Genomic DNA, 477,186 nt, shown 5'->3' with positions numbered 1-477,186 from the left:
CCGTTTCCCCCCGTGGGCCGTGAGACTTGTTTGTGCAGTTTGCAGAGTGACAAGGCGGAGCTACCTTCGAGTTCGAGAAGGAGGACAGTGACTTATGCGACTGACTGATAGCCAAGGCCGCCTTATCGCACGTCCTTGACGCGTGCGCTTCTCGATTCAGCGTCTGGATAGTGGACTTCGTTGTCGATGATGGCCCTTGGCGCTGCACATGGCCGTCCACCTCCATCGCCGGGATGCCGAGTCCCGTATCTGGACACGCCTATCCGTGGGGCCGGTTTGGGTCTCTCTTTGCAACTGTGTCTCTCGGTCGTTTTCGACAGTTATTCTCAAAGTTGTGTATGTCAAATTCTCGAATTGATAAATGCCGTCCTTAACGAGATATCACGGATGGGATACCTAAACCGGCGCATGCAAAGCTGAACTGAATCCGGCCGGCTCTTGAGTCTGGCGCGCGGACGACCGCGCCGCAAATTACCGCCCCCATGTCAAGCACCTTCGACCTTCCTTGTGAAGTTCTGCCTATGAGAGGTTCGCATGTGAAGGGCAATGTGTTCTGTTACGCTAAAGTCTGTTGTCACCGCATCCCGGCCCTTGGCCTGGGTCGAGTTCATCTTGAGAGAGAGAGGGACCCATTCTTTCTGCAGCGTTCCCTTCATGCGCAGGAGGCAAAAAGAAAATAGGTCTAGGCTTGCAGCTTTCCGGCATGAGACGCCGGGGTCGTTCCGCTAATCTCCAGAGTAAATGACATGAGGGCTGCTCCCGCGCCGTTTCACTGCCTTCTTGACTCGCAGTGTAGTGATGTGGTGAGTAACCAAAACTCTATCCCTGCGGTTAGTCAGTGTAATTCAAGGCATCGCAACACTTGTTTTTGAAGACAGGCAAAGTAGAGGATCGGAAGGAGACAACACAAGCTTCAGCCAGCGCGAGCCAAGAATAATAGAAGCACACACAAGCACACAATACCGCCCTCCTTCGGCGATTATCCAAGAGACCATCAGAGAGCCAAGCCTGGTCATTCCGCGATTCCCGCGTTGGCACTGCAAGCCACCCGGCGCCGCCAAGAACACCAAGTTGTGCCGAATATCTCGACTTTCTTCCTCGGCCATCTTCTGCCTACTGATGCCGGCTTGCTTTTGACTTGGGCTTGAGATTTTACATATGCCAACGGCAAGCTGCTACTAGTTGAATCCCAAGGGCCTGGGACCCAAGAAACGTAGCGAGTAATGCAAGGCCAAGACCGCCTGCGAGCAGTGAGCACCCATGACCTCTCTGCCTCTCTCGATCGTTGGGAAAACCTCTATCCCGCCGGCACAGATTCGAACCTCTGAAGAAAATCAACCCATCCCCATCTTGGCACTAGCATCAACTGCCATCGTGACTCCAGGTCCTCTCCGCTTCATCTCCCCCGGACCCCAGAAAACGCCGTGCCGCAATCCGGAGTCAAGAGGACAAACAGGAGGAGGGAAAAAAAGTCGAACCACTGGAAAATCCGGAGTCCCCAAACCACACTATGGGGTATTCAGCTAAGAAGTGAGCCATGATCTATCCAACCCGTCAAACGAAGCCCAAGGGACGGGGGACCCGCTCTCCCCGCGAACATGATTGATGGAAGAAATAAACATTCCCCAGACGGCCCCAGATAGGATGGGAAGGGGAAGGGGGGGGGCGCCAACGCCGCCGCAGTCGCGCCGCCTCTTCCACCACAAGGATCCCGAACTCCAAGACAGCCCTTGAAAGTTGAAAGGATCCTTGGATGTGCGCACGCCCACGCTAAACACCGAAGGCGTTGCCGCAGGCGGCCGTTCTCGCCAGTGTTCTGCGGGTATCACCTGAAGGACTGCTGGGGGGTTGTCTAGGCTGGACTGGACTGGGAGATGTGCAAATACTGTCGAGAAGGATGTTGAGGTGAAGCTCCTTTTGTCGACGAGTCCGAGTCTTGTCTATATTCCTACACATCCTCACAGGAGACTAGTGAGCTGACGCATGCTGCGCGTCTGTGGCATGGTGCCGTTCGTACCAGACGGATGAGGAGATGGAGAATTTGATAGGATGCTGAGACAGGAAGTGATGTCCAGGAGTAGCTGGAATGACTCTCGATCGTCGTGTTATGTGATTCCATTAGCTTACCGAGAGGACGGGACGGCGGTCTAAACACAAGGCTACCCTACGTGCCTACGTGCCTCCCGGAAACCTACCTCGTAGGCCGGACCCCAGCATCGTTCTCGGGTTTCGGCACCGGTTGCACACCAACTTGGTCGCATGACGGGAGAGAGGGTGTGGTTAGTTTGGCCTGGGCTACTTCTCCTTAGTTTGATCATTTGGGAAGAAGCTGAGCAGCCTCTGGTCTGCTATGGCCTGCAGATGTTCGCGTGATCAACCTTCAGAGAGCTGGACTCGCGTCACGCTTCTTCACGTGGCTGGAGTTCCTTCTAGGCCGCGGCTGGTACTGGCTTACTTGGAACAATCAATCTACCCTCTTTCGAATAGTCAGACTAATCTTGAACAGCTCGGCGTTTCTAGGACTCTACGAAAAGCTCCCTCGACGCAAGCCCGACGATGAACAGAAGCCCTTTATGCCAACGTGCTCGCAGGCAACCCCATACCCCAACGATACTCCTCCTTCGAAGGCAACACGATTCGACAACTCACGACGGTCCAAGAACCTGCAAGACGGTGTACACAACGTGGCCAAACCCAAAAGCCTGCCCATACATAGACCCTCAGCGAATGATACTGGATACCCTTGATAACGCTTCCGAGATACCTGGATCTCATGGCATCTGGATCTCATCGTTATCTCATGCTCGCGACAAGCCATAGTCTGTGACCGAGGAGCCTTGAGGCGAAACACATAGTCTAAACAAGTCTACATAAGGTAGCGAGCTGTCGTCTCGACAGCCACGCTCGAAGCTCAGCATCTTTTCCATCCACCGAAGGGCTTTCTTCAGATGTGCCTCAGCTTTGGAATCGTATCCACGAGTTGACATTCGCGCAGATGCCTAGAGCTCGTGCCGCCCTATCACCATGTCCTCCTGAGAACACACTTCCATGTTTACCCCCTCGATCCCCGAGACTTGAATCATGTCCAGAAGCAGAACCGATGGTATTGGCCCAGAAACTTGCCATGAAGAAATACATGAAAGTAAAGTGACAATAGTGAAATCATCAGTGCGAGGACGAGAAAATGGTATCCTCGTCTACTACTGAGCTTCTGACGGCTGTACTTGCCGGAGATCGCCTCTTTAAGTCACGGTGGGCATTTCTCGTAGTCTTGGTCCTCGCTACTTCGAATGGATAGATGTACAGCCTAGGAGGATTGTGTAGAAAAGACTAAAGAGAGCCACAAATGGACACGGTTGGTCATTTGATGTGAAGGAGCCATGGTAGTTGATGGAACTTTGACCCTCATTGTCACTGTGGACAACTCGCTGTGTGTATTGGATACGCTGAATCTATACTAGGTCGCTTCAACCAATGAGATCCAAGTTGTCCATCATGCAAGAAGCCCGATCTTAAGCGGCAGCATCAACCGTCCGACTGGTCTCGTTGATCGCTAGGTTGGCCAAGCCATTGACACCAGCTTCTTCGTTGGCAACCTCCTTGCCCTTCTTTGAGGTGGTCTTCTTCTTGCGCTTCGCAGTCCCGAGGCTTACGGGCGGCGCCTCGAGAATCCACTTGGCGATGGCGGCTGCGCGCTCAGTGAGTATGGGGTACTCCCTTCCATCGTCAACGCTCCATCGGCGCAGCGCAGGGGAAGTTTCTGCAGTCTCAGACTTCCCGTTCGAGCTATTCTTCAAACTCATAAAATACTCGTGATCCTCCTCAGAGCGTTTCTGACGAGCAGTGATGGCCGCACGAAGTGTAACCTCGTCGACAACTCGATCATCATCAAGCGCGTCCATAATAGCCTGCTGCCTAATTCTCTCCTTTCGCTGTTCCTCAGTCTCGCCAATGTCTGGTAACGTGCTGGCATCCCTTGTAATCGCAGCGGCTGCAAGGGCGGCGGCGTTATGAGACGAATGGGATGTGTCCTGCTGCACGCCAAGCGATCCATCAAGAATCGGGAGCGGTGCTGGGGCACACAAATGTTCCCAGGAAGCACTCATTTGGATCCAGTTTTCCGCCCGGCGCAGCACCTCAATCCAGTCTGCCCTCGCTGGAGACCTACTCGCTTGGAACAGCGGGTAACCGTCCGCGAGCCGAGCGAGACGGGCAACCATGTGTGCGTGGCGTAGAAGCTCTTTTGTAGAAGTCTGTACCAAGCAGTGGCAGAGTAGTAAAGAATGAAGGGCCTCTGTGAGTAGGGGATGGTAGGTGATAGTTTCGTAGTTGTTCGGCTGTACAGGTCCTGACGAGCGGACCAACTCCTGAGAAGGGTATGGCGGAATGTCTGCAGGTGGAACAGCGGCAAAGAGTTCAGACAAGGCGAACGCCTTATAGGGAGGTATGCTTCCCGAGTCCGGAACACGAGGATTCCGATAGCCTTGCGCCGCAAGGTTCACTTTTTCAGTAAAATCTCGGGCGATCTTGAGCGGTTGATCTGGCGTATAGTGGAAGTTTGACAGATAGGCCATGTAGTCCCGAAGGGCCTTTTTGGCGTACGTCTTCACCACTTTCCGTTTCTCCAACCGTATGTGCGCTGCCTCCTTGTCCGCCGTCATCAATTCCGGGCTCTGCCCATCGATCTTGTCTAAGGTGGTAGCTCCGTTCGCGCCATTGGCCCGACCAGTGTCTCCGTTCGCAGGAGTATCCGGAAGACCAGCGGCTACGTGTTGGCAGGCAATAGTCAAGTACGCTCCTGCTCTTTGAAATAACAGCTGTGTTTCCAAGCTGCTAGGCTGCTGTTCCTCGGTAAGGATGACGTCTGGGATTCTTCTGGATGCTGTTACTAACTCAACTTCCTGGGAAGCTAGTGCCGCATGAGGTGGCTGATGATAGCGGTGCACTTGCAGAGCGAGACTCAAGTCCGAAGCGGCCCCTATGTAGTCGTCCTTAAATATTCTGACAGTCGCTCTGGTCCGCAGCACCTCAGCTTCGGTCGGGTGCACCGATATAATGTTATCCAAGGGCGCTAGGCTGGTACACTCGGCCAGCTGTCGCGAGGGTATCTTCTCGTGGAAGAAGTGAACGTATCTCGCATCGGGATCATCTCTGCTGCGCTGTAACACTAGGGAACCGATCTCCTCAAGAGTTGAAGCACCTTGCATAGTAGCGACACTGCAAGCGATTTCATCCAAACGATATGCGCGGGCTAGCTTCTGGCTCGCCTGCTCTCTCATTCGAAATTTCCGCTCTTTGCTCAGTTTTGTCCCGTGACCATTCCCGACGCCAAAACCTAACGACGACATGTGTCCGTTAAGTCCGCCATGTACGTTCGTCAAGGTTGGTGTCGCGATGTCGCTAGCAGCGCGGACAGCCAGGTTAGTCGCCTCGTCTACTAATCGGCGAATCTTGAGGAGGTCGAAGAAGACGGCGGGGTCGATCGGACGGGGTGCCGGGGTGTTGTAGTTGATGTTCGCAATGGTTTCGAGGATCTCAATAGGCATCTGGAGCCACGGGCCGTGGAACGAAGAGATGAAGCGCCAATGCCTGTTGCGCAGTGTGTCAGCGAGCTGCAGTCGGGGGTAGAGTATCGCTATTCATAGTTGCGCATTATTCGCTAGCCACCCATATTCTCTGCAGCAAAGGGAGACCAAGGAGTATCGCGATAGGGAAGACGGACTTGTTGCGACATATTATGAGCGCAGGAGCAGTATCAGCCGCTGCGTTTGCCGATCGCCTGGAGACTGAGTTCTTGGATGAGCCATTGGAAGAGGACTGCGATGCGCTCTCACTAGACACGCCATCGCCGACATCTTCAACCGTAGTTTGCTTGCTCTTCTTCTTTGCCATAGTCGCCCGCGCACAACAAAAACCCCCTTGCTGCGAAATAGAAAGAGTTTTACGACGCTGTCAAGTCGCAAAGCACAAAGAATGGTCGACCAGTTTCCCTTGGGTCGCAAGGTTGACTGGCTTCGAGCGATGATGAAGGTGGGGAATTATCGTCCAATTGATATTGAGCTCATGGTAGCAAATTTGTTTATTCCGATGCAAGTATTCTCGTGTGTCTCGTGTGATGTTGTCGTCGACAAAGTTCGTATGGCTACCGTTCCTGCGCGAGGTGCGCGACTGCTTGGCCGCCGCTTTCCATCCATCATTTGTCCCTGAACAAGTTCGTTACTTCCTTCCCTCGACACATCGAGGGGCACCCGAGGAGAGCTCGACTCACGTGATGAGTCATGTGGCTATATCGTAGATAAGATAAGATAAACATTATCTCGATAAGTCAGGTGCGTTCTTCTCGCCCTTCACTACCTCAACCTGCGCACATGTTAACACACCAGAAACTCCACGGCGAGCGCCACAATGTTATCAAGGAATATTTGTGGCGTTTCTATGACATCCAAATCAACATATGAGCTAGTAAACTCGAATTGCCCCGGCTGCCTCCTCATCTCCAAACGCTACCCGTAGCATGCACCCACCCAGCTCAAGGCATATTCAGTCTGAAGATGTTTCATCTCAATGCGGAATTCTGGCATGGCAGCTGTCGAAGCTGATGAGGGGTAAAGCTTTGGCGTTCGGACTCAAAGCCTGCCCGAGCTCCGATGACATACTTCAAATGAGATACAGTTGCACTGGACTGGACGCCAGACACAGGAGACCGAATGCGTCGGCCGTGCTTGAGGGAACGGGCTGACCACACATACGTCTCGCATCTGCGTTGCTAAAGTTTGGAGGATCTGGCCGTCACTGTCACACTTGCAGATGGAACAAGTTGTTTCTCATTGGACTATGAAACTAACGAGGAACTTTTGCTATCGCTTAGTGCATTAAGCCACCCCCAAATCCTCGGATCCTCGGGCTCAGCTGCTGGTCTAAGTCCCATTCGCAGGCTGGAGCCACTCCTTGCCGTCGATCGTGGTCGTCAGGGTACCGTTGGCTTGGAATATGTTTGTCAGGATATCAATACTCAACCGGAAGCCATCAGGGCTGCTCTTCTTGGTCCCATTGTTCGGCCCCGTCTGAACAAGGTCCGAGTACCAGTCAATCTCCTCCACTGTCGGACTCGGATTAACTGAAGTGACCTTCTCGGATCCTACCAGCACGTTTGTGCCGTCATCAGAGAAATCGTGGTACTCGACGGCCACTGTTCCCGGCAGGCCACCTCCACTATTCGGAGTGATGATTATATTTGCCCAGCCACTGGCCATGCCCTTGAGGGTGAAGTTTCCGTTCGTCGGGAATGGTCTCTCTGGGACGTGGGACCCAGGCACGTATGGTGTCGCCCAGGGAATGGTATCGCTCAGAGGCTCGACAGGCTGCGGTGCGAGAGGCTGCCGGCTAGTCAGATGCGCCAGCATCATGCGCTCGGTGCGACCTCCGGGTGCCGTGGACGGATAGCAAGGCAAAGGATTCTCCCCTCCGCATTCCGGAGACACAGTGAGCGCCTGATAGTACACAATATGGGTACCATCGTTGGACCACTTCGGGTCAGCGCGGCCGTTCCACTCGGGATCATTGATGGCGCCGCTCCCGGGGACACCGCTTCCCTCAGCGTTGAGTTGCTGTCCAAAGTACGATTCTCGGTCACCATGTCCATCGATGAGCCATGGCTGGAAGAAACGACGACCCCGGTTGTTCCTCGTCGATGAAGCAGCGCTCGTGGCGACCAAGTCCGTCAGTGGCGGGATACCGCGCAGCCCTGCCATGAACATTTGGCGTCCGCTGCCACGGGTGTCCATGGCCACAGTCCATTGATCATCTGGGGATATATCCACCGGATCCGTATACTCCGGGTGGGCGGTCAAGCGCCGGACCTTTCCAGTGGCGAGATCCGCAGCAAAGACGTCAATATTGGACGACTCGACCGGGTAGCCAATGTAGGTGACTTCTTTACCGGTCCCGCTGAACCCGCGAAGCTCTCCAACAGTGATGGCATCATAGTTGATGCGGAGTAGAGTGCTATCCTCCGAGTCAACCTCAACAGGCTGCGTATCGTTCAAGCTGAACAACAGGTTGACATTGGCCAAGTCATAACGAGGAACGAGTGGCTCGCCAGTTGTTGGTGCTTTATTAAGGACTAGCCTTCCGATATACGCGAATTGGCTGACTTTGCCGGACGTGACAGTGAAGGAGTTGAAGCCAAGATGCTCATTATCGGGATGGATGCGCAACTCGCGAATAGTACCGCCGATGCCTGACCCGTTCACGGCCGTGTTCCATCGAATTGGGTAGATGTGGACTTGGTCAGGGGTGCAAGCTTCGCTGACAAGTTTTACTGAACACTCGATGATTTGCGGCCCAGCAAGTAAGCGTTTGCCGTCGTTGAAGATTTGAGGATAGTCGTGGTTCGCGACACGCCCAGCCTGATTCTCCGCAGGCACGCCGCAAGTGATACACTTCCACGCATCTCCATTTGGGAACGTGCTATTGTCGATCTTGACAACGATCAGCTGTTGCCCGCTGTATATGCTCGCCGGGTCCGGTGACGCAGGGGCGCCGGTGAAGTTCACCGTCGCGACAACGTGGAGATCGTCCGGCAGGAAATCCCCGTTCTGGAGAGCGGGGGATTTCCCGATGCACCCGGTGCCGTGGGGGTTGATCTCCAGAGTACATCCTCCGACACCCTCGTCCGCGGTGACTGGGGGAAGCGGGAGCTCTGTGATGGTGATTGGTTCCGGCGCGGGGGGAGGCGGGACGACAGCTTGCCGGTCTACGATCTTGGAGTTTCCGGTATCGAAGGCGTTGCCGTGGGTATGTCTGCTGAAAGGAGCCTGGTCTTCGCGTTCGTCTGCGGGCGCAGCATGCGCAACGCACACGGCGCAAAGAATGCTGGTAAAAGTAGACGTGAGGCGCATGTTGGGCGACTACTTGCCGATACCTGTGATAGACGGCTGGCATCTAAAGCTGATCTAGCCGAGGAATGTAAGACGAAACGGGTCTTTTATGAGCGTCTACAAACCCCGGGTTTCTCATCTTGCCGAGAGATCATCCTGCAACCTGATGACTTTCTAATGTCCCGGCGAAAAGATCCATCCCGTAGTAACCACGGGAAAATCTCGCCTAGCAAGACCACAGATGCACATAGGCCAGGAACCCAAGGTTGACGAGGACGTAATACCAAGACAAACGGCGTCTCCCGTGATGTTTAGCGCCGATCTCAATGCTTGAAAAATTGTATGGCTTCCGAAACGTCGAATTGGGGCGGGTCTTTGGTATACGCGGAACGAAAGTCTTGAATACGGCGCATATGGAGTCCATACGCGTATGCACTCTCGGCTGTGTTGTCTGTAAGTACGTGGTGATGGGTTGTCCCACCATTGGTGATCACTGATCAGAACCTTAGAATAACAATATGCAAAGTCGTACTCAAGTGGTCAATACGACTACGACTGAGAACAATGCTGCCACCAAATAGTATTCATGACAGTTCCTTGCCGCAGGGCATGGCTCAATACTTGTAGCGCCGAGGTATAGTATACCTGTTGGAACCATCTAACCCCACCATGATAGATACTCCAAGTTGAGGCTAACTTGTTATTGGTAGTTCATAGGACGGCTTTGGCTGGTTCGGGATACGTGGTCCTACGTCTTGGTTGACCGGCCCGGGAACTTGTCTCATGAAAGGCCCGATTGCTTTATAAACATCAAAATACGAGTGAAGACTAGACCATGTGTTTTCGTAAGATTTTGTTCAAGGGTAATATGAAATATGTACGTGAGATGCTGTATTACTTGGTTCACGATAACCCAGCAATAAAGACCGATGTCTGCAGGCCAAGCAGTCCTTTCGTGGCAACCAAGCCCCCATCGCCCATCTTCCAAGCAACATCGCCCCAAAGCACCTCGATTACCTTGCCAACTTCCACATCATCCGGCAACACAACTCTGATCTCGCCTTGAATCTCGTCATAACTCAGATTCACCACACTAACAAGCACCTGGTTCTTCGCCTCATCAACCCACACCGCCGCATCAACCCGCTTCGCGCCTTCAACAGCAAGATCCTGCGTCCTCTCCGTGCCAAGTAAGAAACCCACAGCGGCCTCATTCGTAAAGACACCAGCCAACTTGCTCGTCAGGCCCTCCAGCTCCGGCGTGGCGGGGTAGTTCCACATCACGATGCCCTTTGCGCCGTGGTTGACCGACAACACCGTCATGACGACCTCCTCTTCGGCGGTCGGGTACCTCGCCCAAAAGGTCTCGTTGCCAAAGGCCTGCGGCGCAAACCACTGCGTCTTCTGCCATCCCAGGATCTCGTCGCGGCGGTAAAACTCGTCCAGCCGCACGGAAATGTCTTCAAAGTTGCCCTCGCAGTCGTCGCAGCCGCAGCATCCATACGTCGCGTTACACTCCGTGCCATACACTGTCGAAAATGTCGCATTGATGGCAACGGGGTAAACATCGCTCATGATGATGTCCGCGCCGGCGCCGTACTCGGCGTAGTGGAAGTCCCAGCAGTTGAGGGCGAGGGAGACTGGGTGATATGGGTCAATCGCCTTGATCTGCTCGTACGCCATGCCGGTAGAGTTGGCCGGGTTCGCCTTGCCGTCGGCCTCGTCGCTCTGGTACCACAGCAGGATTGACGGGTGGGTGCGCAGACGGGTGACTTGGTCGACCATATTTGTGAGGTTCGGCCAGGTCCAGAGGACGTCGTAGCGCAGGTAGAGGCCCAACTCATCGGCACGCTGGAGGTATGGCTCGAATTCGTCCCAGGGGAAGGGCATCTCGCCGAGACTGCCTGTGGGCACGATGTGGATTACGTTGTAGCCCATGGCGGCGAACTCGTTGAGGGTGTCGACGCTGTCGTTCCAGTACAAGGTCCATTGTGCTGTTTCAAAGTCAGTCAGAAGCACGGATTTGGCTATGAGGGGAAGTGCTTACTGTAGTAGGTGTAGGCGAAGATGAGGTCCCAAGTGGCATCCTTGCCTCGTTGCGCTAGAAGTCCACCGTAGAGATTGTCGATGCGCGACACACTTCCGTAGTCCTCTGGGTACGGAAGATACGGGAACTCGGTCCAGCCTTCATACACATGCGAAGAGTCCAACGTTGTGCGAATCGTGATGTTGTATGCCTCCATGCGCGGAGTAAGCGAGTCTAACGGAAGAGCAACCTCGTTGTCGCGAGATCCTAGAACAACTTCTTCGGTTGCTAGGACATCTTCGCCGAAGAGGATTTCAACTGTCAGCGGCTTGGATGTCGAGTTGGTGTAGTTCGATCCATAGCCGACAGGCAACGGAGAGCCGACTTGGTTCGATACGGCGGCGTCGATGAGCAAGTTGGCTGTCGCGTCGGTCTCAAGGTAGATGCTCAGTCGCGGTCGTACTTTCAGTCGCAGAAGGGGGACGCTGGAGACGGCTGGCTCGGGGAACCATCCACCGGGGTCAAAAGACGAGTTTCTGCATTTAAACTGTGAGCACTTGACCGGCTGGAATTGGTGCGATCGGGCAGATGCGACTTACGTTGCGCGATACGCCTTTCCGCACCAGATGTCAACTCCTTCCGGGTTGTTGAAACGGACGGCCTGGCCGTTGACCCGCGGGAGCGCCGCGATCAAAGCGGCGGTAGCTGGAATGAGCTTGCCGAACATCATCTTGCGGTGAACTCTCTCACAGAGGTGTTGCGAATAGCATCATGCTCGTCGGACTCATGTTTAGAAGCCATTGGGCTTATATGAGCGAGGGAGCCAGCCACTGACCCTAGTTTACGCAATTGGATTGTTGCTTTGGAGATGCAATCAGGTGGATCACCACCGGATGCGCTATCAATGGTCCGACGTGCCATCGCCGCTGAGTGATTAGCGTTGTCATGACCCTGATCAGGAAGCTATCATGGACGGCAATGAGGGGAACGCGCAGGGTGAGGGGCTCTCCGACTTGGGAATTTGTGAACAGCGACGTTACATCTCTCCAAATCTCCAACCTTGCGCATGTTTAACCGGCTCGTGGGCGGGGAAAGACTTCGGCACTGAGGATAAAGAGTGCCGAAATCATGGAAGAGCCGGAGCGGTCACCGGCGAACGGCCGGTCTTCCGTGCTGTGTTGCAAGAATGGCTTCCCGCGTGGGCAACGAAAGCTCGAGGCCTACTGCGACTTGGTACGTTGTGTTTGTTTACACTAGCAAGTTCGGCTATATTCTGCCATTGTCTTCCGCATGACTACTCTGGCAAACCCGGTTCTTTCCTCAGCCTTGATCAATTGATTGTGGTGCTGAAATGCAGGTTGAAGCTGTCCTAACGTTTGTTGACCAGGGGCGATCGCTGAGGTGGTATCCTGGTGACTGTGGTCATTGTGGGGATGCAGAGATAAGCAAGGGTCGCGACAGAAGCTCATATCATGATCGTCCGTCACATCAACGCACTCCGATCTTCGGGGCTCTTTGACATGGTTTGCGCTAACCCTTTAGCAGCTCTTCTGTTCGCAACGTTCAGATGCTCCATCGCTGGTGTTTGTAACCATAGATCCGGTTACATGAGCCGCTATCCTTTGCTTCGTACGGCACCAACATAGCCGATTTTAGAACAGGGCGTGAAGATCCAGCGTTGCACCACCTTCTAGGAAAGAAACCGTGGCCATGGAACCGGGACGCACTTTTGGTAAAGGCTCCGTTCCATCTAAGATAGGTACACTTCTTCAATGGTGTTTTTGATATCGGAAACGCTCTTCCATGCTCACACGAACCCTTGATTCATCAGAGTTGCCAGGGGCATATGCTCGTCTCTACAACAAAGATGTCGAGACATTACCTTCTTTGCCAGAGCCGGAAGCGAAGCTGTCTCATATTCCTTGTCCCAGAGATCACTCTCTCGGACGGCGTTGATCGACTCCAATATACTGGCAATCTCGCGGCTATCCCACATGCCTTCTCTCCGCTTCATAGAGTAGAGCAATGAAATAGCCCTCGACTGTAACTCAGGCTCTCCTGAGAAAACCGCAACCACAACTAGCGGTGGAATCGTATCTGCAGCAACGGCAAAATGCGGTAGCTGCTGTGAAGTTTCTTTCCCGGACGGGCAAAAGGCTTCAGCTCTGTCAAGCATATTTCTCCAGACAGCTGGAGCTACGGTTTCAATAGCGGAAGTTTCGCAGTGCTTAATGATCATCTCCCAATCATTTTGGATAAATGTCAATATTTGCGCCTCTCTCAAAGCCTCTGCAGAAGACAATGGATCAGACTGCCATATCTTGATGCTCAAATCAACTCTGGCGCTCCACTTGTCCAATTGATTCCGTGCCTTTGTCCAAGCCGCGAACGACTCATCTTCGAACGGAGACATGTCGCCGGGCAGATCCAGAACAGACGTCCAAGAAAGTGGCGAACTCTGGCGAAAATTGAAGCCCATGATAGAACCCAATGACTTCTCAACACGATGAAGCTCGAGTCGTGCTTCATCCAAGGTTTTGAAAGGATCATGTTCAGATGCCTCTGGTTTATCTGGAGGCCGTAAGAAGAAGTCCAGATTAGGGGTGACCTCTGTCTCGAGCAGATAGGCCGTGTCAATCCCAATACATGAGAACATGGTGGCAATATCGGAGAGTTGATCAAAGTACTCGTTGGCTGTCTCCGCGAGACATAACTGTGAAGGGGACAAGCCTTCAACTCCGTTCATTTCAAGACTCTCTGCTGCCTCTCGAAGAGAGCCAAGAATCTTACAACCACCCCGCAAATGCTGTATTGCTTTGTCATACCGCCCCTCTATTACTTCGAAACAAACGAAGACAAGGCAAGAGACAAGGGAAGTCCTAACGGACGTAGTAGAAAGAGACTCTCTGTCCGCTATGGTTGACTTTAGAGCCTTGCCATAGTAGCACAAGGCCAGACTGGCGAAATCTTGATGTTCCGTCACTTTGCTAGCATGCGAGTACCCATCAAGGAAAGCTCTATGCGACAAACCAAGGGCCACCAAAGCATGTTTGACGGAATCTGAATAGTAACCCAGAGGTATGATGTAGTTGTTCCAAAGCTTGGTCATCAGTGCCAAGTTTTGGAATCCAGGTATGGTAACCCGGCGAACATGATGGAACATGCATTTCTCGATTGGAGTTCCGTCAATGTCCCAATCTAGCGACGGTGGCATTTTCCCGGGGCGTTGCGTAGGCTGGTCTAGGTGTCGTTGACGTGCCACATCGTGACTGCCAGCCATTCGATGTCTTTGGCGCGTTCGGCGGGCCCGACGCGCTGCTTGATTGGCATCCTGTCTATGATTGTGAGCGAAACTCAAAGACCTAAGCAGTCACGCAGTGTCGTCAACGCTTACTTCATGTTGCTATAGAAAGTTAGGCCCGAATGTTCAAAGAAGGACATTGTTGCTCATGTGGCACCACATACCCCGTGCTGTGTCCGACCAGCGGCTCAAGTGCCGTTGACGCTGCCGGCGCAAAACTGTTCGAATGACTGGTGAAACAGTGGGACTTGCTAGTGTCTGCCATTTTCGAATTCTCGTAAACTGGGACGAAAAGTCTTTGCCCCGATGTGCTCCAGAGAGGCTTTCGGAAACTTAGTCTGGTTCGACTGACAGGTGTCAAGAACTCAAGGCCGGCCTTTTAGGGAGATGAGGCACCAGCTGAGAGTTGAACGCGTGTTTCAGGGAAGTCATCAAATTTCCTCTTTTGTGCAGCTCTCGGCACCCCTGCACAGCCACCTATCGCCCCACTGGGCTAAGCCTCAAGTGGAAATCAAGTACAGTCTGAATCATTGGTTGAAGCCGATATTATGCTCACTTGACATCAAGAATGTCAGCTTATTGAGTGGGCGAATCGTTCTTAACGCGTGCTCTGTGGCCCATTTGAGTAAGCCTTGGGTAACTTACTCAGAGGGTGTCGCGCCTTACGATCAGAGGCTGTTCTCTCACGACACTATGCTGGAGGAAGTCCCAATAGGATAGCGCTTTTTTACCTAGCAGCCGTTGGAAAAAAAGGAAAAAAAAAGCCGATGACTGGCGGTAAAGTCTCTGTTGGTGAGGAAATCGTCTAGACAACTACTTTCGGAGTTCTCTGAAAGGGTGGTTGTTAACACTGAAAAGTTAATTACAACATGAAAGACTTGGACGAGTAGATGGACTAGATTGGTATTAATATCAGCCGGCATTTATAGCAGCACTTACAAGTGATAAAACCCAATAGGCATTAGTCAAGGCCCATCGAAGGAAACGTTGCTAAAAAGGAAGCCATTTGATCAATCCATACTAGGTGTCCCAGTCTGCCGATGAGCAACACTGAAGGACCAAGGTTTTCAGAAAGGTTCGGCTGTCAAGCATCGCGATCTATCCCAATATCTCCAATGATCTCTCTAGAGACTTAATGTTAAAGGTATGGCATTGCAATCTGGGAAGGTTGGAAAAAGTCTGTGAGAACTGTTGTATCAAGATTCATGAACTACCTATAGTGAAAGTGGTAACTTCAACCAACCTTTTCCCGTCTTAAATGTTTTCAGTGACTTCATGGTGTTGAAATGAGTAGGAAAGGTGATTCACGGAATGAGGGAAGTTTCTGCTGCCAAGACCACTAACTATCTGACAACAATGGCGCATAGGTCTAAGTTTACCAGTGACATCAAGCTATAGCTTGTACACAGCTTACTTTACAACCTGTGAATATCATAAGCTGTAGAAAGATGTGTTGGTTCTTATCGTGCGTAATCTTTGTTCGATTATCTTCAATGCTGTGTTCCAGGCGTTATTATTGCTCGAAATGAAGAGCGTCATTGATGCTGTCCCTTTTGGAAGGCGTTCTAATGAGGAAGGAGAGACAACTACAGGGTGGGATGTTGAACACTTAGCTGTCCAAGCATGATGGGACTAAGCCATCCATCGGACATCGGGAAGTTCGCTTAGTGCTGTGACTATATGCGGCATTCCAACATCTTTTCTAGGATTCTGTAGTATGGAAAGGAAGCCCATAAGGCTGTCGCAGATGATGACATCGAGTACCTGATTGAAGCAAAGATTTGGCCATGAATACTGATTCAGGCATCAACATGTCGCTAGGTAATTAGATAAGATATCACAGCAACAAAAAACGCTCCATATAGTATTAGAATTGGAATTTATCGCAATTGACCCCAAGAGGCATTGTAGCAGACAAGTTTTGAAAAGCGACGCTTCTCATCCAATACTTGACCTCATAGTGATGCACTCTTGGCCGGCGGGTGTGAATGCGGCTCACTGGTATCTCGGGTATCGAAGTCCTTGTCTGAAATTGCAGATCCCTCCAAGCAAGTACAACTTGCAGCAGGTCTCACAGAAGTTACATTGTGATGTTCCAGCAAGCTCAGATCAATGCTGATCCGGGGGATTAGACTATCCATGTCTTACTGGATACTCAATAAGACCGCAAACACATAATCCGACTTGGAGGCCCCATCGCTTAGACTCATAGGCACCCTGAGATCTTTGAGATATGCTTCATGGGCCGTGGATGATCATCGAAACGGAAGAGGACGTGATCGCCGTTAGAGGTTTCTACTTTATCCGGGAGCCGAAGGATCCACAAGTTTACGGATACAACATCACAGTCGACGAGATGACATTGCGGCTTCGTGACTCCAACATCTCGTCTGACGGAGAACATCCCGTAAAGATGTCAGCTCCACGCACGTAGAGACATGCCAAGATAACCTGGGCATTCATCCAATGGCGCCCCCCAAGAAGACTCTCGTCGGTCCGGTTCGCGAACTGACGAATTTCATCGTTAACTGTCAGAACAGCATCATGCGTTCGTTTGCTCCCTGTCTCAGGCGCCGATGTGGCCAATCGCCTTACACCCTTACGCAGTGGAACACGAGACAGGGACAGGGTTGACCGTTTCGGCTCGACAGGGGGTGTTGAATGCCGCCGATCGGCAGCGGAGAAATTACTAAGATCGGGGTTCGAAGGGAAAGATCCGACTCAACCGACCTAGCCCCTCGGGGATTGATGTTTGATAGAGTCTGGTGTTTGCTGCCCGCCGTGATCATGGTATCGTAGCACCAGGTTGTTACATCGCGGATAGAGGGACTCGAACGACAGTCAGGAGATGGGAGCACAGAGGTCGGACCAGGTACGCGAGTGAAAGCGAGACCGGGACAGTCTGACCATTTGCTTTCTCAAATGGATTTCTATCTGGTCTCAACCTTGGTCCCTTCATGTTAAGACCACATTTCTCACGTGGTCGAATACGAAAGCTTGATAATGACAGTTCTCAAGCGCACTGGGCCTCTTTAGAACGTAAAAGAGTAGAAGCCGCAGGAGTGTCTTTAAGAGGAATCAGAGCTGGGCGCAGCACCGCAGCACTACAGCATCTACCATTATCTCTCCGCGATTTCGCGCTGTAGAACGTGGGAAGCACAGACAGTAGACTTCAGCCCTTTGAGGCTCACTCGACCCTCGCGTATGAATGATGCTGTATTGAACATGGTTCCCATACCCTCGTCCCGAAACTGTAGAAGGCGACCCCAGTCTAGACGAGGGAGCCAATCGCAACTTCCGGAGCACGACGTGGGGGATGATCTGCAAATGGGGACTGGCGGATTCGGCCGAGCGATCCAAGCGGCTCAACTGCGCGACATCCTACATGCAGGACCCCTGGATCCCAAGGGGCACAATCTGACGTTTCGTTTCACGATATTTTAAACATTCCAAGGATGGGGCCAGCTTGAGGACCAGTTTCGAGCACAGAGTCTGTAAGATTGTCCAATTATTTACAAGGGTATGATTCGTTCCATACTACAATTGACAGGGTTTGTACAACGACGTGATTAAGAAGAAAGATTCCATGCTCTAGTGCTTTGTAAGAAGAACGGGATGATATGTTACAGAGAACAGATTTTTTGACCAACGTTTTAGGCAGGCCTTCAAACTAATACCAAAAAGCACCAAGCACCGAGGGACCCTTTTCCCTGCTTTCCCACCCACACCACAAAATGCAGACCCCCCGTGATAAACACATGACTAACACAGCAGAGAAGAAGAAGCAGACAGAGAGACACACACACAACCACTTACACCCAGCCCTGTAGGGCCCACCACACGTGTCGCCTCAAGCTTTCCGCCACAACATCAGACTTCGGTCGCAGAGGGCGGGATTCGTACTAGTGCCCCCCTCGGCCAAGTCCGCCAGCGAGAAGTGGGCGCTTATCGTATCGGGTCTCGAACTTTGCGCGCAGCCACCTTTGGGGAATTGGGGGAGGGTAGGTGACCCCTCGTGGCAAAGGTGATGGCGTCTAGTTGCCAGCGGGGCTTGGCGAACCCAACGTTGCGGGCTTGAGGGTCGAACCGCCTTGGCTTTGCGCCTGCTGTGATTGTTGCTGAGGCTTCCCTTGGCCTTGGTTGTTATTGCCGTTATTCGCGTTGGTGTTGCCAGAGCCAAGAGTAGCAGGCTGAAGACCAGTGCTGGCGTTATTCTGGTTGCTATTGGGAGCTCCATTATTGCCTTGGTTGTTGCCCTGGTTGTTGCCCTGCTGGTTGGTGTTCGTGTTGGTATTGGTGTTGGTGTTCGCATTTCCATTACCATTGCGGTTGCCCTGATTCTGGTTCTGGGGACGACCGTTGTTGTTGCCCTGGTTCTGGTTGGTATTGGTGTTCGTGTTCGTGTTGGCGTTGCCATTGCCATTGCCATTATTGCCAACTCCCTTGCCAATATCCTGACCACCGTTCCGGCCGCCATTGTTGCCCTGATTCTGGTTCTGGTTGCCGTTTGCTTGATTTTGGTTATCATTGCCCTGGTTCTGGTTGTCGTTGCCCTGGTTCTGATTGCCGTTTCCTTGGTTCTGGTTGCCGTTTCCTTGATTCTGGTTCTGGTTGCCATTTCCTTGATTCTGATTCTGGCCGTTGTTGCCCTGGTTCTGGTTGTTGTTCTGACCATTGCCATTCGCATTTCCGTTGGTATTTCCATTTCCATTGCCAGCCTTCGGCGGCGTAGTCGCAGCAGGTGCAGCGGGAGCACCGCCCGCTGGCGGCGGAACAGCGGGAGTGACGTTGGCACCCTCAACCTCCAAACATCCCGTGGGACGAACGGACTGAATGTTGGCGGCGCCAGCGGCAGCAAAGTACATGTCGATGTTGGGAAGGACATTGACACAACGGTTCTGGTTGATGGAGTTGACGTCCCTTTGCGCGGTGTCGGGACCGTTGGTGACCATGCTCTGCAGGGTATCGACGACCTGCTGGAAGTTACCCTGGGTGTCGAGCACGTTGTTGGCTTGCGTGACCATGTCCGTTCCCTGGAAGGCGGCGTCGAGAACCATCTTGTGGTTAAGCTCGTCGATCTCGGCGTTGAGCGCAATAGTGGCTTGCTTAGTGAACTCGGCGCCGGTGAAGGATGTGGCGGTGTTGAGGAACTTGGTGACCTTTGCGGTATCCTGCATCCAGGACATGACGGCGTTCATGACCTGAGCATCGCTGACGCCATTGCGTCCGGCGCCGCCAGCGTTGGCGGTGTTGTTTGCGCCTTGGCTGGCACCGGCTTGTTGATCCTGCTGAGGAGCCCGAGTATCCAGACGTCTGACACCTCGCGCGAGGAACCGGTGGCTGCCCAACGAGTTGCCTTGCGCCGGGCTAGCAGCTGGCAGGGCGAGGCCGAGAGCAGTCAGGTAAGAAAGGACAAAGAGTTGAACGAAGGAGTACTGCATTATGGCGGTGTTGTTTGGATGTCGTAGAAACTAAAGACTAGCTTGAGTGGACAAAACAAGAAACAACACACACGTAAGGTAAACAAAAGAGATAGGCGATGCGAAAAGAAGAGGTGGTGAGTGTGTATGATTAGGCGAGATGGTCCTAAAGGAGAGTGATTGAGTGGTGGGCCTTCCAAAGGCGTCCGACCACTTCGATGACAAAAAGAGAAAGTTGATTAGGTGAGATGGAGTAAAGAAAACACGACTGAGATCGGAAAGAGTTCACCGGCCCGGAAACGTGTGCAGATGAACAGGACGGTGGAAGGGCTTATATCAAATGTCCACAAGAGGTAGGTTGGTGGTTGAAGACGGAAGAAGACGGAACAAAGTGACTGCTTCTTGGATGAAAAAGATATTGGTCTGAAAGACGTCAAGGGTGAGGGGTAGAAGAGAGATCAGGCGCATCAGCGCTTGGGGAGTCGTGATGGTTGCGTTCGAAGCACTCCAGATGTCGCGGCCAAGAACAATGTGTTGCAACGCCAAGACGAGAATGGCAGGGAAGAGTGTTAAAGCAACGAGCAACCATTAGCTAAGGATAGTTCTAAGAAAAGATAGAAGAGGGGCCAATGGGAAGAAATGGGAACAGACGATATCGAGCAGACGAAAGGGGTCAAAGTGGTTTGAGGAAGTTGGGGTGAGCTGGGGCGACCTGGGGTTTGAGTGAAGTCTGGCGTTGGGCAGGTGAGCAGGGATTCGTCTTCATGAGACTCTACTCGACTCAGCAGGGGACTTCGTGGTAACGCTGCTTGGTGCCTGCATACAAACGCCAAGTCGGAGATTTAGTCCGCCTTGGTGGAGGTGGTGCGTGCTGGCTAGTCGAGTCGAGAGGGCAACTCGTCTCGGGTTATTGGGTGAAGAATCAGGTTAGACTGACCGAGTCAACACCATCTGGCATCTCCGTTGCTCGTGGGAGATTGTGAGAAATGAACAAGTCTTCTGTCATCTGTCTCGTAGAGTACAGATGGTTGTGGCGTCAACTAGCAAGATCCCTCTCTCATGGCCAATGAAGCACACTTGATGGCGAGTCGGGTGATTCTTCAACCCGTCATTCTATCTCAGCATTGTAGTGTCTGCCCATCGGCTGTATCATTCTGAGGCGACGACTAGTTTCTTGATAAAATTTTGACAATGGAGGCTGTCTAGCCCAAGGCCACTCCGAGGGAATGGTCCTCCATGAACATGATCGCCTCTCTGATGCGACCGTGTAAATGAGCACAGACAGCCCGCTAGCGTGCAACCGCTCAATCATACGCCCAGTCAAACTTGCACGAGGGGACCAGCCGCCAATATTCTTATGCTATGAACACGACAGTGATGACGACAGGCAATCTTCCAGAAGCAACGAAGCAGACCGCATGGGTCATGTCACGTAGTAAGAGACGGTGAATGAGCAAGCTGAAGGGTTTTGTCAAGGACTCACTCAAGAAGGATGTGGAGGGGGGAGGAATGTGGGAGGAAAAGCACAGAGTCAAAGAGGAGGGCTATAGCTGAGTCGTAGTAAGCGGGATAAGAGCACATAGGCGCAGAAAAGGCCAGAACATGCAGAGTAGTACAGCTGCAGAGCCGCGCGAGGTCAAGCATTCGCCAAGCATTTTCCCAAGTTGCACATCAGCCGCGACGAAACGAAAATCATCCCCACTTGGACTTGGCAAAGAAGATCCAAACGGGAGAAGCGGGATCCAGGGATCCGTCATAATTATGATCTTCGCCCCCTCTGGCAATGCCACCTTGTTTCTTCAGAGAGACTGGAGGCACTCAACTTACAAGTTACACGGCAAGATGGGTGAGGTAAGCGAAAATTACTGCATAGTCACACGTTTGCCTCTCTGTCCGCCCGGCCTCATCTGATGAAACCCAACACGGCCGGGCTCGAAACGACGAAACTCGTCTCACACTAACCGAAACCGACGAAGCCCTGCCTTGAGCCTCTTTGCCCCTCTCTTCCTCCCACTCGTGACCGGACGAAGAATGCTCCCATCCCCCATCCTCGGCGCGGATCTGTGTCCCTCCTTGTGTGCTCCTTGTGTTTCTTCCTGAGAAGAGAACTGGCAAAGACTGGCACAGTCTGGCACAATCAGGCCAGGCACCCAGACAGGCCATCTCAGTCGGAAGCGTGCTGGTCCGATGATTAAGCCCGATGCCCCCTTACACCTACTTTCCTCCCAGGGGCGCATTCACAACAATAGGATGTGCGGCCGGAAGAGGATGGGAGCGGCGTCTGCAGCGATCTCTCTTGCACAGCCGACGCCAGACAACTCATGCGATTGGAGGATTGAGCTCCTCTTCGGCTGGGCGCTGCTTCTAGGCGTCCGACCACCCGATCAAATTCCATGCCGGTCGTCCACCATGTGGCATGGCAGGTCATCATTGCCATGGGTCTCTACCTTGCCATATATCCAAGACCCAGCCGCGCTTCTCCTCCCGAGGAGATTAAGCTTACTTGACCCTCGTCTGAATGCTGATGATCCCTCGAGTTGGTCGTGCTGCTATACAAACATCTTCCCCCTAGGACCCGTGGGTTTAGTAACGGTGTCTCTCCTTCCCTTGTCATCCTCCTTTTTCCTTTTCGTGCGCTTAACAACCCCGGTGGTTGACCCTCGTTAATCATAATGACGCTCATGAAGTTTTCACATCTTTCTTTTCTGTTTGCTGGCTTAGTCGCGGCTCAGAGTCAATCTGCTCAATTCAATCAGGTCATTAACCTGAATGGAGATGTAAGTCACTTAGTTCCTTGGCATAGAAGTCTTCGGTCTTCATCATGGCCTTGCCTCATAAGAGAGAGATGGTCAAGGTCTCTTCACTTTACTGTCATGTACTAACATGCTATCTTAGATGCAACTGAACAGCCTAGTGTTCCCTGACAACTCCAAGATTGAGACATTCTCGCAGACGCAACGCCAAGTCATCGTCAACCAGAACCCCAACCCTCTCCCGGCAAGCCATGTCGTCGGTTCAACAGGACAGCCTTTCGTTCAACTCTCGCGCAACTCCTTCACTATTCAAACCAATGGAGCCACCGACCTTGTGGGCGCCCAGATCGAGTTGCCCATTGACCAGAACATGCTGTCGCAGGCAGGCGTCACAGCCGATAACACCTTCGTCGCGATGCTGTCGAGGGACCGCCAAGCGTGGATCATTATGGAGGGAGCCAAGAGTGTCAACATCACCGACGCTACCGTCCGCATGGTCAAGTTGAACCAGATTGATGGAGAGTACGTCGCGGTCGGCCGCCAAACGAGTGAACTCGGTGTCTCCTTGACTCCCTTCGGCACGCCTGTCAACATCGCTGGATCTGGCATCCAAGAGGCTGAATTCAACGACGGTTTCCGCATGTCCATCAGAGCTAGCCAGCCGATGAGCATCCGCACGGATGTTGTCAATGGCATCAGCACTGACATGGTCACCAACGGCATCATGTCTATTAGTGAGTGGCCTTGCTGCTTTGAAGCCCACGCTTATTGGGGTGAAAATACGCTAACATAATGACAGACAACTACCGCTACCTCGTCACCAGCAATTTGGCAGGTGTCGTTCCCAGCCTCAACAGCATGACTGCCGTTGTCCAGATGCCGCGTAAGTGTTCTTTCTGCAAATAAGCTTTGTCTCATTGTTGGACTCGGCACTGACCGGAACATGAAACATCAGTCAACGTTGATCGACTCATGGCGATGGCCATGCGCGCAGGTGCCCAGCCCCAGTCCTCCATCACGCTCGGAATTGCCCAACGCCCGGTTCTCCAGAACCCCGGCGGTGCGACCGGCGGACTGCAGGCTCCTCGTTTCAAGCGTCAGGAACCTAACAACGGTACTGCAACTGAGCAACCTCCTGCGAATGGCAATGGTAACGGTAACGGCAATGGCAACACTTCTGGCAATGGTGCTGGAGCCGCGGCCGGTGCTGCTCCCGCTGTTGGCCCGAACAATGGTAACAACGGCAATAATGGAAACAACAACGGAGGAAATTCGCAGAACCAGCCTCAGAACGGCCAGCAGCCGCAAAATGGTCAGCAGCCGCAGCCCGCTGGTCCCGCAATCCCGGCCGCAACCCAGCTTCTCCTCGCTCAAACCTTCAGCCCGATCAACGCCCAGGTTCTCCTTGATAGAGAAAATGCTCGTATTGCCGTTCCTGTCAACCAAATCGACGGCGAGTTTATCCTTACCATGATGGTTGCCGGCACTCCCGTTGGCACCCAGCCTCAGCCTGCTCCTCAACAAGGCGCTCAGCCCGGCCAGCAGCCTCAACAGGGCCAGCCTCGACCCCAGCAGGGTGGAGGAGGTCTGGTCCAGCCTGCCCCCCAGCAGGGAGGCGGCGGCATCACCGGCGCCCAGCCTGGACAAGCTCAGCCTGGAATTGCACCCGCAGCCGTTCCCAAGCCCGCCAACGCGCCGAAGCCCGCTGGAGCACCTGGCCGCCCTGCCCGCAGGCAAGAGCCGGCGGCGCCTCCGGCCGCTGCTCCCTTCCCCATGGGACAAGGTTTCGAGATGAAGATGGCTGACCTCATGGCCATGGCCGAGTCGAAGAAGAACGGTGGCGTCATGGCCACGTGGGAGATGATGACCAACTTTGCCGCGCAGCAGAAGCCGGTGGAGCAGAAGAGGTCTGAGATCATGAGACGGAGGTCGTTCCCGGTGAGACGACGTCTGGGACAGCATTTCTAGGCTTTTTTTTTTGTTCTAGGGTGGTCTTCTAGGTAGCATGGCGAATAATATTCGATGTGTATTCTTTTCATCATAGTACCCTCGGTCGGGCGACTGCAGGGCAAGCTCAGACGGCTTTGAGGGGTTCAAAATACTCAATAGAAGAAACATTATTGGTGAACTATCTCTAGTATCTACATCTTGTGATGATGAAGTACGCGGCACGGGATCGAAGACAGGGCTATTCCTGTTCACATCTTCGTTTCAATGACGGAGGGTCTTCTTGCCAGGCCGTGAACTTTGCCAACATCTTCAATCAGTACTCCAATTAAAGTTGTCGGTTCTCGGCTCGTCAAGAGAAACAAAAAGTGGCTTCCGTAAAACATGATCGCCGTCTCCAGTTTTCGACCCAAAGGAAGGGTTCATGTTCTTTGGCGCTAAATCCTTAGAAACACGACCTGTGGCTTTCGCGCAGAAGAAGAAACAACCAACCTCGGTTCGCCTGTCAAATGCTGGAAAGTTGATTTCCAAATACCCATTCGTAGCCGTCCCTCATCCCTTCTTCCAGTTTCCGGCTCAGCGCGCCAAGCCGAACATCAGCCAACACGATCAATGCCAAACAAGCGCGAGACCGAGACTCGCAGAACCTGTGGGTGACGGCTGTCAAATGCCAACCGCTCTTTTGGCCATGCAAAGCCGAGGGCTATGTGCGGATTGGTCACGAAACATGCATCGGGTTCTTCAGCTTTGGTACAGGCAAGCTAAATATCTCGACCAAGTAATCTCAAATAGAGGCCATTTACGATTAGTAGAAGTGTGTTAAAGCCTCTCATTGTGATGACGTGAACCTTCCTACCTCACGAAATGTCAGTTTTGCCCCTGCGTCACGTCACGCAATCCAGACACCATGCACTCAAAGCCATGAGCGTCTGTGAACATGAGTATTTAACTTTGAGAAGATGACATATCTATGAAGTCGTGGATGTGTCCAGGCGGAGGGCCACTGCTTTCATTGACTTTGGCTCATGCCTGTCTGAAGTCGCTCACTCAACGGGTGTCTTCGCTTAGAGTGAGTGCACTGGCTTTGGTGTGATGGGGCTTGGCAAGTCTGATAAAATTGGTCAAAAGGCAGTGCCTAAAGAAGCCGGGAAGTAAAGTCTTGATAAGCTGATTCAATTGAAGTGAGTCTAGTCCTCATGCTACGTCTCTTCTTGATTGATGCCTACTTACATATGAGTTGAGAAGAAGGTGATGTTTTTGGCCATAAGCACAGATGACAAGAAAAGGCAGTGAATGAAACCATTCAGCGCACGGGATTAGCGGTCGATTGGAGACGTTGACAGCAAGATTGTTGTTTACTTCATTCATAATCGACAAGAGAAAGTAGAGACATGCCGGCATCGGCATCATGGCTAATCAGCCGCGATAGCGTTCCTTGCAGAAGAGACCCATTGATACGAAGCTCAACGTGGAAATCCCTGTCTCGATGACGTCCGGGGAAGTGGTGCTATCTCCATTCTCCAATGTTTGTTAGTCTTATCAGCGGCGCCCCTCACTACCCGGCAACCCCAACTGTGCCAGCCTCTCCCGAATGTTGATGGTGACATGAATAGTGGACTTTCATTTTGGAGAATGTAACCGTTCCATTCGGAGTCGAACTGCAGCGACCTGCTGGATGAACTGAATTGAGGGGGGAAATCGTCCCACTGGGGGATGGATCGCCAGAGTTCCCCGCTACTGAACGGGTGGCAGCCGTTAAGAATGGGTGAGCTTCCTCAGCTGCGAGTTGCGATGTGCTGCTGCGATCCAGTCTAGGCAGAGCAATTGAGCTTCACGAAGTTGCGCTTGTCAAGATGAAGGGATTCAGGAGCTTCAATGCCCTCACGGCGCTGTCTCTGAGCGGAACTGCGCTCGCAGCGGTGACCAATTCGACATCCTCTAGTGTAAGTATCTCTGAATTGTTCTCTAGCTCACTCAAGTGAGGTGGCTGCGCAATTGACGACGGTCTCTGAATTGGTTCGCAGAAATCCGTTGCCCTCGACCTCACCTCCCTCTTCAACAACAAAGGATTTGGTACCCAACCCGGAGAGGCCGCATTCGATGCCCTCAACCAATCCTTCCCCGAGCCGACCGTCGGCCCGGACTTTGTCTCAACCGATACTGGCATCCAGTACAGCTTCCCGGGCTACACCGGCCCCACGAACCCCGACAATCTCATCTGCACCGGCCAAAAGATCTCGGTGCCTCAAAACGGCTCTTACTTCTCCGCCTCGTTCCTCGTCGCGGGAGATGTAGAGGGCGCCACCGTCAGCGGAAACGTCTCCTTCACCTATGCCGATAACACCACTTCCGAGTACGAGCTTCGCACGCTCAACTGGTTCAGCTTCCTGACCATCAACCGCGGCGAGATCATCTTTCCCAACCGGTACACGGCTAATGGCTCTGATTTCAACACCTCGCACATCTTCGAGCGGACGACTGCGCTGCCGCCTGGCAAGAAGCTCACTGCCATCACCCTGCCGGACAAGAATAATGCGACCGAGGGCCGGCTTCACGTCTTCTCAATCACCTTGTGGCAGCAAGCCGCAGATGTAGCTGTCCAGTCGGTTAGACCGACGCAGAAATGGATTGGTAACGGAACGCAGGTTGTCGAGGTCACTGTCAATAATGCCGGGTCAAAGTGCGTCTCTGGCGAAGGCCTCAAGATTACAGTCTCTGGAGATGGATTCATCACTACAAGCCCTGGGCACTTGAAGCGACTGTGCCCAGGAGACCAAAAGGTTGTCGTTGTTGGCGTCAATGGCGCATCAGCCGGCCCCACCAACGTTGCTGTCCACGTTGACGACGGTATTGTCCGGAAGAAGACTCCTTTTGCCGACGTTGAAGTTGGCTTGACTGAATGGACTGCGGACAGCGACAGCCTCTCGAAGCACGAGAGCCCAGAGTGGTTCGACGATGCGAAGTACGGCATCTTTATTCACTGGGGCCCTTACTCCGTCACAGGTTGGGGCAACTCTACTCCATATGAGAGCTATGCCGAGTGGTTTTGGTGGTATTCTACCCACCACCCCGAAGGCGATCGCTCCAACTTCTATCAATACCGTCTTGACACGTACGGTCCTGATTGGGCTTATGACGATACCTTCCCAGAATTCAACGCCTCCAAGTTTGACGCCAAGGAGTGGGTTGACCTCTTTGCGGATGCTGGCGCTAAATACTTCGTCCTCACGACCAAGCATCACGATGGCTTCGCCCTCTTTGATGCAGGAGAGACATCCAACCGCTCCTCAATCCACTACGGCCCCAAGCGCGATTTGCTGAAGGAGCTCTTTGATGCTGCGAAGACTTACCAGCCGGATCTGAAGCGAGGTACCTACTTCTCACTCCCCGAGTGGTTCAACCCAGACTTTGGTCCCTATGGTTTTGTTCAGTTCCCAACGCCTTCAGCCGTCTCCTGGCCCGGCGTGTTAGCGTCAAATCCGTACACCGGCGAGCTCGAGCCCTACACCGGCCGCGTCCCCGTTAATGACTTCATCACCGACCTGATGGTGCCCCAAATGGAGACACTGGCCTACGACTACGGCACGGACATTATGTGGTGCGACTGCGGCGCTGCAAACGGCACGCAAGATTTTGCGGCGACTTGGTGGAACAAGGCCCGCGCCGAGGGCCGACAGGTCGCCATCAATTCCCGCTGCGGCATCCCGGAGGCGGCTGACTTTGACACGCCCGAGTACCAGACTTTTGCATCCGCGCAGCGTCGCAAGTGGGAGAGCAACCGCGGTATGGACCCGTACAGCTATGGATACAACCGCGCCACGAAGGCCGAGGAATACATGAACGCTACTACGATTGTGTACTCCCTCGTCGACATGGTTTCCAAGAACGGCAACTTTTTGCTGGACATTGGCCCCAAGGCCGACGGCACCATCGTCCAAGCTGAGATGGATAATCTGCGTGAGGCGGGCAAGTGGATTAAGGCCCATGAGGAGGCCATCTTCAACACCACGTACTGGTTCGTGCAGAGTGAGATCGTTGGCGGCCCGGATGTTAGGTTCACCCAGACGGATGAGGCTTTCTACACCATCTTCTTGGAGCAGCCGACCGTGGTCAACGGCTGGGTCTTCATCAAGGCACCGGTCCCTGTCGTTGAAGGGGATAATATCAGTCTACTGAGCATTGAGGGTGCTGAGGATCTTGAGTGGGAGGTCATCGGGTCAGGATCTGACACTGAGCTGAAGGTCAAGCTTGATGAGACCCTTATCGAAGCAGATCAGTTCGGTTGGGTGTTCAAGGTTCTCTACGCGGCATGATTCAGGGTGCCAACAACTGGAAAGCCCGTATGTTAGTTAGTAATTGAGTCGACTGGAAGCAAATCGTACTCAGAGGATCAAAAACTGGGTAGCCTGTGCTGGGAGCAAAAGTGAATGCGTCGAGGGGGAATCGAACCCCCGGCTCCCCGACGCTGCTGGATGGCAACGGAGAATTTTACCACTAAACCATCGACGCTTGATTACCTCGGAGGTAAGCCTATCCAAGTTCCAACCTACTGCCCGCAACTCCCCCGGTCTAGTAGTGGAGGATGAGCCGGACGTACACCACCTAAGGGGGGGAGAGTTTGGGCGCAGCCGGGGCACACTAACAAGAACCCCCCGTACCGAAGGGCACTCGTTTTTCGCAGGAAGTGGTATCCAGTGACCACGATCGCGCATAAGACTAGCCCCTTGACTTTGAGTGTGGCCATCTCGCGGCAAAGAGAAACTCAGGCGACCTGGTAGTAACACCAGTGCTATCACAACTAAGAACAAGATCGGAACCGGAAGTTTTCAAAGAGTGACTTCTTTAGTGTTGAGTTTTATTACTTACGTACCTAGTATTAGACAGTGAGAGGGTAGGTCTGTTGATTCCTAGTATATATCAAGATCCCAAATCCGTCTAATATCATACCCCAACTAGGACTCAATGAAGTTATACAAACGTTTGACGTCGTTTCTCGAAGTTCAAGTACAATTGCAATCAAACTCTTCGATCAAGCTAGAAGTATTAGGTCGTCTTGATCTTGCCGCCACGAATGGCAATGATGGAAAAAAAATCGCCCTCGTCAGTTGGCGCGACGATGAACTCGCCGGAGGTGCTATCCCACGTAGCAGTGTGCGAAGTATTGTCATCAATCTTGTTGAAGTCGGCGTCAACTTGGATTGGAATTCCAAAGACGCGAACGTAACCTTCAGCTTCCGTGGTGTCAAAAACCTTTTTCTCGAAAGTGGACTTTATGGTGTTGCTAAAGTTGATTCTATAACCGAGATTCTTAACTATAACAAGCTGGGTGGGTGTGACAAGGACCTTAACGGTGTCTGGGGCGTTGGGCTTCAGCTGAGGATAGCTGGTTTTTGGATCTTGAAAATTCCTGTCCACGGCGTTCAGTTTCGCGGAGGTTCTTTGGAAAAATATTCCCTCGCTCCTCGAGCAACTTACCAGCTTCCAGGATTGACAGCTACAGTCCTAATCTCATCGTATGTCACCGTGATCTGGATATAATTCTCGTCGGAGCTGTTTTGATCAAGCTTTTCCTCGTAACCAGAGGATCCGCTAGTACCGAAAGACACCCAGGGAGCGTAGGAGAAACTGAGGCTAACTCTCAACGTTTCCTGACCAAGTTGAGTCTCACTGGTGTTCTTTCCATCGCTCATCTTGATTTCGATAGAGCTCTTGCTGGGTCGGCCGCGACTGGGATCTCGGATCTAATCAGTCACAGCCTCGACGTACTCATCAGAGCTGTACTCAGGCACGTATCTGATGCCTTTCGGCGCCGGAAGCTTCTGACCCGAGTTGATAGCGTCGAGAGTGTCTTAGGCATTAGATGGAGTGACACTAGTGGCAGTCATTGAGATACTGAATAGATTTGTTTGAATTGGCCGGCAGATTTCCCATCAACAATGTGGCATGTCCTGGAGTTGCTACAAAACTGGTCATGACTTGAGTAAGCCTGTCGCTATCCAGGTTGTATTGAGCCGCCAGTGGACCTCTCAAGTCATCCAGTGCAGACTTGCTCGCGGCCGCGGAAGCAGCAGCGACTTGAAGGGCGTTAACATATCCCGGGGTGCATTGGTGGGATACCACTGCATGAAGGTCTGGTCTCCAGTGATTTCGAAGCCTTGTTCTTGCTCGAAAGATGCATGAGCTTTGCTGACTTCCGCGTTGCACCTGATGAGGGCGGCATCCAGAGATTTCTGCACAAAACATTTCGAGTCATCACAGCGGAGTTTCCGGAGCCTCTCTATTCACAGTTTAGCAGAGATCTCGGGGGTGCAGGCCGGGAGACCTTACAAGGTCAATAGAACCGAGATAACTAGAATACCATTTGTGTCAATTATTGCAGGAGAATGAGTTTAGCCGACATCCGCTCGAGGCTTACTTCTTCAGCGATCTGATGTACGAGTTCTGAGTGGAGGGTACATAGAACAGATAGTCGACAGATAAAAGATTATCCGCGAGGTTGTAAATCTCAAAGTTGGTGTATTTGGGAGGAATGAGAGGAGATACGGCCGGGCCTTTCTGCGCCTTGCTAGCAAAGAAAATGGCGCTGTCAGAACCGGGGTTGGATTCGATGGTAGACGCTTTGCAATTACTACATGGCTCTGAATTCTTCCTTGATCAGGGAGACTACTTCGCTAGGTTGTACATGTGAGTCAAGGGCGTTGTGTTCTCCATTAGCACATATATCTATCACTTCTGGCTTCCTAGATTTGTGCGGAATTTGGTGCCCGTAAGTCAGCCACTCTTCTATGAAATCCTTCATCTACCAAGTGAGGACCTCGTTCGAAAGGCGTATTTTGATGACATTGCAAAGATTAAGGTTGACCCGTCCACCATATTCTATCATCCCATCCATATGTTGGCTAATTAGGAGACTACCCGCCACGATTGGGCATGAAAACGTCGCCTTCTCCTCCATGGCTCAATCGACTTTGACGGCCTGACAGACGTCACTTGGGAAGAGCTTGGACATGGGGAGCTCGATGGGGCAGGGTCCCCTAGGTTGAGGAGGTCTCAGCAAGCGCTCGTCGAACAGCTTGAAGGTAAGATTGGCTTTTATAGGAGGCTCAATGTTCTCGATATCTAAAGAGGCATGTGGAATGTGAAGCAGCTTCGACAGACAGGTAAACTGGGCCCCTACGCCCCAGAGACGGCGAAACATCAAATGAGTTTTGCAAGACCACCAAGTCATTGCTGAGCTGGGGATATTACATTCAGCTAACGTTGCCGGAAAGCATCGGTACGAAGTCCGCCAAACAAGCCAATTTGTCGTTTTGAGGTGTCCCATCACCGAAGTATCGGATAATGCGAGGGTTCTCGATTTTTCTATGGAGCAAACGAACTACTCGTGGCTAGTTGCCGTTCTGGCAACGGTCATCTAGGTACGGGGATGCTGCATGTCCGCAATCTTTTCTGAGGCTCCTCTGGTTTGCGCTAAAACCAATGTTTGGGTATTGATGGTTCGGTAGATAGCAGACAGATTTATTGAATAGGATATGCCTTGAAATATGATGCTCTTCATTTGATAAATACTGAAAGGCGAATAACAGTTTAACATGCAGATGAACTGCCTTAGTTACGCGTCGTTGTCTTGAAATTGCTACAAGACATCATAGGCTACGTCGCTGGGATGCATAAGACGAGGCACTGACTTGTTGCCGACAGATGACGGAGAGCTGTATCTCGTTCGTCTTGAGCCCCTTGACAAAGAAACCATGACGACGGAAACCTGGATCTTGTAAAGCTCTCGGTCCGACAACAATTGAACGGACCGAGGGAAGAATGGAGTTCATCTTGGGGGTGGGGTTTGGACGTTGTAGATGCCGGTGGGATAGGAGACTTTTGGAACGTGAGATGGTCATTTCAGATCGTCAATTTCATTATTGAATGATTACGCAGCCGGCAATCGCCGCAACAAGTACTAGTATTCCGTCCAACAGGCCTTCCAGTGGATACAAGCTTCGCTTTTTACAAGATGAACGCCGCAAGCATGGACAGACCAGCCAGGGAAATCAGCAGGCCCGGGGCAGAGTCAGCAGCTCCGGATCCCGGAACCGTAGAGGGAGTGGCAGTCGGTGACGAACCGTTGGTTGACTTGGATGCGTTGTACTGCGCCGAGATAAACTCAACTGCATCGTCGGTGTAGTTGCCAAAGTATGAACCGTGGACGAGAGTGTTATTGCCGAGATCGCAATAAACATCTCCCGTGTCGCAGTAGGACTCGATCTTGGATGCGTATGCCTCGCACTTGGTCACATTCTCACGGGGGAAAAGCTAGAAAGAAGAACGAGTCAGCGAGTCCGACGTTGCACTACCCTAGTATTTTGATCCCGCCACCACGTTTCGCCCAGGTGGAACTTACTCCGTTGCGCTTGCTCGTGCCTTTGTTCCAGCTTGCGCTGACGTTGTGGGTTGGGTCTCCGAAGAGAATCACAGCAATGACTGAGCATATGTAAGCTTCATAATCATGTCGACTGATAGTGACTGGGCAGGCGGCTACTAACCACTTTGGTCGACGACGGATGCGGGAACGGGAGCCGTCTGATTGAACTCAATGTTGAGAGCTTCACCCTCGTCCTCGTCGACACTGCCGCACAGAGTATCGCCTGTCACTTGCGCACCCTAAAGTTTCATGCAAGTCAGCGGAAGCAAACAAAAGAAAATTTTCACGCAGCCGTCCAATTTTCCCGCCCAATTGCCACCCTCCTTCCCGGCACTCTGGTAAAATGGATAATCATGTCATCCAATGAAGCTGAATTGGCGTTGATGCAGAAGGGGTGCGTCATATCGAAATCTTCACTGCGACGTGAACTTACCTGAGAGTATCCCAACAGCGCCACCTTGGAGTTCGGGCATCGCGCGTTGTACGATGTCAACGCGGCATTCAAGGCCACGGCACCGGCAGCGACGGAGGTCGAGTAGTTGTCAAACGTCGCCGGGTAGTCGAGCGGCGCGATCTGGGACCCGGGTATGGCTGCAAAAGTGCCATTGGCGACGCTGCCAATTCTGCCGGATCCGGGAGCTTCGTTGCTACCGCGGGCGACGATGATGTACACGCCGGTCGCGCAGGTGCTGGTCGCGTTTTGCGCCGTGGCGGCGGTGGCGGCGAGAATGCTGGCGAGGGCGATGCTAGTCTTGACTCTCATTTTGGGGGCGTAAGCTCTATCTATGATCTACTGTATAGGAGAGATCAAGAGGGTTGTAGGGGGACGGGGGACTCGAAGAAGAGGCTTAAAAGGGTAGAGCAAGAGACGGATGCGGAACGACCGGGGAGAACAAAGGCTCGTTGTCCAGCGTCAGCGCCAAAGGAAAGCTCGGGGGAAACGAAGAGGTATATATCAAGACCTGCATGACGTCGCATACTCACCGAGACCCCTTCGGCCAAGCAAACTAGAACGATATCCGCACTGAGACCTTTCCCGCAGCTGCGGAAAGCTGTCGATGGGTCGATGGGAAACCCACTTGGACAAAACAGTTCCCCATTACCGTGCTTGCCTAGTCGCAACGGGCCCAGAGACTCGTCGGTGGGCTGGGAACATCAACAAGCTAGCCTCTAAGAAGCTAATGCATATCGAGGTGTTCGGATCGTCAGGGGTTATCCCAGACCGCTCTGTGATGACGAATCAGCTGAGTGCCATCGCCAACAAACAGCCATCGATAACCCTCTCTACTTCACACACATGATCGGGCCGTAGTGAGATAGTACACGTGAAGACCGGGACACTGGCTTTGAAGACTTGCCGCGCGGGGTTAGAATTGATAGGATGTAGCCTGTTGCACGAGAAGGTGACTGTAAATGGCATATCTGCGTGCGCGAGCTAAGCAATATGTCGATGAGGGGTTCTCAGAAGGACCCAACAAACCTCGGCATTGGATCCAAATGAAGCATCGCGTTCCAATACCCCAGGTCTCCCTCCGGGTCTCTGGTCCCCTTTGGCGCGTATCAACCTCCACTATTGGTTCCGCTCAGGTCCGGGTAACCCGGCGAGGTTGGGACTCGCCAACTCAGGGTTGGAATTGGGGCCTGCGGACTTTTGAGTGCGGGGAAGAGATGCGCTTTGCCCGGTTTGTTGGCTCTTTCCGATTCCTTGCATTGTGACTTTAAATTGTGGACGAACCGAGGGGCATCAGCTGCTGCAAGTTGCTGATGTTATTAGGTCTAGAGTAAATACAATGGTGAACAGATTCTTCTTTCTCCCACATTACGTGTTTCTTGCGTTTGGCTATTTACATTCTCACGGATAGTCTTTTTCTTCTTATTCAAGTGGAGTCTACACAAGAGCTTCCAGACTCGCAACAACAACTAGGCATTGGTGAAAGACGAAACTCGTGCAGAGCCACCTAATGCTTTTGTCGCGTAGTTGAAAATGCCGTATCGGTAACCCAAAAAGAACTCCCAATTATTGTACAGCGTGAAAGACGCGCCGACAGTCTCGAAATCCTGTCCATCGACGCTGTAGCTGAAAACAACATTGCAAGGTCCACCGGGCCGAATATCAGCTACCATTCTCAGGTAGACGTCTCTCGCATCATCCAATGGTCTGCGCTCTACAACTGCTCCTGTCGAATTCGTAGTCCAGTCGGTGTTCATGGTCAAGCCCCCGACAGTGACGATGGAATACACGTCTCCTTCGCGTTCGATGCCGATCCAAGAGGACTTGTCGCGCAACGCTGCGAGTCCAACGTGGTCACCGTCGGCCATGCTCGCAACATTGAGGTGGACGGTGCCGGTTCCAATCGGACCCCGAATGCGATGCGTCAGAGTGTTGCGAGCTGAGTACAGATCGGATGTCACAGTGACGGTACGGAGCGTGAGTCCGTTATCGACCTCGAAACCACTGACATCAGGGTTGTGATTCCATTCCCACTCAGGCCCGAGAGACGCACCGGAAAACTCATCGGTGCGAAGCACGCTCGGCACATCTACCCGAGGAAGCGGGTACTCGTAATCTCCCCAGGCGCCGTTGACGGTCACCAGCGACGGGAAACCATCGTCCCTCCAAGTGATGGGAGCGAGTACGGGAGAGCGGCCGCCGGGATAGATGTCTGTGAAGCCCATGTAATACCAGTCTCCGTTCTGGGTGTCTACGAGACTGCCCTGGTGCGGCGAGCCGGCGTTAGGAATCGAGCTCAGTGCAATTCGGTCGGCGAGGACCTTGATCTCGTACGGACCCCATGGGCTAGATGACTTTAGTACGTATTGTCCATCAGGCGGCCTCGTAAGGAAGATGTAGTAGTTTCCGTCTCGCTTGTACATGCGTGCACCCTCGAGGGCACCAATGTCGCTGGGCGTCTGGAACACAGTCTCTCGCCGTGTCTCTGAAAGTCCGTCGGCCGAAAGCTGCGCTACCGATATCATAGTATTTCCATATGCCACGTACGGGGTATCGTCGTCGTCAAACAATAAGCCAACATCGTAGTAGCATGTGTCAATGGTGCCGGCTTTGGTCCATGGCCCAGCTGGGTCAGGTGATATGTAGACGTAGGTCTTTAAGAACTCTACGCAGGCTACAAAGTACCAGAGGCCGTTGCTTGCCCGGTGCCGAAGAGAGGATGCCCAGATGCCCTTGACATAAGCATTCTTCCCATCCGCGAGGTCATATTGCGAGTTCCAGTCGAGAATCGGGACCGAGTGGCTGACGTACTCCCAGTTGACCAAGTCTTTAGAGCGTAGGATGGGAGCACCGGGGGAGTAGTGCATAGTGGATGCGGTCAAGTAGTAGATGTCTCCGACGCGGTGAACCTCATTGTCGGCGAGGTCTTCCCATATGACCGGGTTGGTGAAGGTCTCTGCCACAATAGGGGCTGCTAAAGCAGCTATTGTGACAAGTGAGAGAAGCCAGGATCTCATCGTGCTGATTTGACAAAGAGCTCACTGGGTTGTTGTGTAGAGTCTATGGGAGAGCTATTGAGTGAGATGATTGTGTTGTCTAAGAGGCATCACCTTGGTTTTATCTCTTTCCATCCCAGGCGCAAGATCTGTCTCCGGCCGACTCGGATCGTATTCACTCGGTACGAGGCCATCGTGAAATCCAGTTTCGAATGCCTCATTGGCTCGTAAAATCTCGATTGTCGATCTACAGTCTAAGGAAATTGCGCCCCAGCTACGGTGCTTCACTACAGTTCTTCCGGCAGTTGCATGACTGCGGATGATGCGAAATGGTGGCATCATTTCAGCCGATGACCCCAGGTTTTCATCTTGCATTCGGCCGACTACATGGCCAGCTAAACCCCAAGGATTCGGCCGGTGGGATGGAAGAAACGCTCCAACCGTCTCTCCTCGGTTCCCAAGGCAAGGTCACATCTCAGCTCGGAACCGGTAGCATTCATCTTACAGCGTCAGTTGAAGCTACAGTGATGCTCCCACCAGTGACTACCGCAACCGCGCCTATTAAAAGTCATGACAGGGAGGCATTCCCCGCATTTCGGGAAGTTTTTGCGTGCTAGGGAGATCACAGAAATCTGCCATTTGTGTAATCAGTTTAATTGACGCTTTTGGTCAGTTGGTTCACCCATCCGATAAACTCTAGATGAATAAAGAAGACGTGCTATTGAGACTCATACTCTTCTCCATTCACCTTGTAGAAGATTTGAGGGAAAGGTGCTGAGAAATTGTCTGGGAGTGGGGTTATCTTCAGACCAGCATCGCGTTTCTTATCACGCACCTAGCTTACAAGTGATAGCAACTCCCTTCAAGGTCAATTGAAGAGCTCACGACATGAGATTCTACGGAAACAGTCAGCGGAAGGGACAGTCTGGTATTTCCAGCCACATTTCCGAGCTTTGAGTTGACGAGGTTCTCTTTGAGTGCAGGAGGAGCACTTGTTGTGAGCGAGAAACCCACATTTATCGGGGGTGGAGCTCCTCCTCGTGCCGATAATCAACGACAGCATGCAGGCTGTATCATGTAGGAAACAAGATATCCCGCCTAGTCAAGTACATCTATAATTTCAATAAGAACAATGGAATCGGGCAGCTAGAAATATCCACACGGCAAAGTTCCACCCACTTTCATCCATCCTCCATTCGAACACGCTACTATTATAGGCAGCACGATGTCTTTCGGCAAGCTTTACACGTATCCCAAGGCGCCCCGGTCCACGATGGCGCTCTTCGTAGCCAAGTACAATAAACTTGACGTCGAAATTTGCAATGCTTTTCCGATCAAAGTGTACCCGGAAAAGGGCGGTGTCGGTGAGGAATACCTCTCCAAGTTCCATACTGGAAAGGTTCCCGCCCTGGAGACCGCTGACGGCTTTGCTGTCTACGAAAGCAACGCACTTGCATGGTTCCGTAAGTGCTGAGTTTATTCAAAGATACAAGCTCGGTGAAGCTTACGGCATAAAAGTGGCAAAGCAGGATCCAAATACCAAGCTCTGTGGATCCGGGTTGAAGGAGGAGACCACGGTCCTTCGGTGGGCCTCTTTCACCAATTATGAGCTCCTACCGCCCATCATGGCGTGGATAGGACCCATCATTGGGCGGGCACCCAATAGTCCTGAGATTCTCAAAACTTGCGAGAAGGGCTGTGAGTTGACCATTTGCGCCATCGAGAAGGAGATCGCGGGAAAGAGTTATCTCGTTGGCGACACACTGACCCTTGCCGATCTTTTTGTTGTTTCTGGTCTCGCAAGAGGTTATCAATATGTAAGAATCTCATATAACCATGATTGCCGTCAAAGCCCAAGCACTTCTAACATTTCCCAAGGTCTTCACTAAAAGCTGGGCAGAGAAGCACCCGGTGGTGCATGAATACTACATGCGCATTAGGAATGACAAAGATGGAATCTTCGACAGCATCCTTGGACCTAATGTTATTCGCGACGAGGCCGGCGGCACGTATCCTGACTATGATGGCTTGTAAGCTTGAGTAACCTAGCGGGCTTAGTGGATATATTGTGAAATTTAGTCTTCAAAATTGTAGATATGAGTGCACTGTGTATTCCGTGAACTGCTAGATGGCGTCATAACGTCTCTCTTCACTATTTCTTTAATTTACTAGATTTCCCTTCATCGCTTGTAAATCATCTCAAATTAGACCAAATTTAGCAAAAGATTAGAGACGGATAAAGTGACGCTGTCTACTAGTTAATAGAATATAAGTCTACACGACGGAACAGTTCGAGTCTTTTTACCTAGTCTCCTGTCTACTCTCATGAAATACCGCAACAATCCATTTACTAGGTGGCCATATATCTCTAGCCGAGAACGTTGCCTCCATCCACGCCAAGTATCTAGATTCAGCGTCATCAACCGTCGCTGCCTGCTCCCAGAGACCTCTTTGATCACCATATATAATATCTGGGCGGATGGCGGCTAGTATTCCAGTGAGAATGACACGAGCAGACATGGCGTAGATGCTAGATGCTTGAATGCCGAAAGACGCCGAGCTGGTCTGCAGGCTTACGGCCATCAAACGTACTATACGCCAGCCCAGCAGACAAGCCTTATAACCTATCATGGTGATGAATGGATCTTCGATTATCATGGCAGAACGTCCAGAATTCAACTGGAAGTTGAGACCGATGGGTCTATTATCGCGAGAAAGAAGCATCAGAATGCTCTCCAAACTACTCGCGACTCGCGTGACTGAGACAATGTGAGCTGATGTCCTCCATCACCGCGAAGCTGAATGCTTCACATGGAGGGATGGCAATCTGAAGGAGAATTCACATACGTACCATCTCTATCTTCATACACATCTCGATGCTGCTTGACACGAGGCTTGCCAAGCTCCCAACACGTTGACACAGCAGATGGCAGGCTATACTCGACGATGCCACTCGTGAGTAACGACTCTTGGTGAGTAAGGTTCATGGCAGCATAATGCCATACGATCCAGACATTACTCCATAGGCTGGACTCTACAGAGTCAGATTCATCCGGAGGGTTGGTAACAGGGCATAGCCCGGGAAGAGATGGCTTGCGCATGATGTCTGACAAGGCATTCAGAGCTTGCATAATTGACGTTCGACTAGCTTCTGAAATGATTGACAGATTGTTCTTGGACTCGCCACATCGCACGTTGTTGTACAAGAACGAACTTGCTAAAGTAAGGTCACGAATCATCATCAAAATTTGCGTGATGAGCATGAGACACGCAAAGGACGAATGCCATAGCAGTCGCATAGGCCGGTCTGGCGGGTTAGGATTCATCAAGAACATGAGACTTGCGTACAGATCGCCGTGTGCAGGACGCGGGTCGCCATTGGCGTCATAGTCGTCTTCTTCGTTGAACGATCCCTCTTGCGAGAGTATGAGTGCTTGCCAGGTTTCGGCAGTGGATGCTTGCCATATGTCATCTTGACACGGAAGTTCGTATTTCAATTCTAGAGCTGCGAGCAGCGGACGTATGTTACAACAGACTGAAAGTTGAGCGTCGAAGTAATATAGACAATACACAATGCTAAGTCTCCGTTGTCAGCTACAAACTTTGACTGAAATTATATCGGTTTTCGGCACGCAGAGAATCATACCGCTTTCTTGACTCGTTGTACATAGCAACTCGCCAGGCGTGCTCGGTGACAGTCGAAGAGGAAGACACTGTAGGCTCATTCGGGCTAGAGACTTCGTCCACGCCAAGAGCTACTCTGTCTTGAAGCATTTGATACTGCCGTACAGCATCAACAAGCTTCCTGTGGATTTTGAGAGCTGTTGCGAAGCGGCCATCGTCGCAGCTGTAGAATGCGTAGTATTCAAAGAGTAGATAGGCCTGCATGACCCACAACTCTCTGAATCTGACCCGCCGACTCTCGCGAACCTATTACTCCTCACATCGCTCAACATCCACACAAGAGTCCTGTTGAATGTTCACTTACGTATATGTCTAGAGACTTGAGGCCCGAAGAGAACAACGTGGAGCTTATCTCTTGGCTCGAGCCCTGGGCTTGGTAAATGGCGCCCAGGCAAACGATTGCCTGTATCAACGGCTCTTGAGCCGTGTCCACGTCGAAAGTTGGCTGATGTAAAAGTGGGAACGTGGTCTGAAATCGATCGAAGTAGGCTGAGACAAACTGAGGAAGTTTGAAAAGCCAGGAAATGCCTTGCGATGCAAACACTTGTGAGATAGGAGTTGACTACGACATCCACAATATTACTTAGTCTGTGAATAGAAGGGACCGGTGGAGGAAGCACTTACACCGTCACCGTTTGAAGCGACATTCAAGCGGTTGGCCTCGTGTGCGTTGCTAGCTTCCCTTTGTGACCCATCGGCCGGTGTGGCATGACTGGCGACATGGATGGTCTCACTGGCGCGGTCAGTATTCGCATGATAATTTCTCAAGTGACGTTTTCTCAAATCGCTACAAACCAACTCAGTACTTATTTACCAGAATTTTGCATAGAGGTGACTAGTACCGACCTTCTAGAAAAGCTGACTTCACACTGTGGGCATGGGAATGGCCTCAAATTTGACCGCTGATGTACTGCATCTGTCAGTCCTACTTGTCGCTGACCAGTTGCCATGGTTCTGTCTGGTAATCACCTGATGATGTATGGCGGTTCAGGTTCTCCTGCTGATTGTCAGCCCTTTGCATTGGAACTTCTTGGTGGAAAGGAACTCACCTGTCGGGTAAAACGACTAGAGCATGCGGGGCAGTGGAATGGTTTGTCGTTTGATTTTGCAGACATTTCTACACTACCTTATTCAGGATGAAGTCGGTGAGACTTAACGTTCCTGCCTCAATTCGGCCAAGTGTTGTGGTTCTCTTTCGGGTTCAATCGTGTTCCACAAGATCTCACTAATCGGTTCCGGCAATATCTCACAGAAGTCGTGAGAACATGGAGGGAGGATCAATGGGCATGTTGATTGTGATAATAGAGACGACCTAACAGGACAATCGTCTTCTCCGCAAAATGTGGGTTCACCACTCTTATCATTCACAGCTGTACGCTTGTTTATTGCCCAATGCGGCCGCACCGGCCTCCCAAGTCTTGAACTCAAAACACCTACCGTAGATATTTTTGCAAGCCGGATTCCTCATTGTGAAGGACTCGATGCAGCATGACGAAGCTTGAAATACCTTGAATACAACCCAGGCAAATGAAAACCGAGAGAGGGCTTGGCTGGAGCTCACCGAGGAGGAGCCCCAAGAAAGGTCGCAGAGACGGCTTGATAAGACTTAATGCGAGACTTCAATATCTGGGGGAAGAGGTGCCCCACTTGGGAGGAGCTCCTCTCAACCATCCACCACCTTCTTTACCCCGCAAAGATACGACGCATCCTCGGAGTATGTGGCAAGTTCGAGCTGGCTTGGTTTGCGCTCCTATAGGATTAGTTGGGAGGAGTTCTAAGACGGTCAAGTCAATGAACCGCTTGGGTCCGCTGGAAGACTTGTTGAGAGGCAGGATGCTCTAGGAGTAGCTGTAGCCACACTGCGTGGATGCATGTGGGTCGAGGAATGGTCTACGATTCGGCTCTCGCGTTTTAGACACGGATGTGGGGTGAGAGTGACAGTAAGCTACCTTACAATGTAGGAAGAGTGCACTCATGCGGGAGTCGTGATCCTTGGAAATGCACTTTACGATATAACAGGCAGAAGAGATCGCGTTGCTCGAGTCGAAGTCATCGACTCTTCAACAAAGTACTCACAGAATCTCATTCGCATCTTCGTCTGCATCCATCCATATCTCCAAAGGATCCTCATTATATCAGCGATAGAAGCCATGTCTCTTCCTCCATTCACGCCCGCTCCACCAACCAAGGAGAAGCGTAAGTCTTATCCCCCCCCCCCCCCCCCCCCCCCCCAGTCAACCCATCGGTCTCAGCCAGCTGAATCTGACCTCAAAAGTGGACTACGTCAAACTCGTGAACCTCGACATGTCCAAGTTCGACGACCCCACAGGCCGAGAAGAATTGGCGAAAGATCTTTATGAAGCTGCGACTGGTTATGGCTTTCTCACACTGAGCAATCATGGCATTTCCGATGAAGTTTACGCTCGTCAAATGCAGATCGCAAACGCAATGATGACCCTCCCGGCAGAGGAAAAGGCGCCTTATGAAGGTATCTAGAGTCATTTTGTTTACTTTGATAGCCCAGGGTATGAAGACTGTAAGCGTTGACACAGTGATAGTGACCCCTGAAGAAGATGCACGTGGACTCTATGTTGGATACAAGCCCGCTGGGCCTCTCGGACACAAAGGTGGCTTCCCCAAACAGCTGGATCATTACAATATTCTGGTTCATGATCCTCGTGATCGCCCTCATCCCGAGATTATGCGACCGCATCTGGAGGAGACACAAGAGGTGATGCAGTTCATCCGCACCAACATCCTCAAGAAACTCCTGACTCTGGCGAGTTTCCCCCTTAAATCTTGTATGGGGCTTAATCTAATCGTCATGTTACTTGTTCAGGTTGCTATGATCTTGGAGGTCTCTGATGAGGTTATTCAATCCACGCATGCCCCTGGTGGATCCAAGACCGAGTATATCAGATACATGATGTGCGAGCCGCGATCCAACGCAGAAAGCGAAAAGTACCGCGATATCTTCCTCTCTGGGCACACTGATCTGGGCACGTGGACGTTTCTCTTCTCGCAACCCATTGCGGCACTCCAGGTTCTCGATCATAACGATGCGACATATCGCTGGGTTGAGCACCAGCCTCATGGTTTGGTCGTCAACTTTGGGGATGCCCTCGCACGCTTGACTGGGGGTCTTTTCAAGGCCACCATTCATCGTGTTGTCCGTAAGTAGCTTTTTCCCAGTGAAGGTCAATCATGATCAAGTACCTAGGATACAAATAACGTGCTACATTATAGAACCTCCCGAGGATCAACGCCACCTTCGTCGCATCGGAGTCATTTACTTCTCGCGTCCGGCTGATGAGCGAGAGCTCGTTCCTATTGAGGGCTCTCCTCTTCTTCAAAGGCTCGGTCGCGATAAGCCAATTGACGAGCAAGTATTCTGTATGGCGGACTTCCTGGACGCTCGAAAACATGGGTTTAAGCGTTACGAGTATGACCTTGATCGTCCGCGAGATGTTCAAAAACATGCCGACTTCTTTGCTGGTGAGTATCCCGATCCGGAAGGCCATCAGAGCCTCGGCAAATTTGACAACGTTCCACGAGAGGTTTATGTGCCTTCTCTGAAGGCGAATTAAGTTCTGGATCATGCACATTGCAGCTTGAAGTGCTTACGGGGTTCATCTCTTATTATTACTAAGAAGCGATGCATTTCATAGTGTTCAACATGAGTAATCTTGTATATGTGTGCAATGTGGATAAGTAGGATTCGACTGATTTTAATGCACAAAGCAATTAGACCGCATCTAGATTTGCTCCAAGCCTGACATCAAATTTGAGATAAATGGCTGCAAATACCCCTCACACTCTCAGCCTTCGACTTTGTGTTTAACTCTTGTTGCAGCTTCGTGAGATCTCAGATGGGGAACTTCGTGTCTCATCAACTGCTAGGTGGCGTCCATACATCTGCACGTACTTTTGTTAGGCATAGATGTTGATCCGATCCTAATTTCCTTTTTTTCGTCCGTCAATGATTTTCACATAAAGCATAAGAGGAAAAAGACTAGACACGGAAGTACTGACGGCATCTACCAAATGATGCGATAGCACAATAACATCATATCTGCAATGCTTTAAGCTTAGTGCTGAATACCTTAAATGTACTTCGAGCCACGATCTAAAAGAATTGGTATTGTTTTGTCAGCCTTTGGTCTGGAGTTGGCCCAGACATGTTGGCCTCGGCTTGCATCGAGATCGACAGGAGGAGCTCCTCCAAGAAGTTGACCCACCCATCCAACTCAACACATGTACTTACTTCTACAATCTCGCACATGCAAGAAATGGTCGGACATTGGAAGGTCCGGCTTATCGCAGAGAACCTAAGGAACAACAGCGTGGTAACTCGGCATTAGCGCAGGTTCGAAATGAAAGGCGAATCTGCTCTACTACTTTGTCTATGGGCAAGATACCTCAAGACTTCCAAGCTTCTTGGCCCTGCTCACCTAGATGGTCAGTATATGTCAAGTAGTATCAACCCCCCGCAATTTGCTTAGCCTTGATAATGGAAGTTTCCTGAGGAGGGCGGGGCACCGTCCCTTATCCCCAAACCTGGAATGCCTTCTCTGTCCAGGGGGAAGATATCCTGAAGTAACAGCAGATAAGACACCAACGTCGAATGCATCTAAAAAATAAACCACTGCACCAAAGGCAGATCATACATAAGAAGAGCTCTCCAACCATCTCTTCATATGCGACCATAAACTTTTGGGTGCACGTAGCTTCCAAGCCCTCAATTACCGACTCAGCCCTTTTTATTCCACTTCTCGCATTGCCAACTTAAGCAAGGTGCTCCAGGAGATATCATGGGCTTTTTCTCATCATTGAAGGAGCACTTCAAGGGTGCCTCCACTCCAATGGAGAGGAAGCTTGTTCTCAAGTTGGACTTTTTCATTCTCACATTCTGCTGTTTAGCGTATTTCATGTGAGTGACGGGCTCAGCTACGGAAACTTAATCACGATGACGAAGATGCTGATAAGTATGGCTTTGAAAAGGAATTATCTCGACAGGGCCAGTATCACTCAAGCATATGTATCCGGAATGAGAGAGGACTTGGGCTTCAAAGGGGCTCAACTGACAGTTGTAACGACTCTTTACGCGACGGCCTATCTTATGTGAGTTCTCACAGCCACACGCAGCATCGGCCTTCGGGCTCTAAGTGCCCGAAATCTGACCGTGTTCTTCTTTGCCTCCCAGAGGCATTGTTCCCAATAACTTGCTTTTGACTTATTTCAAGCCTCGAAACTTCTTCCCCTTTATGATTACAACCTGGGCGGGAATCACCATGCTGAATGCAGTGGCGAAGACTCCGCAGCATCTTATGGCTATCCGATTCTTCCAAGGATACTTTGAATCATGCATTTTTGCTGGGACTCAGTACATCCTGGGGTCATGGTACACTAAGAAAGAGCTTGGCCAGCGCACGGGATTCTTTACCGCTAGCGGTCTCGCTGGTGGCATGTTTGGCGGCTTCCTACAGAGCGGCATCCATTCCTCAATGAATGGCCTACATGGGTTGCCAGGTTGGAAGTGGCTTTTCATTGTAAGTCTACTACTTCCGATCCTTCTTTTCTCAAAGCTCCTACTCACTAACTCTGCTCAGATCTCCGGCATTATCACGCTGCCTGTCGCGGTCTATGGGTACTTTTTCTTCCCCGATACACCTCACACGACCACGGCCTTTTATCTTAGCCAGGAAGAAATTGCTCTTGCAAGAGAACGAGTGCCAATACACGAGGTCGACGAGATGGAGAGCATCCTGTCCAAGTCTTTCCTCTCCAGGGTGATGCACTCCTGGTACTTCTACGCCTTCTGCTTCCTCTGGATTCTAGGCAACTGCTCCGAATCGCAGTCCAACCAGTCGCTTCTGAACCTCTACATGCAAGCTCATCCTACAGAGAAGTACAACCTTTATCAACGCAACAACTACCCCACCGGTGTACAAGCCATGGGCGTGACGAGCACCCTATTGTGGGCGACTTCAACAGATATCTGGGGCAGGCGATGGCTGTCGGGTTACTACGTCTCCTTCACGGCTATTTCCAATGCTGCAATTATTCTCGCCCCGACTTCAACGGCAGCCAAGTTCGGGGCCTACTACTGGGCTGGTTCGATCTACTGCATCCAAGCCACTTTCTTTGCGTGGGCCAACGACTCAATGCGAAACGAATCACCGAGACTTCGATCTTGCGTTATTGCATGCATGAATGCAGCTGGCAATTGCTTCCAAGCTTGGTGGCCACTCATTTTCTATAGAGCGGATGACGCTCCGGATTTTAAGGTGAGCATACGAGCTTTCTCTACTAGAATCGAAGACCTGATACTCATGTAACTTTCGAGAGCTCGCTGACATTTTGATAGAAAGGAATGATTGCCATGATAGCTGTGGGGGCAACGATGGCGATTTGGGTCACCGTCCTTGTCTCGGTCGAAAAGCGACGCGCTAATAGGAAGCTTGAAGTAATCGAAGCCGTTGTGGAAGAGCGAAGCTTGGAGTCAGAGGCGCCTGCGAAGTTGGACGCTTCTAAGCTGGATAGCCAGGTTTCTGATGTCAAGCCGTCTTCACACTGAATGTGATGATGCCCGATATTATGTACGTCTTGAGTTGTAGGCTGCAGCACAGCACACAAAGTTCGGCCGAGAGCGCAAGGAGGAAATGAAGTTGTGCCAAGAGTGAGTGGCCAATTTGTTACATTAATAATACCTGCACTTGTACTTGCAAAGTGCCCTTCATTGCGGCTTCTTCCCGTGCTCAAGCCTCAACAGTGTTCTTGCTCACAACGCCCCTGGCAAATTCTCCGAATGTGATATGCTGCTCCGAGTCAACCTCCTCGCCCAGGTTTGGCTGCGTAAACACTGCCAGAGTGTTCCTTGCCACCCGGCCATTACTCATGGAAGGCCTAACTCCTCTTACGAAGTGTGGCACGGCCTTGAACTTGCCCTTTGTGATCCGTTCGAGTGCCTCGCCTGTCTGGAAAGCAATGCAATCCCTCGGAATCTTCACCTGAACGGTGTCACCTGTCCGAGACTTGATGTAAAGCCCAGCTAGAGGATCAGGGCTCCCTGCCATCTCCTCTAGCGGGGAGACTTTTGTAGCATCTTTTCCGAGTGAGACTGCATCCGATGGCGTCTTATGCTCATCGACGAACATCGCAGATGTCAAAGCTGTCAAGACCGAATGGTCGAGGTGCACGCCGCACCAGTCATCCTCGTTTTCACTTGATCCCTCCTGAGATTGCGGGTAGTAGTGCAGCAGCCTGGCCTTGGTGGTGTTGCTCGTGCTGACAACGTGCTCGACGTATCCCTTGGTGTAACCCTCGATTTCCCGCTCCGCATATTGATCGCATGCTCGTGCAACGAGTACGGCTGTGTCGATCAAAAGCCTGCAGAGGTCTTCCAGACTGCTTTTGAAGCCGGGGAGAACCTCGCTTTCGGGCCAGATGTTTGGTGACAGGTATTCTGGAAAGTTCTCCACTGAGAAATCGGGCGTTGGCTTTGCGGCATCTAGCTCTGGATCGGTGTAGAATGCACAGTTGGCGTAAAAAGAGCCTTTGAACGTGTCTACTTGTCCGTCCTTGAGTTGTTCTTTGCCCAATGACCAGCCTGTTAAATACTTGGCGGCGGGGTTCTCGACCTTGTCTGCGTCACAGGTATCAGTAGCCACATTCTGATAACTCGAACGGGGGTCATTTACCAAGCTCAGCTTTTGGCAAGTTTCCAAGGTACGAGGCATAAGAAAGCGCTTGGCGTCTCAACTCGGGAAACTCAGGTGGAACGTTCTTGACAACCAAGATTCCTAGAGAATCTGGCCCAAAAGCCTCAACGAGTCTCTCAAAAGGCACAATTCCTAGAAAGCACAATCAGCTACAGTGAATGGGTCAGTTTAAGGCTGTTGTTAACATACCGTTTTGCAAGTCGGCCAGCGATACTACAACTGGCTGAGCAATGATTGGCGCGCTCATGATGAGAGTTGTGTGACTATGAAGAATTAGAGAGGTGAGAATGTTTTGCAGCCGAGGGATTCGGGAAGGAAAAAGAAGGGCGGATCTCTCTCGAGTACCTTCCTGGACCGTATCCGGTCTTAAATGTGTGGCTTTCTGACCCTTATTGCGTTACACAATGGAATAGGTTGGACCAACCTTTATGGTGTATCTACGGTCTTGATCGTCTCATTGGGTAATTCTTACGAATCTCAGAAGGTTGGACCGGACTAAGTGGAGTGGAGGTGCCGGGACGTCTCTAGAACCACTTGCCACATTTGGCCTGTCAACGCTCATAGGCTCTGCCCGATTGGCTAATATTTACGAGGCTACCCTATCAAATGAGAGCGTCCGACTTCATTTCAGGAGGAATCGAGCCCATTGGTCGTGACTGGCTGGTATTTACGAATGTCAAATCCTCTCTACTTATACGGACCGAGGTTCTGTTGTTGGGAATACCACTTTTCTTTACGTTGACATGAGATATCAGGTTTGGCACGTTTTTCCTTTCTCATTACGTGATATACAGAAGCCAGGACGCTGTCATATTTCATGAGTCTTCCACAACTACCGGTCCTAGCAAGTGGTCTTTGTCACATCCACTCGCCTTACAGATCTTCGATCGTACATTCGACGTCGGTCGCAACTTCGTCAGAACAGGCTTGCCATCTTGCCCTGGCGCTAGCCTTTGATAGACTTTATGGATCCTCCCTGTTTCTGGCACAGTCACGTCTTTCAACCAAAACCATCTGGATTCCGGAGGAACGAATCCTGCCGCATCGCGACAAGTCTCCTCAAGCAGTAAGGCTCCCAAGATCCCGTCCATATTTGACACCACATCCCAGGCGACCATTGACGGGGGTATCTCATGCAGTGCTTGCAATGCCGTCATGCGGATGTCGTGATTTCTGCAGGCACGCACAACAGTGCACAGCGGTAAAATGAGGCCTTGCCCCAGCAAGACTGACGTTGGGCGGGGTTGTGACACACAGTCGCGATACAATTCAACGCAAAGCATCGTCAGATCTCTGAACTCGTTCTCGAATGCATCGTAAGCCACCTCGGTTGGGTCTAGGCAGCACGTAAGTGTGATGTGGAGAAGAAGCCAGTGGATTTGAGCGATCCGGAGGCCCTTTTTAGTTGCGATGTCCACCCTCGGATTTTCGGCATAATATTGAATGACTGATCTCCATTGTTGTAGTTGCGAAAGAAAGTTTTGCTGGTGAATGGTGAGGTGACGGAGCATGTCCAGAGACACACCCTCTGCAGTGACATCGGTAGAGTTGCCGATAAAGCTTACGGCAAAAGTGAAGAACCTGCCCCATGAAATGAAGAACTTTGAGATCGGCTCGTGTTGAGGATTATGAACTTCAGAACCAGGATCGATTTTGAAAGGGTGAGTGTGATGGCGGCGAGGTTGAAGTGATTGTGACAGCTGGCTCATTGCTGCTATACAAGGGAGCACATGCTCCATATCGTCGAACTCGGAGTCACGGTACTTTGCCTCACCATCAGGATCGCTTTCGAACATTGTGATTGAGTCCCTTAGTGCTCCGAGGCATGAGTTGAGGAGCATTTCGGCCGTCCTTGGTTCACCCTGGAGCAGCTCGTACACAACAAGTAATAAGGTTGTGACAACTACCGTGGTTGGTGATGAGGCTGTGATCAACTCCATACGTTCTCTGAGAGACTTGACTGCTTTGACGTGATGTCGCAGCGCAACCTCACGATGTTCGGTTACAGCGTATCCATCCGAGGCAGGTGGTAACGCTTTCCTCCTAGGCGAGCTTGGTCTCGCATCCTGAGGGGTGGAGCGAATAAGCGCCCCAACAGCTAGGATCGAGTGGTGAATACAGTCATCTTGTAGACCTTCGCCGACGACTAGATAGGACCAGTTGGGACTAGTGTAGTAACCTGCCAGGTTGGTGGAAACCTGATGTCGAAAGTAATCGTAGTATACGCCGTCCTTGTGATAGATCTTTGGTAAGCTTGAAAGAGATCTAGGAATTTGAGGTGACAAGATGATCTCGGATTTGCTGGTACTGCAGACGTCGGCGGCCTCGGCTGAAGCGGACCGAGGAGCGATGAGCTGCGGCGTATTCCGGCGGACCACGTTTTGGTTTGTCCGTTTCCTCCGGCGGTCGATGCGGTCCACGTAGCCCTCGCAGACGACTCCGACCTTCTCACAACGGAAACATGTGGGCTTGCGCTCGTCGCATTTTACATGGCGAGTCTTGCAGGTGGCACAGCCGGTACGCGCCTTCGGTCCACCCGCCCTGCGCCGTTTGGTCTCCTCCGTCGGCGAGGCCCGGTCGCTGGTGTAGACGGACTCGGGCGACGGCGGTGCCTCGAGGGGCTTGGGGAGGATCCAGGGACCGATTTTGGAGGCCAGGTCTGGCCCGAGGAGATTCTCCATTGTTTCTTTTCCTCTTTGCGCTGCTTTGGTTCAGGATTGGCTGACCGGAGGAGAAAGTGGTGCGATTCTTTGGCGCCCATATGAGTAAAAGAAAAGGAGTTCAAGGAGTTTAGAGATGGGCTGCTCAAGCCTTGAGCCGCTTGGGAAGATTGGCCCTGGCCTGGGGGATAAATGCAACGGTGAGTTGGGAAAACCACCGTCTCCACCATGCCCCCCGGATTGCGGGGTTCTCGCATTACAACAAATGCAACATTATTCGCGCGTTTTCTTATCAGAGTCTCGTGTGAATGGTCAGTTGACTGCTCGTAACTTGTTGACCAATCACAAAGTCCTGGTTTGTTCGGGGTCCTCTAGCTTAAACACGAACTGATAAGTCGGGGAATGAGCCGAAAGAACCCCGGCTTGGCTTGGCTTTGTTGGGTGCGCACATGTTTGTTGCTGAAGAAGGTTCTTGGAAGTTAGTTCAACTTGAGGCTCAGATCAGACGTCGGCATTGCGAATTAGCGATGAGGTTCTGAGATCGAGTTGAGATATCCGCAGCCAAGCTTTGTGGACAGATGTGTCATAAAGTAGCGTTAAGAATCCCTACATTAAGGTCCAAAAGTCTCTAATGATTTTGAGTCACTATGGTAATGGCAGTATGAGCTCCATTCACCTCACAGACCCCGGAGCCCACGGACCATGGCTCAAGACCAGGCAATAATCGGCTTGACAACATCGCCGCGCTTCATCGCTTCTACGGCTGATGCAAAATCGCCGTGTTCAAAGACTTTGATCAGTTTCTCAACCGGGAACTTCCCCTCTCTCCACCATTGAACCATCTGAGGGACGTACTCGGCAGTATTCACATGCCCCTGAACAGCTCCAAAATACTGCTTTCCGCTGACCATGAAACTCTGCATGTGAAGTGACAGATGTGACTCTGGCATTCCGGTGCCAACTTGAATGATCTTCCCCATGTACCTCGTTCCTTGAACTTGGGCATCAAGCAGTGGCGGGAACGCGCTGGTGTCGATGCATATGGTTGCACCAAGCCCTTCAGCAGCTTCTTTGATTTTTTCCGTCACCTGGGCCATTTCTAACCCGGTCGTGTTGATGATGTGCGTAGCTCCGAGTGTCTTAGCCAGCTCGAGGCGAGACTCGACTCGATCGATTCCGATGATGGCCTTGCACCCTTGATTCTTTGCTGCAATGACTGCTGCCAAGCCTACGCCTCCCATACCCGCGATAGCGATGCAGTCGTCCGGACCGGCCTTGGCGACGTTGATGACAGTTCCGCTGCCTGTCTGGAGACCGCAGCCAAGCGGTGCGAGTATTCTCAGGTCGTCCCGAGTCAATCCGAGGCCGGCAGCGTTCACAACCGACTTGTCGCTGACAACTGTATGGTGGGCCAAGCTGGACTGGCCAAAGAAGCGTCCGCCTATTCCGTCTGAGAAAACTGATTCTCCCATGAAATTGATCTGAAAGAAGTTGGTGCAGTGGGATGGTGGCCCTGTCTTGCAAACGTGGCACTCTCCGCAGTATGAGAATGACAGGAAGACGGCATCGCCGGGCTTGACCTTTGTCACGCCGTCTCCAACCTTGACCACATATCCAGAACCTTTGATGTAGACATAGTTAGCAAAATGAAACAGAGCAACAATCCACTCGGTCCGCTCAATATTGCTCACCTTCATGTCCTAGAACTCGAGGGTAGTAGACTCCGGGAACCCCCTTGTCGTCAGGCGTGTTACCACAGTGTAAGTCTGTATGGCAGATGCCCGAAGCAACAATCTCAACAAGAACCTCATCTGAGCGAAGATCCCGAAGAGTAACTGGTTCGATGGCCCATTTCCCCTCAGAGAAAGGGCCTCTGGCGACGATAGCTTCTGACTTGAACGACATTGATAGAACCAGATGTCGAAATGGGTTGTTGCAGGGGTCTGGTGGCAAGCCGAATTTACAAAGGCTTATCGGTAGGAGCTTGAAAGCGTCAGAGTGTGTATCGAACTTTCGAAAAACAAGGGTTGCATGAATAGTATTTGTCTCGGAGTGATGGACAGTAGAAGACCGGGGAAGATGGAGGTGCGGGGTTGCATCGTGATGATAAGCGCCTTGCATCAACATCTGCACCCCGACTTCTTAATCAGGCAGTTCCCGCCGCCACCAGATTCGATAACCCTATTAAACCAAACTATTCCCTGAAGGGGGCTTCCATGTTGTATCACGCGCAAAAAGACTGCCAGACTGATGTGTTGAGAGACGCAAGTTGGTCAGAAAACCTTGAAGTGGAAGAACCCGACTGTGATGCAAAATGCAACATGGTGTACACGCCAAGCAAGGCTGTGCGCTTTTCAGATCAACGAAATTCGTGCTCGAATGTGGCGGGTTTCCAGTACACTACAGAACAGGGCGAGGTCAAGCTGAGGAACAACCATGCCTTGCGATGGTCTGAAATTCCTGGTCTGGGTTTCAACTACCCATAGCTAACCTAGTTTATGCTGCCCTCCAGAAGTTGTCCTCTTTGAGCAGTTAGGTTGCAAACCAGTTGGTTCATCATCAAATTCCCAAAACTTCTAATCAATCAGATAGTAACCTCGCTCGAGTACACTATGATGGCAATTAGGCTTCAGTTTGAAGATCCAGAAGCTCGTAGAGTCGCGAGCATAGATCTGGATCAGGGCATAGAAACACACGTCGTCTTGACTTGCTGCTACAACTTTTGCACAGTGGTACGAGTTCCTCCGGGTGCGTTGTTGCCAATTCTGACTTAATGTTTTGTTGATGTTCTCTACAGAACACCGCGCGGGATATCGGCTTAGAGTGCTTACTTGAGCTTCGCTACATGTGATAGTTACAGTTGGTCACTTCGGCCTTGCTCTAAAGAGTGCGCGACGACTTGGCTGACTTATTCGATATCATATTTTGTTAGGATTGGCCAAGAGTTAATGTTCTGGAAGGCATCTCTGACATACTGAGCTAGATGATCGAGGCTCAAGTCCGCATAATCAGCAGCCTCCGGGATATAACTTGTAACAAGACGGCCAAGCATGAGTTTTGGAAAGTCTAAGATAAGTCTTGAGGGCTGCGGACGAAAGAAGAGTATTGTCACTTTTCCTCAGAAACTGGGCCCGCGTAGTTGAATAGTTACGCTAACAAGATTTTGGGAAGCAAAACTTGGAGTCAGGCCTTGTCATAAATGAAAATTCTTAACCCACAAGATATTGATTGATCATCGAACCATCATTGAGTTTCACGCCCACTCATCATCGACTCATCTTCGTAAGACGGAGATTAATGGCGACCTTATTGATGCCGTTGCTTCAGCGATATCGACGCCGACGATGTATTAACGCATGACGAGTAAAACAATTGCTTCCAAAAACATCATATCTTTGCCCGTCCGCGTAATCTTGAACCAAGCCTATCGATACATCCTGCTTGGTTGTGCATCTTTAGGCGTTGCAAGTCTTGTGACACGTAAGTGGAACAAGGGAAACAGAAACTCGTTGTCGTCTGAGCCCATTTGCGGTGATCACGAATTTTGTTCTCGCTGAATACTTGCCTTGATTGATCAATTGCTTCGGCTGGATGCTCCAACAGACGCGTACGCGGGCCGTCGAAGTCAGGCTCCTCGGTCAATATTAGTTTCCGCAAGGACTCTCATTATGATTCATTATGGTAGCGAATGATAAGTCGAGAGAAACTTATGGCTATGTCTTGCCTGCACGTCGTATGGATTGCCCTGTAAAATGCAAGGAAACTGCGCATGGGGATCATCCCATAGGGTCAGACACGCTCCCTGACACTCTGAGCGTCACTTAAGTTTATTGCCCCCGAAAATGGCAGTCCATTCGCCGTCTGAAAGTTTCAAGGTGAACCTCGTTTGTCTGACATGCAGTTGCGTCCTTAATGCTCAGTAAGCTTGTTCAATAGTCATCAATTATCGATGCAGTCAGGATCCCTCCTTGTGCAACTCGGATTTTAGGTGTCTTCCCTTCCGGCATGCTCAAGCACCACAGGACCAACAGGATCCCGAAGTTCCTGATCGACAGTATGCAGAATGACGACAGAGGCGAAGTGGCTGCCTGTCTTTGAGTGTGGCTCATGCGAGAAGGGAAAGGTGGCTCATCAGATCAGCAACGCTAATTAAGGGGCTGATGTCTTTGCTTTTCTCTCTGTTTGGAGTCAAATATCACGTTGGTCCCAGCATAGCTATTGGCGCGACATCTTGCCGGCATTACCTCGTGCTCCAGGACGGCCAGGCAGCATGGTCACATCGTTCGGCATTCAGCATTTCGTCGTCATAGTTTTGTCTTGACAACGTTTTGTTTTGCATGCGATGATTCAAATCAAAATCGCACTGGCTGGCGTGGCGGGTAACGGCATTTAGCGCCATCCGCTTGCGCGGGGGCAACGCTTCAATCTTGCTTTAGCGGCATCAACCCCTTCCCTCAGCCTAGGAGTTCCATCCCCTCCCGAATTTTCCCGTCCTTTCATAGGCTATGTAGCAAGGCAGGAACGCGCCGTTGCATCTTTAGCTCCGGCTTTGGAACACCGAAGTTCCTTCGCTTGTGAGAATGGATCTTCTCAAGAGAATGGCATCCGGAATGAGGCCGTTCGATGCCTAGAATCTTTCCAGGGGCAGTTTGCTATATAGCCTTGGTAATTCTGTCGATGTAGGGGTCAGCAACTACACCTCATCGGTCGCCTATTGATCGCCTAGTGTCAAGTTATTGTATATAATCTCTTGGAGATGTCGTCACTCGCTAAATTCATCGCGGCGGCCGCCGTTGGCATCGCCATGGCTCCAATTGTCTCAGCCGCCGGGAACGTCACAGTCAAGGAGCTCACCGGTGGCTGCTCCGTGTATCCGGATTACGACGTCTCCGCCGGCCAAGCGGGGCCGTGGTCGATGCAAGTAAAGGATACCGACGGCGTTATCGACGACCACGGCCTGACCGCCATTTACTCTCGCGGCTCGACTGGCATCCGATGGGGATACGTAAGTTTACATCCGGGCGCCACCACCCGATTGGCCAGGGGTTTGAATTCACGTCACTAACCATCTTCATCCAGATGGCTGCGCTTGACAAGGCCGCCGTGGCTCAGATTCCGCTCCAGTGTGTCGACGGCCAAGGCATTCAGGCCCGGGTACCCACTGGTGTCTCGGGCTACACCTGGGAGAACCTCGTGGCCGCAGAAATTCCGTACGACGCTCTACTCATGTACTTCGTCAACGGTACCGAAATCAAGCCGTACTCGCATTACACACTCAACGGCACGCAGATCGACGGAGTCTTCCTGGGCTCCGAGGGCTACACGACATGGGGTTTCAAGAAGGAGACGACTTCCGACCAGGGAACTGTCTGGGAGGCCAGGTTGTTGGGCGCCAATAGTGAGGATCCTTCGACTGGCAAACCGCTGTTCGATGGGGAGATTACTGGCTTCCTCAAAGTTTATGGCTCTTGAACTCTCCGCCTAGCTCACCCGGTGGGAGATGTCACCACATCGAGATAAGCAGTTCGGTGAGGGAGGTCATCCGACTTGTTGATATTCCTGCGAAAGGGCCGAACACACCAACTATTCCCTCTTGGCTGTACTAGGTCTCAAGAGTTGTTGTTTCTTCTTTTTCTTCTACCACGTTGTCACGTTCATTCTTCCATCCAATGATATGCCGCTTGGACCGCGATTGAGAGTCAAGATGCCACAAATAGAAGGTTTCGAAACATTACAGATTGGCCGGACTTGGACCGCATGACAATTGAGGGCGTCTTCAATTCTCCAGTGAAAGAGAAACCTAGAAAGACTGGAAATTTATCTGTACAATGTGCCAAATCATGCCGAGAGCAGTCTTGCTTTTTGACGTAGGTTCCCGATATGGAACCATCTTATTCTGCCCGATAGAACGAGTCGACGAAGTGTAACTTGAGTAGCCCTTCCTAAACCTCTAGAGACGCATCGATGCGACCAGACTAATAAGCGACGTCGCGTCCCACTACGTCGCACAGATCGTTTGGTATCCTCCTGATGATCAGACTCGCGAATACGAAACCGGTAACGTCGTTTTGCTCTCGTTTACACGGGAACCTCACTCGATGAACCTTGGTTCGGACTTTTTCGTCAGTCCGCTTGGCCCAAGCCCTTCACACTGTCTCGCCCCTCACCCCGCGTTTTTGTTACCTCTGACCCTTTGTCCCGCGGCAGCGCTAATGCATGCCCATCAGATCGAATCCTTCTTCGTCCCGTTGATCGGCGCAGGGGGTGGTGGTTGGCGGAGAAGACAAGATGCGAGCCATGCTCACAGCCCACCATCTTTCCCTCTTTCCCCCGGCCGGTAGTTGGGCGGTTCCACCCGGTTTCGCAATCCGCGGGCGAGTTTCACGCCGGCCACTTACTAGTTTATGCTCGTAGTTCGTCTCCCGTCGGCTGTGTTGGTGGCATTCGTCACGGTGGTGGCGGGGTCCCCAGGACGTACTCGATGGTTGCTGTCAAGCTTGCAGCTAAGCGGACGTGGTGGAGGGTACAGAGGAATTATATTACACCCTTATGTCCCATCTCTTTCCTGAGTCTAAACTTCTTGTCCGAGCACATCATCATCGCAACCTGTCAACCACCCAAGATGTCGATGTCGATGCTTCCCAACATGAACGCCACAGCCGGTGCTGCCGTAGACGGCGCACTGTTTATCGAAGTGGCTCAAAGATGGCCTGTCGCTGCCACCGCTGTATTTGCATGTGCTGTCGGACTTTTGCTCCAGACAATCCTGAAGAGCGACCCATGGGCAGATATCCCCATGGTGGGAACAGAGTTTGGAGGATCCGAGGCCCGACGAAAGCAGTTCATGAATGGCGAGGCTAGGAATCTATACCTTAATGGATACAGGAAGGTAGGGCCGATACCAATACGTTGTGACAGGCAAAATAGATGGTTAACAAGACATACCCACAGTTCAAAGAGAGAGCTTTCCGCATCACAACGGCAAGGAGTAAGCTACAGGTTATTGAGGAGAAAGATCGTCAGTGCTAAGTCACCCACAGAATCGCCAAACATTGTTGTCGCCCCGAAATTTATGAACGAGCTGAAGAAGCTTCCCGATGACGTCTTAAGCTTCAACCGGGCTATCGAAGAGGTCAGTTTGGAGCCATCATCGTGAGAGGAAAAGCCTGGGCTAATGGATCGTTACTAGTCAATGCACGCCAAGTACACAGGTGTAGACACCGATATCGATTTGCTTCCCCATACCGTCAAGACTGCGTTGACACCAGCTTTGGGTACGTCATACCTGTGTGACGCATTTTTTCCAGCCCCCCTAGTAACCGTGGAGACTGTCCAGTCCGATTGAACCCGATTATCGCCGACGAAGTTGTCGAAGCTCTGCGAACAGAGCTCCCCCAATCATGCGACTGGACCGAGGTCAAGATCATGGACAAGATGATGCGCGTCATCGCCATGGCATCCGGGCGCGTCTTCATCGGACCAGAGCTCTGTCGAAACGAGGAATACCTCGACGCTGCGATCAACTACACCCTCGATCTGATGAAGGCCGTTCGAAAGGTTGCTGATATTGCTCCATGGCTGCGCCCCTTCTTGGCGGCGAGGACCCCCGAGGTCAAGAAGGTCCACTACCGAATCGAGGAGGCCGACAAGTTCCTGAGACCCGTAGTAACAGCAAGGAAGGAGGCCGAGAAGAGCCCTGACTACCAGAAGCCAGATGATATGCTCCAATGGATCATGGAGTCGCAGAAGAAGTTTGGCGAGAAGAACGACAGAGAGCTTGCAAGGTATCAATTGGGAATCAGCTTCGCTGCTATCCACACTACGACTGTTACCACGACCAACGCGTAAGTATCTGGACACTGCGAGTAGTAATGGTACTGAGATGATGCTGACTCAATGGGTCAAGTCTCTACACACTAGCTGCTATGCCTGAATTGCTTCCCATGCTTCGGGATGACATTCAGCAAGCGTTGGCCGGGAGCAACGGGGTCTTCACGAGCGGCGCCATGCAGAACATGAAGAAGCTAGACAGCTTTCTCAAAGAGACCATGAGATACTACGCGCTTGGTCCCAGTAAGTGTACAGCCGAACCCCGTCAGCCTGTTTAACTCACTCATCACCGTACAGCATCATTCCAGCGCAAGGTCCTCAAGACATTCACCCTATCAAACGGTCAGGTTATTCCCGCCGGATCCGTAGTCGAATTGCCCGTGATCGGCATCAACAACGACGACGAGATCTTCCCCGACTCCGAGAAGTTCGACGCCCTGAGATTCTACAAGCTGCGTCAAGCCAAGACGGAACAGGACACCGGCTCAAAACAGGCCGAGGTTGTGGCAAACGCCCAGTTCGTCAGTGTGGGACAGACCAGCTTGACCTTTGGATACGGTCGTCATGCATGCCCGGGTCGCTTCTTCGCTGTAAATGAGATCAAGATGATCATGGCGACAACGCTGGCCAACTACGATATCAAGAACATTGGAGACAGCACGGAACGATACAAAAACTTGGAATTTGGCGCAATCGTAAGTGAATCCAGTTTGATCGTGAGAAGGTCCGGGTTGCTAACAATTGTCAGACTCAACCGGATCCCGACAGGAAGGTCTTGCTGAGGAAGCTTTAGTGGCCACCAGGGAAGGTCATCATAGTCAATGACATACTTTAGCAGTGTAGGGTAGTATATGTGCATCGTACCACATGATAATTGAAGTATTTGGATGCTACCTGGAAGCTAAATCGATACATGCACAGACGGACTACTCGACTGACTGCGTAAGATAAACGAAGGCATGAAAGACTTATGAACTTGTCTTATAGCTTCTTAGTACACGATGCAAGGCCAAAATTTATCTTTATCCATTTACGCCAAGGCATGAAGTATTCCTTCTTTACCAAGTCCCAAACTTGAGTAGATCTAATCCTACATGCTTCGTAAGTCTATCAAGGCTTCATCGCCAAAGAACAAAGAGAAAAGAAACCCATCAAGGGCAAATCGCAAACATAAAAAATTGACTGCAATCAATTGACAGGATCGTAAGCCCACTCCCTCCAATTCTCTTCGCTCGGTTTTCTTGCCCCCGCTGGTGCAACTGGAAGCTCTACTCTTGCCTCTCGGGTCTCCTCAACGCCGCCGTGTTGACTTCCTTCACCTACGAAACCCCTGCTGACCAGCTGCTCCTTGGTAAGGCTCGTAGCGTGGGTCCTGGTATTGCTGTTGTTGCGGTTTCGGGTATTGTCCGCTCTCCATCAGGTATCCTTCGTTGAGCACCTCTGAGCTAGAGACTTGCTTCAAGCCGGTAGCCTGGGCGTTGATAACACGACTTGGGTGGAACCAATTGAAGGCCATAGACGTGATGCCCATCAGTGTCGCATCAAAGATGTAGATGTACATCTCCTTGGCCTGGAGCTCGCTGTCCTTGCCTCCTATGTATTCGGCAACACGGAAAAGCGATCGGACCATGATGAAGAAACTGGTGGCGTAAAGAACGTAGAGAAGACCCTTCCACGGTGTCTGAACCGTATGAGACTTGGATGTAGGGTTGCGAGAGAGACGAATATGGAAGACGAGTGTGACGACGATGAAGAAACCAAAAAAGAGGATCTGGATCCCGAGACCACCGACAATGATGTTCTCGCCCAGCTTGACATTATCGCTGTTCTTGGCTGTTGCCAACATGCCACCACCCCCACTCTGTGCGAAGAAAGACAGCACATCTCCTAGCACAAAGACCTTGGTCAACCACTTGGGTCTAATCAAGGAGTATTCCCCGGCATCGAGAAGGTTAATTAGACGACCGAGAACCATGTAAATCGACGCGGCGAATAGTGCAGGGCCGAGGAGGAGGAGAATCGACTGGATGATGTAGGGGTTCTTGGTATAATCGGGTGCTTCTGATGCGGACATGGCTCGGCCAACGTAACCAACTGCTTCGACTAGGGAAATGTTAGTCGAGTCATGCTTGGAGACGGGAAACGGGTTGGACTTGGAGTCTTGGACAACTTACATATGCACCCAATCACGAAGGGAATGAAATACCACGTCTTGCGTCGACATAATTGCCAGATGTGCAGCATACCGGAAACTCCAAACACAATAATAAAGACAGTTGCCGCTACTATAGACGGCTCATAGTGGTAGAAAACGAAGCCGGTGGAAGCAGTTTCGGTGGTGGTGCTGTTGTCCGCCATCGTGACGAACTGAATGCCCCCTTGGCGCAATTAGGTAGCAACTTTGGCTTTGAATTGAGTTTGGGCGGGCCGAACAGTTTAGCTTCAGTTATTCGAATGCTTAAATCTCTAGGCGATAAAGACCGTGTTCCGTATGTTCGTGTAAAGATTGTGGGCGGGTGGTGTGATAGCTTGTTGATTGACTTCTACCATCATTCCCAATCGGTCCAAAGACCTCGATATAAGTAAGTCCTTACGTTCATCTCTAAAGTCTCCCCCTTTACCCCTTTGCGTTTGCATACGAGTGTTGTTGTGATGCAAATCAGCCTTGACACGAAGAGGCCCCTGGCGCTAGGCAAACTGAGCCTCTGAGGGATGGCATTTGCAGATTTTCAGATTGTACGCGGAGCATTAGTAGGGCTGAGCCACGTTGGTCAAGCAGTTTGCGGCACTCTCCGTACGCGTATGATCTGAGTCTAGCCATTGGTCAGAGGGCGAAGCCATCAGGCCCGGGAAACGGTGCCTAATCCGGCGAAATGCGCAAAGTCTTTGCAGCAGTGGGGAGAGACCCAAGTTTAGAGCTCCGAACTAAGGTGACTAGCGACAAACGATCTATCCGCGCATTCTGTGTTGGTCGTATACGCGTATTCGTCACTTTTGATGCAGAGAATGCGACAACCCGCGGGTTGAGAATGAACCAATTAAAAGTTTGAAGCAGTATCCACTTGTTTGATAATTAAGCATTGACGGGCGCCCCATCACGGATCGAGACAACAAGCCCACACCCCTCAGTTATTTATGGCCTTGATGCAACGGGAACATGCCGAACCCGCGGCTCTTCGCAACTAGATATGCCCGAAGGAGCTTAAAGATCTTTAGAAACACAATCTTTTACGTGGATTCGCACTTTCACGCGTTGTGGCGCGGCTCAAACTAGGTACCGGGCTCACAAAGTCTAGTCTCTTTAGCGCTCCCGTTCGAGGCTTCGCCCTACGGAATACCCGAGTCAGGTACGAGATATGCGACTGAGTCTACAGACCCACGGAAGGGTGATGTGGCGGCGTATGATGTAAGTAGTGAGCGGTAGGTGAATATTTGATAAAATGTTTGATTGCCTGGCTGAAATGCCCCGAGACCCCTCCCTGATATGTGATTTCACCTTCTTCTTGTGACTGTCCTCGAATCATACTGTGCTATTGCCCCTTCTCTTCTTGATTGATTCAGCGATTCACCGATATTTTCTCTTTCGATACCGATTGTCAATTCTCTACTCCAGCTACGTTTACAAGACGGTGGTAACTTCACCCTTTACAACTGCAAAGTCGAACTTCGTCCCACTCCGAGAGTGCAAGATGTCGAAGCGAAACACAATCAGGATGATGGAGGACGATCCTGTTCCTCAAGACTACCTTCCATCCTACGAGTCGGCGATCAGCGAAGGACTCCAGCAACATAGCGAAAGTGTCGGAAGTAGGAAACCCACCAACCCATCAAGCAAACCTTTTGATTGCATCCTAACCAACAAAAATCACATCAGCGGACGGCAGAATCAACGTAAACCTTGACTCGCGACTGGCAACAACCCTCGCCCGCTTCGTCCCCGACTTCAAAGACCCAGCCCACCTTGCACAAGCAGCAGCCGCTGAGGGGCCCCCACCAGAATACTTCGAAGCAGCGGAGCGTTTCGCCGAAAAGAAGACGTTTCCCGTCAAACTCAACATCGTGATCCAAGTCGTGGGAAGTCGTGGCGATGTCCAGCCCTTCATCGCGCTCGGAAACGAACTTCAAACTTACGGCCATAGAGTACGCCTAGCAACACACGACGTCTTTGACGATTTCGTCCGTAAATCCGGCCTCGAGTTCTACCCCATCGGCGGTGACCCCTCAGAACTGATGGCTTACATGGTCAAGAACCCCGGTTTGATCCCGAGCCTGAAGAGCTTGAAAGGCGGCGACATCCAGAAGAAGCGCAAGATGGTCAAGGAAATGCTGGAAGGGTGCTGGAGGTCGTGTATTGAGCCCGATGACCAGACTGGAACACCGTTTGTGGCGGATGCAATCATTGCTAACCCGCCGAGCTTCGCACACGTCCACTGCGCCCAAGCTCTGGGTGTGCCGCTACATCTCATGTTTACCATGCCTTGGAGCAGCACGAGAGCGTTCCCGCATCCCCTGGCAAATCTCAAGTTTGGAGACAAGGGAGTTGTTGACCAGATGACGGCGAACTTTGTGTCCTACAGTGTTGTCGAGTGGTTGACATGGCAAGGGTAAGCAATTGTACCAGCCGTCGTTGATGTCTTGTGCTAACGATTTTCCAGACTCGGAGATGTTATCAACGATTGGAGGCGGACGATCGATCTCGAAGAGGTGCCGTTCTCCGAGGGCCCGGTCCTCGCAGAGTCGCAAAAGATCCCATTCACCTACTGCTGGTCCCCATCACTTGTCCCGAAGCCAATTGACTGGCCTGCTTACATCGGTAAGATTAGTCTGATTCACCCATTGCGCAAGATGACTTTGTGGCAGGGACTGATCTGTGACACAGATGTTTGCGGCTTCTTCTTCCGCGAACCGCCCCAGTACGAGCCGCCCACAGAGCTTGCGAACTTCCTCAAGAATGGTCCGACTCCCATCTATATCGGCTTCGGGAGTATCGTCATCGACAACCCCGACGAAATGACAAAGATCCTCGTCGAAGCTGTACGCGCAACGGGCGTTCGGGCCATCATATCAAAAGGATGGAGTAACCTTGGAGGCATCGACGCAGATGACATCCTGTTCCTGGGAGACTGTCCACACGAGTGGCTGTTTGCCAATGTTGCGGCGGTCTTCCACCATGGTGGTGCGGGAACCACCGCCTGTGGCCTGTCGAACGGAAGGCCAACCACAATCGTCCCTTTCTTTGGAGAGTAAGTGCTATAGAGTGGTACGAGAGGCTCTACACAGGTCGAAGCTAATAACTACCAGTCAACCATTCTGGGGAGACATGGTTGCTATCGCAGGTGCCGGGCCAAAGCCCATTCCACACAAGCAGCTCAATGCGCAGAACTTGGCAGATGCGATCCGATTTTGCTTGACGCCGGAAGCCGCAGCTGCAGCTGGCGAGCTTGCAGCGAAGATGAAGACGGAGAGTGGTGTGGCCACGGCGGCCAAGTCGTTCCACGCCAACTTACCCCTGAATATGCTTCAGTGCGATATTTTCCCCAACCAGCCCGCAGTGTGGGAGTTCAAGAGAGGCAAGAAGCACGTGAAGCTGTCAAAGCAAGCTGCGGGCATTCTTCTTGACCACCTCAAGATTGGCCAGAAGAACATGTCACTGTGAGTATCTGCAAATTCTGCTCCTCTGAGTTGAATGTATACTAACGACACTTTCGCTTTCAAGACACGAAACAAAAACGTACATCATCGAGAACCGCCGGTGGGATCCCTTCACAGGCACAGCCTCATCCTTGATGGGAGTGGGATACGGGATGGTCAAGGGCGCCACTGACATCGTTGTCAAGCCCGTCCAAGTCTACAACCAGCGATCCAAATTAAAGGCTGCAGAGATGGAAGATATTGAGAGGAGAAGTGCCAGAAGTATGTCAAGCCTAGACGTCCAGACGCCACCCCGATCACCGAGTCTTGCGCCTCCACAATCCGACGCTCTCGACCGGCCCCGAAGCGCCGGCCGAGGCTGCGGAAGCACAACGGGCGCGGTATTCAAGGCATCAGCCTCCGGCGTTGGTACCTTCTTCAAGTCATACGGCAAATTCTATCTCGAAGTACCATTGGCCGTCACGGAAGGTCTTCGCGAGGCACCTAAACTCTACGGCGCGAAGGTGGAGAACCGCGCTGCCATCACTGATTGGAAGTCTGGCGCAATGGTCGGCGGCAAGAACTTTGTTACTGGACTCGGGGGAGGTTTCGCCGATTTGTTTTATCAACCGTACAAGGGCGGGCGTGATGGAGGTGCTGCGGGCGCAGCGTTGGGCGTCGGCAAGGGAGTCATGAACATGGCGACAAAGACAGCATCCGGTAAGTCTGGTGATTTGCGATATTTGTTCCTGCCAGTGGACCCATGGTGCTAACACTTTTCGACACAGCTACTCTCGGAATCGTCACGTACCCCACCCAGGGCATCTACCAAAGCATTCGAACAGCAGTCAAGTCCAAGACTCGACAGAGTATTGCTGCTGCGAGACAAGTCGAGGGCGAATACCTCGCCCGCAACATTGAGGTCGATATCCACCAGACACTACAGAGATTTGATGAGATTTGCGTCGCCAGTGAGAAGGAGAAGAAGGGCAAGGAACGTGAAGGAGGAAACTTTTTCGATTTTGGACGGAAGGGAAAGGACAAAGATACCCATGCGACTTTTTAGATAGAGAATAGAGACTGATCGACGATTTCAAAGGCATAGATATGGAGTGAGAGGTATTAAGTGGTCTATTCAAGGCCGGCTGACCGGGTATCAAACTTCGCCAGCACCATAGCTACCATCTAGTATTTAGATTACATGTAAGAAAGTTATACGCACACATTATTCTAGATTCCTTCTTTCCCAGGACCCGCATCCACAATTTTCATTGCCCTTCATCTTTCATTCTTCGCTAGCGACTTCGATTATCTCCTAGCCATGAACCTCATCTTCATGGGGTGTGCAGGTTCTGCCGCGGGCTCAGCTGGGGGGTTGATTGGTGTGAATCCGATGGAAGGGATCTGATGAGCAGGGGGCGCGGCCTCAGCGGGAGGCGCTACGTGAGCTGGGGGAGCAATTGCCGGGGCCTCGTGAATGGGAGGGGCTGCAGCAGGTGTGTGGACTGGGGCAGCCTCTACGGGAGGTGTGTGTACCGGCATGACCTCAGTTGGAGGCGTATGAACAGGCATAGCTTCGGCGGGCGGCGCTTGATGAGCTGGGGGCGCTACTGGTGCAGGGTGCTCGACCGGCGGAGGAGTATGGACTGGAGGGGCCATGGTGTGGGCCGGAGGGGGAGCTTCGTGAACTGGTGGTGCGACCGGTGCCGCTGAGGGATGAACTGCCGGAGGTGGAGACGGCTGATGGCCCAAGACTGGCGCTGCGATTGTTGTTGCGCAGTGGCTGACCGTCTGGGTGACGTGAACCGTTTGGTGGATGACTTGGGGAGGTTGCGTTACGTGTACGGTCTGCGCAGGCTGAGGAACATGAATCGTCTCTTTGATGGTGTGAGGAGGCTGCGTAACGTGGACTGTTTCCTTGATAACGTGGGGAGGTAAGGTGACATGAACTGTTTCCTTGACCACCTGAGGAGGAAGGGTAACGTGTATTGTTTCCTTGACGACTTGAGGCGGCGCTGTTTGATGGATTACCTGGGGAGGCAAGGTTACATGAACCATCTCCTTGACTGGAGGTAAAGTGACGTGAATAGTCTCCTTGACTATTTGAGGCGGCAGAGGCGGAAGAGTCTCCCTGATTACCTGAGGAGGCTGCGTGATATGAACAGTCTCCTTGACAACTTGGGGAGGCAGGGTCTCTTTAATGATTTGAGGAGGCAAGGTGACGTGTACTGTCTCCCTGACTGGAGGCAGGGTGACATGAATGGTTTCCTTGACAATCTGAGGAGGCAGAGTCTCCTTGATGATTTGAGGCGGTTGAGTGACGTGTATCGTCTCCTTGATAACTTGCGGAGGCTGAGTGACGTGGATCGTTTGAGGAGGCAATGGAGGCAAGGTAACGTGTACAGTCTCCTTGATGACTTGAGGAGGCTGCGTGACATGGACAGTCTCTTTAATCACCTGGGGAGGCTGGGTGACGTGAATTGTCTGAGGAGGCAGAGGGGGTAAGGTAACGTGTACGGTCTCCTTGACGATTTGAGGAGGCTGGGTGAGATGTATCGTCTCTCTAATGACTTGAAGCGGTTGAGTGACATGGATTGTCTCTTTAATCACTTGAGGAGGTTGAGTGACGTGGACCGTCTGGGGAGGTAGAGTGACGTGTATCGTCTCCTTGACCACCTGAGGAGGGAGAGTCTGGACCTCCTTCTTCGTTTCGGTGATATGAATCGTTTCTTTGACCACATGCGGGGGCAGAGTGACGTGTATCGTCTCCTTGATAACTTGAGGAGGCTGAGTGATGTGTACAGTCTCTTTGATTGTCGTCGGAACATGAACGGTGACGTGTACTGGAATCTTCTCGTGGACTGTCTCGACCTGGTGTATCGTCGTCGGAACGGGAACGTGGACTGTTTTTACTTCCCCCGGCAGCGTGACGTGTACCGTCTTGTGAATTGTCGTAGGAACATGAACAGTCTCGTGGACAGTGTGTACAATCGTCTCGGTCTTGGGCTCGCATTGCTGCTGGGCTGGAGGGGCTGCCGGAGGATTGGCGGCTGCCAGAGTCGACAGGGCGAGCCATGAGATGACTCCGTATCGTGTGAGCATCGTGTCTTTGTCGAGTAGTAAGGACTGGTTGAATAGGACTTTGGGTGATTGTCGGTATGATGTAAAGAAAGAAAGTCACAAGAAGGAATAAAGGAACGTAAGAGGTCTGAACGGAGTCGAGATACCGGTCTCTGAATGAAATGAATTGAAGTAAACAAATTGTAGCCAAGTGATGGCCACTGAGAAACGAATGAAGACGGGCGCGCGGGTGAATGGAAGAGGTGGTGACAGTCCTGCTGATCACTGCAGACCAAGACAAGAAGGGGGGAAAGTCATTATATCAGGAGGGGTCTGGTTCATCGTCGCCTTGGCTGATGAACATGGCCCGCCGCCCGCAGTATCCGGTGCACGGAATCTCGGATGCACGGGTTGTTGTGATGGCACGTCTTTCCGGATCTAGGTCAGGTCTAGGCATGGGCGTGTTGGAGCTTGGTGTGAAGGAGGCTCGCGAGGTATCGTCATTCGTGGAGTGCTTTGACGAGGGTCCCAGGCGAGTGTGTTAGAGACGTCGTGATTTTCGATGTTGTCCCTGGTGATGCTGAAGTCGGACAGGTTGCGGTGAGCGTGTAAGTCGAGTTGGTACAAGTCAAACTAACAAGTCAGCTGCAGATGTCTTACCAGCCAAGATGGGATCAAATGTCGCACTGCCATCTGAAGAGTGATGGGACGGATCCGTAAGAAGGGATGAAAACTAGGGACGCTCTGTTTTAGGTTTGCGGCTCTCGCAGGGGAGTATAGCCAGGGCTGAATCTGACGAACAAGTGAGGTTCAAGAACATCCGGGCACAGGCACTCGCGAGGCTTGGCCCGGATGCACGGGAGGCTTGGTATGCTTGGGAGTACCGGGGGTAGCTTTCGTAGCCATTGTCAACCCCTTAAGATCAGAAGTTCTTGCTCGGAATCATATCCTGCCGTTAGTGGACACGAAATCTCCTAGTTCTCATCATGGCTGAGCTGAAAAGATGAAACCCAGTATCGTCGGATGATTGTGGCTCTGCAGAAGGCGTCCAAGGCAGTAGCTGTTGTGATGGCAAGGCGATCACGACAACCATTCTTTCCAAGAATGTCACGGCAGTAAAGTGATGTTGGCCAAGGTCGTTGGCGCTTATGCCATGAAGGAGACATTGACTATCGGGCAGCGAAAGTTGATAAACCCCGTGGTTCACCGCACAACTTTCTTCTTTCTTTGCACTTCTGAAGAGTGAAGTTTGGTATTGCATGAAGCCATACGGGAATGTTTTCTTCTCCACAGACATCCACCCCCACGAACGGAACCTGACACACGTCAGCAGCCACTGCTGTTACCCTCAGGCTTTCCGAGGACGAGACGAACGTGGGTGGTGGCGTTCAGGGATGATCGGGAGCATGGCCCATTGCATTGTAACGCTGGGAAAACTCAACAAGCTTGCGAGTTCCAAGCTCCTAGTGCGTGTGAGGGCCTAGTTGGATTCTCCAGGTTAGGTCATCCGAAACCCCCGCCAAGATTAAGCCCCTGTAAGAGCCACAGTGGGAGATCGCGGGCAGACGTAAAAATTGGGCTGTGCGAAACAAAATCAGGTGAGATTCCACTTGGATGCCTGCTTGATGGACCAAGCCAGGGCAACATAATGATGCTCTGGGATGGTTCCGAAGTTTCGAAAGACTGGCAAGGGGAGGCCGTCGTGGTGGTTAGCAGTTAAGAGAGGTTAGGTTGGAGAAATTGGAGGTGGCAGAGGCAGAGTTTGAGTTAAGCATTAAGGTTATTTTGTTAGTGACCTCATCTGGGGCCCGTCCGCCCCCCTAGAACGGAACCCCAGCTGCTGGTCGGCTTCGTGGTGACCCGGGCCCCTTGCGAAGGCCAGACAGGGGCCGAGTCTACGGGAAACGGGCCTCTTTGCGCGGCCATACGCTATCGTTGACATACCGAAATCAGTGAGTACGACGGTGCTCCTGTTTTCCCAATGCGAATACCATTATATCATAAAAACCTGGTGAGCCCCTCGCCGCCTTTCGAAACTGGCTTACTCCTGCGCTTCAGATGTACGAGTCAGACGCCCGCAACCGTGGGGAAAGCTGCCATAACTGTCAAGTTGATCTGGACAATGGAGGTTGTATTTCAGCGACGCTACTTCCGAAATCTGTTGCCTTGTTTGCCGGCGAGAATCTGGAAGTTGACCTAAGCTTATTATGACGCAGCTTTTGTGCTTGACGACTATCAAGTGCCGCACCACATAGAGACGCGGCTCAAGATTTTGGTGGATCATGCCCCGTTTACATTGGTTCAGAGAATTGCATCTCAGTGCCTGTTTCCATCAACGCCAGCTTCGATAATCTTGACTCTTTACCTGATACCTACCTGGAGTAAGTAACTAAGTTAAACTTGGTAGATGAAAGCTTGGGTAAGAGATGCATGGAGTACGTGTTGCGTTTCTCGAGTTGAGGAATCTGGTCTTGCATGTACGGATAGAGCCCACGGCAGTGGACCTCAGCCAGGTCGTCAATCTTGTGCCTGTCCTGAGAGAGCATTGGCCTTCAGTAATCTTGCAGACATATTGCAGCAACATCTTGTACGCGGGGGAAATGCCCGAGTTGCTCATGCTTTGCTTCAAGATGTCAATGTAAAAATCTAAAAAGCTCAGAGATCATCAATAACAAGCCTAGCAATGATCACACGTAACTTCGTGTTGTCTTTGGTGGTTGCGTCTAGCCCGGCCGCTGTGCCTCGCTTACTTCACTCTTCACTGGAGCAGTGATACTTGGCGGCGTCTACTCTCCCGGAATCCGTTTCCCATTACGGTAAAACGGGCTTCGGAATTCTCAACAATCATCCACTACCACAAATACGAATTCCTTTGCGCGCAAGTGCTGATTTGCCTATCATCCTTCCATTGGAGAACGGTGTCAGTGCGGGTTGTCAAGATGGCAGCTTGCCGTGCTCCAGCGCTGTAATTCCTCACATGATCAACCCCGCTTTGACTAGTGGTCGCCAGGAAAAGCTGATGGCTCATCCAAAGTAACTTCATTGCACCATCCATCTGATCGTCGCTGTTGCACTCAGCTTGGATCACGACTAATCAATCCGTAGTATGCCTCGATCCTCGGTTGGCGTAATGGTTCGCTCGTCCAGGCCTGTCTGCCTTGATGCTGGCAGCCCTCATCTCAATAAAAGCACAGCACCGAGCCACTGTGATCTTTCCAACCGTTGCACATAAGTGACTGATCTTGTAGGAAGTTCAACTACTTACTCTAGTCCAACTAATCGAAAATTGGCAATATGGCCGATCTGAGATCAGCCGTGTACGTCGCGCCGCCGATTCCCTCCAAAGTCCCGGGCTCGAACGCGACGGCGACCTGGTCCCCAATCTCTTGCACCCTGATCTACTCGGCAAACGAAGCTGTCTTAGTAGACACGCCCATCACCATCAAGCAGACAGAAGAACTCATCACCTGGATTGAAAACATTGCACCAAGGCGGAAGCTCTCATACATTTACATCACACATGGCCACGGAGATCATTGGTTCGGCATACCTCTTCTGTTGAAGCGGTTCCCGGAAGCCGTCCCCGTCGCCACAGTCGGAACTATCAAACATATGGAGCAGCAGATTGAGAATGGAGTGTTTGACCAAATGTGGGAAGCCCGTTTCCCAGGCCAGATCTACCGACCCTTCACCCTTGCGCAACCTTTATCCCCAAAGAGCGGTGGAAGCTTCAAGCTCGAGAACCGCTGGGAGTTCAAGGCCATCGAGTGCGGACACACCGACACCCATGACTCGACTGTTCTCTGGGTCCCAGACCTCAAACTCGCCGTCTGCGGCGACGTAGTGTACGGGCAGTGTCATCAGATGTTGATGGAAGCGAACACGAAAGCCAAGCGCGAGGAATGGATCAGGGCGGTTGAAATCGTCGAGGCACTCAACCCTGCTTATGTGGTGGCTGGACATAAGATGGCTGGGGAGACTGATGGAATCTGGCACCTTGCTGCGACCAAGAAGTACATCCAAGACTTTGGCAAGATCCTCGAAAAGAACCCAAAGAATGAGAAGGAGCTGTTCTTAGAGATTTTGAACTTGTATCCGGAGAGGTTTAACCCGGGAGCTGCGCGTTTAAGTGCCATGGGTGCCTTCCAGGTTCCAAAGGAGTCACGTATCTAGGACCGTATTGAGGATGAGGAGTGCAAAGCATCCAATAAGACCGACTACATTGATCCCTTGCCCCAGTGACAGCCTTCAATACACGAATGATTCTCAAGTGGACATTCGATATCATGAATATTGGATTCGACGTATCTCGTGTAAGAGCATGCGTGTCATCATGCGAGCAAGATTCTGCAAACATGATCATGAATAGTGCACGTTGAAAGATTTCCCACTCATGTGCTGATATGTATTAATGTACCTTTCATCGTTTGTTTCCAGAGCAATGAGTAATCCCTCAGTGCATCGACGGTTCCCATCGAGATTTTGCTATGCCCTCAAAGCTGTCTCCTATTACGAATTTGTGATCCAGTTAAGACATGCTCACGAACCTCGGTGCTATAGAACCTGCTTGACTTGATGATCGGCGACAAGCAGAATATTGACACTTGAATGCGGGGTATGCATTGCGTGAACACATCGGTGTGACGTTTCAAAACAGCTTCTCCTGATCGACACTCGTTCGGAAGTCGTGATTACTGATATCTCGGTCCAGCAGCGGTGGCATTGCACGGACCCCGCTCCGGCGCGGTGTCCCACATCGGCCGGTAATGGCGAAAGCCGGTCGGCGACTCTTGAGCCTGCCCTTGAAGTAGACTATATCTAGTGCCCAAAGACTTGAGGTTCAATTCCAAACGAATCAGACATAAGTCAATAACATCAATTAAACTACTTCGTACCCAAGTTAAGTCACTAAGCAAGTCTTCAAAATGCCTAAATGGGTCTTCAACTGCAACGCCGGCGTCTTCACCCCCGCCGAAAAGAAACAAATCGCCGAGGGCATGACCAAGATCTACACCAGTGTCGGCCTGCCCGCGTTTTACTGCCACACGCACTTCATCGAGCTCGCCCCAGAAAATATTTACGCCGGCGGCGAGACGCCCAAAGCGTTGACGACCGTCTCCATCTATCATATTGCACGAGGCTTCGATACCCCACAGGTCGAGGCCTTCTTCTTCAAGGCTCTTGATGATGTGTTGAGGCCTATCTTGAAGCCAAAGGGGATTGAATGGGAGTCTGGGATTTATGAGGCGAGGAGGGAGTTGTGGAGGATCAATGGGCTCGTTCCGCCTGATACGGGGTCGGAGATGGAGAAGAAGTGGGCAAAGGATAATCGGGTTACGGACGAGGAGGACTTATTGAAAGTTCAAAGGCTTTCTAGGCTGTGATTTGCACAGTCAATAGTCGGTGATCTCGGTCTAGAAGATGAGCACCACTGATATCTACCTACGTTATCTTGGAATCTTGAAAAGCCTTTTAGTACTGCTTCACTTGTACGTCTATCGATGCTCTGAGCAAATACGAAGGCTTCATACACATTATCATTACTAATATTTACACAAAATCCATGAAAAGGCTGCTGACACTGGGGTACCTAAGCAGTAGTTGTCGGGTTAGGTTCAGGTGGGGGCGCAGCTCCAGCACCCCCTCCAAGCACAATTGAGAAGACTACCGGAGTGTTTGGCAGAATCTCGGTTGTGGCTATGGAGACAAGGTTCGAGCTCGTGATAGTGGGTGTTAAGGTTGTAGTACTAATGACTCTTGTAGTACTAGGGGTCCGAGGGTCTGAGGAACCCGCTGGCGAGACTGACAAACTTGGCGCAGAGATGACAGGCGTAGAAGAGCGTGAAAGCGAGCTCGAAATCGAGATTATCGAGGAGGTAGTTGGGATACCCGAGAAGGAGTCCGACGATGAGCTTCGTGTGGATGGGGATGACGAGGAAGGCGGCGAAGAGACCGGAGTCAATGAGTTTGGCAAGGCTGTAGACAAAGATGCTGGTACTGAAGTGGATGATAATGCAGGCGAGGAAGGTGAAGAGAAACTAGATGTTGTTGTCGATCGTGAGCTTGAAGGGGTAGTCGCGGGGGAGCTTGATGATGAAGCAGGCAGGGAGACTGGCGAGGGGCTCGATGCACTCGAGCTAGGAATGACGGGAGTCACCAATGATGGCAGTGATCCGGACAGAATGCTAGTCAAAGTGGCTGAAGGCAAGATGATGATCGTGGTTGAAGTAGACGGCAGCAAAGAGGGCAATGTCACAGGCGTACTTGTTGTGCTTGTACTTGGGGTGAAGGTGGTCGAAGCGATCCTGGATGTGTTGGCGAGGGGGAATGGGGCCGTAAGAGAAGTTGAGGTCGATGAAGAGGTGGATGATCTTGTCGAACTACTCGATGAGATTGTAGAAATCGAAGAGCTTGTTGTACTGCTGAACGAGGACGAAGTTGAGGTCATCGAGGTTGACGTGCTTGATGGGCTGATGCTGCTGGAACTACTGCTGCTCGTTGTAGACAATGTGGGAGAGAAAGTACTAGACGAGCTTGACGAGCTCGAGGTGCTCGAAGAACTGGAAGATGTCATGGAACTGCTTGAGCTTGAAGTCGATGAAGTTGAAGAGGCCGTCGAGTTCGAAGATGCGCTTATCAAAGAAGTAGAAGTTGAGCTTGTGCTAGTGAAAGTCGTCGAGGAACGGGTTAACGATGACGAGGAGGAGGAGGAGGAGGACGAAGAGCTACTGGATGAAGTCGAAGAAGACGAGGTGCTTGTAGACGATGTACTAGACGAAGTGAAAGAGCTTGTGGAAGCGCTAGTCGATGACGATGTTGTGCTGGTGGTAGTAGATGGCATGCTAGAAGATGCAGACGAGCTAGAAGAGGAGATGAAAGAGGTGGTACTAGTTATTGTGCTCGAGCTTGAAGAGGAACTAGACGCAGTGGTGGTCGACGTCGAAGTCCGTGTAGAAGACGTCGAGGTTGGAGAAGTGATCGTGGTGGACCTTATGGAACTGCTACTAGTAGATGTGCTACTAGTAGACGTCGTGGTCGTCGTGGTACTAGTCGAAGACGTCGACGTCGACGTCCTGGAAGTGCTAGTAGAGGTTGACGATGTAGACGTAGACTGGTACCCAAATTGGCGAACTCCATAGACATTATATATGACATCGCTGCCATAGTTTCCCCCACAGGCGTAAGGATTGTTGGCTATACAAGCGACGTTGCAAAGAGCAGCGTTGGGCGCTGGCACTGATGCAAGAACTACAGTCGGTGTACTGTTCGGGTTGTTGAAGGTCGAACACCAGCATTGCTGAGCGGCATCGTTTCCTATAGCGGCAAACGCAGAGCCGAGAAGATCACATACGTCTTGACACAGGACGACATCGCCATTCGTAAAGGAGAAGGAGTTGGCAAAAACCGTATTGAAGTTCGTGATCTTGCCACAGGCGCTGTACGTAAAGCCATACAGCGGGGGTGCCTGTGCTACTGCGTGAACGAAGGGTAAGAGTAGTCCCAGGCCCGTGGCCAGGATCTTGAACTGGGTCATCTGCATCCCGAAAGGTTGGTCAAAGGATCACGGCAGTGCCCCACAGCTGGTAATCAAGATGATCTCGCCTGGTAGCTAGAAGAGTTCGACTTTGAGGGCCATGGACAGTAATGTAGACGGGGAAGACCTGTGGAGCTAAGAAAGTTACGAGGATGAACGAGGCAGGAAGCCGGAGGGTCAATGGAGGTGTTTGATCGGGCCGTGGCATCCTAAATATCATTACATGGACTTCGGATCTGGCTCAGCTCTTCGAATCATGATCAAATTGAACTGAGTCTGTTGAATTCGGTCCAGCTCTTGGCATGAGACTACATTACAAAACGCGTTCAGCACATCGTCCGATATCAACACCTCTCGTGCCCGACTGTAGTGCCCTAGAGGGCTTGAAGGGAAGGGATGGGGAGAAAGCACGAGGAGAAGGCGCGAAGAGAAGACCAAAAGAGAAATGATTGCCTTGTCAAATTAGATTGCGGGAAAGGCCCGGATCACGAACGGTTGAGACCATAATTCTAATTCAGGTTCCAGTTCGTGTCTCAATCAACCCTGGACCCTGGATCCTGGGTGACTCGGTCGAGGATAAACTCTCAGTTAAACCTATTTGGCAAGGAGACAAGCAAACTTGCGTTCCAATTCGTTCAGCCCTGAAAAAGTCCCTCGTGCACCACGATGCGTGCCCCGAGGCATCTCCAAGGTTAGTAGATCCAGTAGCTAGGTACCTCGAACTCTTTGCCCCCCCTCCTCCCCCCCGCTCTGTGCTTTGAGCTAGTCATTGGACCGCAGCTCGTACTCTTGGGTAGCCTCTCCTCACATATTGATACTTGGCAAAGCTGATTGTGAATGAACCCGGGTAGCAGGTTCGGGTGTAACGTGAACCGTGTAGCCTGCGCACATTCCAGAGGATTAAATCCACGTGAGCCACGCATAGCAATCCCCACGCCACCATTCCCGTTGCTTCCCTCCCTTGGAACGGCGCGGTCCGGACTTGGTCACGCCTGGACGACTCTAGGGATCCTGGGAAGGTAGGTAATCCGCACTACAGAGCTCTAGGCTCAGCTGGCCACTGGTGCAACGGTGAGAGGTCGATTGATGCGGGAGGCGGACGCCGCTAAAACTCAATGTCACTACCCAGATGAGAAGCAGTCATTCGATCGTCAAGAGGATGCGGTAACTTTATTGATGCAACTATTCCATATCCTCAAGTAGACAGGGCCAAGCAGGCATCGACAGCCTGCCCAACTCTTCCCTGTTTCTGGTGTACCACGTCCGAAATGATCTCCCTGTCAAGATCGGGGAACATTCCTTGCAGAGTCTCGACGACGTTATTGTGCTCTACCCTGCTCAGACGCTGGGCCTCAGCAACTTCAGCACTCGCCTGCCGCGCTGCAGCTTCTTCCGCTGACAAGTGGTGACGAGCAGATGGCGGCCGTCCATCAGGTGATATTTCGGTGCTTGGCCTGGGCGACAGCCGCTCAGAGGAGTCTCGCGGCCTCGACGTCGGCCTCGATGCGTTGCTAGGTACAGGTGGTGCAGGAGAGGGCTCATCCGAAAACATGCGACCGATTGTGCTGAGTGGCTTCTGAATGGAACGAAGAAGTCCCGTGATGGGGGCCTGATCGTCTGAATCTTTTCCACCCTCATTCGATGATGTTGATCGACGTGGCGTGGACGACTCCCCCATGATGTCTAGAGAAGGCCTCGTCGAAGATTCCCCTGTCTGGTATCCAGTCGATGACTTCTCCGAGAATACAGGTTCTTGAGCGACTGCAGGTGAGTCAAGGCGGTGTTTTTCGGCAATTGCAGATACCGCTGCTTCGACATTCTTCTCGAACTCTTCATCGGTAATGGTGAGAGTCGTCCTATCCATATTCTCAATAAACTGGATCGCGCCCATCTATGCCATGTCAGTTGTGTGCAGCGTTATCAGAGCGCCAATGGGACCTACTAGCGATGAAAGGTAGTATCCGGCTTCACCACCCAGCTTCTCCTGGTTTCGGAACCGCAATATATACTGAACGTTTGACACCAAGTGTTCTGGGTTGGCTTGGAGAACAACGTAGATGAGGAGGGGCATGAAGGAGTCGGCTGAAGAGTCCGACTTTGAGTGCTTGAGCAGGCCTGTCACGGGTTAGCCTTCAAAATCGCGTCATCGGCACAAATGATGGCTGACCAAAGATGACTTTGCAACAGTTCAGGACGCAAATGATCTTGTCCCGCGGCGCTCGGTATGACTTGATCTTGAGGATTTCTATGCACAGTCAACGACCAAAACTCTACTGGGAAGTTTTGAGAAAATACCTTGCTGGGCGAGCTTTAGGAATCGCTTGCCACTATCACCAGCTGGCGGTATATCAAGGTGCTCCTCCCGAAGCCAGGCATAAATGTTGATCTTTTGTGTCAGGATATCATCTCGTTCCACGTCCTCTTGGTGCTGGCCACGCCTGCCAGGCCCCATCGGTCGCTCCCCTCCACGTCTTTTCGGCTTCGCACCGGGAATGGGCTGCGGGGGAGGGATCGCCGGCGAAAATGTTTGCGTGTAGAGCCTGTTCATGACCAACTTCTCCATACCTTCGCGAGCATTGTCAAACTCTGCGTCGGAGACGTCGCGCCACACTTCGCACTGGGCCATCTTGTTGGCAATGAAGGCAAGGAAATCGCTGATGATCTTGACTTGCTCGTGTACCATCCACTGCCGCTTACCAAACTCTGATAAAAACGACTTTAGGTATCTCGCGACTGGGTCCGCTTTTTTGTTTCGTAGTTGTTCTAAGAATCGGTGGAAGTCGAATGGCAACGCTGGCTCCGGTTCGGGTTCAGGAGGTGGCGGCCGATGAACGGGCATGCCAGGAGACATCTGGGAGTCGATGCTCATCTGGCGATCATCGTGAGATCGCGCTGGTGTCGCCGGTGGGCCGTCTTTTGGGGGTACTGGCGGCCCATGTTCGTCGGGTGCTTTTTCTTTGGAGAACATACTAGCTGGGGAGGCCGATTGTATTCTGAGGCCTTGGAGCTCCTGGACCTGCTGAGACAGTGAGGGTACCAGTGGCTCAAGGCTGGACTTCCGGGGTGGATGCTGTATGCCTGGGCTACCAAGCATGGGCGAAGCAATCTCCAGCCTTGGGCTCATGACTTCTTCAGCTCCAGGGCCCCCACCGTCGCCGGTGAACTGCTCCATGATACTCTGAATTTCGGACCGCGACCCATTCTCTTGCTCATCTTCGCTTGCATATCTGCGCTCGTCATAGCCAGCATCAGATCGTGTAGGTGATGCAGAGGTAGGCCGGCGTTTGGCATTTGAGGGGGTTCGTGAGGGAGGCTGGGATGTCCTCGGAGTCGGAGGTGTCGGGTCGACGTATGTCGTGGACTCGATGGTGAGAAACTGTGTAGCAGTCTCGGCAGGAAGAGGGCTCGTGGGCTTCAAAGTCGCTATCGACGAAGTCATCGGTTCCGGGATGGTCACGGGAGCAGGTTTGGACGCTGTCTTGGGCGGGTGCTGGGAACGCTTATCCTCTACCTTTGCGTCATCTTTCGTATTGACAGTTGAGACGGAGGTCTCTTCGCCAAAATCGATCAGGTCGTCGGTCGCTTGTTGTTTGCCTGCTGCTTTCGCTGACAGCACGGGCTGTTCGTTTTCGACATGGTTGTCAAGCTTGGGCAGCTCCGTTTCAGCCTTCGACCCCGCGGTCTCGGCGTTCGTCACCGAGGCGGCGGTAGTATCATTCTGGGGGGCACCAGAGAGGCCGAAAGAGTGATCTGTGGGATCTGTAGAAGACATACACCACAGATCTTGCAGAGTGATTTTGTTCGTTTTTGGTGAGCTCTTGTCAAGCCGAGCAGCGGGGGTTGGCGTCGGGTTGTGATAGGCGAGGCTCGAGCTCAGCAAAAGGCGGAGGAGAAACAGTCGCTGACATGCAAATGCGGCAGTCGGATTAGTTGAGCTGTGAGGGCTGTGGCTCGTTTCGAGAATCAGCAGATCAAAGACCCTAGCTGCAGGTGGGTGGTGTACGGAGGGTTATCGGTTGGAGTTGTGTTGCGTGAGCTATCACGGGAATGGGATCAGCAGTCCAAGGTAGCAGTGGGTTGGCCGTGTAACGGCGGAGAGAAGGCTGAGAATGTTGGTGTGCAACGGTAGAGATCCCCACAATTCGTGGGGTGTGGCGGGCATGGGAAATGCACGTTCTCACGCTGCAGTGAGTGACTGACTGGCGGCAGGGCGAATTTTGGCCAGAGTTTTGCCGGAGATCCAGGGTCCCCAGGTGTGGAAGGTCCGACCGACGTCACTCTGGTCCCTCCCTGCCTTCCCTTTCATCCCAAGGGACCTCGGAGACTATATTCTACCGCTCCGATGAATCCACGTGACCGGTCAAGATTGATTATGCCGGACCGGAGCCCAAAGTCGCCCCGTATTTGACTTTACCGTCCGGATCCGAGTGGGCCCATTTCATGCCGTGCCCCCGCCGCTGTCGTCCCTGCATCGTTCTTCCGTCCCGGCGCACGGAGCCCCTCTAAGGATTGTTCTGTCTCATCTTTCCCTGACGTTGACAGGGTATCAACCTTTTCCGCTAAACCTCAACCTCGGCTCATAAAGACTGCATCGCCGCTGTCGACTCATTGATGCATCAGAAAAGCTGAAGCGCCCATGGATCCAGGAGAATTTCTGCTCTTTCCTCCCATTTATGACAAGAATCACTCAACCATACTGTCGGATCGGCGCAAGGGAGAATGTCTCAAAACCTCTCGCAGGTCTTTCTTATTCGGGGTGCTTTGACGGGTGGATTTTACATCTTTTTCATTTTGTTTAATCTCCATCCCTCTGCGACTGCGCCGTTGACTGACCCACGGCGGAGCAGACACGCTTTTGACATCTTCTTGCTTTTGCCCACCGTCCGGTCGGAATCCCTTCAATGAACCAGCACAGCACAGCCCATCTCCATCTTCTTTACTTCTTCTTCTGTCCTCTCGGGGTCTAGAACTCTGCGTTTCCCGCGTCCGAATCCCGTTGTCTGACATTACGCTCGGTCCTCTGACAAGTGTCAAGCAGCGAGACCTTCTTTTTCTCAATCCCAATGAGGACTTGACTTGACCTCCCCGAGCCGGCCGATGCCCACCACACCAGACGTCAGACCCGGGATGAGAGCGTAAAGTCTTACCTGTCAGAACATAGAGCTGGTAGTAGCCAGCGCGGGCTCTGAGTCGCCAAAAACTCTCAAGCCCATCCTTGTTCAGGAGTCTGCTTTGTGATCAGTTTTCCGTTTCGATCCGGTCATCTCAAGTTTCAGGTTGGAACTTCTAGAACGTATCCTGTTCCTCCCAACTCAGGCGGTCCACAACGGACGCCGTCAAGTTCGCAAGCTACACTTTTATCGACAAGCGCCATTCCTGTGGCAGGGGCCCTCATGGTTGATGGGCCACCCTTCCCACCTCTGGACTTTGCTCAGTGGCAGAGATGTTGTGTGGGAGGGTCACTGACAGTTGGCTAGTCTGAAGCCCGTGAAGCCTGATGTTAGTCTGAATCTAGCGTTTGCTGTGACGAGGGCAGTTTCTTTTACCTTTGTAGCTTCCTCTGGGCATCCGGAGTTGAGAAGCTTTGCGCTTAGCTACACGAACGTTCTGGTGACAGCAACCACAACGGCACGTCACATTTCATTGAGGTTTTTTTCTTTGTCGGAGCCGATGAACTTGGACCTATATGTCGTTCGTCAGGTTAGATGATACGAAGCAATCCGAGGCCATCGGCTGCATGAGGCCCGAATGATAGACTTCTATACCTAATTCCCCTGGTCCCCGAGCCTTGTCGATCCTGGGTTGTTCTCTAAACAATATCTGCGAAACGACGGTCCTCCTCCCCGAATGAACAAGGCATGAGGGGCTCTCGACCTTATCGGATTTAGGCTACCGAAGAGAAATCAAACGGCCATGCCTCGGTCCACTCGATCCTTCCCTCCCACCATTTGGATCTCCGATAAACGACATCGACCAGGCTACATGCTGGATACGCCACTAGCCAGGGGAAATCCAACGGGATGGCGCTGTGGAGTGGTCTTCCCGATGGCTTGGCTGCCGCATCCTGGAGTCCTGCGACCGTGCTTCTCCGGGAAGGGAGTCGTGTTTCCCAAAGCGGACAGACTTGCGATCTGGACAGTCCACCTTGACCTGCGCCTCAGGAGATCCCATCGACCCCAGATGCATCTTACACGCCAAGGGACACCTTTTGGGGATGTCTCTTGCTTACTCGAGCTGATTCGAGAGATGCGACTGGCCCGGACGCTTGGAGCTATGGGACGAAGATGACTTGATGTGGAAACGCCAACAACGGCCGAGGCGGAGGTTTGCACTAATCGTCATCTCAACACCAGCCCAACGGCGTGGGTTGACGTGCAGAAACTCTCTGTATAAAGGTTGCCGCCAGACCCTTTGACTTTATTCATCTCATCACCAACACATCTCATCTTCAACACGCAGCAATCAGCTCGCTAACATTCCAAGCCCCGGTGGCAGTCATTCTCTTTCGCGACGCTGTATTTCAGTCTGCTCTGTGAGCCCATTTCTCTTCGACCTTTTCCCAAATCATCACGATGAAGTTCTCCGCTGTTATTGCCCTCGCGTCTATCGCGGCTGCGTTCCCTACGCTCTCCGAGCCCGCCCTCGATGAGCGTGATCTTCTTGAAATCGAGGCCCGCGATATCGAAGCTCGCCAGCGCGGCCGCGTTGGTTCTACCGCCAAAGAGTTCTCGACTGGTGGTTGCAAAGACGTTATCATGGTCTTCGCCCGTGGTTCTACCGAAGTCGGCAACATGGGTACCATTTGCGGTCCTCAAACCGCCAACAACGTCAAGGGCAACTTCCAGAGCGTGGCTGTTGAGGGAGTCGACTACGCCGCTGGTCTCTCCACCAACTTCCTGCCTGGCGGCGCCGATCCCGCAGGTGTTGCGGAGATGAAGAAGATCATTGGCGAAGTCAACAGCCAGTGCCCCAACTCCATGATGGTCGTCGGTGGCTACAGCCAAGGCGCCGCCGTCACTCATCGTGCCGTCGAGGACTTGCCCCAGGCCCAGAAGGACCAGATCGTCGCGGCCTTCATGTTCGGCGACACCCAGAACACCCAGGACAAGGCCCAGATTCCCAACTTCCCCAAGTCCAAGACCAAGATCATCTGCGCCCAGGGAGATGCCGTCTGCAAGGGAACTCTCACCATCCTGCCGGCCCATCTGTCCTACGGCAACCAGGCTGGCAACATGGCCGACTTCATCTCGCAGAAGCTCACCGCAGCTGGCGCGCAGAGGCGCAAGTAGACGCATTTCACGACTGTCATGTTTACGAGGCGGAACGAAGGGGAACATCTGATGAGCATCCATGTAGACACTGTGGCTTTGCATGCACTGAGCGGCGGCCTTTTTTTTTTCTTGTTTCTACTTCTCTCTACAGGCATAAAGAGACATCCATTTCTACAGTTCACATTTGGGGAAGGCATTTTGTGTATGTTTGAAACAGTGCAATGTTAGTTACTACGCCTCCTGGGCTTATTATTCTGGCGACAGAGTACCCGGTGAGAGCTTAATCCTGTCAAGGTACTTTACCTGAGGCTGGGTGCAGATTCATGGGAGATGGGCAGCCAAGACATGCCCCAGACGCTCGTTGATCGATGTGCAATAAGAAGAAAATTCTCCGAACCTTACGGTCCCATTGTGACATATGTGTGGTGCTCTGTGACAGTTGATGAATGAAGGCCCCGGCATTTCGGGGTTCAGGGGGACGGGGTTATGCTGGCGATGGGGAGGCAACGGAGAGGCGTACGGGGCCGTTGACGTACAGTGCTTACATAAGTTGAGATCGCGGTGACACTGTACGTACCACTCCGTTTTTTAGCCTTGTCGCTCCACATGCCTCAGGCGCAAGCACGGCCTTTCGCACTGTACTGCGGCATCTTACATCCCGCTGTCTCTTCTTTCACGACGTCAAAACTTGAATCTTCCCGTCTTCCCGATGTCTTGTTCGTTTCTCTCTCCCCGGTTCGCACTTCGAAGCACATCAGATGGGATGAAGGTATCAACAGTCATCCCGTCGGCAATGCATAGAAAACGCCCAGTTGGAAATGATTAACACATGCCGACGGCGGCGGCGGCGATTAACCCTCATCAAAGGCCACCATTCCTCTTCAAGGCGCCCATGAGAATTGTGTGCGAGAGACTCCACCAATGTGCGACGTCGCGACAAAGGGTCTTGCCTGTTCAGCTTTCGCCCGAACTTTCTGCCCTCGTATGACGCTCGTCGGGGAGAGAGAAAGGCTGAAGCACACCTTCCAGTTCCAGGGCTGGGCGGCTGAAAGTCTGGAGACACCAGATGGCATCCGTGCTCTGCCTTACCATTCGCACCTCGGACGCCTTATTTTCTCCGGACGCACAGGATCTTGATGCCGCTTGTTGTGGGATCCGCGGATCAACGTGGACGAGGGAAACATGATTGTCGCCAATACGCGGAGCCACCTGGAAGAATTTATTCCAGGAGCCAGCCGTTGCGCCGATCTACCCAAACAAGACTTTGAGATGGAACAAGGCCAGACACTTCGGATCCGGTTGACCGGTTCGCGGCTAGCGACGCTTCGAGCAGTGTGTCCGAGGCCAAGCAATTCGTTGGACGGAGTTCATCCCTGGCGTCAGCTCGTTGCTTTCTTGGCGGCGTTCAGTTGGAGGTCAGCGTCGAAGCACAAACGTTAAGATTTCGCCCATCACCACATGCACCGCACGTGGGAACAAACTTCACTGGCAGCTGGCGGATGACGGCGTCGGGCTTCTTCTCGAACTCTGGAAGAACCTTCGATCGACCTCAATCAATTGAGAACGGCCTGGCCACCCGATCTAATCAATCGAGTCTGAGGACACACATCCGCACTAGCACCATGTCCAATTGTCCATAACCAGCGAGAGCTCCGGCCAGTGTGCCCACCACGTGGGGAGATCAACACGGAATAATGGTACCAACGGGGAATCCCCCCCTTGATTTCTGCCCTGGAGAATCGTCGTTGATTCATATCTTTAGCAACAGATTACGCCCGCTGCCTCTAATTTCGCCAGTTTTCCTTGGCAACCCACCTTTCGCGCGGGACGCAGGCCGTTGATGACGAACTTGGTGCCCGCTGTTTCTTGTCCATTGCCGCTCCCCATGGGATTTTCTCTTCTGTCATCGAACTTGGCCGGGGAAACACCAGAATGGCAGTGCGCATCGTCGAACCCTCTCCTCTGCACGTTCAGTTTCCTTGAAGAAATCGGATGATCTCCAGTGCTGCGCTCGAATCTGCTGCAGCCTTACGATCCCCGTTGGGATCCGAACCGATGCGACCGCTCGTTTTTCGCACGGAAATGATCCATCACGCAAGACGCGACTCTTGCAATTGTCACTCGCTCAATTAATGCCGTCGCTACGATGAACGAGAAACCCACGACCGAACCACTATCCGCGAGCGATACGCCGCCGCACTGCCACGAAGAAGCTCCCGGCAAAGCGCAGTGGCTGGACGCTACTTCGAGGCGCGATGCTCTATTGTGGTGCAAAAGCGTATTTCACGAGGTTGTCTTGGGTCGAAAAACATTGCCGCCTTCGAAGAATGGTCGCATAATCCCACTCAAATTGAACCAAGATGCGCCCCTGACCGACGAACGGCGAGGCGGTCATCCCTTTGTTTCCAACACCATCCGAACTTCCCGATACACTGTTTATGACTTTATCCCGAAACAACTTTTCTTCCAGTTTTCCCGAATCGGCAATTTTTACTTCCTCTGCGTCGGCGTTCCCCAGACCATCCCTGGCATCTCGACTACGGGAAACTTCACGACGATTTTGCCCCTGCTATTCTTCGTTTTGGTCACTGTGGCAAAAGAGGGATATGACGATTTCAAGCGCCACCGACTCGACAAGGTAGAGAATGCGGAAACGGCGCGTGTGCTCAAGCACTCGAAACATCGCAAGGCTAGCCCGCAGACCTGGCAGTCCAAGCTCAGAAGCGCTCTTCCGGGAAGCCGTCAAGTACTGAGCGCCGGTCAAGCAGCAAACGATGGACCCTGGCTGACAACAAGATGGTGTGATATCGAGGTTGGCGACTTAATCAACTTACGAAGAGACGAACCAGTTCCTGCGGATATCGTCCTGCTCCATGCCGACGGCGAGAATGGTCTCGCTTACATCGAGACAATGGCCCTTGACGGCGAGACGAACCTCAAGAGCAAGCAAGTCTCAGCTGCACTAGAAGGATGCGATACTGTCGAGAAGATCCTGGCCTGCGATGCTGAGTTCGTGGTCGAGGATCCAAACCCCGATCTTTACAAATTCGACGGTCGAGTGACTGTCAACGGAAAGTCACTGCCACTGACTTCAGCTGAGATTATCTACAGAGGGAGTATCCTGAGGAATACGGTGTCCGCGATTGGCATAGTCGTCAACACTGGCGAGGAGTGCAAGATTCGCATGAATGCCAATCAACACCCCAAGGCAAAGAAACCCGCGTTAGAGACCGTGGCCAACAAGATTGTTGTTTCCCTCGCGCTCTATGTCATCATTCTTTCCGTCGGCTGCTCTATGGGATACGTCATGTGGCAGCGGTCGCAAGAACGGAGAACATGGTATCTGAAGGATGCTGAAGTCAAGTTCTACGAAATCATCATTGGATTCATCATCCAGTTCAACAACGTCATTCCGTTGGCCCTGTACGTCAGTCTCGAGATCGTCAAAGTTGGACAGCTTCTCATGCTCAATTCCGATGTCGAGATGTATCATGCCGAAACGGATACGCCAGCCCGATGCAATACCAACACCATCCTGGAAAATTTGGGCCAAGTCGGCTATATCTTCACCGACAAAACGGGCACGCTAACGGAGAACGTGATGAAGTTTCGCAAATTGAGTATTGCTGGCACAGCTTGGCTGCATCAACCGGACGTCGAAGTTGCAGATGGCGACAGCGAAAACAACAGCTCTGTAGACACTCTGTCTGAGGCAAAGGGGATCCCGCGCATATCGACCCAGCACATTCGAACCGATGCCATCAATGACGACTATGCTCAATCTCCGACGACCCTCGGCAGACCATCGATGGCTCGCTCACGAGCACCATCTACGCGAAGATCATCTTCTCAGTGGAGGTCCACAGGGCGTCCGGACCACGCGCAGCCCGATGTCACCACGAGCGATCTTTTAGAGTTCATTGCTTTGAGGCCTCACTCTCTTTTCTCCAGAAGAGCCAAAGACTACATCCTCGCAATGGCCCTCTGTCATACCTGCCTCCCGGAAATTCGCAACGGCGAGGTGGAATATCAGTCTTCTTCTCCAGACGAGCTAGCCATGGTTCGAGCGGCACAGGAACTCGGCTACACTGTTGTTTCGCGAACATCCTCGAATATCACCTTGCGACACAGCTCCGACGCCGCTGACGCAGCGAAGGACATGACATTCCAGATCTTGGATGTTATTGAGTTCAGCAGCCACCGGAAGAGGATGTCCATTGTCGTGCGATACTCCGATGGTCGTATCTGTATCATCTGTAAAGGCGCAGATTCAGTCATACTTCCAAGGCTCAAGATGGCTAGTATGGCGTTGCAAAAAGCTCAGGATGTGAGGCAAAGTGCGGATCTTGAACGCGAGCTTTTGCGAAAAAGTGAACAGTACGAACCGAGAATCAGCATTGGGGGTCGCGCTAGCATGTCTTTGCGAAGGAGCATAGGCATCGCACGCGGCGCACCGGGCCCAAGTGTTCGGCCTCCCATGGATCGCAGCCAATCTTTCGAGACAAGCAAGTTGCGCAAATCGGGCGATCTCTTGCGGCCTTCTATCAACATCCGCACGACATCATTCGAGGCCTCGTCCGGGTCTCCTACCCTTCCATACAACACTCCCGAAAAATTTGCTTTCCTTGACGACCCTGCCATCGCCGATGACTCAACTATCTTCACTAGATGTTTTAAGCATCTTGATGACTTTGCTACTGAAGGCCTCCGCACGCTGCTTTTCGCTCAAAAGTTTATTTCAGAACAGGACTACCTCACTTGGAAGAAGGCTTTCGACGCTGCATCTACCAGCTTGACCGATCGTCAAGACAAGATCGAGGCTGCAGCAGAAATTATCGAGCAGTCCTTCAACCTCGTTGGTGCTTCGGCGATTGAAGATAAGCTCCAACAGGGCGTTCCGGAAACCATCGACAAGTTGCGGAGGGCGAACATCAAAATCTGGATGTTGACAGGCGACAAGCGCGAAACGGCCATCAACATTGCTCATTCAACCCGCATCTGCCAGCCAGTGTCCGATCTCTACACCCTAGACGTTACTAAGGGAGACCTCCAGGGCCAGCTCGTGGCACTATCCGAAGACTTGCACTCTGGCTGTGTGCACAGTGTTGTCGTTATCGATGGCCAGACCCTCGCGACGATCGAGAGGTCGGACGACTTGACAGCTCAGTTCTACTCAGTGGTCCCCTTTGTGGACTCCGTCATTTGTTGTCGAGCCTCCCCCGCGCAAAAGGCACTCATGGTCAAGACCGTTCGTTCCCAGCTCCGAAAGCTGAGAGGCCGCATGGGCCATGGTCTTACACTTGCCATCGGTGACGGCGCCAACGACTTAGCAATGATCTCTGCTAGTCACGTTGGCGTTGGTATCTCTGGAAAGGAGGGACTACAGGCTGCTCGAGTGGCCGACTACGCTATCGCCCAATTCAAATATCTCCAACGACTGCTTCTCGTGCATGGACGATGGAATTACGTGCGCACAGCCAAGTTTATCCTGTGTACTTTCTGGAAGGAGATGTTCTTCTACCTCCCCACGGCCCTATACCAGCGCTACAACGGCTACACAGGTACTTCGTTGTACGAATCGGCCAGTTTGACCGTCTTCAACACGCTCTTCACCAGCCTGTGCGTCATCTGTCTGGGTATCTGGGAACAAGATCTCAGTGCCGACACCTTACTTGCCGTTCCCGAGCTGTATGTGTACGGTCAGCGAAATATGGGTCTGAACCTAGCGAAGTATGCCGGTTGGATGCTGTCAGCAGCGATCCAAGGCGTGTTAGCATATTGGGGCGTCTGGGCGGGCTATGTCTGGTTCGCACACTCGAGTGATCAAGGTCTTTACGCCGTCGGGAACCTAGCGTTTACCCTTGGCGTTGTCTGGATCAACTATAAGTGCTTGTAAGTGAAAGATGAATACCTCTCTGAAGACCACGTCTAACTGTGTTGCAGCATTCTCGAGACGCACCACAAGTCTGGTGTCGTAATGGGGTGCTTCCTCCTCACCTTCTCAGGATGGTGGGCTTGGCAAGGATTCCTGTCGTCCATCTATGCCCGCACCCCGTCGATCTACGCCGTACGTGACGGCTTCTCGAAGACCTTTGGTCGGGACTGGACGTGGTGGCTAACCCTGATTGTGATGGTCACCCTCTTCATCCTCATGGAGACCATATTCCGCACCCTGCAGCGCTCTCTCATTCTCGCAGGGTTGTGGAGGTGGCCCTGGGTTCGCAAGGAGGATGACGTTTGTGCGGACGAGTGGCGCTTGGAGCTTTGGCAAGAGCTTGAGAAGGACCACGCTGTGAGGGAGAGGCTGAGGAGGTTAGCGAGTGACGAGGATGAACATGAGGAGGTGGAGGATTGCGAGGAGGATGTTGTTCGTGGTGAGTCTGAGAGGGCGGGTTGAGTCATTCCTTTACGAGAGATACCCCTTCTGTTCTATACACTGCCTTAATGGCTTAAATATTCATATCGTTCCGAGGCTTCATCACCCCAAATCTTGTAACAGGCGCATATTGCTTCCCCTTCTACTTCACGCAGTATCTGCGCAGGGCTGAGCCCGTGTATGCAGGCAACAGCGACGCACAAATTGGATCATCCCTCTAACATGTGGCCCTTGACGCACGTGAAAGGTGCGTATCGGGCTCACGGGCATCGTCACCACGCTTCTGCTACACGGAAATCGCCCTCTCCCGGAACGGCCTTTTGGGATCAAAATCAACACCCTGTATCGACGCTATCTACAATCTCAAGGTCGGCGCTGGTGGTAGGCGTTAGCGCTGCAGTCAGTCAACGTCAGTGGATTAGATTGAGACGAGGTATTCATCCGCTAGCCGGCCTGGAGATGCATGATAGTGCTAGTAGAGGCCCTTGGGGGTCTATGTCTCTCTTATCTCGGGCTGGAGGTAAGTCCAGTTTTGGTTCCGCAATGCGTGGAGATTAGGGCTGCTGTTTCTCAAACTCCAGCGATACTGTGTCTCTCGGGGTCATGGTCACCGTTCTAAGTCTCGCAATGAATCCCTTTGTTCAGTAGATTGCCACTTTCGAATCCGCCCCTGCGCCATTTGGCAATTTTAGCATTGCATCGCGAGAAGTCATTTTTGAAGCAGGTATGAACAGCACAGACAACAGCGTGTTCTACCAAGGCTTTGTTCAGGCTCCACAGAGCTTCAGCCCTCATATCTACTTTGATGGCGACCTTAACGACACTTTTTTGCGCAATGCTTAGCAGCTACATCCACGCTCCTCTGGGGGAAACGTCTCATACGGTGTCAGCGAGTCGCTCGCGGTCTGTTCCGCATACGCTAACCTCACGGACAAGTTACGCGCCCCGGAGAGGTCAGCAAAGAACTCGGACCAGTGGTCAACAGACGAGGGGTGTTGGAAATGGGACCTCCCTAATGGCGCGAGCAGCGGATGTACCAGGTTCGGGGACTGGAGCACCAATGCCATGAGCCTTGCTTGATGCTGCGACGGATCCCGTGGTCTTGAATACTACCGGTCAATTGAAGATTCTCTACGTAAATGCTATACTGCCCGGGTGGGAGATAACATCCCGCGACGATGATGATCAACCTATCGACGGTGTTGGCGTTAGGGGCTTGGCGCAAGAGTGTGCACTCTACTGGTGTGTGAACAAATACGAAAGCAGGTTGAGCGCCGGCATTTTCAACGAGACGATCATATCTTCCTTCTCAACTGGCGATTTTGAGCCAGAGCCCTTCCATTGAGTCTTCGCTATCAGACCGCTGGGATCTAACTTTTCTTTTTATCGAGGAAACAGGCTTGATGATGATGACTATTCGACGAGCTGGATCAACGGCACGTTCCTGGTGAATGTTGACGCTAGCGGGCTCATCCAGAGGCCTTTGGAAGAGCTCTTCTCTGGCTACGCCACCACGCTGAATTCTTACCAGGAATGGGCTCCCATATCGAGCAATCCGACGGTATTGCATCTGTATATGACGGCGCGAAAACACGATCCGTCTCAGGTCCCGCGATTCGACATGTGTAACATCATGGAGGCCGTCGCGTTGGGCATGTCAACAGCTTTGCGTACGACGGACCCCACTCACGAAGGGAATGATGCACTCAAGAGCGTTGTGGGTATAGAAACAGCTATGCAGATTATTGTAAGGGTCCGCTGGGCTTGGATTGTGTTGCCCGTTATCCTTCAGCTGGTCGCGCATCTATTTTTCTGGCAGACAGTGATAACGTCTCGGAGAAGAAGACTGAATAGCTGGAAGTCTTCGGCGCTTGCTGTGTTCTTCTCCGGAGCTGGAAAGGAGAGAGAGAGGTCGCGCACTCTGAGGTGGAGAGGCTGATTGGCATGGAAGTCATTACGAAGGAGACAGTACTTGTGGTTGAAGGAAGAGAATCCAAGGGCATTTGAAGACACACAGTCCGTTTTCACAGCCTACATTCCAACGTGGAGGTCACTTCATCGGTAAAGTCATGGACTCTGATGCAAGTGCTATCGCCGAACCCGGCACTGCCGGAACCTAAATATCCACATCGGATCCGAGTATCGCACTTGGCGGAGCAACGGCCCGGGTGGGAGCTCAAAATCCCGTCACGATTGCCACAGCCAATCATTTACGCCAAATTACGACAAACCAGGACTGGACTAGGCCACTAAGTCCCATTCCCATAAGCACTAAAACTTGCCATCTTCCCCCTGTAAGAGACTAAGGTATTCGACTTGATGCGGAGTTGTAAGCGCCAAGAGGGATGAATACATAAGAAGCATCCTCCGCCGGCAAACCCGTCTCAATCGCTGGGCAGTCTTTGTGCTGCTATCGATTTGGTTGTCAGACATTATGCTCGGCATTCTGGGACTCGAATATGGTTTCGTGCCTTCATTGGCGCTGTTCGCCGCCATACCTGTGATGCTGTACCTCGCCTACCTCATCAGATCCCCCGTGACAATGGACGCTAAAGAGCCGCCTCTATTGCGCCCGACAATCCCCTTCATCGGGCACATCATCGGCATCTTCCAACACTCGTGGGAGTATCTCGACGTGGCCTTGTAAGTTTCTCGCCCGTTCTGATGCCCATCGCAAGTCTTGCTCAGCAATCGCACCAGTGCAAAGTCAAAGGCTCCCATGTTCACCCTGCCCATGCTAGGAGGCAAGATGTACGTCGTTACCGAACCAGAGCTCGCTCAGGCGGCACTTCGCAACCGCTCACTGAGCTTCGACCCGTTTCTGAGGGACCTTATTAAGGGGATGGCTGGCGCTAGTGCGCAGACAATGAAGGCGTGGGATGATCCCGCGTTCTACGGCCCTTGGGTGAAGAGTCTCTATGGTGGGATGGCGGGCCAATCGCTACTTGCACTCAATATCTCGGCCGTGGGAGGGATTGCGACGGCGCTGAACGAGATTGGCGACGATGTAGAGGTTGCGGACTTGTACATGTGGAATCGGGAGTTGTTCACATTGGCCAGCACAGATTCGCTGTATGGGAGCAAGAACCCTTTGAGGGCGGATAAGACGCTCATCGAGGCGTACTGGTAAGTTCCTCTCAACGATGCTCTGATTTGAGATGGACTAGTCTAATCTCCCGTAGGGACTACGAAGCAGACGTCAACAAGCTCATGCTCGGCATCTTCCCCTCTATCATCGCACGAAAAGGCTACCGCGGCCAAGCCCTCTTCCAAGAAGCTTTCAAATCCTTCTTCGACTCCCAGTTCCACGAGAACGACGATGTCCCATCCCTCGTCAAAGACCGCCGGAGATTAAGCATAAGCTTCGACATGACATCGGCGGAAGCCGCCAAGATTGAGCTGATCTTCCTCCACGGCGCCGTCTCGAATACCTTTCCTGCATTTTACTGGTTCTTTACCCAAATTTTCAGCCAGCCTGAGCTTCTTTCACGCCTTCGTGAGGAGGTGCATGGCGTCATTGAGGAGAAGGGGCGTAATGTTGTCGATGGAAAAGAGAAGCGAGTATATTTGTTGCATATGGAGAAGTTGGAGGAGAAGTGCCCGCTACTCATGTCCTGTTTCCGGGAGGCCCATCGATTGTACGCTGCGGGTACTCTCGCGAGGAAGGTCATGGCTGATACGACTATTTCCGATGGGAAGATGAGCTACATTGTGAAGAAGGATTGGCAGATATCTGTGCCGCAAAAGATTCTGCAGACTGATTCCGGGATCTGGGGAGATGATGCGTTGGAGTTTATTGGAGATAGGTTCTTGAAGATTGCGAAAGAGAAGGGAGAGGCGGTTGTTAATGCTGCTATCCGAGGGTTCCTTGGCTTTGGGGGTGGAAAGCATATTTGGTAAGTTACTCATTCTCATGATCTTTCGGTCTATAAGACTGTGGAAGCTAACGCTAGCAAACAGTCCCGGTCGGTATTTTGCGAGCGGTGAGCTGTTGGGCTCCCTAGCGCTGCTGGTTGCTGGGTTCGACGTCACTAGTTCGGACGGGGATGCGCTCGCAGTTCCGAAGGCCACTCCTGTGCCTCTTACTGGATCTTTTGGCAAGCCGGTACCTGGCAGCGGCCTGCGCGGGCGGATGCGCAGGAGAGCGGGGTGGGAAGATGTCCGGTGGGAGGTTGTTGCATAATTGATGAGATCAGAATAGCTGAATGGGCATGACCTACCTTTCTTACGCCTTTGTACTTGAGCTTTTTGGGTGTTAGTTGACATTCTTAGTTGCAGTGGGGATAAATCTCTAAATGCCAACATAGGTCAAGGACATGGTCCTGTCTGTCACATATGCCAACTCTTGGGTTGCGGAAAAGGTCCTAAGACATGGTATAGGCACTTTCATCGTCTTTCCGTTTGACGTCCCAAAGTCTCCTTGACGTCTTTCCTACTTCGGGTAGTAAAAAGGGCTTCTTCCTCACCGCATCGCAAAAATCATTCTGATCCATAATGAATTCCACCAGCTTTCTTCAACACACCTGACGGAAGATGTTCCTCGATGGCATTCATGGAGGCAGTTCCGGCGGTCTTTTGATTCACATGATCTCCCGTGAAGATATTCATACCTTTCAAAAGGGCAGTGAAAATCAGTGAACGCCTTATTTTGGTAGATTCTCCAGAAGGCGAATGACACTTGGCGTAGCATATATAGGTCAACAGTATCCAGTACTTTCATGATACGTAGTAGTCACACGTCGGGTAGTCTTATAAGTCGACAGCGGCGCAGGTTCCGATCGAATTTGACCTCCCAGCTCGATGGCTGATGGCAGGGTTGCAACAGGGGTTATGCCAGTCTTTTCGATCTGAGGGTTTCCGACTTGTAAAAAGAGTCGCTGTGAATGTTCTGCTTCGGATGATATACTAGGATGACAGCTGTTCCTTTCCACCGGCGGGGGCAGGACCAGGTTGGCAACTTCAGAGGCTTCCTGTGGCTCATTTGAAACGAATTGACTTGGGTATTTCGCTTCAGGTGACATAGTATGAGATTTGGTTCATCTGGCTGATTTATTTGCCGGCTTTCTACTCTTTCGCTTCTCGACGCTTTCTTTAACTAATCCACGGAGTCCGACCAGCATGAGACGGATGAGACCAATCTTGGCGGCGAAGACTTTCTAGCTATACTTTGGTGATCGATGAGTATTTTAAAAATGTAGAAAGTGAAGGATGAAAAGCAAATTCGGAGGTGAGTTGTGGGATAGTTTAGTACATCGAGGAATGGTGTGGCCTTTGACGGACGGATGGGAGGATTGATATCTTGTATGGTACTCATACCGTCACTATCAAGGCGCCATTCTTCCCGAACTTTCAACTCATGTGAGAACCTCGACACTGCCCAACCTTGAATTTCTGCAGGTGTGATCATCCGGGTTATTCATGCTACACCGAGCTCTCAAGGTTTTGACTTTGGCCTACATATGGCTTGATACGTCGCCGGTGTTAGTCCGGCCAATGAGTGACTGGGTCTGTTTTCTTTCCTTATCGGTATTGGCCTTTTGATTCAAGTTTCCTTAACTTGATAAAATTAAAGCGTATGACACAACCAGAGCGTGTGGCAAGAGTGTGTCTAATAACTCGAGGTTTATCATGATGAGAGCATGAACTTCAGTGACTTCAAGCGGACCAGTTGCAGCACTTGCGGCTGCCTGTCTTTGACATTGAGACTGCTGCTTAATTTGACAAGACCCTGGCAATAAACCTCGGAAACGTCAAACGACAGTACCTGTGTTGATTGTACCTCATGAAAGCTTCACTATGCGGTATTACTGTTCCATCCAGACTCATGTGCCAAAAGACAAGATTTCAACCCTTGTGCCGGTCGTAGGTGCCCGTAATTCATAACGGACGTAAGTCCCCTGCTGCAAGCATTGTCGAGCTCGTCACCGCAGCTTCTGCGACGCAAACATGCAGTTATTTAACCTGCGGTGAAGAAACGTTGTGCAAGTTCTCGTTGGAACCGGGGTTATTCGTCGACCGCAGGTCCGAGGCAAACAATCAACTTGCGGCGCAGAGCCAAGCGGCCAGGGTAAAACATCGGAGCTTCCCTCAATTGGGGTTGAAGACGAGCAACCGATCGCAAAATGACATGATGTTGAAGCGGATTCAATTTCTCAGTACTCTGACCGTACGGCCGAGATTTAATGTGCAGCGGAAAGATGTGTCCGGGGCAGGTAGCGAGAAAGGTTAGGTCCTTGGTGTTGTCTCTGTGTGGAATGCATCAAGTGCTTCTCGAAGGAATTTGATCGTCTCTCGATGCGTTCAGCTGCGTGTCCGCCGCCATGAGGGCGCACCTGAAGTCGCGGCCACGGTCTCGTTTCGTCACGTCTTGGATTCGTACAAGGAGAATGAGACAATTAAAGTCGAAAAGGTTTTTTTTTTACGAATAAAACAGAACTTTTACTTTGGTGGTGAGACCTGTGAAATCTAAACTTAGACATACGACATCTTGAACACCTATCTCTTCTCAATGTCCGCATCATCCCCATTCACGACGGCACCCTCGGCCTCTGATCGTTTGGCACCAGACGGCTCGGCCCTGCCGACGATCTCTGAGCTACGGAAAAATACCACCACAATCGTAAGAGAAGTGATCCCGAGCGCAAAGTTCATCCAGTTGGCGGCCCGCAGTCCGTCCAAGGACGGCTGGTCCCACTCCAACACTGGACCCGCTCCCTCGACCGATACACCCCTGGCCTTGGCCATGATGGCTGTCTGGACGGCTGTGGAGATGGCCAGGCCGATGGACCGGCCAACTTGCCCCACAGAGTTGACGAGCGCGCCGCCAAGAGCCTGGTCTTCCTGGGGCAGGGCCTTGGAGACAAACAGGATGAGGGTGGGCCATGCCATATCCGCGCCGATGACTGACAGGATCATAGCAGGTAGTCCGTAGGCGAAGTATGATGTGCTCGTGGGTATCGGTGTCGCGAAGAGCAAACACGCGATGGAGACGGAGACGTTGCCGCACACGAGGAGTATGTACGTTGGCACACGCGAAATGAGAAGCGCAGCTGCCCAGGCCACCATTATTCCGCCAATACCTGTGGGAAGGAAGTAAAGCGTGGTCGTGAGAATGGACTTGGCCTGGTAGTCCTGGTAGAAGTAGGTCGCGAAGATGAGGAAATTGTTGAATGAGGCGAAGAACATGGCCATGATGGCGAGCGCGGCACAGAACTTTCCGCTGTGAAAGATGGAGGTCTTCATGAGGGGAAGACGATTTGTCTTGACCTCAAGATGACGCTGCCAGAACCAGAAAATTCCCATAATGATGAACGAGACGACGATGAGAATCGAGATCCAAGGAGTCTTCCAGCCGACGACGTTGCCCTCAGTGAGTGCCAACATGAGGGCCAGCAGGCCGACTGTAATCAAAGCTCCACCGAGCCAATCAACCGACTTTCTAGCACTGGCACCCTTCTTGTGCAGCGTTGGCGCAGCAGGAGGGATAAAAAAGATACCCGCGACAGCAACTAGACCTGCGAGAATAGCCATGACGCCGAATACCCACTTCCAATTGGCATACTCGGCGATGAAGCCAGACAAAATGGTGCCGAAGGTGCTTCCCAGGGGCACACCAGCTCCATATGCCACAAACGCATACGTCTTTGCCTTTCCGGGAGGGAATGTTGTTCCCAGGATTCCGATAGCTGTTGGTACGTTGGCGGCGGCGCCTAGACCTTGTAAGCCGCGGAAGACATTGAAGGCGATCTCATTGGGGATAAAGGGGTTGGCGATGGTCATGACAGCGAGCCAAGCTGTACCAGCGATGAAGATGATGCGCTTGTCATAGAGGTCGGCGATACGGCCCCAGAGGAGGAGGAAGCATCCGAATGTGAGAGAGTAGGCTGACACGATCCATTGGAGACGTGATTCTGGGATGCCGATGTCTCGACCGATGGTGGGGAGGATGATGACCACGGCTTGGACTGAGAGAGTCTAAATATCATCGTTAGATAGGTCGGTAAGTAGTGCATTCCGAAGTACATACGTTCATGAAGCTTGCGCCGCTGACAGTTGTGACTAGGGCGATGCTACGGGCCTTGGACATGCCCTGCTTCTCTGGTCCGCTGCTTACGCTGCTGGACTCATCATCGGTCTGGAATCCCTGAATAGACATGACTGCTGATGTTTGAACATCTTTCTCCGTATCTGTCACATCACCAATGTTGTGGGTGATGATGATCTCGATGTCTTTCTCCTCGCAGATCGGGACTGTCGCGTGAGGGGCGTCCCTCCCGTCTTGTGAGCCGTTCATCTTGCTGTTGGTCCCTTTTGAATGAGATAAGAAGAGAAAGGAGAGAGCAGACGAATGCTACGAAGGCTCAAAGAATGTTGTTCTGCTGGATAGAGCTTGAACTGTTCAATTTCGCGCGAGGGACTTCACCTTTTGTATCCAAGAGTCATGATGTAGATGCATACCCCGGCCCTGGCTATGTTTGCTAGAAGCCCCTCCCAAAAGAGAGAGCTTCCCTCGTCTACCGCCGCACCGACCCCAGTCAGGATTCAGTTGCTGTGGGTAGCAAATGAAGTTGGCGGTGGAGATCACCAAGAAAGATGTTGGATCCTTTTTCTTCTGCGATGCGCTCGACTAAGCTCGCCCTGGCCTAGACGGATGGAGTCCAGCGAGCCAGTGGGATGGGACTCGTGCACATCTCAAGACATGCGGAACCTCGACCCGGAAGGTGAACTAGACACAGGTCGGTCGATGATTGCGAGCATCGCCCTTGTCGCCGTCCCTCTCTGCTGACACCCCATGTCAGTCTCCCGGGAGGGGCTTCCGCGTAATGTTCCGCCACGGCGGGTGAGACCACATCCTTGCACGGGGAGGGGCCCGTGAGGAATGAGCATCACTTCTCCTTTGCCGTCCGCAAGAAAAACAACAGAATGATGTTTGACACTGAGGAGCGATGACCCGCGGCCAAGGCCTCGTCTCTGGTCTCGCCGTTGCTTGCTTTCGCAAATCAAAAGTCTTCGACTCACCAGAGGATGCACGGGGCTTGTGTCGGCAGTCGTGCTGGCCACGTCTCGCTGCTCAGGAGGAGAGCTGCAACGCTGGTCTGACCACCGAACAACGCACTTGTTGATCTTTCGAGTCTTACCGCCGCCTATGTGGTCGAAGAAAGAAGCACAGCAGATACGGCGTTCTGTTCAAATTTCTTTGCGGTTGGAAAAGTTTTTTCTGCGTCGAAGGAAAAAACAACAATAATAATAATCATAGCTGAGGCGCTGTGGTGTCTGAGATGTTCCCACTTGGTAGATCGTACGTAGGGAGAAGTGAGTACACAGAACTGACAGAGTTTTTTTCTTGGGATTCGGGAGGGGGCATCAGCTTGACATTTGCACATTTCGCACACTAAGTCGAGACATTGACGCATCGGGGCTTCCTGAAAGTGACTCGAAGAAGAGCGAGGCGTGAGGTGAGTCTCCCACCCCTCGTGTTGGTGAAGAAGGGAAGGGAGACGGCCTCATGCGGTTGGTCGTCATTTTGGCGCTGCTGCGGCCTCGCAATGTTTCCCCCCCTTGTTGAGAAAAGAACCTACTTAAGCGAAACTCGATGCAGCAGTCCAATCCCAGAAGAGTTACATAACAATAACCGGTGCATTCCCAGAGGTTTGGCTGCCCCCGGCCAGAAGGATTCTCACATAACATGCAGAAGAAAAAGCAATTCTCGAGGAGATCCGAGTGTCCTCCCAGAGGTAACAAGGGCCCCAACAAGCAACGAGAACTGCGAAGCTCAGACAATGATGCCAGGTTTCGCATATAACGAGGCGTTCACGGACGCGTGCGACGGAAGATTCGTGAGAGCAGAGCTCGTGGTAAGGCGCACGCCTCAAGTTCTCCGTCATTCGCCTTTTCCCCCGTTTCTTATTCCTCTCATAGATCTACTTGCCAGATATCCCTGCTCTTTGGATGTAGCTTCCAAGATCCGGCAGGGTCCCTTTTTCGATCTGCGTTCAGGTGCCGAGGGATGGCCCCTCACCCCTTGCCATGCATATGCGGTTGATGTGTGTAACGGAAAACGCGGGACGAAAACGACATCGGTCGATGGGAACATATCAAAAGCAAGAAATCGGAGACTCGTGATGCATCTTGCCTTGGTTTGAGATCATGTAAGTGCCCGCAAGTCTTTTTGCGAGTGCGAGCGTGATGGACCAACTGGCGTTGGTGTATTGCCGCTCAGACCATCATCGGTATCTAAGACGAGTGTGACTGAGTGGTCATCAGCGACTGCGAATAATTTCTATCAGATGTGATTCAATGTTGCTTTCTTTTCCAAGATGCCCCCGCATGTTCTTGTGGGACTCTGGAATAACTTGTCATCCCTGGCACAGAGATCGAGAATCTCTCGCTTCGACTTTGCGCAATCGCTTCCCCATTCCGTGGTAGTGGTTCCTCGCGTGAGACACATGATTGATCGCTGAACAAGATTTTTTTCATCCTCCGATGAGAGAACTATAAGTCCGTGAGCCCCAAGGGAGGGCCGCGTCAAGGGTCCTGGTTGTGCCAGGCGACGGGGAACAGCATTCCGTCTGAGACTCTACTTCCCAACTCGTCACCAATAGCTCGAATCAGGCATGAGGAAATCGTCTGAAAAATGATGCCCGATCTCGGTTGCCCTTTGCTGATCTCGTATTTTGACACACAGCTTCCAAATTCTTGGAAAGGGATGACGCCTGTATTGTTTGATGACATACTGACAAGGTTCCGATTCCATGGTTTATGGGTATTTTCCTCAAAAGTTGGGCGGCTGCAGATTACTCGATCCGAATTTTCCGGGAGCATATCGTCGGGGATTGATGCAAGGGGCCGGAGGATGACGGGGAGCCGCAGCCGCCCTCCCGTCGTCCGGTAGGGACTCGCCCACGGGACGGTAGAACCCGAGTGGATCAGTACTCTGGGCCGGAATACCTAATATGATTGAGGTCTCGGTATGCGCATCTTGGTCATATGAGAGGGAGATATGACTGTGCTTCTTTTGACTGCGTGTAACCGTCGCCGCGTTGCTAAACCGCATCATTGTGAGACAATAAGAGGCTGCTAACCCTACCTGGTGTAAAACGCACAATCTGACTTCGTCAAAATTTTCAGTGCTGTCAATTATAACTAACCTCACTGCTTTTCGGTACTCAATGATACCAAGGACAGTCATTATGAACATAAGAGAAGCCCACTCAGACGACCTTACAGGCATGTCAACGCAAAGTTTCAACATCGAAAGTAATCATACGTAGCACGGTAGATAAATTGATGTAGTCGTCTAAACCGCTTGGTGCGCGTTCCATGGAGGACTCTAGGGAAGAATCAACTATGACGAAATTATGACATTCAGTCTCTTGCCGAGCTTCAAAGCTGCATAGGTAGATCTAGAATGAGATTTTGAGGTCACTTTTAAGTCAAGTTGAGGTTTCTTCAATTGTCTATGCTTAATTCTATTCATGACCAAACAAATAATTACTCTAGATCAAGTCCTGACAGTATCTTTGTTATGAGAATCAACGAGCATCCCCCCCACAACTTCGAGTAAGGTAGGGAAGACGTCAATTTTCTTTATGACCCGAAGGACCTGGAAGATTGGGGGAGCTTAAAGATTGAATGTTGTAGTCATTATTTGAACTCAGCACCGATAGCCCAAATTCATCTAAGCTTTTCCGCGCACTCTATTAAGCTGAAGTTGTCCCTTTCTCGATGAAATTGGAGCTCTTTCGGAGTGAAGGTTGAAGGCATATGAGTTCGTTTTCGCTCAAGTTTCCAGGTCACCTTGACTTTGCAAGACAACTATGTCAATCAAGTAAGTACCAACAGAAAGCTGATACATGCGAGGGCGATCAAGGAGCCCCATTGTTGAATTGACTGTGGAGTTTTAACGGGTCAAGACTCTTTGTCTTTTCTTCCAAGGCTCAGCGTCAACCTGCTGCAGATTCACACAAGATCTTGACCAATCGAGCCAGGTTTCTGAAGGACCCGAAGCGCTTTGCGAGTAGCACCATTGTAATGCTCCTGAGGTAATAGCTTTTGGTAAGACGTGATAGTCTTCCCAAATGAGGGCTCTGCACATTATCCCGACAAAGTCACTAGTAAACCTACTCACATTTGTTGCTAGGTTATTTAGACCTGCCCTCTGACTAAGATGAACAAGATTTCCACGCCTTGCGGTTCCTAAGGACTTCTTTTGTTGTCTGTCGAGCAGTTGACGGATGTTCGATCTTGGGGTCCTTTCACCTCACTAAGAGCAACTACCTGGTGATACTAATCATTTCCATCGCAGAACGCTCTCAGTATCTAGCCTGTTCTATGAGGCTGGCACTCAGGCAAAGGGAAAGTCGGTATACGACAGAATTCAGTGTATTATTCCACTGGCCACCCGATATCTTCCTTTCTGGTCCCCTCGACGGAAGGATGAACAAGCGACCGATGGATTCCATCTCCATTTCTCACACTTTTCATCTTACCCTGCTTCTCATCGCCGTAACCCCATCTACTTCCCAAGGCATGGCACTCACTTTAGTCGACTCTTGGATATGAATGTGCAAAAGGTTCATGTGTCTTTATCAATTTTGACGAGAATTGAGAATCAGGTCCTCTTCGGACTTCACGACCGCTGCCTTCAGTCCTCGATTGCCCGTCTGACCTGCGTAATTCAAGCGATTCATCAACTAAGGTACATTTGAGAAGGCAAATTTTGGAACAACCTTACACCTTCCATTTCAAATGGGGCAATCATCTTTCCCATCACATTTTCCAGCCAAGGTCGATTCTCTAATATAGCCATTCGGAGTACTCTACCCCTTTCCACCTTCACCTTTCATCTTTACCTTTCACCTTCACCTTTGCCACAACCTCATGACTCTCACACCACACCTTCACTAGCCTCACCTTTCAAAGACTTAAAGAAAGTCGAATCCTTCACTAAGTACCTAAGGTAGCCCTCTATTTGGACTCCCAGATTCCAGGCTCTCAGTCTTTCTTATATTCCTCACAATCTCAGCTTCACCTTTCTTTTCCAGACAGTTCACCCAGCCTGTGACCATCGTCACGTGCCTAACGACCTCTCAACCGCCCAACGACCGGCACCTTTCTTTCCTCCTCTGTACCCGCCTCCTTCGACCCGCCTGCCGCCTTGAACCGTCCTCCAACCGCCCATCTTCCCATCCTACCAACTACGAGCTTAAAACTCCTTCTCCCATCCCACAACCAAGCCGATTCTTTTTCTCCCTCCTTCATCCAAACCCAAGGACAACCAGTATTCCGCCTGAAACAATTATCTTGCTTCTTTCTCTGCTCATCCAGTCTTTCAACTCTGTCACCAATCACCAAACAGATCAAAGACTGACTGTCAATTTGCGAGTACATCATCGTCCACAAAACTTCAAGTATCACTTGTTCTATTCAAGACAGATACTTTCGCTACTTCAGTCTCTAGTAAGTATCTCCATCGGAAAGCAAACCTTTTCCCTATGCAATTACTCGCTAACCTCCATCATAGCAAACCACCTAACATCAAGACAAGCCGCTGTCCAAGCTGCCAACTTCACAATGGCTGGTTTCGATCTTCTCACTGGATCCCCTGAGCACATTGCTGCCCTCCAAGGTCTGCTCAATGCCCCCTACGATGGTCGCATGCATGCCAACACTACTGGGGGCAACGACTGTCAAGCCATTCTTCCCAGCTCTGTCTATGGTGCCGGTATCGGCCAGGACGCTCAGCAGCACACCAACACTCATCAGTATGGCACCAACAACTTCAACCACACTTTGGCCATGAACCATGCGATTGAAGCAAGTTTGCTCCAAGGCATGGCCGGAGTTAATCTCGCTCCTACCAATGCCACTGAACCAGAGAGCCGTCACACCACCATTGACAACGCCCATACTCAACGCCGAGTTGGCTCATCTTCCAGCCATGGGTCTTCAAGCACCGACCGGCTCTCCATCTCGTCCCGCGCCCGTCATACCCCAGCCTACCAAAACGTCACCGGCTGTAAAGCTTCTGGGAGTGCCGGAAAGGGTAAAGGCAAGGGTAGCGAGAACACCAACTCTTCTCCACCCACCACTATCTCTCCCGATTCCACCTCTGCAAATCACGGCAGCTCCAATACCAACACTCAAGGCCAGAAGCTCAATGCGCAGGATCAAACTCCCGAGAGAGGTCCTGGTTCCAATCACTGGGTTCTGCCTCAATTTCGCGGCCAAGGATTGCCTGTTCGGGAGCCCGTGAATGCTGGTTCTCAAAACAACTGCCTTGGCGGCCCTCGTGCGATTTTTGCTGGCCAAATGCATCCACGGCCGCAGCAGTCTGGCTCTGCATCGAACTACAACCGAGTTTTCAACACTCAGCCAGGTGTTGTGATGCCTTCGACCCACCGCGATAATGCGAAGCCTCTCAACAGCCAAGCTCCAATCGGCACAGGTCGATGGGAAAATCATCCCTTGAGGGAGCTGCTCACTCCTCAGGCCACATCTGTCTGGGGTCAGCAGACCCCTCGGCCTGCGGTTGCTCAGAAGGGTTTCCAATCTTACGCTCCGGTTGGCGATTTTCGACCAATGAATGCCGTCACTCGAACATTCTTCCGCCCCGAGTGCGATCCCCAGAAGGATCTCAAGATGGCCCAGGGTGTCTCGGCTAACTACAAGGGCGACGCTTTGAACCCGCGCAACCTTTCGGATGACATTCCAGAGTGCAAGAACGTTTCTTTCTTCTTGACCAACCTCCCAGCTGATGTCACCTACAGCCAGCTCCTGGGTCAAATTCGTGGCATGGGACGGGTCTGGGCCACTGTGATAAACCCTCCTGATGGTCACGACCACTTCACTTCGGCTGCCAAGTTGGTGTTCTTCGAGCTTGCTGCTGCGCAGCGCTTCTACGCCCACTGCAGAAACCCGGCCCGCCGTCTTATTATCAGCGGCTACGCGGTCAAGATTGTCCGCAATCGAGTTCGAAAGGCCGAGGAAGACGTCGGTGGCTACCACTCTCGTGTTCTGGTCGTCACAGGCGAGCTGTCCTTTGTCAATAAGGATACTCTGCTACGTTACTTCCGCACCAAGCTCGATTTTGACACCGAGGAGGTCATCACCCTGGTTCAAGACCCTCAGACTGGAATGGGCGAGTTGGAAATGCGATTCGCCTGCTATCGCAACCAGGCCGAGTCCGCTCGTCAAGCGTTGAGCAAGGAGTACCCTCCTGGCGCCACCCTTCCAGACGGCCGGATGTCTCCAATCTGGGAGCTCAGATACGGCGTCGACCCTTGCTCAATCTGAGAGCTTGAACCAGTCACCTCCTTGGTTCAATGATGAGAGATTTGTGACGGGATTTGATAGGTAGTCACTCCAGCCAAGCATACCACGACGGATAGGTTGGAACTTGGAAGTGGAGATGGATTCACTTCCGCTTGTTTTGGAAGCAAGAGGTTGTGAATATTGGGTCTAGTTTGTACCGAGATACCCAGGCGTTTGTTCTCATTTTATTTCTGGGCACATTCTACCATCATAGACTTCGGTCAAAATTGGTATTGGAACAATGGTCGACAAATAGTGCTTGCTTTCGGACCTCTTTGGACAGTGAGGGGGCTTTCGGAATAGACACAGAAACACGGGCAGTCTTGGAAGCCGTCCTACAAATTTTTATTTTTTTTGGTCTTTGACTTGCATAGCATTTTGATTTTACTAGTTGTCGGTGGTTTTTAGTTGACAATCGACTTCCTCAAAGTATCATGAAGCCTCAACAAGACCAACTTCAACGCGCCTTCCAGAAGTAAGGATGTTTTAGGATGACATAAGCACAGGTTAGATTCTACAGGTACCTAGTCTGGGGAAGGGACGAGATCCCCAGCTCTTTCCTCTTGGAGATGTGCAGGTGTGGTCTGTGCGCAGGGTTCTTCGCCCATGCAATTGGGCAAGCTCGGCGTGACGCAACCCCCACACCTTCCTTCATACTCGGTGGTGGCGGAATCGAATATTCAACTTCTCACCCTCAACTTACCCCCATTACCTTACTTGGCAAGAGAAAGACACCAAGGCTCGAGGCTCGAGGCTCATGAGCACGTCAGCAAGGATGAAGGAAGCCGGCGAGACCTCAGACACCCCATCGAAGGGAATGAAAACTTCCCACCAGCGGAAGGATACGTCCTCCACGAAAGTCAATCCTGTCAACGCAACTCCGGTCGCTAAAAGCTCACAATCAACGATGGCAACAAGTACGACAGAAGGGCCAATTATTGACAACTCAATCTTCACAGTCATCAACAGTGATGGCACAACTTCCTACTACACAGGCACTGGAGAGCTAATAGACGGCGGGATTTCAATGCCCACCGAAGCCACAAAGGAAGTCACCGACAGCGACCGCGTCACTGCAAAGGGTTCACTCAATCTACGCTCAAAGAAGACTGAGAGAATGAAGCGGAAACTCGAGAAGAAGACCGCCAAGTCCTCGGCTCGCCGGCCAACTCAACTCCTCGATCTTCCAAATGAGACTCTTGTCGATATCATCAGCCACATGCTCCCCAGCGAGGTTTTAAAGACTGCCCAGACCTGCAAGACCCTCCGCAAGCTCATTCAACACAACGAGAAGCTCCTCTCGCGTAAAATCATCTCTCAACGATACGGCGTTCTCTCAAAGTGCTTCCGGCTCCCAGTCACACTCGATGAGATCGACCCTGAGCTTCACCCAGTCCTCCAGAATGACGCCAGGATCGACATGCTCGGCATCCACCGGCGATACGTCCATATCCCTCAACCCCAGCCCTACGTCTTATGTACCTGCCTCACTTGTGTCTTACGATGGCAGGCCTGCTGCGTCATTGTCGACTTCAACAAGTGGCGCCCCAACCTTGACTCTGGAGTTCCCATCACTATCATGCGTCGGGGACAAGACGATGCTTGGAATATAGTATGGAAAGATAGAATACTAGATATCGTTCTCCAAGCCATCCGCTCTCCGCTCGCCTACGCTCATCTCCTCGAGGTTCATCTCAACAGCACCTGTGCCGCGATCAAGAGACAGAGAGCGAACAAGGGCAACCGGCGCCGTCACTTTGAGATGTCCGAGGCCGATGCGGAGTCCCTCACGGACGACTTCTTGGAGGGTAACGGCCCGCCTACCATCGATCTTCCATACTCACGGGATAACTATTACATGCTCGAGGCGTACATGCCTGCAAGAACCTGGCTCAAAGACGAAGAGAAATGGGTCTACATCCCGGCAGATTTCCACGACAGAGACCTCGACTGGGTGGCGAAGCGATGGGGCCCGGAATGGGGCGTCGCACAAGAACGGGGCAGTGGCTTTCGGGTGGTTGAGAAGGGACCGGCTTGAATGCTATCGAGGATCCTTCACTGTACTTGGAAATCAAGAAGTGCTACCAAGCCGTCAAGCGTACAAGCATGATGGCCCGTTGGATTTGGTTCCGTTCATCTTCAGAGTGGTCGATTCAGAAGTCGCACAGCAGTGGAAAGCATCTTGGCTGCCGTTTTTGAAACCGTCCTGGAGGCCATTGGCGAACATGGCAGTCCACTCGGATACGAGAGATTTGGCGGGCATGGCATTGGCCATTAAGCTGTTGGCGTAGCCGGAAGTGATTGAGTTCTCTAACAAGGGAGGCCTCGTTTATCACACGACTGCACATGAGGTGACGAGTGACGAAGATCATAACTGATATGGAAACAATGGCCTTTGCTGAGAAAATAAAATTGGGGTTTGAAACAAATCACTGTTTTTGCCTCCTTCGGCCTTCCTTCGGACTCTCCTCGTTGTCTCCTGTGTCTCCTTCTTGTTAATGGTCCAAGACTGATCCAGACACAGCCATAGTTCACCTCGCCCACGACCTTACACCTGAGTCTCGGGCCTCTTCGTAAAGACACAGTCTAACTTTGCAGGCTTAATGATCAGCTGGAACTTAGCCTCTTCTCTGAAAGTCTTGCCGTCTTCCCCAGGGGCGAATTCGAAGTCATAGTTCCAGAGAGTGTAGGCGATAGTGAGGCGGAGGACATTCCAAGCCAGACGCCTTCCCACACAGTCATATCGACCTAGGCACACGATGATCAGCTAAGCCTTCTATATTGTGAGATGAAAGAGACTTTATTCACCGAAGCTGAAGGGCAAGAAAGCCCTGCGGTCAACGATCAATTCCGGACGAGTCGTCCAGCGCTCGGGGATGAACTCGTTGGGATACCTCCAATATTTGTGGCCTATCATGATCATCAGTCATGAAAAATCATACATCTCACCCAGGTTTGTGGGCTTACTTCGATGATAGCAGTGTATCGGGGTACACAAAGTCACGTTTCCGGGGATGTACGTCCCATCAATCGTCACCCCCTCCGGCGGAGCCATCCTGGGCCCGTTGATTGGCGCAGGCGCATACATTCGCAGGGTCTCACTGATGACGGCCTCGAGCAGCACAAGCTTATTGAGGTCCGCCACAGCGAACTCTCCCTCTAGAGTCTTGGAGTGCGTGGGCGCAATTTCCTCGTAAAGACGCTGGCGGAGTCTGGCGTCGCGGGCGATGTAGTAGAAGGCGTACCCAAGGGTACAGGAGATTGTATCTCTGATTCTGTTTAGCATGCGAGTTTTTCTCGCAAAGAGTGGCATTGTAAACACGTACGTCGCTCCGATAAGGATAGCTTGAGAGTCGCTGTACATGATATTGACGTTGTAGAATGACTTGGGCTTCTCAGACTTGTAGTCGTCGAGAAAGTACTTCAACATGTCATGCGATTCATCGGAGTCAACCTATTCAAGTCATCAGCAATACTTTCCCATCGTACCTCCCAGCCACTCTTAACTTACAGCAATCCTCTCATCAACAAGCCGAACCCCCAAATCCTCAAACTCCCTCTGCATTCCCATTCGCGGCAACTTCGCCAAGAACACAAGCGGCCAAGGCGTCTGCCCCAGTCGAGAGCCCAACTTGAAGGTTGTCTCAATGAGGTCAAGCATCCTGTCTTCCCGGCCATCTCTGACGGTGCCGAAATCGCGGCCGTAGCCTACGCGGCCCATATTGTCAAAGGGAATGAGTTTTGCGTAGTGCGAGGCATTGATAGGCTTTCTTTGGACTTCATCGAGGCGGGAAAGCCAGGTTCGGAGGACGATGCGGGTTTCTTCTTCGTATTTTTCAAGAGCTCGAGGGGTGTTAGCGGATTCGAATGATGGATCGACAACTCTGTGATAATTACGACGCCTGGAAGGGAGAGCGGGTATGTGGTGTCACCTTTACTTCCTAGAGCCTGGTCCCAGACTTTACGTCTGTCGCGGTGTACCTCATTGTGCGAAAGGGAATCCAAATTCAACTCGCCCTTTGTCCTTAAGGCGTCGTAAAATCCGGTGTTGCGCTTAGTGCACTTTGTCTGTGGTCCGTGGATCTTGTTGATGGCGTCTAAGTTGACGATTGAAATGTCATTCGGGCCTGCGGTCGTATTAACGAGTGCTCAAAACCCCATGCTTATTAATTGTGTTTGTCGGTGAACTGGGGGCCCTTACCAACACGCACAAATTCTCCGTGCTTCTCGTGCATCTCGAGGTATTTGTCGTGTAATTTCCAATCTCTGTTGATCCACATGATGTAGGGCTTCATCATCTTGGCCGGGACAGGACCGGGGAATCGGCGTAGGGGGTGGAAGAGTAGGCGATACACCCCAATACTAGTGAAGAGGGACGCGAAATAAGAGCTAGATATCGCGATATGCGCCGTAATACCCTTTGCGAATCCCAAAGTTGTGACGCACTTGAGGCACAGCAGTAGCAGTGTAACGCCATGGACGACTAAGATGTTGAAAACTTCCATGCTCCTGTGCCCGCGGATGAAATAGCCCCAGTGAGATAGGAGACCAGCTCCCGCCGCCAGGGCGCAGGCTGAGCCCACCCCGGTTCCAAGGTTAGCGCTCAGTGTCCATAGTAATTCTTGCATCGTGGTTCAGTTGCGAAGTCGCTGTTGCTTGGGTATAGTATTAGGTATTGAGGTCCGCATCTACCAAGTTAAGGGATGTTCAGGACCCTGAGCTCAATTATATCTCCCGACTGAGCTTCCCCTCAGGTGCCGAGGCCAGGTTACTTCGGTCGTGCAGTGTCCAGCACATCTGATACACCAGAAAGATTTCCACCTTTGGAGACATTGGGGTATCTCCCGAAGAATGCTCTCATGGGATAGCCCTGTAATTTGTGCAAGAATTCGGCCGGCGGCCCGTCGGTCGTCAGTAGTCTGACCAGCAGACATAGAGCCCTAGGTATTCGAGAATTCCGATGCTGCTGTTTGCAGACGTTCTTTCTCTCTGGCACGATCTGAAGAGTTGAGTGGGAGCTTCTCCGCAGGATCCAATACAAGTTGCGACGACTGAGCGGGATCTGGTTCCCAAAGAAGGATCCAGGCTCTCGTAGTTCCCAGGTGGTAGATTTCGTGGAAAACGAGAAGAACAAGTCACGATGAACCATTGTTTGGTGTTCTCAATAACACACATCCTTCTACCTTACCTAGGACCGGCACTCTCGTAGAAAAAACCAATAGTTGTAGAGCGAGCATGTGAAAATGATATGGACGTGGTTCGGTGTGTCACTGGAATCAAGGCCAGTGCCAAACGGAAATTTTTTGGGGTTCTCACACATGGTCAGAGTAAATTACGCGTGCCCCAGCTTCATTACACAAGACAACAACTCATAGGATTGAAGTAAATGTGTTATAGATTTGCATGCCGGGGCCAGATACCAACCTCAAGACGCCCTGAGCCACTCAGGACCTAGGTATGACAATATTGCTTGACTACGCAGCTTACCAACGGCCCGTCGGAAGGATCTGACAGAAGTGTTGGATTTACAAAAACGACATTCAGTCACTTCATGCGAATGCGAACGTGCGTAGGTTTTGCTGCAATGACGTATGCATGTTTGGTAAATGTCGATTATTAATCATAAACTATGAAACTTCGAAACGCCTATGCCCTCAAAATCATGTGCCCACCGTGGTATTCAATTCTAATGCATCCCAATCTTTGCGTGAAAATCGTCATAGTTCGTACCCAGGTCTAGCAACGACCCCTGCGGCCGCCCCATCCTCCTCCCATGCCACCGCCGTATCCGGGTCTGCCATATCCACCATAACCGCCGCCGAAGCCGGGTCGGGGACCGGGGCCGCATGGCCTAGGCCCACCCATCATGCCGCCGTGATGGCCATGGTGGTGAGTCTGTACGATCACCGGGCGGGGGCCGTAGGCAGGTCCGCCGTAGCCACCTCCGTATCCTCTGCGTCTTGATAGGCCGAAGCACATGATGTGTTGGTCGTGTAAGTGGGTTGAGATAGCTTATAGGGTGTGCAGAAGTTGCTGAATTTTAGATCAGTCGTATGTGATTTCAGTGGTTTTGCGACTTTGCGTTGATTGTTTGGGTGTGATGTTGGTTGAGAGTTTGTAAACTTGAATTTGGTTCTCAATGAGAAGTTGAGTTTTCTTGTAGTTATAGTTGGTTGTAACGATGAGTAGCATAATCACCATCGATAGAGGGGGAAAATCGTTCCACTTTATAGATAGTCTGCTTGATGCTTCCAGCTGCCCAACATAGTGCTGCCGACCCTTCGTGCGTCATTTCGTCCCGTCCGGAGAGCGCTAAAGTGCCAATGCCCCGAGTCGACACTAGGATAAAGGAAACAACTTGGCTCATGTCACCAAGTCAAGAGGGGCCACGCAATCGGTCTCCGCACAAAAGACAGCGAAAAACCTAGTCCCACGTCACTGAGAACGCCGCAAGCAGCACTCCCAAGTCGCTAAACGGCTCGAGCGGCCGAAGGCGAAGCCTTCAAGGAGTCAAGGTTCATCCCAGACAACGTGATTGTGGCTTTTGGGTGCTGAGCCACAATGCGTTCCGCTGTCGCTGCTAGACCTCGGTCAATGCCGAGCCACACCGATGCCCCGTTGAAGAATCCCGAGGTGTCGCCACATTCCGAGACACTGGGCGGACCCGAGCGTTCTCGTGAAGTGACCAATTGGGGGGCCGTTGGTCTTCGGCCCCGGATGGCCGGCATGGTTTGGTGCCGCATTTGGTGTGCCAAGTTCACCGAATCGGCTTGGTGTCTTGGCCATCGTCTGTTCTTGGGTTTTCTTCAGCTGCTCTGCATCGAATTGGCCGATTTTTGGAGTTTTGCTGAGTAAAGCCTGTTGAGAAGTCAGTTGAGTCGAGTCGTCCAATGTCTCGAATACCTTTCGAACGTCATTCTGTGGCTTGAGCTGCTTGACTCAGAAGTCCTAGGGCCCGTTCTCGAAGCTTTGCGTGACGACGGGGTAGTTAGTAATTGGACGCACGCGAGACTTGGTAGCACCTGCTTGCCTTGCTCAGCCAGTGATCCCCCAGGACCGCGCTGTGAATCGCTGCAACTCATCCTAAGAGCCAAGTTGGATGTTCCAGGACGCAGGCATAATCTAACTGTTTCTTAGTGAGGCCTTGGATGTGATGAGGACTCGATCGCCAATATCGAACTTTGAGTTTGAAAAAACATCCGGAAGAGAAGGAACGCCATGGACCGGAACCCGTAGACCTGTATACGTGACATTGATCAACTGTTGTTTCTTGCTACATCTCCTCTTGATCCTTCATTTTCATATCTTTGCCGTCTGAGTCGTTCACGATTTTGAAACTTGTAAGCCGCCTTGAACACACTGAACCACGCCAACCAACGCTCCGAGCACTAAAACCGAAATGGCCAACCAGAAAGTGCACCAAACAACCCTGTTTCGACGATCATGCCACCATTGAGACAAAGTACGAGGAGTAACATCATCATATGCTTGCTTGAGGACAATCAGACGGTTCCTCCAGAAATTAAACCTTTCGATTCTCCGGGCTTCTGCCGATAGCGTTCCACTGGCCCCAAGGCCCCAGTCAATGGGAAGACATGGCTGTTTGGATAGAAGCTTCTGATACCAAGACCATCGTCGCCGCTTAGATATACCAGAACCACCGAACTCTGACTCGGGAAAGAGCAGTTGCAATGTCTCCAGAGTCTCTTCAAGAATCCCAGCTGGAAAGATTGAGCTGAATGAGAATCGTATCAGTGTCGTATCATTGTATTAACGCTTCAGACACCCGATGAGTCTACTTGCCTTCGGTGGCATCGAAGAAAAGCAACGTGATGAAAAACCACTACTTTCATGCCATTCTCTTCTTCGATAAGTAGAAGATGATCTGCCAAGTTGTCCGTGAATTCAATTTGAATACCACCAATTGCGACCAAACTCCAAGCATGAAACGTCTTAGGCAAGCGGACTCCTTTCACGTCAAGGCGGGGCCCCTCATCAAGATATTCCACGATGCAGTCTTTCAAACAACCTGAGGTCCATACAAGATGGTGGTGCGGGAAAGCCTCGCCCTGAACCGGTCCAAATTTGAGCATGAGCAAAAGGCGCAGCGCTAGATTAATGGTTGTCTCTTGCGCTTTGTAGTTTGGTCGTTTTCCATCGTTATCTCCGAAATAGATGGACAGATCGTCCTTCGTGATTGTATCTGCACTCGACAAATAGAGGATCAAAGCCTTGAGTTCCCCTGGTTCCTTGAAAGCTATATAGAGGCCATCGTTGTATCCGGCTATTACACCCCATTGGCGATAGCAGTACCCTAGGTAGGCAGATTGGCTACAAGGCGTGTTGGTTGGTAATCGTCCATAGCGAGCAACGACACTAGCTTCCGGTAGACTGCACAAAGTTGCAGCAAGGTCTCGAAAGTCTGCTTCCCTCAACTCAATCATTTAGTTCAGTTGTGAGGTCGAGAAAGAATTCAGAACGAGGTATGTCGAAACGGGAAGAAACAAGAACATCGTTTGTATACCTTTTCGAAGATATCGGGATCAGGCTGTCGCCTCACTCTGCAAAAGCTGGACGGCAGTCCTCAGATTGATGGATCCACACTTCCCTAGCGTTTTTACACTTCGCGGCCACCTATTGTTAACAGATTACCCACCCTTCACCTGCCTCAAGAAACATGCACATTTGTGCACCCAGTACAAAATAGCTTGGGGTTTCATGCTTGAGATGCCTCATTCGAAAGATTATTGGGCAAACTCAAATGACACCGAATTGTGGCTGACATGCACCGACAGTTGAACTTGATGATAGGGTGATAACGTGCAGGTGTCATGGAATTTCATTTGGCACATTCGTGGAGCGCTGACCGCTGGACGCCACGCCGCCTCATCGTGCAAGGAATTTTCCTCGGCTAGGTACGTTGCCTTGCATCGTTCGCCATGTCCGCAAAGTCGAGAATGGGGAGGAAATCATCCCGTGCCTCATCCTTTAGATCTCGCTCTGACAGCGTCGTTTTCCTTGGAAATCCTCTCCAACGGAGAAATTTCCGCGCGACTTTGTACAATGCCTCAATCCAGGCGTCCACGATGGCCAAATCCCCAAGACTCCTGCGGTCAGGAGATACTCAACATGATTCTCACGAGAAAAAGGGCATGGTTTGCCAGTGGACTAGCCCTTGAAAAATATTCCACAGACCTGGAGCCGAATCTTCTCGCCGTCTTGAACAGCATTGGTCTTGAACGTGGCGAGATTTATGTTCAACTCTACATGATCGGCAGGGTTGAAACAACATCTGAGCCTACAATAATGGTCTGTTGCATGAACGAAGGCATCAGATCTCGCGTGAAGAACGAATTGCGAGCGAACCCTACACTACGATCTTGTCGCGAGTTCCTCATCCACGGGATTCCGCATCCACTGGAGCAAATGCGTCCGGCACGACCTCTCGCAGGAACCAGCGATTCCTGGGATCGATACCAAGCAGAGTGTGAATCGACCTCACCTCTTGACGATGTCTTCTCTCAAACGACATCGCTTAGTCTAGGACGTCGTCTCTCCAAGCCCCAAAACGACAAAGAGGCAACATTTTGGGCCACGGGTGGTGTCTTTCTCCAGATTGACGGCGCGTATTTCCAATTGACAGCTGAACATAGCTCAAATGATATTTACGAGGACCAAGATGATCTCCATAGGCCAGAAACGGACATGGACCCAGACAATTATTCAATCAACGGTAGCGACGATGACGAAATAATAGAGGAATCCCCGATCACCTTCGATGTTTTGAGCAAAGGAAGTTTAACTCCGAGGAGGAGCTCCATTTCTCAACGATCCTTCTCGATCAATCAATCGGAGAACTCAATTTGGGACAATGAGAGCTCCCATGCGGATGACTGGACGGGTCAAGAAGTTACAAGATCAGATCTTGGAACGTCACCTAACCGCAATAGTCAGATCCGTGGCAACTTTGCTGATATGCCGCACCTCAAAGCTACAAAGAAAGTCGGGGTGATCAGCATCCGCAGCAGCCGAGGGTCATCCCCAGGGCTCGATTATGCACTCGTGCTCACACCACCCCCAAAGGTCTCCGATTCTATTAACAACCTCGAAATTCCGATTGGAGATACGACGAGATTGCTCAAAATACGCAATTGTGATTCAATGCCTCCGGGAAGGAAGAGCATAGTCGTAGCTGGGGAGGCTGGGTCTATTCGAACGGGTGCTCACCTACCCGGGAGAACTTTATTCAAAAGGGCCGATCAAAACTCCTTTCAAAGTCTTCAAATTGTGCGGCTGAACGACAGCGAGTTCAACTTCGGGGATTCGGGAGGAGCTGTACTGGACCAAGAGTCAGGCGCCTTCTACGGCCATATAGTCAGTGGCTGTCCGGGTACAGGAATAGCTTACTTGGTTCCGGCCGTCGAAGTCTTTGACGACCTTGCCTCTATGGGCTTCCACGTCATTATGGCTTCATGCGACTCCGAGATCAATTTGGCCGCTATAGTTAGGCCTCACAGTTGGTGGACTGGTAATTACCTCGTTCCTAAGTCGCCCAGCAGAGACGCCTCAACTCAAACCGATAATGCCCTACTTCCTACGCCACCCCTTTCACAAATAGGGAGCGACATTGATCTGCCTCAAAGAGGAATCACACAGTATCTTAGCCCATTGGAGCTGGAATACGAATCCTTCGCACCTAGCTGGCCATATTTCATTGGCCCTGAGAGATCAACTCTGATTGCTTTATTCAATGACAGAATGCTAGACAATATTCGAAACAAGCATGCTAATGATATGTGGGCTATGTTCTACGATTACGATGCAACTTCATCTTCTCACAAAATCCATAAAGTTCAAGACTTTTGTCGAATGGCAACACTAGACTCTTTGGAAACCAATGCAACTGAAAGGTCGACTATATGGCTGGATCAGCGAGAAAGCCGAAGCCATCAACCCCGCTCATTCCTAGGCATTCTCACAGCAAGGGAGCTTTTCGAACAAATGAGTCTCAAGGTTCGAAAACCGTGTGTTATCTGATCAATTAAGTTGCTGACTTCTCAATAGCGGTTTGGAGAGAGTGGACACCTTGATGCCGACAGACGAATTCTGTAAGTTCAAGTTGATCCGTAAATCATCTGATTCCTCTGACGCCAGGAATAGATTCGTTCAAAATCCTGACCCGTATTGAATACTTTGCCTTGCCATGACTAGCTCTAGAGCAGAGCGAGAGGGATTAGCAGAGGCTATTTACAAACATGTGACCTTTCGGCCCTATTTTGGGGTCGCAATACGCGTGAGTAGCTAAGTCAAATATGCAATATGGAATTTCCCAATAACTAGTTAGCAGTCACCGGGTCTGAGAACATTCAACCTGCATTTTCAGATTCCGACCTTCGTCTTGCGGTATCGCAAGGGAAATTCTAACGGCGACAGTGGAACAGACGAGATTCGCCAGTCGATAGATCTTTCTTTTCTCTTTCCATCCACGCGTCGAACTCATGATGCGAGCACCCCGCAGTCTCTAGATGAGCGTCACATCTCACTGCTAGTGACAGGATTTGACGAAGCAAGGTGGACGGCCTACTGTTTTGCCGATTCACACTTGGATGGCGAAGAAAGCCTCCGGGCTCTCGCCGACTACACGGACAGAGAGTTACTAACAGACCCTGTCTCCTGTGGAAAGTTACCTCTTGGTGCACTGTGGGATCCAAGAGAATACTTTCTTGCTATCTTGCGTATTCGTCTTAGGCAATTCGATAACGAGTGGGCCCGGACGGTACAGTTTCTCGATCAGGCCATTGCGAATCAGGCAAGTCTCATCTTCCAATAGACAGTTGACCAGTTCTAACGCACTCAAAGCTTTCGCAAGAGAGTGACAGAAGAATGCGAGGGTCTCCATTCCAGGACAACAAGCTTGAGTCACAGATTCGACTGGCCCATACTGAAGCCTTGATCACTCAGCTACTTCATACTATCTCAGGAACTATTGAGTCATGGGAAAGATTCCAGGAAGATCAATTAGACTCTTATTTCGACGGGTTGCAGACCCGGCCATCATTCCCTTTTGATGCCTGTCGCCAAGACATGTTAAAGGCAATCGGAAATGTCAGGAACTACGAAGATTCCTTGCACTCGATGAAAAGCTTGTGTCAAGTCAAGTACTCTCCCGTATGGCGATATCAAAAGGTCTCAAAAACACCTAAAGGTTTGTGGCTGACACTGCTACACAGACCCCTCAATATTCAGTACTACAGACCACCAAGCATCAAACAGAGCGAAGGATTCGAATTCTCACGAGCACATTCATGGTGAGTGTTAAGTGAATCAGATAGAATGCTTCCGTGACTTGAATTAACCTGGATTATTGCAGTTATTCATGCCACTTTCCCTAAGCGCGTCTATCATGAGTACCAATATCATGCCTCTCAGTCGCTCATGGCCAGTGTTTTTGCTCACGGCGGTGGTCTTTGCCGTGCTAATGATGGTTCACGTATTCATTGCTACAATTGGGGTCCGAGTTACTGCACAAAGTATGAGTACTACTGTCTCGATCCTCTTCATGAATATGGAGAGACTATTCTATGCGATAATTATCTTCTTCAAACGCTTTGCCGGCAAGTTTCGACAGTTCAAGGCAGGGCAGCCTAAGATAGATCAGGATCTTGAAATCGAAGCCGGCTCTCCGCATCCATCGAGGCTCCTTGAGAGACTGGCATCCCGGAAGAGCGAATCATTGGGAGCAGGAATCATGCACTTGATTCGATCCAAGTTTCATCGGCAGGAACGCGACGCAGCTATGGATCTCAATCTCCCTCACAGAGGCGAAGCAAGGTCTCATGGCCCCCATGACATCGAACTCAACAACATTAAATGTCCTCCAGTACCATAGAGAAGACTGGACCCGTTCTCTATTTCAGCTGGTCGCGGCAAACCCACAGAAAATTCAAGCGATATTCTCAATCTTGTACCTATATTACATCAGCTGCGAACCCTTGCCTAACTTTAGTGACTTGGATGAGACCGCTGATTTGGAACATCGCGTAGTGGTGGAGTCAGGCTGAATGGGAAATATAAAAGCATAGGTTTGTACATCACAATTCTGTTACGACGCCTCAAGATGGCAATTTTCAACATTGTTTGGCTTTCTGCAATACTTTCTAATGTTTTAAACCTCTTCTTCTGCTCCCTTCAAGTTCCCTTGCCGCACTGTAAGATGTCGATGACTCTTTTATATCGGACACCTGAAGTAGAATTGGGATAGGTTGACATTCAGAGATTGGTTCTTGGTGACTGGATCACGCTTCTAAGCAATCGCAGTCTTTTTCCCGGTTGACAAGTCATCCTTATGCTAGATATGTTATGATACTTCTAAGATCAGACAGGAGTCAGGTTCGTCGCTTCTATAGTGTAAAGGGCTTCACATGGAGTCCTATTGACTAATTGTCTCATGTCTGTCTGTAACTCACCAGATGAGCGATGAAAATGAGATAAACTCAACTTCCCTCCCAGGCAAGGTATGGGCCTCGCGTTTCCACGATTTCCTCATTAGTTATCCCAATGTAGTCCTGCTGTTGTGCCAAGAATTCCTTGATTCTTCTGACATTCGTCGGCTTGTCTCCTTCATTGTCTTCGACCAGAGTCTTTAGAAATGTCTGAAGCCGTTCCTGCACCACCTCAACCCTGTACTTGGCCCATTGGTAGTATAGCTCCGAGTGCTCAGAAATTGGTCTGATAGAAGTCAGGACTGAATCGTCCTTAACACAAGGATTTCGGGGACGGAAAGATGTGATCATAGTGATACGCTCCGCGCCGCCGATGGCTGCAAGGGCTTGATGTTCGACATATCTTCCTTGGAGGATGACTGCGGATCCCTAGCAAAGATCAGCACCTCAGTCGCAGTTGAGAAAAAGACAAAAGACTTGTACGTACCATCTGCGGGCCCCTGACCTTGAGGATTTCTCCCGTTCCCGTCTTGATTGCCGTCTCCCCACCTACCATGTTTGTCGCATCACTCATCATGACAACACACACGAAAGGAAAAGCATCGTAATGCCACTTGGTCACGGAGGTGTTGTCTCCAGCCTTCGCCTGGGTCTTGTCCTGGTCACTACTTTTGTTCTGAACGGATATGTTGATGTTGCCGACTTCGTATTGAATGTTGGGAATGAGGTCCACTCCAGCGACTTGGGAGATGATAGCCAACGTCTTCGGGTTGTTCCAAGCTTGGTTCATGAAAGGTGCGTACCTGTCTCTAATGTAAGCTTAACTAGAATAATATGTCCCTGAAAACGATGGAGAATGGTAGGAGCATACTTTGGGCAGTGGCCACGCAGCTGGCACGGCGCAAATTTGGTACTGTGCAAGCAGTTCTCCCAGACCTCGGTGGTAAAGATCTCTTGTCTCATGTTCTGTATGGCCTCTTCTGTGAAAAGAGGGAACGGCTCTGAACATGCGACCGGAGAAATCCCGATGTCTTCGGGCAGTGACACATCTTTGAGAGACAGCTTCTTCGGATCCTGGACGAATGCAAGATGCTTGTCTGGGTTAAAGACCTCGGGCTTGGTTGGGGGTGCTGGCTTTAGGTCGTTCTTGATGATGGGCGTGAAGCTAAGCTTTGCCAAGGGGGATGGAGTTACGAACGTGATATAAGCCATGGCTGTGTTCCCAAACGATGATTGATGATCCTGAGTTTGTGATGTGCAAGTGAAGTACTAAGAGTTGTGGCAACAGCACAATTTTCTGGTAGCTACGACAATCTCTTATCCCCAAGACGAAGGCTCTATGATATAATTAAGATCCAAAAAGTTCGATACACAGCGTACGTTTCACAGGCAAAACATCAACCCAGCCATCGCCAACAGTGTGCGCTAGGTACCTCTAGTTGGTTGGGCTTCGGTGTGCCTGGCACTGCCTACGAGCCCGAAAGTTTGTCGACATCTCATCTAGAGCCAAGAAATGCATGTGTTCACGTGTGTATCGTTTCATCGCCATGATTCTAATCTTTCCAAGTAAGAAAACCCGCGATATCTAACGTGCAACCACTTCGGCTTCTCATCATTGTAGTGCTCACAAACAAGCCGATCCGAGATCGCACCCGATCCCTGTCTCCCGCCCCTCCGCTTGCGGCTATCAGACCCGAGACCTGCTTGCCCCTCCGAACCCCGCACCGAAGACGCGCTCGAGTGTCCGGCTCCCATTTCAGTTTCCCTATCAAGCTCGTGTGTGGGATGTCGCATCGATGAACCGCTATCGGTCCCGCGAGACGATAAATGTGAATCTGCTCAACTATTACCTGAGCAAAATGCCACGAATAGGGGGCTCTTCACCTTACACAGGCCTTCAAGCATTGATCGCCAGCACCTCTCCCCCTGAATTCTAATCAATCTCTTTTGCGCGATGTCTTCCCTTGCATCTTCATTGAAAGACCCCAGTCTCTTTGTCCAGAAGTTGTACATCAACGGGCAATGGGCGCTGTCAGACTCTGGCTACACCTTTCCGGTCACCAACCCGGCAACAGAGGAACTCATCGGAACATGTCCTGAGTCAACCATTGGCGACTTGAACAGCGCCATCGACGCTGCAGCCAAAGCATTCCCGGAATGGAAAGCATTGTCCGGCCGCCAAAGAAGCCGCATCATCGGGCGCATCTTTGATCTCTTGGCCGACAACAAGGAAGACCTTGGCAGGATCATCACCGCCGAAAATGGCAAAGCCAAGGGAGACGCTGAGGGCGAGGTGATGTTTGGGGCAAGCTTCTTCGAGTGGTATGGCGAAGAGGCTGCTCGTATCTACGGAGACATCATCCCCCACAGCAACCCAACTTACAGGACCCGCGTCGTCAAAGAGCCCGTCGGCGTCTGTGGCTTGATCGTACCTTGGAACTTCCCTCTCGCGATGGGTGCCCGCAAGGTCTCGGCAGCTCTAGCAGCCGGGTGTACTGTGGTCATGAAGTCTGATGGACTTACTCCATTCTCTTCAAACGCGCTAGCTGTGCTTTGCGAGAGGGCCGGCGTACCTCCCGGAGTCTTCAACGTTGTCACGGCATTGGAAAACACACCTCAGCTTGGACTTGCATTGTGCGAGTCAGACATCGTGAAGAAGATCTCTTTCACGGGTTCAACCCGAGTTGGCAAATTGTTGATGCAACAGTCAAGCAGCACTCTCAAGAAATTGAGTCTCGAGCTAGGAGGCAATGCACCCTTCATCGTGTTCGATGATGCAGACATGGAAATTGCAATCTCAAGCGTGCTCGTCTCCAAATTTAAAGTCACTGGTCAGACATGCGTGTGCGCCAACCGAATCTTTGTGCAGGAAGGCATCTATGATAGGTTCAGCCAGAGGCTAGTGGAGGAAGTCAGAAAGTTCCGTGTTGGCAACGGCGCCGACGCGTCGGTTACTCATGGACCCTTGACCAATGGTGTTGGCAAGGTAGAGGAGCATATCAAAGACGCCATCTCCAAGAACGCAAAGGTCTTGCTGGGCGGCAACCGGCTACCATCAGCCGGCAAGAACTTCCACGAGCTCACCATTCTCGGAGACGTCGACGACTCTATGAAAGTGACACAGGAAGAGACATTTGGCCCCCTTGCGGCACTGACGAAGTTCTCCACTGAAAAGGAGGTCATTGACAGGGCCAATAAGTCTGAAGTCGGACTAGCCTCCTATGTCATCACGAACAACCTAGCTAGATCAACTCGGGTATCGGAACTTCTGGAGTTTGGAATGGTTGCCATCAACACCGGTGTCATCTCAGACGCGTCTGCGCCGTAAGTACTTCATGATTCGCGTCGTCTTGTTGATCAAAACTAACACCCATCAGATTCGGAGGCGTCAAGCATTCCGGCTTTGGCCGTGAAGGCAGCAAATATGGTCTTGAAGACTACTTGACGATCAAGATGATTGTGACCGGCGGCATCAGCACGCGTCTGTAGATAGTCAGTTGGTGAATAAGCTGAAAAAGCAAAATCAAATTACTTAGGCTGCATGATGCCGACTTATCACATGGAACATTCAAATCAAAGAACCAAGTGAAGTACTACTGTCAATGCAAGTTCTTAACCGTTTGGTCAGTCTCAATTTAGAGTGTCGCTAGAGTTAATTTCAATCCGCTTTTATGCTCATCTCCTTGCAACCTTCTAAACGAGGTGCAAGGTTCCGTTGTTGTTTCCTATTCTCTCATCCAAATTGATAGAGCTACGCACCCACTGGCCGTTGCGGGACAGCTCAGCCTCGAGAACCTGGCCACCCTGAACCAGACGGGCGTCCCGTGCAGAGGCGCCGAAGTTGCCGCCGGAGTTGCCACCCCGGCCGGGAACCTGAAGGACCTGGCCGGGCCAGATCTGGTCCGGGTTGGGAATGTTGTTGTGTCTCGCAATCTCCTCGAACCCGACATTGAATCTCGCGGCGATGTTGCGGAGGGTATCACCCTGCTGGACGGTCACGGAAGAGTCGCCGCCACCGCCGCCACCAGAAGACCAGCGGAAGCTACCGTGGTCATTCTCGAGAATTCTGTTCAGGCTGATGGTGCTGCCCTGCCACTCGCCATCGCGACGCTTGCATGACGCGTGGAGGTTGTACTCTCCATGGGCGTCAAGACGGATGTCTCTAGCTGAACCGGTGAAGCCACCGCCGTAGTTTCCACTGCGAGGCTTGTCATCGCCGTGGCGGTCGTCGTGGTGTCCACCGTGGTGGTGGTCCTTAGGAGGGGAGTGAGGGCGGTCGTGCTCATGCTTCTGGTCGTGGTCGTGCTTCTTCTCCTCGTCACGCTTGTCCTTCCAGTCAGACACACCATCCTGTAATTTGTGGCCGGCAAAAGCTCCTGCGACGGCACCGATAAAAGTGCTGGCCTTGCTGTGGCCGTAGTTACCGCCAACCTTGTGACCGCCGAAGGCGCCGGCAGCGCCGCCAGCAAGAGCACCCGTCAGACCACGCTCTCCATCCTCACCCTCCGGGCCGTTGGATCCAGGCGGGCCGTCGTTGCGGTATCCCTGGTTGCCGTAGTTGCCTTGGTTCTGGTAAGGAGGGGGTCCCGACTGGTGCTGAGATTGGCCGTAGCCCCCTTGTTGTTGTCCGTATCCTTCTTGGCCGTGTCCATGCTGCGTGCCAAACTGCTGCTGGCCTGGCTGGTTTTGACCATAGTATGATCCAGCCTCGCCAACAGGAGGGCGGCCTTGTTGGTAGCCGCCCTGATGATGGCCTCCCTGTTGCTGGAAGCCTCCTCCTTGTTGGTAGCCACCTTGCGGGTATCCACCCTCACCGTTGTTGCCATAGTAACTCATGATGATGGGGTTTGATACAAAAATTACGATTCCAACTTGGATCTTATTATGTTGATGATCAAAGATGTCTCAGATTCAGATGCTACAGGATCGAGAGCTAAGATGCGGGGAAACGAAGGTTATATAAACTTCCTTGAGCCTCCAACAATGGGGTCAACGAAGCTTGTGATACATGTACGGATCTCCGTACCTAAGAATATTTACACCGCCGCCATGGTGGGGTGAGGCTTATGAAAGTCTCGACTCAGAATGTCCGCGCGTATCCTCTCTTTCGATCCAATCGGGAACACCGCGTCAAGGTTCACGGCCCACCGCGCAGACACAGCCCCGGGAGTCGGCACGGCTCTTGGTATGCAAACGAACACGTTAAAGTCTGGGCACTCTCGGGCCCCTGCCACGTAGCTTGTTCTGATGTTTCTAAAAGCTTCTGAACCGGGCCAAACAGACCCAGAGAGATGCACAATGGGACCATCAGGAGCCAAACGAGGCCCGCCACAAAGCCCCTGATTGTCTGTCAGGGCCCCCTTAACAGCGCCACGATGAGCTCTTTGCCCTGCACCCAAAGATGATAGGACCCTGTTGCCGCTCTGAGATCCCTTCCCCGCACAGTGGCTGGAGAGGAATGGCGTCAGAGGCCTTGAAAGGTAATATCCGATGTTGTTTACGTAGGGACCAGCCGAAGCAGTGGCAACTCAAAGCCACCGCAGTCATCGGCATGCAGTGCTCGGTACACACGTCCCTGTAAGGTAGGTATTCGTATTCAACAGTATTCAGAAGGGCAGTGTAGCTATGAACGCATCAATCGTGCGAGTCCGAGTCCGATTTCCGGACCTCAACACCTCGGAATTGTGTCAAGAACAGCGTGCAGCCCGATATGTACTGTAATCACGAACAAAAGGTGGTGGACTAAACCCGAGGGCTCCGGGGTGCCCGGCCAAGTTTCAAATTGACCCTCACCATTTGAGCTAAACGTCTGCGGAGCCTTACCTCATTCTCGTTACCCGCCATCACCGCTTCGTGTTCGTCGACTGCCGGCCGGATCCAAACCAAATCGGCGTGCTCGGGCCTGACGAATTTAGTGCGCTTGAGGATCTTCCAACCGCAGAACAGACAGATCGCGAGGAATCCCATGGTGTAGTTGCTGAAGAAGATTCCCATATCCCACCGGCCCCGTAAGAAGATGGCATACCCGTAGAAGATCTCCACCGCCATGAGCCAAATCAAAGCAACCCAAGTGCCATAGGGCTGGAGATATCCGCGGTAGGGGAGATCAGATCTGTTGAAGTCCTGAGCTTTCAAGGCTCGGTAGAAGAAGAGATAGTTGATGCAAATAACGATGTAAGTCACCAGAGTTCCGCCAGTGATGAGATTTGTGAGCCTTTCAGGTTAGCTCATGTTGGTCCACGTGGCCATCGGAACAGGCTTCGAAAAGTACCAAGGCTCAACTTACCAAGTCAGAACCTTCACAGAGCCACTGCCTACCTTGAGGAATGAAAGACAGGCAAAGGCGAGCGCCACAAACAGACAGTAGATGGGAACACCTTGCTCGGTGCACTTTGTGAGAAACTTCGGAGCATGGCCGTTCAACGCCAAGCCGTAAAGACTGCGAGAGGAGCAGTAGACATAGGCATTTCCGGCCGAATAGATACTCGTCAACAGTAGAGCGTTGACCAAGTGCGGCAGAACCCCGACGTTCATGTTCTTCATGGCAATGACGAAGGGTGAGGCTGCTCCGGTGCCCGTCTCGCCTGAGCTCAACACGCTCAAAAGCGTCGGGTCATTGGCCGGCAGGACGATGCCAACACACAGTGCACCACCAATGAAGAATATTCCAAATCGCCAGTACACAGACTTGAAGGCTGCCTTCATGGTTGTGCGAGGCCGCTGCGCTTCGCCAGCAACGGTGGCCAGGTATTCGGGGCCGACAATAGTGAAAGCAGCTTGCCATAGTGCGGCAAGGAACCCATGGAAGCGGCCCAAGTCGCCCTTGTCAATGTACTCGACAAAAGGGCCCTAGTCTCAAGGTAAGTCACTTGCAAAACAAGGTTGATAAGCGTACATGAAGAAAGTAAAGGTGTCCTACTGGCTTAGACCAATTCCGGAATCCGTATGCATCATGCTGCGGATTGCCTCCAACCATGGTAATGAAGGTGAAGAAGAACAATATTCCAATGAGTAGAAGTTTCCCTCCTGCAAGCCAAAATTCTGTTTCACCAAAGTATTTGACCATGAGTGCATTGCAAAGGCTGAGGGGAGGGTATTTTAGCATGCTTGTCCTTCGGTCTCAACTGACAAGGCGGGACCTACGCGTAGAGCACAATGCAAACGGTAATCACCGCAGCCGAAGGAATGTCGTCCCTCCAGAAGGTCAAGACCATGTCTAAAGCCGTAATCTCAAATGGAATGAGAAGAGCTTCGAAGAGGAAGAAGTTCCAGCCGATCATGAAACCCCACGCGTCGTCAACCCAGGCGCTGGCGTGATGGATGAACGCAGCGCTTACGGGCATGAAGACAGTCATTTCGGCAAGCGAGTTGTTTACTTGAGCAATAGCCAATGCATGGAGCACGAATGCAATAAGCAAACTTGCTGCTCCCCGCATGAGTCCGTATCCAATGCTCACAAACAGTGCAGTCCCAATGGAGCCACCGATGGCTACGAACTGAACCTGGCGTGGAGTAAGATGTCGTTGCAAATGGTCGGGAACGTGTAGAATTTCCCCGTTGACCACTTCAGTCTTGTCACTGGTTTTAGAATTCATCTTCGTAACCGAAGCCTTCGGCTCTGAGGCGATCGACGGAGAGCTCATATTGCCAGCAAAAAAGCTGACAGAGGATTGGTGGTTTGGTATCTTCAGAGATGTTGCGGATTTTTGAAGTCTGAGCAGCTTTTGTAGAGAAGAGAAAGGGCAAGTATGAATGATAGACGCATTAGTCTAGGGGTTTCTTGAGCTTAAAAATACCAGCAAATTCCAGTGTGGAACATTGGAAATCTCGAACAAGGCAGAGATCAAGCAGGACCTATCAATAGTTCTCAATTACCATTTACCTCGGATCAGCTCCATCGGTTCAAAATGCTTGGACACTAGGCATGGTGTCGGTCATAGGTCCAAGGTATGTCTGATTCACCGAAAACGTCATGTAACTAGGATGCTTGTCCCGCTAATCGTCCCTGCCAAAACGACGGAAGGTACATATGTTGTTAAAAATAACAACTTCTTTCTTGCAAGACTCCAGACTCACGCTTCTGCTGGGCTCAATTCTCATTTCAAAACCGAGCAGTTGACGGCTTACTTGCGTAACAAATTGCCTAATTGAAGGGGAGAACCCCGTCGCATCGAGCTAGTAGAACAGATTTGCGCACACAGAAGGTTTAGGGGCTGGCTGTACTTCGTCCGGGGTATGAAAACTGAAGAAGAATAAAGCAGCAACGCGTACATCATCAGCTTGAGCTTGCATCTATGATCTACATGCCGAGAGACCCCATTCGTAATATCTAGCCGATTGATGTGGGAGGTGGCGGCTAGAGCTGGCCGGATGGCATGGGTCGGGTATGCCGTTGCTGGCTAGATACCGGCGGTCGACAGGCTTGAAGCATTGATCCCGGGTGTAGAAGATAAGTCATCGGCATATCCGACACGGATGGTAATTCTCTGTCGGAAAGGATTGACTGAAAACAGATTCAGGACACATACTTTCAGAGCCCACGCCGGAAGCATATTCGAAATCAGACAAGTCACACCTGGGTCTACAATTCGTGCTAATACATAATAATGGATTGTATCATGCAGCACAAATACACGCATACTTCACCATCGTTGCCTTAGAGAGACAATCAAACGACTTCGCAGACTGAACAAATCTTTCGACGGCAAGATTCTAGAGACATAATGCAGGACTCTGAGCTCCAGGAGATCTCGTCGGCTCTTCGCACCGCCCGTATCAGCAAAGAGCCTATTGACCCACCAAGCAAGAAATGGACAAGTCTTGATCCCGATGGAGCATTCAAAGTCCAAAAGATCACTGTCAAGAATGCCGTTAGCCAAGATGGCGACAGAGTCGTAGGATACAAACTCGGCAATATCGCAAAGGTCATGCAAGACGCCTTTGGCCTGGACCAACCTGATTACGGCTTCCTCCTCGCGAGCACTTTCATATTCGAAGGAACGACTCTTAGCCTCAAGGACTTCATCAGACCTTACGTCGAGCTTGAGCCAGCTTTTGTGCTGAAAGGCCCTCTCAAAGGACCCAACGTCACTGTGGCGGACGTCATCAATGCCATAGACTACGCCATCCCTGCGATAGAGATTATCGACTCCAGAGTGCGAGATTGGGCCATCGACCTCCAGGACACACTGGCTGACAATGGGTCCACCGGCGCCGTCATCCTCGGGGGTACGCCTCGCCGGCTTACTGATCTCACCTTGAGCAACACTAGAGGCGCCCTACGTTTCAATGAAAAGGAGGTTATGTCGGGCAACACCAGAAATGTACTTGGCAACCCACTGTCCGCCGTGGCATGGCTAGCAAATAAGCTTGCAAGTTACGACGTTGGATTCGATGCAGGGCAGGTGATCTTGCCTGGTAGCTGCCTGCAGGCGGCGCCGATGCAGGAAGCCGGTCGTTGGTCTTGCACGTTTGAGGGATGGGGAACTGTCGAGTTTGATGTCGCCGAATAGCTGTTAATCTCTCATATCGCGATATTCAGGCTTCAAGTCTGGAAAGTCTGCTGGGTAGATTTTCTAAAACATTGCAGCCATTCTAATCCAAGATTTACGAACTCGTGCATGATGGCGTACTTAGTCCACGTCTACCACTTGCACCAGAACGCCTGCGGATTTTGTCCTGGCGCGACCTTTTGGAGGGCTCACCGCGAACTTACCTGGAGCATGATTTGTCATTGAACCTCCGAATTCGATAGTTGCCGCTCTGCAAGGATTTGAATATGGCCTTGGAAAGGTGGCGATCCTCAGATATCACAGGAGCATGGAGGCACGCAGTTGAACTCAGACGTCTCACGGCGTACCCGGAAGTGGTTAGGTAGTAGAAAGAGAGGCGAACCTGAGATAAGCCGTCCCGAATCCTACCAAGTCTGCCGACGCCCTGGAAGCCGAGCCGATCCCTGCTCCCGATCCCTGTAAACTAGTTAGCTGAACGCTGGAGAACCAGGTTCGATCCATGGCTGTTTTCGTTATCCCATCAAGACAGCACGGGTTGACAATTAGGCTTCAAGTCTACTTCCACGTGTACTGTTTCCGCGGGAAAATAAATGGCAGAGATTTCAGCGTCGAAGATACCTCGTGAGGAAACGATGATTCCATGAGAAGAACGGTGCCAAACTTGGCTCCATATAGCGCCCATGCTGGTCTTCGAGGCTTCTATCTACATGTAAGACTTATCTCATCACAGGTTTAAATATATTTATTTGTCCAGACGGTAGGCATCAGCATCGTCTTGACAACTCTCTAAGCGCCTCCACCCCTTCATGACTGTGCGAGATTGGTTTTTTATCTTGTCTTGGGTCAATCCCGCCGTATTCCTAGAATTGCCAGCGCCACGATTGTTAGCCTGTAATTCTGCCTCCTCCTGAGCTTGTTCACTGCCGTGAACATGGTTTTGCGGGGTAGAATACCTGTAACCCCGCTTCCCGGCAAGCCCTGCCTGTCCAGTCCTAGCCTTTAGTCACACGACACCACCAGACATTATCTAATATGTGGATGGCCGGCACTGCCGTTATCTCCGATGTCGTGATACGTTCGATACGTTGTTATTGCGTTCAATCCATGCCTGTAATTGCAACGTATCTTACCAGTCTTTACCTTTAAGTTGTATCAAGACTCACGCAGATTTCGTGTCCTGGAATATGTCGCCCGCAAGCAGAGCAAATAGAGAGTCCGACAGGAGGAAACTTAGACGGACAACAAACGCGTAAGATTCTGCTCTTAGACTAGAATGCCTCGTGGAGGGAGCCACTGATCGTATGCTAGGTGTATCAGTTGTCGACAAAGTAAAATCAAATGCTCTGGCGAGGAGCCGTGCGCGAACTGCCAACGGCGTTTAATGAAATGCGAGTACTCGGACGGGACCAACCCCATGGTGGATTCTCAGAGGTGTGTTACGGATTTCGACATCTTCCACCTCAAGATCTGAACAAGTCACTAGAAGAGACTCGGGAGTACGGAGGTATGGCGCGGAACATCAATTGACGCCAGGGAGCAAGCGGTCTTGTGGTGCTGCGTTCGGATCCGATGACGAAGATAGCAGTAAGTATGCTAAAGCCCCTTTCCCATGCCGTAGTATTGAGCTAATTCAAGAAATCCAGACTCTCAGTCGCTTGATCACAGGTCATCTCAAATGCAAGACTCTTCTGAGTGTGTGTACACAAGCCCTTTCACGCTGCCCTCTACGACTATTAAAAACACCCACAAAAACAAGCGTAATTGGAGTAAGTGAGTAGCTAAAGTATACCAGACGGTCACACTAATAGGTTCGACAGTCTGGCTAGCTCCATCTTCAACATGGTCTTTCACAGCCCGTCTCACCCTTATGATGGCCGAGAGACTTCAGGTGGAAACTCCGTTTAGTGCACCCAGCTTTCTAAACGATGAGATATATCCCTTGAGGTGGAAGGCCTCGACAGTAGATGGGCAACCAGATATCAGCGGGCTTCCTTCCATCGATCATGCCATCTATCTTTTCAATACCGTGAAGTTCCATCTTGGCCAGAATTATCAACTGATTGACGAACTGAACTTCGTGAAGAATCTGGAAGAGTTCTACTACGGTCTGGCATCCAAAAAGGCAGCAGAGTCGCCTCTGTGGTTTGTTCAGTTCTTACTCGTCTTGTCCTTTGGACAAGCTTTCCTTTCACGATCAAAAGACTCAAAGGAACCGCCTGGCGCTAAGTTCTTCGTTCGCGCCATGGCCCTGCTCCCAGAGACCAACTCATTATGGAAAGACAGTCTGCTAGCAATCGAGGTCTTAGCCCTGGCAGGTCTCTATTTGTATTCGATCTATCAGAGAGAATCTGCTCAACTATACGTGAGTTACTTTCATTCTGATCTAGCTATCCAACAAAAATTCATCTGATATGATCTGGCAGATTGCTCAAGCAATTCGGATAGCTCAACTGGAAGGCTTGCATACCCAACTTCCCGAGGATGCACTCGGGACTCAAGCGGTTTCTCGATGCCGCAATCTCTGGTGGACTTTGTACATCATGGACCGACACTTTTCCTGCTCTGTTGGAGTCCCCATGAATACTCAGGACGCCGACATAACGACTGTGCTTGACCCACCGAGTATATGTTCGCCGCGTGACGCAACGCTCGGCCTCCAGGTCAAACTCTCGCGCTTGCTATCGTCGATCATCACCAGTCAGTCGTAACTGCATCCCGCAAAGACTTTTACTAACCTTTCGGTTTTGAAGCTATTTACAGGTCCGAGAAAACCCCGCTTGGTGAATTTCTGACTTCAACAAAGTCCATACTTCACACGTTGGCTGGTCATGCACAGGAAATTGAGAGAATAACTCGATTCAAGTTCCAGAGCTCGGTAGTTACCATGCCAAAAGGAACAAGAAGCATTACCTTGCTCTATCATCAGGTCCGTTCACTCAATTCACTCAGTCATTATGCGACTGACAAAATGGTTCTCCAAGTGTGTTATCATGGCTACGCGGCCCCTGTTTCTGTCCGCTTTGAAACAAGAGTTGGAGAACTTCGGCTGGGGTGGAGGAGATCCACAGACGTTCTCGTCTCCCTTGAAGACACTGGTCTCGACGGGCATTAAGTCAGCTGTGAAGACTCTACAAATTTTGTCCGGGGATGATAGTTTTCTAGGTATGGGCACTGTCCAACCGTTACCCTGATTCTTCGAACGATTCTCCCTAACTACTAAATCACAAATAGAAGTCTTCCTACCGTTTGAGCTTGAATATGCCTACGGAGCTGCCATACACTTGACAATGGCCACCGCACTCTTCCCAGCAGCAGTAGGCGCCGACGAACCGGCGCGAATGCAGCAGACGCACACCATATTGGACGATATGGTTAGCAAAGGAAACTTAGTGGCCGAAGTTCGAAAGGCAGAGTTGGCCCATCTAGAGACTCTTTTTCGCGAATTCACTCGGCGGGTACGCGAACAAGACTTCGAAGGCAATGTACCAACTGGGTTGAATGAAGACATAACGGATCCGATCACAACCCAAGCTTTGGTCAATGAGCCTGACTTGGTATCTACGACGACATTGAGTGAGATGCAACCGCTCACGAGCGTGTTTTCTGATAACACACCAGATAACACTGAGTTTCTCGAAACCATCGGTATCTCTTCGGACGATTTTCTTTCAATTGTAGAACAGATGGGGAACGAAGATGATCTGCCATTTTCAATACTGGATTTAGGACATTTTTGGAAGTGAATAAGAGCACACAGGAGGCAGGAGCTTCTAGGTCTGCCGGTCGCTATCACAATGGATCAAATTCCATTGGACTACATTCTCGGCCTCATTTTATCATACATTGTTGATTATTCAAGCCGTCCTCCTCATTGAAAGGTCATCGCTCGCTAATTATAGGCTAAAGTCATCCACCGTCCTTATCCACATGCTATAGGCGACTACCACCCCGTGTGATAGTATCCGTCCCAGCTCTGATGATGCTGAACGTGAGGTTGTTGCATGTTTACTGGCTGATACAGAGGACTGTGTTGGTACCCAGAGTTCTGCTGCCACATGGGTGTTTGTACCTGTCCAGGGGTCGCCGGTGAAGATAATGTCGTCGATACAGACATTGCTGACATGGTCGAGGCGTGCTTCATATCGTATATGGAGCTTCTGTCAAGGAGGGGAACTCCCATATTCTGGTCAGGCTGCGTGACATGCGTCGCGTGGTAGTCGGCAGGCATATGGCCTGACAGTCCCTCCTCAAGACCGACTAGACCACCAATTAGTAATGTACAAACAAGGACGTACGTTGTTCTAATGGAACTTACAGATCAGTATGTACAGCAACTCAGCGATGATAGGTACCCAAGCTGCCAGGGCAAGAACTTGTCCAAAAGTCCACTTGTCGTTCTTGTCAATGCCATCAGCCGCGTTGATGATTTTCTGGCGGAAGTGGGTGAAGTAGCCCAGTATCCCCCACATGACCAACAAGTTGATCCACGCGACCAGCATTCGCCAGCAAGACCTCCATCTCTTGATCCACGGCTTATCAATCATGCCAGGAATCTTGAAACCGGTAGTGACAAAGAGTGTGAGAAGGAGCCATATCATCGGCAGCGCAATGACCAGGAACTGCGTAGCTTTGACGACGGGCCAGTACTGTGAGCCACGCTGATCGCAGTCAAAGTTTCTGTGTCCACTCTTTCGTTCTTTGTAGTCTATCTCCGCCCTTGGCGCCAGGTAAACAACCGTCACGCTCAGGCCCCAGAGGAGGGCAAGCACAGATCGATGGAGCCACTTGCGATGGCCGTCATGCTTGGCTAGTGCGTAGAGCAGCATGACCGGGAAGACAGAGTAGTTAGACGCAATTAGTGCCAAAGCTTGTTCGTAACGGGCATCGGCTGATGGGAGGTCAGGGTTGGTCTCTGAATTCTCCTTGAAGTTTGTTGCAGCCGAGTAGACGGAAGCTCCGAGCATGGCTACTGCGATCAGCATTGAGCCGCTGAGGAACATGTCAAGCGATCCGCGGAACGAGTCGAGAATGCGACCGCTCAGTCTCTGCTTCTGCTTCGGTCGCGTCTTCTCCCAGAGGTTCTTGTTGAAGTGGCGGCGCACTTGGTGAATCGTGAATGCGACGAGGTACATCGTTGCTAAGATGGCTTCGAGATAATAAGATACCACGACCTTCACATCGTCAGTTACCAGGTTCTTTCCCAGCACAACGACTCCCAGTATCGTGTCCTTACCCCAATGCCGCAAAGATCTTGACTTCCTGTGTATCCGACAGCCTTACAGAATTCGGCTTCACAATACTCCTTTGGACCCAACAGAAGAGTTTCATTGAATCGTGTACTCCAAAGGTAGTATATTGGATCGCTCGAGTTTTCTGGGTATGGTGTATGATACATATTGTACGCGAACCATAATGACACCTCGGAGTAGGTTGTTTCGTATCCTGTCGGCATAGCTGTTGCGTACAGGGCCATAGACAACTGAAGACTCATTCCTCGAAGTGACTTCGGATCCCAGGGGTCGGGTTGGAGCATCGCGGCCAGCCATTGGCCCCAATTCGTGCAGTTGCGGTTGAAGTCCAGTTGCTCCCAGGTCAGGTTTGCGGAGCCTTTGACCTCCGTGCCCGGAACCCAAAGGTCCATGTACTCGGGATCGAAAGAAGCCATTGTCGAGTGGGCGAGCGGCGGCTCTCACACCTGTTCAAAGTATCTATTCGTGACAGGAACAAACCGTATTTTGCAAGAAACCGTGGATTCGAACGGGGTACAAGCAGCCTTCCATGGCGCGGGGCACAGAGACATTCTTAAGGCTGACATGATCAGGTTATTCAATCTACTACCCATCCCGGCTATTTAATCTCCGTTTAACAGCCGCACCCTTTCTTTATCGTGGACGCATGGGATGGCTTTAAAAATTGGCCGCTCGACACAGCTGAACGTGAGGGCTGACGGCTAAGACAGATAAGGAACGAATCATCGCTACCTAAATCCCACGCGGAATGCCTAGTGTAAGCCACCATCCCCAAAGCGACCTACAAGCTGCCGCACCTAGGATGTCTCCAATAAGGATGGCCATTCACAGCATTCTCAGACTGCCACCTCGCTTGCAAAATCTCGCTAACGGGGGTTGGACAGGGAGCTGTGGAAGCTAGATGTTGGGGGCCGGGGGAAGTTTCTTGTTGCCTACGGCTAGAGCTTGGCCTCTGATTCAGAGTTGCTTTTCCCGGTCGCCATGCGTGAAGGTGTGTCTAGATTGCACGGCATGACAGCTCCATGGTATTGGGCAGATATGATATCTCTATCTGTCGACATGGCTGCCAGTCTTCTTGCTGCTGACCGCGATGCTGTGTCTGTACGTGTCTTTGCCAGTTGGATTTCCTCTTGATACCGACACCTTTCTCTTGCGAGTACTTGCATCCAGCAAAAAGGCAAAAGTTGTGCCCGCCCTCAGAATGCCGCTCTTTGCAGTGTTGGTCAAGGTCTTTGCCATATCGGAAAGCCCAGGGACAGTCTTCCACTTAACACTTGAACGGCTTCTTATGTTCTACCTTGCACCGACTGCATACAGGTCAGCAAATATGTCCTTCCCTGTCGGCTGTCTGAAAGATGGCGTACTTCACCCCCCAAGCCTTTGCATAGACACTTGCACACTCCACACATCGCAGCGGGATTGGCTGTATGTCTCCAGCGCTCTGAACAGAGCTTGAGGCGATTTGTTCCGAGCCTGATTGGCTGCCATACTCGTGATCTTCTTGGTTTTGTTGCAGTAAAGACGAGCCTCAGGCAGGTGCCCCATATTCTTGAGAAGAATTTGGCTTATTGTTACTCTGCTCCCCACTTTGTTCAACAGGCTGAGGTAAACTTGACAATGTACCCCAGTCATAGTCACCTAGCGGCCCGCCACTTCCGGTCTTTACCCACGACAGATCTACGGTCTCGAAGCGATGATGATGATGTTCTTTATGTTGACCGGTCGAGCCTTGCGAGTTCGAACTAGATATGCAGACGGACTACCAAACGAGTTGAAGGAGTGTTGAGCCTGTTGAGAAGATCTGATGGCAAGAGCAGAGTTATTATGGCCAAAAGGGTGGTTAGAAAAGAGGGAAGGAACGATCGGCAAAAAGCTGTAAAGAACGAGTGGCTTAGCACCGCCGTGCCGGCCGTGAAGAAGGAAGTAAAAGAAAATAAGTGCCTGAGGGAAGAGGCCTATTTTATGTTCAAAGGTGCGTTCGGAATGCGGAGAGTGCCCAAGCAGATGGCAATTGAGCGATGCCAGGTCATCCATGCAATCGGTTCCAGATAGCTGTAAGCCTCAACTCTAGATGAAGCGCTCAAGTGGGTGACACGATAGTGTGCCGCCCAGTACCTTAGTTCTCTCCATTCTTCCTATTCCTGCTTGTAGGGTACGTTGAGCGCGGACATCACGAAGCCGGATCCCAGATTTCCCAGCTGGTCGGGGGCGGGGTGGGATGGGCCCGTGGAATACAGGCTCTTCGATTGGGTGTTGGACATGGCAGAGCGGCCCGTCCTACTAGTAAACGAAGTCATAGTAGATAACTTAGAAATATTACTAGATAGATTTTCTAAGACAAGCTCTTTATTGAAAGTGTCCGCCTTAGAGAGCAAGAGCAAGCAAGCAGTAGTTAAAAAAGATACTATATAGCTATATAATCCCCAAGACCCATTTAACGGTCCTTCGACTTTCTATTTCGATAGGGGTTAAGAATCAGAAGTAAAATTCGGGGCATAACAGACATCTAAGAATAGGATATAGAAAGGTAAAGAAGTAGAGTCACAAGAAACACGGATAGAAGGTAGAGTTTAGCAAGATCCCGACACCAACAAAGCCTGGGCCTAGGTAACGCCGCCGAGCTTGAAAAAAGACGGAATAAGAGAACTATCTTCTACGGTCAATATTATATAGATAAGAGCGCTAGCCGTTCTCTTATCTACATTCAGACTCGCCGCTCATAAGGAATACCTAAGCGTCAAGATCTATCTATATATGTAGTGGTCGTAGAGCCTCCGGCGTACCTACGACGGCGAGAGGAATTACTATGGCCTCTAGTAAGGTTAGGGCGAACATAAGTAAATAGGAAATAATATCTACGTAAAGACCGAGAAGGCATTAATTTTAGTAGGCGTCTCAGCCTATAGAGTATACTATCGCCCTCGTAAAGGGCTGTTCCGTATCGAATAACGAATAAGCATGTTTGATCATAATATCTACCCTTTAGTAAGAGAAAACAGCGGGTTAGTTAATATCCTCGTCGTTGATAATGTAGGGTACGAGGATAGCACAGGAGAGAGGTGCACGATAGAGGTCATATATAGCAAGGCGTGGGGGCAGGCCAGGCCTATGGAACGGCAAGTACGGCTAGCATAGAAAGCGGAGAATTGAGAGGAAACCAGATGAACGACATCCATGGATCTCACTCCTCAATCTTGAGTCACCTTTGATACATGTTTTACGACAACGTCCGCGCTGAATAAGCTCAAGGGGGCACCACACTCTCTAGAGCGCATTTTACCTATAGTCCGCCGGATAGAGGGTGCGGAGTGGTTCTGTTCCTAGGCTTAGGGGGGGTCAGTTTACCAATTCCAACAGGGGGCCGATGGCTTACTATCACTAGGACTAGGGGGTTAGAGTAGATCAGTGTTCTTAAGAGTAGGAGGGAGACAACTTACCGATCCCGGGATTCAGGAGATGGGCAGCTCACTATTCCCAGGATTGGGGGATTGTTAGAGCATTCGTACCTCATTGTTTTGTCCTAGGGGGGGCAATCTTACTTAACGTAGGTCGTAGGGGAACTAGTACCCTTGCTATACTAGTAATTATGCTGTAAGAATTAACGAACAAAGAACAGTAACAGTCCTTCTTCACGAAACTCTCTGTCTTTTCCTAGACACGCCCTTCTGAAAGACCGTGATTAGACAGCTTTGTCTTAAATCAATTTGACATAAAGCAGTTGGATCTTCAAATTCTAGCTCTTACCTTGGTGCTAGTGACACTCAGTCAACCTTTTTCGGACACATGAGACTAAAGTCGACGATGTATTTATATCTGGCAGGTTTCGGTATCAAATCTCCGCTTGAACACCAACTTCCACTTTCACCATCGTGACGCTCACTAAGAACCCGCACACTCCCAACTTTTCCGGACATTCGCAAGATGGCTCCCCATGCTGAAGACTCTCCAGCTGCCGCTAATTACGCCGAGCGCGTCTTCCAACACCTAGAAGACAACCGGCCCTCCGACGCGCCTGCCGACCTCTCGAACCCCCCACCAGAGAGGCCCGAAGCCATCCAAAGATCGAAGACCGAGAAGCTCAAAGCCCAGCTGACGCAGCGTAATAACAGCACCTCTGATAATGTCGAATCACGTTTCAAATCTGGTAAGTTCCGCTTCCAACACACCGAATCCTTCGGCGACGGTCGTGTGAAGGAGCTTGTTGCTGCCTACGATGCTCGATCTCACTGTTCCGAGGAGCCAGGTAAAAAAGCCACTTGGCGTACGCGTGTACTTGCAAGAAATTCTGATGCCATAGCTGGCAGTGAAAGTGAGGAGGATGAGAAGGGCTGGGTCAAGGTCATTGATGCGGACTTAGATTGAGCAGGGGGCTTTTCAAAAACTTTTGGATAGCGATGCAGGTTTTGGGGCTCCTGGCATTCAATTTATTTAACTCTCACTCATTGTTCAAGTTGGACGTTTGATGATTTAAATTCAATGGATGATTTCTTAGTCACCGGGGAAATAGCACATGAAGTCAAGTCACGACTGCAAGAATCTGAAAAGTCCATGTTAGTTGTTTTATCTGTCATCTTGTCTGGGAAAGCCTTGCCTTCTTGTTCCAAGTTGCCTAGGACTATAAGCCAATGTGCACTCCTACAGTGTGCCTCACCGTCGTCCCTGCAGAAATGTGGCTCTTGGGTCTCGATACACCGGGCATTGCATCCCTGGAGATCAGGAATAAAAGTAGAAAGGCATATAGACATATTCATCATCTTCTCTGATTGACACGATTCTAGGAGCGCGTTGTCAGCGCCACTGAGAGATCTGAAAGGGCAGAGCAACTAAGATATCTTCAGAAAGTGAGAGAAATGGAAGCAAGTAGAGTCTGTAAGATATCTAAACATGAAGAATGAAGTGGCGACTCTGTTCTCGAGACCCTAGGCTGCTCTTGGTTCGAGACGATAAGTCACAAAGGACTTGCACTTGGTGTCGCTAGACATCCAGGCTGCTCAAAGAACTGCAGGACGTTGTACAATGCTGTACGCCTTTCTCTAGAATAGCTGCCTGTCCCATCTCGCTGTCCTGAAGCTTCCCATGGCTTCTTGGAAACTCTTCAACTTATCTTGATCATGTATATAGGGCGCCCGAGAACTATTTGGGGACATCAAATTGACTTGAAATTTCTGCAAGACGTGTTCTCCAACTTTGAGAACTATGCCACCCACAATGGCGCAGCCTGACAATGATGAAGATGACTACGTCTTCCCCGACTTCACCGAAGTTCCCAACGACGAACGCGACCATTCTCTCATGACCATCAATAATCCAGCTTCTCCAGTGTCCACAGACTGGGCGATGCTTGGGAACTCTGATAGCTCCTCCGATGCTACATCAGAACCCAACGATGTTGAAGCCTCCCCCGACCGGTCTCTCCCAGTTGCTTCCAATAACACCACGTCCGGTTCTATGGAAAAGCTGCCAAAGCCCGCATTGACTGCCACGATCCCCAGACTACCCCCTGTCATGACGATGTCAGACGCACTCAGTCAATTGTTAGTCCCCAGTCACTCAACGCCTCAACCTTCGGTTCCAATGGCTCGGAAGCTGAATTTCTTGGAGCACTTCCTAGCTCAAGACTTCGGCGGCGGGAACACGGAGTCTCCGGAAGCCGGTCCCTCGCGAGGAACCGCTACGCAAGGTGGCTTGAATACCACTGGACGTCTTCGCGAAGAGGTTTTGCGCCCCAACCGTATGTCCCAGAAGGCTACAGCTTTAGCTAACGAGCAATACTATCGCCAGCTTCTCCGATCCCGGTCCGTTCAATCCAACTACCGCGTGCGCGACCTCAGAGAATATGCCGGCAAGGTCCCGGATTCCGAATGGCGCTGGTGTGGCTTCCCGGGGTGCCAAAAATATGCCTGCCGGTACACTTTTCTTCAATCATGGGGGGGTGCATTCGTCATCGCCCCTATTGATTCAGGAAGAGACTGTGACATCCTGAAGGATCTTCTTGACGCCTTCGAGTCTCAGAGATGGACATATGGCTCAGAAATCCACTGTAGGGTCTCTTTTGCATCATCTCCTCCTGTCAGGAGCGTTGTTGGCCAGTTTCTAACTCGCTTCACTGGCCGGCCGGGTGCCGTTGCAGGATGGGACAGTGGAGACCACGACGCCGCAGTGAAGTTTTTCGCAAACATGCGCACCACGCACTTCTCCGTCTTGCACTCGCACAACATTCAGAAGATTCACGATGAGATGGACAAGGAGATCTCGAATCTGGACCATATCGTCCCTCCTTGGCGTCTCATTCTTCAGTTCATCATGCGGCTCGAAGCGTGGAGACAGCACCAGATCGGGCAAGGGTATCCATGGGACTGGCCTATAAACGACGCCATGAATATGTATCAGGTCATCCTCGAAACCTATCGACGATCCAACGATAAGGGCTACTCAACTTTGAAGGCCATGGTACAGGCAGAGCAGGACAAGGCTTGGACGCTTTGGTGGGATCGCCACCGCCCCTGGACCAGCTGTAAGGTTGCCTTCCTTTGTGGACTTGAAGAGACTGACAGGACGAATAGGAACTGGAGCCAGGATGGGAACTATGATGGGCATGGCGTTTCTGCAGCTAGGATTTATGAAGGCGTGGGACAGTACAAGCCACATTGGTGGCCGAACCGGCCAAGAGCGCCTGGATTCAACGCATCTCTAGAGCATTGAGACACTTTCACTCGGAATGGTAGACATTTGTTGGTTTCTTTCATGTTTGCCTCTGGAATTTGACAAGATTTCTGCACCTTCCCGAGTGAAATGCATCATAGGACTTTCGCCTCAATGAACAAACGAGCTTGTCAATACCAAACTTGTACCGTCATCATCCACAAGTTGTGTAGATTTAGGAATTGCTTGTGTTTGCCTTTGTTCATGCATGATTCCTACTGTCGCTTTCTATCGTCAGATCAAGCTGCTCCTGATCGCTTCTTTGTCAGTTGCCCTTCATCCTAATGGAACATAGATAGAGGACGACGGGAATCTTCTAGACTTGAGCGATGGTAGCAGCAAGCAAAGAAGCTCCTACTTCTTCGGCTTTTGCTCTAGTGACCTCTTGCAAGCACCTTCCTTCACATAGATGGACCGGGAGTGACCCGCATCACAGGTATCAAGCCGCACTTCCTCTCAGCCGCGGGTCTTGAGGCATGCGACTTCTTCAAGATGACGGCCCTGAAGGGGCTGGCAAGCGCTTAGAAACAAAGTAGATATCTCCTGCTGTTGAAGAATCCAAAAGAGCCTTTCCTCGACAACATCCTCTTTTTTCTCGACGCTGCTGGAAACTCCAAAGGTTGCAACTCAAACATCACCACAACCACCCAGAGGGGATTATCATCTGAAGCAGAAGCAATAAAGGCATCCCAAGATGGCGTCTTCCTGTCTCCAGAAAATCTCTCGCGCCTCAGGCTCAGGCGGCGGCGGCGGCCTAAGAGAGAAGGAACCCGAGTCTTTCTGCTGCCAGCTCGCTACTTCCACTCCCATCACTCACCCGGAAGAATTCGCCAATCTTCTCGATATCATCGTCAATCAGTCCAAGGAAAACCATCCTGCCGCTGGCATTGTCTTCGCATTTCTCAACTTTTCGAAGAGCAACTGCCTATTTCCCCTCGCCTGCCTCGTCCACTTCTTCGGGGCATTCGTTCCTCAACCGATCATCACCTACCTTACGAGCGATTCTTGCCTCAGTGTCGCAAACAGCATTGATACCATCCTCATGGAAGCCAAGAAGTCGGATCAGGGCCTCTACAAGGGCACAAAGCCCAGCTGCTTTCCATCGACCGGCCGAAACCACTTCCTGCGTCTGATGAACGCGTCTGGCCCTGCGGTGTGTCATCTTTCCCTTTTCCCTCCATCTCAACGCTTCATTTCTGTCCGCCAGACTAATTTTCGTCACAGCCCAAGGGCGACAAGGACAAGAGCGCAGATGGCGCAATCCGCAGAGGCCTCCCCGAACTCGACTATATCCTCTTTCAGGAAGACCTTCCCTCCTACTTCGCACGCGCTAAGCGCTACGACAGCTTGCCTGGCGACCCGGTCAACTACCTGTTCGCGGCTATGCCGCAAATCGAAGAAGACGACGCAGGCTTCAAGGGAAGTAACAAGTCTGCAGCTTACAACCGCCGGTTCGTCCTTGCCCTCTGGCCCTATGCCAACTCCAGTGTCGAGGACATCGTCGCCAAGTCTGAGGATAAGGCTGCATCTGACTATTGGTGGGCCGCGCGCTTCGCATTTTCCCTCTGGGATCGATCTGACTTGTCGATCCGATGCTCATTCACCCAGCTTCTTAGCGAGATCGCTTTATACCATAACTCTGAGATTGTCGAGAATCCTGCCCCTGTCGAGCCGAACCACCGTTGCGAAGCTGCTGATGGTGATCCCTGTCCCGGAGAGGCGTTCGTTCAGAAGCACAAGTGGTTGAAATACACGCGCTGGATTCATCGTGGACGAAAGGACGAGGATGCCGATATTCAGGTTCGTCTGAACCAGAAGTGTGATCTGAACAAGCTCTTGAGCGTTGAGAAGTGCGTCACATGTGGTCACGAACGCCAGGTCTCTCGCTGTGGTGCGAAGAAGCCCATGGTCCACTGCAGTGGCTGCTACGTCGAGTGGTTCCCGCACCTACGCCGAACTTACTGTGGCCCGAAGTGCCAGAAGAAGGACTGGAAGACGCACATTGAGGAATGCCAGCGTCACAAGCACTTCATTCGAGCCGTCTGGATTTTGAAGGGCATCGCGGAGAAGTTCATGGCCGCGACCTTCTCTGGTCAGGCCGTTGATATTTCCCCCATCGAGGTCCGTGACAACAAGACCAAGGCGCTCGACCGCCAGGGCGTTCCGCGCTTCGCCGTCGCCCCGGCTGCCTGTGCCGTTGGACCCTGGGTGGGTGAACAGATGTTCCCCCTCGGCAAGTCGTATTTGGCGGATAAAAGCCATGAGGATCGCGCGAGAGCGCTGGCTTGGGATGCCGGTGACAACCTCTACTACCATCTTCAGATCATCATTCGCCAAATTATCACCCGTGAGTGCCGCTCCCCTTCTTCCTGTCCTTACATACGTTGTCTCCCTCTCCCGTTCATCTCATTCACGTGACGGTCAGCGAGATGAGCTGATCAAATAACCATAGCGCTCTGTGATGATGTGGTTGAGATGCAGATGTTCTTGCGGAATGCCAATAGCATTACCTCTCTTGCCGCTGATCGATGCCGCGAAGGCCCCGCCGTCCACACTGCCAAAGGCAAGGACCCGATGTTCTGGCCTCATCCCATTCTCAATTGCAAACTGAAAGGAAGCGAAGACCTGTTTATCATCGACCTGCTTGGAGCCAAGTTCGGCTTCAACGAGATCCTTCTCCCGGGCGAAGTATGGGTCAAGTCTAGGTACTTCCAGAAAAGACACGATTCCATTGGCGAAGATGAGGCTAACTAAGATATGTCACAGACTTGCGTACTGCGTTGGCTCGACGGTTCTAACGAACATGACGCCTCACTGGTTTCCCCGCGAGCAGCAGGGTCTCGTATCTTGCCGTGACGAGGTAGCATACACTTGGCAATCATGTATCAAGACATATATCGCCACCAAGTGGCCCAATATCCGCGGGCCCTTTGCCTTGTCACATCTGAAGGAGCCGCTGTTCAGGGAGAAGACCTACATGTTTATGCTCCACTCGGACGAAATCTTCAGGGCGACCACTGACCGTCTGCGCGGAGAGGGGCTTTACCGGCAGTACCTGGTCCACGACCCGAATCCGTACTCTCACGAGTTTACCATTGGCGTCACCAACTGCCAGATGGAGTGCGATGTCTACGAGAAGATCTGGATGAACCGACGTATATTCGACGTCATCGTCAAGGGTGAGCTCAGCGAGCGAAACCAGCTGCTGCCCGCCGGTTCCGAGACCATCCGCCTCGTCGCGCTTTGGGTGGACCGCTTGATCAAACACGGTCAGAAGGTCAAGTTTGACTCGGTCGGACTCCTTGGTCCTCGCATGGCCAAGCACTACAACATTTGCACCACGCACTCGTTGGACGAGCTTCGCGAGATTTCCATGCCCTGGCTCCTGTGGCACGGCATCTCCAAGGATTCGTCCCAGAAGTTCTTCGAGCAGTGCAAGGGTATCGTCACCGACTACATGAAGTCGAGTGCGGCGGCGCCCGATCAGCTGCTCAGTAGCATGGCGTCATCCGACGGCCTCACCAATTACCTGCAGACCTTGTCGGTGGAGGATGCGTAAGAGTTCTTGGAGATTAGTGCGATGATCAAGTCTCCCCATAACGCTGCGTCAATCAAGCAGCTGCAGAAGGAGCTTGCGGAGGGGGCTGGTGGCAAGAAGTGAGGCAGTTTATGAAGTGAATTACTTTGGTTTCGAAAGTGGTACCCGACACAAATTCCCCCTATGGTGGGGGGAGAAGTAACAGGGAATGGTACTTGGGAAGGATTCTTTCATTTGGAATGGAAATGGGTTTTTATGAGTTTGCAGAATACCCTTAAGTTTGGTAAATGGAAATTGAACAGTTGACTCTGAGTCTTATTGAGAAAGTGATGTGATGTGAACTTGGACATTGAGCGTCGTCAAATGGATAACTGTGATTGGCCAATTTTCATTGACCGTCGATGTCGTGCACAGACCACATGAAATTTGTCCGACTGGCGATTGAAGCTCGGAAGCTCCAGCAACTTTTTTCCCCATCACCAGGTGTACCCCATCACGCCGGCAGGACAGACATCTCCTGCTTTCCAGACATGTACGGTAATCCCCAGAAGGGCATTGAGGAATTGATATCCAGCTCGATACTGACGACATCTCCAGAATGCCACCGAGGTTACCACAACAGGCCGCGCGCGCCCTCCGCAGGCTGGCGACGCCTTCAATCCCCATCACACGATCCTTCACCAGCACGACCGCCTTCCTCGCCGCCCCAGCCGCCGCAAGCCTCCGCCTGCCCGCCGACTACGTCCCCGCAACGAAGCCTCAGTCCGCCCGTCCCCCCGAAACCCGCAAGTCCCAGCTCATCAGGACCTACACCTCCCTCCTCCGCACAACGCCCCTGATCCTCTTCTTCCAGCACAGCAACCTGACGGCAGACGAGTGGTCCGCCATCCGCCGCGAACTCAACAGCGCCCTCGTCGCCGCCACGCCCGCGGGTACCAATAGCCCTCTCGATGGCCGCGAAGTCCACCTCCAGGTCCTGCGCACGCGCATGTTCAACGTCGCGCTGAAGCTGGCCGAGTTCTACGACCCCGAGGTCGCCAAGGCCAAGGCCACCACGCGGACGGGGCCCCGCGGCCCGCTGGTGCACGATCTGAGTATGGCGGCCTACGAGGCGATGAAAGATTTCGAGGTCCCCGAGGACTCTGCCTACGCGCAGATCTCACCCTTGCTCTGCGGTCCCACGGCGGCGCTGGTCTTCCCCGCCGTCTCGCCCGCGCACCTCGCGGCCGCGTTGAAGATCCTGGCGCCGAGCCCCGGCAAGTTTGCGGCGCCGACGAGGAAGAAGAACCCGGGATACTACGAGCCGCTGTGTCAGAGCGCGCTGCAGAAGCTGCTGCTCGTCGGTGGAAGGGTCGAGGGTGACGTGTTTGATGTCGATGGCGTCAAGTGGGTCGGCGGTATCGAGGGTGGTCTCGACGGACTGCGGGCGCAGCTTGTGTACATGCTCCAGAGCGCTGGATTGGGTCTTACTACTGCTCTTGAGGGCGGAAGCAAGAGCCTTTGGTTGGCGTTGGAGGGACGGAGGACGCAGTTGGAGGACGAGGGAAAGCCTAAGGTGAGCGAGGGCGCGGAGGAGACGAAGAGCGAGTAGAGGGGGTTGCTTGTGAGGGTGGTGTATGATAGTGCTGTAAAAGTCTGTATTATCACGGGATACGGATCTCTACTATAGAGCTAAACTATTTGTTCATGGCATTAAAAGTTGGACATGTCTTGATCCAGTGTGTGATTGTAGAGTCCTCTTTCTTGTCTTGAAATTGAAGAAGGCTACTTCGACTCAAGGTAGATACTTAGGTACGATATCGCGTTGAACCCGTCAGCGATTAGCATCCTACCTTACCGTTTATCTAACGAATGCCTCAATGGACGGCCATATAACACTGCCGTTCAAAAGGGGGACAGGTTATTCACAACGTTTGACCAGCTTCTTCAAGGTCATTGAGGCAAGACAGGCCTGATTAAGCGATGGAATTTATCATAGTACTTTGTGAACTAGACAGTCTCCAAGGCTGACAGACTCTTACAGTTCGTCTCAGCCGCCTCGAATAAGAGTGAGTTTGACAAGAGACGAATGAATGAGGTGGACGGTTCAAACTGACCAGGCCGGCAAAATGCGGGGCGGGAGCCACTAACAACGACCGCTGCAGGTGACCTGCATGAACGCGCCGTCGAACCGGAAAACGACCCCTAATTAAGCCTGGAGCGCGAGTTCCAGGTGTGCTCCAGCTACCTCCACGCAGTACCTGACGCCATGGCATTGCGCGTTTCTGAGCTTCCAAAGTACCCAAGCTGACGTACCTCGAACCTCCGAACCTCGACAGCTTCACAACCTCTGACAAACAACACCACGACGACACCGACCTAAAACTAACTTGAGAACCCCGCAATCACCAGGCACAGCAACGAACCTTTTCCTCCGACCTCTACCTTGCCGTGCGAACCCCCGCGATCCTTCCAGCCCCCATACCAACAACACAGCGGAACAAAAGCATCATGGATTTTGCTCCCTACCAGTCCTCCCCGCCAGAGCGCGAACGAGCCCTCTCCCCTCCCCTCGCGTCGCCGCGCGCCTCGGCCGATATTCGAAGACCCTTTTCCCCGTACGGCCAGCCATCACCCCCGCCCCTGCAGCACCCGCAACCGCAGCGCGGCTGGCAGCCTAACCTGCCAGGGTCCTACCCCACGGCGGACGCGCACCGGGAGGGCGTGAGCGAGTTCGATACGAGCCTGGGGATCAGGCTGGACTACGAGGCTGCGCTGGCGTATTTGGCGTTTCCGCCGCTGGGTGCGATATTGTTGTTGATTGGGGAGCGGAATAGTGATTATGTGAGGTACGTGGGATGTTTCTTCTGGGGAGGCTTCAGAGCTTTGGCAATGATGCGACGGTCTTGCTACGATTGAACTTGAGGTTCTGCTCTATAAAACCGGCCGCTGACATCAAGCAGATTTCACGCATGGCAGTCGGCACTGCTATTTACAGCCGTCATGATCTTCCACCTGGTGTTCCTCTCGTGGTCCAAGTTCCTCAGCTGGTTCTTCTTCATCGGCGACGTGTTTGTCATGGTGTGGCTGGCATTGAAGGCGTACCAAGACGCGGATACGCTAGATAGGTATGTTTGTTCGTGGAGCGGAGAATGACCCCGTTGCTAGGGGACATGCGCTGACCACATTCTAGATTCGAGGTTCCCGTACTTGGCGCGCTGGCCAGCCGGATTCTTGATGACGAATGAAATGTGACGAGACGACGATGCAACGAGAAGCCTGGAGGGATTACTGTGTTGTAAGATGGCGAGGGGCGTGTCTTGATGACTATTGTTGTGCATATTATATACCCTTTTAATCAGTCGGAGAGAGGACCATCTCGACCTAGGCCAGGCTGGCCTTTCTGCTCATAGATGTACCAAATTGTCTGTATGAATGACAAGAGACCTTGACATGAAAAGTGCCATGCATTTATACAGGATAATGACTCAGTAAGTAATTACGGTAATATCTCTTCGATGAAGTGAGGTGAGCTCATCAACACCCCACAGTGTGTAGACATGTGTCTAAAAGTATGCAACACTGTAGCCGGATCCGGTCGGACTTTCCTCCTAGCGCTTTCCGGCCTAGCCACTGGACGCACAGGGCAACCACCAGGCTGATTACGCGACTGTTGCTTGCCTTGAGGTCCAGCTCGAGCCTCACTGCCAGTACCTCACCCACGCAGCTCCGAAGCTGTCCCTTTCTGCTCCATCACCAACCCACGACGACGCACCGGTATCGACCCGACCCGGCCCCATCACCAATCCCCCTCACGCTTTGACGATAGAAACGGCGAATTGTATCTTTGACGAACACCTACCATTAATATCCTCCCCCATCCCACACACACCCCGCCACCATGTCGACCCTCGAAGAGCTCGACGACCTCGATCGTCAGGACAAGAACGACAAGAGAGATGAGGGCGACAAGGATAAGAAGGACAAGAAGCCCACTAACGATGGCGATGCCGAAATGGAGGATGCCGAGAAGGAGGAGGATATCCTTGACGACGAGATCCTGAACCTCAGCACGCAGGACATCCAGACACGCAAACGGCTCCTCGAAAACGACTCCAGAATCATGCGCAGCGAGCTGCAACGGCTGACGCACGAGAAGGCGACTATGGGGGAGAAGATCAAGGAGAATCACGACAAGATTGCTAATAACCGGTATGCCCCTCCCTATCTCCCTCCGACTAACGATGACGAAATAGACAACTGACATAATCCACCTTACAGGCAATTACCCTACCTTGTGGGCAATGTTGTTGAACTCCTCGATCTCGACCCTACTGCCGAGTCATTGGAGGAGGGTGCCAACATCGACCTGGATGCCACCCGCGTGGGCAAGTCCGCAGTCATCAAGACCTCCACAAGACAAACCATCTTCCTCCCGTTGATCGGTCTGGTCGACCCCACCACCCTGAAGCCTGGCGATCTTATCGGTGTCAACAAGGACTCCTACCTCATTCTCGACACACTCCCGGCCGAGTATGACAGCAGAGTCAAGGCCATGGAGGTTGATGAGAAGCCAACAGAGAAGTACACGGACGTTGGTGGTCTCGACAAGCAGATCGAGGAGCTGGTCGAGGCCATCGTCTGGCCCATGAAGGAGGCGGAGCGGTTCAAGAAGATTGGCATCAAGGCGCCAAAGGGTATGTTCCGATACTGGAGCGTCACTGTCATTTTGGCGAAATACTGACCACCTGCAGGTGCCCTGATGTACGGACCCCCCGGTACCGGAAAGACACTGCTGGCCCGAGCCTGTGCAGCACAAACCGACGCTACATTCCTCAAGCTTGCAGGCCCTCAGTTAGTCCAGATGTTCATCGGAGATGGTGCTAAGCTTGTGCGCGACTGCTTCGCCCTGGCCAAGGAGAAGGCGCCGGCGATTATCTTCATTGACGAGCTGGATGCCGTCGGTACGAAGCGTTTCGACAGCGAGAAGAGCGGTGACAGAGAGGTGCAGCGAACTATGCTGGAGCTTCTGAACCAGCTTGACGGTTTTGCATCAGACGATCGCATCAAGGTGCTGGCCGCAACCAACCGTGTGGATGTTCTGGATCCTGCGCTGCTTCGTTCAGGTCGTCTCGACCGAAAGATCGAGTTCCCCTTGCCGAACGAGGAAGCACGTGCGCAGATTCTTAAGATTCACTCTAGAAAGATGAGGGTCGACCCCGCCGTCAACTGGGGTGAGCTGGCTCGCAGCACGGATGAGTTTGGTGGTGCCATGCTCAAGGCCGTCTGTGTGGAGGCCGGTATGATTGCTCTGCGTATGGGCAAGAACAAGATCAGTCACGAGCATTACGTGGATGCCATTGCTGAGGTGCAGGCCAAGAAGAAGGACGTGAGTGTTGATGTGTGCTCCTCCCGGGCTGTGTGTGTACTGACTCTTTCCAGACGGTCAACTTCTACGCTTAATCCATTCACGTATTGGGTGATGCCGCTGGGTATCTGGGGTTATTGCTTCTGGCGGGAACGGGAATGCATAGAGGAGTCGAATGCGATAGACAACAACTTTGTACGATTACCACGGACACTCAAGCGGCCCTATAGGAATGGAAAGCATGGTGATTGTGATCCCAGCAAGCGGTTTCAGTGTGTGATGTTGATACTTGCCATATTGGACGTGCTGTCTGTGAATCCGATGTTTGAACATGGGAAAGTGAGGCCTCTTGCCAAGTGGCAAATTCACCGCGGGGAAGCTATCCACCTTCAAAACACGGATGGTGAAGGGGACGCCGAGAGATCCTGACCTGAAGTCTACGATAGTTATCAGCGATCGGCACCTGAGAGGCGTGAAGGAAGTACGCGTTCAGCTTCATGTTATCCCAAGGGATCGGCAAGCTGTCAGGAACACCTCGCGAGATATGGAAACTGAGGCTACTGCAGGTTGTCGAGACCTTGTCGAGCTGAAGCCGATCTCTTGTGCAAGGCCAGCACAGGGTTGAGGTGGGCAGGCATCCGAATGATGGCTGCAGGTATGCACCGCATCCCCAGGCTGCGATTCTCTACAGGCAAGGTACTCAGCAGGGCTATGATGTGTTACGTAGTTGCCATCCGTTCGTCGGTTCTGGGATCCATGTTCTTTGGAGTTACTTGGGACGAACGGCCAATGACGAGGGTCAATTGCATTGAAGAAGGGGAATTGAAAGGCACCAAGGGTGTATCAAGTACGGCCATGGTAGCCGAGCGTTTTGAGCATCGCGTAGGTAGTTGCTATATCGCGTGGCGTTGTATACCTACTTTACCTCTAGCTAACACCCAAGCCTCTTCCGCGCGCCGTCTTTGAAGCATCATTGGCGGCGCAAAGTCTGGGGCTTTCATTGCTCTCTACTGTAGAGACGAAGTGACGGGAGATTTGAACCGTTGCTTTGGTGGTGCCAGACCTTGGTTTCTCTCCGAGAAGAGGGCTGATCCCTACCTGGTTTGGGGTCGCTTCGAGGTTCGGGGAGGGGTGGTTCACTGGTGGACAGGGGATCTCAAGATGGAAGTCAAGTCCTAGCGCCCTCCCCTTTTTGTGGCTTTTTTGATTTCCCTCTTCCTCTCATTTTCGTCAGGTTCTTGTAAGGCATTGGTGACGACGATACGTAAGTTTTGCTGTGAAAAGGGGGATGAGAGGTTGATAGCGAGGGTTTTGGGTGACATCGTGGGAGGCGAGTTTTGGCGATGCCCAGTGTTTTTTAATTCATTTTCCTTGGTGATGTCGAAGTGGGCACAAGCTGCTTTGGCTGTGTTTGTACCGTTTTGGTATTGGTCATGCAGGTTCAGAGTTCCAGCCTGCAGCTTTCTCGGAACGTTTTCGTTATTTTCCTCAAGCCTTGCCCTCCGTTCACTGAATCGGTGCTGCTGTTCTGGGTGTCATGGTCTCATGTTAATGACACCGTACCGTTGCGGCGGGCGTGGAGATGGCAGAAGAGGTGTCATGGTGTCCAGGTGTTACCGAGAGTTCGGACCATGGCCGGGGTGGAGGGGGCGAGACCGATGACGCCACCGCGGCTGAAGGGGGCGGAAGCTGGACGGAAAGGAAGTGCAAGGTGGAAGATGGGAGTAAGAAGCTTATCCTCGTTCCCCCCGATTCCCCTTGCGCCGTTTCTTACTACGGTAACTATTCTAAAGTCGGGTGCTTGATGTAGGTATTGCGTGATGGTCAAAGTTGGCGGTACATTAAGCCCTACGGGGTGAGACATGAATTTCGGCCCCCGATCTGGGGGAGAAGCCGCCAGCGGGAGGTTAGGGGAAAGTATCGCACCCGGCCCCATCTGCCGCCCGGGCTCCACGTCCGATTTGACTACGTACCTTACCTACTTCATCATACGTCTGGCGGTTAAATTTCTGGTTGATCGTCATAATCATGCATTTTCCTCTCTGGTCGAGCTGATTTGCGTTGCCGTTCTTCTCTTGTTTTTCTCACGTCCGGTGCTCATTTCCAGTTGTTTCCATTCTCCGACTTGTAAGAGGCTCAATCTGTCTATTGTTAGAACGCTTGACACGTTTCTGGGAGTTCTCTAAACGGTCAAGATTTACCGTTTGTCCAGCTGTTCAGGGGAAGACGAAATGCAAGATGCAGCCTGTTCCCAAAATGAAGCACCTAGTCGTGGCGTGGATGCTGATCTCTCTGTTATTTCAACGGGGTCCCGCTCAGCCACGCTCGTCCTGCCGTTAGACACGAGGGGATCGTCGGCCGTTGGAAGAGAAGTAGAGAGCACACAGACAGTTGAGGCGAGAGTAGTCTTTTCACTGCCCAACTCCCAACGGTCAAGGCCGAAGTGGCATAGGGGACTAAGTTGCTAGTCGCCAATTGGCAGCAAGCATACGCCGAAATGACGCTCTTTTCCCCCTTCCAGAGAACCAATCAATGGACGGTAGACTTTCATCCAGGGGGTGGGTGTGTATTGTTGTGTGGTGTGAATACCGGCAGTTAAGATGCAGGGGAGCGGCGCATATAGGTCCTACCTCCTCCTCCTCCCCGTCCCCGCTTTCCTCCAAGTGATGGGCTCCCCCGGTAGCCCGTAGGCGCGGACCAACGACGTCTCAATGCTTCGATGGTTCTCGGCTTGGCTGTTTGTTAGTGCTTCTCTTATTGGAGGTAACCCAAGCTATTATCCATTGCCCGCGTTACTGTTCCTTTGCTATGATTTGGCCAAGCTCCTCCCTTATTTGCCTGCCGGTGCCGTGCCGAGTTCTCCATGCGGCTGTATTGCAATGAGGTCAGAACCGGTTGGAATCGAGCGCATGGAGGACGAATACTACCTTGCCCGAGCCTCTTCCTCTCTCTTGAGTCTTGTCTTCTCGCCACCGCGACCCAGGGAAACAGCCGCCGCGGCGACGATCTCTATTGTGCTGAGGCAAGGCAATAGGTACTGCAATGCAGTGCAGTGTGGTTTAGCGCAAGGCGAGGCGAGGCAGCGGCTGGGTATTATCCCATCTATACCACCATCCTCGTCTCCGATCGCCACAACTCCAGAACGGATTCCTCCTTTATCTCCACCATCACCACCTTTCATCCCTACATCCAGCTCTAGCTCTTAGCCATAGTTTATCTCGAAATCCTGTTCTGGCAGAATCCCCGAATGCACATGTGCGCTTCAAGGAAGACAAGAAGTATGGAGGCAGCCACGGCAAACTCCCCCGGACAGTGATGCGAAAAGAATTCATCGACTTGGCCCGATCTGGCAACCTGAGAGCGTAGTACCTGACGTATTGCACACCCATCTGAGCTGTAAAGCTACAGACAGACGAGGCAAAGCACGGCAAGCAAGGAACAGGGACTCTGTTTCTGGAGCGTATAGGAAGAAAGCAGCTAGTGCTCCTTACTGGCCGGGCCCGGCGGCCGTTTTCTGCCATGCGAGATTGGGGCTCATGCGATGGTGTTTGCTAAATGGCCGGGTTCTGTTTCTGGAAGAAGACTGCGACTTTGTGGCTTGTAAGCCCCATGTCTTTCATGTTCGAGATGATAGATCACGCTCACACGCCCCTTTTGTCTCCGTGTCTCTGCCATGTTCTGGAACAAGAGGTCATCGTTGAGGTTTAGGCCCAGCGGGTGGTCCTGCCACTGTCATCAGTGCTCATCTCCTAATTCTCCATGCCTTGGCGGCTAGCCCAAGTAGTCACGGGTCTTGGTAGCGATACCTTTTCACGTCGTCATTCTCGGTTTGAGGCTTGAACACCATGTCACGCTGGCAGAACAGAAGACCAAATGTACCAGGCAACGGTTCAATTGATGCTTTCGTTTCTACCGAACCAAGTATTCTCCATATTCCTTTTCGTTCCTATCTGTCTTCTCTATTCGGACGTGTACACGGACTATTCTGGAAGGTAAAAAAAACAAGGAAACCCGTTCGAGGACCGTTGTCACCATGTGGAGTTCAGGTCGGATGGGCACACAGCACACCCACACCTCTTGCAGCAGAACCCTGCGTCAGAGCAGGCCGGGGTCGCGGGCAATTCACGGCCGCATCTGCAGATTCAGATGATGCGGTGGCAGTCTCCCATTGTCGTGGTCTTGGGATGGGATGTTCTGCCCGATGCTGATTTGTGCCTGCGTCCCCTCGGTGACCCCGACATGTCCAACCTACCCCCGTCATCCCAAGACTGAAGATAGACAGGCAACCGCACTCATCCCCGCTACTAGTCAATAGATTCTTGCCGTCGACTTACGGTGTTGTCCATACGTTTCCACACGTCGGCCGAATACTTGTTTAGTCAGAGTATCTCAAGGATCCAATGCCTTTTCTTCTCGCTCACTTACACCTGAAAGACTAGTCTCATTTCCTTTCTCCGTGTGTGGGCAACGATGGCCTATGACATGAAGAATAGAGCAGTTTGCTCGCCAAGGTCACGGCTAAACGGCCGCAGCCGACTCGCAAGTGTGTGTACTATACCTGCTCAAAGTACATGTGGCAACCTTCGAGAGTCCCATTGGAGATTTCAGGTACCGATCCAAGCAGCCCCTTTCACGCCTCCATCACCCCCAGTTCCTAATAGGGGGGCTCAGAACCCCGTCTCGAACCACAGAATTACCTTGCCCCTACACCCGGCTACCTCCCCTGGGCTCCATGATCCCTTCTCCTTGTCAAGCCCCAGGACGAACATGAGATCGACACAAGCCGTCTTCGTCACTCGGCAAGGAAAGAGGGGCCAAGAGGGGAGAGCTTTAGCTGTCTCCCATCTAAGACGTTAAGGGGCCATCACGATGTCACGCTGTCCAAGGATTGGGCCAAACCTGATGGTTGAGGCGGCGCGATCGCGTCGTTTGCTTGGTGAACTTGGTCTGAGAGACATCGTCATCGAGCCGGAGGCCTGTGACGAAGGTCAAGACTACGTTCATGTCTTGTATCTTGCAGTCGTCACGTCTTGTCTAGATTCTCTATATAAGAGAGCACGTCAGTCCCCATCGATACCTATTTTCTTTCTCTCCACTCATCAGCCCATCTCACCAACAAGCCTCATCTACAGCCTCAACAATCACTTTTCTCTCCCATCTATTACTACTCATTTACACCAAAACAAACAAACCACCACCATCATGAGATTCACCATCGCCCTCACCGCCCTCTTCGCCGGCGTCGCCCTCTCCGCGCCCCTCGAGGAGCGCCAGGCCGTCTACGTCCCTTGCTCCGGCCTCTACGGCACTTCGCAGTGCTGCGCGACGGACGTCCTCGGCGTCGCTGACCTCGACTGCGGCAACCCGCCTGAGGCGCCCACCTCGGCCGACGAGTTCAGCTCCATCTGCTCCGCCATCGGACAGCGTGCCCGCTGCTGCGTCCTGCCCCTTGTGAGTAACTTCTCTGATTCCCTTCGAATTCGATGAGTATGTCACTAATGAATGACAACAGCTTGACCAGGGCATCCTCTGCAACACCCCCACCGGTGTCACCGACTAAATCACCTTTTATCGGACGTGATTGAAGCCAGTAATGCTTCACTGTTCGACGCGAGAGCTCTTTGAGTAAAGAGACTCGGAGCCACGAGATTTTGTACGAGTTAAGAAGGATGTAACGGTACTCTGAATTCGATATACATGGGCAACAATTGTTATATACACTGGGACGGGAAGACGGTTGGGGTTTCAGGGGCGGAAAAGGCTTGGAGTCTACGAGGGCTATATAGGCTGTTTCTGGCAGCTTGTACAACACCTATGTCTAAAGAAATGAATGTTTTGTTGAAGTCAGTCGACCTTGTTGTTGAAAGGCCGCTTGAATTATAAAGAGCAAATCATTGATTTGCAGCTGTCGAAATGGAAGTATCCGGAAGTATTCAAGTTTCACGACAGACAGCACCCTTGGATCATGTGGCTGATATCCTCTGGTCAGAAATCTGCAGTATTGACCATGGTATTTGGCTATGGTACGTAAGATACAGTGTCGCATTCTTCTCTGCTTCTAGACCAGGGTTTTACCTTACTTCACAGAGTGTTACATGTATACCATGGGCTCTCATCGCCCTTTGAGCGCTTCACTCACATCTTCACCAGTGAGCCGCTCGGAATCGCTCACAATGCATCCGTATTCAGGTTCAAGGTCCTGCCAAGGACAGGCTAGATAAGGGCGCCGCCATGAGGAATACTGGCCGACGTCCAAAAGATGGATAGCTTAGAATATTGGCCTCAGGAGTCAGGATGGTAAGAGTCTATACATCAACTGACATTACTAGCACCCGTATCTCGCATCCACAATTCCATTCGCCTCCAGCCTTACTTGGATTCAACATCCTCCGAGACACAAGCTGGTAAGGTACTCACTGCCACAGAACACTGGCCAACATTGATAGGATGGATAGCTCAAGACACAAGCTTCAGGACAGGCGGCGTCTACACATCAACTAACATCACAACACCAATACTTATCATGAAGTAATTATCATGCACAATTGCTGGAAAGACAGCCCGAAAGTCAACGAGAGAAAAAAGACTAACCTACATCCCGACAGTGGTGAGAAGCGACGGAGATGGAGTAGCTGTCAAAAAAGGGCCAGCCCGCAAACGTGCCAGCAGGGAAAGGGGGGCCGAAGCAATGACGATGATGGACCGGTCCAGGCCTTTTGTCGGTCTGGCAGTCTCGGTGAAGCATGTGAGTGTCTGGTCTGGGTGAGCACTGACCGCCAGCTGGCTGCGAGTTCCCCACACCCCGGCCCCGTCCGTCCCATCATCGAAAGCGAAGCACCACGGGCAAGCACGACCACCTTGCTACCTTCCGGTACCTGAGGTCATTGCCAAGGATCACGATGAGGAAAGAGCTGGTTAGTGACGGCTGGTGGCGGTGCGGAGAAGTGGCTGAATTTTTCCCTCTTCACAATCTCCATCTTTGACTGTGGTGACTGTGGGGTTAGCTCAGAGTGACATCACCGGAGCAATTGGTCCTGTGGCAGAGCCATTGGGCAGGCAGGGAGTAAGACAGAGCTCGCAGCTTCCCGCTGGAGCTAAGAATGACGCAGGAAGGTGCACCTCGCCTTCCTTTCCTCCAAAACTCGGTCAACATGGAAAACTGTTGAGCATTCGGTCTACGACAATGGAACATGAAGATGAAAATGAAGGCCATCCTGAGTTCTTTAATCCAAAACGACAATTCAAATATCTCAGTCTGACGGCATGAATGGCATAAACATATCCCCCATATTTCCCATCAAAGTAATGGTTTCACCGTCCTGGCTCCAAACTGACCTGCAACCTTAATGTTCAGCGCTATGCACGTTGCATAGGGTACGTACCGCCAGCCAAGCACCACCAAACAGCCCGGACACCGCAGCGAACCCGCACCGCGCCGCGTAGAAAATCCACTAGACAAGGGGGTAGCTACGTCATGCTGAACAGAGATGAGCTTCATCGAGCTCTCTGAATGGCTGAGGAGGGGAGAGCTTTTGTGTTGCTCTTTCCCGCATCGTCTCTGAAGCACATCATCGTGGCATGTGGTCCGTTCCGGCCGGTGCTTTTGCATTGAATTGACGTGACTGCCCTGGTTGTCTGGTTGCCTCCTGCCAACCTACCTTAGGTACTGTGTATTGGTCTCTAATGATGCTCAGTTGCCTGGGGGGGCTTGGGCGCGCCATGTAGGTATAGATATAATCTGTCTCTTCTTTCTTTGTTTTGTTTGTGTCTCAATATCTGACCTGTTGTCTCCAAACAAATTGACTAGCAAGTCAGGGGAAGTAATTGAAAGGTGCACTAAAGGCACAAAAGGCAGGAGCTCATCGTCGCTCCTGACATAGACAGCGGCAGGTATCGCGCAAGCCAAGCGTACAACTTATATGTATGGCGATGCACCTTGCCCAGGAAAGCACATCAGGCAAGACGTAGAATGTACGTATGTACGTACAACCACCCGTACGGTCCTTCCTCTATCCTCAAGGCCTCGAATGTTATGGCCACCTCAGCAACGACATGAGAGATGAGATGCACCCGACCCAAGGCACCCAAGGTCCCAAATGCAGCCACAATTTCCCCCAAACGCATCGCAGTGACGTGATGGATTCCTGCCGTGAATTAGATCATCCGTGGACCATTGGGCGACGATTGACGCTTGACGCTTGACGCTTGCCTTCCTTTGGTTGAACCCAAGGTCCCTTCTCCTTCTCTGTGCTCCGTAGTCTGTACCTCGTACCTTCGTGCGCCTCCATCTCCTCCCTGTCGTCAACCTGCCCGCCTATTGCCTGCACCTCCACATTCATCTTCCCCGTTCACATTGCGTCTACCTACGTCTGTCCCCCCCCCCTGTACAAGCACGTAGCTTGCCATCCCGCCTCCCGTCGACACAACAAAAACCACCTACACCCTTGGCAACCTCTTCCCCAAGCTCAAACTTTTCTGTTTCTTCCTCTCTACATCAACAGTTCCGTGATTTCTTCATCTACTCAGTTCTTTCCGGGCCACTTTTTTTTCGTGATACCCCCATCTCTGGCTCTTCATTGGAAGACTGATCGCAAACCACCATCATGCGTTTCCTCCCCGCCGTTCTGACGGCTCTGGCTGCCCAGGGCGCCATCGCGAGCTCTTGGTTCTCCAAGGCCGGTACGTCATACCTTGCACTCATCGCACTCTTGCTTTGTTTTCCATGAAACTAACAAATATCACTCGCAGCCTACAACAAGTGGCACGAGACGGAGCTTGAGCGTTGGTTGTCCGACCACGACATTCCCTACCCTACCCCCGCCGACCGCAAGGATCTCGAGAAGTTGATTGAGAACAACTGGGACGACTACGTTGTCTCCCCTTACAACTCGTGGGACACCGACCGTCTTCAGAACTATTTGAAGGCCAAGGGTCTCGAGACTGAGGGCGCCGCCAAGGCCAACAAGGAGTCTCTCATCTCCCAGGTTCAGAGCTCTTGGTACGAGACGGGCGACCAGGCTCAGAACGCCTACCTCAACGTCAAGGACTGGATCTTGGACAGCTGGACCGACAGCCAGCTCAAGGCCTTTGCCGACAAGCACAGCATTCCCGGTATGTTCACAGCTATTTTTGTGCCACAAGTATCTGAGACTGACATTATTCTAGTCCCCCAGCCCCGTAACCGTGACAGCGTGCTCCAGAAGGCCCGCGCCAACTACGAGACCATTGCCCAGAAGGCTGGCGAAACCGCTTCCTATCCTGGTAACTGGCTGTATGAGACCTGGTCCGGTATGTTTATTTCCCTGTTTTGATGCAGCCCCAATACTAACTACATCTTTAGAGTCTGACTTCAAGGAGTGGCTTGATACCCATGGATTCCCCGCTCCTCAGGTCACAAACGTGAGTTCAGTCCAAACATTATTGCAATGCCCACAATCTAACCCCCGCACAGCGTGACAAGCTGATTGCCTCTGTCCGCCGCAACTCCCGTCTTGCCTCTCTCAAGGCTCAGGAGCAGGCTGCCAGCGCTTCCGCTTCCGCCCAGCAGGCCTACGCCACTCTCACCGACATGGTCATTGATGCCTGGAGCGAGTCTCAGCTCAAGGAGTTTGCCGACAAGAACGGCATTCCTGGTAAGAAGAGCCTATTGCCGAATGATGTGTCCACGTCACTAACAACGTCCAGTTCCCCAGGGCACTAAGGTCAACGAGCTGAGAGCTCTTATTCGCAAGAACCGCGCCGACTTCCTCAACTCCAACATTGCTGGCAAGGCCTCCAGTGCTTTCGGCGCTGCTACTTCCAACGTCAACCAGGCTGCAGCCAAGGCCACTGATGCTGCCTCCAACGCTGCCACTGAGGCCTTCAATGAGGCTGTTGGTACTTGGTCCGAAAGCCGTCTCAAGGGTTACCTCGACTCCCGTGGCGTTCCCGTTCCTCAGGGATCCAAGACTGATGAGCTTCGTGCCCTTGTTCGCAAGAACCAGCACAAGGCTGCCACCGGCTGGAGCGCCTGGACCTACGATGACCTCTCCACTGAGAACCTCCGCAAGTATCTTGCTTCCAGCAGTGATGCTGCCGTCAAGAATGTTGCCGAGAAGAAGGATGCTACTCGCGATGAGCTTGTGAACGCTGCTCAGTCTGCCTACAGCTCCGCTTCCTCTGCCGGTGGTACCTCTTACGCCTCCGTCACCAGCTACCTGTCTACGGCCACCGACGCGGTCAAGTCCAACTTCTTTGACACGTGGAGCGAGAGCGAGCTCAAGAACTACCTTGACAGCTACGGTGTCAACGTTCCCCAGGGCTCTACTGTCAACGAGCTCCGCGCCTACGCCCGCAAGCAGTACACGTACTTCAAGTACGGTACCTCGACTCCTTCCGAGACTCTCTTCGCTAAGATCGCAGAGAACGCCAAGGACACCTGGAACTGGGTTTCCAACCAGATTGGCCTGGGCGCCGACGCTGCTCAGAAGAAGGCTGCCGAGTCCAAGGATAAGGTCAAGCAGGAGTTGTAAACGCTCTTCAAACCTTCTAATTCATACCATCTCATATGAGGATGGTATTGGTGGCTCGTATGAGTCACACTGATGACGGATGACAAAATTTGGGTTTTCGGCTTGCTTTATTGACGACTTTGCTTTGGGAATTGCCATGGTTCGGAGGGGATACCTCCAGGTCCTTGAGGCACAGTGATAATGGACGTCGGACGTTTCGATCGTACCTGGACCAGGACTGTACACTATTCATTAGGGATGAGCCATGAAATTAAGCATTCAAAGTACCATGACTTGTAATCACCGCGTGTTTGACTTCGTCATCTACTCATCACGTCGAAGCCATCGAGCTGCCCACCTCAGTACTTACTGGTTGTGCCGATTCAACTGTGGTTTCTGTAAATCCTATAACTTCATTTACAATGTGATTTTTCAGCAAATGATATAGGTCTAACAATTGAATCGTATATAGAAACATCAGAATTGTAAATGATCTTGATGTCAGGAGCAATCACATTGTAAATCACAACTTGCTTAAGAAGCTCACCAAAGCTACCCTTAAGAGTAGATGAGCTTTGACAAGGACGAACTACCATGTACCTTTCGACTAATGCTTAAAGATGGAAAACTTTTGGTATTTGAAAGCACTACACATGAATCCTCTCCAATTGCCCCTTTTGGTATGCACGCCTTTTCTCAATATGATCATCCACAAAGTCACCAAACCGCACCTTTTTATGACGTTACCTTGAGAGAACGCCCCGGACGGTTCCCTCCAGGTTGGGCTTGTTGTCAAAGACGACCTCCTGGATCCCCGTCTCGCCGCCGGTGCCCTTGTCCAACCAGCGGGCGAGGAGGTCGTTGCTCTCCTTGGGTTTGACGGCGTCGTCGCGGGTGCCGACGGTGATGTGGGCGACGTTGTTTGTGCACTTCCACTGGCCTGTTGAGTCGACCAGGCGAACGACTATGGCCATGACTCGGTCATCAAAGACCACCTGTACGAGAGTTAGTTCGGACTGTAAATAAAGAATCAAAAAGGTTTCTTGCTTACCCGCTCGAGCTCGACGGAGCACTCGCCCAAGGCGCGGATGTTGGCCTGGTCCTGGGTCCCATTCTCCTTTTCCGCCTCGGCATGAAGGGCGAGGTACTTTGACCACAGCTCCGGGCTGTCCTTTTGACTGGCGCGGTGCATGAGCGTGACGTGGAACTTGGGCTGGACGCGGCGGGTCTGGTAGAGCTGCTTGTAGAAGCGGGAGGTGGAGGCGTCGACCTTGTTGAAGGCGCCGTCGAGGACGCCGCGGACTTCCTGAGACTGCACTTCGACGGACATGTACTCGAGAGGCTTCTTCTTCTTTGTCTTGGGACCACCCTGCTGCTGGCCCTGACCTTGACCCTGGCCCTGCCTGTCCTTGCGGGGGCCGCGGTCGGGGATGTTGTGCTTGAACTCGGGCTTATACTCGATAAAGGCGGACTCGATGGCCTTGTCGAGGCGGTCGGCAGAGGGGACCTCGGAAACGAGGTTAGGGTACATGCGGTGCAGCTCGTTGATGACCTTTTCGAGGTTCTCGCGGCTGCCAGCGGTGGGGTCGAGGTTTATGACGTTGTCGAAGCCGTCGTCGGGCGGGGAGAAGGCGGTCAGGGGCTCGAAGCGGCTGATGAAGCCCTCCATGATGCCGAGGAACTTTGACGCGTCGGTGGCGGCGTGGATGGTCTGGTGGTTGTCGCCGCGGGCGATGACGCGCTCCTGGGTGATACGGCGGACCTCGTCGACGTTGGAGTTGTCGTGGGCGAAGTAGAGAGCCACAAGGCGGGCCTTCTGGTGCTGAACTTTCACGTCGGTGATTATCTGTTTGCGCTCGTGCTTCTGGGCGTTATTGCGGTCGCCGATGACGACGGGGTGGTCCTTCAGGAGATCGAGGATGGCCTTTGTGAAGCGAGGTGGCCGACCCTTGCCTGCGATGTTGTCGTTCTGGACGTGGCCCCAGTTGAAGAGGCGCTGGAGGGCGACGGCGATGGTGGTCTTGCCGCAGCCGATGGTAGCAATGGGGCACAGGATCACGTCTCCCGTGACGTCTACGTTGACGTTTTCGGGACCATCCTCCAGCTCGAGGTTAGCGGCGTCGGAGCCCTTCATGTTCTTGTAGGCAAGGAAATCGTTGCGCAGGGCAATGATGCCGTGGTTCTGCTGGTAGAGCTGGGCGAGCTTGGGGTCGGCGGCGAGGCGCCGGCGGGCGTAGAGGAGATACTCCTCCGTGATCTTGACGTGCTTCTTGTAGCGGGGCGGCTTTCCGGAGATCATGGCTTTTGTGCACTCACGCCACTGGCGGTACATTAGGTAGGGCTCCTCAAACTTGTACTTGAAGAACCAGTCGCGGTAGGGGACGGACTCCGGGTTGTAACTCTCCTTGCAACGGATAACGAAGCCCTCGACGTCGCGGTCGCCGTAAGCGCCCGTCTCAGCCACCTCCTCAAGGAAGGTCTTGACCTCGTTGACGTCGTCCATGACAATCAAGCCGACGTTCTTGAAGCCCCAGTCGTTGCCGAAGCTCTGGACAAGAGCACTGGGGTAGGTTGCAAACTCAGGGAGGTTCAGGTTGATGCCGTGGATGTAGAGGCCGGCCTTGTCCGGGCCGTACTCGAGGATATGCTCCTCGAAGGAGTCGTCGCAGAGTTCGGCCACAGCGGTGGCATTCCGGTCCCGAAGCTCCCTGGCCAAGTCTTCTTTCGTCTTTCCCAGGGCAGCAAGCTGCTTCTCTAGAAGACGTTCTCCAGCAGTAGCATGGCTAAGCTCGGCATCAGCCCTGTCGCCCGTTGAGTGTTTGCTGCATACCAGCAGCGTACCATCCTCCAAGCCGGAAATGAAGATGATGCACCCGTTCTCCTTGAGGGTGAGCTCGTAGGGTCCCTTTGTCCTCGGGATGATGTTTTCCCACTTTGTCTCATGGACCTCGCCAACGTTGAAGAACTTGTCGTAGCCTCGCGTCACAATCTCATGCTCGTTGCGGCGATTCCTCGCTGTGAAGAGACCTCTGGCGTATGTGGGCAGGCCTCTCTTCTTGTAGTCCCATTCTTGCATCTTCCAGGAGTCCACAGTGACACCATCCTGGGAGTTCTTGACGTCAAAGGATGTCTTCTTGCAGGAGAAGGCACCGCCCTTTGACTTTGCAAACTTGTTGTAGGCCTTTGCGTCGTTCAGGGCGTGAACCATCTCTGAGACCTTTCCAGCGTCCTGGGGGACATAGGGGACCTTGGGCATGACTGCCCCGGCATTCATGGCGTTTGCTGACGCCATAGTTGTGGTAAAGGTTTTGTTGAAAGTGAGGGGGGATTGTCTAGAAGCGATGAAAAGTGCCCTTCGGGCTATGAACATGGAGAAAGACAAGCAACGGCGGTAGTAATGTCCTTTTCTCGTGTGAGTTGAGAAGAGACAAGCTGTGTGGAGGTAATCTCACTTGGCCGTCCGTCCTGGGAGGGTGAGACGTTTGTTTGTTTTGTAGTACTTGTGAACAGGATGTAAGCCTAATCCCTGACAACCTTGAGGTCGGAGAAAAGGTGAACAACGGGTCAAGTGCAGACCGCAGCAAACGCAGTACAGGAGGTGAGTCACTGTTACTGCCTTGTTTGGATAACGGACGAGAGAAAGTTCCAACTTGTGGTCTTGATTAAGCGGCCTCAGCTCAGAGTATTGGCGTGTGGCTACACCTTGGCTGACTAGGCGTCACGTCAAGAGAGAAGAAAGTAGAGAAAGTGAGTCGTCAAAAGCAGTGCAAGTTGAGCTCCTAGACGTTGGTAGTCACGCCGGGGGAGGAGGAGGAGGCCAATCAACTGGAAATGGCGTGGTGGGTTGTGCCTTCCTTAGGTTCCATTCCCTGGTGTGCCTTGCGTTTTCCACATTGGGGGTTGGTAGTGGTCCATTGGGCAGGCACGATGGAGAAGCGCCACTGCCACCGACGGTCGTGGGATCCTTCGGGGGCTTGGGGGCTTGGAGGGGCACAGCACAGCTCCCAAAGGGCCAAAGTCCCAGGGCCTCCAACCCCCCACTACTGCAGCTTACCTCATCTGGTTTAGGAAAGCGGTAAGGCTGAGCTTGGAGGGCAGTGGAGGGGTTAATGAACTTTGTGCGTCACGCCGGGAGCTCCCCTCATCCGGCAGAAATTTTCCAACAACCAAACACAGCAACATTGTTGGACCAAAAACAACTTGGCCTCAAAATTCCCGACCCAGAGAGTCTCGCTCCTAATCTCGTCTACAAGCTAATTCCTTCGACCAAGCCAAACCAACCATGGCGCCTAATCCCTACCTCCTAGCCGCCGACAACCCGGATGCCCTGCTCACCCTCCTCCGCGAGAACCCCGCCATTGCCTCGGGCCAGGATGAGCACGGCTACTCCCTCGTCCACGCCGCCGCGAGCTACAACCACCTCGAGCTCCTCCGCGCGCTGATTCGCGAGTTCAACGTCAACGTCAACATCAAGGACGAAGATGAGGAGACTGCGCTCTTCGTCGTCGAGACCGTCGCTGCTGCGAAGTGTCTAGTTGAGGAGCTTGGCGCCGATATCAACGCCAAGGGCGCCGACGGCATCACTGCCAGCCAAAAGATTGAAGGCGAGGGAGACTATCCCGAGGTTTCCGAGTACCTGCAGAGCATCGAGACACAGAGAACTGCCTCCGCCGCCGCCCCTGCAGAAACTGCCGCCCCTGCTTCTTCCACCGCTACCGATACCGCCGCCCCGCCCATCGACATGCCGCCCCTCCCCGAAGGTCTCGCCGTGACCCTCGGCACAATGGACCAAGCTGAAGAAGTCCCCGCCGAAGTCGACCCCGAGTTCAAGCGCCGCATAGAGCAGCTGGCGGAGAGGGAGGACTTCCACACCGCTACAGGCCAAGCCGAGCTGCGCCGCCTCATCGAGGATGCCGTCCTCGGCCAGGACCTGGGCGACGAGCGTAGTGTGCGTCAGAAGCAGGGCTAAGAAGAGAAGAAGGAGACGATAACAGCACTCTTGTTTTGTTACTATTCATCACCTTTGATTTCCCAAAAGAGATAATGGCCAGGCGACGAGGGCGGCCGAAAGAAGGCGACCTCGGTGCTGTCGCCCGTCATACCCTTTGAAAAGGACGTGGCGCTGAGCGAGAACCAAGTCCGCGAGGGTATGGCGACGAGGGCGTTGATGAGGACGCTGCGCACCCAATGCGAGGTGAAGAAACCCTGCCATGAGATCTTGCACACGTTTGTGTGCGACGGTGTGTCCGAGTCCGAGTCCCCGGGGACTTGGTAGCGCGATAGGTACGGGTCGATGACGTCTCCTGCCTTGACGCGGGGGCTCTGTAGACGGATGAGGGATAGCCACTCGTACGTCTCTGTCGCAAAGTCTTCGAGGCCCGGTCTGTCGCCGTTTTGGATGATGTCCAGGGGCAGTGAAAGCGGGGGTGTCTGGACTTGCAACTCGGGCGCGAGGGAGGGCTCGCAGGTGTATCTTGTCGGAAAATATTGGTCCAGGGGATCTGGTGATGGTGCTGAGGTAGAGGTCGCGTCAGAGTAGCTCGAAAGATGAGATTGGCACGGGCGGATGACTTACTGCTAGTCGCCGCGTTGCAAAATAACCACGTCACGGGCGTGTTGAGAACATTTTTGCACGCGTACACCAATCTATCGAACCCCTTTTTACCCGGAAACATTGCCGGGTCTCGCAACTGGTAGCTCACAACTTGGAGGGTGTTAGTTTTGTGAAGTGACAGACAAAGAAAATGACACGTTGATCTTGCTCACCCCATCTCGGCTTCAAGCCCCTCTTCCCCTTGACACCGTGAGGTTTTCCAACCAAACCGGCGCGCTCGTACGTCTCCTTGTCAAGGTACATTGTCAAGAGGCCCTCACGAAGTGAAAAGATGTTCTCGACATTTGTCCTGCCCTCGGAGAGCATGAGAACATTGCCTGTGCAGAATTAGTACCTTCGCAACATCATGACGCGCTGAGGTGAGATTGTAGATACCTCTTTTGATGTACTCATTAAAGAAGCCACCGTCCAGAACCTGGCCGAGGGTCATGATGACGCGGTGGAACGTCGGTACCGGGAGCTCTTCGACGAGCTTTTGACGGACTAGCTCGAAGCACTCTTGCGGGAGGACGAGGTCGACCTTGAAGAAGGTTAGTTAAAGGGCTTGAGATGGGTATTTCATGTCATGTGGGAGTTCTTTTTCTGCAATTCTTCGGAAAAGGCAAACCTTGTAGTTGAATCCCTGGCCCAGAATAGGCGCCCACGGCTTCCCCTTTGTCGGCAGCTGCTTGGGCTCAATGTGAGGCATGGTGCCGTATGTGACGAAGCATTTTGGCGACTGGTAGACGCTGGGCGTCGGGAAGGAGAGCATTGTGACTCAGCTTCAAGGAAATCAAGGGTACGTGCAGAAGAGATATCGAGAAAGCAGAGTCAACGACCTTTTTTTTTTTTTGAGGCGTGTAAGTTGCGATATTGACCGAGTGAAGGGGGGCTTTACCGCGGATTCGAGAATTGCATATTGGAGCGTTTCTCCCGCGCTCACGGTAGGCGTTGATGCAACAATGCTGAGTCCCACCTATATCACTTTCAATCGCCTATCATTGGTTCAAGAGGGCGTGTGCGCAGCCGAGTGACTCTGCGCCCAGAAAATACCATCTTTTCGAGTCAGCGGCATGAGAGGCACTGCGCAAACGTTTCTTCCAAAGCACCAAAAAGGGAACTTTTCGACATATCGACAGGATATCCCGAGGCTTTTCAGATAGGTGAGTTATGAGATTCCTTGCATCTACTTTCCTCCGAGCGAGACCAGTGTTAACACCAAACACAGTCGCAGGCCAGCCCATCTAAGCGCAAAACCAAAGGGCAAGCAAAAAACGAGGGGCATTTTTCACCCCGCGCTTGCGCTTGGATTTTTTGACGGCTGCCCTCCCTCACTCACTTACCCAGTCGACCCAAGTGAGTCTCATGAGAGAGGAACGGCGAACAACCCTCAACTAGACCACGACGGAGAACCCCAGAGACATCTTCAATATGGAGTTCCTCGTCCGCTTCTCCCAGGCTCACGAGTCCTTTCGGCTCCCCGAGCTGCAGGCTCTCGCTGATTTGGAGGGTATCGACATGAAGGTTGTCGAGTATAGCCTAGACGTGAGTGTTGAACTTTGCTATTTTCCTCATACATGAGAACCTCACTTCCTTTTTTTGCTTTTTTTTTTTTTTTTTTTACAAAGTTTCGACATACTTCCTAGCTCATACACACGAGACTTGCCACGTTCACTTTCATTTCCCGTCTAGGCTCCTTATTCATTGTTTTGCTAAACTTGATCCTCTGTTCTCAACCCAACTCATCCGGCTCATCTCACACTCCTTTACCCCTGATGAGAGCCTCACCACCAACACCTCAAGATATCACAACCAAAGCTAACATCAACTCCAGTCCCCCTTCTGCATCATCACCCTCCCCTCCCTCTCTCACGCCCCCCGCCTCGTCGCCCGCTCCCTCCTAACCCAATCCATCCACCTCCTCCTCGCCTCAGCCCCGACCCACGACGAAATCCACCCCATCCTCAAATCCCAACTCGCCTCAGAATCCCCATCCTTCGACTGGTCCGCCGTCAGCACCTCAACCTTCAAATTCTCCCTAGACACATACCAATCCTCCCGCCCCCACGCCTCCTTCGTCTCCCTCATAAACGCCTACAAATACCTCCCCCTCCACGGCGCAATCGACCTCAAAACCCCCGCCCTCCACCTCACAATCTTTGAAGACTGGGATCTCCGCGGCACAGACGGTCCGAAACGCGTCCACCTGGCCCGCTTCCTCGCCACCGGCGCCCGCTCGCTGTCGCTGAAATATGACCTCAAGAAGAGGGGGTACATCAGCACGACATCAATGGACTCTGAACTCGCCCTCGTGACAGCGAACCTCGCACACGCGGCGCCCGGAAAATTATTCTATGATCCCTTTGTCGGGACGGGGTCCTTCCCCGTTGCGTGTGCGCATTTTGGAGCGCTTGGGTTCGGGAGCGATATCGATGGGAGGGCGATTCGCGGGAGTGGAGGGGAGAAGAGCGTGAAGGGTAACTTTGCGCAGTATGGGCTCTCGGAGCGGATGGGAGAGTTCTGGACGGCCGATCTGACGAATTCGCCGGTGCGGAGGGTGAGGTGGCTCGATGGTATTGTGTGCGATCCGCCGTATGGTGTAAGGGAGGGGTTGAGGGTCTTGGGATGTCGGGATCCGGAGAAGACGCCGTGGGTTGTTGAGGCTGGGAAGCAGCGGTATAAGTTGGTGACCCCCTTTTCCATTTATGTTTTGTTCCCCCTCCCTCTGCCTTTCTCGGTCGTACATGATGCACCAGAAACAATGAATGCTGACAACACTAGGTCGGGAGACTTCATCGCCCCCAAGAAGCCGTACAGCTTCCTCGCCATGCTTGACGACATCCTCGAGTTCGCCTCCGAGACCCTCGTCGACGGCGGCCGCCTCTCCTTCTGGATGCCGACTGCCAACGACGAGGACCAGGAGATCCCTACACCGCAACATCCTCGCCTCGATATTGTTGCCACATGCGTACAACCGTTCAACAAATGTGAGGATTTCCCATGTGATTGCCTACCTACCTGAAACCCCTTTCTCTCCTTCCTACAGCCCAGATTCCTGGTCCACCTCGATTGCAGTAGGCTGCCCATCGTGGTTACAGTAGCATGCTCACACCCAAATAGGGTCCCGTAGACTCATTACATACCGGCGCATCCCCGATAGCCAGGTAGACCCGGAAAGACTGACGGCCTACAAACGCACTTTCGTAGCGGGAACAACAGCAGATGAGTTGAACCCCTTCCGACGGGGCTACTTCACAAAGTTTGAAAAAGAAGAAGCCTGATAGAAGAAGAGACCAAGAAAGAAAAAGACATGTACAGCAAAAAACCCAGCCCCTTCTTTGATGATGCCATGACCGTTTGCCTGATAAAAGATAACAATGAAAATACTGTGCGTTTCTCTTTCTTCTGTACGTGTTTTGACCCCCTCCCCCTAAGTTCGCTAGCCTTGGAATATATCCATACTTATACCCAAGGCATACCATGGCATCGTCATTTGATATCATTTGCAAAAAAAAACAAGAATAAAACGCGTGCGTCCAGCCAGACATACTCCCGCAGTCTGCAGGCGCGCGCGCGCACGCACACACCGGATAGAGTTGGGCGTCACGCTCGTGCCTCCTGCACCCCTTTCCGATCTCCTTTCCCTTTGTTCCCTGATCTGGTGTCTGATCTCATCTGAATTCCATGGCGCCGAAGCAGCCCCTATCCTCCACGTGCTTGAGCTCAAGCTGCTGAAACCTGGCAAAAACTGTTAGCCAAACAACGAAATAAGAAGGTTATGAGAAGATATCGTCGGCACGTACTTTTCGCTTTTGGAGTGGAAATAAATTCCACTCACTTCACCCTTGACCTGGTTGAAGCAGATATAGTAGAAGCCTTCAAAACTGGCCCCGGAAATCGTGCGAACGCGGTGGTCAGGGACGAGGAAATGCTCCTTCCAACGCATGAAAATGTTCTCCCTCTGCGCAACGTCACGGATCACCACCGGGCCCTTGCGCGCTTGCTTCTGGAGAGGGCGGAAGGCGTTGAACTTGCCCCAATGGCTGAGATCGATCTTGTCGGTGGCGCCCCAGCTCTCGTGGCCGGTGATGAAGCTATACTTGGTGCCAATAATTTCGCCCTCAAAGTATGTCGTCAATGTGGGGTGGTCCTCGGTCAGGCCTGCAGACACAGAGTTTAGCAACGGGTTACACGATGGGCGGGGAAGCTAAGCCGTTTCGTACCTTGGATTCGCAGGTAACCGCATAAAAACGACTCCCGAAGATCGACATGCTTGATTTCTACCTGCACATCATATACCTGTCGCTCGGATTGTTGCGTCCCGTGGAACTTGCTTCCTGGGCGAAGATATGAAGATGCTGTTGATGGAATAATCTGCCGGGGTGTTTTGTTAGTCACTGGCGCGCTAGTCTTCATCATTTGGGCACGTACCCGCATGTTGGAAAAGTCAGAACCCATGGACGGCGCCATGAGTTCCTCTTCCCACACGTCGTCGATATCAAGTTCCATGCCCTTGCTGTCTTCGTGATGTACCGAAGTAGGCGATAGCCTGGGATCGTGCCGCCTCGCGCCATCTGTCCGGGATGTCCTCAGCCTGTCACCGACCGAGTGCGCCTCTTCGTCAGACTCGCCATGCTTGAAAGACTCCATATCGGCCGCCGGTGACGATTGGGTGGTGTCGCCCGACTGCGGCCTCGGCGACATGGTAGTGGATCTTGAGGACGAGACGGCGGATGTGGGCTCGTCATCGAGTATGACCTCCGTGCTCATGCCCTCAGCTTGTGACATTGGAGCGCTGACGGGAGCGGGTAACGAGTCGTCGTCCATGGGGTCGTCGTGATGGGGATCCATCTCGGGAGGGGCCTGATTTGCATCGGTGGGTGGCCGCCAGCTGCGTTGTGGAGATCTTGAGCTGCTATCTTCAGGACATGTCGAGAAGCTGTGTGATCGGGGGGAATGAGGATCGGGAGGAGGGTTGGAGGATGGAGTCGGCATGTTGGGCGTCGAAGTCGAGGTCGTGTGTCGTCGTCGAGGACGGCGGTGGATGTCGAAATCGGGCGATGGGGTCGGTCGCGCCGACGGGGAACGGGTGCGGGTTTACCGCTGGCAGGGGGGCTCCGCAATGAGGACAGCAGGGGAGCGACGCCGCTGCTGGAGGTTTGGCGATGTCGGTAACGGGCTGGTGACGGTGCGATGTCGGTGATAGTTGGTGGCTCGCCGCGAAACTGTGCGGTCGCGGGCTCGAAAGTCGAGACAAACTCAACTCGGTCGACGGGATGCGAGGAGGAGTAGAGTTGGGCCAAGCCAGTTGGAGTAATCGGTGACTCTGGGGCCGAATAAGTCACAAGCCTGCCAAGCGGAAGAAAGCGGTCGGGGGAAGCGAGGATGGTATTGGTCGAGAGAGAACACCACCCCGGAATCCAACGAGGTACAACTTTGTAGGTAGTCGCAGAGTCTGACAACGACGACAGGTGAGTGGGTGAGGATGATTGGAGTTATGGTTCGCAGAGGATAAGCCGAGTGGTCGCAAAGCACGTCGCGGATGACGAAGCTTTTCTTGCTTTGAGGGGGATATCAAATGCAAAGTAGAAGCAACGGACGGATGACTGATGATGTGACGAGGAAGACAAGGCGAGTATGGGTCGAAGTAGTTACAGACTTGAGGTGGTCAAGAGATATGGGAGGGTTGTCCACAGCAATGCGGTGGCTGTATTGGATCCGTACAGATTGAAGAGCAGGGCCAACAAGAATTGCCAGCACGGAATGGCACAAGCAATGGAGACAGCGACTGCGACGGGTAGAACTAAGGTAAGGTAAAGTAAGGTGGTGACTGGATGCAGCCAGCAGACGGGAGGACGGTGAAGTGACCAAGGCACGGGAAATGGGACGGGGGGTGACGATTAAGATGCGGGATTGGAGGGGAAGGTGTGAGGTGCACGGCGTGGTTAGGTTACCGTGGGTACAACGGGCATGTACTGCAAGTGTAAGGCGTCTGTATGTAGGAGTACTAGGTACGTATCTGTAGCTTGAAGTCCTTGCCATTGACAGTGAGAGTGAAGTGAGAGTGAGTGTGACAGGGCGTGGCATGAGAAAGAATTGGGGGTGAGTCGTGACCAGGGTGGCACTGGGACGGACGGGGGACCCGCGGAGAGGATGGGGGGATAGGACGGGATGACCTGTATTGATGCGCTGGGATGTTGCTGTTCTGTCGCGATGATACTTGTTGGTTCTTGCTGAGTTCATCAGAGAGTTATCTACAGTTAGACTGTTTGAGTTGAGAGTTATGAAATGAGTGAATTGTCATGACTGAATCCATCTTACTCTCATTCAATTGCATACATTTACCTAGAAAATCTGCGAACACATGAATTGCGGGTGAGTGACCAAAGGGGGTGAGATGAAATGCGGGAGAATGAGGGCGGGCAGGTGCAGTCAATGCATTGCAGCCGATGACGCCTGTGTCCCCGCCTTCTGTTCGCGGCCTGAATGCTCATCGCTCACTCGTCCAGCTGAGAAAGAGTGCCTCAATTACCTCAGCTAGGGAAGAAAAAGAGGAAAAGGGACGTGAGAGACGAGACGCGGGGACACCTCAATCTGCGTCGTTTACCGCTAGCCACGTTGGAAGGGTCTTCCCGGCCTGTGCCATTTCTGCGCTGTCAAGCCCTGCGCCGCCCTCATTTTCCTTCTATCCGCTGTAAAGTGAAGCTCTCTCGCACTAGGTACTGACTTGTCACTGCCACGCCACTGAGCTACGATAATCGTGGGCATCTTAGCGTGAGCTATGATCTAGGTAGGTATTCTCAACTGTCATGACTGTGACTCCCCACGAACCGACTTCCCGTCGCTTCTGGCGTCCCACGCGTTGGGTGATGGCTTGCGCTAACGTAAAACTTTGGTCTTTTAGCGAGCAACTGGCTAGCAGCTTGGTCGCCCTTCCTTTTCACTTGGTGGCTTGTGTTAGATGGACTGCTGGGCCGCAAGCGTCGCAAAACAGAGACACTTGACCACTTTACTCACGTTGACAGCGACCACAGGCGCGGTTGGCGGATAGACAGCGTCTGTTTGATCCCTTTTCTGGTAGATTGCATTGTCCAAGGTAATTCGTCAACCGCCTTACATGCTCACTCACTGGCACCTGCACATGTCTCCCGTCAGGTCCCGAACACGACAGCAGCTCACTCAACACCTATTAGACTGCTCTGTAGCCTTGTCCTGCATACCCTGAAAGATCTCATAAGCTGCTGCTGCCGCTGCTTCGTCTTCCTCACTTCAGGTCTCACACATGGGTGCTCATGAGTTGAACTCATAGGGGTCAAGGCTCGCTCATCGGGCTTGCGGACTTTTATCTGCGCCCGCCCTCAAGCCTGCACTTTTTCTAGAGCCTCAGACGGCGGGGAACGGAGGCTTCGGCAGGGCGCTGAAAGCCTGAATCCAATCTGAATCTCACACGGAAGAGTTGGAGAAAAAGGGCACAGACTGGGGCCAAACTCTGTGCTCTTGCAGCCTGTCCTGCACTCCCAAGCCCTCAGACACCGTCAAAGCACTTTCACTCCCCTCTATGTCACTGATCTCACCTAGTGTGTGTGCCTATCTCCCCAACAAAAACAGCTCCTACAAAGTGCGAGGTATTCATCAACTAACTACCTAGCCTCTCAATAAGCTACATACTCGGCCTTGGTTACAGACATTTGTCTTGCCTCATTAGCTTTCTGCCCCTCAATCCCACCGGTCTTATACCCCGGTAAACTCGATGATAGGTCGTGATTTGGCATTCAGGCTTTCCAGAGAAGCTTACCTTACCCGCCCCATCTTACAAGTCTAAGCCTCAGCCTCATGTTGGAAAAAAGGGCTGTGCCAACTGACATTCACTCTATTCATCCATCCCTTGAGCTGAAGTTCCCTGCTGCTTCTCTCAAAATGCAATTGGGCTTTATTGTCCGTACTCGGCCACATTACCCGACCAAGCAGGTCCCTGTCACCAGCCGTAATTCTCTTTTGGGGCTCGCGTTTTTAATTGCGCTGTTGATACTGTCTGTGGGTACAACGTGTCTAGGGAATTGGTATTTCATGTTGAGAAAGCAGTGAAGATAAATATACTTCCGTGCCTAAGTCCTTGACCCCTTTCCAAGCAAGAAGCTCAGGTCAACCTCAACGTTTGGTATGCTCAATGGCATGTGTCTCTAGTCGCACAAAGTAATCATCATACACAATCATCGCATGAACGACGATCTGGGATCGGCGCTGCCGTTCAACGCTGCGTGCTCAAAAATCTACACCCTTCTTCCATGCTTGCATCCCCCCCTTCTGGTGCGATCCGAACCCCAGGTACCGGCTTCTTCCCGTCACGCCTCAACTGTCTCTTACACTGCCAACCTCTGCCATGGTCATTGAGGGACGCTCTGGCTTACTCCCATCAGCAACCTGAGAAAGGTGTCGCTGGTGGACCCAGCTCAGGTGCTCTGTAACACGCCTTTGCCTGGCGTGTATGCGCCGTCGCAGAAAGCCTGACTCGAATTGTTGGCATCGTTTGCGAACCGCACCACCTTTGTCCCCGAACCAAGTGCGACGGGCCCATGATACCAAAAACTGACCGAACAATAAGTGTGCCATTCTGCTGACAGCGGGCCGCCTGCCACCTCAAAAATAAATTCCTCTTCATCTCTCAATCGTGTAAACATCATCGTCAACACCCAACCTCAAAAAACCTCACTATCAAAGCAGGGGGCGCGTGCGTGCATCAATAGTGTAAACCGTATCTCGTTATTTTTCTTCGACACACATGTCCAGGAGCCATGCAGTCTGGTCTCCTCGAGTCTAACCTCGTATAAGGGACGACCAGCAGGGCTGTCTAATTTCCCGCCTGCCCGTCTGTCCGTTCGCCAGCTCATCGTCTGAGCTGAAGGGCCCAAGACCCTCCTCCATGCATCCGACTTGCAGCATGATGCATTTTTTCTAGAAAAGAACAGTCGTTCCGCAGGTCACATGCGGGTTCATTCGTCATGGTACGTTCTCGTAGCCGGCTCGTAATGTTCTCGCGGGAAAAGAACAGGTTGCGGGCCCAGTCCTCAAGGGGTATATCCAGAATTTTCGTCGTTTGCCGCCCCCAGTGCCTTCTTCGATTTTGTCCCCTTTTAGATGGGCTTGATCTTGAAGTGCAGGGCAATCAAGCTGAATACCAAGGCCTTCAGATCCTGCACCAGGTAGTAGAAGACGCGCAGGCCTTCAGGGTCGGCGGACTCTGTCACGTCAACCAATGAGCCGATCTTGGCCGTCTGTTCGAAACACGTCAGTCAGCCCGAGGCTCCGAGTCCAACAGTATTGTCTTCAGCCCACCTCAAAGGAGATGTGGTCGTTGCCCAACCGAATCTCCAGCTCCTGACGTCCGTCCTTGTTCTTTTGTGGCCACTTTGAGTCATCTTCTCTTCACCGTGTGTCAGCGTATATCCGGGTATAGTTGCTGTCGGGTATCGTACTTCAGAATCTCGCTTGTCTTGATAATGCGCTTGATCTCATCGACAATAAGAGCGCTGACGCACACTAGATATCCCCATTAGCGCTGCTCGATGCGATTTGCGGGCATGGCGCTGTACTCTCTTTGCGAATCAGACTATCATTTCGGTAGTTGGAGTTGTTCGCATAACGCGCGACTGCGCTCCGTCCATCGCCGACGACGCGGAAGTCGAACTCTGGTGGCATTAACATCAGAAGGCTGCTCGAAGAACCGAATGGTGGGGTTGGGGCTCAGTGTTACCCAAGAACTCATGTCCGAATCGTCCAGAATGACCGGAGCTACATTTCGATTAGCATGAATCCCTCATATGGTGCAAAGGTCTGGTTGCATACTAGTAGCGGAGGTAGAATTGGTCGGTAGGGGCCGCCATTGTGACAGCAGTGTGGACGACAAATTGTAGTGTCGGTGAAATGTCACAGCTAATGTCCTCGAGCTGCAAGGCTGGAGATGGGAATGCAAGAAAAAGTGGGATGGTCCCCATCCAGCCCAGTCTGGCCCGCGGTGCCTCGCCGGCACGGTAGCGGGGTTTGATCCGATATGGTCCAAGCTTCCTGAGCCGCCAATCAAGAGCTCTTGCCCGGCCTAGGGAGGTTCTGGCCAGTTAATCCGTTCCGTCCTATCTGGGCGGTACGTACCTGGCTTGTAGGGGTCGAGTCCCATTAAAACCCGAATCACGTGCGATTACCTAAGTAGTGACACCTGTCCGGCGCAAGTGCCCAGGGACAGATATTCACGAAAGCCAGAGTGTGAGAGGCCAGCTACCGAGCCGTTGATCGGAAATCATTGCTTCCAACATAGCACAACACGGCGACGAATGTTTACATAGGATTCGCGTGGAAGAGGATAGTCTCGCTGGATGGTCTAGAGTTCGTTCCATTCCTCATCTCCAGAGCTTTTGATCACTTTGGGCAGTAAACTTGTAGCGACAGACAGCTTCCCTTAGCTAACACGTATTCCACCCCCGTCCCTAGACCGTCCAATCCCCACCGCCCAGCTTCGATACATCCCACTCGAACTCCCGAATCCCCCCTTGAACACGTCCTCAACCTCCAGCGCCGGCACCGAGCCAGCAACATCACACCGCACCCGCCACGATGGCCTCCTTTCTGGAAAATGCGTACAGCTTGGTGCACCAGGACAATGCCGCCGATGTCCCCTCCCTCTCGGACCTGCGCACGCAGCTGGAGAAGGGCACCGACGAGAGCAAGGTCGAGACCATGAAGCGCATTCTCACGATCATGCTCAATGGCGATCCCATGCCCAACTTGCTCATGCACATCATCCGATTCGTCATGCCCTCGAAGCACAAGGCCCTGAAGAAGCTTTTGTACTTTTACTACGAGATTTGCCCCAAGCTCGACTCCAATGGCAAGCTGAAGCAGGAAATGATCTTGGTCTGGTTCGTTGCTGGCTTGTTCGTTCCCTTCGCAGCTGCACCCTTGCTGACACTCTGGCCTTAGCAATGGTATCAGAAACGATTTGCAGCACCCCAACGAGTACATCCGGGGAAACACTCTTCGCTTCTTGTGCAAGCTTAGAGAAGCCGAGCTCATTGAGCCTCTCCTCTCCTCCGCCAGACAATGTCTCGAGCACCGCCACGCCTACGTGCGCAAAAACGCCGTCTTCGCGGTTTCCTCAATCTACACACACTCTGCCAGCTTGATTCCCGATGCCTCAGATCTCATTGCCACATTCCTCGAGTCCGAGAACGATCCTACATGCAAGCGCAACGCTTTCGCTGCGCTCGCCTCTATCGACCACGAGAAGGCATTGCTCTACCTCAGCACGGTGTTTGAGGGTATCCCGAACGCAGAAGAGCTGTTGCAGCTCGTTGAGCTTGAGTTCATCCGCAAGGATGCCGTCCAGAACTCACAGAACAAGGTAGGGGAAACCAATAAAGGAAGTTTCCTTGGCGCACATCTGACATTGATTAGGCACGGTACCTCAGACTCATTTTCGACCTTCTCGAAGCCAACACCTCGACCGTCGTATACGAAGCCGCCTCCTCATTAACCGCTCTCACAAACAACCCCGTCGCTGTCAAGGCCGCGGCCGCCAAGTTTATCGAACTCAGCATCAAGGAAGCCGATAACAATGTCAAGCTCATTGTGCTTGACCGGGTTGATCAACTACGGAAGAAGAACGAGGGTATCTTGGACGACTTGGTTATGGAAATCCTCCGCGTTCTTTCCAGCCCCGATATCGATGTCAGACGCAAGGCTCTGGATATTGCTCTCGAGATGGTGTCCAGCAAGAATGTTGAGGAGGTTGTCCTGCTGCTTAAGAAGGAACTCTCCAAGACTGTCGACCAAGAGTACGAGAAGAACACCGAGTACCGCCAGCTCCTTATCCACACCATCCACCAATGCGCCATTAAGTTCTCAGAGGTTGCCGCTAGCGTCGTTGACCTACTCATGGACTTCATTGCCGACTTTAATAACACTTCAGCCGTCGATGTCATCAACTTCGTCAAGGAGGTTGTGGAGAAGTTCCCCAAGCTGCGCAAGCCGATCGTTCAGAGGCTGGTTGCTACTCTCAGCGAGGTGCGTGCCGGAAAGGTGTACAGAGGCATCATGTGGATTATAGGAGAATACTCCCTGGAGGAGCGCGACATCCGGGATGCGTGGAAGAGCATTCGCGCCAGTCTCGGCGAGATCCCGATTCTCGCATCGGAACAACGACTCCTGGACGGCGACAGCGAGGAGGAGAACAAGGAGCAGGTCAACGGTCACTCGAAGCCTACAGCGCCGACCGGCTCGCGCAAGGTTCTTGCCGACGGAACCTACGCCACCGAAACCGCCCTTACCAGCCAGTCTGCTGTCGCCGCCAAGCTGGAGGCTGTCAAGGCTGCTCAGAAGCCCCCTCTGCGCCAGCTCATTCTCGATGGCGACTACTACCTCGCAACCGTTCTCTCAGCCACTCTCGTCAAGCTGGTCATGCGCCACGCCGAGATCTCTGCCGAGTCAGCGCGCACCAACGCGCTTCGCGGCGAGGCTATGCTTATCATGATCTCCATCATCCGCGTCGGCCAGTCGCAATTCGTCAAGGCTCCCATTGACGAGGACTCGGTAGACCGTATCATGTCTTGCGTGCGCTCGCTCGCCGAGTTTGCCCAGAACAAGGAGCTCGAGACCGTGTACCTCGACGACACCCGCAAGGCGTTCAGAGCGATGGTCCAGGCTGAGGAGAAGAAGAAGGCCGCCAAGGAGGCCGTGGAGAAGGCTAAGACAGCCATCCAAGTTGACGACGTTGTTCAGATTCGCCAACTCTCCAAGAAGAACGCCAGCGATGGCCTTGACGAGATCGAGGTTGATCTGGAGCGAGCAACAGGTGGAGAGGCCACCGCTGAGGACCTCTCATCTAAGCTCAGCCGTGTGGTGCAGCTCACTGGTTTCTCCGACCCCGTCTACGCTGAGGCCTACGTCAAGGTGCACCAGTTCGATATCGTCCTTGACGTTCTTCTGGTCAACCAGACCATGGAGACGCTGCAGAACCTTTCCGTCGAGTTTGCCACTCTTGGTGACCTGAAGGTCGTCGAGCGGCCGACAACACAGAACTTGGGTCCACACGATTTTCACAACGTCCAGTGCACGATTAAGGTGTCCTCCACAGACACTGGCGTCATCTTTGGCAACGTCGTCTACGATGGCGCCCACTCGACGGATACGAATGTCGTCATCCTCAACGACCTCCACGTGGACATTATGGACTACATCCAGCCGGCAACATGTACCGAAACACAGTTCCGCACGATGTGGACCGAGTTTGAGTGGGAGAATAAGGTCAACATCAACTCCAAGGCCAAGTCCCTGCGCGATTTCCTCGAGCAGCTGATGGCGGCGACCAACATGAACTGTCTGACCCCCGAGGCCAGCATGAAGGGCGATTGCCAGTTCTTGAGCGCCAACCTGTACGCTCGCAGTGTATTCGGTGTGTTTTACCCCAAGTGTATTGATGAATCCAGGATCGAAAGCTAACACGTTTTATAGGCGAGGATGCTTTGGCCAACTTGAGTATCGAGAAGGAAGGCGAAGACGGACCCATTACCGGTTTCGTCAGAATAAGAAGCAGATCGCAAGGTCTGGCCCTGAGCTTGGGATCCCTCAAGGGCCTCAACAAAATTGGCTCAGCGGCATAGACTTGCGAAAAGGAGATGTAGGTGGCTATATACGGAGACTGCGGTGTATCCCCCCTGGCTATCTGGAGGCCTACCAAGCCTACAGGTGTAATGAAGAGCCAGGAAGAAGATGAGAGAAGTGTGTATGTGTGGTGGTTGGCTTGCCGACAGCGTCAAGTTGAAATGGGAGTGAACAAGGGGTGTAGGGAGGTTGAAAAGGAGAGAGGAAAGAGAGCAGTCCTGGCTTATCTCCCTCTCCTTTTCTTCTCTTTTGAGGTTAGAGTAAAAAGTGCAGCCCGGTCAGGCGTCATGAGTAGGTAGAAATGAGATGTTCTTGTTGTTAAATAAGAGACCTTCTTCTGGAGGGTCTCTAGAGCGTTGGCTGGTTCTGCGTGAGTGTGTGTGTGGGTGAAATGTTGAAAGCCAGGTCAAATTCACCTCTGCCTTGGGGTTCTCAATCACAAGAAAGACAAGTCATCGATTAAATAGGCAGTAATTGACACACATCCAAGTTGTACTCAATAAAAATTATTGGCATTAAAGCTCTCCATGGTGACAGCCATTGATTGCTGCCCTACCCCAGAGAAAAGCTCGCTCGTTGGATGATCGTAATGACCGCTATTAGCAACTAAAAAAGAAAGAGACACCACACCCGTGAGTGAAGTGCTAATGATAAAACGAACGCCTGCAATGAATGGCTAACCAACTTCTTTTGTGTGGCAGTGGGTTTCCATCCTCTAGAACGCCAGATCAACTATCAATGAAGATGAAAACAGAGTCCCGCACAGTAATGAAAGGGGGTATTTATCCAGACTGAGGAAAGCCAGACGAAAGGAAATTCATGCTGAGGTGTGTTGTGTCCCCAACCACATCGAATCGAATTAATCGGAATGTCGAAATGTTTGCGGCCGTTTTGTTTCCACCACATTCGGTGTGCCCTGGGTTGGTTGTTGTTCTTCACTGAGGAGGAGAAGGGAATGGATCGCGCCGCATGTCCTAAGACGCCAACCTTTGGAGAGACCATGCCTTCTCAAGCAAAAAGGGCGCATATCGGTCCATCGGCGATTGTCTTCTATGATGCTATCTGTCGAAGACGAGGGCGTTGACTACATGGCCCTCTGCCCAACCCTGCTCGGTGAGGGAGAGATTGTCCTTAAGGATCTTGCCCATGTAGGCAATGCGGATCTTTTTGGTGGAGGCAAGCTAGGGAACCTGTTAGATGGGATCTTCTCTAGGCTGGGTGGACTGAGATGAAGCTTAAGATGCTGTACTTACTCCTGACTGCTCCTGAATCTTACGAGCAATAATTCTGACGCTATCGCTCTTGGCGAAGGTGACAGTAACATCGCGCGCAGTCTCGCTCAGGCGGGCTAGGACGGAGAGCTGGTCGCGGACGTCGACGACGGCCTTACCCTTCTCTTCTCTCCGGCGGACGTTGTCGTCCTCGTCCAGCTCCTCCGTAGTCTCCTCTCCTCCCGCAAGGTCGTCCTTGAGATCTCTAGTCGAAAGCGCCTCATCGGCGCCATCAATCGTAGCATCGTCTTCGACGAGATTGGTTGGATCGGCGACAAGCCACTCAGACAAGGGATAGTAGTTGCCCAGTTGGTCGTAGGCACCCTGAGCAAGGTCACCTGTGGGGAGAGTGATCTCTGCTGCATCAAGGATGCCTTGCGCGGTTGCAAGGCCATCGGTCCCGTCGTCAGCAGCACCCTGGCCAACGGGGTCCCAGATAACCTCGAGCGCTGCGCGTAGCGACTGCCAGACCTCTGGGCGTCCGGTGACGCGGGTGTCAAAGAAGTCTCTTCGCTCACGGTCTATGGCGATGCGGGTCCAGGCGCGGCCCTTGGAAGCCCAAACGTGACGGCGCAGAGGCTTATTGATGTGTTTGTCGAGGGGCATACTGGAGTGGCGGCCCCGACGGCGGCTGGAGGAGGTCTGTGTCGTCTCGGCGGGGGAATCATCGCGAACAGCAGAGGCGGGCGCAGAGTTGATAGCTCTCGCGGAGCCAGTGTTGATCGGACCTAGATAGGGGGCGTTAGAGCCCTGAGGACGGGAAAAACAGCAGCCCTATGCCAGAAGGATCGTCAGTCTGAGAGCATGCGCGAGGTGGTCGGACGAGATATGCAGTTTGACAGAGCGCTTGGGCGGCCGGAGTAGCGTCCGGCGGCGGTATGATACAGAAAAAGGAGGGGAAGGGGGAGTCAATATTTACCATAATGTCGAACCCTTCACGTGGAGGATGGGGTGTTCGGTACTGTATGAGCGGGGGAGATTGATTCTAGCAAGTTGGTGCGTCTCGTGCCATTGCCCAGGTTGTGATTTGCGTCGTTTTGGTGATGATCAAGTCGCAGTAGACGTCGAGATGAAAGACGAGTGGGAGCAGTTCAGCTAGCTCTACCGAACAAAGATGTCAAAGGTCGGCGGGGATTAATCAGTGGTTTCGCTGTAGAGAAGTCGAGTGGTGGTAATGGGGGCGATGTTGAAAGAGGAGAAGAATCGGGCTTGGGCTGTTGGAAGGTCTAGACCCTTGTGTCGTTGACGTGACGATCTGACGCTGGTTGGTCGATGAGCTGCGGCTGCCGTGTATTAAAAGGTGTGTGGTGTTGGTCCCGGACGGAGCGTGGGGAGAGCGACGGGAAGTGGTGTAGCTGAAGTAAAGGTACGGTAGGTACGTATTCGAGGGGGAGGCGTCGCGAAGGGAAGGGTAGAAGAGAAGGTGGGTGGTGTGGTGAGTGAGGTGTGTGGTGTTGGTGAGAGGGGAGCTCCTCCAAGATGAGTGACAGACACGCAAAGGGCGTTGCAGAAGGCAGAAGGAGGGCAGAAGAGAAAAAGTGAAAAGTGACGAAAGAAGGTGATGAGCCGGGACGGCGTTCGGGAGGGTGGGTAAGGCGCCTTGAGTGGTGACGAAAAGAAGGATTAGAGGCAAGGTAGGTAGGTGGGTGAGAGGTGAAGTGGTGAAGGCAAGGTGAGGGTGAGGTGAGAGCCTGCCGTCAGCAATCCCGTATCGGTGCCGGTGCCGATGGTCCTCACCTCCCGTCTGCGAATAGCTAGTATTAAAAAGAAAATAAATAAATGGACATAATGCAGCAGATGATCAGTGGTTGCAGTTCCCCGGAAGAGGATCTCGGCAGCAGGGGTGCCTCTAGGCAGTCCAGCTCCAGGCTTGTCCAGTGGGTTGCTGCTGTGAGACGCCTAAATTTTGCTTGTTTTTCGCTTCCCGTCCGCCTCGCTTGCGAAGATAAGGTAAGAAAGCGATGGACCTCGTATTTTCGTCCCTTCTCTGCCGATTCTTCTTTTATCCTCGCTATCCCAGGGCCGTCAGATGAGATCTGTAATGTATGCACCCGTGTTTTTACCTTGTTTTCTTCTCTCTCCCGGGTGCAGTATTTCCAAATCCAGACATGTTTCGCTCCTTCGAGTCTCCGTTTGCACGTGGATTGTCCTCTTTCAGCACATACTCAACAGGCGCTTAGAGACAATGGATCGAGACATTGCATCGGCCCAGCCACATGGGTTCTCTCTCCTCGAGTCTCGCACACATTGACTCCTTTGAGTGTCCACAGCTATCTTTTTCTGTACAAGTATGCTCTTGGTCACAAGTGCCTTGGCGAGATCCATCCGAAAAAGTCGGCCCAACACAGGGTCCTCCCCGGCATTCCTCAGCCCAGCCCACTCGCTTCATGCTGCGAGACTCCCACCCCTCCATTAGCCTTCCTCTTCTCTCTTTTGCCCTACTATTGGCCGTTGCTATGCCCGTGTTGGCTGTGAGGGGATCAGTCCAAGGTTCTGCTGAGCCACCATGCACTCAACGCCTGATCATCAATGACACGGACAGCGGCCAACGGGAGACCGATGGATGGCATTGGCAGGCGCCTCTGCCGGCACATCTCGATTACTCACACACATCAAAGAGAACTAAGAGAAATTCACTAATTGCTTCATCTTTTCCTAATACTATTCGTAGAGGTCATAGCGGTGCTCGAATTGGCGCCTCTAGAATGGATATCGACCAGGGCCCGTCTCGTATTACACCAATTGAGACGCCGTTGCCGAGATCCCGTTACCTCGCTCCAGACCAATTTGGAAGTTTGCCTAAGTAACACATCAGATCTGCGTCTACATCGCGACACCAGATCTGACACCTCAATTTGATTACCTAGGCTCAGATGCATTGATCGCGTCATGCTTGGTTCGACATCAAAATTGACATGTGCGCCGTGCACGACTTGGACGTCAATGAGGCCATGCTTCATGTCCAAACCCAGGTCATCCCCTCTCGGCGTCCCGAGTCCTCCGCCTTTTCAGACGAACCGGGCGCACCGGCCATCCCTGAAGATCCAGATTGTAAGCTCCTTTCAGGCTTGAGGCTTCAAAAAACCCCACCGAGTCTCCGTGTCATGCCGTTTCTGCACCTGACCCAGTCTTCTTCGCCCGTTGTCTTCCGGTGTATTCCAATCCAGGCTCATGAGCAAGGTTGAAGGGAGGTCTGTAAATGCCCGATGCCGATGACGTCGGCATCCTTCATCATTGGGTTCTCCTTGGCCTCCACAGATCCCGCTATCGCTAACGGGATGATGTTCATCGCAGCTAGCATCGAATTGTATCCAGCTGTTCCACGATCCAAAAGCCAGACCTGTCATCGAGTCCAAATACATCTCAGTACAACTCTACGACTACCACAGAAACTGTCGACAATTCTTGCTGCCGCAAAGACACGGGACCATGTCACCTTGCTTGCTCTTGTCTTTGGCATCGGCAGCGTCCTCGCTCACGCCGTCCACGTAGTCGAACGTGAGTTGCTCTCCGCGAGGAATGTCGCGAAGCGCAAAGAAGGCGAGATCGTGGATATGTTTGTCGGCATGATCGCCCACGCGGGCAAAGATTCGCAAATTCGGCTCGCAAGAGTGATTAATAAACCGTGTCGGTCCGGACATGAACTCGCCGTCGATTTCGAGCGGGGGACCTTGGAGGCGCATGTCTGGGGAGTTCTCGTCCGTAAACTTGTCAAGCGCGAAAAGATAAACGTCCTTCTGTTGCGCAAAGTTGGAGGTATTCCGTCGGCGCTGCGCTTCCTGTGGTGTAATGATCTCGCCAATGTAGTTATCAACAAACTGGCCTCTTCTAATGTCGAGCAACGATCGGACACCTGTTGTCAAACTGTAAGCTTCTCTCCAGTATAACAGCAGCCTTCAAGCTCAACCCACCCCAGCCCGTCTTCTCTGTCCGGAATATCTGAAGAGGAATCTGTCGACCTCTCTCGACCACCCTGTTAGGACAGCTCACGTCGCATGCACAGCCTCCGTGGCATTCGTAGATGGGTCGCGTCGAGCTCAGGAACTTTGACCGCAGCAAGCCGGCCTTGGCGCCGTGCATATGGTACATGTATACCTTTTTCCTCGCTTCGCCCTCGTCGTCCGAGTTGTCCTCCTGCTCTTGTAGGCAGAGACAGCCCTTGTACTGACATTCTTCCTCGTCTTCACATTCGCATCCGCTTCGGAAACTATCCTCCGCGGCCTGAACGCCGTGGCCGAGCTTCGAATGTTGGAGGAATCGAAAATTAGGCGGGATAACCTCATCGTCGAATTCATTGACGATCGTGATCGGGTACTGTTTGTGGTTCGGGAAAGCTCGTACCTGGCACCACTGGCAGTCTAGCTTTTCTCTCTCTCGAGCCTGCGGTACATCGATCAGATTAAACTCCAATCATCTAGCCGTTTGAAAGGAACAATCGTAAACGCATTGCAGCATCATTGGACTATGAGATTCCCTACCCTGAGAGCTGTTTTGGTTGTGGCAGGTTTAGACGCGCCATGGTGAAAGAAATGGCGCTCAGTCACCGCCTCCATGGTATCAGCTGCTGTATGATAAGTTGAAGATGTTGAGCGGCATCCCGAGAGCGACGGAGTGGGAGTGTGTAGAGAGGTGTATCCGCAGGTGTTCGCAGCTTGCTCATTGCCGGAGCTGGAACCGCGGGGCAACTTGACCATCGGCGGCAGGAACCACCAACCACTTTACGCGACGCGTCCAAGCTCCCTGGTGTGCTGACTCAGCCGTCAATTCGGTGGGGCCGCGTTCGGGACCCGGCCGAGAACGTTCTTCTACCTTCTCTCTCTGTTACGAATATATCGACTTCCAGGTTGTAGAAATATACCTTTTCTAGGGTGCAATACATTAATCACTATATCATATCTGATGGAAATATCGACGGAACCGGATAATAAAAGACGGACGAGACTCGACACACGAATGCAGGCTGATGTTCTCTAGGCAAGCTACACGTTCCTGGGCTTGTTCTTACACTGAGGCTTGAACGTAGACCCAAGCTCGCCCCATTTGATATTGCTAAACGTCACAACCGGATTCGGCTCAACCTTGACGACGTTCTCTGGGAATCCTTCCGTCTCATCGCACAGCCCGGCCTCCGGCGCACCGTCCAACCACCTCATTCCGCCGCCGGCATCCCACCAGATGCTAAACGCAAGCACCACCCCGCGGTCAAACGACTCGCCCATCTCCTGATGCGCGCCGAGATCCATGAACCGTCGAGAGCCCGTCGCCTCGCAGAACTCATCGTTGAGGTAGTTGACCTGCGGCAGATCCGTGTTGTTGACGACTTCGCTGCGGATCAAGTGTCCGTCCTGGATGTAGAGGCGGTGGATCTCGGTGAGGACGCCGGCTTCGTTGGCGGGGAATTGTGTGATGACTGTAAAGGGGCGCGTCGTGTCGACGTCGAACTCTGGACCACGGCCGTAGTAGTCATCTTGGTTGACTCTGTCTCGTGTTAGGTTCCGAGCTGTACTTCGGGATTGAAGCGATGAGTACTTACCGGTACGGGTTCCAGGCGCAACCGTTCTTATCGCAGACACCTTCAAAGGCACAGTCTTCTCCCTCACAGAGGTAGACACCTGTCTGGTTACATGGGTGCGGTGCCAGGTGGGCAGACCGCGAGTTGGCCTCCCAGATGTCCTGTGACAGCACTGTTAGTTGCTTCTGGGGGGCTATACGAGATTCCAAGGACAGACAACTCACCATCTCATTGCAGCATGCACCGTATCCTTCAATATTGGCTTCCCCGTTGATAAACGGCGTAGTGTAGCACTGGGCATCGCAGTACCCCGTGCCATGGCGGGCGCCACCGGTATTGAGCGCGCTCTTGCCACCGTCGGCCTCCATCTCCGAGGTATACAGGGCGCTATTCATACCACAGGGCAACTTCGATACATCGACGTCGAATGTGAACTCCTTGCCCGTCAGGTGCATCATCTCATACTGCTCCTTGGAAGGATCAAGAAGATATACACGCGGAGACACCTGCACGCCATCCTTAAGCTGATACATGGTCATAGCACCGCCATCCGTCGTGACTCCGACACGGCTGTAGTCGTCAAGGCCTTCCTGGACACAATTCTCGGCGCAGGCTTCCTTGGTAGGGCACGCCGTTTCGTTAGGCGGGTTCCCCCAGGAGCCGCAGCTTCCGCCGCCGTTGGCCTGGTAGACGTTGTGCGCGAGGGAGTCGAGGACGATGAAGTTGTTGACTTCGGTGCAGCCGCCGGCCTTTGTGCAGCGCCATGTTGTGAGAGGCGGGTGGTTCTCGGCTGGTCCGATCTGACGCTGGGCTGCTGCCAGGCCCATGAAGAGGGCGGCGAGACCCAGGCGGGAGAGGGAAGAGGCCATCATGAATGGTTTAGCCGTGGTGAAGGTCCTCGAGAACTTGATTACAGGCACCAGAAGGAAGAAGAAAAAGCGACAGAGGCACCGGGAGCCAGCATAGCGCGCGTCTCGACAAAAGATTGTGAGAGAACCAACTCTTCATATATATTCAGGGACAGATGCCCTCCTCCAACTTGACCATCGGTTGTCGGGTCTCTTCCCGTATACCCATTCTGAACTCATTCAGGGGCACATTGGCAACGAAGCGCGTTCTCCAGAGAGTAAAACTAGCCCCTAACAAGCCCTACTTCTTCTTCCCGGCGCTGTCTTGTTCCCCTTGAGACGATGGAAGATCACCCTCCGAAGTCTTTCTCGGGCTGTCTAGGCGCAGTGCCATTGATTGCCGACAAGGGTTGGCAGCTTTAAATCAAAGGCAATCCGCCACGAGGTAAGTTGAAAACGGGCCTAGTGCCATGCTAAATGTGCTTGGATGTGGAAAACAGTTATTCATTGTCTATCCCCCTCGTTGCTTCGCGTGGCTTCACGGTAGAACGGGCCAGGAACCGTGCATGGGGGAAGATCTGGCCGCTCGCTTGGATGCAACTCTACCCTCCTCTTCCATCTTGGTGCAGATGAACCTGCATTGGTAAATTACTCGACTTGACAACGATCCAGTCACGTCGCTCTTCAGAAGTCCGCTGATTAGCCGACTGTTCCTGACAGGGGTAATTTTTATACTGCCTTGGTCTTTCCGTCAGTTTGCTCATGGCGTTTGTTGGAATCTGAAGATGGGCAGAAAGCGGAGAGAACCAGAATTGAGGACAGCTTGCGCTCGAGTACTCCATTTCTCCGCGCGAAGCAATTGCAGGGGTATCTGACCAGGGGTGGTGATTCGATCCATCTTGCACAGTCGCAGAGGGGAACCAGCTCTTCCGGCTCGGATTCTAGCATTGACGCCAAGCTGGTATGCACCCGTAGCAGAGGCTCATCAGGCAATCAATTTCTCGTCGCGAGTCTTCAGTTTCGACATACCTTGTGACAATAGGCTCAATTTGAAATCGGGAATATTGGACAGCATCTATGGCCTCATTGTGGAGATACCGAGTGTCGCTATCGCCAGCGCTAGGCAGCAAGATATCTTCAGAAGATGATTCGTGAGTCGCGTCTTACTTGCATATGCCAACCCATAATATTGACGGAAGGGATTGCAGAAGGACCAGATCCCTGGAAACACAAGGCTCAATACCGTTGTGTCGACTTGTCAAGCAATACTAAAACAATGAATGAGTGCGGCTTTGTTGAGTTGGTGCGAACTTCCACCAATATCTTGAATATATGAGGGCTTGAAATCCCGCATTCAAACAACCGCGATTAAACACAATTTGACTTACGAGAAGCTCAACAGACTCCAATCGAGGTAGGCATGAACAGATATATACTGGTTCTCCATGAACTTTTTCTGACTGAGGATAAACAGCAGCAATGTGTCCATCAGACAGCAGCATCACAGCCGAACTCACTCAATGGCATGAGGAAAAGAACAGCGAAAAGACCGACAACGATATTAGAATTACTTACATCTTCTCCCCCGAGTGGGAGGCCCTACTTCACCCTCGATGGGCCGCGTACGATGAGCTGGAAAAGAGACGCCTAGCCGAAGGAGGCCCGCGGCTAGAATGGCAGGATGCAGTCGACCAAGACCGAAAGACATACTCAGCCATGAAGGAATTTCACTTCAAGCCTCTCGAATCTAAGCTTTGGCCGATAAGCCCGTTATGGGTTCATCTAGCCAGATATAAGGGTGGACCAGAGTTCGATGCTCACAAGAGATTGCACGGCTGGGCTTCTCTGCTGGACGATTGGGATGAAATCCAGCAGCTGGTTCGGGATGAGGCCGAGTTCTGCGACTCAATATCGCCCGCTCAAAGACGATCGTTTGATCTTCTCCAGTCTTGGTGGAAGGCGGCCTACTGCGACGAAGAGCTTTTGAGAGCTACCGTCGCGCGCCTAGAAAGCAACCGGCCTTTCTGGACGATATCGAATCCCTCTGATGGCTACGGTCTTCGTCGCATCGCCGGTGAAGTCAAAACGGACACCTCCCTCTACCACTCGCACCTATTCAGGCTCTTCCTCTTCGAATTCCACCCGCACTTCTGGGAGCCTTTTCTCTGCCATCTAAAGCTGTCTACACTTCAGCATGCTCGTTATCGATCTGCTTGTGTTGCAACCATCCAGAAGCTTTCCTACCCAGTGCTCCATCCAGGCCATCCTCCTGCTAAGGAGCAAGCTCCATATCCTATCGTTGTTCAGAACGATGCGGAACACCAGATCATTACTTCTGTCCAGGCGAGTATCAATCCGTACTACCTGTGGGACAACGAGGGTCAACAGACAGTGACCGTGGAAGGCCTGCCCGAATGCCCCCCATATGTATGCATTAGCCACACTTGGGGTCGCTGGCGAACACGAACCGACACAACTGTCCCCGGGGTGCCCTGGCTGGTTCCAGAAAACACTCTATACGACGTCCGCGATCTTCCGGGTCAGCTCAAGGAATTGGGTTACCGCTACATCTGGTTTGATCTATTTTGTATTCCGCAGGACAAGAGCGATCCCAGGGCCGCCCAGGAGATTGCAAACCAGACATCCATCTTCAAGGGATCGAGTCACTGCATCGCCTGGATCAACGATGTCGAGTCCTGGAATGGAGTGCTGGCCGCATTAGACTGGATGAGTCTCAAGTCGCAGTCTCTCTTGTCGAACCGCGACACTGACGCGATCAAGGATAGAATAAGTGAAACGACACAGGCAGCCACAGTGGCGATGGAGCTGCTCAAGAGAAAGCGCCGTGAGGGAATGGAAGGCCTAGTCGATCTTGCTGACGATCTTACGGCAGGCGAGCCAACTTTCTGGATGTCCTCACTATGGACGTTACAAGAGTGTATTCTTTGCCCCGAGATCCAGCTCTATACTCGCACCTGGACCAGGCTGGAAGATAGGAGCGGGACAGCAATCTCATTGAGAACCCTCATGGTATTTCTCAGAGACACCCGAGATTACAACTTGCTACCAGAGCCCATCGCAACCCCCTTCAGCGAGCCCTTGCAGTACGATGGAAAAGTCATGAACAGCCTAGAAAGGAAACTTCTCCATAACAGCGCCAGCGACCGGACATTCCCAAACGCAGTCAGGGACCTCTATCAGCTCTGCAAGATGACCCGCCTCGACAACGCCTTAACTTCTGGCTCTCCCACGACGGTCCTCACAAACGCGAACCTCCGACACTGCTCATCCAGCCGCGCCCCAGCCATCATGTCGGCCGTTGGCGTGACGGACTGGTATGTCGAGCATCTAAAGGCATCGGAGTCCACCGTCAAGCCCGCGCCGCCAGCGGAGCCCCTGGTCTACGGAACCTACCCTCTCGCCTTCCTCCGCGAGTGCTCACGAAAGTTCGGCGCCATCTTCTATGAGAGCATGGCAAGGGACCTAGTTCGCTCCACGGGCACTGCCAACGAGATGCGGCGAGTCCTGAAGCGCAACGAGTCTGGTGGGACCATGCTACCCGTTTCCAAGACCACAGGCTGGTATGCCAGTATCTCGGGATCCTCTGATCACACCTACATTGACCGTCAAGACCACGAGACCGTCGCAGGTTGGCTTGTAAACGAGGATGCAAGCGTCTCCATGCGCGGCGTGGGCATCGCCTTGACGTCGGATGACAAGCCGGGGTCGCGCCAATTGTCGGGAAGTATTGACTGCTTTCTTCCTCGGGATGATGAAAAGGTCAAGCCGGAGAGATATACGGCGAACGTCAAGGACGTACTAGCGACACTCAAGGATTTAAGTCATGGATCTCGGCGGATTTATGCGGTTGCACTCTACCAGGACTTGGGTGTTCTCCATGGCGTGCTGCTAGAGAAGTTGCCCTTGTCTATGTTTGGGAAACACTATCTCAACAAGATTGGCCAGTTTTTGTTAAAGGAAGCGTCTCTTCCGCCACCTTCCAAGGTTGATTGGAAGGTGTTGTAGAGTCTGCTCAGTCTTTGCGTTTTCCACGAGTCAACGGCCGGTTGAGATGGTCGGATGTATGTTCGAAAATCGTATGTCTGAAGGAACTGAACTAATATATTCTTTCTCTTATGCGAATGGCTTCTCAAGACACTAAAGAATTTACATAACTGCGTGTTCGTCTGGACCTAACCCTCCTCTGTTCATTGAAATCGACACCATGATCCTAAATCCCTCCCAAGATTTCTTGCACCCTCTTCCTCCCCTCCTTCACAGACGTAACCTCCTCCATCCGCAGCGTAGCCTCAACACAAGCATTATCTCCAACCAGAACGATTTTGAAATCTCTCACCAGCGCAGCAGCCACCGCCTCCTCTGTTCGCGCGGTGCCCTCCCATCCGAAAAGGCGCACAAGATGCATGACCAAGACACTCCAAAGCTGCTGGCCCAACCAGAGGTACTGCATAGGCTGATTCATCCATGACAGCAGCAGCAAACCTGCGGGGAAGTAGAGGACAAAGGCGTACACGGTCACTATGCTGGCCACCTCCCTAGCGCGGTCGAGGGTGCTGTCGCGGATCGGGTGGCCGTAGTGGCGGAAGAACTGGAAGCTTGCTGGAGAGGCTGGGGAGGGGGTTGAGATGAGAAGGAAGCCGATGGAGGGCACCTCGACCTCGAATATTTCGATTTCCTGGTGACGGGTTGGGGAGGCGGGGGTTAGGTCGTTCTTGGTGATTAGAGCTTCGCCTGCTGGTGAAGATGGCGCCGTTACGTCGAGGGTCGACGATTCGGGGGAGGCTTCGTTATGTATCAAGCTCTCCCGTCGCACCCTTGCTGTAGCGGCGAATAGCTTCAGGAAGAGAGGAATGCACAGGAAGCCAATGAACCACTTTGCTGGGGCGTCCTCTCCACCTTTGCTCTGGCTCAACCAAATTCCTGCAGCGACTGCAAGCAGAATTGAAGATAGTTCAGAGACAACAATGCCTAACAATGTTCTGAACCCGAAGTTTTCGTTGAAGATCTTGAGTTGTGGAGACATTTCGATTCTTTGAGGTGATTGGAACACCAGATCAAGACGATATATCCGTCTCGTAGTCCTGACGGTGTCTGCTGGTCCCTCACCCCTCTCCTTCAAGTGCGCAGCATCCGGTACCGGCGCCGGGCCGGCGCCAACCCAGGACCCCCCCAGACCGATACGCTCGTCGACATGTTTCAAAACCTCAATCCAGAAGCCGTTCCGTACGGCCCGTGGCAGTTTTCGGTCATCGGGGGTGGCTGCCGTCTTGTGGAGGTACTGAACGCTGGCCTTGTCGGAAAAGAAAGTGGTCCCGAGCATGTCACCCCGCCGGCGACCCTTGTACAGGCCGCGGTCGCGGAACTTATCCAAGGTTTCCAGGGCTGCGCGATGCAAGGGTCCGCCCATAGGCATAAAGAGGGCCAGGCGGATGAGCGCGATGGCGTCGACGGCGTTGTAGAAGCGTTCTGGCCATAGCAGACGTTCGAATAGGCTTATGCCCGCGACTTCGGCACCTAAGTAACCTAGGACTGCGCCGAGGGCTGAAGATGTTGCTGACATTTCTTCGTTGTTGTTGGCACTGGTCACGATGAGGTATGTTTGGTGGGTTATGAGAAAAAGAGAGCTGCAGGTGCTGTCGAGTGGACTTGAGCTCGTCTTTTAATATTTCAGAATTTCGGTGTACTCGACTTGATCCTTTTCTCATCCAAAGCAAAGGTTGAAGCTCAAAGAGGTTGGTTTGCCTTACTGACTTTGGGGGTGCTGGTGTGATATCGGGCCCTGCACCAGACCCTGGTCTGCATGTCAAATTTGTCTGCCCATTCGCCCCAGGGGTGAGTCGTGCGGTCTGACGTACTCCGTACATCGAAGTGTAATTAGTACTGCAGAACCCTGTTGCTTACATCCTCTGCTCTTTGTGATGCGATTATGCCTCATTTGGGGCTTTGGTCTGCCTCTTGGGTCAGGGAGATTCTTCTACGAAAATTTCGCCTCGTCGAAAGCCTTACAGACTAACGGTACAAAACCCATCTGGCACTATTGATAAAATCATATTCTGACATCGGGATCACTGGCTTTCGAGTCAATCATACTTCAGAAGCATGGTAAGTATAACATTGCAGGTCAACGACGATTTCATAGACCATGAACACGATTAGTCATTGACATACGCGACGTACAGGAAATGTTAACTGCTTGGGGCTAAGACGAGGACACGTGGCCCCGGTTAACTATCCATGAAAATATCGAAGACTACTGGCCCCGGCGGCTATTACACATACCAACATTGACATCAGTCGAGAGACACGAGCACAACGCTTATGGAACAACGGAAACGCCAAGATATAGCATCCTCACTTACACTTGGAGCCGCTGGAAAATCAAAGATGACGACCACGCCGTCCCTGGGTTGCCGATGAAGGGCGCTCTGTGGAAGATTCCCTCGACACGAGAGTCTCACTTCACATTGGACTCGTTCCGAACCGTCATTGATTTCATAGCGTTTGAGGACGTTGGTTGGGCTTGGGTCGATGTTGCTTGCATAGATCAAGAAGACGAGATCATGAATGCGGAGGAAGTTGGTCACCAGATCGCCATTTTCGACAAGGCAGTCAAAGTGCATGTTTGGCTATGTGAAGTAACACACGAGAGTCTTACGAAGGCATTCCGTGACATGAAAAACAGCGGATTGGCAGGCCTTACTTTCAACACCTTCAGCGAAGTGAAGAGCCCGGTCACGCCTTTGTTCACAACTTGGGAAGACGTTCACCATGATGAGATTAGGATGGCCGTCGTACGCAAAACTATTGACCGTGTCAATTCTGGGCTCCAACATGTACTTAAAGATCCCTGGTTCTCATCTTTGTGGACCTTGCAGGAAGCAGTGTTGCGCAAAGATGCTCTGATTCTAAGTGCAGAAGGGCTTCCCTGCGCTTGGAACACATCCGATGACGGCTTGAAGTACCAAGGCTATCTCGCAATGCTCGTCAACTTTTGCAACAGCATCTACGCGGACGTCGCCAACATACTATGAGGCCTCAAACGCCACGAAGAAATGGGTTACACTTTACAGGACTGGGAGGTGGACATTAAGACAAACGTCGAGGAAATACAATCACTCTTTATCGGTTCCGGCATGCATAATTTGCCCACATCGAATCTCAACATCCCTTACAGTATGGCGTGGTCTAGGCAGACCTCGAGACCGGTAGACCGTATCTATGGCATCATACAAGCCGATAATCTGCGTGTGGGCAAGGTTATTCGGCCGCATGATAACACTTCTCTGACAGATCTCACCCAAGATTCCATCGTAGCACTAGCCAACAAAAATTCTGTTCTATGCCAGCTATTTGTCCATACGGCAAAACCTGGAGAGTTCTCAAGTTGGCGCAACACAGAACATTCGTTCGTACCAGCTAACTTCAGATCTGCAACAGGATACGTGTTAAAAGCTCGATTCCATCCCGAGAGTAAACAAGCCATGAGAGCAAGCGGTAGAGTATGCCGCTTGACTGATGCACTTGAGGTGCAGGATACCCTAGTTCGGCTCCTTAAGGAAATAGACAAGTCCACGTCGGCAGCATTTTGTAACTGGGATTCACATCCCGCTCGTCTCATAATCATGACAGATGCCGGATTCACGCAGGAACATCTGAACCCCAACTGTCCCAAGTGGGAGCTCGATGTACCGGATTTCCTTTGGCTGCAACCTCAGGTAGCTAAATTGCCACTGGTTCTCCATGGTTATTTCACGTTGGAGGTTTTGACACATCTCGAGGGAAACCCAGTTCCATCCTTCGGAGCGTTGCTGTGCTGCTTTGCCCATAAATCAGCCGGTGAATTTGACTGCTGACATTGTCAATGGGCAGACGTTCCTTACATGCGGGTTGTACTTTGCACCTGGGAGCCTGAAAGTGAGGAAGGGAGGCGGATGATGAATGAGGACATTGACTGGAAGCCTGTGGATTTTGAATTTCATCAAAGAATGACTTCTACTCGTTTGTTACCCTCGTAGCTAGATACAGAAGTAAGCAAATGGAACTTCTTCAAACATACTTATGCAAAACTTAACTTCTTCAAACATACTTATGCAAAAACTTCTTCAAACATACTTATGCAAAACTTACAATGGATGTCGCATCATATAAATTACTTCAATTTCTCATGTTATAATTATCCCATCAATTGTTAAATGGCGTCAGTACATCCTTTTCCAGTCTTTTCCTATTTTCACTCTACTTTGAAAGCATCTACCAAAGATTGAAAAACACATAAGGTCGGATCAATTTGTAGGCCATTATTGCTCCTCATAATGTACGTGCAAATGTATTGACGCCATCTAGCAGTTGATGGGATAAGCTGTGATTACCTAGCTCACGCGACTGGATATCATAGACGAGTCTCAGTCGTCTCTGTAGGACCTGTTGAACCTAGGTATCAACACCTTTAGAATGCTCCTCATAATCGCTGCTTGTCTTCGCGATCATTGGTAGTGAGTCTTGATAACATCAACAATCACACCATGATCCTCATCCTGCTTCAACCCACTAACAACGACAACAGCAACCACGCCCTCAACTCCCTGCACACGGATAGGCACACCGCCGCCATGAATGGCATATTTTCCCGCCTGCTCCGTGCTCATGCCAAACTTTGACGCAAAAAGCTGCTCATTGCCATCCATCTTGTTGTGGAGTAGCCAAGTGCTGCAGCCCCATCGGAGCACGGCGTTGCGCTTGCGCTGTACCCACGTCTCGTTGTCGGGAAGCGAGCCGGATCCGACGGCCGTCTGAAAGAGGACTTGCTGGCTGTTTGCCAGTGCGATTGAGATGACTGTGGGCTTCCTGTTGACGAGGGCGAAGGGAAGAAGGCGGGCGTGCAGGAGGTGGCCTAGTTCAAACGCATCCTCGTACGTAAAGGACTGAAAAGTGATGGAATCACACTCTTGCTGAATCACTTCGACCTATAAAGTAGTTAGAGTTTTGCTACTGCACCATTGTGGTTGTGTTGGCTCATGTTGGCAACCGGGCCTAGGGTAAAACTCACATCGCGGGGCGGCGAAGGGATCGGAGTCGGAGCGGCGGCAGGGTCGCGGATAGCGGCGAGGGACTTCTCCAAGCCGAAGCCTGCGGGGTGTTGGCGGGTCCAGACTTTTTGAGACATGTTTAGTTGTGGCACGGAACTCTGCGGTAGCGGTCTCAATCTTTCGAGATATGTGTTGAAGAGTAAAGAGTTGTTTCGCGGTGCCTTTGGTGATGAAGCTGATGACAGAATACTTTCTGAAGAGTCGTCGTCGTCTTCGTCCGGCAACTGGAGAAGAAGTCAAGTTATTAGATAGTTATCATTCCCCTTCCGCGTTCCGAGCGAGCGAAAGCGGCGCGCATCTGCTCTTAATAATTCCCTGATGAGAACGAAAACCCCCCCAATGCCATCCCACATCCGCTGGGTCCCAACCGTCATGCAGCCCACTTGGTGCCTCTCAACTGTTACAGTTACCCCATTGGGAAAGGAGAGTCCAAGAACTTACGGAGCCGGGCCTCTCTTCATGTTGCGTGATAGGCTGCAAGGCGGGGGGTTGTGTGACGGATGCCGTCGCGCTTGGTGCTGGGGTTTGCGCTGCGCTGCTGCTCTGCACCGTGCTCGCTGCCGCTGCCGGTGCGCTCGCTCGCGCGCTGAAGCTCGACTGACCTGCTGCTGCTGCTTCTGCTCCGGCTGTGCTATTTCGTCCATTATTCTTGTTGGGCGTCTTGGAATACCGGTAAAGCCCCCATTCTCGGAGCCGGCGCTGGAACGTCTTGCCGTTGACTTCGTATCCCTTTGCGGCGAGGCCCTTTAACATGCTCTCGACCGTTTCGCGCCGGTTGAACGCCGCAATGATTTCATCCTTGAAGGGCTCCAGGTCGAGACGGGGCCGCCCGGGAGGCATTGTCATTGTCCGAAGTGCTTTCGCACCGAGTACATGTATACTTTCCGCGGCACGGCCCTCTCAGTCATGAGTACATATGTAATTGGAGGCGCGATTCAATGGGTGTAAAGTAGCCGATGAGATGTCTGCGAGGAGATTGCGGGTATTGATCCCAGGCACACGGGCGCCGCTTTCGCCGGATTGACGATTTGTCTTTCTGCTCAACATCGTGGCTGACCGCCACAGTGGCTGAGACTCGGCCATCAGCTCTTCTTACTCACTAGCAACTCTGTCAAAGCTCAGAATTATCACGAGCAAATGAAGTTGATAAAAGGAAAGTGTCATGCTCGCGCGTTATAAACTCTGGAGATATTGAGACTGGACTTGGAGCGACCAATTTACTCACTCATTCAACTCCATCATTACCGATAAATTCTGACCAGTGGTCTTATCCTTGGCAGTTGACAGGCATGGATGGTTTTTAGTTACCGCGGGTATTGAGTTCAACTTTACCATATAGCCGTCTTGAAACTCCGCAAGTTGACAAATGCAACATCTCGGATTCTCTTTGATTGAGGAATCACCACCATTGAGGTCGAATATGCCGTAGTTCGTATTCGTACCCAAAGTCCGCGGCCGTGGCTGACTGTACTTCAACCCGTGCGGATTACACAATTACTCTTCACTTGAACAGCCATCCTCGAAGCTTCTTCTACCAAGTTCTGTGGATAAAAAGTATATGTAGTCTTTGATTGACTACATCATCCTAAATTATCAATTCTAGGCTTAGAAACACCAGCAACAGCGGCACTGATTTCACACCTCCGCACTCACTTCTCGTTCAGCCAGTATCTTTTTTGAAAACTTGGACAGCTGAAGCAAGAACGATGGCAAAATTCTCAACCAGGCCGCCCTGCCTCGCGCGATCCAGTCCATCATAGATAAAGATGAGATACGAACCGTCATCCATCGATTCGCTCGTGGCGCAGACCGCTTGATTCGCGACGTCGTGCAGTCAATGTATCACGAAGATGCCACAGACAACCACGGAACCTACAACGGCCCAGCCAAATACTTTTTCGATTCAATGGGCTCTGATTCAATCAAGGCCGCTCACCATCAGATCGGCCAATCTCTCGTTGAAATTGAAGAGGACGGTCGCAAGGCGCATACCGAAACGTACTGCACTGCGACGACAATCGCTGTGGTCGGAGGAGAGGAGAAGTGGACGACATTCTTGGTGCGTTATGTTGACAATTCGGAAAAGAGAGACGCTGAATGGAGGATAACTCACCGTTTCTGCACGTTTGATGATGCGTCTGACGCTGCTATTCTGGGATATCTGCCGAAGGAAAACCTAGGTACCCGCGACGGAAGTGATTACTCTCGAAGCGTCTTCAAGGATTAGCCGAGCCCAAGAAAGTACCTAGGTCTTATTCCATAATTATGAAAGCACTACTGGAACAAGTTTGGAATAAAAAAATGGAGGGAAGGATTCTCAGATGTCCGATATTTAGCCACCGCTCTGTGCCTCAAGGCTGAAGTTGAGGCGTTGTATGTGAATGTGGTAAACATTGTTGCCAAAGGGTCGAGAAATGAAGACGTAAATAGTAAAAATTCCAACTGTCTACTTTGTCTAAAGTCACTTGCGCGAGACCAAGCGTTCGAAACTTTTTCGCCGGTTGGCTTTCCATAATTATTGCCGGCATGCGGAAAGTGGTAAACCTGTTGTATTGATGATCAACTATTAGATATTGAGAAAGAAAATTGTGAACTCAATGATCAACTATAGTGGTACATCATTTTTATTAACCTTACTACGATGAAACATCATAGCTTGCCTTGAGTGTACGTTTACTGATACTCTACAATTACTGAATATATCCTAGCCGAATAACATAAGTTCCTTCAGCCTCAAGTATCATCGACGTTACGGGAGTTTGCCTCGTCTCGACCGAAATAGAGGTTGTAGAATCTACCTTGCAGCTTCTGGCAACGTGAGATTGCCAACATCTGAACGCATTTCTCCAGGACGCTATTTCTTCTCCAGTCATGGAAGTTTCAGCCCCTGGAGCCTTTCCACGACGATATAGAGTCTTTCGTCTTGATCACAATATCAAACCAAGAAGATCCTCAAAATTTAGTAGGCCAGCTAGCCGTCACGCCACGCAGCCCCCTACCTCCATCTGCTTTTGTCATCGATATAACATGACCAAAGGTTTCGAACCGTGAAAGCCGCTGCATTTGGAGTATCATCGCTCTGTGTTAGTCCTTTCAGGGCTGAGGTCTTCCGAAACAGATCATAAGCCGCTTGCTGGAATGAGAGTTGCTGTCAGAACCCTTTTGCATCTCAAAGGAGTCAGAAAAGGTTGTGGAAAGCGCACCTACCGTGACTTGTATGGGCCTGTAAATGCCTCTTCTAACGCTGTCGAACGTGTCACAGATCTTGGAGCAGTTATTATCGGCATGACCAAGACTGTCGATTTTGGAGGGAGGCAAGAGATGATCGGCGACTGGCGCGACTGCGCTGACCCTGTGGATGTCCGTGGTGAGGGTACCTCGCCAGACCTGGGAGCAGTATAGGATCTGCTTCAAGCCTAGCAACATCTCCATGGCTTAGTATCACTTTGGGTACGGATAGAAGCAAGTTGAAATGGTCATTGCACGCTCTTGATGCTTGTGACATAAATGCTCGGCTAGGTGGACTTCTCAGACTTTTATCGCCATAATATGTCGCGAGTTATGGATCTACCTTGAGAATTTTAAGTCAAAGCATCAGACAAGATTTGAGGCGGACCCTTACGTGTGCAAAGTTCTAACGGTACCTTTGGTAACATCAAGATACAACGCCTTGTCCACTAAGTATGCGCTGACAGTCTGGTCTTAGGGATAAGGGCAATGATAAACAATGAGCCTCGGCAAGAAGCCATGGATGAATTTTCGCTTCCTAGCGCCTGGTTTCTTGAGCATCTGCTCAATGACTAAGAGACCATAATATTTGTCCCTCGACACAGGTTGGATTATCGGGACGAATACTTTCCGTAAGAGATGTGACTGACTAGCTATGTTTCCAGGTAGTAAGACTGACTGATTAAATATTTCTTAGCGTTCCCGAGGATCGAGGCTTTGAGGGCTTCGACTGCAACCTTTACGCTTCATTATCCGGTGTGCCACACCTGATCGTGCCTGGTAAGAGCCAACCGTACGATGATTTAAAATAATTGGAAGCACTCTGATAGAACAACACAGGGAGTCAATATCTATATCAGTTCAAACTTCCGGACCTGAAGAGTATTTCCCTGTCTCTCTCTCTCGGTTGCAGGGCCTAAAGGTCAATAGCACATCTTCCTAACCCGCCAAGGCATCGAAGAAGTGCTCATAGCTAGCCTGAAGGAATGGACATGGGATTATTGAACTTCATACATGACTATTTGACCGAGGACGAGCTCTCCGCTTCTTTCATGGCCGGCCGCATGACCTTCAACCTTCCCCGATAAAGATAATTGGAGATTTGCCTCGGTGAGACCATTTTTCTGGCAACTCATCCCAATTGACGCTCCATCTGGGATGACCAGTCCTGTCATAATGGTGCGGTGAAGTATGCGAGTTGATGCAGTTGAGAAAGCGGATGATTCAGACCCAAAGTCTTATCAGTGCTTGCAGGCCTGCTCTGCGGTTCTGTTTGAGTACGGCACTAACACTGAGGAGGCTTGTCAAGTCGGCGGACAATTGTAAGCGAGATGCGAGGGCACTGCCACTGTCTTCAGAGTTTCAAAGTGAGCTCTATCAGTCATCATGGGCCATTGACTTCAGTAGTATGAAACCATGGGTGAGTAAGAGAAGGCGAAGTTGTGGAAGCAAATTTTCCGTCCGAGACTTTAGATGGACCATCCTAGTTGAGATCGGAGAGAAAGACCGGACGAAGAGATAAACTTTTAGTGGTCTGTGTTGTGTTCAACTCACGGATCAACTCTTGAAAATCCTCAGGTGACAGCCAAACGAAAACACGAATCTGTGCCTCAACTGAAGCGTAACTTGAGCATCACTCTACGGTCGGAACCTCAACTCACTCTGAAGTCCTTTCGGACAATGGCCGGTTGGCCCAATGGCAAGGCGTCTGACTACGATTCAACGTGTAATCAGGAGATTCTGGGTTCGACCCCCAGGCTGGTCAAGATTCATTTTTGATAATGGTAGAAAATGGCGCCAAAGTGCAGCCAGAATGCCGCTTATTAGGGCATGTCTTTTGAAGGCTTCAGGGGACACCCCACATGACCATTGGTAATGCAGTGGGCCAAAGCACGGTTCGTCGGTTGTTTTCTGGGCGAAAAGCTTGCGTTCACCGCATCGTCACCGGCTAGCCGGTGGGAGTTGCCGCTTGCGTGGACGAGGTAGTAATACCATGGTAGCGACTATCCGACGCGTGAGCAGCTTGACGCGGTGCGGCGGTTCAGAGCCGGTCATACGCGTTCGACAACTCGGATGGTACCTGAATGACGGTGGTGATGAGCCATTGAGTGCATGCCAATTGTGAATGAGCGATCGAGAGCGAGAACGAGCGGATGCCATCATGTTAAAGATCTGGGGAATGACGGCTCAGAATCAGGGGATGCTCGTATCTTGTCGGCACCACCGCTCCGTCGGCGACCCGTGGGCGCCGGCAACGCCGTGGGACCCCGGTCGGCACTCTCGGCTTGTGGGAGGGCTCTTGGCTTGGAGGCTCAGTTGTTCAGGGCTTGCTGTTCTCCTGTCAACTCTTTAGGGCGGGCTTGACGTCCCGGGATAACGCCAAGGGGCCTCTCGCGGCTTCGGCAAGTTCAATCACTCCAGGTTTGATGCATCATACGGATATAAGGCAGGGCAAAGCCAACAGCTTTGATAACTGCGAGCCGTTCACAATGTGATTGTGAAGTAGGCACAACGGCGCACTTCAGGCGCACTACAATCTAAGCAAGACGATCAGCAACCAACGCATAAAGTAAAATCAAACTCTAATAACCGGCAAGTGGAACCACTCACAGCTCTGCCCCTGGCCATCTACCAATCTCCCCTTGGTGCCTGACTCGTATCTCGACCAGGGTGAAGGTTTCAACCGGGACTCGGGTCTCATGCTGCCCCCACACAATATCGAGTTCCCCTGGCTAAAAGACAGCGGACGAGTGATCACGACAGACGTCAACGGTGCTGCGGATGAGCTAGGTTGGTCCCTCTGGCCACTGGGTCAAAAGTGCCCCTAATCCCGCAGTGGCCGAGCCTCCGGGTCCTGTCTCCTTTGGGCCCCGAGATGCTTGGAGAGGAACTGGAGTTCAGGGATCTTTATCAATACCAAGGTCCAAGTGAACCGTGCCATCTCCAGCGGCACGCTGTCGTTCGAACTTGTCCCCTTTCAAGTAGTGTTGTCCCCCATCCCCTCCTCCACAGTTACCTAAAACTCTTCCTCATCCCAAAATCGACCGCTTCTGAATCTGATAATCCGCTCCGGTGAACGCATTGAAAGTGTTGGACATATCGAAAAGGAGACCAATGTTGAGAATAAGTTTGGCCAAGGCGTTGCCCTGCTAGAGAAAACAAACGAAAAAAGACAAACACGATTCCCGACGCGATCGTGCGTCGACCGAAGGCGCAGCGAAGATGTCTCTGAGACATCGGAATCGAACCGTCCCGACCTCTTCAGCGATCCTCATCTCATACCTCGCGTCGATAACTCATGCCACATTCACCAATGACTTTTCAGCGTACCCAGAAGCAGCGAGATCATGTCTCGACTCCGCCGCTGCAGCGTCCGGGTGTACCGGTAACACGGTGACGGAGATGAACTCATGTCTGTGCGGGAATGGCGGAAACTTTGTGCTGGCGACGTCAAAGTGCGTGGAAAAAGAGGCAAAAGACAAGCTTGACGACGTTTACGAGATGCTTCTGACCTCCTGCACGGACTCGAAAACGCCATTGGGCATTTCACAGGCACAATTCCTAGACCCCGACGACGACGACGAAACCAAATCAACAGCCTCTTCCTCATCTACTACTCAAAGCAGCACAACACTATATACCTCCACGACTGCACCGCCAACCGAAATACCAGCATCCTCAACAACATCGACATCGACATCTCTCACGACGTACAAAAGCGTTGCACCAGGAGGAGTCACAGTTACGGTGACTAGGGGAGTTGAGACAGTGCCGACTGGAACGGCAAGTGGGAAGCAAGGAAGCAGTGCCGAAGGGGACCAAACTACCACCGGCGATGAAGGGCCTGGCCATACAGCTCTTGCGGCAGGACTTGCAGGAGGATTGGCGATCCTACTGGGTGTTTTGGCGTTCTTTTGCTACAGACGCCGAAAGCAGCGCAAGGAGAGAAAGGGACAAGTCGGTGCTGGTGGAAAATTCGCAGCCTTATCCAGCGCGACTAGCCTCACCACGATGTCGGCTTCACCGCCGCAGGGGCAGGCGACAACAGCATATCACGGCGTGAACGACCGACGACCCGATACGGCAAACACAATGAATATGGCGGTGGGCACTCCGGGATGGAATCGTCAGCAACAAGGGCCACAAAGTCCTCAACATTGGCAGAACAACAACAACAACAACAACAACTCTCCTGGGCACTACGGCCAGCAAGCAGGAACCTGGCCGTCACCAGTTGCCAATGGGGACGGGACTACCGGAACATGGGGGGTTTCGCCCGTCTCTCAGTATCGTCCAAACTCATCCAGGGGTCCCGAACCGTCACCACATACCAGAACCTGGAATGCGCATGCTGCTGAGATGGCAGCCGCTCCAGTTCCCGCGCCTCATCCTTCACATCCCTCAAATAACACATACTCTCCCGTCTTTGAACTGCCGGGAGATCAAATACAAGCCGTAGAGGCAGACTCGACACCAGTCGGCCATGCTCAGCCTGTGGTGCAACCGCCTTCGCGTTCAATACAATCGACGCCGGCTCAGATGCAAGCACAACCGGCGCAGCCAGCACCAGCACATCACGGAATGCCAAGACAGATCGACGACGCACTTCAAATATCGCGAGTAGAATTACCGCCGCCTCGGTACTCAGGCCCATCATCACCAGATTGGGTCAGCGAGGATAAGAAGTTTGGCTAGATCAAACGGGGGGGCCTTTTGGCCCAGATAGCTCTTCAGCATAATGATATTTTATAAATGTTGTAATATTACCCATATGTAGACTTCAGGGCACCACTGCCGACATGATGCATAAGCCTTCAAAATTCACACAAGATCAGCAACCGACCTCTAAGGGCTTGTGATGTCATGACTATGCTTCCGTAAACCAGGGCACTAGTGAGAAGAATCATAACAGAGAAGCTGCGTAAGGCGACCCTACCAATCGACTCCGTTGCAACCAAATTGTAAAAAAAAAAAAAAAAAAATTAGAGTAAGCAAACGCAACTGCCCCTGGCAAAGCTCGAACTTGCGATCTTTGGATGTCCCAGGCTTCAAGCCGAGTCATAATAATGAATTAGGTACTAATACGAGACCAACGCTCTTCCAACCGAGCCACAGAGACGATGATTGGTGATTTTATGGGCAGCTCGATCTGGAGACAGAAGATTTGCCAACCGGAGGTATGTCGCGGTCCGCGGATTCATCAATTGGGTCGAGATGCTGTTAGTTTACCGAAGTCGAGCGACAAACTCTGGTTCTGTGGTTCTCTAGCTGTGTCTCACGGAAACGTCTAGTCTTAAGCTAGCATGACCAAGGTAGCCAGCCAGCCCTACGGATACAAGAGTCGTTAGCTTTGTCACTCACGTCACACGTGCTTCCCATACCCTTCTCTGCTCCTCCACCCTTCCATGTTCCTCGCGTTGCCCAATGAAAATCACTAAAACACTGAAGCCACGCTGGACCGAAAGGCAGAATGAGCCGATTAACGAACTTGAATGAAGAGGCCTCTTGTCAACCTTACCAAGCCACAGCATGCGGGTGTCGTGTTCCGAACGCGCGTCTCAACACCGCTAGCCTGTTCTGTGAAATTGATTGGGTCGGCCGAATCCTGCGGCTGAGTTACCAAACCTGCGAGAATGCGGCGCAGGACTCCTGCCTAGCCTGATGGCTGTGTATCCAATCAAGACTTGGCATCTGACTGTTCATAGCATCATCCCACCGTTCGACTGATTATCGGCGGGGTCAGGCAGCCCCCTGCCTCTAGATTTAACCATAAATCACCCCTCGACGACCAGGACCAGCGCCAAGAGCGATAGTAGAGCGTAGACGTGATTAACACAAAACCGAAACTCCGCCTTCGATTGAAGATACTATCTCGAGCTTGATAATGCCGGGCTTCTCTTCAGCTGCGGTGACATCGAGCTGTGATGACATCACTCACCGAATTGTCTCGACGTCAGCTGAGCTTGACAGTCTGTTGAAGGCCATTGACCCGGGGAGTACAGCAGCGCAGCACTTAATTTCGGTTTCGGCAAAACTCGAACAACTTAAAGATACCACGCAGCAGCTTCGGCTGTCCCTCGATGAGTCCTCTGCCATATCTCCCGGTCTTCGAAATGCCTTGGCTATCGCTATTCAGCCTTGCGCAGATGCTGCGGCTGTCGTGGACAAGCAGATACATAGACTCGATCCAGGAAACGTGATGGGCCTCAATTCCAATGTGATTCTGCAGTACGAGAACTATTATTCGACGAACACTCGCTTATTCGCACAATTTGTCTCCGTGGCGCATATGTGAGTCTCACAAAATAGTTCGATCTCCTTGATGTCGCTGATCCAATCACTTAGGTCAACTGTCACCCAGCAGGATGCAATGCTGTCTTCCTCCGACGGGCATGGAATGTTAGAATCAGCAGTAGAGGCGTCTCAAATCGTTCTGACGCGCAGCGACATACTGCAACCCTTAGACGAAGCTGGTCAATCCGCCTTTGATGTCTCAGCTATTGCCGGAGAATTTGGGGACGACCAAGCAGATGAGCCGCCACCGGACTACACGTCTGGAAAAGCCAATAAGGGGAAAAGTAAGGCATCTGGCCAGTTCTTCTCCTCGATTTCGAGCTCTTTCAAAGCGATGACGGCTGGCTTAAGAGCCAAACCGGAGCCCATGGTCATCGCCATGTGCCAGGCCGCCAAGAGCGGCGATGTGGGACATCTGAAAGGATTTCTTTCGCAAGGGGTCAACATTAACGGCCAGAACCAAGAAGGATTCACGCCGCTCATTTGCGCTATCAGAGCCAACCAGATGAAAGCCGTCGAGTTCCTCGTCAAGTCTCAAGCCGATCGATCAATCAAGGACTCCTGCAGCGGCAAAAAGAAGCCCCCCCTTTTCCACGCCGCCGAATGTGGCTTTGTGCCAATCGCAGAGTTTCTCATCAATCATGGTTTCGAGATGAAAGAGCGTTCATGGTCTGGACAACCGTACTTCATCGAGGTCGCAAACAGCGACCAGCTTGACATCATCAAGCTTTTCTTACGACGAGGCTGCGATGCCAACACAGCTGCAATCAGTGGCCGCACCATCTTTATCCACGCTATACTCAGCGGTAGTCTTCCACACATAAAGCTCCTGCAGGAATATGGAGCCGACGTCAATGCTCGCGATATCAGTGGTCAGCCTGCGCTACATATGGCTTTAGGACAGAACCGCATGGACATCGTTACGTTCCTGCTGGAGCACAGCGCTGATCCAAACACTATGGACCTTACCGGCAGCACGATGATTATTTCCGCACTGCACAAGAAGAAGTACGATCTTGTCAAGACCTTGCTATCCCGTGGCGCCGATCCGAATGCCACTGGGTTAATGGGTAAAGGCATACTGTGGACCTTGCTGCAAAACAAAGACATGGAGGAGGGCATCAAGATCGAACTCATCAAATCACTTCTGGCACGAGGAGCCAACCCGAATCAAGTCGACAATTGGGGAGAATCCATCATGAGCATGGTCGTGACCCTGGGCAACACCGATCTTCTACGCATGTTTCTTGCTCACGGCGGTAATCCAAATAAGAAGGTCAAGGATATGACATTCTTGCTCTACGCCATTGACCAAAATAGACACGAGGATGTCAAAGTGCTCCTCCAACACGGGGCGGACCCGAACGAGGCAGACACTAAGGGCAGAACCCCCTTGGTCGAAGCGCTTCAGACAGAAAATTACGCCATACTACAAGCAGTCCTCGCTCACGGCGCAGATGTTAACAAGATGGGCCAGATCAAGCCGTTGGCATTGGCGCGGTTGCTTCAGAACCAGGAAAATATCAAGTCGCTGACAGACCGAGGTGCCCAAGCCCCAGAGCGGCCGGCGGCGGCGGCGACGAGAGCACCGTCCACGCCCGTCAGCCCGAGGCGGCCAATTCCGTCAGCTACCCAGAACCAACCAAGTGAAAGTACGGCTGATATGCCACCGCCTTACGCGGAAACTAGTGCTTTGGAGGAAGCTGGGGCCGCGAGCCCACCAAGCAGCGCGAGAAGACTTGTTCAAGTCGGCTCCTTCAGCCTGCAAAAATCGACGTGAACGCCAGGACCTGTGCCCGATATCACTAGAAAGATTGGAGTTTCGGGAGATGCTCAAGGTGCGAATTATATTGTGGTGGAAGGGAGGGCTATGGGACTAATGAATATGGGCGGGCCAACTCCTTACACTGTAATAATACTAGACCCCGTGCTTCGTAATTATTGAACCCTATTAAGAACCAATCTAGGCATTGAGAAAGATTGCTGGAGAAGAGGGCATGCATGAAGCATAATAATTTGGAGACTTTGGTGTGGGATCTTGCTTCGAACAATTACTGCCAAGTCATATTCTGATTTTGGCTGGATCTCAACTATTTTACATCATCATCGTGGATCTCAACCCTTGATGGCAGTCTTGATGATCTGCTCTAACCCCTCTCTGCCTATCGGTTCGATTCCAAGCAACTTGTTGTCAGTCACAGGGAAATGACCAGCCTCTGTGCCGATGAAAGCACGATTAATAAACATCTCAACCACCTCCTCGCTGTGGTCCCCCTTGTTCCATCTTTCGTGGGCGATCTTCTCTAAGTCCTCAGTCCTCGAATGCTTGATTTCCCAGTCTCCAACTGGGTCGATGCCCTTGGAAATCTCAACAATCTCATTTTGTGTTGTTTCAACACTGCTGATCTTTACTGGACGGTTCGCTGTCTCCTCGAGATGGGTGAGAATGCCGATTACAGCTTGTCCGATGTGAGGCATGGTTGTTGCGCAGAATTTGACGTCGCCACCATCCTTGATGTGGGCTTTCTTGCCCTTAACATCCACGAGAAAGTCAAGTGCGTACCCAGGCGCCAAGAAAGAGACATTCATGATGATGGTGTACGAGAATGACGGCCTTGCAGCTACCTTTTCATCAAGGTATTCGCGAATGGCAATCTTGGGCTGGTAAATGGGTATGACAGCCAGCTTGGGGTTCATGGTATCATTACCATACTCGGAAGGAATCATCCTTCGTACGCCAGCATTGAAAGCGGCATCGACAACGTTTCTCTGGATATGGATTGCGTCGAATGCCAAGGCTGAAACAAGAGCGTCTTGTCCTTTGAGGGCAGCTTCGAGACTAGGGACTGACTCGTAGTCGACTTTCTTCACTGCAACGCCAGCAGGGAATTCGTGGCGAGACCCCTCACGAGTGAGAACAGTGAGCTCAAATAGATTCGACTTCAGTAGGACATCAAGGAGAACACGTCCTAAGAAGCCGTTTGCCTGCAACGATTGTCAGTTTCGGGATATTTCGATCATTTGATTGAAGTGGAACTTGGGTGACTTACACCTGCGAGGGCGACAGTTTTGATTGGAGGTGACATATCGACAGACAGTCTGCGCGAAAGACACCCAAGCGGTTGTCAAAAAGAATCCTTGGAAATGCTGTGTCAAGCTACTCGTGGGATGAACCTACAAAGATCAGAGACAAATAGGGCTGTGAAGAGTTGGAGACCAGATTAACGAAGCATGTCAGCCATATTTAACCACAAACGGCTATGACGGCTTTGCTTCCTCGACTTTATTTTCGATTGATACACATTTACAGACCCGACGTCTCGGCCTGCATCACGCCGGGATCATCACACAGCCCGTGTAAGCCCACACATTAAAGTTCACCGGGACCGCCTGTCGGACAGACGGGTCACCGGCGCCGGGCTCCTGCCCGTTTGGAAATACCGCATTTAGCGGAGCTCTAGAAAAAAGGCCAAGGAAACGACGATCTGAAGTCTCAGGGGCAGGATTGCCCCGGTGAAAAACGCGCGCTGCGCAGGCGGATTAGAGACCTATCGTATGACCGAACCAGGCAACGAAGCATCGTACCAAACAAGTAACAACTGACGACCCTGGTAGGCTGGTATCATCCCAGCCTGATCCAGCTTGGCTGCCACGCAACTAGGACGAGATCAGAATGGAAAGTCATACCCAAGACTTCAAAGGCCACCCTGTTAGAACTGGGTTCTTGACACGTCAGGCGAGCACAGAGCACCGAGACCAAAGGCCTCGGCTTTCTTAATGATCAAAGAATTGAGAGGACGGAAGTGCCTGCCGTAGAAGTGGAGGATATGCGACCTCGATATTGTCTTACTTCACATGGCGGGGTTATTGTGCCTTGGTATAATGATGGGGGCAAGACAACGAAAGAGGTTTGGGTATAAAAGTCCTCATACCCTTCACCCGGCCGCCTAGTGAGAGAGAGGTGCTGGTTGAACCGAACGTATATCAAAAGTCTTGACAGGCACAAGCACATATCATCTTACCTTAATAGAGTCGACTCTCATAATCATGTTGATCCCAGTTTTGACGCTCGTTGCGTCCCTTGCAGCTGTTCTCTACTCCTTTTACATCATCGTTTCTACACATATTCTCCGTCACCGTATGAAGAGAGAATATGGCACTCTACCACCCAAGAAGCTACCCCAAAAGGATCCCATCTTTGGAACTGATGTGGTCCTCCAGAATCTGGCTGCTGCAAAGAAGTTTGGGTTCCTTGCTCTCTTGAAGAAGCGCCATGCCGAGCAAGGTCAGACTTTCACCACGAACACATACCTCCGGACCACCATCAACACTTGTGACCCAAAGTTGATCCAGACTGTGCTCAGCAATCAGTTTGAAGACTTCGGGATGGGTCCTCTGAGAAGAAAGAGTGCATCTCCTCTTCTTGGCCGAGGCATATTCACCACCGACAACGAGATTTGGGCCCATCAGAGAGCGCTCATCAGACCCAGCTTCATCCGAGCTCAGGTGACAGACTTCAGCATTTTCGAAACACATGTTGATCAGCTTATACAGTTGATTGCCCGGGAGAACTATACTGTCGACCTGCAACAGTTATTTTTCCGCATGGTACGTCAATTTTACCGCGACGGTCACTCCTATCAGGCTGTGTTGAGTTTGGGGTAGCTAACGTTCAAACTTGTAGGTTCTCGACTCAAACAGCGAATATCTTTTTGGTGAATCGGTTGGTTTGATGTCAGATCACGCTTCCGACTCTGCCCATACTTTCCATCACGCTCTGGATTACGCCCAACAAGGCACTATTCTCCGACTTCGCCTCGGCAATTTGATGTTCGCGCACAGAGACGCCAAGTTCAGGGATTCATGTGGCATTGTTCATGCATATGCCGATAAGTTTGTCAAGCAAGCCCTTGAGTTCCGCGAGCGCGAAAAGATTTACCCTACGGAGAAAAAGGACGGGTACGCTCGCACGAAATATGTTTTCCTTAACGAGCTGGCCAAGGACACCGACAACCCCATCATGCTGCGTGACCAGATTGTCAACATGCTGCTCGCGGCTAGAGACACGACAGCAGGACTTCTAGCATTTGCCTTCTTCTTGCTAGCACGGGACCTCAAAGTCTGGAATAAGCTCAGAGCGGACGTTCTTGAGCATTACACCGAACCTTTGACCTATGATGCTGTTATGCAGATGACATATCTGCGCTACGTGCTGCAAGAAAGTAAGTTTGCGAGCCGCCGACTGGTCTTCCTTATTACCTGACTTCATCTGGCTGACCTCAATCTCAGCTCTTCGTCTCTTCCCTCCAATTGCCACTAATAGCCGCATGGCTAATAAAGACTGCGTAATCCCGGTGGGTGGTGGTCCTGACGGACGCTCGCCAATGTTCGTTGCCAAGAACAACGTGGTTACTTACAGCACATTCGTTATGCACCGCCGCCCAGAACTCTTTGGCCCTAATGCTGAGGAATTCATCCCGGAGCGCTGGGAGACCCTCCGCCCAGGCTGGGAATATCTGCCCTTCAACGGTGGCCCTCGAGTATGCCCTGGTCAGAAGTTCGCCCTCACCGAGTCGTCATACACCATTGCAAGGTTGTTGCATGCCTTCTCTGGCATTGAAAATCTGGATCCGACTGACTGGCGCGAGCAACTCACCTTATCCCTGACATTGAACAACGGGGTAAAGGTGCGACTCCACCCAGAAGCTTAGGGATCCTGAAGTTGTCTCTTCCATAGCCACGAGCAATACCGGGTTATTTCCATGGAACTTCGCTTCGCTTAGCACGTTATGTTACGTAGACTCTCCAAGAATTCAGGCCAGCGGACTAATCCAAAAATGACAAAATTCTTCTCGAGCCTTTGACGCTTTGAGTTAGTGACATCTGATCTGATCTTCTCGGACCGTCGATAAGCCCCGTAAGATAACACGGCGCCTCCGCTGACAGTGCAGTTTACTTAGCATGCCACGCAATGCAGGTCTCAGTTCTTGCAGATTAGCTGGAAGACGAGTCTTATAAGAACTGTGTCTTAAGTGGATCAAGGTGGTAATGGTCCCTGGGCCTGACCATCGCTATAGACCCTGGCAATTGATGCAATCGAATGTTGGAACAGACAGGCAGCTGTTGCTCGATGAGTCGACTGAGTACATGCAGGTAGAAATAAGGTAGCATTCCAAAAGAGACGTTTAATATCAATTCAGAGATTCTAAGAGGTGACTAGGATACCGCAGCAGAATCAAATAGCCTAAGAAGGCGGGTAAGGAGACCGCCAAGGCGGGACCCCAATATGCTAGAGTTACGGATGCAGCAAGGAACCAGTCCGATGAGCATCAATTACATATCCCCGAGGGCTTCAAAATCTTCACCGCCATGGTCTAATTGACATGCCACCTGAATGGTAACGTCTTGTCCCAAATTTAGATGACACGACAGGGCTTGATGTTCTCGAACAACCAAGCACTGGGTAGCTCCCGCTTTCTCGCCCCGACTTCCCCCGTTCACATAATCTTCAAGAGGTGGCCCGCCAATCAGAATGAACGCTTCCCCTCTGCTATTATTCAGAAAGCCATAGCTAAACGAGTAATGTCTACCACCATCGGTTACACTTCACCTTTTGAGCCAAGACTTGTCGCGGGAAAATGGGCCAACAAAACATCTTTGAAGACACCCTTGGAAAGTTTAAATTTCTCCCCGCTTCAGAGCAGACTTTCACTTCTGCCCACCTCCACCGGGTTTGAGTCAGTTGAAATAAGCGAAGGCCTGCTACAGGACTCATTAAGTCCCCGAGACGTTGAGATGTTCCGGTCAGCCAAAGACTGGACCCTCAGACAAGTTAGAGTTTATGATGTGGTCTTTCCTTCGACTGCCCAGACTACTGCGCTTCGAACAATACTCCGCAGCGTGTTTCGACCGAGCTCAAAGACTTGCTCGTACGTAAGCGGAACGTTAATCCGGTCTCACCTCAAGTCTTTCCACCGCTCTTGCTGCGTCATTTGTGGTCTTGGCCAAGAAAGTGTAGCATCGCAGCAATGTCTGCGCAATGTAGAAGGTTGTATTTGGGTCTGGGCAGCGGTGGAACTCAGACGGGCCAAGAGAACTGAAATTGATTCCATAATGTCGTGTAGGCCGATTAATTAAGCGGACACGCTTCTTATGATGGCTGAAGTTTGCGTGCGGTTGTATACAGTTCACTAATGTGAACTCTAAGGCAATTGACCACACCGAATTATTCGCCCTTGGTTCCGACGCTCGCAACTCATGATTCCGAGAAGCAGCTTTAGTTGGACTAGTCACTGATCTCTCTGCGCCACTCTTCCCAGTTTGTTGCTCCGCCCTCTACTGGCTCCTCCGCAAAGTAGCATCATGTGCGGCATCACAGCAACTGTTAGGCTACGTCGAAGCAATGCTATCTCCCGAACGAACGGGGGCGTAAGTCTCAATGGTCATGGCGAAAATGGTTTGCCAAACTGCCAGGCTTTACACAAACAGTTGGCGCAGAGTCTTGCAAGCATTGCTCATCGAGGTCCGGATGCCGAGGGCATCTGGATCAGTGACGACGGAACCATCGGTAAGAATGCATTGCTCAAGCTGAATTCTCTTGACTGACTCCTTGAACTGTAGGCCTCGGCCATCGTCGTCTTGCCATCAATGACTTGACGCCTGACGGTGTGCAGCCTCTACACAGTGATAACGGAACAATACATGCCGTCGTCAATGGAGAGATCTATGATCATGACGCTATTCGAGAACGGTGCATTCGAGATCATGGGTATCGGTTCAAGGGCCATTGTGATAGCGAAGTCCTGATCGCTCTGTATAAGATTTATGGAGCTCCTGGGTTCTTTGAGCATTTGAGAGGAGAATTCTCCTTCGTCATTTTTGACGAAAGAGACGGACGCGTGATCACTGCGCGCGATCGTTTTGGCATCAAGCCAATGTACTGGACTATTGTGGGCCGAGGCTCAGAGCGACAACTACTGTTGACGTCTGAAGTGAAAGGCTTTTTACCTCTTGGCTGGGAGCCTGAGTGGAATGTGTCTGGCCTCATCAGCGGACTCTCTCTACAAGCCGAACATACGGTTTATAAGGATGTCTGGAAATTGAACCCAGGTTCTTGGATGGAGATCACTCGAAGTGGCGAGATCAAGCACTATCAGTATTGGGATCCTGAGTACAAGGATAAGGTACGTTACAACATGAAGCACCACCAGCCCAGAGTTCAAACTAAGAATGAAAAGCGTGAGGTAGAAACGCGTAACTTGGATGATATCATCTTGGAAGTCAGAGAGAGAATCATCGAAGCTGTAAGACTTCGGCTGCGCGCTGATGTGCCTGTAGGCATATACCTGTCAGGGGGCATTGATTCCTCCATTGTTGCTGGAATCGTGACAAAGCTAGTTCGAGAAGAGGGCGTTATGCTTGGCAACCAAGACGCCAAAAAGCGAATTTCCTGCTTTAGCATCCAATTCCCTGAGGAGTCTGGCTTCAACGAGGCTGGTTTGTTATCCCATCAAGTCTACTGTGACATGTTGCTCGGTCGTGCGTAAGGGAGCTAACCGGATTTACAGACATCGCACAGCGTACCGCAGACTGGCTTGGTGTGAAAATCCTCAAAAAAGACATGAACGAGGAGGAGCTTGCCAAGAACTTCGTGGAATGTGTCTACCACACCGAACACCACCATTTCGACTTCAACTTCGTCGGCAAATTCTGTCTCTCTACGCTGCCCCGGCAATATGGCGTGCCGGTTGTTCTCACGGGTGAAGGGGCCGATGAACACTTCGCTGGGTACCCATTCTTGATGCCAGACTTCCTTCTGGAGCCGGATTACGCGTGGCCAGACTCAGCTTTGGCAAAGAATAATCAGGCAAGAGAGGTCATGCAGAAGGAAATGGAAGACGATCTCAAAAATATGTTCACAAGAGTGGGCATGTTTGACCACAAATGGGAAGTCACGGCTCCGAAGTCCCGACACCTTGGCATTGGAAACAACGCTCTCAAGTGGCAGCCTCACTCGGACATGTTTGCCCCCTGGGTTCAAGACTCCTATGGGCGAAATGATATGAGGGTCAGTGTAGCTGAGACTATGTCGGCTGAAGTGCGCAAGAACATGGACGAAAAGTGGCATACGCTACACTCCTCACTCTATTACTACACTCGTGGTGCACTTCCCAATATGATCCTCACCTGTTTGGGTGATCGTACCGAAATGGCACACAGCATCGAAGCACGGCCGCCATTCCTTGACCATCACTTGGTCGAATACGTCAATGGTCTTCCCCCAAGCTTGAAAATTGCTTATAACCAGCCAGAGGGCGACACGGACGGAACCGGATCAAGTTTATGGTGGAAGAATCTCAGTGCTGCCCGCCAAGCCTTGAGTGAAAAGTGGATTTTAAAGGAGGCTGGCAAGCCCTTCATCACTCAGGAGCTGTACGACCGTCGGAAACACCCGTATTCGGCACCTGTGAAGTGGCCTCGGGAAGGGCCTATACACCAGCTCTTCAAAAAACTGATCACGGAAGCCTCAGTGAACAACTTGGGGTTCTTGGAGTGGGAGGATGTCAAGCACTGGCTGAAGCACGGATTTGGGGATGATTCCGACCCTAATGCTTTCAGAAAATTGGTTATCACTGGATCGTGGGTTGTCCTGAGCCAGAAGTTCGGGGTCAAAAAGGCGGACCGAATTACCAAGCCCAGCTGCCAATGACCGCTTCATCCAGTGACGTACCTGCAGGCAGTAAATGACATCTCATTAAATAACCATACACTTCAGCCCCTTTCAATAAAAAAGCCAGGCATGGAGCACATACTACGTATACCATCAACTGCTAGATGGTGTCACTGCTCCATACGTCCGTCTCTAATCTTTATCGAATTTTGCTCTCTTTTCCTTAGATAAGCCCAAGAATCTCTCGGAATGGGGCAAACTTGGAGAAAGACTGGAGGCGGAAGAAGAGACGCCATTTAGCAATTGATGGGATACCTTATGAGCGGTGGTTATCTTGGAAATTGTAAAAATAAGCGAGAGGATAAATATGTATGAAATATGTATGTACGTAGTGTATCTACATTTGGTGATGTGATTTTACAAAGTGAAGGAAACTCTCTCTTATCCAGATCTGTCAGTGATATGTTGAGAGAGAATAGATCTAAGCGAAACCGGTTGGGACCCTTAGACAATACAGCAAGTAATTGCCCGGTGTAGGAGTTGAGCAGTCAGCAACCCGTATATTAGCCCATCCTCATCTACAACTCGGCAGGAAGCTTAGTAGTAGCCACCCTTGTTGTCCTTGCCGTTCTTGTTGTCATCATTTTTCTTGTCGTCATTCTTCTTGTCATCGTTCTTGTCATCGTTCTTCTTGTCGTCATTCTTCTTGTCGTCGTACTTGTTGTCGCTTTTCTTGTCATCCTTCTGGTTGCCCTTCTTCTTCTCGTCCTCATCGTCGGAGCAGTCACCCTTCTTGTTGCGCTTGCACTGCTTCTTCTTCTTCTTATCCTTCTTGTCATCGTCAGAGTCGGAGCAGTCGCCCTTCTTGTTGCGCTTGCACTGCTTCTTCTTCTTGTCCTTCTTGTCGTCATCGGAATCGGTGCAGTAGCCCTTGTTGTTGGTACGCTTGCACTTCTTCTTGCTGTTACGCTGCTCGAGGGCGCTGACAGCGGTGAAGGCAAGTCCCTCGCCACGGGCCTGGTTAGTCAAGAAGTCAGTCAAAGTGTCTAGCAAATCAATCGACACGTCTTGGGAAGTGAGCACTGGTGTTGTCAATGCGTCAGAACTTACAGCAAGCTCGTTGGATCGCTGGGAAATGTTAGCTTATTTGTTTCGTGACCAGGAATGGAAGAGGTATTCTTACCTCGACGATGTCGGTATCGAGGGGCTCAGCGATGGGAGCAGCCAATGCAGCGGCGGCGAAGAAAGCCATGCCAATGGTGGCAACCTGTCCGAAAGTAGGGATATGCATTTTGAGATCGGGTTGAATTGGAGTTGTTGGAAAGACGGAAGTAATTGGAATGAGGAAGCTGTGTGAGTGAGCTGTATAGAAGCGACTGTGATCTTGAGAGTGAGTGTGATGAAGAGGAGGAGTATCTTTCTTTCGAGGTGAGAATATGGATGGTTTATAAGTATTCATCTTCCTCATTGAGGAGATAGATTTGTGTACATTTTCAACATTGAAAGCTTCACGTTGTGAGACAGGGCCTCACTTGCGACCGGAATTGGATGGAGCGAGAATGGGATTTGCTTGTGTGGCTTGATGATCCGTCCCTGGTTCTCGGTTCACGGTCCAGCACGTTCTTCGAAGTTCAAGCCAAGACCGTTGGTCCCTTCTTGGCGATGAACTTCAATTGCGAAAATACACCGGACCGAGACGCGCCAACGAGGTGGATTTCGAGATCTTGGGTTCGAGGCGCGCGATGCCAAGCTTGGTGGCTTCAACGCTATCGCAACGCTCGCCCTATATGTTCTTGCTAGAAAGTCTAGCCCGAAGGTCGATTTTATTTTCGAGGTAGGCTGTACGCCACAGGCTAGAACTAGAAATCGAGCTTGAGGCGGTTCACGAGAAGCTGGCCGAAGCCAGCTGAAAGTCTGGATTTGTCACTGTGTTTAAGGCTGGAGCAAGTAAATGAGAGATCCCAACAACTCTTTCGATCCATGGCGGCTTCTCTTGAGCCGATATTGTGTCTCATGACGAAACCAACATTGTGAATCCCAACTAGGAATAGAGGCCGGCCAGCATTATTCCGACAAATGAATCAACACCCTCTTTTCCTATGAAAGCCTTGAGTGTGCGGTAAGAGGTGCATGGGGCAATGTAAGTCGAGCCTAGAGGTCTCATGGATGTATGAGATTGCTGGGGTGAAGCAGAAGTGAGCGTCGACTTAACAGCCCACAGACTATAGGCTCACATCCGAGGACTGCATCGCGTGAAAGCTTATGCTGAAGCTGAGAAGAAATGTGGAAATGTGGAAATGTAGCAAGGGGCACGCACAAGCGTTGCGGGGTGGCGTCAGTGGTTGAGATTCAAGTCGCTAAGTTAGGCCCGGCGCGACGCCGCTGGCGGGATCTCCGTCCGGCTGGTTTCACCAGCTAGAACGCGGGGTCTAGTTCGTCAAGAATGGGCAACGAACTCAAGCTTAAGATAAACATTGTTTTTAACCTTAAAGTTGATGGGTTCGTTGTGTTCACGGTGACCAGACTTGGCACACGTCAATGACTTCTTTTGAGAGGTTCGTGTCAGGTATGAAAACGCTAGGTCAGGCGAGTCTAAACGGTGACTTGGCATTCACGCAGCAGACTCTCAACAAAATGTTTGATACAATGTTGCTAGGCAGGATGACAGTGGCCACTCATACCCAGCTGCCGAGAAGATATTGAGTTCTCGTGTGGTCTAACGTACATGTACCTTAACCAAATGATCAATGCAACGGGATCATCGCGGCTCTGGCCAACCAGTGAGCTCATAGGGCACAACACAGGTTGCCATGGGAGGAAGGTATGATCATAGTGATAGTTGAGCTCATCTGTTGCTTTGTCTATGGAGCAAAGACTTTTCTGCTACGCCTCCCGGCCCTTCTTCTATGTGTATGCCTGTCATAAATGCGTTTACGAAGATATGTCTCCGGATGTTGCCACTATTTGGCGATGGAAGTTAAGGCAGTTTCCGACAACTGTTGAGTCGGCGTTGGTTTACTCCTCAACCATGTTGTTGCGGTCACTTGAAAGCTGTAAGTAAAGGTATGCTGCACGTCAATAGCCGATGCAAGATCATGTGTGGACTTACGGTAGGACAAAGTCTGGCAGGAACCAAGCCAGAATAACCCCGGGAGCCGAGGCTCCAACAGCGGTGTATACCATGAATTTCATTACATCAGTGAACTATTTGATTGGGGGCGATGGTCAGCTTCTCAATAAAAACCGGCAAACATGCGTCATGGCAGAAAGACTTACGGCATGGTTGATCGCATTTCTCTCCGGAGTACCCCATGCAGGCGCGGTGCCGACAATGGAATCGAATAGAGAGTCGACAAGCTCCGGCGAAGCGCTGGCGCCAAGATACTTGTACAGCATAGGCTTGAATGTGTTGGTATAGATGCCACCGGCTATGCAGCCCCCGATACTTCCACCGATGACCGAACAACAAATAACCAAGGCAGTAATCTGCGGCATTTCACGGTGCGGCACAACGACCTGCGCAGGTACGAGAATCGACAACTGCATGATACCAGAACCTAGCCCCTGGATCATCTGCACGATGAAGAGCTCGGCCACGGAGTTATCGGCGCCGCGGAGGCGAAGCATGACCCCGTACCCGATGAGACGAATGATTGCGCCGCCGATGAGCAGCCACTTATATCGACGGGTGTATGCCATTGCCAAGCCGGCGATGATTCCCATCACGCACTGCATCACACCGTTGGTGTATTGGAAGAACGTGGCATCTCGGGCAGCGAAGCCGCGGGCAACGGTAGACCAGGAGTAGAGATACGTGTGTGTGCAGGCAAACCCAACCGAGTCACTTGCGATGAGCAAGAGGCAAAGAACAATTGTCTTGTTACGAAAGTACCGCGTAGGCATGATTGGGTTCCGAGCCAGACGCTGCTCGTAGAACGGCAATGCCCCGAGGAGAATAGCACCAATCACGATCAAGACGATGATGTATGCCGTTCCCCACCTGCTTGGTGTTGACGCTGCCAACGTCAGCGGTATCAAGACCAATGAGAAGCCTGCGCAGAGAAGGGCTGAACCGCCCAAGTCAATCTGAGAGCAGAAGCTGTAGAGCGTCGTCTTCTGTCTTGGGGTGAGGCCCATGTCCTTGGCCTTCTTTTGATAGTAAAGGAGAGTGGTGATGATGAATGCGGCGCCGATGGGCATGAGAATGGCGAACATGCCAATACCCCATCGCCAGCCGATACCACCAGGCTTGACGACATCGTCAACGATGAACGCGGCGGCCCAAGGCGTGATGAGAAATGGGAAGAAGGAGAAGCTGAGAGCGAAACCACGCCAGCGAGCTGTTGTGATATCGGCAATGACGATGTCGTTCATGATATTTGTGCCTGATTGGCCAACGACGTAGAATACAACGCCTGCAGCATAGGCATTAAAAGTTGTTGATGTCGCCATAAGGATGTAGCCCAAGACGTAAAAGGATATGCTCATGATGTAGGTTTCCCCTCGTCCAATGACATTGGATAGCTTGGCGACTGGCGGCTTGATAACGGCGAAGACGATGCCGCTGGCGGTGCTTAGGGTCGCTAGCTTGGAAAGAGCTGAAAAGGAGGACGTTGCATAGTTGTTGTAGATGTAGACAGTAGTGTTATCGATTTCGCTGAGTGATAATTAGCCAGGTGGGTTGAAGGGGATGGACCGTTGAACTCATGAGACAGTATGAATGGTGTACTGTACTTACTACACAATCATTACCAAGGCCAAACTAAGTAGCATAGAAGTTAGCAAGAGCGCTGTGCATACACAGCAATTGGTAATGTGGGCTTACCCGATAATAACAAGCCATCTTCCCTTCTTTCCCCACAATGTCTGAGCAGCTTGGATAGTACCGACACCGGACTCAAAAGGCCCGGAGGTGTCAAACTTTTTGACATGATCCTGATCTTCAACAGTGTCGTCCGCCTTCCCGGCCATCTCAACGTCCCGAGGTGCTTCCGATGCGGCTATATCCGCGTTGGCAGGGTCTGTCGACGAGGACCCCTCCGCATGGAGGTGCCCTCTCAACGACGTGACAAAGCCCATGGTCTGTCTCTGTTCTTCAGACAGTAGACTCGTGCGCTCGTTACTGTCGTACGAAGACGTACGGCCGGTTCGTCGGCACATGCTGGGCGAACTGAGAGCAGATGCGAGGAGCTTTAACTATTTTTGAGTCATGCCCGCACTGCAGAAACTACCGCAAACTTCTTGGCTAAGGTTCAGTACTATCAGTTGAGACGGCTTCCTGAACCTTGTTTGAAGACAACTCAAGAAACAAAAGAGCACAGATGACTGGTCGACAATTGGAAGCATCGGCTTAGAATGAACCGACAAACATCCCAACAACAGAAGGATTCTAAAGGCTGTGCTGACTTAACCTTTGCGGGAAGGCTGTTACTGTTCTTTGCAGTCGTTATCTTGCGCCCACCGGCCAATTGCTCGCGCGGGGTCGGCGCAGAGAGGGGAGGGACCTATCAAATCGGGGACATTGTCATCCCTCGTGCATCCTCCGAGGTGTCGTGTGATAGCACTCGGTGATAGCGTCTAAACGATTCGGTATCCGAAGCTATCTGTACATCGTCCGATGTATGGGGTAGGATCAGGCACCATGTCATCTTTCCATACAGAAACGATGTGCGATGAGGGAACACGGGCGCTTCTAAACGTTTACCATGTGGAGGATGGGGATGTTCGACCCTATGAGAATCACAAACCGGTAGGATTCTTGGTGTTGAACTACTGTTGGCTTTAAGATAAGGTGCCCGGCAAGAATGGACCGACCGGCCGGGTTAGACCCTGAAGACAAATCCCAAAATCGCTCCACTGGTCCCCCCGAAGCCGCTCGTAATTCAAAGTGGGAATCCCCCCGATCTCATCGGCGACCGAGGCTTCGACTCAACTCAGATGGGGCCGCCCGCTCCGTCATTCTGGATCCGCCCGGCCGGTCAACCTTTCCTGGGTTTAAGGTCAACTGTCAGAGGAGGAGGATGTTACCTTAAGATCTCGCGGGGCCGTAGGATTGGTTCTGGAATCCGTGTCACTTGATCTCAAAAGCGCGAGAGACGGCTTGGGGATTAGCGTCAACGTGGCCAAATGAGATGCCCAGAAACTGACACAAGGGTGCCGCGGCCCTGCAAACTCTCTTCGCCCGACAGCCCTGATAATCAGATGAAAAAGATAATGCACAAACGTTTGGGGGATCAGCATAGCACAGCTGCCGCTGCACCGCTACTTTTCCCCTTATCTACCCTTGATTCGGTTGATTCGTACGAGCCAAGACGCGAGAAACCACCACGCACAGGACAGCGCTAATCCTAAACAAGCCAGCAAGATGCCGGCTTTCACAGAGTCGTGTTTGGCTGCTGAGTCGGTATTCCGGGAACCATGGGGCCCCCACAGAAAGATCAGCTGGGCTCACTGTGAAATACAGTCCGTCCGGGTAGCTCAACGCTTTCTTATCCCCTTTCCCTCGCTGTCTGACAGGAAACCCTCCGAAGCTATCACCAAGCATGCCATCGTGCTGAACTGACATGGACAGCAAGATTCCGCCAGGATTTCCGCGGGCCAAGGAGGCTCTCAGGCCAGGAAGCAAGTCTAGAACAGCGGTCACCGCTGCTCTATCAGTGCTTGCGGTGACGGCGCTTATCAGAGGGAACTTCTTCCCAGCTCCGTGGTCTCTGGCCGGGCGCGGAAGCACATCCGAACATACCTCTGATTCAGAATGGACCTGGTCAAGCGTACGTTAAGACGTCTATCGCAACATTGATCTGTGTAAAGAAAGAACTGACAGGCTTCACAGATCAAGCCAAGTCGGACCCTGGAGTGGCACAGCTGCTTCGAGAACGGAGATTATGACTGCGCCAGACTAGACGTTAGTGCCCGAGAGTCCGTCTCCACAAAATCCTTAGCATGTCTAACAAGACATCAATCAGGTTCCCATGGACTGGCAAGAACCGTCAGATGACCGCCGAGTTGTTCTTGCAATCACGAGAATCCGTGCAACGGATAAGTCAGACTATAGGGGACCAGTCATCTTTAATCCCGGTGTAAGCAAACATGTCAAGATCTCTTCCCGACACATCGATGCGCTAAACCCCGTATCTAGGGTCCTGGTGGCTCAGGGGTTTGGTCCCTGAAAAACCATGGCAGAATGCTACAGGAGATTGTGGGTGTAAACCACGTAAGTCTGAACACGTACCTTTCTCTTCATTACTCTCGATTTGAAGAGACTAATATTATATAGGACCTCATTAGCTTTGATCCCAGAGGTGGTAAGTCTGGTGTACAATCCCACAGAATTCGGACAACTGTTGACAGGTTACTTGGGCAGTTGGCGCGTCCATCCCCAGAATCCAGTGCTGGTCAACACCACAACAGCGCCAAAACTGGGGTCTTCAAGACCCTGGAGTTCTCGACTCCCACGAAGGCATTGTCGGAGAGCTCTTCGCCCGAGCGACGGCGTACTCACAAGCATGCGAGAGCGCGATGAAAGCGTCCGGCATCCTGGAGCACTCCAGCACCACCCCAACCGCTAGGGACATGCTCGAGATCGTCTACCAGACCGGGCACAGCAAGCTCAAGTACTGGGGCTTCAGCTACGGCACCATTCTTGGCGGAGTTTTCGCGGCCATGTACCCGGACAAGGTAGAGCGCCTGGTCAGCGATGGCAACGTCGACTACAGGGAGTGGTTCAACTCGGAGCACGTCAACTTCATCCGTGACACGGACAAGGTCCTCTTTGCCTTTTACGAGTTTTGCTACCAAGCTGGGCCTGAGAAATGCGCCTTCCACGGTCCCACTTCGGAAGCCATCATGGGGAGGTTTGTTGACCTGCTCAATGCGCTCAAGAGGCACCCAGTCATCGTCCCAGCAGATCCAGAGGAAGGCCCTGAAGTACCCATGTTGGTCACCTACTCCAAGGTCATGCGTCTTCTTTCGACAACGCTTTATCAGCCGCTAGAACAGTTTGAGAATTTCGCCAACATCATTGCCGCGCTGGAGAAGAAGGACGGACGCCCTTACTACAGGCGCTATAACCCGAGCAAACCGGCCCCGGCCCCGGCCTGCACACCACAGCCGGTCTCTCCGTTCGAGCCACCACCCGGCATTGTTGAAGGTACCGGAGACGCCTTTGCGGTCGTTATGTGTGCCGATCACCCCGCCGTCAATAATATGACTCTCGAAGAGATTCAACGAGAGACGGATGGAATCTTGGAGCTTAGTCCAGGAACTGGGGCCACCGAGGTGCCGTACCAGATGACATGCAACCAGCGAACTACGCGTCCCCGCTGGCGTTTCAGTGGTAAGCTACATCAATAGCCGTGAGAGTACATATGGGCACGCCCATACTGACACAGTTCAGGACCCTTCGAGGGCGAGACAAGCCACCCCATCTTGTTCATCGCTAACCAAGCCGACAACATCACTCCGCTAGTCAGTGCTCGCAACAACTCTGCTGGGTTTCCCGGGTCGAGAATTCTAGTTCAGAACTCGTTTGGCGTGAGTAGCCCTTAAGCAAGAGCCCTATTCACAGAAAAGATACGCCAAGGATCGAGAACTGACACCCTTCATTCATAGCATACAACTCTTGCAGCCCCTTCTGAATGCACTAGAGGACACATAAGGGCATACTTCCAAAATGGAACGATGCCGGAGCTTGATGCCAAGTGTGAAGGCGACTCGCATCCATTTGGCCCGTTTGCTGAAGCCGGAGTCCACTTTTACCAACCACCACTATTCATGTAACTCGGATCATAAGCACCGTTTGATTCGGATCTAGAGACTAGACGCATGAAGTATAGTCTGCGTTGATATAGACTGCTCTTTTCTTTTCCCCAGCGTTGAGTCTTCCTTCCAGTCCTGTTGCCAAGCTTCTGCCTTCGTCCTTTGGCTTTCTGTTGTATTCTTTTGATAGTCATTCTTTTTAAGAAGAGAAATTGACATTTTGTATTTATGTGATGACACAAACGATCTTAGGAACTGTTTATTATCACTGGCCATCTCCATTTGGCCTCCACCATTATTGTGTCTTGTTCGCTCTCTCGGAGCTGGCGGGCAGCTCAAACACCATGTGGTCGTCCGGTGCCTCGTGCCTGACCGGATGATGATCCGTAGAGCCAATCTCATGCGGCAACGGCGTCCCCATCTCAGTGAGAGGCGACCGCGAATCCAACTCGTTGACGTGGCTCCCTTCCCTCAGAACCTTTGGCTCCGCCTGATAAGCCATATGTATCCCCCCGTTTCCCCCGTTCTCGGCCATCGAGCTCGTCTGGCTCGCCACCTGCGTCCTCTGACTCTTGCCCCTCTTCTCGCTGAACCATAAAAAAGCCTTGTCAACGGCATCCGGCGGGGAGTCTGGTCCCTTCTTCTGCTTTCTGCGACGGCGCAAGAACCATAGCGCCACGAGGACCGCACCTACTACCCCGACTGCGATGCCAACCTTTTCTCCGGCCGTTAAACTCTTGTCATCGGCGTGGAAGCTCTGAAAAACCTGTCCTTTGTCCCAGGCGTCTCCCCACGTCGTGACGAATGACTCGGCCGGGTTGGTGTTGATGGCCGCTCCGTCAAACTTCTTCACGATGCTCTGCTCCATACGCGGGCCTGGGGCTTGCGCCATGTAGGTAACATTGGATTCGTAGTCGACGGCGAGGAACGCGGCTTGTAGAAAGGCGCGGCCAAGCTGCCAGAAGCCGTAGCTAGAGTCGATGGATTTGCAGGGGAAGTAGTTGGCCGTTTGCTCGACCAGGGGCGGTTCCAATGTCAGGTTAAGGAGTTGGAAGGGGACTTTGATGGTCATGTTGGTTGCGCTCGAGTCAGCCAAGACGAAACCGAGGTAGGCTGACTGATTGACGAAGAGTTGAGCCCCTAGATCAGTACCCCAAAGATAGAGTCCTGATTTGTTGTGATACGTCATGTGAAGATTCTCTGCTATAGCCTCGCAGATTCCCGGCGGTAGATAGATGTACGGTGAAGCTGGATTCGGGATCACGACCGCTGACCCAGCAGCGCCGCCGACGTACTTGGTATATTGCATGCCGAGGTCTGTAGGATTCGTCCAGAAGCTCACATTCGACTTGAGGGGGTAGAAAGACTGGTTTCGTATCTGAAAGTTGAAGATGACATCCCTAAGAAACATCATCGGTGTCGAATCTTGGAGTGCAAATGTGCCAACTTGACCGAGCGCCCTGTTCTGCTCGTATCCACCGAGTACCAACGAGCCGGGAATATCGAGAGCGGCACTCCCCATCTGGACGCTGAAAGCGGTCCTATCGATATCGCCCGAGGTCTTGAGCTGTTCGAGTATCCCTTGGACAGTTGTGTCGTCGCTTCTCTCGCTCCTGGGTCCGAGGCCTAGTGTACCGACCGTCGGTGTGTAGGCAGTCGTGTTGGAGAGGGTAGAGCTGTTCCATGCCGTCGCGGCGACCAAAGTCGCGTTAACCTTGATCTCGTGACTGGTTCCCATCCTTGAATCGATCACCATGCCGTCCCAGTACTCCATGCCCGACCAGCCCGCCTCCATGAAGACACTGCTGAACCAGCCATCGGAGTTGGCCCTCATCCTCCCCGTCTTGACGGTGTCAGCGCGCGGCGTGTAGTCCCCACCGACGGATGTTGTTAGGATCTCAGAAACACCAGAGCCGCCTGGCCAGAGAGGCATCTCGGTGGCATTGAGTTTGAAAAGTGGCGCCTGCCATGGCCCGTCAGGGCCATAGGTTCTGTTCTCGTTGCCTCCAAGATCGGTCGACCAACGAAGTTGAATCTGCGCATTTGCGCTGGCGACGGCGGCCGCGGCGAGCGAGATACGACGCAGCAGCATGGCCCGACCTTTGGCACACGTCTAGGATGATACTTTAACTGGTTGACTTTAACTGGTTGTCTAGGTAGACATTCGGTTTGACTCTGGGGCTCCCCGCGTAAAAGGTAAGAAATGGCGGGCTGGGAAGGGGAAAGGACACCAGGAACCGGAGAATCGGGATGAAATTTCAAGTCCCGGGCAAAGAGGATGCGCGTGTGAGGGTCGGGCAACGCTGCGCCGCATCGCAAGTCTGACATGAATATCAACAATTCGATAAAACACACGTTGATCCCCTTGGCAATGACTCCACCGCAGGCAGCAGGGTCATTAAGGTACCGGGATCCAGATCCAGATCCAGATCCAGACTGGTGCTACCATTCTCTGCCAGCTTCAAAGTCCCAAAACACAAGGGAATTTCAGATTCAGCCAACAGGATTCGAGGAGTTCATCAAGGACTCAGGGGTTGTCCTAGACTGGCTCGGCTCCCTTTGGACGAGCGCCATAGGGCGGAAGACGACGAGTGAACAAATAGTTGAACATTGAGAAGCCGTCTGATCGGACGTCAATTTGGGCGCGTTTTCGTTCTCGTAAACCTTAAAATTCTTGTGAACAAGTCCCACTTGGGAACATTACCTCCCTAACAGGTGCTAGGATATTACGGCAGCGAAAATTGGCGCGAGGCTCTATGGCGGCGCCAGGGATGGCATTCCTTCAGGATCCAGCGCGACACTGAATTTCATATCTGGATGTCAGGGACCTGGTTTGATGATCCAAAAGGAATATGAAGTGAAAGAAAAAACTGATCCTACTTAAGCCCATACGCGACCAATGCTTCCAATGTAGCCTGGGCCATTTCCCACACACTCGATAGCTGACCCGGCCCCACCATCGGGACCAGTCCCCACTTCTCCCCCGTTTGGTCCGGCGTGAGGCCGACGCTCTGTGGAAGTCGACAGCCCATTAACTTGCGTTTGATCCGATCCCTCCAAGGGGCTATTCTTACTTAAAAACAACTTGAAGTCGCAGAGTTGAAGATCCGATTCTCCGGTCCGCTCATTAGGCTTTGCGCCATCACTCCTACCTCGAAGTTCCTCGGAATTTCAGTCCCCCTTCATTTTCCCCATCTCAATCCTTTCTGCCCTGATGGCGGAAGAGCCACGCCAACCCCACGGCTTCCCGCCGCCGTTTTCGGGGCTCTTTATGTACAGCAGCTGCTGATCCGCCATCTGCACATGCCATGCCTGCCTACCAGGCCGCGTCTTCTTGATGCCTTTGAGTAGGTGTCTCGTTCTCGATCGCCACCACGGCTTGTCCTGGTTTGCGATGCACTGCCGCAGAGACATCAACAGAAAGCAGGTTTGGTCCAACCTTCCATCGCAGAGCAACATCTCACATATTGTCAACAAGCGACTCATTCGAATGCTCCTCTCAAAGTCAAGCTTTGTGTCAGACTCGCGTGAGATTCCGCCGGCGGCTATTGCTTGTGAGATCTTGTCTTCCAAGTAGAACAGGATCCAGTGAATGTTGATCTGACACGCAGGTAAGTGGAGAACATACAAGTGCCTGGGTCAGTATTACCTCGGTTTCCGAAAGGGGTTCTTTACGAAGATCTAGGTCCTTAATAGTGCCGTACTTTTCTGCCATTTTCAACAGTTGAGCCAAAGCCTCCTCGATGGACCCTTCGAGAACAGCAATATCACAGTAACATAACAAGACCAAGAGATCCTTCTCACACTCATCTATCAGACACGTATCAGACGGCCGAAAAGGAATAGGTAGGTTGCCATCTTCTCCAGAGGTAGAGTCTGCCTCCAATCTCCCCACATCATTCGCTTGAGACCCGATGAATGGGTTTACAGCACGAGCAACTTCAAGCAGTTTTTGTGAAATAGGCCCATGGTCGGTCAATAAGCGCACAATAGTCTCTTCAGTACAGAGCGTAACATAGTCCCGAATGTTGGCTGCGTGTCGAGCATCTTCAACCAAGACATTAAGTCTCCCAAGGAGCAGCGCCACCTCCTCGGGACCTAGGCTCGAGATGCCTCCAGTCAAGTATCGGCTGCGGATCTGCCTGATAGAGAGAATGACTTCACGGGTTGTGTCAGAGACGATTGGAGGCAAATGCTGGATCCAGACAGTGGTAGACCACAGCGTCTTTGCGACGCGAGGAGGCGGCGACGGACTACCTCACGTCAGTTTCTTGGGCCCATCACAGGCATAATACCAAACTCACCGGGACGAGCCTCCCCCCATATTGCGAAGCAGCTGTGGTGCTGATTTTGTTACCGACGGGAAATCGGGTGCTCCCAAGGATGCGAAGATAATCACCTCCATGTTGACATCTCACAACACCACCACGCCCTATATGAACTTGATTTGAAGAGGAAGAGCAGAGAACGAGGCTCATCGTCAACAGGCTGGCCTTACATATCCCGCATACCTCGCATCGTATTTCGTGTCTGCATCAACTAGCCACGCTGAAAGCCTGGGCAACACACGTTAGCAGACGTGGCTTGCGCTGGCGAATCAAGAGGAATGGACGGTGTGGCGGCAAATGTCCCCGGACTGCGGCCGTTCTGAATGTTGCGAGCGCCACCGAGGATCCCGTCCATCATGGGACGCGTGCGGGGTACTGGGGTATGACCCTCTGTGTTCTGTGGTCAGGTGCATTTGGGAATAGTACCGAGCTTGAAGCAGTATTGGAGTATTTTGGGTGAATGGATAGTTATTGCAACAACCGTAGTTGTTGGTTTGAGTATTCAATATGTACTCATGTTGCTAGTATTTACAACAGTTCATGACGAACCAGTCCATGGTGATGCATCCCATGGAAAGTCGCCTGCTTAAACGCCATGCCTCCGTCCCATCCCTGAAAATGCAAGCTGTCAATTTGTGCAGCTTCAGCGCCCGTAACGTTTAGAAGCCTTTCCTTGTGATCCCGCCTAATGATATCCATAATCGCTGTGAAACGCCGTTGCCGATGCTGAGGATGATCCATTCTCCGATGGTGATGTTGTGGTGATAAAAGAAAGGTTTTGAAGTGATTGTGCTGAGACATCGAGGTCGGCGCATCTTTAGTTTTGGGATTCGTAGACCGCCATCGCCTTCTCGAGCTCCTCCAAACTCGACCGGTCGCCGTAGGCATCCATGAGTTTTGCCGCTCGCTTGCGGTCTTCAATTGCCTGCTTCTCCGCCGCGGCGTTCTTGGCTTGACGACGTTCGACCATGCCTTCTCGGTAGGCGTTCAGACCGTAGCCAACGGCGACGACTGCTACTGTGGGCGGGACCCTATCATGCCGGATTCGTCAGTTCCAAACTCTCGTGGTTGCGGTTGGTTGCGATTGTGCGGTTTACCACAGGATTCGGGGGAGCTGAGAAGAGGGGGGGGTAGACCTGGTGCTAGGTTGGGGATATGATCGTATCGGAGATAAAGACGTACCATCTCATGGCGAGTCGACGGGGAGTTTGCAAAAAGTAGCTCGGCGGCATGCGAGCGTTGGTTGTGAAGTTTCTCGAAGCTTGTCTGAACATTGTATGTGTAGGATAAGGTAGTTCGGTACAAGGTGGTGTGGGATGGGGTGGAATCGGTATTTGTATCTTGGTTACGTGTGGGTTAAAATCGCAAGGGATGAGTAGATAGATCTCTCGGGCTAAAAGCAAGCGCTGGTGAGGAGGTGGCAGCGGCAAGCAATGTATTCATATAACGTCCCGTCTCGACCCTTCACGCCGCGCCAATCCTGTGTCTGAGAACCCCGTCACCCCCAGCCGTTCCCTCCCCCATGGCCAAGGGGGGCTAAGCATGGCATGACACCCACACAGTACTTGCGTAGTGCGTAAGGAGTATTACCTATCTCTAGCTAGGCACATAGGTTGAGATGAGCATTGAGCGGTACAAGGCATCTCCGCAGGGGAAGGGAGGCAAAACGGGATTCGCGGCCACAATGAGAATCAGTGTGACACCAGCATCGCACCACGCTCAGCAGCGGCCCCAAATGGGCATGGCGCCGCCATCGTTCCAGAGTGTCGATTGTGGGGTGATGTCGACCGATATGCGGGGTGGAATCGGCACAGCCCGGGTGCAGTAACGTGATGCCGCTGGGGACAAGACTGGACCTTTGCTTCTCTCTCTCGTCATTGCTGTAGCGCTACGGATACAGTGCTGTACATTGTCCCCAAGGACAAGAACTCTCATCATTATTGATTTGGCAGGGGAGTTCCTGGAAAGTATCTGGGGAACTTGGAGATGAGAGACACCGCTGGTTCGCTGGAGCTTTGCGAAACGCTCGAGGTGGTTGAGGAAGCCCCTTGTTTGTGCATCTTTCGTGCATCTCCGTCCATCTAATGATCCTGAGCCATCTAAACACAGCCCCCGCAGACTTGTTTTGCCTTTGGCTGGTGTGGTAGCTACTCCTCACGTGTCCGATGCTACCAAAGCCCATGCTGTCTCCGAATCCACTCGCTGTGTGGTTTGCTGCTTGCTCCCAACGGCACTTGGAGTCGGCGTCTCGCCACACACACGACCGATTTCTCACTACTGGAAGCATTGACCAGACGGAGGACGGCCAGCGGAGTCGTCCGTTGCCGTCTCTCTATGGTGGCAGCTGTTGAGAACCGTGAGATTATGGCATGTGCGGATACAACAATCGGCAAGTAACTTCGGGTGTGTGGCTTACCGGGATCATTCTGTTGGTGATCGAAGCATTTCGATTTTTTTCAGTCCCCAACTTTTCATTCCGTATTTCTACTCAACATTGGAACCCGAAATTATTATCGTGCCCCCATTCGCAAAGCCTATCTGTAGCCCGTATCTCTAGAACTTCTCCATCGTGGACATTGGAAATGCCGATTCCACCCGCGAAAACCAGCAGACTCCACCCAAGTTTATCCCGAAAGCTCGTCACATAGCCGAAAACCCTCGTTGATGTCATCTCTGGTCCCTGGATTTCCATGTCTATTTCCAATTTCCCTATTTCCTACTCTGTCAAACAACCCTGTTGACAACCTGACGCTTAGCCTGATCTTGACATCGTCTCCATCCGAGCTACCGCTCTTTGGGGGAGCTCGAGTCCGACGCGTCCTTCAGGGTGGGAAGACGAGAATCTGGTTGCCAAGGTAAAGGGAGAGAGAGACCCTTGTACACCGATGTCATCCACTCAAAATTCCATCAATGAACTCAACGCATTTTCCAAGCTGAGTCTCCACCAACCAACGCCAACACTGGCTTCAGCGCCAAGTGAACCCCGGCGGCTGTGTTTCACGACGTCACAACACACGATCGAATGATGATGCAGCGGATAGCGGCGGGTTGTTGTCGTTGTCCGCGTTTCCAAGCCATGACGACGACCTCAAGCTCAGCCCTTTTGACAGGATCACTCGATTTAAGCTTGATCAACTATCATTTTTTATTTGCACTTGACTACACTGCCGTAATGAAGGGCACATGTATGCGTGCATCGTGACAAGCCACCCACCCTCGCAAGGCCTTAGTTGGGGCGCTCCATAACCCCTTGCTAAAGTTTCTGCTTCGCCTGAGTACAGCACATCGCCAGCACAATACAGTTGTGAGCACAACAAAGACTTCAATTGGTAGGAAAATATGATGCCTAAGATGGATCAAATATTATTATTGCTACATTCATCCAGAGTTGAGGACGAAACATCCTCTTGCTCATCTTTTGATTCTTTTGAACCTAGTAACCTTAGATCCATCGCTGAGCTCTTGCTGGATTTCTTGATGTCTATAACCGAAGAGTCTCGGGGCGATCACAAATCGCAATGCATAGTAGATGATGCCGAGTGACAGGATGCTCAACGCAACAACTGAAGAAAGCCAATAGGGCAGCGAAGTACTGCCTTTGCCATTCGGTGGTCGTACAAATGGCATCACGATCAAGAACTATTACTATGTGTCAGCACTCAACTCTTGCAGTAGTTCAGGACTAAGGAAGACCCACAATGTTTGCTGCAAGATAAATCACAATCAAGATCCAGGGAGCCCGGAGCGGCGAATGGAAATTGTCCCGGTCGGTAAAGCGCAGCTTGACCAAGCCGCAGGTGATCGCCGTCAACAAGACCGTTGTCGGGTAGCTAGACAAGCTCACAACAAAGTTGAAGGCATCCCCAGCCGGAGGTGCGCAAATAAAGAGGATTGTTACTCCAAGATGCAATATCAAGGCGTAGATAGGAGTGCGGAACGGCCTGTTCTCCATGAAGAGGTTAGAAAAGGGGAGCACGCCATCCTTGGCTAGCTCTTGTAGCAGGCGAGCTGATCGGTAAAGTTAGTGGGTTAAGCCTCGGGTGCTGACTGAAGTCGGGAGGTGACTTATCAACTCACGAATAGTAAATGCAACACCTAGAAGATGTCCCAGTGCCGACAAAGCCACCAAGGCTGGAAGGGCTTTAGCTCCAGCCGATGGTCCAAAGACGTTCTCGAACAAAGTCGCGGCTACGGTCACTTTTGCCGCAATGAAGGCCTCTTTGGGCACGGCGGCAAACTGATTGCCCATGTCAGCTAGAGGCTATTGTCATAATAGGCACCCGCGAACTCACATATGCGACGTTTGCTAGTAAGTAGAGCACTGCAATGACGCTCATCGAGAGGGGGAGGGCAATTCGCAGAGTCTTCTGTGGGTTGCGGACTTCGGACAAGACCTAGGCACATAAGGTTATTTTAAAGCACAACAACCGGTCCGGGTTAGATTTAACACTCACAGCGTTGACATTATCATAGCCTTGGAAGGAGAAAATGACGTTGAGGATAGCAGATCCGATGTTGTACCCGCTATTGGAAGTGCCCTCGAAAGCATTGGTGAAATTATGCGGGCTCTCTACCCTTAGATGGCCGGACAAAGCCGCGAAGCCGCAGCAAACGATGAAGAGGAGTGTAAACAGCTTCACCGCGGATAGCAAGTCCTGAATCGCTCTTCCGGTTCGAGGTGCAACCGTGTGGATTCCAACAGAGAACACGGCGCCAGCGATGGCGACTCCACGTAGTTTCCACGTCGTCGAGTCGGCACCTGATGCAACAAGGATATACGACGAAAATGTTATGGCGTTACTTGCGGAAACCTCTGTGGTGTGTGTCAATTAAGTCCAGGACTTGTGCGTAGTATGGTCGTAAAGAAGCATTGGGGAGACTCACGCAAGAATACGCAGTAGAAGACGTAGATGCATGTCTGCATAATCCGTGGGCTGAAGGATCGCTCAAGGTAGTTCTTGATACCCCCCGATCTGGGTATCGCGCTTCCGAATTCGAGCATGACGAAGATTCCGCATGTTGAGATGATTGCGCCAATGACCCAACACATCATCGCCATGCCTACACTACCAGATAGCTTGAATATTGTGCTGGGAGTTGAGAAAATGCTGCGCTTGTCAGAAATGGGAATAATGCCAAGCTGCGGAATTTGGGAAACATACCCTGCACCAATGATCTTATTGACAATCAAGGAGACAGCTCCGAATAGTCCAATAGTCCTCTCTTGCAGGACGTTGACTTCTATAACGCCAAGCTTGACATCCTTGTCTGAATCGTCGCCGCCATCGCTAAGAGAGCGAGTAGCAGGCGCAGCTAGATACAACTTGTTAGAGCATAATCATTCCGAGTTCAAATTTTGCTGACCTTGAATGCTATCCTGTTTAGTTGCCATGATCTCAATTCCGCCAAGATGTGCCGTTTAGCAACTTAAAGATCAAGAATTCCCCGCAACATCAAGACGTGAATGAAGCAAGTGAATGCAAAACTTTCACTCTTAAGACTTTAAGGCTCAGTCAAGAATCATGATTGGTATCCAATGTTCTGGAAAACGTTAGCTAAGAGCGTGCGTCTGCGTCCGCGCCGTTGCAGGAAGCGAAGCACGCCATTATGGAGCCAAGATGTCGTGTGAACATTCCCAGCCGCGAAGACATGGCACAACGAAGGCAACTACTGGGTCGCTCGGTGCTGGACGCCAATGTTCCAGGGGACTTCTCCAGTAACTCTGGTGCTCGGGAGGTAATACCGAACATTTTTCCGCTTTGGGCAACATTTTCTCACCCAACACATGGGGTGTGGTTGAAATCGGGGATATCCCGATTATGTCGTGCTTTGCTCCTGTAATTCGCCATTTAATTGGGAGAGACCATTGGACAGCCACGACATGTAACGTTGTCTAGGCTGAACAAAGATCCGGAGCACATCCGACTACGGACCGACCTGCTCGTAATGCATCCGGAATCTGATATTGAAGTGGCATAAGTGTAGAGCCTCATCACATCAGGCATTCCAACGTGCAACGTTGATGTGCATACACAAACTAGTACGAATGGTCGATAGAAATACCAACATGACTGTCGAACTTGAGACCTTTCAAGTTCCTGGCGCCAGGACCTACTTCGGCCATGCTCTGCCCTATGGATTGCAGGTTAAGTCGAGCGGCGCACCCAGTCACACACCTGCTGTCGCCGAGTCTGCGGCAGCACTGAGAGCCTTGGGAGAGTCAGGAAAACTCCAAGACCTTTTGGAAAAACATGGTGCCGTCTTGATCCGCGGTGCTGGTAATGCTTCGGCCGAGACTTTCTCGCAGCTCGTGGGTGCAGCTGAGAAAGGCAGAGGCTCTTATCCTCATGTTCAAATTGGACTAGCTGGCAAGAGAACTCCACTTGCGGACAACGTTTGGACAGCCAACGAAGGCTCACCAAGCACTCGATTCTACCAACACAATGAGGTAACAGCATCCAGGCTCAGCCTTAGTTAATTCGTCCAAGTCAACTCACTTGCCATTATCAGTATTCTAGGTACACTCGTTTTCCTTCAAACATCCACTTCTACTGTGTGAAGAAAGCCCCCAAAGGTGAGTTCACTTCGGGATTACGAGGCGGCCCGAACTCACTTCAGTGCCCGCCATAATGCTGATCGATCTTGTGTGCAGGGGGCGCAACGCCAATCGCAAGCAGCGCCAATGTATTCGAAAAGGTCCAGGCCGAGATACCGGAGCTCGTGAAGGAAATCAGTAAGCGTGGCTTAGGCATGAAGATGATCTTCCGTGCCCCCGGGAATGAAGCCAAGGTCAATCAGTTCAACTGGGCTGGCGAGCACAGTTTCGGACGGGAACTTACGCCCGAAGACGACGACGTAACGACGAAACAAAAGGTCGAAAAACAAGTGCGCAAGTTGACATCAGATTTCAAGTGGAATGATGATGGAAGTCTCGAGCTGACGCAGCACATTCCCGGTAAGCCTTCCATATGAAAGTGTCTAAAGTAGCATGAAAGACACCCAGTTTAAGTCTGACATGGATTACAACGACAGGCATTCGCAGGCTGCCATCGAGCGGAAGGCCCGTCTGGTTCAACGGACTGGTTGGACGTCATGGTATTACGCGAGATATTGGTGCTCTTGACCCTCCCCATATCGGCCGCGACGGAATGACCTGTCAGTATTTGCTGAATGTCTGCATTCTGGGGTAAACTCGCTGATCTTCTTCCAGATCTTTCTAGTGTCTATGGAGACGATACAGAGATCCCGCGAAGGCTTCTCGACAAGCTTGTTGATGTGATTGACAAGGAGGAGATCAGCTTGGTTCTCGAAGAAGGAGACATGTTGCTCGTTGATAACTTCCAAGTTTCTCACGGAAGAGAGCCGTGGGAGGGCGACAGGCAGATATTGGTCTCAATGTGGGACACATTAATCCCAATTGGAGCGTACTGACGAACGTCCTGATACTCTCAGAGAATGGCCGAAAGTTCAATGTCGTCGAGAGGTATTCTATCATCTTTCAGAGAAGGATGGTCAATAATGGGTTTCAAATTAGCACACAGCCCCTTAGTTAAGTGCCGTAGACTAAGATAGGTAAGGACTTAGTTACAGATTAATTTTCTTCCCTTTTTCAGCATCGCCTAAGCTCTACATTATTCTCCCCAAATCTTTTAGCCTCGCTCCATGCCCGAGTTGACGTGAAAGTTCATGTTCCCAACTGACATTTGGCTTACCATCCAGCCATAAACCCCTGAATTATGAGCCACTACTACAAGGTATATTGATAGGCAGGGTGGCACTGCCATTTCTCACCCAGCATTGTGGATCGTGGTCCCAAGCGTGTACCTCCATTTTGATGATCCTCGTCTCCGGCAAGGTGGAGCTTACGGTTTCGCCAGCGAAGGTAGAAGTGTAATGAAGTAGCCAGAAGAATGTACATTCCAGAAAAAGCTACGTTGATGATATTTGCCTGCCAGTACTGTGGTCCATGCGACTTTGGGTAGAAATAGCTTGCATAGATTGAAGCCAGATTCGATCCGGCGTTGACAACAGCGTATGATACAGCTCGTTTAGTTGCAGGCCGAGGTAGTGTTGTCGAGACCCATGACAAGATACATCCAAATGAACCGTATACGCTCATCATCATGAATGTCGCCGTGTATCGGGCTGCGACGTTAAGAGTAGTTGCCGAGATGATGAAGCCAACACTGCAGAAGACCTGGGGCCACACGATATGGAGCCATCGCTCACGATGCTTGTCGCTGTGCCAAGAGTTTGTGATGCCCAAAATTGCAGCGAAGACGTAGGGCGGAGCAGAAAGAAGCAGTGTGTTTCGTTGATTGTATCCGAGTGTTGCCACAATGGTGGGAAAGAAATTAGTAAACGCGGCAGCGGTGTTCAGTCCAAGCTGCATGAGCCATATTATGTAGAGTGCTGGATCCGTGAATGTCAGTTTCAGCCCCTGCAACGCTGATGCTTCTTCTCTGTTATCCTCTTCCACTGCTTCTTCAGTTATTCGAAGGATAGCAAGCTTTCTCTCCTCGTCCGTGAGCCATTTAGTGGTCGCTGGGTAGTCCGGAAGTGTGAGATATGTTACGATGGCAACCGGGATTGGGATTGTTCCCTCAATGATAACTATTTAGGTGATGTTAGAGTACTGCTATGCATCTACTTTGAAGGAACTACTCACAAAGCCACCGCCAATCGGCGAGGCCTAGCTTTCCATCCATGCCTCCCATGATCGCGCTACCTAGAAGGCCACCGAAGGCCCCTGCCATCTGTCCCGCGGCATACAGAACTGAGATCCGGACTGCCAGCTCCTTCTTCGTGTACCAAGAACTGAAGAGGTACAAGGCGCCAGCTGATGAGTTATTAGCCAGATAGACAGTCTTGATACCCCACAGTCGAAACTCACGGAAGAATGGTGCCTCGACAAATCCCAGCAAGAATCGGAGAACAACAGCCCCCTTGTAGTTCTGCACTACACCAGTGGAAGCACTAACAACTGCCCAGCAGCACATGACCACCGGAAGAAAGACACTGGGTCTCATCTTGTTGAGGATCATGTTTGTGGGAACCTGTGTGAGGATGTATCCGACGAAGAAGACGCTGATGATGGCATTGTACTGGGTTCCAACTAAACCGATATCCTTTTCGAAGTTTCCCAGGCGGGCCGTCGCAATCTGATAACAGTCAGTGTAGTTTCCTTTAGCGAATGTGGCGTTGCTTTACGTTGTTGCGGTCCAAGTAATTCAGCACATGTACGCCTCAATAACCAAGTCAGTGAGAGTTCTGCAGAGAAGAGTTGGGATGGACTTATAGAGCAGCATCATGAGAGGCATCCTAGGACGTTGGTCAGAAATAGCAGACTATTGGCGTGTGCAAGTTTGTCGAGATACTCACATCCGAATGTCAATCCTGCGCACGAGCCGTCGCTCTTTCAAGCCTCTTTCTTCAATGACTACATCCTGGGCTTTGTCTGGTTTGACTGGGCGATCCAGCATTTCGACGTGGAGGTCTAGAATGTTGTCTTTACGAAGGTCACTAGAGGCCATTTTGGTATTTGATCAAGAAGTTTTGATGCGATCGAACTGGAGACCGAGATATTGACGAATGAGGCTCGACCATGATCACATATTTAAAGCCGGCCACGGAGACATTATCGGACTGCTCGCCGATATCCGCGTCCTACTCACATGGTGGATACAACACTTTTATTGCCCAGATCTACCTCCTTTCCCCGCAAGAAATCGCGGATAGCTTTTCCATATGGTGGAACTTATGCAAGGAGAATGATAATAGTAGTCAAATGTTTGCTGAGATTAAGCCAGCCGAGTTGAATGGTTGGTCGGAACAGGCTTACGAGCCGGTCGGTTCTCGAATAACCTTAGCTTAGCTTACCATGAACACATAGATCGACAGGGCTTTATCGGAAAGTAATCTTGTTGGCTATCTTGAGACATGGGTGCTGATGCTGGAAGGTTGGTAGCATTAGGTGTCCTATAAGGTATGACACTTACCTTATTTACATTGAATGAAGGAGGCTGATATTGCGATCATCCGGCCTCGGACCATCGAGATTATGTACTTGTAAGATAAGTACCTTACACTCTATAAAAAACTTCGAGCCTTTGGATTCTTTATTCGAGCCATTGAAAGCTCACGGCTGGGTCCGAAATCTGGTATTCGTCTGCATTCGTCTCGAGTGTATTGAGGCACTTGCGCGTACATCCAGATTCCACTTCCCCCGCAACCCCGGATATCCATACCCGCTAGCTTCGACCCCGGGTCGTAGGGTCGTCTTACGTGCTTATAACACAATCAGTTGGTGCCACTCACACTAGGCTTACTGTACTGGTTGGTGCAACGCCTCGGGAATCGGATATTCTGAGCCTCTAAGCTCGCATACCAGGCTCTAGTGGTCGGCTCTAACTACAATACGTCAGACTTCCCAACATGACCCGCTCCGTCGTCGGGACTCAGTCAGTCGAGTTGCAAGTGCAAGGGAGGAGCCCCAAGGTAATTACCCAATCGAGACTTAGAATGATTTGCTCGGAGAAGTCCCCGATATTGCTGAGTTCTGCGGGAACTGGGGCCGAATACCCAGTGCCCTGTTCATATGCAAGAGGGGATGGGCATGTAGGAAGATTGCATGAAATATTTAGTGATTTAAGAGCTCTGAGATCCCACTTCGGTGTCATCTAGACCGTATCAGATCACCCTGCATTTTCACTGAACTAGTTTTGTGACAAACAGAGGTTCTTGCTGGCCCGCCAAGCTTATTTTAAGTATTAATCAGAACGTCATCAGGATGCTGAGCGCTGTCGAACCCATCGTACTCCACATAGGAGATCCGATTCAATACAATCCGAAGCGGTACAAAGAGTTAGAGCAGATCGCTACAATCCTTAGACCGACCACAGAGGAGAGACAGAGGGAACCCTTCTTGGAGGCTCTGAGAGAACAGCGATGGGGGAACTTCTCAGCAATCCTGCGACCTTTTTGGAACTCGGGTGGCGAAATGGGCCGCTGGGACAAAGAACTTATTTCACTCCTGCCTTCCTCTGTCAAAGTCTTTGCTTCCGCAGGTGCCGGATATGATTGGGCAGACGTTGATATCATGGCTGAGAAAGGTACGCTATCACTATCGATACAATATGTCACCGTATCCGACACTCCCTGATGACTTTGATGACAGGCATCCTCTACTGCAATGGCGCATCGGCGTCATCCGAGGCTGTGGCAGATATGGCGCTTTACCACATCATATCAGTGTTCCGCAATATGCAATGGACCAATACAGCAGCACGGAGTGGAAACGCAGATCAGTTCCTCGATGCACACCGACACAACAGTGAGACAGCACATAACCCCAGAGGCCACACACTCGGCATTATCGGCCTCGGAAACATCGGCTATCGAATTGCACAAAAAGCTTACGCCGCTTTCAATATGAAAATAGCATACGTCGATCCTATCCCCAAGTCAGCTGAGCAGGAAACCACTGTCAAAGCTGTGAGATATCCGAACCTGGACACTTTGCTAGCCGTGGCGGATTGTGTGGTAATCTCGGCGCCTGGAGGGGCAGAAGGCGGTAAGGCGCTCATCGATGCCTCACGCTTAGCAAAGATGAAAGCGGGATCTCGACTGGTCAATGTCGGACGTGGGAACTTGGTGGATGAAGATGCATTGGCTGATGCACTGGAATCTGGGCACCTGTTCGCTGCTGGACTCGATGTACACTCCAACGAGCCACATATTAACACACGCCTGGTCTCAATGAGGGATGTGACTCTTACATGCCACACTGGTGGTGGAGCAGTTGAAACCAGAATCGGCTTCGAGGATTTGGCTATCCAAAACGTCATTGAGGTACTACTCGGGAAGGGACCTTTGACAGCGGTAAACAAACATTTGCTTGGGTAGAAGAGAAGTCGTTATCATAGGGTAGAGACAATCCAAAGTACCAGCGAGTTTTTGCAATGACTTTCTATATCTCGGTGCAAATGCTCACAGTTTCACTGGACTAACTCATTTGCTCTAATAAACATCACATTCGCATCAAGAGCGTTGGGTCTTGTCCAGCTTGAATACCATACATTGTCACAGGTCAAATAACGTCAAGGCGATACCTTGACGCCTTGGTAAGTGTGGCCAAGTTACGAGTCGGGGGCTTTGTTCTCCGAATCTTCCGCCACCCAGCATCATTCTGTATGTCCTAGTTGATTGGACACGCTCATCGCCTTTGCAGGGCGTTTCCGCCCACAACGATGACTCCGGCTATTGACAGCTGCAGTAAGTATTTAGTTATGCATGTGTGTGCATTGGCTGATAAATTAGCTCGACGGCCTCCCGCAGCTGCCCTCAATTTGTGTCAATCAAACTGGAAGGGTACCGCAAATAGAAATCGACCATACGGCACAGTCCCCTTTAGCACGAGGTAATTGTTGAAAATGACCCCTCTTCCTCTGACCAATGATTTCCTCAGCACCCCAACGCCAGATTTCCTTATAAGAACTGACCGTTGACCGCCAGAGACTCTGTGACTCTCTGTGAATTCCTTGTATCAACCTTTTAGTTGGGACGATCAACTTGACGGGTTTTCAAGCCATAAGAAGCTCTGTAAGTGGAATCGACGTTGAAGGACTTATCCTTATCCTGATGGAATGAATTCGCAACTGATAATACTTCCAAGACATCGAGACTCCTGGGTAATATCCCGTAGTAACGAAAATGGTCGGCAGAATACAACAACGCATCGAGGAGAATTGCAAGACCATTTGGGGAGATCACGTTTATGAAATCGACTATGAGACGGATGACAATGAGGTCTTCCAATACTTTGTTCTGCGAGATTATGGAAGCTCATTCGGCCCAGCATTGACAATGACCTTGCTCTGTCACTCTGAAGAGGCTGCTTATAGGGAATTGGACCGAATGTTAGGGATATGGGCAGCACAGGTCAGACGAGGGACGCCCATGACAAAAGAGGAGAGCCTGGAGATATTTGGTGGTCCAAGAGGGGAGTGTAAGCGAGTCTTGGAGGAATTTTGGAGTGCATCAGCAGCAAGTCAGGCTGCTGTTCAATCTACCGAGTCTCGGGGGGAGCAGGTTGACGGGGAACAGGCACATGTTACAAAGTAAATTCTTGATGCATAGGTTGGTCGTGGCATTATCATTGGTCGAAGAACCCATTCCCCGAATGACCGGTCTTCTGCCAAGGCCAGCAGCACAAACGCTATCTAGAATAAACCCATTCGCTTATCCCTAATCAAAGAGGTCTTCGGTGTCGGAGATCTATGTCAAACTTCTTAGAAACCAGTATAAACTCATCGTTCTTAATGTGATCTACTAGCATCTAAAATTAGTATACTCTTTCAACCCACTCATAGACGTTCGTTTCTCAGGCGCTCAGCCTCGATCAAAGCAAGTGTGCGAATAAGAAGAAGATGGCGGCTACAGTCTTCGCAAACACCCCGGGCAACGCTTCCTCCATCAAGCTCAATAATCTTTTTGCAAGGTTCGGGATTTTGGCAGCGCTCAAACTTGCCGGGAAGGAAGATTGAGATGTATGGCTTGCTGCAGCTCGTGCAATAAAATGCAACAGAGGGCTGGTCGCACATATCGAACAGTGGGCGCAAGGTCTTCCGCAAAGGGTCTTCGAGTAGGATTGTTGCTGGGGTTGGAAAAGCTGCGGTGGATCGGCTGTATGATAAGTGCTGCAGCTGTACGGTGTCTAAATTCTGAGTGATTTTCTGTATGCTGTTGGCGTGCAAGTAATGTTTTGTAGAATGTTGCACATCTCACTGTGGAAGATTCTACCGTCTTTTGAAGAGTTTGATAAAGGTTATTTTTACAATAGTTACCCCAACAATGAATCCCATTACAGGGACATTGTACGAATCACCATCATTCAAAGCCTTTGTCTAGCTGTTGGTACAGCGAACCTGAGCTGGGTTTTGTGAAGCTTTGTGCCTGAAGGAGATTCGTTGAGCATATGTACCTAGACTCTAAAAGACCTGGAACTATCTCAAATTCTTCGAGCTCAATATCAATAGGCTGTTGTCAAACGAAGGGATTAGGAGATGACAGTAGCTCCAGGAGATAGCCATAGATCATTGCCCATGCATGGACCTGTGGCTCAGGTCAAATGTTAGCTGTGTTATGTTATCTACCAAGATCAAGTCGAGAATGATTAGAAGAACACGTATGTAGAGGAACCAAAAAACTGGATCATTCAACTTTAAAACATCGGATCGTTTACCACAGTCTTTCAAGTCCCAAAATTCTCACAGATGCATCTTCAGATGTATATTTGCAGCGGAAATTGGAAGCTTAGAACTGTGTAGCTAGCACGTTGGCTGATCCTAAGTTAGGTGCGCCATTCGAGGCTCGGGAAAGTCAATGTGAAATTTGACAAGATGTAGTATAACTCAGGCATTGACACCTTGAAGTATGATGCTGCCTATCCACGAGAAGCTGGCGAACAGAAACCCTGAAAGGGTTGAACAGAGTGGTCCCGCCGCAACCTCGGCAAGCATCACCGCGAAGCCCGAATGGAGCCGTTTTAGCCAAGTTCATCCACTTTTAGCTGAGATGCAATGCAACCTACCACCCATCCGGCATCCCGCCCAGGGTCAATTGAGCCAGGCATTTACCCGTGAGGGGTGCAGAACCAACGTCATTTACCCCGGATTCTGAGCAATATAAAGCGTCCATAAAATTGCGAGATTAGTCCGTGATATCTGGTAGAAGGTCAGGTAGTACCATATTTGTGTTGCATTTGGGTCGAATAAGACCGAGGCACCGGATATGAAGTCCACTATTTTCATGCGACTGGCGTCAGTGGCTGCACTGCTTCCGAGTAAGTTGACCAGGCAAGTTACAGTGACTGACTAGAGGCTTATTTCTCGGACAGCATTCGTACGAGGACTCGTAAACCCCATTATTCCGGGGTTCAATCCGGACCCGACGATCATCAGAGTTGGTCAGGACTTCTTCCTGGCAACCAGCACGTTTGAGTTCTTTCCCGGCGTCCCCATTTACCATTCAACTGACCTGTAAGTCTAATTTGTTGGAGATATGGCATTCCCCCAAGGTTTTCTGGTTCTTATTCATCGGTGCAGCGTAAAATGGGAAAACATTGGCCATGCATTGTCTCGGCCGTCGCAGTTGAACATGCGAGGTACCGCTCCCAGCGGAGGTATTTTTGCGCCGACATTGAGACACCACGACGGCCTCTTTTACCTAATCGATACAGTTTTTGATGTGATAAGCCCTCCCGACAACGTAAGAATATTTCGGTATAACGAGACTTTTTTTGTCTACTTAAAGTATTAATTATCTCCATAGGTGACACGGGTTCCCCGTTCATTCTACGTCACAACCCCGAACATCTTCGATCAGGCTAGCTGGAGTGAACCTACGTATGTCGACCAGTGGGGATTCGACCCAGATCTCTTTTTCGATGATGATGGCAAGGTTTATTTGACTTCCACGTTCTCAGAATTCGTCGAGAATGGCAACTTTGCAAACTGGATCACGGAGATTGACATCAAGACTGGCGACTCTCTAAGCAATTCCCGAGTTCTCCATACCACGACAGTACCTCCAGAACTTGGCTACCCGCTTGTGAGTGTCATCCCTTATTTACACTATTATCACAAGAAGGTGTCTTGGCTAATATGTAACCAAACTGGCCGTAGACCGAAGGAAGCCACTTGTATAAACTCAATGGGACATATTACATGGTCACCGCCGACTCCGGAACGGAGGCTAACCACAAAGCAAACGTGTACCGCTCCCAATCCTTGGATGGGCCTTGGGAAGGCAATCCACACAACCCTGTACTGTGGAATGGTGAAGATATGTCTTTGCCTGTGCTTGCTACGGGACATGCAGACATTGTTGACGACGTCGATGGGAATTGGTGGGCGGTGTTTCTCGCTATTCGGCCACAAAACCCCAGAAACAGCACTGGGCTTCCTCAGCTTGGTCGTGAGACTTTCCTGTGCCCCGTAACATGGGACGCAGATGGATGGCCTATGTTCAACAATAACGAGCCGATTACTGAGTATATGCCTGACGTTTTGTACGACTTGGACCGGCCGCAGGTGTGGCGGGACGACTTTGAGGGAGGACTAACGGATGAGGCTTACTACTACACACGGACACCATACAAAAGCTTCACAGACTTCGACTCCAGCCCTGGGAAGCTTCGGATCAGAGGCAACGTTTACACTCTCAACGATCGCGAAACTCCAGCAGCATTGCTCCGCAAGCAGGTCGACATCAATACCACCTTCAGCACCGAAGTCAGCTCATTCAGCCCGGCATCGTGGCGACAGGAGGCCGGTGCAAGTGTCTATCTTAGCATCCACTATCACAACGAAGTTGCCATTACTTACTCGAACGACACCGGTAAGCGATGCATAGTCACGCATACAAGGACGGGCTCAGATGCAACGCTCAACACCACCTACATTGAGGATGAGGATGTTGCCAATGGTGACTCAGTAAAGCTTTTCATCGAGGCGAAGGATGCCGGATATCGTCTGGGATATTCTACAGGCGACAAAGCACCAAAATGGCTTGCGACTGTTGAGAATCGCTGGCTACAGTCATTCGTTGAGGGCTGGCAGAACTTTGTCGGAACTCATTTCGCGATCTACAGTACTGGAACCAGACTTCCGACTCTGAACCCTGCGGCATGTCTTCTCTCTCCCAAACCTCTATAATGCAAAGTCGCTGACACAACTGCTTTTCAGGATTTTGAGTACATCCAAACGGAATTAAACTAGCATGGATGGTGTGAAGTTAGGGGGTATTGCAAGGACAGGCCGCCAGGCTACGCTATGTACTCAGCACCTGAGGTGGTAGATGAAGCTATCATCTTCAGGAGACCTTTTCTAAGCTGAAATAAACTCTCTTAGGTACTCCATACCTTAACATTCAGAATGATGATTTTGCGTCAACATGAAGTCGGGCTCTTCAATCTTTGGTCTCGCATTGGTCGCTTCTTCAAATTCACAACGTACCTTAAGGTAAAGTACATTTAGCTTAGTGATGGGAAGTACGATTTAAACTTATTTGAGTAAAGAAACCGATAGCTCCGACTATGTCTGTGATAAAATGCACATGACTTAAGACGGATTGATAAGTATTTCCCGCTATCCTATCAGTTGTCTAGATGGGTCAATCTCAAGCTACCTCCTTCGCATTTGCTACACGTGACTACTTTGTTTTTGTACATTGAACGGCAACTAGGCTAGCTCCTTGAGAGCCTCAGGCCTTTTTAAAGATACCATATTATCATTTGACAGGCCCGAGAATCAAGACCACCACAGTAGCGCAGACAGAACGACTCATGTAAGTTGGTATTCCGTATTGGCCCGTAACGGAAGACCGATTTGATTGGCTCGCACGGAACGACCCCTCTCGTTTTCTTCATGCACACTTCAAAATTCCGTTTCGACCTAGTGATGGAGCAATCCGATAGGCCCAGACGGAACGGTCGAGCTGAATGAAGCCGTCTGTTGTGTGTTTCCGGAATCTCGGCCGCCCACGCTTGAACATGAAGTGACTTGCGAGTGAACGCACTGCCGAAGTCAGGCGTATATTAGTTCTAGGTTTTCTTCCAACGGTGACGGTTCGCTTTAATGGTTCCATATCATCAGGAACCACAGAGATGGAAGCTAACATGGATGTCAAACATCTATTACCACTCGTAACTGTGCACCCTTTTGCGTCGATTACAGCTTTCTTGACTGTTCTTATCGGCCTCTACACCTTCTACTATCGCAATATTCATCCATTGTCGAGATTCCCTGGCCCTTTTCTTGCGTCACTGACAAACTTCTGGAGACTTCGGGAACTATGGAGCTTGCACCTACCCGACACTCTCGTCGCGTTGCACGAGAAGTACGGTGATGTAGTCCGCGTTGGCCCTAATATGCTTTCGTTCAGACAAGGGAGTGCCGTTCCCAGGATCTACAAGGCCGGCCGAACCTTGGAAGACCAAGTTCTATGACGGGTTCACTTCATTCAATCCCAACTTGTTTGGAACTCAAGATGAAGAGGTGAGTCGCTAAAATTTTGGCGGTGAATTGAAGATCGCAGACTTACTTTCCTAGGTTCACTCGACGCGGCGGCGGCAAATGGCCCACGCATTTTCTTTACAGTCGATCAAGGAAATGGAGCAGTATATTGACGGCCACATGCTTCAATTCCGCAAAAACCTCGACGAATACTCCAAGACGCGGCAAGTCTTCGATCTCAAGGAATTAATAGCCTTCTTTGTCCTCGATGTCCTAGGAGATCTTGCCTTTCGATGTCAATTTGACTCGCAGATTGAAAAGGATATTTCGAAGCTGCCTCCCATCAACGATCACATCTTTCTGGCTTGCTTAATGGGCATGGTTCCCGACTTTATGCCGTTCATCAAAACTATCTTTCCCTGGATCCCGATCCCGTGGCTGCAAGGACTTCTTGCGGCAAGACAAAACCTCAAGAACCTTACTGCCGAGTGCGTCAGAAGCCGGATAACCGACACTAGCGCTGCTCGAAAAGATCTCATCACTAGTCTGATCAACTCTGTGGACCCAGAGACGGGCTCTAAGCTCACAGAGCTAGACATACAAACTGAGGCATTCGCGTTCATGTAAGTCGTTAGATTCTGCTTTGGTCGGATGGCTCTTTGACTCCCTGGCTGACTTCTTCTCAGTGTTGCTGGTTCTCATACGACGTCTGGAACCCTTACTCTCCTCTTTTCTCATATTCTCCAAAACCCGGCTGTGCATGAAAAAGTAGTTGAAGAAGTAGACGCAGTTGTTGAGAACGTTGGCTCAGCCATCGTACCGATCAAGGACCTGGAAACAAGGCTCCCCTATGTCATGGCATGTTTAGATGAGAATTTCCGGATGAACTCTGTTTTCACCATGCCATTGGAGCGAAAGGTGACTGCCACAGGAGGGTTCGAAATCGAGGGTCATGTAGTTCCTAAAGGCGTAAGTTTCTTCTCTCCTATGATGCTATGACTACTTGCTGACAACGAATGAAAAGACCGGCGTTTTCAGTTTGAACCACGTCGTCCATCATAACCCCGCTATTTGGGGAAAGGATCACAATGTGTTTGACCCTTCTAGATTTTATGATCAAGAGGGCGAGAAGCTCCAGCGCTTCCTGAGCCCTTTTAGCATGGGTCATCGCATGTGTATTGGACGAAATATGGCCATGACCAACATGCTGAAGCTTGTTGCAACTACGTTTAAATGTTATGAACTTGAGATGATGATGGAACCGGAGCATGCTATTTCTACTATTAGCGTTGGAATTTCGGAGAAAGAAGGTCCATTGATGTGTCGTGTTCGTAGAAGATAGATACCAAAAGGTGCAGGAAACCAAGCAACATGACTTACACCGGCGCCTTTTCTATGAATCATCTAAAAAGCAAGAGAGCACAGCGTGAAAGTGACTGGCCACGCAAGAACTTATAACTCAAGTTCGACTCCCTTCAGCTGTGCTAGCGAGTGTTCACTGGGCAATCCCTTAGGCTGCTCAAATGATTTGCACTTACACGCGATAGGGGATTTGATTTGGAGACAGGGCAGTCTAGACTGGTCTGGTGCTAAAAGGTGGCCCGGAAAAAAGGGAGTCACTGCAGCAGTACCTGGAGTCGGCGCTTGACCAGAGCGTAGGGATGCACGGATCCCTAGATCAACCCCTGTAGGACCCCCTGAAGCAGCTCCTGAGGACAATTTTGTTACAATGTGTAAAATCTCACATGATGTCTGTACAATCACATGATGTTAATCGTCAACACGCAGAAAACCCTACAGGCACCATATGTTAGTGGCTAAAATGGTAAGACGAACCTTGGTCGTAAAGATAATACCTATTCCAACTACTGAGATTGACCGGTTCAAGTTACCTTGTCATGACATCGTCATCAACGTTCACTCACTCAACCGTAGGTACCTTAGGTAGGTACGGATACCTAGCTTTAAAACAGCTTGACAACTTGACACTACCTTTAGTGGTAAGTTGTATCCACCCACCAATTTCACACTCCGACTCTGACGAGGAAAAGTCAAGATTGGCATGGTTTATCTTCAGGCTTCTATTGAGAGGCTGATTACTTCGTAGAGCTAGTGGCTGCATTTTGTTCGAGGAAACCAATCGCCTTCCTCAGAGACTCTACAGCTGTCACCGCATCCCCAGCTGAAGTCTCGACGTTAACATCGCCTGACCTTCCATCAAACCCGTGCTCCGCGTCAGACGGGAACTCGGCTAAAACGCGCACTCCAGATGCCTTTAGCCTCTCTGCGGCCCTAGTGCTACAGTCAAGCGGTACGGCCGAGTCATTCGCACCGTGAAGCAACATGACAGGCGGGAGGCCACTCAGCTTGCCAAAGTCAAGTGGGAACAGCTGCTGATGTTCTTTGGGGATGGCCGTGACTCCTTGAGCAGCAATTTGTTGAGCAAGGCCGGAGACGCCAGTCATATAATCGGGAAATAGGGCGCCAATGTGCAGTGCTGAAGCAAGAGCAAATCTGGGGTCAGCAGCGGGGTCGCCTAATATCGGATGTGCTGACACAGGCTTCCTCTCTTCACCCGAAGCCTTGCTCATGGGCCATGTTTCTAAAATAGGCCCGGTCTCGATTGGTGGCCGGTCGAATATGTTCTTCCCGGGAGTTGTGTATCTAGTCCCAGAAGGATCGAGCATTCCGTAGATGAGCAGCAGTGCGCTGGGCTTCTGAACGGCCGAGACTGCTGTGTTGAGAGCCAAATACCCGCCGGCGCTTGACCCAGCGACTAGGAGCGAGCCGACGGGGCGGCCCAAGATCTCCGGGAGCGATGACCAGGCCCATTTGTAGGCATCTGCAGCGTCTTCCACGGAGGCCTGTGCGGTTGACTCGGGCATCAAGCGGTATTCAGGAGTCACGAAGACCCATCCACGGGCGGCGCAGGCATGTACAAGCCAGTATGGCAAGAACGAATACCGATCTCCGACGATCTAGGAAATCTCTCATGTTAGCAAAACCTCGAGCCACATAGTGTGAAACATCATGAAATACGGGAGACTCACGAGGAAACCACCGTGGTAATGTAGCAAGACGGTAGCGGGAGACCCGTCTGACTTCTCGGGGTACACGACGTCGGCATTAATGGTTATATCTGAAGTGATTTTGAAGGGTACTGTTCGCGACGTGTACCCCGTTAATGCCTCTAACGGAAAAGGGGAGCCCATCTTCTAAAAATGCGGTCGCAGCGAGACGTTTGCTAAAGACCAGACACAGGGCCCAAAAATCCGAGCAAGGAATAAGAAGACGATGGTCCGAATCGGTGTCACTTCAACTTTGACATACAAGACAGATGAGGCAGCGGGGTTGACTGCACTGAGGTAATACTTTGATGTTTCGTTCAGTTATTAATAAGTGGTGACCCCGCCGGGATCATCGGAGGTAGTTTAACCCCGCCATTAGTTCCGCTTCGGAAGCGGCCGGAATTTGCTCAATCACCAATCGGAAATGTCCAATTGGTCGTTGCACAGTTCGTGGACATTGGTGTAAGGTCAAAGAAACCGTTGAGCTGGTCGAAAACCATCATGTCTCCCATGTTTCCGAACAGCAAGGCATCAGACGGACTGTCAACGCTCTCCCTTAGTTCACCTGGCTCGCTGGTACTGGATGCTGTGACGGAGGAGCCGGACAGCTGTGCCCTAAGCTTTCGTAGGCCTTGAAGACGCTCCCAGAGAGCCAGGAGCAGCGGCGACCGTTTACTCAGAGCTCTGATCATTTCGAGCGCAATGTCAAACTCAATGGTAACCTTGTCACAAAACATGGAGCTGGCATTCACAACCGCCAACAAGAGGTTCCCAAAGGCAGTCAGCAAAAGGTGCTTGAAGAAGAGCGGGTTCCGCTTGATGATGGTAGTGTTTTCGTTGAGGCTCGAGAGCATCTGCAGCGACTCTCTGGCGACAGCGACGGCTTTGTGAGCATGTCTCTCGTACTGCACGATCCGTTTCGCGGATTGAAGCACTGGGCGACAGATCAAGTTGTGTAGGTGACTCTTGCGGAGGAAAAGCACGGCCTGAACGTGCCGAACCTCTTGTCCCGGCTGGATAGGTTCAAGCTTTAGGTCATCAGCTAGAAGTTGGTACCACTGCTCTATTCGATAATCGAGATAGTCGATTTCGTCGATGTTGAGTTCACTTTCCTTCTCGACTTGGGTATTGAGGGCGTACCACGTCTTGCCAGCTAGTTTCGTCCAGTCGAGAAGCGCAGTCATCACCGTGTCGTGGCTGTTCTGCCGGGCTATCAGCGGGCTGCGACGAGATACCCAGTGAAACATTCCGGAATTAGTGAAATCTTACCATCGCGAGTAGTGTAGGGTCAACGTGGCAGTCCTGTATATAGAACGGTATGCCCTGCCCTAGGCTCGTCCTCCTTTCCAGCATATACACACACCGAAATGTCTGTAGCCCCGCAGCTTGCTCTTCCGAGTTGGCATAGCGGTCCATGGATGTTCGGCGATGCAAGCCCATTTCGAGGCAGAGACGGGCTGCAAAACCAATGATACGACCGGTCCGCACTTCTTCGTCGAGGTGGTAGTAGTAAAGGGCCTATGAGTACACCGGTTAATGACATCGCTCGAGCCTACTCTCTCCCTGGCACTAGGTCAAAATATCACGTACCATCAGCACCAGCAATTGTATGTTGCTGATCGAGTTTGTGCCCCAAAGCAGCCCCTCGCCAGCTTCGGTGGCGCTCTGAAAGAGCCTCTGGGCCAACTCGTTGCCACCTCCGCTCTCCAAGTTCAGACATATGGCCAGGATTAGTTTCAATTTGTTAGTATCGCTGTGGAATAGGCATTCTGCGAGAGCTCCTCGACTTCGCGTCTCGTGGACATTGACACACTGCAGAGTGTTCAAAACATTACTGGCAACCGCTAGCATCTGCTCTTCACTGACAACAGCGTAGAGGAAGCCAGTGCCCGAAAACCACTGCTTGATGTGGTCAGTCGCATCTTCAAGATTTACCTCCCATAGTGGATCTTGGGCCAGAAGCTTCATGAATGGCCCGTATTGTGCTAGATGAGATGGCATATTCGAAACGGAGTTGGTCCTCGGTGTTGACTTGTCCAGAATGGCTGGGGGAATTCCCATGGCTTCCAGATTCCCTTTGACAACTCCGAAGGTGAACTCGGAGCTTGAGGGACCACAGAACTCCGGGGAATTACTGCTTGCGTCACATGGTATGTGATTTGATCTGGATCTCAGCATGGGGCTCATCTGTTGGCAAGTCGCCTGCGGCGATGGACTCTGTGGAGGGGTAGATTTTGATGCGTCGAGTGAGCTTTCATTTTGAGGAGAACAATGAGAAGGCCTGGATGAATCCGCGGTTCTTAGTTCTAGTCAGCAATTCAGTGTCACTTGCAGAAAAGGAAGAAGACAAAGGGGTCCCAATAATTGATGTAGAATGGGATATCTAGTATAGTAGCGGCTTCACTTACCGTAAATTTGGTTTCTGAGCGGCTAAGACTCGACGATGCGGGTGGTATCCACACGCGACTGAATTGCGTGTACATGCCGCACAGGGGTTGACACCATCGCATTTGATCTTCTTTCTCTTGCACTCGATACTGGAAAGAACTTAGCAAACTTCTCATGATTGGGCAAGTGCAGGGTAGACATACCATGCCTGGTTGACGTAAGGAACCCTTCTGTTCCGTCGATGACGCAGTGCAGTATATCGATCGCTGCTCTCGTCGGAGGGGACCATCGCGCGATAGAACTCCAATATCTTCAAGCCTGTTGGACACAGATAACTCGGCTATCAGCAATTCAGAGTTGGCGCAATGCCGCCTGTTTCTTGGTCGGTATTCGCGTGTGGGCATCCGTAGTCCAAGTGGACGAAGAGGTGGAAAATGACTGCCCTTCTTATTTGCATAAACAAGGATCCCAAAACATGGCTCGGGTGTGCCGGTCTTTCATACGAATTACTTCACTGCGTAGTTCTATGCTAGTCCTATTTGCCCCGTTAGCGAGATTTCACCGAGTGGGGGATTCTCCAGATTTACCCCGCAATTGAGACGATCACCCGTGAGTTCAAACTTCGGTAATGGGGAGAGGCAGTAATTAGTGTCCGTTCACGTGGGTTCAAGACACGTCGCTGATAATTGAATAAAGCAATACGAAACTAATTCCGAGTCACGACTGATACTTCCGGGCCCTGCATTCAGCACCATCTCGATACTCTTTGGGTTGTAGGAACATCTTAGTCCTCGTCAATAAACACACACGACCCGGCCTTCCTCTCAATCATACCTGATTCGATAACGCCAAGAGCCAATTTATGCTACCAACTTTATATGTTGTTTCAATCCAAGGAGTAGGCATCGTGGCCCGCATCCTAAATCGCAAAAACATACCTATAAGCTCACCCGATGGACTGTCGCACGTGTGGGAAAAAATTCAAACGCAAAGGTCATTTGAATCGTCACTCGGCGCGGCACTCCAAGTACAAGCCATTTCACTGCGACTTTAACGGAAGAAAGTTTGCTCAAAGGTAAGATTTTCGGCAACCCCGGTGCTTACTGTCTGCGCACAATTGTCTCTTTTTCTAAATCTTTGTCAGGGACTCTCTATATCGCCATGCAGCCCTCCATAATCGGGATACGCCATCACGGCAAGAGACCCGGGTCGAGATGACTAAGAGGTGCGAACAAGCTTGTGTCGCGTATGCAAGTTCAAAGCAACGGTGCCAGGGCGGGATCCCTTGTTGGCGATGTTTAAAGAAAGGCCTTTCCTGCTGCCGGAAAGGACAGACATCTACGGTGGAAACTAGGCCAGATGAACTATTTGGAGGGGAAGAAGAAAGTAACGTGGAGTTGAGTGACGACCGAAGAACTCGAGAAACTATGATGGATCGGATCTCTGAATCGCGTGGAATACGAGCACCAGCACCGACTGAGAAGGCAGCTGAGACGTTTCTCGGAGTTGAAGACGTTGCAACGTTAGCTCCTGATTTATCTCCATGGCTGCCACCACGAGAGATAATCAGTATACAAACGCCCAGTCGGGATCCTCCGCTCGAGCCCTGTCAATTTGATCTGGGACTCGATGTAGGCTTACATCAGCAACAATCTGCTGCAACAGAGCTAGGCCTGCAATTACATGATCCTCTGGGCCTATCTAGTTATGCAGACTGTACCATGGCGGAGGGCTCCAACGGAATCTTTCGATGGCCAGATGTTGATGGTGGCTTCCATGAGGCCTTTCATTTTTCGGAAGACGGGCTCCTCAATATCTGGCAGAACATGTTTACACAGCAAGCCCCAAAGCCACGCATTGGCTCGACATCAGATTTTCGTGTGCCTCATGCCACAGAGGCTTGGATCTCACGAGCGGGCTCTGTTGAAAATGGACTAGAATCCTCTATTCTCAAGCTGACATTCCCTTCCCCCAAAGCAGCCGACGATGCAATAATCCAGTCTGAGGACTTTGGGTTGGTGAGAGAAATTGACGAGCAAGAGTACCAGGCCATCCTGAACTTCTGGAAGTCTCAAAAGGGCACCTTATCACTCCAGGATGGTGTCTTTCCACACCGTGAGGTCTTGAACACATTCGTTCAGCTCTATTTTGAGCACTTTGACTGTCAATTTCCTTGTATCCACCACTGTCAGATGGAAGCAGGAAACCGCCCGTGGGTACTCTTATTAGCGCTTGCGGCAACTGGCAGCCAGTACTCCGAGATATCGAGATCCTTTGATCATGCTTTGGCATTACAAGAACTACTCAGAATTGCTCTGAAATTAAATATTTTATCATCCCCGTCCTACTCTTATCGCCGTCAGAAGCTAATTGTGTCAACGTAGGCCCCGAATTCTCCAACTTCTACTATAGTCTCTTATGTTCAGAGTCTCCTGCTTCGGGACATCTTTTGCGTTTTTGCAGGCTCTGGGCAAAACATATTCCTTTGTCAATGCGAAAGAATCCATCTTGTGTTCTCATGCCAGATGCTGTTGAGTACCACCAAACTTCAGGACACCTATGACGAGGCTTCGATAGAGGCTCCTATGCATACAACATGGGAAAAATGGGTAGCCCAGGAGACTCGCCGGCGAGCCATCCAGTGTGCGTTTTGTATCTTTCTCCTGAACCTTGGGTCCAAAGTCGAGAATAACAGCTAACGCCCTACGCAAGTACTGGACTCCCTGGCGCTCATCTTTTGTAACCTTCAGCCCGTCTTCCAAGCAAATCAACTACCAATGATCGAGCCCTGTGCCGACAATCTCTGGAGGTCCCACACTGCGGAAGCCTGGAGCACAGAAATGGCCGAGGCAACGGGTCAGTTTCCAACCCCGTCTTTTTGGAGGTCTGATATGCTGACATCGTAATAAAAAGCCAAACCTCGGGGGTGTAGTGTTCAAAGCAGAGCCCCTCAGAATTTCGACGGTTTTTCTAGCAGTTTCGCACTGGTTGTAGCTTGCATGCAGGAGAGACAGCTTCTTATCTCCCTTGTTGGCCCCAACAACCATCTCGAAGCTTTTGCGATTGAAAGCTCTCTGGGTGGGGCTCACTTACGTTCTTTTGGATCGTCCTTAGCCCAGTCTTTCGCCGACACCAAGCTTCGTCGTCTCAACGATGAAATCGAAAGCTTGACAGAACGGTTCATTTCCTTTGATGCAGGAGGTCGTGGGGAAGTAGAAGGTCGCAATAAGGTTGCCTCTCTCCTCTTTCACACAGCGTCAATCTTCAGGCATGTCTCTTTCCAAGCTTTACTTCGCCTATCAGGTTGGCATTCATCCACCGCTGAGATGGAGAATGCGACAGGCGAATTAGAAGGCTGGGTTCTTCGTAATCCTGGAAGCTCTAGGAAGTGCCTTTCTCATGCTGCAGCTATCTTTGCTCAGTTAAGATCCACTCGTCATCTCGCATGCATTGATCGATTGGCTCTCATCTCGGCCGTAATCTATGTACGCCTTTATGACCTCTCCAGGACGCGGGCACCCATCAACTTGGCCGGGCTATCTAGCCTGTTGTCTCATACCTGGGAGTAGACGTCCCATTCATAGACCGAGGACAAAGTGGGATCCCGACTCCGTCCCAACATAAGGTTACCGTTGCATGCGATCCACATCATTCCGATAACTCCACCAGCCCGAACTGAGTGCTTCACTAGGTCTATGCTATTCCAAAATTCTGCGGCGCGATTACTAACTAAGTTCCTATGCGGGTCAGTCTCGTGGAATTTCTGTCTCCAACGGAATTTGTTCAGTCACCATTTTAGACAGCTTCCAGATCCCTCCGTGGACCCTGGGCTTTCACTCGAAAGTCCAATTGAGCCTACATAATACTACATAGTACTCCTGCTAGCTGATCTTGAGGCTAGATTTATCAAGCCTTCGCCTACAGCAATTTAACCTAGAAGAGAACAAATCCAACGACAACCTGCACTGTGAAATTGGGCTATGTCGATGTTCACTGCCATTTAATTCCTCCAGACTACCGGAAGACAAGAAATGGGCGGTACCGACGACGGCCTGTACGGGGGCCTTACATTGGGGTGATAGAGATTTGACGTTGCAACTCAATACTTCGTCCAGGTGTCAAATATTCGCCGCCAGATTAAGGGACTCGTGTGGGCGTTTGAATCGGACACATGATGTGCCCGGGATGTCGGCCGATACTAGTAGACATATTGGGATCCCACAACCCACGGACTGAATCCGGCTTGGCACGGCGGAAATCCCGAACAGGCGTAGGCCCCTGGATCAATTGTAGTCAATGCCCAGGGTAGTAGCCCGCCAATACGTCGGGATCCCACACCTGAGTCTTGACAACTTGCATTCCTTCTGCCGGATGGTGCCCACCAGTAGAAACTCTACTGTTGTCATCACTATCACTACTTTTGCCCTGGCTATGATACATGTAGCTACTCCTACCCCTAGTTGGCTGGAAACCTTTCTCTCTTGTTTCTTGTATTGCGCACAAGTACTTTAGGTATTCCAACGGAGTTGAGATGTATCAGTGCCGTCCATTGTTTTATCGCCCACACGCTATGTCGTCGGGATCCCACTGCTGACCGCGGGGTGGATGATACGGCTCGGCACTTGGGGGGAAAGTGTGGGGTCCAAATGCTCCCGTCCTCACTTGCACATGGCAGATTTAGGGTATGAACCATTGTTGAGTGTATCGTATTTATACTCTTTACTTAAGATCATAAACTATTCAACTGGCGTCGCACCTGGCAATAAGAACTAAGTTGAAGTCTGAAGAAAATGTAAGGTAGTGGGAAGTATTAGTCATCGGGGCCAAGTGGTCAATCATTACGCTCATGTAACTCGGAGACAAACTCTCTAAAGCATCTCACTATGTCCGTTTCATCATCAACCCGGGGTTGTGACCTTTCATAGCGAGCTTTAGAGATGCAATGGACAAGACATCAAGCACCGCTGCAAGCTCTAGGGAGACCAAGTCCGTTCAAAGCAAGCGCAATTTGCGATCTCGTTGCACTGCTAATACTGTAGGCCAGAAAACTGCGCAATCGTCTGTCACAGCAGGCATTTCGACGCCGCAGGGGCGACCTGATCCGTGATCTCCGCGAACGAGCGGATGATAACCACACAAATGAGAGCGAACCGTTGGCCAAGACGCGACGGAAGATTGCTGCCCTTCGAGAATAGCTCGCAGAAGCTCATGCCAAGCTCAATGGCTTGCTCACCGGCGTGCAAGCGCTGGTGCTAAACACTGCTCCAAGACTTGAAGACGCAAACGACGCAAAGTCCTCCAATGACGACGCCTCTGCTTCGAAAACCATTCTGTGTGATCAGACTGTATCGGCAGAGCTTCCATCGACTCCCCAATCTTTTGCACCAGCATTATGGCCTACAACCCTGGCTATCTAGTATGAGACTTGGTATAACTAAACGGCAACAAGCAGACGATGCAACCAGCCGACGCAAACCTGAGCCATGAGGCCGAACCTCAACCAATCTCCGACCCTGGAGGAGGAATGACCTCGTGGGGAATGACTCAACAAAAACCCAACATTTGGTCATTCGATTACCAAATGGGACCGAATGTCTACCATAACGCTCTAGTCTCTGCCCAAGACCTGAGCTCCTCGCGGCACCAGATCTGGGTCAACTCGAACTCCTCATTCTCTGACCACATCAACTTTATACAATAAGAAATCAAGCGCACAACGGAACCACCCAGAGCGCAATTATCTACGCCATTGTTAGCGATGCCATTTCTCCACCGTAAAGCATCGTTTCCAGCTAACGGATTTCAGGCTCTATCTAGCCACGACTTCAGCCCTATCCATGTTCCACACTATTTCCCGGGAGGATGTGATGGCATGGAATACTAAAACGAGGTTTTATCACACCCGCGACATTACTGTGTGGAAAATCCGCCCTTCCGAGGAAACCTTCAACAGGCTCCATGCGCAGTACCGGCCAACTCTGCTCCAGTTGCAATGTAGCTACCCTGCGGTCATTTATTGGCTTCCTTTCCCCTCCATTCGTGACTGCCTTGATCGATTTCATGCCAGTGATCCTTGTCTTGATGAGGTTATCAGCGACATCGTCGGCATGTACGTTATCGAAGCTCTACTTAGCGAGTTGGTCATTGACTCGCCTCCTCAGCGGGTGTACATCAAAGGGGGACATCGTTCAAGCGATGGGAACAATTGACGAGGACTCCAGCGAGGGGCCGGCACCTTTGCCAACGTCTTGGGCCACAGACGCAGTTCTCATTCCCAGTGTTGCCCTGGCCGTCGCGAATCATCTACAGATCGAGAGCCGGTTGGACAGATATAAACCCGATCCAAGGCTTTTCATTAAACATCCCGAGTTCCTTGACGGCGCTAGGGAACTCATGGCACAAGGTGCGCCGCTTCAGTCAGACTTTTCATCGTACCTTTCTTTCCCCTCCTCAATGAACAACAAGACGGCCTCTTCATATCGTAACTTCATAGCTTTCACTTGTTTTGACGTATATGAATGCCAAGAGTGACGCCACTTCAGAATTGTTTCGTCGACTACTAAGAAAATTGCCCCTTTCCTGTTGCACCGTGAAAGTGATACGAAAGTGATACAAAAGATCGTTATATCGCCTTTGGCCGTCGTTCAATGGTGATCCACATCTCCTCGAAGAAACTGACGCCTCCCTTCACTACGTACTTCCCAGGCTGGCTCCTGTTAAGTATCTCTGGCTTGAACGTCCTAAAGAATTGAAGGGGCCCTTTCAACAATTCCATCATTGCAAGATCTCTGCCCAAGCAAACTCTGGCTCCGTAACCAAAAGCCATATTATACTTGAGCATCTCCTTCGTCTTCTCCTCACTCTCTAACCACCGCTCCGGTCGGAACTCACTGGCATTGGGGCCGTAGATATTCTCGTCACGATGGACAAGCCAGGGGTTGCAGGTGACTTCGGCACCTTCAGGTACATGCATTCCGTACAGCTCCATGCCACCTTTCCCGGCAAGACGAGGGAATATGTTGGGTGCTGAGGGGTTGAGGCGCATGGCTTCGCGGATGCACGCGACGTAGAAGGGGCAGTGATGTTGAACTTCTGCATACTGAGGCATCTCCGAAAGATTACCAGCTCGGGTCTGCTCGTCAATCTCGAGCATGAGACGATCGTAAATTTCAGGGTGTGTCATGATGTGCATCATGAAAGCTTGGAATGCAGTGCCAGTGGTATCAGCTCCAGCAAGCAAAACGAGAAGAATTTCGGCTTTGATGTAGTCCAGGTCTAGAGGGTTTCCGTCTTCGTCGCGGGCTTCGATGAAACTAGATGGATGTCAGCAGTCGAGCTGATGTTGAGAAGGCCATAGGTGATCCTCTATCTGCACTGTATACTGACGTTTGGAGCAAGTCGATTCGGCCGTCTGTTGTCCCTTTTTCGATGTCTTTGAATCTCTGGGCGATTAAACCATCCCGAAATCTCATTAGAGTACCGATTCCAGAGTCCTGTTCCGGGGATGCAACTAAATATTTCCCCAAAAAAGTGCTCTTGACCCAATTCGTGAACGGATAGCAACGCGCTAAAATGCCGAACGGCACGAGGCCATCGTGGAATCCTTGAATAAGTCCCTCGACGTCTTTCCCTTGTTCTATGAAACCGAAAGGCTGGCCAAAGCCGACTTCGGAAACAATATCATAAGCAAGGTATACCGCCCATGGAGCAAAGTCCATCTTGTTGCCGGAACTGGCGAAGGCGTCCAGTCTAGAAATCCAGCGCTCAATGTGCTTATCCAGCAGAGGCTCCATCTTCCGGATATTTGAGAAGGAATAAGGAGCCGCGGCGATCTTTCGGAAGCGGGCATGAACCACATGGTCTTGCATGTTGAAAAGCGATTCACTCTTACCGAAACTGCCCGTGATGTAGTGTTGTGACTTGTTGGCGTTTCGGTGGTAAATCTCCGGCAACTTGGTTGCGTCGCTTACGAGCAACATGGTGGGCGTGATGCGAATGACGGGCCCTGAGACTTAACGTCAACCTCCAGATTTTTTGAAACACTTTATAGCCTCGACTTCTTTGACCAAGAAGACATTGCCTTCCTCACTTTCCTGGCGTCTCGGTGCTCACTTACCATACTTCTTGTGAAGCGCCTGATTCACCCGACACTCATCCTCCTTCACATTGTGGTAGGTAATCCAAAGACGAGTGATGGAACCCCAGAATGGGCCGGGAAATTTGGCCAGTGGATGGAAGAACCGATAATACACGAATTGGTAGAGTACCTTCCACAAGACATACGCTACAGAGAGCAGCAAGATATTGCCGAAACTCAGCAAAGCCATCGCGAAAGAAATGACTGATAAGTTGCAAACGTAGTTGAAAGAAGCTCATTTATCTGGAAGTTTTCTGGTTCATATTGACTTCACGTTACAGATCCGACCAAAGTCCCCAAATCGCTGATCTGCCTCCGCTTTCAGTGCTGGGCCTGTTCAAGTGGAGGCCTGAAAGTCGGTCTTACTGGGCCCCTTCAACGGCGCCATCGTCTCGTGGGCCAAGAGTGACGGGCATAGTCCGCTTGATGTTGCATCCACTTGGACTTGCTCGGCACCATTCCCCGCCGCTAAGAAACGGCCGGCTAACCACAGCGCAGCTATTTCTACGGACACAACGTAATTATGGAAACGTATCGTGGCGAGCAACAGGGACCATGACCGACATTTATTGAAGGATTCCCATGGTTGTCAGAATGCTGGGGAGTGGTATGGGTGCGCACCTATCAGAGGAATTGATGATTCATCCTGGCAGGGCCACTGGAGACAGAAGTGGGAGAGAAAAGCGTGAACAACGGTTACATGCGCTTGGCCTTTACGCCCGGAATTAGTATGGCGGCCGCCCACAAGTGGCACATGCTCCAGCTTAGAAGTCAAAGGTACGAGTAATTCCCTATCACTCGCTGGGCAGGCATGCAAGCCAGGCATGCAGGCCAAATACCCTCTCGCCTCAAGCATACACCTGTAGCTTAAGTACCCACGCTGAATGCCCACGTAGATACCGCCTCAAATTCTTGGAATCCGCTTTCTTCTATTACTATGTATCAGTGTATTGTATGCGATGATTGGTGTACAGCCTGCGAGAGCTTTCGTCTTGAGAATTCTATCTGTGGCCATACATGTAGTCATACCCACATATTCGGCCAATAGAGCTACTCATCCCGCAGTTACTGGAGCACTGCCATGAAACAAGCCATCTTCTGTATCTCTTAACATTCATCAAAGCCCCTTCTGTCAGATATATCGCGCCAATGAGGGAACTCAGTCGAGAACCCAGTCGAGTGTGCGACGTGAGGTGGTCCCCGTCACCATGCAATCACCTGACCTGTCTCCGTTACCAATTTTCCGGACGTGGAGTCACGGCTCGCTCCATCGATGACCTGTAGAACTCCAGTGACAGAGCTTTCGATCGTATCAAGTCGATTTACATCGAAGTTCCACCTCTTCGCCGCATCTTCACCCATGGAAGTTCGCACAAACCCGGGGTGAACAGCCACACTAACCAAGTCAGGATGTTGTATATGCAACGATTTGACCAACCAATTTAGCGCGGCCTTGCTCGGACCATAAGCACCTGATGGAAGAGGCTCTTGTTCTTCGATGGATCCAATTGATGATGTGATTCCGATAAACTTAGCAGTGGGGCCGTCCACCCCTCTCGGTCTATCCATCAGCGGCCAGAGACCTTGGAATACCATCAAGGGTGCAATGGTGTTGATTTCAAATAGGCTCCTTAGATCCTCGGCAGTTGTTGAAACTGACGGCGATGCTGAGGTGCTTACGGCGGCGTTGCTGATGAGAACATCAACCCAAGTGACTGCACCGCCAGTCGCTGAATCAAAGGCTTTGCGGACGGCGGTGGGATCAGGGGCGACATTGAAGTCAAGCAATAGGACAAAAAGCTCGCTACTTTCGCCAATATTTACATCTTGAACGCTGGACTTCAGTGAAGCAGCAGCTTGATCGTTTCTGACGGAAGCAACAACTGTTGTGGATGATCTCGCCAACAAGGTCTTGACTAGGCCAAGACCGATGCCTTTATTGGTTCCAGTAACGACATATACGGTGTTCGGCATTGTCGGATATGGATGAGTTTGTACGTAAAGACTGCAAAGCCCGCGCACTGAATATGTTAATCGGGAAATTGACGATCTAAGTTGTTTGGCAAACAGGTAGTTGGTGCGACGTGAGAGTATGTGGTAATAGGGAAAGTGGACGACAAAAAAGCAAGCTGAATCGCAGGACGCGGCATCCACTATTAAATAGATAACAGTTTGGGAAGGATCGGGGCAGAGGGTCATAAAGAACACGTGAACCCTTTAGGGCCAATCCTTCGACGATATCGCGTCAGCAAAGAACACAGATTGCGTGCTGTCTTATTTCATATGTATGTTCCACATCACACACTGTATTTACATCCACGATGACTCTAATTCGTCTATATTACTAAGACGTTGGCATTCCATGAAACTTCTTCGTCACTGATTAAACCAATAAATGGGCTTTCTCATGAGCCGCATCCAAACCTCCTGCGAATCCATCAGCAATTAGTAATGCTTCTAGACGCTCTTCCTCAACCTTGTCCCAAGTCCACCCTCCGACCTCATCTGCTTCTGGTGTGATGTATGCAATGGTGCCTTCAGGTTGATCCTCAGACGGAAGAACTCCTGCCGCCCTGAAAAAGTTCTGTGGAGGCACAGTGAGACGACCGGCTTTGACAACGCATTTCGAGATTGCTGTCGCATAGACAACAGGTGAACCCTGGATAGCTCTTCTGTCACCTGCCTCCTCCCACGGCTGGTAAATAGGCAACTCGGCCCCCTTCCGCTTTTCCACAAAATGGGTCACAACGTAAAGCCACTTCTTATCCCAGGTGAGTATTCGGCTTTGCATGTCGAAAGTAGCACCTGGCTTGATTTCCTTCTTGAAGGTGCAGGAGGTGCCTGCGAGCAGAATTTGGACGCCTTTCTTGTACTCCTTGTACAGTCCACCGTCAATTGCCTGAGCTCTCAGAGCGGCGAGCAGGTCCGTCCTAGCCACATCCAGGTCGGAGAAATAGGTGCTATTGGACTTGTGCAAGTTGTAGTCGGTCTCAAGCAGAGCAACGCGAGAAGGTGTAACCACCGGTTGGAAAATAGCTCCGGGTTGGTGCTCGAAGAGGCCATTCTTCGGCCACCAGATGTGGCTGAAAACGCGAAGCTAGCTTTCAACATTAGGGCTGGCCTCTTCACATCATGGGCAAATTCTTTCTCTACTCACATGCCAACAAACGGGAACCTCTTCAGGTTCAGGTAGAGCAGTGCAGCTGTAACGACTCCCCATGCTGCCTGGGCTTTGTTTGGGGCGACAGATTGTAAGAGCTGCTCGAGGATGCGACGAAGGCCTGGCTTAGTAGCCCCCAGCATATCTGTCATTGTTCCACGTAGCGTCGATTGTATCATGTTGATTACGTCTGTAGATTGCCGTGTAGTAGAGAGTCGAACTAGTGAAGGCTGGACTCCAGGTTAAGCCAGATGGCCTCGGAGTTGGTCTTGAGCTTCAACGTGGCCACACGAGTCAGTTGCTTAGCAGTTTCGTTGCAGCGAGTCAGTCATCTTGGCTTGATGCTCTCGGACACTGCCAAAGGTAACAATACAACGGGTCCTCACATATCAATTCACAGCGCCTATCTCAAGTGCGTCTGTACGATGAATGCAATGTGTGAGTTTCACCGTAGCATTTGCAACTGTTGCTTCGATGGGCTTGAGATCTTGGGTATTAATGAATCGATGCACTTACGCGTTTCCCGTGCCCTTGCGTGTATGGTGCACTGTCTTTGTCTCTGGAAGGATGAGCTTGTCGGTACCTCGAAGTTTGGGCCGGTGTTCGCCTTAAGGTAGTACGGAGTACGGAGTGTGTATCGGAGCTGCTCGAAGTATGTGGGGGCGACCGGTGCCGGAATTCCTGTTCGGGTCCGATCGCGAGGTGAAGACTGGACATTTCGGCCGAGGTTTTAGGAACCCCATCCAACGCGTTGATTTGCCTCAAGTCAAATAAACCAACCACTCAAACCATCGAAGTTTCTACGCTCTGATAACTATTGATTAAAACATAATTGAATTGTTTTCCTTCTACAGACAGGGTAAGTGGTAACGTGTGGTGTCCATGTGGTAGTTTGCGGTGATGCAAAGGAATTCTCCCGGCCGTTTTCAAAATCGAAGCACGAGCAGATACCGAGTTGGGACACAGGAGCAGTTCGCAACCCCGTCTTTGGTATCCTAGACTTGGCTGTTCCCCGTCACGAAGATTCGCTGTCATGAAGGTTCGAAGAGTGTTTGGAGCCTCAATATTCGACCCTGGGCAATGGTTCTTATTCGAGGAGCAACGAGCAAGGCGAGTCTAAGTTTCCCGCATGTTCAGTCAGCGGCACTTATTTGCCGGTTCTGAGGCTGCATATCCGGTGATGGTTTGGCTGCGATCGGAGAGTGGTAGAGAATCGAGTGTGGAAAGATTTGCTTGTGCATTCGTCCAATTTCAGGGCAAGTAGCGAGCACAGACTCCATGTGTACTGGTTGAGCAGATCGATTTGTCGGAGGTCCATAGATGAACGAGCGTTCGTCCATGTACATGTAAGTAAACAATGCACTAATAATCCGAGGAGAGACAATGTGCTGCAGATCGAGCTGTGCGTGCTCTGCATAACCCTCGGGAATTTACGAAAAATGGCACATCAGACACACCAACGATCTGCGCTGCCAGAGCTAGCCTAGCACACACACACCGCGCCTAAAAACCTACTAGTACATCAAGGCAGGCGAAGTCTGGACTTGGCCAGTTGTCTAGCACACGGACTGATAGAATACCTAGCCAGGATGACAGCAGACTACACGCGTCAATGAACTTGAGCGTGTTGGTTCCACGAGCCTTTTGTCAAAGCACAAGGTAAAGGGCTCATCGCCATGGCCCATCGGTTGTCCGTCTACACCTCGCCCAGTCTTCTCCACGTTACTTCCGGTCCGCTGAGCTGACGCTCCACGCGGCCAACGGACGCCCCTGACAAGTGCCGTCATTTTTAGCGGCACAACGCATCGGCCGAGGATCCAAGTGCCAATCATCAACACAGGCTCATTTCGGTAGAATTCGGTGTGGTTGCCAACGGAAGAGCCGCAGCGCTTCGGCAGAGGCGATCTTCCCACCCTCCATGACGCAAAATTGGCCAGGCACAGGCCCAGCAAGTTCTCCCGTCTTGGCCTTGAGCCGACTTGCCGATTGTTCGTGGGGAACTTAAGAGCCCCATCCCATCCACATTGCCCATTCGGTCCAGCCAGTCGCCTAGTTCGAGACAAGACATTTGCTCTTGACGTCAACAGAACAGGGAAGTTAGCGGGAAAGGAGGCCTACCACTTTTTCCGGCCCCTCAATGATCTCACTTATGGCTGGACGCAGCTAGAAGCTACCCAAACTGGACCAAAACGTCAAAACAGCGGAAGCTATATGAGCTCTGTGCAGCTGCCCAGAATGTTGGGATGATTCTAGGTTTTGCTCCACTCTGATTTTCATCCCCTAAAGTGCGGAATCTATCTCATAACAATCGTTTGCGCGACACGATGGCTCGCCAACAGAGTCTGAGCTCCAAACTCATCCAATTGCTGCCCTTTGTTGCCTACTCTTCAGCATCAGCATTGTACTCCACCTACAGCTTTAACCCATTGACGCATCTTGGTGGCATTGCACCGTATTTCGAATCACAAGACCCTCAATCATCGCCCGACGCGCCACAGGGATGCAAAGCGGATCGCGCAGCCTATCTCGTGCGCCATGCAGCCATCTACGCAAACGACTTTGACTTCGAAGAGTACATCGAGCCCTTCCTCGAAAAGCTAGGCAACAAGACGAGCATCGAATGGAGCAAGATTCCCTACCTGAACTTCTTGGCGGGCTGGGAGGCACCGATATCTGAGGCCGAAGCCGAGATCTTGACTCGGGTCGGGAGACTTGAAGCGACTCAGCTCGGCGTCGACCTCGAGTTTAGATACCCCAAGCTCAGACTCCCAAAGAGGGTATGGACCTCTTCCGCAGAGAGGACAGAAAAGTCTGCGCAGTCCCTCGTGCGCGGGCTCGAGACTGATGATAACACCATGAACGTCGTCAGCATCTACGAGTCGGAGGAGTCCGGCGCAGACAGCTTGACGCCGTACAAGGCCTGCCCTGCCTACTCCTCCTCCGCAGGTAGCAAACAGTCCGCCGTCTACCAGGAAAAGTTCACGAAACCCATTATCGCCCGCTTCAATGACCTGGCTCCCGAGTTCAACTTTACTACCAATGACGTCTTTGGCATGCAGCAGCTCTGCGGATACGAGACTGTCATCCGCGGCAAGTCTCCTTTCTGCAACCTTGAACTCTTCACTCCCGACGATTGGCTCGCATGGGAGTACACGGAAGACGTACGCTACCATTACAACGTCGGTTACGGAGCCGAGGCCTCTGGATATGTCGGCTTGCCCTGGCTGAACGCGACCGCGAACCTGCTCATGGGTGACTCGAGCGAGGAGGATATCTACGTTAGCTTCACTCACCGTGAGCTGCCTCCCATGGTCATCGTCGCGATGGGTCTGTTCAACAACTCCGAGTTCGGTGGCAGCGAGGCCTCCATCAACGATACCATGCCACTTGACCGCATCAACTACCGCCGTGCATGGAAAGCCTCTAGCATCCTGCCATTCCTTGGTAACATTGCCATTGAGCGTCTGAACTGCACTGGGGCCTACGGGTACGACAACGGCGATTACTACCGTGTTCTGGTGAACAGCGCACCTCAACCACTTCCCGACTGCGCCGATGGCCCCGGCACTTCTTGTTCAAGGAAGGGATTCGACACGTACTTGCAAGACAGAGTTGCCCAGTTCTCTGGCTTCTCTGAAAAGTGCGGTGTCGAGTACAAAAACAGCACCGATGTCCTGTCGATTTACACCGATGCCAGTGTTGGCAACGGAACCGTTGTGGACAAGCGTTATACGCCATTCGCGTAATCACATGTTCCACTACCTGTAATCCTAGTATTAAATAATTAATGTCTCAAATTTGGTTCAAAGTTCTGTCTGTGAAAGTCCAACGTATTTTCTTCCCTTATGTTTCCATAAGCCAGTGGAAAGTAAGGTGTCAAGTCTGGTTTCTAACGCCGGATACCATGCGGGTAACCCACGACCGCAACCAATGCCATACCCTCCGCGCTGTTACTGCCCAGGACAGAATGTAAAGAACAGTCCGGTCGGTGAATCTGGAAGTGTCGATTATCTAAAGGTGCTCGAATGTTACCAACTGCAAACTCCCTCTATCTTCCGGGTTCTTCCCATTGTCGCAAGACGCTTACCATTGGATTCTTGCCTCCGCTCCTCTTCACCCACTCAAAGGCTCGAGGAATGATAGTCTCTTCATACGCCTCGCAAGCTTTGGATATGTCATCTTCGTTCAATCCTTCCGCCGTTCGTGCCGTCTCTGCCAAGCGAACTAGTAACGGCAAGGCATCGGCTGTATCTCGCATGGCTTGGTTGCCGCCCATTCCCCTGTTCATGTTACCTAGCTGAGTTGACAGTTTGTCTGAACTTGTCGACTTACTTACCTCGAAGGGAACATGGAATGCATGGAATCTCCTATGAGCCAGATATGAGGGTTTCCAAGCCGTTTATCACTTGCTGAGGCAAATGATTTACGCCAGTTCATCGACGGACGAGAAGACACTCTTGGAACTCCAGAGTACATCTCCTGACCCCGGAAGACCCCGATGATATCTCGACTGTGGAGCATATCATGTCAGTCATAAAAGCCCAGTCCGAAGCTTGCGAAGGCTTCGTGAAATCCTTACTGTTTTGGAGACCAATCTTCAAACAGCTGGTCAACAACATCCCACTTTTCTGCTTGATTCAAAGCCTCAAAGCTACATGTAGCTGCCATACGGTCGACGAAGAATCCAACACCGAGCATGCATGACGCGAGTTCTTCTTCATTTTCTGCGTCCGAGTTTTGAGGGCGAGCTGTCATACCACCGGGCAAATAGACTGAGAAGACAGCAATCAATTTTGGTCTCAGTTTAGAAGCCTCTAGTCATTATGAAGCATTACCTTGGAAATAGAGTGTCTTGCCATCGTGCAAGGTGACGATGGGTGAACTGAGATCTGGTGACAGTCGGCGGCAGACTGACAAACGAAGATCACATCTAGTCAAGAACGACCTGAAAAAAGTCAACTCTTCGATATTGTTCAGTCCCAAGAGACTGTTGATCTAGGAAGAGTGAGCAACTATTACCAATTTGACGAATGTAGGAGCTTTGGGTAAGTTACACGTGAGTTATTGCCATCAGCAGCAATCAAAATGTCGCAAATATCAGTGGTGCCGTCATCGAAGATCAACTCAACAACATCGCGCCCGGCTTTGTGACGGATCTTGTAGTCCACGAATTTCTTTTGATAATGGATCTTGCCCATTCTATCGAGCGGCTCGCGAAGAGCATCCTGTAAGATAACGCGGCTGATAGGCGAGGACTCCGTGTAATTCGGATCTCTCCCTGGTTCAAGAATTTTCCGAAAGTGCTTGTCGTACAAAATTGGTGCCTGTGATGATGCCGACCGGCCAAAGTTCTTGAAGATCGAGTTCATAAGGTCCTGATCGAGACATGCCCGCATTCCTATGAACGTAGCTTCGCCCAAACGGATCTGATAACCTTCTCTTTTCGACTTCTTCACCTGTCGTTCATAAACCTCGAAGTTGACATTGTGTCGGGCTAGCCCGTTCGCCAGAAGGCTGCCAGCGAGACCCCCGCCAACAACGATCACTTTGAAAGGAGGCTGTGCGGCGAAGTTGCTCATTGTTGCGATTGTGAAATTCCGAAATGCAATTGTTAGGAGTGGGACGAAGTAAGCATGAACAACTACCGTATCCTACTTCACATCAACCAAGAAGGTTGTCACAGATAAGCATCCGAGTATATAGCCGGATAGTCTACTCTTCAAGCATTTGAATACCGAAGAAGTCCAATGACGATCTCTTAACCATAGTGCCTGATTCCAGCGACTCGGCAGTCCAGATTCCCGAGACCACCGCTTCGGTCAAGAGTGTTCGCCGAGTACCGACGCCGATTGCCTGACATCCTAAGGTTTTCAAGGATAAAGATCATCTGAAGTTCGACTTTGCAACCTTCCCCGCTACTCTCGACTGGCAGATCCTGAGGTCTCATCATCGGATGATTGTATAGCTCGCATGATTGGCCGTAGCGATAGCTAAAAGGCGAGATAGGCCGGGAATTGATTGCCTAGAGGCGGCATTGACAGCCGAGTTTCAGAACAAATGGCACTTTGTACGGAATGACTTGGCTGCGAGATCAGTGGCCAAACAACAACTGGCGACACAATGATGGCAGGATGGATTCCACTCCCGACTACTGAACAGGGTTCATAAAGGAACCTTGTGCAGTTAAAGTAGGTACCTTACCTTGAGATCTCAACAATATTCACTGACCGCTACACAAAATGCATTCCCAAGTTGTCAATCCATGAGTCCTCCGCTGAATCAGCACCCTGATACACTTTCGTAGCTCGTAAAATGAAGGAGGTATCTAACTTCTAGTCACTGCAGGTAAGATCTGGGCAATAAAATATAAACCGTCATGCATGGCTTATACCAATACTTGAGTGGTGCGGTCTTCCTAGTCTCTTCATTTGAGAGAATTTCTGGCTCACGTGTTTCGGGGCAACTGGAGAACAAGTCATCATCCTCTATCATGTCTACACGGACCAACGGAGCCGTAGAAACTTGGGCTTTGGCGGTTTTGTTTTCCTCTGACGGGCCGTATATTATAGCCACAGCCTAGGTCCGGGTACGAAACCCGAATTTCCCATGTTGGAAGACTTATCTACTTTCTACGATTGATGGAATCTCGATTCCAGGTTCAATTCGCCTATTCTTAGTGTTGCGCGGCCCTGTTGGCTCAACGACCGCTCAATTCTGGAGAATCCTCATCGGACTCACGACCAGCGTGCTCCAAGAAATGGAACCAGTAGGATCTAGACTTTTCTTTTGTATTGAAGTACGTAACAGGAGTGGATCGTTATCAGAAATTGAGAAATCTGTTCCTTGACATTACTATCTCGGCGATCTTGCTCTTAGTTTCGCTGATGATACTCAAATACATTGACCACCGGCGTCGGCCGCAGCCCGCTGTAACCCCCATGCCATAAGATTCTTTACTAATACATCTACATCCATGGAGAAGCTCGGCTTGATAGTGGATATTCCACCATTCACCTGCATGCAGATTCTTGTTGTGCCGGCGTTTATCCCCTTCTTGGCGACAGCTGAGAAGGGAGGCACTGCAGCACGCAACTTCGACCCCTACGCGGGATTCCCGCAATGGAGCCCGACGTTGAATTGCGCCATCACCACTAACGTATTGTTACGTACCATTTTTCTATTTTCCAGCTAAAAGCGAAATGATGTTGGTTCGAGGTGCCGACCATCGGCATACAGTCTACCGTACCCAATTACCGACTGCAATCTGGGCAGCGACTACATTGAAGATTAACTGAATATGATTCAGTAAGCGAGTATCCGCAGCTGAGGATTAGACTGTTAAAGAGCTAAATTTGATAACACTTCCGTGCTATGGTGACACGGGAACATATGTCAAATTGAGCTGAAAGCTATATCCGAATGAACTGAACGCTAAAGCTTTTGGTAGTTCGTCGCACTCAATTTTTCCTTGTTCTCAATGTTGACATTCTTATTTCTACAAGTCGACTGGTTGGGAATATTCGCCATGCTGGTGACAGTTGTTGTCATTGCTAGACCCTGTTTATTCCATGGTCCCCCACCTCGGAGCATGGTTGTGTCATCCGCCCCTTGGATGTTGAAATCGGGACCGGCCCGTTAGCGAACGCCTACCGGGCAGGTTACAACTTGAGCTTGTCGGCATCTAAAGCGGATGAATACCGCGCAGAGTCTAAACCTCTTCGGATAGAACCTCTTAGGATACTAAAAGTGAGAATGCAACGGAGAAAAATGAAAGCCATTGGTTTAAATAGGTAGGTGGAAGCCAACACGATTTCTTTGGAGAGCACACCATGCAGCACCCTTGATCGAGACCTGTCCGTCTGACACCGCCGGCTCAATTTCACCGGAAGATTACTTTCTCGAGGCACTATACTCAGCCCTACCCGTTTCTTCGTGTCTTGGTACTCGTTTCAATGGCTTGGCGACGTCCGTTTGGCGAACGCGCTAGCGCGCAAGGGATGGCTGTTATAGGTCAACGAGAGCAGATCTCGAATGGCAGCACCCAGTACATAGGCGAGAAAGGAGGCAACGATGCGCCGCCTACCTATCAAGATGCCTCTGGAGCGCCTGTCGAGAATAATTCGCCCCTGGGATACGATGTTGGCCCCGTTACGATCACACTACTGAACATCACGATGATGATTGGCGCGGGTATCTATTCTACTCGTAAGTTCAAATAATTCAATGTCTCACGAATTCGATACTAAATCTCAATAGCCGCTTCTATCTTGAATGGTACTGGCTCCGTCGGTGTCAGCTTCATTTATTGGACCCTTGGCTACCTGGTACGTTTATACGATCGATGTCACAGAGACTAGCATGGCACTGAGGGAAGAAAGACTGACCATGTTCACCTCTAGCTGTGCCTTGCATCCGGAGCGGTATATCTCGAATTCACGGCGTACTTCCCCAGTCGATCAGGATCTGAGGTTGTCTTCCTTGAACAAGCCTATCCCCGCCCCATGTGGTTGTTTCCAACTACATTTGCTGTCCAGAGCGTCATTCTCTCTTTCGGAAGTGCCAACGCTACCGTCATGGCAAACTATCTTATTGCCATCTCAGGATATGAGGGCACCAACTGGCAAATCAAGGGCACCGCCCTGGCCTGCTACAGTCTGGCCACATTGAGTATTGATTCCCACACGCGACCTTATCCAATACGAGTTCGTCACTGACCACTTACAGCTCTGGTTTTCAACACAAAGTATGCATACTGGTTCTCCAACGGTGTTGGTATCGTGAAGATCTGCACCTTGCTTTTTGTCATCATCACCGGTTTCGTCGTACTCGGTGGTGGCACCCGAGTTGAGAATCCGACCGCCAATTTCCAGGATGCCTGGTCCGGGAGCAAGACAGCTAGCGCGTATGGCATGACAACAGCTCTTTACCGCATTATTTTCTCCTACGGCGGCTATAACAATGCTTTCAATGTCGCTAACGAAGTTAAGGTATGTTCCACTACTCAAGAGTCAGGCCAGACCAGACTAACGCTGATCTTCTTCAGAACCCTGTGAGATCACTCAAGATCTACGCAACGGCGGCCTTGACAACGGTGTATATCCTGTACATGTTTGCCAATGTTGCGTTCTTTGCCGCTGGTAAGTTAGCACCAGTCTTGGAACACTTTCACGTCAGGTCTGACTATGAGATACTGCAGTACCTAGGGAACTACTGGAGAAATCCGGCCTTACTGTGGCCAGCTTGTTCTTTACACAAGTCTTCGGCAATAGTGGCGCTGTCCGTGGACTCAACTTCTTGATCGCCCTAGCTTCCTTTGGAAACATGATTGCAGTCATAATCGGTTTGTCTCGACGCATCAGAGAGTGTGGTCGACAGGGTGTCTTGCCATACACGAGGTTCTGGGTTTCTACCAAGCCCTTCGGTACCCCTCTTGGACCTTATCTTGTCATTTGGTCTCTCACGGCTCTGATGATTCTGGCGGTCCCTGCCGGAGATGCATTTACCTTTGGTAGGTTTGACGGCTTACCTCATTGAGCGCTTGACATATATGACTGACGCTCAAAAGTGAATGATCTCGGAGTTTTCCCTTCAGCCGCCTTCAACTTGGCCATGGCTGTAGGTATCTATGTTGTCCGCTGGCGCCGTAGAAATGCCAACCTCCCGGAGCCTGAGTTCAGAGCTTGGCATGTGGTCATCATCTTCAATATCTGCATTCAACTCTACCTTCTCATCATGCCCTGGTACCCCCCGGCAGGTGGGCAATATGCCGGCGATGTCAGCTTCTGGTACGCGACGTACGCAGTCACTGGTGTCGGAATGTGAGTGGAAACCTTCCCCCAAGATCTCTTTCATCAGAGATCGCTGACCCTGGAATTCAAAGTCTCCTTGTCTGCGCGGCCTACTACTGGCTCTGGGCTTCCCTCCTTCCCAAGTGGAGAGGTTACAAGCTTAGGCAAGAGCTTGTCAGCTTTGATGACGGGGCTCAAAGCAATCAACTCCGGAAGATTCCCAACGCTGAGGTCTCGGAATGGGACAGCACTCACGATGCGAGTGGTCGCTTTATTGGACCATCTGCCGATGAGGCTCATGTGCATGAAAAGGGGATACGAGTCTCTTCCGAGGGAAGTCACTCTGATACCGGCAAACAAGTCCCAACCGCAGTGAGAGAAAGTCACGATGTCTGAATAGGCACGAGGATTGTACAAGAACAACTAGTACGCGGATGTACACAAGCTACCTAGTTTGGTAGGTGAAGCTATAACGCTTGGCTTTTCCCCGATGGCAATTATCAACGTTGGAAAGCGATTCATTCAATCATTACATGAAAGTATCACGATCTACTGAAGGCTACATCAGCGCAGATTTAAAAGGGGCTAGCAACAATTAGCAATTGACTCGATTATTTTGTATCAGCGAAACTGAAAAATCCCTAATGGAGGCCGGTAATTGCCACACCTTTGTGTATTCGCGACTCCCACCCTTTCTAACTTCGGGCTCCTTCAATTCCCTGCGCATCCGGGCATGTGTGTCCGATATGAACATTCCTCATGCGTCTTGGCGTCAGCTCAAGAGCAGCACACGCGAATCGCAATCTACCCATGTTTTTCCCCTGCTATCAACTATCGACTAGGTAAAATGACAAGGGATCACAATCGACGCGTTAGGCTGCTATGTCATCATGATCCTGTGTGCCGCTAGGCCAATCACACAAGCGGCGATCGCTACTGTATGCGCCCGGCCTCGGCCAGTGTGGCTGAATGACATCATGCAGCTCCCTCCCTTTATCAGAAGCTCGAGACGACGTTCCAGCTTTCTCTTGAGAGCCAATTTGCTTAGGAATTCTGCAGACACCAACTTGGAAACAACATACGAAATTTATTCTCCAGATTTACAAATCTCAGCAACCAATACCAACATCTTATATCTTCACAATGTTGAGCAACGCGATCCGAGGACGGGCCCTGCCCTTCATGGTGGCTGCCTCACGGCCAATGCCTCTTACCGCACGTACAACAGCCGCTTCCGGCGCCAGGTTTCTCAGCGACAAGCCTGGCCTCGAATCCACAGACATCAGGGACATTGCAGACGCCAAGAAGACAAACCCACCCCAGCCAAAGATTTCCAACGCCAGCGTTAATGGAGAGAAGCTTACAGAAGAGCAACAACGAGAGGTGGATGAGCACAACCGGGACTTTGAGAAGAAGCATGACACAGCACCAAGTGCCGAGGATGACAAAGTTGACAAGAATTTCTGGTCAAACAGAGATGGCGGCAAATGAAGGAGCTAGGCCGAGTCTGTGGAAGAGCCATCTTCTTGCTGGAAGAATGCCTTCCCCGGATTAATTACAGCAGTCGTTTCCTCTGTTGAATACTCTCAACGTGTACAAGTCATATAGTTTAGGCACATGGGTCGATGTGGGTCATTCCTTAAATGCAATTGCCAATGGGGAAAGCCACGACGTGCATGCAAGTATAGATATTTTCTTTCGTGCATATATACTCAAAGTACGGCACGAAAGATACCTAATTATGGCCTTGATCCTCCACCTCCACCAAGTAACTGGGAAATAATGACTGGGTACTCATAGGAGGGGGCCTATGTGCCAATGCCTCAGAGTCTCAGCTATCAGGCACCATCACTTGACCTATTGTTCAAGTGCCCCCGGGGGACCTTTTCCTCTCTCTTCCTATCAAACCAATTCTTTCATGCATACAAATTTGGGATTAATGAGCAACATCGCAGTGTGATGTTGGACTTTGGATGTCGCATTCTGACCGAGTGCTTTACTGCCGAGGTATTCCTCTCAGACATGGCCCCGGGTATCATAGGTCAAATAAAAGCATATCCGGGACTTCATATTCAAGTATAAACGCGAAGCAGGCATCTGTGCTGTACGATATTATGATATCCCGAGTCGGCCTAAAGTTAAACTCGGAGCATTTCGGCAGTTTGTTTCTGTAGACTAATTAATACTTCAGGTACTAGTAGACGGGCAAGCCCGCGTGCCAAGACTCAAGACGTATCCTAGAGACAGCCAAGTGTTTGATATTAAAGGGAATGAGCAACTGACGAGAACATAGCGGGGGTTTAATCATCTGTCTTCCGTGATCATAACAACATAATTTGCAAAGTTCCTGTGGTACGATTCTTCTCTCAACTGCGCATTGCGGCATCTAGAAAGGAGTAAAAAAGAACCTCATTCTAAAAAGGGACCGGCGAGTTGTTGAAGCATTTTGGAGTTCCCTCTGCGTTGATTCCTTTCTGGACTTGTATGCTCACATCGACACATCGACTCTTGTTCCACAGATGCGTACCCTAGTGCACTTCAATTGAAGTAGATGTTAGCGGCATGCAAGTTAATGCTTGCCCGGAGGGTTTTCAGATTGATCTATCGTCATAGAGACCGGTCACAGACATGATGCCATAGCATCCAGTTTACGTGATGAAACGGATGCCAATGCTCACTCTATTAAGCTTGAATGAAGTAAGGTTGCAAAATAAACAAATGGTCCGATGTTGATCAAACCGCATCACGCCGAGAAAAATTGCCGGCCTTGGCGTACGGGCTGTCAAGTGCCAACTGAAGTTGTTCAGTTTGATAGTTCAGCTTCGCAAGCTTATTTATAGTCACGGAGCCGATTAGAGTTCAAACAACGCCAAGAGGTAGCCCGAAGAGCCCAAGCCAGCAAGATTAACATCACGACTTCGAAGGTTTGAGCGGCGATCACGGGAGTTCCCCTCTCCTTAGAGTCTTGGCGGCCCTCAGCAGTGGCCACGTCCATTGAGCCCCACGTCTCAATGAGCGTCGTGGTTAAGTGGTTACGACAGCACTGCTAAGCCACTCCCAGTCTACACTGAGCTTCTCTATGGTATCAATTTGCTGTCGTGGTAAAGATGCCTGACCATCGTCATAACTTGATGTGGCAGACTCCAGAATCGTGGATACCTAATGAACTCAAGGGTCTTGGCGGGGGTTGCATTGAAGGAGTGCCGGAGATGTTGCGTTACAATAGGATAGAAACGCGCCGCACGCTGCCTCAGGTGCCTCACTGAGCACTCCCAGGTTCCTCAATCTCAGGTTTCTTCAGCGGAGAAATCTGAGTTACTCATTTTCTTTGTTGAGAAGAAACGCCACACGCCTAGCTCGAAGATTTTTGCAAAAAAGATCAAGCAACGTGCATTATGTTAGGGCCGCGATCTCTTAGAGTTGTAGGTAGCCACAGTGCGTTAGGCGTTAGCTGCGGTAAGGTAGTTAGAACATCTTTTTCGAGCATCGCGGCAACTTCAGCGTCTTCCGCTTCGTTTTTTTTTTTCGCCAAGAGAGGCAGATCAGCAGCTTCAAGTCGGTTTTGTGTAGACTCGCTAACCCTCGCAGCACAGTCTTGGCTGGGGCTCACAACTTCTGGCAGAGCATCATTGCGTGACTCGTGCGGCGGTGTCGCCCAACGCCAGAAAATCTGAGCGACGGAGCGCACCCAAAACCCAGCCGAAGGAAGCTTGGCCGCGTAGCCTCGGTCGCCAGAGAGGTATACCGAGTGCTACCATACCAATGAACCTCGGAGAATCTTCTTCAGGGAATGAAGGAATATTGCAAAAGAGGGAAAAGCTCGCGTGCTCTCCTGCCCAGTAGATTACCACCGTGCTCTCAGAGAAGCAAGAGGGCACGCGACAGCGGGCTTATGTCGCGCTGCTAGCGTCAGATCGCAGGCTTGGCGACACCACGACGAAGAACGAGAACTTGAGCAGAGACTTAACAGAGACACTAGAGAACAGACAACGCTCGATCATCGAGAGCGTATTGAGACGACAACGTGCTCTCACAAACGGTCATGACTGGCTGGATTTTCCTGACGGATCTGTTTTTGGTACCTTGAAAGCCAAGAGGGCCAAGTCCCCCAGTGGCACCCGCTTCACCAATCTCAGCTCGCGGTGTGGATGAGCGCAGAGCTCGGCGCAGACTGGGCATCCGTCAAGAACATCCACCGCAATGGGTCGAGAACTTGCGACACTGGCACTCCGGGGCGAAATGCCATCTTGTAGCTGACAGAACAGTATTGAAACCGACATGTACTGTTGAGAAGTTTTCTCCCTCCCCCTGCCCTCTCTTGTAACGAAGTATCAAGCTGAGGCGAATATAGCCAAGAACTCCAGAAACGTGAACCCTGAAGGGCTTGCCATCGAGATTGTGGGGAGAGGGGAAAGCAGAATAATGGCAAGCTGTGGTATAAAGATCGTGGCGTTCCATGGCTTTTGACAACCTTGAGAGAAAGGTTGACAAGCCTTTCCACTTCGAGTTCGCCTGCCTTCGAGCTCTCTCACCTTTGCTGGTGAAATCTCTCTGTTTCTGTTATTCTTTGACCCCCTCGAAAGACAAGACGACTTCTCAAGTCAGCCGTCATCATGGCTGTCCCTGTCCTTACGCAGTATGACTGGATCATCGCCGTAATCACCCTCGCCTTCTGCGGCAGCTCCATTGGTAATGGTGCAAACGATGTCGCCAACTCCTATGCCACCTCTGTGGCGGCCAGAACCTTGACCATGCCCCAGGTCGGCTTCCTCTCCATGTGTACAGAGTTCTTCGGTGCAGTCGTTCTCGGCTCCAAAGTCACAGGCACGATCAAGAACAACATCATCGAGCTCGACCGGTTTCGCACGACTCCTTCTACCCTGATCCTCGCCATGGGCTGCGCCGAGTTCGCGAGTGCCTTCTGGCTGCTGGCTGCTACAAAAGTTGGATACCCGGTCTCCACAACGCAGACCATCGTGGGAGCGCTCGTTGGTGTTGGTATCGCCGCCCAAGCCCAGGTTTCCTGGGCCTGGAGTGACGGCAGCGTCTCCCAGATCGCCGCATCCTGGGGAATTGCTCCCTGTATCTCAGCTGCGTTTGCTGCCATCTTGTTCGGCAGTCTCAAATTCACCGTCCTGGAACGCGAGAACTCTTTCGAGAAGGCTATGAAGGCTATTCCTTTCTACTTGGCGTTCACGGCTGCCATCCTCGCCCTCTTCATCACTGTTGAGGCCCCTGGCGCACCGTCGCTTGAGGAGCTCGGCGCCGGTACAGTATGCGGCATCATTCTCGGTGTCTTCTTCGGCATCCTCCTCCTCTCTTACATCTTCTTTGTACCCTACGTTCACCGAAGGCTCGTCAAGGAAGACACTCGAATCCGTCTCCGCCACATCTTCCTCGGCCCTCTGTTGTACATGGAGAATCCGCCAATCTATCTGCCCGCGAAAGGAAACGAAGTCGTCATCGACTACTACGCAAGCGCGCACGATGACTCCAACGTCACCAACGAAGCCGATATCGAGAAGCAAGCTGACAAGACCGAGGGCGGCAACGATAGAGGCGAGAAGCTAGTCGGAAACGACAATAACTCTGATACCCCTTCTCCCGTTCCCATGTCTCTCGAAGATGTCGAGCGCGGCAAGAAAGGACCAGAAAATCCAGCAGTTTTGCAGCCTTACCAGCGCATGCCCGAGCCTGAAGAACGCTTCCTTGCTCCTACCGCCCACCTTCCCATCCACAATCCTAGACGTATCTGGAGCTTCATCAAGTACTTCTTCCTGCAGGGAGTCACCCGCGATTGTGTCACCCACGCCTCATCTCAGCTCGCCGCCATCCACGGCAAGGCTAAGAAGTACGATAACCGCGTTGAGCACCTATGGACCTACGCCCAAGTCGCCAGTGCTATGATGATGTCCATTGCGCACGGTTCCAACGATGTCGCCAACGCTGTCGGCCCCTGGGTTGCCGCTTACCAGGTTTATATGACTGGTGAAGTAAGCGAGGAGGGGGAAACTCCCATCTGGATCTTGGTTGTTGCCGGCTTTTTGCTCGGTGCGGGTTTCTGGTTCATGGGTCACCACATTATCAAGGCTATGGGCAACAAACTCACTCAGCTTTCACCCACGAGAGGTAAGCCAGCTTCTTGTCAAGGATCTTATCTTGTTACTAATACCGCTCTTAGGTTTTGCTATGGAACTCGGCGCTGCCATTACCGTACTTTTGGCCAGTCGTCTCGGTCTCCCAGTCAGTACCACCCAGTGCTTGACTGGAGCCGTTATTGGTGTAGCTCTGATGAACTTTGACGTCGGCGCTGTAAATTGGCGCCAAGTCGCTTTCATCTTCTCCGGCTGGATCGTCACATTACCCTGCGCGGGTCTCATCGGTGGCTTGCTGATGGCGATGTCGCTCAACACTCCTCAGTTCGGTCAGGGATAAGACTGTTTGACGAAGGCATGGAATGGACACGAATCATGGTGGCGGCGTTAGGGATTGAAATTTGTTTCCGAACAGGGCTAGACACTCATAAAAGGCATGCCGAGATCATGTATGTCCTGGACAGCAACTGAATTACGACAAAAGTTCTCATCTTACTTGCTGCTCTTTCCCCAATGGGCCCAATGGGTACGAGATCACATGCATGGAGCAACTTTGAAGTCCAGTTGAGATCAAAGGTAAAGGTGTTGGTGGCTCTCCACTAACGGATTGACATAAAACCACCTGACGCTTGCCGTGACGGAAGTGCTCAATTTCTGCGACAGCACAGTTGCTAGACAGACAGGACTGCCCTCCGCAAAGACCACTTCTTCTTGATGTTGATTTGAACAGAGGATCAGAGTTGTATGGTTATGCATACGTATGATTGAGAGCAGGAGCCTGTCTCGCTTCTATTTTATGACTTACTTCAGTGCATCGAGCCGCTGATGCAGGTGACTGAATGACAGTATTTCCATTTTCTGCCCAAAATCGTACCTGTATAACCGCCCGACAGTCTACCGAATGATCGAGCTTTGTGGCAAGTGTCATACCCTACATACAATTTATCTACCATGGTACAAGTTGGCTTCGCATACAGACTTCCGGTATCCATACCTTAGGCAAGTGGCCGGGGAATTGTCGAAATCTAGGTAGCTCACTCTTCAATCTGGGAATGGACCACTACAAGAATCCCAGGACCGATCAACAGGAAGTTTTGTTCTCTCTCCGGGAGAGAGCGCCTCTACAGAAGCTAGGAAAGGCCACTTCAAATACTGAAGACCTTGCAAATAAATACCTAGACGAGCATCTCGTTACCATAGCATGTGCTCCAGAACACCAGTACCGCCTCGTTGTAGTCATCATGACCAGCGGGTAGGGGTGTTTCGTGTCGGATACTCAACCACATAACAAGCTAAGTCACAGCGACAACTCCTAGGCAAGTCTTCGGAACTTCCTAAACGTTGTTGCAAACTACGGTACCCCCTCGTCTGACATGTTGCCCAGAACAGTGTCTGTCACGCACGCTGGTTGGTCAAAGTCACAATGCAATGCGAGCGTCGCATTGTTAGGCATTCCCCGACCATGTCATTGGTCGTAGAATCTGGGGGCGAGCCGTAGGCAAGACAATCCCGAAGGACTCGCTTTTTGGCGGCTTTGCGTGGTCGGATGACCAAAAAGCCGTGCGATGAACGACCAACAAGTCAAGCAAATGCGTTAGATTGTCATAATGGCACTGTTCGGATGTACTGTGATGCGGAAGGACGGAAACAGACAGCGCAAAAAGATTGCGGTAATTGCACCAAGAGGTGGGCGGGCCGCGCACTTCTGTAGATAGGATCTCGGATGCTAGCCGAGACCCGGCCCGCTGGGACGAGGTGATAACCAGCTAATTCGTTATTGGCCGACTAACATGGAACATCCATTGAGAGCGGCCAATTCGGGAATCTTCAATAGGTTATCGAGGGATGCTGTGGGTGGCGGTTATTGCACCTGTCCCCGTAGCCGCAATGCAGACTACCTCAGAGGGTCTCAGAGGTAGGGTGGCTGTTATCGACGACACCGCGGAAAGCCGCACGTACGCACGGGGCGGAATGGGGGCAGAGATGGGATGGGAGGGTGTAGTGATGCTTCATCTGACAGGTACCGCCCCGATCGTGATGGCGGTCCATGAGTATACATATGGCGGCTATCTCATCGTTGTCTACTTCTTTTGTTTCGTCACTCACATGCCATTGAACTGACCACTCTTCTACTTCTTCGATCTAACAAGTTCACGATACCCCCTTTTACAAGCTCATTCATCACCATACAGAAAACATGGGATCTATTCCAGTTGGGTGGAGGCAACTCGATGTCGGTGTCGTCGGCGGAGGCATCGGCGGCATGAGCGTCGCTATCGCGCTGCGCCGGGCCGGACACAAGGTTACCATCTACGAGCGCAACGACTTCGCCGGTGAGGTCGGCGCTTCCGTCTCATGCGCCGCAAACGGCACCCGCTGGCTGCACGAGTGGGGTGTGGACGTTGAGAAAGGCGACCCCGTCGTCCTGAAGAGCCTAATCAACAGAGACTGGAAGACGGGCGAACCTGTCAGCGTGTACAGCCTCGACGATTACGAGAAGCGTTGGGGATACGTCTACAACATGTTCCACCGTCAGTACATGCACGCCATGCTCAAGGACACGGCGATGCAGGAGGAGGGCGAAGGAATTCCGGTCAAGCTGTTGGTCAACCAAAAGGTAAGACACCGTCATGTAACATCTGCATTCCAGTCCTCAGCAGCTAATGTTCCCCCGCAGTGCAAGAACATCGACCTGGCCAGCGGAAAGGTGGAGTTTGACACCGGCCTGACCGTAACTCACGACCTTATCGTCGGCGCCGACGGAATCGGCAGCGTAGTGCGGGGCCTGATCGGCGTCAAGCCGGAGAAGCGCCCTGCCGATTCAAGCTGTCTGCACGCCAACGTCCTCACCGAGGACGCCGTCAAGGCGGGCCTCGTCGACTACTCGCAAGACGCCGCGCTCGAGTACTGGGGCGGTCAGGAGGGCAAGTGGGACAAGATCGTCCTCTCACCCTGCAACGGCGGAAAGCTGCTATCGTACTACTGCTTCTTCCCCAGAGAAAAGGGCGACTATGTGAATCAGGCTTGGGGCGTCGAGGACCGCCCCGTCGAGGAGTTGCTGGCGCCGTACCCCGAGCTCGACAAGCAGGTCCTTGCGCATCTCGCTATTGGCAAGGATATCCAGCCCTGGCGTCTGTGGATGCAGTAAGTTGTCCAATCATTTTCTCTCAGTCTCTTGTTCTGACTTGAATACAGTGACCCTTACCCTTACGTCAACAAGGACATGGTTTGCCTCTTGGGTGATGCGGGACATCCTGTAAGTCAACGTGTTATCCATTCGGTGTGAAAGCGGTTCTGACTGAAGCCCCTCAGATGATGCCTCACCAAAGTCAGGGTGCATGCATGGCTATCGAAGATGCCGCTGCTATTGGAATTCTTTTCCACCCCAAATACTTCAACGGAGATGTCGCCGACACCTTGGAAATCTACAACACCGTCCGTCTGCCCCGCGCCACGCGTGTGCAGTCTGCGGCTGCCAAGGCTGCTTACAACATCAACGAGCGTATTGGTAAGCTCAATAAACCAAAACAACCCTCTTTGAAAGAAGACCTGAAGCTAATTGTTATATAGGTTTCTCAAACAACACCAGTACCAGCACATACAAGGTTGCCGATGAGAGGGCCAAGCTCACCATTGAGGAGATGAACGGGCGAGTTTCACCGCTTCCAACTACCTTTTTGGACTTTGCTAACGATGTGACAGATATGACATGTACAAGGATATCGAGGAGGTCATTGCCAAGCGGTCAGGGGCTCCCTTTACCCAGAAGTTTATCAAGGGTCTGCCCATAGGATTGGAGCTGTCTCCTGGCGTCATCGTCGGGCAGTAAACGGCATGGGGGGTTGCAAAAGCTTGAAGCTGTGTTTTTTTTTTTTTTTTTTGATTAAACAAACCTTTGGGCATTAATTGGAGTTTTGGGTCGGGAGGAGTACGAAATGTTCATAACAAATTATTCCCAATATTCAAGTTGTATAAAAGCAGATGGGCCGTGCTTTGGTTATGAAGCACTTATGCCTAACGTGAACTAAAAACTGCAGGGTCATGAGAAGAAGCCGAGAAATCGTCTGACGATGCAACGCGCATCCTGCATCTACCACCGAATCTAGATTCACACTCCGATCTATCCAATCATTCTCTTAGTAAGTGACTGCAGGAGGCTGGGTTCATTCTTTTCCTTGACCCTCTCTTGCAGAGCCTCCATGCCCAAGCTTTCAACGAGAGATATCAGAAAACGTTTTTCCCCCAATGACCAGCCAAAGGTGCACAACTCTCAAGCAAGCATAATTCAGAGTTCATCACATCTTGAGGCTCCGTCTGTCCTCGCCCGCCTACATGTTTGTCAGTGGTCCTTGAGTCGCCTTCCTCGCCTCAAGACCTCGGCAGCCTCACCCGACGTTGAGGAATCTCCTCCGTCTTCCCAGATTTTCGAGATTATCCTCACAGGCAAAGAGCGGTAGAAACAGCCGCCGTCAATGTTTCATGCAGCCAAGGGTGCTTCATGCAAAGGGCGGTGGAGGCGATCGCCAAATGTGACTGCACCCCCCCTGCTGATGGATGAGATATCCAAGGATGTCCAAGGATATCCAACGCGAACTGCGCTAAAATGTCACTACGGGTGGATCTCGAAAAGAATTCTGCAGGTGTCCCGAGCTCCCGGGGGGAGAAGAATGCCATATCCAGCAAGGGTTCTTGAGAAAATCTTCCAATCTTTCCCAGGAGCCCTGGACGCGGTCGCCGGCGAGGCGACGACGCGATGCCAGCGGTGAAGGAAGCAGGCGGACGAGGGTGGTGATTGTTTATGCGACTCGCGAGGTTTTCTTTGGTGCCCAATGTTTTTTCGACCTTCCATTTCGTTTAATCTTGGTTCAGGTTTAGTTGGCCAGCCACTTCGGTGGGCCGCACCACACCTCGGCGACTCCAGAGCGTTGGCCATCGAGAGGTTCACGGACGGTGGATGGGCAGTATTGATTGCTTTGATTTGCCATACCGGCTCTTTTGGTGGAGACCATACGAACACTGAGCTTGAGAACTGTGAACATGGTATCTCGGGCTGCTGAACTGACGAGCACATATATATGAGCCTCAAGTCCAGCTTTCATATTTGCCCATTCTTCTCTCTTGTTTCCTCATCTCTGTTTGGTCACGACTCACGACATCTGAGACCTTTGCATAACTGCTTCTCCGTCTAGCAGTTGCTTTTCATTTGGCGTGACGAATTTCGCTTTTGGTTTTCCCGTCTTCTTTTTCTGTTTCCTGTTTTCCGAAATTACGGCCGTTGATACCCCCTCAAAATGTCTCCCGCACTTTTTGAGTCTCACCGGAGAACCCCCTCTGGCCAAGACCCCGAACGTCGCAAGTCTGGAAGTGGTTTTCTCTTCCTCAACAACCGCTTCAAGAGGTACGCTTTGTTTTGTTTTGTTTACTTCAAAGTTGTTTTCTCTCTTCTTTCAGTTGTCCCGGCCACGATATCCTGCTTCACCGCTCTTCCTTCTTTCTATTCTCTGCCCATACCCCTGCAAGCATCGCTCGCCTCAACCCCTGCTTTTATGCTGGACCCTGAAAGGGTCCCGCTTCGACCGGACCGGCTGCAACAGCGGGCGCCGCGGCTTTGAAGATCTCCACCAAAGATGCATGCCCCTCCAGTTGTCCAACGGTCCATCGACTCAAGCTCGACGAGTTCGTCTTCTTGCATGTTTGACGTGTCTGTCGCGGCTGCAAACAACAACGTCGACACCCAACCGAACCCAATCCGCCTCCAATCAGTTTCCCTCTCTTACACGGGTGTTCGTAGTCCGCCAACACCACCCGAGGGTGACGCGCCTGATGACTCCTTTGCCCAGCATCGTCACTGGCCGGATCAAGATGCAATGACTGAGGACCCTCAAGGAGGGCACCGCTCTGCCAGCGCAATCTTGAGGCATCCTAAAAGAGTGTTGCCGCCGCGGCCGCCGTCTGTGCCTTTGCGAATATCCTCCCTTCGGTAGCGTTCCTTTGTCTTTTTTTTTTCTGCTATGCCCTCGCTTCCCATGCCACTCCAGTACTGCATCAGCTCCTTCTCGAGGAATCTGTACCGCCACAAGTTATTGGCTTACACCGAGTATGAAAGACACCAATGCTAACACGCAATCAGAGCCCCTACTACCAAGACCACCAACGAAAATGCTACCTCCAGCCCTCCTACTCCGACTTTCGGCCCCGTCAAAGATGGCTACTTCATGAAGCGATCTGATTCCTCTCAGAGTATCCCCTCTCTGGTTCAATCAAACAAAGGCGATGAGGTGCAAAGGCCCATGACCGCCATGCCCGGTCGTGAAAAGTCCTTCCTCGGTACCAAGGAGCCCGCTGTCCCCGCCGTCCCCTCTATCCCTGACGAGAAGGTCAAGCCCACGACCGTCCCCGAGGAGAAGGAGGAGAACACCCCCTCGGCCCCTGCCACCACCGAGACCGAGTCCGCGAAGCCCAAGGCCGTGTCGGTAGCGGAGACTGCTAAGACGGCCGAGGACGACGCCGACGAGTCCTCTTCCGAGGATGAGGAAGAAGACGAGGAGAAGAACGAGACCGAGGCACAGGAGCCGCAGGGTGCCCAGCTGGCCACTCGCGTCGCCATCCTCCCTCCCCGCCCTGCTACCCCCGAAGCCGACAAGCGAATCTCCTACCACGAGGATGCCGACCTTCACGTCAAGGTCCGCGAGTCAAACGGCTCCCTTGTCGTGTATTCCGTCCGCTCCGCCGCTCTCGCATCCGCCTCCCGCGTCTGGAAGGAGTTGCTCGCCAACAACACCTCCGGCGTGATCGAGCTGCAGTCCCCCGCTGACACAGCCAGCGGTCTCGACGTGCTTTTCTCCATCGCCCACTTCAAGTTCCACGAGCTCCCCACCATGCCCAACGTCGGTGACCTGTACGACCTGGCCCTTGCTTCCGACAAGTATGCTGCCACCCACCTGCTCGTCCCCTTCATGAACGACTGGGTCATCGCCCTGAACCGCCACGTCCTTATGGCAGGCGCCCGCAACGACGAGGATAAGACCCTCGTCCTTAGCTGGGTCTTTGGTGAGGCCCGGTGGTTCAGTCGCGTGTTGGCCAAGGCGGCTTACAAGTCCCGTATCGGCCCCGATGGAGCCCTCCAGGACTCTAAGGGCCGCCCCTGGAAGGACCAGCCCATCTCGGACGAGGTCATCCGCATGCTCACTACTACCCGCGCCGAGGCCATTGACAGAATCATCAAGGCTGTCAGCAACCCTGTCCACCGCCTCCTGAACCCCTCCTGCTACCCCGGAGAGGAGATCAGCTACTGCCACGCCGGTACCGAGGACGGCACCGCGGAAGACTGCGAGCAGCTCCTTCTCGGATCCGCCATTATGGGTCTGACAAAGTCCAAGCTGTGGCCCCCTCCCGAGCCCGCGAAGATCAAGGTCAGCGCCGTCGACCTCGCCAGGGCCTACGGTGAAGTCCGCATCCGCCGCTACCAGACCCCCGGTCTGCGCTTCAGGGACAGCTCCGCCGAGGGGGCGCCCGTCGATGACCCTCACGCCGAGTGCGGTTTTGGTCACCGTGAGGTTATTGAGAAGATCCTCAACACGCCTGCCAAGATGGCGTCCAGCGTTGTTGGCCAGCTGATTACGAGGGCCAAGAAGTCTGGTGCGTTTGGCGAAGAGCTTTTCGCCGACTTGAAGGAATACGTGCAGGATGGCGGTGCTGCTGTTGAGGGTGAGGATCTTAAGAGTGATCCCCTTCACTACAAGCAGGTTCGCGTTAGGACCAATGGTGTTGCCGAGAACAAGACCCCGGCTGATGGTAAGTACATCTCAAGATCCCTCAACACAGCGTCACAGTTGCTAATATCCCACAGATGATGACGATGAGGACGACGATGATTCCAGCTCCGAGAGTGACGAGGAGTAAAGGTCTTCTGACGTGAAATGAAGCCTGTCGGTGGGAATCTGTGATAAAAGTTTTACGTATTATGGTTTTGTCTTTCTATGATGTCTCCAAGCATGATTCATTACGAACAATACCCTTAGAATGTGTCTAGATTTAATTAAATGTCTCCTTTGTTCAATCAATTATAACGATCACTTTCAGACCTGCCTCAACGCACGTCTTGCTATCTCATCATTTCCATTGCTAGGTTCGCATCACTCTTTACCAAGACTAAGGTACTCCTGGCCATGGGGAGAAAGAGCTGCTCCTCCAACCGATCATCGAATATGTCTCATCGACATTAGGGCTACTCATTGAGACCGGAAGTGTGATGCAATTTTTGACGTAGAGAGTGAGACTGTATGTATTTGACACATTCTCGTAGGACTTTGAGTGAGAAGTGAAGTGAGGAGTGAGTGAGACTCAGTCGATCAGGGGCTGATGGATGTCTTGGGGTACGTACCGCCCTTATGTAATGGTGTAAGTAAGGGACAGGAAGGTGCATGTCATCGGAGGGGTTCCTTCCTGGTCCAAACATCAGCTCGATTGAAGTTGTTCGCCATCTTGTCATCTAAATCTTACACAAAAATTCCATGTCTACACGTTCACCTTTTTACCGGCTGACGAAGTCTAAGGGTTTCAATCCAAAAACGAGATGCCGCGCCCAAGCTTTGCCGAGGAGGCACCAGAGGTAGATACGCCCCATGTTGCCACGCCCACCAACCAACCAATCTACTCGGATGCATCAAGTTCCTACTGGCCACCAGGCTGGAACTACGATCGCTACCGCCATGCTACGCCAGATGACGTTGCCTCTCTCGACGTGGATGAACTACTGAAGATGCAGGCTGGACTGCGGGACGTGCTTGGAGAAGAGGGAGTGGGACAATTGGCGATGCACGTCTTCGAGGAGCAACAACGCGATGCTGAAAAATCTACCGCCGATTCAACCACGGAGACGGCCAAGAAGACGGAGGCCGATTACATGCCCCCGAACTGGTTGAAGCACTGGAATAAGTGCCACGAAGGTCAGACGTGGGGAATGGTGGCCTTTCGAACGGCCTGCTACGACGATCAGGAACGATGGGAGACTTTCGCCAAGCAGGTTCACAGAATCGTTAAGCTTACTTTCCAGAGGGATGCCGACGGCATCGATGCTCCAGAGTATTTCAAGGATGCCGAAGCAAAGTTTGAGATACGATGGGTCGAAGATCCTGCCTTGGCCAGCGCTCCTGCCGAAGATCTGCGCGACAGGTTCGACGTCATGAAATCTGACCTTCCAGCCGGTCTGTCAGAGAAGGTGTTCCTTGTCGCTTCTTCGGCTGTAGTAGCGTCTGTGCTGGATTTGGGCGAGGGCGACCGGCCGACGACCAAATCCAAGTGGTGGCGGAGAGCGGCACCGTTCTTCATTGCGGTCGCTGCAGATACGGACCCCGGGTTGGAGGAGGGTCACGAAGAGAGGGAGTGGTTTAAGCCAATCTTCAAAGTTGCCGCAGAAACGATTGTTGAAGAGTTTTTGTGGCTCCTTGACTCGGATATCATGCCATTGAGAAGGATCACGAGAAGTGTTAGGGGCTTGAATAGTCTTGCCGACACAGATGGAGGTGCATCTAGGAGCGAGGACTTGGAAGACATCTGGTGGTCTACGGCACTGTCTCCGGAGAGAATGCGAAAGCGTCGCAGAGTCTAGGCAGAGTACGATTCTTGGGAAGCGCACGGCGAAGAGGTACGAGATGTAAGGGATGGCCTCTGTACTAGCAAAGAACAATGCCTTTACAACTCCGTCTTCTCTGACAATCCCATTGCCCTTCTCAGTCTTGGGGAGTTCACACCGGGCCACCCGATAGCAACACCTCCGCTCTCTGTCTTGGGCACCCCCGTCTCAACAGGTCCGACTCCATTCCTTCGATAGTGAGCTACCTTGTTGAAGTCAGACTGGCTGCCTACATCATCCGTCGCCCGTGCTGCGAGGGAAGCAGCGCCGTGAACACAATATGCCACCCCCAGCTGGAGATTGGAGCAGTCACTTGAGATTGCCTAACAACTTCTTTTTAGCCACTATCGCAATCAATGATTTCAAGTGCAGTCTCTACTTACAGGGTTCCATCCACGAAACTGCTCAAAGGAAATTCCGAACTTATCCTGCACTTTGGCACAGTAATCTCCGGACTGAATCACGTACCACCTGGGGTTATATGTGAGTCTTGGATATCTCCGTTGCAGCAAAAGACCAAAAGGCTTACTCATAGCACTTGTCTGTTGTTCCTGGAGGTGTAGACGTTGGGGCCGGCACGGTAGTTGAGGTCGCGGTGGTGTTCCAGTCTTGGGTAGGCAGCACGCAATAGAACACATTGGCCTGTAAGTTAGTGCAGCCACTGTTGATCTGGATGGCGTTGTTGGTTGAGTTCTGGCCTTTTGGGCATGTGAATTATTGATCAACTCACCTGGGGATTCATCCCGCGGAACAGATCCAACGAAACTGTCTGATTCAAGGCCACAAGCTCACAATAGTCGCCCTACATCAATGCACAATTAGTTACTTCGTGTCAAACGATACTCCAGCCTCAAGGACCAGACTGATTGAGTCGCTTGGCAATTGCACAGCCTAGAAAGACATACCAGCTGGACCTTGTAGTACTTGCCACACTTGGTGGTGGTTCCACTCGCGACAGGCGCTGGTCTATCAGCCGTAGCGGTCGCATATATGGCAGTCTTAGTTACAGTTGCACCTGGGATCGTGGTGAAATTGAGAACACCACCCGGAGGTCCAACGCAGATATTCTGGCCTGCGATCAAGTTGGTGCAGTAACTATCAACAGCTGGTTTGGCGGTCCGGTTAGAAAGGAACGATTGAGCCGGCATCGTTTCCAGCAGATTGAGGACTTACTTGGATTCCATGCGATGACTTGCTGGTAGGTCGTATTGAACTGCGCGGCGACCTTCAAACAATTGTCGCCGCTTTGAACCACGTAACTAGCGCAAGTAGGCGGGAGGCAGAGGTTCTAAAGCTCGCCGATATCAGCCAAACGGGGTCCTGGCAACAATCACCAGCACGGGAAAACTCGACAACTTACCTGACCGGCGAAGATGTTCGTGCAGTCCATCCGCAGACTGTTCAGTGTGATCAATGAGCCTGTAGAAACGCCGTTCTTCTTCGAGATATCAATGCAGTTGTCACCGGCAGCCACCGTGTACGTACGGCCTGCAACACAAACTGCAGTCGCATAACCGGGCGGTGCATAATTCCCCAGCGAAGTCACATTCGTCTTCAGTGTCTGAGTTGCTGTTGGAAGACTAAGACTGCATTTTGACTGAATAGCGGCCCAAGCTTGAGCCATCTCAGGGTCGTAGTTAGAGTAGGGGGTGGACTGTTGGTGGCGGAATAGGTTCACCAGACACTCGGAGCAGAGCTGGGCAGTTGAGTATCCGCCGAGCAGATCAGCTGGGCTTGTGGCATCACCGAGAACTCGTTCGAGGTACTCTATCAGATGTCAGATTACGACATCGAAAGCCAGGACAGGAAATCATACTTACGAGAACAATATTCCCCAGTTTTGGAGTCTTTCAGACACATTTGCGTTCGGACAGCAGTAACTGAGTCAACCCAGTAGGTTGATGGATAGCCACTTCTAGGCTGAGGGTCCTTGGCGCACTGAGAAACGACATTGCTCCTGTAAGTTGCCAATGCAGGAGAGCATTCAGATCTACAAAGAACGCCCATGACAGTCTCGTTGAGTACCGTGTGATAGCGACCACCTCCGAGAAGGCTCAAGAGCTCTCGGGGGCATTCCGGGACGGGGGCTGATAGCGCCAAGTTGCATCCTGACGAAATTCCATCGAAGACAGTGCCAGATTGATTTGCGAAAAAGAAGAACTAACGAAATCGGTCAAAACTTTGCATTGAACAAGCTGTTCTCTGTTATTCTCAGAGTAGTCCGGGAGTAACTCACACTTGGGTCAGCCAATATGACCAAAGGCCACAAGGAGACAGTCAGGCTCACGGGCAAAATCGACTTCATCTTGTGGTCAACCAAATTTTGGTGAGTAATGTGCTTTGTCCGAACTGCAATTCCTATCTAAACACCCGAAAACGACCGGAATCAAGAGAGCTCGTTCTAAGTAAGTATGGCCTGGAGTCGGGTTTTTCGGGCATCTGACTTTGCATATTTACAACTATAGAGTCTGGGTTCTGAGTCTGACTCTGTCATATTACAAGCTTCTCTTGAGTAAGACATGGCATGATATATTTCCAAGCAGCTGTAAGAAGAGTCAACTGCTGATCTGTGTCTCAACTCTGTCTCTGCTTCCCGAAGCACAATCATTTGAGTCAATCTGACATGCATGAGCTCATCACCGCACCTAAGTCAACATGCCATGCATAGAACACCAGCCCACGCAGTTTGATCGACAGCCAAGAAGTGTCTCACTCTTGGTGAATGGCGCACGCGACGTCTAAATATGTCGTGAGCGGACACGCAGGGTGATAGAAACACCACACTACTTATGAAGCACCTTAGTTCAAGTGTCCCCTTACTCCATCACACTTGTGGCGCCAAATCAGCGTTGTCAACTTGCACATCAGATGATTTATATCGATGGCAAAGTCATTTGAAATTGCAACCTGCATACTAGCGCAGGTTACAGGTAAGACACAGTCAGCAACTCAAAGACTTACAGAGCATCATGAGAATCGTTCACGCTTGCCACGATACTCACAACAACCTCTGTCTTGATCGACCACACTGAATCAGTTCAAACAAGGGAGGCTGCAGGTTTATTGAGGTCTAGAGCGATCGTAACTTCCACAAATTCCCACGCAGTTCAGATGTGACACAGTTCATCTCTAGTCACCATGTGGTCTATTTTGCGCTCCCCTTGGAGTACGGGAAAGGCTTTGCGGAGGTCTCTTCTTGAGGTTTCCACGAAGAAACAAAAGAATGGGTTCATCTCGAGAACAGGACGCATTTCAAGTCTATGTTGCTAGCATCGAATTTTACCTATCAATTGTAAGAATGAAACTCTTCAAGTCAGCTGTGCTGGTGTTCTGTCTCCTGCTCGTTGCGTCCGGAGTGATAGCCCAGCAGGACTATAGCTGTTCCCCCACCAGGCCATGTAAACTTGGATGCTGTGGTAAGAACAATGTGAGTGGTGTAGACATCCCCCGATTCAGCAAGAATATTAGCAATTGACGGGAGAACCAGGTTTGTGGTCTTGGTCCCAGCTATTGCGCACCCGCGAACTGCACTTCTACTTGCGGTGCCAAAAGCGAGTGTGACCCGGGCTGGGGATCCACCTGGAGCCAGAGAGACAAGTGCCCCCTAAACGTATGCGGCTCCAAGTTTGGCTTTTGCGGGACTACCAAGGAGTTTTGCGGCGACAAGAAGGTCAAGGCACCAAGTTGCCCTGGTGGCTCTTCCGCAGGCAAGCGAGTGATCGGCTACTATGAAGGGTGGTCAACAACGAAGGCCTGCAATGGATGTAGGTTCAAATTACCTTTAAGAGTAATTAGGAAACGAGTTGCTGACGTTTAAGAAGTGAACCCGGAGGACTTGCTCTACATGGCCTACACTCATCTCAACTATGCATTTGCTTTCATTGATCCGACCACGTACAAGATTGCAAACATGCAGGATTCCGACTCGAAGTTCATGCCTCGTCTTACAGCGCTGAAGAACTACAACCCTGGGATGGAAGTCTGGGTAAGATTTCGACTTGTATCCTTGAACACGAACGATCTTCGCTTATGTTAGATGAGTAGATTGCCATCGGGGGCTGGAGCATGAACGACCCTGACCAACCTACCAAGCGCACATTTTCTGAACTGGCAGCATCAAAGGCAAAACAAGATGTCTTCTTCTCATCTCTTCTGTCTTTCATGAAGTAAGTCCTCCAAGAACATTGAACGTGTAATGAGTTCCAACTAATGGCCGACCTCTGCTAGTAAATATGGCTTCGATGGAGTCGACATTGACTGGGAATACCCCGTCGCAGAGGAACGCTCTGGCAAACCTGCGGACTACAAGAACTTGGTCACCTTCCTCAAGAATCTCCGAGCTGCACTCGGAAACAAAGGACTCACAATTACACTCCCCGCATCATACTGGTATCTCCAGCACTTCGATCTCAAGAATATCCAGCCGTACCTGGACTGGTTTAACATGATGAGCTACGACTTACACGGCACCTGGGATGGCACGAATCCTTACCTGGGACCATACGTCAACAGCCACACAAACTTGACGGAAATCGACCGTGCACTTGAGCTCTTGTGGCGAAATGATGTTGATCCCAAGAAGGTCGTCATGGGTATGGGTTTCTATGGACGCAGCTTCACTCTCTCGAATCCAAGCTGCAAATCTGCTGGATGTGGCTTCAGCGCCGGCGGTACTCCAGGCAGATGCTCCGCTTCAGCTGGAACATTGATGTTCTCTGAGATTCAAGAGATCATCGACAAAGGCGGTGCTCAAGTAACAACGGACAAGACAGCCGCTGTTAAGATCGTCACTTGGGGCGGTAACCAATGGGTCTCGTACGATGATGAGGAGACCCTCAAGTTGAAGATGGACTACGCAAACGGCAAGTGTCTCGGGGGTGTCATGGTCTGGGCTGCATCAACAGATGACGCCAAGGGAACTGCCATCAAAGCTCTGGCAAAGGCTTCAGGCCGAACCGACTTGTCAAAATCTCTCTTTGCCAAAGCAGTCAACAGCGACCCAAGCCAGTGTGTCTGGGGCGAGTGCGGCGTATCGTGTCCATCTGGTCTCGTACCTGTCGAGAGTTCGGGTAGCAACGCCAATCCACTCGGCATCGAGCTAGGATGCAATCAAGGGAAGCGCAACTTTTGCTGTCCGTCGAAGAATCCACCGACCTGTAAGTGGAAGGGGAGTCCCAAGTTCTGTGGCGCGCTCGCGAAGAACCGATGCAGCGGCAAAGAGATTGAGATTGCCGCCAGCACAGACGGATGCTGGACTGGACACAAGTCTTTGTGTTGCACCAAAACTGATTCCACGAGCACTCTTGACTCTTGCGAGTGGCTTGGTGCTGCCCCGTTCTGCTCGGCTGGCGCGACTTTCGGATCTATCCTTGGACTCGGCACAACACCTGTTGCTGGAGCATTTTCTTTCCTTTCCTACGGCTGTCCCAACAAGGACAAGCCCAAGGAGCTTACTACTGGGAAGCAAGGAGAGGGCGGGCAGCAGACGTGTGCCTACAACGGAGGTTTCAAGAGCTATTGCTGCAAAGATCCCGTGCCCTGGAAAGAATGCAAATGGCAAGTATTCTTCGGCGAACTTCTACCCAGGGCCTTGACTGACTGTCTTCTAGGAGATCTGGAAACACTGCCTGGGTTCAGTGGAAGCAGATTTTGTCTGGTCCACTCGCCAATCTCTTTTTCGACTTTTCGACAGACTGCAAGACCGGCTGCGAGAATGGAGAGGTGACCGTTGCAACTGATGGCTTTGGCTGCCGCTCCGGTACATACTCGTACTTCTGCTGTGGCAACCCCAATACGCCGGTCGAGCCTAAGTTACCGGAAATTAGTCTCTGTCCTAGTCCTGCAAACTTGCCGGACCTGTCTACGACGCCAGAGGGTGGCTCGAGTCCCAAGAACGTGTTCAAAGAAGGCGATGTCTTTGATAATAGCTGCATATTACCACCGACTAACAAGAGGCGACACATGATCCGGGCAGCTCGCCCGCATCAAAGAGGATTTGACAGCAATGATACAGGCTCAGAGGAGGCAGAGCATCCAGCTCTCGCTGGCATGGATACATCTGACCTCTTCGGTAGATCGCTGGAGAAGCGCGGTGCCAGAGATGTGGCTATGAAATTGTGTGCACCCGGCAAGCAGAGCAGCAGCATCTACACTCAGAACTACCCGGGTGCGACCAGCATCATTCGTACTACTGGGAAGGCGTTCACTGTAGCCAAGCAAGGGGTTTGCGCCGCTGTTGGTATCACAGCTTTGACTAATCTTGATCCAAATACCAACTGGGTTACGGAGCATGTTTTCGAAAAGCAGGAGTTCCGCGATGCGGTAGAGTGGATGATGGATGGCAACACTCCGAAAGGCGTCGCTCTCACGGCCGGGAAAGCCCCTTTTACTGGAGTTTTCGATATCAATGGCGTAAGTTATTCTCTCCGTAATTTTTGAATCAGTTTCGACTAACGCGTTAACGATGCAGTTATTCCAGGATGTCTGGCCTTCGAAAACATACACCACCCTTACTGTTGTACGCGATTGGGCAGGCAACATAAACGACGCATTCACAGGTCTTCTTGGTCGAACGACAGATCAAGGCCTCAATAATGCGAACATCGTCAACCTTCAGGTATGCGACGCAGATTTTAACCGCTATAAAGAGTTCATTGTCGCCGGAAGTGACTTCATGAGCCAGGCGACGTGGAAGAACTACAGTCCTACAGGCCGCATTGCCATCTTGTCTGATGTGATTGACACCTTCGCGTATCGGAGTGAAGCAAGCGTCATCACCTCGTACCAAAAGACATACGCTTCACTCGCCACCCTTTGGGGCGACTTTGGTCGATATGCTCTCAGCAAGGGCGTCAGCTACGACTTTGCTTCTGCCTGGAAGCAGATTGTTCCGGCCAATCTCGAGAGCCAGGTTTCATCTGCTCGGACACTGTTTGAGAGTTATGTCAAGAGCGAGCTTGCATTTTGGAAATCGACTGCTGCCGCGACCACGTACTCACCAGTCATCGTGAAAGAAATGACAGACAAACTGACGGACTGGCAGGGGAAGGTGACGACACTGATTGCGCTCCCTATAAGCAAGATGACAGCTTGATTTGGTGGAGAAAATTGTATGCTTTTTATAATTTCTCGTAATAATAGTTTGTAGATGAATAGAACGCCATTCCATTAGAAGGGTCGATCTAACCTGCCAAGTCTTGGTATCTCGCAACGTAAAACTCGCTCCTGCCTACTTCACTACCAGGTAGGCACCTCATCCTGGTGTGCACCAAGTAATATCCTAATGATCTAAGTACGCTGCTGATGCCGCAGAACATAGGCCTTAGCCCAGTTCTGTTATTGTTTCCATGAAGCCCACGGAACCTTTCCGGGCCCAATCCGGAGATCCAGGTTCCGAGAAAGGCGACGCGGTGACTTTTGTATACCACTCATCCGACCAAATACCTCTTTCCACGTCTCCTTGTCTGGCCAAGGTTACTCGGCTCATTCTTTCGATAGGAAATATGGAATCTCTATGTTTAGGTGCCATGCCCTCTGTACTAGTGCTTACAAACACAGGCCCAGTCGTCCCGGTGGTATTGATTGCCGTTAAATTTTGCGTTTGCAGCTTGCTGCCCATGAGAAATTTGAGCTCAAAGTACTTTTTGCTACTTTGGCCGGTGTTGCGAGTCGATTCTGCCGAACCACTAAATCCGCGCATGAATAAAACGTTGAGTGCTGGAAGACAGGCGCAGATCATGCCTATGCTCACTTCCGCAGTCCTACATGTAGGGAAATTTCGGAGTTAGTGACTAGTCCAGCTTCAAAGCGAAGTAGATGTTAGGCCTCACCCAAGTAGATTGAAACGAATGAAGTCAACGGGTTCATCATCGGACCTTTGCAGTTGAATCACGAGAATCATCCGAACAATGCTAGCTGCGGTAGCGATGCCCCCTGCGCTGAGCATGAGGATAACCTTCAGTCTCTTTGTCCATGACATTCGCAGACTCAAAGCCACTGGTATCGGAATACATAAAACCGCAGTATCCGTGATGGCGCTTACGGCAGTATCTGCAACAAAGATTGCCCGCTGGTTCAAGCAGGTAGCGTTGAGCGTGGAGTCCCAGTAACCTGCAATCGGATGGCAGATGAACGTTTTGAGAAAAAGGACCGGCACATAGTATCCAGTCATGAACACTATGACGGCGTATGTGCCGATTATTGTCTTCTTGTTCAGCCTGAAGACTCTGATCACGATGAGCAGTAACGCGAGTTTCGTGAAATAGGAATTTGGGCCGTAGACAAGCGTGTCCGCGTATAACCCCTGTGACGGTATTAGCGCGCGATCTCGGAACCAGTCTACCGCGGCCACTAATGTTGAAAATAAGTACTTACCTTCAAGAACCCAACGAAATTGTCCTTTGAGATCTCATAGATGTGGAAACCACCTCCATAACGATGCACTGGAAAATGATTAGCCGCCATGTGAAGACCTTAATTGCCCATCATTACTTACTCACGAGCCCCGTCGAACTGTAGCCGATCGACAGTATCTACCGAGTTGTCAGTACACGCGTTGACTTCAACGAGGTGACCGATCTAGCCACTCATTTACTTACCCAGGCGACAACCGCCATCCCTAGAACTGTCAGCTTCCAAATTCGATAGCAGAGGGCCCCAGAGAGTCCTGGCCAAGAATGCTTACAATCATCCAAGTAGAATGGCGGCGCGATGAGCGTTTTCGCATAAATGCGCAGCATCATGAAGATACTGACGGACACAATCGAAAGAATTTGCGACACCAAATTGATCGTATGCAATACATCTCGCGGGTGCTGAAAATCTGGCAGTACGCCTTCCGGCGGGGGGGCCGCCCCCTCCTTGTCAGACATCTCGCATCGGCGACCGGGAAATGTGGGTAAACCGGCGGGGTAGGTCGGCGGAGTCGGCTCGGTGCGGGGCAAGTCATAGTCTTCCCCGTAGATGATCAGTCTGTTGTTCGGGCGGACGCTGCCAAACTTGTCTCCGACTCAACGTATGAGAGCCAGCAGTATATCCAAGTCAGTGTGATTAGTAGGAACCATTCTTCGCGGAGATGTCACTGGAGGGGGAGTTTCTCGTATATACTTGCCGCAGAAAGTCATACTTGTGATGGTGTGCCCCTGGAGAAACTATAGTCGAGCCCAGAACTCTGGGGAGAATCAGCCTTGACCATGTTCGAACCGCCAAACTCTGATAGCTAAGCTCAACGTGGATTCATGATTGGTTGATGGAAAAATCGGCAGCTATGACGCCCGTACTTTGGAGAGGTTTATGCATAGAAGAAAGTGTGTTTTCGATGGACGGGGGAAGCTTCGTCTCAGCCGATCATCAAGCTTCCTCGGCAGATGAAATGTTCAGGGGCTGCTAACCAGGAAGATAACTATTCCAGCCTCATTAGCGGTACAAAGATTGAGGGAAAAGGTTACTTTGAGCGGTGCCCTCTGCGAAGTGGCGCGTTTTTGAGGCATATGCGACACACCTGCCTATCACAGATAGATGTTCAACTTCGATTGATCATCGAAGTATGAAGTCCGCCCCTCCAGCCAATCCGTTTTGTGGATTGGCCCGTCTGTAATTGACTCGCTAACACAGATGTTGCGCTACATTTTCCTGCAGAGAGAATCAGTGCATACCCAAGTCATGCGACGAAATCGCTACAACTAGCCTTTTCAGGCACTGTGATTGATTACCACCCAACCTGATAGGGTGTGATGTCTCGAGACTGACTCAAAGACTATTGAGAGCTATGCTATCGAGCTGATAGGATACGCCAGGGCCAGGGCTCGCGGGGTAGCTGAGCACGGAAGCAGGTGCTCGTAACTTACCACGCAATCCCAGCTTCGCTTTGCGACACGTGGATGAACTGGGCAGTTGGACGTAACGGTCTCTCGATACGCAACATTTGTCTCGAATCATAAATTGGCACTTTGATCCCGTAGTCTCGATGCGACATGACCTTCAGTCAAGGTCAACCATGCCAGGTGCGACACCGAAACGAAGCGAACGTTTCTCGAGGTGGGCACTCACTTCTAGAAGCATTAGAACATTTCTGTACTCCTAATACCCTCGAATTTTGGGCTCATTTACTGATAGGTAGAACATGGATGCACATTGAAAGCAGTCAACTGTTAGTACCGATTTACCTGAAGGGGAAAGACCCGGCGACTTGCAGTCACATCCGACGGCTCTGCGAAGCTTGAAAGCTGAAGGACCTGAAAGCTTGACACATGCTCAAAAATTCATTAGATTCTTATCGAAGTTCATATGAAAACGTGGCCATCCATGGATTCTTGATACCATTCTGACTTCCGAGTACACGGAGCCGCCCGGAGAGGGGTGTGAGAGACTCGGTTGCCATGCCCAGTTCGTGCGCATAACCTGAAGATAGAGTTTCGTCCCTGGCCTGACTTACGTGACATGACAACTTGAATGGGCGAAAATTGCCCCGAACAGACGTTGAGTCAGGACGATTTCGCACCTGCCCACTGCCGGTCTCTAAAGTCTTCCGATATCGACTCTTCCTCCCATAGCTAGGACAGATGTAGCAGTTCGGCTTGAGCACGTTTCCTCTCACTCCTGTGCGTGCGACGCAGATGACGAGAGATGGCACGGACGGTAGTACGGTAGCTTGGCAGCTCCAGATATCCGTCCAAAGAATTAACCTGACCCCGCAAGCAGCGGGGAAAGAGATGTGCTGTATTAAGTGGGTTGTTGTCAAGCAGCTATGGAGTATTTCCATCTATTGGATGTCTATTTGGCCACTTGTCAGTTGCTGTGAGTGATCTTTGGCTTTGTCCCCCTCGGGTCACGATGATTCCGCCTAGCCCATGCTGCAGTCATACCTCGTAAGTGTCGACATGCTTTTGACGCCATAAGCCTCGATGCACAAATTGACTATGCCTAGTCAGCAAATTCATAATACTAGCCTTGATGCAACTGTCACAGAAGGTCATCTCTTGTAGTCTTAATGATGTGCAGATCGATTTGATTTCCCAGGCATCTAGACTATTGCTACCTTAAAAGAGAGCGCTTCTAAATGACAGGAACACTTCCCCTGACTCCCGTGATGTACCACTTGTAGTCGCATAGATTTCGCGTCGAGTAACGATTTACGGGCTGAACGACTAAATTACTAGACCTATGGGAGTTGCTATGCTTTGTGTGTAGTCTGAAGAACGTAAGGGGTAAGTAACATTGAAGTCTTTGTGGGTACGTCACCGAGCATATGCATGCGGCCTACGGGTTGTCACACCAGCAACCATCGCAAAACAGCCTCACTTGAGGAACGGTGACCAAGGGACCAGGGACGTTGCAGACCCCTCGACCGCCTCGCCACGCCAGCCGCAGTAATAAAGCTCCCTTTGCAGTCTCAGGTGAGGGGGTATCTGCAATGGGTTGCTTTTGGCAGTTGCAGTTGATTGCTGTGAAGCTCAACACCACGGCAACTGCAATGGTCATATCTTCATTTCCCAACTGCAGTAGCGCCTTTCCGATTCCAGCCCGTGTTGGAAGAAACTGTCACCTCGTCGGTCTGGCAACATACTGAAGGTTGAGGAAAGCGGATTTTGCACCAGGTCCAAACAAAGCCCTCGAATTCGTGAAGCGCAGGTAGTTAGTTGGCTATGGCTAGCATCATTGCGTGGTTATCCCACGAGAAGAAGGAATCGCCGTTCGACCCAGGGGAATGGGAAATGGATTCCCCGTTATTGTTCAGGGTATATGGAGTATGCGCGAACAGCGACGGACGCGTCTCCACCCAGAATCCGGAGGTTCCATCTGTACTCCCTACTCCCCAAGGGTTCCAGGATCCAGATTTCGCGACGTTCTAAGTTCTCATGAGTACTCCGTGTCGCCTGACGAGGTCCACGTTACTTGTTGCACGAGACACGTCGCCACTTGAATAAACAATCGACCAATGGAGACTGGGGAGGGGTTCGTGGACATTCCAGCCCCCCGAATGTCGAGAGCGGGACAAGTTTATCGCCGCCCACTTTTGAGTGCCCCTCCATCTGATAAGCCAGACATCAGGAGACGATCATGTTGTTCGTCTTTTTGCCATCATGTAAGCCACGCACCCGGGCGAAGACACTGAGACTAATGGGCATCGTTTCAATTCAATTTCCCGGCCTCCAAGATTCTTCATCTTCATGGCGGCTGAACGAGAGAGCAGAACTCCGTTGAGCCTTCATACAATGAGGTGAAAGGCCGGCAACATGCCGGCCAGGGTCCGGACTCGACGACATGGCTCGGCCCGCAAAGCGGACGAATCAAACAACACCACGTCCAAGTCATGGTCCCCTGTCGGCTCCGGGAACGTGCAGTCTTCTAGTGGCTCATCCCACGTTTGTTGCGTCCCAACTGTCTCGGCCTAGCCCAAGTAAAGCAAAGTGAACGATGCCCAACCCACAACACCATGCGCACAAACGGGAAGAGAAGAGGAAAATAGACGGCCGCCAGTCGAATTCATTTCCGCCTGTTTGCCCTGCCCAAATCGACTGGTTGTGAAGCCCATGTCTTTTCCCCGAAATTCCTGACTCATCCTAGCCTACAGTAGACTCTCTAATTCGTTTTGTTTTCCCTTTGGTGGCCCGTTCGTCCCCTGCGAAGTAGGGCTTCAAGCCTGTTTGGCCCTCGACAGAGCGAGCTAAGGCATGAGGATGGACATGAGAATGAACAACCGCCGTCAACTCGTTGGCGGGACTTTTCCAATAGTGAGGGGGTGCGAGTACGAAAATGTCGCCAAATATAGCAGAGATCCAACGGAAGCAGTTGGCCTCAAGGCTGTACCGCAGCGTCTAGAGATTCAAATCCGTCCAGCAACGGGAGACTTACACATGTTCATCGCCACTTGGAGATATTGCAAAGTTGTATTCTTAGGTTCAGTCTTCTTCTGAACCCGAACCCATTCGCCCAAGCTGATGGATGGTGGCACCCCCCAGTCTCCCGCTTTTTAGTCCCCGGCAGACGGGAAGCGTTGATGGAGCCTAGACAGGGGGTTCAGGAAACCATGGGGGCGTACGCCGTGGACCGTGGAAACGGCCGATAGACCAGGAAAGCAGGGTTTGCTCCTCCTGACCGCGGCATGGCCCAATCAGCCAAGCCCTCTCAGCCCGAAGGGCGACGGAGTGACGACGTTGCGTTTGCAATATTCGACGCTACTTTGTGTCCCGGATGTAAGCTGGGCATCCCGCCAAACGGTTCCGTGGAGGGCCAATTGGGAGTCCCGCTCTGGTGCCACGCCTCATCCCTGACGCTGGCTCGTCTGGCTCGACCATCCCGTCGAGCCCGTGTCCCGCCGCTCGAGAACGAGAAGTCGAAGGGCCCCCGAACTTGTTTTTGACGTATGTGCCCTATTGGACGGGGGTGAGCGCGCTGGTGGGAGGCCACGGATGAAGGCGGGCAGCGTCGAATATCATTTTCTGCCGGTTGGGCTCCTGTACGTAGATCGCCCTCCGCCTCCCTTTTTCCCCCTTCTTCCCTCCCACAACACTACACTCTGGATATTCTGAACAAAACCAACCTGCCTCCACATCCAGACTTCCTCTTCCGATCTCATCATTCTTTGATTGTAGATCCGAGCAGACCCGATATGCAACTTTACCCCTCATCAACTTACCAATACACTTTCAATGTCACTCGCAGAGTCCACCAGCCCCAGATCAGACGTCCAGCTTGGCACATAACTTGAGAAATCCCAAAAAAAGAAAGAACATTACTATTTACCAGAGCTACTCGGCTCTTGAGCGAACCTCCATTCCAGATATTTTCATCACCGTCCTCATGGCTCCTACCCGTGACCCGGTGCCCTCAAAGGGTCGCAGTCGCTTCGCCAGACTTAGGCGGCCCTCAGTCTCCATCCCAGACACCACTCCTCTTGAGAGGCTCGATCTTTCCAATGCCAACGTCTCCGAGATCTCACTTACCCCTATGGATCGTTCGGTAAACGACAGCGGATCCGACTTGAGCGTCAGCTCACCCGGAAACTGGAGGAACAAGAGCGGCGCCGCAAAGCCTCCCTTGAAGTTCAAACCCCCCATGCTTCGCACCCGCCCTTCTCGCCCAGAACTCCGCCCGGAGATCAGCCGTCCATGGAGACGGTCTACCGAGAACTTTTACACCACAGCCGATGAGACCAATGATTCAGATGTAGAGTCAAAGTTCAGCTTCGACTCCAGCTCGTGCCTCACTATCGCGACGAGCGTGGACGATTCTGACTCTCACTCTTCCAAGTCAGACTCATATACCCAAGCCATTCGGACTCGGCCATTCACCACCGAAAAGCAGGTCATCAGGACCAGCACCGTTCCTCCTGCACCGGCCAAGCCCGCCAACCTCAAGGGCACTCGTGTTGACGTCGTCGCTCCCAGGAGACAAACTATCCACATCGAGGTGGCCCCCGTAGCCCCTGCCCCTCCTGTGGTCCAACACATTACCTCACACGATCTCATTGAACGTGAGAAGGTCCAAGATGAGCTCAACAAGCAGATTGAGCTCATGAGAGAGGAGGCTATGGGCCTTGTCACTAAGCAGTCCGACACAGATAGAAGACTCGGAGATGCCTTGGACCGACTGTCACTAGTCTCTGCCGACAAGGAGAAGATCGAGAAGCGACGCCGTGAAGAGAAGACGCTCAAGGACAAGATCACCCGCGACTATGATGAGCAAAGCCGTCTACTTGATGACGTGAGGAGTGCTCTTGGTGAGCATGAGAAGAGACTTGATGATGTTGAGCGTGAACGAGACCAGCTCAAGGGCATCAAGGAACAACTCGAAGTCAACGCCGTCAAGCTTGAGAAGGAGATCGAGCAAGAGAGGGATGCCAAAACAGAAGTCACGACTAAGAACGCGGTGCTTGAGAAGGATCTTATTGAGCAGGAGAAGCTCCTTGCCGAGCAGGCGAAGCTCACCAAGAAATTCGAGGCGCAATGCCATGACCTAGAGAGGAGCGTTGGTGATGCTCACTTCGTCACCAAGGAGACCGAGCGCTCCCTCATTAAGAGGATTGCCGCCCTCGAGTTGATCAAGAACACCATGGAGCTCCGTGTCACCGGACTTGAGACGGACCTCATTCGCAAAGGCACTGAGATCGGTGACATCACCGCTGAGCGTGACCTCCTTCGCATGGAAGTCGACAAGTACAAGCCCCAAGTCGACGAGCTTAACAGGGAGAACGGCGCCTTGACAGAGGCCAAGAAGGGCCTGGAGGCACGCATCGACGACCTCGACCAACAGAAGAAGGGTCTCGAGGCCAACATTGAGAAGCTCGAGACAGAGAAGAAGGACGCCCAGGCCAGCTTTGATGCCCTCGACACCGAAAAGAAGGGCCTCGAAGCCGACATGGAGAAGCTAAGCACCGAAAAGGCCGATATTCAGACCCGCTTCGGCGCGCTTGAAGTCGAGAAGCAAGAGGTCGAGGTCCGCCTCACACAGCTCGAGACTACCAACACCGATATCCAGACTCGCTTCGAGAGCCTCGAGGCCACCAAGGGCGAGCTTGAACTCAGCAAAGGTGAGCTCGAGACGCAGGTGAAGGACCTCGAGGGCTTCAAGACCAAGTACGATAAGCTCAGAAGCCGCATCGAAGGGCTCAAGGGCAAGAACACGACACTCAAAGGGCAGGTCGGCGAGCTTCTCAAGGACCAAGACGACAAGATGTCTCAGATCTCAAGTCTCGCAGAGGAACGCGACATCCTCCGCTCGGAGAACGAGTCACTCAAGGATGAGAACGAGTCCGTCACCAGCGAGCTCCGACGTGCCGAGTCACTCATGGGATCTATCGCCGGCTCTCTCCCCGGCTCACTTGCGCCATCAGTTACCGGCTCCGCCGCCCCTTCCGTCATCGGCTCCGCGGACGACAGCGATACAGACACTGTCAAGGGCGACGATGATGAGGCCCCGCTTGCTCCCGAAGAGGCTCCTCCGGCTCCTCCGGCGCCCGAACAAGCACCCCCCGCGCCGCCAGTGGAAGAGCCTCCTGAGGTTCCCGTTATCGAAGTCATCGAGGAGGCTGAGGTCGTCGAAGAGGCACCAGCACCGGCACCAGAAGAAGTCAAAGACGACGCCGCCGGTGTCATATCCGCCGCGCCCTCTGAGCTCTCCAAGGCCGTCCCTGAGCCCGAGCCAGAGGTGGTCGAACCTGAGCCCGCCTCCGAGCCCGAGCCCGAGGTAGTCGAGCCTGAGCCAGCCCAAGCTCCCGAGCCGGAGGCAGCGGCCGTCGAAGCTGATGCCGTCTCCAAGAAGGCCGAGTCCGTATCCGCCAAGTCCATCACGCCCTCCGAGCCCGCGGTCATGGAGGAGCTCCGCAACCGCATCGCCGAGCTCACGGACCGCAACGACCAGCTCCAGTCCGAGACAGTCAAGCTCGGCTCCCTCACCGCCGAGCGCGACGATCTCGTTACCCGCGTCGCGAGGCTAGAGACGGAGGCCGTCATGGCACCTGCGCTGCGTCAGGAGAACGCAACCTTGACATCGCAGCTGTCTCTCGTCAATGCCCAGCTTGACGGCATACGCGCTTCCTACGACGCTTCGATCGCCGAGGTAAACAGCCTCAAGGACCAGATCGGTCAGCTGCGGGGACGTTTGGCTACGCCATCGGTGCAGTCGTCGCGCTCCCGGGAGTCGTCTCATGCGAGGGCGCCGACGAAGACGAAGAAGAACGACGATAAGAAGAAGGAGCAGTTGGTGGTCGTACGGAACCCTAACGAACGAGGCGGAATGTAAGTCCAACCCATCACCTCCTCATGTTGCTGAGCACTAGACTGACTATCATGTTTAGTCAAATCGTTCGACGATGCGATCTTCGGGGTATGAAGAGGTCGCCATCTCAGCACTCTCACTCCGAGGGCGACAAGAGCGACTAAATCCTCACGACTTATTTGATATTGTGGACATGGGAATAGCGAGGGAATGGGGTGTTCAGCGTGGCGAAGGACGGACTGACGGACGGATAGCACGAGTATAGCGTTTTCTTTGTGTTTTCTTTCTTCTTTCTTCTATGTTAGGGCAACATAGCATGCGATGGATCGGTTCGTCGCTTGGGTCTTTCATTGATACTTTTACTCTTCTCCTTTGTCACTGTGGAATTTGGAATGGGCATGGATATGGAACGGACTAGACATGTAACGGATCGCATGGGCGGATTCTGGAAGACGGTGTGCCCTCAAGGGCGCGAAACAGCATGCATCTTGTAGACTTCTTGTGTCGTATAGCTAGTTACTTGGTCTTGTATTTAGATAGCGCCAGCGTAGGCTGTCAGGTAATCATTATTGCCATCTATTGGATCCCCTTCACGCCGTGCTCGTGTAGTAGCTTGCAGCTCCTGACCTGTCAGACTGCCACGGCCCATCGCGTCCTCGGGCGCGCCAACAACTAGCTCAACAACGTGGCCCGCCGGAGATATTAGTCTATTAGAGCAACACTTACTTAGTCAATATGAACCGACTTGTTGGTGCTGACAGCACAAGCTTATGTCTCCGTCAGCGCACCTAGTTGACCCGGGCCACGTCCGCCAAGCAAGGCGCCAACCGATTGGCCGAAGCCATGCCTCGTGAAGATTCGGCTTCAATAGTTCACGATAGGCGGACTTTGGTGTTCTGACAAGTCTACCGCATTCCTCGGCTCAGCAAAAAGATCTTGCTTATTCTCAATACTACTGCCCATCAGACTTATCAGATGTACTGCAAAATTTTCAACCTCCCGTGTGTTTTCCTCTTTTCCCCGCGGGATCCAGAATGTTAAGCTTTCTTATTGTCTCACATATTCAGTCCATCACCTTGTGGGTAACTTTGATGGGAGCACCCTACCTTAGGTAATGAGATGAACGCCATGAAGTTACCTCCGCCAATTTTCGTGTTGATGCTTTTCGAGCTTTAGTGAGGTCATAGTCTCCTCACACTCTCGTCCAGCTTCAGGGCTCTCAAGGTCGGTCGATGACGCCGCACCCATGACAATTCTCCCTGGTAACTGTATTCAGTACCTCCTCCCACCCCAACCGAGACGCAAGAGGCCAAGGAATCCCAAGAAAGCCATGAATTCCCGCGGTGCCTCTCAACATCAAAACATGCGGACGCTCTCGGCGCCACCATTCGCTGCTGAATCCGGCTTGAGCCCGGTCAGGCACACCTCTCAACAAGCTGCGGTCTAGTCTAGACGCCACAGGAACCTAGGAGCTCATGAAGAGGAATTGGCAGCTCCGATTGGCCTCATGTGTCTCAAGGACGGAAGTGGGAACATGTGTGGCTGCAAACGCTGAACCACAACATTCCAATGCTCATTCTCGCAGCCCGGAAACTGGATACTTACGAGAACAGCTCAGTCTCACTTCAAACTTAAACAAAGCTGTCATGGCCCAAGCTAGGAATAGGTCGGGTGTAAATCCCCGCATATGTTTATTTTGGTGACCTAAAGGTAGGCAGTCCGGGGTGTATATGAGAAGCAAGTGTTTCCACCTTTTCAATTCCCGGTTGCTCCCCTCTCTCATCAGCTCACTCAACTCTCGCTTCACCCGGCATAACCAACACTTTCGTTGTCGTCCAAGTTCCAGATCTTGATCATTCAACTTCTAGTCAAGTCACTCGACATATCATAACCGTCAACATGAAGTTCTCTGCTGCCATCATTGCCTTCGCTGGCCTCGTCGCCGCCCAGTCCCTCGCCGACGTTCCCACTTGCGCCCAGAAGTGCTTGGCCGACGCCGTCACTTCCACCGGCAAGTGCACTGCAGGCGATATTTCCTGCCTGTGCAGCCCTGCCAACTACCAGGCCATCGTCACCGCCGGTACTCCTTGCGTCCTCGCTAGCTGCGGTGCCGACGTTGCCGTCAGTAAGTTCATCACCAAGTCCTCGCCTGTTTCATCAAGGTCCTAACTCTGCCCTTCAAGACCAGGTCCTCCCCGCCGCTGGCAAGATCTGCGCTGCCGTCGCCGGTGGTGGTGGCCCCGCCTCCGCCGCTTCCTCGGTCGTCGCTTCGGCCTCTGCCGCCGCTTCTTCCGTTGTTGCCTCGGCCTCCGCCGCTGTCTCCTCCATTGCCTCTGCTGCCACCAGCAACGCTGCTTCCGTCGCCTCTTCCGTCTCCTCGGCTGCTTCTGTCGCTGTCACCAGCGCTGTTTCATCAGCGGCCGCCGGCACCACTCGCACCGCTGTTGTCACGAGCGCCACCACCACCACCAGCGGCAGCTCTACTGCAACTGCTACCGTCACCCCCGTCACCGTCAACGGTGCCGCTACTCAGGGTCCCGTTGGCCTCCTGGCCGCCCTTGCCCTTGGTGCTCTTGCCTACTTGTAATCGAATCCGCAAAGCTGGCCCGGCTCTATACATAGCAAGGTTTATGTCCTGGGTCACGATTTAGACCGACTTTACTGTATCTTGGGCGTGTCAGACCACAAGAACGGGGCGCACAAAATATAGATGTAATAGTAATACTCTTATTCAGTTTTACGCTACATCGCCTTATCTACGATTTGTGTGAAATGTCTCTTCGCCACTGTGATGAATATTCACAATGGTTCAGTCTCATCCTGTCCTCATATTATTCATCTTGATGTACTGTGATTCATCGGCAATTTGGATTTATCAGATATCACGTCTTCAGTTCAATGTCAACACGGGTTCTTGCGATTGGCAGGTATGCCCGAAGGCTAACACTGCTGAATGTGCTCTCATCCGAACGGTTCAATAGCCATGTAAGGTAAACCCCACACCTAGTCATGCTTCTTATGCCAAGGTCATCAATCTATACCCATAATTCCATGCATATCATCTCATGTTTGCTCATGCACTCCAACGGGAAAGTGGTGCTCTAGTAGGCAATGCCAGATGACTTTGGGTTGCAAGAGTAGCCACACCAGCCAGCGTTAAGCAACTAGTAGTGCGGTATGTATTCATCCATATACTCTCCCAAGTGAACCTCTTCGGTAGCCCACTGAATAAGCTCGCCCATTCCCAGGTGATGATAGTCCAGGTAGTGAACATTGATCAGGTGGTTTCGAAGAGCATCTCCGTAGGGGAATCTAAGCTCACATCAAGTACAACCAAACTTCGCGAGCCAAGCCGTGGGAAGATCATGAGCTCCCATGTCGACGGATATATCGATACCAGGGTACAAGGGAACGTATGATGTGCTGGGGCGGAAGATTCCGAAGCGCTCTCTGTGAGGTCCACGGAGCGGGCCAGGCTCAGGCGGCTGTCCGTTCTAGAGATCACCAGCTGATCCGGGTGCTCCTGTCCCTGGGATTGAGGCTGGTTACCGTGCTGCTGAGCCTGAGAGTCGTCGTTGAATGGGTTAAGATGCTGCGGCTGCTGCCCAGCAATGACATAGTCGTGGAGGGCCGCCATATCGCGTTCATGCTCGCAGATATCCTACTCCTGAAGGTTGTTGGGGTGCCAAGGAGCCATGGGGGCCATGGCGACATGCTGCTGGTATTCGAGGCCATTGGGCACGGAAGCTTCTTCGTTCTCAGCGTAGCCATTGAGATCGGGCAGAACTGGATCGTGAGGCATAGGTAGAGAGACGCCGTGAGGATTGATACGATAAAAAGTGCTGACCAACGTTTAATCTGTGGCCAGCCTGTCCGACCCATCCCTCATCCTCCTGCACAAGACCTGGACCCAGCGGCTTGTAGAGATTTATTCTGTCGTATAGCTTGTCGAACCCTCTGTCGACATGGGCGCCAGGGTTCTTCTTGAGGGTGATGGGCACCCTAATACGAGGTCTCAAGTTGGCCAAGACTGCTCGGCCTTCCGACTGAGGCTTTGGGTCACCAGCTGCGGGTTTGACGACCGTATCGCCAAAGTTGGTCAGGTGGAGGTCCTTCGAGACATAATATCTTCCATTGATGACGATATAGTGCCTGGGTCTTTCCGACTGTTAGATCTTGGAAATTAGTCGAAGCCATTGGATATGACACATACACACCAGGCTTTAGATACTTTTCCATCCTTCTCCGATGAAGTCCTTTGCTAGGCAGTTCGAAGCTTTGCTAAATTGGCGACTGCCTTTGAAGTGCTTTGAACAAGAGGAAGAAAGCCTTGATAGTTTGTTTTGATTTTGAAAACAGGCCAGTGACGGCATCATGGAGTATGTGTGTGAATTCATCAATGCGGGGCATTTGTCAAAGCCCTTATCTGCCATTCCTATGGTCTACGTGCCTGGGACTGATCCCGTTTGAGGCTGCAGAGTTCTGATACTCCAAGATTGAAAAAGACTTTCTTTCAGGCACCTTTCCTTGAATGATTCTACCTAGTTGGTTCTTGTTAACATGAGATTGGTCGAATACCTTCTAGACAGAAATGAGCTCCAACATCAAACATAACAGGAAGCCAGATATGTTTGCTTGATGTTGACTCTACAAATCAAGACCTTTACTTTTGCTCAGCGGAGATCATGTAGCTCTACGAGACCATTTCTCGTTAAATTTAGATAGAGAGGAAAAACGTGTGAAGTAACTGTTAAGGGTTCCCTATCTCCTTAGGGTCAGGACATGCCATTTTATTCGTTTCGCAAGTTGAAATATTACGCTTCCATGAAACCACTTCAGGCTTCAGAAATCGTGGAACAGTTTATGTCGGATAGAACGGGTTTTAGTTATCACTCTGTATACTTAATCTTTTCATCTATTGCTCTCCGTAACAGGTGAACCGTTCATACTCCCATGCAGTTTCCGCCGCTCGGGGACAGCACTTTGTGTTTTCTCGTATACTTTTCTTACGCCATCATTACTTACTCTAACTCTGGAGCATTGAGGTACTATTCATACGAATCCAAGCTAAAAACTGGTCATGACCGAGATCTTATCATTAGGCAAGTAGCCAGTCCGTGTGCAGACCTGAAAACTCCAAGAGCGGTCGCCATAAAGTTCCTTCAAGTCATTCACCGGCATTACATCATAGAATAACAGAAACAACGGGAATTACTCCAAGCACATCAGCTAGGCAGTGGTACCCGAATCTTGATGATGTGAATATTCTTTCCACCACGTCATAAGCCAGACGGAACCCCATCACAGATTACTACGGTAATGATCTCCTTCTTCTTGATGCCAAGACTCCGACTCCTTAATCTAAATGCACACTCGAATAACTACAGGCTATGTACATCCAGGCCAAGAAAAGAGGCGGGTGACATTTTTCAAGATGAAGTCACAGGCAAGCGAGGTAACGTGACCCAAGCCAAGGAAGGTGATGTAGGCAGGAACGCAGACAGGCAGGCAGGTAGGTACTTCATCCAAAGTGGTCTTGCCGCTTGGGGAAGTTTTATTTTATGCGCAAATCCAGTAGTGTGCACAAAGCGGAACATCTTTTGTACAACGCGTCATCGTTTTGATGCAATAATCGTCTACACAGCACTTGTTGACTCGTCTTCTGCATCTTCCACTTGTCTTGTCTTCTTCACCCCCTTCAGAATTGTTGCAGAACCAGCCAAGCTTTACCACTCTTGCCTGGTGCCGTCCAACATGCCAAAAGACCAGCCCAGGTCGCCAATGATACGCAGTGGCCTCCAATCATTTACCGCCTACAGGGGTCGGAGCTTGGGGTAAAGGGGGCCTGGGCAGCGCCGATTACAGCGGTACCCCGCAGCATCGACAGCTCGCCGCGCTCGGTTGAGCTCCTCCTCCTCACCTCACCTCACATCATTGATAGCTCCATGTTCTCAGGTCCTTGACCCATGGGATGCGGAGATGCGTCGGCATTCACTCGGAGGCAGGCTCTCTATGGTCGACTACACTACCGAACCTCAGTATGGCCTCCGATAGCAGTGTAACTGGTCGAGACAGCTTACCAGGGGTTCGAAACCGTATGGCCATTGGTCAATCAGGAACTTCTCCGAGCCTCGAGCTCCGAAATCTTCCCAGCTCAGGACCGAGGATCTTCGCGTCTTGGCTCCAAAGTATGGGATATAAAAGCCAGCGCGACCAATTTACCTTTCTCGTTACGAAATACAGATCACCTGCAGCTCCTTCTTCCTGACATCCTCTTCTTATACGCTTCTCACCACCATCATGCATCTCCCGTTGCTCCTCTCGGGAGCTGTCTTGAGCTTCATCGCTCCGACCCTCGCCATCCCCGTCCAGGACAGTCCTCGCCAGCGCCTCCTCGACGGCAAAGGTCTTCCTACAAAGTACCGCAGTGGCTCGCCGCCCTACACCCCCGGCCACAAGGACAAGTACGATGGTCCCATCGATTCCATTGGTGACGAGCTCGATCCCTTGCCATACCGCAATGGTCTCGGTGCTTCTGTTCTCGGGCCTTGGAACGAAGCTCGATCCAGACAGAACCCGGATCTCGTTCGACCTCCGGGCACTGATCACGGCAATCTAGCCAACATGCGTTGGAGTTTTGCTGACTCCCATATCCGCATTGAGGTTTGTTTGTCCGCGTAGCATTCGTTGGAGCTTAATGGTTGCTGATCCGTTGTTTGTAGGAGGGTGGCTGGACTAGACAAACCACCATTCGCGAGCTTCCTACCAGCATCGAGCTGGCCGGTGTCAACATGCGCCTAGACGAGGGAGTCGTCCGCGAACTCCACTGGCACAAGGAAGCTGAATGGGCCTACGTCCTCGACGGAAGCTGCCGTATCACTGCCATTGACTACGAGGGAGGAAACTTCATTGACGATGTCCAAAAGGGTGACCTCTGGTCTGTTATCACTCGCTTTCTGCTTATACTACTCATGCTAAATAATTCTACACAGGTACTTCCCCTCTGGTGTGCCTCACTCCCTCCAAGGCCTCGGCGAGAACGGAACCGAGTTCCTCTTAATTTTCGACGCCGGACACTTTTCTGAGGAGTCTACCTTTATCCTTACTGACTGGCTTGGTATGGTGCCACCTACGAGAGACAGAAGGCAATCCCATTGACTGACAATACAACAGCCCACACCCCCAAGTCTGTCATCTCAAAGAACTTCAAGCTGGCCCCCGAGGTCTTCGCCAACATCCCCGAGGGGGAGAAGTATATCTTCCAAGGAACCACGCCCGGCTCCATCAGCCACGAAGCCCCCGACGGAAAGGGAGTCAAGAAGTCAAAGCACCAATTCACGCACAAGATGCTCGCACAGGAACCCAAGAAGACCTCTGGCGGCGAAGTCAGAGTAACCGACTCCAAAAACTTCCCCATCTCAAAGACTATCGCTGCTGCCCACGCCATCATCGAGCCCGGCGCCATCCGCGAGATGCACTGGCATCCTAATGCCGATGAGTGGTCCTTCTTCATCAAGGGCCGCGCCAGAGTCACGATCTTCGCCTCGGAAGGAAATGCCAGGACATTCGACTACGTACCTGGCGACGTCGGCATTGTCCCGAAGAACATGGGTCACTTTGTAGAGAACATTGGCGACGAACCCCTCGAGATGCTCGAAATCTTCCGCGCCGACGAGTTTAGAGACTTTTCTCTGTTCCAGTGGATGGGCGAGACGCCCAAAAAGCTGGTTGTCGATCACCTCTTCGCCAACGACCCCGACGCTGGAGAGAAGTTCTGGGACAAGGTCAAGAGCGCCGAGAAGGACGAGATCACCAAGGATACTACCGTCGATGCCGAGGCTGTTCAGACCGAAACGGAGGAACTCTGATGGGCAAACACTACACGGAAACATCATGCATGGAAACATTGGAAACGGGAACGAGGTGGCTGAGTCTTTTGCCCTCGGTCCATCGTCTGTGCTCTGGCGGCGTTTTGTTTCGTTGGGCGATGAAACGTCTACAAGGCAGGGGACAAAAACATCATCTCATTTGTCGACAGAAATTGTTGATCAGTCAATAATACCATTTCATTATTCTTGGCAACAAAGTCTATGATGTCTAGAATCAAAGCACATTCTCGCGCCTTCGCTCTTTCTCTCTTTGATACTGTGTTCTCCCACTGCCATCAGACAAAGATCTTTTGGCTCAGAGTCTATGAAGTCAAGGTAACCTACTCAAAGTTTACTGACAGAACTGGGCTTGGGAAGGGTATCCATGCCGGCCACTCTGGAAAGCTTTCGTCCAAACACGATCGGATTACTCAGTTCTCGCTACCAAGTCCAGCCCCATGTATCACCATCAAGTCAGCCGCGCATACCGGTAGATCGCCTCCTTCGCTTCTCAAACTAGAACTAGAGCCAGCGAAGATGCCCACGTATACCTACTATTGCTCTCGTCCCATCACGGACAGATCATTATACAACTACCTCTTTCTCTTACCGACAGGTCTCCGAACGACGTCCGTTGCTAGGAACCTGGTCTAACCAGATACCGCTGCCTCAAATAGATCTAATGGAACGAGGGGTGGGCGCCATATTATTGATTGCAGCTTTTCTCCCTCGGTGTGGGAGGAACATGACTGCAATAGGCTGTAGCAATCAGGTTCGCAACGCCCATCCGTGACCCGCGGCCAGGCTCTCGTAGTCTCGTTGCATGCGAGAGGGAGAAAGAACCCCTCTGGACACGCCCCCCTCGTGCCCAATTCAGGCTTATCGCAGGGTGGGAGCCGGCGGTAAGAAACGCAGAAGACAAAAAAGAATGACGGGAAAGGAGATCCCAGGGGGCGAAGGGGGGGGGCGCCTTGAGGCTAGGGGTGCGTAGAGCCGTAAGATGGATCAAGAAGGTGGTGACCGGTGACCGAAGCGTCGAGAGCGACGAGCAGAAAGAATCGCAATCCTCATGGAACGAACCCCGCACGGCGACGACACCATCAATCCGGGCCAATAGTTCCGTTTCAGCAGAGTAGAAAGGCAGGCATTCGATGTGTGTGGTGGTGGTGGTGGTGACTGGGTGGTGGTTATGGTGCGGTGGGAAAGCTGACAAGGCCGTTTCCGCTGTCTGCATCGTCCAATGTTTTGTGCCTTCTCTCTTTTCGGTCCATTTCCCGGTGCGGGCAGCAGACCTCTAAGCCTGTAGGGTTAGGAACTTCTGTATGGGTGTGAACGTTGCGGTTGACGACACCCATTCCTATTCTTGGAAAGTTGGAGACTGAGAGAAAGAGAGAGGGCAAAGAGGGGTAAATGCGAGCACCAAGGGGCAATGAGGATGAGGGATGAGGGGGCATTGGAACTGGGCACATCACCGACTGACTGACTGACTGAATGACTGACTGACTAGGTAAACTTGGAGGCAGGGCGCGAAAGCGACAATCCCCCTGGTGTTGTCGATGGAAAGCTATTCCCATCCCAACGGCAACGTGAGCTGATTCGCCGGGGTTGCAGGAAAAGGACACTGGCACATACTGGGCAAACATGCCGTGGTAGACATCACCCGGGTTTCGACCAGTGAGCATGGATCTAATACAACCCTCGTCAGTGTGACTGCAGCATCTTAATCGAAGAAACATGTACGTCCAGCTAGGGATGCTACATATAGCAATTAGCAAGGTCTCAAACCCCCGTTCACCCTCGGCTCTTGTCGCCCTTGTCAAGTCGTTCTGTGGCCCACAATCCATTTGCCGCTCGCCGCCCGCCGAACTGCCTTCACATCTCCATGGATTCTCGCAGCAAGCTGCCTGTTGATGGTCTCCTCTTTCCTAGGCTCCTTGGCTCCGTGGCTCCTCCTCCCTCTCTGCTTGCGAGTCACTCCAGTTAGGCTAGCACCGAGTCGCAGAGGCCGAACCCCCGGTCAAACCCGGACTTCACCCCGGTCTGCATGGCCGGAATACGGCACCTGATTCGCGGGCTTGGCATACCACCTCAACCGGGGAAATCAAAAGCTTGTCCCGTCGTATCGAACGCTACTTGCAGGGGTCACTTGGGGGGAGCACAGAGAGCGGAGACTGGTGGAGTCCTGGGAGCACGCCCACCACCCGGCACACGACATCTCGCCTCGTCATTGCGTTCGTCTATCCAAGATGGCCCTGCTAGAGCCGATGGGCGCGACGGGAGCGCTATTGGACGGGTATGTACCCCGCGTCTTGGTCTTTAGTTGACGGGAAGGGAAGTGGACAACGGAAGGGGGAGGGGGCAACTGGGGGGGGCTCTCACGCGGGAATTCCGGTCTTGCGTCAAAACTAACGTACCTCTGATACTTACAGGCAGGTCGAGACAGTGAGAGAGGCGAAGAAAGATAGAGACCTGACGGAACGATAGGGCCGCGAGAGAGAGAATCAAACACACTTCCCGCTTTCGGGTTGCACGACTAAGTCCGCGGTATCTTGCATACCAAAGAAATGGGGCTCTGTATTGCGTCGTCGTCACCTTCGATATGGAATATGGATACCACATACATCATTACAGCCCTTCAAGTTTCGGTCAACTTCAGTCCTGCAGAAGAAACCTGAGACGAAAAGGTCCCACGCATGCGCTGCGTGCGCCAGAGAGAGGACCAGAGGAAGCCAAGTGTTCTGTGTCTTGGATGGGAGAGCCTGTTATCTCTAGTCACCAATCCGGATGAGGAAATTCGATATGTCTTGCCGCCAAGCTTCCCGTGTAGACTGCCAATGCATGCAACCCCAAGAACGTGCTTTAGGGACAAAGTGTCGGTGTTCGCTAAGAGCGACTGGGACTTACCTATTTCTGGGCTTGACGCTTTTTTGACTACCGCAGTGCTAGCCGTGGCATCACCCAGTCATCATACATACACACACTGTCACTCATCCTCTCACTCACTCACTCGCTCACTAATCACTCATACACATACAGTACGCACGTACACACCCTGAAATTCTGCTCTGACTGCCCATGAGGTCGGCCCGTTTTGTCTGCCGGTGGCGATCGTCCGTCCTTTTCCAATGCTCTCGCTGTCTCACAAGATTCGATGTGCAACCGCCAAGACTGGATCGTGCTTTGGTAACTCGTCGGTAGCCACGAGGAGGCCAAGAAGCACCGGCACTTGGCAGTCGACTTAGCATTGCGGCTCTCGGGTGCCAAGTGATGAGATATCAAGTCCAAGACAAAGTCTAACAGGGCGTAAACTCAGAATCATTTGAATCAAGTGAATGAGAGCGTAAACTAAAAGATGCGATGCTCATGGTTTCCTGGTCTTGTGAAATGACGAATGAGAGGGCGCGGACCTCCATCTCAGCTGACATGGCTCCAATTCTAGCCTCCGTGCCCAGCTGCGTTCGTACTTTACTTAGTAACTTCACACATACCGGTACTGCAGTGATACTGTGTGCTTTGTGGTTGTCTCTTACTCCAATGTTCAACTGATCCTATTCTCGTCCCGTCCAGTAGCCATTGACTTTGGTCCTCCAACCCTGGTGCACATGTGATCAACGTACCGCTTTATTGCCACGCTACGCTAAGGTACTGTTCACAAGTCCTTTTCCTCTCATCCCGCGTGGGATGGGTACTAGACAGTTTCACTTTGAGTTGGATGGACATCTGCGCCAGACCAGTATTCAGGGACCAGACCTGAAAGTCTGCTCGTACATGTAGCTATTCATGTTCCTTTAATTGGGGAAAAGTTGGAGTTCACCTCATAGAACTGCTCGTTGTTCTTCCTTGTCCCAAGCTATTTGGCGTTCATCGCGGTGCGACTCCGCGTGAGGGGGCTGGCTGGCCTCGCTCGACGTAACGCAGGCCTACCCAAACTCCCACCAATCTGAGGCTCTCGACACCTTCTATGGCTGAACAGTGATCAAACTGCATTAGATCCGGTGTCATCGGCATGTGAGGGGATACCGAATGTCGTCCGAAGGAGGGTACGGCAGTTCCATGCCCAGATTGGGCCAAGTGGTGTATACGCGCAGCAGACCATGATGTTGCTGCGGTGGTGTTTTCTTGGCTCACGCCTCCCCCTCTTTCTCCTCTTGCCCTTTCTGCCTTTTCTCTACACGTATTGGATGGTATAGTTATCCGCCTACAAGGTTCGGGTCGCTATCCCATGTGGCTGCTGTGTTGTACTGGGGGACGGGCGACTTGCGCAAGCGGGCAAGCTGCAATGCGCGGATCAGATGCGATGCAGCAAGCATAAAGAACGCCTCCATCAGCGCCGCGGGAGGAGTTCTGACTGAATTAGGTTGTTATCTCTGGGAATAAGTCAAATATCGACATATTTGAGACCGGATGAAGTGATGACTGGAGTCTCTCTTGAACAGATATAATCATCCCAACTGCTCTGAAACCATTTTGTCTGTTCCCTTCTCATCAGCCACCGAAGGACCCGGACACTCATCTTCCTACCTTTCCCTTTTTTATCTTTCCTAAACAACGGCACTTTGGTCCCTTCTGCTGTCAATATGGAGAAGATCACCAGAAAGGTCGAAAAGGTGAAAGACGAGTTCGCTACAGATGCCAGCATCGCACGAGCTCGTGACTTCGTCGTTCAGGGGGCACCAAAGCTTCCATCAGCCGCGGGAGTCTACCTCCTCGAAAAGGTCCCCATCGTCCAGTGGCTACCGAAATACAACCCGAAATGGCTCATCACCGACTTCATTGCCGGTCTGACCGTGGGCGTTATGCTCATCCCGCAATCCCTGGCTTACGCAAAGATTGCAACTATTCCCATTGCTAACGGCCTATACTCAAGTTGGCTGCCAGCTGCGTTTGCAGTCTTCATGGGAACCTCAAAAGGTAAGATATTTCATAGAATTGCTTTAGTAATCTGTTCTTTGATGTCTCTAATCTGTTCGTGTGGTGTGTAGATCTTTCAACCGGACCGACTTCCATCTTGGGCCTCCTGACAGCCGAAATTGTTCGTGACCTCAGCGAAGAAGGATTCGATATCTCAGCCATTGCCTCGTCCGTGGCCCTCATGGTCGGAGTCTACTCACTCGTCATTGGTCTCTTCGGCCTCGGCTTCCTTCTGGATTACGTCTCCTTCCCAGTTCTCACGGGATTTATCTCAGCCGCAGCCCTCGTCATCGCCTTTGGCCAAGTCGGATCCCTCGTCGGTTTGACAAACGTGCCATCTGGTGTCTTCAACGTCATCGGTGATGTCCTTCGTCGTCTGCCAAAGTGGGACGGGGCGACCTGCGGAATCGGATTCGGAACGCTGCTCATCCTCATCATCCTCGAGAAGGTGGGCAAGAAGTACGGCAAGAGACACTTCGCCATCAAGCTCCTCGCCAACTCCAGAGCTGTCATCGTTTTGGTCGTCTTCACTCTCATCAGTTACCTCGTCAACCGCAACCGCGAAAAGTCAGACTACGCTTGGAAAGTCAGCCAAGTCAGCACCCATGGCATTACTCACCCCATTGTACCCGCCTCGAACTTGGTCCAGAAGGTCGCTACCAGAGCCGTTGCCCCCCTTGTTGCTAGTACCCTCGAGCACTTGGCTGTCGGTAAGGCCTTTGGCAGAAAGAACAACTACCAGATCGATCAGAGTCAGGAGTTCAACTACTTGGGTGTCGTCAATATCGTCAACTCTTTCTTCAGCACGATGCCCGTCGGTGGTGCCATGTCTCGAACTGCTGTTGCCTCCGAGTGTGGTGTCAAGAGTCCTCTGACTGGTGCAGTCACTGCTGCCTTCATCCTTCTGACGCTTTACGTCCTGTCTCCAGCTCTCTACTGGCTTCCCTCTGCAACTTTGTCTGCGATCATCGTAAGTTGCCCTTGCGGCTTTCAGGCAAACATAATGCTAATAAAAGGAACAGATCATGGCGGTTGTCCATCTCTTCGGTCCTTTGTCCCTGTTCTACAAGTTCTGGCGCATCTCCTTTCCCGACTTTGTTGCCTCAATGGTCTCTTTTTGGGTCACCATCTTTGTCTCAGCCGAAATCGGCATTGGTGTTGCTGTGAGTTCCCTCGTCTCAGATCAACCCCGTCCTTGGCCGTAACTGACTTCGAGATCAAGGTCGCATGGAGTATCGTCTGGACTCTCCTCCGTTCCACCTTCGTCAAACCCGAAATCCACTCCAGCAGCGCAGAAACAGCTACCTCTATCCCGCAACCCATCACCCGCATCACCAGCGGCGGTGGTCGCCAAGTTACAGACGAACGCATGGAGAACGCACGCATTTCAATCCCAGGCGATGCCATCGTAGTAGACTTCAACGACGCCATATTCTTCCCCAACGCCGAGCGCGCAAAGACATCGACGCTCACGGCGATTAAGCTGGTGTACCCACGCGTCGAGAGCAGTCTGAGCCAAGACGACAGAGAACGACACTGGAGTGTAGCAGCAGAGAAGCGCTTGGAAAGATTAAGAGCGCAGAGGCAGATCCGTCTCAAGGAGACGCCGCTTGCTGTTGTTGTATGGGACTTCACCATGGTGCCTTTTATCGATACATCCGGCATCATGACGTTGAAGGAGCTCAAGGATGAGATCAAGCTACACTCTGGCAAGGGCGTGCAGATTCGAATGGTTGGCATGTCAGACAAGGTTCGAAGCCGGTTCGTGAGGGCCAACTGGCATTTGGTTGATCTGGAGGAGTGGCGAGAAGAGGATGCGGACCTGGTGTACCCGACCATGGAGACTGCAATCTGGGATCGTGACGATGGTTCCGGAGCAGATATTTCGAGTGAGAAGAAGGGTTGAGCCTTGGGCGGGTTGTAGCTTCGAAGTACTGGCTCCTTGGAACCAGAGACGGCAAGAGTATGATTGACGAGTGACATAAATATTTCAGCTTACCAGATACCTATTTCTTCAATTTACCTCGGCATTACATCACATAGATCTCGGTCCCATCACGCAATTCTTGATGGTTACTAATACCATGCAGATCTCTGCCAGTACTTGGGAGTGATTGATTCATGGCTCTTGCTGCCTCTTGAGAAGAAACACTTCTCAGTCACAAAACAAAAGGCACGAACATGGAATCATAAAAGCTGCGGGAAGTAGGCAATTCTATTACTGGTTTAATCCGCCAATGCTTTTATTGTTCTTCTCAACAGAGAAAGTGATATGCCACGCCCTCTCCATTCAACCTTGCCCAAATCAGTCTCATAGTTGCTATACAATTCCTCATTTCATTCCAAAGACCGGAAAACAGCGTAGCCCACAACGGCAATGAAAACAATGATGAGAGAAGCATGACTAGCCAGAGTCTGTCCTAGGGCATACATTCTCTGCTGGTGGCGGCTTGTGTCAGAGGCGAGTTGCATGAGTTGCATGAGTTGCATCGTATGCTTGTCGCATCTGTCCTGGAGCTCCTTGAGTCGCTGGTCGCGTTCGTCCTCAGAGGCAATACTTTCGTGCTTCGAGGCGTCGCGGGCGTCCTCTACGGAAATGAGGTGCTGTATGTACTTAGCTTGAGCGGCCTGAGTGGCCATAATCTCCTGCTGAGTGGCCTGGATTTCTTGTCGAGTGGCCTGCATCTGTTCTTCGAATCGTCCAACTTTTATCTCCGTTGCCATGGTGCGTCCTTCAACAACATTCAGTCGGTTCATCGCCATCCGGTGATAGAGTACAGCATCTTTCTTGTGCTGGAATCGGGTGACATGTTTCTTAAGCTGATTATAGGTTTCTTCTAGCTGCGTGATGCGCAGCTCTGGCCTCCGCAGCACCTCAACGTCATCGATCCGTATACCAGACTCGCCCTCGTAGCTGATATCATTGACTGCGAAGCTCTTGAACTAAAACTTCAGAAGCCTGGAATGTAAACGTTTTCCAGCAAGCGCAAACTATACCTGAGCAGTCCCAGCTTCACTCTTCCATCATGCTGACTCTGGGAAACAGGGTCTTCGACCTTGACCCGGAAAGCATTGTCCTACATCTTCGCCCAGTTAGCTGGAAAATAGAAATTATGCTAGTACGCCACACTCGAAGTTCTCAATGCTACGTCTTTCTGCCTTCCTGAACCCTGATCATGGACGCCATATCAGGCAGGACCCCGTTAAGCGCACGAAGCTCCTGACCTTCCTGAGGGTTCGGCACTAACCATCTGAGTGGTTCCCCCGTTCCCTATCGGGTACACGGCACAGGCGCGGCCAGGTATGGTTCCGAGGCTTCTTCCAAGCTATCCCCAGGGACACCCGAAGGTGTCATCAGGGCCGTCCCACAAGACTCACCCCCAAAACGGGAGAGTAGGGAATGATCTCGAGCTGCTGTAATAGGGTATGACGACGACGAGACCGAACCCTCACGAGTTATCCCGAGTCCCACGGACCGAGGTAGACGCCACGTCCCGCACTCGATATCCGTCACTCGAAGGGCGATGCCCCGGCTCAAAGTAGAGTCGGTGACCGGTCCAAATGGTCCTGGCATACACACATGCCTCGAGCTTTAGATATTGTGCCGGACTCCCGATACGTCTTTGGCTTAGAACTCGGAAGGCAGGGCGACCACGGGAAGCGCAAGACGCAAAGAAAAACGAGGCTGGGACACAATGTGAACTGTGGACGTACCTGATTGTCATTGACAGAGTCAACCTGTTGAATAACTGTTATTAGTACAAGAGGTGAAATGAACTGGCAATCGTTTCGAGGTTCAACCTACCGAATTGTTCGCAATAGCGTCCTGATGCTCCATGTCGGATTTATAGAATGAGTTTCCCTATGTCTTCACCCAGTCAGCAAGGAAAACCTTACTGGTAAGCCCGACTCGTCATTCTCTGTTGTGCCCTCGCCATTAAGATCCTGCATCTTTGTGGCTGCCACCAAGACACCTCGCCAAGATTGGTACTTCTTAACATCCATGGAGAAACACTTTTGGCTTGCGACACCTAGCTACCACGCGGTCCAACTTTTGACGGAAGGGCGTTGCGGTTAGCTCAGGAACACGACTGTGAGGAAGTGTTCCCGAGAACCCAGACATCGATGGGGACCCAGAATGTCACCTGGAAAAAGATCCAGATGTCGCGAGACTAGTCCTGAAAGATGGCTGGGACTGGCTCCATGAACCCGCCACGAGGGCAGTAGTTGAAAGGCGGCACCGCTCACAGCCACACCCGGAAACGAGAGAGTAGGGTGTGTCTCCAAGGCTCGCTACCCTGCTTGCCCAGCTAGGACGAATCGAAGGCAACCAGTAACCGATTGGACCATCCCAGGCTTTCCACGAAGGAAATCCGAGGTGGTTGAAACCATACCGCCCGAAGGCAGAACCGGTCTGAAGAGGTAATTTGCCCCGACTGCCCACAGAAGGGTGACTGGCCTGTCCAAATGGCTCTGCCACCCTGGCATTCCACCTCCTCAGTTCCGGGCTCCCGACGTCTCACCGAGAAAGAATTCTCGGCCCGCTTAGGGTCCAATCGGCAAGATGGGCAGGTGGGAGAGAACACGAGAGAACGAGTCCGGGACATAAATGAAAAGATTGTGGGCTTACCTTGGTGTTGCTGCTGTACCAGCGCTTCATGCCGGGCACGTCAATTTCGGACGAGGAGAGGAGTCCATGGCGAGAAAGATCTGGTGAAAATATTTGTCAGTGATGAAGAAAATAAACCGCGGCAGAAATGAGAATTTGCAGTTGGATCGCAAACAATCCGCGCGACGGAGGCGAGAATGAAACAATGATGAGGAAGTTGAGATGAGCTGAGCTGGAGAGAAAGAGGGAGTGTGAGGAAGAGTGAGCGAAGAAGAAAAGGAAGAAGGGAAGAGAAGCAAGACCTAAGAGGATAGACCTCGCAAACTTAGCGGCAAGAAAGGCCGCGGTGTTGAAGATGAGAAGAAAAGGCAAGGGAAAAGCAGGAGGAAGAAATTGAGGAGGAAGAAGTGAGGTGGGCTTTGCTAGACCGGAAAACCCTCCCAAGTGCGTCTGCCCGGTCATCGACCCTTACGTGAGGGCGGCCTGAATATCCTGATTTTAGCGATCAGGGGAAAAAAAGCAGACGCGTAGGCAATGAAAATTGGGAAGGAGGGATGAGACGCGTGAGCTGAGGAGGAAGGCCGCGTAGAATCGGTTTCAAGTGCTCATATTGATGAGATCCTGAGAAAGGGGAGGAAGGGGTGATATTTGCGACGAGGACGACGAAAATAAGGAGATGGATATCTTACCTTTCGATCAAAACTTTGGGCAGATCGTATCGCGGGATGGAGCCGCTGCCTCTCGCTGAGCGAAACTGTTGTCGATGAGAAATTGTGGTGGTGATAGAGAAAACGAAAAAGTAAAGAGACCCTCAGGGAGGGGAGAAAGAAAAGTTGGGGGGCAGAGGATGTGGGTGGAAAAAAGATAGTCTAGGGTAGACCAAGGCGAGAGGGTGAAGAATGGGTGAAGGGCTGAGACTTGCTGCCTCACGGATGAGAATGAGGCATCTTGTGCTCCGAGATTTGGCATGCTCGACGCGTAGGAGAAGGTGAAATAAACAAACGAGGCTTTTGACTTCAGCCGAGGAAGGAGCAGGCCCAGGGGAAGGTGAACGGGACAGTATATGAACAACGGCTTGTATGCCTATAAAGAACACTGGACGATGGAGAAAAGCGCGACTGGGGATACGACAAGAGTCATGAGATACCTTGAAAACAATGTAATTACTGACCTCGTGAGTAGGGATTGCGCTCGTAGTCAAGACGTTTGAAGTAGAGATTCGTCGTTGCTCCGTGGCAACAGGTCGAGGTACAATATTGAGGCGTGATACAGTTGTCGAAGACGGAACCCCCCAGACCGGAAGCGATGGCCAGCCCTAACAATTGTATTCTGTTCGTATTCATCGTTCGTCCAGCACACTTCAAGAATAGGTGGGGTGGCGAACGCCAGAGACCGCGAGGCATAAGAAGCAGATATTGAACCTGCGTATGCTGTGCCATGGAGCAACAGATATCCCCCAAGATGAACTTTCTCTTTCGTCCATATGTCTGCTCCAAAATGATAACTTGGCTAGGACTCTATTGATTCAGCCCAGTCTCTCTGTTTTCCGGGCGAACAACAATAGGTATCTTCCCAAGGTTGGATGCTCGCAGTTCTGGCGGCGGTAGAAACTCCCATGAATCAAAGCGGCCATCATCTTCTCTGTAGTTATTTTGTTCCTCGTGTTTACTATCTTCTGATTTTGTTAAACTGCGTAGACGGGAGACATACATGTTAGCTTTCGACCACGCGAACCTCTTAAAGGGATGCCCAACATTGCTTTCGAGAAGTCGTGTCAGGGCGGGTCACTGGTTTTTGATTCAGCCAGCAGAAGCTTCAACCACCCAGCAATCCACATAGACTCATCCAAAGAGAACTTCGGGCGTACTTGGGCTCGAGGGGAGCCAGGTCGAGCCAACTTGTTTCTCGTGCCGGGTGCGGCCCATGAGCACGCGGCGCCCCGGCGAATGAACCCGACGGATAATGGCTGTTAATTAGGAGTTTAATTCAGCTTTATTATCATTCTAATTTCTCAGTACATCATGCAGCCTCGCAGCAAAACGCGTTGCTGTGATAAGGTAAACCGAGGGAATTCGAGTCGCGTTAGATTTGATTACCTACTCAGAAAGAAGGGGCCATTGTGTTGGATCGTCGCCCCTTCCTTGTACGTCAATTACAATTCCGATACTAAATGCTCAAATAGGGGTCCTCACCTCATATCTTTGCCTGACTTTAAGTGTTATCTGCTTCATGGCCGCATTGCAAGCCTAGCTGTAAAACGAATAATTTGATTTGAGCAAAAGTTTGCGCAAGCTTACAAGAAAGCACAAAGGCCTTTGTTGGCCTCGAATAGAACTCTCTCTAACGCTCGCACCAACATCGACCAATTCTAATTAGGCTCAGAAATACCAAGTAATTACTTCATGCGCAATCAAACACTGATTTCTACCACACGCAATAGAGCATACCGCAAAGCAGCCTTGGTGACAGTCATGTTGATCTTCCCTCTCGATGGATACTGATTGCGTAGGGCTTGTTTGGTCATTGTCCCAAGCCTGGCCATGGCATCGAGTCGGATGCTCCGTAGAGTAGGCAGGCCAATCGACAAGATTAGCTAGCACTCATGTCTACATAACATGATCACTCCCAGAGGCTCTTGCCTATCGGCTTTACTTGTGCATACTAACAATAATATTGGATAGCTCTACTAATGTTTCAATTACCATGATCATACCTCTTAAAGGATTCTTTGAACCTAGATCGAGCCGACGTTGTGTTGGTTATTCAGCAAGTCTCCCACAACAAGGGCATTCGGTCACTCAAAGAACATATACATACCCCTGAACAATCCCCGGGAAACGTGATTCACGTTCGTTCCTGCCTGGAAGACGTGATATTTTTTTTCACTGCTAACTCCTAATTGCGAGACTGAATGCTCTTTCCCTTTCACTGTTGTGTCCTATCTGGGACGGCGTTGGAGGTGGGTCCTTATTTTGGAGTGTCCCCATCACCAACTTCACCTTTCAACCGGTATAAAGTATCCTTCCGCCGGACTCTTTTCTTCCAACTTACTCTCTCTTTACCACCCTCAGACTTTCGCGACTTTCCATATACGCCTCTTAACTTTACATCCTCGCTTTTGCAACATCATTCCGCACTCCTACTGTCGCCTCCGGTCCTCCGCTGTCCCAATAATATTCCTTTTACAGGTATGTTCAAGTGTGACTTGATCCCACTTTATTTAACGTAGGCAGTCTGACAATCACTAGAGCGCGAGGCATTTGTGAGAAGCCTAATCAACAATCTACATCAAGTCTCAATGTCTCAGAACAGCAACATGGCTGTGGTAAGGCCGACTCCCATTGACACCGATCTTTGCAGTTCAGTGCTAACATAGCCCGCAGAAGTCTGATTCCGAAGACGACTTCCTTGTCATCGAAGACACCCATAGCCTTACCCTGAACAAGCTCAAGAAGGAGCATCAGCAAGTCATTAGGGACTTGAATGACAAGCACATTGGCGAGCTAGCTATGCTTAGAGATAGCTGCTACAAGCGCTCGCAGAATGCCATCTCGACAGCCAGTGCCTCTATTGACCGCCGCAAGGCTTCGTTCGAACGCCGCAAGGAGGAATATGAGATGGAGATCGATGATCTCAAGGATGAGCTCGCTGCTGAGAAAGCCAAGGTGGCGCAACTTCTGCTTTTGGTCCCTCCTCACCTTCGGGGCAGAGCCCCTGGCCAATCCAGATGGACGGAGCAATAGATATTCACAAAATACCAACATGATCTGGACTTTCGGCGTATTCGGTAGTGGGATCTTATGGTTTAAGGTAGAGGAGTATCAACAAACAAGTAATCCATCAACATGGTCAGAAAGCCAAGTGAACACAGGTAATGAATGTGCATAGATCCGTTACCTTTTGATTGTGATGCGTCCATCCATTAAATCGTCCTCCCTTGCTTTAATTTTGGACTGGCCCCAAGATATCAGTTATTGTGTTAATGTCTGTCCCTTCCAATCTTCTGTAGTGCCAAATCACATCCAGACTTGGCTGGAATCCCTGAAGCTTTCCGTCCGCTCATCATTCGATTGCCTCTTGTGTAGCAGCCAGCAGATCATCTTTCCTGGATGATGAGACCTAGGTACTGGGCATATTCCGGATGTGAATACGGTCCAGATCCAGGGCATCTCACCTTTTTGCACTGATTTCCCTTCTTGATTCCAGGGCCGCACTTTCCTTCATACACACCACCAAATTTGCCAAACATCAACAGCCTCACTTCACCACTACTCACCCTAGCCCTCCATCTTTAGCACTGCTCTTTTTGTACGACCAGCAACAAGAACGTTCGCAAGACTCTGGATTCATAGCTCTTTCTGGTGAGAACAATCACATCAAGGCCAAGTGCGTCTGTGATCCTTTGTCGGCGAGATGAATGCTAATATTAGACCTTGTTCAGACCGGTCTGCACCGGGACCCGCTCTTATGGATTCTTCCAACACCACAATGGTCAATAACAATAATCTGACCTACCAAGGTCTCAAGGTCAGTGTTGCTCTCTCTTCTCCCAGGATTCCTTGCCGAAATTTGCCCATCGAGACAATCGCCTTACTCATCAAAGCCCTCCATCAATCCAACGTAAGTACTGACAACGCGCAAACACAAAGTTCGTCCAATACTCCGAGGAAGAGCACGAAAAACTCTTCAATCAACTCAAAGCCGATGACAAAAAGAAGGCCAAGGAGCGCAGACTCGAAGGAAAAGACTTCATCGACATCTTCACCACCTCCCGCGAGGAAGCCCTTTCCGAGCTCGCCCACTACCAGATCCGCGCCAACAAAATCGCCTTCGCCGGCAAGTACGAGGCCGCCGAGTTCCGCACCAAGGTCTCCGAGGCCTACGACGAGGCGCACAAAAGTTACGTCCAGGCGCAGGAGTACTACAAACACATTGACTACTTCCGAAAGGAGAGCGAGCACAAGGACGGCGTCATTCAGCAGTTGCAGTATGAGGTGGTCGGTCTGCAGGCGCAGCTCCACCAGAAGACGCAGGAGGCGGCGGATCAGCATGGTCAGTTGGATGTCCTGCAGGCGCAGCTTCATCAGAAGACGCAGCAGGTGGAGGATCAGCAAGGTCAGTTAAATGATGCTGTGGCCAAGAATAAGGAGCTTCTTGCTCAGCTTGACGATGTTCGCAAGAAGGTCAACAGAATTATGAGCACCACCGGCGTTCTCTCTCCTGCTGCTTCTACCGAGTACGATCGAGAGGGTACCATGGACTAATAGACCCCCTGTCATTGTCATACGAGAAGGACGGCTTTCTGTAGAAGGGTAAGAAACATGTTTTGGCTTGGAGGACCTGGCTTGGAGGACCTGGCTTGGACTGATGTTTCTGGGATGAGGGCTGCCCCCTTTGGCAAGGAACTACGATACCGGCTGGCTATGAAATGACTAAAGGGCTTCCAAAGAAGAAGCTCTGATTTCCCGTGATACCTAATCTAGTGACCTTTTGAATTTCTAGATGTTCCCTGGTGTTAACAGGCATTACGTTCTCTGCGGCCAGCGCCTCCAACGTAGTCAAAAACACAGCCACACCGAACAATCCAGACCTGCAACGCCACACGCCACAACCTTCCCCTGCATACCACTGGCCCCACCTCCTTAAAGGCGGTCACCCGATCGAGTTACCCCGGGACCCTTCCCACACCGAGGATCGGCGGGGCAGTTTTCTCGGTGAACAACAATTTTATTCTCTGGGACCATCCCACCCTGCCTTGCAAGTCCCATCGCCGACGGTGCACATCCGTCGCAACTCCCAGAACCCGCGACACCTTCAATTGAGCTTCCTCCAACTGCTCAACCACCACGCAAACTCGTCCAAGATGGCATCTCAAGAACAGAACATGCCGTTCATCAGGAACCTGGCCTCCAGCGGTTCGTCCCCCCCCCATCGCTTCGCGACACTCCTACCCAAGAGCTTCCTTGTCTGCTGTCGCAAACCTTCCCAAACCAAACCTCCAGACCAACTCCAGCTAACTCCTCTTCGTCCCTTCCTCTAGACCGCAAACTCCGAACCCAAGCCCTAACCTCCCTCCAAACCTTCCTCGGCTCCCACCGCGCCCTCTCTCACCTCGAAGCCCTCAAGCTCTGGAAGGGCCTCTTCTACGCAATGTGGATGTGCGACCGCCCCATCCCGCAACAAAACCTCGCCTCCGAGCTCGCAGGGCTAACAGCCTGCCTTCGCAACGACGACGTACCCACCTGGCTCGCCGCGTTCTGGGAGATCCTCTCCAAGCAGTGGACCGATATCGACGTCCTCCGCATGGAGAAGTTCCTGCTCCTCGTGAGACGCACGTTTACGTCCGGCTTGCAGTGGGTTAAAGAGGGCGAGTATCAAGAGGAGAGGGTGGAGGCGCTGTTGAAGGTGTACGGGGAGTGGCCTTTCGAGGTGGAGGGCGATTTGAGAAAGGTGCCTATTGGGATTCGGCTCCACGGGCTTGATATCTGGGTTGATGAGCTTGATCGGTTGGAGATTCTCGAGGAGAAGAATGCCAAGGCGGTGGCGTTTGCGAAGAAGGTCAGCCAGCTTGTTGAGCCGTTGAAGAAGTCGCCTGTCAAAACTGTGCGGGCCAAGGCTGCGGTCGTGGTGGAGGACGAGAGGCTGCCGTGGACGGAGAGCAAGGCTGCTGAGGAGGGGGCTGCGAATGGGGATGATGATGATGAATGGGGCGGCATTGACGATCAATAGAGGGGGGCCAAAGTACTCTCTTAGATGTGTGTCTTTGCATGGGATGGTGAACACGGCGTTTGGTGGCTTTTAAAAATGAAGGGTGGCATGTCATTTTTGATTCAAGGACTCTCCATGGGTTTCTACCCCTATGCAAAACGGTATTGGAAACCAAAAAGAAATCAGGTATTATGTGCAACGCTGTACTCTATAGTATACAGAGAGTGATATCCAATGGCTGTCCTTTCGCCAACCCAGCCTGCCCTTCAGCCTGGCCTGACGACGGCTGTGCTCTTCCCGTCTTGGTCTATCTGGGTATCTCGACTTTTGAAGAAAAAAATCACTGCTCCCGCTCCCGCTCCCGCTACCGCTTCTTTCGCTATACAGACATGAGACTGCCAAGGCATATTCTGCCTGTCTGTCTCGGGCCTCACTCCTGGTTGGTGTTGTCCCGATCTAATGACACTCTCACCATACCCCATTTCGATTCTCTCCTCTGTACGCTACTAGAATCTCTTACGGAAGAGACATCTTCTCCCAGCCCAAAGGACCGGGCGCCTCGTACTTGCCGCGCTTCGAAATGACCCTGCCAAGACCGTGGTGGATCTCGGCCTGGAAAGGCTCAAACGGCACCTTTTCACCATCGATGCTGATGTAACCGTCTTTTTGGTTCTTTGGAATGATCCTGTAGGCGGAGATCTTGCGGTACGACACCAACGAGTTGTCAAAAAAGTTTCCATTCTCCACGGACATGAGCATGCTCAGGTTCGCGCCGACGGAGACATCTCCGTCGACACAGACAAGGTCCATGAGACCGTCATTGGCGAGAGCAGCGGCGAAGAAGTTGGCGTCTGGGGCCATGTATGCCATCTGGGGTTGTTAGTACCTATTCTAGATCGCATCATCAAGAGATGGATATTTCCCATGTGATGCAGAGAAAGGTGACATATTATACTTACATTTCCGCAGTAAAAGTTGCCCATCTTGTCATGGGGTATCATCTCCCACCCATTCGGCAGATCGTCGTTGATGGTGCCGAATCTCAAAGGCGGCAGTCCCTCCTGGTCACCGAAAGGGCTCGAGACAGCATCGGCATTCTCCGCTCTCGGAGGCTCGCTGGCACCAGTGTGCGTTACCGACGCGCTCCGCGTATACTCCTTGTAGTGTTTCTTGACGCCCGCCTTGTCCTCGATCTCGACCTTTACAGCCAGGTCGCACGGGTAGCACTTCTTCTCGAATATCCTGACCAGGAAGCCCCAGGTGAAGCGCGCCCCGCCCATCCACCGCAAGTGCTCGGTAGCCAGGTCGCTTTCGGCCACAACCCCAAGAGCCTGGCTCAAGAAACTGAGGGTACGTCGGTCGCCCTGTGTGATGCTGACTAGGTCCATTGGGGTCTCGACCCCCTTGATGATGGCGAGGGCGCAGATCGAGGGTCGATACGAGTCGTAGAGATTGCAGCTCATCGCATTGCCCGAGCCGCAGGGGATATGTGAGACAGCAATTTTGTGTAGTGCTTGCGACGCATCAGGCCGCTGACCTAGGCCATTGAATACCTCGTGGGCCAGACCATCGCCTGAGCACGTGACGATTGTGTCGAATGCGTCCACATCGACTTCCCGCGATATCTCGAGAGCCTGGCCTGAGTAGGTGGTGAGCTCCACGTCCATGGGCATGCGCGCCGCTTTGAACAGAGGCTCGACGTCAACGCGCCACTTCTTTTCCGCGCCTCCCGGGCCGGCGTGCGGGTTAACCAAGACCTTGGCTCTCTTACATAGCTTCGCCAGCCCGTATGCCTTTCTCATGAGGGTGTCGATCCAGGACTTGACATCCGGGCCGTCCGCGTCGTTGACGGTAAAAGTCCATTTCGCGGCCTGTACTCGTTGCTTGCCGGCTTGTTTCGCGTACTCGATCGTCAGGGTCTCTTCCGTCTGTTCGGCCCAGAGGACATTGTATAATGGAACGGTTTGCGTCGCGGGTGCTGCATATCGTGGACTAATGTTAGCAAGCTGGGAATGGGGGAGCAACGTAGGTCAATGACAACGGACCTGATGCGCCAAACCCAGCAAAACCGCAAGTCCGGTTGGCTTTGTTCGCTGTTGGGTCTTTGAAAGGGGGTTAGCTACCCGAGCGCATCGCCACGAGGTAGGTATATTGCAGGTTCCAACACACCATTCAGAAGGAGATTCTCCGAGGTCAGAGTCAGAGTCTTATTGCCGTCGACCTTGATCGTCTCTGGGGGGCCGTTTCTCGAGGCGGGCTTGCCGTAGGATTGGGAGGACTCGGATATGGACTCGGTCCCGTTTAGGGCCGTGTTGTGATCCCCTGCGAGGCTGGCCATCGTGAAATGTGCAAGAGTGGAAGAAGCGACAGACGAGCAGAAGGCGGCGGAACAGGCCGGTCACGTTGGGCGAGAGAGAGAGAGAGTTATAGGCGAGCGAAGGTGGTGAAGATGTAAAAGGAGACCGGTCAGTGCTAGCAGAGGTCGCGACGAGACATTGTAGTCCGTTGTCGACTAGTTGGTTGTTGACGCAACGCCGGTTGGTGTTGATGGGGTGGTCACAAGCTCCCAGGGATGCAGGAGGGAAGAGGAGAGAAGAAGAGAGGAAGTGTTACTGCGCCGTTGCACCAAGCCGTAGGAGGAACTTGGGAAGAAGGGTGTAGGCGCAAGCGGAATAGGAATAGTTGAAGGGAGTTGGGTTAGTAGGAGGCTAAGCGCACGTCCCGAGGCCCGTTGTCGACGAGGGAGTATTGAATTCCAGGAATGGAAAACGAACTTTGGTACGGAGTACGGAGTACTAGTGACTGTACTGTGTATGCGTACTGCGTACTGCGTACTGCGTAGGCCCAAGCAGAGAATCAAATGGATGTAAGGAGAGCAGGGGAGCAACACCAAAGAAAGTTACCAAAGTACAAAACATCCAGGACGACGCTGTTCTTCTTTTGCAGGAAGGTCCGGGGATGGCACGGTCACCCAGCGGCAGCGACAGCACGGATGAATCGGAAATTGAACCTCTGTCACGCTTGATTCGGATAGGGAGATACTTTGACGGGCAATACGTAACAGCGTGGAGATACATGTACACCGTTAATGGGGGAGGGCATTGATAGCAGAGCTGCGATAAGGTAAGCACCCGCAACACCAAGGAACCTGGCACCATAAGAAAGGCACGGATGTGCGCGCTGCAATGGCTGGCCAACTGCTGAGGTAGGTACTGAACGGTGAACCCCTCCCCCCGCCGAAGACCTGAAGGTAATGCGAGGGGCCCGCGGCGCCCGTAGCGGCCGCCTGACCACGGCGGAGGTGCTCTCCCGAACGCACCTCACACTCGTGATGCAACCGAACGGGGAGATGCAACCATTCAAGGAGAGAGAGTCGATGGGAACCGAGATGTTCGGGTTTGAGAGGTTGGCATGTGCCTTTTGTGGTGTAACTCTCTGTAAGGCCAGGCTGGACAGGTGACGAGAGGTGAGGTAGACGTCCCAATCGAAGTAGGTACAGCAGGGCAGGGCCGGACAAATACCTTATCTAGGAGTGGCTTGAGGGGAAATGGACGCCAACAATGCGACACGTCTGGTTCATGGCTACTTCAGAGACAGAAATGATTTGCTGGCCGTCGATCCGTTTTGCTGGTGTGAGTAAGCCAGGTCAGGTACCGGGCGACTCAAGGACACCGGCGACACAGCTTGCACGAAGCCCGACTTTCCCGCCTTGGCTGCGCTGGCGTCTTCCAATCGTGGAGGACCTCTAGTCATGTGTCGGTATAAAGCTGTTGATGTCATGGTTCCTCGATCCTCAACACAGGACGGAAACAAGTGGTCGTGCGTGCAAGAGAAAGTCGTATGCCTCGTATGCCTTGGTGAATCACTCATCAGACGATGGGCGAGCGGCGCTGCAGATTCCTTATGCCGCGAGTCCAACCGCCGCTTCGCATTGTGTTGGCCGAAAGTAACTTGATAAAAGGGAGAGGGAAGACGCAAGCCTGGGCTGAGCAGACAATAGAAAGGGGGGGGAAAGGCACAATGCCTTTATCGCCTTTTAGTCAGGTAAGTACCTAAGCTATGAGTGAATACGTACCGTAATCCGCGGCTTGTTTTTGAGATGGTACAGTCAACGTTCCACGCGGGGCAGGCATCGAAAACCTACGCACAAAGAGAACGGCATTCAGCATCTGGCATCACCAAGTAAGTCACTACGAATAGCAATGGAATCAATTAAGATGCGGATAACACAACTTTCCCCTGCCTTACCTAAGCTTTCACTTTACCCATACTTTGCTTGTACGTGCTTGTGTTCCCCTCCAACGCAGCGGGAGCGGAGATTCCCTTATTGGCGTGAACGGCAAGTATCCCACACCTTCAGAGCCAATGAGATTCCCCCGTGCCGTCTAAATCAGGCAATAATTGACCAATCAGCTGTGGGCCGCAACCTCTTTCGCTCATTTGGCCAGTACGTACCGCCGTACCGCCGTACCGCTTCAGATACCTAGCGGATTGCTCACATTGACTTCTCACATTGAACAATCTCTCACTGTTCAAGGGCCTCTTGACTCACATCTCATTGCTCTCAGTGACTCAATTGATAAGTAAAACACCCCTATGCCGGTCAATTGATTTTTTATCTGACTTCATCATAGCAATCTCCATCATCCCACCTCGCCAAACTTCAAAAGGCTAGAAACAGAAACCACACAAAAAACAACCCCGCCATGGCCTCACAACCTCCGGTCGCGGGGTCCGACGCCGCCCTCCCGCTCATCGACATCAAACCGCTGCTCAAGAAACTCTGGCCCGTCCCGGACGCCGGCCTCGCCGTGAGCGCCGACGAGATCGCCGAGGCCATCTCCCACTTCTTCACCCACCAGGTCTCCGACACCCAGGCCGCCTCCCTCCTCATCGCCCTGCACTTCACCAACCTCGACCGCCGCGCCGACGTAATGGCCCGCTCCGCACACTACATGCGCCGCGCCGCCGCCAAAGTCGACTTTGATGACCTGACCAAGGTCGTCCAGCAAAAGGCCCTCGGCGCGGGGACCTACGCCGGCGGACTCTGCGACATTGTCGGCACGGGAGGCGACGCCCACAACACCTTCAACATCAGCACCACCGCCTCCATCCTCGCCTCTTCCCTCCTGCTGGTCGCCAAGCACGGCAACCGTGCCAGCACCTCCAAATCCGGCTCCGCGGATCTGGTCAACAACATGCAACCCCGCCCGCCCATCCTCATGGCCGTCTCCCCGGCCACAATCTCAAAAGTCTACGCCGCCACAAACTACGGCTTCCTCTTCGCCCCCGTCTTCCACCCGGGCATGCGCTACGTAGCACCCATCCGGAAAGAGCTCCCCTGGAGGACAATATTCAACCTCCTCGGACCCCTAGCGAATCCCGTCGAGGATATCCTCGAGGCCCGCGTCATCGGCGTAGCGAGAAAAGAGCTCGGCCCCGTCTTCCTCGAGGCCCTCAAGATTAGCGGCTCTAAAAAGGCAATGATTATCTGCGGCGAGGAGGAGCTGGACGAAGTCAGCTGCGCCGGGCCGACGCTGGTCTGGAGGCTGAGCGAGGCGGCGGACGGGGAGGTCGTGGCGGATCACTTCAAGGTACAGCCGAGTGATTTCGGTCTAGGCACGCACCCTCTCAACACCGTGTCCCCCGGTAAAGAGCCGGCTGAGAATGCCGAGATTCTGAGGAGGATACTGGAGGGCGAGATGGCGGATGACGATCCCATTCTCGAGTTCGTTCTGATGAACGCCGCGACGCTGTTTGTGACGTCGGGTATCTGCGAGGCCGAGACGAGCAACATGGGCCCCGGTGACGACGGCCAGGTGATTACCGAAAGGGGACCTGGTGGAGGACGCTGGAAGGAGGGTGTGCGGAGGGCGCGCTGGGCTGTTAAGAGCGGCGAGGCCTGGAAGCAGTGGAGTGCATTTGTCGACGTTACAAATAGCTTCAGTCAGTAGATTGTGTGTAACTTGAGGGTACCGTACTATGAAAACTCCGGCAAGGGGAATAGGGGCCAACAGACACCAAACAGAAGCAAGGTATGGAATATCACGGCCTCAACACAGAACGCATCACGAAATAAAAGCTGCTCCTCAGAGGGAATCTAGAGTCTCGGTACGCTTTTTTGTAGCCTTCTCTTCTATCACAACTTTTGATGATGCAACTATGTCCTTGATTCGACACATGCCGCAACGATGCACGCGTTCATTGCCCGGACCTTTACCCAGCCTTGGCTTCCCGCTCACCGAGGAAACACATCCACCCATGACCGTTTGGAAACGCTTCCCACTGCTCGGGTATCTGATTGCATAAATCGCAATACTGAAACCGACAACCTGCCTTCATTTTCGCCTGAGCTGGTTCCATATCCTCCGAATTGGCGACAAAGATGAGGGCTTGCACTCCTAGGCGAAGAGGCTTACTTCCGGCCACCTCGCGTGCGCCTCCTTCTTGAGCGTCTCGGCCTCGCTACTCCTCCACGCCTTCAAGAGGTTATACACCTCGGTGGCAAGCTCAAAAGTGGCATCAGGTGCCTTGACGACATTCGCAAGGTCGGCCTCGGCCTTGGTGCTGTCCTCACCAAGCACTCTTCGTGTCTTGAGGGCGGCGACGATATGGGTGGGTTTGGTCTTGTTATTCGAGAGGAACTCCTCGTTATACTTCTTGAGGTCGCCAGCAGGAGGAGTAAACTCGGACTTAATAAGTTCTTGCACCTTCGCGGGCAAGCTCTCAAGTGCCGGGCGCACGACATGAGCGAACTCGACAACACGCTCATGAACTCCAGCGTGCGATGCATCGAGTTCGCGGGCAGCGTTGAGGGAACGCAGGGCGAGAACGTACTTCTCTGTAAATGTGTCAGTACTGTTCAAGAGGTAGAGATACCATAGTTAAACTTACTTCGGCGCAGGTATACATCAAAGCCGGCGAATTGAGCGTTGATGTTTTGCGGGCTGAATTGCAGAAGGGGGGCGACGAATCGCATCGCCGCGCTCAGGGGCTCGGCTTCCAAAAGCTTCAGGCCGAGAGGGTCTTCGTCCTTCTTCTTGGGCTCTTCGCTGGCGGGCTTGCCCTTGTTGGGATCTTGCTTTGCCGCGCGATCAGCTGCCTCCCTCTCCAGGCGCTGCTGCTCCTTCTTGGCCTTCTTCGCAGCCTTCTTTCTCTCAGAGGCATCGTCGCCGTTTGCGTCACCGTTGACGCCGTTCGTCGCGGGACGGTCGGCTCTCTTGAGGTAGATCGCGACGGCGTCCAAAGCGGCTCTTGAGTAGAAGGGGTGGTCCCGAAGGTGGTCTTCCCACCGGACCATATCAACGTAGGCGCGAATCTGGCCCTTTCTCAGGGAAAAGCTGTGGAAATCGAACTGGTCTTCTTGCCAGACGTCGAAGATGTTGTGAACCGTGTGGAGGCGCTTAAGGGCCAAGGCATCGTCGCCCTGACGGGCATAGGCCTCGCCATCTTCGGTCAGGAACCAGACACATTGCATGTCCAAGAGATCCGCGAGGGGGCCGCCAACAGTGTCCGCCCTGGTGAAGAGGCCTACAGTCTTCAACGCCTGCTCCGTCTCGTTGTTGCGCAGCTGATACTTGGCAGCCTTGGTGTTGATGTAACGATCGCGGGTATCCAGAGCTCGGGCCTTGTCCATGGTCTCAGAGGCCTTTTGCAGGTTGCCCTGGTGCTTCCATATCCTGGCCTTGGTCATGGTGAAGTCGACACTGTCGGGAACCTTCTCGATAGCCTTGTCGACGTACTCGTGAGCCTTGGCGAGGTCACGGCTGAGATGGTAGTTGTAGTGTTGGGCAAGGAAGTAGAGAGCAGCGGCCTCTCCCTTGGAGCGATCGCCGTTGGTAGCTTCCGAGTTCGAGCTCGACTTAAGGTAGTCCTGGGCGAGAGCTTCGAGGGCCTCCTTCTTGGCAGAGTCGGAATACAAGTGCTTCAGGTTGGCGAAAGTCGACGGAACGCCCTTGTTGAACATGAGTGTCAAGTACTCCTTTGCTGCAGCACTGAAGTCGTCACCTGCTCGTGTTAGCCCCTGTGAGTACAAAGACGTATGCTCACACTTACCAGACAAGAAGTTCAGGGGTAGGCGGCGAGGAGCATCCGAACGTGGGAACTTCTTGGCGTATTTTTCGTAAACCTCCTTTCTGGCAGCAGCGTCGCTGTCGGAAAAGGCGTGAGCGCTTTCCAGGCCTTCAAAGTAAGCAGGGCGGTCGGCGTTGCGCTCAACGAGAGCCTCCCATGCGGCAATAGCCTCCTCCTTCTTGCCCAGCTTGACCAAGTACTTGGCGCGCAGCTCCAAGTACTCAAGCCTGTCAAGATTATGCTTCGCGGCACTCTCGAGATGCTCGAGAGCTCTCTGGTACTCGCCCTGCTCGGCAATGATGGTGTTCTTGTACATGACGGCTTCGGAGTTCTCGTAGTCGCTACGGGATGGCGTGGACTTCAGCGTTCCCTCGTAGGTGGTGAGGACGTTCTCGGCGGCGGACAGGTCACCTGACAAGTGGTGAGCGATAGCCAGCGCAGTCCAGCTCTGGCGCAGCTGGGGACGGGCCTGCAGCATGGCAGTGCGGCTTGAGATGTATCCGGCATAATCGCGCATCTGCACCTGAAGAATGGCAAGATCACGCTGGATCTGCGTTGACTCGGGCTCGAGCTTCAGAGCGAACTTGTATGCCTTGATAGCCTCCTCGAAATTCTTGTTGGCGCGGTACAGCAGGCCGTAGACGTGCCAGCAGATGTGCGACTTCATGTCCACCGTCAAAGCCTCCTTACCCAGAGCAAAGGCCTCCTCTGTCTTACCCTGCGCATTCATGATCAAAGCCTTCATGGCCATTGTGTCGCCATGTTTGGGGTTCTTCTTGAGAATGAGGTCGGCGGACTTGAGACCGCGCTTGTACTGCTTGTCCTCATAGGCGCGGATAACGGCGCGAAAGAGAGAAGCCTCTTTCGAATTGAGAGGTTGCGGCATCGGATCGGTAATGGGCCGGAGATCGAATCGCCGGTGCTGTAGGGGAAAGAATATCGAGTCGTCGAGGAGAACCCGAGTTTCGCAACGCTGAGAAGATCCCAAAAGTCGCTAGAGATGCAAACTCTTCGGAAGGCTGGTCCGCAGCAGTTTGTCTGGAGGGGTCCTCGGAGGTCAAGGAGGGGTAGCTGCTGCAGTCGTGTGACGGAAGTGAGCCACTGACTTGGTGGAAAAAGCAGAGGACGGATAAGATGCAAAGAGTAGAGATCGGTTGTGTCGGGGACCGAGGACTCGTACCTTTTCGAGAGCGTGGGGTGGAAAGTCAAAGGTTGGTCGTGTGCGAGTCCACGAACGGAGCTGCAAGTGTTCACAAAGGTTCGACGTAAACGGGTGGGATTCTGGATGGAAGACTCTGGCCACACAGTTGTTCCAAGGCTGAGCTGGCTGCCCTCGATGGGGGCTCAGTGCGCCGTCTTCGCCCTGCAGCGACCGCCACCACTGTATCCATCCGTACGATACTGGGCCTGACCGTTTGGCGGGACGGCGGGCTTTTGGCGGGGCAGACCTGAGCCCGGTCCCATCACGTCCGTTTTCACCGCATCTAAATCGAACCACCAGTGGCTGCATTTTTTGCGCACGTCCCGCTCAGGAACGGCCTATCCACCGTTTTAGTGGGGGATGGTCTGTCAGTCTCGAATCCTCGACACCAAGTACCGTTTACAGCTCCGTGTTCCTTTGCGCTGCTGAGATTTCTGAGATGTGTACTATCATTCATGACGGATTGAGCGGTTCCAGAAGACAAAAGCATTCGACAGCCTTGATCGGGCCCGAAAAAAATCTACGGTGGATTCATTGTCGAGCTGTCCTTGCCAGTACTGGTGATCTCATAATGCCCATCATGGTTGAGTGAATGAAGATGGAAAACACAGACAAGACATTCTCCCCATGCCATGAACTACGGTGAGTTGATGAGGTAGTTAGATACCTTGAGATCAAGGCCAGATTTTGTATCATCTCTAGGACCTTGAGGCGCAAGATTTCACATTCCTTACGGTTCCTGTCCCTATCACTACGCCTCTTCTCAGATGAGTACAAAGGCTCGGAATTACTTTGGTGTTATGTTGTATGTATCTATCGTCAATCATCTGGTATTGTGGTACATGGTTGGTACAGGTACATGGTGTACATATATACAATAATGGTCCAGCCGCTGAGAACAATGTGTTCGCCGACCTATTGACCATCGCCTTTCACGGCCGCTCTTGAGCGCCAGCCCACGAGAGCCTCCTCCCACGTGTTTGCCGACTCGCCGCATCGTTGTTTGACCATATCCCACGTTCTCGTCCGCACAATATTCTCCACGCCCTTTTCCTGCCGAATAAGCATCGCGAGCTGCTCTGTCCGAGGCTCCCGAGGGAAGAATCGCCCAGAGTATGGATCCAGACGTTCGTCAACAATTCGCTCCTTGTCTTTGGCGGCCTCGATCTGTTGGACTAGAGCCTCTGGATCGTCGGGGTCTGGGCTTGTGGCGACCACTCCGCAGTAGTGCAGAACTTCAGCTCGCGCATGCCATGTCGGGAAGAGCACCTGGTCTTTGAAGTTCTGACACGCCTGCGGATCTATCTGTCGAGGAAAGGAACGCGGTGTTCGTTGTGAGGTCGACGTCGGGTCGAAGCCGGCTCGCGCGGGTGTTACTAGGGCATTGAGGTTTTGGGTGATCGAGTCGTCAATGGTGGCGCGAGACAGCCGTAAAAAGTCTTGAAGAGTGTATTAGTGCCAAGAGGACATAAATTCACTGGCGTTGGTGAACTCACCCCTCAAAGATCCTGTCGAGAAGCAGAACTGGGGTGTAAGATGCGGTTGAGCTGGCGGTTGGGTCATGATGTCGCCAGACGGAGGGTTGGAGGGGATTGCGCCGGTCGCCGCGGATGACGACTCTTTCTTCCAAAGTATGTTCGCCAGCGTGGATGTTACTATGTAGAAATTCTTGTTTCAGAAAATAGCAAATTTGTGTGCTCTTGTTCGACATGCATCAACATGTCAGGTCGGAAGACTGAGAGCTATTGATGTGGTGGTCACCGTACACTCGATTACGTCGACGGGGAGCCGTAGGTAAGTAAGCTCGAAAGCTCGGGGACACCCAGCGATAAGGTACGTATCCTTGAGGGCGGGAGCATTGGAAGAGCTCCGACTGGTGCTGATTATTTGACCAATCACTCACCCGTCAAGTGACCCACACGAAATTATCGATTCCAGTCACGTGCTATCAATGTCCTGGTGGAGCCACGGCGGAAGATCCTCGGTACGGAACAGATGGCCTGTGCTTTACGGATGTGGACCCACGATCCGTCGTGGTCCAAGCTTCGACGTGGGAATTCAGGGATCAACTTTCTTCGTGGTTGGTTTGTCTCTCTCTCCCGCAGACTCTCGACAATCCACCCACGTGTGCCCGCTCAGACCCAACACCAAAAGTCAAGACATCCTGCTCCAGAGCCACGCAGACATTGCTTTCTAGCGCCCTGTCAGATTTCGATAGTTCCAGAAGCCACGCAATAAATAGCAATCTTCAACCCCGCGAGATCGGTCTTTATTTCGCCACGGTGTTTATGACAAGCGTCAACCGCGTCTTCTGCCCTCAAGTTGAATCAACCCACGGATGCCATCCAGACCCCTGGGAAGCACACGGACGACGATGCATTCATCCCTACCCACGTCTAGCGTATGTCAAGGTTTGTCCTTTGCAACCCTACCAATATGGAGACGTGGGATTCGAGCGATGTTTCCACCTTCATGACGAGCCGGCCATCATCTCCCGGTTGATCTCAATATAGCCGCCTGAAGCATCGAGCCTGGCGTGTTTCGACTTTCGTTCTTTCGTGGTTGCAACCAACTGATATTCTATCCGTCGTGTCATCCTCGAAGATGCGATTTCCAAGCAATCCTCTCGAGGGTCTCTGTCCTAGCGTGACCACCATGCCCTGACAAGCTCCCGGATTTCTGGGCTCGCCTGTTCTTCATCTCGCCAAATTGCACTCAATAGTCTCCCCTGGCTAGCATCGCCCCAAATACCGTATCGGGTGCGAACCGTTTGGTACTGGTTCGTCGTAGGAATGGGCCATTGCCAGATTTGGCTCCTTGGCCCCGCGACATGTTTCCCCATTATCCCTCTTCTGTTCCAACCTAAAAGAGGGTGTTTCCTCCCAACTTTGAAGGTTGACGGGTCTGTTCTCCGATCCTGATGGAATTCCGCATAGAAATGTCCACCTGCTAAGGTGACCGGTCATGGACTCCCCGGGACGCCAGCCCGGCATCAGCCTGGCCGACCTGATACGCACATCACAGCTTCTAACCGACCGATACAGCACCGTGGCTAATAGTCTCAATACGGCACCGGTGACGCTGGCTGATCTTGCCAAGGAGTGTCGTGCTGTCACGGATACTCTACGGCGATTCAAGTATCTGCGCGAAACGATACCGGAAACCCTCGTTTTTGACCCGGTCCTCCTCGATCAATCCTGCCAGGATGCCTTGGACTCAATTTCTACAGAATTGTCATCTCTCGACTTCTACAGTATGCGAATACGCCCGGCGACGAGCGACAGTGCCGTCGACATGTCCTCGGGTCAGATTACCATCATTTGGAACGAAGACTCTCTCAGGCAGATTCAACGCCAACTCAAGACCAACCGTCAATCTCTTACATTTCTCCTTAATTGTGTTCCAAGGTATGTCAAACTCGGACCAGTAACGCGAACGTTGCTCACCGAAATAGCGAACATGTGACATCCAAGAATCACTCTACTTTCATGCACTCATCCCGCCTAGTCTCATGGGATTGTGCGATCAGCCCGGCAGTACTCAACAAAGGCAGTAGACTGCGCCTGTCAACCATTGGCCCACGACCAAGGCCAGAGGCAGACATTACACCCGTCAACGATTCCTTCGAAGTTCGTTCGGCTCTAAAGAGACTCAGACCGCCGCCAGGCATACTATACAAGCAAAGCATGCGAACAACAAAGGACTTACATGATGCCATCGATCGGGGGGACGAAGCCGCCGTGGTGAAGCTCCTCTTGCAGCGCATTGACCCGAATGCACCTCGCTTCGGCTCAAAACTTTGTCCTCTTCGCCGAGCCCTCAGTCGCCAGATTCCATCTCTCGTAACTTTCCTAGCTATCGCTGGAGCTGATCTTGAGAGTCGGGGAGACGAGGGCGACACAATCCTAATCACGACGATTAAGTACGGATACTCCGATAAGGTCGTCTCGCTACTATGCGAACTTGGTGCAGATGTCAATGCCGTTGATACACTGGGGTGTTCGGCAGTACACTACGCCGCGATGTCGGCCAAAGATGACGACACCTTGGAAGTGCTCATACGTGCCGGGGGTGAGGTTGACCGCAGAGATTTGGGAACGCGCACGCCTCTGATAGCAGCCGTACAGAATTACCGCTTCAATGCTATCGAAAAGTTACTCGAATACGGTGCGGATTTGGAAACCCGATTGCAAAACGGCAGAACGGCACTCCATGTCGCCATATCCATGAGAAGCAGCCCCATGACGGAGTTCCTCTCAGATCAGGGCGCCTACCTCGACCGACGAGTCAACGAGCATACCGCCCTCACGTACGCAATAGCCACAGCTTGTCCGGATATCGCCGAGGTGCTGATTGGGGCCGGGGCCGACGTCAACTTGCCGAGCTCGAAGGGCAACTTTCCCTTGCTCGCGGCTGCCTCAGCCGGAGACTTGCGTACCATGAAGCTTCTCCTCGCTCGGGGTGCCAACTTTGATGCTGCTGGCAGCGAGGGGTACCTGCCCATTCACATGGCAGCCCATAAGAACCGAGTTGAGGTGCTGCAACTTCTTTTCAAGGCCGGATCGCAGATTGATCCGACGACAGAACATGGAGAGACTCCTCTCACAATTGCAATGCACTTGGGGTGCTTTGAGGCAGCCCAATATCTCATTGAGGTCGGTGCTGACGTAGATCACTCCGCCCCCGGGGCAGAGAGAATCATATGCCAGGCGCTCAAAGCCGGCAATACGCGGATTGCGATGGCCCTCATCCGAGGTGGTGCAGACCTTACGACTCCCTTGTTGCGAAACTCTAGCATAACGCCGCTACATCTTGCAGCCCACTACGGACAGAACGATGTGCTCGCGACAATGATCAACACGGGCGTCGACCTTGACACTAGAACCTGGCCAGGGTTCACCCCCCTCTTCTCTGCCGTGAAGGCAGGGCACCTCGCCACTGTGCGACTTCTCATCAGCGCCGGAGCGTATCTCAGAGCTCGGTCAATGTCAGGGGCAAACCTGATGTTCTACGGCACGGCGCATCCCGCTATGATGAAGCTTCTGATGGACCTTGGACTAGATGTTCGCGAACGCGATCACCATGGCGCAACGCCGCTGCATTATGCGGCCGTCAAGGGTCAGTATGCGACAGTGAAGCTGTTGCTACACCATGGTGCGAGGTTAGTTCATGCCAGCGCCGTCTTCGAGTCTCTCCAAGACTATAAAACGAAAGCGAAGTATCGCCAGGGCACTGCTGCCGGTCTCGCCAGGCAGAAAGGTCACCTGAAAATTGCCCGACTCATTGAGGGATGGAAATTCAAGACTTGACGCGGAGAAATCCTACCTCACTTTCACTTTTGCTTCACACTAGTAGTAGTACCTTTCCTATGTTGATCGAAGATCTACCTCGATATCAGAAGATCCCCAACGAATGCACGTAGGCGTTTTATCAACGCGACGAGGTCATCACCACAGGCTTATACGCCGTTTTCCTATTCAAATACAATAGTTCTACTTGTCAATACCTCCCAAATCTTGCCATCTGCTCTCGGATCGGTGGGCGATGCCAAAATTACAGCGTGCAGCTCTTAGGTATTCACAATTTCTATTCTTAAAAGTGCGGAAAGAAATCTGTCCACTCCGGAGTCTCATACAATGACGCAGGAGCCTCGCGGAGGTTGATAAACGCCTCAACAACCAAGAACACCCTCGCGGCAACACACACCAGCAGCACAAAACAAAGAATAAATGACTTTACTCTCTTCATCCACGGTTTCTGGTACGTCGTCCCCGCCAGTTGCGCCCCCGGTGCCGCACCAGAAATGAACACGTCAAACCGCGGCCAAAGCTGTCGAGCAAGGAAGAAGACCCACAGCGCCACGCCCGAGGATGTGATCACCAGCGATGCAGCCAGCCAGAGTGTCCGTTCTATCGTCGTTGGAAAGTGGTCAAGCCAGCCCGCGAGGTGGAGGCCACCGTACGCTGCTGCCGTCAGGGCGAGAACAGACCGTAGGACGTCGCGGTGGATGTTGACTTGACCTAGCCCGAGGTTCGACATGGATGGGAAGTTGACGATGTGCGGAACGAGGTAATCCGTCTCGCCGAGGAATACGCCAACGGTTGGCACGGAAGTGAAGTAGAATTGAGCATACGTCGGGCGGGAAATACATTCTACCCAGAGAGAATCCGTGGCCGTTGCAGCTTGCGCCAATCGTCTTGGATTGACAGGCATGTGAGGTTTCTCATGTCGTTGAACATCGGCAAAGAGCCTTCGACAATAGATCGTACCGTGCCGAAGACTGAGCTCGGTGTAGGGTGAGACGAAGTATGTCTGTTGGCATTCCGAGGACACCGTCGGTTTCGCCTGGTCGATGTGGTACATGTACGCGCTCCGAGATACTCTTTTTCGCTGAATGTCGACGTCCACTGGCGACGAGTAGGGACGAAGGTCACTTACGTCGAAGCCGAGAAATCTAGAGGGCTCCCTGGTACCAGGTGAGCCGATGGATAGATGAGTCGTGATGAGGATCTTGTCCTTGTTCTCCTTTCGGACCCCTTCCGTGCCCGCGTCTTCAGGTGGTATGTACATGAAGCACCGGATCTCAGTGACACCGTCGACGGCGCTCATTGACGAGCAAAACATCATCAATGCCATCGTATCTTCGTTCCCCTCGTCCAGGATGGTGGGGTCGAGCACGTCCAGGGGCTTGCTCCACCAGAGCAGATACAGCAGCGCAGCGCAAGCAACGTGTCCGCAGGTGTTGATCTCGAGCAACGAGACTGGTAGTCTCTTGATGAGACGGCCGACGACTTGGGCGACCATCCACCCAGCCTGTATACAGACAAGTGACTTGGCCATCCAATCCGCCTTGCTCTTATCCTGGATCTGCGATTCGTGAATACGCGGCAGCTTGCCGATGAATGATAGTAGCCTGATACCCTCCGGCGTGACCGTAACTCCTCTCAGCGCCGTCTCGTCCTCGGCAGACGGCACATTGACGACGAATCCACCCATCACGGCATAGAAACACTGCGTCATGTCCCAAGTATGCCTCGAAAACGTCTCCATCCCCTCTCTATAGGTAGATGCCCCATCTACATCGCCCTTCCGATTCACAGCATCCTTCTCAATCTCTCTCTTGAGCCACCTCGCGACGATATACTGCGCCGCCGCCGTAGCGACCACCAGCTCCGGCGCGAAGATCCCGTAAAGGACCCACTTTGTCCGTTCTGATGATCGGCTCCGGAGGGTGGAGCGCGCGGCGGGAACGTTGAGGTGGAGGGCCGTCCAGACGCATATTGTGAGGGTGAGGACACAGGAGCAGATTAGGCCAAAGGTGCCGCGGCCGTTTGGTTCGGGAGCCCAGTTGGTCGTTGATGAGGGAGGGGTCGCTGCTGCGGAGAGAGGTGAGAGGAGGAGATAGGTTACGACGGAGATGGTCATGGGCGTGGCTGGACGTGACTATACTGCATGATTGCGGGCTTTGCTAATGGTTCTTTTGCTTACTGAAAAGGAGTTTCGGATTGTTTCGACAAAGCTCTCCCTAAAACAACGGGAACTCGCGAACCCTTTATAAAAGTTGCACTGCCATCATGAGGGAACATCCGAACACACCATCACACGAAAGCGTGGCCGTGGGGAGCTGAACCCCCGCGTTGACGGCACGCGCCGGGTGCGCCTTACCGGCGGTGCATAGAGCTAGAAGCTGAAGCAGGGCATCACCACCACCAACCAGGGTGCAGAGAGTACGGGGCCAATGAGGACGAGTGCCGCTGCATCGCGATAAGGCGGCGACGGGAGTCATTGGATATTGAAATGGACATATGCACTATGTGGCGTTCTGCGCCAGATGTGATTGGCAACCTTTACCGAATACTTCACCAGAAACTCAATCATTCCATGGGTTGCCTCTTCAGTCAGGATTCAAAGACAACAGCAAGAGAGATGTTGTGATGGCCGAAGCTACAGCAGCCTGCACAGCTTAGCGGTTCGGTTCATGACTGGATGTTTCGCATAGCTGAATGTGCCTGCCTGTCAAACGTGGAGGTAGCGCAACTGCGGTGAGTCGGAAGGGTGTAACAGATGTGGAAGTAGAACAAGAAAATGGTATTAAAAATAAGTCATTCTCAAAAACCTCCCTATGTAAGTGTATGTATTTCGGTGCAGCTTCAAGCTCGCGGAACCAGCCATCACTGGCCAGGTTCCCCAAAGAGCCCACTTGCATCAAGCAACACTCTCTTTCTCCTTACGATCACCTCACTTCGTGCAACAAGTGAACTAGACCAGAAATCAGCAATCGATCCGAGCCAAAGTCCAAGGGCCAACTCACCTCAACTGTCGTCGTGCAGATGCCTTTCTCGTGTCGGATGTTTCTCGCAATGTACTCTCCAAACCTCTGGCCTGGGTCGCACCCTACAGAGGGTTCAAAGCACATGGCCCAGCCAACAGCAGTATTCGAAGTCGGGCGGCATGATGCCGGCATCGGAGCGGTATGAGCCGTCGAAATGATGGTGGCGAGAGCAGCTAAAGAGAGCAGTGATGGCAACATGGTGAGGAACGAATGAATGGAGGTATGAGTAAACTCGCTGTGTAGCTTGAGTTGTAAAACGTAAGAAGATTGGCCAGCTTGCGGGTGAGCTGGGTACAAAAGTTTGCTGCTCTCTACCAACATATGTAAAAGTACCTCGAACGGTGTCCTAGCCCAAGACTAATTGCGTGTACATGTATCCATTCTTTCATTCAATTGAAGTGACTTAGATGCGAAACCGAGCTTGCAAGTGGAAACGTACAAGGTGCGGACTTTAAGGCGTCGCCGTAGGCCCGTGTCGTAACTGCATATGGCCTCTTAAGGAGTAAGCCGAAGCCCGCATCAATGATCAGTCTGATTCATGAATACCAAGATTACGGGGTTCAGCAATTTTTTACGGATAGCTTTGATCTGTGCACTGGAGCTGTCTGCCCTCTTTAATTTAAGGACGCAAACGCGTTGGATTAGAGGTGGGAATGATGAGCATGATTTGGCCTCATTCAGCGTTGTGCGTACTTGGCGTTGACAGGGCTGAAAGTCAAATTGATACAATAGACTACCATTATATAATGTAGTATGACTTGGAGATTGTATTGTGCAGTCATTCGTAATGTTGAACGATTAGTTAGCTAAAATTTTGTTGGCACTCTCTCTCCGGCGTTGTTCCCTGACTCGCGCTGGCATATGAGCTTAGATGTTTCTGTATGACTATGACATCTTGCGTTTAGTTCCAACAGACCTTCAGATATATTTCTATTGGGATGCTAGTGTAAGTGGAGAGTTAAGCTATCTGTGACTTCAAGAGAGCTACATGGGCAAATTGATTCAGAACAAAAATAAGAAGAAGCCCACTTCTTGACTGCAAGACTTTGTACACTATCACACTAACTTGAGCTCATGCGAGAATGTCATGATCGGCAAAAATGCCACCAAGAATGGCATCGCAGCTATGGTCTATAACACAGTTCTTGGCCTCGAATGATATCACTCCTTCTCGACCATCTCCCGTATGTCCCTGATCATGCAGACAACTTGTAACCTCCCATTGAGTCCCAACACCAAAACGGCTGAAGAGTAGCTTTCCACTTCGGAGACCTGCAGCGTTTTCGTTTTAGACCCAAAACGGCCACATATACACCATCGTCAACCGGCTGTGTGTTCTAGTGGATTATGATTTCTCGTTCACAATCATGTGCACTTGATCCCGAGAAGATCGCAGGTTCGAGCCCTGCCACGGTCATAGCAATCGTTCGAGACTTGGCTTTCGAAGTTTTTGTTCCTCTTTACAATGCTCTTTCAAGTTTCAACCTGCTGCTGTTTTGGTAACTTGTGATGTATAGGCTGTACCACTACTTCATCTTGCTTTGACGTAGGACTACTTCGTTTAGGGAATTCGCAGCTCGACATCAGCTGTTTGGGGCGTATTTGAAGGTGATGGTCAACTATCATTGCTTCGATCTCTTCAAGGCAAGGCTCTCATGGCCGATATTACGTGCAGCCCCCCATGCAAATTATCTTTGTTGAACAATACTCGATCTTCCGTCTTGTTCTCAGACCTGTTGTACGATACACACTACAGCTTTGCCTCATTCCCTCGCCAACTACCCAAATTGATATGCCCTCTGCCCAGCGATTGAGTCCTGGAAGCAGTTGAGGTAGTCCATCGATAGACTAAGTGAAAGTCGGTCCCCTGCCCTTTAATAGCTGCCCCATAACAGGCCTCTTGAGCTGTCCAGATTCAAAGTTCTTGAGTCAGTGGGCCGACGATGGTGCTTCCCGAGATATAGTCCTCTCTGTCCTTGTTCCATGCCCTGGGCTGCGCTTCCCGGTCAATTCGGTTGCAGTCTCACCGCCGTATCCAGCCTCTTCAAAGATAGTCCTCCTCTTCTTACGTCCTAAGTATACCAAGGCTAGTACCAGGAGAACGGCCGCCACAATTGCAACAGCAATACCTGTTATGGCTCCAGTCGAAATACCACTTTTTGTTGATACGGTTTCTCCAAGTTGGTCTTGTTGGCTAGCAGCAGCATGTCTTGCCGATACAGACTGCTCGACTGCAACCTCAACGGTTCTTGGTGTGCTGGAGACGGATAAGGGTCCGGTGGTTGGAAGTCTTCTCTTGGATAGATGAGCACAGGCTGATAATATAGTATCTCGAGCTCCTGTCAAAGTCAGCTTGTCAGATGGTAAAGAAATTGGGAGGTTGGTTGTTGAACTTGCTTGAAATATCTGCTGGTGTGCGTGCGACCAAACATGATATCAGGACCAATGCCATGGCCTCCTGTTTGTCTGTGTCACATGGACAGTGCAGATTATCGAGTCCGCAGCCGATTCTCCAAATGCCGTCCCTGATACAGGGAACATCATAGCTTGGCTGGTAGCCAAAGTCCCCCGCATCTGTCGCTGTGTGTAATGAGTAGACAAGGTCGCGGAAAGGCAGCTTCATGCTGGGATGAAATTTGATCTCAGATTGGAGGCTGGCGCGCAGAGGAGAAGATGCATCACGGAAAGGTTCGCATCCATGGGATAATCCGCAGCATCCAGTAGCATCATATTATTCTGGTTGCTGGTCTACCACCCCACGAAGCCAAGCTGAGCATCTGGGGGATTGGAGCGCCACGATTATTGGAGACGGTGCGCGCCACGGTGACGATCTTTGAATCTAAACAAGCCACAGGTTTCCAGTTTCCCCTCCTTTGTCCATGTCGAGGACCAATCACTCTGCTTCTACTAGCATCGAGAGAAGCAAGCATGTTCCGGCAATTGGAATCACGGGTATGCGGGTTCGACTAGTCCCTCTACCAAATTAAGCAAGCTTGGAGCCAGCTCCCTTTTTTTTTTTAGCAGACCGCCCTGCCTTGATGGACCATCATCCACTCAGCCCTAGAAGACAGTGCCATCGCTCTTGATGAGGATAGGGCTTGACTTAGTCTGTGGCCGGAACTTTGCTGCCGTCTCGCGCCCAGATTTCCATGTTCCTGCCTCAAGCAGCTGTGCCATGCTCAACTGGACACCCTCTCCCATGCGAGACTGAATCTTGCCATAGAGACTATCAATCAGCACCAACGTCATGGCTCTCCACTCCACGATGACATCGTCACCAGCCTCGAACATTGGCAGCTCGCTACCCGATGCTTTCAGGCCTCGCTCCAGCGTCTCCTTCTTTAGGGCCAGAACACCCATATCGACGAACAGGCCGCCGTTGCGGTACTCCGGCAAGGCCGTGAGAGAGTCAGAATTGACCCAGTCCAGACCGAGGACCCGTTGGAATGGGACCATCAGGGAGTAGGTGAGCCACTGTGTCAGTTTATGGAAGGGTTGAATGCCGGCCGCAGGGGAGTCGGAACTGCCGGCCTCTGCTCCCTTGCTTAAAGTACTCAACGGCCAGGCATCACCGATAGGCGTTCCTCCAATAGTTGTGCGATCTTTGGGCCAAGCAGGAATTAAAAGCGTCTGGAGAATGTCCCAGAGGTAGAGTACGTCGATTTTGGAGGACCCCTTGGCGGACTTGACCAGGTAGTCTACTCGTCATTAGCAGTCTGTCAGTTTCTCAGAGGCAGTGGTATTAAACGTACCAACGAGGTTGCCTGGACGGCCCTCTGATCCAAAAACTTCAGGATGCTCCAGGAGTGACTTTCCGAGGCTCCGGAGGAGACCGGCGCGAGAGTCAACTCCCAGCATGGGGTTGCTGTCTGAAACCTGGAAGCCCTCTGCCAGTGCACTTGTCTCCAAGCGCTCCAAACCCTTTCCTGTGAGAAAAAGAAATTAGAAGATGCCTTGGGTTTAGAATTGTAATCGTTACCATCAACTATAGGGTTGGCTTTGTCAGTTGACGTTGTAAAGGCCAGAGCGTTGAACATGTGGAGACTGGCTACGGCGATGCCCTCACTCCGCTCATAAATCTGGTCGGCCTTGGGCTCCTTGTATCGCCAATGATCACCTGCTCCGGCGTCCAATAGCACAGACACGAAGAATAGGTCAATGAGGCGACGGGTAACCTCGGTCTCGTCGCTTCCGTGTGCCTTCCACTCTTCTATGATATTCGTAATGCGGGGCACATTTCCGACTTCAAAGTGCTGCCAACGTCCGTGAGGAGGGATTGTATGGAACTTGTCTGGGCCGTAATCACGCTACAAAGACCTCATGTTAGACCTGCGGCATGAGGTTTCGAAGTAAAAGAAGAATGAGTCCCGACCTTGATAACTGAAGCCACGAAATCGACCACCTCATCCAGCTTATCTTCCCGAACCTCAAAGTGGCTCAAGTTCCCGGCTTTGGCGACATCCCCAACGATCTTCGCCCGCTCCCGGATGGCGCGCAGGGAGAGAAGGTACTTGACTTCGGAATCCATTGTGATTGATCTGATGAAGTTAAAGTGTAAAAATAGGTATGAAGTTGGTGAGAGACCCTCTTGGTCGATGAATGCACGACGACAAAGGCCAAGTAGGGCGACTCCGCACTTATCTAATAGGAGTCGCGGGGAGCTCCGACGATGTCACTGAGGAGGCGGTGGGCACCTGCGACGGCGCCCGGAGCGCCTTATCGGCCTGACAAACACTGAGACACTAACACCACATCGGGCGCCGGCGGGTACTGGCGGCCCTCACATTGCATTGCGTTTGGTCACCAATATGACTTGCTTGCCAAGTGGTTTATGATATTGTAAAGTAAGACATTTGAGTAATTTATTACTCACAGCAGAGTCTCCATACTTGGTTGGGCTGTTCAAAGCAGAATAGACCACAGAATGTCTTGACATTACTCCGTATACCCAGCTGAGAATAGAGTTTAGCATCCACCCAAGTGGGGCACAATGAAGTCATTCAGGGTTCAGGGACTATTGTGCTCGAGGTCAATAAGGTAACTAACACAGGATACACTATTTGGCCAATGAGCTAATCTCGCATGGCGGTGCCATACGAACTTGCTATATTCATTCAGAATACTTCTAACGTTGCTCTGTGTTAGTTCTGCGAACGTAGCCATTGTGAATTCAGGGCAGTCAATGATACCCTAGGCGTAGGCAGATAAGTGTCCTGAAAGCTCCTTGCGGATCGTGGACTGATGAATAGTCGATAGGCCGCACTTCAAATTAGCCAAAGGAAAAAAAACAAAGTGATGGCGTTGTATAACTCAACCACTTTTGAGGCAGACTGCACTAGATCGTAAAAAGTATCTTCTTCTTGCTTGCACTGTAGACATTGAAGGTCATGCACTTGCCGAGCCCACCTCAAACACTGGTTTCCTTTCGCTCGTGCAGTTACTGACTATTGACAGTGTAAACCCATCTCACCAACAAGTCTCGTTCGGATCATCCAAGAAAACGGTCAGCATAGGGTATATAGACTGAAAATACTAGCTTAAAACTCATACAGTATGACCATTACCATGCTTTTACTGTCACTTCGGTTGGTCAAATGTCCATACCTGAGCTCTGAGCAGGATTCATATACTTTGGAGTCAGAACTTTCTGCGATATGCTCCTCATGGTATTCGCGAACAATTGAACACATGCCGGGTATGGATCGCGTGTTGAGCGGCCTCCAAATAAGACACTCAGCCCCGATTCGATCAGGCAACTGTGTACTAATGCAGCCTAAGACTTCTCTCGACCACTCTCAAGTTCCAAAGAAGCCCAGCAAATCGTAAAATCGCCCAACCAGGCCCAAGTTGACTCTCCTTTGTGCAGAGAAGACACTTCGAGGTCCATACAAGGGAGGCTATCCTTCAATCAACTCAAGCTGCGAAATGGATAGATTCTACGCCCTTCGTCACTTTCCCAGCCCATGGCGCAGGGAATCTTTGCAACCTGTCGGGGTACCATCATTTTCAACCGCAAGTCACACATGTGATCATTGCACTCCAGCTCTTACATCGACTTCGAGCGTTAACGTCGAGAGAATCAGTAGATGATTGTCGCTGCACAGCGACCCATTAAAGACGCGCATAGCGACAACTTCGATGATTATAGACGGCTGGCAATTAGATCGCGGACGAGTGATATAGGTCTCTCACGATTGCCTCCAGTGGTCGCTGTCTCAGTAGAGCCTCTCATTGACATTGCACCACATGGGGCCGTCGCGTCAGGATACATCACCTTACGAAGCAAAGCTTTTGACCGTATGCACGAAGTCGTTACACCTTGGATGTTCGACTCTGAGCAGAGATGGAGTCGTTGAGAGACTTACCTTCGGACTTCATTTGTTTCCACATATTGGGTTACGTTGTAGAAGATGGAACTCCGCCAGAATATATGGGGACAAATTCACAAGGTTTGATACTTGGAAGGGCGCAAGACGGGACATACCGCCGAGTTGGGCTCTACATATGTCTGGATATAGGTGACCATCTACGCATGGTAATTATGACAGTGGTCACAATACACTATGATCTAGGTAGCTAGAATGCACAGCACAGTTGAAATCGTTTTCGTGGCATCTTACTCTCAGCAGAAGCTGGTGTTGATGTAGTGAAAGGACCGGCCGGGTCAACATAATAATGAAAAGTGTTCGCCTGGTGAATATTCCACGAGCAAAAGCTGCGCCAAGGATGTCGAGATAGAGACTGCCGTACTGAGTAACGATGTAGCTCATTTCCGTCCAGCATGATTTCGCTGACATTACGCAGGCCTATGAATCTGCGTTCGCAACAGATAATTATAAGAAATCTTGCCGATCTGATCCCAACGATCTGATTTGTTCAACTGTGCATTCAATGCATTCGCATTTCCTCCGATAAATCCAATCACTTATTCAAGCCCGGTGCGTTGCGCAACAACTTCAACTGCCCACCCTTACCTTGACTTCGAACCGCCCACTCGTCAAGCTTTTTACGCACATCGGCAACCTTACCACTGGGAACCTGACCGGCAGATAGCATAACAGCAATCACGCCAGCCGCAACTGGACAGGCTAACAAAATCAGTCAGCTAACAAAACGCATACGAGTAAGATATAATATATGTAACAAATATGATAGGGTACCATACCAAAAGATGTGCCACTGACCTTGGGCCCGAGGTTCTTGTATTTGAGATTGACACCCCGTACCCAATAGTCGACGCCTGCTCGAATCAGTTTCTACGCAGCAAAACAAGTGAATTCGGACCGGGAAACCCACGAGCGCCATATGACGATCCATCATTGCCATTGACTTCCGTATATACATTACCTTGAGCATCCAAATTGCCAATCAAGATAGTGTCCTTGTGTGCTTCGGGAAGTGGCCACTTTGACTTGTCTGACTCGTCTAGGTTGACCTGTAGTGTCGTTAGCTATTGAATGAGGGGTCTTTAATCTTCAGCAGAAGGCCTACCGCACGGTTCCCTGCTGCTCCAACGACAATGATTCCAGCATCGACACATTCCTTGAATGCAGCCTCAATATTCCCGATCCTTTCGAGAGCCCTGCTGCAGTTTAGAACTCCATGACAAACTCCTTTCATTGTCGCTTCCTTGAAGTGGTTTGCGATAGCTGTCAGAGCACCTTTCCACTCGGTGCTCGATCTTTGATCATGCGGATAGGCATTGGTTCCTCGTACTGGAACGATCTTAATGTTCTTCGATCTAGCCACTCCGAAGCCTAAGCTAGCAAGGATATTTATCACTTTCTCGCCATGCGAGTCGGCGTTTGAACCTCTCAACTCCTCAGGCCTGTATTGGGGGTACTTGAGTAACTCAATTCGAGACTGTGGGATCTGAGGATAAACATGTAAGAATACATATTGTTCAAATAGCAGCTCATTTGGATACATACGTCATCCGGGATGTAGTCTAATTCAATAACGTAGACATAAACCTTGCGCGGCTGGTAAAATTCAGATGGTGCCCAGTAGATCTGCTTGCCTAGGTTTCCAGCAAAGTCCACTGCTGTGTTAGAAATTTCGGCGAGAACTTCACTGGTGGCATTGAGAGCCTGGTATTCTACACCATCTGAAGAGATTCGAGTACCCATTTCAATGGAGAGTTGAGAATGGAAAGATGCGATCGCGGTTAGATATCGCAAGAGCTCAACGTCGGCAGCACATCTTCAGGACTACATTTATATATAGAGAGATACTTATTCGGCGCGAAGATGTCTCAAGATTGACGCGCTCTGAGTCAAGAATTCCAAAGTTTCTAGGTCATTGACCTATCTGCAAGCAGGTGGGTGACTGAGACACTCAATGGCGAGGCTGGGACGGCTGATTTAGAACTGACTGAATAGCTAGCTCGCATAATGGCTGTGTGACAGAGATGTGGCCAAATAAAGTTGAACACTACTGAGTCTTCCAGCCTTGTCTCGACTGAAGCCGGTCTTCAACCAGTTGGTAAAGCACTTTTCTCACCACCAATACTCTTTCAGCTTTTTATTTATTTATACCAGAAGTGTCAACGACTCAGAATGGCCTGACATCTCATTCAAGGCGTGAAATGAGACAAAAGTGTGGCGTCTAAATGCCTGCCACCCAAGAGGACTAATTTGATGATAGGTTGAAAGCTGAACGTAAGTAGATCAGTTTTAAATTACGTTGGGTGCGAGTTATATTGTAATTCTTGTTTAAGTATCTAAGTATCAACGACAGCAAGGTGGCAATATGGCTGGCTCATTAGTATGTAGCGACGCAGACATTCTAGAGCCAATCATTGTTCACTGGCTTGAGTATCAGGTAATATGCGACGTTGTACTGCTAAATAGCTCGTATCTAGTAGGAAGCTAATAGGTTACAATACATGTAGTGTGAGATATGTTTTGAATCCGAATCTGCAACACACTCAACAGGTGTCTATCATCAGAGTCCAGTCTTGGCATCATCGCCTGAAAGAATTAACTACACCAAGGTTACTTAGACAGTTCGTGGACATTTAAGGACAGGTAAACCTCGCAAGGTAAATCATTTGCGTCATCTGAGTCTGATAGCGCGTGACAGGCTAATTCATGAGGAAGGTGGATGTATTGAAAGCGGTATAGGTCTCCGACTCAAGTGAACGAAAGCACGCATGCAATCTCACTCTCTCAATGCTGGGCAGAAAGCTGAGTGGCTAGCAAGTTGAAGGCTATCCATGTGGATTGCATGCGGATATGTCTCGAGTAGTCTCATACGACTGTGAAGCTAGATGTGACAGTGAATGGTCCGATACAACTGCCGTGGGAAGACCTGTGGCAAATCGAATGTAGATTGCCCCCAACGAGACGAGTCTTACATCAGAAACTGATTTACAGAGCAGGATATCCTCCGAGCAAAGTAATATAAATAGAGCCAGTCGAAGCTCCTATCACTTACTCCAGTTCTATCCTGTGTCGCCAACCAGAGTCATACCAGTATTCTTGAAAACATGGGCGCTGCAATCTCCACCTTTGTTGCTAGCCTCGATAACCAAGAGGAGAAGAAAAAGACAGCCAATGACGCCCTGAACTCCCTCAAGGCACTGTGTGATACCAAAGGCAATGCCTTCTACTCGAGTATCGTGTCCGACACGGCCAGTGCTGGGGCTAAGTTGTTACCGGTCGACAAGATTACAGCCTCCGACTTCCAGACGTACTGCAACTTCTCGAAGGGCGCCGAGAAAACTGGGGACGAAATCAATGCTGCCATCGGAAGCTTTGTGAAGGGCGAAATTGTGTGTGGCTCCTCACATCTCTTCCAACCTCTCGCTGACAGATGAGCAGATGAAAGGCCTCGCCACGACGATCAACTCGGCCATTAATAAGCTTATTGGGTCAGTCACCGGCAACATGAGCGAGCACAAAGGCTACGCGATTGCTGTTGGTCCGCTTGGAGGCGTCTGTATGTTTTCTGTCGATGATTTCAAGGAGCAACTAAGCTGACGATGATTAGATTGAGTGGACTGCTTGCTATTCTATTACAAGTTCACTTCAAATGCAATGACCTCAGTATGCCAAGAAATGTTGTTACAAAGCTGGGTGATTTCATCAGTTAATCTATCAGAACTCAACAGAAACACTCTCAACATTGTTCTTCAGCAAAGTTACTCTGTCAAGTAACATGAAGGTGACGATGGATTCAGGACACGCCTGGAAAAAATCAAGAATCAGGTCGTTGCAGAAATGGAGAAGGACGAATTGAGGCTCGAGGTGATGAGGAAGAAGGCCGCCACGATTGTTACCAAGTAAGGTGATTGTGAATGGCCGGGGGTAGATTCCAATCAAGAGGTCTAGGCATCGAGAGAACATGCCTACTACTGGCATGCAGGTATCCTTTCAAGTTGGAGAAGACAGATTGCTATCACGTATTTGCAGGACTTTCAAGGCTCGGGTTGCGACATGACGGAACCAAATAAACAGGATATTGCACAAGACAATCAGTGCGGAAATCCAAGCTGCGCAAATGGTCAATACCACGAGAGACAGTCTACATCTTGCCTGGGTTAGTAGCTGTCTTAAAACGATCTCCTTCAGTCGGCAATGTCCAATGATGGGCATCATAGTGCCGGCGACGAGTAGGTCATCCTTGCATTGAGGTGACTAAGCTTGACCCTCCAGGACAATATAAATCAAAATTCCAGTCGTGGTTGGAAAACATTCCAAAATCAAAGGCGATGCCAAGGACGTTGAGATAGAAACTGCAGTGTAGAGTACGGTGTAACACATTTCCGCCTATCACTTTGATGCCTATGACGTGATTGGCAGGGTATCTGCAGCTCCATCCAAGGTGGGATCTGCTCCCGGATCAGACAACATCTGCAAATCTGGCTTTACCCGGCCAATCTTCCCCGCGAAGATATACCCCGCGTTGCGGACCCCGTCACCGCGCGCATCGGGGGGTTCGCCCGGACAGGCCTGAGGACCGGGCGGGAGCTAGGCTGCAGTCTGGTAGGGGTTTTTCGGCTTAGTAGGTAGCTCAGGTTGGGAGGTAAGCAACTCCTTCGGTGGTTCGTATAAGAGAGACCGAGCTCCAGCGACGTTTGTCGTAGGTCTTTAAGATCAGCTGCGAGCTGGAAGTGACCGATTTTCGTCTCTAACTTGACACGATGAAGCTCCTCGCCAGAGCGGCCTTGCTTCTAGCAGCGGTCGTATCGGCTATCAAGAACCCAATACTCCCAGGGTCAAGCCTACCATCCTTCTTGATCACCTCGAACGAAACTCACTAACACTTCCCCAGATGGAACCCCGATCCAGCCATCCTCCGCGTTGAAGACACCTACTACTTGGCCGTGTCCTCCTTCACCTACTACCCGGGCATCCCAATCTATAAGTCCACTGACCTCGCAAACTGGGACCTCGTCTCCCACGCCCTCAAAGACCCCTCTGTCCTCGCCCTCTACGGCGTCTCCGCCGGCGAGGGCGTCTGGGCCCCCTCCTTCTCCCACCACAACGGCCTCTTCTACATCACCTCCATGACGCGATGGGGCTCCGACCCGGATTCCCGCTCCTGGCCGCGCATCTGGTACATCTCCTCTCCGGACCTCGTCACCTGGTCCCCTTTAACCTGGGCGGAGCCCTACGGCATTGATCCGGATATCTTTCACGACCCTACCACAGGGAAGTCCTTCCTCAACCTCATGGGACCCAATAACAACTACGACCGACTGTGGGGTATAACGCAGTGCGAAATCGACCTTGCCACGGGCAAGTGCATTGGTCCGTATCGCAATATCTGGAATGGCACGCTTCCGCAGCTGCCCAGCGCGAGGCCAGAGGGTCCCAAGATGTTTAAGCGCGGAGAGTGGTATTACCTCCTCCTAGCGGAAGGTGGCACGAGTACCGGCCACCGCGCGACAATAGGCCGCTCGAAGGCTCCTCAGGGGCCGTGGGAATCCTCCCCTACGAACCCGCTCATCTACAATGGCGCTGATCCGAAGCTTACGTTGCAGTCGACTGGCCATGCGACGTTTACTAATACGCCCGACGGAGAATGGTACGCCTCCCTGTTGGCAAGGCGAAATGTAAAGGGTGCGTCACCGCTTGGTCGCGAGGCGTTTCTGGTAAAGGTTGACTGGGAAGATGACTGGCCGACAATGAATGGCGGAAAGCCCCTGTTGTTGAGTGAGACTGTAGACGGGCCAGACCAGGAGTATCCCAAGGCGAAATGGGTCGACGAGTTTACGGGTACGGAGTTGGGGATCGGGTGGTACCAGCAACGCACACCTTACACGGAGAACTTTCGGCTCAAGGGTACGGCGGGGGCAGGTGGTCTTGGGAAGAGGATGATTGCCAACGACTCGGGTATCGTCTTCAATCCCAACGTCTTCACGCTCGGGGACCGGGATACGGCGGCTGCTGTGCTTCGAAAGCAGACTTCGTTGAACATGACTTTCTCGGCTAGACTATTGTCGACGTCAGCGGGGCTAGGACCGAGACAATCGGTTGGAATCGCGTCGTATCTGAGTGAAGTCAACCACCAAGATATCGGTGTAAGAGGATGTTGGAACACGACGGGGCTGTGTTTGTACACCGATCTCTTGCCGACTTCCACCGGCCCTACCACGCGACCAAATGTAAGTTCCCCCGCCTTCAGGAAAGGAGGTCCAGAAGCTGATTAGCTACTTTCCGTTTAGTCAACCGAGTACCCTCTTAGCGAGTTAACGATCCCTGCAGACCTGACACTTCATATTCGTGCGTCGCCTCTGGAGTACTCCCTAGGCTACTCGCGCAGCAACGCGACATCGCCCACGTGGCTGAAGAGCTTCAGCTCGAAGCAGATGGGCTCGAACCCCGGATACCCTAACTTTGAGGGCTCCATGTTTGCCCTCTTCGCCAGCGGGAACGGCGAACCGTGGCCATACGATGCCCCTGAGGTGGGCTTCGACCGCGTCGAGGAGGTATACTTTGAGGAGGGTTTACCAGATTATGACAATTGGGCATAGTACTTGGACAAAGATAACTAGGACAACTTGATGGTTGTTCCTTCATTTCTGCAGCATCATGGTAGATCTCTACATCCTGTTTATGCCGTTATTTCTTGTCTTAGATCTGATGAGCGAGTACTTGAACCCCTTTATACCCCTCAGCTCAGTCAAGGCAGCAGTGCTAGGGAGGCGCAGCCGTGGTTTTCGTGAGAGAGCAGATTCCATCTCAGATATCCCGCACAAGCGAAGCCAAAGTGAACTGTGTCTTCTGACTCATTTGCACAACGTCCGGTATTGCTTTCCGTTTACTGTCTACGGCATGCGTATATTACGTTCAAGTAACTCTTATGATGAACATGTGGAAGATTCTCAAGCCCAACCACGCTTTCAACTGACCAGAATCTCTTTTCCTGCTGTGGATGATTCAATGAGCACCGAAGATGACGATGGGATTCCATGTGCCCACATCATTCTGCTCGAGCTTCGATGTACGTGCGAGCTAACCCAACGTGATGGGATTTCTACCTACCAGAGTCCACATAAGACCTCAAAGAGTCCTTACAGGAAGATACATACCACGAGAAATTCCTGCCGGATCATGACAAGTAGACCTAGTAGGTGTTAATTCTGTGCGAGTCCTCGAGGCCACAGATGGCTTCGATGATAGCTGCTCTGGAGTCATCGACAACGAAGTCTTTCGAGGCGGACTATGTTCTTCACGCCATAGTCGTACCCCGTTCGAGGCTGCTTTGGAAAAAAAGAGTCCACACATCAACTGTTATGGTTATATACACCTAACCCTTGCCTCGTTAGTATCATTAAAGTCGAAGGCCGCTATTATTGCTCGCCTGCGGATAACACTATAAGCACCAACTCACCAGTCAGCATTTCGAGATTCTGATTCTGACATTGACAGGTAACATCGGCCTATTGCCTGAGTTGACAAGTGCCCAAGGCCGATGGCAAGCATCTCTCCCACTTTGTGCTTAACAACGTGTGCAGCCTTCATATGTCAGTCGTTCCACTCTTTAGAATACTCAAGAAGACGTTCTAAACATACAGTTCACTAGCGAGCAGATTCCATCCGCAAAGACGTATACTATGGGAAATACCTCCCGGATAACGATAGCTATCGTTGACTGAGGTGTTATCCTGAGGTGCCTTCGGTCTATACCTACCCTATAATGACTGATATCAACCGTTAACCTGAACCCTCGTTCACAATGTCATCCACACGGCTCAACGCAAAAGTGAGTTTCTCGCGCGAGAACTGCCTCCCGATGTATCTCGTTGGACCCAAAGGCAGACGAGGACGGTCGGTGCCTATCGGGCTTTTATGCCTTCAACCACCTCTTACCAGCCCAGGTACTGAGGTACTTGTCCAGGTCGATTCTTCGTACTACGTGTGGAGGAGAGGGGAAGTCACCCTCCCCCCAAGTATCTCCTAGATCAACGACCTCTCCTTCGGTCAATATAATGAGGATGGAGACGAACGTTCTTTGATCCGCAAGGCAGAGAAGAAAGTTTAAACCCCATATCTAAGCTGATGCATTGCCCGTATGATGAACATGAAAAGATCGGATTTGCCGGCAGAAGAAGGGAGGATTCCATCAGTCCCGTGCTGCGCAATTGAATGCCGATTTGGCCTGATGTCATACCTGGCCAACTTTAGCAAACGTAGTTCCGGTATTCGCCAAGTGAGCCTCTGAAGGATACATCATAGAGAGGCTAGACGACAAGGTTATCCGGCATTTGGACAGGCGAACATGGAAAGGATCTTCAGGCACAAACGCTGGGGTCACGGTGCAACAGTGACGTGGTAATCCCTCGCAAAGTCCACCTACGTCGAGGTTCTGATGGCTCATCATAGGTACGGATAGGAGAAAAGGGAGATGCAAAATATTGCGTAACATCTCTGTGGCGATCGGGCCTTTTTTTGCGTAAATGGAAGTCACCCCGAATGTAATAGGTAGTGGTAATGCCGTTTTAAAAGATTGAGGAAATACCTCGAGACAAAAGTGCAGACACGGTGATGGTGTCGCCAGGCCTCCGATACGGGCGGGGGGAACACCTGGTTCGGCTGGCAATAATGACCTCTGAAGGTCTGCACTAACCTTGTGAGGGAAGTGTGTAGAAGCTCCGGATATGCGGGGAAACGAAAAGGTAAAAAGAACGGTTGCAACGGTGGGCGATTAACGAAGCGAGGCGACGCGACATGGTGCAGGCATGGATGCCGGCTGTGGCTATATCAATACCACCGTGGGGACGTTAAGAGCCATAGATATTTTGATGATTTTTGGGTAAAAGACGGAGCAAGCTGCGTGACCAGAGATTGCGAATGAGATTGACGAAGCATTGCGTACATGGTCGATTCCCTAAAGAAGAGCTTGGGAATTCAATAGTTCTCTCAACCCTGGGGCGACGCATGAAGAAGCACGGACGATTGGAGATGAGTGTTGGAAACCCCCATTATTGGGTACGAGATGGAGGCTGAAAAGGAGATGCTGGTCGAGTGTGGATGCGAGCATGGGTCATGCTGGGCGGGCAAGACAGAGGGCGGGATGAACGAAGTGCTTGTTTGCAGTGACGGGATGGCGGAATAAGCCAGCCGTACGAATAGTCTGTACAGACTCCGTAGGTAGTCATTTTCGACTCGTCGTGGCTGGCGGCGGTCTTACAGACGAAGGGCGATTGCTGAGATGACGTTCAAGCAGATCCCACGGGGATTGACGGGAATCGATTGACGGATAATCTCCCCGGGCGGTCTTCTTATTAGGACTTGTCATGTGAACGGCGCAACAACTCCTCTTCGTGCTTTCACATGTGCTCCGGAGCCCTATGGTGCGAAGGGCGGTACGGCTTAATTAGAGATCTCCGAGTCACATCATGACAGGTGTCCAATTCTTTGCATATGCTATGCTATTGTCGACGTGTGAACGCGATGCAAGTAATGATGGCTGGTGACACCGAGCAGACAACAGCCGTATGCACTGGCCGAGGCAACTAGATATATTGGCAATGTGAAGTTTCGACTGGAATAGGACGCCGGGCAGGTTCACCGGGTCTCGAGAACTCTACTTGGAGCGTGGGCGCGTGAGCGGAACAAGGGGCCAACGGGGAGCTGCAAAGTCAACGAACACAAAGGGGGGGGAGAAGAGGGGATATGATAGGAGGGGACTCACCGGGAGTAGAGCAAACAGGACAAGGTAGCACAGGAGAGACCAGGGCCGGAGATGGTATAGAGTGGAATAGATTGAGGAGGGTTTGGCCTGGAAGATGACGATGCAGAGCAGCAAAAGCTAGACTCAACTAGAGGGTATCCGTAGTATGTGTCCGTGGTATGTGTCCGCAGGAACGGAGACTGGGACGGACTGAGAAGGGATCGCGGAAGTCATCTCATGTTCAAAATGAAGTTCACGACGTCCCGCGATGAAGATGATGTCGTCGGTCAATATTCTGCGGCCCAAGAGAGCAGGAGAAGCCTTGAAAGTGCAGGGCTGAGATTGAACATGAGGTCAGTTCAAGGTAGCGCCTCAATGATCTGCTGCGAGTGTGGCTTTGGTGGAATTGCAACTTCATGCGAAGAGGTGCGGTACGAGGCGTTGAGAAGAGCGATTTGCTGCATGGGGGGTGGCCACGGTGGCTTGGCTGAGAGGTTGAAATTGCATCGGATTTGCGAGAGTACGTGGAGGAGACGCGGCCAGACCAACCGGTGGGACATGCGGACTCAGTACCCATTTACGTAACGCAGATATGAGACGAAGCTACTGCACGGGCATTAGTGGCTGGAGAAGGAGGTAGTGGGACTTTTGACAGAAGTACCTCGGAGCCTGGAGGCGCTGGCAAGGCAAGTCTCCTTTTAGTACCTGATCGTGTACGACGGGGAATTGCAGCAGCAGCGCGCCTGCATTGGAGTCTTTTTGCTTTCTCTTAGAACGGATATTATTGATGATGAATATAGATGGCAATTATATGGTCGCATTGCAAAGAGATTTCATGAGCGACGTTGCCTCTTCGAATCTCGTTCGGTGTGACTTGATGGACGAGTGTTGCACAAGTATTGATTGTGCTATGCGACCTGTGAGTTTGGTGCAGGCATACCGAGGTGCAAAGTATTCGTGGGTATCCGCAAAGTAGGTAAGGCGCGGAGTATCCGTACCTGCCTTCCTGTGGTAGAAAGACAGAGGAAGGTACGGAAAGTCGTAGGTTATTCGTACCTGCCTTGTGGATGGCATCTGACTAAGACTGTCCCGTCGGCTGGGGATTGGACGGGCCGGGATGTTTGAAGGAGGGGAGGGGGGCGGTCCTGGGCGGATGGTTCGATATTCACCTCGCAGCGAGCTTCCAGCCACAGGAAACGGGCCTGTCACTCGCTGAGCGACCTGGGTCAAGGCTCGGGGGGGGCCAACACGGGGCCGGCAGGAGTTGGGGAGACCCTCTTCCGAGTCGCAGAATGAGTGGTTTCCTTCTTGAGTGTGTCTAGGCAAGTTAGAGGTTATGAAAGAGTTGACCGGTGACCTCTTACTTCTTTCTAACTTGTGTCAACTTGAAGGTGTCAAGTGGTTAAGCATTCAAGGGGACGGACGGGAGTCACCTTCTGACATGTTGTATCCGTACCCCCTCATGGCCCTACTGGGGTGGAAGAGGAAGAGAAAGAAAAGGATGCCTCCGTGCTCCGTATAGAGGTGCGTGACATGTCCCCGGGCATCGGACCAAACAAGGCTGCAAGTGGCCCGGTTGAATCGAGAGTCGGAGCAAGCTAGAGGCGTGTCCCGGATAGAGGGACGATTCGGGAAGTTTTCCACGTCGAGGTAACTGAATGCCTGGCATAATATTCGTGGTAAGGTGAGCTTGGGGTGAGGTTTGGATACATAAAAAGGTACATGGAGTACATGCGTCGAGACGAGCAGTGGCGGCTCGCGTGAGTGGAAAGGTCGGGACGACTTTCATTGAGCTAAAATCCCCTAGTGGTGCAGCAGACTGCAAAGAGCCCAAACGAGATGCTGTCAATGTCAAAGTCGGCCTTTTGGCAGGCAATGGCAGGCAATAGCAAGTCAGCTCATCCTTGGAGCGTCGATACTCGACGTGACCTTTGAGGTTAGTTACGTACCATTCTCGTGATTCCGAGCCAATCATGAGAATTGACAGCTGGAGGTGGAAGGAGCAACCCGAGTTCAAAGATGGAAGCTGCAGTCGAGGCTTGTGCCTTCCATTCCATTAGTGCCTACCCTTACTCTGTACTTACCCAACAGAGACCAAAGTTGGCGGGCGCCATGGACGTGGACAGTGGACGTGCCTTACCAGATGAAATCGGTGTGAATTTCGCGCGTATTGGCGCCATCTTGTCTTTAGACTTTGCCTTCCGCGCGGCTGGTCCTTTCCTCTTTCTGTAAAGTTTAGTTAGTATCTAGCACCACCGTCCCTACTTCGCACCTAGTGTACCTCTACCTTAGTAAACTGCCTTACCTAAGACAACTTGAAGGCAACGTGTGTACGGAGTAGGGACAGAAGAAGCAGAAGAGAGAGAAAAAAGTCAATTAATTCCATTGATGATTGGCCACCAGACCCCGAGCTTACTGAGGAAGGTGGCACTAAGTACATAGCTGAGTATCCGTACCTCAGTAGTAGCTTCCTTCCCGCTGACCTTTCCTCACCTTGAGCTTGGCTCATTCCACCGAAATCTTTTTTTTCTCCTTCCTTCCTCCCCATCCCGCCCTTTACCCGCCCACTTGTTCCGTCACTCCGTCCGCCTCTTTTTTTTTTTTCCTTCATTGCTCTTTGCGACGTGTGGCGGCCACAATTGATCTCGAACGGTCCCCTGCAAACCCCGACACAATCGGTCAACCCTGACCCGCGTCTTTCTCCCAAACACTCTCCACCATCCTGGATACTGGACTGGGCAGCAAACACTCCAACGCTCCTATTCGTACAGGCTACAAGCTACAAGCCAGCAAACCGGGTGTCCCAACCGCCAGGCCAAGACTTCTCGCCGGCCCGTCAACCTGCGCCTTCGCCTTCACTTTCCGAATATCTGACCCACCCGTGAGAAGAAAAGAAGAACAGGACGTTCGTTGCGCAACACGCACCACCCCGACAACCACCACCACCAATCTACGGAAGACACTCCAACTCACCCCCGTCAAACTCACCCATGGGCATCCAATGCCTGTACCTTTGCCTGTCGTCCGCGCTGTCTCCTGGTCTCGTCCCTTAACACCATCCGCCTCTTCTACCGCCTCCTTCTGATAGATCCACTCGCACCACCAATACGCCGCCTTCCCTGACCAATACCAGACACCATCTTATTCTCGACTGGCCTCGTCCCGACTTCGACCCCCTCTTGCGGCTTGCCTTCTCTGTAAGGTACGCGCAGGTACATTCGGAACCACCTTACCCAGTCACACCTCGCAGACTGAAAGACCTTACGGATACTCAAGCGCAGAGACGTCGACCTACGGATATACTCCGTACCCCGACCACCCCCTGGCCCCTCCGTCCTGCGCGCACGCGTGGAAACAGCCTGTTAGTGTTGGGGCCGAGAAACGGGAAGACGAGTCCCCTTCATCCAAGCAAGCATCCAGCATCCAAGCAATCCCAGGTCCTGCTCCCACCACCAAGCACCCGCGCACCCAAGCACCCGTCGCGCGAAAATTGTGCAGATCTGGGCCTTCTGGCTTGCTCGATTCTCCCTATTCGCGCACCGCTCCCTACCTAACCTTAGTGCAGGCCTTCCTTCTCGGCCGACACCACACCACCCACCCGAACAACGTCGTCTGCCACTTTGCGCGCGAGACAACCTGTGCTTTGCACACTGGACTTGGGATTTGCATACACACTGCACTGCACATTCGACACAGCACAGGGGGGTCTAGAACTGCAGGAGACTCCTGGCCATCCACAATCGCCTTCTCCTCTCTTTCTCTGCTCGTCCCGGTCCCGAAAAGACCTCCTTCCGCGCTGCTGCTTGACGACACTGGTCCGAAAAGGCGCCCACCCCAAGTCGAATCCCTCCTTCGCCCACACCCACAGGCACCCCTACGCGTACCCTTCCTCACCTCCTCCTGCTGCCGCTCCTCCGCACCCCCTCCCGCCTCCTCCTAGCAGCAAGTGGCAGCAGCAGTCGGGCCAAAGCAGACTGGACACGAAAAAAATCTCGCCTCGAGTCGCGACGCTGAGAACAGGGACCACGCACCAGGCACAGCTCCTGATCAACCTGCACCCAGGGTGTTGCGCATCCACGCTGCTGCTTCCTTCCATCCACGCCTCTTCCCCTGGTCGACCTCACAAGTCCAATCGTGGCTCCATAAAAATTTCTAATTAAAATCGAAATGGCTCAAGAAGACACCACAAGCATCAGCACAAGCAGCACCAGTGCCAGCACCTCCAGCGTGCCTGTACCTGCGCCTGCGCCTGTGCCTGTACCAGTTGTGCCTGATGTCAACGACGTCGCCGCTCCTAGTACGGATCCCTCGACAACCTCTACTAATTCCATCCTTCCCCCGACTACTTCGACCTCTCCTCCTCTTCCTGTCGCTTCTGCTCCCGCTCCCGCTCCCCTCTCCACGACACCGACCTTGACCTCCATCGAGACGCCGACTCCCTCAGCCGAGACCCCGTCCGTCGCGACTGCGAACGCGTCCGTACCTGCCACTGCTGCGGCACCTGCGACTGGTCCCTCCATCACGAACGGTACTGCGACTGCGACTGAGCCTACGCCTACGCCTACGCCTGCTGTGGCAGTTCCTGCGCCTCTCCCTCATCAGCAGAACGGTCAGCCGAACGGCGACGCGAGGGCGTCACACTCGCCTGGCATGGCGCATAACCAGCACCCTCATGGCTCCCAGAGAGGCTACCCGAGCCCCAGTGCCTTTCCCTCACCTGGTCCTATGCCGCCGAATCAATATGCCTACCATCCTCAGCAGAACCAAGCTCCGGCCGACCCATATCGAGCCAGTCCTGGCGCGCCGATTCCCTCTCTACCGAGCATGAAGAGCCTGGAACACCACTACCAACAAAGTGCGCCGCAGCCTCCTCAGGCGATGCCGATGCAGATGCAGATGGCGCCCAATCAGGGCATGCAATACTACCTCCCGCCGGGAGTACAGAGCAATCCATATATGACGCAGGATCTGAATCACTTGAGATATCAAATCCCCCACGGACACGATCCTAGGTTGATGCGCGGTCCCGGTGGCCCGAAGAAGGTATGTTTGAAGGATATGCAAAGAGACGGAAGAAGGCTGCTCCGGCAGTAGTAGTAGCTCGTTTGGATAAAAGCTGACGGTTGGGGTTCACCTTTTTCTTACTAGGAGATCAAGCGCCGGACAAAGACAGGTTGCCTGACTTGTCGTAAACGTCGTATCAAGGTTAGTGATGATTCTCGTGAAGTTCCGTTCTGTTTGTCTTTTTCATCTTTTTCATATCCCCTTTACCCCCCACGAGTTGGGCGATGTCGAGGCAATTGGGGAAAATTTCTCGAGACTCCCATCTGAGAAAGCGCGCGGGCGCACAAGGAAGGCAGCATTGGAGAAGCTCGGGAATGCAAAGGATGGCAAAGAAACAAACTTTACGATAAGCGAACCGAGTCGTGGTTTCGCCAAAAAAAAAAAAACGGTCGCTTGATGTCGCTTGGTCTGGAGCTACTGCGAAGCGAGGACGGGAGCCATGCCTCGAACCACGTTCCGGGATCGCGCCCGCGCCCACGCCCGCAGGGAGGAGCAATCTTCCGTTCCTGCAGAACCGACCGCCAACCGACCGCCGCGCCAGCTTGCCCGGCAAGGCCCCTCCTTCCCCCCAAAAGCCTCCAAGCCCTTCAAGCCACAGCAGGTCAAGCCCCAAGCCACCAGCCACCCTGTCTGTCATGACTGCCGCTAGCTCGTTAAGCTTAGCCTCGTCCCATCTGCGACATTCATCGACTCCAACTCCAATTCACCTTACCTCATCATCGTCCCCAATACATATCACCCACCATACACAACATACCATTGTCTTCCGTCAACCGCCTCTACATATTCCCCGAATGCTTCACATCGTCCTCGCCATTCTCATTCTTCACTCACGAGTCTATTCTTGATTGAGCTTCTTGCTCTCTGCATCCACTCAACCAAAGCCGCCGTTTCTAACCGTCTATTAATAGTGTGACGAGGCTCACCCGTCCTGCAACAACTGTAAGAAGTCGAAGCGAGAGTGTTTGGGGTACGACCCCATCTTCAAGCAGCAGCCGGGGCCTTCCGTTATCCAGCCCGCTCCGAACGCCCAACGGGTGCCGACGCCGACCATCCCACCAGTGCCATCATCCGTCCCGCCTCCGGTCCCAACCGTACCTTCAACTCCTGTCGCGCCTCAGGTGCCCGTGCCGGTAGCTCCATCAAACCCTTACGGGAACCAGCCTGCCGTCTTGCCTAGCTCGTACAATCCTCCCGTCGCATCTTCGCACGCCCCTCTCGATCCAGCCTTGAATTCTGCTGCATCCGGCATCAAACCCGAGCCCACCTACGACTTTGCAGCACCGATAGATCCAGCTCTGCAGAACCTACCCGCCCCGGCGACATTACACTCTACTCAGACTCAGTCGTTCTCGGGCGAGCAAAGGGCAGGCTTCGACAACCATCTCAGAGGTGCGACGCTCCCGCTATCATTGTACATGCCTTGTTCTCTTTCAGCCGTTGCTTTGCTCTCAAACCCTCATACTAACACGACGCACACAGCCACCAGAATGAAGGTCGATGACCTTATCGGCCTCCTGGGCCCCGCTGCTCCCACCCAGGAGATTGCCCTCACGCCGGAGCTACTCACCGAGATCATCAATGTCTATCGCGAGGTCTACGCCGTCGGTCTCCAGTCCTTCTTCGAGGCCAACTATTTCCAGAAGCAGGATGCCCAGGGAAAGTTTGCTTTTGAGCACAGCCAACAACTCCTGCGCCAGTTTGCCTCGTTCCTCAAGATCGTTCAGTCTGTTCCTGCCAACGACCATACCCAGATGACCCATTCCGGAGTTCTCGAGACCCGGTTGATCTGGGCCCTGGCCATCTTGCCATGCAACAGCGCACCCCCTTCGTCCAACGCTGATGCCAAGGTTCTGCCACCTCCGGATGACCTGACGGAAGCGGCCAACCGAGTCAAGGTCATGGAGACTCTCCTTTGTGGCGATTTCTTGTCCTCAAATCCTCTCGCACCTCCCGTTCCTGACACGCAGCCTCACCGCGAACAGGAGTTTGAGTTCTGGTATAATCTCGCGCAGTACCTGTGTTGTTACGACCCAGCAAAGCGTGATGAGGTACTCGGCAAGCTCCGAATGCAGCTTGGTGGTAGAGAAAACCGAGATCTCATCTACTCTATTGCTATCTCACGAGAGCTCTCCCCTCGTGTTGAGGTTGGTTTTGAGCGGAATGTGCCTCAGCATATGGATGAGTCCGACCCTAAGAACCGACTCTTCGTGGCAAACAAGTTCATTCAGGATGAAGCACAAGTTACTGGAGGTACAACAAATGTCGTGAGGCGGTTCGGCGAGATTGCCATCAGAGCGTATATCAGTCCCGGTGTCAACATTGCGGCACACCCCCACCAGGCTGCTCCAGCACAGCCTTGATCATATTGATCCAACCAGATCCTCCTTATCTTTCCTATCAGCATTCACACTCTGCAGCATTTTCCAGGCTCAAAGGGAGGCGGGGGAGAACAAAAAATCGTGTATTTCCAGAGGCGTTCACAGGGATGGGGAGGGAAGCATGGCTTTCTTCCCTTTTGTGATTTCATTTTCCTTTGCATCCAAGCATGCGGGCGGCAATACGCTGCTGCTCGTCCTCTATTTTCACGGCCGACGGCATCGTCTTGTACAACAAGTAGTTCCCCCCTAAAAACTAGTGATTATTCAGGCATGGCGGCGGTGTGGTGGGCAGAAAAGAAAAGTGGTTTTTTTTAGTACGGCGGTGCTTTGAGGAACGGGAGACTTGGTAGAGGTATCCCTTGGGATTTCCTGAGGAACACTACCAGACTTCTGGATCTCGGCACTACTGATACTCTGTACGATATTAGACAGCATGGCCTAGATCCTGGACTAAGGAGGCCAGTAAAAATCAAGGAATTCTCAAGTAGCATCGTTGCTTCCCGTAACGTGTCATGACGTTGTTGTTAAATGTGCCACTTGAGGTTGATGGCCGAAGAGGGAGATGGATACATGCACCGATGAAGCCATACGCCGACCGGCGACGTTCAACTCAGGCTGGGCAAAGGGCCGGAGCGGGACAGATGTTCGGCAGCGCGGGCAGACATAGGACCCAATGTGTTGACAATGAGGTCTTTTGCGGGCGAGCAGATGCAGGGATCAATGCAGGTGACCACGATGAAGAGCCTAGCCGGCGATTAGCGAGGTTTGGATGCCGATTCGGAAACGCATGCCAAAGATACTACTCCTTCGCCAAGATGTCTTATCTTGGGGTCCATGCGATGTCGGCGATGTTACTTTCAAAATTGTTGTGGTGTTTGAATGTCAAAGATGCGATTTTTCCCGAGTCTTTTACCTAAGGAAAACCTTGCGATTTGTCGTATATACGACCAGCTTCGGATCTGGAGGTGGAACACTTAGGGTTACCGAATTCGGCAATTTCACCATGAAAAGAGCTCATGACAAGTTCAGTGCGGGACATTCTTGGATGATTGTAGTTGTTCTTCATCAATTATTCATATCCATATTGTTCGACTACCGGCTTGCTTCACAAATTCTGAGATAGTTGAGTTTTCCATATCCTCCAACTCCCCACCGTAGGTAGTATATCCACTTGCCTCGCCGTTGAGTTGTGGGGTTTCGTACGCCAAGACGAAAGTTGAGCAACTTGAGCTAACATACATCTCAGTAAGAGCTTTTTTGCCAACGGGTGAAGCGTTTCTGTAAACGTCTATCTGGCGATCTTGCCAGCAATTGTCGTGTGACTCGCGGACTTCCGCTAGACTGGCTGAAAACAGCGCAAACGGGTTGTTAGTAAGCGCCAAGTGCAGACTAGATATATACAACAAAAGAACTCACGATGGGCTTCCGTTACTCACCGTGGCTTCACGATCATCATTCAACTCACACAAAAATGAAATCCCCGATCCCCGACTACCTCAACCGCGTCCTCGAGAATGCGCGCCCCAACGAAGCCGGTGCGCCAGCGGGCTACATTGACGTGCTAGCCAAAGCAGACACGTCCAAAATGGCCGTCGCTCTCGCCATGGTAGACGGGAACCTCTACTCGGCAGGCGACGACCGCGTCGAGTTCTCCATCCAGTCCATTTCCAAAGCCTTTGTCTACGCCCTCGCCATTGAGGATGCAGGCCTCCCCGCCGTGCTCGAGAAAATCGGCGTCGAGCCCTCGGGCGACGCCTTCAACCGCCTCTCCCTCGAGCGAGGCTCCAACCGGCCCATGAACCCCATGATCAACGCCGGCGCCATCACAGCACACTCTCTCGTCGTATCCCCTTCCGCAACACTGGAACAGCGCACGGAACGCATCCTCTCCGCCCTCTCGCGCCTCGCGGGCCGGCAGCTCCACGTAGACGAAGAAGTCTACGAAGCGGAACTCAAGGACGCAGACCGGAACATGGGCATCGGCTACATGCTCAAAGCAGCCGGCATCATCACCTGCGACCCGCGCGAGGCCGTGAAAGGATACATTCGCCAATGCTCCATCAGCGTCAACGTCCGCGACCTAGCCGTCATGGCAGCCACGCTCTCCAACGGCGGCGTGCAGCCCCTCACAGGCGAATCCGTCATCCCGCAGACCAGCGTCCGGCAGGTTCTTTCAGTGATGACCACGTGCGGCATGTACGACGCCGCAGGCGACTGGGTCTCCAACGTCGGCATCCCCGCCAAATCCGGCGTCGCGGGCGGCATTATAGGCGCGTTACCCGGCCAAGTTGGCCTCGCTTCCTTCTCGCCGAAACTCGATGAACGGGGGAACAGTGTGCGCGGCGTAGCCATGTGCGAGCAGCTCTCGCGCGACATGGGACTGCACATGATGGACGTGAGCCAAATCGCCAGCGCGACGGTACGGACGTCGGTAGCGACCATCGTCGCGGGCGCACACGAGCCGCATAACCCAAACTGCCAGCGTGAAGTCGTCATCTTCAGCCTGCGCGGGGCGGTGCGGTTCGCCGGGTCCGAGAGGTTGACGAGGGCGTTGGCGCGAGAGCTGGGGTCGCCTGATCCGGAGGACCCGGGTTCGGGGAGGCATGAGAAGGCGTGTGCGGTTGTGTTTTCGTTTCGGGGTGCGTATTCGCTAAATGCGATTGCGCGGCGGATCGTACATGAGGATATTCGGCGGTTGTTGCTGGATGAGAGGAGTGTTGTGGTGGTTGATCCGAACGGGGTGTTGGGGATGGAGGTTGATGTGGACGGGGAGAAGCCGTTTCCGCATGTTTTCACGTCGGAGACGGAGGCGAGGGATTTCATTGGCGGGGTGGGCTGTCAGACTGTTTTTAAGGAGAATAACTGGTGATTTATTGTATTTTACTGATACCATTTTATACTTACGCTGGGAAGACGTTTCTTGCTGTGAATAACTCTACTTGAGGTCTGTGTCGGGTCAAGATCCTTGGTGAAGCAAATCTGACGATAAGGAGCTCCAAGATATCCCAGGACTTGGTTACGACTAAAGCCTCCTTCGACTGAGTAGCCATATGAGGCCATGTGTGCTTCAGATGAAGTTCAGTGAGATCTAAAGCCGAAGAATAGACACTTGTCTTCAAGAGATGCTTCTTGCCGGAGAAATTGCGTTAATCCTACAGTAAGAACCTGGACCTTGAGGACCGTCCATCGCATGGATTGTCCACTTCGTTCTATTTGTTTGTCTCACTGAACAAGCTGGTTCTCTGCCAGTTCACTTCGAGTCATAGTACACTTTGGAACATTTCCCCATGGCTAGTGGAAGCCGCAGGTGATGTGAAGTACTTGTTTGAAATTTTCTCTTTCTGTAAGTGACGTTATCAGCACTTTCTCATGACCCTCATGAGACAAGACTCGTCCCAGTTGAAGTCGCGGATGTGTGTAAGGCCAATCTCTGGGTCTTGGTGTTGTAAAATCCGTGGCGTATCTGGAAGTGATGAAAGCCTCTCAGCCCTATCAATCATGTCGATCGAAACTGGCTTACTCTGCTTCACCCAATGCCTTGACTCGGCCTTCTCCCCGAAAAAGCCGGAGTGTCTGACACCGCCCTCAACTCGGGTCTGAGATGAGATGCCGGCGCCGGCAGGGTGCCACTCACGCCCTTTCACGCCTTGTAGAGACACATCGTCCAACCGCCCAGATGGCCCTATTAGTAGAACCCTCACGTTCAGACCAGGAGGTCACAGTAGAGAATCGAATCACCTCAGTCGTCTTCAGTCCCCTTGAACATTACTTCTTGGTGAGGCCGTTGTATGAAGACGAGTTCGGGCGACCAATTGAGCTCAAACCCCGCTGATCAACCCCCACTTTCCCAATCGAGTCGACTTCCCAACGGGAAAGCCACCCCGCGCCGCTGTATCTCAACTCCGACTTCGCGGCATCAACTAGGCGAGGTGACAAAATTCATTCCAACCTCAATTCCATCATCACCAGTGAGATTGATTAGTCTAGTATGTTGCTTTTATTATCCCAAGCATCGTCACGAAGCCCCTTGGCTTCTGCAGAGTCTTCAACTTGCTGAGAAAGAGGCCCGAGGGACGAATATGGATGTTGATGTTGAAAGCTAATCGATACTTTCCATAGTCAATTTCTCAAGTCCATCTGAGGATAAACACATCTCAGAAAAAGCTCACCCCAAGTCAATTTTCTCAATACCGCAGCCATGTCCAAGCCCATAGTCCTCCAACTGGGCCAAATCGAGCAGTACATCCCCCTCCTCTTCGTCTCACCCTCATCAGTCCCATCTCACACTCCCCAATCAACCTCCAGCCTCGTCTTCACATCCTCCCATAATCACCTCTATATCCCGTTTCCTCATCTCTACATCGAACACTTGAACCAAAGCTAACAAACACAACCCGCAAGCGCCCACGACACCTGGGCATCCCTAGCCGACGTCGCCCAAATCATCAAGCCCAAGGCCACCAACCGCGCCGAGTTCCTCCAAGAATGTAAATCCGGCGCCCTCGACGGCGTGGTGGCAATTTACCGCACCTTTTCGAGCGTCCACATCACCGGCCGCATCGACGCCGAGCTCGTCGCCGCTCTCCCCTCCAGTGTAGGCTTCATCTGCCACAATGGTGAGTCCCCCATGTCCATCGACACCACCCATACCCCCCCCCCCCCCCCCCCCCAATCTCTTCCCACTCGCCTCTTCCCTCATCATTCAGATGGACCATAATAAACAAGAGAATCACCAACTCTAACCTCCCCCAAACCCCCCAGGCGCCGGCTACGACCAAATCGACATCCCAGCCTGCACCCCCCGCCCAATCCTCGTCTCAAACACCCCCACAGCAGTCGACGACGCAACAGCAGACATGGCAATCTTCCTCATCCTCGGCGCCCTCCGCAACCTCAACGCCTCCATCCTCTCCATCCGCGCCTCCCAATGGAAAGGCACACCTCCTCCCCCCTTGGGCCGCGACCCGCAGGGCAAAATCCTAGGAATCCTAGGCATGGGCGGTATCGGGCGCAACATGGCCAAGAAGGCGAGGGCGTTTGGCATGGAGGTGCGGTATTATAACCGTACGAGGCTCGAGGGCGCCTTAGAGGAGGAGTATGGTGCAGGATATGTTGATTTTGAGACGTTGTTGCGGGAGAGTGACGTGGTTTCGTTGAACTTACCTCTAAACGTACGTCCACCCAGATCCGTCTACCCTCCATCACGACTGACAACAAAAGGCTCACACCCGGCACATAATCTCAACCCCGCAATTCGACCTCATGAAACCCGGCGTCGTGATAGTCAATACAGCCCGCGGCGCAGTCATCGACGAGGCCGCCCTCGTATCAGCCCTCGACTCTGGAAAAGTCGCCAGCGCGGGCCTCGACGTGTTTGAGAACGAGCCCGAGGTCCACCCCGGTCTGCTCGCCAACCCCAATGTTCTCATTGTCCCGCACATGGGCACCTGGACGCTGGAGACGAGCGTCAAGATGGAAAAGTGGGCGATTGGCAATGTTAGGAGGGCGGTGACGGAGGGGAAGTTGGATAGTGTTGTTGTTGAGCAAAAGGGGCTGGTTGGTGGTAAGTAAAATGCGACTCTTTGCTCGTTGGCGGATGTGTTGGGCTCTAGATCTTTAGCAAGTAGTAAGGGGGAGATTAACCTGTGGACTTGCAAGCCAAATGAGTTTCTTTTTGGTCTCGAAGACGCATAGTTTCAAGAAAGATTTCATTGTTGCTCGCTGTTTGATACGGATGTAACAACATCATCAGCTTGTAAATACGACCAGGCATAGCCACTCTACACCAATATTTCCATGTTTGCATTAGACCCAGAATTTTAGTACCCAAGTTGTACTCAATCCCATGGATGTAGGCTTCACGGCGGACGACCCAAAGCTAAGGTCCTTGACAAACCAGGAAACATAATGGCCAGCGGCAAATGACGGGTTAACGTCTGAATTTACATGGCCCAAGTAGGTAGTATACGCCAGGTATAGCCAGCATCGACATTAATTTGCCTCAGGGCTTCTGCCGGCAAACACTTCATCAAGACTCGAGTTCTGCATTTAGTTTTACGTAAAACCCAAGCATAGACATCACAAGAATCACTCTGCTCCAGGACACAAGACAATGGTCACGATATGTTTGCTCGAAAGACGCATATATTCATCTATGCGGACCGCGGTTGACGGGCCCTAGTCGTCGAGTTGTCTACCCATAACCCCTAATTCCCATGTCCGGGGGTTGAGTCCCTTATTTTTTCCCGCTCCCCAAGAGTCGGGCCGAAGAAAGCAAAATACAGATGCCATGGTCTGGGGAATCACTATTCACAAGCCAACGCCTTTTTTTTGTTGAAAAATCTCGCAGCCAGGCCCCCCCAAGCTTTTTGAGTTTCCAGCCCGTAACCGCCCCCAGCCGAGATTCCCTTCCCAGATGTGTCATGCAAGTCATGCTGTTGAGAACACACATTGCCAAATGTTATGGTGTACGCTCGTTGAAGTCATTAGTCGGAATGTTGAAGAAATCCAGTCGCTAAAAGATTGGATGATACAAAGAGGCCGCTTAGTAGCGGTAGATGTCGCTCTTGTAGGGACCCTCAACGGTGATGCTGAGGTAGTCGGCCTGGGTCTTGGTGAGCTCGGTGAGCTCAACGTTGACGTGGGACAGGTGGAGTCTGGCGACCTCCTCGTCAAGGACCTTGGGGAGGACGTAGACACCGACATCGAGCTTGCCAGCCTTGGCGAACTCGACGTACTTCTGGCCCCAGGCGGCGTCACCGGACTTGTACAGCATGATCTGGGCAAGAACCTGGTTGGTGAAGGAGCAGGACATGACGAAGGAGGAGTGACCGGTGGCACAGCCAAGGTTGACCAGACGACCCTCGGCAAGGAGGATGATGTGGCGGCCGTTCTTCATCAGGAAGCGGTCGACCTGGGGCTTGATGTTCTGGACGCTCTGGGCGTTGGCCTTGAGCCAGGCGACGTCGATCTCGATGTCGAAGTGACCAATGTCTGGAGGAAGAGGGTTAGTTGACTTGATATCAAGAGAAAGGGAGCTGTTAAAACGTACTGCAGACAATGGCGTCGTTGGGCATGACGTCGAAGTGAGCGCCAGTCAGGATGTCACGGCAGCCAGTGGTAGTGACGAAGATCTGACCGCGGGGAGCGGCCTTCTCCATGGTGGTGACCTCGTAGCCGGCCATGGCGGCCTGGAGGGCGTTGATGGGGTCAATCTCGGTGACAATGACACGAGCACCCATGGTGTGCAGAGCCTGGGCGCAGCCCTTGCCGACATCACCGAATCCAGCGACGACGGCGATCTTGCCGGCAACCATGACATCGGTAGCACGCTTGATTCCGTCAATGAGGGACTCGCGGCAGCCGTACAAGTTGTCGAACTTGGACTTGGTGACGGAGTCGTTGACGTTGATGGAGGGGACAAGGAGCTTGCCGTCCTTGAGCATCTTGTAGAGGTGGTGGACACCGGTGGTGGTCTCCTCAGAGACACCGAAGCAGCCCTTGAGCATCTCGGGGTACTTCTCATGGACGAGGTGGGTCAGGTCACCACCGTCATCGAGGATGAGGTTGAGCTTGTTGCCATCCTTGAAGGCGGACAGCTGCTGCTCCAAGCACCAGTTGTACTCCTCCTCGGTCTCACCCTTCCAGGCGAAGACGGGGACACCGGCGGCGGCAATGGCAGCGGCGGCGTGGTCCTGGGTGGAGAAGATGTTGCAAGAAGTCCAGGTGACCTCAGCACCGAGAGCAGTGAGGGTCTCGATGAGGACGGCGGTCTGGATGGTCATGTGCAAGCAACCGGCGATACGGGCACCCTTGAGGGGCTGGTCGGCAGCGTACTTGGTGCGAGTCTGCATAAGACCGGGCATCTCGTTCTCGGCGAGCTCGATCTCCTTGCGGCCGAAGGCGGCAAGGGACAGGTCAGCGACCTTGAACTTGTTGGCGGGGGCAGCCATTGTGAAGTTTGTGGTGATGGTAAAAGGTGGTTTGGGAGAGAGAGGGAGGAAGGGGGTATAGAAGAGGGAGAAGAGAAGAAGAAAGGATGAAGAAGGAGAGAAGCAGGAGAAGGTTCAAAAGGTAGTTGGCGGGGGGAGGGGAGGTAGAAGAAGTAAAAAAAAAAGGCTTTTGGTGCTTGGAGGGGTTCAGACACTGACAGGGACGGCAGGAAGGCAGGGCGGTGTGTGAGTGCCTGAAGTGGAAGTGTGAGTGGGAGGGATGCGAGGGATGAGATGTCGGGAATCCAGACTGAGAAATTTCTGCTGCTGCTGCTGCTTGCTGCGTCTCCCAAAGGTACCTCGTTCTTGCCTTCTTGGTGTTGCTGTGTGTCGGCGAAGCGCGGCGCAAGGTAGGTACGGTGATTAAAAAAAAAAAAGATACTTGTCTCTACATAGTATCTGTACCTACTTCACAAGTTCAGATTGAGGTAGGTATCCGTAGATGGCCAGTGGTGGGAAGGAGGGGTAAAGGTGACTGGGGGACGGAGACTTCCTGCCTCTGCAGCCCACCTGAAGCCTGAGGCGGGGCAAAAACTTCACCTCAACTCGGCAGGAATCAGGATGCTCCTCCTCTCACTTCAGGCCGTGACTCCCAATTGACTGCAAGACTCGAAGTGTGGCAGGCGGGGTGGGGGTTTGCCAGTGTCTGGTCGTTGTCTGGGCACCTCGTCCACCTTTTACCCTTCACCTGCCCTCAACACAGCACTCTACTGGTCACTTCTCTTCAATGTACTGCTCAGTGTGCTGGTCATGGCTCCGCGAGACTTTCTGAGCTGATACGATAGCAAAGGTACATGCTATCTGTCCACTCTCTCCATTATTACTGCTGTTCACAGCCCAAAGTAAGGTACTGAGGAGGTGGAATACTCACCAACGACCGACATGCCCCTCGGCTGTTGATAGCTCCGACACTGACTGACTGGGTACAATGATACACTCCTTGCTGTTGCTATCCCTCCTCATAACTCGGGTCCAACAGTGTAGCAGTAGTACACTCGCTCCGTCACATATCCGACAATCTGACTTTCTCAAGGGCCCCAGAACACTTCCACTTTGAGCTTCTCTCAGACCATTTCCATGCGGTGAAGGGAGGCAAAAGAGGAGGGGCAATGTACATACCTACCTTGCCGTGCTATCGCACCTTAGCTAAGGTACGGATACGAATCAGATAGCTCGGCTTCCGTTCCCCGGTATTTTTCTGCCAGACTTTTTTCTGACATTTCCCGTTACTGGCCAGTGGCTGAGGTGTCAGTCATTGTCTGGCCCAAGACACCGACTCCTGTCTCATCCAACGTCGTTCAATTGGCGTTTTGCATTTTCCCCTAACCCGTTCATAATTCAACACAGCACATCCAACAGCTAGAGAGTAGAGCTCCCGTTTTTGATAAGCCACAAAGGGCGGCGCACATGGAAGGGAAAGGGAGGGCTAGACCTAAGGGAGCAAGCTCTGGATTGTGAGCTGTCCCAGCTTTCGTGTTCTTGGCTTACCACTCAAAGTACCTCTGGTAGCTCTGTTCAAGGAAGGCCCTTATTACGTTACCACTCGAAACACAAACTGGGAAAGCTCAGGGCACCCCGTAGGCCGGGACCGACCTGCTCGGAGGTAAGGTGAGGTAAGGTTAGGTCGGGTAATTTGGCAAGAAAGATGACCACAGTGCAGTCAGTCAGTCAATGAATCAGTGAGAAAAAGATACATTTGCCTTACTCAGTCGGCATGAGGTGGGCGGCAAAGGTACATGCAAATCTGATAGGGAGCAAGTACCTACCCTGATGGAGAGGGGGAGGGGGATGTGCCCCTCATTGCCTCTGTGCTTCTATGCCATTTTTTCCTTGCCAACAGCTTCCCGCGTGTGCCCGTCCCGCGCCAGGCGTCGCCAGGCCAGGCGTGCTGCCGAGACTCGATCCGAGAGGTCGCCTGAGTATTTTTTTGTTTCCCCTTGTTTTACCGTTTTCCTGCGCTAGTCCCCTTTGGGCGTGAAACCCCTCGATTTACTGCCCCACCACCGTCGTCCTCTCGGGGAACACAAACGCACCACGTACTTCAAGTTGCTCTGCTCAGGTACCAATGGAAAGGTGGGAAAAGGAACCAAGGCACCGACCTCTCCCTTCCGAGTTCCCATGAACTGACTTTGGGCAGTAATCCCCAACGGGACCGGACGAATCATGGAAGACAGGGCTGCCAGAGCCAAAGTCCAGTGTGCTCTGCAGCCGGTATGGTATATAGCATGGGTCACGGACGATGGTTGGGACAAGGCATCTGAAGCCGACTTGTCCGGAGACATACTCGGATACTTACATTTACTGTTCAATGTGTTTGATTCTGGCCTTGTCCTACGAACATTTACGGACAAATTTTACTTGGTGGAAGCCAGTCAATGACCACGTGCTACCGTCAAATGCCAATACCTTCCTTCTCTGATGTTTTGACGTGGTATTCTCTACTCGTGTCCGGCCGTACCATCTTCAGGCAGAAGAACGGGATGATAGCCCCAACCGCCGATGTGCCATCTCCATACCTCGATACCTAGCCTCGTCCCGTCACGGCATCACCCCTTTACTCGCGAGGCTCCTTCAACGTCAGCCACGGACCGTGGCAGAGGCCCGAGACATGCCGCAGCCCAGGGAGGGAAAATCCGTCGCCTCTGGAATGCAAGAAAAGACATCGAATATCGACTCAGTACACACTGCCTGGGACTAATTACCGTAACGCCGTTTCGAATGCTTTGATCCGCTGCCCCAGATCATTCATCATTCCCAGAACACCCATTCTACAAGGTAATTCCTCTCTCCTTTTTTGGTCTCCTCTCGCCTTGACTCTGCTCTCCTCCCCTCTCCTCCACTTCGTCTCACGCCGGCCTTCCGTTTTGGTTCTTGTTTATCCACATCCATGGAGCCGCGAAATGATGCCCCGAGCCTGCCTTAGGCGTCCATTTAAGCCCGCTTGGGCAGGAGGTTCTCCCTGACAGCAAACATCTTGGCGCTGATGTTGGCCGTGAATCCATCCACCTGCTTGCTGTACTGCTCCACCTGCTTCGCGTTCAACATGCCCTCCAACCGGCTGGGCTCCTGGGGCAGCTTGAACAGCCTCTGCCACTCGTCCTCGGGCAGCGGCGTCTGCTTGGCAGCCGCGCGCGCGGCGTTCTCCGCCTTGCGCTTGGTCTGCCATTGCGTAATCTTGGCCTGCTCACGGCCGAGCTGGCGCTGGTAGAACTGGAAGTTGTTGAGGTCGGTGTAGTGGGACTCGATGCTCTCGAGCAGGAGGTCGCACGTCTTCTCGAGGAAGGGGTCTATCGAGAGGTCGAGGTTCTCAACCGAGGGGTGAAGCTGCTGCTTGAGAGGGTCGTCGCGGAGATCCGCCAGGGTGTTGGGCGACTCGATCTTGTCCTGCTCGGGGAGGCCGGGAAGCTGGTGCAGGAAAGAGGTCAGGAGGTGGGTGTTGTGGATCTCGACGGGGAGCTCAGCAAGAATGTCCTTGAAGGTGAGCTTGGAGGCTTTCAGGCTGTTGATCTTGTCAGTTACCGCAGTCGGCCACTATAGTTCCACGACAATCTACACATACCTCTCAGTCGTGAACTTGCCCTCCTTGTATGCCGCCATGAATGACGGGGTGAGCTTGAAAGCGCGCAGGCTCAGGGAGCCCTGGGAGCTGCGGCTGACGTCGTGGACGAGGGCGACTGTCCGCTCGTTGTCCTTCTGGTAGTGGTACTGGTTCTCGATGAAGCTGAGGTTGACAAAGTTGCCCATGGCAGCGCTGGTGTACCAGCCGACGTTGTTAGCGTCGACGTTGACCTCCTTCAAGTGCTTGATCATGTCGTTCTGGTAGACAATGTTGGCCTTCTGGCGGGGAGCGGCGGCAGCGAGGGCCGAGGCATCGTTCTGGTGGCTGTTTTGGTGGCTGTCGGTGCTTGCGACATCGACCGTGGGGAACTGGAAGGTGTTGGTGATCTCGAGGAGACCTTCGGTGTCCATGCCGACGATGGAACCGGTGGCGGTCGTGGGGAAGGTCGCGGAGCCATGCTTGACGATTTTCATCACCACCTAGAGACACATCAAAGGTCAGCGACTCACACACATACAGTTTCCTTATGGTATCCCTCCATCATGACCACACTGCAGTATGAAGTCCTAATGTGAGGAGAGGTGGGGCAGAATCCGGGCAGTACTCACAAGGGCCTCAACGCGGACCGCCGTGAGCGGCACCTCCTTGATAACGTCACCCATATTTGCGATACGATCGGGGGGATTCGTGCAGGTTCAAAAATTCGTGACCTGGTTGAGTCTGCGGCTGCGGGATCGTTGGTGTCGCGTTAACTTGGCGGTCGGATTCGAGAGGGGGGGCGGCGTCGTCTCGTTCGTGATGCGAAATATCGAACTTTTCGCTACAACGAATTGTGGGAGGGATTGTGGGCTGTCGGGCGGTGTCAGGCGGCAGGATTCCCTGGAGAAAGGTCATGTGATATGTCTACCCCTCTCACGCCGTTAAATTCACGCCCTCCGGACCGGCCGTCCACGGACCCACACCGCCGTCTTTCTTTCCCACGGTGATCCGTAACAGATTCCACACGCCACGTCCTGAATGGGAGGGCATCCCACTCATGCCCCCACGCCGAAAGCACTCAAGTCGAGTTTAAATTCAACGTCGTCTCATCTCGCCGTCCTGCGCTTCCCTCCTTCCGTCTTCCTCTTCAAAACCTGGCCCATTCAACTCTCCTGCTCCTGAGCATCATTTTGCGATATCACTCGGGGGGTGTTTTGTGCCGATGTCGAGTTGTACATGTCGATAAAATGGTTATGGTACATCACAGCCGTGATTCAGCGCCTTTGGAAGTCCGAGCTCTCGCCTGCTTCAGAATTCGGTCCCCTCGTCTTTCGCTCAGGTATCCAGGACGATTTCCAACATGGCCGTCACTGAGGGGGAAGTGTAGGATACGATGTGATGAATCTATGCGTTTGTCTAGTACGCTGTCTATTGAAGGGAAGAGCCAGTGGTTTCTTGGCTGTATAATGCTAAAGTATTCAAGTGCGCCCATGTCATACCCTCTCATGCCGCGTACCATACGCTCTGTTCGTGGTGTCTCATTGCTTATTTACTAGCTCGATTGCGACATTTACCCAAATTACCAAACGCTGAAAATAGTCACTTTTGTTTTACCCATCAGTCTGAAGGAGGGTGCTCTCAGTCAACCCAATCGACAATCTCCCAGCTTTCGGCGCCGTCACGAACGATCAGGCGGTGACGATCAATTTTCCAGAACGAGTACATGGACGCCGTCGCGCGACTTGCCCGGCGATGAGCAGGACCGTGGCCGGCTTTGACGGCATCTGGTCTCGACCGCCAGACGCAAGTTGCCAAGTTTCTGCCTTCTGAGTCGGGACTTCCGAACCAATACCTGCGGGGAGTCAGTCTCTTGTCTTCTTTGTCTACTTATTTCCTCGTTCTTTCTTACTTCAGGAAGCCTCCGAACTGGTTGGCTTCGGCGTGCGCGGCCTTGTCCAAAACGCCAAGATCTTCATAAATTGTGGATGGCGGGATCGTCGATCGGAATGCCACAATGTAAAAGGAAGTTTCCTTGAACGTTTTCCCAGTGGATTGAACAAGGCGCCTGAGCTCACCCAGGACTTGTTCCCAGTTGAAGGATTCAACGTAGCCGGCCGTGGCGTAGTCCGCGCGAACGCACTCCATCTGAGACAATGCTCTGGCGAGGAGAGCATTTTCATAATCCAGGGTCTCGAGGTCTAGCAAGTGCTCTGGATCTGTGTAGGGAGAGTGAACAAGGAACCTGTCGGTGTTGTTGATGTCGATCTCGTCAACGTTGATGGCTGCATTCTCTTTGATATTTTGGGCGAGAGGGTCGACGCCCAATGGGGCCGTAGTCACAACGGCAGTCATGGTGATGATCTAGAGCAGCGACTCTGTGGCTTCTGATGAACGTGTGTGACCTTGGGCTGTTGGTCAAGGTAGTCGAGAGCGCACTTGAAGAAGTTCAGTTCAAGATTGCCTGGAGTCGGTGTGGGCGAAGCAACGAGTTGTGTAAGCTGCAGACTCGGGCTCAGTACAGGATGAAGCGAACTCTTCTGGGGAACTAAGGCAAAGAGATGGTGCTTTCAACGTGTGGGACGACAAAAGATAAACATCTGAAAAACGAGAAGATGAAAATGAGCGTCGCGTCTGAAATATAAGAACAGCACAGCACAGCACACCATCCAGAGGCAGAGGACGTGTCGGGCAAGGGGCGTCGAGGAAACGTCTTTTCGACACGGGATTGCCTAACCCAAGCCAGGTGGGTCGGAGCGACTAACACCTTACACACCGTCGAGTCGACTCGGTGCGAGTCAAGTGCAGCTGACCAACCCGGTGTGCCGGTCAAAGAAGCGGTGTTCATCCCTCAACCATGCTCAGGGACCCCTTATTTTTGGGCTTTGCTGGGCTTTGCATGGGACTTTGCATAGCAAATCTGCGACCCGGGGCGGGCTGGCTGCCAGGCGGGCTAACCCAAGGTATGGATCATCTCAAAAAAGTAGAGAGAGAAAAGAATTTCCCGGACGTTTGCGTGCCACACAGTCTACTATGCAGCAGGGGGGAAAGCATGCAAGCATGGGACAGCCATGGTGCGGTTCGGTGCGGTACCGATGGCGAAAGGAGCGACAGAGTCGAGGATTGCGCAATCGGATGTGGTTCTGATGCCAGAGACGTGTGTAATTTTGGATATGATGCGCAATGCGCCTCTAAGACTTTCTGTGTCTGGTTTGACTTTTAATTCTATTGGCACGACCATTTTGGAGAAAAACGTAAGGGAGTTACACGAAACTACGGGAACACATTGAGTTACCTTTACTAATTGTCAAAGCAGAAGCGCAACAAGAGCACCAAAGGAGGAAAAGCATGGAGTGAGTGTTGTGTTGGGCATAGGATTTTGGGCCAGAAACTTGGGGCTAACGACAAAGGATGGATCGTCCGTCCATATTGGTCTTGGAGAACGGATGGTCAAACCTACCTATGGTAAGGTAAGGTAAGGTATGTAAATTTGGTGGTGGTGTTGCTTTAGAAGCCCAAACGACCGAGTTGGAGCAGCGAATTCCCCCGCATTCTTCACTGACGCTACACCGGGGGCTTAAGACGGACCAAAAACGTTTAGCCGTAGGGCTAGCAAAAAGGGTGGGTTGGATGGTTTGGCAACTTTGGTCAGGTTCTGGGGAGGGGGGAAAAGAAACAGTAGAGTTTGTGGGAGCTCTCAAGGTGCGTTTCTGGTGTCTGCCTCTGTTTTTCTGTTTTTTTTTTGCCTTCATCTCTGCATTCTGACTTTTTGCAGGCTGGCAGAGTTGTGCTCTATCACACCGAAACTATTGGCCGACAACTTTGCACATCGGCAGGCTGGCGTACCCCGGCATCAACGATCAACGTACCGGCGGGCAAATATCCACCCCAACAATGCGGCAACGTGAGGTGAAGGTGAAGGTGGGTGTCATTGTCCAGCCCGTGTTTCGGAGACGCTTCCTCACTCGCTTTCAATTTCACAGTCGCTTTCGACTAGGTATCAACAGCAACCAGACGATCTGGCACGACGTAACTTTCGGAACGGCCCCTCCATCTCATTTCACTGCCGCCCCTTGATCCTGATAACGGAAACCCATTCCTATAGATACACGTATCAAGATAGATACGCTCGCAGATACACTTACAGCAAACCTTCCTCCAGCCGCCGTCACCGCCGATTGTTATCTCTCGAGAAACATGCATCCTGCTAATCTCACATATGCACGTTTTTATCTTCTGCTGCTTCTCTTCCCGCCCGCTCTACAGCCCTCCGACAACTTCCGATTCGTCCTTGCCTCGAGTGAGCCAGACCTTTGACATTTCGTACGTGCCCAGGTAGAGACCGCTGCCGACGGCCGTCCACGCGGCACGCAGCCCTCCAGCGCGGAACAACCCGCGCACGCCGTGCTGTCGATACACGTCCCTCGTCACCTCCAAGCTGCCGCGCTTCGGCTTCGGCCTGGGCTTCGTCGATCCACCAGCCTGTTGAGGCGCGGCAACGTGGCTCTGATCGCCGGCTTCTCCCGCGCTCAGCATCATCCGCGTCTTGACGACATCGCTCGGCGTAGTGATGAACGCCGCAAACGCGCCCGCTGCGCCTGCGCTGGTCCCCGTGACTACGGCCGTCTCTACGAGGCCTTGCTCTTCGCCCTCTGCCCTCCCTTCCGACCTCGAGGTCCAGACTGTGTTTCGCACATGCTCAAAGATGGGGAATTGAATAGCAGTAAAGGGGAGGTTGCGTGCCACGAGGGCCGTGTATCCGGAGAAGAGACGCCTTTGCGCTCCGGAACTGGTGACTTGTCGGAGGGCCTCCAGGGAAGTTGATCGCCTGGTGCTGTTGCTGCTGTTATCTTGCTTCCGCAACATTTGCGCATTTTGTTTGATGACTTCTGCCGGTGCGAGCACCAGGCATGAGCCCATCTCTGCGATGGCTGAGGCTGAGGCATGGACGAACGGTTGAGGGAGTAGGGCCGTGTTGGAGATGGTCTTCTTCATGCTCTCGTACGTGGCGAAGAATATCCCGGCTGGTACGTTTTCGAGCTTATCAGTGCCATTCATATCGTATCTGGCCGTGACGTATGATGCTTCGTGGGAGACTAAATATGTACTCACCTGCCGGTAATGTGGCTAGCACCACGCTCCCGATGCCTTGGTAGAGGCCCCGGAAGAGGGGCGCTTTGCTTCCCGATGTCGAAGCATAAGTCTTGACAAAGTCTTGGCTTTGGTATCTGGTCTTGATAGTATCTAGAGGGTAGACAAGACAGTCTACTGTGAATGCTGCCGCAGCACCGGCCTGTTCTCGTTAGTTGGGAGTAAAGGCTTGACCACCCGGGTTAAGAAATACTCACAGCGTAGATCTCATACATTTTGTCGAATTATCGCACGTATGAACGACAGAAGCATTGACGAGAATCAGTGCTCATGTCCTCGAGAGAAAGCTCAAATTTCGGCGGGTTTGGCGATGTCACTGGAGCTATGAATGACATCATCCTGGCTGGATTAGGACCAGTCCAGTACTCTTGAGACTAATTGAGGTATCCCAGAGATGAATCCTTATCATCACTTTAGATGCTTTCGAATCAATCATGAATGTACTGCTTTGGGATGTTCGAGGGAAATATCAGCTGTAGTATTTGTATAAAAAGATATCCTTTAGCTTCTTGAACTGTTCAGTTTCAGTGACACTCATCACCGCTCATCACCGACAGTACAGTGGCTGGAGCTGTAATGTGGCTGAGATTCTTAGCAGTACAAGGGTGGACCCCTGAAGCGATAAGATAAGGGACAGAAAGTGCCCCGCCCCCGCCATGCGCAGGTGCGTGCCGGGCGATGGATTGACTCTTACCAAAACTTTTTTCCTCCGCCTTCGTTTTTTCTCTCGCGCAAAACACGACCGCCGACCGCCAACAACACGCATACTTCCCCTTTTTAGCAAGCAAAGCATTCAAGATGGCGAGCGCTATTGAAGCCGAGGCCGAGGCGCCTCACAACATGTTTGACGTACGTCTCCCCCCTTCGCCCTCAGCGAGTGCCCCCAATACGACCCCCAGGAACTTTGACTATGTGGAACCCGCTGCCCACAACCATCCCGATCACCGACACGACTAGCCATTACCTCGAAAAAGTGCTAGAATCCTCGAAATCGACCTCCCGAATCCTTTTAGCCGCGCCCAGCTCTGCCTTGAGTTGTTCCTCCGAAACTATATACCCTGCGATGGCCTTGGATCACGATTATTGCTGCGAGGGCGGGTGTACTACAGCTCAAGGGCATAGTGGGAGTCATACCAGAGTCGAAAAAGCAGGAATCATGCGAGCGCGCAGGACTTTCTCAATTCTAGGGTTTTCTCACACGAATACGCGTCGAGCTTCAACAAACGGCTCGCGCTTATCGAACCCCTCGACTCGAACTTACGATCCTCCCCACGGTTACAACACACAAGTCACCAGGCGCCAACGATGTCGATACAGTCAAAGTTATTGGGGGTTAGAAAAGCCAATTTCAAATTGGGTAACTGACAAAGTGTATTCCAGACCATCCTCGTTCTCGACTTTGGTTCCCAGACCAGTCATCTCATCCTCCGTCGCCTGAGATCTCTCAAGGTCTACGCTGAGATGCTGCCTTGCACAACGAAGCTAGCGGATCTTCCTTTCAAGCCCAAGGGTATCGTGTTGTCTGGCGGTCCCTCATCTGTCTACGACCAAGACTCTCCTCGTAAGGCAATTTCTTGAGAAAGTAGAGCAGAGCTCTTTCTGATACCGTAAAGACGTCGACCCCGCGATCTTTGACCTCGGTGTTCCCATTTTGGGTATCTGGTAAGTCATCCATTACCTCTACTAGCGGAAATATGTACTCATTGATGTGTGTAGCTACGGTTGCCAGGTAATGCTCGATGAGATCTCTTTCTCCTACTTTCGACTGCACGAGGACGCTTCCTCGTCTTACACCAAGATCCCGGCGGCACAATATATCGAGACGAACAGCTGGCTAACGGTGCTCAGGAACTTGCCTGGAGAATCAACGCCAAGAACGTGGCTCGCGGAGAAGCCCGAGGTCAGTCAAATTTGGGGGATTAAGTCGTAGCAAAGGATAACCCTTCTAACCCGTCTGCTATACAGAGTACGGTCACGCCGATGTCACCATTCTCAACTCCGGCAACTCCCACACTGATCGCCTCTTTGCTGGTCTGGGAGAGACGATGCAAGGTGAGCTTCCAAACGATTAAGGAATTCCCGGACACTCTATTGGCAAATGCTGACTTTCACCATAGCATACATGAGTCACTTTGACAAGGTACATCAACTTTGGTAGAGAGCATTCCGAAGTTTCGAAGCACACTTTCTCACATCAAAGCAGTTGGTGGCCCTTCCCGAGGGCTTCACCGTCGTTGCAAGCACTGCGAACTCCGAGTATGCCGGAATCGCTCACCAGACCAAGCCAATCTACGGTACGTTTTCTCGATCAAACTTCAACGTTTTGTAGTTCTTCATCCCCACGCAACATTTCTCTATCGACTGTTACCGTCACTACACTGTGGAGCCTGACTGACTGAATACTCTGAATCCTACAGGCGTTCAATTCCACCCTGAGCTGGTTCGTCCCAATCTTTTCTCCTGGTATTCTGTAGGAATATGACTAACTTTTCGCAGGAGCATGTAAGTTGAACAATACTTCCAACAATCCTCTCACGGAGGCGTATTCCTCGCGGAGTACAGCAAATCTGTCTCGGCGATCGGCAAGGCGCCCGTTGTGGGGCCGTTGGTTATTATGGAGAATCACCGGCTCAGACGCTGTCCGCATAGGTTCGATGTTACGAACGCATACTGACATGGCAACTTAGACGCCTCGCGGTAGTGAGATCCTGAAGAACTTCGCCGTCGATATCAGCGGCGCCAGACCCAACTGGGTGATGGAGGACTTCATCCAGAAGGAGATTATCCGCATCAGACACCTTGTCGGCGACAAGGCACAGGTCATCGGCGCCGTCTCTGGAGGTGTCGATTCCACTGTCGCAGCCAAGCTGATGAAGGAAGCCATTGGTATGGTTGATTGATTGATAAGAGAAATTCCAGGAAGGCTAATCGTCCATCAGGCGACCGCTTCCACGCTATCCTCGTCGACAACGGTAAGCAAGCCATCACCACACACCGCAAAATAATTCACTAAGCCCATTTCGACAGGCGTTATGCGTCTCAACGAGTGCGAGCAGGTCAAGGAGACTCTCGAGAAGCACCTTGGCATCAATCTGACGGTTGCCGACGGCGCTGACCTGTTCCTTGGTCGCCTGAAGGGCGTCACTGAGCCTGAGAAGAAGCGCAAGATGTCAGTGAACTTGATTCCATGCATCGACCTTTTTAACACAATAGCAGTATCGGCGCTACATTCATTGACCTGTTTGAGCAGGAGGCCCTGAGACTGGAGAAGGAGGCCGAGAACACCGAGAATGCCGGTCCCATCACTTGGTTCCTCCAGGGCACACTCTACCCCGATCTTATTGAGTCCCTTTCCTTCAAGGGACCCAGCGCAACTATCAAGTCTCACCACAACACCGGTGGGCTTCCCGAGAAGATGAAGGTAAAAACTCTTCTGAAGCGGCTGGGCCACACCGCCTCCGCTTGCCCGCTTCCTGTCTTCTGGTTGTTTACTCCGGCTAACTTTCGTACAGCTCAAACTCATCGAGCCCCTCAGAGAATTGGTTCGTTTCCCCAAATCCTCCTCCGTTCCCATCCTGTGATCAGTTACACTCGAATGACAGTGAGAGGGGTAAACAAAGCGGAGTTCGTGTCCATCTGGCCGACACGAAACTGCGTTAACATTATCACTGCATCTTTTGCTCTCGTTTAGAGTATTCTCCATCTTCCATGCTGACACCCACAAACAGTTCAAGGATGAGGTTAGAGAGTTCGGCAGACAATTGGGCATCCACCAGGATCTCGTCATGCGTCACCCGTTCCCTGGACCCGGTGTAAGTACCAGATCGCCAGCTGTACCATACGTAGCTACCTTCGTCTAACACCAGTCAGATCGCTATCCGCATTATTGGAGAGGTTACACCGGAGAGAGTCGCCATTGCCCGTGCTGCCGACAACATCTTCATTTCCATGATCAAGGAAGCCGGAATCTACAACGAGGTGAGTGTCAACTCTGCTTTTCCCTGAACTGTTTCTGACCATTTTGTAGATGTCCCAAGCCTATGCTGCTGTGGATTCCAACAAGGGTATGTTACCGGGCGTTGCTGTTATACCGGCTAGTCCCCCCCACTGACGAATGATTTCTCTGTAGCTGTTGGAGTTCAAGGTGATGCCAGAGTATGTCTCTCTCTTCTGATATGTGAACAGTGTAGATGACTAACTTTCGTAGGTTTACGGGTAAGCATTCGGAATAACGCATTTATCGATAGTCATGTGCTAAACTGGAATGCCTTCTAGCTACATTATCATGTAAGTTACCATGACTGAACCCCCCTCTTGCTGACAATCCTTCTCGCCTCCTTGGCCATCTCCTTCGATCAATAAGCTGACGTTTGACCTTAGTCTCCGCGCCGTCAAGACTCTGGACTTCATGTCCGCAGAGCCTTATGAGTTCGACTTCAACCTCCTTAAGAGGGTATGACTAGCTCTGACTTCTATCGCTACCCTGCCTCGGAATCCCTGGCACTGACTTTGTGTTCACCAGATCTCGACCCGTATCATCAACGAAGTTGACGGCGTCGCCCGCTGCACATACGACATCACGTCGAAGCCCCCCGGAACGATCGAAATGGGTTCGTAGCTTCAATCACTTACCTTGTTATGGAGGTACCCGTCAGGATCTCTATCACTAACTATCAACAGAGTAAAAATTGAAAGCCTTGGATAGAACAAGTAGACTCAGAACTGCGAACTCACGTCTTTTTTTCGTCAAGAATTTGGATTCCTTGGTGACACTCAGTTGAGCCCAATAATGGCATGGGTAGCCCGCAAGGACGTATCAGAATGTTCCCGGCCAAGCCACTTTCGATGTGAGCTCTGTCATCGGTCTCTGTGTTTGTCCTCTAGCAACATCGGCGTTTAGTCTGCATCTCATCATGCATCCTGATGATTTCTACGTCGTTAATTTCTTCATTCAACCGCAACCAACGTGAAAGCCCGACAGCTTAGCGACCATGGCAATGGCCAAAGCAGACACTGCCCTGCGTACCTAAGCTAGCCGGGAGTCCGCGCATGTCGATCTCCCTAGTCTGCGAACCATCCCGCTAACAGCAACAGTCAGTCGTAGCACCACTTTGAATTCGCTGGCGCCCAACCCAAAATCACACCGATGATGGAAGACTCCCTCGGCTGCTTCTGAGAGCCAAGAACCTTGAGCATCTCTGCTGCACTTCTACGACGTGACGAGTGTCATTCACATCTGGAAGCCCTTCTTTCTAGTCTTGGCGATGTCGCACCGGTTCGGAAGCCTCCTCCAACGATGCTGCGCGTCAAGCTGCACTGCCGCCGGTCATCGGCCGAAACGCTCAATAGCACCACCATACAACGCCAGACAGCACCGGACAGCACCAACAAAATAAGGAAGGGAGACTTTCAAAGCCCGCCGACTGCGGATTTGCCCTGCAAGAAAACCCGGGAACGCTTGCTGTCAGGTTCGGTATTGCAGATCTCATCCGGGCGGGGCGGCCCATCTTCATGCTGTGCCACCGCCTTGACATCTCGAGTTTGGTTTCACGCAATTTGATGTCATGTCAGAGAAAGAGAAAACGACGACACACTTCTTCTTTCGCGACCGAACGAATTGATTCTGAAGCGGCTTCACTCTGTTCTAGAAAAATCCACAAATCGCAACGTCGCACGAAACACGCCCCGTTTTTGGATTGTTGTTTTAACTTATTTGCCATGTGGTCTTCCAGAAGGCGCTGCTGAAAAGTTGAGGCGAGCGCCTCAGGGTCAGGGGGAGATGGGCTCAGGTTTTGCCTCGTTTCTTTCTCCTGTCTTGGATCACGAGTCTCAGCCTGCTCGGTTCCAGCTGCGAAGAAGGCGAACAAGTAAGGGTAGAAAGGCATGGCCTCCACGCGATATTCACGTTCGATAGCTCGCCTTCGTCCAACTCGAGACCTTCTAGATCAGCGCCGCACTATACTTTTTGTATTCTTGTATTCCCATACATCTCCATCGGCTCCTCGTGGCCTCCGGGACGAAATTCGCAACCGGCTTCCGAGCAGAGACACGCCACAGGCTCGATAGAACATTCCAAAAGGCTTTCTGTTACATTTCGAAATTCGTCAGTTTTAACGATGGAAGGCCAGGATGAGCCATCACGGGGGACAACTGGGCTGACTGTCCAGGCCCGGCTGAGGTCTCGAAGGAAGCCATGGCTTGAAGAATCTCATGCAATGGCGTTGGCGAGCCACGCGAGTTGCGTGCGCAAGATTCGGCCGCGGAGAAATTGGCAATAAATTGGACCGTATGACAAGACGTGACAGACGAGAAGAGAGAGAAAGAGAGAGAAATATGGAGAGAGAGAGAGACACACACACACACTTGGCGGGTGAGGCCCAATGGTCTCGTGATGCATCCACGCCTAACGACGAATGGGAGACATTTCACGAACTGGTGGGTGTGAATTGCCTCACTCAGCACCGGCTAAGTAGTGGTCCGGAGGATACATTCCTTTGCAGTTTGCAGACTTACGCCCAACTGCGACTCTGAAGTCCCAACGATTCGTGGAAGTCAGCTGCAGTCAGCCGTCAGTTGTACCCATTAGCCAACTTTGTGTCATTTCCTGCGTATATTGTCGCGGATCGTGATCTACAGATAACTACTCAATCGGTGCCGTACGTCTGTGTACTCCGATGGATCGGTACCGTGTAACTGGTCCTTGGGCCGAGTTTTGGGAGAAAGAGAGTGAGGGAATAGAACAAACACAACACCAGACAGACCCCTACCTCATCGACGACTTGGAGCCGTTTGTTTGGGAAAAGGTTGACTTGAGGGGGAAACGGCCGTGCATGTTGTAAGTGAGAAGTGAGAGATTCCCAAACTCAGCCTCCCCACCAACACCAACACTCGGCCAGCTCATAACATCGGTCCCGAAGACCGCCCTCCATGTCAGATGGCATCGCAGCGCTAGGACGCTCTCATCGCCGTCATCCCCCACTTTCGTACAAAGTCCATGCCCGTTTACTGCTTGCTGCTCCCTCTTCGTGTGGGAAATCCCCATGCTTCGTAAACATTCGTACACGAGAGTGTTGACATTGCGGTGGCTTTTGGAACCACCATAACCAAGTTGCCCCTTGATTGGGGGGCTGAACAACATTTCTCGACCCCCTTGCCAATGGATCCAGCCATTCAGCAAGTGAGTTGCACCAGCCTGCCTGAGACAGCATGTACTACCCTCCTCACAACATAGTGGGTTGTGATGTATTGCCTCGAGCACGAGGTTGACTGATGTGCCATCATCCTGTTGGAGGAAAAGGCGGCCCATGTGGCTGCTCAGAAGGAAGGGGAACCGGTGTGTCCAATATCAGACGGGGGGGTGATGCAAGCCAAAAACCTGGGAAGATGAGCGTCCACGGCAGGGCTCAGCTCTCTCTGGCACTAAGTCGTCCTAACATTCAGAGTTTTGTTGTCTTAATTCCTTTGTTTGAGGTTTTTCGAGTATTATAAAGTTGGAGGGTTCGTCCACTCTTTTTGTTTTTGGCTTTCCCGTCTGGAGATCATCACAACCACACTGGCGCTTAAACTTAGTCATTCGCTTGGATGCCGATGCCGCCATCATCAATTTTCACTCAAAGACTCCACTCTGACTCGCACTTGGAATAACACCGATCTACAGATGCACTAAGACTTTACCTTATTCTCACTTCTATGCTTTAAGCCTCTTTGGGTCTGCACCCTCAAAGTCTTGGGGAGAAACGAAGAAGTATTCGACTTCGCACGGGTCGATATCCCAGTTTTACCAAATTTCAACTTACATTACATATACACTCACACACAACACAATGGCGTGCCCATTCCTTCAAGGCACACTCGCCCAGCCGCCGCGGCAAATCTCAGCGGAACAAGAATTCGCCAACATTCGCTCACAATACCCTTCTCTCTCTTCAACGGGCTGCACAACAAAGTTTTGCCAATCGGGTCGGATGACGCACATGGACGAGGAGCGCGTCGGCCGGAATCAGTCATACACTCAAGTCCGCGAGGATGCGCTCGACTTTCTCCAGCAAATGTACAAGGACGGTCTCATTGACACGGAGCAACTTCACCACCGGGCACACGAGGTCCTTCAGGAGATTCAAAAGAATTCGACAGAGGGCAAGTTCACAACGGCGTCCGAATGCGGAGCGGAGGCGCCACCGGCAGCAACGGTTGGCTTGGTGGGTGGCCTGTGGACGCAGACTTTTGAGGAACTCGAGTTCGGTCTCCGGACGGCTTGGAAGCATGCTCGGAAATGCATTATGCGATCAGAGTATAGCAACTTGAGGTATGAGAAAAGCTTCAAGTCTGATAACGAGTTGTTTACTAATAGTTGTTGGCAGGCTATGCGACCTGAGACATGTCCGGACAAGCAAAAAGATGGCCGAGACTCTCATTGAGAACTTGAGAGTGGCCTACAACTCGGGTGAAATCAACCCGACAGTCTTCGTCTTCCCTCCCAGAGACATTGACAGCCGCGGTCCCATGATCTGGAACTCACAACTCTTATCCTTTGCAGGGGTAAGTCTTTCTCCCCCTTATGTGAGAAACAAGCATTGACTAACACACGACAAAAGTACCAACAATCAAACGGCACAATCCTCGGAGACCCCGCCAACGTCGAACTCACAAACGCCATCATCGAACTCGGCTGGACACCGCCGCGCTTCCGCTCACAATGGGATCTGCTCCCTCTCGTCACCATGGCCGAGGGAGAAGAACCCGTCATCACCGAGCTCCCCAAGGACGCATTCCCTCTGGTGCATATCCGCCATCCCAAGCACCCCGAGCTCGAGACCCTTGGCCTGCGTTGGGTTCCTGCGCCGGCACTCAGCCGTCTTGGCTTCAGCATCGGCGGCGTGCAATACACCGCGGCGCCCTTTATTGGATGGTGAGTTTGGCATGTCTTGCTGTCAATAACAACAACCACTGACAAAGCAACCGCAGGTTCATGGATGCCGAGATTGGTGTTCGTAACCTCGCAGATTCGTTCCGCTTCAACGCGCTTCCGCAGGTCGCTAAAGCCATTGGCTTGGTCGATGGCGATGTAGATGACCTCCCAGACTACGAGCGTCTGGCGGTGTTGGTAAGCCTATCTTGCATGTTCATCGCATTGAGAATGCATCCGCTAACAGTCACATCACAGTCCCGCGCGCAGCTCGAGCTCAACTACGCCACATACTGGTCCTTCGCTCAGGCGGGCGTCAGAATGTCAGATTCCCTTGGCGCGGCCGAGCAATTCGCCCAGTTCGATGACGAGCATCTCATGAACAACGGCTTCCGTCTCCCTTCTGACCCGTACTGGCTGGCACCGCCCCAAGGTTCCATCATTCCCATCTGGCATCGCGGCGGCTCGCCAAACTACCAACCGAAGCCCTTGATCTGCCGCCACGCCCAAGATCCCATCAAGGCCTGGCGCCGGCAACGACTCACCCGCCCCGCGCGGCCTTCTCACCACTACTCCTCGGACACGAAGCTCAACATCTCCATCCCCGTGGTGCCGTCCATCTCCCTCACCAGGCCCGTTACGCCAGTCTCCCCCTTCGGCACCGCCTCCTCCCCGTCACACTTCCTCCCCATTCCTCCGCCCTCGCAGCAGCAGCAGCAGCAGCAGTTCGTCAGGCCCACCACGCCCCTGACGCCGTTGAGCCCCCGGGGGCCCGGGCGCAGGATCTACATTGGCTTCTGCAGCTCGGGCAACGTCGCGATCAAGCTTTGCAAGAGGCTGTGCGCGCAGCTGCAGCACGCGTGCGACATCAACCCCAAGTTGGGGTCCGTCGTGGTGCCGTGCACGCTCAACGCCCTGCCCATTTCCATGGTCGAGCCCGATGACGTGCTGGTCGTCGTCGCCAGCACGACGGGTCGCGGTGAGATTCCGCAGAACGGCAAGGCCTTTGCCGACGCGCTGGCGAGGAACCCCAAGGCCATCTCGTGCCAGTATGCCATCTTTGCGAATGGGTCGCTGGAGTACGCCGATACCTACAACCAGGCTGCCATGGACATTGAGGAGCTTCTGAGCAAAGGAGACGCCCAGAGACTCATTGGCATGCGCGAGGCCGACACCGCGACAGAGAACCCCCCTTGGTCCGTCCTCGGCCAGTTCTTCGATCAGGTTCTCGCGGGGCTCCAAAAGTCGAGCCCGCCACAAGACGAGAGCAACACAAGTGACGTGCAGCGGACCGCTCGCCCGGTCAGACCTTTTGACACCCGTCCGTGGTTTCAGGCCAAAGTCGTCGGACAACCTGTCCTAGGCACCGCCGCGGACGGCATGAAGAGGGTCACCCTCGACCTGGGCGACCGCGAGTACCCCACCATGGGCAGCGTCTGGATTCTGCCGCCAAACTCCCAGAACAAGGTGTCTCGCGTTCTGGGCGCTCTCGGCGTGCAGGCTGACGAGCGGCTGAGTCTTCCCGGTGAGCCTACCGTGGGAGAATTCTTCCAGCGGTTTGCGGACTTGGACCAGCCTTTCAAGTCTACGCAGTGGGCTGAGTGGCTGTCTCTTCCCCAGCCCGAGACTCTGGCCAAGGTCCCCATTGAGAATGTGGTTCACCAGATTCCTGCGAACTGGAGGCAGGTCGTGACGCTGGATGCGCTGTGCAACGCGATGCCGACGATCCAGCCGAGGGAATACTCCATTGCCTCTGATGGATCAAGGACGAAGCAAAAGAATGGAAACACCATGGACCTTTTGGTACAGCACCACCCCAACGGCAAGTTCTCGGACAAGTACCTCAACTGCTTCGAGACCCTTGGTGCCGCGACCTGCAAGATCCGTCCTTCGTCGCACCTGCAGGCCATGGCCGAGAACCAGGACAAACCGATGATCATCTTCACCACCGGCTCCGGCATGGCTCCCGTCCGCGGACTCCTACAGAGCCGTCTCCGGCGTCTTCGATCATCGGGCGACAAATCTGCCAAGGGTCCCGCGATCAGCCTCTTCGCCGGCTTCAAGGCGGCAGATGAGTCTCTTGTGCGGGAAGCGGTGCAGGAAGCAAGCGAAGCCGGCATCCTCGACATCTGTATGCTGACGGGGAGTAACAAGGAGAAGAGGAGGGCACAGGACGCGATGCTGGAAGCTGGCGTTCGAGAGAAGCTAGTCAAGAGCATCGAGGATTGTGCTCTTGTATTTGCGTGCGCTAGGCCGAGGGCCGTTGATGATTTCTTGAATAATTTGAGCGAGGCGTTGGGTCGGGATGCTAGGGAGGTGTTGGGCGATCGTTTTGTTGCTGATGTTTACCAGCCTGCTACTTGAGGCTTTTTTTTCCTTTTTTCATGTTTTCTCCCTTTTCTTTCATATTCTCTTTCTTGTCTCATTGCATGCGCATTATAGATTTAGACGGCGGATTGGATTGATTCAAAAGCGAGGCGTTGGCGGATTTCATAATTGTTTCAAGATGAGATCGAGGGTGAAGATACCTTGCAGAAGCAATTCATGAGAAGCAATATCAAATTTCAACTTACACGATACAAAAAACCTTGCCTTCATATGCTGCTGTACACGTTATGGTTAACCCTTATATGCACTACTAGCCTTCCTGATGTCCATCTGAGTGCAATAGTGACAAGTCTTCGGATGTCTAATCTCGACGCGATGGAAACCAGGAAATTAAGTCCGATACATCTTGCCCAATTGACGCTTTTGCTCCTATCTATGTCTTGCTTCCTCCCGAGTAACATCACCGCATCACTTATTCTTGTCAAACTTTCATTGCGGAGAAATGCGTTTGGTTTACAGCCTTCTGGCAGCTTCATTACTGTTGTACATCAAGATCATAACAACCATACAATGCCTGATATCGCTATCCTTCCAGAATCCATAACCAAGAAAAAGTCCAAATTCAACTCCAAAATCCTCACCCTTTACCGAGGGTTCTCCGCCTCAGCAGAAGCCTGCACCACACTCTCAGGCGCGATGTTCCCCTCCGCAGAGATGCTATCCGGCACACTCTCAGGAACATAGTAATCCGACCCCCTAAACTTCTCCCCACCAACGCCAGGCGCCTTCGCGCCCACATTATTCCTCACCGCGCCCTCCCCTTGCAGCAGGATATCATCCTTCTGATCCTGCGTGCCAAGCGAAGAAATCTTCTTGGCAGGAACGACGTCGTCGTCGTTGTCGGCAGGGTTCTTGGGCGGCTGCTCGGGCTTGTAGGAGACGTTGTTGATCGGGTCGCCTTGTACAGTCACCTTGGCGCCGGGGAACCGGTTTTCCGTCTGGATGTTGGAGACGCCTGCGTCGTCGTTGCCCTGGGGGCGGGCGGCGCCCGTTTTGGATTGGTATGTGTTCATGTCGAGCTGGGCCTGGGCGGCGGTCTCCATGAGCTGGTCCTTTGAGGGTGCCATTTTGGATGTTGGAGTAGTTGTAGGAATGGTTTGAGTCGTGGGTTGAATGTTGGGTATAAGTGGAATTGATGATAACTTGAATATAAGTTGTTTGATGTCTGTGGCTGATGGGTTTGCTTGATATTGCAATGATGGGAATGCTTTCGATAGCTCGGAAGCATCGATTTATGTAGTCCTCGTCAACTCTCATTCAACCTCGCCATCTGAAGTCAACCCTGGCGACGTCATCTTCATCATCTCACGCATCACTGTGCGATGAAATCACCACACCCGCCAAAATGTGGTGCTGGTGGGGACCGTTTTATCTCATCGACACACATCGAACTGCCCAGATGTCACGCCGCAACCATATTATCGTGCAAACCTCCATAGACCCTCAATGCAACCATGTTTGAGATGGAAAATTGATGGATTTGACGTACAAGTGATATCAGTGCCCCCAAAAGCTTTGCTGTGTGATCGGCGGCGCACGCAAAATGGTTCTCCGTGAGCATCCGGTCGTGGGATACTCCATTTGTTCGGACATTTTGCTCCGATAAGCATTGAGGCCCAGTGCCGGCCTGTCTAGAATTCCTTGGTAAGCTCATATCCAGCACACATCTCTTTGTTCACATCACATTGACCATTTTGAACTCCTCTCTCAAGTGAAGAACTAGGTATCATTTGACTCTGCGTTATAGCCCTGATTCCCAACTAAGGGTGGCCTATATTTCTTTTTTTTCAATTATTACCAGCACAGCGTGCTGTCACCATGACTTCGATGCACGCTGCGATGGTGGGAACATGTGAGTGCTCAACTGCATCCTGCAAATCCCATCCTAGGCTTGAAAATCTTGAACCACAAAATCCCTCCGATTCATCAACGCCGTGTTGCCGATGCTCATGGCTCGGCTCCTGGCTCATAACAGCCTAAACCTAACCGTCGGTGCCGCTGCTGCGGAAAGTGGCGCAAAGCGCAGCGTAATGATGGGTCAGATCAAGGACGTTCTGTGGGAGGCTGGTGGCTTGGATGATGCTTCTGATCTTGACTGCACCCTCATGCTCGATAAGCGTCCGGACTGTGTGGAGAAGCTCTGGTGAGAACTCCGAGTACCATCTGTACTGCCAGGTAACGAGACGAATGACTGATGCGACCGTCTCGCGAGTGTTTTTGCCTTCCTCAAAAACACGGAGGATGCCAGTCAAGGCCTTGGGGCTGAATCTTGCGGCGAGGCATGCTCTATAGGCCTCCACGGCTTCTTCTGGGTGTTGGAGTCTCTCTGCCAGAGAGCCTAAAATTTCCCACTCTTCGGCCGACTTCTTGTACTGCATGGATTGTGCGCGATACTGGGCCATCTGCGTGCGCCAGATCGTGTAGACGCGCAGGTCCTCATACAACACCATAAAGAGGCTATCAAGCCAGCGCTCGCAAAGCCGCTTATTGTTCAGCTTAGAGAGATGGTCGTCGGTCTGCGCACCCTGTTCAGTGTTAACATGACTTCAGCATAAGGAAAGGCTGAACACTTACGGGTTCTGCGTCGCCCTTCAGTTCACCCGGGTCAATCGCGTGAGTAGGCTTCTCCACAGCCTCACCCTCTGTCTGTCCATTTGGTGCCAAGGTCTCGGCAGTGGAATCGGTATCTGTCGGCTTTGCCTTCTTCTCCTCATCTCCATCCTCGTCGTCACTCTCTGAGTCCGATCGATCGCCGTTGGTCGTCGGGTCTGGGGTTCCACGAAGGCCGTCGGTGCTGGGGTTACGTTGAGGCTGCGAGGTTTCCTGCTTCTCGGAGCGGTACTCGTCCTCCATGACAAACACAGTGCTTCTGATCTTGAGTAGCTGATCCCATCCAATCTTGGAAGTCATCTCGGTTAGGATGCCGTAAGCCTGCTTGAAGGTTCCCTTATAAACCGAAGCACGGAGGTTCAGGAGACTAGCATCGACCTGCTCAGAGTATCTGGACTCGGGTTCGCTATCGATCTCGTCCAAGCGGGTCTCTGGAAGAGTTGGGAGGTGAACATCCTTCGGCTCGGGCATCTGAGGCGCGTCCTTATCCTGGTATGTGAACATGGGACAGGAGTTGAGAATGGTCAAGGCATTCTCCCAGTCCTCCATTGCCACGTAGACTTGCGCCAGTCTCGCCCATGTGCCGAATTCACTAGGAGCGGCAATGGTACTGCGGTCGGCACAGCCCAGGGCCAAGCGAAGCCTCTCTTCCTTCAATTCTGGCGTTGCGGCGGTCTGCGCCTTTCTGAGAAGGAACTCAGCCTGCGTGTCGAGCATGACGTAGTCCATCGGCGACTCTTTCAGTGCCTGGTGCAGGACCTTGACGCCTTGGACTTCCTCGTTGCCCATGAACAGGACCTTGGCCAAAAGGGAGGAAACCTCGATATTCTGGTCTCTGAGTTTCTCGAAGAGGTTAATGCCGGAAGCATGGCGTCCGGTGGTCTGGAAGTACTTCAAGAGGCCTGCGGTCAAATGGTTTGAGACATTGTTCGGCACTTGAACGACAGAGTCTGAACCCAGCTGCCAGCCTACGATACCATTAGCTCGGAAATTCTCGCGTGCTCTTAAGAGTGTATGCATACCTCGGAAGAAGAGCTGCTCGGCGGCACCAAGGAAGCGGTGTTCGGTCTCGGTGTTGGTAACAGGGTTGTATCTGCGCACACCCATAATCTTCCGAATTGTCTCTCCGCTACCGTCATCGGCGTAGGAGTAGGCTCGGAGGACGCTGCAGAGGTAGGTCTCCAACCACAAGTCATCCGTCGCCTTCCGCTTCTCGCCTCGTTCGTCCACGCAGTAGCTTTCGACGGTTCCAGGGATGGTTACATGGACTCGCATGTCGAGTCGGGAGAAGGCATTGTAACAGCTAGCAGTGGATTAGCTACTTGAACTTGAGCTCAATCTGGAAGAAGTCCACATACCAGTAGAGACCTTCCGAGATTTTTGTTTGCACAGCCTGACCATGCTCGCGGTATGTCAGGGTGTTGATGTAGGCAGCAAGACTGGCCGAGGAGGAAGCGTCGACACCGGTGACGTGGTGGTAGACTCCGATCTACGAGAGGATGCTGATTAGCACAGGTATAGGTTGGTCGGATATGAATGATCATGTACCTGCTTGCCAGGGTTTCTCGTGGCCTGCTTCAGGAGATGGACAAGGTCGGGAGGGCCTAGCTCGCGAAGGGAGATGAGGGACTCGGTTCGGGCTTCAATTGATTCAGAGAGAATCTCCTCGGTAAGCCTGCCAAATGGATTAGAATAAGAAGCAGTGGAGGGATGGAAGGAGGATGGTAGACTTACTCGGGCACAGCCGGCGCAACCATTGCAGCGGTTGTTGCGTGTCAAGCTTTGACGGCGCGCAATGTGGAAGCGATGTTCTCGATGAGGATGGACTGGATACGGTGTTATGAGCTAGCGATTCGATGCATGTGTGCGCGCAGGAGAAGGCGCTTATGAGCGATTCTGGCCCGCACGCTCGAAAGGATGGCTGGGAGTAGAGGGATGAATGTGTTGGTGATCGGAGGCGGTTCGAGGTGTGGTCGGTGAGATTGACGAGGGATGGAGGATTGAAGGGCCCAGCTTGTGCAAGGTGGAATTGGAGGTGGGATTGCGGCGTGCGGCGTGCGGCGTGAATGGGACACTCTGGGAAGGAAGCACGGGAGGTAAGGTAAGGTAGTGACAGCAGGCGCTGCGGGCAAGCTTGGACTGCACGACTTTCTGTATTCGTACCTACCTGATGTACTCCGTACCTGATGTGTGCCAGGAGTCCAGGACTAGGAACCTGCTGCCAGCTTGGAACACCTCAATATTGATTGACGTTGTGCAAGTGACAGGGAGTTGAGTTCTGTCATTGGCAGGGGACAGACGGGATGGAGAGCAGATGGAGCTGCTTTGCTGGAGGTGATTGACAGGGCCGGCCGCCAAAGAGCCACGATTTAATTACGGATAGACCACGGGCGCTTTTCCAAGCCAAGTTCCATTCGACGGCCGGCGGGACTCAAACGTAGCCGGGGCCTGGACCGAGTGGGTCCAACGCATATGTACATAGTAGGGTAGTTTGCCGCATTGCCATGTTCCTGAGGTGCCAGCTTGTATCGAGTTGAGTCCTTACGTAAGACATCTTGCTAGAAATGGCTGCACGGACACTCGAATAACCTAACCCCTGGGCCTTGGGTCTCATTGTCCTGTACTCCGTACGGTCACAGAGTAGGTACTAACACTACAGACCAAGGTACAGAGTGAGGTAAGGTACCTTGAGGTGTCGCTACCAGCCTATCAGGGAGTCTGCAGTTGGATGCCGGGAGCTGACCCTGGGCAAGAGTCTGACGCGAAAGCTGCAAGTGCCCTGTGAGCCAGGAATCCATAGCTGTACCTGGATAGGTCTGGAGCAATGCGATACGTACCGACAGCTACGGAGTACAAGCAACCAATTTAACGTTCCTGAACTCTGGTCGCGTCAGTCCTCGCAGCCACGCGCATCGATTTTCCCCCAAGGTCATTATGGCTGCGCATTCGCCCTGAACCACATCGTCTTGAACATCCCACGTCATTATATAAAGTAGAGCGCCGTTTCAATCAACCCGGTCGCAAGACCCTACCGACAACATGGTTCGTCTATCGAATGTCATTCACGATTCGCCCTTGCGACCAAAGCTAATATCAGCACCCAGCCGGCCTTCCAAGCCATCAACGTCGAAGCCGAGGAGAACTCCGATGATGAGGTCGACACCACCCGCGAGCTTCATGTACGCGCCAATTATTCGCCCCGATATCCCGATCAATACTAATCTCCTTCCCAGGTCGACGAGGCCCTCAAACGCTTCCAAAATGCCCTGAAGCTGCATGCTCAAGGCCCTCGATTCTTCGACGAAGCCTCCGACGCCTACGACGATCTCTTCAAGTCCGAAATCTTCAAATACCCCGAGGCTTCCACCGAGTACGACAGAGCAGAAAGACAACCAGATCAGTTATTAGCCGATTCCGCTCTCGCCGGCAGCCTAGACCTCCAATCCACCGATGTTGATACCACTGGCAGCAGTCTTCCCCAGGCTTTCTTCCTCGCATACAAGAATCGCGGTCAATTTCTCCTTGATCGCACCCGCCACGCCGCCCGAACCTCTGGAAACGATGCGTCTTCTTACTTCGAGAAGGATGATGCCCTCCAAAACATGCACAGCGCTCTGGTCGACTTCAATGCCGCCCTTGACCGTGATCCGTCTGATGCCGAGTTGTGGCGCCGCACGGCTCGTGTTGCTGCTTCTTTGAAGAGTTCAAGGATCAACAGATACTGCCTCGAAGCTGCTATCGAACTCGACGATGATCCCGCCGTTCTCGAGGTTGAGCCGCCATCTTTGGCAGAAGGATTCGCCGGTCAACAACTCAAGGACCAACTACAAGCCCTGTCGGACGAGGTCGCCTTGTCTCACCCCATCATGGGCCCTTGGGTAAAAAGAGACATGCCCGACTTCATCAAACGACATATCGACCCAATCCCGTATTTGCCGAATCCGATCAAAGAGACTGGGTCCGCTCGCACCAATGTCGAGGAAGTGGGCATCACCCGTCTCACCGTAGCGGTCCCGACTGCATCTTGGGCTGATTTGGGTATGGCACTTGTGCAGTTCATACTCGAAAAGGGTCAGACCAGCCGCGGCATCGTCATTGAGCTTCCTGAAACGGATGACGACGAAGACGTTGTCATGGAAAGTCAACCGGAGCAGGATGCTCAACCCAACGGTTCGGACGGCAAAGATAAGGACGAGAACTCAGTACAGGAGGACAAGCAGGGAACTACGGAAAAGACAGAGAGTGTTGAGCCCGTTCCGAGGGAAACTCATAAACCTGCTGAGAGCACTCGCAAGGGTCGAAGCGCCTCCCAGCCCTCTCGAAAGCGATCACATTCAGCAGCTGGCGTTCCCGAGGGCCAAGAGGAGGAGAGCCTCGTCGAAAAAAGGAGCAAGCGGATTAGGAGACGAGAGACTGCAGCCGCGGAGGAGGTTCCGGACCCAAGCGCCGTCCTTGCGTCTCAGCTGGCCCCTTACCAAGCCACTGACCAAAACTTGTTCCAAGCCACCAAGAACATGCTGGAAAACATTGGAGTCACAAACCAGGACACTCTAGACCGGATCAGCGAGGTGTTGGATTCGCTTGCGGCAGAAGAACGGGGCGCTTCCATCAAGAACCAAGCAACCATGGATCTTCGCAATGCGATCGTTTCTTTCAGTGAGGAGAATGCGAAGATCTTGCTCAACAAACAGGCACAGGCGTCTCTGAGCCTATCATCTTTTCTCGAACATGCCAAGGGGGGGTCTCAAAAGATGTCAATCATACCACCCTTCAAGGACACCCAGGGCATCACTGCTTTTGTAAAGCGAGTGAACTCTTCCTGGATGACCGCGCAAGACGTTGCGTACGAATGGATCAAGACAATATGTCCCAGCTATCTCCAAACGAAATGGTCAGATGCCTTGAAGACAGCCGTCGTCCAGGTCATTAGTAGATTCGACCAGGATATCCTTCAAGCCATCAACTACGACCTCGACCGCGCGAGACAATCAGATGACGCAAACAAGGAATTTGGTTTTGTCAAAAATATCGTCGAGATGCTCTTTGAGATCCATCTTGACGTGTATGAGAGAATTACCAACCCCAATAGTGTCGTTGACTACAGCATCCGCGTTGAAGCCAGAGGTCGCTTGGGTCGGTGGCTAGACATGGCTTCAGCTTTGCTACGGGATGCCGCAGAAGAAGGCAACGAAAATCTGACTGGCCGCTTTCTCTGGGCTGCCATCTTTTCGACGACTCTTACGGAGAACGCGTCAAGAGAGTACATCCTGCAATGCTGGACGAGTTTGCGAGATTTCCTTGCAGAAAGTGAGATCGATCAACTGTTCCTTCCGAATAATCCGGTGATACCCGAAATTTCGGAGGCGGCGGCCGATAGAGAAATTTCTAAACTGACCACTATGGATTTCTTCCTCGGCCTCTTCCAGGACAATGTTAGCGATCCAGTCGCTGTCATTGATAACCTCGAGCCCGTTCTGAATCCGGGGTCTGTTTACGTTACCCTGCCATTCGAAGATTCGGCGGAAGATGGAGAGGAGTCGTCTAGCCGCTCCAAGACGAGGAAAGTGCCCATCAAGGAGTGTGCCAGTCAGAGCCTCCAGGATCTTTGGAGGTTTCTGCTGGGAACTAGCACGGAATTGCGACTTTTCCTCTGGACACGGCTTAGCGACGCGTACGCCAGTATTAAGTATTCGACAAAACAGTTCTCATGCCAGCTCAAAGCTATTGAGATGCTCACGGCGGACTTGGAAAGCGACAGTTATCTAAAGAACGCCCCAGAAACGAGACCGCCGTTAGTGTTGAAGATGCTCAAATCGCTAGATGATCTTCTGATCACTGCACTTTCTTTGGCTCTGAATGACAGCTCAGCTTACGACATCGTCGACGAAGACCATCTGAAGTCAACATCGGCTGCTCTCATCAAATTGAGCTGCATGCTTCATGTATCGGCGATGCACGAGGACGAGATTCGCATCGGTATGACACGTGTGCCGCCGAGTAGTCCCTCATTCCAGCCGTTCCTCAACAAGCTACGTGAAATTCAAGTTCGCGTATGGTGCCTCCAGTACACGGTCGTCAAGGTCGGCGTAAACCAAAACGGAACAATATTCCCCAACCCTGAAATGGAGTTGGCAGACTTCTTGTCTGCGATTCATCAGGTAATTGGGCTCAGGAAATGTTGTAAAGCATCAAACAAGATCTTCTTGAAGATGATGCGCGTGGAGTTGCTCAAGTTCAAGAAGATTGAAAATTGGGAAGACTATCTTGGGCAGGTGCTTTACGACCTCCACGGTCTCAAACTTGGTGTTGGGGCTGGAGAGGTTCAGGACCATGGCTGCCCCCCGGAGAAGCTCGAAAAGCGCAATGCTATGCAGCTTGTGGACAAGATTACGGTACTGGCAAGGAGAATGCCCCGAAAGGACCTCCTCAAGTCAGACCTCAAGACGACCATCGAGCACATGCAAGGAGCTATTGGGCAAACAAAGTCGACGCCTCAGATGATTCACAACCTGAGGAACTTTACCGAGTACCTGAAGCGGCCGATCCACCCCCTTCGGCTCTATCAAGCCATCACCGGCGGTGTCCAGTTGGATGTCGTTGCTGTAAACACTCCCGAAAGCGCCTTAGCCAGGCATGGCTGGTTCTTCCTCCTAGGCATGATCGCCCTGACGAGGTTTAAGCAGGTGGATTTGAGCAAGCGGCAAACACCTGGTGCTACTGACGACTTGCGACTTGCGGCCACTTTCTTGCGGCTCCAACTTCAGTTCACCCCAGATAAGTGGGATGCCTGGTTCCGCCTAGCCGAGTGCTTCGACTACGAACTCGATGAAGCTGTTTTGTGGTCAGCCGACAAAATGAACAAGGAACGCGGCGAGTTGCTCAAGTTCCAACGGAATTCGATCCACTGCTATACGCTTGCGTTGTCCAATTCTTGGGAGGCAGAAATCGATGACGAGGATGAGGATCCTCTCTACGAGCTTTACCATAACTTTGCGATGCGCCTGTACGCATCCAGCCGCGAGCCTCTCGCTATGGAACCCTTCCAACATGCAGACCAAGAGAGATTCTTCATCGAGAGTGAGGGAAACGGAACCTTCCAGAGGGTCCTTCACGACCAGATGCAGGACTACAAAGTTTGGAAATACGCAGCTGGCTTGTTCAAACGGGCCATGAGGCGTAAACCAATGGACTGGAGGTAAGTTGGCCTTGACAATTGCGCCGAGCATTGGCTAACTTTACACAGAAACCCATATATGCTTACGAAATGTCTTTGGAAAATGTACCAAAAGCCCATCGATCAGCTTAGCCAAAAGGACCGGGAGACCCGCCCATCCCTTGAGTACTTGATATCAGCCCTCGAGCACGCAGTCGAGGTTGTTTCGGCGGTGCCCAAATCGCGGCATAGCGATCCCATTCTAGAACCGCACTACAAGATCGTCTCGATAGTGTTTAAACTGGTTGTTCGAGGCGAGTTAAAGCCACAAGAAGGCGCAGATATTTTGTCTAGGCAACCCTTTGGCATGGAACTCGGAGATGGTATCACTCTCGACGATAACGAAGATTGGGAGGAATACGTGATCCGAAATCTGCATCACCTACGGGACAAGGATAAGTCTAATTGGCAGCACCGTATCATCATGCGTCATGCCCGACTGCTTTTCGATGAGGATGGCGAATCGCCTGAGCTTGTGCAAGCCAAGGCAGCCTTCAACGTCCTTCGAGAGTCCATGTTTACCAAGACAATGGTAATGAATGTCTGGAAGTGCGACGCGGAGCGTTCTGGACGACACCACGTCTATACGTCCCAGTACATTCGTTTCATGGTAAAGATTTTGGTGGTCATGAACGACAGAGTGAACTTGGAAATGGTCCTCCGGCGTCTTCGGAAGAAGGGCGCCGACTTTTACCACTTTGGCGACTTGTGGCAAATGTGCTCTATGGCCTACCTTAGACTATTGCGGCAGGGCTTCCAAATTGCTCCCACGTTGGAAGACGCTTTCAAGTCGACTTCGATGGAAGAACTGGAAATTATGGCAGATCGGATTACAGAATGGGCTGGAGGTCCAGCAACGGACATTCCTGCCTTCAACTGCCTGAAGGAGACGATCGAGTTGAAGAAGCTCAACGGCGGTCTCATGAAGGCTGGGGCGATTGACGACCTTATCAACGACTGTTACGCCATCATTTACCAGGAGATTGGTCCTTCGCTGCCCGGCCCTGAACCCCACGAAGTTCTCGAGGCGCGCGCGAGGGCTCGTGCCAGGGAAGAAGCCGATGGAGGCACCGAGCTCAAGCCATCTACTTCCTTGGGCAATCTATTGAACCCATCATCAGCGCAAGACTCGGGGGCCAATGGCGAAGGTGACAAGACGGCATCAGCACTCGAGGCAGCCCCGAGGCGCAGAGCGGGCGTTCGCCGGCCTGACATCATTCGCAAGGCGGAACAGGCGTTTGCCCGGTACGGTGAAGCGCCGAAACCTTCAGTGGCTCCCTCCAAGTCTCGTGTGGGTTCGGTTTCGAGTGGCAGAAACGGAACGCATACCCCCGCTGGAGACGCCGGGGAGCGCAGTGACACTGAGGAGCTCAACGAAGGAGACACAGTCGAAGAGGGCGAGGATACGGAGATGAAGGACGACACTGCCATGGACGTCGATGAAGGGGACGAGACGCGTGCACAGGCCACGGCAGCATCTAGTCCGCGGGGTAGCATTCACGATTCCGCGGATGACGAGAGTGAACTTAGCGATGTTCCAGACGACTGGGACGAGCAGCCGCCTCCTTCGCTCATGTTCCCTAATCTCAGGAAGAGCGTGGATTCCGGTCGGGCCGAAGAGACGAATAACTCTAGTGACGGTGATGACGAAGAGGGAGAAGAAGGCGAAGAAGAGGAGGAGGAGGAGGAGGAAGAGGAAGAAGAGGGTGACGGCGAAGAGGCCGAAGAAGGTGAGGAGGCTGAGGAGGGCGATGAAGGCGAAGAGGGTGAGGAAGGCGAGGAGGTCGAGGAGGGCGATGAAGGCGAGGAGGTCGAGGAGGGCGATGAAGGCGAGGAGGTTGAAGAAGGCGAAGAAGGTGAAGAGGGTGAAGAGGGTGATGAAGGTGAGGAAGGTGATGAAGGGGAGGAGGGCGAGGAGGGTGAAGAGGGCGAAGAGGGCGAAGAGGGCGAAGAGGGCGAAGAGGGTGAAGAAGTTGAGGAAGGTGATGGTGAGGAAACTGAAGAAGCTGACGAGGACGAAGAGGCTGAAGATGGAGAGGAAGCTGAGGAGGCTGACGAGGCTGAAGATGACGAGGAAGGTGAGGAGGGCGAAGGCGATGGTGAGGAGGAAGAGGAAGAAGAGGGAGAGGAAGACGAAGACGAGGATGCGTAGAACTCTCGACAGTCTTCAGAGACCTTGACGGCCTTGGGGTTCTAGTTTCTTGGTGGGACGGCGTTGTTTGTCATGGTGTTTTCTCTCTGACCATGGATAATGACGTGCCGACTGGGTTGTGTCAAGGTGTGAGTGTTATGCATTCAGTTCCATAGTAGCAACTGCGATTCATGAGAAGCACAGTCATAGGCGTATAGAATATTATATAAAATAGATGCTCACAGTTGATTTTGAACAGCTCCAGCATCCTCATCCCATATTCCAACAACACTTTGAGATTCTCTCTCTTGCGTATTCGACATCAAACTTCCCTCGAGCTCTACAAGACAATAAGCTCGCAACCATGTGCACAGCTTGGAAAGTAAAGAAGGAAGACTGCCGCCACACGGTCGAGCGCGGGACGGAATTATGTGCGCGTGGCAGGACTCGCGGTCGGTGTGTGTGGAGGTTGAGGCGTGAGACGCGGTGGGAGATGGGATATTGCGATGGGTGTTTGGGGGATGTTGAGAGGCGGAATTACTATGGATATGCTTGAGTGTCATGGGTTCTGGGATGTTTGGCCATGGCAACTCACTGCGTGGCGAAGGAGTGTCAGCCGTTGATATACTACCTATATGCCATGGGATTGATTTTATTTGTTTTTTTGGTCTTCTCCAGGTTTATTTTGCTTATTCTTTCCTGAATGGACGTTCACTTCATTTCTAGGTTAGAATGACTGGCGTGTTTGATGGAACATATTCCCAAGAGTTTAAGGCTGCTTGCCCAAGCTCAGACTGCGGTCCCCATACACGGCAGTTTCTCATGAGTCTGCCCGTCGTTCTCACAAGCCCAATATTTTTTTTAAACACTGTTTTGAATCCTCCATTTCTCTCAATGAATTAAGCCAGTTCTCAAGAAGTCCCCAAGCTCCAGGGAGAAGAAGGAAATGGAGTCGTCAGATGAAGCCATCCTCACCGAGCTCAACCTTAGTAGACCTCGGTGTGTAGTGGGGAGAAGTTGCTACGGGGGTGCACCTCAATCCCACCAGCCCACTAGCACGCCTAAGCTAATCCCACACCCCACCTCCGACGCCAGCGCCAGCATTACGCCTTCCCAGTGCCGCCTGCTCTCACCTCGCCTTGCAAGCAGCACCAGCACCCAGCACCAACCGCAGCCGGCAACTTCCGCCCGTCGACAACCTTCCACCACCGACCGTCCGCCCGCGTTTACCTCCATTCGCCTGCAAGCAAGCTAGCTCCTCCCCAACATCACCAATCCGCAACATTCAACACCACAAACTCCACCACAACACCAATCAGCAACACCGTGAACCCACGAAACCCTCTACACTCCGACTCAATCCTACCCTCCCTTCAGGTGACGATAACCGCAATCCCGCAAAGAACAGCCAGCCGTCCTCGTAGCCTTGACTTTCCAATCCACCACCACAAGATCACATTCCCGCACAAAAATGGCCTCCTCGGACGCAAAGCCCCAGGACAAGACCGCCTCCGCCGCAGACCCCAAGGCCGACGAGACGACGCAGCAGCAGGCGGCGGCGAAGAAGCCCGCGCTCGGCGAGGATGACGAGTTTGAGGATTTCCCTGTTGATGGTACGTCTTCCATCTCTCCACCCTCCCTATCGATACCCTTCCCATGGTGTTTGGAAGGCATCTACTGCTTCAGCTTTAAGCTGAGGATGATGACACCCTTGTATCGGTGTTCATCATTACTCAAAGGCCATGTTGGAGAGGGTCATCATCAGCAATAAAGACGAACGCAACGCTACTCTTCTTCGTTTGCCAAATGACAGAATGCTAACTACGACTGGCGACAGACTGGCCCCAGGAAGAGACCGAGGCAGCTGCGGGCGGCAGTGGCTCGACGCAGCACCTGTGGGAGGAGAGCTGGGATGACGATGACACGAGCGACGACTTCTCGGCGCAGTTGAAGTATGATAACCACCCCTCGACCCTCAAAGGTCCTGAAACCATACCAGCCAGAGTTGCTAACAATACTGCAGGGAGGAGTTGAAGAAGGTCGAGGCATCCAAGAGGCGATGAACAATCCACGGTGTGCGTGGTACGATAACGGGAGGCAGGATGACGCATGGGTGACTGGGTGGGGATCACGGCATAGACTACACACTACGTAACGGGCTCTATACGACTGGGCGACATACCAGGAATGAAATCACAACAGGGCACGCGAGGTTTTCAAATCCACCTTTGGGACGAGACGTGTCTCAACTTTTACTGTTTATTTGATATCGTGACGTTTAAGGATCCTAGGACATGACACGAGGGCATTACGTTCATCATGAGCGCCCCCCTTTTTCCGGCATGTGCTTCTGCGTTCGTTGCATCCCGCAAGCGCATTTCTTTCATCCCGAGCCCTAAAGACTGGCCTTACCAGCCCGGCCTTTTCCCATCTATCAGACCGATCGAGTCCACAGAGGCTTCATCCTCCACTGTACGAGGAATGATTTACTTACTCGACAGAGCAGTGACACCGGGCAGTTCCTTGCCCTCGAGGAGCTCCAAGCTGGCACCGCCGCCGGTGGAGACGTGGCTGAGCTTGCTCTCGACACCGTACTTGGCGGCAACGGTGGCCGTGTCACCACCACCGATGATGACAATCTTGCCGCCCTCGGCAGCGGCGACGGCGGCATCGAGCGTCGACTTGGTACCGGTGGCAAAGTTGTCAAACTCAAAGACACCAGCGGGGCCGTTCCAGAGGATGGTCTTGGACTCATCAATGGCCTGCTTGTAGAGCTCAATAGACTTGGGGCCGCAGTCGAGACCCATCCAGCCATCGGGGATGCCGGACTCGTCAGTGGCAGAGCCGACCTTGGCGTCCTTGTCGAACTTGTCGGCGGTGACGTAGTCGACGGGGAGGACGAGCTTGACGTTGTTGGCCTTGGCCTTCTCGACGAGCTTGCCGACGGTCTTGGAGCCGGACTCGTCAAAGAGAGAGTCGCCGATGCTGACGTTCTCGAGAGTCTTCTTGAAGGTGAAGGCCATGCCACCGCAGACGATGAGGGTGTTGACCTTGTCCAGCAGGTTGTCAATGAGCTGGATCTTGTCAGAGACCTTGGCGCCACCGAGGATGGCGAGGAAGGGACGCTGGGGGTTCTCGAGGGCCTTGGCGAAGTACTCGAGCTCCTTCTTCATGAGGAAACCGGAGGCCTTCTGGGGCAGGTCGACACCGACCATGGAGGAGTGTGCGCGGTGAGCAGTGCCAAAGGCGTCGTCTGGTAATCGAGTTAGCCTACGGTACTAGATATGATTGTCAATGTCAGATAAGAGTAAGGAAACATACTGATGAAGACATCACCGAGGGCAGTGAGGCCCTTGCGGAACTCCTCAACCTTGGCCTTGTCAGCCTTGGTCTTGTTGCCCTCCTTGTCCTTGGCGGAACCCTCCTCCTCAATGTGGAAGCGCAGGTTCTCGAGAAGGACGACCTGGCCGTCGGTGGCCTTGTTAACAAGGTCCTCAACGTCCTTGCCGACGCAGTTCTTGGCGAACTGGACGTTCTTGCCGAGCAGCTTCTCGAGCTCGGGGACGACGGGCTGCAGGCTGTACTTGGGGTTCTCCTGTCCGTTGGGACGGCCCAAGTGGGACATCAGAACGACGGCCTTGGCGCCATTGTCGATGGCGTACTTGATGGTGGGGACGGCACCGGCGATACGCTGGTTGTTGGTGATCTTCTTGTCGGCGTCGAGGGGGACGTTGAAGTCGACCTAAGTGAGGGGTTAGCTAGGGGTGTTCAGTAGTCCCGGCTCAGTGGGCAGCGGCTCTTGAAAGCGTGCCTAACGGTCTCGGTGTATTCCAATGCCGTCAAGGGAAGCATGTGGAGGGTGGCCGAGTCGAATACCCGCGGCTCGTCCCGTATCGCCAGAATACGGAACGGGTGTGAGGTGATACCCGGGTTCAGGCGCGAGTGGCATGGTGGCATGGTGGGGTAATCTGAGCAGCAGCGCAGCACAGCAACAGCAGCAGCAGCAACAGCACCACCAACAACACCAGGACCGTCCCCAGCAATTCTCAACGCCAGGGCATGTACATGGTTAGAGTGGTATGACTTACGCGGATGAGGACGCGCTTGCCCTTGAGGTCGACGTCGGTGATGGAGAGCTTGTTGGCGAGAGACATGATTGCGGTTGTGAGGTGCGCAAATGTGTGAGGATGAAAGGTAGAAGTTGAAGGTTGAAGAGAAGAAGAGGAGGAGGGGAGGGAAGACGTTGAGGAAGTAAAAGGTCTGAGGTATATTTAGCTAGCTACCAGGCTACCTACCTTGCCCACCTCACCTCACCTACCTGAGGTACCTACCTTAAGGTGGGATGGATGGAGTGAGGGAGGGACACCACGCCGGACATTTCTAAAGACGGCGCGGGCAGGGGGTAAAACATGCAGCAATCAGTCAATTCGAGTGGTTCAACACGCCCGGGCACCTCACGTTGGGAAGCTTGCAATGGTGGGGTGCTACTGCTACTGCCAGCGACCTGGGCGCTACCGACAGAGCCAGCAGGATGAGGTAAAAGGAGGGGCATTTTCACTCGGCGGTTTTTTGCATGACTTTTTTTTTTTTTTTTTTGCTGTTGGCGGGGTTGATTTTCGGCCATCCTGCAGGTCTGGTAGATTGAGCGTATCAGTGGAGGTGAGCCGTGCTTACCTACCATACCTTAGGTGCCCTGTTCATTGCTTTCCCACTAAATCGGCCAGGTGCGACAACGGGGGTGCTGAGATGCAGTGCTTGCGGCCTGCCCCGCCATGGGTGTGTGACGTGATGGTAGTCTGATACCTCACAGAAACTGCACTGCGCTTTTGCTTGCTCCTCAACCACGCCCCCGCCCCCGGTCACGGCCGTCCGCCCGGAATCAACGGACCGCAGCCAAACATCGCCCGACACGGGAGACGAGGCAAAACAAAACACGAGGATAGAACCTGCAGCATCTTGGCTACCTTTTGCTTCCGTTTCACCCGCTATTATTGGTATATGTCAATCCTGTTCCAAGGGCTGTGCTTAAAAACCTGCTCTAGCATTTCCCAGCAACATCCCCCCTTGAGCCAAGGTGACCGGGGTTTGCTCTCAGTGACAAGCTTCAAATATGGCCGAGAGATACGCCGGTCCAAAACCGGAACTATTACAACATTCTCAGACCACACATAGTTCAAAGCATCTGATATCAGAGATCAACCATCTTGTTCAATTCCGTTGCGTTTTACAACTGCTTACTACAAAAGAGAGACGATAAAAAGACGGCCGTCCAATATCCATTATTCGGATCCAAAACACCAGACGCCTGTATCCGTTGAAGCAGCCCATGCCGTGCATGCCGTCGCTGTCTTTTCTTTATAACGATCGCGCGAAATCCTAAGCACAGCTAGGCTTGATTGGTATAACCTTCTCCTTTGTCCGCCATGGTTGTTGACCAGACCTATCCCATGCCGACCTGCAGATTGAAAATGTGAGGAAATCAAGGGTAGTTATCGAATTTAGCTGAGGCGAATGTGATCGTCCTCGCGGGCTCCGGGGCGGTTATCAACCTCGGTGGACGAGTTGGTGAGGGAGAGGTAGGCGGTCCAGGCAATACCGATCGTGGAGACGAAGGGCTATAAAGTGTTAGCATTTCCTGCCAATTTCCACCGTTCGATCGCTTGAACTGACCAGTTGGAACTGCATCGGCATCAGGCGGAAGTTGACAACCTGCACAGCAGGCCAGACAATGAAGTTGGCCTTGAGTGTGGGGATATACATGTCACGCAGCTTGCTCATGACGGCACGGCGTCCACCACCCTCAGCGACGGTCATGACAGAGAAGAAGCACAGCAGACCAAAGGGTGCGAAGATGAGCTGGTCAAAGGCGACTCTCTGCATGGCGGGGATGAAGGCGCTGGTCTTGGTGATGGGGAAGGTGGCCGACAGGAACTTGAACCAGCGGAACTGGAGGGGCGCCATGCCGAAACCGTAGGCCATGAAGCGGGTCAGGCGCTCGAAGTCGAACGGAGGAGGGAGATTGCTGTGGTCGGGAATGAGGTCCTTCTCGTAGAAGGGGTTCTTGAGGTCGAGGTCATGGATCTCGATAGCGATGCCATCGTGCTTGTCGACGCCACCAGGCTTACGGACAGCTTTCAGACGGAGAGCGGTGACTGTTTGTGCTGTCGTGTCGGCGATGCCACCGAGGATGGCGTTGGTCACCATCATGGTGAGCACTGTTGGAAGGAAGCAGTCAGTATGGGTGATGTATCATGATGTGGCGAACTCTAGATTTCCGAGTCTTGGTGGCACGTACGTGGCCGTTCATCGTAGTATTGGTTGAACTTTGACACCAACCTGGCAACGAGCGCCATTTCGATAAGGATGATGACTGCGTGAAGCAGTGGCTAGAGGCAGGTCGTAGGTCAGCGCAAAGTTGATTTAATCAGGTGCGGCGCAATCAGCGTAGATGGAAATGATGCAGCGATGGCAGAGAGCGCAGGGAGTACAAATGTGGCGGACGGGAAAGCGAGACAAGCAGGCAATGATTCAGATTCGATCGTGCGAGGAATGTTCTAGGAGCAACACGAAAAGGAACGAATGGAGCAGGTACGACAATGCTATGGAAGGGGTTGGCATACGAGACGTCCGTAAATGTATTTGCTGTTGACAGCTCGGACAATGCGACGGCGAGATAGTTCCCACGACATGGTGACGGATTACGAGAGGAGGCGCCCGGGGTGGGAATGAATTTCTAGAAGAGGGAAATGATAAAGAATGAAACGAGAGAAGAGTGGCGGCGACCGGAAGGCGGTGGTTCGGTTTGGTTCGGCTGTGTTGGTTTGTGCTTTTGGCTTCGGGTTGGGAGAGCCGGATCGATAAGGTGCGCCGCTATCGATTCGTCCTATTGCCTCAAAATGAGGTAACGATTTGGCAAGCAAATCGAAGTGAAACGGGAGGGATGCAGAAAAAGATATGATCGAGGGTGACGAGGACCCTTGATGTGCTCTCTGCAGGCGGTGGCTTCGAAAGGCTGGGTATGGGAAGTGACGAGTGACGAATGACGACACCGTAGCGAGAGAAAAGGGTACTGATGTGCTTCGCTGTGGCGCACGGGAGGCGCGGACGATTGGCCGGTATCGCTGATTTGGTGATTTGGAGGAGGCGACGGAGGTTTTGTTCCCGCTGGTCTGACAGGAAAGCAGTGACAGCAAGTAGCAAGTCAGTAGCAATGAAAATGAAGAAGAAAAAGATCTTCACACTTGGCAAAGGCGATGTAGGACGGATGCGACGGGAGGGGAATATAATAGGAGAGGGAGGAAGAGATGGGAGGGACAGGATCTAAAAAGAAATGGAGCAAGTCCAAACGCAGGTAATGAAGCGCCCTGCAACCGAGAAAGATTGATCCTGGTATCTATTTGCCTTGCTTGACTGCAGGCAGTAAGAAAAGGGCGGGAATAAGACAAGACGATGGAATGGTGCTGCAGGTTTGCTGCTTTGCGTGCTTCAAAGCAATGGAACTCTAAAAGATACAACCGACAAGTATCTTCCCGTCCTGTCCGTCCACGAAAGGAAGGTGAGGCATCAGGCAGTCACGGCAGTCACCTGCTAGGTATCCGTACAGAGAGCTCTTTCCTCCCCATTCTCAACTCCATCGGCGGATATTCGGACCAAGCCACACCTTCTTCGGAATTAACACTGTGACGTTGGCACCTTCCCTTCCATCCACTGGACGGACCACTTCCCCACAGATCACCATCAGGTAGGCCGCAGAATCGCCCAGCTAAAATTGGATACGTAGTCTTGACCATTTGACCACAACTTTTGACAGAAACATGGGCAGCAAAGACAATGCGGGTGGACGCCGGACCTCGAGAGCTCCCCGACGGCCCCCGACCTTACCGAAGCCGCAATCCTCCGTGCGACGCACAGTGCATTCGCCAACCTGCGCCCCCCCCCCCACCACCACCTCCTTCGCGCATCCTTCTCGGGACCTCAGGTTCTCTCACCAGTCAGTGTCCATCCAAGGTCACTCACCACCACCTCACCTCACCTCACTCGCTCACTCACTCACTCACTCACTTACACCGACCCTCACTCCTCAGACCAAGAGTGTTGTATATTCATCCAAAGACAGCCTCATGTGCGAGGCACCTTATTCAGACGGGACTACACACACACGCATCCACAAACTTCGTCCGTTTCTTCAAACCGACTGACACCCTTTAGCCCCGTCCCTGCACAGAAACCCCAAACACGACTCTCGCTCTCCCGATCAATGCTCCCGTTTCATACACGCGTACAATCGTGGGGTAACCGCTGTTTCCCACGACCATCGCATGGCTGGTGACGTACGGGGGTGAAGCTTCTATTCTCACCACTATTTTTGACTTACCACACAGTACCTTGCCGCTCAACACGATGTACCTTGGCTCTACAGATATTCCTACTATTCTTGCTGCTACTGCTTTTATTATTGTTACTTCTTATATCTGATATATTCAACATGGAATATGCGCTCTAAGAAAAGTAAAGGATAGAAATCACAAGAAGAAGAATAATGCCATCATTGCTCATAGCATTGGTAGGAGAAAGAGATAGAGCCAGGGTACAGAGCGGCATGTCACCCACTTATCACCTCGTCAAGCTTTTCATTCCAGACTCCCCGTAGAACGGACCGGCTGATGAACAAGTCACATCCTTCCCAACAATCTCATGTGTCCAAAGCCAACATGACTATGACGCCCTCCCGCCTCGCGCCCAATCGAAACAGAGTTACGGAACGGCGCTGCGGTGAAAGCATGAGCTTGTTAAACATAGGGGTCCTGCCCAGCAGGATGAACCCTGACCGTCCTACCTGATCGCGGCAACCACTACTTTGTTTTAATCTGTCACATTTTGTTTCTCATCGCCTCCCTCCTGCTTAATCTCTCGAGATGGCCGTGGTAAAGAATGAAAAGTATGAAGAGATGAAGACACCCATCCAACTGAGTCGGGGCATTCACGTTGTCAATGCTACCTACTATCTCAAGCTGTCGGCCGTCGGCAACGTCAACACCATCGCAACACACTTCCCGGACAGATACCCCCCTTTTCCGCAACCTGATGCAATTCGCTTCTCGGGAGCCGGGCGATTGCTGTATAGTTGAACATGAAAGAAAGGGGCTCGCAAGTGGTGGATGCGGTGAGTGTCTGAGGGGCATGAATGGCATTATCCACGAAGCCCACCTTGGCCTTTGACTATAGGTCTCTCGATCAAAGGCCACATCAAGTCAAAATTCACCAAGAACAGTAGGTAGACAGGGCAATAGGTCGAGAGCGAGAGTTCGGATTAACTACTATACAAGACAACAGCTTCCAGCCGTTTCTTTACTTCCAGCCAACAGACGGAAGACAACGGCCGAGTCAAGTGAGGATGGAGACCGCCCAACTCAAATTGTACTCCGTAACCTTTGGGTATTTTTGAATTATCATTAGTATCGAAACTGTTCTGACTCAAGCAGCGATGATATCCGCTTGCCGCTTGCGACCACTGCTCTCGTGCCATGGCTCGAGGGCAAGCTCTCCAAAGTCCAGACCGCAACTCTCCAACCTAGACCTTGTGCCACGCACTGGCCTACTTCTCCAAGTAGACGTTGACAGACGACCGCGAGTAGCCGAATGTTTTGGGCCACTGGCTGTAATCCGGCTCAAACAAGACGGCGTCGTTGCAGTCACTTCCCAAGCTCGTGTTGTTCAACCACGCTGTCAGCAGTTAGCAATCTATCCCACAGTCAACTTGGAAGAATGGGGTCATGCTCACCAGGCTCCCAGTACCAAACACCCTGTCCAAGACCCTTGGGCGTCTCCCTCACAGTCTTGAGCAGCTTCTTCATCCACTGCACCTGTCCATCAACATTATACGGGATACTCGGCTCCGAGCTCTCCGGAATCGGGTTCCACTGCCCGTTGCAAATCGCAGGGTAATCCGTCTCCACAACCTGCATCGGCTTGCCGTACTTCTCACCCAACACCTTGAGCGTGTTCTTCAGGTTCGCAAACGTCGCCGACGTGCCGTAGAAAGGGTAGAAACTGAACCCAAAGCTATCCCACGCCGACACCGGAACCCCGTTATCGACGAGCGCGCCGTACCACCGCTCCTGCAGCGTCAGGTTCCAGCCGTTGTCGAGGTGGATCATGATCTCGGGCTTGGGCACGCCGGCACAGGTCGCGTCCTTCACGCCCGCCCGCGCAGCCTTGTACAGCGTCGCAAAGTTGGTAAAGTTCTTCACCAGTGCAGACCACGGCTGCACGTCGACGGAAACCTGACCCAGAGGCCACAAGGTACCGTGACGGAGCTCGTTGCCCAACGAAACGATATCAAGCGTCACACCGGCATCCTTGAAAGCGACGAGCGTTTCGCGGACGTAGTTGCGCAGCGTACCGGCCAGGGGCTCCAGCTGCGTAGGCCACGCCGCGGGCAGCGGCTGCTTCTGCGGATCGGCCCAGCTGTCTGCAAAGTGGAAGTCCAAGAAGATGCGCTGGCCCTTGGCCTGGAAGCGCTTGGCGAGGTCGATGGTGTAGTTTAGGCCATAGGTGCCGTCGGGTGGGTTCACCCACAGGCGGAGGCGGACGGCGTTCATGCCGCCGTCAGCGAGGATGTCGTCGGCGGGACGGGTCGCGTTGCCGCGCGCCGTGTCGATGTAGATGTTTTGGTTCTCCTCGAGCATCTTGAGGGAGCTCAGGTCGTGGCCTTTGTAGAAAAAGGGCTTGCCGTGGCCGGGGCCGGTGCTGTTGGTTTCTTCATGTTAGCTTTCCGTTGTCGTTCTTCGAGTACCTCAAGGTAGGTACAAGGTACGTTCCCCGTGTAAGTCATGAGTTGTAAGGGGTGAGGACGTACTTAACAGGCTCCGGGGCCGGAACAGCCGTGGCCAGAGCCGTGAGGCCGAGGAGAGAGAGCAACTTCATGATGGAGATGATATCACAGCAATTGAGACACACAAAGAGCCAGTCCTCCAAGCTTTCTTCTCGACTACGAGAATGTCCAGTGTATATATATATATATATATATATATACATATATATCAATCAGAAGAATCTCCCCCCTCACCGCCCACCGGGCTAGGCATCAAGTCGAACCATGATTTCACCACTCTGGCAAGGGTTCAAAATAGACGCAAGCGAGCTGTCAGTCGTCACGGGTCTCGGCAATCTCTGATTTTCTTTTGCGTTCTCTTCTCGGTCCAATGTGACCATTCGACGGAAGATTTCCAACGGACATACACACTCAAGACGGCAAGCAAAGCAGCAGCTGACAGAATGGAGACGGCCCGAACTGCGGGGACTCATCGCGGGGTTACCGGGGGAGACCCCAGACTCGGCACGCTGACGATTGGTGCGCCTGCGCGACCTGGAGGTGGTGGGCCCCTGCTCGCCCGCAATTTTCGGATATTGCGCCTCCAACAAGTTACAATACCAACAATAGCTTCGTTGGTCTGCGTTGGTATGGCTGGGGGTGCCAAGTTCCAGCAGTCTGGGCCTCGACGTGGGTGTCATCAGGTGACGGGGGCGGGGATGAAGCTTCGAGAAAAAACATATTGGAATTTGGAGACCCAGCCAACGTGCCAGCCTCCTCCCCTAGACCCCAAGTCTCGAACCAATCCTTTCATTCTTTCACGGCCCTCTCGGAACTCTCAACCGAGGTTTATCGTTTCGATCTCCGGATATTCGTATAGCCATGATTATTACGTTCCATTTGTGGTTAAGCTTAACTATCGGCTAGGACGCGGGTCCAGTCGAACTTCCTCCATTTCTTTTTGAAACCCTCGACTCTCCGGTCGCCCTTGTTCCACCGTCCCTGTTTCTTGATCACGTCCGGCCCGACGTCTAGGATGCCCCCGATTATCTCCCTTGCAAACAGGTCTCCCCTCGGCCAGCGGTCAGAGTTCTCGACAATGTGCCCGAGGCCGCCGTCGAGCGTGAACCAGGCGTGAAAATAAGGCATCTCCTTTGCGATGCTCCTCCGGAACGCCATCCTGCCCATGCCATCTCTCGCCTTGGCGGCCGTGTCAATGATTTTCCGGTGCTGCGACCACTCGTCTTCGGTGGTGAGGAAGGCCTCTTTAAAGTAGGCCGGAGCTGTGGCGCCCTCTTCATACGGGATCGGTATGGCCATCATAGCCGCGTGAAGATGCCTCTGCGGCGTGGCCGCATTCTCGTAGAAAATGACTTCCTGGCCCTTTTCATGGTACATTCTCGTCAGAGACTTCATAAAGTTTCGAATCTCTTCCCATTCGTCGTCGTCACATTCCAATAGGTTCTTGCGGTGCGCCATGGGTGTTATGACAGCGCCGCCTTCGCTGACCTCAGGTTCCGTAGGCAGCGTCAGGAAGACGCGCGTGGCAAGAGAGATGACCGGTGCCAGGGGAGGCTGTCCCTTGTCCTCGTGGTGGCATAAAGGGCAATTGTCCAATATCCGCGACACCTTCTGATACTCGTTGACAGCCACGTTCTTGAGGTTGACCTCGGACTTGTGAACTCGCTTGGCAAGCTTGTCCGCATTCTCGTCCATGTAATCAAGGTTGTCATCGAACTTGCCATCCTTGGCAATGCGCTCGGCGAGCCGCATGCCTTCGCCGCCAGCTTGACCGCGCGTCCTGCGCTCCTCGCGAACCATGTCTTCGATGGACATTTCGTCGTTGGCCTCCACGTTTCCGCGCTCCCGCCCACGTTTGTTGTCGATGGCCTTAACTTCTGCACGAGTCCCTGCTAGCATTCGGTTATCCATGACACCAAGAACAACAGACTGCGGTCCGTTCGTGGCAAAGTTCGCTGCGGCCTGGTTGTACTCGGCTTCCAACTTGGCAGCGTCCGGTGCTCTGCGGAGCTTCGCCTTCATCATCTGAGCTCGCAGTCGGTTCAAGGCAGTCTGGTCCATGGGCGTATGCTGCATGGCATTGTGGGGAATGATAACGCCCTGTTCCACATCGCAGGTGTCGTCTCGTGCGGCTGTTGTCTCCTCTTGTTGGTGTTTCTCCATACGCTCTCGATATAGGTCTCCCGTAGGCTTCTCCTTGCCTACGTAACCACTTCCATACACCTTGCGCCGGTCTATTTCGATCTTTTCTTCTCTCACGTCGTCGAATTCTTGCAAATCGCCAAACCTCTCAAGTGCAACATCTTCAACCGAGCGGCCTGATTCTTCAGCCATAGAATAGACACCCTTGAGTTTCGTCAGGCGCCACTGAGAGCCGTTGTCACCAAATGTGTAGTTAACTGTCCGCTCTTTTGTCGCAAGCTGCTCATCCGAGGTCGGAACATTGTCTACTTCGGCAAAGTCTCTGTTGATCTCCCTATCGTGAATAACTCTCGGCGGCTCTTCCTTTGGTGGTGGCTCAACCTCCTTCTGTTTCCGCTGAACGTAGTCAATGTCGAGGGCCGACGGCGCAGTCATCCAAGAATCACGCATCAGCGGTGCCTCCGCATCCTTGGCGTTCTGTGTTGTTTCTTCGTCCGCAATCGGCAAGTCCTCTTTTGGATCTGATATTTTCTCGTGTGTGTCCGTCCGCCGTTCGTCGTCTCTTTCTCTGTTCCTGTGCCTCGGTCGCCGCTCCTCATCGTCCTTTTCATGGCGAGAGCGTTTTTGTCTGTGACCATCCTCGCCGTCTTCGTCATGGCGGCGAGATTTGTGATGTCGGCGGCTATCATGGTCTCGGTCGCGGTTGCGGTCGCCATCTCGACTGCGGTGTGATTCGCGATCGCGTTCTTGATGTCTGTCAGAAGATCGATCGCGATGATGGTGATGGTGACTGCGCTGCTTCTTCCTCTGTCGACGTTCTTCTTTTTCGCGCTCAATACGGTCCTTCTCGCCCTTCTCTGCTGCGAGAGCCTTTTCGAATTCGTCGAGGCCGTCCATTGTTGCTGTGGCTAGAGGTGTGAAGCTTGGAGTGTTAGTTGACGATGGAGCTATTAGCTGCAATGGCCTGTTTTTCTGCAGGTTCCCAGAACGAATTGGCGACGCCGGCGGAACGTCACTTTCCCAGCACGGACCACAAAGATTTTGAGAATGACAGGGGGGTGTTGGATTACCTAGTCGTTCCAACTTACAGGGGGGGTCTCGTCCATTCCGACGCCCCGCGCGGGGCACTCAGCTCTTCCAACTCTTCCAGAACTTTTTTCTTAGCGATCGTCCTCCCGTAACAGTTGAAGAGCCACACGCAGATTCCCGTCACCACACCAGAATGGCTTCAACATCCGCAGAAACCCCCGCTGAGAATGCGGCCACTCAAACCCCGACTGCTATCGTCGTCGTCGGCATGGCCGGTAAGCAATACACACACGCACCGCGCCAGACACCCACCGTGTCGCTGACCAATACCACCAGGCTCCGGCAAGACGACCTTTATGCGACGCATCAACTCATACCTGCACGGCAAGCAGGATCCCCCCTACGTGATCAACCTGGACCCCGCTGTGCTCAACGTCCCTTTCGAAAGCAACATTGACATCCGCGACTCGGTCAACTATGAAGAGGTTATGAAGCAGTACAACCTGGGACCGAACGGTGGCATCCTCACGTCCCTGAACCTCTTCGCGACCAAGGTCGATCAAATCGTCAACCTTCTCGACAAGCGTGCGGCACCAGACCCAGCGAACCCCGACAAGAAGCCCATCAATAACATCCTTGTCGATACTCGTAAGTCTGCTGAATATCTCGGCAGACTCACTCTTTGCTAACACCGCCGCAGCCGGACAGATTGAGGTCTTCGTTTGGTCCGCCAGTGGAACCATCCTCCTCGAGTCTCTCGCGTCCTCCTTCCCGACCGTCATCGCCTACGTTATCGATACCCCTCGAACCACCTCCACGAGCACATTCATGTCCAACATGCTGTACGCATGCAGTATCCTCTACAAGACCAAGCTCCCCATGATCCTGGTCTTCAACAAGACCGACGTGCAAGACGCAACATTTGCCAAGGAGTGGATGACGGATTTCGAGGCTTTCCAGCAAGCTCTCCAGCAAGACGAGATGAGCGACGTTATTGGCGGCTACGAGACGTCCGAGGGCGGCAGCGGCGGCTCCGGCTACATGGGCAGCCTCCTCAACTCCATGAGTCTCATGCTCGAGGAGTTCTACTCCCACCTCAGCTTTGTCCCCGTCAGCTCACGCCTCGGGACGGGCATGGACGAGTTCTTCGCCGCGGTGGAGGAGAAGGCCGAGGAATTCAAGCAGGACTACCTCCCCGAGCTGAAGCGCAGGCGTGAGGAGCGTGAAGAAAAGAAGCGCCTGGCCCGCGATCACGAGGTGGAGAAGATGATGAAGGGTATGTCGGTGGACGCGGGCAAGAAGCCAATGGTCGTCAAGCCAGTCGATGACGATGACGATGATGTGGATGTCGCCAGCGACGTGGACGATGATGATATGCCGGATGACGAGGATGACCGCGAAGGTCTCCAGGCTCGGTACGAGGCGGCGATGGAGGCCGAGGGCGACTCCATCATGGCTGACGGCAGTTTCGCAAAGTATCTGCACACGCGGCCGACATGATATGTTACGGCGCTACTGGAGCACACACGCGCGGGTCACATTTATTTGATATAGAATGAACAATTGGGCAAGGGGATGGCGTTTTAGACGGTTGCTGCATTATCATGAGATACCTCGAAAAAAAAAAGGAAAAGGAACAGGTGCAGAAGAATGCCTTGCTCTATGAATTGATTTTGGTCCCCCAACCTTGAACTCCCGCAGCCCTTGCGCATCACATGTGCTGTTTAAACAGTTGGCTGTTTGTCATGCATTTCCCTCGTACGAGACACTCTTCCTCGTGAACGAGGGCCACTTCCCTGATGAAGGATATGCGGCTCCTTCCCGGACAGGCAAGCACGTCTTCCCACTCAGTCTCGAGTCTGCAACTTCGTGTGTCATCCAATGCCGTTCCTCGAATGCGCATCACCGCATCGCTACTGTCATCCCGCCCACATCCAGCTTACACATTGCGCAAATATCAAATGCTCTCTCTCCCTCAATCTTTCTGAACCCCAATCATCTCGCCTCGAACTGAACCATTCTATCCCAAAAAATTAGCCTACGCTCTACCGTCTCCCAGAAATACTCTCCCCAAAACAAGTCAAAACTCACCTCTTGGTCCTCTCCTTGTAAAGAATACGACATCCGCACTCCTTGCATCTGATGGGATCGGCGCGACGCAGCTGGAACTTGAGACCGCAGTCGCCACAGAGGTATTGCATCTGGGGGCCCTCGGCGCCGTAAGACTGGTAGGCGGCCGCGCTGGGCGCCGAGGCGGCGCCGGCGGTGGGGACTTGGTAGGCTTCGCGGGACATGTTGGAGTAATGATATCCTCTCTCTCTTCTTGTTGTCTTTCTAGTCTTTCGGGGGTTGTGGAGATTCGTGACGTTTCGTTTGGGAGGTGGTCGAGGCGCGTCGGATATTGAAGTGTTGGCGATTTTCTTTCAAGAGGCGGCCGGATTGGAAATGCAGGCAGAAGTGGTGGTGGGGCTGGGATGACAATTTGTCAGGCGGTGAAGGCGCATAGGAGCGGCAGAAAAAAGAAGTTTCCAAGGTTGACCTCGGGCGGTGTGCGCCCGGTGTGTTTGTCGGGGTTGCTGTCCAGCGGTGCGGTGGAGCTCTGGCGAATGAGGTGGGGGCCTCTGAGCTGGCCCACTTCCCGAGGTTATCGCTTGTTATCCGTCCCTTTCCTGGGGAAAGAGCTCGCCGCGACTTTGGAGGAAACAACCTAACTCTTGGACGCTGCAGCTTGTCCAACCAAACCTCGCATCTTTCGGATCTTCCTCTAGATTTCTTTTTTTCTTCTCAGATTCCCAAGATTCCTTCGAGCCCTGTATAGTTCCAAAGCGACAACACAGCGGGCGTTTCTAAACCCCCCCCAAATCATAATCACGACTTCATACGCCCGATAATGCCAAAGCTCCCCCCGACTTCCTACACAATCACAAACATCACGATCCCGCCTCGGACCACCCCATCATGACACCAAACTCCCAATTCGACGCGGGTCTATCCCACCCAGAAGGCCAATGCCCCTTCTGCGTAATCGCAACAGAATACCCTCCCTACGACCCCTCCAAACCCCCACAAGACGACGGCCCCAACGCAACCCTCGACCCAAACCGCATCCCTACGCCCGCCTTCATCGTCCTCTCGACCCCTCTCCTCGTCGCCTTCCTCGACATCCTCCCCCTATCTCGGGGCCACCTCCTCCTCTGCCCTCGCGCTCACCGTCCGAAACTGACCGACGCTTCACCCGAGGAATCGGCCGAGATGGGCCGGTATCTGCGCGTGTTGTCCAACGCCCTGGCGCGCACGACGGGCGTGGAGGATTGGAACGTGGTGCAGAATAACGGGGCCGCGGCGGCGCAGGTTGTGATGCATATGCACTTCCACCTCATTCCGCGACCCGAGATACGCGCGAGCGGTCGGTATAGCGAGAGCTTCACCATGTTTGGGCGGGGCCGGAGGGAAGAGCTGGATGATGAGGATGCGGAGCATTTTGCAAAAGAGTTGCGAGAGAATGTGGCTGATATTCTGAGGGAAGAGAAGCACAAGCCGAAGCTTTGATGAGCGAGATGGGATGAATGGGGACTTTGCCTTCTTTTTAAAGATCATTTATTCATTTCATGTATATCAAGGACTACTACGTCCCAGCTGCCTGCTTAGTGTAGCAGCATGTGTTATCACGCCGTAGCGTTGTTTCGTTGCTTTTTCAACTCATTATGTGAGTGAGTTCACCACTTCTTCTCACTCATTACATTCCTGCCCGGACTGAACAATTTACTCATCATCACCAAAGAAGACCTTGACACCGTCGGGAAGGAAGGTGCCGTCGCAGACCTTGAAGCGGTCGGGGATGGCGGAGATCTTCTTGATCTCGTCATCGGTGAGGGACCATCCGTCGAGGTCGTAGTTGGCCTTGATGCGGCCCTCGGAGACGGACTTGGGGATGACGCTGACGTCTCTGGCCAGGCCCCACTGGAGGAGGACCTGCTGGGGAGTGCGGTCCTTGGACTTTGCGATCTCGAGGAGGGTCTGGTTGGTGTAGAGGGGGGAGTCGGTGCTGCCCAGGCACGAGTAGGCGGTGGCGTGGATGCCCTTTGACTTGCAGTAGTCGAGGAGCTTGGGGGAGGGGTTGCAGGGGTGAAGCTCGATCTGGTTGACGGAGGGGACGATCTGAGCATGTTGTTAGCATGGGCAATTCTGGAAGGAAAGAAGAGATAAGTACCTTGGTGGAGGGGTCGCTAAGAAGGCGCTCGAGGTGGGTGAGGCCAAAGTTGGAGACACCAATGTTCTTGACCTTGCCGGTCTCGACGAGCTTCTGCAGCTCGCGCCAGGTGTCGACGTAGTCCCAGTCGGGGTAGTGCTTCTTGAGGTCATCGGGGTCGGTGCTGGAGGGCCAGTGCATGAGGTAGAGGTCGACGTAGTCGGTCTGGAGGTTCTCGAGGGACTTTGTGATAGCCTCGGGAACGCGCTTGTGCCAGGGGTTGTCGAGCTTGGTGGTGAGCCAAATCTCCTCGCGGGGGACGCCAGAGGCAATGATGCCGTCGCCAACCTCCTTCTCGTTCTGGTAGGCGAAAGCAGTGTCAATGTGGCGGTAGCCGTTCTTCAGGGCAGACTCGACGGCAAGCTTGACCTGGTTGGGGCCGGACTGCCAAGTTCCCAAGCCGATGGCGGGAATTTTGGCACCCGTGTTGAGGGTGAAGGTACGGGAGGTCTGGGACATTTTGGGCAGTGTTTGGGGTCTACACTATAGAGTCGGTGGTATCTTGGAATAGAAAGCAAAAGACTCGGAATAGGAAGAGAGGGAGAGAGAGAAGTTATCGTGGAACAGCAAAAGATGCGCCTGGACAAGATGGGGGAGAGCTCTTTTGTATACGCGCAACACGGCGGGAATCATGTAAGCAGGCAGTAGACGGGACAGGAAGCTACGACTAATGAGCTCGGTATCCTTTGCACCTCGTCTTTTTGTTTGGTCGCCTATTTGTCTATCCGCCATGTACTTTACTGCCCAAGGTAAGGAAGGTACAATGTAAGTGTGAAAGGTGAGGTAAGTGCCACGTAGAGTACCTGCGTTCGGGTGATAACGCTCCTAAGTGCGAGGTATCTATCTCTCCCTTCTCTACTGCCCTCTACCACCCAAGGTAAGCAGGTGGTGGAGGGTTTGAAGGAGAGGAAGGTCCAGTCCATTGAGTTGTTTGGTCCCCCGCCAGCCCCTGATCCTGCCACTTCTGCCCCCAAAAGAATGTCCAGAGTTGCCCCTCCCCCCACCTCGTGTGCGCCTAGGAATGACGCAGGAGCAATCGGGGACCGGGGGTTGTATCTTTTCTCTCTCTTTTTTTTTCTATGCGCGTTGGGTGCGCCTCAATGCGCCGGTACGCGGGCACTTGCCGACCGAAGACCCGCCAACCTATCCGCTTCCAGCGTTTCTGCTGTCCAGTACCTATCATGATTCTTTGCCTATCAGATATGGCAATCTGGTTTCTGCTGTGGCGCCGCTATCCCCGAGGGAGCAGTTCTGCCAGTTGATTCCTTCTCCAGTTTGTCTTCCTCGGTCCGTTATCCCCTCTTACACAGGAACTCCTGCCATATGCCCTCATTAAATCCAATGTATTGTTGACAATTCGGCGGGGTGATTGCCAACATTAAACAGTCCTTCGATATCCAGTAGAGGAGCAAAGATACAAGAAAGAAACAAACGACCGGGGCATTCACGCCGAGCAGAAAAAAAACCAAGCCAGCCTGGACCTAGTCAGCCCAGCCGTTTCCTTTCCAACCCGCCTGATTGGCAGCGCTTGTTACCCGTCCCAATCCGCGTCGCTGGGACCGGGCAAATGTCCACCGACGCGCCATATTCTTTTCAATACTTCGTTAAGATACGCACTTTCTCATAAAATCCATACTCGCCCCATCAACTCTGCCGGGCCAACAGGACGTCACACACGCGCCGACTGCCACACCGTCATAATAATCATGTATCCAATGCCCATCTGCTTAGCCCACGAGAGACGGCGCGTGGACTCTTGACGCCCAGTTCCCAGGCCTGCGGGAACCTGGACCCAAGCCTGGCGTCTCCTTTGCGCAGCACTGCAGCCGCACGAATGTCTTGCCAGGAAATTCATCTATCCCCCCCACCTTGCCACGATTCTTGGATTCTCTGTGACACTCGTGTTGTTTCTTCTTTATTAAAGAAGAGTAATGAAGAACGTGCTAGAATAGCATGGAAGGAATCTTCTCTGGCTGCTTTCGTTCCCTCTTCTGCTCATTACCCCCCCCCCCCCCCCCATTCTTTTGGACCCCCGTATGTCTTGAGCCTTTGCTGTTCAGGAAGAAGTCGTCAGCTTTCCCGAATCTTTGCCGGTTGTATCAGTAGGACTGCGGTTTCTGCAAAGCTCTCCTAGCCAAGCCATGCTATATTTTCAGCTTACTCCCGATATGAGCCTTTTCCTCTGAACAAACATCTCAAGCCAAGGTTTTACTCTCTGGAAGTTGACTTGGAGGAGACCCAAGCTCAGGGACCCATGCCCCTCTGTTGACCATCACTCTCAAACCCCCGCAATGTGTCTGTATAACCAGCTTACTGGTGGGAGACTCTTTGTAGCTTATTTTAAAGATCATGAGTTTGACAGTTGGTAGCAATGAATACTTTGTGGATGACAGATGAGACAAGACGACATGTCGTTGTTTTAAGCACAATGTCGCATTAAGATTCCCGAGACTCGGCCCGATCATCTTTGGTCGGATGGGTTCGTTCGGCAATGCCCAACTTGTCCCGGTTCAAGGTACTCAACTTGCCCCATCAGTGGCGTGATCGTCGAATGAGATGAGCCTAGCGGAATAGGCTTGAGGTATACGTAGCCACCTGTAACATTGCGTTAGCAGAGTCATTCTTGTCAATATTTCCTATTTTGACGATCTTATTGCAAGGCGCCTCCCATCATTCCCTTGAAACTGGCTCAGGCCGATGAAGTCCTTTTTGTCGTGCGCTGCTTGATGTTGACATAATATCCAGCCGTCGCCAAATGTGACTCAACTGTGAGAGTTCTGAGGGCACAGAGGTCAGACATCCTTAGAATACATGTAAAGTAGCTAGCCCTTGCCAATGCCAGCCATCCTGGTAACACACACATGTCAGTGCTCCAGATCTCCTCCAGGTCTTGACTGCCCTAGGTTGCCATTGATTCTTCTCATTGACCCGGATCTCCGCTGAATCGTACTCCATCTCATGCTCCGCAAAATCTATCAGGACGCCCGCGATCATGATAGCCAACTGCAAAGTCTCTGGTCAAACCATCATGTTCCTTGTCCGCTTGGTTCGAGCCACTCCTTACCAGCCTTGAGGTTTTGTTCATCTCGACATACGTTGCGCCATGGGCCGGGGTACCTTTTTTAGTTGCTAGAAATCAGGATTGGAAGTGGCCTGTTCACCGACAGGGACTGCCACCGTCAGCTTACTGATGGTATCTCGTCAAGGCAGACGTACCGGCAGGTGAGAAGATGCAGAGAAGGTGCCGAGCCTCTGCTGGTAGGTAGTAGCTATTACGTAGATACCTTTAATACTTTTTTTAGACTCCACATTAGTCCGGCCCTGTGTCCCTTGTGTACATATATGAAAGATGTCGAAATGAAGAAGAGTTGAAGAAAGCCTGGAGGTGGATGCACCGACGCCATCTAGCAACTGATGGGATATGAAGACGTGAACAAGACCAGGAAAAAAGCAAACCATGAAGCCGTCAGAGGATATGACCTCCTTGCACGCATCCATCCGCCACCCCGCCATCCAACTAGATATGCCAGGTTTTCCATCCACATACACTAGTCTCTGAGCTATGAACTGTAAGTCATATTGCTGTTTTTGCAATCCTCCTTACCAACATTTACAGACGAACGCTTTCTGGAGCTATGTACAATTCTGAAATTGGAGTCAATTGCCCCTCCAGTTTTGTGTTTCGTGTGTTGCTTACAAGAGTGCCCTGATCTACTTAGGCACATCTTGCCTGATGACTAGCTATCTATTTCACGGTAGAAGTACGATGGATTTGCGAGGCGTCTCTCCGCTGCGATGAAGCAGTCCACCACGTATATGACTGTGATGTTCAGCCATGCTTCGTTGCGGCAGAGTTCAGGGCCGAGGAAGACGCGGGAAGAGAGGCGGGAGAATACGTTGAGAATTGTCTGGCCCAAGCTGACTTCATGCCATTCTGTATTAACGAGGGTGTCAAACTAGAGTAGATTATGGAGTACTCGGGGAAGTTCCTACCTGTCGAGTCGCCAAGGACTGTCTGAAAAGAGAACGCTGTCTCATCAGAAAGTGGCTTCATGATCTTCGCTTTTATAGCATATTCGGGTTAGACTTTGGGACGACAACAAAATCAATAAGACGAATGGAAAGGCCTACCTAGGAACTTGGTGAGTTGCCTCTTGGCGACCAAGACGAGAATCGGGATCGCGCTTCCCGCCCCAAATGGCTCGAAACCAGGCAGATAAGCATGGAAATCCTGCATCATTCAGGTCAGCTATTCATTTGACATCTCAGGAATGCGTACCTACATGCTCCGTATTCTTCAAAAGCTCAGCTTTGGGTCGTTTCGAACCTCATCAACATGCTTCGGAGCCAGCATAATCACGCGGCCGGTGTCAGAGATGACGCTGTAAGGCTCTCCCCCAAACGTCTTCGAACCTTGTTGAATGATTTCATTGCTTCGCTGAAAAAAGTCCCTCTTGACGGCTGCTCCACTTATATCGAACGGCTGCGGCGGGTTGATGAGAGGCGGCAACTTGAACTTGTGATCGGTCCAGATTTTGTAAGCCATGACAGCGGTCATCAAGGCAGCTGCGATGCTCCAAGCCTCGATTGATAGCCTCAAGCTATTAGAGAACATCATCGAGCTGCTGTTGTTAGCCAATGTAGAAGCTGACGGTTCTGATGCCATTGTGAACGGTTGCAGGGTTGGTGACGATGTAACTACTGCTTGGGTGGACGGTGTAGACGACTGACAGGACGATCTGGTGGACTTCTTTTTAGACATTATATAATTCACTCGATACGTTGTTCATTAGAAATCCAATATCTAATACGGATACGGATACGCTCACTGCAAAGATTTACAAACCCAAACGCTTGGTATTTACCGAAATAACACAGCGTTTCAGCAATTCGCCGTCATAAAGGGGTAACATCTCCATCGACAACGACTCAACTTGCACAAACGTCAGGGTCTGTACTTTCAGATCCAGAACAGGAAGAGCCATTCGTCGGACTGGAGTAACGGTCCATTCGCACGAGAGATAAGCCATCGGGTTGTTGGGCGGACATCGGCCCCCGCCAAGCTGACATGACACGACATATGCAGGGCAGCTTTATTATTATTGATTCAAGAACGATTGGCAGCGACTCGCGAACGTGAATCATGGGCTGCAGGCGAGATCTACGAGGATCTACAGACGAGGGTAAAAGGAAGGTCGGAGCTTACGGGGGCCGGCAGAACGTAAGGTAGGCCGGCAGTTGCAACCCTACTTCCCACACCCGGCAGATCAAGCTGGTAAAGTTTGCGTCGCTACCACGACAATTCCGGCTTGTTGGCACCATTACCATAAGTTGAAGCGCTATTTCTTCTTTTGAGACCTGCGACTTATTACTTGTGGAGTAGTTTAGACGCAATTGACCTTTTTCGAACACACAACTCTTGGGTGACAATGGCTTCCGAAGCGATCGGACGTTGACACCCGTCCCACCGGAGCCGATGCGCCGTGATTGACCCACCTTTCCGGCCGAAGGGCCGGCTCTAGCGAAGGAGAGACAGAGTGTATCAAGACAGGTCATTCCTGGTTCAACTGGACTGAAGATAGGTATACGCGTATTAGTAGCATACTGCAAATTGGCCACAATTGAAGGGTCTAGATGGATTTTGAAAGCTCGTAGTTGAAGCGGCGGTCCTTCCTAGACGTCCTGTTGCGCCAAGCCCAAGCTAGTATGTGGGCACTCGTGGGAATTGCTATATATTATACCCCCCCCCCCCCCCCCCCCCGTCTCTACAGTCGTCCGACTGCTAGGGAAAACATTTTCCGGGAATCTTGAACCTTCCACGCATGGCACTCTAAACACGGCAACCCCACCGAGGGTCGCTCGGATTATGCTGCCTTTTGGGGTGTTGGCGATATGCTTAAGTAGCAGATCGTTGAAGCTGATGACTCTAATATAGAATACTATGGTGAGACGGCTATGTTTTGCCTCCGCAATGAATGAAGACTTTGCCCGTCGATATAAAACCCCGTGGCGTGCAGTATTGATAGGAGCGTTTCCCTTGGTTTTCCCTCGAGCTACAGTATCCCGTCCGTTGCTATTGAGATTCACTCCAAGAGTGCGTACTTCTTCGAAGGGTACCAGTAAAACATGTTTTGATCTATTTCTATTTCCCTTGTTTTCGCTTTTGAAAAGAGGTAGAGTTGGAGAAAAACTGGAGATGCTTATAGATAAGCCGCCTAGCAGTCGATGGGATAGGGATGTAGTCTCGATTCTCCTATTGTCCGTTCTCTGAAAGAAGGCTGAAATAGTTGGTAAAAAGCTATAGAATAATAACGTCATTCGACCAGGTATTGATGTCAATACGTTTGCTACTGAATCATAGGGAGGTGGTAGTGGCTTCTCTTGGGTACACGTAGTTTCGTTTGTATGTACGGGACGGGAAGATCCCTTGAAAAGATGTCGAAGCTCAGCTAGGGATCTCTGTAGGCATTACACAAGCAACTCATGTATGTCTAGACCATTAGCTACCTATGGCAGTGTAACTAAAGTGATACAACTTTTCCCATTCGTGCAGGGCGCAGGGATGGGAAAGGCAACCAGGAAAAGCAGATTTTGGATGCTTAGAACATCAAGCAAGATGCTCTTCTCTTGCCTTGGCATGCAAAGTCCAAGATCTTCAGTGCAGCGTATCAAGTGAGCAATATTCACATACACTGTTGAGCAAGGTAAACCCATGTAATCCTGCCAACGGACCGTTACTATCTATGGCATCGAGGTTTGGACAATCGTCGACGCAAGCTGCATGTTACCTTGGCCGGCCACAAAAAAACATACAACACCAGGTATTCGCTGATCGTCACCGACTCAACTACTGATCTGGCCCTCATCAGCTTGTCTATGGGAGAGCGGACGGGATCCCGAATTTTCCGATGGGTGTGGTCGTATGTGCTTGTAAACTACAGGAAGTTTCATTATATCGGAAAGAGGGCATTGCTTCACTGGCTCACCCTGACGTGGGGGGTTCATCCAGATATAGAAGTCATCGGGCCTGGCGGGGATTTGAGCCACCCACCTACTCCACGCATCAATTTTTACTAAATGGAATGCTCCGCATACAGCCATTATCCCCTAGACCTTTCCAATGCAGTATCTCCAGGGCCAAAGTATCTCGCTATTCGGAGAGAGGTTTGACTCCCTAGTGGCTGCTGAAAACCCCGTGATTATTGCAACCATCGTATTATAAGGCGGTAGCATCATCACAACTCAACGGAAAACTCAATTGAGGGTACCTCAGGAGATTCAAGAACCCCGAGGAGAGTCACGCGAATGAGTGTGAAAGCAAGTACTCTCGTTGGCAAATTGGGCGCGTACAGGCCCGTTTCCCAGCCCATAAGAGTGAGTTTGGTTTTTGATTCTTGCTCTCTCGAGAGTGAAGTAGTCATATCCGCGATACAGGTTGCGCTAGGTAACATCAGTAAATTTTCATGGTCCGGTCAGGGTACTAAGCGATTCAGACGAAGTGACAGCAAGACTTCTGACTCTAACGCGTGCTCTTGATCATCGTCCGCAGCTACCTCCAGTGAATCATCCTATGCACGAATCTTCTTCGACTCTAGCGAACAAACTACAGATCCAAACCCATGTAACCTCCCTCAACCCGGTTCCCGCCATCAGAAAAGCAGGCGTCTTCCTAGGTCTGTTTGTCAGGTCAAACTGGCTGGGTGGTGGAATGGTCTACGGTCAATAATCAAATTACGCCAAACTGCCCTCTCGCCGACAGGCACCGAGTTCGAGGTACATTTCCCCAGCATGAGCACCAAGAGAGGTTGTATCGTCCGGGGGGTGAACTCCTTTCTTCTTCTCCTGTTTCCTTTTCTCTTTCCGGAGCCGAAGATTTTGAACACCGGGTCTTTCGGCCCTGTCCCGCCCATCGTGAGCGGATCCCCGGAAAACAGTCCTCCGGACGGAAGGCCCGGCCCTTTTTTTTTAGCCCCCAAGACTCTTCTAGCCCCCGAAACGTACCCCCAACTGACGTCGCTCATAAAGGCCGACGGGACCTTTTATGCGGCCTGCGGAAATAATGTCTAGCTGTTCTCGGCAATCAATCCAACCAGGGGAGCTTACAGGACCAACACTGTTTTCCCAAGAGGTTGAAAATGGGGAGACATTTATTGATTGGCGCACAGAGCAAGGCCAAATAACATGCTGAGGCTCGGGCATGTCTGCATCTTGATTGACACCCAATCTATAGCAAAAAGATACAGTTATCACTCATCTTATTCCGCCATATCTCATTACTTCCAATCTTTTCGAGATTTCCATTACTCCATACGGCTACGCCGTTTCCTTTTCGGCGCAACTCTTCCAAAATTCCCCCCTTCAGTTCGAAAGGAAAGAAGACGAAACGAACTACATCCGTGCGCGCGACAGCGATCTCAAGTGGTTGGCATGTGAGGGCCACTGCTTGCTTCCATTGCGAATGTCGCATTCTGGCGCAACTCGAAAACAGCTTGCGTTTGCATCGCATTGGAAAGGCGATGATTGACTTCACATTGTTGTTAACAGAAGGCGGGTGAGAGTGCATCGTACGATGCCGCGGGTGGATCGCTACTCAAGCAGGAACCCAATGGTACCATCTTGCTCGAATCAATCACTTGTCGAACAGATGATCGGTCACGAAAAGAACTGATGAAGTTGGATAAAGTAGGAGTTGGTACTGCTATATAGAACACACGACGACTTTACTCCTCGGCATCACCGCCGGCAGCAACAGCCTTGGCGGCATCGCCGTTAGTAGCGGCAGGTGCCTCAACAGCCTTGACCTCGCCCTTGGCGGGAGCATCCTCGACGCCGTTGGCAGCCTCCTCTTCAGCATCGGCCTCCTCTTCCTCCTCCTCCTCAGCGTTGTCTTCGCCCTCGGGCTCGTCTTCCGCTTCCTCTTCCTCATCGGCGGCCTCTTCAGCGTCGGCCGCGTCATCCGTGGCAGCGGTCTCGGTCTTCCGCTTCTTCGATGGAGGGGCTTTCTCTGTGGATTCTGCACGTCAGCTGTCCGTCCTAGATAAGTTGGTTTGTTCGGCGCTCTCGGATGGGCTTACCGTCTACGCCGTTGGCGTCTGCGTCTTCCTCAGCATCACCCTCTTCCTCCTCATCCTCCTCCTCTTCCTCAACATCGTCGTCACCCTCCTCTCCGTCTTCCTCTGATTCATACCTGGTGGGCGAGCCTTGTTAGTTGTGTGGTGAAGAAAGATGGAATACAGGACAGTGGTCATGTATGCGAGAACGCTTCCAGGGCCTCGGGCGAGCCTGGCGCATAGTTGTGGCAGCATTGGAGCTTCAATGACAAGATAGCTCCATCTGCGCTTACATATTCGAGGTCTGAGTAGGAACATCACTCGATGTTTACTATCTCTCAAAGGAAGTCGACGGCGTGGGCGGCATAGGGACTACTTACTCCTCTTCCTCTTCACCGTCGTCATCGGGGAGGGAGACAAGCTCCTCTTCCTCTTCTTGCTTTCTCTTGCGGGTGGACATTGTGTGATGAAGCTCCGGAGGGTTCAATTGGGTGTATTAGGTTGTCTCGGGATGAGAATCCAGTAGGAGACAGACAAGAGAGGGATGGGAAGAGAGAGAGATATGTAGGAGAAGTAAGGAGAGAAGAGAGAGAGAGAGTTGGGGGACGGCCAGGACGAAAGGTAGGCAAGGTAGGTAGGTCGGCGCAAGGAAAGCTATGGGGGGGAGGACGGGGCAAGGTCAAAGGTGGGTGGGTGCGAGTCTCCTGGTGGTAGCTCTGGCTCTAGGAGCGCAATGGGCGGGCGCGAGGAAGGGAAGAGAGGAGGGAGTGCGAGGCAGTGAGTGGTGTGGTGCGGTGCGGTGCGTTGCGGTGCGCAAGAGAGTGAGGACTGAGGACTGAGGAGGGGGAGTAGGGGAGCGCTCCCTCTCAGCTCCGTGGTGCGCGTTCTGCCATACTGTTTGTGAGGGAGCGTGTGCGAGGCAGAACCGGCCGGAGGTAAGGTAGAGAGCCAGAGGTCCCAAGGAACAAGCGCCAGAGACTTGGGAGCTGGAGCATCACCCAGTCCCGGTTCACCCAGTCAGGCCCAGAGACAAAAACTACCTAGGCCAGGACTGAGATGAGGGAGGCCAAGGTGGATGGGTGGAGGGTGGCTGGGGGGAGCTTCGAATCGATTGTCGGGGGGTGGTGCAAGCCGGCGACTGAGAGGAGAGAGAAAGAGACGAGACGACCAGCGGAGGAGGAGACTGGGGAGACGTGAGCGAAAGAGAAGGAGGATCGCGCGAGGGCGAGGGTGCGGTGCGCGGGCGCGGGCGTGGACATTGGTGTGGGCGTGAGCGGAGGAATCGGGTTGGGAGGAAGATCCAAACAGGGAACCAAGCAGACTGATCCGGCGCAAGTTGGTCGACGGTTCAGCGTTCGAACTCAGAGTCTGACACTCTGGTTGGTCCGTCGAGCACGAGGAGCTCGGACCTCTCTGGGGAAGCAACAGCATCACCATCCCTGTCCGGACCTAAGGTAAGGTGCGTGCAGCTCTGCGGCAGTACGAAGGACGGATACTCCGTAGGTGATACCTAGCAGCAAGCAGCAGCATCACCGAGGTGGGAGAGGACGAAGAAGCTCTGATGCCTTGCCGTTGCTCGTGGGAGTGCCAGTGTTCCTGAGGTCTCGTCACCACCAAGCTCCGTCTGGAGCCCTCCCCATTCCCTCAGTCTTCCCCCTTTACGCCTCCAACTTGCATTGCTCTCGGTTGCTGCTGCTGCTGCTATCACCCCTGTGTCAATCGAAAGCCGTGTCCGTAGCTGAAAGCTGTATCTGCGAAAGCCAATGGCAGCCCTCAATCACTAGCAATTTCTGGATGCGGATACGCCCTTGGTGTAAATGAGCAAACCATGATAGCCGACCGTACGCTGACGTGATTGTACCCGGAACGGGATGTCATGAGCGCCGTCATCACGTGAGCTAGGCTATCGAGTCCCGGCTCCAAGTTAAGTCCAGTCCATCCGGGTCGCAAAGGCCAATTCCGTTCCATCTTTAATCCGTAGTCGCTTGGCGGCCACCCACCAGACTGGACCTTGAGCTCCGTCATCGCCCCTCCAGTCTCTATGCACGCAAGCCTGCACTTGCAGCCCTGAAAGAGGTTGGTAGCGGATGTCCTTGAGACGAGCGCATGCCCTAGTCGAGCTGGTTGATCAGTGAATACAGAAGGAGAGAGAATGTGAGAAATCGGAGAGGAAGAGAGTCAGTCCATCGAGTCAATACCTAGTGCCTAGGAGATGATACTCTTGAATGGTGCGGATCGGTCATCAACGCGCTCATGCATGGGGAACTTTCCGTCTTGCATCGTAGAGAGATATGAGGGAGGAGCTGGATCGCTGTGTCGACAATAGGGCGCGTCGTATAAGCGACGTGTGACCACAGTCCCAAAGTGCTCATGGACTCCAAAGAGGCTGTCCCAGGTCCCAGGTTGCCAACACGTGCTACTCAGCACTGGTTGCGACTTGCATCCTCGACCGACAAGGGTTGCGAGAAGGAGGCTGATAAGCGGCAAAGCTTTAACGCACCCGCAATTGAATGCAGGAAGTATTCGATAAAACATACGGAGACTCTGCTGGTTTAGCCCGCTATGTTTGGCGGGAGCTACCGACGGTGAAGGGCAAAAAACCCTTACTGCCCACCAGCGATCGGTTTATCGCCAGACCTAGGCGGTAGGTATGGTGGTATGCTAGCCGCTCGGGCAGGGTGGCCGAGAGTTGAGAAAAGAAAGAATTGTCCCTTGGCAACTGTTGGGCCACGAACCCGACCAGTCCGAAGGTTCCCCTCATGGTGTTTCCAGGGAGGATGAGACATTGCCGATCTGATATCCTGAAAGGGCTGACATGTCGATAGTCCGAGGCAGGGAGAAGGCATAAGAACAAGATGATAAACGCAGCTCGGGGACGGGACAGGCCGAAGAGATATGTGCTCTCCGTGTTCAATGCGTGTTCTCGAGATGGCTGAGCTCGTTCCTGACTATGCTTGTGGTGGATGTGGTTGTGGAGCCTGTTGAGAAAGTTGGGTAGTATCCGGCTCTACGGATACATTTATGAGTTGGCATAGCTTCAGCCAACTTCCAAGGGAGAGAGGTGTGATGTATCTGGGCTGGAGTCGCCCATCGGAGCAGCCGCCGAGAGTGTACATCGATGACACGTCGGCGATGCGCGGAATACAGCGGACTGGAAAATTGGGCGATACCGCGATAGCAGGTCATGGTTGTATTCATACTGGAGCGGAGAAGCGGATAATGATGGACTGTCCGAATCGTCGTAGTCGTTCGAAAGAAACAAGCAAGAATACCGGAACATGTGTCTTGACTCTCGCTTTCTGATCGAGATGGGATCCAGGCGAGGCGAGGCGAAAGAATAAACGAGAACAACTTCTCCATGCCTTGCTTGTAATGGAGCTGATGATCGAGATCAATGTAGTAGCGGCCGGCGTGAGAAGGGATGATGCATGCCTGCTGGTAGCGATGTGCACGAGAACCGTCAGATTGGTACCCGTTGTCCCTCCTAGCGGCGAAGGGGCGAAGGCTTCGTTGTCGAGCTTTCAGGGTACTTTTGCTGATCGAAGACATGACTATAGGTACTTATGGCTTGGCTTCGGTTCTCTCATCCGCCATTGAGCATGGGAAGAAACCCCAACCAAAAGCAAAGGCCTTGCTGTTGGCGGGAAAGAAATCGTCCAAAGACCAGTTAAGTCGGTCCACATTCCACAATCGGACATCCACAAGAAAGCATCTCCAGATGGAGAAAAGGCGCAGAATAAGGTCATGAAAAAAAGGAAAGGGAAGAATAAACTAAGGAAAGAGCTAGTTGAGGGAGACCCTGCCAACGGCGGGTGCTGGGTCCAGAGCACGCAGACAAAAGAGAGGAAAAAAATAGCTTCCCCTACCTGATGCATAGAATGGAATGGATCAACAAGCTGAACACATGACGATAGAGGTGCAGATTTTCTCTGGGAGACCGCTCGAAAAGGGAGAGTTGACCAGTGAGGATCGTAACGGTACGTTACCAGGCCCAGGACCGGGAAATTGTAAGGTGATTGGGCAGTGGATGACGAGTACTCGTTTGGGAATAGCTTCAGGCACCAGGGGCACTAGCAAACCCTCTTCCCGCGAAGTGGAATGGCCAGCAAGCCTAAGGTGGAGGGCCGGCCCCAAGCTGTCCCAGTGGGAAGGGCCGCCGGCGCCGGACAGGAGACAGGCCTTGTTCGCTGGCCCCTGCAAGCAACGGCGCTGCTTGAGCCCCCTGCAAGTGGTTGCGTTGCGTCTGATATCGGGACGTCGCGGTGGTCGCTGGTGGTGAGAATTGGTCGGTCGGTCGCGGACGTGCTTCCGGGCCTCGTTTCTCTGACCTTTGTTGGTTCCCATTGCATCTACTCCGTACAAGTAGGTACACCGTACGGATGTTCGTCCAGATACGTCTGTAGCATGGAGGGGGTCGTGCTGCCATTCCCTGTTCCTCGACGACACGATGCAATTAGAGAGATTGTCGAAGTCGCCTACCGTCCGGGTTTCTTGTCCAGGGTTTGATGGTTTGGTGAGTTCTTCCCCCTGTGCCAGTGTGCCCTGTCTCTCTCAATTTTGCCCTTCTCGTCAGCTCGTGGGCGGGCGTCATATCGAAATATTGTTGGACGCTCCGGATGCGCAAGCCAGGCAGGGAAATGGTCAGGGCGTTGTAATAATACCAAGGGTGTCATTGGGCCCGGGTGATGCAAGGGAGGCGGGAAACCCGCTAGAAGAAACATGAGACGAAGGTACATGTGGCAGAGCGTGAGTTTGCTGGCAGATGCAAGTACTCTTATCGAAGGGCCACATCCCGAGTTGATGGATTCTGCTTCTCGAAGGAAGAAACGGAGACGTGACCAGGAAGACGAGGACCGTGGACATGGGCGACCAGGGCGACATGGGGCCTTGGAAACAGGCGTTGACCGACCTGACCAGGCCTGGGTGGAATACTGAGAGATGATTGACGAGTGACTGCGGGGAAGGATGGCACCTTGGTCCTTAGTAGCAGGTGTGCGAAATTTGGTGACGATATGGATGGAGTGATGAATCGGATTGATGAGATTTTTCATAGCAAAAGTGCCTGTGCTTGTTGACTTGCAGCATCCGCGTGCGTGCCTGTGAGCTTATGAGAAGCGACGATATTGGGGAAACAAGAGTCCACGATGCCAGATGGGCTGCAAAGGTGGCGCTGGCAGCGGTTTTGACTGACTCTCTTCTCTCACCGTTTTTAATCAATCTGTGTCGTTGCGAGGGCGGCTTTCTTCCTTTTCGGAATGGGGTTCAGGTTGACCGTTGGTGTGTTGGACTTGGTGTGTGTTGGTTTTTTGGTTTTGGTCCTACCTTAGTCTCGGTCTCGGTAGGAGGCCTGAATGACTCCATTCCATGTTCATTGCGACCCTTCGGATCTGGCGGTGTCTCTCAGTGTCCGATTCCGCCATCGTACGGATAGAATGGATTGAAAATATATCCGTACTTCGTATGTAGCGGAGTACTAGGTATGGCGTAGGTGTTCTCTATCCATGGGTCGTAGGTAAAGTAAGCATACGAAGTAAGGTAGAGATTGGGGTGTCTGCTCACCATCATAAGCGGAAGGTTGGAATTTGATAACTAAATTGCCTTGGCGTATTTTCTGATGGTCCGTCCGCTTCACAAAAAAAAAAAAGTCCTGGGTGAGCGAGCATATAGAATTACCATACGTTAGGGATTATGATATCGAGGGAGTAACCACGTCAGGCGAAGGACAAGCGAGAGAGCAAGGGGAAAGTGAGGACGATCGGAGTCTATCCAATCTCCTCATCTTATTCAGTCATCCTTCCCTTGTTTCTTTGGGCCATTGCTGTTGTTGTTGTCGTCGTCGTCGTCGTCGTCTTGGTTCTTCGTCTTCATCTTCGTGGCTCATCCCTCCCATCCCTTCTTCTCTACCTACTCCGTACCTTCCTTACCTTAATTATTTCCTGCACCTTCCTGCACTTGTCTGCGGCTGCACCTACCTGCACCTGCACCTGCACCTACGACTTGCGTCCGTACTGGCATCCATCGCTCCTTCCTCTTTCTGATCCACCAGCAGTGCAGCAACAGCAGGAACAGCAGCAGCGCAGCTTCCTCGTCGTCCAGTTTATTTCTCGGCGGCTCTTTCCCTCCCGCCTCCTGCCTCCCAACGCAGCCCTGGTTGTTCCTTGCCTCCTTCTCAAATTGTCTCCCGTTTTTTTTCGGCATCCGACGCCGCGCTTCTCGTCGGCGCAACTCGCCCGAATTTCAACTTGCCATCTTTTTTTTCCCTCCTCCTCTTGCTTCTCATCCCGTCCGTTCGTTCACCTGGGACTTGACTTGTCTCGCACTTTCTTTCCTGTCCAAGGTACCTCACCTTGCCTCAACGCTCAACGTGCCAAGCAGAGCATCGCACTTTTGCTATTCGTTCCCCATCGCTCGGCCACTCTCGACAGAATTCGACATTCGAATACTCGCACTCTGACTGCACAACACTGAGACGATCCGTCTGTCAAAGAGTAGCCAATCACCAACCGTTTCCGATACCCGACCGCCGCCTTTCTTTGCTTCTGCCTCGTGGCAGCGTACCTAGCCCAGAATCTGACGCACGAGTCAATCGCCCTTTCGTCTCCGAGACACTTCAAACTTGGCGCCGCCACAAATGCCCAACCCGCTCTGATACTTTCTGTACCACCAAAACAAAAAGAAAGAGTCAACGCCTTGCACAATTGGGGACTGGAACCCTTGACGATTCCCGTCATTGCCTCTCAACCTTCGACAAGTCCTCATTTGTTGTTTTTTTCTTGTTTTCATGTTCCTGTAGTGGGCTTAAGCCAATGACGACGCCGCCCCCGTCTGGGTCCAAACGCTCGCTTCAGTTTTAGCATCTTCATCTGCGACAACAGGCATCCGCCCCCAAAGGAGATTCAGGCCCCCCCCCCCCAAAACACTTCCACCAACCACCAGCCTTTCGTCCAATCCAGTTTAATACCTCTGGCCGACTGGGGACTTTCAAAGGAGCACTGGAGACCTGCCACAACACCACAATACTACCAAGCGTGCCAGCCTACCGCACCACCCGGATCGGATACCGCTCCCTTGCCTTCTCCTCACTTTGCCGACGACTACGACGACGACAATCTCCTGCATCTGCAATTAATACGTCTGTACCTGCCTGAGCGGCTCGTCTCCGGCTCTCTGCATCTGTTGTTTCGCAAGTCCCGGCCTACCACCTACCAGCTCAAACGACCCCCGTTGACTCAGCTGTTGGTCGATCTCTGACGTCCAACTTCACCCCTTACATCCAGCCCCCAGCTTGTCTGCGCATGCGCATGAACTGTACTCAGGGTATCACCTCGTCTCCTACGCCCTGTGACGCTGGAAACCTGCCATTCCTTGCTCGAACCGTCCCGATAGTCGCCCTTTTTTCTGCACCACCTTCGCACCGACCGTTCTTCATCCCGCCATATCCCGGCTTTCAGCAGCGATCAACCACTGGAACCAGCCCCGCCCGACCAATCCCCGTCGCGAGTTGCTGAGACTATTCAAAGAGGGTTGCTGCCAAACGCAAGGTTCATGCATGTGCCGCAATGCTATCGTCAGGAACGCTTTTGACTGCCCTACCACAATCAACTTGCAAAACCATTGCAGATACTTGACCACGCTATCATAACATAAGTTACAATCAACTACGACCTTGCCGACGGAGACCCGCGAAACAATACCATCACTTGCAGTCTCAACGCGTTGCCCGCAAATTCAATTGCTCGAGTAGAACTCCCAGCTACCATATAACGGCCTGGGGGAGTTAGCCACGATGACCCTCATGGCCATGGCAGCGGACTCTGGCCATCCCGACGCCCAGATCGCCCCCGGAGCCATGGCGGACCAGGACCCTACCGTCCACCGTCAGAATAGCATGAAGCATCGCCAATTCGGTATTTATGCTTCAAGGCGGACCCATCCGAAACCCATCTCAACTTCTGACGTTCCAGAGCGTCCCGACTCCGACTTCCCAGCAGCCTACCCACCACCACACGCACATCCCTTGCCCACATCCCCTCCGCGCTGGGACTCGCTCGCCAACAATTCGAGCAATTTTGGAATGCAACAAAACTCGACAAGCCCCCAGTCGCAGCCTCTATCCCCTCGACGCCCTACCTATGATTCCGCCCAACACTACCCCTCCTCCCCTACGTTCCCCTCGCTGGCACCGAGGCCGGGTCATGACCTCGACGACGACTTGAGCGCCGACGAATGGACAAGCAGAGCCGCTCGCTCGATCAGATCCCCGATCCCGTACGACGAAGACGACCGTTCATCGATCGACACCATGCAGGTCGACAACTTCTCTCGCCCGAGAAGGCCGAGCATCAAACAACCGATACAAGACTCATACCGACCTCGCGCCAATTACTCTCCTTCAGACCCGCGTTCTGACCCCAATTCGCACCATCAAGCATGGCCGCGGCCGCGGGGCCAGTCCGGATCATCTACAAGGTCGGCCTCGACGTTTGCCTCGATCCCAGCATCAGGGGGTGATCTCTACGAGCCTCGCGCGCCCTCTCGTTTACGAAGTGCTCCGCCTCCGTCAGGCCTCACCCGTCCTCCAATGGCCTACGGCCGCGTCGACAGCTCGAGCTCGGGTCTATCTACATATGCGAGGGAGGCACCGTGGATGAGCGGGGAAGACGAGATGAGATCGAGTTACCGATCTCAGATGACTGCATCCAGTGCACAGGGAACGTACGTGACGGAAAGAAGCAGTGTTCTCACCAAGAATAGCTCGATTCCATCGCTGTACGCTAACGGGGAGGAGCTTAGTGTTGACGACGTTATGGGGATGTACGAAAAGGGCTTCCGGGATGACTCGAGTCCCGAGGACCACGACGACGACGATGTGCGTCCCGTCCCAGCGGCGGAGATCAACAGGCGGAACACGAGAATGCTAGAGGCTTTGAGTCAACCGTTGACCGCACCCGCCGCCACCTCGTTGACTGTCCCGGCTTCGGACACCATTGTTCGCGAATCAACTGAGATGTTCAGGGTTTCCGAATACCCATCATCTCTGCCAAAGGAGCTCGGCTTGACCGACTATGATCGTAATGACGACAATAAGGATACTAATGAAAAGCGAGACTCTGCAAAGTCTCTCCAGAACGATACACCAGCTACGTCTCCGCAGTTGAGCAGCCCTTCGGCCTCTTCTGCTCGAACGGCCGTAAATCCCGAGCCGGCCGAAACCGAGGATCCAGGCGCACGAGACCGATACGGCTTTAAGAAGGCCAACCAGCATATCAATAGAAAACAGTATGACGCCTGGGACAAGGGCTACTCTGACTATCTCGACCGACGGCGCAAGAAGTGGACTGCATTCATGAAGGAGAGTGGGCTGATGACGAACCAACCTGAACGATTCCCTCCCCATAGTGCGAAGGCGAAACGTTTTGTAAGGAAAGGCATTCCGCCCGAGTGGAGAGGGGCTGCCTGGTTTTACTACGCAGGAGGCCCTGCCATATTGGCAAAACATTCGGGTCTCTACGACACTCTGCTGCAGAAGAAGGCCAAGGACATTGATGTGGAGGCCATCGAGCGAGATCTTCATCGGACATTCCCGGACAACGTCAGGTTCAAGCCTGCAAGCATGTCATCGAAGCCAAACACGGAACCAACGCGTGACGGCCAGTCAACGGACGACTCTGAGAGCGAGGCCAAGAACGAGCCTGCGATCATCTCCTCTCTCAGACGGGTCCTGCACGCATTTGCTATTTACAACCCACGCATCGGATACTGCCAAAGCCTCAACTTCCTAGCTGGCCTACTCCTTCTTTTCATGGACTCGGAAGAGAAGGCCTTTTGGCTGTTGAACGTTATCACTCGCCTATACTTACCCGGCACCCACGAGATGAGTCTCGAAGGCTCCAAGGTGGACCTTGGTGTCTTGATGAATGCCATTAGGGAGTCCATGCCTGCTGTTTGGGCCAAGATTGGTGACGATCTGGAGGGCGACCCGAATGCTGTGCGGCCGGTCAAGCCAGTGAAGAAGCCGAGGGTGAGGAGGAAGAACCAACCTAGCATCTCGTCCAACCGTCTGCCGCCCATCACACTTTGCATGACGGCGTGGTTCATGAGCTGTTTCATTGGTACTCTGCCTATCGAGAGCACATTGCGCGTATGGGACGTCATCTTCTATGAAGGCTCCAAGACTCTATTCCGCATTGCCTTGGCCATCTTCAAGCTTGGAGAAAACGAGGTTCGATCAGTCACGGATCCCATGGAGATGTTTTCCGTGATCCAGGCCATGCCTCGCAAGCTGCTGGATGCCAATGCTCTTATGGAGGCTTGTTTTAAGCGTCGCAATGGCTTTGGGCATATCAGCCAAGATACGATTGACAGCCAACGGGAAGAAAGACGTGTTAAAGTTCAGACAGAGCATCAAAGGGCGGCCACGTACGCAGGCGGCGTGGACAGCGCCAACGCTACCGAAGCCGAAGGAGAGGTCCGTAGAAAAGGCACCATTTTTGGACGCAGGAGGCTGGGCAGATCAGCAGAGGTATCGTGAGCCCACCGCAGAAGAAGGAACAAAAGTTGCATGCATGCATTAAGCCACGGCGTTTGAGGGAATATTTGCATTTCAAGGGTAATGACTACATGGCATGCGGTACCATTGGGAAGCGAAAACGGATATCATTCTAGAAAGAGGGCAGCGTGGTCACGCCCCTAGCATATTGGATTTTTGGTTCGGCATAGAACGTATGTGGAGGAAGTGCCCAAACGGGTGAAGCACAGTCTCACCAAGTTGTAGATACGATGTCTAGTAGCATCACACAACGCTCAAGCTTTCCTTTGTGCCCCTTATATCTTGCGAGTCTTGATGAACAGTGTTTTGCTTCTACCCGCGAGTTGTTACGAGCAAGGTATCGAGTCTCTGAATTACCACACTGCTGCTACGTCGATTCCAGTGGGTAATGATGAGTGACTGAATTCAGCGTCCTGTAACAATATAATATGAACGCCAACTTGGATGAAACACATTTCAAAAGGCTTCTGTCCTACGTGCTCTGGATGTGGGACAACCCAGACTATCGACCCACGCAATGGGCCAATTGTGGGATGCCGTCTGAATGCCTAGCGACTATTCCAAATCCATGGAAAAAGCATGGAATACCCCGAAATCCCATCTCCTTAACGCCGCTAATGCTCACTGTCTGGACCGATCAACGCCGTCGTTTTTTGTTACTCTTGCTCAAATCACCGAGATATGACTGGAACCCCAGGAGGTTCCAGCACTTTATCTCGTGGTGTCCTAGTCTTATTCCGTCGTCGTCATCGTCGTCGTCGTCTTTCACCCAGCTGTACTTGGGAAGACACCTCCTTCAACGTACTATGAACTGGCCGTGTTCGATTGCTTCATTTGGCCGGCGCCTCTGAGGCGGTAAAGCTAATTGGGCCCTTTGCGTAGCGCGTAACGTACAGCTTAGCATTCTTCTCAAACTCGACGCGGTTATTCTTGAACTCGTCTGCGATGCGGGCCTCGAGGGGGTCATCTGGCAGGGGCTCGACAAGGAGGGAGCGTACGGCCTCGAGGACGGCGGCGAGCTTGGTGGCGGGCTTCCAGTTTTCGGACTTGAGCATGCCGAGGCAGATGTTGCCGTTGGCGTCGTTTGTGATGTTGGGGTGGTAGATGCGGGTGGCGAACTTGACGACGGGGGCCTTGAAGGGGTAGTCTTTGGGGAGGTCGACGAGGACGGCAAAGGTGCCGCCTGCGTAGGGGGTGTTTTCGGGGCCGGTGAGGGAGACGTGCCAGGCGTGGAGGTCTGAGTCGCGGGCGAGGGTGATGGACATGCCCGTGGGAGGGGTTGTGGTGACCTCAGTCAGTTCCTAGGCAGTTGAGTTGGGGTTTTAGTAAAGTATGGGGGTGGTGGTCTTGGGGATCGGGGGAGGGAGTTTGGCGTACCTTTGCGATGCGCTTGCTCGACATGATGGGCGATGATATGTGGTGGTGGTATATTCTGGAGTGTTGATGCTGGGATTGAGTTGGGTAGCTTGGTGGTCGGTGAGCTTTGCCGACTAGGAACCGGGAACCCTCGAGGTTGGAAGCTCTTGGGCAGCAGCTGGATGGTGCCCTGGGGCTTTGGAGGATGACGAGCTGTTGATTGGCGTGGGGTCGAGGAGGACTATCCTGTGGTAGTCACAAGCAAATTCGTATATTGTTTCCTGACAGCAGGGATAGCAGGCAGGGTTGATGATGGTGTTGTGTTGGCGATGATGGAGTTTCTGGATTGGCCGTGGTGTTCTGGCTTTGGGTGGGAAGGTACGTAGTCAGCTTGGTGTCTCGGCCGATGGCGGGGTAGCAGAGGCGTGGTGGGGGGAGGTCAGAGGCAGCCAGGTCGAAGCGTCGCAGTGCCAAGGGCGGTTCTTCTTGACCTTTTTGGGAGCACTGAGCTCAGTCTGAGGAGGTGACGCAGCGGGGTAGAAACTCACTCGGCGTCACAGTCCAAGGCAGCAAGAAATGAAAGTTCATTCATATTCTGGGGATGCCTTCAAAAGAAACCGAGAACACTTGTTCATTGCCGATCAACGATGCTGAAAATTTCTGCTCGTCGGCTTTCTTTGTAGACTTAAGACCCAGGTGGCGGTTGTCTATCTAATGGGCCAGTATCAATGAGACAGACACAGATGCTCACTCACTTGACAATTATTTGAGAAGCAGTGCTAATGGTAATAAACACTCTCCGTTGTCAATCTATAACTGTTTTGACATATAGAATCCATCTTCAATCTCATCGAGAACTCTGAATTTCGCCTTGCCCTAAAGTAAACCAGAGCTTTTGAAACCTCTAGAATGGTACTTGCACCCATAGACCATTTGGGTACGATGCAGCATAAACACCTACGATAATACTCTCCAAGCTAGTGACACTTTCACAACACGATTTCATGCACTCGCAACAAGTCCTTTTACGCTTCTCATCCAAGGACTTTTCAACATGTGAGGACTAGTGAAGGTCGTCCTTGGATGAATATTAAGAGTAAATACTCAGACTGAGTTGGACTAGGGGCCTCCCTATAACACTGGCCTACAGATATCTAGAAGTATGTAGGGACTGAGCACGCGAGCCCGTTCATGTGTGGGTTGCGCGGCTTGCTTGCGAGGCACCGACGCGGCCGGGGACCAAGGGACGAGACCAGCCGGGCGCGTTATGCATATCCTGAAGGGGCAATCGCTTACCATCTCAGATCTTTGCATCGGGACGGATGTCTGGGGACTTGAGACGAAGGAAACTTCCGTCAGTCGACTCTTGATGATGCTGTAGATTACTACTTCCTATAGTGACCTGGGCATTCTGTCTTCATCACTCTCTCGACGAGGCCACCCAGCCGAGAATGCAATTGCTCTTCCATCTGTGAAGAACATCACAAACCTTGGACATGTGACTTTCTGACATGTGTCCTCTATTCTATTTAACTAGCTATGCTATGCATGCCGACCAGACAGCTGGAGAGGGGACTCGTGGGGACCAAGGAAACGCCGCCAGCTTCTGCCTGCAATGCAAGATGCAGTAGCGGATGATCTCTTGGCTAGGGAACCTTGGGTCCGCACCTCTGGCGATGCCCAGGCCCTAGGTTGCTTAGCAATGGCGTCTCCCGGCGTCGAGTCGAGTCTCGGGGACTTTGAATGATCGCTTCCCGCGCGCATGCCAGTGGGATCAGTCCAGGCTAGCTCATGCGCATCGTCAGGCTTCCCAGCAGCTTCGCAACTGAGGTTCGATGAACGGAGAAATCTAACTCTACCGTGCACAGGCTCATTCTCGTGTGAGGATACGAAAATTCTTCAACATACGGCAAGGTAGTGAAAGTGGCTGACGAGGACCGGAGCGGAGGGAGTAAAGGCACGCGCCCCCGATGTAACTCGGGGATTGACAGCAGCCGAACGACCCGATAACCCCGGGGCCATCCCCCACTGACCGCAGTGTTGGATTAGTGACAATCAATGAAGTCTCCAACGATCCATGGATATCATGGCGCCGATGGATCAAGGACACACCAAATTGCGAATGCGGATGCGGATGCGGCAGGCTCAGCCACCACTCAAAAGCACGGAATACGACGCTACATCTGCACAGGTCGTAACTTTTTCTTCTTCTGCTGACTCTCTCCAGTGAGTCCAGTCTCTTTTGAATCTCACTAGCGGATTTTCCCTGGTAAAGTGGTCAAGAACCTGCGGAGGAAAGCTGTGTGATTCATCACTCAACACTCGTAAGGGCCCTACCCATTTCACAAAATGAGCCTTTTTTAAAGAGTTTACACAACTTCTGTACGGGTACGCTGGTGAATCGAAGCTGCGCCTCTCTTTAAGAGAACATTGCTCCGGCCGAGTAGCCGGATCTGCCTACAGTACCGCCTTACCGGGTATCTTTACAGGCTTCTGTCCGTACACTTAATATATACACAAACCAACATACGTACACACAACGCTCATCAGCACCAACCCATCCCATCTCATCCTGCCCATCACTACCACCGTCTCAATTCTCAACCGGTGTACTCGCCGGCGCATGAACGAGAAACCCTTAGCTCCAGCTCTAGGAACCCATCCGAGCCAAGTCTCTCGACCGGGCTGCCCTCCCGCCATAACCTCCCTCCCTCGTGCCCCGCGCCACCTGGGACTGTGGACATCAAAGTACAACTACCTTTAAGGCTCGGCCGTCCCTCTCTGACCTTGCCTCTTCAATGCCCTGAAGCCGCAGATACGTGTATTTGGCAGTTCTTCGTAAGTTGTACGGCAACGCGCAACGCTCACCGCATACACCACACCCACTTTGTCAAAACACCCCTGGCCCATCTTACTCTTGCCTGTCAATGACGGCCGTTGCGAACTCTTGGCCCGTCTGGTAATTCCTTTCGTGTACGGATACTGCTCACTGGTTCAGTACGTGCACCCCTGACTTGTCCAACAGCTGAGCTGCGCTCTCACCCAACCCTCTTTCCCTACATGTACTCAACCATACCTTGTTGCCTTTGCTTACTTGTCCCCTCTTCTCCTACCTCATGCTATTTTCTTAAGCCAGCCTTTCTAACCTCCTCCGTATCGTCAGCAGTCACATCAACGTCGTCACCAGCAAAAGCTCGTTCCCCAGCCTTGCCTTCACCCCATGATACCGAGGACATCAGGGTCATCTCTTCTAATATCGAGAGCTTCCCCAATCCACAACCAAAAGGCCCACCAGCCAGCACCAAGCTCACTGAGGTGACTGAGCACGGCTCTCGACCGCTTTCGGCTCTCACTTCTCCATCTCAGATTTAGCTTCGCGCGTCTTTGTCCCCATCTCTATCCTCGCCGAACAGCGCCATTTACCGGGTACCCTTGTGTCCATTTTTATTCCCAGCCAAGCTCCGGGTTGCCGCCACCAACACAGAAAAAAAAGGGACGAAATCGAAGCTTCCATCAGAGAGCTCCGGACTGGTACACTCGCACTCACAAACACTCACAAGCATAACCCAACTCACTCACTCGCTCACACGAAGCGGCCAAACTAGGCAAAAAAAAAAAAAAAAAAAAAAAAAAAAAAAAAAAAAAAAGACGTCATCCCCTTCGCCAATCGGCATTCCAGATTCGGACTCTCTCGACCCGTGTTTGTTTCAGCGCCCAAAGTCCGTCGCTGGGATCCACGGCCCTCTTTTGCCTGCCGCGAGCCTCTCTCTCACTCTCACTCTCACACTCACACTCTGTCAGCGACTCGCCGGAGCACTTCCGGTTTCTAGTCATCCTCGTCAACTCCCGAGGTCCCGAATCAGTGAAAACCAGCCCGTCTCGTGTATTTTTCCTTCCCATTCTTCTCTAGTAGTTGGCCACGTTGCATTCTGCCCACGGGAAACCCTCCACACTTTGACCTCTCATCACATATTCACTATGAGTAGACTGGGCTCATGGTTCCGCTCGGCGGGTAAGGTAAGCAGCAATGCGAGCCCGGCCGCATCGTCGGTCAACCTCTCCTCCAAGGAGCTCTCCGCCAAGGAAATGGCCGATATCGAAGAGGCCATGGTAGCCGCCGCCTTCATCATGAACGACGACATTGACGGCGCCGAGGAGCGTCTGCGCAAGGGCGACTCGGCCTTTCATCAGCTGGGCCTGGCCATGACAACGTTCCTCCGCTCCGTGCTCGGCTTCGAAAAGGAGGTCATGAACGAGGCCTCAAAACGGCTGGCCGACACGGAGGCCAAGGCCTGGGCGGATTACAAAAAGGCCGAACGGGACGCCACGAGCAGTAGGATCTACGCGCCGGGTACCGAGTTCTTGCTCATCCACGCCGAGTCGCAGCTCATGGCGGCCGTCGTCGCCGTGTTGCACGAGAGTCTGACGGAGGCCCTGAAGGGGTTCTACAAGCTCCGCAAGGCATTCGTCACCCTCGACAGCATCATGATGCAGGAGGCCAAGGCGCTGGAGAAGGACAAGAACAAGGCTGATCCGCCGCCGTTGCGGCAAAGGATGAGTGAGGAGAAGATGCCCGGTAGCTTCGACGACGAAGAGTTCGCCGACCTGGAACGCAAGTCTGACAGCGATATTGAATTCGTAGACGCCAACGAGGTGCCCAAATCAGGGGCGGCCACACCAGCGGAGAAGAAGGTAAACGGCTCAGCGACGGAGGCAGCACCACCAGCACAGGATCTAGCCGCGCTCAGCCTCGATTCCGGCACATCAACACCGTCGGGCGACGCCAAGCTCGCCCCTCTGCAGGTCTCCTCACAAATGGCCGACGACTCAGACACGGACTCTGGCGTCTTCTCGAACCCCGTCGACGCCTTCATCCATAGCGGTGCAAACATGTGCTTCGGCATGCTCCTCTTCATGCTCAGCATGGTCCCGCCCGCCTTTTCTCGATTGCTATACGTCGTCGGCTTCCGAGGCGACCGCGAGCGCGGCGTGCGCATGCTCTGGAAGAGCACGCAGTTTGACAACCTCAACGGCGCCGTATCTGGCCTGATCCTACTGGGCTACTACAACGGACTCCTGGGCCAGGCGGACATCACGCCCGCGGAACGGGACTTTGACGCAAACGCCGAGATGGTGGGGTACCCCGCGCAGAAATGCGAGGCCCTCCTCGCTTCCATGCGGACGCGGTACCCAGACTCCCGCCTCTGGCGCGTGGAGGAATCCCGCGTCCTGGCGCAGCAGCGCCGCCTCGCGGACGCCATCCAGCTCCTGACGACGGGTCAGGAGTCCAAGATGCGCCAGGTCACGGCCCTCAACGCCTTTGAGCTCGCGCTGGCGGCCATGTCGCACCAGGACTGGGAGCTGATGCAGAAGACGTTCCTCCGCTGCCTCGAGCTCAACGACTGGAGCCATACGCTGTACTACTACATGGCCGGGTGCGCCGAGCTGGAGCTGTACCGCGACGCCTTCCACGCCGAGACGAAGGACGAGGACGAGATGCGCCGGCGCAAGAAGAAGGCCGAGGAGCTGTTCCGCAAGGCGCCGACGACGGCCGGCCGGAAAAAGTTTATGGCGCGCCAGCTGCCGTTCGACACCTTTATTACGCGCAAGGTTCAAAAGTGGGAGGAGCGCGCAAAGGAGTTCAAGGTTGATTTGGCCGATGCCGTCTGCGTTAGCCCCGCGCAGGAGATGGTGAGCCTGTGGAACGGTACGAAGAGGATGAATGACGAGGAGCTACACATGTCGATCAAGAGTCTGGGATGGGAGCGATGCACTCTGCCTGCCGAGGCACTGGAGAAGGTCAAAAAGACGCCCGATGAGGCTTCCATCCGGTCAATCTGCCTGGCGGCGATTTACAGGACCCTGGGACGGTTTGAGGACGCGAGGACAATTCTGCAGACGGAAGTCCTCAGCGCAGACAGGTACGTTGGATGGTCACCTAGCGTGGAGAGTTGTAATCGTAAGAGCAATACTAACGAAATGATAGAGCGGCTTTCAAAGGCCCAACAAAAGACGAGTACCCCTTACCGACAGCACACTACGAGATGGCCGCCGTGGCCTGGTTCGAGTGCTGTCAACCCGAGAAGCGCCAGCCCGCGGCAGACGAGCCCGCGGATGCCGAGGGCCAGGCCAAGGCCGTGGCGGACTACCGCAAGAAGAAGATGGACGAGTGCCAGGAGTGGCTCGACAAGGTCGTCGCGTGGGAGGCGTTTGTGTTTGACGCCAGGTTGGGCATGCGCGTCCAGGCGGCCCTGGAGACGCTCAAGTGGTTCAAGAAGAAGAATAGCTGGGCATAAAGCATGAAGATGTATTGTTGTTGATTCACTGGACCTTTGCTTTTTTTATTTTACATACAGAAGCCGGCCTTTGGGCGCATTGGATCAGGGACCTTGGGGGGGAATAGGACACATGGTTTGGGGTAGATTTCGTCGGTATATATATATAAGATACTTAGACGTGTTAGGTGATTTGGGGGGTATCCTCGGAACATATAAGAAGCAACTGCATTTGACGCACAGCAGAACCATCCAAACTCACAAGAAAGAAATAAGAAACCAGTAAAACCACACTCAGTTGCTCTTCTTCCCCTTGCGTCCCCGGCCCTTCTTCAACTCCTGCACGAATCCAACGCCATTATTGGCCGCTCTCTCACTCCGCTCCTTGATACGGTGCTTCTCCGCCTCGGCTCGCATATCATCAATCACGTCCTGTCCCTCACTCGTGCCATGAGCCCAATCCAACACGCCCCACGCACCAAAGTTGCCACCCCCCTGGCCGGCATAGTGAATCGCCGTCCGGCGCGTGATTCCGCCCATGACGATACCCGGGACGACGCTGTACCCAGACATGGCCATGGTCTCCTCGATGGTGCAGAAGCCAACAAACAAAAAGTACGTCAAAAGATGGGGGCGGAGGACCACAGCCGGCACGAAAATGGGTACGATGCGGTGGAGCAGGAATGGTATCGGGTGGTCGGCGAAGAGCATCAGCGAGAACGGCGGCGCGGCGCGGGCGTGGGCGTACGAAGCATGAAGCTTGCCTATGCGCGTCGAGGTGATGCGTCTGCCGCGGGAGTGTAGGATGCGCGTGTGGATGTAGTACGTCAGGACCTCGCGCGCAGCAATGAGGAAAGCGACGTGCTTTATGAGCTGAAATGGCAGCGGCAAGGCCGAGGATGCGCGGAAGAGGGGCTCGCGGAAGTAGGATGCGTACGCCAGGCTCGTACCCCCCTCGAGACCGGCAGACAGGACGAGGTTGAAGAGGGCGAGGGCGAGGGTCTTGAGGAGGGTCGGGCCGTGGGTTGGCGGGAGGGCTGCGGCGCCGGCGGTCTTGATCGATTCTGAGAGGGAGGGGAGAAGGGTGTCGAAGAGGAGGAAGGCGAGGGAGGGGAGGAGCCAGAGAATGAGGCGGATGGCGAGGGCGCCGAGAAGCTGGATCTTGAGGGGCCCATGAGAGAGGACAAGGGTTGTCCAGGTCATGTAGAAGAAGAGGAGGTTGAGGGAGGTCGACCAGGAGGTTATGGAGGGGGCGAGGAAGTAGGAGACTATCGGGAGGGAGAGGAGGATGTCCATGGTGATGAGGGTGACGGGTGGGTGCTGTGGCTGAGATCAGGTGTAAGTGAGAGTCGACTGAGTGAGTCCAACTCGGGGTAATGAAGCCAAAGTCTTGTCTTGATGGAGATGTCGGTCTCAGGATCGTAAACGGCGACAGACTTTGCGACTTGGTAAAGAGCTCTTGGCTTTGGCGATAGGGCTGAGCCGTTGAATGAGAGGGCGCGTGGTAAATAAGCAGCAGCAGCAGCAGCAGCAGCATCCAGGCGCACGTTGGCAGCCATGACGTAGCGTCGCATGGGTGTGTTGATTCTTGCGTCCCACCATGAATTAGCGCCAGGCCTGGACCAAACAGGATATCTTGAGATGAGGTCGGAGAGTTTTGTGGTGTTCAAGTCCAGAGCGATTAGGGACAGAGAAGGCACTCGGCCATGAGGTAGGTAGAAAGGAGTTTCTTTCTCTAAATGTCATGGCTGGACTGCATTCCGACCTCATCGCGGACTGTTTGACCCCACTTTGCTCCGTCGTGCCGGCCCGGAGCTGGTCTTGGAGAGTTTTGGCCCGGACAAATTGCTTTGAGACCTCGAAGTCAGATAATTCCGCGACTTGAAATCACGTACTTCTCTGCCGTCTGTTTCTAACGAAGGTCAATTCTTCATTCCATAAAATGGAGAGTGACAAATGCCCATTCCCACCGATTTCAAAGCCGGGCCATGAGTCGTTGCCCAGGATCGCTCACAGAGCTTAAACTTCAACTCAGTTCATAGAGATACCCAAGAACTTTGCAAGTCACTCTGAGAATAGAAGAACCTGATCCACCTGTCGCATTCTCTCCAACAGCCCGGAGAAGCACATGAATCTCACTCAAACTTGGCCAAAATCGGTCTTTCTTGTCTAGACTGGTGTCCTCAGTTCGGCCAGCAACGGCACAACACAACATAACAACCAGAAGACCTCTATAATACTAGTTGGAAGCGCGGCTACCCAAGGCCCAGTGGGTCCTTCCCAAGCTATGGACACCAAAGAGTCCACACACATCCCCCCAAAAACCCAACCAAAAAAAATCAAAAACAACGACGAAGACAAGATTCGAACTTGCGCGACCGAAGTCATGTGCTAGAAGGATCATCAAGTGATGACTTGGTTCGAGGCACACCCATTAACCACTCTGGCACTTCGCCTGGTTTGATGGGATTTCCCTCTCCTATTGTGGACTAAGTTGGGTTGAGACGAGGCGTGGGGATGTCAGGGTGGATATTGGGGCGGCACGGTGGGGTGGGCTCGATGTGCTTGTCTTGGATCGAGATCCGCGGGAGTCAGCCGCAGATAAGGGTAAGATGCGTAAGACGGGAGGTGACATTGTAAGGGGAGGGTTTTCTGTCGTGTAACTTGTGTGGAAGTCCATGGGCAGCTTTCTTTTGTATCTCTATTCTCGTCACTTTACCTGAGGTATTCTCCCTTTGAATACCTTTGCTTAACTACCTATTTCAGAGAGGCTTAGACCAGGCAAAGAGAAGAGCACAGCAATAATGGTGGGATGCATAAGACGAGAGGTGGCAAGTGGGTGATAGAGTAGGATGCCCGCCAACGCGCCAGTAGGTGACACAATAGTTTGCTGCCCAACACCGAACCTCTATTCCTCCTATTCTCACTACTTATGTGACTCTTACTGTTCTCATTATTCCTACTATTCTTACAACTCTTATTTTCTTTTCTTCTTTTTATTCCTTGAGGAATACTCTCCAAGAAGCGCAGTATGATAACTATGATAATGATAGTAGCTCAAAGTGCCACTTAGTTGGCATCGTGAGGAGAGGACTTTATGCTGTGCACCTTATGTAGTAGTTTCCTTTATATGTTTGTTCTCATGACCTCCCTTAGCAAATCTCCCTTTATGAACTTCTCTTCAGCCACCTACCTCAGATGAGACTCAGACAAGGGAAAGAGTGCACGGCAACAAAGGTGGCATAGAGGATTCCACGAGGAGTACTGTAGACTGAAACTTTCACTAGGTTTCCTGCTCTCTAGGCACCCTTGAGGACTTAAAGACGACAAGATACTCAGTCACACGCAAAAAAGGGAGCGTATCACAACAAAGCCGTGTTAGACAACAACTGAAAGACTCATGTTCCACAAAGGAGATCGTATTAACACATTACACGGCGTCTGTCCACAGCTGCTGCGCGACACAACGGACCGATGCTGTACTACTGCTATATACTATGGAGCGATGCTCTTCAACAAAGGCTGCTTCATAAAATAACCCTGCTGGCCCTGGTGTCTTTTCCCTCACGGCTTCGGAACCCCATCGAAGCTCGTCCCCAGGACGCCCAATCAACCAACCAATCAACCCACCCTAAGCCTGCACACGCGCTCGACGCCGATGCCATACAAAAAGGTATCCAACCACAAATCGTACATGGGCCGCCTGAGAATAATTACAAAACTCCACCCTACGTAGGTATTGGATATAAATCAAAAGTGTAGGTCAAATCGTAATTGGGTCAAGGTCATCCAAATGTCGAAAATAGAAAGAAAGAAAAGAAAAATGTGACCGTAAAATGAGGGGACCCTTAACCTCAACATCAAGGTCCCATTACCGCGTACCGGTTCTCCGGCCGCGGTCGTCCTTTTTGGACGTGGCTCGCAGCCAGTCGTCCCATTCCTTGCTAATCTCCATGAGCACCGCGCCCATAACGCCAGCGCTCGCCATCAAGCCGTGACCTTCGCCTTCAAGAACGCGCACCTCGCAGCGCTTCATCGTCTTGCCGAGCCATTTGACATTGTCAACTGGCACGCGCGTGTCGCGGCTACCGTGGTGTATAACGACAGGCCGTGTAATATCAACGTATCGGAAACCGATCGTGTGTCTGCGTTCCAAGCAGACCAGTAGGTCGACGGCAGGGTTGGCTCCCGTTGTGGCCAGCTCCCAGATGGCGTGCGTCAATCTCGTGTCGTAAATCGTCTGGCGCTCCTTATCCATCAATGCATCCGACGCGGCGGCAATGACCTGCGCATCGGCATCGTAGTGCCCCTGCGCCGATGCCGTGCCGGTTGGCCTGATTCTATCCATCGTCTCTGTGGCGGGCAGCATGGGTCTACCCGAGAGGTCGTCGCCTGTGCTGTTGCGATCAAAATTCAAGCCAAGGTTTTCCTTGTCGAGGTGGGGTGTCGTGTCCCGCTTGCTCCCATGCGTCGCCGGGGTGTCCCGGCCAGTGGTGGCGGTGGATTTGCGCTTGCTGCGTCTGGGATTCTTGGGCAGCGAACTGGTGATGGAACTACTCGTCGCAGACATGAACGAGCTGTTGGCAGCCTTCAAGAACGTTGTCGGAAGCGCTCGTAGAATGCGTTGCGAAGTAGGAATCGCGTTTGTGGGTGGCAGCGCCTGCGACGTGCCAAAAACGTTCATCTGCGAGGGTGGGATCCAGGGCGCGAGCAAATGGATCTTTCCCCGGATATGCTGGGGCATCCGGAGAGCTGTAGCCAGCGCGTAGATGGCGCCGGCGGAGTGGGCGAGGATCGAAAACTTGGTAATCTTCAAGGCCTGGCAAATAGCATAGACATCATCGGGCCAGCTGAGTGGCGTCGCGGTTCCGTCGGCGTACGACTCGCTGTCGCCCACACCAGGTCTATCGGGTGTAATGAGACGAAGCTTCAGCGTCAACGCGAGCTCGTCGTAAAAGGCCGTGATATATCTCGTCAATCCCATTCCCACACAGCAAAAAACGGCCGAGCCATCTGCATCTCCCACCTCGGAAAAGGAAATCACACGTCCGGTCTGCGGATGTCGAATCTTTTGCGACAGTCGAGGTGAGCACAGGTACGATTCGACAGCGTCATCAATCGAGTCTGCACTGCGGGGACGCTCATACCCGGCCGGCATGCTGTTGCGTGGGTCGGGCGACGCTGCCGAGTTACGTGAGCTCGCCTGTGATTCATCTCCTTTGGGACTCAACGGCTGAGAGAGCCGCTTGAGCCTGGAGCTACTGCGCTTCATCTTGATGGGTTCGCCTGCGTCTGGGGCCTCGCGTGTTGATTTTCGTCTGCTGGCGATCTGCTCATCCCGACGACGACCTTGAGCGACAGCGGGGAACGGCGCACTATCCTCCACATCCTCTTCTTCAAATAACGGTCCTGTTGTTAGGAAGTTTTCCGTATGCCTAGACTCGAAGAAAGGGCGGCTGAAAGACCTTCCGGATGCGTCGGCCGATGCTCTAGCGAGGTCGTTTTCGGAAGCATGGCGAGACAAGTGTTTCCGCCTAGGTGCCTCCCGCGAATTCGAAGTCTGTTCTTCTCCTTCAAATATTATTTCGTTGGTGCTATTGGCGCTTTCTCTCTTTGACCTAGAGGATCTCGTAGATGATCTCTTCGCATTCGCTCCCGTCTTGAAGAGGGACGAGTCTCGCGCGGGAATCGCTCTAGGGCTGCTGGCGGATTCGGGGCCGGGGCTCGCCATTTCGTGGTGTTTGCGGGCGCTTCCTCGGGTGGGTGAGTCTGGCGTGTAGGCGGGCTCTTCGCTAATGGGCGTCTCGGCGAGAAAAGGGTCGGGTCGTAAGGAAGCTCCCGTGAAGCTGCTGGAACTGCGGTCGCCGATGCTCGCGCGTTTCTTTTCTTCCTTTTCTCGTAGTCGTTCCTTGGAGCTCATATACATCAAGCCCCTGTGACTCCTACCCTGCTTCTTACCCCAACTATCAAATGAGCGCTGTCTCTTGAGCTCTGGGGTGGGCGCAGAACCACGTTCTACTGAAAGGTTGCCTATGCTCTGCGCATCGTCTCGCGACCCGAGTGAGCCTTTGGAAGAGGGCCTGGAAGAGCTTCGCAAGAGGGACTTGAGGCCGCCGGATCCGTCGCGGGCGGGAGAAGACTTGGGAGCGGTCAAGGGCGAGAATCCGGAGGGGGGTTTGGCGGTTCGGATAACGGGGGCGGATGCGGCGATTTCGTCGAGGGGTAGGCTCTCTTTCCGGAGTTGTTCGAGGGAGGGCTGGTGAAAGGCGCCGTAGTCGACTCCAAAGCTGCCTTGGCGAGGTGTTGCAGGGACTGATAAGCTCGGGGTGCTGCGCTCAAAGTGTTGGTCGGCGGGCTTGGTTATGACAGCAAAGCTGGTGATGAGAGAAGAGATGACCTCGGGAGAGCTGGGAACGGCATCGGCGTGGCGCGAAGGAGGAGGTGGTGGGAGAGAGCGGTTCCGCGGCTGAGGTTCAGGGGTTTGAAGATTCCGGTAGCGCTGGGGGATAGGGGGGATTGAGTTTGGATCGTAGTCGTCCATGGCGACGCAGGGAGAAAGAAAGAGGTTACGGGTAGTCGACGGACCACGCCAGACCAGACCAGCAGACCAGCAGACCACGCGAGCGCAGTTCGACACGGAACCGGCTTCAGGATTCAGGAGAGGGCACGGAACAGTTGCTGGACTGACTGCGCTGGGCGGGCGGTCGGGGCGGCGTTGTGGTGGTGGTGTGGTGGTGGTGGGCAGCAAGCAGGAAAGGCTGCAGCAGTGTGCAGTATGCAGTACCGTTCCAGAAGCAGCAACGTCGTACAGCGAGAGTACTTTGTACGTACAAACAACGGTTGAGATGGGATGAGAAGAGGGTCCGGGTGACTGCTGCAACTGCGACTGCGACTGTGACTGTGACAGACTCAGCAGGAACAATGGAAACGGTGAACTAGGGCGGCCGCGGGCCCCCCTTACCGTGCGTCGATCGGGATCCGGGCTGCACCACGGTCCACGAGTGTCGGATGACGAGGAAAGGAATGGGATCTCAGGCTGGATCGGGTGTAGAGAAAGGCCCCGGAAAGGGTCGCGTCTTTCGCTAGTACTGGGACGCCAGCGGTGAGGCGAGAACGTACCCAGCCAGACGTTGGCGCAGGTACGCGGAGTCGGTAAAGGTCGACAAGCCTGGCGTGCCTGGCAAGGAAAGGTGGTATGGTATGGCTACGGGACTGCAGACGCAGGAGGAAAGGCGCGGGCGACCAACTGCGAATGGTGGATAGAACCAGGGAGAGTCTGGAGCGTCCGGTGTCCAGGACCAGCGAGGCCAGCGTCTGTGTTCATGCAGGATGGCCAGCAGCGGTCGCGAGGTAGCTGTCAGGTACTGGCGGCGTACTGCATATGGTGTACGGAGTAATGGAGGAAAGCAAAAAAAGGTATGGATCTGGCGTCTTGGTACGAGTACGTTGATGCAGGCAGCGGTGGCTGCAGCTGCAGACAGGGTGAAGCGGAGCGCGTTCGGGATAGCGTCTCTGGTTTTCGTGCGGATTGTCTCGTCTTGTCTCGTTTCTCGCGTTGATCGACCGAGAAGAGGAGATCAAGAGAAGGGGGCCGTGCTCGCGGTTTTCTTGGTTGTCTTGTACGAGGTATTGCGGTCTTGCCCTCAAAACTAAAGTATCGAATATGCCCCTGGAATTGCTAAAATTCACTCTTGTCCGCCCCTTGCGCTCGATCAGATGAGATTGAGAAGAGAGATGGTGGGTGGGTGTTGTTGGACGTGATTGGTAGGGAGTCGGGGTGCGAGGGTTGGAATTGGGCGGAATGATTGACACAGTCCGACTCCAGAGTACAGATCGATTAATTGGTTGCTCCGAGTGACGACAATGTGTGGTTAACAGGCAGGACTCTACTTTCAATCCGTACGTTCTAGGCGTTGATCTCTCTGCCCTTGACTAGATCGGGGATGGGCGAAAGATTTAGTTGATAAAGGGGGGGGGGGGGGGGGGGGGGGTCAGGCAGAAAAATTGAGAGTGCGAGACGAGAGAAAAGGGAAAGGCGATGGAAGCGCGGAAGACGTGGGAAGCCAAAAAGTCAGGCTGAGATTGATCCAGTTGCCCAGCGTCGCATTGACAGATGAAAGGCGGCGGCGGCCCAAAACCAAACGGCCTTCAATCTTGAAAATGCGAGATGTATCCGTAAGGTAGGTATCCCGTATTTCGTCAGGTAGCCCCCAAGCCAAGGCAGCTTGTCGGAAAGTATGTGGCAAAGAGAAGAGAGTCTGTACCTGAATTATTGATTGCGCTCCCTCATCTCACCGGAAGGTAATATTGGGTGTCTGACTGTCCTGTCGAATGAGGTACGGTAAGGTGCGGATAGGGTGGTGGTTGTGACTGAACATGGCGCAACGGCCGTATTATTAGCCCCAGAATGGTATTATTGACCCCCCTAAGCCCCGATTTTGCTTGGGAATGCCACAATGCGTGTGTCTTTTTGCAGTCTGCATTAAAACGTGTTGCGTGGTGCGGCGTCACCACTAGGATGGCTGCGCAATGCCGATTGCACATCAGACAAGATAGCAGGGACGCAACGGCGAATCATGTTCCAGCCATGAAGGATGCTACCCAGGACAATGGTAGAGACGTCAACGGGGCAGTTGGATAAGACTGGATGAAAAGGAGACGAGGCCCAAGGGAGGGATGAGTCCTGTATCCGTACGGATATCCGTATGACGATGTGAGGATGGGCGTCCAACTTTGGCTTGCTCCTCGCCTACACCCACTCTACCCCGTAGGAACTTTTTTTTTGACAATGACAAGGCGTAGAAGGAGAAAATTGCAACAAACGCGAGATGAGTAAATTAATTGGAAGATGAATAGAAGAAAAGAAGATTCGCTCACCCACAGACCTGTACGAATCCCCAGGTGCTCGCGGAAGGTGTACACTGCTGCAGTGGAAGGTACGAAGCAGAACGCCCCTGCCTGTGTCTGAAGTCGACCCCTCCAGGTGCAAATCTCAATCCAGGCGCACGGGACCGAAATAGTGGGGTAGAATAGACAGGGGGCTGCCCGGGGCCAAATTCTTGAGGAAGGGACGGGAAGCCTCCGGTGACGACAGCTTCAGAGTCGCAACTGCCTCGCAAGATGGGATAGCAGATAGGCACGTCGCCTTGGTCGCAATTGAAGGAAGGAAGGATCCTAAGGTTGGTTCTTGTCACACTTGTCAGCTTGAAACACTCCAGTCAGCTTCATTTCCCTCCTTCCCACCCAAACGAAGAAAAAAAGACCAAACAAGAGGCAACTGCTAAACGGTAAACCACGTGCGACTGGCAAGCCGCAAAAAACTCAAAAAAGGGTTCAATTTTACCCCTGGCCCAAAGCTCCGGCCATTGACCAATCCCAACTGCAGTAATCCAGTACCCGCTTTTCCGGCCCGGTGCGGATACCAACAAGGACCCTGTCGGTGGGAACAAGGGACGGGAAATCCATCCGACGAATACTCCATGCAGATACAAAGAAGAAGCTCGCAGCATCCAACGACTCGACCCAAGAAGACCAGACCAGAAAGCAAACGAAAACGAAAGCGGCGCGAGAATGCCGGGGGCGGACTCGGGAGCGGGAGATTTGCTAACAACAGAGAAGCTTTTTTTTTTCTTCCGGCAAACGTTCCGGGTGGGGGGCTCAGCTCCCGAAAGTCTTTGCAGGACATGAGACGAGCTGAGCAAACTTACGCCCAGGACTAGGAAATAAATGGCAAACTTACTCCTCGGGTTTTCAACGTTCAGCACCTGTCTTGCCGCGCGGGGCTTGTTGCTGATTTCGTTCTTCTCAGGTGTGGAACTGGACGAGGCTGTCGCTGTGTCGAATGTGCTCAAGCAGGACGGAATGTTCTTCGGAGGGTTCGAAATGGCCCAAAGGACGAGGGGCGAGATTCAGGTAAACTCCAAATCTAAGCCAGCACAGCAGTCTCAAGAGGGGAAAGCAACTATATATCACGCTCCTCACCGAGCCCTGTCATGCCCTGCCCAGCATGCGAGGGGTTACACACGATCTCCCTCCAAGTCTCAGTCCCGCGCACTACTTACTTTTGTGCCTGTCTCTCATTTGGTTTGCCTTGGTCGCATCACATCACCCTCGCTGCACCGATGGCACGCTGGCAAGGCACGCAACGCTCAAACTTGGGTCCCTTCCCGCGGTCTCACTGTGTCGTGCAGATTGCTAGCTTTCGCACTTGACTGTCTTGACTGTCTTTTGCATCCGCGGAATGTCTCACCATTCGATTTATACAGTTTGGAAGGGACTCGGTAACTTAGCGTGGGAAAAGTAAATTGCGCGAGAAGGGAAATCGGGATCTGCAGGCGACGCACTTCATGTTGTTGATGACTTGATCCTGAGTTTGGAGCAGTACCACTGTCAGTACGGATATCTGTGATGGCAATATCCCATCTACATCCGACATACGCAAAAGAGAGTTATTCTCAACGTTCCAGAGATACAAAATGGTGGTGGTTGTAGTAGCCTCACTACAAGTGCCGGACTCGCTGGCTCAGCTTCATCACACAGAATCGAGGCGGCGCCTAGACAACCAGGGCAGGTTACATCTGTACCACATCTCCCAGGCACCGCCACGCCAAAGAGACGAGTGTGCAACATCACGCCGGCACCGTCGCACGGTATCCGGGTCGCTTGGGTAGCGAGTGGTACGGAGGAGCGAGCTCGAGTATTAGATCCATGTTGACAGGTTGTCTGTGCCTCTTGACGAGGCAAAAACAACAACAACATGGTCACTGCGACAGAGCCGAGAAACGACCACACCGAGAATCAAAACTGTGAATACGTACGAATTCTATTTGATTTAATACAAATAGCTGCAATCGTGGTCTATGTCTCGCCAACCTGTCGAATGGGGATCGGCGCTTGTTTGAGGTTCTTTTCCCCTCTTATAAAAGTAAAGAAGTGGGCAGATGTCCCCTGTATAAGTGCTTTTTTCTGTCTTGTGTTGCCTGCCAATTGCCGAGGCAACGTAAGCTTACAACCAGAGAGAACTTTTGGACAGTGTACGAATAAGTGGTTAAGAGGATTCCCCCCCAAAAAAATTGGTTGATTACTTGTCAATAACCAGGCCTGAGTCGTGCTGGTCATCAGCTGTTGAAGTCATGACTGCAAGGTAGCTCGTGAGTCACTTTACACGTATGATGTGGGGAAACATTTCAACAGAGCCAGTCAAAGAGGGTAAAGAGTCACTTGTAGATATGCAGTCACATAATGCGAGAGAAACAACTCATGAGGTGGCCGAAATTTCTCATTACCACGCCCTGACGAGGGCTCAAGCCAGGTCCGAGAGAACCAATCCACTAGGGACGAGTATCCCAAATTCGCCTAGACTATATCGCAAAAGCAGGAACCAATGCAGAAAATACCGCGTGAAAGAAACAAAGAGTTTGCATCCTCCAAAAATTCCCAGAGACAAATGAGATCCGAAAGCATGTGGGTGTGTGTTGAGATAAGTCGTTCAGTCTTGACATGCTTTGTTTGCTTGGGAGATTCTCCGTTTTTTTTTTCGGTTGTTGTTTGAGTTGATGGCAGGACCAGAGGATATGGTTGCGCAGCGTCAAGTCTGTTCCTTGCGCTGTAGATAGTTGTACATGCTTTCCTCGGCCTGCCCTGGAGTCGGAGGCGGGGCAAATCCCGTAAAGGTCCTCAAGACATCCGTAATTTCAGAAATGATGGAAAAAAAGACAAAAAACACAATCTGTTATGGTGACTGGCACCAAATTGATGTGCCCCGGTATGTCTAATACCGTAAACGCCCAAAAATCCATTTTCCCGATGGAAGAGATGAGAGTCGTTGGAGTTGCGCCTCACCCGTAACTTGTCGTTCCCAAGTAAGCAGAGTAGTTGAAGAGTGGAACAAACTTGGTGCTGGGGTGGGTGTCTTTTTTTTTGTCGTTGTTTTGTGTTGTTTTGTGTAAAATCAAAAGGTAACAAGTCTCTTCTCCTTCGTTTTCCGCCTTATTCGCTCTCTGATGAGCCGTTTGAGCCGTTCCCTTACCACCTACGAGTGAACGTGGAGTAGAGTACTAGAGCTCAGAAGGGGGTAGACGCCAGTGATTGGTAAAAGGGAGAGAGGAAACCGCCGGGGCCCGGTGTATACTGTATTTGGGGGAATCTTTGTTCAGAAGATGCGGAAAGAAAGATGAAAGTAAGAAGAGCGGGAGGAGTGAAATTCGTTTGCGGGGGGGTATTAGTCCTCCTCGACTCCAGTAATCCACCAGAAAGGTTTATTCGGCCAACCTCGATGAGAAGTGGAGATGGTTTTCAGGAAAGAAAAGACAGCTCCCAAATGGTGACGTTTCCAATCTGGTGTGGGAGGGAGAGGGGAGTAAGTGACGTTCCGGCATGAAAATCAGACCTCCGTGGGATCGCAGTTCTCAGACAACCTCCTATCCTTGTGATGCAAATCCGGAAGGCAAAAGACCAAAGTGACAAGGAAAACAACCGTGTTGAACGCCGTGGCAGTGCCATGATCGCTTTTGTACATGTGTTTTCTGGCTGTGTCTGGTCGAGAATCAACTCAACCAACAAGACCAAAAAGTCAACCGAAACCTCTTAGACGGTCTTGGGTGTTCGCGCGTTACTGTGGTCGATAACGTCGTCGAGGTGGTTGCACATGGCCACGAACAGGTCAAAGAAGAGCTTGCTACCGCCGCGCTCCATCTCGGCTTGCATGGTTCCGCTCCTCTTAAATGTCTTGCGACACCTGATGATCAGAGCGAGGTAGTGAGCGCGCAGCCGCGAGTCCGAGTCGGGGGTGTGGGCGTAGGCGTACTGGGCGGAGCGCAGAATGGTGCCGATATCAATACCGGACTGGAGACCCTGCTTGCGCAGAGCCAGGCGCTTGAGCTCCTCGAGCCCGTACCGCTCCGCAGCACAGTAGATGACGGTGTCGCGGAGGATGTGTTGCCCGCAGCCCGAGACGAAGATTGTTGCCTCACTCGCGGTGGTACCGGTGGTTGTCGATGTGGGAGTGGAGGGAACGGCGGCTGCGCGGCCGCCTCGGGGGGTGTTTTCGGGGTTGGGGGAAGTTTGGGGAGTTCCTCTGACGGCGTCCTCGAGCTCCCAAGAGTTGCGGTGCCTGTTGTGGACGAGGCGGGGGTAGTAGTCACCCTTGTAGAGATATTCGAGGACGGAGGAGAAGATCTCGGGTTCTTCGTCGGGGAGGGATATTCTCTTGCTCTGCGACTCGAAGAACTGGCCTCGGCAGGCGGCCTCGAAGAAGGGCGACTGGAAGAGGACGTCCTCGTGTGCGGCAAACAGTCGGCCCTCGCGTCCCACGGTCAAGGTGACGATGGGTGAAGGGGCCACGGACTTGCCCGTCTTGGTCGGCAGCGGTGCGGGGACGGCTGGCGGGGCCATGGCGGGCTTCTCGTTGACGGACTGTTGCATTTTCGATACCTTCTGGTGATCCCGGATCGAGCTTGACTTCTTCAGCCTGGACGTCTTGTCGACGCGGACATTGGGGTCTTGCGACCTGAAGGTGCGCTTGAACAACGACATGACGGTTGTTGGTCTGCTAAGAGAGAGCGGGCGTTGTTGGCCCGAAGAAGTTGTTGTTGCTGATGCTGTTGGTGTTGACGTTGTTGTTCTGATTAAGGAATGACAACTCGAATGGGGAACGATAGAGTAAAGACAAGGGAAGCTGAGACGATGGAGAGCGCGTTGCTCAGGGACCTTATATGTCTTTGTCTACGGGATAAGAAGACTTGTAGAGAGCGACGAAATGAGCGAATAGAGGAGAGGGAGGAATGACGAAGTTGGAGGGGTGTTCGGATCGGAGGGGGGAGGGGGGATAGAGCGAGAGAGAGAGAGAAGAGAGAGTGTGAGAGAGAAGTGAGGGACGAGTGACACACAAAAAGATTGACTGGGGGTCCGGGGTGAGAGATGCCTCCTATGGAAAGGGAATTCAGTAACGAACGACCCAAGGAGGTATTCCCAACTTGCAACTTTGCGACCCTTTTTTGGTTGTGGTTGAGGGGGGGGGAGGGGGAGAACAAGAGAGAAGAGGGGTGGGTTGTGGAGGGGGGTCCTTCATACTTATACCATCACGTTAAGTTGGTGATGTTTTTAGGCTGGATCTATTCTTTGGCAGGGTATCATTGGTTGGCGTCTTCCCAACCGCCGTATATTTTGGGTGGCGGCGGGAGTGTGTTGCGTAGTGCGAGCCGCGTGTGTGATAGGACGAACACCACCTCATCATCCATGATCCCCCCAAGATCCAAGCACTCACGGCACTCTCTACCTTGGACTTCCCGTCCCAAGTACTCGCAAGCACTGACTTCACGCCAGCAGGTACTTGATGTTCGGCGGAGTAGGGTAAACAACTGGCGCGCGTTGTTGACGCTGGAGGGAACCTGGGGACAAATCCAAAGAGCTGAACGGTCATGAACGCTGTTGGGGCATATTGCCAGCTGCAGACCGGGCAGACATGGACAGCCCAGGCAGCATCGCCGCCTAACGACGACCAAAATGGAACGTCGGGGACGTCAGTGACTTCACACGCGGTACTTGCCAACTGCCACTCAGCTTCACCGTTGCAGGTTCCAGGCTGTTGGGCTCTCTCGCTTCCTCTCCCTCTCCCTCTCTCTCTCTCTGTGCTTCGCCAATGGGACAAGGACAAGCAGTGACTTCAAGGACGGAAGCAAGTTAGGTAGGTACACGCAACGGCCTTGACTGACTGGACTGATACGCAAGACTGACACGACGAGAGGGTAGGTAGGTGACTGGCCCAGATGTGAGATACGTATCTTTTCTTGGGTATCCGCCAACCGCCGCGCCTCCAACCGGGGAGCAGCCGCTAAGGCACCCGACACTTTCCCCTTTGCCTCAGGAGCCAGACCTAAAAATCAAGTCTAAGTTCTTATCTGAGGTACCTCCCATCAGTCATATTGATGCGTGTGTCAGAAGTACTCTTCAGTAACAGGCGCCGGTACCTGTGGAGGCTCCCTGGAAACAAACGGTCACCGGCCATCGGCCCTGGGCCCAGACCAGAAACCCCCCCCTCCCCTCCGTGCCTTCTCCGACCCCCCCGAGATTGGGAACGGGCCGCCCGGTGCGTTGGCAGACTGGAGTAGGTACTTCCAAGTTCACCTCAGGCACGAGGTACGAAGTAACATACCTCAATTGGGCTTGGTTCAGATACATCTGCCATGTACCTCATTTTCCTTGATCCGATTCCGCCAAGAAGGCATCCGGGGGGGGGGGGGTCCCAAAGTCGGGAATGGCGGCCCAAGAAACCTCATCCGCAGACACCTCACCATCCTCGCATGCGCTGTCGTCAGGACCGCACGTGAGGGCGTCGCAACGCGGGGCTCCCTCAGTTACGCGAGTCCTTGGTGGTTCTTCTCATTTCCCTCTTCCAGAATCGACACCTCAGGACTGCACCTCCCAAACACCTCAGGACATCTCAGGAGTCATGGATACATCTCATGGATCCCTCATGGACGCCAGAAGAAGTCGCGAGAAGGCGGTCGACGACCCCTTGGCAGTGCCATTGGCTCGTTGCCCGGGTCATGAGCACCGATACCTCCAGAGTGCCCAACAAGATTCCGTGATCGATAAGGTATCCGACTGCTTCGGCCAAGCTGCCAACTCACTGGCGGCTCGACTTCTGTCCTTCCGGTTGGTGAGTTCCAAGGTTCGTCGTCTGGACATGCCGCCCACGGTTGCCACGGTTGCCATGGTTGCTGTCTACTCTATCCTCGCAGGATCGGGACTGCTCGAGATGCTGCAACCTCTGCAACCTATGCACCTCTGCACCTCTGCACCTATCCCCTCATCGCCGCCGTCCCCCGGATCGCCCAAGCTTCCGCCCTGCCACGCGGGATTGGATAGAGCCTCATGCTCTCTGCAATACTTCGAGACCTGAACTTGCGTGTAGGTGCCTTACCACGCAGTTCCTCCTCACTCTTCACTGCCTTTCCACGACTGAGAGCTCGCCAGCGTCTACCTTCTTTCCCCAGACTGCTTTACATTGGTCTCAGTAGCGCTGGCGAGAATGCATTCGGACCTCACTGTCTCACTAGCCACAACCTAACTTTATTTCATCCAAACCCCTCTGAACCCATCCAAACTCGCTCAAAGCCGCATGAACGACAGACTCTTTCCATACGATAGTCAGCCACCTACCTAGCCAGTTGCCAGGCCAGGCAAGCCGCTGCTTCGGACTCAACTTCTAGAATCCCCGTCCGACTTGTCTCGGCTCTCAACCCCTCCTCAGCCCAATATCCTAGTTCTGCGAATAATCTCCTTGGTCCAGGATCGATCCACGAACCCTTGCAGCTAAACCCCTCCTCCTGCTCCCCCCTCCCTCTCCTCGGACAAAATCATATCGTCGACTTTGCGTCCCTCTTCGAGATTGGCGTTTGCCGCTAGTCGGGCAGATTCAGGCACAAAATCACCGCCACCAATCATCGAGAGCCTCCAGGACCCCGTCCAGCTCGCTTGTCTCCCCCAATCCCTGCTCTCCGCCTGTCTTCATCGTCGGCAAGCCCAGTGACCTGCATCACCGCCTCAACACCGCTCCTTGCCCCAGCTCCATGATCCATACATCGGTCTTCCCCTCGCGTCCCGTCCCGTTAACGCCCATGATACCATTGCCTGCCAACCTTAGTCGTGGACTCCCCTTTCCAGTAATCACGATTCATTCGTCAGACGGTGCCTCGGTCCCTGGGAAAATAGGAGTTGCGTGTTGGAAGTCATAATGCTCTAGGTTATTTTGGTAATCGTATGTTGACCCTCCCTGGCATCTCGCCCTCCACCGCCTCGAGGGGTACATTACACCATCCTCGACTCCAGCCCGATGCATGCCTTATCAATCCTACAATCTAAGGCATCCATCCACTGTACCTATCAACGACGCATGGCCAAGCCCGATGGAACCGGCCACCACCGCCGTGCTCACCGCCCGACGCCTGCCCCGTTCATCTCCGACAAGACCCGTCTGGACCGAAAGTCCCTCAGTGGCCCGCTACCGCGGCAGCGGCGGCAACCCGTCTCGTGTGGGCAGCTCGGGCCATGTTCTCGCGCATACCAACGAGACCGTACATGAATGCGTACACTAGCCAACAAGTCAGTATCATCTTGGTCACAGTCACCAGGTACCAGAGAGAACCCACTGATGGGAGCAAGGATTACAAATCCAATCGACGATGCCACCACGGCCTCACGGGATCCGACGTTCTTCTCGTTCAGCCAGTAAAATGCATCGGCGCCAGTCTCGACTTTGCCGATGGCTGCCCAACCGAGATAGAGACCCGCGAAGAAGATGACGCCCAAAGTGTGTGCGCCAACGCCCTGCCCGTTTCAGTCGTGTCAGTGTATGTTTCTTGCCTCAGGTACAAGGCAACTCACAAAGGGACGCTTGATGCTGTTGAGCCAGAAGATTTCAATGAGAGAGACAACCGATGTGATGCCGAAGAGATTGATGATGACAAAGGCCTTGTACCAGCCCTTTCCGAATATCTCCGTGACTGACAACGTGGTATTAGACCAGGTTAACATCAACTAGACGTCATGACTTACAAGGTTCATGTGGCCCATTCTTGTGTGCGTCCTCCAAGCTGGTCCATTCGTACGCGAAGGAGTCCCCAATCATGTCGGCCAGGGCGGAGCCTCCGGATGGCTGAGGTTTGGGGGGCTCTCCCGTGTTCTTGTCATCGTGCTCCAATGTGACAAACCAGTAGATGACTGTGTTCATGAAGGTGAAAACAGTTGCAGTGGTGTAAAACAAGGTGAAGTAGAACTGCTTGCGAAGACTGGCCATGTCGTAGGGCAGTGACAGTGTTCTCAGTGCCCAGTACTCCCAGCCAGTGCTGGTCTCCTCGATGTGTGGATGATAGAGATGGGTATATGTCCAGCCCTAGGATTGAGGATCGAGGTCAGCAACAAGCCACCACTTAGACTACCTAGGCTGTAAATCGACTTACCAGAACGACTGCGTGGTAGGCCAGGAGCAGAGAAAAGGTGACGACGGAGAAGTCAAAGACCACCCGCCAGTCAGAGTAAGGAGACTCTTCTTTCCGCAGCTTGTAGTCAAGAACCATAGCTCCGACTGCGGTCAGGTAGGCAACAATGCCACCTCGAACCCAACACAAGTGGTTCTGGGAAAAGGACCGCCATGGCGAATGGCATGCTCTGAGAAATGCAGGCTAAGAAAGGAAGATTAGCTCGAGCAATGAATACGTACGGCAATCGACTACGCAGCGTACATGGTCTTGGACCTGGCCATATGATGCTGGCGTCGGCAGGCCATGTCCATCATGGAACTCTGATTGTCCGTGGAGCAATGGAGTGGTGACGGAGGCGTCCATCGCGATGGAAACTAACGGAGGCTGGGCAGGATACTGAAGAGATGTAGTCGAGGTTTGAAGTCTAAGAGAGGTGCGATGGGCGTCTTGATATGGCTTGGGATACAGAGGACGGCTGAAGGCTTGTTGGAAAACACCAGACAAAGACGTCAAGGAAGAGGCTGTGAGAGGGATGTCAGGTCGAGGAACGGACAACGAGGTGGGAGAACATAGGACAGAGACATGTGGAAGATGTCAATGGGAGGGATGCTGCCTTCCCTGTTCTGGTAAGAATGCGACTGCCGTTGGTAGTCATTTCATTATAGAAGGAAGGCATGTGCTCTTCTGAGGCGTTCGTCTACGGTGAGTGGAAGGAAGTGACCCGGAATGCCTAAATTGAGGTTTTGGGAGGGAGGTAACAGGCAGCATCGGCTTTCAACCAGGAAGGAGGCCATCGCGAGTGCTGAAGTATTTGTTGCAGTTCCGAGGGAGCAGTTGAGCTCAGGAAAGAGACACGAATTTCGATGTGAGTTTTATAATGTTGTCAGTGCGGCTTCAGGCTAGTTCTTATAGCTCACTTCAATTGCCAATATCCCGACCCCATGGTGAGTGGAAGTGTGCTGTGTTTGACTTTTAGTATATTCCTGCAAGACGATTGGCATCCCATGCTTGGGTACGCGGATACGTTCAACTCAATTAATGCTCGAGCTGCAAGAATATGCACCATAATTTGTCTGGTTTTGCCTACCTATGAAGTAAGGTAGTTGCAGCTTGCAGCTTGGAGATGTTAGATGAGGCAAGATTACTGGACCCGAGAGCTCCAAGCTGAAGGAGAACAAACGGTGGTCTGTGCACCGCCGTCTTGAGCCGACCGTTGGCCAACAACGATAAGATAAGTAGAGTACGTACCTCTTGATCTCCATTGACACGTTCCACGTCTGCAAAACAGCTGGCCTGTGCTCTTGCTCTTACTCCAGCTTCAAGGAAGGTGCCTTGCTGGCCAGAACTCAACTCCAAACTGAACATCACGACCCGAGACCTTCTCCGCCACCGACGAAGCTACCTACAACACCGCCCACACTTGCCAGAACCGCCAGAAATATGTTGTCGGCTCTCGGAAACCCGCGGCAGGCGGCGTCGCAGCTGCTCAACTTTGCGCTGATCCTTTCGACTGCCTTCATGGTACGCACAGCGTTACTCCCCAAAGAAGCTCTTGCTAACTCCAGTGGTAGATGTGGAAGGGTCTTTCCGTGATTTCCGATTCTCCCAGCCCGATCGTCGTCGTTCTCAGTGGTTCCATGGAGCCTGCCTTTCAAAGAGGCGATCTCCTGTTCCTGTGGAACCGCAACCTGATCCAGGAAACCGACGTTGGCGAAATCGTTGTCTACGAAGTCAAGGGCAAGAACATTCCCATCGTCCACAGAGTGGTCCGCAGATTCGGCTCCGGGTATGTCCCCACTACATTCTGCCCCCCCGTCGTCTTCTTCACTGACTAAGATGCTCGTTGTAGACCGGAAGCGAAGCTCCTTACCAAGGGCGACAACAACAACTCCGATGACACTGGTTCGTGGTGCCCCAGTACTCCTCAGCGAGTAGAGACTGACAAAAAGCAGAGCTGTACGCCAAGGACCAGGACTACCTCGTGCGCAAAGACATCATCGGCAGCGTCGTCGCATACATCCCTTTTGTCGGCTACGTTACGATCCTCCTCTCAGAATACCCGTGGTTGAAGACGGCAATGCTAGGAATAATGGGCTTGGTAGTGGTGCTGCAAAGAGAGTAGATCCGTCGTTATGGCCAAAAATTTGATACCTACATTCGAAACCAGTCGGGAACCGTGGAGCGCCACAATCGCGAAAACCACTGCATAGACCCAAAGGGTTGGGGTTGGAAAACAGCACCAATGCGGTTGTTGGGAAGCCGTGATCGTGATGCTCCGACTGATGATTTTGGTGACCGAGAAGCAGCCTCGGTGTTGAACATTTGGTGGGGCATGTACCGGTCATTGCCGCGCTTCTGTGAACTGAGACAGACATCCGCACTCCACAGAGATTCCCATGCTACAGCTGACCATCAATGCTGGGATTTACAGAGAAGAGAGAATCATGTTGCGAGCGCTCAGGGGTGGAAATCCCTCTATTGCAGCAAACACCGAGGTCCAGGCGTTAGATCAAACATTGTCTCTCTTTCTCTCGAGTCTCGTCGTTTCCCCGATCCCGTGATCGTAGTGCATCGTCAGGTCTCGTGGCATGAACTGGGGGTTCCTTTGTGTCTAGACTCCAGACTCCAGGCAGCCAGCGGCACAGCAGACAAGGTTCTGCTTAGGGGCCCATATGAGCCAAAATTGGGGTCCAATGGCAAGACCCTGATCTCCGCCGCCAACTGGTTCTAGCTAGGGGCGCCGTCCTTTTTGGGACGCGATTGTTACCGCGCCGGTGCCTGTATCATGCACCAAACCGTTAGAAGAGCGGCACAGCGTGTGATAAAATGAGCCAAAAAATCCTTTGCCGAAAATTTGAACCAACGCCTGTGTCTCTTGCTCCTTTTCGGTTCTTGTTGAAGGTCTCGTTGATCTTCTCATCGCTCATTTTGCGGTTCGGCTTACCCTAATATCGTGGACTCTCGTATTGTTAGGTTGCTGTCAAGTTGTGTAAGACGATCATTCAGCCACTTTGTTCATCATGGCTTCAGCCCAGTACGCGCCACAGTCGCAGTACGCTCCGCCTGATGGCTTCGAAGGCTACGTGCCATACGCGCAACAAGCTCCTCGTGAAATCCCTTTCAACGGAAAATGGCACCGAGCAAAGATTGTTCTTCGCGGTCTCGACATTGCATTCAGTGCCATTGTCATCGGCATTTCAGTCTCTCTTGTGCTTTACTCATTTTCAAGTTCATTCTACCTTGTATTCAGTGGATTTCCCGTAAGTACTCGATAGACTCGCAGCTTTGGAATTAAATCAAGAAAAATGTGTTGATCTAAACCGCTTGTAGGCTGCCGTCCTTATATGCTGGGAAACCTCCGAGCTCATCACGATCTGCGCAAGAGGCGGGAGACGAGGAATTCACCCCGGTGCTCATGTCGGAATGCACCTGCTCTTCTGGCTTGTCTTCCTAGTGGCCACGGGATGGGAGATTGCAAATATCATCCTCCGCGATGGTCCGCGGTCGTGGGTGTTCAGCGGCGGCCAGATCGCCTCTATGCAGGATACAGTGATGGCGTTCACTGCCCTCTTGCTGTAAGTATACCAAGTGTTCTAAGATGCCGTGGGATGACTGCTAACACTTCATAGTATCAACAATTTCACCCTCTTCGTCCGCGCCTGTATTGAGTGCAAGCAGCGCAATGCTCGCCCTCCTCCTGTCTACATGGTCCCTATCAATGGGCCTCCGCCGATGCAGCCTGCAGGTTCCTACCAGCCCTACCCGTACTCACCGCAGCAAGCCTCTTTTCAACCACAGCACGACAAAGGACAGATGGCAGGAGCCAATATTGACACCATTGAGAGGGAGGCACAGCCAGGCCTGGATAGGACGTACTACGGTCCCGGAAGCCGGGCTTGATTAAGAGGTGCTTTGTAGTTGAAAGTGGAGGAAGACGTCGAATGCTTTAGTATGGAAAACAGATAATACCCAATAATTGCGATCAGGGTGTTGAATTTCATCGAGCACCGGAATATAATGCTCATGACGCCAGAACATGCCATGCTAAACTTAATTGAATAATCCATAATCACAATACCAAGGGCCCGTGGCCATGAGATATTTGAAAAGGTGCATTGTACCATAGTCGAGCGCTGGTGGTGTCATGAGTCTTTGTATTGATTCTTGGGTAGGGCAAGGTATTGAGCCACGTCTTTGAAAGATCACTCAGACCACTGCACATCAAAGTCCTTGAACTGAACCTCGAGATCGCTCTTCGCATCCTTGGCAGGCCGAGCAACTAGAGCGCCAACAGTCAAGTTCCAATCTTTGCCAGTACAATCATCATCTCCGAAAACCCAGCAAATTTCACGCAGCGGCACCTTGGTGCCGTCCTGCTTCACATAGTACACCCAGAAGCTCGGGCCCATGAAGTCGCGCTCCTGTTCAATGAGCACGGTGATGCTCTTGGTGTCCTCAAAGGCGGCGAGAGGGGTGATGCTCCAGTCGGCCCAGCGGTCGCAGGCGACGGTGCTAAGTTGTGGCGTGCCTTGGTAGTACTCCAGACCGGTCTTGATCCATCTCTTTTCGCGGCCAGAGTTAGAGTCAAAGGTGACGATGAGGCCTGCTTGGTCGTACTGTTCGGACCAGTCTGCGGTAAATGTGACCTTGGCGGACTTGAATTGGCTGAGGGGCTTGGCTGGAACCGTCTTTGTGGGAGCTGGATATGTTAGGTTGCGGCTCGTTTGAGGATGAATGAGTCGAGGTTACCATCGTAGACATTGTGGGCAGGCGGCTTCTTCCAGATATCTGTGTTGGGGGCCGCGGAAAGGTTGAAGGAAGACATGATGAGCTAGGTTTATCTTGGTTATGTTGTACTAGCCGAGAATCAGTAGGGATGATGTGTGTAAATTGCGCGTATGGACTGAAGTTGAGGAAGTGAGGTAGGGTATATTGCTGGGCATTTGGAGGTTTAAATAGGCTCGAGTGAGAATAGCATTGCGGCTGTTTCTGCACAAGACACTTCATGTTGATGGTGTGAACGCTACAAACTACTTGGGGACTTCACGCACTTGCCCCGCAGTAAGCAACACGAAGTATTCATACTTGTACCATAGGTTGTTTGCCGATCCAAGGTGTCATGCAGGGTCTCTTCGCCTTAGATAATTCAGACGGTGCAACGGGCCAACAACCCGCTCATACCGAACCCGATTTCACGGTACTTACAGCGCGGTTGGGTTCCGGGCATTTGCAAAGAACTAGCACGAAGAATTATGGCCCGGAATATACGTTTGCAGCACTAAAAGTCAGGACGAGTGTCGACGGAATCCTCGCTTGAACGTTTATGTCACTGGCCTAATTGCCCCGCGATCCCTTCAGGACGCGGGGCAAAGCAGAAGTGACTCGGCCCGCAGGTAGGAGAGCTCAAAGGATTGGCTGACACAGGTTCGGTTGCCAGCGGAGTCTCCGCCGGTATGCATGATACTACTGCTCGGTGAGTACTGCCCAATTGGGAACAAGTTCCCGCAAGGTAAGTTTAGGTCCTTCAACTCCAATGACATGTAATGTTCTGCGAGAGGCACAAATATTCATTGCCACATCGATTATGGTGGCGGTGCCAATCTAAGGCGGCTGTGAGAGATTCCGCATCGTGAGTGCGATGTTGAAGTAGTGGTGAAGATGCAGATTCGAACCAGCGGCTCCAAGGATATCACAAAAATATGGGCATTCCCTCTTA

At 52.2% G+C, this 477,186-nt stretch overlaps 166 protein-coding genes and 5 non-coding genes across 171 annotated transcripts; 89 read left to right on the top strand and 82 right to left on the bottom strand.

The window, feature by feature from the left end:
* Positions 1-3,165: 3,165 nt before the first annotated feature.
* On the bottom strand, positions 3,166-6,003 carry BDP55DRAFT_119547 (uncharacterized protein). Its single transcript, XM_060565440.1, has 3 exons — positions 5,723-6,003; positions 4,899-5,589; positions 3,166-4,838 (listed from the first exon to the last, which is right to left on the bottom strand). Exons 1-3 carry the CDS (start codon positions 5,890-5,892, stop codon positions 3,513-3,515), a joined length of 2,187 nt encoding a protein of 728 aa, XP_060430053.1. The 5' UTR covers positions 5,893-6,003; the 3' UTR covers positions 3,166-3,512.
* A 914-nt stretch (positions 6,004-6,917) lies between these two features.
* BDP55DRAFT_693714 (uncharacterized protein) lies at positions 6,918-8,943 on the bottom strand (the record flags this gene model as incomplete). The annotated part of the gene is made up of 2 exons (XM_060577262.1): positions 6,918-8,755; positions 8,862-8,943. 2 exons carry the CDS (start codon positions 8,941-8,943, stop codon positions 6,918-6,920), a joined length of 1,920 nt encoding a protein of 639 aa, XP_060430052.1.
* An 839-nt stretch (positions 8,944-9,782) lies between these two features.
* On the bottom strand, positions 9,783-11,635 carry BDP55DRAFT_551496 (uncharacterized protein; the record flags this gene model as incomplete). The annotated part of the gene is made up of 3 exons (XM_060569116.1): positions 9,783-10,873; positions 10,927-11,441; positions 11,505-11,635. 3 exons carry the CDS (start codon positions 11,633-11,635, stop codon positions 9,783-9,785), a joined length of 1,737 nt encoding a protein of 578 aa, XP_060430051.1.
* Positions 11,636-12,495: 860 nt separating this feature from the next.
* Positions 12,496-14,612, bottom strand: BDP55DRAFT_119570 (uncharacterized protein). The gene is made up of 2 exons (XM_060565441.1): positions 14,371-14,612; positions 12,496-14,308 (listed from the first exon to the last, which is right to left on the bottom strand). Exon 2 carries the CDS (start codon positions 14,183-14,185, stop codon positions 12,713-12,715), a length of 1,473 nt encoding a protein of 490 aa, XP_060430050.1. The 5' UTR covers positions 14,186-14,308; positions 14,371-14,612; the 3' UTR covers positions 12,496-12,712.
* A 3,354-nt stretch (positions 14,613-17,966) lies between these two features.
* Positions 17,967-19,821, bottom strand: BDP55DRAFT_742874 (uncharacterized protein). Its single transcript, XM_060580479.1, has one exon. The coding sequence runs from the start codon at positions 19,645-19,647 to the stop codon at positions 18,241-18,243; it is 1,407 nt and encodes a 468-aa protein (XP_060430049.1). The 5' UTR covers positions 19,648-19,821; the 3' UTR covers positions 17,967-18,240.
* A 2,335-nt stretch (positions 19,822-22,156) lies between these two features.
* Positions 22,157-24,474, top strand: BDP55DRAFT_715246 (uncharacterized protein). The gene is made up of 4 exons (XM_060578299.1): positions 22,157-22,403; positions 22,522-23,113; positions 23,179-23,262; positions 23,335-24,474. The coding sequence occupies exons 1-4, from the start codon at positions 22,299-22,301 to the stop codon at positions 24,345-24,347; spliced, it is 1,794 nt and encodes a 597-aa protein (XP_060430048.1). The 5' UTR covers positions 22,157-22,298; the 3' UTR covers positions 24,348-24,474.
* A 1,485-nt stretch (positions 24,475-25,959) lies between these two features.
* BDP55DRAFT_662999 (alpha-L-fucosidase) lies at positions 25,960-28,761 on the top strand. Its single transcript, XM_060574846.1, has 2 exons — positions 25,960-26,269; positions 26,351-28,761. The coding sequence occupies exons 1-2, from the start codon at positions 26,180-26,182 to the stop codon at positions 28,637-28,639; spliced, it is 2,379 nt and encodes a 792-aa protein (XP_060430047.1). The 5' UTR covers positions 25,960-26,179; the 3' UTR covers positions 28,640-28,761.
* On the bottom strand, positions 28,755-28,835 carry BDP55DRAFT_t160. Its single transcript has one exon. It is a non-coding gene; the product is annotated as a tRNA-Gly (tRNA).
* A 534-nt stretch (positions 28,836-29,369) lies between these two features.
* Positions 29,370-31,281, bottom strand: BDP55DRAFT_742867 (uncharacterized protein; the record flags this gene model as incomplete). The annotated part of the gene is made up of 7 exons (XM_060580478.1): positions 29,370-29,733; positions 29,802-30,053; positions 30,093-30,174; positions 30,444-30,603; positions 30,654-30,675; positions 30,742-30,954; positions 31,130-31,281. The coding sequence occupies 7 exons, from the start codon at positions 31,279-31,281 to the stop codon at positions 29,370-29,372; spliced, it is 1,245 nt and encodes a 414-aa protein (XP_060430046.1).
* Positions 31,282-32,218: 937 nt separating this feature from the next.
* On the bottom strand, positions 32,219-33,508 carry BDP55DRAFT_768219 (cutinase; the record flags this gene model as incomplete). The annotated part of the gene is made up of 4 exons (XM_060581019.1): positions 32,219-32,636; positions 32,725-32,804; positions 32,867-32,984; positions 33,179-33,508. The coding sequence occupies 4 exons, from the start codon at positions 33,506-33,508 to the stop codon at positions 32,331-32,333; spliced, it is 834 nt and encodes a 277-aa protein (XP_060430045.1). The 3' UTR covers positions 32,219-32,330.
* Positions 33,509-34,542: 1,034 nt separating this feature from the next.
* Positions 34,543-36,213, bottom strand: BDP55DRAFT_742865 (family 43 glycosyl hydrolase; the record flags this gene model as incomplete). The annotated part of the gene is made up of 1 exon (XM_060580477.1): positions 34,543-36,213. The coding sequence occupies one exon, from the start codon at positions 36,211-36,213 to the stop codon at positions 34,666-34,668; it is 1,548 nt and encodes a 515-aa protein (XP_060430044.1). The 3' UTR covers positions 34,543-34,665.
* Positions 36,214-37,327: 1,114 nt separating this feature from the next.
* Positions 37,328-38,296, top strand: BDP55DRAFT_662990 (elongation factor EF-1 gamma subunit). The gene is made up of 3 exons (XM_060574845.1): positions 37,328-37,655; positions 37,711-38,009; positions 38,071-38,296. Exons 1-3 carry the CDS (start codon positions 37,418-37,420, stop codon positions 38,224-38,226), a joined length of 693 nt encoding a protein of 230 aa, XP_060430043.1. The 5' UTR covers positions 37,328-37,417; the 3' UTR covers positions 38,227-38,296.
* Positions 38,297-38,369: 73 nt separating this feature from the next.
* BDP55DRAFT_662985 (fungal-specific transcription factor domain-containing protein) lies at positions 38,370-41,344 on the bottom strand. Its single transcript, XM_060574844.1, has 8 exons — positions 40,926-41,344; positions 40,846-40,873; positions 40,723-40,786; positions 40,501-40,663; positions 40,181-40,438; positions 39,839-40,122; positions 39,044-39,768; positions 38,370-38,951 (listed from the first exon to the last, which is right to left on the bottom strand). The coding sequence occupies exons 1-8, from the start codon at positions 40,989-40,991 to the stop codon at positions 38,494-38,496; spliced, it is 2,046 nt and encodes a 681-aa protein (XP_060430042.1). The 5' UTR covers positions 40,992-41,344; the 3' UTR covers positions 38,370-38,493.
* Positions 41,345-42,026: 682 nt separating this feature from the next.
* Positions 42,027-43,463, top strand: BDP55DRAFT_693708 (gibberellin 2-oxidase; the record flags this gene model as incomplete). Its single annotated transcript, XM_060577261.1, has 5 exons — positions 42,027-42,072; positions 42,152-42,364; positions 42,435-42,655; positions 42,716-43,049; positions 43,123-43,463. 5 exons carry the CDS (start codon positions 42,027-42,029, stop codon positions 43,461-43,463), a joined length of 1,155 nt encoding a protein of 384 aa, XP_060430041.1.
* Positions 43,464-44,687: 1,224 nt separating this feature from the next.
* BDP55DRAFT_551727 (major facilitator superfamily domain-containing protein) lies at positions 44,688-46,453 on the top strand (the record flags this gene model as incomplete). Its single annotated transcript, XM_060569136.1, has 5 exons — positions 44,688-44,806; positions 44,878-44,997; positions 45,080-45,425; positions 45,486-46,163; positions 46,244-46,453. 5 exons carry the CDS (start codon positions 44,688-44,690, stop codon positions 46,451-46,453), a joined length of 1,473 nt encoding a protein of 490 aa, XP_060430040.1.
* A 181-nt stretch (positions 46,454-46,634) lies between these two features.
* Positions 46,635-47,844, bottom strand: BDP55DRAFT_693706 (uncharacterized protein; the record flags this gene model as incomplete). Its single annotated transcript, XM_060577260.1, has 3 exons — positions 46,635-47,521; positions 47,577-47,729; positions 47,787-47,844. 3 exons carry the CDS (start codon positions 47,842-47,844, stop codon positions 46,635-46,637), a joined length of 1,098 nt encoding a protein of 365 aa, XP_060430039.1.
* Positions 47,845-48,246: 402 nt separating this feature from the next.
* Positions 48,247-50,433, bottom strand: BDP55DRAFT_662964 (uncharacterized protein). The gene has a single exon (XM_060574843.1). It carries the CDS (start codon positions 50,276-50,278, stop codon positions 48,413-48,415), a length of 1,866 nt encoding a protein of 621 aa, XP_060430038.1. The 5' UTR covers positions 50,279-50,433; the 3' UTR covers positions 48,247-48,412.
* Positions 50,434-50,964: 531 nt separating this feature from the next.
* Positions 50,965-52,162, bottom strand: BDP55DRAFT_551528 (zinc-binding dehydrogenase; the record flags this gene model as incomplete). The annotated part of the gene is made up of 2 exons (XM_060569119.1): positions 50,965-51,878; positions 51,949-52,162. 2 exons carry the CDS (start codon positions 52,160-52,162, stop codon positions 50,965-50,967), a joined length of 1,128 nt encoding a protein of 375 aa, XP_060430037.1.
* A 2,899-nt stretch (positions 52,163-55,061) lies between these two features.
* On the top strand, positions 55,062-55,729 carry BDP55DRAFT_728373 (uncharacterized protein; the record flags this gene model as incomplete). The annotated part of the gene is made up of 2 exons (XM_060579429.1): positions 55,062-55,262; positions 55,337-55,729. The coding sequence occupies 2 exons, from the start codon at positions 55,062-55,064 to the stop codon at positions 55,727-55,729; spliced, it is 594 nt and encodes a 197-aa protein (XP_060430036.1).
* Positions 55,730-56,879: 1,150 nt separating this feature from the next.
* Positions 56,880-58,880, top strand: BDP55DRAFT_551814 (cytochrome P450; the record flags this gene model as incomplete). Its single annotated transcript, XM_060569143.1, has 8 exons — positions 56,880-57,146; positions 57,209-57,245; positions 57,298-57,389; positions 57,447-57,531; positions 57,594-58,101; positions 58,164-58,330; positions 58,385-58,782; positions 58,836-58,880. The coding sequence occupies 8 exons, from the start codon at positions 56,880-56,882 to the stop codon at positions 58,878-58,880; spliced, it is 1,599 nt and encodes a 532-aa protein (XP_060430035.1).
* A 522-nt stretch (positions 58,881-59,402) lies between these two features.
* BDP55DRAFT_715233 (RTA1 like protein-domain-containing protein) lies at positions 59,403-60,888 on the bottom strand (the record flags this gene model as incomplete). Its single annotated transcript, XM_060578298.1, has 2 exons — positions 60,262-60,888; positions 59,403-60,190 (listed from the first exon to the last, which is right to left on the bottom strand). Exons 1-2 carry the CDS (start codon positions 60,443-60,445, stop codon positions 59,403-59,405), a joined length of 972 nt encoding a protein of 323 aa, XP_060430034.1. The 5' UTR covers positions 60,446-60,888.
* Positions 60,889-61,535: 647 nt separating this feature from the next.
* BDP55DRAFT_119253 (uncharacterized protein) lies at positions 61,536-64,529 on the top strand. Its single transcript, XM_060565438.1, has 6 exons — positions 61,536-61,894; positions 61,962-62,691; positions 62,743-62,900; positions 62,967-63,330; positions 63,389-63,739; positions 63,804-64,529. Exons 1-6 carry the CDS (start codon positions 61,777-61,779, stop codon positions 64,489-64,491), a joined length of 2,409 nt encoding a protein of 802 aa, XP_060430033.1. The 5' UTR covers positions 61,536-61,776; the 3' UTR covers positions 64,492-64,529.
* A 497-nt stretch (positions 64,530-65,026) lies between these two features.
* BDP55DRAFT_728369 (uncharacterized protein) lies at positions 65,027-66,820 on the bottom strand (the record flags this gene model as incomplete). The annotated part of the gene is made up of 1 exon (XM_060579428.1): positions 65,027-66,820. One exon carries the CDS (start codon positions 66,818-66,820, stop codon positions 65,027-65,029), a length of 1,794 nt encoding a protein of 597 aa, XP_060430032.1.
* A 2,994-nt stretch (positions 66,821-69,814) lies between these two features.
* BDP55DRAFT_662951 (beta-lactamase-like protein) lies at positions 69,815-70,992 on the top strand. The gene has a single exon (XM_060574842.1). It carries the CDS (start codon positions 70,073-70,075, stop codon positions 70,949-70,951), a length of 879 nt encoding a protein of 292 aa, XP_060430031.1. The 5' UTR covers positions 69,815-70,072; the 3' UTR covers positions 70,952-70,992.
* Positions 70,993-71,655: 663 nt separating this feature from the next.
* BDP55DRAFT_742848 (putative oxalocrotonate tautomerase) lies at positions 71,656-72,248 on the top strand. The gene has a single exon (XM_060580476.1). The coding sequence runs from the start codon at positions 71,704-71,706 to the stop codon at positions 72,160-72,162; it is 459 nt and encodes a 152-aa protein (XP_060430030.1). The 5' UTR covers positions 71,656-71,703; the 3' UTR covers positions 72,163-72,248.
* A 229-nt stretch (positions 72,249-72,477) lies between these two features.
* Positions 72,478-73,917, top strand: BDP55DRAFT_742845 (uncharacterized protein; the record flags this gene model as incomplete). Its single annotated transcript, XM_060580475.1, has 1 exon — positions 72,478-73,917. The coding sequence occupies one exon, from the start codon at positions 72,478-72,480 to the stop codon at positions 73,915-73,917; it is 1,440 nt and encodes a 479-aa protein (XP_060430029.1).
* Positions 73,918-75,507: 1,590 nt separating this feature from the next.
* On the bottom strand, positions 75,508-78,084 carry BDP55DRAFT_551791 (uncharacterized protein; the record flags this gene model as incomplete). The annotated part of the gene is made up of 4 exons (XM_060569142.1): positions 75,508-76,203; positions 76,255-76,427; positions 76,480-76,557; positions 76,608-78,084. 4 exons carry the CDS (start codon positions 78,082-78,084, stop codon positions 75,508-75,510), a joined length of 2,424 nt encoding a protein of 807 aa, XP_060430028.1.
* Positions 78,085-80,884: 2,800 nt separating this feature from the next.
* On the top strand, positions 80,885-81,601 carry BDP55DRAFT_631718 (cutinase; the record flags this gene model as incomplete). The annotated part of the gene is made up of 1 exon (XM_060572320.1): positions 80,885-81,601. The coding sequence occupies one exon, from the start codon at positions 80,885-80,887 to the stop codon at positions 81,599-81,601; it is 717 nt and encodes a 238-aa protein (XP_060430027.1).
* Positions 81,602-83,729: 2,128 nt separating this feature from the next.
* Positions 83,730-87,980, top strand: BDP55DRAFT_551693 (phospholipid-translocating P-type ATPase; the record flags this gene model as incomplete). The annotated part of the gene is made up of 2 exons (XM_060569134.1): positions 83,730-87,475; positions 87,527-87,980. 2 exons carry the CDS (start codon positions 83,730-83,732, stop codon positions 87,978-87,980), a joined length of 4,200 nt encoding a protein of 1,399 aa, XP_060430026.1.
* A 171-nt stretch (positions 87,981-88,151) lies between these two features.
* BDP55DRAFT_662946 (uncharacterized protein) lies at positions 88,152-88,570 on the top strand. Its single transcript, XM_060574841.1, has one exon. It carries the CDS (start codon positions 88,182-88,184, stop codon positions 88,515-88,517), a length of 336 nt encoding a protein of 111 aa, XP_060430025.1. The 5' UTR covers positions 88,152-88,181; the 3' UTR covers positions 88,518-88,570.
* A 1,686-nt stretch (positions 88,571-90,256) lies between these two features.
* Positions 90,257-92,489, top strand: BDP55DRAFT_662945 (cytochrome P450). The gene is made up of 4 exons (XM_060574840.1): positions 90,257-90,602; positions 90,660-91,085; positions 91,142-91,855; positions 91,920-92,489. Exons 1-4 carry the CDS (start codon positions 90,394-90,396, stop codon positions 92,140-92,142), a joined length of 1,572 nt encoding a protein of 523 aa, XP_060430024.1. The 5' UTR covers positions 90,257-90,393; the 3' UTR covers positions 92,143-92,489.
* A 1,965-nt stretch (positions 92,490-94,454) lies between these two features.
* On the bottom strand, positions 94,455-96,252 carry BDP55DRAFT_631714 (major facilitator superfamily transporter; the record flags this gene model as incomplete). Its single annotated transcript, XM_060572319.1, has 2 exons — positions 94,455-95,933; positions 95,986-96,252. 2 exons carry the CDS (start codon positions 96,250-96,252, stop codon positions 94,455-94,457), a joined length of 1,746 nt encoding a protein of 581 aa, XP_060430023.1.
* A 2,128-nt stretch (positions 96,253-98,380) lies between these two features.
* On the bottom strand, positions 98,381-99,353 carry BDP55DRAFT_715222 (uncharacterized protein). The gene has a single exon (XM_060578297.1). It carries the CDS (start codon positions 99,208-99,210, stop codon positions 98,731-98,733), a length of 480 nt encoding a protein of 159 aa, XP_060430022.1. The 5' UTR covers positions 99,211-99,353; the 3' UTR covers positions 98,381-98,730.
* Positions 99,354-102,455: 3,102 nt separating this feature from the next.
* On the top strand, positions 102,456-103,694 carry BDP55DRAFT_662938 (uncharacterized protein). Its single transcript, XM_060574839.1, has one exon. The coding sequence runs from the start codon at positions 102,540-102,542 to the stop codon at positions 103,251-103,253; it is 714 nt and encodes a 237-aa protein (XP_060430021.1). The 5' UTR covers positions 102,456-102,539; the 3' UTR covers positions 103,254-103,694.
* A 484-nt stretch (positions 103,695-104,178) lies between these two features.
* BDP55DRAFT_551686 (F-box domain-containing protein) lies at positions 104,179-105,309 on the top strand (the record flags this gene model as incomplete). Its single annotated transcript, XM_060569132.1, has 1 exon — positions 104,179-105,309. The coding sequence occupies one exon, from the start codon at positions 104,179-104,181 to the stop codon at positions 105,307-105,309; it is 1,131 nt and encodes a 376-aa protein (XP_060430020.1).
* Positions 105,310-105,819: 510 nt separating this feature from the next.
* BDP55DRAFT_551685 (L-ornithine-N5-monooxygenase) lies at positions 105,820-107,506 on the bottom strand (the record flags this gene model as incomplete). The annotated part of the gene is made up of 7 exons (XM_060569131.1): positions 105,820-106,019; positions 106,080-106,181; positions 106,239-106,540; positions 106,598-106,725; positions 106,783-107,114; positions 107,204-107,398; positions 107,473-107,506. The coding sequence occupies 7 exons, from the start codon at positions 107,504-107,506 to the stop codon at positions 105,820-105,822; spliced, it is 1,293 nt and encodes a 430-aa protein (XP_060430019.1).
* A 3,543-nt stretch (positions 107,507-111,049) lies between these two features.
* Positions 111,050-111,715, bottom strand: BDP55DRAFT_631709 (uncharacterized protein; the record flags this gene model as incomplete). The annotated part of the gene is made up of 1 exon (XM_060572318.1): positions 111,050-111,715. The coding sequence occupies one exon, from the start codon at positions 111,713-111,715 to the stop codon at positions 111,050-111,052; it is 666 nt and encodes a 221-aa protein (XP_060430018.1).
* A 2,668-nt stretch (positions 111,716-114,383) lies between these two features.
* Positions 114,384-116,660, top strand: BDP55DRAFT_119083 (uncharacterized protein). The gene is made up of 5 exons (XM_060565437.1): positions 114,384-114,564; positions 114,619-115,080; positions 115,131-115,439; positions 115,502-115,579; positions 115,642-116,660. Exons 1-5 carry the CDS (start codon positions 114,475-114,477, stop codon positions 116,158-116,160), a joined length of 1,458 nt encoding a protein of 485 aa, XP_060430017.1. The 5' UTR covers positions 114,384-114,474; the 3' UTR covers positions 116,161-116,660.
* Positions 116,661-116,764: 104 nt separating this feature from the next.
* On the bottom strand, positions 116,765-117,925 carry BDP55DRAFT_693690 (uncharacterized protein; the record flags this gene model as incomplete). The annotated part of the gene is made up of 3 exons (XM_060577259.1): positions 116,765-117,142; positions 117,201-117,516; positions 117,585-117,925. The coding sequence occupies 3 exons, from the start codon at positions 117,923-117,925 to the stop codon at positions 116,765-116,767; spliced, it is 1,035 nt and encodes a 344-aa protein (XP_060430016.1).
* A 742-nt stretch (positions 117,926-118,667) lies between these two features.
* Positions 118,668-120,202, top strand: BDP55DRAFT_551582 (NAD-dependent aldehyde dehydrogenase; the record flags this gene model as incomplete). Its single annotated transcript, XM_060569124.1, has 2 exons — positions 118,668-120,037; positions 120,091-120,202. The coding sequence occupies 2 exons, from the start codon at positions 118,668-118,670 to the stop codon at positions 120,200-120,202; spliced, it is 1,482 nt and encodes a 493-aa protein (XP_060430015.1).
* A 204-nt stretch (positions 120,203-120,406) lies between these two features.
* Positions 120,407-121,549, bottom strand: BDP55DRAFT_631705 (CVNH domain-containing protein; the record flags this gene model as incomplete). Its single annotated transcript, XM_060572317.1, has 1 exon — positions 120,407-121,549. The coding sequence occupies one exon, from the start codon at positions 121,547-121,549 to the stop codon at positions 120,407-120,409; it is 1,143 nt and encodes a 380-aa protein (XP_060430014.1).
* Positions 121,550-122,359: 810 nt separating this feature from the next.
* On the bottom strand, positions 122,360-124,445 carry BDP55DRAFT_609817 (general amino acid permease-like protein AGP2). Its single transcript, XM_060571164.1, has 4 exons — positions 123,857-124,445; positions 123,633-123,795; positions 123,000-123,562; positions 122,360-122,927 (listed from the first exon to the last, which is right to left on the bottom strand). Exons 1-4 carry the CDS (start codon positions 124,354-124,356, stop codon positions 122,456-122,458), a joined length of 1,698 nt encoding a protein of 565 aa, XP_060430013.1. The 5' UTR covers positions 124,357-124,445; the 3' UTR covers positions 122,360-122,455.
* A 991-nt stretch (positions 124,446-125,436) lies between these two features.
* Positions 125,437-126,225, top strand: BDP55DRAFT_551822 (TodF product hydratase; the record flags this gene model as incomplete). The annotated part of the gene is made up of 1 exon (XM_060569145.1): positions 125,437-126,225. One exon carries the CDS (start codon positions 125,437-125,439, stop codon positions 126,223-126,225), a length of 789 nt encoding a protein of 262 aa, XP_060430012.1.
* Positions 126,226-127,409: 1,184 nt separating this feature from the next.
* On the top strand, positions 127,410-129,968 carry BDP55DRAFT_693686 (uncharacterized protein; the record flags this gene model as incomplete). Its single annotated transcript, XM_060577258.1, has 9 exons — positions 127,410-127,474; positions 127,534-127,656; positions 127,767-127,813; positions 127,851-127,991; positions 128,043-128,587; positions 128,649-128,922; positions 128,976-129,151; positions 129,207-129,387; positions 129,457-129,968. 9 exons carry the CDS (start codon positions 127,410-127,412, stop codon positions 129,966-129,968), a joined length of 2,064 nt encoding a protein of 687 aa, XP_060430011.1.
* Positions 129,969-130,165: 197 nt separating this feature from the next.
* BDP55DRAFT_551538 (uncharacterized protein) lies at positions 130,166-131,890 on the bottom strand (the record flags this gene model as incomplete). Its single annotated transcript, XM_060569120.1, has 3 exons — positions 130,166-130,482; positions 130,541-131,396; positions 131,459-131,890. 3 exons carry the CDS (start codon positions 131,888-131,890, stop codon positions 130,166-130,168), a joined length of 1,605 nt encoding a protein of 534 aa, XP_060430010.1.
* Positions 131,891-135,395: 3,505 nt separating this feature from the next.
* On the top strand, positions 135,396-135,836 carry BDP55DRAFT_631700 (uncharacterized protein; the record flags this gene model as incomplete). The annotated part of the gene is made up of 1 exon (XM_060572316.1): positions 135,396-135,836. One exon carries the CDS (start codon positions 135,396-135,398, stop codon positions 135,834-135,836), a length of 441 nt encoding a protein of 146 aa, XP_060430009.1.
* Positions 135,837-136,682: 846 nt separating this feature from the next.
* BDP55DRAFT_768192 (uncharacterized protein) lies at positions 136,683-138,194 on the top strand (the record flags this gene model as incomplete). The annotated part of the gene is made up of 1 exon (XM_060581018.1): positions 136,683-138,194. The coding sequence occupies one exon, from the start codon at positions 136,683-136,685 to the stop codon at positions 138,174-138,176; it is 1,494 nt and encodes a 497-aa protein (XP_060430008.1). The 3' UTR covers positions 138,177-138,194.
* A 671-nt stretch (positions 138,195-138,865) lies between these two features.
* Positions 138,866-142,211, top strand: BDP55DRAFT_581901 (MYND finger). Its single transcript, XM_060570831.1, has 4 exons — positions 138,866-139,329; positions 139,416-140,523; positions 140,629-140,881; positions 140,943-142,211. Exons 1-4 carry the CDS (start codon positions 138,871-138,873, stop codon positions 141,733-141,735), a joined length of 2,613 nt encoding a protein of 870 aa, XP_060430007.1. The 5' UTR covers positions 138,866-138,870; the 3' UTR covers positions 141,736-142,211.
* Positions 142,189-143,417, top strand: BDP55DRAFT_662907 (uncharacterized protein). The gene is made up of 2 exons (XM_060574838.1): positions 142,189-142,246; positions 142,312-143,417. Exon 2 carries the CDS (start codon positions 142,313-142,315, stop codon positions 143,303-143,305), a length of 993 nt encoding a protein of 330 aa, XP_060430006.1. The 5' UTR covers positions 142,189-142,246; position 142,312; the 3' UTR covers positions 143,306-143,417.
* Positions 143,418-143,793: 376 nt separating this feature from the next.
* BDP55DRAFT_662904 (uncharacterized protein) lies at positions 143,794-145,327 on the top strand. Its single transcript, XM_060574837.1, has 4 exons — positions 143,794-144,542; positions 144,657-144,821; positions 144,887-145,184; positions 145,245-145,327. Exons 1-3 carry the CDS (start codon positions 144,205-144,207, stop codon positions 144,939-144,941), a joined length of 558 nt encoding a protein of 185 aa, XP_060430005.1. The 5' UTR covers positions 143,794-144,204; the 3' UTR covers positions 144,942-145,184; positions 145,245-145,327.
* Positions 145,328-145,594: 267 nt separating this feature from the next.
* Positions 145,595-147,156, top strand: BDP55DRAFT_728347 (26S protease regulatory subunit 6A; the record flags this gene model as incomplete). Its single annotated transcript, XM_060579427.1, has 4 exons — positions 145,595-145,905; positions 145,975-146,390; positions 146,448-147,082; positions 147,136-147,156. 4 exons carry the CDS (start codon positions 145,595-145,597, stop codon positions 147,154-147,156), a joined length of 1,383 nt encoding a protein of 460 aa, XP_060430004.1.
* Positions 147,157-149,772: 2,616 nt separating this feature from the next.
* Positions 149,773-150,267, top strand: BDP55DRAFT_631695 (uncharacterized protein; the record flags this gene model as incomplete). Its single annotated transcript, XM_060572315.1, has 1 exon — positions 149,773-150,267. One exon carries the CDS (start codon positions 149,773-149,775, stop codon positions 150,265-150,267), a length of 495 nt encoding a protein of 164 aa, XP_060430003.1.
* A 1,893-nt stretch (positions 150,268-152,160) lies between these two features.
* Positions 152,161-152,909, top strand: BDP55DRAFT_768188 (hydrophobin). The gene is made up of 2 exons (XM_060581017.1): positions 152,161-152,512; positions 152,574-152,909. The coding sequence occupies exons 1-2, from the start codon at positions 152,264-152,266 to the stop codon at positions 152,619-152,621; spliced, it is 297 nt and encodes a 98-aa protein (XP_060430002.1). The 5' UTR covers positions 152,161-152,263; the 3' UTR covers positions 152,622-152,909.
* Positions 152,910-155,664: 2,755 nt separating this feature from the next.
* BDP55DRAFT_693680 (uncharacterized protein) lies at positions 155,665-157,572 on the top strand (the record flags this gene model as incomplete). The annotated part of the gene is made up of 6 exons (XM_060577257.1): positions 155,665-155,740; positions 155,810-156,172; positions 156,227-156,349; positions 156,402-156,460; positions 156,513-156,693; positions 156,746-157,572. 6 exons carry the CDS (start codon positions 155,665-155,667, stop codon positions 157,570-157,572), a joined length of 1,629 nt encoding a protein of 542 aa, XP_060430001.1.
* Positions 157,573-158,294: 722 nt separating this feature from the next.
* Positions 158,295-160,807, bottom strand: BDP55DRAFT_551442 (fungal tRNA ligase adenylyltransferase; the record flags this gene model as incomplete). Its single annotated transcript, XM_060569111.1, has 2 exons — positions 158,295-158,546; positions 158,603-160,807. The coding sequence occupies 2 exons, from the start codon at positions 160,805-160,807 to the stop codon at positions 158,295-158,297; spliced, it is 2,457 nt and encodes an 818-aa protein (XP_060430000.1).
* Positions 160,808-161,833: 1,026 nt separating this feature from the next.
* BDP55DRAFT_631692 (ankyrin repeat protein) lies at positions 161,834-162,520 on the top strand (the record flags this gene model as incomplete). Its single annotated transcript, XM_060572314.1, has 1 exon — positions 161,834-162,520. The coding sequence occupies one exon, from the start codon at positions 161,834-161,836 to the stop codon at positions 162,518-162,520; it is 687 nt and encodes a 228-aa protein (XP_060429999.1).
* A 41-nt stretch (positions 162,521-162,561) lies between these two features.
* BDP55DRAFT_693678 (ribonuclease P 40kDa subunit) lies at positions 162,562-163,916 on the bottom strand (the record flags this gene model as incomplete). The annotated part of the gene is made up of 5 exons (XM_060577256.1): positions 162,562-163,064; positions 163,127-163,255; positions 163,318-163,482; positions 163,541-163,685; positions 163,773-163,916. 5 exons carry the CDS (start codon positions 163,914-163,916, stop codon positions 162,562-162,564), a joined length of 1,086 nt encoding a protein of 361 aa, XP_060429998.1.
* Positions 163,917-164,249: 333 nt separating this feature from the next.
* On the top strand, positions 164,250-166,660 carry BDP55DRAFT_118668 (S-adenosyl-L-methionine-dependent methyltransferase). Its single transcript, XM_060565435.1, has 5 exons — positions 164,250-164,307; positions 164,379-164,689; positions 164,979-165,826; positions 165,926-166,131; positions 166,265-166,660. The coding sequence occupies exons 2-5, from the start codon at positions 164,576-164,578 to the stop codon at positions 166,423-166,425; spliced, it is 1,329 nt and encodes a 442-aa protein (XP_060429997.1). The 5' UTR covers positions 164,250-164,307; positions 164,379-164,575; the 3' UTR covers positions 166,426-166,660.
* A 155-nt stretch (positions 166,661-166,815) lies between these two features.
* Positions 166,816-168,139, bottom strand: BDP55DRAFT_693676 (vacuolar import and degradation protein; the record flags this gene model as incomplete). Its single annotated transcript, XM_060577255.1, has 4 exons — positions 166,816-166,882; positions 166,948-167,305; positions 167,368-167,518; positions 167,576-168,139. The coding sequence occupies 4 exons, from the start codon at positions 168,137-168,139 to the stop codon at positions 166,816-166,818; spliced, it is 1,140 nt and encodes a 379-aa protein (XP_060429996.1).
* A 4,136-nt stretch (positions 168,140-172,275) lies between these two features.
* BDP55DRAFT_728339 (mago nashi) lies at positions 172,276-173,025 on the bottom strand (the record flags this gene model as incomplete). Its single annotated transcript, XM_060579426.1, has 6 exons — positions 172,276-172,416; positions 172,478-172,565; positions 172,618-172,681; positions 172,735-172,830; positions 172,896-172,933; positions 172,988-173,025. The coding sequence occupies 6 exons, from the start codon at positions 173,023-173,025 to the stop codon at positions 172,276-172,278; spliced, it is 465 nt and encodes a 154-aa protein (XP_060429995.1).
* A 590-nt stretch (positions 173,026-173,615) lies between these two features.
* On the top strand, positions 173,616-177,228 carry BDP55DRAFT_118459 (adaptin N terminal region-domain-containing protein). The gene is made up of 4 exons (XM_060565434.1): positions 173,616-174,054; positions 174,116-174,536; positions 174,590-176,585; positions 176,645-177,228. Exons 1-4 carry the CDS (start codon positions 173,750-173,752, stop codon positions 176,791-176,793), a joined length of 2,871 nt encoding a protein of 956 aa, XP_060429994.1. The 5' UTR covers positions 173,616-173,749; the 3' UTR covers positions 176,794-177,228.
* A 244-nt stretch (positions 177,229-177,472) lies between these two features.
* On the bottom strand, positions 177,473-179,415 carry BDP55DRAFT_118340 (ubiquitin domain-containing protein). The gene is made up of 3 exons (XM_060565432.1): positions 178,985-179,415; positions 178,048-178,839; positions 177,473-177,975 (listed from the first exon to the last, which is right to left on the bottom strand). Exons 1-3 carry the CDS (start codon positions 178,985-178,987, stop codon positions 177,853-177,855), a joined length of 918 nt encoding a protein of 305 aa, XP_060429993.1. The 5' UTR covers positions 178,988-179,415; the 3' UTR covers positions 177,473-177,852.
* Positions 179,416-179,814: 399 nt separating this feature from the next.
* Positions 179,815-180,543, top strand: BDP55DRAFT_662870 (uncharacterized protein; the record flags this gene model as incomplete). The annotated part of the gene is made up of 1 exon (XM_060574836.1): positions 179,815-180,543. The coding sequence occupies exon 1, from the start codon at positions 179,845-179,847 to the stop codon at positions 180,538-180,540; it is 696 nt and encodes a 231-aa protein (XP_060429992.1). The 5' UTR covers positions 179,815-179,844.
* Positions 180,544-181,445: 902 nt separating this feature from the next.
* BDP55DRAFT_551473 (SET domain-containing protein) lies at positions 181,446-182,618 on the bottom strand (the record flags this gene model as incomplete). The annotated part of the gene is made up of 3 exons (XM_060569113.1): positions 181,446-181,918; positions 181,977-182,445; positions 182,544-182,618. The coding sequence occupies 3 exons, from the start codon at positions 182,616-182,618 to the stop codon at positions 181,446-181,448; spliced, it is 1,017 nt and encodes a 338-aa protein (XP_060429991.1).
* A 426-nt stretch (positions 182,619-183,044) lies between these two features.
* Positions 183,045-184,446, bottom strand: BDP55DRAFT_693671 (family 7 glycosyl hydrolase; the record flags this gene model as incomplete). Its single annotated transcript, XM_060577254.1, has 3 exons — positions 183,045-183,543; positions 183,599-183,738; positions 183,802-184,446. The coding sequence occupies 3 exons, from the start codon at positions 184,444-184,446 to the stop codon at positions 183,045-183,047; spliced, it is 1,284 nt and encodes a 427-aa protein (XP_060429990.1).
* Positions 184,447-185,637: 1,191 nt separating this feature from the next.
* Positions 185,638-188,554, top strand: BDP55DRAFT_118276 (uncharacterized protein). Its single transcript, XM_060565431.1, has 2 exons — positions 185,638-185,839; positions 185,900-188,554. Exon 2 carries the CDS (start codon positions 185,905-185,907, stop codon positions 188,449-188,451), a length of 2,547 nt encoding a protein of 848 aa, XP_060429989.1. The 5' UTR covers positions 185,638-185,839; positions 185,900-185,904; the 3' UTR covers positions 188,452-188,554.
* Positions 188,555-188,656: 102 nt separating this feature from the next.
* Positions 188,657-190,006, bottom strand: BDP55DRAFT_728335 (uncharacterized protein; the record flags this gene model as incomplete). The annotated part of the gene is made up of 1 exon (XM_060579425.1): positions 188,657-190,006. The coding sequence occupies one exon, from the start codon at positions 190,004-190,006 to the stop codon at positions 188,657-188,659; it is 1,350 nt and encodes a 449-aa protein (XP_060429988.1).
* Positions 190,007-190,545: 539 nt separating this feature from the next.
* BDP55DRAFT_631681 (uncharacterized protein) lies at positions 190,546-191,477 on the top strand (the record flags this gene model as incomplete). The annotated part of the gene is made up of 2 exons (XM_060572313.1): positions 190,546-190,548; positions 190,656-191,477. The coding sequence occupies 2 exons, from the start codon at positions 190,546-190,548 to the stop codon at positions 191,475-191,477; spliced, it is 825 nt and encodes a 274-aa protein (XP_060429987.1).
* Positions 191,478-191,621: 144 nt separating this feature from the next.
* BDP55DRAFT_742761 (uncharacterized protein) lies at positions 191,622-192,408 on the top strand (the record flags this gene model as incomplete). The annotated part of the gene is made up of 1 exon (XM_060580474.1): positions 191,622-192,408. The coding sequence occupies one exon, from the start codon at positions 191,622-191,624 to the stop codon at positions 192,297-192,299; it is 678 nt and encodes a 225-aa protein (XP_060429986.1). The 3' UTR covers positions 192,300-192,408.
* A 314-nt stretch (positions 192,409-192,722) lies between these two features.
* On the bottom strand, positions 192,723-194,507 carry BDP55DRAFT_662849 (uncharacterized protein). Its single transcript, XM_060574835.1, has 3 exons — positions 193,974-194,507; positions 193,493-193,756; positions 192,723-193,409 (listed from the first exon to the last, which is right to left on the bottom strand). Exons 1-3 carry the CDS (start codon positions 194,376-194,378, stop codon positions 192,930-192,932), a joined length of 1,149 nt encoding a protein of 382 aa, XP_060429985.1. The 5' UTR covers positions 194,379-194,507; the 3' UTR covers positions 192,723-192,929.
* A 576-nt stretch (positions 194,508-195,083) lies between these two features.
* On the top strand, positions 195,084-195,772 carry BDP55DRAFT_118242 (uncharacterized protein). Its single transcript, XM_060565430.1, has one exon. The coding sequence runs from the start codon at positions 195,370-195,372 to the stop codon at positions 195,757-195,759; it is 390 nt and encodes a 129-aa protein (XP_060429984.1). The 5' UTR covers positions 195,084-195,369; the 3' UTR covers positions 195,760-195,772.
* A 2,670-nt stretch (positions 195,773-198,442) lies between these two features.
* On the top strand, positions 198,443-198,525 carry BDP55DRAFT_t163. Its single transcript has one exon. It is a non-coding gene; the product is annotated as a tRNA-Arg (tRNA).
* A 1,093-nt stretch (positions 198,526-199,618) lies between these two features.
* Positions 199,619-201,692, top strand: BDP55DRAFT_118213 (uncharacterized protein). Its single transcript, XM_060565429.1, has one exon. It carries the CDS (start codon positions 199,983-199,985, stop codon positions 201,453-201,455), a length of 1,473 nt encoding a protein of 490 aa, XP_060429983.1. The 5' UTR covers positions 199,619-199,982; the 3' UTR covers positions 201,456-201,692.
* A 70-nt stretch (positions 201,693-201,762) lies between these two features.
* Positions 201,763-201,879, bottom strand: BDP55DRAFT_t159. Its single transcript has one exon. It is a non-coding gene; the product is annotated as a tRNA-Thr (tRNA).
* Positions 201,880-202,644: 765 nt separating this feature from the next.
* Positions 202,645-204,834, top strand: BDP55DRAFT_551485 (ankyrin repeat-containing domain protein; the record flags this gene model as incomplete). The annotated part of the gene is made up of 2 exons (XM_060569115.1): positions 202,645-203,051; positions 203,106-204,834. The coding sequence occupies 2 exons, from the start codon at positions 202,645-202,647 to the stop codon at positions 204,832-204,834; spliced, it is 2,136 nt and encodes a 711-aa protein (XP_060429982.1).
* Positions 204,835-205,002: 168 nt separating this feature from the next.
* On the bottom strand, positions 205,003-206,140 carry BDP55DRAFT_742759 (uncharacterized protein; the record flags this gene model as incomplete). Its single annotated transcript, XM_060580473.1, has 2 exons — positions 205,003-206,039; positions 206,105-206,140. 2 exons carry the CDS (start codon positions 206,138-206,140, stop codon positions 205,170-205,172), a joined length of 906 nt encoding a protein of 301 aa, XP_060429981.1. The 3' UTR covers positions 205,003-205,169.
* A 961-nt stretch (positions 206,141-207,101) lies between these two features.
* Positions 207,102-208,765, top strand: BDP55DRAFT_551624 (N-alkane-inducible cytochrome P450; the record flags this gene model as incomplete). The annotated part of the gene is made up of 3 exons (XM_060569129.1): positions 207,102-207,662; positions 207,739-208,276; positions 208,344-208,765. 3 exons carry the CDS (start codon positions 207,102-207,104, stop codon positions 208,763-208,765), a joined length of 1,521 nt encoding a protein of 506 aa, XP_060429980.1.
* A 1,651-nt stretch (positions 208,766-210,416) lies between these two features.
* BDP55DRAFT_551771 (asparagine synthase) lies at positions 210,417-212,763 on the top strand (the record flags this gene model as incomplete). Its single annotated transcript, XM_060569139.1, has 4 exons — positions 210,417-210,621; positions 210,675-211,237; positions 211,292-211,550; positions 211,622-212,763. 4 exons carry the CDS (start codon positions 210,417-210,419, stop codon positions 212,761-212,763), a joined length of 2,169 nt encoding a protein of 722 aa, XP_060429979.1.
* Positions 212,764-213,321: 558 nt separating this feature from the next.
* On the bottom strand, positions 213,322-214,321 carry BDP55DRAFT_715187 (uncharacterized protein; the record flags this gene model as incomplete). The annotated part of the gene is made up of 2 exons (XM_060578296.1): positions 213,908-214,321; positions 213,322-213,852 (listed from the first exon to the last, which is right to left on the bottom strand). Exons 1-2 carry the CDS (start codon positions 214,190-214,192, stop codon positions 213,322-213,324), a joined length of 816 nt encoding a protein of 271 aa, XP_060429978.1. The 5' UTR covers positions 214,193-214,321.
* A 1,508-nt stretch (positions 214,322-215,829) lies between these two features.
* Positions 215,830-217,695, bottom strand: BDP55DRAFT_551502 (siderochrome-iron transporter; the record flags this gene model as incomplete). Its single annotated transcript, XM_060569117.1, has 4 exons — positions 215,830-215,928; positions 216,001-217,381; positions 217,463-217,486; positions 217,550-217,695. 4 exons carry the CDS (start codon positions 217,693-217,695, stop codon positions 215,830-215,832), a joined length of 1,650 nt encoding a protein of 549 aa, XP_060429977.1.
* Positions 217,696-218,809: 1,114 nt separating this feature from the next.
* BDP55DRAFT_742749 (Alpha/Beta hydrolase protein) lies at positions 218,810-221,502 on the top strand (the record flags this gene model as incomplete). Its single annotated transcript, XM_060580472.1, has 8 exons — positions 218,810-219,494; positions 219,557-219,628; positions 219,690-219,803; positions 219,863-219,937; positions 220,001-220,028; positions 220,088-221,059; positions 221,120-221,256; positions 221,335-221,502. The coding sequence occupies exons 1-8, from the start codon at positions 219,288-219,290 to the stop codon at positions 221,500-221,502; spliced, it is 1,773 nt and encodes a 590-aa protein (XP_060429976.1). The 5' UTR covers positions 218,810-219,287.
* Positions 221,503-221,685: 183 nt separating this feature from the next.
* BDP55DRAFT_117938 (aspartic peptidase domain-containing protein) lies at positions 221,686-223,690 on the bottom strand. Its single transcript, XM_060565428.1, has one exon. It carries the CDS (start codon positions 223,571-223,573, stop codon positions 221,777-221,779), a length of 1,797 nt encoding a protein of 598 aa, XP_060429975.1. The 5' UTR covers positions 223,574-223,690; the 3' UTR covers positions 221,686-221,776.
* Positions 223,691-224,797: 1,107 nt separating this feature from the next.
* Positions 224,798-225,886, bottom strand: BDP55DRAFT_728323 (uncharacterized protein; the record flags this gene model as incomplete). The annotated part of the gene is made up of 4 exons (XM_060579424.1): positions 224,798-224,880; positions 224,946-225,081; positions 225,131-225,734; positions 225,786-225,886. 4 exons carry the CDS (start codon positions 225,884-225,886, stop codon positions 224,798-224,800), a joined length of 924 nt encoding a protein of 307 aa, XP_060429974.1.
* Positions 225,887-226,626: 740 nt separating this feature from the next.
* BDP55DRAFT_631669 (uncharacterized protein) lies at positions 226,627-227,083 on the bottom strand (the record flags this gene model as incomplete). The annotated part of the gene is made up of 2 exons (XM_060572311.1): positions 226,627-226,840; positions 226,992-227,083. 2 exons carry the CDS (start codon positions 227,081-227,083, stop codon positions 226,627-226,629), a joined length of 306 nt encoding a protein of 101 aa, XP_060429973.1.
* Positions 227,084-229,220: 2,137 nt separating this feature from the next.
* On the bottom strand, positions 229,221-231,201 carry BDP55DRAFT_693663 (amino acid transporter; the record flags this gene model as incomplete). Its single annotated transcript, XM_060577253.1, has 8 exons — positions 229,221-229,448; positions 229,507-229,817; positions 229,887-230,046; positions 230,102-230,203; positions 230,264-230,622; positions 230,694-230,917; positions 230,972-231,122; positions 231,174-231,201. The coding sequence occupies 8 exons, from the start codon at positions 231,199-231,201 to the stop codon at positions 229,221-229,223; spliced, it is 1,563 nt and encodes a 520-aa protein (XP_060429972.1).
* A 580-nt stretch (positions 231,202-231,781) lies between these two features.
* Positions 231,782-233,428, top strand: BDP55DRAFT_662817 (uncharacterized protein). The gene is made up of 5 exons (XM_060574834.1): positions 231,782-232,257; positions 232,320-232,383; positions 232,462-232,764; positions 232,842-232,964; positions 233,020-233,428. Exons 1-5 carry the CDS (start codon positions 231,832-231,834, stop codon positions 233,238-233,240), a joined length of 1,137 nt encoding a protein of 378 aa, XP_060429971.1. The 5' UTR covers positions 231,782-231,831; the 3' UTR covers positions 233,241-233,428.
* BDP55DRAFT_609755 (major facilitator superfamily domain-containing protein) lies at positions 233,412-235,291 on the bottom strand (the record flags this gene model as incomplete). Its single annotated transcript, XM_060571163.1, has 5 exons — positions 233,412-234,422; positions 234,478-234,648; positions 234,703-235,013; positions 235,104-235,130; positions 235,191-235,291. The coding sequence occupies 5 exons, from the start codon at positions 235,289-235,291 to the stop codon at positions 233,557-233,559; spliced, it is 1,476 nt and encodes a 491-aa protein (XP_060429970.1). The 3' UTR covers positions 233,412-233,556.
* Positions 235,292-236,243: 952 nt separating this feature from the next.
* On the top strand, positions 236,244-237,722 carry BDP55DRAFT_715179 (uncharacterized protein; the record flags this gene model as incomplete). Its single annotated transcript, XM_060578295.1, has 3 exons — positions 236,244-236,306; positions 236,566-236,920; positions 236,986-237,722. 3 exons carry the CDS (start codon positions 236,244-236,246, stop codon positions 237,711-237,713), a joined length of 1,146 nt encoding a protein of 381 aa, XP_060429969.1. The 3' UTR covers positions 237,714-237,722.
* Positions 237,723-238,145: 423 nt separating this feature from the next.
* Positions 238,146-239,068, top strand: BDP55DRAFT_662811 (uncharacterized protein). Its single transcript, XM_060574833.1, has one exon. It carries the CDS (start codon positions 238,521-238,523, stop codon positions 238,929-238,931), a length of 411 nt encoding a protein of 136 aa, XP_060429968.1. The 5' UTR covers positions 238,146-238,520; the 3' UTR covers positions 238,932-239,068.
* Positions 239,069-240,579: 1,511 nt separating this feature from the next.
* On the top strand, positions 240,580-242,726 carry BDP55DRAFT_609749 (family 43 glycosyl hydrolase). The gene is made up of 6 exons (XM_060571162.1): positions 240,580-240,651; positions 240,706-240,847; positions 240,914-241,076; positions 241,140-241,418; positions 241,493-242,494; positions 242,555-242,726. The coding sequence occupies exons 1-6, from the start codon at positions 240,600-240,602 to the stop codon at positions 242,585-242,587; spliced, it is 1,671 nt and encodes a 556-aa protein (XP_060429967.1). The 5' UTR covers positions 240,580-240,599; the 3' UTR covers positions 242,588-242,726.
* A 760-nt stretch (positions 242,727-243,486) lies between these two features.
* On the top strand, positions 243,487-245,165 carry BDP55DRAFT_703930 (cytochrome P450; the record flags this gene model as incomplete). The annotated part of the gene is made up of 5 exons (XM_060577985.1): positions 243,487-243,765; positions 243,803-243,865; positions 243,920-244,446; positions 244,510-244,792; positions 244,848-245,165. 5 exons carry the CDS (start codon positions 243,487-243,489, stop codon positions 245,163-245,165), a joined length of 1,470 nt encoding a protein of 489 aa, XP_060429966.1.
* Positions 245,166-245,653: 488 nt separating this feature from the next.
* On the bottom strand, positions 245,654-247,185 carry BDP55DRAFT_581839 (Alpha/Beta hydrolase protein). The gene is made up of 3 exons (XM_060570830.1): positions 246,874-247,185; positions 245,880-246,801; positions 245,654-245,823 (listed from the first exon to the last, which is right to left on the bottom strand). The coding sequence occupies exons 1-2, from the start codon at positions 247,033-247,035 to the stop codon at positions 245,920-245,922; spliced, it is 1,044 nt and encodes a 347-aa protein (XP_060429965.1). The 5' UTR covers positions 247,036-247,185; the 3' UTR covers positions 245,654-245,823; positions 245,880-245,919.
* On the bottom strand, positions 247,186-249,904 carry BDP55DRAFT_768159 (uncharacterized protein). Its single transcript, XM_060581016.1, has 5 exons — positions 249,483-249,904; positions 249,300-249,428; positions 248,482-249,190; positions 248,161-248,409; positions 247,186-248,093 (listed from the first exon to the last, which is right to left on the bottom strand). Exons 1-5 carry the CDS (start codon positions 249,566-249,568, stop codon positions 247,299-247,301), a joined length of 1,968 nt encoding a protein of 655 aa, XP_060429964.1. The 5' UTR covers positions 249,569-249,904; the 3' UTR covers positions 247,186-247,298.
* Positions 249,905-250,019: 115 nt separating this feature from the next.
* BDP55DRAFT_117845 (uncharacterized protein) lies at positions 250,020-251,822 on the top strand. Its single transcript, XM_060565427.1, has 2 exons — positions 250,020-250,354; positions 250,424-251,822. The coding sequence occupies exons 1-2, from the start codon at positions 250,233-250,235 to the stop codon at positions 251,661-251,663; spliced, it is 1,362 nt and encodes a 453-aa protein (XP_060429963.1). The 5' UTR covers positions 250,020-250,232; the 3' UTR covers positions 251,664-251,822.
* Positions 251,823-253,151, top strand: BDP55DRAFT_742717 (uncharacterized protein). Its single transcript, XM_060580471.1, has 3 exons — positions 251,823-251,922; positions 251,992-252,135; positions 252,193-253,151. Exons 1-3 carry the CDS (start codon positions 251,865-251,867, stop codon positions 252,846-252,848), a joined length of 858 nt encoding a protein of 285 aa, XP_060429962.1. The 5' UTR covers positions 251,823-251,864; the 3' UTR covers positions 252,849-253,151.
* Positions 253,152-255,800: 2,649 nt separating this feature from the next.
* Positions 255,801-257,712, bottom strand: BDP55DRAFT_703927 (flavonoid 3',5'-hydroxylase). Its single transcript, XM_060577984.1, has 3 exons — positions 257,396-257,712; positions 256,666-257,284; positions 255,801-256,592 (listed from the first exon to the last, which is right to left on the bottom strand). Exons 1-3 carry the CDS (start codon positions 257,604-257,606, stop codon positions 255,902-255,904), a joined length of 1,521 nt encoding a protein of 506 aa, XP_060429961.1. The 5' UTR covers positions 257,607-257,712; the 3' UTR covers positions 255,801-255,901.
* Positions 257,713-258,325: 613 nt separating this feature from the next.
* BDP55DRAFT_662798 (short-chain dehydrogenase/ reductase) lies at positions 258,326-259,562 on the bottom strand. The gene has a single exon (XM_060574832.1). It carries the CDS (start codon positions 259,388-259,390, stop codon positions 258,620-258,622), a length of 771 nt encoding a protein of 256 aa, XP_060429960.1. The 5' UTR covers positions 259,391-259,562; the 3' UTR covers positions 258,326-258,619.
* Positions 259,563-259,799: 237 nt separating this feature from the next.
* BDP55DRAFT_631655 (capsule polysaccharide biosynthesis protein) lies at positions 259,800-260,755 on the bottom strand (the record flags this gene model as incomplete). Its single annotated transcript, XM_060572310.1, has 2 exons — positions 259,800-260,499; positions 260,574-260,755. The coding sequence occupies 2 exons, from the start codon at positions 260,753-260,755 to the stop codon at positions 259,800-259,802; spliced, it is 882 nt and encodes a 293-aa protein (XP_060429959.1).
* A 1,873-nt stretch (positions 260,756-262,628) lies between these two features.
* On the top strand, positions 262,629-264,384 carry BDP55DRAFT_662794 (histidine acid phosphatase). The gene has a single exon (XM_060574831.1). It carries the CDS (start codon positions 262,901-262,903, stop codon positions 264,320-264,322), a length of 1,422 nt encoding a protein of 473 aa, XP_060429958.1. The 5' UTR covers positions 262,629-262,900; the 3' UTR covers positions 264,323-264,384.
* Positions 264,385-264,417: 33 nt separating this feature from the next.
* BDP55DRAFT_662793 (uncharacterized protein) lies at positions 264,418-266,269 on the bottom strand. The gene is made up of 6 exons (XM_060574830.1): positions 265,631-266,269; positions 265,412-265,571; positions 265,156-265,348; positions 264,913-265,086; positions 264,664-264,856; positions 264,418-264,587 (listed from the first exon to the last, which is right to left on the bottom strand). Exons 1-6 carry the CDS (start codon positions 266,153-266,155, stop codon positions 264,453-264,455), a joined length of 1,380 nt encoding a protein of 459 aa, XP_060429957.1. The 5' UTR covers positions 266,156-266,269; the 3' UTR covers positions 264,418-264,452.
* Positions 266,270-268,528: 2,259 nt separating this feature from the next.
* On the top strand, positions 268,529-270,760 carry BDP55DRAFT_742701 (high-affinity methionine permease; the record flags this gene model as incomplete). Its single annotated transcript, XM_060580470.1, has 8 exons — positions 268,529-268,781; positions 268,833-268,900; positions 268,976-269,243; positions 269,301-269,563; positions 269,620-269,713; positions 269,773-270,084; positions 270,142-270,394; positions 270,457-270,760. 8 exons carry the CDS (start codon positions 268,529-268,531, stop codon positions 270,758-270,760), a joined length of 1,815 nt encoding a protein of 604 aa, XP_060429956.1.
* A 747-nt stretch (positions 270,761-271,507) lies between these two features.
* On the top strand, positions 271,508-271,855 carry BDP55DRAFT_728310 (uncharacterized protein; the record flags this gene model as incomplete). The annotated part of the gene is made up of 1 exon (XM_060579423.1): positions 271,508-271,855. One exon carries the CDS (start codon positions 271,508-271,510, stop codon positions 271,853-271,855), a length of 348 nt encoding a protein of 115 aa, XP_060429955.1.
* Positions 271,856-274,977: 3,122 nt separating this feature from the next.
* Positions 274,978-276,799, top strand: BDP55DRAFT_551826 (phosphate transporter; the record flags this gene model as incomplete). Its single annotated transcript, XM_060569146.1, has 2 exons — positions 274,978-276,493; positions 276,546-276,799. 2 exons carry the CDS (start codon positions 274,978-274,980, stop codon positions 276,797-276,799), a joined length of 1,770 nt encoding a protein of 589 aa, XP_060429954.1.
* Positions 276,800-278,303: 1,504 nt separating this feature from the next.
* On the top strand, positions 278,304-280,415 carry BDP55DRAFT_662785 (salicylate hydroxylase). The gene is made up of 6 exons (XM_060574829.1): positions 278,304-279,076; positions 279,137-279,603; positions 279,655-279,715; positions 279,772-279,967; positions 280,030-280,108; positions 280,162-280,415. Exons 1-6 carry the CDS (start codon positions 278,657-278,659, stop codon positions 280,286-280,288), a joined length of 1,350 nt encoding a protein of 449 aa, XP_060429953.1. The 5' UTR covers positions 278,304-278,656; the 3' UTR covers positions 280,289-280,415.
* A 1,125-nt stretch (positions 280,416-281,540) lies between these two features.
* On the top strand, positions 281,541-284,845 carry BDP55DRAFT_662783 (uncharacterized protein). Its single transcript, XM_060574828.1, has 3 exons — positions 281,541-281,857; positions 282,590-284,253; positions 284,309-284,845. The coding sequence occupies exons 1-3, from the start codon at positions 281,751-281,753 to the stop codon at positions 284,359-284,361; spliced, it is 1,824 nt and encodes a 607-aa protein (XP_060429952.1). The 5' UTR covers positions 281,541-281,750; the 3' UTR covers positions 284,362-284,845.
* Positions 284,846-284,911: 66 nt separating this feature from the next.
* Positions 284,912-286,262, top strand: BDP55DRAFT_117740 (uncharacterized protein). The gene has a single exon (XM_060565426.1). The coding sequence runs from the start codon at positions 285,035-285,037 to the stop codon at positions 286,067-286,069; it is 1,035 nt and encodes a 344-aa protein (XP_060429951.1). The 5' UTR covers positions 284,912-285,034; the 3' UTR covers positions 286,070-286,262.
* On the bottom strand, positions 286,153-288,398 carry BDP55DRAFT_703921 (uncharacterized protein; the record flags this gene model as incomplete). Its single annotated transcript, XM_060577983.1, has 9 exons — positions 286,153-286,416; positions 286,477-286,564; positions 286,623-286,762; positions 286,824-286,895; positions 286,999-287,198; positions 287,267-287,381; positions 287,454-287,860; positions 287,914-288,253; positions 288,330-288,398. 9 exons carry the CDS (start codon positions 288,396-288,398, stop codon positions 286,153-286,155), a joined length of 1,695 nt encoding a protein of 564 aa, XP_060429950.1.
* A 993-nt stretch (positions 288,399-289,391) lies between these two features.
* Positions 289,392-293,186, top strand: BDP55DRAFT_693647 (chitinase; the record flags this gene model as incomplete). Its single annotated transcript, XM_060577252.1, has 7 exons — positions 289,392-289,520; positions 289,581-289,857; positions 289,915-290,078; positions 290,138-290,259; positions 290,321-291,649; positions 291,703-292,504; positions 292,563-293,186. 7 exons carry the CDS (start codon positions 289,392-289,394, stop codon positions 293,184-293,186), a joined length of 3,447 nt encoding a protein of 1,148 aa, XP_060429949.1.
* Positions 293,187-293,267: 81 nt separating this feature from the next.
* Positions 293,268-296,066, bottom strand: BDP55DRAFT_715163 (uncharacterized protein; the record flags this gene model as incomplete). The annotated part of the gene is made up of 8 exons (XM_060578293.1): positions 293,268-293,853; positions 293,923-294,395; positions 294,467-294,534; positions 294,588-294,624; positions 294,691-294,710; positions 294,777-295,100; positions 295,747-295,811; positions 295,939-296,066. 8 exons carry the CDS (start codon positions 296,064-296,066, stop codon positions 293,415-293,417), a joined length of 1,554 nt encoding a protein of 517 aa, XP_060429948.1. The 3' UTR covers positions 293,268-293,414.
* A 1,143-nt stretch (positions 296,067-297,209) lies between these two features.
* Positions 297,210-298,019, bottom strand: BDP55DRAFT_662776 (uncharacterized protein). The gene has a single exon (XM_060574827.1). The coding sequence runs from the start codon at positions 297,569-297,571 to the stop codon at positions 297,350-297,352; it is 222 nt and encodes a 73-aa protein (XP_060429947.1). The 5' UTR covers positions 297,572-298,019; the 3' UTR covers positions 297,210-297,349.
* Positions 298,020-302,254: 4,235 nt separating this feature from the next.
* On the top strand, positions 302,255-303,367 carry BDP55DRAFT_609733 (uncharacterized protein). Its single transcript, XM_060571161.1, has 2 exons — positions 302,255-302,829; positions 302,889-303,367. The coding sequence occupies exons 1-2, from the start codon at positions 302,402-302,404 to the stop codon at positions 302,971-302,973; spliced, it is 513 nt and encodes a 170-aa protein (XP_060429946.1). The 5' UTR covers positions 302,255-302,401; the 3' UTR covers positions 302,974-303,367.
* A 1,243-nt stretch (positions 303,368-304,610) lies between these two features.
* Positions 304,611-305,505, top strand: BDP55DRAFT_117683 (uncharacterized protein). Its single transcript, XM_060565425.1, has 3 exons — positions 304,611-304,934; positions 304,993-305,022; positions 305,191-305,505. The coding sequence occupies exons 1-3, from the start codon at positions 304,709-304,711 to the stop codon at positions 305,394-305,396; spliced, it is 462 nt and encodes a 153-aa protein (XP_060429945.1). The 5' UTR covers positions 304,611-304,708; the 3' UTR covers positions 305,397-305,505.
* Positions 305,506-306,470: 965 nt separating this feature from the next.
* On the bottom strand, positions 306,471-307,048 carry BDP55DRAFT_728299 (uncharacterized protein; the record flags this gene model as incomplete). Its single annotated transcript, XM_060579422.1, has 3 exons — positions 306,471-306,595; positions 306,657-306,961; positions 307,023-307,048. 3 exons carry the CDS (start codon positions 307,046-307,048, stop codon positions 306,471-306,473), a joined length of 456 nt encoding a protein of 151 aa, XP_060429944.1.
* A 2,061-nt stretch (positions 307,049-309,109) lies between these two features.
* On the top strand, positions 309,110-310,677 carry BDP55DRAFT_693644 (oxalate decarboxylase family bicupin; the record flags this gene model as incomplete). The annotated part of the gene is made up of 4 exons (XM_060577251.1): positions 309,110-309,472; positions 309,532-309,746; positions 309,802-309,926; positions 309,983-310,677. 4 exons carry the CDS (start codon positions 309,110-309,112, stop codon positions 310,675-310,677), a joined length of 1,398 nt encoding a protein of 465 aa, XP_060429943.1.
* Positions 310,678-312,555: 1,878 nt separating this feature from the next.
* Positions 312,556-313,522, top strand: BDP55DRAFT_662770 (uncharacterized protein). The gene is made up of 2 exons (XM_060574826.1): positions 312,556-312,970; positions 313,107-313,522. Exons 1-2 carry the CDS (start codon positions 312,722-312,724, stop codon positions 313,140-313,142), a joined length of 285 nt encoding a protein of 94 aa, XP_060429942.1. The 5' UTR covers positions 312,556-312,721; the 3' UTR covers positions 313,143-313,522.
* Positions 313,523-315,254: 1,732 nt separating this feature from the next.
* BDP55DRAFT_551598 (sulfate permease) lies at positions 315,255-317,494 on the top strand (the record flags this gene model as incomplete). The annotated part of the gene is made up of 4 exons (XM_060569126.1): positions 315,255-315,588; positions 315,660-316,558; positions 316,611-316,751; positions 316,811-317,494. 4 exons carry the CDS (start codon positions 315,255-315,257, stop codon positions 317,492-317,494), a joined length of 2,058 nt encoding a protein of 685 aa, XP_060429941.1.
* A 6,019-nt stretch (positions 317,495-323,513) lies between these two features.
* Positions 323,514-323,940, top strand: BDP55DRAFT_728295 (uncharacterized protein; the record flags this gene model as incomplete). The annotated part of the gene is made up of 2 exons (XM_060579421.1): positions 323,514-323,522; positions 323,581-323,940. The coding sequence occupies 2 exons, from the start codon at positions 323,514-323,516 to the stop codon at positions 323,938-323,940; spliced, it is 369 nt and encodes a 122-aa protein (XP_060429940.1).
* Positions 323,941-324,685: 745 nt separating this feature from the next.
* BDP55DRAFT_728294 (uncharacterized protein) lies at positions 324,686-325,461 on the top strand (the record flags this gene model as incomplete). Its single annotated transcript, XM_060579420.1, has 2 exons — positions 324,686-324,724; positions 324,847-325,461. 2 exons carry the CDS (start codon positions 324,686-324,688, stop codon positions 325,459-325,461), a joined length of 654 nt encoding a protein of 217 aa, XP_060429939.1.
* Positions 325,462-326,060: 599 nt separating this feature from the next.
* On the top strand, positions 326,061-326,926 carry BDP55DRAFT_728293 (nucleolar protein,Nop52; the record flags this gene model as incomplete). Its single annotated transcript, XM_060579419.1, has 2 exons — positions 326,061-326,112; positions 326,238-326,926. 2 exons carry the CDS (start codon positions 326,061-326,063, stop codon positions 326,924-326,926), a joined length of 741 nt encoding a protein of 246 aa, XP_060429938.1.
* A 433-nt stretch (positions 326,927-327,359) lies between these two features.
* Positions 327,360-329,471, bottom strand: BDP55DRAFT_117562 (diacylglycerol kinase catalytic domain-containing protein). The gene is made up of 4 exons (XM_060565424.1): positions 329,075-329,471; positions 328,951-329,007; positions 327,865-328,883; positions 327,360-327,775 (listed from the first exon to the last, which is right to left on the bottom strand). The coding sequence occupies exons 1-4, from the start codon at positions 329,241-329,243 to the stop codon at positions 327,422-327,424; spliced, it is 1,599 nt and encodes a 532-aa protein (XP_060429937.1). The 5' UTR covers positions 329,244-329,471; the 3' UTR covers positions 327,360-327,421.
* A 2,140-nt stretch (positions 329,472-331,611) lies between these two features.
* On the top strand, positions 331,612-332,859 carry BDP55DRAFT_728291 (anthranilate phosphoribosyltransferase; the record flags this gene model as incomplete). The annotated part of the gene is made up of 1 exon (XM_060579418.1): positions 331,612-332,859. The coding sequence occupies one exon, from the start codon at positions 331,612-331,614 to the stop codon at positions 332,857-332,859; it is 1,248 nt and encodes a 415-aa protein (XP_060429936.1).
* Positions 332,860-332,978: 119 nt separating this feature from the next.
* On the bottom strand, positions 332,979-335,864 carry BDP55DRAFT_742670 (tetratricopeptide; the record flags this gene model as incomplete). Its single annotated transcript, XM_060580469.1, has 3 exons — positions 332,979-333,746; positions 333,800-334,915; positions 334,961-335,864. The coding sequence occupies 3 exons, from the start codon at positions 335,862-335,864 to the stop codon at positions 333,307-333,309; spliced, it is 2,460 nt and encodes an 819-aa protein (XP_060429935.1). The 3' UTR covers positions 332,979-333,306.
* Positions 335,865-336,976: 1,112 nt separating this feature from the next.
* BDP55DRAFT_662753 (caffeine-induced death protein 2) lies at positions 336,977-337,962 on the bottom strand. The gene is made up of 2 exons (XM_060574825.1): positions 337,676-337,962; positions 336,977-337,618 (listed from the first exon to the last, which is right to left on the bottom strand). The coding sequence occupies exons 1-2, from the start codon at positions 337,740-337,742 to the stop codon at positions 337,095-337,097; spliced, it is 591 nt and encodes a 196-aa protein (XP_060429934.1). The 5' UTR covers positions 337,743-337,962; the 3' UTR covers positions 336,977-337,094.
* Positions 337,963-339,143: 1,181 nt separating this feature from the next.
* BDP55DRAFT_693638 (ankyrin repeat-containing domain protein) lies at positions 339,144-341,488 on the top strand (the record flags this gene model as incomplete). Its single annotated transcript, XM_060577250.1, has 2 exons — positions 339,144-339,586; positions 339,634-341,488. 2 exons carry the CDS (start codon positions 339,144-339,146, stop codon positions 341,486-341,488), a joined length of 2,298 nt encoding a protein of 765 aa, XP_060429933.1.
* A 244-nt stretch (positions 341,489-341,732) lies between these two features.
* BDP55DRAFT_693637 (uncharacterized protein) lies at positions 341,733-343,604 on the bottom strand (the record flags this gene model as incomplete). Its single annotated transcript, XM_060577249.1, has 2 exons — positions 341,733-341,745; positions 341,815-343,604. 2 exons carry the CDS (start codon positions 343,602-343,604, stop codon positions 341,733-341,735), a joined length of 1,803 nt encoding a protein of 600 aa, XP_060429932.1.
* Positions 343,605-345,837: 2,233 nt separating this feature from the next.
* Positions 345,838-345,928, top strand: BDP55DRAFT_t164. The gene has a single exon. It is a non-coding gene; the product is annotated as a tRNA-Val (tRNA).
* Positions 345,929-346,840: 912 nt separating this feature from the next.
* BDP55DRAFT_662748 (uncharacterized protein) lies at positions 346,841-347,214 on the bottom strand. Its single transcript, XM_060574824.1, has one exon. It carries the CDS (start codon positions 347,132-347,134, stop codon positions 346,868-346,870), a length of 267 nt encoding a protein of 88 aa, XP_060429931.1. The 5' UTR covers positions 347,135-347,214; the 3' UTR covers positions 346,841-346,867.
* An 8-nt stretch (positions 347,215-347,222) lies between these two features.
* BDP55DRAFT_662745 (uncharacterized protein) lies at positions 347,223-349,238 on the bottom strand. Its single transcript, XM_060574823.1, has 4 exons — positions 348,884-349,238; positions 348,491-348,818; positions 348,264-348,437; positions 347,223-348,209 (listed from the first exon to the last, which is right to left on the bottom strand). The coding sequence occupies exons 1-4, from the start codon at positions 349,037-349,039 to the stop codon at positions 347,572-347,574; spliced, it is 1,296 nt and encodes a 431-aa protein (XP_060429930.1). The 5' UTR covers positions 349,040-349,238; the 3' UTR covers positions 347,223-347,571.
* Positions 349,239-351,316: 2,078 nt separating this feature from the next.
* On the bottom strand, positions 351,317-352,678 carry BDP55DRAFT_715152 (peptidase S8/S53 domain-containing protein). Its single transcript, XM_060578292.1, has 5 exons — positions 352,443-352,678; positions 352,003-352,383; positions 351,808-351,946; positions 351,677-351,751; positions 351,317-351,599 (listed from the first exon to the last, which is right to left on the bottom strand). Exons 1-5 carry the CDS (start codon positions 352,638-352,640, stop codon positions 351,433-351,435), a joined length of 960 nt encoding a protein of 319 aa, XP_060429929.1. The 5' UTR covers positions 352,641-352,678; the 3' UTR covers positions 351,317-351,432.
* Positions 352,679-353,972: 1,294 nt separating this feature from the next.
* BDP55DRAFT_768136 (uncharacterized protein) lies at positions 353,973-354,834 on the top strand. Its single transcript, XM_060581015.1, has 2 exons — positions 353,973-354,286; positions 354,336-354,834. The coding sequence occupies exons 1-2, from the start codon at positions 354,002-354,004 to the stop codon at positions 354,492-354,494; spliced, it is 444 nt and encodes a 147-aa protein (XP_060429928.1). The 5' UTR covers positions 353,973-354,001; the 3' UTR covers positions 354,495-354,834.
* Positions 354,835-355,657: 823 nt separating this feature from the next.
* BDP55DRAFT_551660 (beta-xylosidase) lies at positions 355,658-357,493 on the top strand (the record flags this gene model as incomplete). The annotated part of the gene is made up of 3 exons (XM_060569130.1): positions 355,658-355,731; positions 355,789-357,124; positions 357,185-357,493. 3 exons carry the CDS (start codon positions 355,658-355,660, stop codon positions 357,491-357,493), a joined length of 1,719 nt encoding a protein of 572 aa, XP_060429927.1.
* Positions 357,494-364,803: 7,310 nt separating this feature from the next.
* On the top strand, positions 364,804-368,063 carry BDP55DRAFT_551504 (uncharacterized protein; the record flags this gene model as incomplete). The annotated part of the gene is made up of 4 exons (XM_060569118.1): positions 364,804-365,679; positions 365,785-365,841; positions 366,612-367,092; positions 367,183-368,063. 4 exons carry the CDS (start codon positions 364,804-364,806, stop codon positions 368,061-368,063), a joined length of 2,295 nt encoding a protein of 764 aa, XP_060429926.1.
* A 1,489-nt stretch (positions 368,064-369,552) lies between these two features.
* On the top strand, positions 369,553-370,950 carry BDP55DRAFT_631624 (glutaminase; the record flags this gene model as incomplete). The annotated part of the gene is made up of 1 exon (XM_060572309.1): positions 369,553-370,950. One exon carries the CDS (start codon positions 369,553-369,555, stop codon positions 370,948-370,950), a length of 1,398 nt encoding a protein of 465 aa, XP_060429925.1.
* Positions 370,951-372,279: 1,329 nt separating this feature from the next.
* On the top strand, positions 372,280-373,652 carry BDP55DRAFT_728280 (D-isomer specific 2-hydroxyacid dehydrogenase; the record flags this gene model as incomplete). The annotated part of the gene is made up of 4 exons (XM_060579417.1): positions 372,280-372,425; positions 372,483-372,697; positions 372,843-373,252; positions 373,302-373,652. 4 exons carry the CDS (start codon positions 372,280-372,282, stop codon positions 373,650-373,652), a joined length of 1,122 nt encoding a protein of 373 aa, XP_060429924.1.
* Positions 373,653-374,625: 973 nt separating this feature from the next.
* On the bottom strand, positions 374,626-376,033 carry BDP55DRAFT_693631 (adenosylhomocysteinase; the record flags this gene model as incomplete). The annotated part of the gene is made up of 2 exons (XM_060577248.1): positions 374,626-375,074; positions 375,133-376,033. 2 exons carry the CDS (start codon positions 376,031-376,033, stop codon positions 374,626-374,628), a joined length of 1,350 nt encoding a protein of 449 aa, XP_060429923.1.
* Positions 376,034-379,003: 2,970 nt separating this feature from the next.
* Positions 379,004-380,293, bottom strand: BDP55DRAFT_551779 (eukaryotic translation initiation factor 3 subunit 3; the record flags this gene model as incomplete). The annotated part of the gene is made up of 3 exons (XM_060569141.1): positions 379,004-379,571; positions 379,632-380,110; positions 380,240-380,293. 3 exons carry the CDS (start codon positions 380,291-380,293, stop codon positions 379,004-379,006), a joined length of 1,101 nt encoding a protein of 366 aa, XP_060429922.1.
* Positions 380,294-381,207: 914 nt separating this feature from the next.
* BDP55DRAFT_117301 (uncharacterized protein) lies at positions 381,208-382,216 on the bottom strand. Its single transcript, XM_060565423.1, has 2 exons — positions 381,520-382,216; positions 381,208-381,462 (listed from the first exon to the last, which is right to left on the bottom strand). Exons 1-2 carry the CDS (start codon positions 381,960-381,962, stop codon positions 381,249-381,251), a joined length of 657 nt encoding a protein of 218 aa, XP_060429921.1. The 5' UTR covers positions 381,963-382,216; the 3' UTR covers positions 381,208-381,248.
* A 248-nt stretch (positions 382,217-382,464) lies between these two features.
* On the top strand, positions 382,465-383,684 carry BDP55DRAFT_631619 (uncharacterized protein; the record flags this gene model as incomplete). Its single annotated transcript, XM_060572308.1, has 6 exons — positions 382,465-382,570; positions 382,650-382,861; positions 382,924-382,960; positions 382,983-383,082; positions 383,209-383,309; positions 383,383-383,684. 6 exons carry the CDS (start codon positions 382,465-382,467, stop codon positions 383,682-383,684), a joined length of 858 nt encoding a protein of 285 aa, XP_060429920.1.
* Positions 383,685-383,867: 183 nt separating this feature from the next.
* On the bottom strand, positions 383,868-384,973 carry BDP55DRAFT_693629 (mitochondrial carrier domain-containing protein; the record flags this gene model as incomplete). The annotated part of the gene is made up of 3 exons (XM_060577247.1): positions 383,868-384,631; positions 384,720-384,900; positions 384,956-384,973. 3 exons carry the CDS (start codon positions 384,971-384,973, stop codon positions 383,868-383,870), a joined length of 963 nt encoding a protein of 320 aa, XP_060429919.1.
* Positions 384,974-385,306: 333 nt separating this feature from the next.
* Positions 385,307-389,460, top strand: BDP55DRAFT_662687 (GMP synthase). The gene is made up of 23 exons (XM_060574822.1): positions 385,307-385,607; positions 386,139-386,319; positions 386,372-386,420; positions 386,475-386,487; positions 386,607-386,658; positions 386,724-386,810; positions 386,876-386,898; positions 386,962-387,052; positions 387,176-387,198; positions 387,255-387,260; positions 387,446-387,644; positions 387,698-387,730; positions 387,786-387,927; positions 387,975-388,179; positions 388,271-388,300; positions 388,487-388,570; positions 388,629-388,736; positions 388,786-388,822; positions 388,888-388,913; positions 388,966-388,973; positions 389,034-389,045; positions 389,139-389,211; positions 389,281-389,460. Exons 1-23 carry the CDS (start codon positions 385,557-385,559, stop codon positions 389,374-389,376), a joined length of 1,629 nt encoding a protein of 542 aa, XP_060429918.1. The 5' UTR covers positions 385,307-385,556; the 3' UTR covers positions 389,377-389,460.
* Positions 389,461-391,521: 2,061 nt separating this feature from the next.
* Positions 391,522-392,324, bottom strand: BDP55DRAFT_715139 (uncharacterized protein; the record flags this gene model as incomplete). Its single annotated transcript, XM_060578291.1, has 1 exon — positions 391,522-392,324. The coding sequence occupies exon 1, from the start codon at positions 392,062-392,064 to the stop codon at positions 391,522-391,524; it is 543 nt and encodes a 180-aa protein (XP_060429917.1). The 5' UTR covers positions 392,065-392,324.
* Positions 392,325-392,581: 257 nt separating this feature from the next.
* Positions 392,582-396,027, top strand: BDP55DRAFT_728274 (nitric oxide synthase; the record flags this gene model as incomplete). The annotated part of the gene is made up of 5 exons (XM_060579416.1): positions 392,582-393,063; positions 393,119-393,296; positions 393,353-393,666; positions 393,723-393,861; positions 393,922-396,027. 5 exons carry the CDS (start codon positions 392,582-392,584, stop codon positions 396,025-396,027), a joined length of 3,219 nt encoding a protein of 1,072 aa, XP_060429916.1.
* A 224-nt stretch (positions 396,028-396,251) lies between these two features.
* On the bottom strand, positions 396,252-397,285 carry BDP55DRAFT_117018 (uncharacterized protein). The gene has a single exon (XM_060565422.1). It carries the CDS (start codon positions 397,116-397,118, stop codon positions 396,636-396,638), a length of 483 nt encoding a protein of 160 aa, XP_060429915.1. The 5' UTR covers positions 397,119-397,285; the 3' UTR covers positions 396,252-396,635.
* A 748-nt stretch (positions 397,286-398,033) lies between these two features.
* BDP55DRAFT_631613 (Chs5p-Arf1p-binding proteins-domain-containing protein) lies at positions 398,034-400,418 on the bottom strand (the record flags this gene model as incomplete). The annotated part of the gene is made up of 5 exons (XM_060572307.1): positions 398,034-398,576; positions 398,626-399,964; positions 400,020-400,150; positions 400,210-400,336; positions 400,396-400,418. The coding sequence occupies 5 exons, from the start codon at positions 400,416-400,418 to the stop codon at positions 398,034-398,036; spliced, it is 2,163 nt and encodes a 720-aa protein (XP_060429914.1).
* A 1,282-nt stretch (positions 400,419-401,700) lies between these two features.
* On the top strand, positions 401,701-408,026 carry BDP55DRAFT_728271 (uncharacterized protein; the record flags this gene model as incomplete). Its single annotated transcript, XM_060579415.1, has 4 exons — positions 401,701-401,718; positions 401,766-401,840; positions 401,895-405,856; positions 405,905-408,026. The coding sequence occupies 4 exons, from the start codon at positions 401,701-401,703 to the stop codon at positions 408,024-408,026; spliced, it is 6,177 nt and encodes a 2,058-aa protein (XP_060429913.1).
* Positions 408,027-408,760: 734 nt separating this feature from the next.
* Positions 408,761-409,319, top strand: BDP55DRAFT_116834 (uncharacterized protein). Its single transcript, XM_060565420.1, has one exon. It carries the CDS (start codon positions 408,952-408,954, stop codon positions 409,258-409,260), a length of 309 nt encoding a protein of 102 aa, XP_060429912.1. The 5' UTR covers positions 408,761-408,951; the 3' UTR covers positions 409,261-409,319.
* BDP55DRAFT_662671 (DSS1/SEM1 family-domain-containing protein) lies at positions 409,016-410,288 on the top strand. Its single transcript, XM_060574821.1, has 3 exons — positions 409,016-409,618; positions 409,843-409,957; positions 410,029-410,288. The coding sequence occupies exons 1-3, from the start codon at positions 409,477-409,479 to the stop codon at positions 410,066-410,068; spliced, it is 297 nt and encodes a 98-aa protein (XP_060429911.1). The 5' UTR covers positions 409,016-409,476; the 3' UTR covers positions 410,069-410,288.
* BDP55DRAFT_662665 (phosphoglycerate kinase) lies at positions 410,247-412,205 on the bottom strand. The gene is made up of 3 exons (XM_060574820.1): positions 412,094-412,205; positions 411,327-411,747; positions 410,247-411,258 (listed from the first exon to the last, which is right to left on the bottom strand). The coding sequence occupies exons 1-3, from the start codon at positions 412,157-412,159 to the stop codon at positions 410,492-410,494; spliced, it is 1,254 nt and encodes a 417-aa protein (XP_060429910.1). The 5' UTR covers positions 412,160-412,205; the 3' UTR covers positions 410,247-410,491.
* Positions 412,206-413,503: 1,298 nt separating this feature from the next.
* BDP55DRAFT_551460 (Mpv17/PMP22 family protein) lies at positions 413,504-414,694 on the bottom strand (the record flags this gene model as incomplete). The annotated part of the gene is made up of 4 exons (XM_060569112.1): positions 413,504-413,620; positions 413,676-414,220; positions 414,301-414,391; positions 414,626-414,694. 4 exons carry the CDS (start codon positions 414,692-414,694, stop codon positions 413,504-413,506), a joined length of 822 nt encoding a protein of 273 aa, XP_060429909.1.
* A 2,906-nt stretch (positions 414,695-417,600) lies between these two features.
* BDP55DRAFT_693623 (family 53 glycosyl hydrolase) lies at positions 417,601-418,931 on the bottom strand (the record flags this gene model as incomplete). Its single annotated transcript, XM_060577246.1, has 3 exons — positions 417,601-417,728; positions 417,787-418,754; positions 418,864-418,931. 3 exons carry the CDS (start codon positions 418,929-418,931, stop codon positions 417,601-417,603), a joined length of 1,164 nt encoding a protein of 387 aa, XP_060429908.1.
* A 321-nt stretch (positions 418,932-419,252) lies between these two features.
* On the bottom strand, positions 419,253-422,117 carry BDP55DRAFT_116528 (CwfJ C-terminus 1-domain-containing protein-like protein). Its single transcript, XM_060565416.1, has 2 exons — positions 422,052-422,117; positions 419,253-421,903 (listed from the first exon to the last, which is right to left on the bottom strand). The coding sequence occupies exon 2, from the start codon at positions 421,876-421,878 to the stop codon at positions 419,731-419,733; it is 2,148 nt and encodes a 715-aa protein (XP_060429907.1). The 5' UTR covers positions 421,879-421,903; positions 422,052-422,117; the 3' UTR covers positions 419,253-419,730.
* Positions 422,109-423,660, top strand: BDP55DRAFT_116740 (uncharacterized protein). The gene is made up of 2 exons (XM_060565419.1): positions 422,109-422,658; positions 422,711-423,660. Exons 1-2 carry the CDS (start codon positions 422,367-422,369, stop codon positions 423,508-423,510), a joined length of 1,092 nt encoding a protein of 363 aa, XP_060429906.1. The 5' UTR covers positions 422,109-422,366; the 3' UTR covers positions 423,511-423,660.
* Positions 423,661-424,005: 345 nt separating this feature from the next.
* On the bottom strand, positions 424,006-424,304 carry BDP55DRAFT_728264 (DNA directed RNA polymerase; the record flags this gene model as incomplete). The annotated part of the gene is made up of 2 exons (XM_060579414.1): positions 424,006-424,030; positions 424,102-424,304. 2 exons carry the CDS (start codon positions 424,302-424,304, stop codon positions 424,006-424,008), a joined length of 228 nt encoding a protein of 75 aa, XP_060429905.1.
* Positions 424,305-424,576: 272 nt separating this feature from the next.
* Positions 424,577-425,665, top strand: BDP55DRAFT_116567 (HIT domain-containing protein). The gene has a single exon (XM_060565417.1). It carries the CDS (start codon positions 424,969-424,971, stop codon positions 425,557-425,559), a length of 591 nt encoding a protein of 196 aa, XP_060429904.1. The 5' UTR covers positions 424,577-424,968; the 3' UTR covers positions 425,560-425,665.
* Positions 425,666-425,772: 107 nt separating this feature from the next.
* On the bottom strand, positions 425,773-426,718 carry BDP55DRAFT_551441 (aldo/keto reductase; the record flags this gene model as incomplete). Its single annotated transcript, XM_060569110.1, has 2 exons — positions 425,773-426,168; positions 426,221-426,718. 2 exons carry the CDS (start codon positions 426,716-426,718, stop codon positions 425,773-425,775), a joined length of 894 nt encoding a protein of 297 aa, XP_060429903.1.
* Positions 426,719-429,996: 3,278 nt separating this feature from the next.
* Positions 429,997-430,925, bottom strand: BDP55DRAFT_728261 (uncharacterized protein; the record flags this gene model as incomplete). Its single annotated transcript, XM_060579413.1, has 4 exons — positions 429,997-430,193; positions 430,253-430,321; positions 430,391-430,490; positions 430,587-430,925. 4 exons carry the CDS (start codon positions 430,923-430,925, stop codon positions 429,997-429,999), a joined length of 705 nt encoding a protein of 234 aa, XP_060429902.1.
* Positions 430,926-434,713: 3,788 nt separating this feature from the next.
* BDP55DRAFT_116431 (uncharacterized protein) lies at positions 434,714-435,867 on the bottom strand. Its single transcript, XM_060565415.1, has 3 exons — positions 435,690-435,867; positions 435,334-435,446; positions 434,714-435,272 (listed from the first exon to the last, which is right to left on the bottom strand). The coding sequence occupies exons 1-3, from the start codon at positions 435,767-435,769 to the stop codon at positions 434,980-434,982; spliced, it is 486 nt and encodes a 161-aa protein (XP_060429901.1). The 5' UTR covers positions 435,770-435,867; the 3' UTR covers positions 434,714-434,979.
* Positions 435,868-438,837: 2,970 nt separating this feature from the next.
* BDP55DRAFT_662630 (uncharacterized protein) lies at positions 438,838-439,243 on the bottom strand. The gene has a single exon (XM_060574819.1). The coding sequence runs from the start codon at positions 439,182-439,184 to the stop codon at positions 438,861-438,863; it is 324 nt and encodes a 107-aa protein (XP_060429900.1). The 5' UTR covers positions 439,185-439,243; the 3' UTR covers positions 438,838-438,860.
* A 3,852-nt stretch (positions 439,244-443,095) lies between these two features.
* On the top strand, positions 443,096-445,840 carry BDP55DRAFT_768111 (TBC domain-containing protein; the record flags this gene model as incomplete). The annotated part of the gene is made up of 1 exon (XM_060581014.1): positions 443,096-445,840. One exon carries the CDS (start codon positions 443,096-443,098, stop codon positions 445,838-445,840), a length of 2,745 nt encoding a protein of 914 aa, XP_060429899.1.
* An 848-nt stretch (positions 445,841-446,688) lies between these two features.
* Positions 446,689-447,259, bottom strand: BDP55DRAFT_728258 (ubiquitin-conjugating enzyme; the record flags this gene model as incomplete). The annotated part of the gene is made up of 2 exons (XM_060579412.1): positions 446,689-447,159; positions 447,236-447,259. 2 exons carry the CDS (start codon positions 447,257-447,259, stop codon positions 446,689-446,691), a joined length of 495 nt encoding a protein of 164 aa, XP_060429898.1.
* Positions 447,260-451,192: 3,933 nt separating this feature from the next.
* BDP55DRAFT_693617 (breast cancer protein) lies at positions 451,193-453,510 on the top strand (the record flags this gene model as incomplete). The annotated part of the gene is made up of 2 exons (XM_060577245.1): positions 451,193-453,135; positions 453,201-453,510. 2 exons carry the CDS (start codon positions 451,193-451,195, stop codon positions 453,508-453,510), a joined length of 2,253 nt encoding a protein of 750 aa, XP_060429897.1.
* Positions 453,511-453,783: 273 nt separating this feature from the next.
* Positions 453,784-454,785, bottom strand: BDP55DRAFT_693616 (sterol desaturase family protein; the record flags this gene model as incomplete). The annotated part of the gene is made up of 1 exon (XM_060577244.1): positions 453,784-454,785. One exon carries the CDS (start codon positions 454,783-454,785, stop codon positions 453,784-453,786), a length of 1,002 nt encoding a protein of 333 aa, XP_060429896.1.
* Positions 454,786-455,838: 1,053 nt separating this feature from the next.
* BDP55DRAFT_t158 lies at positions 455,839-455,945 on the bottom strand. Its single transcript has one exon. It is a non-coding gene; the product is annotated as a tRNA-Ser (tRNA).
* Positions 455,946-457,360: 1,415 nt separating this feature from the next.
* On the bottom strand, positions 457,361-460,030 carry BDP55DRAFT_551691 (uncharacterized protein; the record flags this gene model as incomplete). The annotated part of the gene is made up of 1 exon (XM_060569133.1): positions 457,361-460,030. One exon carries the CDS (start codon positions 460,028-460,030, stop codon positions 457,361-457,363), a length of 2,670 nt encoding a protein of 889 aa, XP_060429895.1.
* Positions 460,031-463,215: 3,185 nt separating this feature from the next.
* On the top strand, positions 463,216-463,773 carry BDP55DRAFT_631596 (uncharacterized protein; the record flags this gene model as incomplete). Its single annotated transcript, XM_060572306.1, has 1 exon — positions 463,216-463,773. The coding sequence occupies one exon, from the start codon at positions 463,216-463,218 to the stop codon at positions 463,771-463,773; it is 558 nt and encodes a 185-aa protein (XP_060429894.1).
* A 2,301-nt stretch (positions 463,774-466,074) lies between these two features.
* BDP55DRAFT_631595 (uncharacterized protein) lies at positions 466,075-467,022 on the bottom strand (the record flags this gene model as incomplete). Its single annotated transcript, XM_060572305.1, has 1 exon — positions 466,075-467,022. One exon carries the CDS (start codon positions 467,020-467,022, stop codon positions 466,075-466,077), a length of 948 nt encoding a protein of 315 aa, XP_060429893.1.
* Positions 467,023-468,742: 1,720 nt separating this feature from the next.
* On the top strand, positions 468,743-469,390 carry BDP55DRAFT_631594 (uncharacterized protein; the record flags this gene model as incomplete). The annotated part of the gene is made up of 1 exon (XM_060572304.1): positions 468,743-469,390. The coding sequence occupies one exon, from the start codon at positions 468,743-468,745 to the stop codon at positions 469,388-469,390; it is 648 nt and encodes a 215-aa protein (XP_060429892.1).
* A 1,090-nt stretch (positions 469,391-470,480) lies between these two features.
* Positions 470,481-471,833, bottom strand: BDP55DRAFT_551773 (uncharacterized protein; the record flags this gene model as incomplete). Its single annotated transcript, XM_060569140.1, has 6 exons — positions 470,481-470,581; positions 470,640-470,817; positions 470,875-470,993; positions 471,046-471,382; positions 471,450-471,671; positions 471,732-471,833. 6 exons carry the CDS (start codon positions 471,831-471,833, stop codon positions 470,481-470,483), a joined length of 1,059 nt encoding a protein of 352 aa, XP_060429891.1.
* A 988-nt stretch (positions 471,834-472,821) lies between these two features.
* Positions 472,822-473,607, top strand: BDP55DRAFT_116014 (signal peptidase complex catalytic subunit SEC11). Its single transcript, XM_060565414.1, has 4 exons — positions 472,822-472,991; positions 473,042-473,256; positions 473,320-473,372; positions 473,423-473,607. Exons 1-4 carry the CDS (start codon positions 472,911-472,913, stop codon positions 473,590-473,592), a joined length of 519 nt encoding a protein of 172 aa, XP_060429890.1. The 5' UTR covers positions 472,822-472,910; the 3' UTR covers positions 473,593-473,607.
* An 883-nt stretch (positions 473,608-474,490) lies between these two features.
* On the top strand, positions 474,491-475,370 carry BDP55DRAFT_631591 (uncharacterized protein; the record flags this gene model as incomplete). Its single annotated transcript, XM_060572303.1, has 3 exons — positions 474,491-474,730; positions 474,801-475,045; positions 475,100-475,370. The coding sequence occupies 3 exons, from the start codon at positions 474,491-474,493 to the stop codon at positions 475,368-475,370; spliced, it is 756 nt and encodes a 251-aa protein (XP_060429889.1).
* A 302-nt stretch (positions 475,371-475,672) lies between these two features.
* Positions 475,673-476,295, bottom strand: BDP55DRAFT_728249 (uncharacterized protein; the record flags this gene model as incomplete). Its single annotated transcript, XM_060579411.1, has 2 exons — positions 475,673-476,169; positions 476,220-476,295. 2 exons carry the CDS (start codon positions 476,293-476,295, stop codon positions 475,673-475,675), a joined length of 573 nt encoding a protein of 190 aa, XP_060429888.1.
* Between the last annotated feature and the right edge of the window lie 891 nt (positions 476,296-477,186).

This window comes from Colletotrichum godetiae (assembly GCF_030913485.1).
Source record: "Colletotrichum godetiae strain CBS 193.32 chromosome Unknown BDP55scaffold_19, whole genome shotgun sequence".
NCBI classification, from domain to species: domain Eukaryota; kingdom Fungi; phylum Ascomycota; class Sordariomycetes; order Glomerellales; family Glomerellaceae; genus Colletotrichum; species Colletotrichum godetiae.
The sequence above is the reverse complement of the archived record's forward strand: the minus strand, read 5'-3'. Positions and strand labels throughout refer to the sequence as shown.

What these genes read in the sequence shown, in the direction of transcription:
- BDP55DRAFT_662964 (XM_060574843.1), bottom strand. Translation starts at nt 50,278, where the DNA reads ATGGAGAATCTCCTCGGGCCAGACCTGGCCTCCAAAATCGGTCCCTGG.
- BDP55DRAFT_116431 (XM_060565415.1), bottom strand. Translation starts at nt 435,769, where the DNA reads ATGTCCACCCGCAAGAGAAAGCAAGAAGAGGAAGAGGAGCTTGTCTCC. An exon ending in GACGGTGAAGAGGAAGAGGA is followed by an intron (nt 435,447 to 435,689) that starts GTAAGTAGTCCC and finishes CTCGCCCACCAG; the next exon opens with GTATGAATCAGAGGAAGACG. An exon ending in AGACGCCAACGGCGTAGACG is followed by an intron (nt 435,273 to 435,333) that starts GTAAGCCCATCC and finishes GCTGACGTGCAG; the next exon opens with AATCCACAGAGAAAGCCCCT.
- BDP55DRAFT_703927 (XM_060577984.1), bottom strand. Translation starts at nt 257,606, where the DNA reads ATGGCTTTGCTGAGTTTCGGCAATATCTTGCTGCTCTCTGTAGCGTAT. An exon ending in GGCGCTTCACAAGAAGTATG is followed by an intron (nt 257,285 to 257,395) that starts GTAAGTGAGCAC and finishes GTTAAGTCTCAG; the next exon opens with GGCCCGTCATTCGCATCACG. An exon ending in CGAATCGACTTGCTCCAAAC is followed by an intron (nt 256,593 to 256,665) that starts GTCAGTATACAG and finishes ACATCCATCTAG; the next exon opens with TTTCATCGAAGCCCGCGACG.
- BDP55DRAFT_662999 (XM_060574846.1), top strand. Translation starts at nt 26,180, where the DNA reads ATGAAGGGATTCAGGAGCTTCAATGCCCTCACGGCGCTGTCTCTGAGC. An exon ending in CCAATTCGACATCCTCTAGT is followed by an intron (nt 26,270 to 26,350) that starts GTAAGTATCTCT and finishes ATTGGTTCGCAG; the next exon opens with AAATCCGTTGCCCTCGACCT.
- BDP55DRAFT_662753 (XM_060574825.1), bottom strand. Translation starts at nt 337,742, where the DNA reads ATGACCCAACCGCCAGCTCAACCGCATCTTACACCCCAGTTCTGCTTC. An exon ending in CTCGACAGGATCTTTGAGGG is followed by an intron (nt 337,619 to 337,675) that starts GTGAGTTCACCA and finishes ACACTCTTCAAG; the next exon opens with ACTTTTTACGGCTGTCTCGC.
- BDP55DRAFT_119547 (XM_060565440.1), bottom strand. Translation starts at nt 5,892, where the DNA reads ATGGCAAAGAAGAAGAGCAAGCAAACTACGGTTGAAGATGTCGGCGAT. An exon ending in CTCATAATATGTCGCAACAA is followed by an intron (nt 5,590 to 5,722) that starts GTCCGTCTTCCC and finishes ACTGCGCAACAG; the next exon opens with GCATTGGCGCTTCATCTCTT. An exon ending in CGGCACTAGCTTCCCAGGAA is followed by an intron (nt 4,839 to 4,898) that starts GTTGAGTTAGTA and finishes GAGGAACAGCAG; the next exon opens with CCTAGCAGCTTGGAAACACA.
- BDP55DRAFT_662907 (XM_060574838.1), top strand. Translation starts at nt 142,313, where the DNA reads ATGCCACCGAGGTTACCACAACAGGCCGCGCGCGCCCTCCGCAGGCTG.
- BDP55DRAFT_662811 (XM_060574833.1), top strand. Translation starts at nt 238,521, where the DNA reads ATGGTCGGCAGAATACAACAACGCATCGAGGAGAATTGCAAGACCATT.
- BDP55DRAFT_119083 (XM_060565437.1), top strand. Translation starts at nt 114,475, where the DNA reads ATGACTAGCTCTAGAGCAGAGCGAGAGGGATTAGCAGAGGCTATTTAC. An exon ending in ATCAGGCCATTGCGAATCAG is followed by an intron (nt 115,081 to 115,130) that starts GCAAGTCTCATC and finishes ACGCACTCAAAG; the next exon opens with CTTTCGCAAGAGAGTGACAG. An exon ending in TTCTCACGAGCACATTCATG is followed by an intron (nt 115,580 to 115,641) that starts GTGAGTGTTAAG and finishes GGATTATTGCAG; the next exon opens with TTATTCATGCCACTTTCCCT.
- BDP55DRAFT_662776 (XM_060574827.1), bottom strand. Translation starts at nt 297,571, where the DNA reads ATGACCATTGCAGTTGCCGTGGTGTTGAGCTTCACAGCAATCAACTGC.
- BDP55DRAFT_715222 (XM_060578297.1), bottom strand. Translation starts at nt 99,210, where the DNA reads ATGTTGAAACTTTGCGTTGACATGCCTGTAAGGTCGTCTGAGTGGGCT.
- BDP55DRAFT_662951 (XM_060574842.1), top strand. Translation starts at nt 70,073, where the DNA reads ATGGCCGATCTGAGATCAGCCGTGTACGTCGCGCCGCCGATTCCCTCC.
- BDP55DRAFT_662990 (XM_060574845.1), top strand. Translation starts at nt 37,418, where the DNA reads ATGTCTTTCGGCAAGCTTTACACGTATCCCAAGGCGCCCCGGTCCACG. An exon ending in CAACGCACTTGCATGGTTCC is followed by an intron (nt 37,656 to 37,710) that starts GTAAGTGCTGAG and finishes ACGGCATAAAAG; the next exon opens with TGGCAAAGCAGGATCCAAAT. An exon ending in TCGCAAGAGGTTATCAATAT is followed by an intron (nt 38,010 to 38,070) that starts GTAAGAATCTCA and finishes ACATTTCCCAAG; the next exon opens with GTCTTCACTAAAAGCTGGGC.
- BDP55DRAFT_117740 (XM_060565426.1), top strand. Translation starts at nt 285,035, where the DNA reads ATGCCGCGCCCAAGCTTTGCCGAGGAGGCACCAGAGGTAGATACGCCC.
- BDP55DRAFT_662794 (XM_060574831.1), top strand. Translation starts at nt 262,901, where the DNA reads ATGGCTCGCCAACAGAGTCTGAGCTCCAAACTCATCCAATTGCTGCCC.
- BDP55DRAFT_715152 (XM_060578292.1), bottom strand. Translation starts at nt 352,640, where the DNA reads ATGGGTACTCGAATCTCTTCAGATGGTGTAGAATACCAGGCTCTCAAT. An exon ending in TAGACTACATCCCGGATGAC is followed by an intron (nt 352,384 to 352,442) that starts GTATGTATCCAA and finishes GTTTATCCTCAG; the next exon opens with ATCCCACAGTCTCGAATTGA. An exon ending in TGGATCGTCATATGGCGCTC is followed by an intron (nt 351,752 to 351,807) that starts GTGGGTTTCCCG and finishes TGATTCGAGCAG; the next exon opens with GCGTCGACTATTGGGTACGG.
- BDP55DRAFT_116567 (XM_060565417.1), top strand. Translation starts at nt 424,969, where the DNA reads ATGACACCAAACTCCCAATTCGACGCGGGTCTATCCCACCCAGAAGGC.
- BDP55DRAFT_662817 (XM_060574834.1), top strand. Translation starts at nt 231,832, where the DNA reads ATGTGCATACACAAACTAGTACGAATGGTCGATAGAAATACCAACATG. An exon ending in GATTCTACCAACACAATGAG is followed by an intron (nt 232,258 to 232,319) that starts GTAACAGCATCC and finishes TGCCATTATCAG; the next exon opens with TATTCTAGGTACACTCGTTT. An exon ending in CGGCCGCGACGGAATGACCT is followed by an intron (nt 232,965 to 233,019) that starts GTCAGTATTTGC and finishes ATCTTCTTCCAG; the next exon opens with ATCTTTCTAGTGTCTATGGA.
- BDP55DRAFT_118242 (XM_060565430.1), top strand. Translation starts at nt 195,370, where the DNA reads ATGTATCACGAAGATGCCACAGACAACCACGGAACCTACAACGGCCCA.
- BDP55DRAFT_581901 (XM_060570831.1), top strand. Translation starts at nt 138,871, where the DNA reads ATGGCGTCTTCCTGTCTCCAGAAAATCTCTCGCGCCTCAGGCTCAGGC. An exon ending in CATTCGCCAAATTATCACCC is followed by an intron (nt 140,524 to 140,628) that starts GTGAGTGCCGCT and finishes AAATAACCATAG; the next exon opens with CGCTCTGTGATGATGTGGTT. An exon ending in GAAGTATGGGTCAAGTCTAG is followed by an intron (nt 140,882 to 140,942) that starts GTACTTCCAGAA and finishes GATATGTCACAG; the next exon opens with ACTTGCGTACTGCGTTGGCT.
- BDP55DRAFT_662783 (XM_060574828.1), top strand. Translation starts at nt 281,751, where the DNA reads ATGTCTCCCGCACTTTTTGAGTCTCACCGGAGAACCCCCTCTGGCCAA. An exon ending in CTCAACAACCGCTTCAAGAG is followed by an intron (nt 281,858 to 282,589) that starts GTACGCTTTGTT and finishes ACACGCAATCAG; the next exon opens with AGCCCCTACTACCAAGACCA. An exon ending in GAACAAGACCCCGGCTGATG is followed by an intron (nt 284,254 to 284,308) that starts GTAAGTACATCT and finishes AATATCCCACAG; the next exon opens with ATGATGACGATGAGGACGAC.
- BDP55DRAFT_117845 (XM_060565427.1), top strand. Translation starts at nt 250,233, where the DNA reads ATGGACTGTCGCACGTGTGGGAAAAAATTCAAACGCAAAGGTCATTTG. An exon ending in GGAAGAAAGTTTGCTCAAAG is followed by an intron (nt 250,355 to 250,423) that starts GTAAGATTTTCG and finishes AATCTTTGTCAG; the next exon opens with GGACTCTCTATATCGCCATG.
- BDP55DRAFT_662748 (XM_060574824.1), bottom strand. Translation starts at nt 347,134, where the DNA reads ATGAAGCTGCCTTTCCGCGACCTTGTCTACTCATTACACACAGCGACA.
- BDP55DRAFT_768136 (XM_060581015.1), top strand. Translation starts at nt 354,002, where the DNA reads ATGGGCGCTGCAATCTCCACCTTTGTTGCTAGCCTCGATAACCAAGAG. An exon ending in GCTTTGTGAAGGGCGAAATT is followed by an intron (nt 354,287 to 354,335) that starts GTGTGTGGCTCC and finishes ACAGATGAGCAG; the next exon opens with ATGAAAGGCCTCGCCACGAC.
- BDP55DRAFT_662785 (XM_060574829.1), top strand. Translation starts at nt 278,657, where the DNA reads ATGGGATCTATTCCAGTTGGGTGGAGGCAACTCGATGTCGGTGTCGTC. An exon ending in AGCTGTTGGTCAACCAAAAG is followed by an intron (nt 279,077 to 279,136) that starts GTAAGACACCGT and finishes GTTCCCCCGCAG; the next exon opens with TGCAAGAACATCGACCTGGC. An exon ending in ACCATTGAGGAGATGAACGG is followed by an intron (nt 280,109 to 280,161) that starts GCGAGTTTCACC and finishes ACGATGTGACAG; the next exon opens with ATATGACATGTACAAGGATA.
- BDP55DRAFT_117562 (XM_060565424.1), bottom strand. Translation starts at nt 329,243, where the DNA reads ATGGCCAGCCTCGCAGGGGATCACAACACGGCCCTAAACGGGACCGAG. An exon ending in GGAGAATCTCCTTCTGAATG is followed by an intron (nt 329,008 to 329,074) that starts GTGTGTTGGAAC and finishes CCCCTTTCAAAG; the next exon opens with ACCCAACAGCGAACAAAGCC. An exon ending in TGCTGGGTTTGGCGCATCAG is followed by an intron (nt 328,884 to 328,950) that starts GTCCGTTGTCAT and finishes CACGATATGCAG; the next exon opens with CACCCGCGACGCAAACCGTT.
- BDP55DRAFT_117683 (XM_060565425.1), top strand. Translation starts at nt 304,709, where the DNA reads ATGAAGTTCTCTGCTGCCATCATTGCCTTCGCTGGCCTCGTCGCCGCC. An exon ending in CGGTGCCGACGTTGCCGTCA is followed by an intron (nt 304,935 to 304,992) that starts GTAAGTTCATCA and finishes CTGCCCTTCAAG; the next exon opens with ACCAGGTCCTCCCCGCCGCT. An exon ending in CCCCGCCGCTGGCAAGATCT is followed by an intron (nt 305,023 to 305,190) that starts GCGCTGCCGTCG and finishes CCGTCTCCTCGG; the next exon opens with CTGCTTCTGTCGCTGTCACC.
- BDP55DRAFT_118459 (XM_060565434.1), top strand. Translation starts at nt 173,750, where the DNA reads ATGGCCTCCTTTCTGGAAAATGCGTACAGCTTGGTGCACCAGGACAAT. An exon ending in TCCAGAACTCACAGAACAAG is followed by an intron (nt 174,537 to 174,589) that starts GTAGGGGAAACC and finishes GACATTGATTAG; the next exon opens with GCACGGTACCTCAGACTCAT. An exon ending in GTACGCTCGCAGTGTATTCG is followed by an intron (nt 176,586 to 176,644) that starts GTGTGTTTTACC and finishes CACGTTTTATAG; the next exon opens with GCGAGGATGCTTTGGCCAAC.
- BDP55DRAFT_662945 (XM_060574840.1), top strand. Translation starts at nt 90,394, where the DNA reads ATGCTCGGCATTCTGGGACTCGAATATGGTTTCGTGCCTTCATTGGCG. An exon ending in ACGCTCATCGAGGCGTACTG is followed by an intron (nt 91,086 to 91,141) that starts GTAAGTTCCTCT and finishes AATCTCCCGTAG; the next exon opens with GGACTACGAAGCAGACGTCA. An exon ending in GGGGGTGGAAAGCATATTTG is followed by an intron (nt 91,856 to 91,919) that starts GTAAGTTACTCA and finishes GCTAGCAAACAG; the next exon opens with TCCCGGTCGGTATTTTGCGA.
- BDP55DRAFT_768159 (XM_060581016.1), bottom strand. Translation starts at nt 249,568, where the DNA reads ATGGTCCCCTCCGACGAGAGCAGCGATCGATATACTGCACTGCGTCAT. An exon ending in GCTCAGAAACCAAATTTACG is followed by an intron (nt 249,191 to 249,299) that starts GTAAGTGAAGCC and finishes ACTAGAACTAAG; the next exon opens with AACCGCGGATTCATCCAGGC. An exon ending in ACCCTACACTACTCGCGATG is followed by an intron (nt 248,094 to 248,160) that starts GTAAGATTTCAC and finishes ATAGCCCGGCAG; the next exon opens with AACAGCCACGACACGGTGAT.
- BDP55DRAFT_742874 (XM_060580479.1), bottom strand. Translation starts at nt 19,647, where the DNA reads ATGCAGTACTCCTTCGTTCAACTCTTTGTCCTTTCTTACCTGACTGCT.
- BDP55DRAFT_662770 (XM_060574826.1), top strand. Translation starts at nt 312,722, where the DNA reads ATGGCCGGAATACGGCACCTGATTCGCGGGCTTGGCATACCACCTCAA. An exon ending in ACGGGAGCGCTATTGGACGG is followed by an intron (nt 312,971 to 313,106) that starts GTATGTACCCCG and finishes TGATACTTACAG; the next exon opens with GCAGGTCGAGACAGTGAGAG.
- BDP55DRAFT_662938 (XM_060574839.1), top strand. Translation starts at nt 102,540, where the DNA reads ATGAATGCCGTCACTCGAACATTCTTCCGCCCCGAGTGCGATCCCCAG.
- BDP55DRAFT_117938 (XM_060565428.1), bottom strand. Translation starts at nt 223,573, where the DNA reads ATGCTGCTGCGTCGTATCTCGCTCGCCGCGGCCGCCGTCGCCAGCGCA.
- BDP55DRAFT_609733 (XM_060571161.1), top strand. Translation starts at nt 302,402, where the DNA reads ATGGAGGAGCTCCGCAACCGCATCGCCGAGCTCACGGACCGCAACGAC. An exon ending in CCTAACGAACGAGGCGGAAT is followed by an intron (nt 302,830 to 302,888) that starts GTAAGTCCAACC and finishes TATCATGTTTAG; the next exon opens with TCAAATCGTTCGACGATGCG.
- BDP55DRAFT_662985 (XM_060574844.1), bottom strand. Translation starts at nt 40,991, where the DNA reads ATGTCTGCAAAATCAAACGACAAACCATTCCACTGCCCCGCATGCTCT. An exon ending in TCAAGTCTCTAGACATATAC is followed by an intron (nt 40,123 to 40,180) that starts GTAAGTGAACAT and finishes GAGGAGTAATAG; the next exon opens with GTTCGCGAGAGTCGGCGGGT. An exon ending in TGTGTATGAAGATAGAGATG is followed by an intron (nt 38,952 to 39,043) that starts GTACGTATGTGA and finishes ACATTGTCTCAG; the next exon opens with TCACGCGAGTCGCGAGTAGT.
- BDP55DRAFT_662793 (XM_060574830.1), bottom strand. Translation starts at nt 266,155, where the DNA reads ATGAGCAACTTCGCCGCACAGCCTCCTTTCAAAGTGATCGTTGTTGGC. An exon ending in CTGATGGCAATAACTCACGT is followed by an intron (nt 265,572 to 265,630) that starts GTAACTTACCCA and finishes CACTCTTCCTAG; the next exon opens with ATCAACAGTCTCTTGGGACT. An exon ending in CATTCCATGTTCCCTTCGAG is followed by an intron (nt 264,857 to 264,912) that starts GTAAGTAAGTCG and finishes TAACATGAACAG; the next exon opens with GGGAATGGGCGGCAACCAAG.
- BDP55DRAFT_742848 (XM_060580476.1), top strand. Translation starts at nt 71,704, where the DNA reads ATGCCTAAATGGGTCTTCAACTGCAACGCCGGCGTCTTCACCCCCGCC.
- BDP55DRAFT_118668 (XM_060565435.1), top strand. Translation starts at nt 164,576, where the DNA reads ATGGAGTTCCTCGTCCGCTTCTCCCAGGCTCACGAGTCCTTTCGGCTC. An exon ending in TTGTCGAGTATAGCCTAGAC is followed by an intron (nt 164,690 to 164,978) that starts GTGAGTGTTGAA and finishes CATCAACTCCAG; the next exon opens with TCCCCCTTCTGCATCATCAC. An exon ending in CGTACAACCGTTCAACAAAT is followed by an intron (nt 166,132 to 166,264) that starts GTGAGGATTTCC and finishes ACACCCAAATAG; the next exon opens with GGTCCCGTAGACTCATTACA.
- BDP55DRAFT_609749 (XM_060571162.1), top strand. Translation starts at nt 240,600, where the DNA reads ATGAAGTCCACTATTTTCATGCGACTGGCGTCAGTGGCTGCACTGCTT. An exon ending in CAGAACTTGGCTACCCGCTT is followed by an intron (nt 241,419 to 241,492) that starts GTGAGTGTCATC and finishes AACTGGCCGTAG; the next exon opens with ACCGAAGGAAGCCACTTGTA. An exon ending in TTCCGACTCTGAACCCTGCG is followed by an intron (nt 242,495 to 242,554) that starts GCATGTCTTCTC and finishes ACTGCTTTTCAG; the next exon opens with GATTTTGAGTACATCCAAAC.
- BDP55DRAFT_117301 (XM_060565423.1), bottom strand. Translation starts at nt 381,962, where the DNA reads ATGACTGCCGTTGTGACTACGGCCCCATTGGGCGTCGACCCTCTCGCC. An exon ending in CAGTTCGGAGGCTTCCTGAA is followed by an intron (nt 381,463 to 381,519) that starts GTAAGAAAGAAC and finishes GACTCCCCGCAG; the next exon opens with GTATTGGTTCGGAAGTCCCG.
- BDP55DRAFT_662671 (XM_060574821.1), top strand. Translation starts at nt 409,477, where the DNA reads ATGGCCTCCTCGGACGCAAAGCCCCAGGACAAGACCGCCTCCGCCGCA. An exon ending in TGAGGATTTCCCTGTTGATG is followed by an intron (nt 409,619 to 409,842) that starts GTACGTCTTCCA and finishes GACTGGCGACAG; the next exon opens with ACTGGCCCCAGGAAGAGACC. An exon ending in GACTTCTCGGCGCAGTTGAA is followed by an intron (nt 409,958 to 410,028) that starts GTATGATAACCA and finishes ACAATACTGCAG; the next exon opens with GGAGGAGTTGAAGAAGGTCG.
- BDP55DRAFT_119570 (XM_060565441.1), bottom strand. Translation starts at nt 14,185, where the DNA reads ATGGCTGGCAGTCACGATGTGGCACGTCAACGACACCTAGACCAGCCT.
- BDP55DRAFT_662946 (XM_060574841.1), top strand. Translation starts at nt 88,182, where the DNA reads ATGTGGCCCTTGACGCACGTGAAAGGTGCGTATCGGGCTCACGGGCAT.
- BDP55DRAFT_116834 (XM_060565420.1), top strand. Translation starts at nt 408,952, where the DNA reads ATGGAGTCGTCAGATGAAGCCATCCTCACCGAGCTCAACCTTAGTAGA.
- BDP55DRAFT_609817 (XM_060571164.1), bottom strand. Translation starts at nt 124,356, where the DNA reads ATGAGCTCTCCGTCGATCGCCTCAGAGCCGAAGGCTTCGGTTACGAAG. An exon ending in TCCGGAATTGGTCTAAGCCA is followed by an intron (nt 123,563 to 123,632) that starts GTAGGACACCTT and finishes CCTTGAGACTAG; the next exon opens with GGCCCTTTTGTCGAGTACAT. An exon ending in TCTGTGAAGGTTCTGACTTG is followed by an intron (nt 122,928 to 122,999) that starts GTAAGTTGAGCC and finishes CTAACCTGAAAG; the next exon opens with GCTCACAAATCTCATCACTG.
- BDP55DRAFT_118340 (XM_060565432.1), bottom strand. An exon ending in AGATTCAGGAGCAGTCAGGA is followed by an intron (nt 177,976 to 178,047) that starts GTAAGTACAGCA and finishes CAGGTTCCCTAG; the next exon opens with CTTGCCTCCACCAAAAAGAT.
- BDP55DRAFT_116740 (XM_060565419.1), top strand. Translation starts at nt 422,367, where the DNA reads ATGCGACGCATCAACTCATACCTGCACGGCAAGCAGGATCCCCCCTAC. An exon ending in TAACATCCTTGTCGATACTC is followed by an intron (nt 422,659 to 422,710) that starts GTAAGTCTGCTG and finishes ACACCGCCGCAG; the next exon opens with CCGGACAGATTGAGGTCTTC.
- BDP55DRAFT_662630 (XM_060574819.1), bottom strand. Translation starts at nt 439,184, where the DNA reads ATGCATCAGGTAGGGGAAGCTATTTTTTTCCTCTCTTTTGTCTGCGTG.
- BDP55DRAFT_662687 (XM_060574822.1), top strand. Translation starts at nt 385,557, where the DNA reads ATGGCGAGCGCTATTGAAGCCGAGGCCGAGGCGCCTCACAACATGTTT. An exon ending in ACATGAGTCACTTTGACAAG is followed by an intron (nt 386,899 to 386,961) that starts GTACATCAACTT and finishes ACATCAAAGCAG; the next exon opens with TTGGTGGCCCTTCCCGAGGG. An exon ending in TCGAGCCCCTCAGAGAATTG is followed by an intron (nt 388,301 to 388,486) that starts GTTCGTTTCCCC and finishes ACCCACAAACAG; the next exon opens with TTCAAGGATGAGGTTAGAGA.
- BDP55DRAFT_662665 (XM_060574820.1), bottom strand. Translation starts at nt 412,159, where the DNA reads ATGTCTCTCGCCAACAAGCTCTCCATCACCGACGTCGACCTCAAGGGC. An exon ending in GCAAGCGCGTCCTCATCCGC is followed by an intron (nt 411,748 to 412,093) that starts GTAAGTCATACC and finishes CCCCTCACTTAG; the next exon opens with GTCGACTTCAACGTCCCCCT. An exon ending in CCTCGGTGATGTCTTCATCA is followed by an intron (nt 411,259 to 411,326) that starts GTATGTTTCCTT and finishes CTCGATTACCAG; the next exon opens with ACGACGCCTTTGGCACTGCT.
- BDP55DRAFT_118276 (XM_060565431.1), top strand. Translation starts at nt 185,905, where the DNA reads ATGTGTCCATCAGACAGCAGCATCACAGCCGAACTCACTCAATGGCAT.
- BDP55DRAFT_662849 (XM_060574835.1), bottom strand. Translation starts at nt 194,378, where the DNA reads ATGACAATGCCTCCCGGGCGGCCCCGTCTCGACCTGGAGCCCTTCAAG. An exon ending in ATGAAGAGAGGCCCGGCTCC is followed by an intron (nt 193,757 to 193,973) that starts GTAAGTTCTTGG and finishes CTTCTTCTCCAG; the next exon opens with TTGCCGGACGAAGACGACGA. An exon ending in TCCCTTCGCCGCCCCGCGAT is followed by an intron (nt 193,410 to 193,492) that starts GTGAGTTTTACC and finishes ACTACTTTATAG; the next exon opens with GTCGAAGTGATTCAGCAAGA.
- BDP55DRAFT_742717 (XM_060580471.1), top strand. Translation starts at nt 251,865, where the DNA reads ATGCATACAACATGGGAAAAATGGGTAGCCCAGGAGACTCGCCGGCGA. An exon ending in TCGCCGGCGAGCCATCCAGT is followed by an intron (nt 251,923 to 251,991) that starts GTGCGTTTTGTA and finishes GCCCTACGCAAG; the next exon opens with TACTGGACTCCCTGGCGCTC. An exon ending in AGAAATGGCCGAGGCAACGG is followed by an intron (nt 252,136 to 252,192) that starts GTCAGTTTCCAA and finishes CGTAATAAAAAG; the next exon opens with CCAAACCTCGGGGGTGTAGT.
- BDP55DRAFT_117018 (XM_060565422.1), bottom strand. Translation starts at nt 397,118, where the DNA reads ATGGCACCCTCAAAGGACCAGCTCATGGAGACCGCCGCCCAGGCCCAG.
- BDP55DRAFT_118213 (XM_060565429.1), top strand. Translation starts at nt 199,983, where the DNA reads ATGTCTCTGAGACATCGGAATCGAACCGTCCCGACCTCTTCAGCGATC.
- BDP55DRAFT_116014 (XM_060565414.1), top strand. Translation starts at nt 472,911, where the DNA reads ATGTTGTCGGCTCTCGGAAACCCGCGGCAGGCGGCGTCGCAGCTGCTC. An exon ending in TCCTTTCGACTGCCTTCATG is followed by an intron (nt 472,992 to 473,041) that starts GTACGCACAGCG and finishes CTCCAGTGGTAG; the next exon opens with ATGTGGAAGGGTCTTTCCGT. An exon ending in CAACAACTCCGATGACACTG is followed by an intron (nt 473,373 to 473,422) that starts GTTCGTGGTGCC and finishes GACAAAAAGCAG; the next exon opens with AGCTGTACGCCAAGGACCAG.
- BDP55DRAFT_768188 (XM_060581017.1), top strand. Translation starts at nt 152,264, where the DNA reads ATGAGATTCACCATCGCCCTCACCGCCCTCTTCGCCGGCGTCGCCCTC. An exon ending in GCTGCTGCGTCCTGCCCCTT is followed by an intron (nt 152,513 to 152,573) that starts GTGAGTAACTTC and finishes GAATGACAACAG; the next exon opens with CTTGACCAGGGCATCCTCTG.
- BDP55DRAFT_662904 (XM_060574837.1), top strand. Translation starts at nt 144,205, where the DNA reads ATGGATTTTGCTCCCTACCAGTCCTCCCCGCCAGAGCGCGAACGAGCC. An exon ending in CGGAATAGTGATTATGTGAG is followed by an intron (nt 144,543 to 144,656) that starts GTACGTGGGATG and finishes GACATCAAGCAG; the next exon opens with ATTTCACGCATGGCAGTCGG. An exon ending in GACGCGGATACGCTAGATAG is followed by an intron (nt 144,822 to 144,886) that starts GTATGTTTGTTC and finishes ACCACATTCTAG; the next exon opens with ATTCGAGGTTCCCGTACTTG.
- BDP55DRAFT_116528 (XM_060565416.1), bottom strand. Translation starts at nt 421,878, where the DNA reads ATGGACGGCCTCGACGAATTCGAAAAGGCTCTCGCAGCAGAGAAGGGC.
- BDP55DRAFT_662798 (XM_060574832.1), bottom strand. Translation starts at nt 259,390, where the DNA reads ATGCCGAACACCGTATATGTCGTTACTGGAACCAATAAAGGCATCGGT.
- BDP55DRAFT_581839 (XM_060570830.1), bottom strand. Translation starts at nt 247,035, where the DNA reads ATGGGCTCCCCTTTTCCGTTAGAGGCATTAACGGGGTACACGTCGCGA. An exon ending in ATTACCACGGTGGTTTCCTC is followed by an intron (nt 246,802 to 246,873) that starts GTGAGTCTCCCG and finishes GAGATTTCCTAG; the next exon opens with ATCGTCGGAGATCGGTATTC.
- BDP55DRAFT_119253 (XM_060565438.1), top strand. Translation starts at nt 61,777, where the DNA reads ATGTCGAAGCGAAACACAATCAGGATGATGGAGGACGATCCTGTTCCT. An exon ending in GAGTGGTTGACATGGCAAGG is followed by an intron (nt 62,692 to 62,742) that starts GTAAGCAATTGT and finishes ACGATTTTCCAG; the next exon opens with ACTCGGAGATGTTATCAACG. An exon ending in ATCGTCCCTTTCTTTGGAGA is followed by an intron (nt 63,331 to 63,388) that starts GTAAGTGCTATA and finishes AATAACTACCAG; the next exon opens with TCAACCATTCTGGGGAGACA.
- BDP55DRAFT_662745 (XM_060574823.1), bottom strand. Translation starts at nt 349,039, where the DNA reads ATGGATTCCGAAGTCAAGTACCTTCTCTCCCTGCGCGCCATCCGGGAG. An exon ending in TCGTGGCTTCAGTTATCAAG is followed by an intron (nt 348,819 to 348,883) that starts GTCGGGACTCAT and finishes AGGTCTTTGTAG; the next exon opens with CGTGATTACGGCCCAGACAA. An exon ending in CCGTCCAGGCAACCTCGTTG is followed by an intron (nt 348,210 to 348,263) that starts GTACGTTTAATA and finishes AATGACGAGTAG; the next exon opens with ACTACCTGGTCAAGTCCGCC.
- BDP55DRAFT_715246 (XM_060578299.1), top strand. Translation starts at nt 22,299, where the DNA reads ATGACGCTCATGAAGTTTTCACATCTTTCTTTTCTGTTTGCTGGCTTA. An exon ending in TCATTAACCTGAATGGAGAT is followed by an intron (nt 22,404 to 22,521) that starts GTAAGTCACTTA and finishes ATGCTATCTTAG; the next exon opens with ATGCAACTGAACAGCCTAGT. An exon ending in CAACGGCATCATGTCTATTA is followed by an intron (nt 23,114 to 23,178) that starts GTGAGTGGCCTT and finishes ACATAATGACAG; the next exon opens with ACAACTACCGCTACCTCGTC.